This window comes from Micrasema longulum, unplaced genomic scaffold, assembly GCF_059751315.1.
Source record: "Micrasema longulum isolate JH-2025_06_02 unplaced genomic scaffold, ASM5975131v1 h1tg000411l, whole genome shotgun sequence".
Classification (NCBI taxonomy): Eukaryota; Metazoa; Arthropoda; class Insecta; order Trichoptera; family Brachycentridae; genus Micrasema; species Micrasema longulum.
In genome coordinates, this window is record NW_028277611.1 from 24,159 (window position 1) to 600,874 (window position 576,716).

The following is a 576,716-nucleotide window of genomic DNA, read 5'->3' on the forward strand; positions in this document are numbered from 1 at the left end:
TTACACTATCGATCGAAAATGTCGACTTTATATTGAATATCGAATTATATTGTGTGCGTTCATTTTGAGTAGTTTCCTGTATGATTAATTCAATCTAATCTATAATAAATGTTATTTTTTAACAAATAAAATATGCTAAAATGTATGATGGTCACTTAAAAACAAGTTAATTTAACTCTATTTTTTTCAAAATCAACAACGTTTGAGTTCGTCCAAACTTTTGTAGACAGGGACTGGATTAAACCCCCCCTTCAACCCTCCAGGTCCGACGTGCAATTGCCTTTTTTCGCACAGTATCGGTGAGGCATCTGCGAGTAATAACAAAAAGCGTACCGTAGCGAAAAAACGAATTTCATTTATGGAAATATTTGAAGAAAAGGAAGGAACACGGAAATGGACCTACCTTTGATACGATGAGGATGTTTTTCAATTTTAGGCACTGGATGATAAAATTCATTATGAATTATGTGATGATTTATAATAACTTAAAAGAATAGGAACGAAAGGTAATCGGCCAGGAATAATATCGATAAATGCTGTTACTAAACAGGTGTCAAAAAATATGTAAAAATAATATACAAATACCTATTCATCTCAACCTTAACGTGTTCATATAAAACAAGAATATTTCTCAAAGCTTTGTTTTGAATACCATGAACCTCGGTGATTTGATTTTTAGTAACCAATCTTTATATATTTTTAATGGGCGGACGTAAAAGTATAACTGCATTTTTGTTAATTTGGTGATTTAAATACGAAAATGTTCCTTGTACATGCCTGCATCAATGCAATGGTAATAACAATACACTTCTATGGCTACTAAAAACATAAATAAACAACTTTGTGCTTTGGTTTTAACAAAATGAGTGCACATTTGTTTCCATATTTTCAGTGGCACAAAAAGTACAATATGGTCTCAGTAATATAAGTAAGACTCATTTCTATCATTCATTGAGTGGTACAAATAGTATTAGTTAGTTCTAGTAGTATAAGTAGACACATTTCTGTCCCATCTTTAATGGTTCACTTAGTATTTCTGGTATATTTATGTTATTTGTACAAATAACTTGAATGTTGTTCCAGAAATTAAACTATCTGTAAATAAAAATCAATTTTGCAAAATATGAGTTCTGTAGCTAAATAATTTGGTTCATAATAACGTTTTTTTGCTCTCCTGAAAATTTCCATTTTTGTAGTTATGCTCTTTATGTCCACTTATCAAATATATTATGGTGATGTTTTCAAGGAAAATGACTTGAAATTTTAATTTAATAGTAAATTCAATAAGCGTTTAGAAAAATACTTACAAATAGATTATTTCAGTATCTGGAATCAGAAAAATGGAGTACAAACTGTACATTCACTTGTTCACAATATTGTTTAGTTTCCAAGAAAAGGCAACGTTTATCATTTAAAGAAACGCGCGATTGCTACTACGTCGAAATACCTTTTCAATAAATTGTTTTTGATATTCGCGGGTAATCAAAGAGAAAACGTCTAGCTCGCTTTGAGTTGCGCCCAAAGGTTCCTACGTACATTGAATATCAGTATTATACTAAGCATTCGTCAAGCTCTGAAAGCTCGGAAGGAATCTATTTTAAGTTTTAGTCAATAATAAACATGATTTCACTCACTATTGATAGCAACCTGTTAACGTGTTGGAGCTTTCGTGTTAATTTAATTGGGAAATTTCATTTTCATTCTCCAATGAATCATATTGTATTATGGCATCCACGCTGAGAGTCGCAGGAACTTAATTGATTTTTAAACAGTTTTTGGCAAATGGCTTACGGAAAAACTTGTTTTTCGAAATTTGAATATGGTTAAAACAAATAAAGTAATTTCATCATCAATTATTATCAAACCCTCATCCGTCCTCAATGAGGGCACTGAAGTGTTAAATCAAATCGTATCTTAATCAAAGGAAAGTAAACTAATCAGTCTAACGATTCAGTCCAGGGACAATGAAATATTTTAGTGAAAACCTCCTGATAAAATAAAATATATAAAGAAACTAGCGGACCCGACAGACGTTGTCCTGCCCGAACGTTGGCTTGGCTGCTATTATCTTGGAAAAATACTTTTCATCTAGGTACTTGTTTGTGATTTAATTCCATAACTAAAAATTGTTAATATTAAACTAATATTAAATTTAAGTAGGTACTTGCAAAACATAAAATATTTTTTTTTTTCAAAAATGGCATTCTTTTTGCAAACGTCAAACTCCGGTCGTCTCACCAACAAAGGGGTGTGCTTATGTAGGAATACGTTTTTTTTTTAATGTATTGAATTTAAAATTATTTTAGTGTTACCAAATATCCAATAAAAAGTAATAAATGGGTAGAAATTATAAGGAATTTAAGAAAAGAATCTGATTGAGATCCACAAAAAACAAATGCTGTTTGTAAACATTCAAAAACAAACTTTTTTATAAACAAAAAAACAACATCTTTTAATTTTTTAGCAAACGCATTCTCCTCTAATACAACCCTGGTAAATCAATGAATAAAACATTTATGCTCCTAACTTTTTTTTTACATATTCAATTGAAGATTTTAATATCTACGAACACGCATATCGTAAATATCTATATTTCTCTGAAAAGCGCACGTAAATCGGTTAAGACGTTTAGGAGGAGTACGGTGACATCACACGTACAGAGCAATTATATATATAAAGATACCTACCTAGAAATAATTTCTAGGATTCCTTTATGTTTGAATTATGGCGCGCTTTTCAAATGTGATTGTGTGTTGACTTGGCTAAGTCAATAGGTGGCGCCGGCGAGAGAAGATTGGTAATGGCGGCTGTCATTTAAGTGGTGAAAAATGTTAAAAAATAATTTAGTTTGGTTATTAAAGAAAGATCGGTAAATAAACTTTAATGTCGTTTCTTTGTTTTACAGGAAATGTTTATAACTTTATAATAATGTCATTACTGTTTTACTGTTGAATATGAAAATAAAAATAAATATTTGTTTTACAGAGCAACACAAATAGTTTAATTTGCTATCACCAAAAACTAGATAACAAATAAACTTATTGTCTTATAAACATATTTCATTTTTTTGGAAAATGATTATTTGCGTTTTTATGATTTACCCAAATATTTCATTTTGAGGGCCATTTTCAACGAGTTGTAAATAACTCACAAATAGAAAATGGAATAAAGTTGAGGTAAAGTGGGATTCGAACCACGGAACTTTGGTCAGTGAGTCCGAGACACTAGCCACAGGACCACAACCTGATTTTTTATAACCCGATTTTTTCTTTCATATCGACCGTCCCAGGAACCAAACCCAAGACCTCAAGAATGATAGGCGAACGCATCAACTACTGCTAGACGGATTTCATCTTTTCAAGATATTATTTACCTAAGAGCAACCACCGAGTTGAAAACCAAAGTTCTATTTTTACTCACATAACTGTATTCTTCATCCACCTGGACAAAACTAAAAAAATCACTAGATGTATCTATATCTGCCCATATTTGAACATCTATATTCCTTCAATTCTTTTATGCTCATGGAGCAGGTGGTCCACCTAAGTATAGAAATTGAAAAAAAAATATTTTGGCGTTGCCTATTATGTAGATGAAAAAATTCAATTAGATGAATCTCACCGCATTATAGAGTTCAAATATGGGCAGAATGGTGAATGTTACACAGTGTGTAAAGTGGCCACTTAAACCAGCCCATGACAGGCCCTGTTGATGCCTGGTCTTCTATATTACCTTCTCTAAAATTTTCTTCATCTCTGTTATTATATTTTAATATTTACAACTCCCCAGGGAGTTGAATCCAGTCCTTGTCAACAAAAATTTGGACAAACTCAAAATATTTTTGATAAAATTAAGAATTAAAAAAAATGTATTTGGACTGTATAGTACTGCACTCCCCAAATAAAATAATTATTTTTGTGATTTAATATTAGGTTTTTAATGTCCTCGGTTCCTAGATACGTTTCCCAGAGGATTCACAAAATTCTAGGGTCATTTCATTTTTATTATCCGGGGTCTAAAAAGTAAACCGCCTTGTGGAAATTTTACGGCAGTTTGCTTTGTAATATAATGGATTTAAAAATGGCTTCAGAAGGCGATAAACGTAAACAAATTTATCCAGCCGAGTAAGCACGTAGACAGATATTTTATACTACTTACTCATCATTATCATCATTCCTTTTCCGCACCTAATGGTGCATAGGGCACTGCATTGCTACACCAATCGCATCGAATTTTGATCATTTTTGTCGCATGAAGGTAAAATGATCAATCATGCGCTTCAAATACCAGTCCAGGGACTTTGCAATATTCTAGAGTAAAAACACATAATCAAAAAATATTTCATGTCAACCACGTCGGGAATCGAACCCGAGACCTCTTGCATGGTAGACAAACGCGCTGACCTTTACACCACGAGGCTGACTACTTGCTACTTAAAATTTACGAGTGTGTATGTTCGAAATAATAGCGAGCGGCGGGTAATGCCGTACACCTAACTTTGAACGTCATTTTCTTGGAATCTACTAGGTACAAGGCTAACTTTTATGTACTATTTTTTTTTTTTGTATTTATTTTTATTTAAGAAGGTAAACATGAACAGAAAAAATAATATGAAAGGAAAAATAATGAAACCCACTAAACAGCGAAACCGGCTTGTCAGCAGGTTTTTTATTTTTCCTTTACATAGAAAAACGTAAGAGAAATTATATAATTTCAAAAAGTAATATAAACATTATTAAGAACTAAAAGCATACGTATCTTTACACAAAATTTATTGACAAAAAATTAAATAGATGATTGTTAACATAAAACAATAATCAATAAAAGTTACATAAAAGCCATTTAATTATTTTTTCCTTTAAAATTTTTTCAACATTTTCTTTTAAGATCTGCTTAAGAATCTTATTAAAAATTTTAGTGATTGCATAATGAAGTGTTCTTTGACCATACTTGTTAACATACCTCGGTACTGACAAGCTTTTACGTTGTGCTAGCTTTGTATTGTGTGTATGTATATAATTCACCATAATCATTATTACGGATAACTTACATAGCGCCATTTTTGTAATATAATACCTCAAGCGTACTGTACAAAGTGATTATATTTTTTTAATTAATTTTATAAATTTGTTTTAACTTTTTAAATTTGCAATTATTTAAGTAAAACAATTCACTTTGTTATTACATGCTACGGATTTATTCAAATGATTAAAATAACTAGTGGTTTTTTAAGTTTTTTTTCCGAAACATCACTTTACTCTCAGAGTTTCACACTTCTACTGGGAGAGCAGTCTATGCCATAGGGCCTGCGACTGCAAATGCACGTTCGCCGAATTTAGTGCGCTGTTTGAGTAGAGCTGTAATAATTGAACGTAGTAATGCAGAAAGCAGCTAGCCATAGAAATGTGAAACTGAAACAATAGCACCTTTGTGAAAATAATGAATAATCAAATCTTCACAACAGTTAGAATGTTTTTGACTCTAACAAATGATATACAATGAATACATTAGTTTTTTTTTATATCACAAACAAGAATCTTTTTATGTATTTGACCAGTTTTAATGATTTTTAAAGAACCGTATGATTTTTTTAGCGCTATAAGTGTTTTCTACAAATTGAGAAATGCCGTTTTTGTGATCAACACCATTTTCAGAAGGTGATTAATACAGTTTGTTTTTGTATGAAAGCGGTCTGGCTGTTTTTAACAGAACATAGAATTGACCTTACTGCACCCTATAACATCGATATTTCGTTTTTCAAAATTGTGAACTGGCTGCTTTTTGCATAATTACGTTCAATTTCCCTCTCACCGTAAATGTAGGTGATCTATGCATAGGACGTCAGTCAGCTAATTTATCTGGAATGCATAGTTCCTTTACATATTTTGAAGCAGAATTGTGCAGTGACTTATACATAAGTGAACAGAGTTTATATTCCACCCTCTATGAAAAACGTAGCCAGTGTAATTTCTGAAACAGTAAAGTGATATGACTGAACTTAGAGATTCCAAAAATAAGTATCGTTGCGGCATTTAATACAGACTGTAAGCGAATCATTGTATTCATTAATTTAGTTAAGTTTTATACAACCAAAGCTTATTTATATGCGACTACCACGAAGCTCTAAAAAAATAAAGAATTGAAAAAGCAAGAAATACGGAATCATCCGAAACTTGCGTGTAATTACGTTTATGGCTCTATTTTGTACATGCTTTCAAGGCTCAAAAAAGCACAATTACAGATATTTTTACAAATGACAAAAGTCTTTCTCAATCAACCCTTTATTATAGTTTTTTCATGGGTGCATTCATTCGCAAAATTCAGATAAATAATTATCCTCAAAAGTCTCACTACTATAAAAGCATGTGACCACATTTTGCACGACACTTTTGTGCCATAATTTTTTGTTCTTACCAAATTCTTCGCATATTAGTAACACTGTCTTACTTTACTTTATGTCCTTTCTCCGCATTGACAATTCTGAGATAAACTTTGATAAAAAGAGCGACGAGGTCAAGTGGCGTTAGCTTGGTGTAATACAAAAAGTTGTGACGGTGAATATCGTTCAGTGTACGAAATAGACCGAAAATATTTATTAGCCTTCAACGTCCGGTAATTACAAAAAAAAACGTAAGTGGTCGATTACAAATGAAATTTAATACCTTCAGTACTTAATTTCGTAAATATATGTATTTACGGCTTATTTTTTATGTTAACATGTTGTAAAAGTGATTGTGAAATCACTGTACATCTGATGGAACCGCTAGCGCTCTGCTAACGTTGCGAGGGTGCGAGACTACACCGAACTAGTATGACAGATAGTATGACAGATACAAATATAATGTGACATGTTTTTTTCCAACTGAAAACTGCTGTACGGAATTGGCTGATGTACGGTATTACCCTCCGCTCCCCTAATACGCACGTATAGTAGTGACATACCTACTTGAGTACCTATTTACATCGTAAACAATATTTTTTTGCCAAAAATATTTTTAACTTTGTGTTTTTTTTTATTATAAATTTTATCGACAATTTATTTTAAAGTACCGAAGAGGACAACTCGCCAAACCAACCAATACTGTGGCAACAATACTTTGAATTCATACACCAATAGTCTTCATACTCTGAACAATATGTATCAAAACATTGATGATTTGTTTCATAAAAAGTTTGGTTCTTACAAGGCCTACAAAATAAATATTGTTGGATTTTTCGTTAATCGTACATTTGATTGTATAAATTCAGTGACCGCTCTCCTATAATTATTTCACATATCAGATATCAAGATCTGTTATTAAGCTGTTTTAGCTTCCTTCTTGCAGAACCAACCTGCCAATGGTAATTCCAGTAGGCAGTAGGAAGAGCAATGTCTTTACTCAACCGCATCTCTTCAGATATCGACATCTTTCGTGTTACTGAAAGAAATAAAATATCGAAGCTGGTATATTATGACCTTTCTTATCTAACCAAATAAAAAACTCTTCACAAAAACTAAACCATTAATTGTTAATGATCTTTTTCAACTAGCAAATTTCAAAGAATTAAAACTTGAAAAAAAAAAGTAATAAATATGGACATAATACTTGAATATCAGAACGATACCACATACAACATTCCAAAACGATACAAGGAAAATCGAGACTCATAAATCAGGGACTGAAATTATACAATAAACTACCAGACAAAACTAAACTAAAGACTCCGACAAACTTTTCAAAATATGAAACAAATATTATTATAAACCTCAGAGTACGAATAAAAAATTATGTATTATTTTTGTAAAATGAATGTAAAAATCCGTAAGAGTTAATAAATAAATTTTCAAAGAATAAATAAATAAAGTTCAAAGAGGATAGCTTTTTAATTAGATGGTATTTTTATTTAACATTTTTTTTTGCCTTTAAACTGTATCGCTATTTTGTTTTACTATTATTTGGCATATAATTTATTGCTCCTATTTCTTATATTTCTTACTATAGTATTGAGTGAGTTTTCTAGAAAACATATCTCAATTATCATTTAAATTATGTTTTTTATATATCGTATATATTCTTTTTCTGTTGATTTCAATTATACTCTTATTTTGTTTTTTTTTTAATACTCCTATATTTTACTATTATTTTGTTGATTTTAATAATACCATTATTTTGTATATTTGATTATTTGTGATTCTTAATTTGTAAAATTTATTTTTAAAAAAATATTTCTGATTATCTTTTTGTATTGTATTCTTTGGAATTTTATTATTTTTTACTTATACCTTTTTTCTAAATTGTTATTCTATTGCATCACATGTCATTATAATTTAATCTAATTGATTTTACTATGTATTTTTATTGTGGCTTGACACGGGCATAGCCTAAAAACCTTAATAAGTTCATTAATATTTAAACTAGTGTAATTTTGAATAAATAAATAAAAAAATTTACTGAAGGTTGGAAGATAAAATGTAATGTAGAGAAAGCTTTCAAAGTATGATTCCAAGAATAGTTCGGATTAACCCCTACGCAGTGATGAGTTAAAAGTATTGGATTTTATTAATGAGGAAAAGTACTATCTACACTCTAGAATTTATTCATTGCGTCAAATTATCTCTCCATATTTGTAAAAAAAAACACAACAATTTATTTTTTAAATTAAACTTTGAAAATATATTTTTTAAACGATTACTATCACGATAGTATTTACTTCAAAATTGTGTTTATTTTTTCTTGAGCCATGATTATATATTTTTATAATATTATCACAAAAACATTTACCTCTAATTTTTTAGTTTTTAAAGCAGTGAGAATATTCGTCAATCCCTTTAAAATGTTTTAAGAGAAATTTTCAATGAATTGGAGAACACGTTTATAGATTCCCTTAAATTTAATTATATTTACATTGCAAAAATAAGTAATAATAATAATAATAATAACAAATGTCGTTTTTGTTATTAATATGAATGAATTATATAGCGCCAAGATTCATGAATATTGATTTTAATTTGTATTATGGATGACTTATACAGCCTGTAACTGGGAGGGTGGATCATCGGTGGCAGAGCGATGGGTGACCTCAATGCCTTTTACATTAGCTGCAATATTATTTTTTGTAATTATAAAGAAATAATAAATACAGTTTATCTTAACATGTAATATAATTATGGAAACTTTACTGGTCCATTAGAATGAAATTTTGTGAACTCTAAAATTATGTAAATTTTTCTGTATATTTTCTTAAATAAAATATTTATAAATATATTTTTTTTAATATTCCTTCTCAAAAATGTTTACCCTCTCTACAGAGATTGCTACAGCAATACATTTTAATAATAGCCAACCAGTAATTTAGAAATCATAAAACAGTTTGTATTTTCAATAATAGTTTTATTTCACCAGCAAAAAACAATTCAAATCATTAATTTGTATGATACAATATGATAGTTTGTACAAAATAAAGTTCTACGGAATAAAGTAAACATGGTTTTTAGAGATAGTGAACAAAAGTTACTTTAAAAAAAGCATTTACAAATTGACATAACTTATTAATAATATTTAACAAACCCACAAAAAAATATATAAATTTTTACAAATGGTGTACGAGAAGGTATTAAATATTATGTTAAAATGGTATAAAGGTTTTATTTGGAAATTTTCACACTTCCATGTAGTGGTAATCTGGCCTTGCAATACAATCAAGATAAGTGTAATTTGTACGGAAATTCAGTATCCAATGCACCAATAGGTTCAGGCAAAGGTAAGAAGATATTTCTTTGATGGGCGGACATTAGAGTAAAGCTGCAAAAGTGGAACTTTTCAAGAGAGCAAACAAACGTTATTGTGAACTCAATTATTTGAATCGGGTTGTTCTTATTCTTAGAGGTGGGGGTCAGTGCTATTCAAGCTCCTGACGTCACTGCGACCCGTGAAGATATATTGTGACAAGTCCCCGTGAATAGTTCCCGCCCTCCAAGCCCCGGTCTATAAAGAGCCTGGCTACTGTGTGGAAGGCGAGAGTTTTAATTATGCCAAATCTCCCCCTCCGAGCCCAGGTCTATAAAGAGCCTACTGTCTGGAAAGCGAGAGTATACTTTTTTTTGCTAAATCTCCCCCTCCAAGCCCAGATCCGTAAAGTATCAGGCTATAGACATTTTGTAATTTGTAAAAATACCTTTAATTTAACAAATTAATCGGGTTGTGGTCCTGTGGCTAGTGTCTCGGACTCACGACTCGTAGGTCCGTGGTTCGAATCCCGCTCTACCCCAACTTGATTTCCATTTTCGAAAGCGTTCTAAATTTTTGGTTTGGTTTTTAGTTTAACAACAAATGTGTTACGGCGGTTTCGGTTTGATTTGCAATTATCGACCTGAGTACTCATGGCCCGTTGTATTGCTGTAAACTGCAGCTGACTTCATGATTAATAATCATAGAATGTTTTTTTATCTGTGTGGGCGGCTCGATTAGCCGGTGGCGTTTTATTACTGTAAGCTGTAACCACATTTGAGTAATTTCTACAAATAATAGAAATATTCCAGATGTACAACTTGAACCATTAAAGGTGGGACAGAAATGAGTCTACTTATACAACTAGAACTAACTGATACTATTTGTACCACCAATGAATGATAGAAATGAGTCTACTTATATTACTGAGACCATCTTGTGCTACTGAAAATATGACAGATTTTTTTATTTAAAAAAAATACAACAAGATAAATACTTGAGTTCCTAATTTAATGGAATATTTAAATTTTAAAAGCATTTTCCTAAAAGCCGTAAATAATCGAGCTGGAAAAATAGAAATCAAGTTGTGGTAGAGTGAGATTTGAACCTTGGACCTTTGGTACGTGAGTCCACATTACCGGACCACAATGCGGTTCATACAATGCGCATACTTATTTTCTTAGAACCAAAGTTGTTTATTTATGTTTCAAGTAGTCGTATGAGTTTACTGTTAATACCATCAATGCAAGAATACACAAGTAACATTTTCTCACATAAATCGTAAAATAAACAAAAATGCCGTTATACTGTTGATCCACTCATCAAAGATTTATTGCAATATTTTTCCGGGAACTAATTTTACAATAAAAAAAAATTATTTCAATTTAATTATTGTGACACATGGCAAGATGAATTTCTCTTTTCATAAAATAACATTAGGAGTTTCTCCATAACCAAACAAAAATGTGTTATTTGATTATGACAAAGTGATAATGACACAAATCCAACATTGTCATTTTTATTTGATTTAAATGATTTATTTACAATTCTTGATGGAATTCCATTTGTAATGATGTAATAACTTATATTTATATTTAAGTTGTTAATTAAAAATACTTGGTACACTTCCGCTTATTTGTTTGATCAAATAGGGCTTTTATCCTCTAATGGGCGTCTTCAGACTGGTGAATATTATACAGTGTAAGGATAATTTATATAAAACTAAATATTAAATTTAAATGTTCCTACACTTAAGATAATATTTAGTTTTATATAAATTATCCTTACACTGTATAATATTCACCAGTCTGAAGATGCCCATTAGAGGGTGAAAGCACTAATTGGTCAAACAAATATATGAATGTGTGCCAAGTATTTTTAATTAATAATTAATCAATGCCATTTTTGGTTAATTATGCAGAAATTAATGCTTCTTGATGTATTTTCTATGTGCCTTATTAACAGCATAACTTTTTAAACATATTTAGATGGCCTTGAGCAAGTCGGCCTCGAGTCGGCCTCGTGGTGTAGTGGTCAGCACGTTTGCCTACCAAGCAAGAGGTCTCGGGTTCGATTTCCGATACGGTTGACATGAAATATTTATTTTAAAAAGGTGTTTTTACCCTAGTCGCAGTTCCTGGACTGGCACCTGAAGCATAAGACAGATCATCTTACCTTCATGTAACCAAAATGATCAAGATACACTGCAATTGGTGTACCAGTATAGCGCCCTATGCACCATTAGGTGCGGAAATGGGAATGATGATGAGCAAAAATTATTTTCTACTATAAATTTTTGCTCAAATTCATGAAATACATGGCACAATTGATTATTGTGCTATTTTTATTTCTGAAAATATTTAACATTAGATGGCACAAGTGAGTGAAGTTTAAAATGTGCCAATGTTTTGCAAATAAACATGTTCTCTTAAAAAAATGTGCAGTTTAAGTTATACCACTGTTTCCCCGGAGTGTGATGTAATTATTTTTAAACATTTCTTACAATAGTAACGACATATTTATTATTACACTGTGCTTCTTGGTGAATTCTAATACTAATTGCATTACAAAATCAATATTTTAGAAAAATTAAAACTAAAATATAAAAATCACACTACACTTATTAAAAATTTAAATATACATTTATTATAATTTATTGACTCTCAAACTGAGCTAAAATCATTATCATACGCCTAGCAGTAACATTAAGGAAACATCTAGGTAAAGATGATACAATAATTTCAGATGAAAATATTTTACCTTTTTTTTTTTTTTTTTTTGCACCACAACAGGCCAGGAGGCCTAATTACATTGGTGAATTACATCACAGAGCACCCAGGCTTGAGAAAAAACACATTTTAATTTTAGTGTTCTCACCGGGAATCGAACCCGGAACCTTCCGTGCGTGAGTCAAGCGTCTTGACCACTACACCACGGAGGCCGCCGGGCTTTTTAACTTAACATCTAGGCTATTATTGCAATCCACATGAAAAATGTAATATGGTATAATAGCCACAAAAAAAGTACACAAGGTTTGATTTATATGCTCAACCTCTGACCTATTTCAAAGTGGATGAGAAAAATGTTTTGTTCCTTATTTTTCAACGTAGTAACTTAAACGCACATCTTCCAGCGATGCTCTAATATTTCTACAGCTTCCTGGTAGAACATTCGTCTGACCCATGCCGACCACTCATCTACACACCACCACTCATGCTTCAGCACACGAGGCGTTAGTATCAATGGCTGCTATTCATGAAGCTGGATTTGAATCGGGATGCCCCATATTCAACCAATCTAGAAATGTTGGAGCATCGCTGGAGGATGTGGATACAAGTCCATGTCGTATGTCTTATGGCAAAACGATGCATCTCACAAAAGCTCAAACTGAGATAATCGCCTTTAAAATGTTTCATGGCATTTAAATCAGAACTTTTCTATGGTTTCACCAAGTTGCCAATTGGCTAGGAGGCCTAATATAAATATGTTTTTTTTTATTCATATAACATAGTTAGATAAAACATTTTTTTCTATTACAATCTACTTTTATATATTTAGATAATCTTATAACTGTAACTTTTCAAAAGAGACTAGCTCTTGTGCTTGGAGTGACTTACACTGTAATAGTTATTTAGTAATTTAAAGTTATTATAATTCCAAATTTAAAGGAGAAACAAATAAAAAAAATATACAAAATAAAACGGAAAACAGAAAATAATAATATGGCAATGCTGTTTTTACTTGGCTTCAAAAAAAATATTTAAATTTACTTTGAATTTATTAAGTGACATATTAGTTTTAATAGTTTATAGTTCATTGGGGAGATTATTATAATTTATTATTCCTTTGAAAACAAAACTATTTTAACCAACTTATGTGGAATTTTAATATTATTTTGGTATCTGAGGGACTTTCACAAATTAGTTTATTTTTTCTTCTTTGTAAATTTGTATAATATAATTTATTTTGTAAATAGTGTCTACTGTATGAACTTTAAATAATTTATATAGATTTTCCGTATTGAATGTGAAGGGTTTCTTTAAAATTAGTTTGAAAATTGAAAATATATTGGAAATGCACCACCCCATACAACAATACCTATCTGAAATACCATAAGATAGATCTCAGAGAGTAGAATCTTTGGAGCCATATTACGGCAAAACAATGCATCTTAAGATGCATCATTTGCCATCAGACAAGCGAGGTGGACTACATAGAAAAATAGGGTAAAAAAAAACTATTTCTAATCCACTCCAAAATAGGTCAGGGATTGAGCATATAAATCAACTCTCTTATTGTATAGTAAATTATTGACAGTTAAATTTAAACCTCCTTGGTATATAAAAATAGAATTAAAAAACAGATCTTTTAAAAGCATCTAAAATGAACAATTAACACAAATTAAAGGGGGAAAAAGAGAAGAAAATATAAAGAAGATATCGCTATATGTAATATACATATATTTAAAAATAATTAATAGATTCAGACAAAAAAGATATCAAAATATTTTCCATTTCTATAATTTACTCGTATCAATGAGTTGATGCATTAAAATCGTCTTCTTTTCACGCATTTTTATTACATGATTGTTTAGCAGAATGGCTACATTTTCAGCCTATATTTTTTATGGCGTGTTACGAGTATACTTGACTTCTACAATTATCTCTCATTAGATTATCATAAGTAGTGTATGGCGAGTGTGTATTCAAAATTTCATTAAAAACTAACCGATGGTTAAGGAGATATAGCGAGTTTTATAAAAGTAGAAATTATTTCAGTTTTGGCGCATGCATAAACCAGTTACATTGTAGCGAAGCTCGCGTAAAGTGTGTTAATATTTGTTTCGTAATATCAAATAACACATACTTAATTTGTAAACATAAATACTTGTTTTAAATTTTGGATTTACACCAGTCATATATTATAAAAAATATACGTAAATTATACACACATAAAGAGCATTACTTATAAAATTTTGTGACAGTCAGTTTAACAGTAGGTTTTTGTCTTTACTGATAAACCCGTCAAATTGCAATTGCGTCATTTTTAACATGATGAAAATTATAATTTTTATTGAATACAAAAACAACTTTGAGATGATGTTTGTGCATCTGCTTTAGTTTTAAATAGATAAAAACACAATTTTAAAATAAAATGATAAGCACTTGGTAATAAATTGTTTTTTCAGTTGGATTTTAAACTCATTTACTGAGCCCATTGCAAGTTAAGTGAACTTTCTGTCAAAATGGTAAAACTCTTGTATTCAAAGTTTTGTATTAAAAATAGGTAGGTTATCATCATTAAAAAGAAAATTTTCTTCTCTACAAGATACAGTGTTTGCTTTTACGTTACATGCATTCTTTTACAACATTATTTTTGGTACGTTGTAGTACTTAAAGTGGCCACTTAACCCAGCCAATGACAGGTCATAAGCCCTGTAAACGCTCGAATATCCATAATCCTGAATTTGAAAAAAATTCTACCTCATCTCTGTAGGGATATAAATAAAAATGCATTCTTTTATTTGATTACAAGCCTTCAAAATGGGATCTCAAGTAGAATAAAGGTGAGCGTTTTTGACACCTCTTTCTGTTCGTGTTCAATCAAGGGAATAAAACTGCCCGTGATATTTTCACAGTGTATGGTGAAGATGAAATGTTATGTATTTAATTTAGACAGTTGTACAAAAAAAATTGAATAGTTAATTATACCTAAACTACTTTAATAATATAATCAACTTATGATAGCCTCTGACAGCCACACATCAAAGACATTTTATGACCAAAACCGCCGTGATTCTTAAATAATAATCAAGTAGAAAATTAAACCTGTGCTAGACAAGTAATTAATTTCCTATATTAATGCAGAATTCTTGCAATTTTTATCATAAAACTACAAAAATAACTACAAAAACAAAACATTGTTATTGCTTTGAACGATTGACTAATTTGTTGCGTTCTAATGTTCTCTTCATTTAGAAAAAATAAAGTTTTTGGATTATAGTGAAATTAAAAATAAGCAATGAGTTTACTTCATGTTTTTTTTCTTCTCTGATATTTTTATCAGAGATCCCGCACCGGGCTCGACTGAACGTATCACTTCCTCAGGAAGTGCACGACTGGTTTGTAAGGAGCTTTTTCCTGGGGTTGAATGTGAAGGGGTAAGTGTTTAACTTCAGTGAAAGCAGTTGTTATTCACAGTGAACATTGGTTTCAGCTTTGGTACATTTTATATCTGTACCTTAGAGTTAAAAGATAAAACACAGGAGTCTACTTTTAGCCGTTTTGCAATAAGCTATTTTATCCATGAATAAAACACCGAGATCCACTTTCATCATAAAAATATTTTTCAAGTTAAATTAAAAATCTGAAGTCCACTTTGATGCGCCTGAACTACTGAGCTCAATAAAATTAAATATCCCAACTAGAAACCTCAGACAAAACTTACTCTTTCATACCGATAACCATAGATCTAACTATGGTTTTCATTCCCCTATGCCCAGAATTCTTAGGTCTGCCAACAAACATACCAGTCTTGATTTCTTTAATAACAAGTTGTCTTCTTTCATACGATCACTGAATCAAATTCAATTATAATCATCTCTCTCCCGCTTCCACTTCCACCAAGTCTACTGTATACCATTGTGTCTTTCTACTTTCCTTATAATAATTTTCTATGTATAAATATGTCCTTAAAAATGCCCATTGGGCGTATATATAAATATTAATAAATAAATATATATATAAAACATTAGTAGTCACAGATATGCTATTTTAATATGTACTTTTAGTATCAAAATAACAATTATTTCACATTGCAAGTTTTTCACAGATTTAAATTATCTCATTTGGCTGAACAGTTACGATGTTTTGGAAATCGGACAATCACAAAATCTTGTTTCCTGAAAATTTAGTTCGATGTGACTCCGTGGTTTATCCATTAAGATACAGATATAAATTTTCCAATTTTTGCCCGTATTCGGAGACAAAACTCACAGCGAGGAAAGAACATTCTTATCTCATATGCGTAGAATAACTTCAAGGTGAGGACAGCCTGCCCACCGCATTCTGAACACCGCATCCGATGACTGAAGTCTCTTTGGCAGTGCCCACACGCAAGAAAAAATTGCTGGTTGCTGAATGGGGAAAGCTGTCATCTATGTGCTAAAAAAAGGTAATCCAGAAGTACATACTATGTGCTTCATTAGATTAAGAAAAAGAGGGAATCGAAATCTTCACTGACTGCGATCAAACTGATTGGTCAAAATCAATCGGCAGAAATTATTACAAAACTTTTTAAAAACCTTGAAACTGTTTTGGGAAGTCACCAGATCTGTATATCCGACAGGACCTATATAACAGGGTCACGGATAGTAGTGAGAAGCTCCATTCGGTAATCATAGAGAGGGAGAAAGGGACAAGACCACAAGATTGTTGAATTGGATATCCACAGCAGCACGAAGGGGAATCAACAATATTAAAAACAAATAGGAAAAAAAAACGAACAAACCTCCTTGGTGTAGTGGTTAAGACGATTGACTCACACACGGAAAGTTCTGGGTTCGATTACCGATGAGAACAGAAAAATTAAATGTGATTTTTTCAAGCCTGGGTGTACTGTGCTGTAATCGGGCCTCAAGGCCTGTTGAAGTGCAAAAAATTTTTTTTTTTCATTAAATTTACCATGACCTGATAAAAAATGCGTCCAGTCCAGTGATCAGGGATAAAAAAGATATTAAGCGCTGACGGATTGAAGAAAGGTAACCTTCCTTGAAGGAGAAGAATCCCATCACGATTGCTAAGCATCAAAAAGAGCATTTATTGATGCTTGGCAATCATGACGGGTAAATAAAATGAATTTCCGGTTTTCGGGTAGCCATTTTTTCTATGTTTACTGTATTTCGACGCTACAGGGCTCTACTTTTAAATGTCAGCATAACCCATCGACGACAACTCGTGACGTTTAAAACTTAAAGATACATAAAAATATATTGAAAAAAAAATTGGCTCAGTTTGATATAAAATTAATCTAATATATAATAAAATAAATATATATATATATTAAAAAAAACCACTGAACTGCATCACTGAGGAACAAATTTTACAGGTACATAATATTATAATATTAATTATTTGTTAAATATCGATATTATTTATTTAATGGAAAGGGTAAGAATGGGAGAGAAAAGTAAGTATTATACTTAATTATTGATCCTCACTGCGCTATATTATTAATACCCAAAATCATATTTTGTTTTTTTTTTCAGGTACATAATATTATAATATTAATTATTTGTTAAATATCGATATTATTTATTTAATGGAAAGGGTAAGAATGGGAGAGAAAAGTAAGTATTATACTTAATTATTGATCCTCACTGCGCTATATTATTAATACCCAAAATCATATTTTGATTTTTTTTTCTTAAACATAATTATATTAACATTTAATTTAAAATACACAATTGTTTTGGCTTAGTGCAATAAGAGTAATAGAAAATATTGTAAAAAAAAAAAAACCACACATCATCCTCATTAGTGTGATGATATGTGATGAAGAGGAATGGGGTCTGAGACATGGCGTTTGAAATAACTACTTACACCAACTTTATTCCTATTTTTTTACAAAACTAGATTGTATTTTTTAAACCGAGAGTTATTATAATAGACAGTTATCGCTATCAAAATAATAAAAACACATTCATATTATTTTTTACATTACATTATGAAAATAATCATTCTTTTCAGGGGGGGTCTAGATTATTGGGAAGGAGGATTAAAAGCTTTGACAATATTTTTTTATTTTTACACAAGAATTTATACATGGGAACATACACGTATATTATATTATTACACTTGTTACAAAAATACATCACAATTAATAAATAAAGTTCAACCCACTATAATAGCCCACTGTAAATACAGTATTCAAGAAACTTAACAATAGTAAATATTATAGAAAGTGCACCTTTCTTAAGGCTCAAAATAGTTAAGTTAATATCACAAATCTTTAAAACTACCATTACAGCTGGTGAAAAATAATGAGAACAATCACATTTGGTAATAAAATAGACATGAACTGGGGCCTTATGCTGGAAAGGTGTGATTATTTACCACTTCTCACATGGCAGTTGTGAGTCAAGTGGAAATTTACTTTCTTGAAGAAAAGTCAAGAGCTTTCAACAAAAAATTGTAATATAAAAGACGATGAAAAATATTAAGAAAGCATTGGAATTTACTACTGTCAACGATCCAACTAAGTATCATCTTATGAATTTTTAAAGGTTTAAATGTACACTATTCCAACATGAGGACCCTAAGAACATTTTCACTAACATTTTTCAAAAAAATCTTAGTTTTGAGGTCAGCCGCATAACACAATGTTATTTTCTCGTAAAAAATAATACAATTGCAATAATTATTTTGATTTTATCGATCGCAAATGCACATTTTTAAGTATCGCTCATCTCGCAAGTCGACCAATTAAATACTTACCATAGAGAAAAAAAAACTAATCGAGTCTTTTTCTTTTCATCAAAACACCAAGTGGTACATCGTCATCACTATCGTCGGATAATGTAATAACACCAACGGACCTTTTTAATTCATTTGGTTCGTTATTATCTGGTAACACAAACTCACTGGCACAGTTTATTTCTTTAAGCATCTGCGATTCGTCGTTCATTTCAATGTCTTCGAGGTTTGAGATATCCAGAGAGTCTGCCATCATACTGTAGTAGCTTCGTAAGTCAATGTTCGATGGAGGAGGTGACTTGACTTCCGTTTCTGCGATCTGAAGAGGATCCGTCGCTTCGGTAGACTCTTCCACTTCACTCCCTACCGAGAACGTGGCACTTGTACCGGGAATCTCAGGGTCGCCAATATTCACCTCCGACAGGAGGGGCAGATCTATGTCAGCTGGAGAGATTTCGAGAAGTCTATGATCGGATGATAATGGTAAGGAGCCAATGGGACCATAATCGATATCCGAAATATTTATCAGTTGAGAAACAGGATTTTTTGCCGCGGGAACTAATCTAACTACATTGAGATTTTGTTTTTCATTAACATTGGACCGAAGAACTTTTGTTGTACACGTTGAGGGGTTTTGGACAAATTTATTTTTCTTTACAGAACAATCAGAATAATTACTCTCTGAGTCATCAGAATCTGTGAATTGACTTTCAGAGTCACTTTGCCTGTCAGGGTTGTACATAGTGTTTAATATTTTTGGTTTGATTGATGGGGCTGTAGCAACGACTGCATTTTCGTCAGGTAAATAGTCCCCATAATCGATTTTTTTTAAACGACGATGCATTGGAATTTTGTGCAAAATGTTCTTAACAGCATCTTTTGTCTTAGCTGGAACTTTTTTCAACATAATTATTTTCTTACCATTGATTGAATAAGTTTTGTTATCAATCTCTTCACTCGAAAGAAGGGTACCATCTTTTGAGGGTTCAGAATCAAATGTTTTAACAGTACTCACAGGTTGATGCGTTTTCATCGGCTTAACATTTGGCGTTTGTTTAGGGTTGAAATCTGAATTCGATTGATTATTAGAACAATTTTTTTTAGTACGGTTAGATGAATAAAATTTTTGAAAAATTTCTTCACTCGAAAGATTTAAACTTTCCATTGATGATTTAGATCTACGATTGGCATGTTCGAGGATTTTTTCAAACTTCTTGTAGGCGTCCTTTTTGTCAAAAATTAGTATCGGATCTTCTTGAGGAGCTGGATTTTGACGCGGCTTTATCATCCAATTTGGAAGATCACGCCTATATTTTGGGTTAGGTCTATATGAGAATTTTTTATTATCGGCAAATTTCATAGTTTCTGTAGGGAGCTTTTTATTCATGTTTGGTAAATTTAGTGTCGGGGGAACAGCGGCCGTCTGTAACTGGCTATTCATTTTCTGAACATCCTTCTTGTTGGAGAGGATAATTGGTTTCTGATGGCGTCTGAATTCAGCAAGGTCTTGTCCTGATGAAGAGTCGTATGTTACCTTATCGGTGGATATTGTTTCTTGACATTCTTTCATTTGTGGTTCTGTGTTTCCTAATACAAAATAAGAGTCGGTATTTACTGGGACCTTCACACTACCGGCATCGGAACTATTTTCTCTCTGTTTAACACCATGTGGCTGTAACAAAAATAAAACATGAACAAGTAAAAATTAATAACAATAGAAAGGTTAAGTCCCGCAGTAGAATTACAAACTCCCTGATCAACCATATTTTTTGGTGAGATAGAACACCAGACATAATTTTGACCCTTTGAACTCTTTTAGACTCACTGTTTAAACTAGCACAGAATTAAATTCTTGCAAAAGGATAGAAAAGAACTTTACCAGAAAATTTATTTACCAACGGAAAAAAACTGTTTGTAAGTAACTTCATCTACTTTATTACAAAATTGATAATATTAATTTAGGTGTGGTCAAGTCTCTGACGAACCTCGGAGTTATCGTGGATTGTAAACTTACCTGTAATGATCATATTGATACTATGATTAGTAAGTCCCTAAAACTTTTAGGCCTTGTTAGCAGAACATCTAGTGCCTTTAATATTATTTTTTTATTTTTTTTATCTAGCTAATATGTTCACAGTTAAAGCACTCTATTGCTAACCTCTTCGTCCTCTTTTAGAATATGCCTCTGTGATCTGGTTTCCCTTCTATGTAGGCCGGATAAATTATATCGAATCGGTGCAACATCGTCTGCTAAGAAAAGTAGCATAGATGATTAGCCTCGAGAGGGGAGACTACACTTATGGAGAAATGAAAACCTCAAGTCTACTAAAACGTAGAAAATTGACTCCATATTTATGATTAATTTACTAAATGGCTTCATCATTACTGTAACAAGTGGCATTCAATATTCCAATCCGCTGATTGCGAAATAATAATGTGCTGTTACTTGATCAGCACAGCACAAACTATGACTGGCATGCACCAATGTCCCGATTGCGTCGGATTGTAAACTCGAGACAAGATCTAGAGTTTTGTGGTGTAAATCTCTTTAGATTTAAACAATCACTAACATAGACCAGATCTTGTCTTGAGTTAATTATTATTTCATTTTTGTCCTAGCTTTAATTTTCTTAAGTTGTATTTTATTTTAATTGTACCTGTTGTGGAGTGAAGTGGACTTCATAAGTCTGTAAATAAATATCAATTTTTTTTCTCCGTACGGTATTTTTAAAAACACAATCCGGGCGAGGGCGGACCAAGTTTCCCCATCATGTTTTGTAAAACTACACCGTTCCTTTTCACCCTCCTTAGATACACTTTTCTCTCTCTTGGCTAAGAAAAATGACTTTCCATCTTATTTTGTCATCAAAAAGGTTACGCAACGGGCCGGCTATTTTTCAAACATTGAACATAAGTTTTAAAAATTTATTTGTTTGTTTCGTATTTTTAAATAGATTAATCAAATACTTTTTTCTCCGTTTACGGGAGAGGTTAATTTTTTCTCCAATCATCACCATTCCCTTTTCACACCTAATGGTGCATAGGGCACTGCATTGGTACACCAATCGCAATGTACCTTGATCATTTTTGTTACACGAAGGTGAGATGTTTAGTCTTACGCTACCTGGGCTGCGATTATGAACGCCTATCTTCATTGGTATATACTGAGACGGTATAAACTATTATCGATATTTATGTACGAAAGTGTGTATATTTGTATGAAAATTCAAAGTATATTCGTCGGTAGCGTATAATTTAACATGTTTAGAAAAAAAAATGTAAACATACTATATTTTTCATACAGAAAACTCAAATTTACTTTGTAGATAAAATTAAAGCTTAATTTTTACTTTCCATCAGAATACGTACCCAGGGACTCTGAAATATTCTAGTATGAAAACACCCTTCAAAATAAATATTTCATATCAGCCATGTTGGGAATCGAACCCGAGACCTCTTGAATGGTGAGCAAACGCGCTGACCACTACAACACGAGGCCGACGTTTTTCTCCAATAGATGGTAACATTATCATTTTCTTTTATTTATTATTATTTCGGGCGTATTTTTATTTCGGGTGGGTGGCTTCTGCCAAAGGAGAGTTCTAAGAGCCAAAAAAAGTAAAAATTCTACATAATTGTCCAATAAGAATGAAATGAGATACTAGAAATACTTAAAATAAATAGGTTGAGAACAAAAAATAATGTAAACATCTCGTGATCAGTGTTGATGAATGTGTGTTCCCTTCTATTATATATAACATCCAATGAATAAATTACAAAATAAAAAAATAAATATTATGTGTCGTTTTTAAAAAAACTGAGAAAACAAATGACTTTTTGTACTAACATTGGAATTGGTAAGTTGATCATGTTCAATCAACATGTATGGAAAGCTTTGTAGAATCATCCAATCAAGATCAGTCATATGTGTTCTGAATCTGTAAAAAGACGAAAGAATAGTTTTTATAAAGTTGAAATTGGTACTTATTAGGATCGGGAAACTTAAAAACACATTTTTTAAATTCAAGTTTATGAGGTGTGTTCAGAAAATAACGGGAATTTTTTGATTTTGCGGGTTTGGAAACTCCGATTGTCAAGTATTTTTTTTTATTATGTTGGTATACAAGCCCCTGAAGTATGCTAAAATTTTCAGCAGCATTAATTGTTTACTTTGTCTGTGGCAGCTGCTTAGGTTAGACAGGCGCCGTGGCGCAGTTGGTTAGACGGCTATCTGTGAAACTGGCGTCGCGGGTTCGATTCCCGCCAGTTGCAAGAAAAAAATCCAAGAAAGATTTTTTTCTCAATTGGTCTGGGTGTTGTGGTGTATTTTTCATTACCTTCTTCCATATCCCCTCTATCCCACCTGCTGACAAGCCTCAAAATAGAGGCTTAGCGGGTTATTCCTTAAAAAAAAAAGAAAAAAAGACGTGTTTTTATGAGCTCGGCGATTTTTATTTGTTAAAAAAAATGGATCAAAGAATTTGTATCAAATTTAGTGTAATAAATTAAATTTTGAAAATGGTTATGAACGATCGCCGAATCACAGTCAGAAAAGTTGCTGATGATGTTAGCATATCGATTGGCGATTGGCTCATGCCATGAAATTTTTTCAAAAGTTTTGGGTATGAAACGCGTGGCAGCAAAATTTGTTCCAAATTTTTTGAATTTTGAACAGAAACAGCGGCAAATGGAAGTTGCTCAGGTGTCACTAAATGAAGTCAACGGCGATGCAGAATTACTGAAATTTTTTATATTTTTTTTATTAATAAACAAATTAAAATACAATATTACAACTAAATACAATTTTTTACAATAATCAAATACATATATTTACATTAACGTTTCCCATTACGTAAAAGAAATAAACAATTCTTGTGTACATAATGGGGAGTGACGTCTTACAATAGATTATTTTATTTTAATCAATAGTATTTTTAAAATAACATATATAAATTACAAAAAAGATATTAAAAATGTTTTCAATCAGTGTTACATAAAGAAGAATTATAGATGTATTTTTTTACTTCTTTCTTAAATATATTGTATTCCTGACTGTACTTTTTATTATCTTTGTTCATTTCATTAAAGAAAAATATTCCTCTGTAAGTATAATGATGTTGTGCAGTAGTTGTTTTTAATTTAGGAATTACGATATTACCACCTGTTCTAGGTCGCGTACTTACGTTTTGAGACCTAGAAATACTACAATTTATTTTATCTTTATATATTTGAAGCAAACAATTCTTTTTATATAGCAATTTTATATCTAAAACCTAAATTTTTTTAAATAATTGAACACTGGGAAAAGTAGACGTTTTTTTCAAAATAACTTTTATAATTAATTTTTTTATTTTTTCAACTGGTAAAATATTGGTTTTAAAAGCACCACCCCATCCGATTATTCCGTACTGTAATATGGATTGGGCGAATGCAAAGTAAATTGATTTTAATTTTTCGATGGTTAATATATTCCTTAATCTAATAAATACATATATAAGTTTTCTCATTCTATTTACAATATTATTTATTTGCTCCTTCCATTTTATATTTTTATCAATTATAATGCCTAAACATTTAATGCTATTTTTTTCAGTAGAAATGTGTTATAACACGTAACAAAACATAAGTTTATGGATATGACGTTGAAACTAAGGCTCAATCGTCCCAGTGGAGGCATTCTAGATCGCCAAAACGAAAATCATGTATACCAACATAATAAAAAAATTGACAGTCGGACTCTTCAAACCCGCGAAAACCACCAAAAGTAAAACAAAATGGTAAAGGCTATACGTAATTTGAAAGAAAATTATGTGTTTTCTTTTACATTTCATGAATAATTTTATTTGATTACAAGCCTTCAAAACGAAATGCCAAGTAGATGAAAGTGGGCATTTTGACACCCCTTCTGTTCCCATTCAATTGAGGAATAATGCTGCTAAAGCTGCTAGTGATATTCGTGCAGCTTACAGATAAGAAGCAAAATAATTGACAAGGTTAGTGGCGATATGTAAAATTATTAATAAGTAAAATATTTAGCATTAATTAAAAGGTAAAATAATAGCAAATACCTGGTTTTGGGTGTCAAATTGCATAAGGCGTTGACATATATATTTCTCCAGCGATGGTATAGACTATTCCCCGATTGGACAGTGAAATAAGGAAGAAATTTCTTCGCAATGTTTTCCCATACTGGAGACGAAGCTGCTAATACAGAAGCATTCTCATTAGGACCCTGTAACTCCTCATCAGATGCGAGAAACTTGACTAAAAGAAATGATATGTCTTCTTCGCTCAATGTTTCTGTAAAGAAAACACGACGCATGTTTAAATTGTAAAAAAGATTTTTTACTTGTTTATTTTTAATTAGTAACTTATATGTAAATATAAGTTATCACATCATTATTGCTAATTGAGTTTAAAATTGGACAAACAATATGTTAATGAGTAAATGTAAATACCAGATGAATTTAATCCACACGCAAACTCTGACATTTCTAGATCTTCAAGATCATTTTCATAAGTTTCGTATACACATAAATTTTTGCTAATTTCATCGTAGGCTATTGTTTGGAATGGTGCACTATCTTCGCCTATCGTTTCTGCATCACCGCTTTTTGATTCCTCTTGGAGAGAACCAACTTCGGGTTCAGCTAAAGGTTTTTCAATGCTGGAATGAGATTCCTCTAGGTTGTTTTCATCATCGAGGGGAAAACTCTGAAAACAAAACAAAAAACATTAAAAAATACAACATATAAAAAAAATTGTCTCATCTTTTTCTTTTCCTTAACGTGCTTCAACTTTTCTACTACCATTTTTCAAAACATTCTTCTCCATAATAATTATAAACTTATTTAAAACGCAAACAATAATTACATCAAGCAAACGTCAACTGTCGGAATAAAGAGGGTATTCGGGACGTGCTGGAAACGACGGAAGTCACATTTAATATTGTTTTAATTGCTTATGTTTTTCTAATATTTAATAGTATAGGTCCTTGGTATATGTGAAAGCCAAGGGCTGAATCCATAATAAAGGCGATTTGTTCCACTTTCGGGTTCGGCCTTGGCTATACCAAGGAAAATGTAGAATTGGATTTTATTTGGATAATTTTATGTTGAATTTAAGTATTTTGTGTATGTTTATTATGTTGTGTATTCATTGTTCATTCTTGTATGTTGCGCGCCGCGCGGCATACTGTCGACTAAACCCGCGTGCGGGCAGACGCCGCTATTTACGTGGCCGTGGGCAGAGTGAGAGTGGGGGAGGCCGGGCGAGTAATCGCGCGTACCCCCACTCAGTGGCAGTGTGCCGCGAGGGCCTTATAATGGGTACACTTTAAAATGAACGTCAGTTCGCTTAAGACACATAAAAGCTCTTTTCAGGGCTGAGGTTGACTTAGCGGTCAGCGCTTTCTCGGTGCGCCGGGCTCTCAGGTTTCCCGTTTAAGCCGGGCGGGCCGATTGAGTGGAACCGGGGAGACGAAGCCACCCCCCCCCCCCTGTAACGGGTCGGTTACAGAGGGATTTTTAGTTCTAGTAAAATACCACCTTCTAAATGTGTGAACACTAGAGATGGGCATTTTGGTTTTGTTATAAGATTAGCAGTAACAATTAGACGTAGTTATGCAGAAAGCGTCCAACCTTAAAAATGCTAAAAATGAGTAATGGCAGTTTCGATAGCAAAATACGATATCTTCATGTGCTGAAAACGTCCAAGCTCTAAGTGGTATACTTCATTTGCCAATTAAAGAAATTTCTAACCCACATCACGGATATCACTGTTATATTAACTTTAAAAAGGTCCAAGTGGTTTGACTGTTTTCTGCAGCTTTTTTTTTTTTAATTGGCAAAAAAGTTTAGCACTTGGAGCTCTTAAACTCGTTTTTAGCATTTTGAGGGTTGAACGCTTTCTGTATAACTACGTCCAATTACTGTTTCACAAATCAAGCTGTTTTGTGAAGACATTTAAAAAATTACAGTTTAGTGCAGTGTGCGACCCGCCCCCCCACAAATAGATTTTTGCAAGAATAGATATTAATTATATTTGTATGTCGTACGTCTGGAAACAATGATGATTATTTTGAATGGTCTTTAGCTGATAAATATATTTTTATAAAACCGTAGGAAACACACTAATAGTGGATATCTTTATGGCGTTCTATCCTCTCTGCCTACCCTTACGGAGAAACAGCATTATGGTTTGTTTGTTTGTTTGTTTAGGTAGGTGCCAGAGTGAATAAATCTGTAAATTCATATACAAATTGACAAATAAAGAATCAAAACCCAATCTGAAAAGATTCATTGTTCTTATTCTGAGAAATGGGGGTCAGTGCTCTATATAAGCTCCTGACGTCACTGGGACCTGTGTAGATCTATCGTGACGGGTCTTCTTAATTAGTTCTTGCCCGGCAACCGAGGGGAGGGCGGGTGGTCTTATGTTGCTAAAGCTATTGGTCAATCTGTTACAAAAGGAGGATAATTTTGATTGTACATACCTTGGAATAGTTCTTCATGGGTTGCATCAGTAAATTGGGATGCCTTTTGACAACTATTTTCTCAAGATCAGTCGGCACGCAGTAAATGAAATCGCTATCACTATCAATAAGCGATATAAATTTACACATCCGTGTTTCAGTCATATTCAATATGTATCTCCATCGCTTTCTCATAAGTTCAATTGTAAAATTTGTGTTTTTTATTCTGAAATTCCCGGTTCATAAATATTTCACGTTGTTTGAAAATGACATAAATAAAATACATATTTATAAAATTTAGTCTGTTTTTTTGCACCACAACAGGTCAGAAGGCCCAATTACAGTGGTCAATTACAACACAAAAAATCCAGGCTTGACAAAAATCGCATTTGATTTTTGTATTCTTACCAGGAATCAAACCCAGAACCTTCCGTGGGTGAGCCAAGCTTCTTAACCACAACACGGCGGCCTCTGTGGTGTAGTGGTCAAGATGCTTGACTCACACACGATGGTTCCGGGTTCGATTCCCGGTGAGAACACAAAAATTAAATGTGATTTTTCTCAAGCCTGGGTATTCTGTGATGTAATTCAACACTTTAATTGGGCCTCCTGGCCTGTTGTGGTGAAAAAAATAAATAAATAAAATAAAAATAACACCACGGAGGGTGCTGTTTTCTTTCTTTAATTTTATGTAACAGTGTTTTTTTCATAACATTTCATAAAATTCAGTGATTTTATTTTGTTTTTTTATTTGTTGTATTTCTGAAATAGTTTCACACGTTACGTCAGAGGTTCTTTTCTGCTTATTCTCGGTCAGTTCTGCCGATTAGTCCGTTCACAAAAAATATTTTTTGTATCCAATTTCCCGTAGGGCTGAAGTTCCTCGTTGAACTATTGGTAATACTGTCTCTTGGCAAACTATGAGGAGAGATTTGTTGGGAAACGTGGCCAAAATTGAAGCGATGGGTTGCACTACGTAGCTACTAGTCGCGGGGACATTTGTCAGATATCATTAAAAAAAATTACATGTATATTTTTATTATTTCAAACGTAGTAAAATCAAACTCATTAAAAAAAAACTTTTCTTTTATTTTGATTTAAAGTTGTATCCTGCTGAAAATAACACCCCGTTATAAGTAGAACTAATAAACCCATAGGTTTTAACCAATTCTTAGTAAAACAATTTATCTTTGTGAGATTCTATTGAATTATTTCACATACAGTACAATTTTTCTAGGAACTCGAAAGTTCGTGCTGACTCCCAAATTGCATGCACAAATTGTCGATTTTAGTTTTGTAAATCAACTTTTAAGAACAACATATGCAGTATTACACCTATCAGTCATTCAAAGTTAAAATCATTTTTATATTTTTTACATAAAAAAGCTTATATTATACACTATCAACCAAGAAATAAAATTAATTCTTGAAGAACGTTCTTATAAAAACGGCCCTATAGAAAATGCCTGAAAATCTTATTTAATAAGATTCTTATTTATGTTATAATCTTTACTTTTACAACGTTTTATTTACATCTCATTATACGGATATGTTTCGTAAAATTATGATAATATTTTAATTGAGACGAGTTGTGGTCCCATGGGTGGTGTCATGGACTCCGGATCAAGAGGTCCGAGGTTCGAATGCCGTTCTACCACAAATGTTTTCCAATTTCCTAACAGTGTTATTTATGAATATCTGGGTAAATCATAAGAACGCAAATATTTATTTTTAGATTAAAAAATTTATAATAACAAAAAATAAATAAAATTACTTACTGATTGTATTCTGCGGTTAACTTTTCCCACATTTGCCATCTTTCGAAACCCTTATTTTTAATAGTTAATTTCCAAACGAGTGGATAGTTTTGTGTCAATTTTGTTAGCAAATAGTTATCAATATTATAATCCAATTTAAGTTTTGCATAGCTTTCCTGAAATATAAAAACTAGTTATAGTAGGGTCGCAGTGAGTCACATCTTGCTGGAGAGTGCACCGAGAACGCCTAGTTGCATTCCACCGGCAACACTACTGACCAGTCCGACTTGTTAGCGTCCAAGTCGCAAACCCCGGGCAATGGGATCACCTAGTGCATAGGGCACAGCATTAGTACTCCAATCGCTCCATATCACCGGTCATTTCTAATAGACATTAAGGCAAGATGATCGGTCTCACGCTTGCAGCGGCTATGCGATACTGCGGTAAATTGTAGTTGAACATTTACTTATGACAAAACTATAACATACATTTTCCTGCTTTTTACACCGAAATGTTCAGGACCTATTTTTCTTCATACAAATATTCCCCCCAATTAATGTTTTTTACATTTTTCATCGCCCCAGTTTTACGCTTAAAAATTTTCGGAATTCATTTGTCAAAAAAGCCAAAATTATGTCATAATAATGATGCCCCGGCCCGCGCGCCACCGCGTATGCCGCGCGAATAAAGAACAAAAACAGGTAAACTAACAAAGGATAAATTATTGTCTTAACCTAAATTCAAAGCAGGTGCAGTGTAATTAACCTTTTTGTTTAAGTGTCTTCCTTTAGGGTTGTCTTAGTTTTAATTTGAACCAAAAACGTCATATTGACTTTTAAAAATCATGATACGCAGTTGACAAATGTTTAGGAACAATGAAGTTTTAATATTATTAAATTGCGATGTTTAAAACACAACAATAGAAATATTTAAAGTTATAAAAAAGATGGTTTTGAAAGTTGTCATAAATGTAGAAAAAAAATTTCCGCAATCTATATGACAGTTGTTTTAAGTAATGCCATAGAAAAGAAGTGATACCAAATTAATAAAATTTCCCAACATTTAGGGGGAAAAATATTGATGTTATTTTATGCAAATTCAAAATTCTATTTTTTTTTATTTACACACAAAGTAATTTTAATACGCACTTTTTAAATCAAATAAAAAAAACAGATTACATAATGTTGTTTTAAAAAAATATAAAAATAATTTTAGTGAAATTATTAAATTTTTTTTTTTTTTTTTTACAATTTCCACTTATCACCGTTTTTACCATTTTTCTGGAAGTATATTTACACTATAGTGTAGCAAATCATTTTATTTTGATGTAATTCCTATTTTTTCCATACATTTTTCATTTCCTCACTTTAGCGTTTTCCTCAGTTTCACACTTTTTTTCTTACTCCCTTGAAAAACGTAAAAAGGGGGTTTTACTGTAATTTAAATAACTTACCAGTAAACAGTTGATGGTATCATCATCAAAGGAAGAGTCTCTAGAATCACAGAGTTTATCTAGGATTTCCCACACAGTTAATAATTTAGTAGCATCCACAGAGTATTTTTTTTGAAAATATTGATATATTATCTTGGTTTTGTTGGTCCAAAATGTGTTCAGTACTTTTGGGAGAATATCTGTATTTTCTTTCGAGTTCATGATCTTTGAAATGAGGCCCCAATCAAACTGAGGATTTTCAATGGCATTCACATCAAAATGATATTGACAAATGCTCATGAAAACGAATGCATCCCAGACTTCATATTCACTTTGTTTTGATGTTTTATTTTCTGAAGAATTTATCAAATCAATCTGAAACATAAAAAAAAATGTTTTTGGTGTAGAAAAGACCCAGTGTATTTTATTATTATTTTCTCACAGAAAACAAAACACATTTAATAATATTTATACAGACATTACAATATATAATTTATATCGCACATCTGCTAAAGTATTCATAATAAAAAAAAGCAGAAATTCCAGGAGAGCTAAAAAACAAAATAAACACATCTTAAAGCCACATTTAAAGCAATGCTGATGTGTCATTTATATTCAGATTTATCTTAAAAAATGCTGTAAATTTCTTTATGAAAATGTCGATTGAAATGTAGATTTTTTTTTTAATATAACACTATTTAAGAATGGCAGCGTTCAAGTAAGTGTAAGTTTGTCATACAGCCATTAAGCAAATAAATCGTAAAGCTTAAATGATGTTAATTTTATAATACACGAGCTACTAACTTTTTTTCTATAATAATAATAGCTATAAATATGCCTGTGGCAAAGATCTACATTTCGCTGAAAACCGCACATAAATAAGTCCAGTAATTATTCAGCTCATCATGGACACACATACGAACATTGCCTTTTATACATATAGATGAGACTTTTTTGATAATTTATGCTGCATACTTAGCTAAAAATCTTTTTTTTAAAAATGATAATTAAAAGGTAATAAACTGGACATAAAACATAAAATCTTAATAAAAATTAATATATTCTTGAGTGAATTCATAATTGCAAGTCAGATGGCAGAAGGCACCATCTGTATTTTTAAGTTTTTAGTGTGCAACAGTTTTAATAAAATAGACAAAAAAAAGGCACCGATGTTTAAGAAGGTAATCAATTATTGAAAACAGGACAAAACACAAAAATATTTTAGTATGCAGACTGATCAGGGTCGAATTTCAGATCTCCTGAACATTGATGGTCCCTCTGCCATCTGGCTACCGAATAATATATGTTTTATTTTAAGGTTAAATTAAAACATATTTCAATTTGTTGCAACAGACAAGGAAAACATTTTTGAGAAAGAAATATGGAAGTCTAGGCATTTACAGGGCTTATGACCTGTCATTGGCTGGTTTAAGTTGCCACTTTACATACTGTGTGTAACATTCACCATTCTGCCTATGTTTTAGCATCCATATTTCCTTAACTCTTCCACCTGTTGACTTTTGTAAAGTAAAAGAGCTGAAACCTTTATCACGCGGGTGAGGTTCGTCTGGCTGAACCAATTCACCTACTAGGCAACGCCTGAAAACAATTTTCCAATTTTTATACTTCTCCTTTTGGCAGTTAGTTTAGTTTTGTACCAACAATGTTTTGAGTATGTCCAAATGTTTGTAGACCAGACAGTCTGCAAACATTTGGACATGCTCAAAACATTGTTAATACATATTTGTTTATAAAAAATATAAAATAAAAAAATAATAATATTACACTCACCGAGAAATAAGTTTTAGCTGCAGACGGCCTATTCTAAAAACAAAACAAAACAAAAAGATTTTAATAAAACACAAAACTTATTAAAAGGATTCGAGACATTCATTTGAATTTATTAGAGAGTATTACTATTTAGCCAGAACCATGCAGTTTATATGACTATACTTCGCAAAAGGGATGACTCAAAAAGACCATTGACCACAATCTATCCTCACAATTCTTAACATATACAATCTCATAAAATTTATAAAGACACAAATAAGGATTTATTTATTTATTCTAGGTAATTTTCCCAGCACCATTTTTGTGAAAACCCACTACATAAATATATTTTTTAGCAGACTGCCGTTTAATTGGTACAAAAGAATTGTTTTTAAAAGTAAGTCTGCTATTATGATGCATGAAGTAATATGATCAGTCACACTTCAGTCGACAGAAAATGAAATATTACAGTGTTGTAACCCACTTCTTAAACTAATATTTCTTGCAGACTTTGGCAAGGATCGTAGTCAGAAACTCAAGTATGGTAGGCGAACGCGCCAACCACAACACTACGAGGTGAAGAAATTTCCACTCAAGTCTCTTTTTATGGATTTTTACCTGACAGTAAAAAGAGCCAAAAGCCTGAGTGTTTTAGTCATCGAGTCAAAAACTCACGTCCGGGGTTATGGTTCTATTTCACACACAACAATATTTTTCGTCCGCCCGGGCACAAAAATAAAGTAAATAAATAATGAATTTTTTTTTCAAAGGAATAACCCGCTAAGCCTCTATTTTGAGGCTTGTCAGCAGGTGGGATAGAGGGGATATGGAAGGAGGTAACGAAAAATACACTACAACACCCAGACTAATTGAGAAAAAAATCTTTCTTGGATTTTTTTCTTGCAACTGGCGGGAATCGAACCCGCGACGCCAGTTTCACAGTTGGCCGTCTAACCAACTGCGCCACAGCGCCTGCCTAGTAATTAAACTGATTAAATATAGTTCCTGCGGCTTAAAACTTATTTGAGATGATGACATGAATGGGCCAAGACTTAACATTAAAAATATAAAAAAATGGTAAATAAAACACGTACATTTTTTCCTCTTTTTTTTCTTTTGAGTTCCTCCAGTAAAAAATCACACTCTTCCAAGTATGGGAAATCTGATCTATAAATGCGCCCGAGTTTGGCTGCTTCCTTTTTATTCAAATTGATCTGTTTTATTTGGCGTTTGAGAGAAGCAATCCATACGGTAAGCTCCGACTTATTGCATCCAATTGTTTCAGCCAGACTCTGAAACATCGCACACCTGACCCCATCCGCATTTGATTGCATTCCTCGTTTCCATAATAGAGGCAGACCTTTGAAATGCTGGATTGTTTCCAAGCACTTTTCTCGTGTCCAAACAAAAACCATTTTGAATGAATGCGGAATTTAAATTCTGGAATGAATATTTGTCAATTATTTAATTTGATAGTCTTCAGATTGTATTACATGGGTCAGAAAATGCTACAAGATCTTGCGCAAGACAACTGACACTATATTATTCTGCAATCAACACCGGGATCCCAAAATAACATGGATCGTGAACCTCACTTAAAATCAGTACTTCCAGAAAAGAAAGGCAAGTGTAAAGTTTAAAAGTGCAGAAAAAAAAATAAGACCGAGGATAAATAAAGTGACGCAAGCAAAAACGAATGACAGTTGAAGTTGACAGTTAACGAGATAACAGGTGTGGGAGGCACGCGTCTTGATAAAAAATATTTGTTGAAAAATAGGATGTTTCTAATTTCTTTGAATTAGACCTAAGATTTCACCAAATTTTTAAAATTTCATTGGGTGAAATCTTGCACAAGATCTTGTACCATAATTCTGACATAAACACATTAATAAAGATTTCGACTCTACATCCTCTTTTGCACCGGACTGTTGTCCTTGAAACAGTTTTTAGGGGCTGGTATGAATAAACGGATCGTCAACGAGGACTCCCGTTTCTCGCCGGACCGTTTTCACAGTATAAATACGGCCATTGACAAAGGCACTGAAAAAACGAATACACGCCCGTTGCAAAAACGGCAGTTAACAATGGACCTTACTATACGAATTAGATGGAAGAATTGGAGAAATGCAGCAGAATAATGTGCAAACATAGAATGGTGAATGTCACAGAGGGTGTAAAGAGATCACTTGAACCAGCTATGATGACAAGGTAACTAACTCATTTAGTGTAAAGTAAGCACTTTTATATTACTATTTTCATTTACTCAGCACAATTATTGATTTACTAAGATTAATTTCTGCCTTCAGACATTCATCGGAATGAATAGAATAATGCATTCTATTATTTTTATTGAAATGATTTATTTATAGTAAGTATTTACACCTTAGAGATATCTTAGCAAACATACACTCACTTTACACTCAAGTATATACCAAACTATGGCTATGCAATGCAACTAAATATGACAGAGAAGAGATAAATTAATTTTCTGTATTCATTGGCTTTTGAAACGTCTTTTTTTCATACCCGGGCAGTCGGAAATAGCAACATACCTAGCATGATAAATAAAAAAGTTTACTGCCATTGAGATTTTTAGTACAAATAAAGAGGAAAACAATTATGCCTTTTTGTGCAATGAGAGGCTGTTCTAACAGGTCTGAAAAAACTATGTGATCAGCAGTATTTATGACTTTATTATTACAGTATTTATGAATTAGCTTATTTTTAAAAATAAATATTTATTAATATTAATTTTAGAAAATAATTAAGAAAAGATGTACAACTTGGCTTCTGTCGTTTATTTACTACATTTGAGGCCTTATTGTAAAAACTGGTTGTGCATTTATAATACAAAGTATCGTCCATCGCTGGCTACTACTTTCTCCTATCTTTTGGGCAGCGTACGATTCCCGCGTTGAAAAAATTAGTTATCTTTTCAAGCGGTCCACGAATTGATCCAACTTTTTTTTATAAGACCTAGTCAAAAGTGCTGGTCAGCCAGGCCGTGTGGCATTAATCGAAACAAGTGATAGTCAGAGGAAGCAACGTCTGGAGAATATGACGGGTGGGGTAGGACTTCCCATTTCAACGTTTCCAAGTATATCTTGACCACTTTTGTGACATGCGGTAGAGCATTGTCATGCTGCAAAATGACTATTTCATGTCCCTCGTTGTATTGAGGCATTTGTCTTTCAATGTTTGGCTTAAACGTATTAATTGCATTCAATAACAATCGCCACCGATTGTTTTACTTGGTTTTTACAGCTCATAATACGTACGCCGAGCTGATTTCACCAAATAAAGAGCATGACATTAGAGTCATGTAAATTCGGTTTGCATTTGACGTGGATTTTCTGCGTTTGGAGTTATCGTAATGGACCCATTTTTCATCCCCAGTCACAATGTGATGCAGTTATCTCTTCCGTCATTGCCTTTCAAGCGACTGTTTACAAGCAGACAAAGCTTTTGCTGCAAATCGCCAACGTCGGGGGGACCCGACAAGGAACCAGAAGAAGACTTGTTAAGGAATAACTCTATTTATTATACGTCAGTGACTTTCAGCATGATTCACAACTGTATCAGTACCTACCTACTTAGATTTATAAAGTTACCTTATCAATGAACACCTCTGTCAGAAATTTAAAGATGGTAGTAGAACGCAAAGATTATCAAAGTTATGGTTCTCTATTTTCCCCTTCTGGGGAATGCCGAGATGTCAGATAGCTAAGTAGAAATGATGGTATTACATAAATCATTTTTCTCCACCTAAAATAAATGTAGGTATCATTAGCTGACAAATATCTGTGACAAGTAATTTATAAGCAGATGAACATTTTATAAAAGGAAAAACTTTCTGCCTCCCACTGATTTACTTGGTGGTAAACATTGTGCAGAGGCAGACAAAAATTCAAATGGCTGGATGATGTGGAAAGTGACATGACAGCAATTGGCCTGACAAACTGGAAAAAAGCCGCAGGGAAGAATAGACATATTTTGGAGGAAGCCGGGGCCCTCAAGTTGTGGGTTACAACGGGCTATAGCACCACTGATGATGATGATAAACTATTGCGCAAGTTCACTAAATTAATGATCAACAATAAATTTTATATTAGATTTCACAACATTTGTAACAAGCAGTAACGAAAAATAGGGAGTCACGTAAAGGTAAATATCAACCCGTTCTGTTTGACAAATAGAAAAACTTACTGCACATAACCTAAAAAGACCTAACATATTTTACTACAAAATACTCCACATCAAATTAAATATTGTTTTAAGAAAAAACCTTATTTGGTTATTGATGAACTTCAAACAATTTATCCTTCGCACACGTGTACAGTTCACAAGATGCAAAAATATCTATAAAACTGAGAGTTTACCGAGTTGCATACAACTTACTGTAATCGTCTGTAAACGTAAACGTCAAAACACTAGGCCGGATGGTCAGACTAAGAAAATAAATTACACAATTTCAACAAATGTAAACCCACTAAAGAAACAACCAGAAAAACTACGTTTTTTCTAGGCTGAACATTTTAAGTATCACCTCAATTTAAAATATCTACATATTGATTTGCTAACGAAATACAGGTCAAAGACGAATCTTTTGAATGACATTAGGACCAGAGATTGATTACGACCACAGATTATACTATTACGACTTAGGGCATAGAACAGAGCATAGACTACAGTCCGATTGAGTTCGATTGTGTAGTCTATGGATGGGATTCTTACCTTATAAATTCTTACCCAACTCATCATCATCATCGTTCCCTTATCCACGCTCATGCTGCATAGGGTACTGCATCGATACTCCAATCTCAGCGTATCTCGATAATTTGCCCTACAGAAATATGAAACCACGAAGCAAGTATGGACCATTTATTTTGCTAATTAAATTATTATTATTATTCGTTATAGGCAGGCAGCCTTTGCTGATCCGTCTATATATCGTGTACTGATTTTTGTCTGCATTTTTCCTCTCTCAAAAAAGCATCCAAATGGTTTATGAACTGGTTGACCGAAATGGAAAGGACAATGAGGAAGTACAGTGGTTTTTTTAAAAATTTTATTTGTTAATAGACTGTTAAACTAAGTCAATTTTTTTTTTTTTTAATTTTTATATATCGTATTATCGACGCTACGATTTTTCAAAGTTTTGTATTTCTGAAATAACTCCGCGTGTAACGTCAAAGGTTCATTTCCGCTTATTCTCATTCAGTTCTTCCTATTGGTCCAGAAGCGACAAGCAGACCGGAAATCTTCCATAGCTCTTAGATTATAGGTTGATTCACATGAACCAGTGACGTCATTTTAAGTAGTGCGTTTTTATCAAAATATTTATTATTATTTTTTCTGTACATTTTCAAGAAACTTTGCCAAACAATTTAATACTCTTATTTTTACCCCGCGTAAGAAAAAAATTTTTGTATCCAATTTCCCGTAGGGCTGAAGTTCCTCTTTACAATATATTTCAGTCTGAAACTACTATGCTGAAAAGAAAGTTTTTCTTAAGATTGAGGTGGAATCGGGGACGAAAGAGCTTTTAGTTATAACTCCGTAAATTGGCGTTGGTGAAAATTGCCTTTATTTACAAAATTTAAAATTTGCTTTGTTAAATATGTTTTTAGCAATAGTTTTGTTAGTTCTTGATTATTATTTTCAGTTGCAATAAATTATGTTCCTTTTATTTTTTATGTCTACTTACCTAATATATTATGTTTTAAGTTTTATTTTTTACTCCGTATTTTTGCTTGTTTTTATATAGCTACTGACATAAGCTTGTCAAATAAAATAAAAATTACCTGGTACCTAGTTTCAAAAATCTATTGACACGAATTTCGAATGCAGAATTTCAAACAAATGGATAAAATATAATTTTACAGACAGTTGTTGGCGTTTATTGTTGCTTCTTTTGAAAGTAATTATGGACTTTAGTAGAACAAAGAAATATGAATACAATCCGTTTCAAAAATACGGACACGCATGCACAATTCAAGATGATCTTATCGACCCAGTGTTACTAGTTATATCTGAAGATGTAAAGTGTTCGCGAATGAGAAGGGCTTTTGGAAGATTTCGCACTGTTTCAGAAAATAACGTAATGGCGCAAAATCGGTTTCGTTCCCAGTTTGCAATTGAAAAGGAGCAATTCAAACATCTTTCCCACTATCCTTTTATGATACACCCCGCAAGTCAATTTCGTTCTTGGTGGGAAGGTTTCATGATAATTAATTATTTGTTCTGCTTAATTTTAACCCCGGTGTATTTTCTTTGCGGCGATTTCGAATCGAGTGGCATCTTGCCATTTATTATGGAATTTTTTTGTTTAGTTGACATAGCCGTTACCTTTTTCACCGGTTTGCAGAACAGAAGGGACTTTGAGGCCTGCTTGGATTTTTCTATCGTGGCTCGCAAATATTTAAGGGGGACGTTCTTCATTGACTTACTGTCATGGTTGCCCTTAGACTATGTAACTTTGGTTACTTTTGGACCTGATGCAGTATTTTGCGATGTGTTCCTTGTGTTGAAATTAATAAGGATTGTGAAATTATTAAAGTACGTGGACAACTTTGCCGAAAGGATGAATATACAGGTTGGTAGCTCAATTATAAATAATAATTATTGTTTATCATAATTTGCATAATATTTAAATATCTAATAGGCACAACATAAAATCTAAAAAAGTTGACATGGCACTTACAAAAATATTATGTTGCGCTTTTATAAAAAAACATTATTAAATAAAGGTAGGCCATATTTGGGTATGTGGTAAAGACAAGGGCCATTTTAGGCCATGCAGTGACCCTAATGCACACAGAGGTAGGGGATTTTCGAAAGGGGCCGTTTTAGAATTTCGAGGTCCCCATCAGGCCGAGGCAATGGGCTCGTTCCCCACGAGCCCTTATAGAAAAAATGGCCCTGGATAAGACGGGATAATAATCCAACTCAAGATATGTATTGTTTGTTGCGAAATCAGGAGACACATTTTTAAAATATTAATTTATAATTATTATCGCCTCACTACATATTATTTGATTTTGAGAACCCGTTAGGACTCTAGACATAAAGCGTCGTTTCATATAGACATTTCTGCATCAAATTATGCTAAATTCACCTATTCCAAGGTTGCAAAGTCTATACGTATATCATTGTAATTGTAGAGCAACGACGGATGTGCGAAAAGCCGTTCATGTAACCGCTCAAGTTTAAAGGGCGAGTAAGCCAATTTTATAGCCCCGCCACACTATGCTCATTGCGCTTCTCATGCTCATGCTCCTCGCGCTGCCGTCTTCTCGCCCGATGTTGCCCTCTACGCCCACACACTGCTCTAATCGCGACAGTCCGCACTTGTAATTTGTCTTTCTATACAATGGAATATAAAACTGTGACAGCGTGCGCGCTATGCATTTTTAGTTCAGCTAATTATATCAATGTATATTAATATGAAACGATGGAATATTTTTATGTTTAAAAAAAAAAAATCCTTTTTAAAATACTAAAAAATAAAAAAGTACCCTATAATCTTTAACAGAATATTTTCTTTTCTCTTTCTTATATTACACAAAAGTACTATACCTGTTTATTTATTATAGGAGCAAAAATTCATAAACATTTCTTGCATACCCACGAACATGCCATGCCTTTGTGGGATTTTCGTTTGCTATTTTTACTATTAATTTGTATTTCATTAATATGTATATCATTGCTATGTAAAAATGAAAAAAAAAAAACATTAAAAAAATGTCATAAAAAGAAATAAACATCATTCAAAAATGAAGTGCGTCTTGTGTGAGTGCTCGATGCGTACTGCGACAATGCGATTATGTGCCCACCCACTCGCGCTCATATTGCCGGTCCTTTGACTCGCGCTCAAAAAAATTGACCAATAGGGAGCGGTGGGCACGACGAGGAGCATGACGTGCGGCATGACGAGTAATGTTGCCACACTACGTCTCAGCCTCCTTTCCTCGCTACTTCCCATGCCACTCGTCGAATGTGTGGCAGGCCCATTACAAGAGAAGTGCTTTTAACTTTTCGATGACTTTTTTTAACTATCTTATGCAAAAATATAAAGCATGTTTATTTTTACACTTTATTCTAGGCATATTACTTGTCATTGAACATTACAAAATCTTTAAATAGATATGATAATCTGTGACAGGGGATTCTTAAAAAATGAATAATATGACTTTCCTAAAAATAGATTATTCGCCCTTAATACAAAATACCGAAGTAACGTTTTTCTTCATTTATTTATTTACGGCCTAAGCCAATTACGAGTACAACAGTAAGATAAAGAAACATTCGAATATATTCGGCGGCCTCCGTGGTGTAGTGGTCAAGACGCTTGACTCATGCACGGAAGGTTTCGGGTTCGATTCCCGGTGAGAACACAAAATTTTTTATGTGATTTTTTTCAAGCCTGGTTGTTCTGTAATGTAATTCACCACTGTAATTAGGCCTCCTGGCCTGTTGTGGTCAAAAAAAAAAAAAAAAGATATATATATACAAAAAACTGAACAAAAAGAACATAAAACTATGTAGCAAAGACAAAAAGAACAATAAAATAATGGTCGGTAATATATTCATAAACACGATACACAAATAAGACTTCGAGATAAACCATGCCAATCCATCTTCATCCCACACTGTTATAGTTAAGATAGTAATAATAATTATTGTACAATTATGTAGTGTGATAATTTGTTTTCATGTAAAGAATTTTCGCTGTCAAGCCATATAAATTGGCTTGGTGAGCCCTGTAATAATTAAAAAATGTTTTTTTTTTAAAGTAATATTGTAAGTAAATAAATAATAAATAAAAATAAATAAGAGATCTACGAAAAGCCAAAAGACCTATCCCATAGAATTCCAAGTTGTGTCACAAATTGACTAATCTACAAATTCTGGACATTGGGGCATAAAAACAAAAGTTGCTCTTAAAAGACTTCATAAATAGCAGATTTTGACTTTTGGTGACGCGGTTGAGAACAATAAAAGATATTGATCGCAACAGATATGGGACATCACTTATAGCATTAAGTATTTTGAAAATGCACATAAATTCCATATTAACAGATTGGTCTATTTCAAAATATCCGAGCATCAATGCCATTTTTCTTGGTGTTAGAAAACCCGATACGGTCAACATCAGTCCTAAAGAATGGAGACCAAATTATAGAAGCATATTCTAGAAGGGGTCGATGTCATTTTTTTCAATGGTGAACATAAAACAGTAAAATCGAAATATATTCCGATTAGAAAATAATTCGGGTGTTGGCTTCTCAAAAATATAACGACGCCGACGATTCAATAAAAACAGGCACAGCCTTCTCACTAAAATGACTTTTTTTAGTGCAGAACTTAAAACCCTGATTTTTACGTTTGCTTAGCTCGTGACTGCGACCATCCAAGCATGGCTTTGCGACTCACTCGGGAGTCGCAAACCACGGGTTGAAAAACTTTGATCTGGGGAATAAGATCAGTAGCATTGACTTATTCAGAGAAGCTAAATCAAAACGTGAATTTATTTATTTATTTACAAACATAAGTTTACTGTACATTATTTGAGGCAAAAAGTCCTAACTCCATGGGACTAAAAGTCCTGTGTTGAAATAGGACGAGCAATTATATGACACAGACACATGAGTATATCATCACAATTATAGGATTAGAAACATAAAAAATATTTGAAAAAACATATATATGGTACATTAATATGGTAAACAGTAAACTCAAGCATTCGGAAAATCATCAAGGAGTTTCCTACTCAAACCCTCCCACTAAGGAAAATCCAGTCCTTAACTCCTTTCTTGAAAATATTTTTTGTCCTTGAGAGCTTAATACGTTCTTCCAAAATATTGAACACTCTCGGTGCGATAAATGAGAGATGTCTCTGAGCAAAAGTCGTACGGGTTTTGGGTATGACATAATTCATGCTCTGGGAAATCTCCTACAGTTGAGGAATTCGACTAGAATTCAACCCTACATTGATCGCGCCTCAATGTGCGACGGGAGTGGTCGCGCGGGATACAGATGCACACCATAAACTTCGAGATATCCTCCTGACACGTCCAAGCGTTTTCAGAGCACGACACACTCTAATTTGGGGAACCTCAATACTAGTTAGGTTAATTTGATAATGGAGTTTGTTTACAAAAAAAATATTTATAAATTCATATTTAGATACAAAATGTTTTTTCTTATTTCATATTCATTAAACCATGTTCGAATTTCGTCATCTAGTTAAAAACTATTGCAATTTTTGTAAACCCTCTATTCTTGTCATAAAATTTTATTAAATAAACTATGTTTATTTCTAGTTGGTGAAATTACGCCTGACTAAGCTAACGATAGTTGTGGTTGTTTACATCACTTGGGTGACGTTTTTACAATTTATCGTTGCATATTTATTTGAAGGAACTTCTCTATCAAACGCTAAAAACGAAAACTCTTCCTGGATTACCTTTTTTGGTGTCAAAAATGCGACATCTAATTGGGATCGGTTCTTCGTTGCACTTTTTAGATCTAGTAAGTCTATATTTTTTTTAAATAAACGTGCGATCTTATGATTTGCCTACCTAAACATTTTTTTTTGTTTTTTACATGGTCACTTTGCCCAGCTAACAAGGGTACATACCTCGTTCCAAGCTAGACATTACATTTTAATATATTATAATAGTTAACAAATTAATATAGAGCACAGATAAACAAAATATAAACTTATTCGTATACACATTTTGATACCTATAACTACAGACATACACATATATACACACATATATATATATACACATGTACAGACACACACACGTACATACACCCATGCGCATACACATACACACATTCATAAAAAACATAGACAATTTATTTATGCGAAACTTCATGGTTGTCATCTATAAATATATATTTTTTAAATTATTCCTTATTTTTATACTTTATTTTCGACATCCAGTAAGAATCTCCAATCCGTGGCATGCATCAATTTTTCTGACTCCCTACGACCAATGTCATGAAAGAGCGAGGTCAACATCTTCCGTAACTTGACAACACTCCCGTCTTTCCACGATTCTGGCAAAAGGTTATGGACCTTTTGCCTACGAAATAGTGTTGTCTTGATGCCAAAACAGTGTTGACCCCTTCACTTAGTATCAGATCCCTATTAGAGTATTTTGTATTATGGTTGTGGTTGACGCTTGGGTAAATGTCTCTATTTATGTGTGTAACCACTACCGTTCTCAATATATACTGTTGAATAATATTCAGTACTCTGAATTCTTTGAAGAGCAAGTCACTTGGATAACGAAATGTTTTTTAAAAAATTACTTAAAATGAATTTAAATCAGCTGTTACTGACTGGAATCAAGTAGTGAGGCGGAGTTCGATCCAAATCAAACAATTAATTTTGTAATAGAAAATTTCGACTACTTCAAGGAAGAGCGCAGTAAGTACCTACCTAAGTCAATTTAGATTGTTTTTCTTGAACATTTAAAATTCAAATTTTGTATTCTATACTCACAGGCATAGAATTAAGAATAGTCCAGAAACCACATACGCACATCAAACAGAACGCGACTAAACTACTCATAAATGAGCAGGTTTACGTTTTGACCCATTAGTTTCTTTGTAGACGTCGCTCAGTACGCAACTCCTGATTTTAATCCAACTATGCCGTGTTGTGTCCTTTTAAAGTGTAGAAATACTGCTAGGATCTTAAAGAAACAGGATGGAATCACATGTGTGATTGGCAAATTAATGCGTATGTATCAAATGCATTACTTAAAAATTGAATTATTTTTTCATCTGTCAGATTGTCGAAGAAACAAAATGAGCATTTTGTTTGTTTTGCCAGGGTAGTAATTTTTTTTACCCTACTTTGCTCATCTAATGAGAGAACTAATGAAAATTGGATCTCGGATTAAACAACTCTGTGGTGGACATTTGACCGACATTATCTATAAACATCAAATATTATTCAACATGATATAAAAATATCCGTTTTATGTCAAATAAAACTTGTTTTATATTTTAAGTTTAAAGTTCATTAATTCAGTTACTTTAATTAAATGACCTTTTACTTATCTACTATATTTTGTCAATCAATATTTCCGCGTGCACAATACAATTTTAGAGAAATTAACATATAACTTTTTTTTTTACGTTACATTTGTGTTATAATTATATTTTTTCCCATCGTGCAACATTACGCGGCGACATCACGAATGCGCGCGGCGAAAGTGGAGCATAGTGGGGGAATTATTGGACACAGTCCGATGTATTCAAATATGATTCTACGCTATTTCTTGACTATTCTTAATTCTATGGTTTATTGTACGAATCGAATTTCAATCCGTGCTCGTTAACTATGATAAATTATGAGTCAATCGGGTAAATGCAAAGCATTATAGAAAGTTACGTTTACATTCGAACTTTCAAATAAAACGTATAATTAAACACTTTTCTGCTAAAATGCAATGTTCTGTAAAAAAAATAAGTCAATCCATCGATTACTTTCCGAAATTTGCGGCCGCAAATATACAGATCATAATTTTTTTATATTAGAGGATACATATTAATGTCCTAATATTAATTTATATCTAATTATTATTAAACTATGTATTGATAATTATCAACTTTTTATAACTATAAATATATATTTGATAATAAATAATTTAATCGGGTTGTGGTCCCGTGGCTAATATCGTGTAATCACGGATCAGAGGTCTGAGGTTCAATCCCCGCTCTAGCACAACTTGATTCGCATTATACAGAGTGTTCTTTCAACCCTGTCACATCCGAAACCCTGATGATCAATATGGGCAAGAAGACATATTAGCATATTAATGAAAATATTTGGAATGAAGAAAATTTAAAAAATAAAATATTTAAAAAACGAATGGTTGCTGATTTCTGCAGGAGAGAAGCGAGGGGGGAATGGCTGCGCTATTGACAGTGTATTAGATTTCCCCCTTGCCACTCTTCGTTTCTCCCCTGCAGAAGTAAGCAACCAGTTGTTTAATTTGATGTTTTATTTTTGTAAATTTTATTCGTTCTAAAAAATTATTTTAATGTGCCAATATGTCTTCTTGCTCATACTGATAATCGTAGCTTCGGATGTGACAGGGTTTAAAGAACACTTTGTATTAATGAGATATTGACAACTTGTTTAAAATGTCCCACAAAATTGAAATGATTTGCAAATCATAGGATTGCAAATATTTCTTTAACTCTCGTGTGGCTGTGGTATAACACTAGTCTACATAGGAAACGAGACTAAGTATATTTATCTTATTTATTTAAATAATGAAGTTGTATTTTTTGCAATTTTCAAGTGGACATTTTCACATCGGACTTGGAAAGTAAAATTCGTATAAACATGCTTGATTTGAATACAAAATATATTTATCCTTACTATGTGGAAAATAATTATTATACGAATGAAAGTGGTGCCAGTACCACAATAAATATTTTCTACTATATAAGAAAGAGCACGAGAATACAACTTAAAACAACGTGAAAGAGACAAAAACAAAAGAAGAAATTCCTTCAATCATTCGGTTATTGGCAGTAAGCGTGAGAGCACGTTAGTTATATGACCGGATTATTTGTAATAAATTTTATTGTATAAATTATAATATTTTTTTTATAAATTATGCAAAAGAAATTATTAAACAGTATGCATCTTTGTTTTTTTTTTTTAAATGCCCGAACTTCAGAATATTCTGTCTTTCGCTTAAGTTAACACGATGTTACCTCACGCGTATAAAGTAATTTTGTAGCACAGCCTTTAAGAGTTAAAACAAACGGTAGCTCTGGATTTGTAAAAATTAACCAAAATGACGCTTTCCTTTAACTTATCAACTGTCTATGAGAATTTATAGTATAAAATATTATAGAAATGCCAGAAATTATTTTTAATGAACCACTTACCGAGTGAACTTTGTTTTTAGCAATGCTGATAACTCTACAAGGACTTGGTGAAGAGTTTCCTCTAACTTTTACGGATCAGTTGTTCGCTATGTTTGTATGGACAACTTCTTTGGTAAGAATTTAAACTTTCAACTAAACTGGCTGTAAAACTCCGTTCGGCGATTATCTGACGCCATATAAATATTTCTCATAAAAGGGTCGCGTACGTATTGAAATATTGCTGTTGGGCGGATCAACGCATACGTGCATTGTCACACATTAATTTATCAAGCAATTTTAATTGAGCCGAAAATAGGGTCAGGTGGGAAACAACGTAACACGGAGTATACTATAACTGTGATAATATTATCTTTATTTTTCTTTATTGCGACACTTAGAGATTGCGAATTCAATATCCGCCATTTTACAATGGAGCAAATTTTATAACAGCATTCACGATTGTTACAGTAATTGCAAAATATTGTTTTTGCTGGCGTGAAGTAGTGATAAAAAAATTAAATTTCGTTTCTATTCTGAATAAGTTAAATCATCGGTAAGTTAACGCATTTCCAATTCAATCCATTATTTGTAAGCCCTTTATTAAATCAAACAAGCTTGCCGGTTATTCTAATCTTACTTTTTCAAATTGTAATCAAATCATTTTTATACTCCCTTGGGCCCTTGAGATCTGGGGTAGAGAGTAACAAGTAAGTGACTTCAGAAAACCAATTATTATAATTTTTATTTATTTATTATATATACGGCCTAAGTCAATTACAAAATTACATGACGATACATATATTCAAGAATCTGAATAAAAATAACATAAAATTATGTAACAAAGACAAACAAGGGCAATAAAATACAATATATTCATAAACACGATAAATATATAAGACTTGAACTAAACCATGCCAACATATCTTCATCCCAAACTGTTTTAGTGGCGAAGAGATCCACGAAAAGCCGGAAGATCTACCTCAAAGAATTCCAAGTTATGTGATGGATTGACCAATCTCCAATTGGACACTAGGCATAAAAACAAAAGTTACTCTTAAAAGATTTAATAAATAGCAGATGTTTATATTTGGTAACATGTTGGGAACGTGAAAAGAAATTGATTGCAACAGAGATGGAACGTCACTTATAGAATTAAGTATTTTGAAAATGCATGGCAAAGTCCATCTCAGATCTACGTTTCTCCAAAAAAGACAAATTAAGAGATTGCTCTTTTTCGAAATAGGCATAATTACCCACCCCTTTGCGATACTATTATAATTCTCAAGTGTTTGTTTTTTATTATTTTTTTTTGTAAAATTATGCTCAAGTAAAGGATAAACTTTTATTGATAAACTGTAAAAAAGTGTTCATTAAGTAAATGTAGATTTTTCTAAGATTTAATAAAACTTGGTGGCTAAGGCTGCGCGAGGACGGGCACTCTCATTTGGTTGGGATGTTTTGAGCCACCACCCGTGTTCCCCTGACTTAGCGCCTTCAGAATATCATTTTATTACCTCCCTAAAGACACATGGGTGGAGTTAAACTTTCAACCGACGAGCAGGTGCAAAAAGAGGTTCTGAAGTGGGGGAAGAAGCTGTCGGGAGAATTCGTCGAAGAGGGCATAAAGAAGCTTGTGCCACAGCTCACCACATGGATTGAACGAGATAGCAATAATGTTGAAAAATAGTCAACAAGTTTATCAACAATATTTAATTAGAAAATATCATCTAATGTTTTTCAAATTCACTTTTTCTAAAAAAAGATAAAAACCTAATACACTTACGTGGGAAACTCCTTGATGATTTTCCGAATATATGACTACCTTTTCTTTTTTTTACTGCTACCATCATGCCATTTTCTCGTAGAGGTAGGCAGAGAGAATCGACCGCCACACACGTCTATCCTGGCATGCATTTCTAGCTTCTTCCACATTCATACATCTTGTCATACATGTCCTTCGGTTCTGCCTGCTTTTGACTTGACCATACTTATGATTTTGGTTTATCTGATCATGCTACGTCTTCCTTGGTCGTCCTCGTCTCCCGTTACCGTTTATTTTTGCCATGTATACTTGTTTTACCATTCTTTTGTCGTCCATTCGTTTTACATGACCAAACCATCTCAGACACCCTTTCCTTATCTTATCAATTATACTTGACTCAGATTTACATTCTCGCCTGATTTCATCATTCGTAACCCTGTCATACATTGATTTCCCAGACATTCGTCTAAGAGATCGCATTTCAACCGCGTTCACTCGTTTTCATCCTTCCTCTGCCAGTTCCATGTTTCACTTCCATACATAAGTATTGGGACTAAAACTCTGTTGTTTGCCAGTTTGGCTTCGATCTACATATTTTTTTAACTCCAAATGTTTAAGTGTGCTGTTTATCATATTGATGTGCCATGTATTGATTTAAAAAAATATATCTTGTTTCTGATCCTGTATAATATTTGTGGTGATATTTTTATTTTATTTAGAAAACATACAGTCACACAAAATAAGTACTAAAAAAAACAATTTTTTAACATAAAAAGACCAATTAAGTTTTCATAAATGAAAAAGATATAAACATTAAATGTGACAAAAAATAAAAAATAAATAAGAATTTTAAGTGAGAAAAGGATAATTGTTGGCATTTGCGTTTTCCATGGAGGTAATAAATTAAAATAAATAAAAATACCGAATGTACACTCCGAGCCATCCACGCACACACATGAACGCACATATAAAACATACACAAAAATATGCATTACATGCGGCACATATACGTAGCATAAACCACTCAAGATGCACATTCAGCAACTATCCCAAATAATCGACCCCATGAAGAAATTTTCTGTACAAATGCAACGTGCAGTTAAAAATGTCTACATCAATACTGAGTCCGTTATATACTAGTATATCTGTGTTTGCCAATTATTCGTCCCAACTAAACACGGGACTTTTGGTCCCATGGAGTTGGAACTTTTGTCTCAAATAATGTGTAGACTGTTTATAAGTAAATAAATAAAAATAATATCTGAACATGCCTCGTATACGAGCCTACCTGATAGTATAAAGATACTTTCAATGTTCCGTGGAGGTAGAAAACAGGTAGTTCCAGGTTCTATGCACGGAGCAATAGCTAGTAATATGAGTAAGCTGTGGTGATTTTTACAACCAACAAATAGTTGAGGAGACGAAAGTTTATTATGATAATGATTTTACTATTTTTACTGACCTAAGTAAGATTTCCTGACTCTGCAGCGCAAATGAGATATTTGTTGCTGAATGACTTCCCCAGTGGGATGGTTTGTTGCGATATCGTATAGCGGGCCTTGGAGAATGACCGGGGAAAAGCCCAAACGTTAAACATAGATAAACTAACTGTATTACAAAATAAAGCCTTTAGAATCATTTTGAAAAAAAACAGATATACGAGGGTAAAGTCGATGGTAAATGAAATGAAATTATTAACATATAAACAAAGAATATTTTACAATACAATGATATTTGTTCATAAAATTATAAACTCTAATAAAAAAACAGAATTTTGGAAAAAAATTGATCGGAACCAGCATGAACACGATCACAATACTAGAGAAAAGAACAAAATTAGACTTCCATTTAGGAAAAAGGCAAAGTCACAAAATTCAATTTTATTTAAAGCAATTAAAAAGTATTACGAAATGGAAAAAAATATTTATGAATAAAAAAACATATCAAAATTTAAAATAATGGTCAAGACATATGTGATAAACAATTTATAAATTAAATATATTTTCAATGTTATTATTAGAACACACATAACAATATGTATGATATGTGTGCCCTACTTTAAGATTTAAATAAAAAAATAAATAATGAGCCGACTGGTTAAACACTGTTAGGAATCGCGGTTGTTGTAGCATTGCAGCCGGACACCAATGTGTTTTTGGTTTTAGCTCAGATAATTTTACATCACTTTTTAGTTTTACGGAACCCAACATTACATAATTCATAAAAATAAAATTATTAAATGGTTGGGCCGTAATGATAGTCGATCACCAAAAAAATGTACCACTTCTGTACTGGCAGACGAAGCAAAGGCAGACCAAAATCACATTTCACTTCATATTACATACATTATAATTGTTATTTTTATTGAAATTTCTCTAATATTTTTTTATTACTGCTAAAATCGCTTTAATTAAATTTTATCAACTACCTTTGCTTGAAAATCTTCTCCTTATATTGCTTTTTCAAATTTTAAAGATTACTTTCTATACCTGTTATCCTTTTTTTTTCTCTGCTGCATTGACATGTTTTTGTACTTTTAATCTACTTTTAATTACTCATATTGTAAATGTATATAAAATAAATATATTGCTGCTCTTACTATAATGTGTCATTATTTTTGAAGATGTTTTTAAATTGACATAAATGTATTGTCTTATTTTTCATTTGAATATTCATCTTATCGTTTCTCTGAATCCCTTGAAATATGTACGTATTTATATGTTTTATATTGTTGAAAATATTGTTTTTTTTTCATCTGAGCATGTTTTTCATTCATTTTTTAAATTCTTACCTTTAAATTACTTTTACAAAACTGTTTGGTTCATTTTTAATATTATTTCTATTTGTAAATACTAACTACAAACTTTTACATAACTTTTTTACTTTGATTTAAATTTTTCAACAACTTCCTGTTACGTTTTTTTTTCTTCTCTTTTTTGTACTTAATAAAAAAAATAGTTTATTTAAAACCTTAGTTACAATTATAATATAATAAAGAAATTTTACTGGTCCATTAGAGTTAAGTCTAACTGTGTAAAATATAAATCTGTGTAACCATACTCTATGTTTCCTGAATAAATGAAATAAAAAATATGCTGGCTGGATAATGCGGACATTAGTAAATGCTTTGTTGACTTTAGTTTACAATAAAACCGAATATGTGCATTGTGGTATTCCCGGGAACGAAAAAGTGGACGCGTTAGCAAAGGAGGCGGTCCACTCCGGGGATCCTGCCCATAGTAATTTACTACCACTAGGTGATCTCCTTGTTATGACGAAGGAGAAGCAACTTCGCACATGGCAAGAATATTGGGTAGCCTCCTCTCAAGCCAAGGGTAAACATCTTTTCAAACTGAAACCAAATGTATCAGAAAAGCCTTGGTTTTCCAAAGTGATTCTGAACAAGTTTGAAACATCCTCCATATGCAGAATGCGCATTGGGCACTGCTGCAATGGTTCTCCCCTGTTCAGAATCCATGTCCGGGACTCTGCCATTTGCGAATGTCAGCTAGATGAGGAAGATTTAAACCATATTTTTCTTGGATGCCCCATAAATGATTGTTATCCTGATTTCCTATCCGACCTCTCTGATATTAATATCCCATTCCCTATTCATATTCTAACTCTCCTGTCCCCACCCAATAAACGTGTATTTAAAATCTTATGTAAATATCTAGTGTAAAGTTGTAAATATGTATTATTATTATTTGTATATATTATATTTAATACTAACATACTAACTTGTACATATTATATAACTAAAACACGTGTATATATGTAAAAAACAAAAATACTCGACACTGGCCAGAACACCCGAATTGAGAAGTGAAAAGGCCAGGAAAAAAACGAAGAAGAAGAATATGTGCATAAAACAACGTTTGCTTTTAATTGACAGTCGCTGACTACTTACGTAATGGCCATTGCTGTGTCCATGGTGGTTGGTGTAAAATCGTCCAAGTCCCAATATCACCTGACCATACAACAGTTGAAGGCTTTTACGGAGAGAAAAGACCTGCCGAAATACCTTGAAAATAAATTACTGTGGTACTATGAGTTGCGTTATCACAAGTCATTCTTTTCGGTTTGTATGAGATTAACTTATAAAAAAAAATAGTTCATAATTATTAGCACGTGCACTGAATCGCAGATTCTCAATTACATCCTGTAATTATCTAAAGAATATTACTGTGTTCTTTTTTGTTAAAAGTGCTACATTTACTTCTTTAAATATTATATTTAACATTTTGCAACAGGGTATTTAGTCTTACCATTACATGAAGAGAAAAATAATTTTATGTAGTTGAGACTCTTCCGAGTTAAATTAAGTACTAGTAATCGCCTGCAGATGACTCTGCAATTTATTTTTACTTATATTTGACCAGATCTTATTACACAACGTTATTTTTGGTGAGTGTACTTGTACACACACAAATCTGGATTTTCTCCCAAGGGGAATGGGGAATGTTGTAGTACCTACTTAAAGTGGCCACTTAACCCAGCCAATGACAGGTCATAAGCCCTGTAAACGCTCGAATATCCATAATTCTGAATTTGAAAAAATTCTACCTCATCTCTGTAGGGATATAAATAAAAATATATACCTACTCCCCCTTGGGAGAAAATCCAGATTTGTGTGTGTACAAGTACACGTACCAAAAATAATGTTGTGTAATAAGATCTGGTCAAATATAAGTAAAAATAAATTGCAGAGTCATCTGCAGGCGATTACTAGTACTTAATTTAACTCGGAAGAGTCTTAACTACATAAAATAAAGTAATCTGCTAATTAAAATACTTAACTTCAATAGAAAAATAATTGTTTTGTATAATTTGCATACTACAGATATACTTAAAGGGGAAAACTTATTTCCACGACTATTATGTGTTTTGAAACATTTTTAATAAATAATCATACATTAATACATTATATATATCCCACTTGCAACATTGTAATACATTTGATAGTAAAAAAGTGGTATTTGATTAAAATTTTTTACTGTTTTTTAGGAGAGTGATATACTAGAGTCTGTTTCCGGAAGGTTACTTCAAGATGTGATAATGCATTCCTGCCGTAACGCCGTGGAAAATGTTCCTTTCCTAAAACATCTTCCTGACGATATGCTTGTGAGGATAGTCTCTTTACTCCACTCAGAGATATTTCTGCCTAATGAAGTGATCGTCAATGCTGATAGTAGTGGTAAAAAAGTATCTAAGCTAATTCAATTTAAAAGATTATATGAGATGTTTCTTCAGTAAATATAAGATCCTACTATCGGAAGTGATTTGCCAGTTAGCTGGACCAGAATAATAATCAATGTATGTCTGTCCCCTGAGAGTTTCGACTACGCTTAGGTACCCAAATACTTTAAAATACCTCAGATTCTTGATGTCTTGATATCGTTCTTCGGTTGTTCATGTCCGGATTGCGAGACGTTTACCTAACTTGGATGGAAGCACAGTAGTTGATTGAAGGTTCTTGGGAGGGGGCATAGGAATAAAGGAATGAAAGAAGAATTATTTGTGAATTTGTTTTACTAATTAAAAATAAAATTTTATCTATTATATCATCATCTTGGTGATGAAAAGACTCAAATGAAAATTAGCTATTCACTATTACAAAGAGATACTAGGTTATTTAAAAAGTGCATCCGAAGTTCAATATTTCTTAAAGATTTCATTAGTCTAGCCAAATTAATGTCGTTGTCGCAGCCGGATTGTCATTTTAGCTGGAATACGTATTGGCTAGCCACATTACAAAACGGCGCCATTACAAGTCCAAGGTAGCGTCACCATATGCCATAGTAAACATTCGGAATGCGTCCGCGCACTTAATTTTGTTTTTAACACAAAATTTGATACAGATTCTTTGATCCATTTTTTGGAATATGCAAACATCGAAGACGAGCCAAAACGCGTGGACGCGAAGTAGCTGTCAAAAATTAACTGAACATTAAAAATGCCCGAACTTTTTTTTTATTTTATTAGAGCTTTCTATCAAAACTTGATAACATCGGCCAAAAAAAGTTACAATAATAAACATAAGAACAACATAAACAGAAAGGAATAACAATATATATTTGCATGTGTTTGAAATACAAACAATGGACAACAAAAAATATAAGTACAAGAATAACATCAAAATATCAATTGTAATAGTAAACACATAACCAAACCAACAAAAATTTCAACAAAAGGGCCGAACTTAAAGGCATAGATTAGGGACATGAGTGCCAACATAAAGCCACAAAAAAATCGACTATCGAATATACGTAACCCGCGGAAATTCAAAATTTGCGATACTTTTTCGTATTCCTTAATTTATTTCGGCTGACTCAACGATAAGCTATAGCGTTTTGACTGGGTACAAATTGCAACCGATTGACCTTTTTGGTTATTTTTTCTGTTACTTGAGGCGTTGCATGTCACACGTTGTGGTCAAAAAATCTAACCTAACGCCTCCTCCAAAATATATCAACACAATAATTTAAAAAAAGATACTGTAGATCAGGTTTTTTCGCCACCATGATGACACTACGGTACGTTTCCAGGTGACTGCATGTATTTTATCCTGACCGGAACTGTAGCGGTGTACTCGTCCGGCGGCAAGGAGCTCTGCCACCTGCAGGACGGCGCCCACTTCGGGGAGGTGGCCATCCTGGGCGGAGCCAGGGGGCGCGCGGCCTCCGCGGTGGCGCTGCGCCCCTGCGAGCTGCTGCGCCTGGACGGTTCCGAGTTCTGCCGAGCGGCGGCCAGGCACCCCGAGCTCCTGGAGGGCATCATGAGGATCGCCGCCGACAGAGTAGAGCAGACCTTCGAAATTGATAGAATTGATAATGCATAGACGTTTAAAATGACGTTTTATTACCTGAAGTTTACTATTGTTTTCACTGATGATTGTTCCTCGCTTTAGTTGGTTTTAGTCCAACTGATCATTTTTAACGCAATTGATTTAAGTGTACAGAAGTTCTGGGAATGCCTTTATTTATAAAATTAAAATAAAATAAAAATATGTTTTTGAAATTGTTTAGGGGTTTTTTTTTTAAGGAGTTTTGTCTTCAGTTGTGGTCATTATTTATGCCTATTACGTAAAAAAAACTAACTTTAAATATCTATTCCTGCTGATTAAAATTTTTGGTCTGTTGGGCAAAGACGAACTGAAGCGACGTGTTATTAATGTTAACTTTTGAAAAGCATTAGAAAATCAAGGATACATAATTTGCTAAAAAAAAGGTTCGAAAACGCACATATTTAATTTAATTTAATATAATTTAATTTAATATATAAACGACTTACAATATTTAATTCTAACACTAAAAGTACTTATATAAAAATACAAAACAATTGAATATGGCTGAACTATACCAATAAGTAGAAACTCCTCAAGCAAAACAAAAAATAATATTGAATGAACTTGCAGACACGGAATTAAATAAGACCAAAAACAATAAAAGACATTCATATTAATAAATAAATCGAATTGCGATAATCTGTTACAGAAAAATGTATTTTATGAAAAAGTGTTTAGTCAGGATTTAATCATTATTTATACTAACAGTCAGATATAATAGTACATTTGAGCCAAGCTTGTTTAAAACGACAAGATCTGATTGAAATATATCTTATATTGTAAGTTGTGCTGAGACTAGTTTACTTGGGGCAAGTTGACCCAATTATTCAATAAGGATTAAGAATATGGGGACTAATACCCGTATGCAGAGACAAACCTTAAGTTGAGGAAAGTAAACTCTATTGTCTTCACCTTCAGGTTATTCTCTGCATTTGAAATTAGAATGTACTTTCCTCACCTTAAGTTTTGTCTCTGCATACGGGTATAAGTTTTAAATCTTATACGGATAGAGTCTTGAACTTACAGGTGCAAATTTTAAAAATTATCGTACCTGTAAAAATAAAGAATGAGGCAAAAGACAACAATAAAATATTATTTGATTTTGTTAACGTTTTGCCAATTAACAAACAGTGTCAATATAAGATAATGACAGATCACTTCCTCGATTGCAATTTTAATTCCAAAATAAACCACCAGATCATGACCCGACAAGTATTGGCACAGCAGCTGATGGTACCACGACAGAAAAACTACTATGGTGACAGAACAATGGGTAGTGTAGTACCAAAACTGTACAATTTAATACCAGCTGAAAATCGTGAAGAAAAAAACCTAATTTCATTTTAAAAAATAATCAAAAAATTATTAAACAGCAAGTGAAACTTAAGTGTATAAATATATTTTATTCTTCAATTATTATTAAACTATGTACTTACTTATAAATTTACAAAAAAAAAATTAATGTAACCCGCAGACAAGCTTCGGCTTTGCGGGAATAAAAATACAATTATGTATGTTACTTATTTGTTAAAATGAATAAAACTTTAAAAAAAAAAAAAAAAAACAATATGTATGTTATAAAATATTAGTATTAAATAATTTAATTGTAATCCCCAAAATTATAATCTATGCACACGTTAAGCAGACAGCGTTAAAATATTAGTAAATACCCAGACTTATATAATTCTATAATAAGGAGATTCAGTCTATTTTATCTTCACATTCGTTAGAAAGTGCTCTAATAAGGCAAAATAATTTTTAAAAAACATATAAAAAAATACGACAGACAAACAAACAAACAAACGCCTGAAAAGCTCAAATAACGCACTTCTCCAAGCCACTGCAGGGTGGATCTATTCACCGTTGTTCGAGCGATGGCGGGATATGCTAAGACCACCATAAGTGCTGCAAATATAAAATTTTGTTTCATGTTCATGTTTAAGTTCACGTTCACGTTCGTGTTTATGTTTATGTTCCATAATTAAAATAAAAAAAACCCCGAATTTTATTTAAATATTAAGTAAGTTTTCTTACATTCTGTTAATAAGTACGAATGTAAGAATAATGTACAAAGCATGTCGTAAAGTTAAAGTTTATTATTTTCTTTGGAATGTTGTGGCACATTCAGTTCAATGCATGTAGATACATAATTATTGCAGAAACTTGTCATGTCATCTTCATGAAATGTTTCAAAGTACAAAACTTGAAGTAAACTTGAAGTTTTTTGTTGATATTTCTTGATAAAACTCCATTGTTAATAAATTTTATAGAAAATAACAAAAAGTATAAAAGTTTTTACTGACCGTCGAGCGCTTCCGCCTTAGCGGGCAATTTTAATAATTGGAAACTTGATGTACAATAAAGGAAAGTTTCCAAAACTTAGAAGTTTAATTACTACTACTATCGCGCTATTTCCACATAGGGGCAGGCAAAGAGGGTGGACCTCCATGCACGTCTATCCTGGCATATACTTTTAGCTTCTTCCACATTTATACACCTTGTCCTACATGCTCTTCGGTTCTGTCTGCTTATGACATGAGAAGGCTTAAGATTTTGGTTTATCTGATCACATCACGTCTTTTATGGTCATCTTCATCTTACGTTACCATTCATTCTCGCTATATATATAAACTGGCAGTGCACAACGGAGTTTAAGTCCCAACACTTGTGTATGGAAGTGAAACATGGAACTGGCAGAGGAAGGATGAAAGCCGAGTGAACGCGGTTCAAATGCGATCTATTAGATGAATGTGTGGGAAATCAATGTATGACAGAGTTGCGAATGATGAAATCAGGCGAGAGTGTATAATTGATGAGATTAAGAAAAGGTCCTGAGATGGTTTGGTCACGTAGAACGAATGGACGTTGAAAGAATGGTAAAACAAGCAATAAACCAAAATCTTAAGTCTGGTCATGTCAAAAGTAGACAGAACCGAAGGGCATGTATGACAAGATGTATGAATGTGGAAGAAGCTAGAAATATACGCCGGAATAGACGTGTATGGCGGTTCATTCTCTCTGTCTACCCCTACGGTGAAATGGCGTAATGGTAGTAGTAGTAGAAGTATAAAAGTTTTTTTTTGTAAACTTTCGGAATTTGTTGAAACATCTGGTGTTAACTTTTTTTATTATTTTATGGAAGTTGGAGAATTTTCTCACTCCTCACAACGAAACGTTACAAGGCATACAAAAAGTTAGTTTTGAATGTTTACAAACAACATTCGTTTTTATGGATCCCAATTAGATTGTTTTCTTGAATTCCTTACAATTTCAACTCATTTATTTCTTTTTACTGGATTTTTGATAATACTAAAATAATATTAATTGACATTCCATAATTTTCGAAAATTGCATTCCTAAAGTTCACATTCACAGTGCACACCTGTTGGTGACAAGAGCAGAGTTTGACATTAGCAAAAAGAATTCTTTATTTGAAAATAAATTCCTCAAAGATTTTTAATTCAAACATAAACAAGTACTTAGGTACCTTCTAAAATTAAATTATCATATAATCATTATTTTTTAATTTGGAATTCAATAATAAACCAGTGTCTAAGTTCCTACTTATCAACGACAAATTACACCTTTTTTTGCCTTTTATTCGAAGAGTTTTACACATTTTCACACAGAATAAGGCCTTGGGGTTTCAAATTCAATATCAAGCTCACGTCGAATCCGGCTGGTGGTTAAAAAACGACTCAATACGCGTTGGCTATGACTTAAGCTAGGGTTTCCTAGGACAGCGGTGCCCGTATTTTAACGGCCGTAGTGAACGGTGATGCAGTGGACAGCCGTCGTAACGTTGACTAGAGAGTGGTTTCCTAGGGAAACGGTGTTAAATGGTGTTGATAACACCGTTTTCCTAGGAAACCACACTCTAGTCCCCGTTACGACGGCTGTCCACTGCATCACCGTTCACTACGGCCGTTAAAATACGGGCACCGCTGTCCTAGGAAACCCTAACTTTAGCGTTTGGGCATGAGTCAAGTGTCATAATTTTAGAGGGCTCAGGATGCGTCTATATGTACTAATAGGTCAATGGTTTTATTTAAGAAAACCAAACCTGTTTCTTTAGTTACGTAAAAGCATTATGAAGCAAAATTTTTAAGTAAACTAAAAAATGTTTTATCTGGAGAGGAAGCGCGGGTTGACTTGTCTTTATAAAAACGTATTCCTGTATTTTAACCCTAGATTATGGCATTATAAATGTTTACCATTGGCGTGTCTCAATAGTTTTGTTTTATTGGTGAATAGTTTATAATGGGAACTAGAACCATCCGAAAACCCATAAAAATGTCCAGTTTTATCTGCGGTCTTCGGGCGCACGGTATACAAATAATATGATAACGGTTATTAAAAAACACAAAACTTACCGATTCCGAATGATTTAGTACGTAGCATTTTTAATTTATTGCCAAAAGAACTTAAATTTAACACACGAGGTAAAAGAGCAAAATAAGAGAGTGGCTACTCGATCAAAAGTTTGTATATGAATCGTTATTAAACTACCTTATGTGCACATATTTTTTTTATATATTTTTTTATAAATTATCTTTCTTGCATTTGAAAAAAAATTTCCTTAAAACTGATCTTTCCGGCTGATACTTATTCCTGAACTTAGTTGTTTTATATATTTAGGGAATATTATATAACTTAGTATTAATATAAATCCTCTCCCATTAGCCACAAAAAGTGGCTTGTTGGGATTGTAATTTTTTTTCAATTAAAAAAATAACTAAAATGTTAATAGTGCAAAAAGTTTTTAAAATATAAAAAAAAGACAAGAAAACTTTTTTTGCTTTGTAGAAAAATGTTAAATTCCTATCATAATACAGGTTCTGGTAATCGGACCCCTGCGTCTGTTTGTAGGGTCGCAGTGAGTCATATCTTGCTGGAATGTGGGATTCTATTAAATTCTGCGAATGCCCAGTTGCATTCCACTGGCAATACTGCTGACTAGTCCAACTCGTTAGCGTCCACGTCGTGAACCCTTGGCAATAGGAGCACGCTATTAGCGGTAGGATAACAGCAGGTAACTAAAGAATAAAAGGCGAGTTTTCGACGCCTCCAAACCAGAACCAACCAGCTCAGGGAAGGTAACCCTGACAAAAAAATCCACCAGAAAAGGCCACGGAAAACCACTCTGGGGTGCTATTCTTAACCGCTTTCGCGGCACGAAAAAATATTTTTTCTCGTGTATTTTGTATGTAAATACACGAGAAAATACGGCCGCGAGAGCGTTTGGAATACCAACCCTGGTCATCTTTTCCCAGGAGTCACCAAGGCGAGTGCATCCAATAAGCAGTTGCCGGGGGGACCTAATAAGGCACAGCAGGAAAATAAACTTCATACTCCCATAGCAAAAGTATATCAAATAAACCTCAAAAAATACTAAGTTATTTTGCAGATATTATCGTAAGTACGAACATATTATCGACTGACTCACATTCATTAAATATATGTCGTAAATGTATGTATTTGTATTGATATAAATAAAAATTGTGTTTCGTATACACCCATACTTTGAATTTTTTTTATAATATTACAGTTCTGATCCAGAATAATATTTTAAAAATGGATTCAACCCTTTTAAAGCATGTTGGTATATTGTACAAATTTTCTCAAAGGTATTACAGCCTGATAAAGGAATAAAACCCTCTTAAACTTTTATGAAATCGTCGATTTACCGCAAGACTTTATAACCGTATAATCCACCACTATACAAAATAAACTATTTTTTTCTCTCAGCCATCGTAAAAAGTGGAGATTTTTATGGTTTAATTTAACGAAACTGTTATTTTCACAAAATTTGTAAAAAATATATCTCTCGTCTCGCAGAAATCTCATGAAACCTATCATCATTAATGTTTTCTCTTTTAAATCCAAATTTGATCGATAAATAATATAAATATTTACAAAACAGTTATTTTTTTACGTCCCAAAGAATAGATAGTTTATTTTATGTAGTTATGCAAAAAGCAGCCAGCCAGAGAAAAGCAAAACTCAGATTTAAAAAATATTTTATTTTATTTAGAAAGCAAAGTCATACGTAATTAGTATTAAAAACAATGATTTTCTAACATGAAATGATTAATTCAGTTTTCATAAATTATTCAAAAGATATAAATACTAAATGTGACAGTAAATAAATAAATAAATACTTAAGTGAGATAAGAATAGTCGTGTACTTTTGTTTTCGATTGAGGTTATTATTGGTAATAAATTAAAAGCACAGAATGTACACTCAGAGCCATCCATGCTCGCATATATAAAATATACACAAACACATACATTATATGCGGCAGGGGCGAACCGTGTATAGAAGCGATTATGCGCAGCTTACCATTATGTTTGACTGACCATAATAATGTTTTACTGTAACTTTATTTACAGAAAAACAAATAATTAATTATTATATTTACATATTACAACAGCTATGAAGAACATTTAAGAGAAGGTAATATATAAGTCTAGGCATCTACAGGGCTTATGACCTGTCAATGGCTGGTTTAAGTGGCCACTTTACACACTGTGTAACATTCACCATTCTGCCCTATTGGAACATCTATATTCCTTGAATTCTTTCATCAGTTGATGTTTGTGAAGTTAAAGAGCTGAAACTTTTATTTATGCGGGTGAGATTCATCTAATTGAATTATTTCACCTACATACTAGGCAACGCCTGAAAATGTTGTTTTTTCATTTTGTATACTTCTTCATGGACCAGGTAATTTATCAACAATATTTTGAGTTTGTCCAAATTTTTGTAGACAAGGACTGGATTCAACTCCCTGGGGAGCTGTTTATATTAACATATTACAACAGAGATGAAGAACATTTAAGAGAAGGTAATATAGAAGTCTAGGCATCTATAGGGCTTATGACCTGTCAATGGCTGGTTTAAGTGGCCACTTTACACACTGTGTAACATTCACATTAACATTATTGCGTAAAAAAAATACAAAAAATTGTAAAACCATAAATAAATAAACAAACAAAGAGTGAATGATAAAATCAACACAACAGTTGGAATGTTTTTTTTTTCGACAAATAATAGATGATGCATATTTTAGTTTTTTATAATACAAAACATATTTAGTTATGCATTTTATCAGTTTTTATGATTTTAAAAGTCTGACTGACCACACAACTTAAAATGTACTAGTAAAACGCATTCAAAGTATTAATTATAACAGTTAAACGTTTAAAAAAAGGGGCATTGTTATCTATGGAAGAAAACTTTGTATTAATCTAGTTTTGTAGATTAAGAAAGAGGACATTTCTAAATTTGTTTATGACAAAATGAGGGATATCTACTTTTTTGACTTGTCTGTTTTTCCACATCCGCTCCTAAGTGAAGCATGTGAACATCACCAGTTGCCTCCAGGAGACCCTATCGCCAGCCAGCACTCTCGTGTCCTCCCACGTCAATCAGGTGCCCCTTAGATCCGCCGAATAAAGTCGAAAGATCACCATTGGTGGCCTTTTAGGATGGCGAGAGCCCGCAGGTTTAAATAACAGGCAACTTCGGCATAGGTTCTCCGGAGGCATGCGTAGCACGTATCCACGCCAGGTCCACCGCCGCATCCTCAAGCCGCTCGTTATAGGAGGCTGCTGCGTCCGTTCTCAGACTTCATTGTTGGTTGTAAAATCAAACCACCTTATTTTATTTTACTTTTTATTTTATTTTTATTTATTAAGGAAAAATAACAGTTGTAATATAAGAATACAAAATATAAAAAATAGTCCATACATCCAGTTAAAGTTTTTCACAAATATAATGAGAGAACATGTTACACAGTAAAGAGAAAAATAATATATTATATAAGACATGATATATAAATTGTATATCGAGGATTCCAAACAACAGATGCAAACTCAAGATGGCTACAAACGTATGCATTATATAAGATTTTTAGGGATGCGGTTGTTTTGAATGGTTGAGTGGTGCGTATAATAAAGCCCAGATTTCTGTAAGCCTTATTTATAGACGCCTGAATATGGGAATCAAATAAGAGTTTTTCATTCATAATCACACCTAAATCTCTCAGCTTTTTTTTCCGGACAATTACTAATTAGACAATTACCGTTAATTTCATAGTTGAAAATAATTTTATTTATGTTTCTAGTGAACGAAATAACGAAACATTTATCAGTGTGTAAGAATAGCTGGTTATGGTAACAGTAATCCGCTAGTTTATTTAGGTCGTTTTGTAATTCCCAACAATTATTTTCTAACTTTACTTTTAAAAATAATTTAGTATCGTCAGCAAACATGGGGAAATGAGAATGTTTAATAAATTTGCCAATGTCATTTGTGTAAATCAAAAATAATAAAGGTTCTAAGTGGGATCCTTGAGGAACACCATGCTTAATATTCTCCCCAAGCACTTAATCTCAAAACTCAGAAGTTTGGTGTTCCGAGCTTTGGTTTTTTTTCTGCTTACATTAGCGAAATGCCGTTTTTTTCTGACTTACATAAAAGCTAAATATAAAATAAAAAATACTATAAAATTTACGTTTTAACATTCAAATATTATAGCAGCCTCCGTAGTGTGCTAAAACGTTTGACGCGCGCACTGAAGGTTTCGGGTTCAATTCGAGGTGAGAACCCAAAAATTCAACGTGATTTCTCACGCCTGAGTTTTTGTGCTGTAATTCACTTTTCTGGCTTGTTGTGGTGCAAAAAAATATTATACATAATATTAGCGCGATATGTGGAAAATAAAAAATAACTAATCAATAATAGGAACGAACTAAAATTGGCATTTACACAGAAATATTATTTACTCACTCAACAAGAAAAAAATGTAAATTCGGTATTGAAACATTGAACGTGAAGAATATAAAATTAATTATTTTTTGTGGTTCACATGCTACCATATCTTTCAAGCATGGCATGCGCACGCGCCAACCACTATGCCACGAGGCAGGCTTACCTCCACTTGATTTTATTTTTCAGGATTATTTTCTGAGAGTAGCCGTCCGGTCGCAAACACTCGTCTAGGGTTTTTTTTTTGGTTTTGACTCTGAGAATATTCCTTTATTTTAATAATTTAGAATAGATATATTTTTCTATTTCTCATGAAAAACAAAACACATTATTGGATTTATACAATGATTTAAGTGTTTTTCAAATGTTTATTAATTATTGATTTTTATGAGTATAATTTTTGTAGTAAAATAATATTTTTTATTAGTATAATTTTTGTAGTAAAATAATATTTTTTATGCTAAGTACTTGCTTTGGTGTATCAGTGTTATTATTGTACATGTAAGTGAGGGTGAGTATACAGGGTGTGTGAGGGTGTGTGTATATTGAGGGTAAGTATAAGTATGTATGTGACAATGTGTAGTGAATATAAGTGGACTTATTGAATAATGATTATCAAATATTGTATATTTTATAAAATATTTAAAAAAAATCTTAATGAGGAAACATTTCAACCACCTTATCAATCAATGTTAAATTGTCAAGTCAAACGCTTTGGTCTAAATTAAACATTATGTATGTAAAATTTGAATCAGGTTGTGGTTCCGTGGTTAATGTCTCGGACTCACGGATCAAAGGTCCGTGGTTCGAATTCCACTCTACCACAACTTGATTCCCATTTTCTGATAGTCAGTTATTTACAACTCGTTGAAAATGGCCCATAAAATGAAATACTTGGGTAAATCGTAAGAATTTAAATATTTCCTGAATCTTTTTTTTTAAATAAAAAAATAAATAATTACAGTAAATGAAAAAAAAAGTAATGAGAAAAAAAATGCATATATATATATATATAGTCGGCCTCGTGGTGTAATGGTCAGCGCGTTTGCCAACCATGCGAGAGGTCTCGGGTTCGATTCCCGACATTGTTGATATGAAATACTTATATAAAATGGTGTTTTCTCACTAGAAAATTTCTTAGTCCCTGGACTGGTACCTGAAGCATTAGACTGATCATCTTACCTTCATGTTACAAAAAATGGTCAAGATACGCTGCGATTGGTGTACTCATGCAGTGCCCTATGCACTATCAAATGGGGAAACTGAATGATGATATATATTTTTAGATATAAGTGCTTTTTTACACGCATACATGCATGATTACATGTATATATATACATTTGAACGCTGATTATATTACAACATTAATAATGTCTCTGAAAGTTATTTGTTCATTTCATAAATAAGAAATGAATAACATATTTACTATTTTAATATCTATTTATTTATATATTCGCCCAGTGGGCATTTTAAGGGACATATTTATGCATAGAAAATGATTATAAAAGAAAGTAGAAAGACACAAAAGTAAATAGTAGACTTGGTGGGAGTGGAAGCGGGAGAGAGGTGTTTATAATTGAATTTGATTCAGAGATATGTATTATTTTTTAAATAATTGATACTTGTGCCATAAATTAAACGTTTATTTATTTTATTTTATTTTCTGAAAGGCTACGAAAATTCTGTGCAAACTGCGCGCGCTGAATCTTGAAAGAAAATTAGTTAGCATTTCCTCCGGCAGATGTCAATATAGCCCCATTAGAACTTCCAGACTTTTCTTCAGTCCCGAACGACCGTCGATCGAGAGCGGTTGCGTCGCGAATTTTCATTGAAAAACCCTTCAGTTCAGCGCCGAACTAATCAAATATGCATACCAGCTATACATAACCATTGAGCCACGAAATTGGAAGGTTTAAATGCATCAGTTTTTTCTTTAAATACGGACTGAAGACTCAAATTTTAAGTGTTTAGAACATTTTGTTTATATTTTTGTGCTAAGTGAGTTGATGTTATGATTTGATGTGAGCATTGGGTAAATTATTTTCCCAATATTGTGAAATTGTTTACAATTCTAAAGTTTCATGTGCCTGGCTTTGATTAGTGGCCTGGAGTTATCGCTACAAACTTGAGAAGAAACAGGTGATTGGTATGTATAAACACGTTAATACTCAACTTCTCTGAAATAACTAATTAAATTAGAAAAAAAATGTAAACATTAAATCACTTTTACGTTAACGTGTGAAATTTTCGTGCGAGTTGAGTGTGTTATTTTTTAAACTAAACATTTATTAGAAACGTTTGTTGTGTTTAAAACATTTGCACCCAAAGTTTTGTTTTTAATTGGGTATTAATTATAATGAACAAAATGATATATTTAATTTGTTAATGATAAATATGACTAATTGATAATTCGTAAAAGTATAAATTCGTGAAATATACTTTTTTATCTAAAAATGGCCTCAGCTCGATAATAACAATATTTATATTTTGATCTATTGATCTAAGAGTTTATTTTATACGGAACGAAGCTTCTTGTTACTATCCGTGGCCCTTTATAGGTCCTGTCGGAAATATACAGACTGATTTTCCACTAAGAAAAAATAGACTTTTTGTAACTATTTCCGTAAATTCATCACTTCATTCCTGTTTTCAATTTTTTTTGGATCATCTTCATTCTGTACGTAGATGAGAAGGCTTATATAGAGTTTTTTCAAGCAGTATTTCCTCGCTCAGCAACAAGGAATTTGTACTTGGCGTTACCTAATTTGTATGTGGGCACCGTCAAGGAGACTTGTACGTCCTCAGAAACAGTCTGCGGTATGTGGTATGCAAGCTATCGTTCAACTAATCCCCAATATGCAACAATACTATTCTGCAATCCTCCTACCCCACAGTTTGTCAATTTTTCTACATGGCCTTCTGAAAACCTTAAGCTTGTTTTTGATTCTTATTAGTTTTATATTCTTACTTTTTAATTATTTTAGTCAGTTTTTTCATTTTTAATATTGTATTAAATTATATAAACACTGTTTACCTACTTTTAATAAAACCCTTTTACCCGTTGCTTTCGGGATACATTAAATATTGCGTTAAGTAAACAACAGCATTTATCGATACTATTCCTGGCCGATTACCTTTCATTCCCATCCTCCCCTTTACCCATCCTCATGGTACCTACCTAACATCAAGATAGAAGACATTCAAAATTAGAAGATTCGGATTTAGAACAAAAACAAAATATCATTCTTCACTTCACATAAAATTGCATAAAAAGTGCTTGGATTCATCGCGCGTCGTTGAAAACTTTTTTTCATTTTGTAGTGGATTTTATCATCCAGTGCCCGAAATTGAAGAAGATTCACATCACATTAAAGGTAGGTATCCATTCCATGTTCCTATCCTTTCTTCAAATATTTCCCTATCATAAAACTAAATGAAATTTGTTTCTCATTTACAGTCCGCCTTTTCGTTAACATAGATCACGCTTTTAATTTAATGTTTTTATCGATTTTAATTTTAATTCAATCTTTAAACTACTTTCAGTTTTGTTTTTTTCTCTTATAATATTATTGTACTTAAAGTAATTGATTGATAACCTTAGCATGCAATATAATATGGAAACTTCGCTGGTTCATTAGAAATAAGTGTAATTTTGTATAGTCTAAAACAACGTAATTGTACTGCATGTTTCCTGAATAAAATAAAATATATTAGTTTTAAATTCACAAAAAAGAGGCTATAAATAAATAAAAGCTGAAAATGAAACAAGATATTTACATTTGAAGCTTTTGGAGGAGACCGAGAAAACATGAAATTATCAATAACAACAAGATTTTTATTTAAATTAAAATTGTTATAAATATATATAGGTGCTATAGGTCTTTTACATAAACGCCCAAAGGGCTTTTACAAACATGGTACATAGTTAAAATATATAAAGTTAGGATTAAAATATAGCATTTGGTACATTCAAATACGTATTCCTATATATATTTAGTAAGAAAATAAAAATTATATGATATACATATGGCGCGGCGTAGAGAACGCGTTGCTGGCACGTTATTTACATACAAAAAATGCAGCGATGAAAATATCATATGAAATAATACAATAAGGAAAATGAGGGTATTATTTTACATTCTCAGTGCTAGCGCAGGTGACGCTAAGAACAGAAAGCAAAAAACACAATTGTCAGGCCAAAACTGCAAATTTTTAAGACTGAGGCTGGACCAGTGCGGCACTGCTTGAATGTATGCTAAAGCTTCACAAATTTTATCTTAGCTCTGTCTGGAGCATGATGGCTGCTGGTTGCTGGTTGCTAGCCGTCTTCACCTTTAGCTAGTTGTTGATTTAAGATGATTTTTCTGTTACATTATTTGAGCTAAGCTATTGTGATCTATGTTTGGTGATGCAGGGGAAGTCGGTTTGTATGTCGCCAAGTAAATGTTAGTTGTTTTCCTTTCCGGTTTTTTTTCTCCCCCAGAATCCTTGGGACAGACCATTGGGACGGTATAAAATTTTGGACGTCGTGTCAATAGGCAGTGCATGTTACGAGGCACGTCGGAAGACCTTTAAAGAGATAGGACGATGATTTATAGTTGTAAACCAAATAACAAAGAAGGATGTAAGTGTGTGGAAGAGGCCTTTATCCAGTAGTGGAAAGATGTGGGTCAAAAAAGAAAAGATGTTTTGAAATCATTTTCATAAAAAGTTTCACAAAAAGTATGCTGTGATGTGATTGATTTATTAAATGCACTATTTTTTTATACGAATTATCGTAAGTATCGAATAGTCTCGAAGTTTTGAAATTTTGAGACTTGGTTTCCGAGTCTGATCTTTGTCAAAACTCACATTTTTATCGAAACTGGAAGCCCTAATTATGACATACAGAAATTCTATACATACAAATGTGTCCAAAAACAAAAAAGACGCATGATAAAAAATCAAATTATTATTTAATTTACTATTTGATCATTATTAACAACACGCAAACAACGTGTCAGTCTTATCCTTTTTATAACACGTCAACAGTGATGTATAAAATAGATAATCATTAATGTATTAAATAATTAATTACATTTTCATTCAAGTGTCAAATTAAAACACTCTGTACACTCCCAATTTGTGCTTTGACCGTTCAACGGGCATCTAATCATAATGGAATTCCACCAAGAATGGTCAATAAATAACATAAACCATCACTGGTACTTTATTGATTTGCAGCCCGCTGCATGCAGGTAACTGGTAAAGTTAATGAACAATTATTATAGTAATGATTAATGTGAAACAAAAAAAAATTGTTAAGTTTATCTATGTGGAATACGAAAATGTATTTGAAAAGAAATAACAGGGCCTTTATCGTTCTCCTCCTCGATAGAAATGGAAGATTTAAATTGTTCATCACGGATTGATATTTCATTTCAGACAAGGGAAGACCTAATGAAAATAGAATATTTCTTGAAAAATTATTTTATTGTACACGTATGATACACAATTCGTTGGAAATTTCACGACTTTTCACGTCTGGATGTTGGATAAACCGACTTTAAAAAGGCTTTTGATAAGGTAGATCACGATATATTACTTGGCAAATTAAACAAATTTGGTTTCACTCCAAATTATTTATAATATCGTCGACAGTATGTCACCTACAGGAAACACATATCTTATGAATACAACACAAATTCTGGGATTCTCCAAGGATAAAACCAGGGCCTTCTTCTTTTCTTTCTTTTTATAAATGATATTGTTGACTCGATCAAAAACTCAGACTACCTTCTATTTGCTGACGATGTCAAGATTTTCAAACCTATTCAAAAGGCTGAAGACTCATCTTGCCTCAAAAATGATTTGAGTAATTTATGGCATTAGTTTGTAACTAAAAAATTGACTTTTATTTTGCCAAAATTCTGCGTTATCTCATATGCTCGCTCCAAAGAAACATATCTTTTTTCTTACAACACGAATAATGCAGTTTTACCACGCATTTACCAAAAATATTTTTGAACGGAATTTCACGTTTAAGTCCCATATTACGTTATAGATAAACCCAGTAAGATGCTTGGATTTCTACTTCAAAACTAAATATATTTCAATAATACTACTGCGATTCGCACATACACTAGTCTGCAGCATATTTTTATTTTATTATATTTATTTTCTTTTATTTAGGAAACATACATTACAGTTAAAAAGTTTAATATTTTTCACAATTAGACTTAATTCTTATGGACTAGTGAAGTTTCCATATTATAAAGCAATTATATGTAAGGTTAATTATGAAAGTATAAAAAAGAGAAGGAAAAAGAAAAACATAAATGAAAGTTGTTGAAAAATTAAAATTTAAGTGGAAAAAGATATTTTAAAGTTTGTAGTTTGTAGTGAGTATTTACAAATGGAAATAATATTAAAAATTAAGAAAAATTGTAAGAGTAATTGAAAATTAAGAATTGAAGAAAATTAATGAAAAGAACTTGAGTCTTCACACGCGAAGTAATTTCAGAAATCCAAAACTGATAATAGGTAGGTAATACGCTTATTCTCACATTTTATAATTAAAGAAATTAAAAAAAAATAAAATCTCATTCTAGCCATGCTCTCAGTCAGTGGCCAACGTAACGAGCCTCTAAAAAAGTTATTTCCGCCAGAAACTAATGTCTAAACGATGACCTATTTGCCATGAAAATCTGTTTTTTGTAATTAGGTTAGGGCGTTATGGCTTTTAAGCTGTCGATCGGGTATTCAGTTATTTCCGTTTCACATTTATGGAATATTATCATGTAGTTCATCATCACATACCTATACTCACCCCCTCACCCAATAGGGACATTAGTACATCAAATGCAGCATATTAAAAAAGTCATCTTATAATTTGTCCTGTTCGGTGCTTTACAACATTGACTTTTTGGTGAAGTTTTGTTCAAATTTGTCGCCTATGAGGAAGTATCAAATAATGTAAAAGCACACTCGGGGGGCAATCAAAAAATATTTTTTTTCCGAAAACAGAAAAAAATTATATGTATGAAGCCTATGTCAAATCTAAAATATGTTATATGCAACAACCATGGGGAACAGGAAACCAAAATGACATAACAGACTACAACGACAGCAAAATAAAATATTGAAGCTAGTATATGACCTCCCTTATCCAAGACTAACTAAAGAAATTAAAAAAAAATACTAAACAATTAAATGTGAATGAACTTTTTCAAATAAAATCTTTAAAATTTATTCATAAGTTAGCCACTGATATTATTGTAGACATATAATTTAAACTTGAAAAAAAATTCACATACAAGAATATCAGAACAATACCACATACAACATTTCAAAACAAGACAAGAACAATCAATAATAATAAATCAGGGACTAAAATTATACAAAAAACAACCAGACAAAACTAAACCAAAGACTCGGACAAACTTTTCGAAAGGCGTAAAAAATATAATTATCAACAATAGAGTATAAATAAAAAATGATAAACCTATTATTTTTGTAAAATGAATTTAATAATCCGTAAGGGTTAATAAACATTTAAAGAAAAAAAAGGATATTCTAAAAAGTCGGCACATAGAAAAATACTACTGTCGTATAGTGAAATATTGAATTATGCGCGCATGTGTATTTAAAAAATAATTCGTATTATATTTGTAAAGAATGGAAATAAATCCGCTAATGTACAAATGTGCAAGTACAAAAAGTTAAGATAAAAACCAAGGCGTAATAATATAAATACATAAATCATCTTTGAGTCCAGCTATTTCTTGTTAATCGAGCAACTTCCATAAATATAATTGAAATCGATTTTTGTTCCTAAATGGTTTCGCAAAGTTCCTAAATCCCAAGTGGCATTAGTTTAATACTGTCAGAAATATTTCTTTCAGAAATCAGATATTTTGATTGAGGGTTTATTGTGTATCTTATCGAATCGAACTTAAGTGCCTTTCGGTGTTACTTTATAAAGTACTATTCTTAATGCTCAAAATAGTACTTATACTCAAAGGTCAGAGTTTATCAACGTAAATGATAGACTAAAACTATATTTTAAATGAAATCAACACCTCTACAAAAGTGTTTATATTAATGTGGCTTAAAATTGAGTACACATATTTCAGTGTACTATTTGCGAACACGACAAAATCCATCGTTCTTTATTTTGAGCTAATCACAAAAAAAAAGCAAAAATGGCTTCATTTTTTTGTAACCAGTTAACACGTTGAGCACCGGCCGAATACACATAGAATTTACCCTGTGCCCGGCCAATTTTGTGAAGGGTTTCTTAAAAGTATCATAATTATGAAAAAAACTAGGTTAAATCAATTAAAACTTCTAATATTTATTTGAAATAATTAAAAAAGTATTTTTTGTATGATAGTTTTGCCAACATTGGCCTATATGGAGAGCCACATTGCGTATTGCGCATTGCAATTTTTGCGGATATACAGGGCCTCACTCCTTTTTCTGTGCTTTGTATCCCGGAGCCGTGTAAACACGTGATTAAAATGCGTTGTCCCGGTCCCGTATTTTCACGTGATTTACCAGCAGGAAAAAAGTACTAATAAAAGTCACTAAAGGTCAATAAAATGCACTTTTTTAGACAGCCGGTAAACCACGTGAAAACACGGAGCCGAGACACAGCGCATAGTAATATAATCACGTGTTTACACGGCTCCGGGGTACAAAGTGTAAATATATTTAGTGTTTTTAATTAGTGATGAAATATCAGGATAACGTCATGATACAAAAGTGAAACAATTGATTTAATTTTCGAGATTGCCAACTTTGCAATGCTCAAGTAGAAGTTCCTATGTTTGTAACAAACCCAATAATTTGAAATTCAGATTCTCACAAAGAAAGCTGTATTTCTAACTGATAATGTTTTAATAGGGAAATATTACATACTACGAATACAGATAAAAATTTATGAAATGGATTAAGAATAATTAATTGTATTATCGAAATCAATATGGCTATTGTGGAGAAATGTTTTCATCCATTAATGTCAAAAAGAAATTTCATAAAAATACGTTGTTAGAAAAACGCGACATGTTTAGCCTTGGTCGTTGTGACGTCAAGATTTGTGATAATGTTCTAGACAAATTTGAATGAAAAAAAACAAATAAACATGAATCGTGACGCATTAGCCGCATGGCCAATGGAATGACCGTTTTTGCGAGAACTCAAAATTTATAAATATTTTTTATGCTACTAATAATTAGCGAAAAAAAATCTCTTATGTATAAGTAAACTGTATGTAAATATTTTTTTTTTAAATAAATAAATGTATCAAGTGTCAACATATAACAACAGAGATGAAGAACATTTTAGAGAAGGTTCATGGACCAGAAAAAGTATAGAAATTGAAAAAATAAATTTTTTTTTAGGCGTTACCTAGTATGTAGGTAAAATAATTCAATAAGATGAATCTCACCCGCATAAAGAAAGGTTTCAGCTCTTTAACTCTACAAAAATCAACAGATGAAAGCATTGAAGGAATATAGATGTTTAAATATGGGCAGAATGGTGAATGTTACACAGTGTTTAAAGGGGCCACTTCAACCAGCCAATGACAGGTCATGAGCCCAGTAGATGCCTAGACTTCTATATTACCTTCTCTAAAATGTTCTTCATCTCTGTTGTGATATGTTAATGTTAAAAGCTCCCCAGGGAGTTAAATCCAGTCCTTGTCCAATTTGGACAAACTCAAAATATTGTTGGTATTAAGTGTCGTTTAAATAAAATGTCGTTGTTTGAACACCACCATCTTCGTCTAAAGTGCAACTATTTCATATCCATCGTTACACGTTCATATCGTAAAATATAATGGAATGACACAAAATTTGAATAACAGTAAAAAGTTTCCACCGTCATAAATTTCATGAATATGAATATATTATTCTCTATCATCTTTGTTTACAAGAACAGTAAATATTTTTCTGACATTAAATTATGATTTGAGCTGAATTATGGTCTAAACAGATTTCCTATCATGCGTCTCTGTCTGAACACAAATATAAATTGGAGCATGTATCAAATACAATACGAGGTTCACAGGTGTATAGAAGATGGGCTATTTCTTACAAAATTTATAACATGCACACATTAAAATTTTTAAAAAAATATATATATCAAGAGCAAGAGACAGACATTTTTATTAACAGTAATAATATTGATGTGGTTGATTAATACATCAAGAACACAATGTCAAACTTGGTAAAGATAACCAGACAGCGGAGTTGCCAAAAAGAACAGGGCTAAGTTGGGCGGTTTTTGGCAAGCCAAAGTATATTTTTGAAAATAAACAAGTCCCAGTATGCTTAAAAAAACAACTCTATACATCGTGTTTATTGCCGGAGACTACGTTTGGACTAGAGACCATGTCTGTGACGCAGAAAAGTAGCCAGAAACTAAAATGCACGCAACAATCCATTGAAAGCCCCACCCCACCACCCGGATCCGTTTTAAACGTCTTGCTCTTTTCAGATTCGCAGTTTTCATTTTTTTCAGAATTTACATTTACTGCTTTCACCCCTATCGCTGTCAGAGCTATCTAAGTGTAAGCAGTAAAAAAACTTGTCACCCTTAATCTAATTTTCTCGATTCTGATGGCGATAGAGTATGTTAGTTCATTAGTTTGTTAGTAAACCGGAAAAAAACAAGTCCGATCAAGAAAACCTGAACCATTAACACCTCTTCACCAGCCACAATTCTAGCCTATTGAGCGCAAAATATAAATATTGTTCATTAATTCGCTCTGGGCAACGACCCATGGAAAGATAGATGCTCAACGTATGTCTAAGAGACAAAATAAGAAATAATAAATAAAAATGAAGCTTTTTAATTCATGAATTATATCATTAAGAGCTAGAAAACGGTTACAATATGTTTTGTTTTTGAAATCTTCATATAAATATTTGTTGTTTGAATATAATGCGGGTTTTCCATTTATTTTTGTATATATATAATAAACCCGCATAGTAATCGAACCGCAAATCAGGTGGGTAGGAGTTTTAATTTTACACAAACATGCTGGTGCATGCAAAACTGATCCGCAGGAGTAATTTTTTGGTACAAATTACTTAATTGCTTAAAAATGGCCGAAACCACCCAAAAATGTCTAAACATGTAGCGACAGTGATTTGTTACATCAAATGCATATTGTATAAGAGTAAAAGTTAATTTACACCAGGAAAATTTTGTACCGCCAGGGAGTAAAGGCTTGACAGAATTATCTTCAATTATTGTCTATGAAGTGAAATTGAATTTTCCATATAAAAAAAAAACAAAATTCGTGTCAGTTTGAATTTAAAGCATATTCATTGTTCATATGCTCAACAGATGAAAATATTTTGAATTTTCATACAAATATACACAAGTCTATACGGATAAATCGATTTTAGTTTTTGTACAATTGAATATAACTTTCTTAACTTCCCATTGTAATCAGGGATGTAATTAAAAATCTTCTATATCCCCTAGAGAGTGTTTAATTTGGGGATATTTATTTTTTACATGGGACTAATTTTTGCTTCAAATATGGCCGCACTGATGATTGCACGTCAAAAAATTTTAAAACGTGAAATAAAACATGATGATTTTCATTCAGAACCTTATTGTGACTTAAAGCATTCCACAAAACATTTAATAAGGTTGAATTGACCAAACCGCATTAGTTTTATTTCCATGTTTAAAGCAGTTTTATACGCAATTTGACGTTAAATAATCAGTGTGGCCATTATATGAAGCAAAGTGCCGTCGCAATAAAAAAATTAAAATCTTCAAATGAATCACTCTCTGGGGGTAGAGAAGTTTAAAAATATCACCACATGTGCTGTTTTTTTTATCGTGTTTTTCTTTTTTGAGTTTTTACTATATGTGCCTACCTTTATATATTTATTTTCTGAATGGTAATAAGTTTTTTTTATTGTTTTAAAATTAAGAAAAACATAATACGTATAAATAATAAGAATTAAGTTATACATATGCACCAACTGACAAATGAGGAAGTTCAGTACTACTGAAGATTGAATATTAAAAATATATTCCTACGCGCGGTAAAAATTAGAGCATTTAATAGTAGTGCATTGACGTAATACTTTAAATATTGTTATTTATTATATTTGAATTATTATTGAAATAAAAATGTGTACTGAAATCAAAAACAGTTCAAATATGTTTCAAAGCTCTTAAAGCGGAAGTTCTCGTTCTCGAAACGAAGCTTAATATCTAGGCTTTAAAAAAAATACTTTCAATATAATTTTTATATACGCATCCAGTGGTGCATATGAAAATGCACAGGGGTTTTAAATTTTTCATGCGTTTCTGTTATAATAATAAATATAATATATTTTTTTAATATGTTATTTTTTACAATTCTTGTTGTGAATACATGATGCTTTATTATTTAAAAATGTATATATTACACCATGCCTGATGAGATATTTAAATGAACATATTAGAAAGATCTAGAAATGCCTGTTATCTACCTTTGCTGGAGATGAAATTAACGTTAATGCTAACGGGAGACCGAATATGGAAATATCATGTTGCCTGGAGCAATCCATCAATAAATAACCTATCAACGTTCAATCGCTTGGCTGATATTTATTTTTAATACAGGGTGACTGGAACTGAACCCGCTATAGCAAATTCGCATATAGAGGGGGTTATTTGCTAATTATTAGACCCGACTTTCCTTGCCTAAAGTTTTGTAGTTTGGGAGATATGTCAATTTTTATACTTTATTGAGATTTTTCCAAAATTTGACTTTCAAGTTTTCAGAGGTTTATTTTTTTCCATTTTTTAAAAATATTTTTATTATTTGTTGGTAGTCATAAGGATTGGTTTGGAAATGAATATGCAGATAAAAATGATTATGAGTCCAACAGGACGAGACGTTTTCATTAACAACAATAAAATCGAAGTGGTTAATGAATACATATATCTAGGACACAAAGTCAAATTCGGTAAAGATAACCAGAAAGCGTAGTTACCAAGAAGAATAAGGCTAAGTTGGGCCCAAGCAGCCAAAGCGGTTTATTGCAATGACCACGCCCTTAATACGTAACAATTAGGTTTTATTTTTACCTTTGTTTGTGGTCATTTAAATTTAAATAGAACGTCAGCGTCGTCATAAATGTTGACGTCTCATTTTTCAACACCAAACATGTCGCGTTTTCATGTAGACATGTTTAAATATAAACATTTTCCAACAATAACTATATTGATTTTGAAAATACTTTTCCAAGTTTTTCACACAGGTATTCGTAGTGTGTAATATTTTCCTATTCAACGAAGTTAGCAATACGAAGCATACTTAAAAATAAAAGCATACAATTAGCAGATATTCGTCGATACAATGGGAAAATTGTGTCAGTTTGGGGTGATCATGCAGTGCTTCCAAATGCTTCGGTCGAGTGGGTTAATCTGCCCACCCATTTCGAAAGCTCAGTTAGTATCTAATTATGCCATCTGAGTATTTAAATATCTTGTATTTACCCCGTTGCATTTTGTAAAAATGTCCTTAGGACATAAATATTTTTTTATTCAATACCATTTTATAATTTTGAATTCTCTATCCTTACTGCTTTTATGTCATCATTCTCGTCCTTTACCTCATGACTGAGGATGCTGCACACGATCATTCTGTTTTTCGCCTGCCTACAGGTAGTCCTGTTCTGGGCAGAGCGAAGAGCATCATTCACTGAAAACTCCAGTAGATTTAATTAAGTCGCTCCATCGAGTCTCTTGATCTTCTTCCTTCCACTCCACGCATCACAACGAGCTTTTTGAGGTTGTCCGATTTTCTCCCGGCGATGTGTCCAAAATATTGCTGGATTCGCCTATCATATAGTTGACAGTAGATTCAAAATATTTCATTCATTCAGTATGGACACATTTGTAGGCATTGGCGTCAACGAAATAAGGAGCATTCTTCTCCAGCACCACATTTCGAAGACATCAATCTTTTTCTCTCTGACTCTCTCAATATTTATGTTTCTACGCCATATAGCAGGGGCGAACCGTGTATAGAAGCAATTATGCGCAACTTACCTTTATATTTAATTTTCCATAATATTTTTTTACGGTAACTTTATTTACAGAAAAACAAACAAATAACAACTATTTATTTTAAATCATTGCCACCATTTTTATTTTTCTCCTAATACAAATAAAAATATTGATAAAGCCCACCTAGCGCCAGCAATGGGCCAATGAACTAGCCAATTATTCCAGCTTATTTCTTCATACAGATAAGTGTACTATATTTTGAACACGTTAAACCCAGTGGCGGGATTTTTCTACTAGAGTAAACTTGCAGATTACACAAATTCTTTAAAAATTCTCGATTTGGAAAACAGTATTTCAAACATTATTTCTTAAGGACTATTTTTCTTTGAGATGATCCTTTTGATATATGACTCGCAACACATGTGGCGCTCGACGTGGCCGTTTTCGGCAATATTCATTTCTAGAACAAATCTGTCAGTTGACATTTCAATTGCAATAAGAATACCTGATACTGACAGAATTCATTGTGCTATTTTTTATAAACTTTTATATTAGTTATGTGTTAATTAGTGGATAATATAGCTACACAATATAATATATCACAAAATTACGTCGTTTGAGTTGATTTTATATATGAAAGTTGTTGTATCACAAGAACCACCGAAAAAATAGCAATTTATAGTAAATATAACTTACGTCATATTATGTACATACTGTGTAGGTACAAATAAATGATATTTTTCTATGGCTTACCTGTAAATTAACTCACCATTTGCCAATGCCGTATAAGAATATGGAGATTATCAGAATTTTGACCGGATGATATCTAATTTTCAGAAATAATTTTGTAAAATTAAACTATTATTTAAAAAAAATATAAATTTTCCAAATATTAACAATTTTAAAAATTTACGTTGCACCGATTCAATCCGCGTTATATGAATATTGTAATTGGGAGACCATATTACAGAATTAAATTCAAGCAAACTACGAACAAATTATTTATACAATGTAATTGCAATTACAATATTTGAGTTTGTCCAAATGTTCATAGACGAAAGACTGGATTTCACCCCCTCGGGAGTCATTAAAATTAACAAATCACAACAGGGATGGAGAATACCTTAAATAAGGGAATATGGAAGTCAAGGCATTTACAGGGCTTATGACCTATCATTGGCTGGTTTGCCTGGCAAACCTACTTGAAAGACTTCCATTCCGTGTGCCATCTAGACTGACAAGACAAAATTTTCTGTTTTACACTGAAAACGCGTCAACAAACTATTTTAAACAATCTACAATACCTAGAATATGCGAGCAATATAACAATATATTTACCGAGGCTGATATTTTTTGTGACAATGTATATTAGGTAAAAAATTATAGAAATTTTGAGAGAAGCAGATATTTAACTTTATTATTATTACTTTACACATATTTTTTCATTTCGTTTCTTTTACATTTATTGTATTGAACAACATTAAAATTATTGTATTAAGTGTAAACAATTTTTTTTGGTGTGTGCATGAGCTTCTTACACTAATTTACAAAGAAATTGGCAATATATGTGTACATACCATTTGTTTTCCTATTAAAATAAATAAATAAAAACAGACCGATGGTTGATAGAGCTTTGTGGATTTAAGTACCTACAACTCGTCATCTATTTGTACACTGAATTACATTCCAAGAATTTTAATTAACAAACTTGAATGTTCAAGATAATTATTTGACGTGTTATGGCGAGTAAATGTTACTTTGTGTGTTAAAGGGTCGGCATTGCTCAATTAAAATAACAAGTTTAACCTTCGCTGTAAGTCCTTTGAATATTACTTGGTAAGGATTTAATAGTAAGTTAATCGGATCACGACATTTGATATTCAAGCACTGCATGAAAATTGCATTTAGAATGAGGTATTGTGTTATACAACAGTGGAAAAAAATAGCGAATCGTGTTAATGGGTTCTGAAGCGCTCATATTATGCAAAAGCAGTTACAAAATTAGGAATACAAATGTTGCTTTGACTGCACGCCTGGTTTTACTATGGTTTTATAAAACCACATACAAAACCACATGCATACCAATGAATCGATAATAAAGCCCATACAATACTTTTCGCACACTTAAAACTGTTTATTTTTATACATTATTTTAACGAATTCAATATATCTTATATTATTTATTGAATTAGCATTAACTTTATGGAATAACATAATTGAATATATAATTTATTAAGCATTTAGTTTTTAGTTTATGATAACACCTGTAGACGGAAGAAACTGTGTCCTCCGAATCTAGTAGTGCTTCAAAATAAACTCAAGTAATCAATATGTTTCTTTTTTCTGTGATACCGTGTGTGTTGGATTTGTTCCGACGTTTCGGCAACCATTGCAGGAGCCATCTTCAGGGTAAACTAAGTGTTTTGTATAAAAAAGTATGTGTTTAACTACTAGTAATTTCTACCATGTCGCAGTCGGCAGTAGGTACATTTCTATTTGTTTTTGTAGTATGTAGTGCTGTGAAACATGTTGAGTTTAATTTAAGCCCGTCGTATTTGTTTATGTTAATTGGGTGTCTGTGTATTTTAATTGCCTCTTTTATTATTTGTGAACTGTAATTACTGGGTTTATGTGAAATTTTCGGTTCGATGGCGAAAAAATGTCCGGTGTGTTCCGCTATTGGAGATTTGTCAGGGTGCCCAAGTTTCCACGCTCTTTTGTGTTCGTCAATCCTTTTCTTTGCTGTTCGCCCTGTTTGTCCTATGTCTACTTTATTGAATTCATTAATTTATTTATTTATCACATATTTGGTAACTTAGTTTATCAACAGCTTCTGTTTCCAGGGGATTCTTATCTTTTGGGTTTGGTAAATGGTTCTTTAGTTTTCCCACGGTCCCAAACGTTGTTCCAATATTACGTTTCTCCAGCACTTTGACTATCCTGTCAGTAACATTCTGTACATATGGTAGGTATGCCATTTTGAAATTGTCTCATTTGGTTCAAAAGTTATAATGTTTTGAAAATCAAACAATCACAAAATTTCGTTCAATGTAACTATCGTAGTTTATTCTTCAAGGTACATATATTATTCCTATTAAAAATATGTTCTAAATTTGGAACATATTTAATAATAAATGAATCCTTAAAATAATTTAAGCTGGACAGTTTTGTTAAAATAATAAAAGTTTGCATTTCATTTCAATGTTTTAATGGAATGCTTTCAAAGAAGCAAACAATATTATGTCGTGTCGTTTGATAGCAATTATTTTCGCCCTAGGTACTAACAAGCCATTACGGAGGTAAAATTAATGTCCCTCATTGTTCGGTGCAAACAGAGCATATTCTATTCAAGTAATTAAATAGTTTTTGTAGAAACCATTTACGCTATTCATTCTGTTCAGCAAGACTCCAATTGCGTATTTCAGAATTATTGTAATGACGCCATCTTGTGTTTTGCCATTAACAAACTTATAAAAGCTTTAAACCCGACATGTTGGCTATTTCTAATAATGATGGCATCGTTACTGTTAAGGAATGTGTTCAGTGTTGTCTTTGAGGGTACTTGCAGATCCATTACGATTATATTTTACAAATAATGCATTAACAATATTTTGAGTATGTCCAAATTTTTGTAGATAAGGACTGGATTCAATTCCCTGGGGAGCTGTTAAAATTAACATATTACAACAGAGATGAAGAACATTTTAGAGATAAATAAAACATCGCAAACATCAACAGATGAAATAATTGAAGTGATATGTTCAAATATGGGCAAAATGGTGAATGCTACACAGTGTGTAAAGTGGCCACTTAAACCAGCCAATGATATGTCATAAGCCCCGTGGATACATTCTATATTACCTTCTCTAAAATGTTCTTCATCTCTGTTGTAATATGTTAATAATGCATTATGTTGGTTTATTTATACTTTTACAATGTTTGTATTATTTCTTAAACAGAATAATGTTTTTTTATTCTTTTTATTTTAAAATTTCATTGATTATATACACACATTTAACAATATATTTTTAATTTTGAAATTCACATTCTACTGTTAGTGATAATATTTTCAACGTCTTTTGTAAAGGTTGTCTGAGTCTTTTGCTGAGTTTTGTCTGGTATTGTGTCCATGTTCGGTACAATTTTTTTCAAGTTTAAGTTCTTTGTCTACAATTACATCAGTGGGTAATTTATGAATAAGTTTTAAAGATTCTAGCTTAAAGAGTTCAGTTACATTTAATTGATTAGTTTGTTCAAAAAGTTCTTTAGTTGCTGTTAGATAGGGTAGGTCATATACTAACTTTAATATTTTATTTTGCTGTCTTTGTAGACTGTTTATATCATTTTGATTTCCTGTTCCCCATAGTAGTTGCAAATAACATATTTTTGTTTTTACATAGGCTTCGAACATTATAATTTTTGCCGTTTTTGGAACAAAGTTTTTGATTAAAAAAAAAAAAGACTCGATATTGTCGCCACTTTGCTTATTAAATTGTTGATATGAATTGTCCATGTCAATTGTCTGTCTATTGTTAGTCCTAAGTATTTAACATGTTTAATTTCAGTGAGTCGTTCATTATTTATATAAGCTTCTACTTTATGATATTTTTGACTAGATTCAAATGGATAATATTGCTGTTTTTTTCATTGTAAGTAAGTTTGTGTTTGTCCATTTAGTCAACATAGTTAGGTATTTGTTTATGTCATTGTTTGTCAATACATCTGTTTGATTTTTATAGAATAGTCCAATGTCGTTGGTATACATAATAATATGTATTCCCCATAAATTAAATTCCCTCACTGGGGTGTCCTGTGCCGAGGGAAACATTTTACAATAAGTGAAACATGCCTTAAATGAGTTATTAAACATAGTTAACATATATAAAAAATAAAAACGTAATATTCAACGATGATTGTTTTTGCTGATCTTTTTATTATTTTTTTATCGTAAGAGTAAATGATTCGATTTCTCTTTTATTTAAAGGTCAGGCTATCCCCCCAGGACTGCGAATTTTGTAGCTACCTTACCCTGTGACCATGGGCCACTAAAACCGAAGCGCCCATCTCTATTATCTGTGAATGATCAAATAGTAAAACAGGAAAAAAGATTAATTCATAGCATTCATTTGATTATTTAATTCAATTAATAACTAATCTCACGAATAGCAAATTCGATAATTTTCACCTCTAACACTAAACAGTTATTCATTTTGCTTCGGTGAAAGTAAAATTAAAAGTCCCATCAGGTAGAAAATGAGATGAAATTATTACAAGTATTTTGATATAGGCTGATAACTCAGCATGACTTACAAGGCCCGTAAGGCACGAAAGGGTTTAAGAAGAAGAAAAATATATTTATCCTTTATGTACTAATAATGTTAGCATTTTTAGAATAAATTTTCCGATAAAATATTATTGACATTTTGTAAACTTGTGTTTATAGAGGCAGACATGTACATATTGATTCTGACAATACTTAAATAATATATTGTAGGGTACTCAATGCTAATGACCGAATAATTTGATAGTATTAATATTTTATTATACCACGTACGCATATTACCACTGACAGAAAAATGTCATACTGCTATGAATATTAAAAACAATTGTATTTATAAAGGTACCATATACAAATGTGTAACTTAAGTCTACATTTTAAATCAATCGAGACTTTTCATTTTATTTTACTAAAGAAAACAACAGGCGTTATTATCATCATCGTCATACCCCTGTCCGTACTAAATGGTGCATAGGGCACTGTTTTGGTATTCCAAATGCAACGTATATCGATTATCTGTACCAATCCAGGGCCTCAATTCGGGGGTTAAGGGTCATAAGGGCGAAACTACAAAAACACAGTTTTGAGATAAATGATAAAACAGTTTTCAAAAAATAATACTGTCTTTTAAGGGTAACAAATAAAGAAAATAAAAAATACAGTTAATAGAGCATAAAATGTTTTAGAGACAAAAATATGAAACTACGCTTTCGTCTATATGACCCTAACTTGCGCTTACATTAGTAAATTAACAAAATGATGTAAAAGGCGTTTTATTCTTCTGACTTTAAACAAAACGCTTCATTTGTAGTTTCACACAAATTTATATAGGTAACTACTTATCGGATGAGTTTCATCTTTTTGTCACTAACAGGATATTTTGTTTGGATATCAGATTAGTACTTAACACAAAACAGCATTTTTTGTAGTTTCGCCCTTATGACCCTAAGCCCCCGAATTATAAACGGCTATCTTCATCGGTATGTTTATACTGAGACGGTATAAACAAATATCGATATTTATGTACGAAAGTATGTATATTTCGCCGGTAACCGGTAATTCAACATGTTTAGAAAAAAAAATGTAAACGTATTTCATTTTTCAAACAGAAAATTAAATTTTACTTTGTAGATAAAATTGAATATATATTTTAATTTTTCATCAGAATACGTACCCAGGAAGGCTATTCAAAGGCTATGTTCATCGGTACATACCGGGACGGTATGTTTATCTTCGGGAGTATCTCTATATACCTCGGTTTGTTCTACCGATTTGTCATCTTTTCGCCATATGATCAAATCCAACCAATAAATGACGCCGAAACTTTACTACGTGTTCTTTACTTAAACCGATTTAATAGTAATTCTCATTTATATTTGAACACTTTGAGCACCGGCCGAATAAACATAGAATTTACCCCGTGCCCGGCCATTTTCCGTGAAATTTCATGCTTCATGAAAATACTGGGTTAAATCAATTGAAAATTCTCATATTTATTTTAAACAATTTTAAAGGTCATTTTTGTATGACAGTTTTGCCAACATTGGCCTTTATGAAGAGCCACATTGCAATGTTCGCGCATATACAGGGTCTCACTCCTTTTTTGTGCTTTGCATCCCAGAGCCGTGTAAACACGTGATTAACACTCCTTTTTGTGCTTTGCATCCCAGAGCCGTGTAAACACGTGATTAAAATAACCACGCGTTGTGTCCCGGTCCCGTGTTTACGTTGTTTACCAGCAGAGAGGAAGTACTAATAAAAGTCACTAGATGTCAACAAAATGCACTTTTTAGACAGCTGGTAAACCACGTGAAAACACGGGACCGAGACACAACGCGTGTTTATATAATCACATGTTCACACGGTTTTGAGATATTTAAATAGGCTTTTTGACTAAAATTGGCAACTTCAAAGCGATTGTAAACTCCAATAAATCTTAATTCGTTAATGTCAAAGTGCTCTTATCTTAGACTTTTTACATCGTGCTATACAACAGCCAACTTCATCGTGAAGCCCACTATTACGCTTGAAACGACAGTATGTGCTATTTCGCCGAAGTGTACAAAAAATGTTTCGACTCGAGGATGACCTCAAAGATGAGTGGTTGTTTTTCAAAAAATGCGAATACCATCGCCATGGTCGGTTTCAGCTGAAAATTGACCGTGAAAATTTATACTTAAAGATTAGTTTTGTACCATAAAAGCAAAAAGCACAGTTCTAACATGCAATATATGTCATAAATATATTTTTATGATCAGAGATAAAGATATAATTTATGCATTTCCCTGAACAATAAATTATCATTTTTATCCTTGACATAAATAATTCTACAAGTATTTTAAGTACGTGAAAGTTGATAGATAATTCAGCTTTTATCAATCGCAAAAAAGCACGAAGACTTTTCCAGAAACGCTTTTCCAAGGTTGGGGCAAATTTATTATTTGTCTAGTATTTAGTCAGGTAAAATAAGTATGTGAGAAACTTGGCCAAGGGCAGGTGATACTGGGAAAACGTATGACTGAGAACCTGATAAAGAGTTGAAAAAGTCGAAAGTTCAAAATAAATTAAATGAAAAGTATCAGGGAAATTCTTTCATTTGTCGAAATAGAGCCTGAGGTATAGAAGATACCTCTGCGAAATAAATTCAATCCATTTTAAACAAAAGTAAGAGCGTTTGTAATTAATTAACGTCGGTTCTATAAAAAAGTTCTATAAAGAAATAGCAGGTATCGCTGAACCAATTAATACATTTTATAAAACAAAAATTGTCGGATATTTCAGGAGAATTCCTTTTGTCTCGGTAAAACAACTCTCTACGAGTATAGCTTCAAATGTAAAGTTTATTAATATAAATAATTTATATAGCGCCATTTTTGTGAAAATCACCATCTGGTGCTTATTAATAAATATTTGAACGTGCTAAAAATATTGGCAATAAACCGAGATTGGTTCAAAGATCCTTAAAAACTCTCATTTATGTGTAATTTATATTTCAATGATTCATTTTAAAACATATTTTGATTTAATTCAAATGTTTGCGGACAAAAAAATAGATTTCACCTCCTGGGGGGTAATTAATATTCAAGTATTATAACGGAAGTGGAGATCATTTTAGAGAAGAAAATATGGAAATCTAGACATTTAATTGACTTGTGATTTGTCATTGACTGGTTTATATGCAAAATAGTGAATATTACACAGTGTGTAATACGGCCACTTAAACCAGCCAATGATAGGTCATAAGTTTTTTAAATGCCTCGACTTCCGCGTTTCCTTCTTTAAACTGTTCTTCATCTTGGTTATGAAATAATAATTTGTTTTGTATGTCATTTTTAAATTGATTTTTTCTTTCTATAAATCCGCTTCACCAGACGCCTCCGGGAGACTTTATTGTCAGCCAGCACTCTCACTTCCTCCCACGCCAATCCCGCGTCCCCAGTTCCGCCGAATAAAGCCGAAAGATCGTCATCGACGGCCTTCCCGGACGGTGGGGGTGTAAAGAAGAGGCATCTCGAATTAAGGTTCTACTGACGCATGCACAGCACGTGTCCAAGCCGGTAAAATAGCAAAACCTATTATTATCAACCGTTGGCTGGTTAATGAAATCAATTTACATACTGCACCTTTCAATGTACATGGTACGCTTAGATGTTTTTATCTGTTGATTTATTGTGAAGAAGGAGTGGTGAAACATTTATTGATGTTCTTTGCCGTTTTGTGAGGATAAAAAATTTATACAAGCCCAAGTTAATTTGAATAACACGAATATAAATAACTATGAAAATAAACTTTTTTAAAAAAAATACTTATGTTATAAAATATTTAATTCAGTACTTACGCTTTACAAATGTTTGTCTCCTTCTCATCAATCTCTTTTCTTCGTTCCCATCGGTTATTTTATTATTTGTTAGCTCTCTGGGTAGCCTTATTTTAAAACAGTTATTCTTCAGATACAGTTTCATAAAAATAAATTAAACATTTAACAAAAAATTAAAGCGACGAAATTCGGAATATTATTAAATGATATCGTTTAATAACTATTTACTGATTTGACGTTTATTTTCAAGAACACCATATTTATACTTTTTATACAAAAGTCAAACAGGAATTCGAGTCAACTAAACACTTTATTTTTGTTGTCAAAATATAAAAACAATTTTTTTTTTAAGGATTTTTTTTTATGGAAGCAATTGTCATAGAAATTTTCGTTTTTATATTGTAAAAATAACAAAGTGTTCAGTAGACTCATATCAGTGTTTGAATTTAAAGTATCGATTAATAACATTAAACATTCAGTACTTCTAAAAAATATTTAACGCCTTCTGGTGTGCAATTGTGGATTTTATTGTGAAAAAAATCACTTTACTACATATGTGGCAACACTGATGATTAAGTTTAAAATTGTGTTTAAAAAATGAAAAAACGAATACGGTTTGGACATGATTAAAATATTGTGAAAAAGTATTTTTTTTTTACAAAAAGTCTTTATTTAATAAAATACACATTTTATAATAATAGTTAAAAATCCTTAAAGTATTGAAATGTATTTGTCCCAAAAAACTGTTTAATCATTTTGTCATCGGGTGCTAAAACATTTGTTTTCATTTAAATTCAAATAACAGAACAGACATAATATTGTACATCTACAAAATAATGAAGACATGGGCATTTATTTTGTTTTTGATGCTTTGAAAAATTAATATATTTGACTTTAGAAAAATAGGTATAAAAAGTGAATGCTCATAAATGCAACCAAAAAAAATAAAAAAATAAACATAAAACAAAATAAATAAACAAAGATAATTCGTACGAAACAAAAATGAAAACCACCTATCGATTAAAATTAAGATGTAAAATATGTAAATAAACTAAGAAAAAAAGAAAAGAAAAGGGAAATAATAAAATGGATTTTACAAGAGATAAAAATACTGAGTACAATTAAATTTTTGATTTTTTTTTTATCTTTCTGTTTCATTTCAATGATTAATTGAAAAGTGCACACAACACTGTCCAGGCAATAGTTATTAAAACTTTTACAATACAAATTTAATAACATGTTGGATATCATATAGTATAGAGAACCAAATGTTTTAAAAACTTTCGCAAAATTGTTTAATGAAAATTTCAACTCAAGGAGATAAAGTCTGGCAAAACTTTTAGTGAAAATTCAACGAATGACCATCTGGGACTTCTAAACTTTCCAAAATAATTCAGTACTTTGATTTTTTCATGTAAAATATATTAATTAACTTATTATGTGTGTACATTTTCACAAGTTATCAGTTTTACGAGTTTACAGAAGTTTAAATAACTAAAGTTTGACAAATATTAAAATAGAGATTCAAAACATTGCTAGAAAGAAATATGGAAGTTTAGCTACTTACAAAACCTTACTGGTTAGGCCGTTTGAAAATGTGTCACAGGATAAATAAGTTTCTATACCTGTCTCCTTTTCTCTCGCCAACTTAAATCCTGTCCCTTTCGCGCCTGTATAAATTTCTAAAAACTATTTATTTATTTATTCACACTCTTATCAAATGGTGTGAATAAATAAATCTCTATGTTCACTTTGCCCAGCTAACAAGGGTACATACCCCGTCCCAAGCTAGGCAGTTAAATTTTAATATACTATAATAGTTAACAAATTTATATAGAGCACAGACAAACAAAATATAAACTTATTCGGATACACATTTTGATACATATACATACTGATATATATAATCACAAATATACACATGTACATACACACACACGTACATACACCCATGCGCATACACATACATACATTCATAAAACATAGACAATTTATTTATGCGAAACTTCATGGTTGTCATCTATAAATATATTTTTTTTAAATTATTCCTTATTTTTTATATTTTATTTTCGACATCCAGTAAGATTCTCCAATCCATGGCATGCATCAACTTTTCTGACTTCCTACGACCAATGTCATGAAAGAGCGAGGTCAACACCTTCCGTAACTTGATAACACTCCCGTCTTTCCACGATTCTGGCAAAAGGTTATGGACCTTTTTGCCTACGTAATAGTGTTGTCTCGATGCCAGAACAGTGTTGACCCCTTCACTTAGTATTAGATCCCTATTAGAGTATCTTGTATTATGGTTGTGGTTGACGTTTGGGTAAATGTCTCTATTTATGTGTGTAACCACTACCGTTCTCAATATATACTGTTGAATAATATTCAGTACTATGAATTATTTAAAGAGCAAGTCACTTGGATAACGAAATATTTTTTTTAAATGACTCGGATTAAAGATTTCTGTGCAATTGCTACAGGTTCAAGGGCGGTTTTTGCGCAAGCTCCCCAACCAATTAGACCGTAAGTCAACACAGAATTTGCCAGTGCATGGTATAGGTGTTTCAAGTCCGGGACTTTAAGTATATTTCTAAGTGGGATGAAAAAATGTATTAAGCGCTTAATTTTTGCAGTTATAGTTTCAATTTGTTCATCCCATCTCAAATACTGATCTATAATTATTCCAAGATATTTTATACTTTGAACACTACTCAGTTTAGTTTATTAATGTGTCGCCTGGGGTCAGTGTCCGATTTAAACTCGACTTACATACACGTAAGTCGCCTAATCGATTTCGGTATACCGCATCGCGTAAAAATAAAAATACAATTACTAATAAATTAACTAAATTTATGTGACAAAGAAGACCATCAGTGTGGAGTTTTGCTGCGGCTTTCCAAAGGAACAAATAATCTACAAAAGGTCAGTCCTTCTCAATTTCCTTTCATATTCCAAATTTGCTCTGTGACATAAATACATTTATATACCTACTGTCGAGAACCAGCTTACGCATCGCCACTTAACATTGGTAGTACAGATCGATTAACAAGAGCTGGCGCGTTCTTAAACTCACACTGACGCATTAAAATTTTTCAAAATGGTGATTTTTAAAAGTTTATATTGAATTTAAACCTAATGTTTTGAAAATTTGAAAAAAAAACATAGCCCATTTGACTAAATTTAATGTCGGTTAAAAGGTTGTGCTTACTATGTTAATTTACCCTTTTTTATATACAACCTAAAGAACTCATTATTTTTAAGTTTTTAAATAAAATAGATCGGCAAATTTCTTTTAATAATTTTCTTAATATCATTAACAATATTGAATTAAATTTTCTAATTAATAAGGTATTTTCAAGTCGGGAATAAAGTTAAAATATAATATATGTTAAGAGCTGATTTAACGGTTTCCATGATATAAGCTACAAATGTATTCAAAGATAGTTTTTATTTATGATTTTCGAGTTTAAAAATGACTACATACAAAATGTTTCTCGCAGATGGCGTCACGTCATTTTGACGTCACACGTCCTGCCCGCCGCATGCGCTTCTAATAAACATTGCGTACAGGGTATGGGATCAAAACGTCATACATGCCGTTTGTCCTATTGGGCGCGAAATGTTTCGTTTTCGGGTAATTAATAAAATATATTTTAAACCTTTTTTAAAAATTTATCCAACGTCATGCGGAAAAAATATTTTACCCTTACCATCGTAAAATTTTGTTTATTAAAAATAAACAATAAAAAAGGGGAAAATACCCTTTTGTCATAATATCTAGAAGTTACATCAACTTTTTAATTTAAGCGCGTCTACCACATTTAATTATTTTTCTTATCGCTTTACAATATAAATACAAAATGTATTATTTGAAATCATTTTAGATATACCTCATACTTAAATATAAAAAACTTTTGTCAATTTTGGAAACCTTGATTTTAAACATAAACAAACAGATTAACAAATCACAAGAGGGATGGAGAATATCTTAAAGAAGAGAATATGGAAGTCGAGGCATTAATTATTTTATTTCATTAAAATTTAAGAAGTATGGATGTTTAAACATAGGCAAAACGGTGAATGTTACACAGTGTGTAAAGTGGCCATTTAAACCAGCCAACGACAGGTCATAAGCCCTCTTAATTTCTCAACTTCCATATTCCCTTCTTTAAGGTATTCTCCATCCCTGTTGTAATTTATTCATCTTAATAACTCCCGAGGGGGTGAAATCCAGTTTTTTGTCTATAAACATCTGAACAGACTCAAATACTTTAATAAGCAGGCAAGTTTTCAGCTCTAGTTTGTTCCTTGTTTTACCTTATATTTTATATAATAATTCATCAATGCTTCCATCTGATATATAAAAAAAATAAAACAGTTTATATATATTTTTTAAATTTTATTTAGGAAATCAACAGTTCTACATACATATTTTTTGTAAACAAACAGATATAGTGTATTAACTCAGAACTAAAAACAGATTTTCACAAAGTATACAAAGTTAATAAAGAAAATATATTACATATGAAATAAATACATATAGATTTTGTTATCATTTATGTTTTCTCTGGATATTCATTTTTTACTTTTAAGACTAAAAAAGCACACATTATGAGAAAACTGTAATTACTTTTAATATTATTATAAAATACATAATTTACTGCCTTAAAACGAAGAAGCTATCCCTAGCTAGGCAGTTTAGATGAACCAACAGCAAAAATAAAAAATATATATACGTTTACTTTTACTACTTAATTAATTTGTTGTATTAATATTTATTTGTAAATTTCTGTAATAAATATGTAAAAAATAAATAAAATATAAGTTTATACATATAAAAATGTTATTTTCATGTACTCGTAAATATTTTTTAAAAATCGAAGATTTTGTAAAAATATTTTTTTAAAGAACAGTAGGTTATTGTAAATTGGGCGGGATTAGGACAAGGATGCTTGAAGATAGGATAAGGAGGGGAAAGGAGATGTACATATTTATTAATATAATGTCTTCTAAGTTACATAATGCATTTTTACTGTAAATTTTAAATCTGACAGAGTGATGTTTGTATAATCTATATCTTTGAATTTTGTATTGTACACTGAAAAAGTCCTACGAAAAAAAGCATTTTTAACATACGATGTTTTGCGTATTGGTGCTAAGATTCATTTGAATTATTTTCCATTCATGAAACCAAAGTAATAAGTTTTTGCGGTGAACATCTGCGTCATAAATGAATTGGTAAAATATATGTTGCTTTAGTTTCAGCTTGAGTTTCAGACAAATGCCATTAATTGCAAAGTGCAAGTATGTCCCAACAGAGCTACGTGAGCTTTGTGACGTCAACATAGCTTTACTGTTCACTTCTGACGTCATGATCAATAATGAACATGATAACCTTGCAACTAAACTTTTACCTTCAACATGTAATTTAAAGCAGGTACTTAAGAAAAATTAATAAATAATTGAATATTATTTATATTTAAGTCATTAACTTTGTGGTCAAACATTTAACTAAATGTTATTAAATATTTGTTTATAACCGTAAAAATATTTAATAACATTTAGTTAAATGTTTGACTACAAGATGCTTTAAATGTTAATAATATTTTATCAGCGAGTACGGCCTTAAAAGCAAAACATTATAAAAAAACTAACAATTTAGTATAAAATCACATCATTATTTTTGGTATGTGTATATATATTTACATATTTATACACACACAATTCTGGGTTTTATCCCAAGGGGGAGTAGGTATATTTTTATTTATATCACTACAGAGATGGGTAGAATTTTTGTTTCAAGATTATGGATATTCGAGCGTTTACAGGGCTTATGACCTGTCATAGGTTGGGTTCAAGTGGCCACTTTTATGTAGGTACTACAACATTCCCCATTCCGCTTATTAGCGAATATCCATATCGGTGACATTTTTGGTTTTTGGTTTTTGTATATATGTCTTTAATACTTAACCTCAATATCAAATACATAGATGGCGCTCCAAACGCGCTAGTGAAAGCTTTCCTTGTTTCATGACATATATACAAAAACCAAAAATGTCACCGATATGGATATTCGCTAATAAGCGGAATGGGGAATGTTGTAGTACCTACATAAAAGTGGCCACTTGAACCCAACCTATGACAGGTCATAAGCCCTGTAAACGCTCGAAGATCCATAATCTTGAAACAAAAATTCTACCCATCTCTGTAGTGATATAAATAAAAATAAAATCACATCCCTCAATATTTATTTTTATCAACAACTATGGTGAAGGTGTATAGTGGGTTTTGCATGCTGGTTTGCATGTTGGTTTAGTTGGTGTCCTGACGAAGAGACGGGTACGTCTCGAAACCGGTAGACATAGAAAAGTCGGTAAGTGGTTATTTACAAATATTTAATAACATTTAGTAAATAATTTATGTTAAAATAAATGTGAGAAGATTGCGGTTAAAATATTTTTAGTATGTCATAAATTAAACAATAAAACAAAATACCTTGATAAATACGAACACAAATGCAAAAAATATATCATCGTCATCATCATTCCCTTTACGCACCTGATGGTGCATAGGGTACTGTATTGGTACACCAATCGCAGCGTATCTTGATGGTTTTTTGTTACATGAAAGTAAGATGATGAATTCTACGCCTCAGATACTAGTCCGGGGACTATGAAATATTTTTGTGTGAAAACACCCTTTTAAATAAATATTTCATATCAACCATGTCGGGAATCGAACCCGAGACCTCTTGTATGGTAGGCAAACGCGCTGACCATCACACCACGAGGCAGAACTACTAATATAATCATAAGAATATTAAGAAATTATTAAAAAAATACTTATACGCATAATTTAACGTGCATTTGAAAGAATTATAATGAACACCGAGTTTTAAACTTATAGTAAATGATAAATAAAGTGAGGTGGTGATATATGGATGTTCCGGCGTAGGCAGAATGGTGAATGTCACATATTGTGTAAACTTAACGACAGGCCTTAAGCGTTTATAAATGTTTATATTTCTATTAACATATTACAACAGAGATGAAGAACATTTAAGAAAAAGTAATATATAATTCTAGGCATCTACAGGGCTTATGACCTGTCAATGGCTGGTTTAAGTGGCCACTTTACACACTGTGTAACATTCACCATTCTCCCTATATTTGAACATCTATATTCCTTCAATTCTTTCATCTGTTGGTGTTTGTGAAGTTAAAGAGCTGAAACCTTTATTTAACTTCACAAACACCAACAGATGAAAGAATTGAAGGAATATAGATGTTCAAATATAGGCAGAATGGTGAATGTTACACAGGGTGTAAAGTGGCCACTTAAACCAGCCATTGACAGGTCGTAAGCCCTGTAGATGCCTAGACTTCTATATTACCCTTTCTTAAATGTTCTTCATCTCTGTTGTAATATGTTAATATAAACAGCTCCCCAGGGAGTTGAATCCAGTCCTTGTCTACAAAAATTTGGATAAACTCAAAATATTGTTTATATTTCTAAATTTTCTTCTCCAAAATGTTAACCATGTAATGTTGTAATATATAAATGTACAAATATGTTCGTATTGTATTGCCGGATTGCCGTTGAAACCACAAATATAAATTGTGATTTTTATCAAGCCTAGGTATTCTGTGTTGGCCTCTGTAATGAGGAACTTCGGTCCTACGGGAAATTAGATACAAAAATGGAGCATTAAACTATTCGGCAGTTTCTTAAAAATGTGCGAGAAACATTTTATTTAAAACGAATGAGTTTGAACGGCGTCACTAATTCATATTGATCAAGCAATGAAAAGAGAGTTGCGGAAGATTTTCGGTTTACTTACTGTCAACAGACCAATCGACAGAACTGACCGAGAAGAAGCGGAAGACAACTTGAGACGTCACACGAGTAATTTCAGAAATACAAAACTTTAAAAAGTCATAGCGCTGGTAATACAATACAAAACATTTTAAAAATAGCTTATCTTTTGGCTTAGTTTAATGGTCTATTAACAAACTATAATAATTATAAAAAATCACTAAACTCCACCATTAAGGGCCTCCTGGCTTGTTGTGATGCAAAAGAAACACAAAATACAAAATGTGTTTATATTTATCAAATGTTGTCGAACATCGAAGACAATAATGCTGGAAATGAGAAACTAAATCATTAATCCTTCTTCCGATACAGTACAAGTTAATCTTATCACTTTTGTAGATAAAATAATTACTATCCATATAAAATGTCATTTGTGTGTAGTTGGCAACTATAGATAAAACATTACTCGTGTCCTTCATTGTTCATTTAGAATCTAAACATTTATTTTTTTTATTTTTTTTATTTTCTTTTATTCAGGAAACATACAGTACAGTTACAAAGTTTAATATTTTACACAATTGGACTTAATTCTAATGGACCAGTGAAGTTTCCATATTGAAAAGCAATTAAATCTAATGTTAATTATGAAAGTATAAAAAAGAGAAGGAAAAAGAAAACATAAATGAAAGTTGTTTAAATATTTAAATTTAAGTGAAAAAAAAAAAATATTTTAAGGTTTGTAGTTTGTAGTGACTATTTACAAATGGAAATAATATTAAAAATGAAGAAAACTTGTAAGAGTAATTAAGAATTAAGAATGGAAATAAAGAATGAAAAAAATACTCAGATGTAAAAATAAAATAAAATAGTAATAACATTTTTTTTTTTTTAAAAAAGGAAAAACATAAACACATATTTATTTTAAGAGATTCAAAGAAACGATGAGAAGAATCTTTAAGTGAAATATAAGACAGTAAATTTAAATTTAGGTCAATTTAAAAAACATCTTCAAAATTAATGACACATTATAGTAAGAGCAGCAATATATTGATTTTATTAACATATATAATATAAGTAATTAAAAGTAGTTTAAAAGTATAACAAGTATAAAAACATGCCAATGGCAGCAGAGAAAAAAGAAAAAATAAAGAAGGAATAACAAGTATGGCAAGTAATCATTTAAAATTTGAAAAAGCAATCTAAGGAGAAGATTTTAAACCAAGAAAAGTCGATAAAATTTCATTAAAGCGATTTTAGAAGTAATACAAAAGTTTATAAAAAATTTATAAAAACATATATATCACCTCTACATTCATACATCTTCTCACGCACGCGCGCCGATTATTCCGACTTTTGACATGTCCATTTTCAAGTATTTGTTGAATTTGGTCATGACATGTCTTTCTCGGTCTTCCTCTATTCCTGCATCCAACTACATTCGCATTGTAAATATTCTTAGCCGTTCTTTCGGTGTCCATTCGCTCTTCATGTCCAAACCAGCGCAGAGCTCCTTTATTGATTTTGTCGACAATACTTATCTCAGCCTTACATAATGTACAAATCTCTACATTTGTGCATCTATCGTACATAGTTATCTTTTAAATATAATATGTATCTTTGTAAGGTGTATATTAATAAATAAATAAATAGTTTTACCACACATCCACCTGATAGATTGCATTTTGACAGCATTCAGCTTCTTTCATCCCTGTTTTTCTAAGTCTACACTTTGCTCCCATACATCAGGGTCGGGATCAGGACCTATTGTGTACAGCTAATTTTGCCCCTTTCGACAAACATTTATTTGCCAAGGTTGATTTAAGTGTACCGTTCACTCTGTTTCCGGCACTAACCCTTCTTTCTATATATTTCTCAGTCATTCCATCCCTAGTATACATACTTTCCAGATCCACAAATTCTTCTACCTATTTGAGTATACCCCATTCACAGTGATTTCACATTTAGTCTTTCATTTCTTTAAAATACCATCAAATACGATTTGTCGACACTAGATTAAAATAAAACCTGCAGCTACAGGGCGCATAGACAGTTAGAAATCTAGACTCTATTAACAGTTGAACGTAGTTATGCAGAAAACAGCCAGCCATATAAAAATGAATCTGAGATAATAGCACTTTTGTGAAGTGAGTGAATTATCAAATCCAAACAACAGTTGGAATGTTTTTGACTTTAACAAATGATAAACAATGAATACATAAGTTTTTTTTTTATATAACAAACTAGAATCTAATTATATATTTGACCAGTTTTAATGATTTTTAAAAACCATAAGATTTTTCTAGAGATGTGGGTGTTTTCGACAAATTGAAAAATGCTTTTTTTGTGATCGACACCATTTTCAGAAGGTGACTAATACAGTTTTTTGTACGAAAGCGGTCTGACTGTTTTTAGAGGAACGTACAATGGACTTTCCTTCATCCGATAACATCAATATCTCATTTTTTCAAAATTGTGGACTGGCTGCTTTTTAATAACTACGTTCAGTTAAAGATTATTTTAGAAATAATTTTATAATAAATTTAATCTACGTTATATGAAAGCTAATATTGTCAGACATCTTGCAGCTACAAAGCGTATAGACGAATGGAATTCAAGCAAGATAAAAATAATTTCAAAAAGTTTATAAGAAATAAAATTGTTATCTTTTCATTTGGAAAAGAACTGACTCTAATTGTGTTAACACCCATACTTAAGGTAAAAGTTTTATAATGATACTTTCATGGTGGTTTCGGGAAAGGCGTTCTTATTTAATACCGACCCCGATAATTCTTCTAAGAAAAAGGAGGTGTCGAAAGTGCTCACTTTCGTCTGCTTATCAGTACATTTTGAAGGCTTGTAATTGAATAAAATAATATTTGTAAGTTAAAACCAAACACAACATCTTATACAACGTACAATTTTCTGTCAAACCACTATCGCCGTTTTTTTTTGCTTTCGGTGCTCATTTTTTTATTTGAAAAAAACGAACGCAACTTATGTTAACTCCCAATATTTACAGTGGAAATATTTATGGATTCAGAAAACGAGAAAAACCGAGAAAGACTTCGCATGACCAAATCCAACAAATAAATGGACCTGTCAAAAGTCGGCATAATCGCCGTGCATGTAACGATGACGTCGGAACTTAAACAAGCCACCGACAGGTCGTAAGCTCTGTAAATGCTTAGACTTCCATATTTCCTTCTTGAATACGTTTTCCTTATCTGTTGTAATAAATGTTTGAGTAATGATTACTTATTAATTAGAGCAATAAATCAATATAACAACCATGCTTAATAAATAAAGCTCGTATTTAAACACGACATATTCACACTTACCGAAACATATTTTTCGGTCGTAAATTTGATTTGTTTTGATGAGCAGAAATTTTCTCTTTTATGTTCTTTGTCTTTTCGAAGAAAATAGCAAATTGAATTTTCTTTAAGCTCTAAAATTCCAAATAGAAGTTATCATTTTGAGTTATGAATAATTCTTTGAAATTCACCCATCAAAAGATTTCTTTGATCGAACAAATTCATATTCTAAAATAATAAAAACAACGTTGTTTTTAACCACTTACTTATTTTTATGATTATTATTTTATTATTTCATCCGACTGCTACACAAAGTTCTTCATCAAAGTAAAATTAACTAATGAATTTTATCCCATTTTATTTTATCAATGTTTACTAAATACTTCATATGAAGCTAATAAATCAAGACAAAATAAATTCGTCTTTTAAGGATGAGAAGCATAATGTAAGATGAGTACGATATTTAAAACTAGACAGGAGTAGACTACACGTAATCTAGTAGCCTTGGCATATTTGTGTCGAAATTAGGTAATCCAAGAATTTTTCGCCGACTCCATTGATTGGACTTGATCAATTCACCGTGATGGTTGCAGAATCTCAAACGTCTTGAAATTATTTCCGGAAGCCACCAGATCTGTTCATGACCAAATGGCGGCCTCCCACACGGAAAGTTCCGGGTTCGATTCCCGGTGGGAACGCAAAAATTAAAATGTGATTTTCCTCAAGCCTGGGTCTTCTGTGATGTAATTCACCATTGTAATTGGGCCTCCTGGCCTGTTGTGGTGCAAAAAAAATCAACAAATTAATACGTGTGCATGTGAAGATGTTTGTATACGAATGTAGAGGTAGCAAGTTATCTTTGCAAAGACAGAGTAAACAGGCATTCAATCCTATTTAACTCTATGGGGAAACGGCGAGATGGTTTGTTTATTTGTTTGTTTAAATCTAGTTTGGAGTTCAAAATGCAATTTGATAAAAAATATTCCGGATAGTTTTTCTTCGTGGACCATTGCTCTGTAATTTAAGTGCTTGAAGAAGGGGGTGGATGACCCTCAAAAGTTATAATTATATTTGGGGATGTTATAAGTTTACATGGCTGAGCTAGCTCATGGTCATAGGAAGGATATTCAACTTCAACATTATACTTAATTTTAAAAAAAAACAAAAGCAATTGGGGAAAAATCTTTTTGAAACAAGTAGTAAAAATATATATTAGTGGTGAAATATTGAAATTGTGAAAACAATGGTTTAACAACGAAACGGTGAAGGTAAACAGCAATGTTTTTGAGTACCATAATACAGTTAATGCTTCTAATAATATTTTTCAGAGTGTTTGGCTCCATGCATGAGTTTCTGAGTTCGATTCCCGATAAGTTCGACGACGAATAATATTATTTTATAATAGCAATCTTGTGACAATCTTAATTAAAAACAAAAAATATTTAGAGTATGAGTGTGAAGATAAAGCTAGGTTTTATCTTCTGGGGAGTTATCAAGAACAGTATTTTGCCGCCTCACAAATGCTTTCGCTCTCTGTTGCAATAAAATCAAATTTGAAACTAATTCATTATGTAGATAAAAACTTATAAAATATCAATTGTTTGTGAAAACTTTCAGGTCCAAAAATAAATGCACTCTGGCGGGCTAATTGCTTTCAGCAATATTTTCCAGCCAACTATTAAACACACTCGTCAAATAAAAATTAGTCCAAATTTATAGTTTAATTTCAGAATATATAAATACGTTTTTATAATTTCAAATAACAGCCGTTTTTTAGGAGGCAGATTAAGTTTGCATCTATAAACATCTTTTTTTTTTTAGAAAAAAAATAATCTTTGCGTTTTTATGATTTACCCAAATATGATATTTCAATTTTGTGGCCATTTTCAATGAGCTGTAAATAAAAGACTATTAGAAAATGGAAATTAAGTTGTGAGGAGGGATGTGCAAACCTCGCACCTTTGATCCATGAGTTCATGACACTAGCCACAAGACCACAACCCGATTTTTTAAAATGAATAAAGGTTAATAAGAATACTTAAGTCATACACATTATATGATGAGGAATGTAGGATCAGGGTGTGAGTTTGGAATCGGACAGGAAGAGGATCCCCGAATAAAAATAATTAAAAAAATAAGGGAGCTTGGGGTTCTAAGAATATGCAAACAATATTATTGCAAGGGTTGTGAATAATGTTGTAAAGAAGTGAGAGAGATTGAAATTCAAGTCCCGATTTAAGCGAAGCCTTAACCACGCTTCAGACGATCAATGTGTTCGGTGTTGGCGTCAAGATAACAAATATTAGAATAGGATAAAGGGAAAAAAAATTGCACTGTTTGGAAAAAAAATCTGATATATTATCACAATAAAAAAACTTTGTTATTAGTGTTTCACATAATTGATTGTTCTGTCGTAGTGGCCATCGAAATTTGATTGATTGAATTGGCATTCACTTTGTAACACTTTGTGATAGTATATATATATATGTGTGTAACACTGAGAAATTTGTACCATACCGAAGGCGACAGGTTTGTTTTCTATTGGATTATGTATTTTGGTTCAATGCCGGGTGCCATCGTGTATTGGTGTTTAATATAAATCTTCCTTCTTACTGTATAAATTCCTCACACGACTACATCACACTACAATATTAAAACTACATCAGCCCAGATGATGGACGCTGTAACGTTATCTAAAACGTCGGTAAAAATATGAATACATACACGGCACAATAACACAGAAATTTTATAAGAAAAAATAATTTTGTTCATTTCATTTCTACTGCATTGGCTAACCTTAAATATACAGAAGTATTCTGTGTTTGCAACTGTGCGGTGGCTCTAAAACGGCTCTCGCCTTCTTCAAAATATTTCTAATATTGTGTTTTTTTTTATTATTGAAAAAAAAATGTTTGCGTTTTTATGATTCACCCAAATATTTCAATTTCGTGACCATTTTCAACGAGTTGTAAATAAATCACTTTTACAAAATGGGAATTAAGTTGTGGTAGAGTGCAGGCGCGTGCGGAGCATATTATCAGTAGGGATGCCGACAAAAAATAATAATGTCCTAACTTTCAGTTGGCATGATAATAGGTAAATTTCTAACTTAAATCAATTTGACATGAAATCACTTTTGTAAAGAGCGCATCAGGTGTTATTATATATTACGTATATACCATTACGAAAATAATACTATGTAAGTTTTTTATAAGTACCTTAATCTCGAGGTGTTCTTAAATGTCGGCAAAATTTCAATAATACGTTATTTAAGTCATTATGCTACAATATGTTATTAGAGAAGTTTTTTTGTTTACATTACACGAGTTGGATGCTCTTATTTCTATGAGTCTTGTAAAACAATAAGATAACGTTATGAACCTTACTGCGCGTGCGTGAAAATTCGATAATTTGTAATAGGACTGGACTGAAAACATAAGTAGTTTCCAGATTTCAGCGTATCTGACAAATAGTACCAATTCCAAGGTACCTTGATATTCAGAACGTTGATATAGAAAATACGCATACGTAGGTAGGAATGCGATAACTTTAGGAATATTTGTAGATTTTTAAAAAATATTTATAATTTTTAATAATATTTTTTTTTTTTTCTAATATTTAAGGAATGCGTCGCATCCACAGTATGTATTAGCGGAAGGCGCCTGCGCCTGGTAGAGTGGGGTGCGAACCTCGTACCTTTGATCCATGATTAACATATTACAACAGAGATGAAGAACATTTAAGAGAAGGTAATATAGAAGTCCAGGCATCTACAGGGCTTATGACCTGTCAATGGCTGGTTAAAGTGGCCACTTTACACACTGTGTAACATTCACCATTCTGCCCATATTCGAACATCTATATTACTTCAATTCTTTCATCTGTTGATGTTTGTGAAGTTAAAGAGCTGAAACCTTTATTTATGCGGGTGAGATTCATCTAATTGAATTATTTCACCTACAAACTAGGCAACGCGTAAAATTTATATTTTTTTTAAATTTCTATACTTCTTCATGGACCAGGTGGATTTATCAACAATATTTTGATCCATGAGTTCACGACACTAGCCACGGGACCACAACTCGATTTTTTTCGCTTTGTTTAAGAAAGTACCTACGTTTTGATAATTGCTGTAAATCCGCAGGATAAATCTATAGGACTCATATTGACCATATCGAGTCTGTCCAACACCGTTTTCTAAGAAAAGTGGCATGGTTGCTCAGATTACAAAGGGGTAATTATTCTTATTTTGAAATAGAGCAATCTCTCAATCTGTCTTCATTGAGAGACGTAGAACTGAGATGGACCTTATATGCATTTTCAAAATACTTAATGCTTTAAGTGATGTCCCATCTTTGTTGCAATCAATTTCTTTTCATGTTCCCAACCGTGTCACCAGAAGTCAAAATCTGCTATTTATAAAATCTTCTAAGAGCAACTTTGGTTTTTATGCCCCAATGTCCAGAATGTGTAGATTAGTCAATTCATCATACGACTTGGAACTTTTTGAGATAGATCTTCCGGCTTTTCGTAGATCTCTTCGCGACTAAACAGTGTGGGGTGACGTTGGATTGGCATGGTTTAGCTCAAAGTTTTTGGTCTTTCGTTTTTTTTAATATATTGTATACTATTATTGTTTTGCCCTTGTTTGTCTTTGCTAAATAGTTTTATGTTCTTTTTGTTCAGTTTCTTGCATTTATGTTTCTTCGTGTAACTATTGTAATTGGCTTAGGCCGTATGTATATAATAAATAAATAAATAAATAATCATTGAAAACAAATAATTCAGTTAATTTTACGAAGGAACGAGTATTGTACTTAAAAAAGCATAATTATAGACAATTATTGTAAATTCAAATTAAAACAAAAGGAGTAAGCTACATCTATCTTCAGTTTGTTTACCGAAATATTAAAAAACGTTTTACAATTAAATGAAGACAGAAACAATGGCTTTTTAAAGAGCCTAATGAAGTAATTAATTTCATTTCTAGGTACTTTGAGAACAATAAAATGTTTTCGAGTTCGAAATGAGAAATAATACGGGAATGAATCTGGTAGCTATCCAATTTCAATTATAAGAGTTGTAAATTATATAAGGAGACAAAGCATATCAATTAAAAGGTGATTTTTTATTAAATTTCTATAAAAATATTTGCCAAATTTTAAAAACTATCGAAAACATTATGGTACTTAGTTACTACTCTATCAATGACACCATTCGTCTAAATTGGGAAAAATAGATTGATGGTGAGAGATAAATTTGCTTTATAAACTGAGGTGCTCTGACGGTAAAATGAACATTGACAGTAGTAAATGGTAACTCTAAATAACGCGAATCTTTCACTAACAAAGTTTTGTTTTATGGATTAACATTTCATTTTGCAATGTGCGGATCTGAAAAGACGCCGCAAGACCTCACGTCTTTTTAATATTGTATATAATTTTAGCATTTACAGATCTTCACCAAGTCTGTAGTACATAATTTGTAATGTGATCTCTCCACATAATTCCTAGTATTCCCCGGTAGGATCACATCTCAAAGGCTTCTTGTCTCCCTATACATTAGTATAGAGAGACAAGAAGAGACAATATTACCTTACTTATGACATATTTGAACCATACATATAAATATTGTACATGTCTTTAGTTAGAAGGATCTTAGAGTATGGATCTCCAAAATTATAATTGTTACTATTGTTTAATTCTTACAGATAAAGTTGAATCAGCACAAAATTATTACGAACATTAGACTACAGGTCCGTGGAAGACTACCACTGCTATAGAAATCGCAAGACACTTTTTAAAATGGACAGTCGGAAAATGAGAATATATTTGTACATATTTATAATATATAAATTATACAATAGATTTTACCTGGGTATACAAAATCCTTCATTGCTATCGTCACTCATTACTCATTAGCGACGCAAACTTACATTACACAGAGTTTATCACTTTTCCTCAAAGGCAGTACAACAAGGTTCACAAACACAACGCGAATGATACAACATACAATATACGTTTTTGGTGATCAATTTGAATTTACATTTTTTTTTTGTTTTACGAACTCATTTTCATAATATTAATTATATTAAATCCTAAATTATTATGAAAATAAAACTTTGTTATCAGTGTTACACAATTTTATTCTTTTACAAGAACACAACTATAGTTTCGGGAGAGCACTCCTCCCATCGACGGGTGATATAAAACTAATATAATAAACACAGAATATTGTTCACAATGTCATCGAATCTAAACAAAAAATAAACAGATTAATCAGTGAAACATGGAACAGGGGTTTTTTTTTCTTTATCTAAGGTGTTGGCATATGAATGGATGTTTATATTAAGTACAGATATGAAAACATGGACAGAACATTAAGTCGAATTTATTTCTTAAAATTTAGCACATAAGTGGAAGTTGCAATAAGTAAGTCTAAGATTTAATGTGTGGGAAGACATCGCTCGGCTAAGAGAGTGTTAACAGACGCGGGTCTAAGAGGGTTCTTGTAAAAGAATAAAATTGTGTAACACTGATAACAAAGTTTTATTTTCATAATAATTTATAATGAAGTGTTACGAAGTGAATGCCGATTCAATTAAAAATATTAAATCCTTTTTATCTTTTTATTTTTCCATCGTTATGATTTAAGTTTTCTTTCCCATAAATGTTTTTTTTTTTAAATTATTTTTCACTAGATTCTGTAGCTTTTCTATTTTTTTATTTTTGCCAATTTTTTCTAATTCTAACTGAAAATGTTAATTTGCGTATGTTTTTGTTATGTAAACACTGGGAATAACAAAAAAAAATTTTTTTTGTTTTTAGGTACATTTAAAAATTTTAGGTTTGTGGACTATATGCTAAATCGGGCGTAAAAGGTAAAGAAATACAATAATAAAAGAAAAACATTATCTCATTATCGAATAAAGAAAGTTACGGTAACAATTACAACTTTTAATCTTTTTAAAAAATACACTTTGACAAAACAATTGCAACTGACTTTTTGTTTCAAATTTTATGGAATTTTTTTACTTTGGTTGCGATTTAAAAATACATTATAAAGGCTGTAAGGTTACTTAAACCAGCCAATGACAGGTCGTTAGCCTTGTAAATGCCTAGACTTCTATATTCCGTTATCTTAATTGTTCTCCGTCTCTGTTGTATTTGTTAATTTTAATGACTTCCTAGGTGGTGAAAATCAGTCTTTTGTCTTCAAACATTTGAAAAACCTAAAAATATTGTAACAAACAAATACTATGAATTTTTTAGAATTTTTTTTTTAACTTTATTACTATTTTTATTTCATTATTATTTGTAACACATTGTATGCTGTGAACAATTATAATAAAGAGTGGTGGGTCTAGCAATATTATATATCCTGTATGTATTATTGTTTTATTTTAATTGATAAATTTGTTGCAAAAAAATAATATATATACTTAATAACAGGGAATCTATATAAAACCAATTAATGTAAAATGAAAACGGAGTGTTCTCTGTTTATGATAGTCTCCATCTAACATGGCACCTCCTGTTCTAGGATGGAGATTTTTTATCTTTAGAGCATAAGTAGTCCTATACTAATTAAACAATAACATAAAAAAGAAAAACTAAAACTACTTAATTATAAATGCCTAACTAATCAAATGTAAGAAATTAAAAATCGTTATTATACAAATAAAAAGTATAAATGTATATGTGCCAAGAATACATGTAACTTAAACATAAATAATAAAGTATAATATTTAATAAAACAAATATATAGCAATGAAAAACATAAAAATATAAATAATATGTGTACCAATTATATAAAGTACTCCGTTTTTTGATTCACATATATTTTTCACTATTTATATGTTCGGTTATTTTTATTTTAAAATTTCTTTTACATTTTGAGTCTTTTATATTTGGCAATAAATCATAAAATATTTTTGGAGCAATTACATTGTATTGCTTTTTACCAAAGGCGGTTGATACAAATGGGACAATACAGTTAATTTGTGATGCTGAAGGAGTGTTTATATTTTGTTGGGTTTTTTTGACCTCACTTAATTTATCATAAAATTTAAGTAGTAGGCACCTCACAAACAATTGTCTTACATCTAATATCTTTAACTTAGCGAATAGATCTTCCGTTGAATACATCAAGGGTTTTTTTGAGAATGATCTTCATGATCCATTATTGTGCTATTTTTACTGGTCCAAAGATTGATCAAGAGCAACCTCCCCAAGCAAAATTGCAATATGATAGTTTGCTTTGGCAAAAAGCAAAGTAAATTTGTCTCATAAGTTGATCATTCAAAATATTTCTTAGGCTTTTATAAATGTATGCTGATTTCCGTATTTGCTTGGATATTTCTATAATTTGATCTTTCCAGCTAAGTTTAGAATCTATTATGACCCCTAAGTATTTTATTGAATTTACTCGTTTTAAATTTTCACATTTGCACAAAGTATTAGGTATGCACGAATGAATCTTGAGTGAAAAATGATTATAATGAAATATGAATCTCAACATCATGAAACTAAAGTTCTGTGTTGAATTGGGACGAAATAACTAACTTAACATAGCACTAGAAATAAATTTTATTTAAAATCAGATACACAATTTGAATTACGGGGGTCATCGCTTGTTTTGACCCAGCATTCTCAAAAAATGTTTTGATTCACAGAATAATATGATAAACGATATTATATAATTTAAACACTGAGGACCGAAGGGCCAAATTTTCTTGCACGTTACAGTCTGCTGGTATGTGATAATTACCAACAAAATAATTACGTTAGTTATATGAGGAGTAATTTGAATATAATTGTTTAGCCTGTTGTTCAGAGTTAGAGGGGCCGCGCCGCGCCGCGCTGGAGCCACTTCGCTTCGTGCTGTTTTGTATGGGATTTAATTAGCGAAATGCAAAATGCGGATCACGTCTGATGCAATGCTAACCCATAATTGAGTATACAAACTGGTGGCCTTATTCTGTAACTTATTTGTATCGTATGATAGAGAACGAGAGCAAAATACGGGCTTGATTGCGTTAGAGTGAGATGGATATTATGACGAACGAACGAACTTACGAAACGAAATTGTAACGCAGGTTACTCCCATTACGTGAGCGTCGTTATGAGCAGTGAAATAATTGCAGGGGTATGAAGATATTAGTTCATCTAAGGATCGTAGTAATACGTAAATTCTTCCGAGATTGTTAGTTCTTTTTATATCGACAAAAACGGCGTACTCCGTAGTGTAATGGCTTAGACGTTAAATTCCCGATGAGAACACAAAAATTAAATGTGTTTTTTCTCAAGCCTGTGCTGTAATGCAGAAGTTTCGTGCTACGGAAAATGGGATACAAAAAAATGTTTTCTTACGCGCGGTAAAAAACAAAGCATTAAATTATACGGCAAAGCTTTTTAAACATGTATGAAATAAATAATAAAAACTATCTACTTTAAACTACGTCACTAGTTCTTCCAAATCAACCAATAATAGTGTTTTGATATATTATTTCCAGTTTTTGGGAACCCAACTCACCAATTAGCGGAACTCGCCGAAGAGAACTTGTGACTTCACACGCGGAGTAATTTCAAAACGAAAAATCATAGCGCTAATAATACCATACATATAAATACTTTAAAAAAAAATTTGGCTTTATTTGAAAGTCAAATAAAATATTTTAAAAATCACCGGGTTGTGGGCCCGTAGTGTGTAGCTCTCTGATAGTGAAACTTTCTGAGAAGATAGTATTAGCCTTAGCATATTATCGGGTTAACGACCTATCTAGTATTTATATTACTGTTTTTTTTTAAACTATAAATGTTTTTTTTTTTATTTTCGTTTATGCTTAAATTTTAAAAATTATCGGTATGTTTTCTAATTTTTTTTAGTCATGTTTATTTTTTTAATTATTAATGGCATATTTTCTAATTTATATTTACGCTTTATATTTTATTATTATTTGTACGTTTTCAAATTAACATTCATATTTATTTGCTAATTTGTATTTACTCTTAATTTTTTATTATTATCAGTATGTTTTCAAATTTATGTTTATTTTATATTTTTTTAAGCATCACCACTGAAATTTTCTAGCTTGTCAGGACCTAAAGCAAAAAACCTCTGTACATTTTAAAACTGTGAAACAAATTCATAAATAAAGAAATAGAAAATGTAAATATTTAGCTCTCAATTACGTTCTCCATCTCTCTTGTAATATATGTCTATCTTGATACCTCCCTAGGCAGTAGAATCTAGTATTTTTTTTAAAATGTATAGATTCACTAAAAAAAATTGTTATATTAGAGACTTTTACAGATTTTAGCATATTTTACTGAAAACCTGCTGGTATATTTGCGCTAAAATATAGCCGACCTAATCAATGAAACGCACGCTCTTATGTGCCGTCTATGCTCTGTGCAAGCGGAACTTTTGTCTTAAAAAACTTATAGAAAAGTAAAAAAAACATTTTAAAAAACAACCCTTCGAACCGTCACGTCAAGTGAATAGTTTTTTTAATGGCATGGGTGAAATTTTTTCTAAGACAATATGCGATATTATAGCCCATTAGTTAAAGGCCATGCCCGGTAACCTCGGTAGAGTGGAACGTTTATTGTCTATTTTTTAAATAATTCGAAGATTAGAAGGCACATATTTACAACAGACAATTAAGAAAAATACATTTTATGATCTTTAATAAAAACAAAGATGGTCAAAACAAACATTTTGACACAGTGATGTTTATTTATTTATTTATACATCAACGATTCAAAGAACCTCTTACAAAAACAATGTTTTACAGAAATAATCACAGCAGCGCACAATAATTATGTAGTACATAATAGAATAATTTGAACCAAACAATTTATTGAACAAAACATTAATTGCATATTTTCACACCTAACGAACATATTTGGATACGTATTTGTATGTCGTATAATATCTGGTAATTAAGTCATAGTAATGTTGACTTTCTAAACATTTAAAAATAATTTGTTTTTTTATTTCTTTGTTAACAAACAATACAACACATCCAAATAATATAATCAGCAGATCCTCAACACAAAGACAACTTAAACAAATACAAACCAACACCGCTTTCGGATAAAGGCATTATGAGTATTATGCAATTAAAAACAATTTTAAAACAAGAAAATGTTCAAAAAAGCAATCAAAAATGGATAGTGAAGCTGGGTAGAATAAAATGGATTGTCTTATTTGCTCAAACCAATATTGAATCACCCGCTCCACAAATGTATAGTTTATGTTATGTTTATGTTCTTTTATTGTTCGTTTTATGGTATATATAATATAGGCTTACATAAATTAAAGATAATCATTAATACCTCTGAACATTTTGTTATTTCTCTCTGTATATTAAGTCTTCTTTGTATATTCTCACATGTAAAAATAATATAAAAAAGTATACTGTTAAGTGTCCTCGGCACGGGTAACCCCGGTGAAGTCACAGTATATATTTATAATCATTGTTTATAATTTTATTTAAATTATTTATTGACAATTCTTGATGGAATTCTATTGTAATGATGTAATAACTTATATTTACATATAAGTTATTAATTTTAAAATACTCGGTACACTTCAATTTTTTTATTTGACCAATTAGCGCTTTCACCCTCTAATGGGCATCTTCAGACTAGTGAATATTATTAAGTGTAAGGATAATTTATATAAAACCAAATATTATCTTAAGTGTAGGTACATTAAAAAATAATTTGAAAAAAATACAATACGCAATATTTGATGCCCATTTGAGGGTGAAAGCGCTAATTGGTTAAATAAAGAAGTGAAAGTGTATCAAGTATTTTTAAATTAATAACTTATTTGTAAATATAAGTTATTACATCGTTGTTTATAATGTGAAAAAAAAAAAAAAAATTTAAAAAATAATGGTATTTTTTATTATTTTAATTAATTGTTTATAAAGCCGGAAAAATAGAAATTGATAAAAATAATTATAATTAAATATATTTTAAGGTTGGATCATCTCTGCTATATTTTACTGTCCCTGGGCTGGCACCTTAAGCGTTAGACTGATGACCTTACCTACATGGTCAGATGGTTAAAATGCGCAGTATTCGGTGTACTGATGCACAACTGGGTGCGGAAAAAACGATGATTAGCGCTTTTTTGGTGGAAAATTATTGTCCAGTTTGTTTGTGTTTAATAAAAAAAATTATCAACCTTCCGCGGGCCGGAGATTGACCACAAATGCTTTTCATAGTAGTATGAATGTGTAGGTAGACGCACGCACGGAATCTAATTTTTTAATTTTATCTAGGGAATAAAACCTTTCTAATTAAATTACATACTCCAATATCATTTTAATTATTACATGCCATCACGATATGCAAATCCAAAAGTCGGATATTTTTTTAAATCAATGAATTCCTAACCCCGTCCAGTTGCAATGAAGAATACTATCATGATAATTATTTATTAAAAATGACTTTCTTCACTCGATCAATAAGGTTTAATTAATTAACAGAACGACTGGATAAAAAAAATACAAATAAATAAAATAATCTCGGCGTTATTTAATTTACGCTGTTGATGAGAGTTACGTACTGTTTCCTTTGAAACTATATACTTTTGTTATTATACTTTTATATTATACTTTTGTCGTATTATACTTTTGCTATTATACTTTTGTCAACAAATTAATTTATCTAAAAATCATTACAATATTTGAGTTTGTCTACATGTTTGTAGACAAAAGAATGGGTTTCACCCCCTCGGGAGTCATCACTAAAATCAACAAATGGAAGAATTTAAGAAATATGAATATTCAAACATAGGCGAAATGGTGATGTTACACAGTGTGTAAAGTGGCCACTTAAACCAGCCATGACAGGTCATAAGCCCTGTAAATGCCCAGACTTCGATATTCCCTTATTTAAGGTATTCTCCATCCCTGTTGTAATTTGTTTATTTAAAAATATTTAATTTATTTAGTTCGTATTATTTGAAAAAACCAGATAAACCGTCACGTCGTTTTTTCATGGGGGTAGGCAGAAAAGATAGAACGCTATGTCACTATGTCTTTGCTGCATACAGACCTCGCTTACTATACATTCAGACATCTTTTCAGCCGCCCACGACCATTTCCGACTCGTGACATGTCCCTCTTCAAGTATTTGTTGAATTTGGTAATGCCTTATATTACTCGGCCTTCCTCGTTTTCTGCATCTATCAACCTTCGCATCGCCAATCCTTTAAGCCGTTCTTTCACTCTCCATTCTACACTGCGTTGGTTTGGACACTAAACATGTCCAAACCAACGCAAAACCGTTTTTTTCCTTCTAATTTTGTCTATAATACTTGTCTCAACCTTTCATGATGCAAGGATTACGACATTTGTGCAACTATTATACATAGTTTTACCACGCATTTGCCTGAGAGAGCCTTTTGACAGTTTTTAGCCTACTTTTATTCTTGTTTTTTAATTCTATACTTTTGTTTATTTATTTAACACTCTATATACATATACAATTTATATGCATCTAAGGGCGGGCTTATTGCCTTAGGGCAATTTCTTCTTACCTACCCGAACCGATGAGTATGAGAAAATTACAAGTACATGGACATATTGAATCTTATAATTTTATACGAAATAAAAAACAAAGATTAAAAAAAATAATTAACACTACGATGACGAGAAGCGAGGGGATGGGAAGGAAAAAGGAAGGATAAAGAAACAATTTAAATATTTAGATAGTGACATTTCAATCTTGACTTAAATGTAAGTAAAGAAGGAGTGTCTCTTACATTAGTGGGTAGATATGTATCTACTCTCACTGCCTCTACCTTCCATGGAATTATTTCTCTACAATACCGCAGAGTGTGTGCGGACCAACTACTGCTTTACAAAATTATGACAGGAATGGTTGACTGTACAGAGCTGCTTGGTTTAATACTAATACATGTGCCAGCCAGGATTTGTAGACGGTACCACCTGTTTCATGAACGAATAAGTAAAACATCGTATGTTAAAAATGCTTTTTTTCGTAGGACTTTTTCAATGTACAATACACAATTTAAAAATATAGATAACACAAACATCACTCTGTCAGATTTAAAATTCACACTAAAAATGCATTATGTAACTTAGTAGACATTATAATAATAAATATGTTCATCTCTCCTCCCCCCCTTATCCTCTCTTCAAGCATTCTTGTCCTTATCCCGCCCAATTTACTGTAACTTAATGTTCTTAAAATAAATATTAAAAAATTCTTTGATTATTGAGTACATGAACATAACATTTTTATATGCATAAATTGTATGTAATTATTTGATATGTAATATATTTTCTTTACTAACTTTGTATACTATGTGGAAAATCTGTTATTAGTTCTGAGTTTATACACTATATCTGTTTGTTTACTAAAAATATGTATGTAGAACTGTTGATTTCCCAAATAAAATAAAATAAAATAAATTATTCCACACTAACACATATACATAGATATATACATACTCTTAGAGTACTATTTAAGAATTTAATTATAATAGAACCTTCAGTTTATTAACCTTCCTTTATATTTGATGAAAATAAATTCTTAAAGAATTTAAATAACCAGAGATCAATGTTTTAATTTGAGTGAAAGAGTTTAGGATGATGCCGACAAAGAAAAATACCATCGGTAAATGCAAACACTGTAATCCGGAGTTTTTGAACTTTGGTATTAAAGGAAAAGCACGTACGGAAATAACCTCTCGTAATGAAGTAGTCTCAAACAATATGGCGAGGACGCAAGGGAAACCGTATGATTTACGACCATTTATAAGTGTCAAGGTGTGTTAACCTACAATCCTGCTGAGATATGAAATCATATGTTTCTCACGTAACAGCATTATCTATCATAACGGAAATTACATATGAGAACCCTGAGTTGATTTTTCTAAAATATTAAGTAAAAGTAGACTTATTTCTTTTCGCATTGAGACGCAAAAAATTGTAGAGAAAAAAAGTACCTGTAAAAGTGCTCACTAGCATATGGTATTCACCAGTAGCGAGCCGTGATTTATTTTATAGGTAATCTACAAAAAATGTTCATTAATTTATACCTGCATAAAAGTACATGATATGTTAGTAATAAAATTATTATTATCAATATTTTTTTCAGTGGTTTTGTGAAAATCAACTTAAACAACAATTATTATTAACCACGCAATAATAATAAACATAGATTTATTCTACACTATTTTAATACAATACTTGTACAAAATTTTATTAACAAATACCGCAATGTCATTCAGCAGCATTTGTCAACACTAAGCACTGTAAAAAAACACACGTAACTTACTTTCACACTTCTTTCTTTACATTCTTAGAAGTTAAATTGATAAAAAGTATTATTCTTGGAATATACATAAAATCAATCAAACGAAATTTTCTTTTTGTAAGACAGTTTGTACAGCGTTCACTTCCAATGAATTTATTACCATAGTAATTCAACCGTAAAAAGATTATCACAAGACGTATCCACGAAAAGTTACTTTTTATAAAATCAAAATACGCCTCAGTGCCTTGGCAGAGTCGTTTTTGGGACGGATACTTTTGCCCTTAGAGATTCTGAGATTCCTACTTGAGAGGTACGCCCTTAGAAAATCGTCGGGAAAGCTTATTGAGAGACTCGGGGGGAATCATCCAGTTGGAAAGTGGTTAGGGGTGGAAGGGCGTAAGATATTTTGTGAAGTGGAGGTCCACATGTCAATTTCATGATTAAAATAAAAATGGGTTTCCAAAAATAAACATATCAACGTTCAGTTTTATCTTAAATATCGTGGCAAATATAAAAAAAAAACAAATCATTCGAAAGACACTTTTATTTTTTAATAACACCCTAGAGTGAAAGCCCACATACCGAAAAAAGCTTCTTATCGGTTTCGCTAATACGATGAACCAATTACTTTTTTAAAGGTCAATTTCATAAAAAACGATTTTAGAATTCATCAAGTATTGCAATTTAATCAAGATTAATGTAATTTGTGGGAAAATTCAATGTCCAATGCATAAACCGAAAATCTATCACAATACTTTATCGTAAGTTGGTTGGGAAGAACTTGTGACGTAGTTCAGAGTAGTAAATTTTAATACGGTTTTGAGTTTGTCCAAATTTTCGTAGACATGAACCGGATTAAAACCCCTAGGGATTTTAAATATTAGCATATTACAACAGAGATGAATAACTTTTTACAGAAGGGAATAATAAAATAAAGGTTTCATCTCTTTAATTTTCAAACGTCAACAGATGGAAGAATCGAAGTAATACAAATGTTCAAATATAAGCAGAATGGTGAATGTCTCATAGTGTGTAAAGTGACCACTTAAACCAGCCAGTTACAGGTCGTAAGCCCTGTGGATGCCTGGACTTCTATATTTCCTTCTGTGAAAAGTTCTTCATCTCTGTCTTCATCATTTGAATGAATTTGTTCATATATTTTTGAGGAATTTCGCCGTAAGAATTAGTACTCTAATTTATACCGCAAGTAAAAAATATTTTTACAGATAATTTCCCGTAGCACTAAACTTTATCATTGAATAAATAAAATTAGTTGCCTTAAATAATATAAACCATTAAAAAAAACATACTAATTTTATTACGAAATTCGACTTATATTTTGTTAAGCAAGGATAAAAATACGAATATTTCTCCTTTCGAACAACCCTTAGATATTTTCCAACCGCAACGTTAATTTTCGTTGCTTCAACGAGTTTTAGATTAAGCGTACAGAAAAGTTTTATTTCCAATCTAAAATTTTAAATGGAATACAGGTTTGCTAGAAAAAAAATCGCTTGATGTATTAAAAATTCACTCAATATTTTTACTAAAGAAATCTGCATTCATATTCAAATCGAAAACAAACGTTGATTTTAATTAAAAATTCCGTGAGCTAAAGATAACACAAAAATCCATTTTGTCCAATTATGTAAAATAAAATCATTGTATTTTTTCATTTGGAGTTGTAAAATACAGTGTGGTAACGATATGTTGTGTTTTTTTTAATCTGTTAGCATCACTATCTTCTCTGGCACGCATTTTTTATAACACTAGTGGACCCGACATACGTTGTCCTGCGCAATCATTGGCTTGCCTGCTATAAGCTTGTAAAAATACATTTTCATAGATAGGTAAGTACCAGGGTACTTGTTTATGATTAATTCCAAAATTTAAAATTATAAACTTAAAGATATTGAATTATTTTTGCAAATGTCAAACCCGGCTCTTCTCACAAACAAGGGTGCACTCTATTCATGAACGCGATTTTCAAAAATGTATTGAATGTCAGTTAATATTATTTTAGTATTACAAAGAATCCAGTAAAATGAATTAAATGGGAAGAAATTATAAGGAATGTAAGGAAAAAATCTGATTGGGATCCATAAAAAGCTAATGTTTTTTGTAAACATAAAAAAAAATAATTTTTTAACACAAAAAACAACATCGTTCCATTTTTTTGTCGTATATACATTCTCGTCAAATGCAACCCTGGTAGGTCGATGAAAAAAATAAGTGCTTCTAACTTTTTTTAAAGATTCGATTGAAAATTATAATATCTACGAACACCTGCAGCGCAAAGATCTACATTTCGCTAAAAACCGCACGTAAATCGGTTAAGTTGTTTAGGAGGAGTTCACTGACATCATACGCACAGAAGAATTATATATAATCATGAACTTATTACTAATACTGGGTTTTACCTTTTTTCCTTAAAAAATGAATATTTTCGTGCTTTTAATTTTTCCCAAAATTTCAATTTTGGTGGTCGTTTTCAACGACTTGTAAATAACTCACTATTGAAAATGGAAATCATGTTAGGGTAGAATGAGGTTCGAACCTTGCACCTCTGATCCGTGAGTCCGTAACGATAGCCACGGGACCACAACCCGATTTATTTAAATCAGTATTTAAATCAGTTCAAATATCATTTTATGATTTTTTATAATGTCTGGAGTATGTCTAAGTGTTTGTAGACAGGCTGAATTTTCTTCCTGGTGAGTTATTTAGATTTAAATTTGTTGTAACTGAAAGGAAAAAAAAATGCAACAGGGATGGAGAGATAAGGAAATAAAGGTCAAAGCAGAGCCTCATGACCTTTTAAGGCAGGTTTAAGTGACCACTTTACGCTGTGCGTAACATTCACAATTCTGCCAATGTTTAAATATCCACATTTCTTTAACTGTACCAAAGTTGACTACCTTAAATTATACAGAAAAATCCAGAACAGGCAAAAAATATAGAAATATAACTGAAGATTATTGATAATCGGTTAGAATCATTTTACGAAAATGAATTTAAAGTTTTTCAAGTTTCTGTAAACTTAAAAATAACTTATAAAATTTAAATATTTAGTTCTTGAAGTACATTTTACATAAGTCTTAAATTTCTTACCCACATTTAATTTCGAATTACTTGAAATCTCTAATTGTTTCCATGTTGATACCATGATAAAACTCTGCGTGGTTTTTGATATAAAATTTTTCCTCAATAAAAAAAAAAAAAAAATGTCTTCTATTTTGTAAGGATTGAGAACACTCAGACATTTGAACATATGTAAACTGCCCTTTTTTTGTAACGCTACATACCACACACCTACGGCCCGCAAGAGTCGGGAATATAATATAATATTCTGCCAAAAAAACTAAACAGACATTTTTCATTATACTCTCCCAACTTAAGAATTCAGAAAGTAGACACGTACAACTTTCTTTGTATTGTATACTGTATAAGAAATTTTGAAAAATTAAAATAAAATTACACCAAATGTATTTTTTTCTAATAAAATTAATAAAACAACTTTGTTTTTAACCACTAATTTTAATTTTTCACCGACCGGTTTCAAAGCAATCAAGCTTCTTTGTCAAGGTTTACGTAAAGCTTGTTTGCTTTAAAACCGGTCGGTGAAAAATTAAAATTAGTGGTTAAAAACAGAGTTGTTTTATTTATTTTATTATAATGAAGAACCACAAAGTTAGTGCTTCAAATATAAACTTTGTATTTTTTTCTATTTTGTCTACCTTATTTTTTGGATAATAAGACGCACTTTTTTCTCTGAAAATTCAACCAAAAACTCGGGTGGGTCTTATAGTCCGATGCGTATTATTGTCCAAAATTTTTTAATTTTTTTAAAATTGATATATGAATTTTTGGGGTACGTATTATGATCCTATGCGTCAAATCGTGTGCAAAATACTGAAATTTTGTAATTCAAGATGCATGGACAATCGCATCATTGAAAACCTTTAAATTAAATATTTTCCAGTATGTATCTTTATTTTATAATCATATAAAATAAATAAAATAAATATAGAAATATCACTATAAATGACATAAAATAAACCAGAATGCAAAACCTTCACCATAGTTGTTGCACAAAAATATAAAACCAACGCGACACGCATTTTAATAAGCAACCCTTACACGCACTGATTAGAACCCTGATGACAGAAAATTCAGTATGTGGACATCAAATAAAATTTTGTCACAAAGTTAATGCTTGCAATATATATAAATAAATACGATATTTTGCATTTACAGGTTTGTTTTAGTAAAGATAGTATTTTTCTACGAACGGCTCAACATGTTAAGAGAAAAATCGGGATAAAAATATTTCAAATTATTATTCTTCTACTTCTTCTAGTGCCTTGCCGGGTCCCCCGACTTTGGCGATCACAACAGCGAAAGCGTATGTACCTGTCCTGGGCTACTTTTTTATTCCGCAGCCAGGACGACTGCTTATTGATGTACTCACGTTAATGATTCCTGGGAAAAGATGACCAGAGCGGTTTCCCGTTACCTTTTCTAATGTTATTGTAATATTATTATTATAATATAATTATGCAATTTAATATTTAAGTTTTTTATTAGTTTATATTGTACCAAATATTGAAATCCATTTATTGATTAATCACACGTATACTGCAATAACAATTTAATTTAACAATCTGATCAAAACAATAAATATTCGTAGTTCTATCGGTATATACGTCTGTAATCTATGTATATTGTTTTTGTTTTCACAATACAATATAATACATAATTATTTCGCTATACAGCACCGCTTCACCTGTTTGTCCTATTCTCGCCATAAAATTGATTTGTTTTAAATTATATGTTTTATCATTTTATTTCCATTTTTGTTTAAAACATTGCCTAGCTGGCACGTACATACTCCGTTCCACGATAGGCAATCCCATTTTAAATCATGATTACAATTTTAAAAATAATTTATTTTAAATACAGAACTGACCAATAAAATACAAACTTACTTATATACACATATTTATATTATACATATATACACACGTACATATACCAATGCGCACACATATAAATACATACATAAAAAATATACAAATCAATCAATACTGGCAAAAACTTCATGATTGCCATTGGTTATTTTTTATATTTTATTTTCTCTATCCAGTAAGTAATTGCAAACTATTTGAAATATAAAGGCATATTTGTGTTTAAAAAAAAAAAGAAAAAATATGAGTTGAGATTGAAAAATCTATTATACTAGTTTTTGTTATATTTTCTACTGCCAAAAATGCTAATAATACGAAAAAGGACAAAAAAGGGTCTTTATGGAAATTTATTCCGTACGCGTCGAAATTCAGGAAATATTTGAAGTTAATGTAAATATAGACTTAAAGCTCAATTTAAAAATAAAATCTTTTGTGAGCCGAATAAATTTATTGGAAGGTTATACAAATACCACCCTTCTAAATGCATAAACATATATCACCCTTTAAAATTAATAACCGGATTGAATTATAAAATAACTATTTATTATTAATTATATATTGCCATGTATTTTTAAATAACTTGTCTGGATTGTATTTTTTTACATGTATAATTTTTTTTATGTGTGTAAAAAATAATTTTATTATTATTTTGTATACGGTTTTGTATATTTATAAATGTTTTGATTTGTATATAGAAAAGTCCCGACTTAACACGGAATTTTCTAACAAGTCGGAACATTAAAATAATATACTTGTGCCATGATAAAATTGTGTAATGTGTGCATTAAATAAATAAATGAGGTGCGGTGTTTGCTTTCGAAATAATTTGGAAAAGTTTTTCTTTTTCTTTTTTATGTTTGATAATATATTTTAACTTACTGGGGTGCTACTTGTCAGAATTTGAAATTGTCTTATTTGTAATGTCTTTTATAAATGGTAAATGTAGCTGTTGATTAACCGAATAAAGAATAAAAAAAAATTATAAAAACATCAACCAACTTGAATACTAATATATTGAAGAACTAATAACTAATATATTGAAGAACTAATATGATGAAGAACATTTAAGTGAAGTAATAAGAAGTCTTGGCATCTACAGGCTTATGACCTGTCATTGGCTGGTTTAAGTGGCTACTTTAAACACGTGAACATTCACCACTCTGCCCATATTTGAACATCTATAGTCCTTTGATTCTTCAAGCCAATGGCAGGCCATAAGCCCTGTAAATGTCTAGTTTTCTATATTACGTTCTCTTAAATGTTCTTCATCTCTGTTATAATATATTAATATTATCAGCTCCTCAGGGAGTTGAATCCAGTTCTTGTCTACAAACATTTGGACAAACTCAAAATATTGTTCAATTCGAATACAGCAATGAAAAATAAACTAACATATTGCAACGGCGGAAATCATTTTACGTACGTAAATATTAAACCTGAGGCATTTACAAGGCTTATGAACTTTCGTTGGCTGGTTTAAGTGGCCACTTTACACACTGTGTAAAATTCACCATTCTGCCTATGTTTGAACGTCTTTATTTCTTCAATTCTTTGCTGATTTTTTGGGAAGCTAGAAAGTTTAGTTTGCGTTGCCTAGTAGGTGAACTTATTCGGTCAGGTGAATCTCTCCCACATCAAAAAGGTTTTCAAAAAATAACAATTGACCAAAAAAATTGTTTCCATTCAAGATGTTTGCTAATATTCAACGTTTGGTGAACCGATACAATGCCCTGATGATAACGTTGATAAAATAAATAAAGTGTTCAAAAAATATCCTAGAGAAGACAAGATTTTTAGCTTTGATCTTGCGTGTAAATTTTTGCAAGGGTTTTCGTTTCTCAGTTGGGAATATTTTGGAAAACTCTTATTCGGAATTAGGCGTTTTTATTCAGAAATGTAACCCACTTAGCGTTAAGGGTTGCCGCGAGGGAATATTTTATCAAGTTAGTTATGTACAAATAGTAAACACCTTTTTTAAAAAAAGACCTTGACGCACACATATTTCCTCACAAATTGTTGGTGTACTTATAAAATAGAACCAACAGCGTCTCGACTTTGTCTTTTTTTAAGGTCCTTTTCACCCCTCTACCGGAGTGTTCTGGCTAGTGTCATATTGTTATCTTCATATATATAATTCGTATGTATGTGTGATGTTACTGAACTTCTCTTAAGAGGCTTAACCGATTTACGTGCGGTTTTCATTGAAATGTAGATCTTTGCGCTGTGCGTGTTCGTAGATATCAAAATTTTCAATCGAATTTGCGAAAAAAATGTTAGAAGCATAAATCTTATTTCCATCAACTACCAGGGTTGCATCTTTAAATATATATATATAATTCGTCTATACGTGTGATGCCACTAAACTTCTACTAAATGGCTTAACCGATTACTTGCGGTTTTTAGCGAAATGTAGATCTTTGCGCTGTGCGTTTTCGTAGATATCAAAATTTTCAATCGAATTTGTGAAAAAAAAGTTAGCAGCATAAATCATTTTTTCATCAACCTACCAGGGTCTCGTGGAATGCATACACAAAAATAATGGAAGGATGTTGTTTTTTTTTGTGTTGAAAAATTTTTTTTTTAATGTTTACAAAAAAAAAATAGCTTTTTTAAAGATCCCAATCAGATTTTATCCTTTCAATTCTTATAGTTTTCTTCCCATCTATTTATTTTTATTAGATTTTTTAGTAAAAATAATTGAGTTTTAGAATTCAATCATAACTAAATACCTGGGTACCTACTTTTCGATGAAAAGTCTTTTTCCAAAGTAATAGTAGGCAAGCCAACGTTCGAGCAGGACAACGTCTGTCGGGTCCGCTAGTATACAATATAACACATGTGTTATACACCGTTTGTAGTGGAACTTTTAACACTGACTTTCAACAGTTTTAATCCTGGTTATTTAAGTTGAATCATTTTCTTTATTTTTTAGTTGAATTACAACGACGTACCAGTAAGAACTTTCTTGTGATTTAACGCAATATAATTTGATGACGAATTAATCGTGTTTTTCATAATTTGCATTTTCTATTAAAGAAAAAAATCAAATATCAATCGTCTATTTCACCAGTTAGTCCTAAAAAAATTAATTTAAGTTAATTTAAGTTATTGATAATTATAAAATTAACAAATTATAAAATTATACATACATAATATTTTCGATTGATTTTTACTTCATGTATCCATATTTTTTTTACTTCGTTCAGGTGTTTTGTTTCATTATATTTTTTAAAAATATTATTTTATACTTTTTCAAAGGCGTAAGCTGTCGAAATAAAATAAATAAATAACTACTTTACAGACTGTTAAATGCTAAAACCAAAATTTTGTATTCCGTATAAATTATTTTACTATCATTGCAGTTTTTCAAAACTAATTTGATAATCAAACGACTAAAAACGTGTTGTTTTCATAACAACAAAATATTTACGCCTTTGTGTGTTCTATACTCTATTACGCTTCTACTGAAACCTTTAGTGATTTCAATGAATTTTCCGCAATATTCACTAATGAGGTACAGCATGAAATATACAGATAACTCAATGTATAGAAAGTGTACTGAAAATCGAGCATTGTAATACAAAGCGTAAAGTTCACTATTAATTAATATTAAACACGTGATTAATATTAATATCTGTTCTAACAATTTTCTAAAATAATGAATGAATGATCACAAATTCATGTCCTATAATATGTTTTCTAGGAAAATATACAGAGTTCAACATATATGTTAGTCTGCCTTAGCACGGGTCTACTCCTACAAGGCATGACTTTGTGATTTTAATAATCATTATTTTTTTCAAAAATGGCAATATTACGGGAAACTGATATTCATGTATATTTTTTAACATATGATATCTTAATTAAAAAAATGAAAAAGTAGATTTTATGGAAAAAAAACAGGTATCAATTATGTAATTATATTAATCAATGAAAAAATTTCAAAAAACTTTTTTATTTTGTAAAATTACAATTTCAGAAATTTAAACAGACTATATATGGACGAATTTTTTATGTTTTCTTAAAATGAAACAATTACATAATTGGCTCAAAAGTTAAAGTTTTAAATAATGATAACTGATGAAAAACGGTATGTATTAAAGTTAACACATTTGCAATGAAATTCTTTCACCTTCAAAGATCAATCTTATAAATTTTATACACAAAATAATCTACTCACAATTTCATGTATATAATTTTTACTGTTCATAAGACATTTTTTAAAGTTTGTTAACACTTTTCACTTTATACTTGTGTTGTCAACTTATGTATTTCTTGTACATGCAAAGAGACTTTTGCTCTCCCAAGAGTTACATACGCCTCATTTAGGGACGGAATTTAGTAACATAAAGGTAAAGTAAAGTAAAGTAAAGTGGCCTCTTCCATTACCCTCCATGTCACCATGTCCCGTGCAGGCTGCATCCAAGTCACATTGACATTGGCTTGGGTCATCTCTACTCCGTAGTTATAGCCACCCTGTACTTCTTTTTGTTGTTCGAGGTCTCCAAGTCAACAGGTTTTTTGCCCATTTTCCATCCGAGCTTCAGGCTGCGTGGCCTGCCTGTTGCCTTTTTAGTACGACAATTTTTTTATTTATTCTTGTTTTATTTATTTATTTATTTACACTCTTTATCAAAATACTATTCCATGTTCACTTTGCCCAGCTAACAAGGGTACATACCCCGTTCCAAGCTAGGCAATTACATTTTAATATATTATAATAGTTAACGAATAAATTTAGAGCACAGACTAACAAAATATAAACTTATTCGTATACACATTTTGATACATATACATACAGATATACACATATACACACACACATATATATATATATATATATATATATATATACACATACACACATATATATATACACATATATACACATGTACATACACACACACGTACATACATCCATGCGCATACACATACATACATTCACAAAAACAAAGACAATTTATTTATGCGAAACTTCATGGTTGTTATCTAGAAATATTTTTTTAAAAAATATTTATTATTTTTTATATTTTATTTTTGACATCCAGTAAAAATCTCCAATCCGTGGCATGCATTAACTTTTTTGACTTATTAAGTTAGTTTTTAACATCTTAAGAATTAATATAAACTTTCATCAACATTACAATTTTTGATCAAAACTTATTAAGAATATGTTTTTTTAAATTGTAATTGAATTTTTTTTAAGTAAAAGAAATATTTGCGTTCTGATGATTGACCCAAATATTTAATTTTGAAGGCCATTTTCAACAAGTTGTAAATAACTCACTATTAGAAAATGGAATCGAGTTGGGGTCGAGTGGGATTTGAACCACGTTCCGTGAGTCCGAGACACTAGCCACAGGACCACAACCCGATTTATAATTAATTTTAAAATTTTCAATTCTTTCTCTTATTTTTATTTCTTGATGTAACTCATTGTACAATATAAAGCTTCAATCCCTTGTTCAATGAGTTTTGAGATTCTGTTTTTCTCCTCATTTAAAAACTGTTTTTATCCAAACGAAAGACATAACCCCAACAATACAACACATGCGAATAATAAACTCACTAGATTCGCAACACAAAAACAATTTGAACAAATACGTAATTGTATCATTTAAGAACAAGAGGAGTTAGAGTATTATGCAATTAAAATCTAAAGCTTATATCCACTGTCCATTAATACAATAAGAAGCAAGAAAAAGTTCAAAAAAGCTATAAAAAAAGGAAAAGTAGATGTAGGTAGAAGTAAAATAAATTGTCTCATTAGACTAAACCAATATTGAATCACCTGTTCCATTAACGTATGGTTTATGATATGTTTTTGTTCTTTCATTGTGCGTTTTATAATATAAATAATATGGGTATATGGAAAAAAATATAAACATGAATACGTAGGGTTCAAAACTGTCTTAATATTTTCTAATTTCTCTCTATATATTAGGTCTTCTTTGTATATTCTCACACGTGAAAGAATAAAAACATTATATTGTTAAGTGTCCTAAGTGACGACAGATTGTTTTTATTATTTACGATTGTTTATAATGTGAAAAAAAAAAGTAAATAAATTAATGAGCGCTACACACGTACACACGTACAGACATAAATTCTTAAATTAAAATGAATAAACAATGGATTTATTACCCGTTAATTGCCTTTAAATAAAATTCCCATCTAATTGTTTATATTGTAAGTAACCATATTTTTATTCTTTTGATGTAAAAGTATTCACATCCGTTTGAAATATACCCATCGGTAAAATATGTCTAGATGTCGATAATTTGGCACAAGATTGCAAGCTAAAAAAGCAGAACCGAAATAAATTCATTCATGAAGCTTAAACATTAATACGAAATGTATTAGATCGTTAAATAAAATCTCACTCAATAAAAATTTACGAGATGTACAAATTACTCATACAATTAATAATTCATTATCGCCATTTCCCTATCTGAACCCAGCGGTGCATCTCACCTTGATCATTTAATTTCATTAAATTATCCCATTTGGTAGCATTCTCTTATCTATAAATTTGCGTCATTATATTTCTCTTGAAACCACCAGTCACTACATTCTTATAAAATTTCACAATTACACGCCTATTTCTTGGTATTAAAAAATGGAGCTTATTAAAATAAGATTAATTGTCGTGTCAAATAAAATAAGAAAAAGAATCATCGCAAATTCGAAATCGAAAAAAATAAGAAATATCGCGTGTCTCAATGCATTCAAACCGTCAATAACTGGATATCATCAAACAGACTCAAACTCAATGCATTCAAAACTGAGCTTCTATTGATAGCGGCAAAAAAGCGACAGCACCTTTTAGACCGTTCTCCAATTTTAATCAAAGGTGATCTTAGTATAAATGTTAATCTACTGGGTGTTCATTTAGATTCAGATATTTCTCTTCATTCTCAGGTCAATAAAATGGTAGTACTGTTTTCTTCCATCTCCGACAAATCAAATCCGTACGGAGAAATATTCTAATAGATTTAAAGCTCTTGTGCATGCTTATGATTACTGTAATGGAATACATGCAAGGCTTATTAATTGAGTATAAAAATATTTTCACATCCCACATTCTCTAAGATTGCAGAAAAAATTGGAGTTAATATCAAAAAAGAAGAAATTACGTCTATTCACCGTGTTCAACCTTGGCCAACGGCAGGATCCAGTGCTCGCGATAAACCTAATATCATAATACGTTTGATCAGAAGAGAACTTAAGGACACGATTATAACTGCAGCACGCAGACATAAAAAATTGTTATCCGCGGACGTTGGAATATCTGGAGAAGCAAGCCGGATTTTCATTAACGAGCATCTTACACCCGCAAACAAGCTTTTACTGCGTAAAGCGAGGCAGTTGAAAATAGATAAAGAGTACGCATTCCTTTGGGTGAAAAATGGCAACATATTCCTTAGGAAAAATGAAGGATCACCCATATCCAAAATCTCATCAGACGCTGATCTTGAAAAAATAATATGACTTTTGAAGCAGCTGACTAGTGTTATTTCTTGTTTTCCTTATTTTTTGTTTTTACCTTTTCTTTGTACTATTTTCAACTTTTTTAATGTGTATAATTTAGCGAACTACTTGCCTTTAGTGACTGCATTGATATATAGAGACTCATTTTACAGGTGCGTCCAATATAATTTAAATCAATTTTACTGGTGTATTTTAAGTTTATTGTTTAATAGGTTGAAATATTTTAATATTCTCAGGCGCTAATCCCATAAATAGTCTATCTATTTACTACCAAAACGTACGCGGCATTCGCTCCAAAACTCATGATTTTTTAAATAACGTCTTGATTAATGATTATGATATGATTTTTTTATCTGAAACATGGCTCCTTCCAAGTATCAATGATAGCGAAATTTTTGATAGTAGATATAACGTATTTCGAAGAGACCGTGATTATGAGAAAACACAACAGACTCTCGGTGGAGGCGTGCTTATAGCTGTCAAAAAAATGTTTTGTAGTTCTGTAGTAGATTCTTGGGACCTAACGGCGGAAGTTATTTGGATTAAAGTAAACACAATCACACATCACAAAACCTTAAATATGTTCTGTTCCTACTTTCCTCATGGAAATTCACATTTGCGAGTGATATCCGAGTTTTTTGACAAAGTTTCCGATACACTCTTAACGTCTCCTAATGAAATTTTCCTGATTATTGGTGATTTCAATATATCTAATGCTGCCTGGCTTTCGAATCCCAGTTTTACTCACTGCACCCTCGATCCTAAGGATGATCCACTTAGCAAGTCTCTATGTAATTTTATGTCATTTAATAACTTCTACCAGTTCAATTCGCATGCCAATACTCGTGGCCGTATTCTAGATCTAGTTATCTCCAACTTTGACTGCGTAGTCACCGAATGTGTATCCCCATTAACACTGGAAGACGCCCATCATAAGACTCTTGTAATTTTGCTCAATTTACAATTCAAAATTCTTCCCGATAATCAAAGATTTGTTCGTTTATTTCATAAGGCAAACTACGATGATGTTTGTGCCCATTTAGATGATATTAATTGGTTCGATACTTTGTCTAATCTGAACATGGAAGACGCAACCCAGCAATTTTACGTTGTTCTAAATGGAGTTATAAACAATTTTGTTCCCAAGCGTCTCACAAATAATAATTGCCGATATCCTCCATGGTACACTCGACCGCTAATTAAGTTAATTTCAGAAAAAAAAAAATTTCACAAAAAATGGAAAAAGTACTCTCAAGCGTCTGATTATCATACTTTTTCTTTGCTGAGGGAAAGACAAAAACGCACGAATAAGGAATGTTACCTACATTTTATCACAACTGCTGAATATAACATTAACCGAGAACCTAAACTTTTCTGGTCTTTTGTCAAGTCCAAGCGAGCTGGGTGTGATGTGCCTCTTCAAATGTCCTACAAAGATAATTTGGTAATTGGCGGTCAGAATATTTGTAATGCTTTTGCGGAATATTTCCATTCTGAATTTTTGGAAACTAATGCATCTAGTTGTAGTGTTCCTGCCGAAGAAAATAGTGTAATTGATCTTAATGCTATAGAAATAAATGAGTCATTGGTAACAAAATATCTCAAAAAACTTAAAGTCAGCAAGGGTGCTGGCTTTGATGGCATACACCCTTTTTTTATTTCTAAATGTATTAAACAGCTTGCGCGTCCTCTTACTTATCTTTTTCAATTATCAATAAAGGAAGGCACGTTTCCTGAAATATGGAAAAAGGCAAATATTACACCTGTGCATAAAAAAGGAAATAAGAGTCTTGTAGTAAATTATCGACCCATTTCTCTTCTTCCCATTTTTAGTAAAATCCTTGAAAATATAGTAACCGATCAGCTCTTCGATGTTATAAAACCACATATTAATCCCAATCAACATGGATTCTATAAGAAACGGTCAGTTGAATCAAATCTTTGTGAATTTACCGATATTGTTTTGAATGCAATGGATGCAGGTTTTCAGGTAGACGTTTTATATACGGATTATTCAAAGGCTTTCGATAAAATAAGTCATTCGGTCTTACTTCGCAAGCTTTGGAACATTGGTATACGGGGGAATCTGTATCGTTGGATATGTTCCTACATTAGTAACCGCAGTCAATCGGTCTCACTCAAGGGATTTAATTCATCATTTAAACCAATCCCATCAGGTGTCCCTCAAGGTTCGCATCTTGGACCCTTATTTTTTATTATTTATATCAATGATATAAGTTTATGCATTCAAAACTCAAATTTTTTGCTATACGCTGATGACAATAAAGTATTTAAAATTGTGTCTTCAATAAATGATTGCGAAGTTCTTCAAGCTGACTTAGATAGAATCTGTTGCTATTGCAAGGACAATCAGTTATTATTGAATTCTGATAAATGTCTTGTCATGTCATTTACTCGAAAGAAAAAAAGTATACTATTTGACTACAAACTATCTGGGAAAATTGTCAATCGTTCAATGAAAGCGAGAGATTTGGGTGTACTGATGGATGATAAGCTTTTATTTAGAGATCACATAAATACAATAGTAGATAAGGCGTACAGACTTCTAGGGTTTATCTTACGAATCTCCAAGCCATTCTCATCACCAAATACATTAAAACTTCTTTACTATACTTATGTGCGAAGTCAACTCGAATTCGCTTCATTAGTATGGTCCCCTCAATATAATGTATATATTAATCAAATTGAAAACATTCAAAAGAAATTTATAAGGAGCCTGGAATATCGTTTTGGTAACATTGAAAATGATTACAGCGCATCTTTGATCAATTTTAATATAGAATCACTACAAAAAAGGCGCCTTAGATATGATTTAATTTTTCTTTTCAAAATTCTCAATAACATAGTTGATTCGCCGTATCTTTTACAAAATATTGGTTTCCGTTGTCCTCTTCGCTATACTAGATTAAATTCCCTTTTTTATGTACCAACTTGTAAAAACAATTATACCTCGAATTCATTCATTAGACGCACCTGTAGAAATTATAACGGACTCATTATTGATGTAGACATTTTTAACTGCACGTTGCATTTGTACAGAAAATTTCTTCATGGGGTCGATTATTTGGGATAGTTGCTGAATGTACATCTTGAGTGGTTTATGCTATGCATATGTGCCGCATGTAATGTATATGTTTGTGTATGTTTTATATGTGCGTTCATGTGTGTGCGTGGATGGCTCGGAGTGTACATTCGGTATTTTTATTTATTTTAATTTATTACCTCCATGGAAAACGCAAATGTCAACAATTATCTTTTTTTCACTTAAAATTCTTATTTATTTTTTATTTTTTGTCACATTTAATGTTTATATCTTTTTAATTTATGAAAACTTAATTGGTCTTTTTATGTTAAAAAATTGTTGTTTTTAATACTGATTTTGTATGACTGTATGTTTTCTAAATAAAATAAAAAAAAAAAAAAAATAAAAAAAAAAATCCCACAACATCTTCAAGATTCGCCCTAGTTAGAAAACCCAGAGATAATAAAATACAAGTTTTGCTGGACAGTATTCAGACTCTTTCATGAAATGGGTCCGAGATATATATCAGACCTCCGTATTAGAGAAAAAACATGTCAAAAAAAATCTACTCTAAGGCATTTGATTAGGGCAGAGGAAAAATTGACGAAATCCGGCTTCCCCAAAAACTAGATTCGAAGATCGTGCTTTTGCCGTTGCCGGCCTTTCTGCCAGGAACCGATTGCCTTCAAACTGACGAATCATCGACTGTCCCAGTCAGCTCAGATCCCAACTAAAATCTCCAATCCTTAATTGGTCATACCCTCAATTTTAAATCGGAAAATACTCGTATAATATGTAAATTTAGCTTAGTTAGAATGTAAGTTTACGTAAACAATTGTAAATCGCCCTTGAGGTGATTTTTCACAAAAATGGCGCGGTATAAATCAGCCAAATGTAATTATTATTATTATAACATATGTTCCTAATAAGGAACGCTTAATCGAAATATTGTAACTGTTTCCAGAAACAATTGATACTACGTTCGTTAATCTTATTCTTAGACGAAGTTATTTGTTATTTAAAGTAAGGGCGTTACATGTCGTAAATTGCGAAAATAAATGTAAAATAAAGTTGGGACCTAATGGGTTAGAGGCAAAAATTCTGAGAAGAAAATCGGATGGAGATTACTCCGCTTCGTAGTATACTGGTAAGTGCATTTTCTTACAATGTCTGAGGTTCTGGATTCAATTACCGCCAAGGCCGACATTAGATATTTTCTTAAATTAAAATTTTCCTTTTATTTAACTGTCCCCGAAGAGTAAAACTGATCACCTTACCTTCCAAGTAAAACAAGTTGTGCATTTACGAATTACAATGATTACTATTACAGCAAAGAAACAAGAAAAATAGAAAAAAAACAACGGATATGTACGTTGACATAAAAATATTGAGTACGTATATGTTTACAAAAATAAAATTAAATATTAGTTGTTTTAATATACACATTACTGAATTCGCTAAATGTTAACATAAATGAAAACATGTATTTTCAGAAGAATTCCACCAAAACCTGAAAGTGTATGTTTAATATAAAAACCGATCATTTATTTATCTGTTTATTTATATATACGCGCAATGGGCATTTTTAAGGACATATTTACACATGGAAAATTATTATAAAGAAAAATAGAAAGACACAATAGTATATAGTAGACTTTGTGGAAGTGGAAGCGATAGAGGAGTTTATAATTGAATTTGATTCAGTGATCGTTTGAAAGAAGAGAACTTGTTATCAAAGAAATCAAGACTGGTATGTTTGTCGGCAGACCTTAGAATTCTGGGCATAGGGAAATGCAAACCATTATTAGTTCTATATTTATCGGTATGATTATAATAAAATATGTATAGGTGGATACAATTTATTGTCAAAAAGATCACAAAAAATAGCATACACGTTGCAAAATATAATTTTATAATCATAAATTTTGATATATTTATACAATAAACACCCTTTAAAAGTCCAAAAAAAAAATAAAGTAACAAAAAGCATAAGAAAAATGTATAAAATAAAGTACAAACATTATTTAATTATATTTTTTCAAGCAAATATGACGAATCGGTAGAAGGCCTCAATGAACGACAAAAATACCTCCCAAGTAACAAAAATGATCCAGTGCCCTGGGTGCGGATAGTGAAATGATGAGGAGTTATCATCCCTTAAATGTGTGTATTAGTAAAAAGTTAGTCAACAAATTACATTACTCGTTATAAAACATACATGCCCAACCCTTCACCATCACAAAATAAAATTATCAGCGTGGTCGTTAAATTTTACGCGTACCTAATGACATGTTTATAGTAAGGGGCCTTTTTCCTACTAATCTTCTCGCTCAATTAAGCTAATTAAGGACTTTTTATCAACATTTCACGAAAGTACTTAAATGATTAATACTTACCTAGCATGTAACAGTCAGCCACAGCAGACTGCTTCCTGCTAGGAAATTTGGCCTATCAGACCTCATCCGATAGACCATTTGTACGGATCGAAATATTCATCGACATAGGACATCATTCTTAAACAATTTCTTTTCTGTTCTAGACTTTAGAATGAGCTACCTCTTCAAATAAAAAATGCGCCTTCCGCGGCCTCTTTTCAGAAACGCCTGAAACATTAGTAAATAGGAATAAATGCGTGTGGATAGCATCGGGACTCCTATCCATCTGGAGGTTGACAGAAGAGAACGATATTGAGGGTTGAAGTGTATTTACTACATGATGAATATATAAAGTTGTAGACAGAGTAACTGCGTAAACGTTTTATGTTTAATCACTGATCACTGAACTTGATGGTTCATGTTGGAACTCACTGTGGCTGTTCGGACTGATTATATGCTTGAACTGAGCTACGTATTGTAACCGAGGATGTTATCACTCGTATATTGTCCAGTGTTTATTTTACACTCTGCTGAAATTTTGAGATCGTGTACTAATTCTGTGCTTCTCGGTGATTTTACATCCACTCGTATCAGCAGTTTGTTATTAGTCAATGAAATATTTTGATAATTCATTGTTTACATACGGGGAATCTGTAAAATGTGTTTTTTGATGACAGTGGCCATTCATTCCCTAGTGAACTTGGAGTCACACAATTATAATATCCTTAAAATACGCAGGATAAAAGTGTTTTCTACGGCAGCGAGAGGGTTTGGATTATCACCCCAGAAAGTGTTTGTCATTTGGGACGTCTTTGAAAATGACACTTTTTTTCATCTCATATACTTCGGCGAGTTTTCCGATTCTCAAGTCAAGTGGCATAAAAACTCTCAGAGCTTGAGCAGATACCAGAGAAATTGTTATGTATCCCTTACAAGATCGAATGACAATTTGTCGTTGAATGGAATTCAATTTTATACGATTTACCTTTTTCCGGACTGCTTCCGCCCGGACGCTCTAGGCATATGTAATTAGAGGCTCTACAGCTACTTGGTTTATTTGCGGCATAACCTTTGGTGTCACTCCCCATGTAGGTTTGGCGGCCCGGACAAGTTTATTTGTGATAGCCGCTACTTTTTTACAGACATTATCAATCTGTTTGGATCAATTAAGATTTCGATATAACGTTAATCCCAAAACCTTTTAGTGGTCAACATAGGCTTATGGATGACAACAATTCACGAAGATTGTAGGTTGGCGGTCTTTGCGTCTAGTAATAAACATGGCATTGGTTTTTTCCTCGGCAAAACGTAATTTGGTTTTGTTACCCCATTTGGTGATTACTTCGATGGCCTTATTCGTCATCTTTAGTAAATTTAAAAAATGCGTTTAAAAAAAACATAATAATTTTAATTTTTTAATTAAAGACATGTAAAAACCAAAAAAGCAAGTGCAAAATCAAAAGTAAAACTGAGCATTATAAAAAAGAGAAAAATATAAATATGATCTTACATTAGTAGTAAGGAATAAAAATATACATTTAAAAAAAAAAGTAATAAAACGTACCTATATAAAGTAAATAAATATGAATGACGATATTTTTTTGTAATATTTATGTATTTGTATGAATAAAAATAAATAAATATAAATAAAATGTGTTATTATTATATACATCTGAAATAATTGGTTGGGGGAAAAGTTATAAAAAAGAGAAAAATATTAATATAATTTAACATCAATAGTTAGGTATAAAAATGTGCATTTGAAAAAATAATAAAAAAAACGTAGGTAGTTATATAAAGTAAATAAGAAAAAAAATGTGATGTTAAAAGCAAATTGTAAATATAAAAAAATACATAATATATGTTTAAAAATGGTATTGGAAATAAATAATAAAAAAAATATTACAGTGTAGATTTGAATATCTTCTTCGTAAATTAAATAATGCTAACTGATTTGAAAGAATCGTAACAATGAATTTAAAGTAAATAGATCGATAGCAATTATTTTATTAAAACCTTCCGTGGGCCCCAGGAATAAAGGGTATTTGCCATTATTTTTAAAACGCCCTAAAAATACTACGTAAAAACGATAATGGTACACAGGCTTTTATTAGAAATATACGTTCAAATATTTTTTTTTTCATTTCATCCCATTATAATATTGAAGGTTGTAAAAGAGTAGTAATTCAACACAACCAAACGGATAAAAGCTCTATACAAGACTAGGGGAAGACTGAAAAAACCGTGGACGCTACGTTACGACAAAAGAAATTTGTTTCTGAAAATGCTACAAAAATTTTGTGTTTTCTGTGGAATGTTGCGAGATTTATTTATCTTATTTAACTATTTTACAGTAATTGAAAATATTCTGACGGATGTGGTTTTTTCAATCAGGGAAACAAAACTGTTCTTTTTTTATTCTTTACCCATTTTTTATTTTGTATAAAAAGAATCCACGCACCCCGGTATGGTTTTTCATTCATCTTACATATAAATTCTAAAAAGGGCTTAACTTATTAGATTTCCTTTTATCAAGCTTATACCAAGGAATAACTATATCCGGTGTAACTATTTATACCCGGTATCAGAAAAAAGGTTGCTTATAAAATGTTTTCAAAACAAAACGAACTTAACAAAATGTCAAGTTTGTCAGGCGTAATGATTTAGCGTACTATGTAATATTATGCGAGGCGTAACTCTTAATCAATGGCAGAATAAATGGGACATGGCATGTAAGGGGAGATAGAAGTGGTCTTTTTTACCTTCCATCAGACACAAGGTGTGTAATAAGTTCTTAATGTTTGATCATCATACCGCACAAATGGTTTCGGGACATGGGAAGTTTAGAAACAAGATCATAAGCTTGGACTTGCCGCTGTCTCGAACTGTGCTTGCGGGTATAACCATCGATCGGCCGGACACATCCTGTGGCACTGTGTGCTGTTGGATGATGCCAGAGATGAGATGCTGAATGGTCTGACAGAGATCATGTGACAGCGTAGAATATGGATCTGATGACCAACATTACGAATTTTGCACTCTTCCGTCAGTTTGTTTGGATTTAGGTATCGCGTTAAAAGCTCCTCAGATGCACGGACGCCTAGGTCGGTAAAATATGGTGGGACAGGCAACTGTTCCTGTGGGATGTTTATTCAGTTGGAAATGTGCTCCGAGCGGAGCTTACCTGTTCTTTTATTTTGTCCTCCCCTTACGGGGGTGGTATTCGGATCCTCTGCCTCTGACCACCAAGGGAGTCCTTCTTTATTCGAGGCTGTTCTTTCATTGTAAATATTCGTGTTTTTACTTATGTTTGTTGTGTAAGTTATGTTTGTTGTGTTACAATGGTTTTAAGATTTTTTTTATATATTTGGATACGTTTGTTTATTTAAATTGTTTGTGGAAATACATATTTTTGAATAAAAAAAAACAGAGGCATTGAGGGGATCCTGAGGGGTGTGGACGACGTGTTGGCCTCTGTCCATACATTCTCTTCCCCCTCCTTAATCTGCATAGAGTTTGTATTCCTTGGGAATATTTATAATAACTTTCTTCTATGCGCAGCTGACAGAGAGTCTCCCAGGACAGAAAAGCTGCGGGTGTATGGTGGGCTAAAAGATCTCCTCTTTATGTCAAGCGTAACTTACGAAATCCAAGTCGATTAAAAACGATAATAATATTTACTTATAAATGTTATATTTTATTGTTAACTTCTCAAAGAACTGTCAATAAATTATATTTTCAAGGCAAAATAGACTTTTGTTTTTTTTTTTAAATAATTGAAAAAATACGATTAATAGATATTACACCAAGCACAAAATGATATTTTTCATTCCATTAACATTCCGAAATGAAATATTTTTTATTTTTGAAACCAATTTAGTCATATTAATTAACAAAACATACAGAATAACAACAAATAACAAGACCAAATACGGGTTTCTCATAGAAACAAAAATGTAAAAAACAAAACGTACAGTTCGCTAAGAGAAAAAGGAAGTGTGATGGGAAAATAGGGAAGGAAGTGAATGATGACATTGATAAATGTTAAGACGCAAAAGTATATGTTCATTTTTAAAATTTAACTATGAAATATAATAAATATGACATTGATGAATGTTAAGACGCATATAATATTTCATTTTATAAATTTAAAAATGAAGTCTAATAAATATTACATTGCTGATTGTTAAGACGCATATAATATGTTCATTTTATAAATTTAAATATGAAATATGACATTGCTAAATACTAAGACGCATCACGCTCATTTTATAAATTTATAAATGAAATCTAATAAATGTGACATTGATAAATGTTAAGACGCATATAAAAGGTTAATTTTATAAATTTAAATATGAAATATAATAAATCTGACATTGATAAATGTTAAGACTCATATATGTTCATTTTATAAATTTAAATATGAAATACAATAAATTTGACATTAATAAATGTTTTTTTTTTAAAGAAATATTTTCGTTCTTATGATTGACCCAAATATTTAATTTTGAGAGGCATTTTCAACGCGTTGTAAATAACTCACTATTAGAAAATGGAAACCAAGTTGGGGTAGAGTGGGATTCGAACCGCGAACCTTTGATCCGTGAGTCCGAGACACTAACCGCAGGACCACAACCCGACTCCTTAAAAGACAGCATATTTTCTATATTGTTTCGGTTAGAGATAAATGCAATCCGTTTTACGACATAGATCGCGAACTGTTATAATCACAAAATCCAGTGTTATACCACGTTGGACGCAGGTATAAATGTGAAATAAGTTTTATGGTCAGTATCCCAGTAGCTCAATCACAAATAATTATCGACGTGCTAATAAGCGATGTAATAACAATTTCTCACCATGGTTGTTTATCGTATTTGCGATCACAATAGAAAATATTCCAAAACTGCTATTTTTATTTATTTATTTAATATTTATCATGCTATTCATTGCAATTAGCAAGCGGTAATTTAAATTTGATTTCTACTTTTTTGAATTAGATACTGTTTACTATTTTTCAAATGCAGTATATGGTATTATTTTTTATAGTAAACGCCAATTGTTCGCCATTGGACTGTATTTATTTACGAGGAAAACAAAAAACAAACCGACACGAGCGTTGACTTAGAGATTACACACGCGTTGACTTATGACTGCGATAAGCATTGATTACAGTGCCCTTGAGGTGATTTTCATAAAAATTGCGCTATATAAATTATCCAACTATATATATATATAACTATAGCATGTTCATTATTGTTCATTGTGATTGCTCAAATGCTTAGCATGTTTTTAAGCACGTCGATAGTTATTTGTGATTGAGCTACAGCTCTTTACCGGGTAGAATTTTATGCGAGGTTTATAAGTAAGAATTTTTACTTTACCGTCCTTATTCTATCACCATGCCTAGGCGTAATTTTATACCAGGTTTATAAGTAAAGCCCAAAGAACATAGTTAGGTGTCCTCTGTACGGGTCATCCTAGTGAGAATACATTATTTTTATTGTTTAATATTGTATATAATGCATAAAAATGATTAAATGAAATCTTAAAAATAAATAAAATTTTAAAAAAGATGAATTAAATATGAAATTCGTCAATGATTTGATGGGTCTTATTGTAAATCAACGTTTCCGATAGTTTTGACGAAACTCGAACATTAAAATGGGTTCTTTCACGTTCTCGCTTAGAATAATTTATTTATAATTTTAATATAGGGACGAGCTGTTAATGTTATTGAAGTGATTATCGATTGTAAAATCTATTTTTATTCTATCTGACTCAAATGCAAACCGTCCAGTCAGGTCAGTTCTGCGAAAGACACCATCAATAAAATAATATTTAATGATTTTAGTCGCGTTACTAGAACAACAAAGATGAAGCTGTTTAAAATACGGAAGTCTGGGCGTTTCCAGAATGTATAATCTATGAACGGCTGAGTTCGTGATCATTTTCGTACTGTGTGACATTCATCATTCTGCCAATAGGTTTATAAACCTTACTTTTTAAAATCAGTTAATTTTTAATCATATTTTATGTACTTATTAATCTTTGTAGATAAATTTTGGATTTTTCGTTGGCGGGATTGATACCAATATTAGCACTTCACTGGCGTCCTTGCCCCTTTGGATGCATGTTGATTTTGTTTATTCCACTAATCTCGCGTTTTTTGCGAAAGTGACCCCTCCTCCTCAGTACCATCATTTCAGGGTTGCCAATTTGTGGGGAATTCCCCAAACTGCGGGGAATCTTAACTGGATTGGGGATTTTGTGGGGTTTAGTATTATGCGGGGAAAATGCGGGGATTTTAACATTTTAGTATTTATTAATTTATCTTTAGCTAAGACATCGATAGTTTGATGGTAAGTGATTAAAACATAAATATTATTATGAATGAAATCAATATTTTTTAATAACAACACAATATCAACTCCAAATAGTAATTCGGGGATCCCTTTTTTAACGGAAAATGAAAACAATGCCAGTCGAATGACCACATTAGGTACTAGTTCAAACGGCTGCTTGCGTTTTGTTTTATCATTTTTAAACATACTAACGGTTTTGTGCAAAATAATATAAATGGTTGCTTAAGGTTTTTGATAAAAAAGTGCAAGATAATCGTAAGGTAGGTATGAACGAAGTTTGTTTAAATTCTTATTAAGAGCCCACAAATGTCCCTTCGAAATATCGAGGATGATTAGACCTTAAGTCTATTTTATTTGAATAAAAAAATATTGTAATATTATATGTGCATAAATGGAAAAGTTACCGATGGTGGACCCTCGCTACACTCACGATTCTAGCCAGTTTTTGTTTTATGTTATTTTATACATATTTTATCAAAACTGTGTTTTCTTTCTTGAGATAATTATGTACAAACTTGTCAAGTCAAAAAAGTTATCAGATATGTAATTTTGTGTATTGTGGTGTATTTGTCTACCTCATGGTGTTGCGTAACCTCGTGCTTGGGGTCCCTGGTTCAATTTTTAGCGTAGTTGATATGGATTTTTTATTGGAAATATGTTTTTGACTGCAATATTTCATAGTCTTTGAACAAGCACCTAAAACATGTATTGATCTTGCCGTGTATTGAATTTTATCATGTAAAGATATGTATAGGCTGAAGATATGTGTACCGTGTCGTACGCTTCCCCTTGTTTCATATCGATATACCTACCCAAAACTTGAAGGTGGGGGGTCGTAATTACTGTAGAGAATTTATCTTCAACTATACCGTCAAGCTAAAGGTATGACGTCTTTATCTCCCTTTTGTAATCAGGGCCCTCGAGTGGTACCGCAAGCGTAAGACCGATCAACTTACCTTCCTGGAACTAAGATTAAGATTAAGATGCGCTGCGATTGGTGTACCAATACAGTTTCGTATGCACCGTCAGGCATCATCATTTGATGATGATCAAAAGACGATGCCTGAATATTCCCTTCCCAAAAGTGTTTTCCCAGTCTTTTGCATTAAATTTCAATTTTATTTATTTATTTTACACTTTATATACGTGTAAGGGCAAGTATATTGCCTTAAGGCAATTTTTTCCTACCTACCCGAACCGTTCAGTTTGAGAAAATTACAAACACATGGACATATTGAATCTTACAATTTTATACAAAATGAGAGACTTTAGCCCTTCGGGAAATTTGATATAAAAAATGTTTCCTTGCGCGCGGTAAAAATTAAAGCTTCAAATGGTACGGCAAAATTTCTTAAAAATGTAAAAAAAATAAATTATAAATATTTTAATAAAAACGCACTACTTTGAATGACGTCACTGGTTCATATGAAGCATTCAATGATATGAGAGCGTTGAAGGATATCCGGTTTAGTCTCAGTAAACGAACCAAACGGAAGAACTGTCATAGAACAACATCTGACGTCACACGCGGAGTTATTTCAGAAATACAAAACTTCAAAAAGCTGATAATACGATAATAAAAATAGTTTTAAAAAAAATTGGCTTAGTTTAACATTCTATTAACAAATAAAAAATTATAAAAAGACACCGAACTTCCTCATTAAAAACAAAAAATAACAAAATAAAAAATGGATGTCTAAATAATTTATTTAAAAAAAATCTGTATTATAAGAAAGCGGAAAGTAGCATAATGTACATACAATTTATAAGATGTAAAATAAATTCTAAAAATTAAATGTCAAACAGCAGTCTCATACGTTGATGATACAGTATTATGAAGTATTCGGTATTGATACCAGGAAAGGAAGGAGTAATTGAATTTCTAATTTGTTCCGTGTTAACATGCGAAACGGCTCAAGTGATATTTTTGTAAACGGGGATGGAATGGCCTAGTTAACGGCGGAGTGAGGGTCGGTGAGGATGGCTTGTGTAGGAGTGAGGGTTTGGAGAGAGAGAGGGATGAAAATGTTTTAAAGATTTATCTCCGGTAAATCTAGTCCTGAAAAAAATACTACGTGCCAGGATTTTACGCGCGGGTCAACGCCATTTAATTTAATATTATACTGTTTCAAAACATTTGTGGAGGAATAAAACCGTAAATGGAATCATTTCCTTATTTAGGAGGGGGACGAAATGTTTACACACGCAGATAAATTTGATTTATAAAATAAATTTAATAACAACTTTGTATTTTTACGCCTCTCACGAGTAGTATATAAATAAAAACACCATGGGTCTTACTCATAAACTTGGCATAAAGATTTACTGAAGTATAATGGTGTAATTTGGATAGAAATACTATCCTTATTATAATTGTAGAATAAGGATGGTATTCCCATCTGAATTATACCACTATACTTAAGCGTAACTTTACGAGTAAGGCCCTTTAAGTTACTGACATTCATTATAACCCATCGTCAGGTTTAAATATAAACTTGCATTTAATATTGATTCAGAATACCAGAAATCGTTTTATGACGTAAAAATATAACAGGCTTTATTTATTATATTCAAAACATTATTCACAAGGTAAATGCCAAAACTGTCAAAAATATAATTCAATTTATGGTATTTTTATTTTAATTTTCTTCTATAATAATTTCAATTAATTTTAATAAGTCCGTCCATTTTAAACACTTGGAAATAAATTCTCAGTATCAGCACCTGCTATCCTATTAAATACCCATAGTTACAAAATTACACGCGCGGATGTAAAATTGCTGAGAAACACGAAATTAGTACACGACCTCAGAACCTCACCAGTAAGTAGGCAAAAAGGTCCATAACCTTTTGCCAGAATCGTGGAAAGACGGGAGTGTTGTCAAGTTACGGAAGGTGTTGACCTCGCTCTTTCATGACATTGGTCGTAGGGAGTCAGAAAAGTTGATGCATGCCACGGATTGGAGAACCTTACTGGATGTCAAAAATAAAATATAAAGAATAAGGAATAATTTAAAAAAAATATACTTATAGATGACAACCATGAAGTTTCGCATAAATAAATTGTCTATGTTTTTATAAATGTATGTATGTGTATGCGCATGGGTGTATGTACGTGTGTGTGTATGTACATGTGTATATATGTGTTTATATATATATGTGTGTATATATGTGTATGTCTGTATGTATATGAATCAAAATGTGTATCCGAATAAGTTTATATTTTGTTTGTCTGTGCTCTATATTAATTTGTTAATTATTATAATATATTAAAATGTAATTGTTTAGCTTGGAACGGGGTATGTACCCTTGTTAGCTGGGCAAAGTCAACATGGAATTGTATTTTGATAAAGAGTGTGAATAAATAAATAAATAAATAAGTAAAATGAACACTGGGCAATATCTAAGTCATAACATCTTCAGTTACAAAATGTAGTTACAATTTACGAGTTGCACCATGTAGTCCAGTTTAGTGCACATTGACTCAAGTATAACGTTTGCGCAGTTACTCTCTTTGGTATTTTATTATTTCATCGTGTAATAAATACACGTCAACTCTCAACATCGTTTCTTCTGTCAACCTCTAACTGGATTGGAGCTCTCATGCATCCCCGCACATTAAAATCCTACTATATTCCTGGTACCCCCCTCAGGAACTCGCGGATTTTTCGTTAACACACAGAATAAATCAGATCGCTTACAAGTCTGATAATTCTATGAAGAGGTGCTTGGAAACCGCAATTAGTGTAATGATGACCTAGGAACAGTATTTTATTATTTATGAGTCTACGTGAGAGAAATTTAGGTATTATTTGTTGAAAATTATTCGGAATATTAAATAAACTATTAAGTACATATTTAAGAGATGGAGATTAAATCTGCATTTACTAGACGTTTTAATAGACAAGATGTTATGAGAAAAAGTTAAATCTTATTATATTTGTTTAATTTCCTAATTTGGAAGCAATTTGACTGAAAATGAGAATCAAATTGTGGTAGAGTGGGAAGTGAACTCGTTCATTGTTTTGCGTAATGGAAAGCGCAGCTGGATCCAATCCTGGATGAAGATGAAATCTTAATAAAAACCCCGTGTAATTACTTGTTAGAACATAAGGTTTTGTTTGGTCTCACACCGAAAAAATCCTATCATTGGGGAAAAATTTTAAATTAATTAATAACTTAACATATTACGACAGAGACGAAGAAAATTAAAGAGAAGGTAATAGAGAAGTCTAGGCATCTACAGGTCTTATGACCTGTCAATGGCTGGTTTAAGTGGCCACTTCACACACTGTGTAACATTCACCATTCTGCCCATACTTAAACGTCTATATTCCTTCAATTCTGTTGATGTTTGTGAAGTTAAAGAGCTGAGACCTTTATTTATGCGGATGAGATTCATCTAATTGAATTATTTCACCTACATACTAGGCAACGCCTGAAAATGTTATTTTTTCAATTTCCATACTTTTTCATGGACCAGGTGGATTTATCAACAATATTTTGAGTTTATCCAATTTTTTGTAGGCAAGGACTGGATTCAACTCCCCGGGGAGCTGTTTATATTAACATATTACAACAGAATTACATTAAGCAGACAAAACTGAAAAAACAATTTAACTATAATTCAAATTCGGTTCCTCTCATCGAGAAACGCCAGTAAAGAAACTTAATACAGGCATTGATATATCATATAAAGAGATAACAGTCCATACAAATCCGAGCTAAAAAGTCGTCCCCAAAGAAAAGGAATTACCGGTGGAAAGAGCAAGTATTGTCACGTCATACCACGTCGACTTAGACAAACAAAACAAGTAGTACAGTAAAAAGCACGGACTGTTTAAATCGGTTTACTGTAAGTTCTATATCGTATGTCGCTCCCTTCCGCAAACGCGTCACCTTTGTTTATCGTTTCACTATACGCCTGACTAACTGAGCAGGACAGAGACAGAAGACAGCTGAATTTTAATTTTACACAAGTACTGATTAAGATTAAAACATTACTTACCGGTGAAAGGTTATACCATCGCTTTTCCAGATCGATTTGTGCTGTATTTTAGCGTACATATGGACATTTTAGTCATTGCGAGGAGAAAAATAGCCGGCGAACGCTCGCAACAGACTAAAGCAAAGTCCGTTATATCAAACATATACCAATTGGCAGCAGGTTGAGGGAATATATTTCGAACGCTCATGTTTACTCTAATTATAAACCTCAATGAATACACGTAAATTTTATGTTAGTAAAATACTTGAAGTATATTAGCCTAACCACTTTCCTACAAGGTTGAATCTAGCGTAATAAACATACTTGACCGACCGAAGTCTTGGTTTTGGCCAAATATTGGCAGAAACCTGTGGTCGGGATATATCGGTTTACGTTCGGCTGTGCTCGGGTGCATCTTATAGCTCGTGAATCGTAATAGCTATGGGGCGTTGTTGGGTCCGTTCTCTGGCTTCAATGTTTGTTATAAAATCGAACCACCTTATGCCTAATATATTTCTCAAGCACTTAATTTCAAAACTCAGAAGTTTAGTGTTTCGAGTTTTGATAAGGTGCTAGGATTTGTATTCACATAGAAGTACTGGCATTATACAAGAGTGATATTTTGTTAATTTTTATTTTATTTATTTAGAATACAATAAGATGTACAATGTACATATTAAATGATTAAATATAGAGACAAAAAAATACATATAAATAAAAATAGAAGGACCTGCCATCCAATAACGCGTTTTGACTTAATTGTAATAAAATATAAATCAAGGATGGTTTAAACAATAAAAATAATGAAATAACAAGTTATTCAAAGAATATTATTAAGGAGATAGTAGAAAGGAAAACAGGAAAAGTGAGGAGTTATGGAGGATGAATGAAAGAAAGCATTGTGAGTGGTAAATTATATAAGAATTGATGACGAGAAATAAAGAGCAAAAAAAGACAAAACGTCTCTTCTCTGTTATTCTGAATCAAGCTTGTTAGTTTTTCCTGTACCTATTATATTGAGTGTTAAATATATCTATGATTCAGACTTATATTGTTCGTTAAAAAAGCTCTTAATATTTAATAGTTTAATATAAAATTTAGCAGAAAACCAGCTAGTTTAATATTTTAATATAAAACTGTTCACATTTAGATGCCCATAAAATTTTCGCTCAAATAAATCTCATTGTTTCACAGCGCAATTAGCGTTATAATGAGGTATTTGCTGAAGGAAATTCCAGAATCAATATTGCCTTTTAAAAATTTTAGTAAAATTTCCCCTAATGATTTAATAAATGTATTTCTACAGCAGACAATTATTTAAGTAAGGGGCAGTTATTTCACAACCCTCGCAAAGATAATTTGTGTTAATGCCATGTCATCCTGGAATATTTTTTTACTGTTTTATACGTTTAGTCATTACATTAATAATGATATTTATTTTACATTATTTTGGTGATCTACATTGACAGTCTTCCTCAGAACAGGTTTCCCTTATTCGGAGGATTCTTAAATTACTTTTGAATATAAAATATTTTAAATAGTATAAAAAAAAAAAAGTCATAATAATGTATCTGATTTATATTTATTTTACAATAAGTGTTATATTTGTGAGACAATTTACATAGAAATTACGAGAAAGGCTCTTATAAAACTTTACGAAATTTATTTATAATATTTCTTTCATGATTTTTTCATTGTCTATTGACTTTTCAATAAAATCAAACATAATAAAAACACATTTAAGAGAATACATTTAATTCAGAGGATTGTAAACGGTTATAATGTGACATTTTCGCGTAAAATTAAAAACATCATCAATATTTTTAGTAGGTCCAAATGTTTGCAGACAACGACGAATTATACCTTTCAGGGAGTTATACAAATTGGCTTACTGTCCAGCGTTTCACGTTCACCCTGGAAGGTATCGAACCTAAGACCTCAAGCATAGTTGGCAATCTACTACCCACTACAGTACACCTCTCCTCAATTTCTTTCTTTAGGATGTTTACCATCGAGAGGAGCCATCAAGACAAAAACACTCGTCCAGGATTCAAGTTTTATTTTATACACACATTTGTATTCTTTATCCGACTGGATACAAACAACTGGGGTGGTATTCTGAGTCTTCTCTTCCCACAAGGGAGTGGTTAGCTATGGGATTTTTGTGTGTTCACAGTTAGACAGTTATTTATGTTCTTGTTAGTAAATGTGTTAGTTTGATTTTTTGCAAGGGAGTGACAGTAAAACAATGTTCAAATACCTTTTTATTAATATTGTCCTCAATATATGCAGAATAGCGAATGTTACACAGTGTGTCAAGTGGGCACTTAGCGAATTTATTTTTTTATTTTTTTCATAAATGCCTAAGAGGCACTTTTAAAAAACGAACATTCTAACTAACCTACTTAAAAAAAACACAAATAATCAAACAAGTAAATGTACAGGAAAAAATATGTGGAACTATAAAAGATATGATGAAAACGTGGGGTTGAGGCGCTGTTCCTGTTGGCACAGAATCAGAATGCCTATTCTAGAGTGATGGTACAGAAAATAAAAAAACAATCAAAGTAAATCAAGTATAAGGTAATACAAACAAATATATCAGTAACAGAAAATGGAGATTCAAAATTATAAAATATATGATATAAAAATATATATATTTTAAAAAATTCACAAGTAAATAAAATAAACTGGGTGTTAAAACAGTTTTCAAAAGAAAAAAAAGTAGAAGAATACAAATTTAAAAGAAAATTCAGACATGCGCGGCAAATTTTCTGATATTTAACCAAAAATGGCGGATCATAAGCTGAATAAAAGCTTAGATATCTACATTTTATTTTTGAAAATATTTGCCCTTAGGTTGCAATAAATATCAAACCAAAAAAACGTTTATTTTCCTGCTAGTAAAACGGATCGTTATTTTTCCTTATACATTTTCTACAAGTGGAACTAGAACAACAAGTGGAAGCTAACCCAAATAATAAATCTTAGCTCCCTTTTCTAGGGGTGGATGGCGTTTCAGTACTTTCAGCCGTGAAAACAAATGCTCTACTTAATGCTGGAATAATGGTATGCCTGAAAAAAAAGCGATTTCCATATTTTACGTCTCATCGGGCTTAGGGCGACCATTCCAAGAAGAAAAAAACATTTATTTGGTACACAATAACATAATCATTCCGTTTCCGCACCTAATGGTGCATATGGCACTGCATTGGTAAAACAACTGCAGCGTATCTTGTTACATGAAGATTCGGCGATCAGTCTTACGTTTCAGGTCAAATCACTAATCACAATAAAAAACAACTTTTTATATCAATTTTTGTCAACCAAACGTGCTAACGCGGCACAATAGCGAATGTAAATATAACTTTTCTTGTGTTCAAGTGAAATGAAGAATACAGCTAAAACTCTGTATGGTGGTTTTCCACTCGATGGCTACTTTTAGGTAAAAATCCCGAAAAAGTTTATCTAGGGGAAAGGGTAAAACAGCTAAACCCCGTACAATTGTTTTTATCCCAACGGTTACTCTCAGGTATAAATCTTGTTAAAGGAAATTGAGTGGAGGTTATTCCTACCTGTGGAGTACTGGTAAAACACTTGCCGATGTCTGAGGTCTCGGGTTCGATTCCGTGGAAAACTATTATTAAAGTTTACTTTCACCGGTGAATTTTAAATGTTTAAGGCCGGTGGATGCGAGGCTAACCGTCTTGCCTTCAATTTTTTAACAGATAATCATTAATACACTGATAGTAGGTGAAGATAAAAGAATTGTGTTGTTAATGAACATTAAGAATTGATAGATCTTTGAACAGAGATTGAGACCTTTTTTGATGAGGTATCATGAAAGTTTGGGCGTTTACAGGATTTATAATCGGCGACCGAATTTACAATTACTGGTGGCATTTTTTCCGAATTTGTTAATTTTGATCAATTTTAAATTAACAATGTTTGATTATGTCCAAATGCTTGCAGGCTGGATTTCCTCCCTAGGGAATTATTCAAATTTAAATTTATTGCAACAGAGAGGGAAAACATTATTGAGAAGGGAATATGGAAGTCTATGCATTTACAGGGCTTATAACCTATCATTGGCTGGTTAGGTACACACTATGTAACATTCAACATTCTGCCCGTGTTTAAACATCCACATTTCCTCATTTCTTCCATCTGTTGACTCTTGTGAAGTAAAGGAGCTGAAACCTTTATCATGCAGGTGAGATTTATCCATGGGCAGAATGGCGAATGTTACACAGTATTTATAGTGGCCACTGAAACCAGCAATGACAGGTCATAGGCCCCGTAAACGCCTAGACTTCCATATTCCCTACTCAATAATGTGTTTCCTCTCTGCCGCAATAAATTTAAATTTTAAGTTAACTTAAATCAATTATGGAAAAAATATTGTTTAGAAAATAAATAAATAAATAAATGCAAATGATTAAATGATTTTGTAGAAACAATAAAAAACACATTTGATAATTGATTATTACTTTGTCTAATTATGTGTACAGGCGGATTATGAATACAATTATTTGCGTGAAACAGGCTTATTTTTTTAAGTCTGTTTTTAAAAAATACTTTATTAATTGATTTAATATTTGCATATACAGGTTTTATTCCATTGAATTAAAACTCGATTTTATTTAAAACTCAATTCAACATTTTGTAACTACTACTTTTTAGGGTCGTTAAATAATGTTTGAGGCACCAATAAACTTACAAGTTGGAGTAAGTATCACAGGTTGTGGTTATGGGTGTTTTGAGAGTTGTTTATGAAAGTGCATTAATATTCCTTGTGGTTTTACCGAAGGGATGAAATTTTATCGTTTCAGTATTTTATTGCTTCGGAACGAAGACTTTTGTGTACATTTAAATGTTATGTGATGTAATGCGAAAACAAAATATTACTTTCCGATTGATAAAAATCCACAGTTGAGTACTTCGAATCAAAATGTATCTATCACTACAATTGTTACACTTGTAGAATAAGGTAGTTGGGGGTTGATTGGAGCTCCTACTCCAGTTAGAGATTGACAGAGAAGATACGAGGTTGTTGTTTAATGCGTATTTATTACATGGCGAATAAGATATAGCACTTGGTTGTGTGGCGTGAGCGTAGCGGCGATGATGAGTTGAAGAAACTACATTTGAACTACATGCTGGAACTGAGTGACGTCATCGAGCTGGTCTGACTGACTGAAATGAACTGAACTTGTTGGGCTGACTGGCGTTGCGTCCTATGGTCTCTTTATAGACGACGTTCCTTTTTAGTTAATTTATTTATAGTAGGGACGATGTGAACGTACTGCAGAACAATGCTCCAGGTTTAACATGCAATACTATGAGAGTTGCATTATATGAATGTATTGGATTCGATAGAAAATGATGACATTGCATCGTCGGTCAATAGTCTACTTCAGGTGAATTAATTAAACACGTGTGTGTCATCGATTATGGACTATGGACCCCACACACTAATCACTGCGTTTTTAAATAATTTATTAAATGAGGATAGTTGTGGTTTTATGCATACAAAAATTATTGTCAGGGCTGCGATTACAATCTGAAATTAAGGACATTATACCTTCATTACGACGTCGTAGTTAAAAATACATTTTCAAGAGCCATCACGAAAATACACTACCGACGCCTTTTTTTATTTATCTTACCGGTAGGAAACAAAATGTTCGGATAGATAACTATTTGTTAACCAGTGTTGGTTACATTGGATGTACCTCAGAGTGCCCCTTTGGCACCCCTGATTTTCCATTTGTTTATTCATGATGTTGCTAAATCATTGTCTTACTCTCGTTTTTGGCACTTCGTGGACAACAACAAAATTATCAAAATAATTGAAATATTACAAGACTGTTTTCTTCTTCAATCAAACATTATTTTTTTAACCAACGGTGGAAAGATTTAGCTTAGAACTAAATATTTAATAAATGCAAAATAATGTCATTTCATAGAACAAAACAACCGATTTCCTTCCAGTTCTTAATAGAAAACTCCAAAATTGATGTAGTTAAGTCCATCAGAGGTTAATTGTTTTTTTTTTTCTTTAACTGTCACACAACGAGCATATAGATAATATGGTAAATAAATCACTGAAATTACTTGGCTTCATTAACAAAATATCCTCTGATTTTTCTAATATCCATACTGTCGAAACTCTTTATTGCTCAACTGTTCGTCCTCTTCTAGAATATGCCTCCGTGGTCTGGTCTCCGTTCTATGTCAATCGCATAAAATACATTGAATCAGTTCAACATCGCTTGCTTCAAAAAATAACGTGGATGTTTGGACTAAAGAAAGGTAATTATTCTTATTTTGATATAGTCATTGTTCAATATTTATATTCTACAAATGGTATAATCGATGTGCCATCATTACTGGGACAAGTAAAATTCCATATTCTGACTCATAGGATGAAAAACAATAAAGTACAGTTCATCGATTAGCACAGAATAAACTATAGCCTAAATTTTCCAATGACCCGTCTTCGTCGCATTGTTAACTCAAGACAAGATCTGGACTTTTTTGGTTTAAGCTGACAACGATTTAAACGAGCGCTAAATAAATATACCAGTTTGTCAATGTTTCTTTTCTTTTTAAAAAAATTTTTCATCTATTCTTACATTATAATATTAATACCCTATAATTCGTGTAAATAAACCATGTCCATTAGTAAAAAAGTAAATAAATAAATACACATAAATATTTTTCTTTGCATTTTACAATAGGTACCCAAGTTACACATATAAAAAACACTATTACATTAACACAAAAAAAACACACAAAGGCATGGGCTGATTTTAAGTATTATGCTATTCAAATTTATAACCAACTTCCACTGTCCATTAAAACAATTAGTAACGAGAAAATGTTCAAAAAAGCTATAAAAAATAGACAGTCGAGCTAGATAAGTAAAACGGATTGTCTCTGTGTTTTTGTTCTTTTATTATGCGTTTTAAAATGTGAATAATATAGGTATACAAAAATTGAATATGAACATAAATACTTTCAAGTGTTTAAAATTGTCTTAACATTTTGTAATTTTTCTTTGTATCTGAAGTTTTCTGTGTATGTTCTCACATGAAAAAAAAAGTATATTGTTAAGTGTCTCCGGCATGGGTAACTCCAGTTAGATCATATTATTCTTATTATTTATTATTGTTTATAATGTGAAAAAAAAAGATAAATAAAAATAAATTAATTAAAAAGAGATTTGTTTGGCTTTTGATGGGTTTAAAACTCACCAATGTTTTGATGATCAAAGCTGACATTTACAAGCATATTTACTTTTATGTTTCCTAAATCTGGATCCAGACAGTAGTCAATTTAGTTTATTCCAGGTGGAAAACGAACTTGCCATTAAATATGCCCTTGGGAAGAATGTTTAGGCTAATTGCCGTTATTTTTTTTGTTTTACCTACTTCATTAACTTCTAGACTTTGAAATGTAGCCTCAACCCTAAAGAAGCCCCCAATTAAAAACGAAAACAAAAAAGGCTATTCAAATAAGGTATATTTTTGTTTTTTTTAAATATTTTTTATTTCCTCTTTTAATAACTATAAAAAAAATTCATGTAATCTTTTCAGAATATTTTATTTTTTCTTTCTTATATTACACAAAAATATTATAACTGTCCATTATTTATTCTAGGAGCAAAAATTCATTAACATTTTCTTGTATACCCACGAACAGGCCATGCCTTTGTGGGATTTTTTTGTTTGCTATTTTTACTATTAATATGTATTTTGCTTTATTTTTTGAAAACTCTGTTTTATCACTCATGTTTATTTTAAAAAAACAAATAAATTTAAATACAAAATAAATAAAAAAAGTTTTAATGTGTAGAACGAATGGACGGAATAACACAGTTGTTAAACATTAACATTGGATGAAGATGGCAAAAATCACGTTACAAAAAGCCTACATAATTATTGATATTACGGACATGGAATCTTGAACAACGCGCTACGATAAATATCCAAAATAACTTACATATTAGTTTGCCGATATATAAAAATGTAGCATTCCGTTTTCTCTGCCTTCCTTTTCAGGAAAATGGCCTGATGTACGATTTAAGTGGCCTAATTCTATAAGACTTTTATTACATTAAAGGCAAGTTGCACCAAAAAAGTAAAGCCTAAAAAAAATGATTTTTTAATATAAGTAATACGCCTCCACTCGTTTGCGAGTAATTTTAATAAAAAAAATAATTTAATATGAAATAATTATTGCGTTTCCATCTAAATTATATTTTCATAATCACCAATCATTATTCCCTTTCCGCACGAAATAGTGCATAGGGCACTGCATTGGTACTCCAATCGCAGCGAATCTTGATCATTTTTGTTACATTTCGCTTAAGGCGCCAGCCCATGAACTATGAAATATTAGTTTCAAAACGCCTTTTATAGATACATATTTTAAGTCTACTATGTAGGGAATCAAACTCGAGACCCTTGTTCAATACATTAACGATTAAACGCGCTGATCACACCACCGCGAGGATGATATTACATTTTAGTAATTGTGATCTCAGCGGGAATCGAACCTGGAACAGTTAATATTTTTCAGCGGACATTTGACATCGAATTGTTACCCTCCGCAATTTTTTATTCGTTTATTACCACGAATTTAATAATAGTTTTAACGTAATAAAATAGTTTTTGTATCATTTAAGTCGATGAACATTTAAGATGCTCTAAGCGCATACAGTAAACATAATTTTAAAAGACAACTTTTTAAATTTATTTCAACAGAGAGAGAAAACATTTTTGAGAAGGAAATATGGAAGTCTAGGCATTTACAGGGCTTTATGTAGCCAGTTTACACCATGTGTAATATTCACCATTCTGCCTTTGTTTGAACATCCACATTTCCTCAACTCTTCCATCTGCTGACTTTTGTGAAGTAAAAGAACTGAAACCTTTATCATGTGGGTGATATTTATCCGGCTGAACCAAATCACCTACTAGGCATCGCCTGAAAACCATTTTCCAATTTTATATTTCTTGTTTTACCGGTTTATTCATTTATTTATTTATTGTGGAAATCATACAGTCTTTTTAACAAAATCAGGGTACAAGAAAACAATTTTTAAAAGTAAAACCAATTATATATTTCACATTAATTTATTATAAATATTTATGTTTTTTCCAAATTATGTTATGGCTTAATTTTAGGATGCATTCTTGAAAGTGTATTTTTGTAATTAAAATTCTATATAAATATGTGTATGGAACAATAAACATTTTTTAACCAGGATCTCCCCTAGGATGAAGTTGTATGTTATTTGATAAGCAGGCATTTTTTATAATTTTGTTGTTATTGGGAGTTGCTGTATTATTGACACAAGGTTTATGTTTAAAAAAAGTGCATTTTTCTGCTTCTGTTTTATTTCAAATATATGTTGGGATCAGAAAGGATATACTAAAGTGAGCCAATCGGGAACTTCTCAGCATTTGCTCATGTGGAGAAGAAAGCACTCAAAACTCTTCAGGAGAAGCCGGCCTGTTGACTGCTGTCAACAGGCCTTTCGTTCCACTAGAAAAGTGTTCGGCATTTCAGTTTTCAGTGCTGCAGAGCAGCGTTTTTTCAGTTTTCGTTCCCTACTTTAGTTTATTTTACCAATTGCTTGCACTATTTTGACCATGTATGATACTACCTCTCGAATGAGTTCTTTATTACCCATCACCGGTAAGATGTCGCATAGTTCTTCACTCAGGCTGCTTCGTTGCGCCTCTGGCTGTTGTCTCTGAAAGCTGAAAAGAGGGCAATGTATCAATAGGTGCGGGACATCTTGAGGAGTTTCATCGTTGCATAGGCAGCTGTCGATTTTGGAGAGCTTGGAGCGATACAGACACATTACAACACACATAATAAATATTTTTGGGGTGAGAAAATAAAAGTCTAGGCGTTCGTAGGGTTGACGACTTGCGATTGGCGGGTTTAAGATCATTTTACACACTGCGTAGAGTAAAAAAAATACTCTTAGTTTATTTCATTAAACGTTTTTCGCAGGAGGCAAAATTAGCACTTCACAATGAAGTCCTGGTGCCGACCCTTGTGTACGGGAGCGAAGTCTGGAATTGGAAAAACAAGGATGAAAGTTGACTGAGCTCTGTCGAAATGCAATCTCTCAGGCGAATGTGTGGTAAAACTATGTACTGTAGGTGCGCAAATGTCGAGATTCTTACGTTATGTAAGGCTGAGATAAGCATTATCGACAAAATCACGAAAGGGGTCCTGCGTTGGTTTGGACAGGCAGAGCAAATATACAGCAAAATAACGGGTTAAACGATTAACGATGCGAATGTTGATGTATGCAGAAAATGAGACTGAAAAAGACATGGAACGACTTAATCCAAAAAATGAATGAAGATAAACATGAAGCCAAACATCGGAATAATCGGCGTAAGTGCATATGAAGATGTATGAAGGTAGAATGTAAAGTAAGTGAGATGTGTATGCAAAGACATAGTGACATGGCGTTATATTATATCTGCCTACCCCTATGGAGAAACTGTGTGATAGTCTGTTTGTTTGTAATTTACCAAGTTTATATGAACGCTGGAAAGGAAAAAGTTACCAAGAGAGAATCAACTTTTTCCTTTCCAGCGCCGATATTTTTGTTTGTTAATTTTTTTATTAACAAATATGGCAAATTGCCTTTAACAAAACGTATAATATGAACACATTTGGTTCAATTATTTTTTGAAAAAAAATTTTTTTTTTTAAGGTTTAGAAACAAACTTAAACGTAAAAATTATAAAGTCAAAGTTTAAAACAATTTAAAAATAAGTTTAAAAATTAAATAAATGTCTTTGTCTTGGATGAACATATTGGGGTTCTTTGAAACGAAAGCTATTTTCAGAAAGAAAGACCATTGCAGGAGACTGCTGCGAGATATAACATAAATTTATATACTATTAAGCGTGTTGTCCAACTGTTTATTGATTTTTTTTTTTTTCCATTATAAACAATAATTATAAAATAAAAATAATGTTACTCACTTTACCCGTGCCGAGGACACTTAACAGTATCCTTTTTTTGAATTTTTTTACATGTGAGAATATACAAAGAAGACTTAAAATAGAGATAATTAACAAAATGTTCAGACAGATTTAAACACTACGTATTATGTAATAGTTTTTAATTTTGTTATTATTTAATAATGTACATGCTTCCACTTTCCATTATGTCATTTCCCAACTCAACACAGGGCTCATGGCCTCATAGAGTTTGGGATACGTTATAATTTTATTTTTTTTGCTATACATATATTTGTATGAATAAATAAATAAATAAATAAATATATAACAAGAAAGTCGTAAAGTACTGTTTCACACAATAATTATACTAAATGTTTAATAACCATTCACTATATTTGAGGCAGTTCAAAAGCTTTGTTCTATAGGAACAATACCCTACACTAAATATATCCTATACGTGGGAATAACTGTTGCCGAGTTCATGGAGTTTGTTTGATACAGCATTATAAGTATACACTGTCGGTGAATTATTGCTATTTCACATGTTTAAAACTACATGACGTTTAATTACTATTTGAAAATAACTCCTCTTAGAGAAGCGGATTGTACATATATTTAAAATCTTATGGATCTTCGTGAAAATCGATTGCATGGGTTGAAATAATGTCATTGTATTTCCAAAATCTCTTCTACTGCGAGGTAATTTGGTTGCTGTCTGGCTGCAAATCAGGGGTCAGTCAAACCTCACCCAAACTAAATCCTCGCAGTTTCGATGCAAAAGAAACGTGTTTTCGTCCGTTCCTCGAATGTTTGAACTGCGAAAAGTACCGAAATTTTTCAAAATATGTTACAGCATTTATTTACTGCCACTCAATTATCATAAATAAACAAGATCCCAACAATCCTATTTATGAGAAGCGCAAAATGTTTCCTAAAAAGGATTAGTGATTCCTGCTGTTTTCAATTAGGGTTGTTTTATGCAAATGGGAAAAGTCTACGGTCTGAAGACCTCCCACGGAGGGGCAAATTTAAACATTTACATAGATTCGATACTTTAACCTTATTTCCATAATTAATTGGACGAGTCAGCCAGTAAACAGCCAATATAAGGCCGTAACAAACTTATTTGTAAACAGAAAAGTTATGCGAAGTAAGGACTTGTATTTTAATTTGTGAACTAAGTAATTATTTTCCGTTTTCATAAACCAGAGGTGAAAACATCAAGTACGGGAACATTCACGGCAGGAAATAAAAAGACATTGTTTAATGTAATTTTTATAATATTTGTAGGATTTTGCTGGCTAAGGGAGGTTGGAACTCCTACCCCAGTTGGAGATTGACAGAAAACACTAGGATGATGTTTGATGCGTGTGTTTATAACATGGCAAATAAATAATCGATTGAATTATATCGCGCGAGTGTTAAGACGATAAAGAGTTGAACTGGCTGCACTTGAATTACATGCTGAAACTTATTTGCTTCACAACAGGGTTGACTTGCTTGGGCTGACTGCTTGAACTGACTGGGCGTTACCATACTCTGTGGTCTCTTTATAGGCCACATTCTTTTGTTCTTCATGTCTCCGTAGCGTGAATGTACTGGAAGACTAACTAGAATTATACTATTCATAAAACGCAGATTGAATTAGTGCAACGTACATTTTTGAAATAGTCAGTATTCAATTAACTATTATGATCGTCTAAAGAAATCAATCAATCATCAATCAAAATCAATATTTAACTGTATAGATGCCCATGATATCCTTGCTCAGATAAACTTTAATGTACCTGGCAGAAACTAACGTGTATCCTGTCTTTTCTGTGAGAAATTATAAAACTTACATCGGATTATTTTCTCCTCTGCCAAAGATCTTCAGAACAGTGAACGAAAACTCAGTAAACGGTACTGTCAATGTGTTCCTTCAGCAAAAGCCAGGCATTTAAGAAGCAAGCGGTGTTGTCACTCCTGACTCGCGATGGCACACTTACCATGTCCGTTTAGATTATACGTATTGTAAATTTAAATAGATTTAAGGACTGTTGAGATTGAGTCATATACTTATTAATGCCAATCTGTTGGAAATTACATAAGCCAGTTGGTTGGCTTAAAAAATAAATAAAACAGACGACCCGATATTTTGTGTACAATACTATTAGTCTTGCAGAATACAATGTATTGTATTCAATATAAAATTATGACTAGCTTCATCGATTGTTGCTCTATTTCAAAAGAAAGGGTTAAGCACTTGTGTGGGTCATCAATCATGGACTATGACCCACGCATATTAATAATTTATTCTAATAACCTTCTTCCTTACTATAGACCTTTGTGGTCTGTTTTTCAGAGGGTTGTTCCCTCTGTGAGGTAGATTTCCAGCTGTCCTTCCATTTTTGGCAGGTTTTTCTTAAGAACGTGTCTTATAAGTCTGATTATGCAGTAAAATCAATCTAATAACCAATATTAAAAAAAAAAAAAAACAGGATGTTTTTAAGTTTTAATCCCGGAATCGGCTTGCATCGAATGCTTACATCTTCTTCTCTATTCAACACCTTATGAAAAACTTAATCCTTGGTTTTTGATGGCAAAAATTTGTTTACATGTACCACTTAAGAATTCATTTGGTCGTTGCGCCTGTAAAATCCTTAAGTGATTTTAATTTTACAGAGTATTTTTAATTTCTCATTAAAATAACACAACTTTGTTTCATCAAAATAAACTAATATTTGTTTATTACAAAAATAAAAAATTTCCTCTTGTAATCAATAAAATCGTATGTAAAAAAATCCACCTTCAAAAGGTACATTGTTTAAAATATCTACTTATTTTTTTCGAAATGTCGCTTAGCTGGTGTTGCAGGCGCAGCAACGATTTGATGTAACTAATCACTGTCGGTACATATTTGGATATTTTTAAGTAGTTTCGGCCATTTTGAAGTAATTAGATCCACAAAATGTCTCTGGGGATCAGTTTTGCCTAGAGCTGACACCCGTTTGGCTGTGTGAAATTACTACTCCTTCACAAACCTCAATATTATAATTATTATCGCAAGTAAAAATAATATATCAATAAATAAATTTAACGTAAATCTAAAGAAATTTTTTGAACACCTGTAAAAACTACATTTAATTTTAATTAGTATGAATGTATTATTGTTTTATGTTTTTTCTTTATATATCCTATGTTTTTTTTTCTCATGTACTCGTATTTAAAATTATATAATAAACAATAAACAACTACAACAGTGTAAGTCACTCTCCAAGTACAAGAGTTAGTCTCTTTTTTGGAGAGATACAGAGATAACATTTACTGGATGTGTAAAATTAGGTATATGTACAGAATTTTTAAAAACATGTACCTTTTATGAAATTTATTATTTTAAAAAAAGTCAATTATTATTTTTTTTTAAATGTGTTTTTTTTTATAATGCGGATTATAAACTAATTTTTGACAATTATTGTTATCGGAAAAAAAGCAACTACTGTATTTATATTGCAATTTTCCGACGGTACAAATTTGAACAATTATTTTTTTTATATAAACAGTTTTTAAAAAAAATCTTGAAAAATAATTAATCGTTTTCAAGCTATGAATTATATGATTTGAAAATAATTAGTTCGAAAACTATTAAATCTATGTTCAGGGAACAAACAGTTAACATAAGACGTAAGGTTTATAATATAATGTATGATTTGATTTATATAGTTTTGTTCATATCCAGGTGGATGAAAAATTCAGTTCTGCAGTTGATATATATAACCAGAACGAGTGCTTTCGACCAGATGGCTGCTCTAAGGTTAAAACCCTGAATAAGTTTATCAAGTCCGCCTTGTTTATTTATTTATTTATTTTGACACTTTATATACATATACAATGAATATACATATAAGGGCGGGCATATTGCCTTAAAGCAATTTCTTCCTACCTACCCAAACCGTTCAGTTTGAGAAAATTATAAATACATGGACATATTGAATCTTTCAATTTTATACAAAAATTAAAAGAAAAGATTAACAAAAATAAATATAAATATAAATAAAAATAATAACACTCTACTATGAAGAGAGGAGAGGGGATGGGAAGGAAAGAAGAAGGATAAAGGAACAATTTAAATATTTATATAGTGACATTTCAATCTTGACTTAAATGTAAATAATGAAGGGGCTTCTCTAACATTAGTGGATAGATTATTCCACAATCGAGCGGCTACTACTGTGAAAGAGGAGGCAAAAAAATTAGAGCGATGACAGGGTATTAAAAGGGTTCTCTCGTTACTAGAACGAAGAGATAGTCCGTGTTGTGAAAGAGGTTGGATGAGCTCTCTCAGATAAACAGGCGAAGTCTATAGTAACTGTAGCACTCTTCATAATCTGGGTTCGATTCTTGGCAACGTGGACGTAAAAAAATGAATACCTAAGAGTTATGCTGGAATTCAACCCTCGTTTAATTTTATCTAAGAAGTCCGATATCTCAACAGGGGTAAAAGAATGCGGAAATTTAGACTGGAAAACATACGTTATTTGGAAGTATAAGTCCGTTAATACAAATAACTTTGCAATAAAAACAATTCCCAACAGATGTCACTTATGATACATATTATGTCAATGTGTAATCACGTCTTACGAAAATTGTTCAGATTTGAAAAACACAATTTTCTAGCAGAATACAAATATGTATTAAGCATATAAATTCCTACCTAACACTTCCGCACTTTGTTAAGTTTTACCCAAACATAGAGCAAAATAAACTTTTATACATACACCCTTTTCAAATCGCATCCTTTTCGTTTACCCTTTTACACTTTGTAAGGGGTTTAAGGCAACAAGAAACAAACAAGAAGATATTTAAATATATTTCTACTATCACAATAACATAATGGTATATCAAATAATATTGTAGCATTAATATTTAACGCACTAACTTTTCGAATTTTCATACAAAACAATTTCACCACCTATTAAAAAAAAACTTTAAAAAAATAATACCTGTAAGAATTTAAAGTGGTCAAAGAAAAAATAGTGACTGTAGAGATGTAGTTTATTATAATTAAATACGTCGTATCGCTAGAAAGCACTGAATCTGTTTGCCGTCCGAGTGATTTACGGTCTCCGCGATCCACGTGGCTCTGCTCACTCTTACGTTATATGACAAGTACCGTAGCGATATCTATTGAGTAGTGAGTGTCATTACCTCATCCTTATTATATTATTCATATAACGCGGATTGAATCGGTGCAACGTAAACTTTTAAAATCGTTAATATTTAGAATCGGATCAAATACTTATATAATCAACCATAATGATCATCTAGAGTACTTTCATATCTTTGGTTTAGAATTCAGAAGGATTTTGGCTGGTTTGATATTCTTGCACAAATTATTATCTAACTGTATAGATGCCCATGATATCCTTGCTCAGACAAACCTTAATGTACCTCGCCGTAACTTGCGTACCAATCCTGTCTTCGCTGTGGGAAATTATAAAACTAACATCGGATTATTTCCCGGGGATCCTCAGAACAGTGAACGAAATCTAACTAAACAGTTCTGTCGATGTGTTCCTACAGCAAGAGCAGGCATTTAAGAAGCAAGCGGTGTTGTCCTTCCTGACTCGCGATGTCACACTTGCCGTTTCCTCCTAGATTATGCCATATTTATACATTTTGTAAATTTAAGTAGACTTTTAGACTATTTAGATTAAGTATTACTCTCTAATACCAATATATTAGGGCTTATTTAAGCCCGTTGTTTGAGTTTAAAAAAAAACAATACTTAAAACAAAAAATGTTTAATTATAATAATAGATGGAATGTTTTACATATTTTTATCTTTCCTGTGTTTTTTGGAATAAAATAATATATTTTTGACTGTCTTAGTACAGGGTTACTCACCCCAATTAGACAGTCAAAGCAACTTTATTATTAAATTTCGATAATTTTTAGAGCGACATTTTAATGAAAATCACCTCATATGTGCTGTACAATAAATAAATATCCCAGCACGTCTTGCTACAGAGCAAATGGATGGTTAGATTCTAGTTCCTTGTTTCCAATTATGAAATATTAAATTTATGATAAATATAAATTTTATGTTATTTTGTAAACTTGCCAAACACAAGAGCTAGACTCTTTTTTGGCAAGTTCAACCTTAAGTGTTCCATTTTTCTACTGAATGTATTGTTTATTTATGCTAATAAAGGTTTTAAAAAAAAAAAAGCTTTGTTATTGCACGTCTTGCAGCTATAGAGCGCGTAGACAGTTAGAAATCTAGCCCCCATTTACAATTTTAAATTTGAAAAATGAAGTATGGAGTCTTAAGGATATTTGAAAAATTAATTCAGAAAAATTGGAGTTAGATTATAACAAGTCTTGCAGCTACCAAGCGCATGGACGGTTGGAACTCTAGCAACATAAATTATCAATAAATTTCAAAAATACGCAATGAGCAGAAAAATTATAATTATCATACATATTTTTCTAAAATTAATGTTACAATCCGTAGAAGTTAATAAATAAATTTCAACTAAAAAAAATATACAAATCAAGTGTTTATGCTAAAAACTAAACAATAAAAAACTAAACAGATAAAGCCCCGTTTTAACATTATGGATAACAAAACAAATAGAAATATCCGAAGGGTAGCTTTCGTACATTGTAGGTAGTTATTATCACACACGTGGGTAACACGCTGTTTGTTAATTCCTGGAAGATAGATTCACACGTGTAGTTACCGAGGGGAAGAATTGGTTCCAAAGACTTAGATCCATTTTATTCTGTATTAGATATTTCGTTTTATAATCGGCAAGCAAAACTCCCGCTCAATTTGATTATTTTTACATAAATATAAGAAAAACATGTGTATGAGAGTGGTTTAAGGATTGACCTATCATTTTGTATGTAAAGAAAATTCTTAATATATTATGTATTTATACATAAGTTCACTTTTATTAGCACTGTTGTAATTTATCGCGGGAAGAAGAGTTCCATATAGTTAAATCTTGGTACGTTTGCGTAAAAAATAATGCATTCTTAAACGATTTTAATGGATTCATATACTTTTCTTATGATTTTAAATAAACAGGCGTAATTTTATTTGAAAGTTTCCGTTATTCACTGCTTGTCACATATTTTGGTAAGAATAAAGTGTAAAACAATGCTTAAAAATGAATAACCTTCTTTTTCCACTTTTTGTCTACACATTAACCACTTATAAACTTATAAGTTTTGTATAACAGTCAACAACTTATTTTAGAAATTAAAGCTACGACTAGGAAAAGCCGGTACGGCGGCCTCCGTGGTGTAGTGGTCAAGACGCTTGACTCACGCACGGAAGGTTCCGGGTTCGATTCCCGGTGAGAACACAAAATTTAAAAATGTGATTTTTCTCAAGCCTGGTTGTTCTGTAATTCACTACTGTAATTGGGCATCCTGGCCTGTTGTGGTGCAAACAAAAAATGAAATGAAAATGAAATGAAAAAATTAATAAGCGGCAAGTTACAGTAACGAGCGCAAATATTAATGTAACATTTTTTGTAAAATCCAAATGAAGTATTTTCATGAGATTTCTTATCTTAAATTGTTCAATAATAAAAACATAGTTCAACCTACTCTTTATACCCTTTCTGAGAATCTCTAGTCCAGACGTAAAAGAGTATTTACGTTATTGGACATATTTTACATGAAGTATTATTTTTTTTAACAATTAATATTGACAATTGAATTGATGAAAAGGATTATATAAAACAATTGATACCTGTAGAATATTTGTGTGGTTTTAAAAAAAAATCTAGTTTGGAATCATAATTTTTTTTTTTTGTGTACTTAAATATTACATTATAATATCTTATTTTATTTTATTAGGTAATTCAACAAAGATACATACTAGAAAATATACAATTTGAAAGCATTCGTTGATACAATTTTACATGCATATATATCTTCAATTATAGAATTACACAAAATAGATAAATATATTAAGTTGTAATACATATTTGTTAATATTTTTTTATATAGGATACAATGCAATAAAAAATAAGTTGTACGTGAGTACTTATTAAATAAGATTTATTCCTAAGAAATTATTCGCAAAAGCTGAGAGAGTATTATGAAAAATGTCAATTATATTTAATTTTTCTTGTTTGAAAGAAAAAAGGAAGGAAGGTTGATCTGGGGTTACTTCGCGTGTATCCGCTGACTAAAAGTTTTTCAAAAATAGTCAACAAAACAAAAATGAACGTTTTTATATTATTATGTTCTTTTTCTTTTTAATTGATTTTTTTTTTACAAGTGGAATTATACGGAGTGGCGTTTCACGGGTACGCTTTTCATTTTACTTATATGTAGAAAACTATAATTGGGCTAAAATTTTGTTTTTTTATAAATATTGTTTTTTTTGTTCCAATGGAAAATATAAAAATAAATATTCTTACTCCACTGTTGGCTTTATAGTCGAGGTAACGTTTTGAGAACTGTTATTTTCCCTTGCTATGTAAATTTAATATACTCGGTTTACATTTCATGCAAACATGCGGTAGAATACAACATACTCGTACATACGAACGAAACGCTTACTGCTAATAAATTTAAATTCACCTAAGTTTGCCTTCGACTGTATGTATTATTTATGACTTCATGTCCGTAAATCGTAGCTACGGCGTAGCATTCCGGTCGTAAGTTTCACGCTGATTCTGTTACGCCATTGCCGTCAAACGCTAGCGTAGAACAGGAGTCGGCAACCTATGACTCGCGGGTCACCGAGTGACCCATTCGGTAATTTCAAGTGACCCATACCACGGTGATTAAACATGTTTGTCGGCCCCGTGGTGTAATGGTCAGCGTGTTTGCCCGCCATGCAAGAGGTCTCGGGTTCGATTATCGACATGTTTGATATAAAATATTTATAGTCGCTTGACTAGTACCTGACGCGCGAGACTGATTATCTTACCTTCATGTAACAAAAATGATTAAAATTGGTGTACCGATGCAGTGCCCTATGCATCATTTTGTACGGAAAGGTAATAATGATGATGCTGATGATGATTTTTGTCCTCGTGGTGTTATGGTCAGAGCGTTTGCCTGCTATGCAAGAGGTCTCGGGTCGGGAAATGGTTGGTACGAAATATTTATTTATATGGGTGTTTTTACACTAGAATATTTCATAGTCCCTGGACTGGTACCTGAAGCGAAAGACTTATCATTTTACCTTCATGTTGCAAATAAAAATACGATCAAGATACGCTGCGGTTGATGCACCAATGCACTGTCCTATGCACCATTAGATGTGGAAATCATATATATTTTTTTTAATTAACGCCCTACGGTCTTTTAAATTTATTAGTAATACATTAAAGTGCAGCATTGTGAAAGTTATTTCATTATTATAACATGTTTGTAGCACCTCAACAGGCTGAATATAAGTGAAATACTGAGTATCCCTCTTTCAGTACCTGGGTATAAAAGTTGTCATTTAAAATTCGTTGCTTAAGACTTGAACAAAACGAACGAATTTAACGTTTGGTAAATACTTGACTATTCTGCGCTTTTTAACATATCCGATAAAAAACTTATCGTGTGTATTATAAAATAAAATTTTCGAAACCTGAGCAGTTATTATGAAAGGAAGATAATTCATCCAATTGTTACTTCCTATGAAGTATTCATGTTTTAAAAAAATGTGTGGTATTTTCTCCGCGTTTGGATGAACTAACGAATTAACGCAAATTCCTTAACATTAGGAAATATATTTCAATTAACATCAGAAGCAGTTAAACCAATGAAAACGTACCTGACTGGACGAAATAAGTGTCACATATTTAGCATTAGTGAAGTATTTAATAAAGTTTGATTTAGAAACAAATTGTAATATTATATTCTCTATAAAGCTTTTTTATTTATTTTTGAATGAAAATACCACTGACCCTCAACGTCTTTTCAAAGGTCAAGTTTTGTTTGATTTCGACCATCAGCTAAAAAAGGTTGCTGAGACCTTGAGTAAGACATATCCACTTTATACTTGCAATGGAAAAAATAATAGCATCAGCGTCCTAAAATTAATAGGATCAGCGTCACAGCATTAACAAATCGAGGACGCTAAAGCTGTCATTATGAATATTAGTATGTGTTGAGTTCTAACATATGTATTTATATTAACAATACATATGTAAGGATAATAAAATATCTATTTTTTTTATTTTACACAACTTAACGCTTTTTATTGTACACCATAATACGTAAATATAATTGTTTGTCTGACTTTAACCTACAAACATGCACAGGTTAAGTCCACCAAACAATAGCGTCTGTGTTGTATCGTTCAGTGATCATGATGTTTAGTCATGATAGACGTTTGAGTCTGAAAAATAATATTTGTGGCACGCATTGCTTTTTTTATTTGATCAATAGAAAAAAGCTGTAGAAAATCATCGTTTTCTGGTACAAACATATGGTAAACACGTCCCATCGATTTGAACATGTGAGACATGGTTTCGACAATTTAAACGTGGCATTTTCAATGTGAAAGACATGCGCGCTCTGGTAGACCACATAAGTGCAAAAACAATCAATTACAGGAGTTACTGATAATGATCCCAATTCAAACTCAGCAGCAAGCCCGGCAAAACCATAAATGCTATCGCCAACAAATAAATAATTTAAATCACGCATTGATTGAAGACGACCGGAATGAGCCAGAAGACAGGGCAAGTGATTTTATTAAACGACAATGCGCGTCTTGCATACCAAAACCAGTGAAAGATACCCTAAAATCCCTTGGATGGGACGTATTCCCGCACCCGCCGTACTCCCCCGACCTAACACCTTCTGACTATCACCTCTTCGCATCAATGGGGCACGCGCTTGCAGAGCAGTAATTTCGAGGAAGTTGGGAAATGGCTCGACGAATAGTTTGCCGCAAAAGACAAACACTTTTTCAGAAAGATGGGTGAAGTATGCAGAAGCCGATGGCCAATTTATTTTATAAGCAAAAAAATAATTTCCCACGAAATTTACGTGTTTCTTTTACCACAAAAATTGGCAAAAACTTATGCATACACCTGGTTTAACTCAATTTCAGCTATAGTAGCAAATCAGTTAAAATTTGAAAATTCATTTTCAAGCATATCAAATGTTTCAGAAGTAATGTAATCAAATGTTTGCTGTCCGTATTTTTTATTACAATTGTTTTTATAGTCTTAACTTTGAAAACTGGACATTCCACTGCTGTATTTATATATCCTTGAACTGGATCTAAAGAGAAAGACAAAGTATTTATAAATATCTTACTTTCATGTAACTAATAATCAAAATAAGCTACATGTAAATCAAACACTAATACCGTGCGCATGCATCACTGGATGCTATTGATAATAATGATGTTGACGATGAATAGCATTACTATTTCAATAGCATTCCGAAATGAAAAGAAATGAAAAAAACAATAATTATCATCACTGCGGTACTTCATAGCGTAAATCATTAAAATTTACATACAGCGGTGCAGCGTAAAATGCGTTGAACTTAAATTCTCAGTAACAGTTAAATGCATTAATTTGCATTAATGCCAGCCTTTATTATGTAGTGCACACGCACACAATGTGGAACGTTGTGACGCGTTGCACCAAACCCTCCTTTCCATTACTTCAATTTAAATACAAATGTGTTTTGTTTGAAATTCTTATTAACTTTACATTTACTTCTGATGTATAAACCATTTTTAAACTTAATTAAACTGATTAAAGATTGTAAATTTAGAGAAACGTAGCATATAATCAACTTTATTGGTCATTATAAACTCATGAAATAAACTCATACTAAAAAAATACGATTTTCAAAATCGTTGTGAATGAAGCAAGATGGTAACAATAATATTTATTTTGTATCCAAATTTATTGGAATGTTTTTAGGTTCAGGTTCAGTGCCAAAATACGGCGTTTATTGGCAACAAATAAAATTATAGACATGCAATACAAAATAAAACAAAACAATTATTTGACATCAAATTGAATTGCAAGAAAATAATCATAGCAGCTTCACTAGATTTAAAAATACCCGTTTTGAAGCTACATTTATAAATATATTCACTATATATTTATACCATAATATATTTTAATCAGAATTGTAGTACTTCATTGTAATAAAAATATAGAAAAAACAAAAATAAAACACTAAAAACATTTATGAATAACTATAAAAGCACCAACATTTCCTCAATTCTGCTGGCTTTTGTGAAGTAAAAGAACTGAAACCTTTATCATGTGGGTGAGATTCATCCGGCCGAAACATTTCACCTACTGGGCAACGCCTGCGCAGTTTTCAATTTTTAAGCTTCTTATACCGGTAAATTGAATCAACAATGTATTGAGTGTATCCAAATGTTTGTAGACAGGCTGGATTTCTTCCCTATGGAGTTATTTAGATCTAAGCAGGTTGATTTAGATTTAGGCATGTTGATAAGATAACTCTCCTTTCATTATTATTTTCATTATTCCCTTTCCACACCTAATAGTGCATAGAGCACTGCATTGGTACATCAATTTCAGCGTGTCTTAATAATTCTTTTGTTACACGAAGATAAGATGATCAGTCTTTCGCTTCAAGTACCAGTCCAGTGCTTCGATTATGAACGCTATCTTCATCTGTACATATCGAGACGGTATACTTAACTTCTGTACTATCTGTATCTTACATCGGTATGTTCTACCTACTTGTCATATCGACATCATATGATCGAAACAAGCTAATGGAATGACCGCAAACAATTACTCCGCGTTCCTTATGTCATTAACATTTAAAATAGTTCTCATTTTTATTTTAAATAGGCTTCTGTAATAAAAAGTGCTCACTTCAAATCCATTGTAATCTCCAATAAATCCCAATTTAAGAAAAAATGCTCGCTGGATCATGAATTTTGCATGACTTTTGGAAATCACCTAGACGGTACACTTAACGATCGTCTGTATGTATCTACCGATCTGTACCGATCGACTACAAAGTCGGCTCCTATAACGTCTCGATACATACACTCGGAAAGATAGTAAAACAGATGGAAAAAATATAATAACTTAATTATTTTTTTAGAGTGGTAACTTTCTGACGCGTATAATCTGTGTCTGACGTCTAGATCTCTTATTTGTTAATAGGAGAGAACCTAGCGACATTATTTCCACATCTAGGCGTTCGTTATATCAAAGTGACAGTTATGTCGGAATTGAATTCGACTTCAAAAATTGCTCATTTCTCTCTCATATTATTTCATAAAAGGCTTTTAAGAAAAAAAGCGTCAACCTCAAAACCATTAAAATGTTTAATAAATCATAATTAAAGGAAAAATTGCTCGGTGGAACAAAATTTTTGACACTTTTAATGCGTTGATAAACGTATCGAGGGGTTCTAGAGTCGTCAGTATAAAATTAAAATTAAAAACTTGAGGGTGGGGGGGGGGGGGGCATCGATACTATACCTTTGTAGTCGGTCGGCAAACTTTTATCTTCAACTGTGACGTCATACTGAAGCTATGTCATTTTAGAGCGTAGATATGTGTACCGTGACGTACGCTTCCCCTTAATTCATATCGGTGTATCTACTCAAAACTCAAAGGAGGGAATTTATCTTAACTATACCGTCAAGGTGAAGGTATGACGTCTTTATCTTCCCATCGAAATTGAGACCTAGGGACTATAAAATATTCTAGTGTGAAAACACCCCTTTTAATAAATATTTCTTAACATATTACAACAGAGATGAAAAACATTTAAGAGAAGGTAATATAGAAGTCTATGCATCTACAGGGCTTATGACTTGCCAATGGCTGATTTATGTGGCCACTTTACACACTGTTGATAAATATTTCTTATCAATCATGGCGGGAATCAACTCTCCTTTAGGTTCATAAATATTTTTTTCAAAATTGTACAATACAAATTTGCATGAATTCATGTGATACAAATAAAACATTTCATTACACGGAAGAATAATACTAATATGACCAATTGTTTTTATTCAATCATAATCTGATTTATTTATACCTTCGATCGCACGACTAAAGTAATCAATGCAATGGACGCCTTTTATACAACTTAAAAAGCCTTATCTTAAATACGATGTGAGTACTTTTCTGAATTCGAAATTCTCCCGGTGTATTGTCGAAATATAAATAAACGGGAAACCGTATTACGTTGCCTGAAAATTTAAACCATTTCAGAGTTTCACAGGGTAGAAATACAAAATCTAACCCATCTATTGTCGATACAAACACCTTTTTTCTGGAAATCTGTGCCTTAAACCTGAACGTGTCAGGCTGAACAAATAAGTATAAGGACAGCCTACGCGTACTTTGCATTTTGTTATTTATAGTAAAACGGCATACTGCTTTTTTTATTTATTTATTATAAAGATAAAGATGATTTTTTATTAATTATATTGAACATTGAATGGACTAAAAAAATCTTAGTGCAACCTAGAAATCATCATCATCATTATCTTTCTGCACCTAATGGTGCATAGGGCACTGCATTGGTACACCAATCGCAGCGTATTTTTATCATTTTTGTTACATAAAGATAAGGCGATCAGTCTTACGCTTCAGGTACCAGTCTAGGGACTACGATAGTATAAAACACCCCTTTAAATACTACATATTTCATATCAACCATGTTGGGATCCGAACTCGAGACCTTTTGCATGGTAGGCAAATGCGCTGACCACTACACCACGAGGCCTAGAAATGCACAATGATAATATTTGCTAGAAAAACATAATTATAATATTAGCCTCTTTTAAAAAAAGGATTGGAATATGTAAAATGAAAATTATAAAATAGGCGTACTTAAAATATGATGACAACAGAGATGAAGAACATTTTATAAGGCGGTTTTTTTTCTTTTCGTAATGGGAAACATTAAAATATATTTATGTAAAAAGTTAATATAAAAATTAGGATTTTGTTGAAAACTTTTTTTTAGTCTATTCAGATAAAAACTATAAGCAACAATTACAACTCAATAAATAGTTTATACAAATTTAAAACATATATACCTATTTACACAAACGTTTCCCATTACGTAAAATAAAAAAACTATTCTTGCGTACATATTATATACTTGCATATTTTAAATGTATGATCTTTTTGATTCTTTCTTATTTTTTTTACTTATAATATTGTTTTTTATGCTCTGTATTATTTATAATTATACTTACATGTATGTATATTTAACTGTATTTGTAACTTATACGAAAAAGGCACTAAGTGCCGTTTATTTTAATAAAATACAATATTTGTATTTTTTTCCGAATAAACTTAAATAAATACATAAATCCATGCATTTAAAGTATACTAAGCAGTAAGAGACATTTCCTGAATAAGCTCCAATAATACGCTTCTCCGAGCTATTGCAGGGTGAATCCATTCACCCTTGTTCACGCAGTGGCTACAAATTAACCCACCCGTTCATGTGATGTAACCGGCGCGGCGCTGCAAATTACACTTAATTAATTGATATCTCGGCAACTACTATGAATATTGAGACAAAAATTTCTGTAATCTTCAAGTAAATTTTATCACACCAGAAAAAAAAATAGTATTACATAGTTAGGTATGCAAGATAATCTTAAATTAGTTATTTTGTCCACCAGGATCTCCGAAAATAACGAAACATCGAGTATCCTAGGACAAATATATGCAACATTCATTTGAGAGTAATAGGCGTGATCTAATTAGATTACTAAGCAACACACACATGAATTTATTTTATTTTAAAAAATATATATTTATCAAAAGCATACAAAAATTAACATATAAATCAAGTCCTACTGAACTGCATAAAATGCAGTTTGTCAGCAGGTGCTTATAGTTAAGTTCTAATATTTATAATAATCTTATCTCTTAAATTTTTTAACATATGAAAACTCTTACTACTATGGAAAAAAAGAAAAATAAGTACATCGAAAATAAAAATTTATGTGAAAAGAGACAGTGATTGTCAATCAATCATTTTCTTACCTCAGTTTCCTCATCATTATCATCATCATCATTCCCTTTCCGCACCTTATAGTGCAAAGGGCACTGCATTGGGAAAACCAATCGCAGCGTATCTTGATCCTTTTTTTGCATGCAGGTAAGATGATCAGTCTTACGCTTCAGGTGCCAGTCCAGGAACTCTAAAATAATCTAGCGTAAAATCGCCTTTTTAAATAAATATTTCATGTCAACCATGTCGGGAATCGAACCCGAGACCTCTTGCATGGTAGGCAAATGCGCTGACCACTACATCACGTGGCCGACAAAGGATAATCTAAGATAACCTCAGGTTAGCACACAGTGACTCGAGAGAGTTTTTTGTACACCGTATGTTAAAGGTTAATTTTGAAACCGTCATAAGGACATGTTATTGTAATAGATATTATTTTATTTCTTTCTTCATTTTTTTTTCCTTACCAAGTCGTAAATCAAACCCGAGACATCTTGCGTGGTAGGCAAACACACTGACCATTAGACCACGGGGCGGAAATAAATCATGTTTCGTTAACTCCTACGATACCTTGGGACTGAAAAAAGCTTTTAAAACGTGTTCGAAGATAAACGTGTGATTTTGCGATATAGATTACGTTCAAATTATTAATCCAGGAATTAAATGAAAGGACGAGAACCCAAGTGTTTCTTCCTTTGGCACTAGTACCAAGATCGCACTCGGTCTGTTGTATTAGATCTTTATTTGATTGATATTGCTTACTGCTACTTTCCTGACTTGCCGCCAGGAGAGGAAGTGACGTCAGGGACTGTAGAACTCATGTCAAGCGCCACAAGATTTCAAAGTATGGGACAAAAAGACTTTTCAGTTTAATACACACGATTCCGAAACTAAAATGCGTTATTTTTTTATTTTTTTTTTATTTTCTTTTATTCAGGAAACATACAGTACAGTTACAAAGTTTAATATTTTACACAATTGGTCTTAATTCTAATGGACCAGTGAAGTTTCCATATTAAAAAGCAATTAAATGTAAGGTTAATTATGAAAGTATAAAAAAGAGAAGGAAAAAGAAAACATAAATGAAAGTTGTTTAAAAATTAAAATTTAAGTGGAAAAAATATATTTTAAGGTTTGTAGTTTGTAGTGAGTATTTACAAATGGAAATAATATTAAAAATAACGAAAATTTGTAAGAGTAATTAAGAATTAAGAATGGAAATAAAGAATGAAAAACATGCTCAGATGTAAAAATAAAATAAAATAGTAATAACATTTTTTTTAAAAAAGGAAAAACATAAATACATATTTATTTTAAGGGATCCAAAGAAACAATGAGAAGAATCTTTAAGTGAAATATAAGACAGTAAATTTAAATTTAAATTTAGGTCAATTTAAAAAACATCTTCAAAATTAATGACACATTATAGTAAGAATGTAATACAAACAAAGAGTTAGATGAGAAAAAAAGGAGGTAGCGAAATATAAAAACATATTGTAATGCGATATTCAAAGATTAATAAATGATTAATAAATTAAATATTCGTCATGACCTATATTCGGAACTTAAGACATAAATTTTAGGTTGAAAAGGTATTCTTGTAGATTGGGGTCAGCGCTATACAAACTCCTGACGTCACTGCGACCCGTGCAGATCTATCGTGACGGAAATATATCTATTGTGTTGAATATACAAAACATATTTAAATACAAGAAAATCGTATCTATTCAAGAGAAAGTCGCTGTTTTCTTGTGGATGTTGCGAGATGTCAATATTTAAAAGAACTTAAGATATACCTACGTACTAAATGATATTTGAATCTTTGAAATACGGGATTTTTACTTGACCTTAAAATAACCTTTTAGCGGTAGCGGCTTACCATTGAAGAATATTGAATTTCGGAATAAATATTTTGTTTCCGATTCACAGATGCCTTGGCGTAAAAATATCGTAATATAAAGTTAAAAAGATGAAAGTTAAGTAAAAGTTTTTTACTGATGTCGCACACTGAAGCCGAATCACAAATCGTTGGAATAATCCCTTTTTTGAAAAATAATATTAGTTCACATATAATTCCTGGAATCGATAGTTGAATATATCTGGCATACAGCTCAGTAGTCTAAAGTCACGGTGAAAGTCAACTTTTATCCCTGTTCCAGTCGAAACTTGTCCGTCATTGGTGAAACTTGGGCTGTCTGCGATTTTAATACGAAAAGTCTCCTTGTGTTGATTGTAATTACTTTATGGTACTTCCAAATTTTGTTATTATTTTAATATGGCGTTATTACTCACAGGTTAGACTATTGTTTTTTTGAAAATTTTGTTCGTATATTCTAAATTGAAATATTTTAAAGGGGTTTTTACATTACTGGGGAATATATTTGCTTTTTTTTAGTTTATTAATTTTATATGTAAAGTTTTAGTTGATATCAGTTCATATCATGTCTATAGTTTTTAGCTAATTTGATTACGTTTTCACTGTTCTTAAGGAAATACAAAAAACATCTTGCGCATGTTTGCGCTTTTTCACATAAAGCGTCACTTTTGTCAAGGATGTGGAAACATAGTAAAAAGTAAGCATTTATTCATTAATTTCCATCATAATTTTTTGTTTCAGGATCAGGTACAACTAATACTTTTATAAGTAGACGTACCTTATTTGATCAAATGAAACAATCTGGCCATGTTAAATTATCTGATCAAGTATCATGCTTGAAAAAATTTGTCGAAACACGTACTAAATGTCCAAAAGACCAATTACTAAGCCTTCATAAAAAAAATTCACTTTTTGTGTCTGATTTTAAGAAGAGGTGGCAAAAGGCCAACAGAAGAGAAAATAGATTCTCTGTTTGTAATAATGACTGGCTAGATACTTCAATAGGTTTTCATAACTATTATGTTGTCCTAAGTAAAAAAGTGGGTCGCCCTCAAACAAATTTTGAAGAATCTTGTGATAGAGCTAAACGCCAAAAGACTAAATCTTTGAGATCAAAGCACTATCCTAAGAAATTGTCATTCGCAGCACAGGTAAGTTTGCGAGCTGTTGGTCAAGTAGATGCATCCAAAGTTTTGAAGGAAGTTACGACAACTTCGCCCACAAGAGCTGCCACATACAGAAATGCATACAAGAAATTTAACATATCTAAAAAAAGCAGCTTACAGGAAGAGAAGCTCTTTCAATGTTTATTGAAGCAAAACTCACCACACATCAATATTATATAATTCGAGAACATGACAAATTCCTACTTCCATCTTACAAAAAAATACAACAGGCGAAAAAGGAATGTTACCCTCCAAAGGAAAGCATTGTAGTCACAGATACTTTTGCTGAAATTAAACTGCAAAGTTTATTCGACCATACTGCCATTCGTCTTTTAGAAGCTCATAAAGAAATTTTAGAAGGTCAGAAATCTGAAAATATAAAAAATATGACCCTTATATGCAAATGAGGCTTAGACGGATCTGCACAGTCAGAATACAAACAGATGTTTAGTAGCGATCCAAATTCTAAGGATAATAATATTTTTATATCGTCTTTAGTACCTTTAATGAATGAATGTTTGTTACCTCTTAGTTATAAAATACCTCTTAAGAAGGGGTAAGCGCGTGGAGATGATGACAAGAAAATGGTTGCGGTAACAAAAAAAAATATTCAAGATAAATTTAAGACCGAAATGGGTTTGCCTGTCGACAAACCAAAACCCGGTTTTAGAAATAGAAATGATGACAATACATCCAGGCGTTTTTTCAGTAATACGGAAGTTGCTGCTAGTATTACTGAAATAGACAAAGAAATAATTAGGAGATTCAAAATTGTCTTACAAACAATTTCCAGTGGCCATGAAATAAACGTGAATAAGTTTCGGATATACGCCATGGAAACTGCAAAACTCTTTGCTGAAAAATATGCGTGGTACCCGATGCCTCCAACTGTTCACAAAGTTTTAATTCACGGACCAGAAATAATAAAACATGCTTTATTACCTATAGGCCAACTAAGTGAAGAGGCACAAGAAGCAAGGAACAAAGAATTCAAAAGATACAGAGAATGCTTCTCGCGAAAAATGTCTCGTATCAAAACTAATGAAGATGTTTTAAATTTACTTTTAATATCTTCGGACCCTCTTATTACCAGTTTGCGAAAAGTACCTGTAAAGAAAGACGTAAATTTTGAAAAGGATACTTTGGATTTATTGGCTCCACCTAATATTATAACGTCCGACGCTTCCACGCAATCCACGATCGGTGAAAACGAAGCCGAAAATTCATCGAATAGTGAATAAAGTTTAAAAAAATCATGTTTTTCTTATTAGAACTACTTTATAACAATTTATATACATTGTTTTATTTATTTCATATATAAAATACCACTAAAATAATTTATTCCGACAATTCGTAATTCGGCTCCAGTGTGTGTCGGTTCAAAAGGTTTCGTTTCTCAGAAAACAAACGATGCGAATATTGGGATGTTCTCATACTCCTACGTCATTTTAATGTTTTTATTTTCAGGAAAAGACCTTCCGTTATTTTGTTATCAAACGGTTTGAAAATTTTACTTGGTTTATTACCAAATTGCGACTAAATGTTTGTGAGAGTTGTTGACTTTTTTGGTTTGCCTATGTCCCAACTTAATACAGGACAATCAACCATTGGAGTTCGAATATTTTGTGAATATTGTGTTGTATTATTTCTTTTATGTAACAGGGTTGTAGTCCCGTGGCTAGTGTCGCAGACTCATGGACCAGAGGTCCGAGGTTCGAACTCCACCCTACCACAACTCGATTCCACACTTTCGAACACTGAGACATTTACAACTCATTAAAACTTGCCCCTTATTCATTTTCATTCGAAAGTCGAATTTCATTCAGTTTTGTGAATTGGGAAATATTTGAGAAAGGAATAGGTACATGGAGTTTAGTGGTACCTACCTTTAATATAATCTGAATGTTATTCAATTTCTGGCACTGAATCACAAATGAACTTTAAAATATCAATGTTTTTCTCGACGCGCGACGATTCCAACCACTCTTTATCCAAATTTTTGTGGAGTTAAAAATGTTGTTTTGTTTTTGTTCTAAATCCGAATCTTCTAATTTTGAATTTCTTCTATCTTGATATTAGGTAGGTACCATAAGGATAGGTCAAAGGAAGGATGGGAACGAAAGGTAATCGGCCAGAAATAATATCGATAAATGCTGTTATTTACTTAACACCCCTTTAATTGAAAAACGTTTGTAAATTATCATCATCAGCATCATTCGCTCCCTTTTGGAGTTGGAGCATATGGTGTCCACAAAGAGCCTCCATGTATCTCTATCGGCTGCCAACTCGTTTGCGTCCTCCTCAGTCAGGTTCTCGTCCTGAAGTTCGGACATAAACTGCCGACAAACAGTCAGCAGTGGACTTCCAGGACTTTGAGAAACAGATTTATGTTTAATTTTGAGCACACAGATCCACGTTGTTGTAGTAAAGTGATAATATTAGGAAAAAAAACGTAAACCCAACGCAGCACCAATTACGTACACAACACAATATACAAGTATAGGTAATACGATTTCTGAACAGGACAACAGAATGTGACGAGAACACGTACAACACGCGACTCCATTTGTGTTGGCATCTCCATTGTTGTGAAATATGTAGTGTGGATTGTGGCTTATGGAGTGATGTGTGTAAAATTGATCGGGTTATGGTCCTGTGGCTAGTGTCTCGGATTCACGGACCAAAGGTCCCTGATTCGAATCCCACTGTACCCCAACTTGATACCCATTTTCTAATAGTGAGCTATTTAAAACTCGTTAAAAATGGCCCTCAAAATGAAGTATTTGAGTAAATCATAAGAACGCAAATATTTATTTTTTATTAAAAAAAAATGTGTTGTTCGTTTTATATGTATAGAAGATTTTATAATTTTTGTCTTTGCTTTGTATGTTTACTTTCAATAAGAGGCTAAATATAATTAATGGAGGCAAAATATGAAAGGCTTAATGTGATTATTGTCAAATGGGACTCAACTTCCTTTTATAGCGGAGAGTTTAGTCGTAAAATAAGTCAAGATTGTACATCTTCTCAAATTTAGAAAAATGACTGATTGCTCTTCCTAAAAGACAATTATGATGCCTCGTAAAATAGGCAAGTGTGGTTAAAGCTCTCAGGAGGCATTCGCTGTATATGGCCTAGTCAACCGTATCGCCTCCGCTTGACGACAGTTGTCACCGGAGTTTGCTGCGTCCGTTCTCTTATTACTCCATTTCTCCCAAAAGCAAACCACCGCACACCCGTTCTTCTAAGACACCTATTCTCAAAACTCAGATTTTGCTGTTTTTAGCCATAGTGAGGTACCATGATTCGCATCCGTAGAGGAAAAAAGGTGTTATGCAGGCGTTATATAGGCAGCATTTGGTTTTCACTGAGTAAATATTCGATCTCAAGACAGCTTTTATACTATTGAATGTGGCGCTAGCTTCTACCAACTGCTCTCCCAGTTCTTTTTAAAAGCTGCCATTTTGTTAATTGTAAGAACGAAAATACTTTTTTTTCCGCCTTGCTCGCCACTGCGGTTAAGCACTTTGTCTCATGAATCCATTGAGATTTAATATATAGAAATAACACTCCATACAAATCCGAGCTAAAAAGTCGTCCTCAAAGGACATGGATTGAACAGCGGATATAGCAAGTTTCGTCACGTCGACTTTGACAAGCAAAACAAGTAGTATAGTAAAAAGTATGGACTGTTTACATCGGTCTACTGTAAGTTCTATTCAGTATGTCGCTTCCTCCCGCATACGCGTCAACTTTGTTTGTCATTTTGCTTAACGCCCCACTAACTGAGCAGGACGAAGACAGAAAATAACTCACGAATTGTAACATATTAATAAGACGTTTTTTGACATTAACATAGTTTGGTTAAGCAGGATAAAAATACAAATTGCCGTCGAAAGATTATACCATCGCCAACAGACTAAAGTCCGTTCAATCAAACATAGACCAATTGGCCGCAAGTTGAGGGAACATATTTCAAACGCTTATGTTTACTCTTGTTATATACTCGTACCTCAATGCATGCATCACAGTTTTATATAATACGGCTTTTATAGAAATGTATATATCATTTATTTTATTTTTTTATTTTTGCACCACAACAGGCCAGGAGGCCCAATTACAGCGGTGAATTACATCACAGAACACCCAGGCTTGAGAAAAATCACATTTAATTTTTGTGTTCTCACCGGGAATCGAACCCGGAACCTTCCGTCTGTGAGTCAAGCGTCTTGACCACTACACCACGGAGGCCGCCATATCATGTTGTAGAAGGGTCACCTGTGCTTTATTTACGCGCGTAATCCACATATTACACAAGCAAACGTAATCTACATAAATATGTATGTTCGTGCGGGTAAATTTGAGCGGGATTAATGGTAGTTCACTTCACGTACACGTATCTACGGGATGAAGTAATAAAATGCTAGCTTACCTGTGCAAAGTCATCGAACATATACTTATTTATACATTCATGCACTTATTTATTGTTTCAGGATTTGCTTTGTTTATCTTGATAAAAACTAAACTTAATTTAATATAATTTAAAATTCGGCACAAGCAAGATAGGAGTTCTACGTGGGTTTGGACATGCGGAGTCATTGAACGGCGAAAAAACATCTAAAAAAATTTACGATGCAAATGTTTTTTTAAATTTATTTTTTTATTTATTTATTGATATTTACAGTCAAATATACAATAAACAGAGAGAGAGGGAAGGAAAAAAGAGTCGGAACTATACAATGTCTTCTCTCTTTTATGTACTTTTTATTTATTTTTGTGTACATTTTTTTTTTAGAATTTAATTATTTTTAAAATTAATGTGAAATCTGTAATTGGTCTTACTTTAAAACAAAAATATTTTGTATTTTGTACTTATAAAAAACCAAATGATTTCCTTAATAAATAAATACGGTAATAATATAATAGATACTTAATACTAGACTAAAAATAATTTTAAACTAATAATTAACAATGTACGTAATGTGTCAAATTTATCTCCTGCTTGACTTTTAACTTTTAATTTGATTTTCAATTTTATCTTTCAATTTTAACTTTTTAATTTTAATTCTTAATTTTAACTTTTAATTTAAACTTTTAACTTAATTTAAATTTAAACTTTTTATTTTAATTTTTACTTTTAATTTTAAACATTTGATTTCAACTCTTAATTTATACTTACTTACATCTACTACCTGCATCGAATAATTTATTGTTGTTTGTGATTTTTTACAATTAAATTTAAATGTTCATGGAAGCAGAGAGAGAGGGAGAAAAGTAGAGTAGCTATACAATGTCTTCTCCTTTTTATGAACTTTTTATGTAATATTTTTATTTTTACTTTTTTAGAATAAATTTTTTTTTCCCCTCTCCTCATGCATTCATTAGTGTGAAATCTGTAATTGGTCTTACTTTTTTTTTATTGTTCTTTTGTACCTTGTTTTATATAAAGACTGTATGATTTCAATTATAAATAAATAAATAAATACATTATATTATACAAGAATAGAATTTGGAAAACCATAAATGAAATGTTTGTTACCTTTCTAAATTTTTTAATAAAATGAAAAAATAATATTGTATTTACTCATAACTACTCCCACGACGACAATGCCTGCATGCTGTAGCTGATTTCTCTTTTGAATGAATTATTATTCAAGTTGAATATATCACTCGCATTGGCTCCAAAATATAATTATACAAGTTGCAAGTTCTATGTATGCATGAATTTTGTGGCGTTAGTGTTAACACCGGTGCAGTTAAATAATTTAGTGTGACGGGTTCGTTTAAAATGTTGATGGATGCAGGAAACGAAGAAGACCGAAAATGACATGACAGGACCGAACCCGACAAATGCTTAAAAATAACCTAAATTGCAAATAAAATTTATTATTTCATCTAACTGTATTGAACAAACATCGTGTTTGTACTTTCATTTTGTGTTTGGTTTTTCATGTTTTCATTAAAAAAATAATCAGAAAAGGCTTATTTGGGGGTAATTCGTGTGAATCTATAGGCGATATAAAAATTTAAGACCGGGTTAACACAAAACTTTTTGACATATTATAGAGATGGAGAAAATTTTAGAGAAAAGAAAAGAGAAGTCTGGGCATCTACAAGGCTTATGACCTGTCATTGGCTGGTTACACACTGTGTAACATTCGCCATTCTGCCTATATTTGAACATCCATATTCCTGCAATTCTTCCATCTGTTGAAAACTTTTTCTTTTCTTGTGTTTTATTTTGATTCCGTTATTATTTAAATGTTTAATTTTAACAAGTGGAGTAATACAGAGTGGCCCAATAAAAGTATGTTTTTTTGTTTTTTTGGTATTGTATTGAGTATACATCAGACAAAAATAAGCCTTTAATTTTGGTTTATTTGTTGAAATTATTTGTAATTGTAATGGCTGTTATTTTCTCAAAAAAAATTTTTTTTTCTTAATGTGGACGTGTCAAAAGTCCAAATTAACAGCGTGTGTGCATGATAATACGTATGAATTTATAAGAAGCGAGGTATGTATGTAAATACATATTGATATTGATATTGATATGGTATTTTATCTTCTCTGCCTACCTCTACGGGAAAATGGCGATATGGTTTGTTTGTTTCTATAAATTGATTCATAATTTTCACCGCGTACGTAAGGCTCTCAGTGTCTTACACCTATTTTCGAGAAAATGTCCATAATCTGTAATAGCACTTTTTAATTTAAATATTTTCAATTTTAAAAAAATATTTGATAATATTTGGTGCCATTAACACTTTGAATAATTATTTAATCTTAAGGTTTGCATAACAAAAAACGCTATTTTAGTATTAAAGTATTGAATATGCCGTTGGCCGCTTTTGATACTATTTTTCGCGTTTAGCCATCTTTGATACTTGGGGTCTCTTGTGTTTGTTAAACAAAAACAACACGTTTTGGATAACCAAACCAATCCTTTATCGGGTGTATATTATAAGCGTGGATTTTTTAACCGAAACCAATGACACGTAATTAAATACGCAGGTTATAAGCGCGTAATAAACGGCATTTTAATTGGTGGGTAATTGCCGTTATTACGCTTCATTTACTAATGGACTTCCGTCGTAATCAAACGTAACGCAGCGAGGAATGATGCCACCATGTTTGATTAGAAAATGCTTTAATCACATTATAACTTTCAAAAACAATACAGCTATATCGATCGTTTTATTTGTAAATACAATATAATTAATTGTGTAAGTAGATAATTCATTATGTTGTGTAAAAGCACATTTTTCACAATAACGAAATAAACACTGACAGCTGCAAGCTAGTGTCGTATCCATGGTAACGAGTTACACATAAATGATTCTGATCTGTCTTTTCTTTTCAAAATTTTAAACAATTTTATCCATTGTCCTTATCTATTAAAGCGTATTTCAATTAATTGCCCCATCAAATCAACACGACAGGTTATATTTTTTTATAATCCACCAGCGGACCCGAGAGACGTTGTCCTGCCCAAACGTTGGCTTGCCTGCTATTAGTTTTTTCGTAAAAGAGTACACACCTCATTTACTTTGGACTTTTTGAGCTATTTATATATTCGTAATAAGGGTTAGTTTTTCGCATTATCTCCGCATGTGATTGGCTAAAGTCAAATACGAATACAATTTGTTTTTCTAAACATGTTCAATTACAGGTTTCCGATGAAGATAATTTAAAATTTCTTACAGATATACATAAATATTGATTATACTTTATAACGTCTCAATATGTATCGATGAAGATAGCATTTGTAATCGTGGCCCTGGTATAGAAAAAACAAGTCTATTTATTATTCCTAAGAGCCTCAACAAACTTTGTTTTTTAAATAAACTCGTGCGTGGTAAATAGTACAAAGTGAAGACCAAATGCTATACAAAAAAGAAATAAAAGAGTAAATATTAAATTACGTATTCATAAAATCCCCAATTAGTTCGTTTTCAAAATTGTGATGTATAAAACAAATCAGATCATCACTGTTTTAATTTGCGAGCCACCGCCGACGGGTAATTAGTGAATTATATTAATAATTAGTACATTATGCTATAATAATGACTGTGAAACATAAAAATTTATGTGAAGGGATCCTGAAACGTTACTGTAAAAACACAATTTTTTAAAAAAACGTTTTTTTTCTATTGTAATCTGGTAACCTTTATATAAAAAACTCCTCAGTACGTGTGATGTCACCGAACTCCTTAGCCGATTTACGTGCGGTTTTCAGAGAAATATAGATCTTTGCGCTGTGCGTATTCGTAGATATTGAAATCTTAAATCTAATATGTAAAAGAGATGTAAGGAGCATAAATGTTTTGTTCATCGATCAACTAATGTTCAGAAGAATTCATTTACAAAAAAATTTAAAGATGTTGGTTTTTTGTAAACAAAAAAAGTTTGTTTTTGAATGTTTACAAACAGCATTTTTTTTTGTGGATCTCAATCAGATTCTTTCCATAGATTCCTAATAACTTCCACCCAATTTTGGTAATACTAAAATATTTTAAAATTCAATACATTTAAAAAAATCGTATTACTTCTTAAGTACACCCCTCTGTTGGTGAGAAGACTGGAGTTTGACGATTGCAAAAAAAATGCCGTATTTAAAATAAAAAAAATATATTTTTGAATTCAACCATAAACAAGTACCAAGGTACCTACTTGAATTCGGTATTTGAATATTAACAATTTTTAGTTTTGGAATTTAATCACAAACAAGTATCTAGGTATCTAGGAAAAGTCTTTTGCCAACGTTTGGGCAGGACAACGTCTGTCGGGTCCGCTAGTACGAAATAAAATGCTTGAATACGAAAACAAACATGAAATATCTTGGAAGAATCTTATGAAAAGATATTATGAAAATATATTCCGAAAACATCTGTGTAAGACTGTAGGGGGAGGTGAAAAAAATATTGAAATCTGTTTTGTCAGGGCCTTAATTTAGGATAACATCAGACGGTGGCATACATAATATTATATTTTTTTCAGAACCGATTTTCTTTGTTATAATATCATCTTGTGGTTTTTCAGCGTGTTTTTGGTAGGATCCAAATGATAAAAAATGAAACTGCTCTGGTGCTTTTTGCAGACAAAAGTTTTCACTAAATATGTTAATAGTGTATTTCTGTTTTTGAAAAAAAAACTGGAGGCTTCTCGTACGTTTAAATAACTTGGACTACGTGGGTGAGGAAAATTAAAATACAAAGGGGAGCTTGAACAACCGAAGAAGTAAAAAGCGGCATGATTGCTATTCTACGAGTATTAATGGTTTTCTGAGGAAAGTGGCATTGTACATAGCTTGAATTGCAAAGGTGCATTCTTTTGTTGAAATCTCAAGCAATCCCTCGAATTGTCTTCATTAATAATATGTACGTGGATCAGAGATGGAACGTAAATGCATTTTTAAAATACTTAATTACATAAATGAAGCCCAGTCTCTGCTGCAACCACCCTTTTTTAACTTACATCCCCAACTGCCTCAATAAAAAAAAAAAAAAAAATTTTGTAGGTGTTCGATGGTTTTTTTAATCCAATGCCATGAATAATATGTAAGTCAATTATTTGCATGACTTGCAGTTCTGTAAGAGTAGATCTTCCTGGTTTTTGTAGATTTCTTCGTTTTTGATGCAGTGTGGAATGTGGGTGAATTGGCATGGCTTACCTTGAATTTTTTGAAAATTATTATTACTAGATTTTTTTTTTTTTTTTTGTATTTTTATTTTGTTAAAATTCTTTTTAAAATTTAATAATCGGTATACATTTGTTACAAATACATTTTTTTTTAAATATTAACACAAAAAAAACCCACAAAGACATGACCGGTGCGTGGGTATACATTTTATTTATAATCAAAATAAAGGCTACCGAAAGAATACAATAGATATTAATCAACAATATTTTGAGTTTGTCCAACTTTTTGTAGACAATGACTGAATTAAACTCCGCGGGGGGGTGTTTATATTAACATATTATAACAGAGATGAAGAACATTTAAGAGAAGGTAGGCAAGAGAAGTCTAGGCATCTAGCCATTGACAGGTCATAATCCTGCCTAGACTTCTATATTACCTTCTCTAAATTATTATTCATCTCTGTTGTAATATGTTGAGATATTATCAAGTTAAAAAATGAGTGCGGATATTAGAACACAATTCTTTTGTCACTAAAAATGAGAAAATTATAGTAAAATGACATTCTATTCATTAAAAAAAGAAGTTAATTAAATCCGTTTTTTTAATCCATTATTTCGACACAAATTTTAATCAAAATATATTCAAATAATTGATATCTATCATACTGTCCATATGAAATGCATGAAACAAGTTTGGAGCTATAAAAGCTATGAGCTATTTTATTATTCTTGTTTTTTCGCTGTCGAATGTATTTTTTATTTGCATTTTTTAAATGTGATAAATTGTTATAAATGACTTAGCAGACCGTCAATATAAAAATAAATATAAACATATTCTGGTAATAATAATGTAAAATGAAAAATAAACTATATTAAAAAATGTACGAATCAAAGACAGTATTTATGTTACATGTTTTATACCCATACAATGTGAAAACATAACACAGTGGATCATAAACACGACTATTAATTCATTTAAATTCAGTACGTGTTGTAAAAAAATATATTGACTATAAAATATAAATCTTATTTAATTACAGCTTAACTAAAGTAAATATTTTTATAATAAGATCTTAGTGTGTAAAAATAAAATAAATTTAAGTGTTTATGTTTCAGAGATTTCTCAAAAATGCAGGAAATTTATTAGATAATAATAAAGGATTAGTGATAAAATATATCTCTTTATCTGTCGAATTCGTGGTGTAGTGGTCAGCGCGTTTGCCTACAATGAAAGAGGTCTCGAGTTTGATTTTCGATATGGTAAAAATTAAATATTTATTTAAAAGAGTGTTTTTCCATCGGTATATTTTATTTTTCCTGGATTGCTACCTAAAGCGTAAGACTGATGATCTTACCTGAAAGTTACAAAAATGATCAAGGTACGCTGCAATTGTTGTACCAATGCAAAGCCCTATGCACTTTTAGGTACGGAAAGGAATAATGATTATAAATGATGTTAAATTACACCAAAATATATTTTGATTATTTGTATAAAGGGGGAAATACGTGTTATACTGTGGTGAGAACACAAAAGTAATTTTCCTCAAGCCCGGGAGTACTGTGCTGTTATTCACCATTGTAATTATGCTCCCTGATCTGTTATGAAATCAGGAAGGATAAATAATTGAAAATTATTTAATAGTTAATTTACTTTTGAAATATTGTGGTAAATAACTCCTTTTCACCACATCAAGCAAAAGGCGAAATATTCTTAGTTCAAAAAAACACCGAGACACACTGTTCAATCATTCCATTTCTATAATTTATAAAAAAATAGTAATTTTATGTTCAAACCATTACTTTGTGGTCAATCGTTTTAGTTAATATAAGTATTTAACTCAGAGTAATAATGCGTGAACCTATAGAAAAGCCCTATCACTAGGTTTTATAGAACGCAAGCGATGTTGGTTTGTTGATTAGCAACTAATTGGTGGCCATTTGGTTTTGTTTGACAACATAAACATAACGGTTCGATCGATTGCTTTTCCCGATGTGCTTGGCTATGTTTGTAAATAACTTAGATATTTACGTTTTAATTAATAAAAATCGACTATGGTGAATTGCAGTATGTTTGGTTGCAGCAGTAGGATCGTCAAATGTGTTAAACGAGTTGGTTTTTATAGGTAATTGATTTCGATTATTTTCTCATGATTTACATTGATTTTTGGCATTTATTGTCCCGACACGTGTTTTATGTTGCTTAAAAAACTTTCCTTATATTAACATATTTACTTCAGATACTTTTTTTTTAATTTAGGAGATAAATTTGTGAATTAAAGTATGTTTACTGTTGATAATGACAGTTGATTACGGGCAATATGTCGGTGCCGCACTAAGCATCCATATAAATTTGAGTTTTTATCGAGAAGAGATCGATTTAAACTTTACTCGTAAATAGCAATGTTTACCTTGAAATCGCATCTTAAATGACTTGTCCAAATTTCAGGCTGCTACGACTCGCCGTTTCGGAGATGTGACGGACAAACAAACAAACTCAACACAGGACTTTGGTTCCATGGAATTGGGATTTATGTCTCAATAAATATACCATAAGTTTATTATGAATAAAATACATGAATAAATAAAAAAAAAACATACACATGTATTTTTAGTTTTATACAATAAATATAGTCGAATTATAAAAAAATAAATTGGAATAACCCTGCAATATTAAATACATTAAAAAATATATTTACTTGCAAATTAATATCCATTTGGCAATTCTCGACCTGAGTATGGCCCATTGTTTTGCTGTGAACTGTATGTAGCTAACTTAATACCCAATAGTCAAAGAATGGTTATCCTACGTTTGGGCTCCTTTATAGCTTGGCGCATTATTACTCTGAGGTACTTAACCACTTACCGACTTTTTGTGTCTACCGGTTTCGAGACGCACAAGTCTATTCGTCAGGACACTTATTAAACCAACATGCAAATACTTAAATATTAGACACTGACATTTCAATCTAGACTGAAATGTAAATAAAGAAGAGGCATCTCTAACATTGGTGGGTAGATTATTCCACAATCAAGCGGCAATTACTGTGAAAGAGGAGGCAAGAAAATTAGAGCGATGAAAGAGCGTTAAAAGTATTCTCTCGTTACTAGATCGAAGAGATAGTCCGTGTTGTGATAGAGGTTGAAAGAGCTCTCTCAGATAAACAGGCGAAGTGGGATTATTTAAAATATTGTGAAGAAGTGATAAAATGTGAATGTTTCTTCTATGCCTGATACTGAGCCAATACGCCGGTCATCTTACATTCGTGCGTCCCCATCACTGTCAATAATCAACTGAATCTGTTTTACACCAACATCGGCTACAAAACAGCACAGTGTCTCTGTTTCTCTTGTTATGAGTTCTTTCTTCGTGCTCTCTCATACAGATTTATTACAGTATTGGCGTCACTTTCATTCTTCGCGTAGCAATGATAAATATTTTTTGGATTAAAATTCAGCATGGTTGTACGAATTTTACTTTCCAAACCCGGTGTGAAAATGTCCATTTAGAGAGATATATCAAGTCTCGTATCGTATATAGACTAGTGTGACATCACAGCCAGCCACACAAGAGTTAATTAAATTATTTTCGTCAGAATGACTTTTCGTAAATTTTTAATGGGTGCTGTTTATTAGGGAAATTGCAAGCGTGTCAAGTGACAATTAGCTTACCTTCCTGCCGAATAATCCAGGAAAAAATATATTTCGCAAACTTTAAAAGAGCTGATTTGTACCTCAAAAATTAAACAAGGTACCGTGCACATAAATATTTGTTTCTTACAAAGCTTAAAATTAACTGGTTGTCGGCACGGTAGGTATAACAAGTCGTGCGGTTCTTGGTCTGACTTTATCTATAGTAATTTATTAAAATCACTGATATTGTGATTTTTCACGACAAATAATATAATAAGCCGCGAGGTGGCCTAAACTCCACTAAAATGGCTTTGTCAGATTTTTTTTCGGAACTTGTTAGTCGAAACCTTCATGCAAGGGTTTAATTCTACTCACACTCTAAACCGCATTTTTCATTTTGCCTGGATATAGGAATAGAAGCTCCGATTAGAGACAACAAAAAAAAATATTTTCACATTTAACATATTGAGTAAAAAAGAAACTAGAGTGACCACACAGGGACTTAAGTGACCACCTGAGGTTAGGGAATAATCGAATCATAATTACGGTCTGGTTTCATATTTAAAAAAAATTATGTGCCTTGTTGAGTGATTTCATTAGATTTCACCTCTTTTTCTCTAATGAATGTTTTATATATTTGTCTCAGCGTACTCAATATTTAGTCATTTTCGGCGATCCTGATGGACAAAAGATTTGATTTAAAATTATATACTTAAATATGTGATATGATTTTTTTCTTATGTGTTAAGGTTTACTTATTAAAAAAATATAAAAAAACCGTTGTTTTGTACGTGTAGTCGTCTAAATATCAATAAATTAAGTGCCATTTTTAACGCCATTACATCACAGGAACGGGTGGGTTAATATACTCCTAACTACGTGTTTCGTTTGTGTAAAATCACTTAAATAAATTTTATATTCCTAGTGGTTTCAGAACATAACTCAAGGCTTAAAAATAAAAAAAATCATTTTTTTTTATTCTAAACATTTACGTCAGGCTACATATTATATGTTTATAATATTAATAGGCTTAAAATAATTGATTGTGTCTGTCATATACAGGCCTGTTTCACACGTATCGCGCCAATTCACTCGGCACGGTAAAATTAGGGTGGGTGAATACGTATTTTTTCTTTTTTCTTTAGGTTTTAAATATTTAATTTCTACTCGCGGGTAAAATTTTGGTAAAAGTAATCATTAGTTTAGTTGACCTCATGGTGTAAGGTTCCATGTGTTTACATGCCTATTGATAAATGAAATAATTGAAAAATAATAACAAATAAATCCACCCTATATGATTTCATGCTGCCGTGCTTTGTTCAACAATCCACTTATAGGAATACACATGCTTCCTAAATTGTTTTGTAAAGCGCTGTCTCTCTCATCACCGGACTAGTGCGACAAAGACAACCTTCTACAAAGTCGCTTAGCCAAATGTAAACGTCAAATATTTTAACTTTATTAATGATTCATAAACCTGGCTGCTGAATAGCCGGTCTCGTTTTGTGTGGGGTTTTACTTTTATTTTTGTATGCTTTTTGTGTAGAGGGGTTTTTATGGTAATAAAAACATAATTTAGTAATTGAACATGCTATATTACTATAAATATAATGGGTAAAAACAGGCATACATCGGAATTTATCTTCACAATAAAATGTACACTCTTTTGCGGCGCACTTTTTGCTAAAAGCAATATCTTCCAGCCAATCAAAAAACAGACTGGTCAAAAGAAGAGTTGGTCGAAATTTTGTACTAAAAACCATACATATAAATTAAAAGACATACATAAAATAAAATTAACCTAAATAATTCAAACCAACAGCTGTTTTTTAATTGATAGATAAAGCTTGAGCATGTTAACTTTTTTTTATAAGTACATAATGTTATACTTATTAAATTATGAAGAATGTGGAAACAAATAATGAGTTTTTAAAATTGAGAATGTCCAATTGATGCAACACGTCTAAATAATATGGCACCCACCCTAAATTTTTTTATTGAATAATTGAAAACAGCAATAATATAAATATTTTATCGAATATGAATAAAATTCTTCTGTTCTTTGTTACTGGGAAAATGAAAAAGCTCATTTAATAATATTTTAATGAGTTTTAATACATACATTATATGTTTTGTTGTGGCTCTTAATTTATCAAGTCTTGATTATACCATCGGATCCTGGTGAACCAATGACTTAATTAGGACGTTTAAAAAGTAAAGTAATAAAAAATAATGAGTAAATGTAATGGGTACAGGTATTAGGAATATATATGCGTAAGCTATTTATTAAGTTAACATTTTAAAACAGAGATGAAGAACATTTAAAAGAAGGTAATATAAAAGTCTAGGCATCTAAAGGGCTTATGACCTGTCAATGGCTGGTTTAAGTGGCCATTTTACACACTGTGTAACATTCAGCATTTTGCCCATATTAAACCAGCCATTGACAGGTCATAAGCGCTGTAGATGCCTAGACTTCTATATTACCATATTTTAAATGTTCTTCATCTCTATAATATGTTAATATAAGCAGCTTCCCAGGGAGTCGAATCCAGTCCTTGTCAACAGAAAATTGGACAAACTCAAAATATTGTTTATTAAGTAATTCTACATCGGGTTTATTTTTTTAATACATTTATAATATTAACACGATTTCCTATTTATTTAATTTATGACGTTTTGGAGTAACATTTATGTTTGTTAAATTCCAACTAATATTTACAATATGTTTATTTATTAAAACGCCTTGTAGGCTTTAACATGTTTTAAATATATATATACATATAAAAACAGACATATATTTTGCACAAAAGTAACATAAAATAAAGAAGAAAAATAAAAATAAAAAATACGAAAAAAAATCTTCTTTACATATAAGTGTAAAATATATGGGTATACTATCATATATTGCAGTGGAAAAAACAGAAGTACATTTTAAAATTTAAATAAAGGCGTGTGTATTTTTCACAAAAGTAGCAAAAAAAATGAATTATGAAGAGTAAGATATTTTTTTTATTTTTATAATCATCTTTACATATTAGTAAAAAATATATGGGTATACATAATAAAAAATACATATATTGCAGTGGAGAAAACAGAAGTGATTTTTTTCGTATAGTTATATTAAGACAATCTGAAATTAAAATAAGAACAATTAAATGGGTGGCGAAATTTGATTATCCTTTTTATAAAGTATCGCTCATTTTTTTTCTCTATAGATTGCAATTGCAGTTTCAATTTTAAAACTAATACTTTATTATATTTTTTCAAATCTATTATTTTGCGCACTTACAGGAGTTACTACAAGTTAATTTGGGACTGAAATAATTTATTTTTTATTTTTAAAAAATCGCATAGTCAGAACAATAAAGAAACAAAGCTACAGTCATCTTTATAACTTAGTATATCACAACCATAAATAAGACAAAAAACTTTTTTACACAAATAAAATAAATTTATAAAAACGCTTTTAAGAATAAGAATGAGGGAGATAAGGCCGTTAACATCACACTCTACGCAGACGATGCACCTATAGTAGCAGTGCCAATTCCTGATGATGAGAACATAAATCATCAATTCCTGATGATGAGATCATAAATCATTACATCCCAGTTAGTAAAACAATTTTGTTTTTATTTTTTTTAAATTTTGGTTTTAAAATCTTCAGTTATCATTCTTAAGTCCGAAGTAAAAGAATAAACGAGTAAATCAATCAACAATGTTTTGAATATGCTCCTAAGAAGGAAATATAGCCAGTCTAAAAACATTTAGATGAACCCAAAACATTGTTAAAATGTTTTGATATAAACTTAATCGAGATTGAATTTGATTTGCACTTACTATTTGAAGTAACAATGACGTGTATCAAGAGTGTTTCCCTATTGATAATTCAGGGTTCTGCTTCAGTGTACCAACCTACTGGAATACTTAAATTAGTATTTACATGATCTTTAATGGATAGAATCGATTTGAAAACAACAGAATGCGAAAACGAGTCAAGCTTTGGAAAAACGTAGCACAGTTTAAATGAAAACGTGGGGCAAAAGGTGTCTATTTTATATGGTGTACAAGACATGACATATCTCTCTTATTTATTAAAATGACGAAGTTGAATTTTTTGTAATCTTCAAATGATTATTTGTACATTGGATTTAAAAACGATGATTTTTATAAATATTCTTGATTTTAATACAAAAATTATTTATCTTTACCGTGGAAAGAATAATTATTATACGAATGAAAGTGATGCCAATACCACAATAAATCTGATTAAGCGTATAAGAAAAAGCGCGAGAATAGAACTTATAACAAGGAAGACAGAGACGCTGTTCTGTGGCCGTTGTGTTATTTGGTATTTGTAGTATGTTTGTGAAAGAGACAAATAAAGAAGAGATTTGTGCAATCAGTCAGTTGTTGGTTGTAAGCGGGAATGCTAGCTGGTTTTATAACCCGCGTATTTTTGGTTTTTAATTTATTTTGCTAAAACAGACCTAAATCACATTATAATTTTTATGAATTATGAACAATGAATTATTAAACACTATGTCTCGATGATAATTTTTTAAATGTCCGAACATCTAGTCTGTTTTTTGCTTGAGGTAACACGATGTTACATCACTGCGTGTAAACGAATTTTGTAGCACAGCCTTTTAAGAATTAACGCTTATAGGGTAACTCATTGGGATACTAGAGCCATAATAAGCATTTATGTCGTACAGGTCTTTTAAGACGCTCTTTGAAAAAACATATTTTCTCAAGGGTGCTTTGCAAAAGTGATTCAATGCAATATTGAATTTTATTTTATATAAATTTTAGTAAGACTTTAAGTTGAAACGCAGTCTCAATTTTCTTCACTCAAACGTATTCCCGTATGTTCTCCCTGGGTTATGACACAAGAGGATTTTTTTTTACACCTCATATATATTTACCATTGTTGTGGCGTGTCTTTTTTATTTTGCTTTTTCAATCAATTGTTTCTAATGGAAGCTCGCATTATCCAAAAGCGCAATTTTATTTTACACAGAAAATTTTATTTTAATACCCTCTTTTTAAAAAAAAACCAAATTGGTTCAGTTTTCGGTTGTCTTTGAATTCAGTATTTTGTTCGTTTAACGTCAGAAGATTCGAGTCTAAATAACCCTTGATTGTGGAAAGCGCTTTTTCCGCTGTTTGGTAGGTTTCCTCTCAAGTGTTTTTATCAATGTGAATAACAGTATAATCGGCAAAGTTTATTATTTTCATATGTTCTTCTTGAAGATTAAGGTCATTTATATGCAATAAGAAAATAATTTGTCCCAAAACGCTACCTTGAGGTACTCCGAATGTGATTGGTAATTGGTCTTAAGATTCCATTTACTTGTATCATTTGTGTTTGATTTGTCAAATAGTTCCTTATTCACGTCAGTTCGGTGTCTTTTATAAATATAATTGACTTAGTTTACTTTATAATTAATAATGAGAAATGGTATCAAAATTAAACTCTATCTATACAATAACCAACTTTTCTTTAGCCACCATCAAGTTAAATAATACGGTTGATTGGTGCATAGAGCACTGCATAAATACACCAATCCCAGCGTACTTTGATCATTTTTGTAACATTAACGTAAGATGATTAGTCTTACGCTTTAGGTACCAGTCCAGGGACTATGAAATATTCTAGTATAAAAACACCCTTTTTAAATAAATGTTTTATATCGACCATGTCAGAAATCAAACCCGAGATCTCTTTCATGGCCGGCATTACGCTGATTATTACACCACAAGGCCGACAAAATTCTTTTACTTTACGAAAACCAACAAACCGCAGAATTAAACGAATATGAATGTTCAAACAGAAGCAGAATTGTGAATGTTACTCAGTGTGAAAAGTTCTGTAATATAATCACTTAAACGAGCTTATATACGGCTGCAGGAGACGGTTTATGGTCCCGTGTGTGGTGACGCTGACTCCGGATCAGGGAGTCCGAGGCTCGAAACCCAGCACTAACACAACTTGTTCTTTATGGCAGGATTACATTGTTATGTTGTGTTGTGGAGTGGTGTGTTGGGGAGCTATCTAGCGCACATCACTTTTGTATATTTAATATGGTCAGAATTACATTGTTCTAGTGTGGTGTGTCGTGGCATGCCACAATGCGGTCCCGATCTAATGAATTTCAGTCTGCATCAGAAAGATGGAGAGGATTAATGGCGCGTCACTACACACCACAGTTATATGTTTTTAAAAACGCCTCTTTAAAGCATTAAGTCACTGTCTGCAGCCATCAAGCACGTTAAGCAAGCTAAGTAAACACGATGAATGATCAATAAGATCTATAGAAGAGCCCTCAACACACCACACCCTCCACAATACGACACAACGGTGTCATCCTACCTAAACTCTCCATCACGACATACCATATCGCACCTTTAAGACGAAAACGGCCAAACTAAAAAAAATAAAAAAGAGTTAAGCTCATAAAACGACTTCACTTAACATTGGTTTTATTCCCACTCAAAGAATTTAGGTTCCGTGTCAGTACGGAAGCGACGATATTAGTGTTATGTTTATATTGCTGTGTGAAAGACGCATCGCAGATAAACATATAGTGACCGAAAGCCGGTTGAGTCGATTTTATTCCGATACGATGGAAACTTTACTTTTCGTTTTTAAAACATTAAAACGATAAATTTAGCTTTATGATTGTTTTGTTCCGACTTACCGATAATCTAAAACAAACAAACCATCGCGCCGTTTCCCCGTAAGGGTAGGCAGCCACAACACTATATATTTGCATACAGATCTCGCTTCCTCTACATTCATACATCTTCTTATGCACGCGTGCCGATTATTCCGACTTTTGGCATGTCCATCTTCAAGTATTTGTTGGATTTGGTCATGCCATGTCTTTCTCGGTCTTCCTTTATTTCTGCATTTATCAACATTTGCTTTGTCAATATTCTAAGCCGTTCTTTCGCTGTCCATTCGTTGTCCAAACCAGCGCAGAGCTTCTTTCTTGATTTTTCGATAATGCTTGTCTCAGCCTTACATAATGTACGGATTTAATATCTAATCTTTTTTATTATCCTCCTTACACAAATTCCAATTTTATGTTCAAATATGTATCATTAAAAATATTTAAGATCCAAGACTTTTTTAAAAAATATTCACAGATCAATTATTCTCATGTCTCCGAATAAATTTATTTGATTTCATTTAAAGATCAATTATACAAGATTACCTGTTCGTTCGTCGAGAATTTAAGTGTCGTTCAATATTTTTCAAGAACCAATTATCATCAAAATTCACCAATTCCAAGAATTCGTCGATTTGGTAACAAGTGTCAATCACAAAATATTTTTAATTAATTTATTTTGTTTATTCATTAATATTTTTAAACATAAAACATTTAAAAATATGTTCTGTTCTCACTGGGAACTGACCCGTGCCAGATACATTTAACAAAATATTATTCTTTTTTTTACAACAAGAGTACAGAAAACCCTTAATATTAATTGAATGCCTTTTCCGTGTATATAAAATAAAGGACTGTCTTACAATATAATATAATCTGAAACGTTACGTAAATGGTTTTGTGTTGCTGTTATTATGTTTTTATTTTAACTTTTTAGTTATAATAACAAATAATAAAAAAAACGATTTCAAAATATTAAAACTAAAACCGGAAAATGTTTCTTTCTACAAATTTCACGATTACAAAAAATATACGGCAAATAGCTTTAATAATACTACTATGTAATGTTATATGGGCAGAATGGTGAATGTTACACGGTGTTGGTTTGTTTGGTTGGTGAATGTTGCCTATAAATATAGGCAGAAATAATCTAAATAGACATCTGTATTATAGATGTTCAAATATGGGCAGAATGGTGAATGTTAAACAGTGTGTAAAGTGGCAACTTAAAGGTCATAAATCCTGTTGATGCTTAGACTTCCATATTACCTTCTCTAAAATGTTCTTCATCTCAATATCATACTCAAGTTGTTGCAATATGTTGACATGTGTATGTATATCCAGGCATCAGTTAAACCCTGTGTTTCGTGAAAATGCTTTGAAGACGTCTATAACCTGTTTGAAATTCACCGTATTTGAACACAGTTGGGTGATTTTGTGATAACATTGTTGGTGTGGAGATTTCAAAGTAACCTAACTCAGTGTGTGTTCAAATTGATATTAAAATTACAGATATTCTGACGGTAACTGCTCATTGAATATATTATATTTTACGGAGTGCGTGTTTGGGGTCTCACCTGGGTAAAATTTATGATATTCAGGTGAGACTGTTAAGGGAAATCCTACCAAATAGGGTAATCTATGAAGTAAAACACATCCGCGAAGGTGTCCTGCAGATAAAACAACTTTGTGACTTCAAATTGACTACAGACGGAATATAAAAAAACATTTTCCACAATTATAACATTAGAAACTAATGGTTTTCATGTCATTCTCCAAATTACAAATTGGTTCAGAGAACGAATATTAAATTACGTTATTTCAAGTTTTTTCAAAAATATCCCGAAAACCATTATTAACACAGAAGATCTTCAAATTATTAAAAAGAACTGAAAAAATACCTCCCTCGTGGGTACGTGGGTATAGGATTATAGCAAATGTCAATAAATAAATGTATTTTATATGTATGTGTGTAAAACAAACCTGTTTAATAAAAATGTGTCCCTTCAAAAAGTATTTAGACTTGGTGGGTAACAAAAATTATAAGATATAACTAAGTCAACAATATTTTTAGTTTGTCCAAATTTTTGTAGACATGAACTGAATTCAACCCCCCAGGGAGCTGTTAATATAAACATATTACCATAGAATTCTCGGCATCTACTGGGCTTATGACCTGTCATTGACAGGTTCAAGTGACCACTTTACACACTGAGTAATATTCACTATTTTGCCTTTGTTTAAACATCTACGTTTCTTCGTCTCTTCCATTTGTTAACTTTTGTGAACTAAAAGAGCTGAAACCTATACCATGCGGGTGAGATTCATCTGGTTGAGCCTTTTTACCTGCTAGGCAACGCCTATTTTAGCATAAAATATTTTAACATAAAAAAGTAAAAAACTATTTTCTCACGTTGCCTAGTATTTAGGTGATTTAACTCAATCAGATGAACCTCACCCGTATTGATAAAGGTTTCAACTCGTTAATTTTACAAATATCAGTAAGAGCGTTGAAGAAATATAGATGCTCAAATATAAGCAGAATGGTGAATATTACGCAGTTTGTAATGTGGCCAGGTCAGAAGCCCTGTAGACGCCTAGACTTATATATTTGCTTTACAAAAACGTTTTTCATCTCCGTTATAAGGTTACTAATTAAATTGATAGACGCTGTTTTGCAGCACTGACTGTAAAAAGTTTCACGGCTAGTAGTCGTCCATTGTTGTCGCCTCTATCGAGTAAAGAATTGAGGTTATCTTCTATTTCCCTGACTGTCAGCAATATGACATCCGCGCTAGGAAATACGTATTTTGGGTATTTTGATATTGTCTTATGACGATATAAGGTCAGATGACAGTGCGCAACGGTTTTCGGGTGAGTACCAAATTATTATTAATGTTCGTTCGGTAGAACATTATTACACTAACCATTATTTAGCCATTTGAGGTATGATTTTTAATAGAATCAAAAAAATATCACCCGTACACGATTTATCATAGTAAAAGTTACCACTCAAAACAGTGAATTTCTCGCGGTTTAAAGACGAGTGCTTTAAACACATGCAGAAATAGTTTTTAAATAAAAACTGTTATAAATGTAAATTATTTAGCAAAATCTATTTCCTTTTTTAGCTACAGATAAACAGGTGATTTTTTTCTGGTACGAGAAAACGGCTTTGTTCAAGAGTGGCACTTAAATGCAACCTGTTTGCTTCTACCAGATAATCTTTCAGAAGAAAGGGTCTCTTTTCGAATTTGTAGGATTTGGCATTTGTTTATATTTTAAGATTTGTAGTACTTTAAAATCTCCAAATAAATCTGTAATTAATATTTTTTTGACATTATGATATGTAAAAGAAAGTTTTTTTGTTTAGATTTGAGTTGTCAATAAAAAAAAGGAAAAAAAACACGTTCGATTTTGTAATTCGCAAAGCAAAGTTTTAATGAAATTATCAAATATTCTTTAATGAAATAATAATCTAAATTATTATGAAAATAAAACTTTTTTATCAGTGTTACACAATTTTATTCTTTTACAAGAACACAACTTTAGTTTCGGGAGAGCACTCCGCTAAACGAACACCGCCGTTGCCTGACCAATAATAATTTCTCGGAATTCGCGAATCATATAATAGACAGTAACCACTCATTTCATAATCACACCCTCAAACTCCTGCACCAAGTAAATAACAAAGGCAGTAATATAAATAATTTAGAAATTATAGAAATTCACAAAAATTTAAATTCTGAAAACAACCTAATTAATAATCACACATTCAACCACCCCTCGCCTTTATTGACTATGTTCCCTTTGCGACCACCCTCACCGCACTCACCCTCTTAGACCCCGCGTCTGTTAACACTCTCTTAGCCGAGCGATGTCTTCCCACACATTAAATCTTAGACTTACTTATTGCAACTTCCACTTATGTGCTAAATTTTAAGAAATAAATTCGACTTAATGTTCTGTCCATGTTTTCATATCTGTACTTAAGATAACCATCCATTCATATGCCAACACCTTAGATAAGAATAAAACCCCCCTGCTCTAAGTTTCACTGATTAATCTGTTTATTTTTTGTTTAGATTCGATGACATTGTGAACAATATTCTGTGTTTATTATATTAGTTTTATATCACCCGTCGATGGGAGGAGTGCTCTCCCGAAACTAAAGTTGTGTTCTTGTAAAAGAATAAAATTGTGTAACACTGATAACAAAGTTTTATTTTCATAATAATTTATAATGAAGTGTTACGAAGTGAATGCCGATTCAATTAAAAAAAATATAAATAATAATCAATTAAATTGGGTTAGGAATACTTTAAATTTAGCTATCAATTGTGTATGCAGATAATTAGTAGAATTTCATAATGAAGTTTAGTAAGGTACATCAGTTTGATAATGTCCTAACAAGACAAAACGCGTGACATATATATATATTTTAAGTAGAATTAAATCCAATAAAAGTGTTTTATTTTTGACACCTTACCAAACTTTTAATCAAGTCTTAAAACTAGTAAAAATCTTGATAAATTCAAGTTCATTTGACAAGTTTTTTTTTACACCACAACAGGCCAGAAGCCCTTATAACAGTGGTTAACTCAGGCTTGAGAAAATTCCGATTGAATTTTCAAGCGTCTTAACTACGACGCCACGGAGGCCTTTCAGATATATTAATATCGTAATAAAGAAACAATTTGGCTCAGTTAAAATAGTTCGATGCAAAGAATGAGTGACCCAAATGAAGTATTAACCCACCGCCACCGACCCAATTCTGTCCATTAATAGTTTGTCTCTCTAGAGCCGTTTATGTAACAAAACCATTTTCTAATCCTATTTTTTATTCTTAATCTCAGCCGCAGTTTGATTGAAGCGGTAAATCAAAACCATATAAATTCAATAGAATCTGTTCAAAAAAAGTTCCTAAAGTACCTTTTGTATAAGTTCCAAATTTCTAACCCACGTTCAAATTCAAATTACGAGCAACTTCTAACTCTTTTTCATTTTAATTCTCTGATAAAACGCCGCGATGTTTTCGATATAAAATTTCTGTATAAAATATTAAACTACAAAGTAGATAATAAACTTTAAAATAAAATACAAATAAATGCAGGATTGAGAACACTCAGACATCGGGAAATATTTAAACTGCCTTTGTTTTCAAATAATGCTACATACCACACACCTATGGCCCGCATGTGTCGGGAATATAATATATACTGCCGAAACAATAAAATTGTAATTTTTCATGATACTCTCTCAGCCTTTGCGAATAATCTCTTAGGAATAAATCTTATTCAATAAGTACACTCGTACAACTTATTTTTTATTGCATTGTATCCTGTATAAACAAAAATATTAAAAAATATATATTACAACTTAACGTATAAATCTATTTTGTGTAATTCTATAATTGAAGATATATGTATATGCATGTTAAATTATTTCGACGAATGATTTTAAATTGTATGTTTTCTAGTATGAATCTTTGTTGAGTTTCCCAATAAAATAAAATAAAATAAAATAAATATGTGAAGCGAATAAATAGTGCAAACGATTATTTTATTTATTTATTATCATTTTGTATACATAAGATAACACATTTATACAAAGTTCCTGGGTTAACAAAGCCGGTAACTGGGGTGATTTACCCAGTTCTAAGCCAGTCAAAAAATATATGAAAAACAGAAATAAATGCATAGAAAATATGAATAATAAGTAGTAGATATATCTTGTTGAAACAAAGTAAAGTATTTGATAAAAAAAAACATTGTTTAAACACTTTCTGAACAATTTGAAGAATTGTTATTTTTGTTAATAAACCATGATTATTATTATTAACGGAAAGAAAAAAGGGACAAAAAGTGGCGGAGGATAAATGAAGGAAAGGAGGAGTCTACATTGGAAAAACTAAAAGAAACTTTAATATTAAAGTAAAAGAACACTTAAGATGCTTAAATAATAATAATTTTTCTGAATTCGCAAATCATCTGATAGAAAATAATCATAACTTCAATAAAGACACTGGATTAAAAGTACTTCATGTTGAAAATAAAGTATTAAAATTAGACAATTTAGAAATCTTAGAAATTAAAAAAGCGATTCATAATAAGAAAACAATAATTAATAACCAAATAAACAATATTTCTTTTAGTCCTCTCCTGGCTTACTTCGAAAATAATGATATCAGATTACCACCCGTGTAGGAAAAAAAACACTTGATTTATTGGGTCCACGTGTAGTATTTAGTGAACATGATACAAATAAAATAAAATGGAATCAATTCATTAGTTACGTAAACCTTGACAAAGAAGCTTGTTTGCTTTGAAACCGGTCGGTGAAAAATAAAAATTAGTGGTTAAAACAAAGTTGTTTTATTTATTTTATAATAATGAATAACCACAAAGTTAGTGCTACAAATATAAACTTTATATAAAGAAAGGAGGAGTGTTAGATTGCATTTTATTTGATCACGCAAAATAACGAGCGAAAAAGACAAAACTCTATTCACTGTTATTCTAAATCTAGCTTGTGAGTTATCTTCTGTGCCTATTATATGGAGTGTTAATTATACTTAGACTATTAAAGTTCTCGGTAAAATTAATAAGGATTTTTTTTATATTTATTTTTTTTATTTTATTTTTGCACCACAACAGGCCAGGAGGCCCAATTACAGCGGTGAATTACATCACAGAACACCCAGGCTTGAGAAAAATCACATTTTAATTTTTGTGTTCTCACCGGGAATCGAACCCGGAACCTCCCGAGCGCGAGTCAAGCGTCTTGACCACTACACCCCGGAGGCCGCCGATAGTACTATAATAGATGTCTTGACAAAGCTAAGATGTTGACATCATTTTTATATGGGGTAGAATTATAACCAGAGGCAGGAGATAATTTGTGTTTTTTCAAAGAGAACTTTGTCAAACAGAAACAGCGTGACTGGAAATTCGACCTATTTCTTGAAAGGACTAATATTATGGGTAAAATGCAAAAAGGAATAAGTAACGTATTCGTTATTTTTCCAGTATGACTTGGCAATTTTGAAAAACACTCTAAAAAATATCATTCTTTCCATTAATTTTTTTTTTAGATTATGAAATTTGTGAATAAATTTCATTTGTGTTTGCAAAAATATGTGTTTCTACTCATTTATTAGTTAGTAAAACAATTTCTATAGAATCTCATCCACATTCAGATGTGTTTTCAATCATTTTTAAAATTTATTTTTTAATAATAAATCATTTTTTAAAATTATATAAAGATACATAAAAAAATAAAAAAATAACAATTAAGGCTTGCCAAAAAAGAGTCAGGCTCGTGTGTTTGGCGAGTGTACAAATATTGAAAATTGGAAACAAAATAAATATTCAAAAGTGAATAATTTGCAAGAACCTCGCCTGTGAATTTTTAAAATGTATGTATCCGTGCTAGAAATGGGAATGAAGTTGTGTTGGAGCGGGGATCGAATCTCGGACCTCTGATCCTATTTATTTACGGTTTATTTTATTTCTTTGATGATCGGACTTTGGCTGATGACTTACTGGGCAATATCTGGTTGCAGGCTCGCGGGATGCGCGCCCCCCGCCGGCACGCGCCGCCCTGTGCGCCCCGCCAGCGCCGCTAAGCCCGCCATGGGCGCGCCCTAAAGCGGTGGCGCGCGGCGCCCAATATGACCTTCCCCTTACTTGCAGCGCTGCTGGTTTTACAAACGAGATTCACCGGTAAGTTGCTTTACTATTTAAATTCGTTGCAATAGAGAGGGAAAAGATTTTTGAGAAGGGAATATGGGAGTCTAGGCATTTACAGGGCTTGTAATCTGTCATTGGCTGGTTTGAGTGGTCACTTTACACACCACACTGTGGAACATTAACCATTCTGCCTATGATTGAACATCCACATTTCCTCAACCTTCCATCTGTTGACTTTTGTGAAGTAAAAGACCTGTAACCTTTATCATGTGGGTGAGATTCATCCGGCTGAACCAATTCGCCTACAAGGCAACGCCTCAAAACAACTTTTAAATTTTTTTATACCTCTTCTTTTACCAGGTAGTTAATTCAACAATTGACATACTCAAAACATTGTTGCTTTACTATTATTTATTTAAACTCTCTCAATCAGATGATTCTTTATCAAGCGGTAATGTTTTCTTTTGACCGTGCTGAATTTTGAATGTGAAAACTTTGGAGGCACCGCGTACACACACGTTTGCTTCGCAGTGATAGAATCTGATATATCACGATTCAAAGTGAAACGCTCATTTGGCTGAACTCGGAGAAGCTGGGCGAAGCTTGAAAAAAATCTTCAGCGTGTGCACCAGGCGCGTTCCGCTCATAGATACTGTGGATTCGGCGCATCCCTTGAAAATTTGAAAATAATATGTATTTTACAAAAATAACATTATAAATACAAAATAACATCAACAAATATGTATTCCTAGAAATCTCACTGAAAACGTTCGGGTGCACGCGATTCAACTAATATTTTCAGTATACATACCTAGCTACTATCTACGTATTTGTACTTCCTATATCAATGTATGTATTGAATATCTAGGTATCTTGTCCTTGGTAGTATTCGTTGTAAACGCGGGATGCTGCTTGTCGAGTTGCGTCTAGTCCCCATAGCAATCGTCCGATTTTCGCGCACGCGCTTTAGGTTTATTACGTTTTAGATTTTTTCTATGAGACTCAAGAGAGATAAGAGCATCAAATTTGAATAATACAACGAAAAAACGACTTTTATAACAATAAGCATAAAGTTTGAAGTAGCGTATTATTGACAGTTGGCTTAAATTTAAGAACGACTGTCTCAGGTCATGTTTTAGGTGTTAGTGTTTTATTTTATTTTATTTTATTTATTTTATTTTATTTTATTTGGGAAATCAACAGCTCTACATACATATTTTTATTTGTTTATCTTATTTTTACACATACGGGCACCGGTCTGGAAGACCGTCGATGGTGATTTTTCAGCTTTATTATACAGAATTAAGGGACGCGGAATTGAAGTTTGAGGAGGCAAAAGTGCTGGCTAACGGTACGGCCTCCTAAAGGCGTCTGGTGATGTCCACATGAAGAAGAAAATAAGGACACCTACCTTTTTAATTTTAACTATTGTAATGGATAACTTGTATGGCGTATTACATAATTCCTTAAGCGCGCTTTACGAATGTGATTATATGCAATACTGAATTTTATTTGGCTTAATTTTAAGGTATACTTTTTAGAAAAACAAATTTTGTCCTCACCCACTGAGAATTTATTCAAATCAAAATTTTGTTAAACCATAAATAAACATATACAACATTAATGATTATATTTAAAGTTTATAATATGAGTTTATATGTATATCTATGATCATACCTACTAAAAAAAAGAAGAGAATTATTTTTTTCAGCATCCCTTCTGATAAATGTCACCGCACGCGCCTGGTGTGTATGTTTTTTTATATGGCAGTGAATGAATCATTTGTGTCGCTTTGAGGTAAAATGTACATTCTATTTGACACAAATCGCAGCTTTAGGACAAAATAACTTAACTCAAAAAACCTTATGATTTAAGATCGGAAAACGACTTCAAGGAACATTATCCATAGTGAGTAGGAATACGACAAAACCGTTTCATCAGTCTCTTTATTGCTCAGAAAATTTAGATTCCGTGTCAGTACGGAAACGACGCAGTTAAAGTTGTGTTAACATTGCTGTGTTAATGACGCATCGCAGACAAACATATAGTGACCGAAAGCCGGTTGAGTCAATTTTATTCTGTTACAAATGGCAAGTTTACTTTATTTAAAAAAAATTAAAACAACCAATTCAGCTTTGTGGTGGTTTCGTTCTGACTAACCGATAATCTCAGTGACTTATTTAAGTTACAAAATTCAGTCAAGTTCGCAAAACACACTAAAGATCAACTTATTTACACAGCTGACACAAATAAACTACAAAACCGATCATGCTATAAATTGACACAGTCATAAATCTATGATAGTCATACCAATTTTTAAAAATGAAATTTTTGTTTTAAGGGCGGTTTTTTTATAACAAATTTTGGGTCATATTTGAATATTACGGTACTTTTTTTAGTTAAGTTTTAAATGTGTTCATCCACATGTTAAATATTTTTTTTAAATAAAAAAAGGTTTTTTTTTCCATAAAACTACTGTGTTATAATTTGTATGTACAATTTTGTTTATTTTTTGGGTTTACTTTATATTTGTAGTGTTTATTTCTATTTACTCACGTTAAAGTTAGTAAGTTCCCCGTTGAATCTAAAAAACACATTTTCTGAGCAAATATTTACATAAATAAACGTGTTTTGAGAAAAACCTTAAACTACGAGTTTCTTTGTTCCTTATTCGAAAAGCATTTTATTTTATGTAAATCCTTCAAGATTACGACGTAAAAAATACAATATGAAAGTAGACTTTTCCTTTTTAGTAAAATTTTCCTAAAACATCTTTTCAAAAAGTTTCACACTGCTATGTTTTTAAAAATAAAATGTAACTTTCTCTCTTTTTCTGTTCACCTACAAAATGATAATTCAAAGATCTTAATGTGTACAAGTACACATACTCCTATCATTAATGTATTAACACTTTATATGTAGTTATTTATTATTTATTAGTTTATACACACATTTTCTAAAAAAGGGCAAAAAAACACTCTGGCAAATTCTGCTTTTACTAGGAGTACGCTCAATATATGAAGGGTCGGCAAGCCAGAAATATTAGTATGCCGAATGTTGCAATCGGTTCCTATATGGGCAAATGCTTGGTCTAAGAAACCAATTTGTTGCGGCAAATATGGTTGTCCAATATGTTTCTTATGAATAAAAATAATATTGAAGAAATAGAAAAACAGTTATGGCCAAAAAGAGAAGAAAAAAAAGTACAGTTTACGTTTAATTTAAATTTAAGTTAATTGGTCGATGATGGACCGCAGTAAAACAAAGTTATTCATTGGGTAACTCGACCAGGCACTCGCACATTAATCAAATTGACAAGTTCACAACAATCGAACATCGACATTATTATTTTGAACAAAAAAAACATTAATCGCTTTTTTAATTTTTAAGATTTCTAAGTTGTCTTATAACCACAAACATAGTACTTCACATATAAACTTTAAATTAAACTTGTTTTGTCAATCAGTTTCCACAAAAACCGCTTGGTTGTTTAATGTCTAAACCTTTTGATATTTTACGCAAAATCTGAAAACTTAAACTACGTATAGTTTGAGCACCTCGAATCATACATTATACATACTTATTACCTATATATTGTATTGACTGAATAAAATATACTTTTTTCTAGTATTTATAAGTAACAGTAAAACATGTGTATCGATAGTTGAAATATAAATACATTTAATTCATAAATATATTAATCCTAAATCAACTTAAATTTTCACTCAGAACTAGATTTGTCTTTGAATTAAATTTATACAATTTATAGAAGTGATTCCCTCTCGAACGTAATCAAAATGGCTTCGGTTTAATCAGCGTTCAAACCTTTAATCTATCTTAACCTAGTCTTTTGTCTATAAACATTTGGTCAAACTCAAAATGTTGTTATAAAACCAACTGATCCAAGAAGAAGTTTTAAAATTAGAAAATTGATTCCAGGCGTTGCCAAGTACGTGAAATTATTTCATCAGATAATTTTTTTGCAACAATAAATGTATCATCTTAATGGTACTGGAACTTAGCAGTCTTGTTATTTGAAATGTAGAAAAACAATTTTGATTAAACTTTCCGTTATTTCTCTTACAAGTTTTATCGTATCGCCTTTTTAAAATACGACGTTCTATCCTCTCCGCCTACCTCCGCGGGGGAACTGCGCCAATAACACTTTTTACTAGTCAAACCAACTGTTTCACTGTCTCTTTATTTATTCATCAAAAGCAGAGAAAAATTAATATATAAATTATCAAGTCCTACTGAACTGCATAAAATGCAGTTCGTCAGTAGGTGCTTATAGTTAAATTCAAATATTTATACATAATCTAATCTTTTAAATTCTATAAATATATAAAAACCCTTATTACAATAGAAAAAAAGGAAAATTTGTGCTTCAAAAATAAAAATAAAAGAATTGTCCAAATAAAAAAGAAAAACACAAAAAGTTTCAATATAATTCTGACTCTGATTTCAATACGTTCCCCTTTTATATAGAAGAACAATTAGTTTTATTATGAAGCAAATGGCCGGCGGCGGCGCCAAGACGCGCCAGTTAAAATTAATTAATTAAAATTAATTTATTAAAATTAAAGTCGCCTAAACAAACGACATAATTCCAAAACATGAAATTAGTAGGTGTTTCTATACAAAAAGTATTAACGCGCAGCAAATCTAAATATTTAAGTGCTTTTTTATTCCTTAACTCTTAAAGGACTGTGGTAAATAATCCCTTTGCGCGCGGTGTTGTAACATTGTGTTACCACTAGTAAAAGATGGAATATTCTAAAGTTTAAACATTTGAAAAAAAAAACATACAGACATACTTTTAAATAAATCTTTATTCATAATTTATGCAAATAAACATTTAATTTAGCCCTGTTATTGCAAAATAAATTAAAAATCACAAATACGCCGCTCATATTATGCGCGTGCGTCCCCCATAACTGTCATCAACTGGCTGAACACTGAATCTGTTTCAAACAACACCCACCATAGAATAGCGTCTCTGTCTTCCTTGTTATGATTTTTATCTTCGTGATCCCTCTTGTATAAGGTATCTGAATAGATGTGTTGCTAAATTAGCGGACTCATTCTTCGCGTAGCATGGATAAATATTTTTCGTATTAACATTTAGCATAGTTATACAAATTATACTTTGCAAATCGGGTGTGAAAACGTCTATTTTAAGATTACAGAAAATACGAATTCATTATTCAAAAAAATAAGAGAGATATATCAAATCTTGTATCCTATGTCGACTAATGTGACATCACAGCCACACAAGAGTTAAACAACAGTAAAAAATAATAATTAAATAAAAGAACATCTTTACAACTCAAAATAAAAATACAAGTACAAATAATATGTTATTAATTATAATAATAAAAATACTTTATAGTTTTATTCCACCTTTATTGATAATTATTTGATAAATTGTTTACCAGTGACCAGGTTTCGTCGTGACCGAGATCGTCAGACTAGAACAGACCAGTCTTGCGGTTTTATTATTATAATTAAAATGCAGTTCCACCAAAAAATTTCAGTAGAAAAACTCAATATATTAAGAATATGTTAGTATTAATTTTATAATACAAAAAAAACCCACGTGCATACGTGATAAGACATTATCAGAATATTCTAGTAGGCCAAATACAGAAATTAAATATGTATAGAAATCTACACTTAAAAGGTCTAAGCAATAAGGATTTCAGCTCTTTAACTTCACTAAGATCAACGGATGGAAGAATCGAAGGAATATTGATTTTCAAACATTGACAAAATTGTGAATGTTACAGTGTGTAAAATGGCCACTTAAACCGGCCAATGCATAGATTTCTATATTCCTTTCTATGACATGTTCTCCATCTCTGTTGTAATCTAATATATCTCATTACTTTTTATTTTTCGATCCTTGTGCATAATAGTTGTATCTGTGTGTATTATAAGGAAATGTGTTCGCCATTGTTGAATGGACTGAATAAGTCAAATAAATAAATTAAAAAAATACCTTGCTAAGAACATCATTTGCTTTCTCAATCACGGTGTATTGCCTTGCTTTTCTCTGGAGGAATTTTTTACCATTCGTTAAAAAACTACATCTTTCTTAGCAATTTCTTTTTTGCTCAAGATATCAGACTCTAAAATGAGGTACCTCTTTATAAGAAAAATTATCATTCTCTTCTTCTAACGGTATCTTGTCTAAAAGCATCTCTGTCCCGAGCTACTCGGAACAAGTCTCCTTGTTGAATGTACTTGCTATAGTGATTCCCAGAAAATGACATCCAGAGTGGTTATTTTTACCTTTTCTGGTGGATTTTTCTGTTGGGGTTACACAGATGCTGGTTGATTCTGGTTTGAAGGCGCCAAAAAATCGCCTTTCATTCTCTCGTAATCTGCTGTGATCATACTGTTAAGAATTTGATCTACCTATCTCTATAAATACCGAGTGGAGCATCCCGCTACTATCCGTGGTCATGTTATAGGTCCTGTCGAATATACAGATCAAGTGGCTTCTAAAAGAAATTTCTAGGCTATTAAAAAAAGGTTTAATAATTTTGAATTTCCAATCAATTTAATCCGTGACAGTGAGAAATTCCCTTTCCTCTTTTGCTCAATCTAATGAAGTGCATATTGCGTTCTACTGGATAACCTTCTTTCAGCATAAAGATGCTAAGCCTACCAGATTACCGAAAGCTCCCCCATGCAGTTTTCTTGTTTGGCAACATTGAGGTTTATAACTAGAGTAAACATAAGCGTTCGAAATATGTTCCGTCAACCTGCGGCCAATTGGTATATGTTTGATAGAACGGACTTTAGTCTGATGCGAGCAATCGCTGGCTATTTTTCTCCTCGAAATTACTAAAATGCCTATATGCACTCTAAGATACAGCACAAATCGATCTGGAAAAGCAATGGTATAACCTTTCACCGGCAAGTAATGTTAATCAATACTGGTTGAATATAGCTTTTTAGTGTCAAAAAACGTCTTGTTAGTATGTTACAATTCGTGAGTTATCTCCTGTCTCCGTCCTGCTCAGTTATTCGGGTGTAAATGAAACGACAAACAAAAGTGACGCGTATGCGGAAAAGAGTGACATACTGAATAAAACTTACAGTAGACCGATGTAAACAGTCCGTGCTTTTTACTGAACTACTTGTTTCGCTTGTCGAAGTTGACCTGTGTCTCGATTATGAACGCTATCTTCATATGTATATATCGAGACGGTATACTAAACTTCTGAACTATTTGTATCTTACCTTGGTATGTTCTGCCTACTTGTCATATTAACATCATATGATCGAAATAAGCCAATGAATGACCGCAAACAATTAGTCCGCGTTCCTTACGTCATGACATTTTAAAAAGTTCTTATTTATATTTTAAATAGGCTTCTGTGATAAAAAGTACTTATTTCAAAGCCAGTATAAACTCCAATAAATCCCAATTTAAGCAAAAAAAGCTCGCTTAAATATGATTTTTTTATGACTTTTAACCATTGCCAAAACGTTATGCTTATTAACCGTCGGTATTTATCTACTGAGCGATTACAAGGCTGACACTCGGAACATTCTCTCAGAAAGATTGTAAAACAGATGGAAAAAATATAATAACTAAATATTTAAATACATAAGTGGTAACTTTTTAGCTCCTAGATACTTATATGTTAATAAGAAAGAACCTAGCGACATTATTTTTGCATCTAGGCGTTCGTTTTATTAAACTGACAGCTATGTCGGAATTTTATTCGACTTCAATATTTACTTATTTCTATCTCATATTTTTAATAGGTTTTTAAGACAAAAAGTGCCAACCTCAAAACGATTAAAATTTTTAATTAATCGTAATTAAAGGAAAAATTGCTCAGTGGAACAAAACTCTTGACACTTTTAATGCGTAGATAAACGTATCGAGGGGTTCTAGACCCGTCGGTATAAAACACTACAACTCGTTGAAATGGACCTGAAAATTAAATATTTGGGTTAATTATAAGAACGCAAATATTTATTTTCCAAAAAAATAAAATATATTTGAATAAAAAATAAATTTAAACAAACTTGTACAAAAAACATATTTTTTTCAACTTAACCTATTGAATATAACGATTATTAAAAATAATATAGCTCATTAGAAAATGATAAAATAATTTTCGAAGAGATTTTTTTTTTTAATAGTTAAGTTTCAATGAGTAACGAAAATTCAAATGGTAAAAATTATTGAGTTCTACAATTTTATTCCCACCTGCCTCTATTAGATAAAACTTTGAAAGCCTTTATCAAAGCCATAACAAAAGTCTAAATACGGAAACAAAGCTTTTATGGAGTCAAAAGAGGTTTTTCTTTCTTTCATAAATATTTAAACCTTTGATTTACATCAGATTCTTTGTTAACATTGTGAATAAATTTTATTTTTTGTTTAACGCACAGCACGTTTGCGAAATAATCCTGAATGACTTATTTTGGAATTTATCTTTATTATTTTATAAAAGCATTGAAACAAAATTGAATTCTTTTGTAGAATTAAATTAAATTTGAATTGAATTGAATTAAATAAAATTTGAGTAATTCGTTCTTCAAGTTCTCTAAAAGTATTCATTTCAGCTTTAGTGCCGGCATTTATAGCCAAACAAAGAGTTTTATGCTATTTCAATTTCATTTATTCATATACATATGTGTACATAAAAAAAATTATAATAAAATTAGAATAAAATTAGAATAAAATTAGAATAAAATAAAATAAAATAAAATAAAATAAAATAAAATAAAATAAAATAAAATAAAATAAAATAAAATAAAATAAAATAAAATAAAATAAAATAAAATAAAATAAAATAAAATAAAATAAAATAAAATAAAATAAAATAAAATAAAATAAAATAAAATAAAATGAAATGAAATGAAATGAAATGAAATGAAATGAAATGAAATGAAATGAAATGAAATGAAATGAAATGAAATGAAATGAAATGAAATGAAATGAAATGAAATGAAATGAAATGAAATGAAATGAAATGAGATGAAATGAGATGAAATGAGATGAAATGAGATGAAATGAGATGAAATGAGATGAAATGAGATGAAATGAGATGAAATGAGATGAAATGAGATGAAATGAGATGAAATGAGATGAAATGAGATGAAATGAGATGAAATGAGATGAAATGAGATGAAATGATATGAAATGAAATGAAATGAAATGAAATAAAATGAAATAAAATGAAATAAAATAAAATAAAATAAAATAAAATAAAATAAAATAAAATAAAATAAAATAAAATAAAATAAAATAAAATAAAATAAAATAAAATAAAATAAACTCAGGTTGTGGTCCCGTGGCTAGTGTCTCGGACTCACGGACCAAAGGCCCGTCGTTCGAATCCCACTCTACCCCAACTTGATTCCATTTTCTAATAGTGAGTTATTTACAACTCGTTGAAAATGGCCATCAAAATTAAATATTTGGGTAAATCATAAGAACGCAAATATTTCTTTTTTTTTTAAACAAAAAAAAAAAATAAAATAAAATAAAATAAAATAAAATAAAATAAAATAAAATAAAATAAAATAAAATAAAATAAAATAAATTAAAATAAAATAAAATAAAATAAAATAAAATAAAATAAAATAAAATAAAATAAAATAAAATAAAATAAAATAAAATAAAATAAAATAAAATAAAATAAAATAAAATAAAATAAAATAAAATAAAATAAAATAAAATAAAATAAAATAAAATAAAATAAAAAATAAAAATAAAAAAATATGTTAAAAAAGTGAGAGAATCTTGTAACGCGAAATTCCCTCAAAGGCGTGAAATATGATAATGTCTAAAGTTATATTGTTCAACAAAGAGTAGCCCTTCCAACAAGCATAACCATTGGCAGGTCTGTCCTGTATATTGGAATTCGAACAGTCTATCTTGACGCTGTCTAAGGTTCATAAATCCGGATAATAAAAGCTAATGTTTCGCATAATTCCAGGGTTGTAAACAATAATTCAAACTTCTGTCATTTGCTGAACTTCGTGGCCACTTAACACATTGTGTAACATTCAACATTCTGTCACTATTTCAGCATCTACATTTCCTCAAAGCTGTCAATAATAATCTTCCACTTATAAACAGTTATTTGCTGAAAAATGTTCGTCGTCATCATCATTCCCTATCAGCACCTGATGGTGCATAGGGCACTGCAACGGTACACCAACCGCAGCGTATCTTGATCATTTTTGTTACATGAAGGTATGATGATCAGTCTTACGGTTCAGGTACGAGCCCAGTTACTATTAAATATTCTAGCGTAAAAACACACTTAAAAATAAATATTTAATATCAAACATGCCGGGAATCGAGCCCGAGACCTCTTACATGGTAGGCAAACTCGCTGATCTTTACTTCAAGAGGTCGACAAAAATGTTTGATAATTAAAAATATATTTTAATCTAATGATTACTACCTATCTCTTACCTCCTGAGAATTTGTAGACTGGACAAAAGAAAACGGGTTGTGGTCCTGTGGCAAGGGTTGCAAACTCGCGGATCAGAGGTCCAAGGTTCGGAACTCACTCTTCCCCAACTTGACTTTCTTTTTTTAAAAGTGAGTCATTTTATATGATTCTGGTGTATTTTCAAAACCCCCTTCCATATTTTCTCTTTCCCATCTGCTGACAAGCTTCTTAGACATAAGCTTAGCGGGTTAAATAATTATTTATTTTTATATATCTTATTATCAGCGCAATGATTTTTTAAAGTGTTGTATTTCTTAAATAACTTCACGTGTGACGTCAGAGGTTCTTTTCTGGCAGTTTTCCTAATTGATTCGTTTACGATAAGCAAACCGGATATCCTTCACAGCTCTCATATCATTGGTTGGTTCATATGACCCAGTAACGTCGTTCAAAGTATTGTGTGTTTATAAAAGTATTTTTTATTCTTTTTTTAAGTACATTTTTAAGAAACTTTGCGGTAAAATTAAGTGCTTTTATTTTTACCGCACGCAATAAAACATGTTTTGTATCCAATTTTCCGTAGTGCTGAAGTTCCTCATTAAAAAAAAGCTAATTTATATTTTTTTTAATATATCAAAAAAACACTGAACACAATATGTTAACGATGATGTTTTTTACGTATCTACTTGATATTTTGTAAGAATGAAAAAATTTAAGTTGATTTTTAAGTTTTGACAAAGGAACAGTCTTGTTCTGAAACCAGTAGGCTTATTAAATTTATTTGGTTATTTTACAGAAAGTAAATACACAGTTATATTTAACTTGAAAAATCACAGTTGATGCTTCAAATATTAATTTCATCAAATAATCAGTGTCTAAAAACAAAATGTTTCCACTTAATTTTTACTTTGTAAGATTTACAAACCTAAAATGCTTGTCTTTTTTACTTCTATACTTCACTCTTTTACTACAAATCTTTTAGTCTTTTTTTATTTTATGTTACTTTTACTGAGTTTAACCATAACAATTTACTGTGTTTTCATTATGGTATAAAACTTTGCATTTAACTTTAATTTTGCACGAATTGGCTACGGCCCTTAATTATAATAATAAATAAATAAATTATAACATCAGCAATCGTAAATACAATGCTTAGTGCTTCATCAATACACACATTTATGATTAAATACAATATAATCTCGTAATATGAGCAGAAAAAAGGGGATAAACTTTCTTGTAGTAAATCAGTCCGCCCCGTAATAACACCCCTTTAGGGGAATACCCTACTTAATTTCATCCTAATCAATACCACATTTCTTATCTGTGTGATTGACAAAGTGGTGTCCAGTCCGTACTACATCAACCTACTACCGCGAGCTGAAATTCAAACATTCAAGTCCACTGAAATACTGAAATCAATACTCAAAGAATCAATACAACCTTTACATGTGCGAGTACCCATATAATATCATATAAAAGGTTTTATACTCGGATGTTTGACTGTATTTTTTGACCGAATGAGCATAAAGAAATAATCTAAAAAGGTTTGTACTAAAATTTCACTAGTTGGTTGTCCAAATTGTTGGACATCGTGGCTACGTTTATTTCTGAGAATATAAAAATTAATTATGTTACCTTTGGTAAAAAAATATTTATTTAAAAAAAACTTGTACTTGGCCGGATTAATGTTACTTAGCAACTTCTTACGACCAACCAAAATAATAATTATTATTATTCCCATTTCCCATCCAGTTGTGCATAGGGCAACTGCATTTGTAAATCAAATAGAATGTATTTCGATCATCTGTTACATTATGATTTTTTATTTTAAATATTTTTTTTGCAAACTTTTTTTTTCCCGTATAAAATGTTTTAAATACAAAAGTAATTTAAGAGTTCTTCTCACTAGGGGAACATGTTTTTAAAAAGATCGTTCATCTCACAACATCTTCGAGATTTGCACTGGTTAAAAAGCCCAGAGAGAATAATATACAAGCTTTGCTGGACAGTATTTGACTTCCTTTATGAAATGGCTCCAAGATACCTATCGGACCTTAGGTCAGCATTCGATTCATGCAGAGGAAAACTTGTCAAAATCTGGCGCTTCCCAAACACAAGATTAGGAGATCGCGCCTGAAACCAATTGCCTGCAAGCTAACGAATCATCAACGGTCCTAGTCAGCTCAGATCTCAACTAAAATCTCACTCCCTTAGATTGAACCCCCAATTTTAAATCAGAAAATAAAATAGGTCACTTTTGCTTAGTTAGTACTTAAGTTTAAGTAAAAAATCATAAAGCGCCCTTGAGGTGATTTTCAAAAAAATGGCGCTTTATAAATCAGCCAAATATTATTATGATGATTATTATTATTATTATTAGATAATTGTATTGTTCACTTTTAAGTAGGAATTGTGACAAATTTCGTTAAATTTTGATGTTATTTTGGTTTCTGTTTTTTTATTTTTTTTATTTATTTTTTTTACAATAAACGTAATTATAAAACAGAGTATTAAAAAAATAAAGCATAATTACAAATCAATGAAATACATATTAATAGAAAAATAGTAAACAAAAAAATCCCACAAAGGCATGGCCTGTTCGTGGGTATACAAGAAAATGTTAATGAATTTTTGCTCCTATAATAAATAATAGACAGTTATAATATTTTTGTGTAACATAAGAAAGAAAAAATAAAATATTGTATTTTTTTATAGTAATTAAAAAAGGAAATAAAAAATATTTAAAAAAAAAACACAAAAATATTCCTTATTATTTAAGGGCAACAAAATGAATCATAGAAAAAAAGAGTTCATATCTTTAGTTTGAATGTGCATGTTTTTTAAAAGAAGGAAAATTTTAGATGTTTGGAATCAATGATTGACTTATTCATCTCATTTCTTTTTTATTTGTAAAGTGAAATAATAGAATTAATTTTGAAAATAGTGCTAACTGTATGAACATTAAGTTTTTTAATAGATTTTCCATCTTGGATAGTGAAAGTTTTTTTTAAATGACGGATAAATAATCTTTGTTTTATTTTAAAAACATGATGCTCGTTTATACCTAAGTACGTAGAGTTTTTTTTTTTAAATGTGATCAGGTTTACTTGACGATTGCTTACAATTTCGTGTTAATATTCATGAATGAACATCACTGAAACGGGCGGGTTGAACTGATTTAGTTTTGTGATGTTATCTACCTCAACAGGTAAGCCTGTATGAAGCTAAGAACTTCATTATTTTTACTGAACGGTCAGAAAATTAGACAAAAAAAATTATAATATACAACTTTGCATAAAACAATTATCTTCAAAATAAATTCAATTGGAAATAAAAAAGAGAGAGTTATAATTTGTTCCCAGAAAATCCTTTATTAAGAAAAGAGCGAATGTTATTGGGAAATCAAGAACAACTTTCTTGTGTTAGTTTAGTTTATTGATCACAGTAAACATTCAAGGGAAGCAAAATATTTGCTTAACGCTTTTACGGATTTTGTATTATAGACACAGTGAGGATAGATTTTTTTACTGCTAAGTAAGATTCAATGTGTGTGATGAAAATTGACCTGATTCCACAACAAAATAGTAAAATGAATATGATGTTTAACTTTAAGATGGGATATCCATAAAAAAAGTTCGGAGTTATTCCAATTTAGGTATTATGTGTATTTTCTAATTGGATTATGGGGTAAAACCACTCCTGCGTTTAAAAAAATGCTGATTAAAAATTTGTTTCTATAAAGTATAATGAAAGCAATTAAAAAATCGAATTGGAAAACTTTATTTAACACAGTTTTAAATGTACAAAAGCATTTTTTTTAATTAAAAAAAAAAGCCGATTAAAAATTTGTTTCTATAAAATACAATGAAAGCAATTAAAAAATCGAACTGGAAAACTTTATTTAACACAGTTTTAAATGTACAAAAGCATTTTTTAAAATTTTTAATTAAAATTAGCGGTGTTAGAGCCCAAAGCCGCAGAGAATCTTTTGTGCAAAGCATTCCGCGGCCGGACAGATTTCTCCTCTAGTTTTCAACCTAGAAAACTATTTTTTAATATGTACTTATACAAAAAGCTTTAGAACTACCATCTCCTATATTCAAGTATTGTAGTTGAAACCTTTTTTTATAGAATTTTACTATTTTATTTTAAAGAAGATTATTCTGGTTATAATATTCAATTTTTAACAATAAATTATTTAGGTTGTTTTACCTTCATACCGGTCGGTAAGTACCAGGTAAAGTAAGAGGTAAGGTAAAGTATATAAACTTTATATGAGAATTGAGATACCAAAGTTTAGTCTAAATTTGAAATGTCGTAATTTGCCGATCGAAAAGTAATTATATTTTAGTTATTAAACTTTAAAGCATATTTTTATAACAGAAAGACCTTTAAAAAGTATTGCGTTGATCTAATATATGTTTTTTCAATTTTTATTATTCTTCTTCTTCACGTGTCATGTCGGGTCCCCCCGTCGTTGACGATTACTTGGGAGAAAGCTTCTCTATCCTGAGCAGTGCGAAACAGCTTCTCCACAGTTCTAATCCTGGTCCATGCTCGAATGTTTTGAAGTCAGGAAAGCTGTTTTCTTCCGACCCCTCTACGTCTCTCAATCTTCCTCTTCATGACAAGTTGAAGTATGGCATTTTATCACCTCTCAACACATGGCCAAAATATGAAATCTTACGGAGCTTAACAGTGGTGAATAGTTCTCTATTAGTATTGGCTCTACGTAATACTTCATTATTGGTTATATCGGTCCAAGATATATATTTTTTTTATTGCGTTATTTTATATTTTTTTATTTTTAAAAAACATTCGTTTTAAAATGACTAAATCATATGATTTCCTCAATATTTATGCGTTTTACCCAACTACACTCTTATAACCAATACCAAATTTTGATGAAAAATGTATCTGAGAAGACACTCGAAATTTTAAAATTAATCAGTGCGTTATTGGCTGAGTTACATGTCCAGCTAGTTAAAAAATCTTTTTTCGATAAAAAACGCGTTTCGAATTAACGTTTAACAAAATAAATTTTACTTTAATCTGCAATCCCAGCACCATATTTGTGGCTTTCCAAATTCACATTGTCATTTTCTTCTTTCTACTCGTTTGACTTTAAAGATCGTCGAGCGGCATAAAATTCTGGAGCGGCTTAATCCATTAAAATATTTTTTCGTAATTTAAAACCATTTTTGGTGCATTAAATAGAATCTTTATTCAACATGTTATTACAATATATACATTACTAGCGGACCCGGCAGGCGTTGTCCTGTGCGAACATTGGTTTGCCTGATATTAGTTCTACATTATCTCTGGATATAAGCTTGGAAAAATACTTTTCATTGATAAGTAGGTACTGAGGTATTTTTTTGTAATTAAATTCCAAAACTAAAAATTGTTGATATTCAAATATTTTATTTAAGTAGGTACCTAGGTACTTGTTAATGGTTGAAAAATTGTTAAACTATAAGAATTTATTTTTACCTAAATTTCTAGTTGAATGACGGATGTCCGTCTTTGTTATTACACTACTTAAATATTAACATTTATCTTAATGTATCCGAGTACAACTTATTTAGATTTAATTTACTATGAATAAATAATGTAATGAAATATACAAATGTGATTCCACACTTATTTATTTATAAATGTGTATGAAGCACTTTAATTCTGAGTTTTACTTCGACCAGTTTTGAGTTAACTTTATCATAATCAGGACTTGAACTAGACATTAAAAAATAATCGTTTTTCTATCTATTCTGTGTAATTGCATATTAATGTATTTTTGTCGATTTATATCATTGTTTGTGGATTGAAATTATTAACTCTGGATTCAATAAAATCACCAACATATTTGTAAACAATTAAGCGTGTTGTCCAGATTTTTATTAAAATATGTGTTCATGTAATGTTTTTTTTTTAAATATTTGTTATAAATAATCGTTTTGTTATTCACGTAACCTTAAAGCCTTACTTATTTTTGGTATTGTTCAATAATGAGCATGAATTTCCTTTATGTTGTATCTCAACTCAACATTGGGCTCTTGGTCTCAAAGAGGAAAGGATACGTTTTATATATATATTTTTTTAATATGTGCGAGTATGTATTTGTTTGAATAAATAAATAATTGGTGGATTGAAATCACTGTTTGTAAATTAAATACGTTATTTTTGGATAAAAACATTTTTTGAGAAAGGCAAATTATTGCTTATGAAAGAAAATAATTGTTTTGAGTTAAAATCGTTATTTGTGAAGTAAAACGTTTGTTTTTTTCAGGTTCGATCCCAGGGGGGCTCGGTGTTCCAGAGAACATTACTGTGACCTTCCTAAACCCCACATCAGTGAAGGTCTCCTGGGCCACGGCCGTGGATAATGTTGACAAGTATGACGTCACGTACAAGCCAACTGACGCTAGGTGAGTACACCAATCGTGGCCACCTCGTCCACTTCTCCACAAAATGTCTATTCGGAACTACCCAATACTGCCCATTATCCTTGTCACACTCGACGCAATGCTCTTCATTTGCGGCCTGCATCAAAGATTTATTCACGACACAATATGCATTACGTAAAAAGTAAAATACCCCCAACCCCGTGAGACTAAAAGCTCTGAGTTGGGACACAATACAATCAAGTGGAAGCGGGCGGTTTTTTTTTATTATTATTTTTTTAAGTATTTATTTATTTATTCACAGTAGAATTTTCCATTGTCATCTTTAAAATAGTTCATGTAGCTTTTGTACTATATTTTTATTTTTCATGAATTATTATTTAAACTATAACACATTGAATCCTGTAAACAATCACTATAAAAGGTGACGGTTTTAGCAATATTAAGTTTCCTCTATGTCATCTATGTATGTAGGTTTATCCAGTTGTTAGTTATTATTCCTTAATAATAATAAAAATGATTTATAAATAATACAAAAAAAAAACATTCTATCTTACCTCATCTATAAAACATTATATGAAAGGATAAATGAAGGCATTTTTAATCGGTTTATGCATAAAAAACATATATTATGAAGAAAGGACAATTTTCAAAATTAAAAATAAAGTTACAGCATATTTATTATTACATAATATGTGAATAAAATTTTAAAAAATTCTAATTCTGCATATCTTCTAGAAAATAAGTAGAAATGTTTGTATTATATTTTTTTGTTTTTTAATGCAATGTTTTGCCGCAATCTCTTAACAAAATATAAAACATTGATAGCGTTATTTTATTTTTATTACTGACTTATTTTTTATTAAAGGGACATTAAAGTGCTTAGGGCCAAAAAAAAAATATTTTTTTGCATATTTACAAGTCTATCTGTAAATTTATTTTGCGTTATAAATAAAATAATGATAAGATTTTTTAGAGGCTTGTCAGCAGGTGGGAAAGAGGGGATATGGAAGGAGGTTATGAAAAATACACCACTTTCAGCTGCAACTGGCAGAACTATTCCCGCGATAACCCGCGATGCTAGTTTCAAAGTTAGCCGTCTAACCAACTGCGCCACGGTGCTTGTCATTTTTTCTAACTATGTTTCATTCTTCTCTCTTAATTATCTAATGAAATAATATGAATAAAGGAAATAACATAAGTTCATTTCTTTCTCACACTAATTTTGGCATGTGTATCGTGATTTAAAATATTATCTTTTTATAAAAATGTACTATTTAGGGCAACGCAATATTTTTTAAATCTGAAATGCAGCTAATAGGGAATTAATGTGTCTATTATTATGCATCAGTAGTTTTAAAGTCTTCTTTTTTCTTATTGATTCAAAATAAGGTACCATCAGGATAGATTAAAGAAAAGTAATCGGCCAGGAATAGCTTCAAAAATTCTCCTTTTTTTATATTTTTTATTTTTATTTTTATTTTTAAAAAAGAAATATTTGCGTTCTTATGATTTACCCAAATATTTAATTTTGAGGGCCATTTTCAACGAGTTGTAAATAACTCACTATTACAAAATGGAATCAAGTTGGGGTAGAGTGGGATTCGAACCACAGACTTTTGGTCCGTGAGTCCGAGACACTAGCCACAGGACCACAACCCGATCAACAACTTAATCCAAAAGTTGCATAAAATAATATAAATTAATGGTTTAGATTGAAATTTATGCACTGATTAAAGATTAAAACGGTGCATATTATGAAAGTCATATTATTTTTAAAGATATGCGGTGGTAAGGAATTTCGATGAATAAGTATATGAAGATTGTTTTTCTACCACTTTCTTGCAGATGCCTCCCCGATACTGCCAGAAAAAGACAATTCCGCATCGGACTCATTATGCCTAACTATTTTTTTTTTTAAATAGACGTTACATTTTCCCGTTTTCCGCACCTCAAAACTGAATCGATTTTTTCGTATTTCGTAGTATTTAAATAAATTTTTATGTTGTGGTGCGTTTTTCAAAAATAGTTACCATATTTGTATACCGTACGTCCAAAGACAGCTGATAAAACTGGGTGTTTTTTTAAAGGAAATATTTGCGTGTTTATTATTTTCCCAAACATTTCGATTTTGGGCTCATTTTCAAAGAGTTGTCAATAACTTAGTATAAAATTAGGAATAAAAATGGGAATCAAGATGGAAAAGAGTGGGGTTTGAACCTCGGACCTCTAATCAGTGAGTCCCTAACACTAGCCACGGGACCAATCCCCGATATGTGTTTCTGGTTGGTCGTAGTTTCCATTGTAAACAATTTATCAAAGAAACAAAACAATAGGGACACGCCGGTGAAAAATATCTATATTATGAATAAAAATAACAGTGCTAAAATCCAGGGAGAAAATACGAGAATACCTGTATATGGAGAAAAGTAAGATCGCAAAATTAAGCGAATGCCTTGAATTCGAGCTTAATTTGTATCATCTAAGTTAATATACAAAATTTCATTATACATAATACGATGCAGACATTCTGTACCCAGAATTAGTAAAGTAATTTAACTTAGATTGACTTAATATTAACATAATTAGTAGTATCTAGCATAATTCCTGGATTAAACTTAAATGCGATCTCTTATCATAATCCAAGTTTCATTACACAAGGAGTCGTATATTTATTATTATTTCAATCATTAACGTTGTGGTTTTTCTAATATATATTTTTAAATGGGAGTTGCTTTTTTATTTACCTTGCTTATAATATACAAGGTTTATATTTCAAAAGGTAGATTTTTCTGCAAATAAATATCTTAAAATTTATATAAACTATTGGGATCAGGAGGGATATATTAATGTGGGCTAATCAGGAACTTCTCAGCGTTTGCTCACGTGGAGAGGAAACCACTTAAAACTCTTCAAGAGAAGCCGGCCAGTTGGTAGTAGTCAACAGGCCTTCCGGTCGGCATTTTGTTCCCTACTTTGGTTTATTTTACCAATTGCCTGCACTATATTTATCATGTATGATACCACCTCTCGTGTGAGTTCTTTATTACCTATCACCGATGGGATGTCGCATAGATCTTCACCCAGGCTTCTGTATCACGCATCCAGCTGTGGTCTTTGAAAGCTGAAAAGGGGGCAATGCATCAGCAGGTGAGGGACATCTTGAGGAGTTTCATCGTCGCATGGGCAGCTGTCGATCTCTGAGAGCTTTAAGCGATGCAGGTAGCTCATGAACCCACCATGACCCGTAAGCATCTGGGTGAGCTCGTAGCCAGCATTCTGAATTTTTATGTTCGTCAATATTTTTATACAACCAACTACCGACTTTTTCATGTCTACCGGTTTCGTGAAGTGAAAGAACTGAAACCTTTCTTGTTGTGAAAAGATTTATATCAGCCAATGATAGGTCAGAAACTCTGTTAACGCCTAAACTTACTCATATTACTTCTCCGAGGTGTCCTTCATCTCTGTTGTTATTTGTTATTTGAAAGAAAATGGAAAAGTTGGGTTGGGAAAGTGATAATAGACAAATATTTACCAACATTTATACTAATTATGTTTTTTTAATTTATTTATTATTCTTTTTTCTCACCTAACGGTTCGTAAGACACTACATCGGTATACAAACTGCACCATGTCTTTATAGTGAATTTTTTCATAGCAATTCAATAAATCTTCATAATATTATGTACTAGAACATAATATAAAGCAATGTAAAGTAATGCCTCGACACAGGTTATGCCCAGTGAGGTGTTCATATGGAAAAGAAAACATGAAAAGTTTTTAGTGAAACAAATAAATAATTCTTGCTTCATTTCTTAGGAAGAGCAGTTAGTAACTTTTCTAAAATTGAGAAGATGTACGATTTAGACATCTTTAACGACTCAGATCTCTGCTACAAACGGAAGCTGAGTCTTATAGATTTTAATGTTTAGCATTACTAATGTTATTATTGTTATTATTGGAGCACATAGGGGAATTTTCTTATGTGTGCCCTACTTCAAAGTTTAAAGTTACTGTAATATTAGTATCATTTAGCCTCTTTGAAAATAAACAGAAACAATCAATACTAAACTAGGTACTACCAGAATACACACTACATAAACACCACATCTTATACACATCACTCCATACACCTCACTCCACGCACTACATTTCATACTCACAACAATAAAAACACAATCACTAGTAAATTCACACAAAGCACGAATTCTTCTTACATCTTGTTGTACTGTTAGATAGTTGTTTCATATATTGTGTTGTGTACGTAATTGGTGCTGTGTTAGGTTTATTTTTTGTTCGTAATATTGTCTAGATTTATATTAACATAGCACTGTGTGCACAACATTAAATTTAAACAAATAAACAAATAAACAAATAAACAAATAAACAAATAAACAAATAAACAAATAAACAAATAAACAAATAAACAAATAAACAAATAAACAAATAAACAAATAAACAAATAAACAAATAAACAAATAAACAAATAAACAAATAAACAAATAAACAAATAAAGGTAAGATGATTAGTCTTACGCTACAGTTGCCAGCGCTTTAACTATGAAATATTAAAGCGTAAAATACCATATCGGAAATACGGTTCTGTGCTACGGAAAATTAGATATAAAATTGTTTCATATACGCGGTAAAAATTAGACCATTTAAATGTACCCTCAAAATGTATTTAAAAATATAAATAACAATGCCATAATTCCAACCAATTATTAAGTATTGTGATAGATTTGCGATTTCTGGGAAGCCAACTCACCAATCCTCAGAAATTTCTGACGAGAACTTGTGACGTCCCCGTCGGATTAATTTAATAATTACAAAACTTGAAAAAATCATAATATTGATAATACTTTGCGTACAAATATTCATTGAACTCTCTTGAGTTAACATAACGACTCGATCGGCATTGTTGCATGCAAGCTATGGTTTGTGCTGTGCTGATCGAGGAACAGCATATCATCATTTCGCAACCTGGCGATCGGAGCATTGAATTCCATTTTTTATCAAGCCATTAAATTAAAAACATGGAATGGTGTTAAAGTTGTAATGAGATTTTCAACGTTGACCACACATTTCGGTAAGTCTAATCTCTCTTTTAATTCCAATCACCCGTGCTGCTTTTTTTTCTGTTGTAATATGCTCATTATCATCAGTTGCGCTACCCGTTGTGAGCCCTGGCCTCCTCCACAACCTGTCTCCATTCCCTCCTGCACCCTGCGGCTCTTTTCCAGTTCGTCAGGCCAATGGCTCTCATGTCACTTTCCACACTATCCAGTCATCTTAATTTTGGTCTGCCTCTGCGATGTTTGCCTTTCGGGGTGGTATAAAGAATTTTATCAGGGGTAGGATTATCATTCATTTTGTGCACACGGCCCAACAGCTGTAACTTTTTTCTTTTTATGAATTTTGCATTGTTGGATTTACCAAATAATGCCTCTAATTCATGATTAAATTCCATTCTCCTCGATACTCCATTTAGTAAACTGCACAACATCTTTGTTTATATTTTTCTTTTAAATACTAATACCACGGTCTTAACATAGAATGCTAAGTAATTCTTTAATTTACTTTTACCCTTACTGTTAACTATTTCATTTGGATATTTTGATGTTTAATAATTATTTTTCTGCTTTCAACGTATTATTTTATTCCCACAGGCTGGCAACCCTCGAAGGGGGCCAATTAAGTTTTTCTTTAATAGTCGTTCATCATTTCGCCAAACCTCGGGTTGTTCATAAATAATAAATAAGCATTTAACATGCAAAACAAAATACAATTTTTAATATTCAAAAAGGTTCCCTTTAAAAAGGAAAAACAAATAAAATTTAACCTTCGTCAGGCCAACTGTTGAAGTGGGTTTGAATACAAATTTGTTAGACGGTTTTAAAATGTTTCGTTAATGATTTATTGAACCAGCATCATTATTCTGAAGTTTGCGGTTTTCAAATAAATGTAAAGAATTCACTTATTTATTTGTAAAGGTTTTTATCTTTAGACGGAAAAGAAAACAATTGACCACCACACGCATTGTTGTGTGGTTAACTCGTACGATAATTAGAGTCCTAAAAGTTTTTCATTATACAAACGGTGCAAAAATATTCTAGTTATATTTTAGAAAACATTTATGTGAATAAAATTAAACCAGAATCCAATACGAATGTTTTCAACTCGATGGCTACTCTCAGACGAATATTCTGGCAGCGTTGCCAACCCTGCTGATATTTCTTTAGAGAGTAATTATTTATTTTATTTTTAAAATAAATATTTCCGTTTTTATGATTAACTCGAATATTAAAATTTTGGGACCATTTTCTTTGAGTCGAAAATAACCGTGTTAGAATATTTGTAATTGTTGTAAGTAGTATTGGTTAAGCCGGAAAATTGAAATGTAATGTGGGATTTGACTTACATGATGGGTATGAAATGTAGGATTTTAGGATTTGTAAAACGTCGGGTGCGTGCTTAACTCGCTTCGGGGTCACCAATGTAGGATTTTAAAGTATGTGGATTTAGCATAGGAGCTTCTAACTAGTTGGAGGTGACAGAAGAAAACGATGATATGCTTTGACACGTGTTTATTACATGTCGTATAAACAGATTAACAGAATCAAAACATTTTTTTTTTTTTTTTTTTAAATCAGAGCATTCTGGGCACAAACTACCGCGATGTTCCATGCACATGGGACGTTTACAAGAGACGCAGATAAATCTGGTCACACGCCTTTTTTATAGCAACAGAAGTTGCATGGCTTCCTCGTTTGATTTTCAGGGTTGGCTGGTACATCAGGAAAAGTATTGCCAAAACTTGCATCGATTTTTTGTTTGAGGCGTCGCCTCAAAGTTGGTGTTGTTGGTCATGGCAAAAAATCGAATCTATCTTTGGACATGACTGAAATATATTTTGTCCCACTTTCAGATGGATCAAACAGCTCTGCGGTTGTGAGATGGTTATCTTTTTTCCTTGTGGCTAACAGTTGCAATCCTATCATTGCATATATTTCCTCAGCACAAGTATTACAAACGGTTGATGTTTTGCAGTGTATTTAGAAAAATTGAATAATACTTTTTGTAGAAATTTCGGTATTTGTGTTCAAAACAATGATACTCTCCATGGAATCTGAAATAAACAATTTTAATTGTTCCAATGGAGTCATTTCATTTTTCGCCTCATTCTTGGGTCCTTGAACAATGTGAACAATGTTTCTCGACTGTGTTCTGGTAGTGTGAGCTTCGGAAAGTTGTGCTGATCATTTATGACCATTTTTACTTCTCAAATTATTAATTGATCAGAAAATTATTTGAGCTGCCCGTTTGCCTGTGCTCATCTATTCCATAGGTCGCTCATTATTCGATGAAGAATTTATACGACGGCGGCGACAAATACTTGATGTTCGAAAAGGTTCGTTATCAGAATCGCTGGAAGCGTCTGTAGGTCGCTCACTATCTTCCTCTAAAATGGCCTCTGGTGATTTGATGTGATCTTGTAAAATGATTTGGAGGATCCGTTTCTTCCTCGTTTCCCACTCTGGGTAATATTGCACAAATTTGATCTTCATTTAAAGAGGCCATGCCAGAAAACAATAACATAAAATAAGTACTAAACTACACAAGAATAACTATAACTACGAATAAATAACTAGTAAAACGTTTTACTTATCAAAATTATAACAACGACAATATAAAATAATATTTCTTTATAATAATTACTTACATAGTATATAATAAAACAAACAAATGCCCTTTTTAAAAATCTTGCTTCACGTCCGTTCGTTTTATAAAGCAAATAATAAAACCTGTAACTTTATAGAGTCGTTACATCAATCATAAATATACGTATCTCAGACACCTCAGGCTTAATATTTCAACAACTATACATTTACTTACCGAGACTACTAGCCATAAACTGAGCTCTCGTCGTTTTAGGGAGGTCTTGAGACGCATGTATTGCCATCTTTTTCGCGCCGCGCGCTGTGACAGTTTTATTATTTGAGGGTGAATAAGAGACGTGTATTTATGAATCAAGGGTTAATATCTTTGTTTCTCCGCTGTTGTTAGCACATAATTGTTTGCACATTCGGTAAACGACAGTATCTACGTTTTTTATCTGTGAAACTTCGTTTACAGTGTTATGTGAAACACTGGTCAAATGAATTATTCAAAATGACCCATCAAATATGATGATATAAGTGCGAGTCACCGCACGCACCATTATCGACCAACTTATTGAAATAGAATTGTGCTTCCCCGCTCGGCATTTCAAAATAAGGTCACACCAGGTTTCATTTATTCACCAATATCCCTTTCGAATCGGATTTGCCCGATTTTGGGTACGTAAATAATGTAATAATGTACGAAGATAGCGAATATCGATTACTGTTCTAAAATAAGTGAACAAAAACGCTTTATTCCCAAATTGTACATACAAATTTATTTACTTGTCTTTTAAACAAATGTGTTTGCATATTTGTGGGCTTATTACAGAATGAAAATTTCTTCCAAGTAAACAACAATAAAACAAAAAGTATTTTATTGTCAATCATCATACTGATGGATTTTATCCTTTGCAAATCAATACCACCTGGTCGAGGCATGGAAGAGAACTCCCCTAAAGTTGTGTGACTTGGAGTATGCAGACGATGCAGTTCTTTTTAAAAAGTCTTTTGGTGATTTTCCGGAAATTGTTGACACACTGCAGGAAAACTCAATTTGTCTGGGTCTTAATATTAATACAAAAAAGAATCAGATTATGTGCAACAAATCTTGTCCTGACCCTAATTAGCCTCTCTACAATAATAAACAGAGAATTGAGAAAGTGGATAGCTTTAAATACTTGGAAGTTCACATAACTGAGGACGGAAGCATGCGCAAAGAGCTTGCAACCCACCTAGGAATTGCTGGAGCAACTTTTAACATGATGCGTGTTGTCTGGAACTATAGTCTTAACAAAATGCCAATTGTTTGACCCTTCTATAATGCCACTGCACCTGTAGAAATGCGAATCTTGGTACCTTACCAAAGCTCAAAACACCAAACATCTAAGTTTTGAGAGTAAGTGCTTCAGAAGAATATAAAGTATAAGGTGGTTCGATTTTATAACTAACATTAAAGTCCGAGAATGGACGTAGCAGCCTCTTATAACAAGCGTCTTGAGGATGCGGCGGTGGACCTGGCAAGTTGCCTCTTCTTTAAACCTGCGGGTTCACGCCGTCCCGGAAGGCCGTCGGTGACGATCTTTTGACATTATTCAGCGGAATTGAGGGGCGCTGGATTAACGTGGGAAGAAGCAAATATGCTGGCTGGCGGTAGGGTCTCCTGGAGGCAACTGGTGATGTCCATATGCTCCACTTAGAAGCGGATGTGGAAAAGAAGAGAAGAAGATTTTTTTACAATTCTTATGCGAAAATAAAATACATTAAGCAATATGCATACATAAAAATGACTTATAAAGAATGTTAGGAAAAATGTGTCCGTTTTTTCCCAAATTTAAAAATGAACGCCCTATGTAAAATACAAAATTATACGTTATTCAAAATAAAATTTTCTGCCCTACGCGATGTTTTATTTGATTTTTCGTTACATGTATTATTTTGTTTGATTACTAGCCTTCAAAATAGAATGGTGAATAATGAAGGAAAATATGTTGTAGACAGATTTGTTGGTGTTAACTTGTCGCTTCAGTCTGTTTTTATCCAACAGACCATAACACAAATCTGCAGAGATAGAGCTTTAAAGTTTTTTTTACGAAAAAGGTATAATTTATGACCACAACCTAAAACAAAATTCGTTAAAAAATCGCGTAAACAATTTTTAAAAAAACGTTTTTTTCATTTGAATTTTATAAATAATGGCTTTCTCAGTACTCCCGTACACTTAAATCAATTTCGTTAAACTAAGTATGTGGGACAAAGACGAACTCATTTAAAATCACATATTTTAGTATAAAATATAATCTTAAATGAAATATAAAACTAACAAAATATCAAGTAAACTGAGATAAACGTATAACACATACATTTGAGAAAAAGAGATGTAATCTAATTAGATCACTAAGCATGACACACATATAATTTTAATAAGATGGAAACAGATAGTGATTATTAGGCGATCATTTCCTAACTTCAAGTTGCCTTCTGTTAACCTAAGGTAGAGACTCGAGGGAGTTTTTTCCCATAGTATGTAAAAGGTTAAACCAGTTATTATACTTATTATGAAGATCTAAATTTGTTGCAACAGAGAGGAAAAACATTTTTGAAAAGGAAATATGGAAGTCTAGGCATTTACAAGGTCCTATGACCTGTCATTGGCTGGTTTCAGTAGCCACTTTACTTATTTATTTAACTCTTTGTGCATAATTTTATTTGTACATTGGCGGGCTTATTGCCAAATGGCAATTTTAATTTAATTTTTATAATTCAAGTTACAAAACATATTCAATAGAAAAAAAAGATTAAAAAGCGAAAGATACATGAAAATATAAATAAACGTATAAATTACCTTAAAACAAAACTATTACTCAATGGGAAAAAGGAAAAAAGAGTAAAAAGGAATGGAGAGATTGAGAAAGAGATGATTCTTCAGACGTGATTTAAACAGATCGTTGATGGATGGATAGGATACACACTGAATAACATTCACCATTCTGCTTGTGTTTAAACATTCACATTTCCTCAACTCTTCCATTCGTTGACTCAAATTTAGATCTAAAGAATTCCCAAGAGAGGAAATTCAACCTGTCTGCAAATATTTGGACACACTTAAAACATTGTTGTATTTTTATTAAGATTGGATAATTTATATACCTCCGTTTTAATTAAAATTACCTAAAGATAAATTGATTATAAATTGAACCGACAGAATGCGTTTTGTAACTGATACTCGCACAAAACATAATAGTTTTTGTAATAAAAACTAATAGTTTGTACCGTGTTGTAGTCGGCAGGAGGTATTTTGATGTTATTTTTTAATTTTTTATTTAAATCTTAAAATAAGGCACACATATCATACATATTGTTATGTGTGTTCTAATAATAACATTGCAAATATATTTAATTTATAAATTGTTTATCACATATGTCTTGACCATTATTTTAAATTTTGATATGTTTTTTTCTTCATAAATATTTTTTTCCATTTCGTAATACTTTTTAATTGCTTTAAATAAAATTGAATTTTGTGACTTTGCCTTTTTCCTAAATGGAAGTCTAATTTTGTTCTTTTCTTTAGTATTGTGATTGTGTTCATGCTGGTTCTGATCAATTTTTTTCCAAAATTCTGTTTTTTTATTAGAGTTTATAATTTTATGAACATCAATTATATCATTGTATTGTAAAATATTCTTTGTTTATATGTTGATAATTTCATTTCATTTACCATCGACTTTACCCTCGTGTATCTGTTTTTTTTCAAAATAATTCTTAAGGCTTTATTTTGTAATACAGTTAATTTATCTATGTTTTCTTTGTTTGATAAAAATAAAATGTTATTGTGTGTAGTTCCAGGAACCATATTTGATTAAATTGTATTTCATTACCTTTACTCAGGGTATCAGGATGTCAGACGTTTATAAATGTTTTAATAAATGTTGAGAAAAACGTTTAATTCATAATAATGGTTGAATTATTTAATAATGGAATACAGTTCACGTCACAATGATCAAATAAAGTTCAGGCGTGTCTTAGAAAAAAAGTTTCAGAATACAAAATCCTGCAAACAATTCGGCGCTCGCTAAGAATTTGAAGAACATCTCTCTCTGAAACACAAACGTAATTAATTCAACTTTGCCCTTAAAGTTTGCACTTAAAAGTGATAAAATTTAATTAAATTACCTTCATTTTCACCATAATGGTATAAATAAAATAAAAAAACACTTTAAAAGTTTGTAATAAAAGAATCTAAAGTATTTTTTCGGTTTATTTAAGGTCCAAACAAAATGAACTACGGGTACATTAGAAAAAAATATTAATCGTTCTTATCTTATTGGTGTTTTTACGGATTTTTCAAACCAGTTTTTCTACATACACGAAAAACCATTTTAAAGACCGAAAGATTTTTCTATCATTTTTGCTTATACAAAGAGCAGTGTTATTTTTTTCAATAAACCAGTTGCTCTTCTAATTTTTCAATGTCATAAATCGTGATTTAAATCGCATTTAACTTTACTTCTTTCACTGTGAATTCGGCAAAATTTTATGGAAGGCCTTTATTGGATATTATCATCCTTCCTCATGACCATATTGCAAATACAAATGGTAGCAAAAACTGTATTTACTCGTATCAAATTCAGTTACAAAAGTCTGTGTCTATTACAATATTCTTTGTTAATTTAATAACATCAAATAAGGTTAATAGTATCATTATTTTTTTATAATTTTAAATTTCGCCCCCTTCATACAAAACACAAAGCTGTAAATTCACATATTTAAGAAACATATCTAGCGTATTGTAGAAGGGTTATCTGTAAAACAATTGTGTTTATTTCTGCTATACAATATGTACAAATACTTAAATCTAGCAATAACAAAGGATTCCAAGGTTCAGCTAGTCAATATATATATAAATAAATTACCTCGAAAATGGCTAGACTGATTTACGTGTGGTTTTTTGCAAATTCTTCTAATTTACGTGCTTAAGGTTTAAAAATAATAATATTTCCAATTTGTTGCGTGGAAAAAAAGTTAGAAGCATATATTATGTGTTTTTCATCGATTTTCCAAATTTGCATTCGACTAAAATGCATATTTTATTAAAAATTCGGAGGATGTTGTTTATTTAAAATAAAAAAGTTTATATTTTAACGTTTACTAACATCATTCACTTTTAATGGATACTGAATTGGTTCATTTCCGTACAATTTCTTAATTCCTAAATATTAACTTATTTTAAATGGATTATTAGTAATGTTAAATAATTTTAGCTGACATTTGATACATTTCTGAAGAACGTATTCTTGCACAAAATGGGCCACTGTTTTTTTTCTTTATTAGGGACTTCTGCCAAAATATGATAACACCGGAGGCGCCACGGTAAGTAGCGCAGAGTTTGACATCTGTAAAAAGAATTCTTTATTTGAAAATGAATTATTTTATGTTTTAGAATTCAAACATAAACAAGCACCTAGATACCTAATTAAATTCAACATTTAAATATTAATAATTTTTACTTTTGGAATTCAATCATTAACAAGTACCTAGGTACCTACTTATCAAGGAAAAGTCTTTTTTTCTCTTATCCAAACAGTTTTTGCACGCTTTTACGAAACAATCAGACATTTGATTTTAATTAATTTTGGTTTCGAATAAAATGTCAATGTCAAGCTCACGGCAAAATACAGCGGGTGGTTAACGAATGACTAAATTTGGGTTGGGCATCGGTTGAGTGTCATAGTTATAGATGGCACTAGGTTTATCGCGCTCTGACTTTTCTTAATTAACACGTATTCTCGTATTTTCTCCATGGATTATGGCACTAGAGTAGTGATTTTTGCACGGTTTTGATTTGAGTACAATAAAGCCTCTTAACCAATCCCATGAGGAGATAAAACGAAAAACAATCCCTCATTACAAATATATAAATAGCTAAAAAAGAGCAAAAATAAGTACCGTGTTTCTTTTTTTCGAAAAAAACTTTGTCTAAACAGCTAATAGCAGGCAAGCCAACGTTCGGGCAGGACAACGTCTGTCAGGTCCACTAGTTTATTTAAAAAATACGTTTTACTCGTGTACCCTCTTATATGTGATAATATTCCTATGTTAATATTCCTTTCATATTCCCATTCCTCCTTGTTCGTTCCGTGTTAAATCACTTTCCAAATTATTTTTGTGTTGCGTTGATTTTTTTTACAAAGAGTTAAAATTGAATATTGAGTTTTTTGTTGTGTTCGCTAATTGAATTTCAATCTTACATCCGTTTCAACTCGTCTGAAACTATTTTTTGCATGGAATTTTCAAAGGTAGAATAATTCAACATCGCATGTATAAACAATATTTAATTAAATTAAATTTTCATTGACAGTACCTTCAATGTTATGTGTTTTTTTGAATAATCTTGAATTTAATCTTACGTTCAAGTAGAAATTACAGAAACTTCACATTATCAATTAAATATATCATGATATTTTAGGGAAATTTTAATTATTAGGCATTAAAATTGCACGCTGATTTGTAAAATGAAACTTTTTAGCTGCATGGGTATCTAATTGTTTAATTGGTAAATAAAGACGTGTTTATGTTTTTTTGTTCATAAGTCTGTAATAACTTTATTAGTTTTGAGTTATAATATCTATCAGTTTTAAAGTAACAATGAAGGGTGAAATGTACTACAATAAAAATAATGTGTTGGATATTGAAAAATAAATGAAATAATGGAAAAATCTGATGATTGACGAAGAAATTAAATGAGGAATTAATAATTAAGGTATTCATTTATTTATTGTTTGGTATTATCAATTCCTATACGCATCATTAACATAGCACTGTATTAGAACACCAAATGTAGCGTATTTTGGTCATGTGTTACATAAAGGAAAGGTGATTGATTTAGCATTATGATGATAACGCTTATCCGTGGTTCTGGTTATATTTCACACACAGAACTGTATTCTTCTTTTGCTCGAGCATGCAATATATATCTTTAGTTACACGTCTCAAATGTCATTTTGTGAAAATAAGTATATTGACATTAAACATTAAAACTGTGTTCTTTAAAACCGCATAAACTATTTCTTCTTTGAACCTAAAAATACAAAAATAAAAAAAGAATGAGCAGTTATTTTAATTGTCTTCTAGGTATATTATTTCTAGGCATAGATAAGCTCTTACTAAAAATAATGTATTGTTTAACGTTAAAAATTATAGAGAAAATTTTGCGCTTCTGGTTAATTTCTCCGTTCTTAAATTATTTGATGAGATTAATAATACTTTCAAAAGGTTAATAAACCTATTAAAATTATGAAACGGTATTTGGAAACCAAGTTAATCAAAGTGACCAGAGAAATTTCTGAATATCAAACCCCAAGTAATATTCTTTGGCGGAGTGGGGGGTAAGGGTGCCAACAGGCAGTTCCGCACGCACTTCCGCCGGAAGGAACTATTGGATTGGGGGTAATGTTACAAATAAGAGAGAAGTTGAATAACGGAGGAGGTTTAACGGAAATCGTTTCTCCGGACATAATAAATAATGAGGTTATATTGTGACAGAAGCTTTTATCTTAATTGGACTTCATTTCAATTGCAAAATTACCCTCATTAGGAAAAGTTTTATGTAAATTGGGTCAAGCTCGTGACTTTTTTATTTGATTTACATTGCAATTCAATAAGTCAAAAAATTTTAAGTTAAATAGAAATTAAGACAACGATACCGTTACTTAAAATATATTTCATTGAAAAAAGTGAAAAACGAACCATTGAACAAAAAAACTTTTTTATTTTATAATTAATAAACAATTTCATTTATTCTGCAATTACTAGATAAAAAAATAAAATAAACCAAATCAAAGGAAACTATTGTTAAATGTCCCTGGTATGTGTTTTCCTAGTGACAAATACATTTTTTATTCAACCATATGATATATTCTGGTGAAATATTACTTAAATAAATTGCAATGATTTTGTACCTAATGATTTAAAACATAATCACAATGATTTTAGTTAACATAATGGACGATGCAAATTTCAAATGCTGTGAGGGACGTAGTGTCAAATGTTTAGGAAAGTTATAAATAATTATTTTTTTAAATAATGAAAAATTATTTTTTAGATGTACGAACAAAATGTGATTTGTAAAATTTGTCTATAAGTTAATAGTAATTAAGAGTTAGCCTGTAGATTTATCTATTTTTTTTAATTATGTGTAATGTACCGCACCCTTGAAGTGATTACCCACGAAAACGGCGCTGTAAAAATGATATTTTTATTTTATTATTATTATCGCGTTGCGCCGTTTTTCCGTTGAAGTATACAAAGAGGATAGTAAACCACACCACTCTTCTCGTCTTTGTCTTTTTTAGTTCTTCTTCTTCGTCATTTTTAGTTATTTTCAATTCGTTAAAAATGACCTCAAAATGTATTTTTCTAGGTAAATCATACGAACGTAAATAGTTATTTTTAATGAAAAAAAAATATTTTTAACCCCCTCTTGAATTTTTTTTCTTCTTTTCCTTACTGCGTTTCGAATTTCCGCCAATCGGTGAGGTTATTATTTGTAAACTTAATATTAAAAATGAATTATTTTTATTCTGAAAGCGTTCCAAAATTATGTTATGTATTTATATTATTTTATTTGTGATTTTTACAGCTATTACATAAAACAATAAGCAGAAATACATTACCAATACTAGAGCCAATTAAAAAATACACTGTAAATCTAATAAAACATAATATAAAAGAGAAAGAGTTTACGTAATCGTATGTGTGTGACGTTTGTATTCATGTGTGTGTATGTGAATGTGTGTGTGTGGGAATGAATGAGGGAAAGTATGCATGTGCGTGTGTGAATGAACGAGGGAGAGTGTGCATGTGCGTGTGTGAATGAATGAGGAAGAGGTTGCGTGTGTGTGGGTTTGTAAGTATAAAAATATAAATAATTTAAAACTTGTAATTATATTAAAAAGTGTACAGGAAAGAGATTGGTTAGAAGTTTGATTACACCAAGTTTATTATAATGTTTTGTTATTACAATTGTATAACAACTATTTATAGTTACTAATTTAAATTAGATCTGTTAATTGCTTACCCAAAAACAGTATGTTATAAACACGTAGATCCTTGACCCGAATATTATAGTTATTATAAGACATTCTGGTTGGATTTTCGACTAACGCCTACTTATAAATCAGTAGACTGTTAGTTGCAACAAGAATTAAGTTGACGGTGTGTTAGTAAAAGGGAGCTCGCCTTAGTGGCAAGCAACAGAGGAGCGATCACACTTAGTGGATTATTGGCTGACACCTAAAAGAAGGTCACTGCACTGTTAGAACTTTGGAAGGTTGATGATGTTGTGTTAGTTGCAGGGCAGTCGCGGCGGTGGCTGGTAACAGTGGAGCGGTCACAATAAGTGGATTGTTGGTTTACACCTAAGTTAAGGTGACAGCACTGTTAGAACTGGAACTAAGTTGATGATTTTGTGTTAGTTACAGGTGGCAGGTAACAGTTGAGCGGTCACGCTGAGTGGATTATTGGTTGACACCTACAATGAGGTCAATGCACTGTTAGAACTGGAACTAAGTTGATGATGTTGTGTTAGTTACAGGGTGGTCGCGGTGGTGGCAGGTAACAGTGGAGCGGTCACACTGAGTGGATTATTGGCTGACACCCAGTACCAACTCACAGTAGCGGCAGTGTGTGCCGGCAGAAAATACAGAAGCGGGCCTGTCGTCTTCCGCACGCTGGGTAAATATCCTTTTTTTATAAAGTTTATGTTTGAATTACTAACTTAACGGTTTTTCATTAAATGATTTAAATAGGAATAAAAAATTAACAATTGTTTTTTTATCATTTAATATTAAGCGGATAGAAAAAAGCTGTTTTATTTCAATTTTAATTATACCTTTATGTTTATTTATTAATCAGTACTATCGGAGCAATACACATTAAATTAATCTAAAGATAAAAATATTTTTTCGTGCAAATGAACAAGGCGTCGTTAATAATATTTAGAATAAAAAAAATGACAGATAACAAAAAACTCTTGTTGATGAATATGTGTATTTTTTGTATGGATTTGTATTGATATTTGGCACCGAAAGGATGATTCTGTGACTGAATAAATGTAAATTTAATGCAACAAAATAAATGTAAATTCATAACATATTAGCGTTCTTATAGTTTACCCAAATATTAAAACTTCTGGTGGCCATTTTCAACGAGTTGTAAATAACTCACAATCAGAAAATGGAAATCAAGTTGGAGCAAAGTAGGGTTCGAACCTTTAATCCGTGAGTCTGCAATACTAGCCACGGGACTACAATCCGACTCAAATTTATTTTATTCATTATTTACCTATCCGTACCCGGTGATGTATAGGGCACTGTATTTGTTATCCTTGATTTACATGAAGGTGAAATGATTAGTCTTGCGCTTAAGGTGTCAGTCTAGGGACAATAAAATATTACCGTGTAAAAATAACAGCTTAAAGGTGAATGGGAAAAATCCCCCATGAAAACTAAAAAACGTGAAACTGTTTCTGAAATAATAGTTAAGAGTAGCGTGGCTCGTTACAAGTAACAGTTTTATATAAATTTGTGAAATTGTTACAAGATTTTTGTTAATTAAATCTGAAGAATTTATTTATATATATATGTAAAACTACCTAAGTATCAAATAATATACCTTTGTTCTTATCAAGTTGTGACGTAAAGCGTACAAAAAAAACCGCTCTCATGTAAAGTTAAAGAAAATTATATGCGCCGTTGTTCTAGGGTCATAGCGATTTATATTATTCGTGTTGATAATTTTATATTTAAAGTTAAATAACAGCATTTTAAGTTAAGTTAGGGTTAATTTTTTACTCTTTGTTCATTTTTAGTTAAATTTCTAAATAAACAAATCAGCAGCGTGATATCCAACACCTATCGTTTAAATCCACAGGGTTCGGTAAAAATAGGGTGGACTGACATTTATTGTGTTATTTTGTATTTATTTTCATTTTATTCGGCAGCTACTGTCAGGTAAAAATCCTGCAAAAGAAAATCGAGTGGGGGTTAGTCCGCCTCATGTTGTAGTGGTCATTGCATTGAATAAATAAATATTATTTAAAAACAATTATAATGCAATGAATATCAAACCACCACATATTAATGTGGATTTTTTCCATGGTGTCAAATAGGCTAATCATGTGGATATCACGCGGTGGGCTCGTGGTTAGCACGTGTACAACAGTCCAGTTTCCCTGAAAGTACTTCAGTACTTTTATTGTACGAGTTGACCATACAATAAAGATTGCGCTTTTGAGTTTTTTTTGCATGTAAAAATTCAAACATTTTCCCGTTTGCCTTTCGAAATAAGTGAATTTTTAACATTTATTAGGCATCTGTGAAAGAATGCCGGTTCAATAAATTATGACGAAACCTTTTAAAACCCTCTAACAAATCTGTACTCAAACCCACTTCCACAGTTTTTGGGCTAAACGAAATTCAACTTTTATTGTTATGTTTTCTTATCAAAGGAGGAAACCTTTCCTGAATATTGAAAAATCCTGTTTTGTTGTGCTTGTTAAATGCCTTTTAACTATTTATGAGCAACCCGAGGCTAGGTGGATTGATAAACGACTCTAAAAGAAAATGCAAAACTCAATTAGCCCCTTTCGAGGCTTGACAGCCTGTGGGAAAATAAGAATATGTTGAAAGCCCAGAAAAAAAACATCAATAAAGCCAAACCAAATAGTAAATGGTAAGAGTATGGATTATTAATTATAGAATAACTTGGCAATCGGTGTCCAAACATTGATTATTTCGACATATGTATTATGTAACAACAGAAAGTAATAGCATGGATGATTGGCCTTGCGAGGGGAGACTACACTAGTGGAGATATGGAACCAACATTACAAATATTAAGTCTGCGAAAATTAAGAAATAACATTGACTCCATATTCATTTTTAGTTTATTTAATGACCATTAATGTACTGTCGCACAATATTTCGTTTCATACAAGCTAGACGGTAAAAACTCTGAAAGGCCATAAAACCAGCTGAAAGGTGCACTTCATCCTGCCATGGTGGAAAATTGTGTTAAATATCATTATTATTTTTTTTTAAAACTACATGATAGTTCATTGAAATCAATATAATATTCAATTTTAGAGAAATTGAAGTTTACGTAAAAGCATGTGTTTAAAGAGTGGGTAAAATGTTAGATTTTTTTAGTACAAACTTATATTGCTTCGATAAACTGTTCCATTTAAAAAAAATGTATTGTTTAGAAATCGTATATTTAGTTTTTAAAATATAGAAAAATAAATACGATGCGAAGTTTAACATAAAAAAACGATTTTAAGTCAAATTAAAAATTACTTTTTTAGAAAAGATTTTATAAAGGTTTCATATTCCAATTTATTTACCAGGAATACTTCCATGATGTTCCAATAAGCCAGCTGCAAAATTATGTTCTTTTTCTCGATCTACGAGACATAAAATATTGTGTCATATTGTAAACTGGAGGCTAAACATTTTTGCAGCATCACAAAATAAACCAGATCTTGTTTCTAAACTCTCCGTGGTTATTTTTTTCGTAGTAAACCTATTGATATTATGTTAGATAAGCATAAAAAATAGTGACGTACTTAGAAATACCAGTGATTTATTTATTTATTAACGGACATTGTCCATGTATACAATTTATAAGGTTTAAATATTACAATAAAAGAATAGTTTAAAACATTTAAAAAAAAAGAAAGAAGCATTGACAAACATAAGGGACATCGAGACAAGATCTGTGATGAAAGACAGTGATGAAAAATTAAGCTCTTCAATTTAGGCAGGTACGGGGATAAACGAATCTTAAATATCGTGTTTATTTGAATGAACACCCGGGCTGAAAAGGTTCATCATCTTCATCATTCCCTTTCCGCACCTAATGGTGCATAAGGCACTACTTTGATACACCAATCGCAATGTATTTTGATGATTTTTTTGTAACATACAGGTAAGATAATCAGTATTACGCTTCAGCTGCCAGTCCAGGGACTATAAAATATTTTAGTGTGAAAACACCCCTTCAAATAAATATTTCATATCAACCATATCGGGAATCGAACCCACGACCTCTTTCATGGTAGACAAACTCACCCACCATTACACCACGAGGCCTGAAATCGTTAAAAAATAATAATCAAAAATATGAAAAAAAAACTGAACGAACACAAAGTATTGTGAGATGTACAAGTAATGAATATTGTGTTGTTATTTTTCAGAGCCTCCCAGAACGTCACCCCAGCAGGATGCGGGGTCCCTGGGGGGAGCATCCCCATTCTCCCCCGGCTTACCCCCTCAACCGCCCTCCCCGGGGGATGACGGACCACAGCCCTTCCCAACAGTAAGCAATCACTAGTTTTATTACACAATATTACCTTAGTTCCCAAAAATGAAATACTTGCGCTCAAATGAGCTATTTTCTACTAGCCGCAGATAACCATATCTCAACAGAGACAACATTTTTTCATAGATATCTTAACCGAGATGAAGGAATAAGAAAAATCGGTATTTTTTTTCTATTCAATCATAATTTTAACTAATCAACAAAATGTTGAGTTTGTCCAAACTTTTGTGGACAAAAACTGGATTCAACCCCTTAAGGACCTTTTAATACGAACAAATTAGAAGGGAATAGAGAAGTCTAGGCATTTATAGGGCTTATGACATATCATTTTTTTATGCTTTATTAAGTTAGTTCATAATATTTTAGGAACTAGTATTAAATTTTATTAACATTCCAATTTTTTTAACGAAATTCCTCAAAAACATATTTTGTCAAATTAATTTTCAATAATTTGATTTCTTGTATTTCTTGAGGTAACTCATTGTACAGCTTCAATTCCTTGTACAATGTACAATTAGTGTTGAGATTCCGTTTTTCCTCATTGATAATCTTATCTTTTTTTATCCCTTGTTTTATAGGTATGACAGTGTTGGTTATATTTTATTTATCCCCTTAATTATCTTATGAATAAAAATTGCTTCATTATATTTTATTTGTTGCTTTACTGTGAGCAAGTCAATTTTTTTGTGCATTCTTTCCAGATAAGAATACATATTTCTTATGGGTATAATCTTCATCGCTTTATTTCGAAGAATTTGTATATTTTTAATATCGCTTTTATTGCATAAAAAAATAATGGAAGAACAGTAAATTATGTGAGGACATATGACTGTTTTATATATAAAAACGCTAACTTTATTTATATTCATTGGCTGGTTTAAAAATTCACCTTACACACTGTGTAACATTCACCATTCTGTCTATATTTGTACACCTGTATTCTCTCAATCCTTCCATATGCTGATGTTTGTGAAGTTAAAGAGCAGAAACCTTTATTAATGCGTTCGAGATTCATCTGATTAAATTTTTAAATCTACATACTAAGAAATGCCCGAAAATATTTTTCAATTTTTAAACTTAGTTATAAACCAGGTTGATTTATCAACAATATTTTGGGATGGTGCAAATTTTTGTAGACAACAACTGGATTCAATCTCCATAAGAGCTATTGAAGAAGAACATTCGTAGATGCCTTGAAATATTTCCTTCTCTAAAATGTTCTTCATCTCTGTTGTAAAATGTAAATATGTACTAATGTTACATTTATGATCGTTTTCAATTTTGATTATGTGTGCATGCAGATGAAAAATAAAGTTCGGTGTGTTAAATAGAACCAGAACCCAAGACGAGTGTTTTTGACTCAATATCTGCCCTCAGGTCCCAAACCTAACTAAGGAAATCGAGTGGAGATTAGGCCACCTCATTTTGTAGTGGTTAACGCGTTTCTCTACCATTACAAAGGTTGTTTGAACTAAAATACTTAATTGTTCCTGTTGACTGTTCACCTTGCCTTACATACGCTAAATTTGGTTCGTCAATGCAATGCCCTATTTGCTACTGGGTGTGGAGAGAGAAATGACAATAATGATGATTTTATCGTAATTCAAATAGCCACGTAAATTAATTTTGTGCTTGTTCTTGTCTATCAAAGGCACAAAAGCTATGTGTAGCGTTACAATTACTGTTTGTGCTGACTGCTGACCTAAAAACCCACGGCTGTTTTAATCTAGATGAATATTTAATGGGCAGAGCTATTAATGGATCGCCCCATTTTGTCGTTCGATTTTCGGCAATGTTTGACTAAATAATGGTCAGGAATTATTATACCGCATCTCTCGAGTATGGAATACATTGAAAAACTTAACTCTCATGGAATATTGAACTGGGGAGCGATTACAATATAAGGATGTCATACCATCACCTTGATGGTATAATTGTAGATTAATTCTCCCGAGCGATAACGAAAATACACTACCGGCCCCCCAACCTACAATTTTTGGGTAGGTACCAGGCGCGTGCGGTAATTATCATCAGTAGAGATGCTGGCAAAAAATAATCATGTGTTTGCATTTAGCAGTTGTGATAGTACATATGGGTAGATATCTAATTTAAATAATTATTGCATAGAATCACTTTTGTAAAGTGCGATTGAGATTGTTATCTTGTTCTATAAAAATGATCCTATGTAAGTTTTCCATTATAATGATAATAATAAAAATTAATTGTCAATCATATTTCAATTAACGGAGCACAGGAGCAGGCGCGGTGAAGCTGTAAACGTTTGGACAGTACCTAAAACACGAGATATTCTATAATTTTGGTTAAATTTGAATATCACGCTATTTTAAACATTATGGTATACGTTTTAAGAGTCGTTTTTTTCCTTGCTTTACTCAAGTTGGATGCTCTTATCCGAGTCTTGTAGAACAACACGACAACGTTATGAACTTTAATGCGCGTGCACGGAAATTCGAACATTTGTTATAAGGCTGGACTCAAAATGAAGAGTAGTATCCAGATTCCAGCGTATCAAACAAATACTGTGAACTGTCATGACCAAGATGCTTTGATATATGAAATACACATACGTATTTAGGTATATATTACATTCTAAAAATATTGTTCGAAATTGTAAATTACGTGTGCTCTAACATTTGCTGCGATAATTTTAGGAATATTTTTAGATTTTTTCCATAATTATAATTTTTTAAAGTGAAATACATATTCTTATTTTTACATAATTAAGGGATGCGCCGCATCCAGAGTATGTATGGACAGAACGCGCCTGGTAGGTACATCGATACGTACCAAGGGGACGCGTACGCCACGGTACACATCGGTAGTCAGATGGCAGAAGGGACCATCTGTAATTTTCAAAATATTCAGAAGAGCTGAAAAACGTCTCAATTTCAAGACTACAATCCACAAACTATAATATTTTAGTGTTGCTTTTCAATAATAAATTACCATTCTAAATGACGCTGATTTAAAAAGAAAATTCTGCGTGTATTTACTAAATTATTAATTAAGACTTTAGAAAACTAAAACATAGACCAAAATACAGATGGTCCCTTCTGCCATCTGACTACCGACATATATGCGCACTAAAGTGACATACTTTCATTATGACGTCATAGATGAAGATGAATTCTACCGAGATATTACTTTTCATCCCTATCTTCTTCTAAACTCATTACTTGATCCTACATTCCTCATCATATAATGTATAAGTATTTTTAACATTTAATTAATATGTGTAGTGAAATCTTTTTGTGTGAAGGAATAAAATCTTGGATTTTTACTTACTGAAGTTCAGTTGCAAGATTGCGTTTATGGAATAAAGGATTTCTTTTAGACTATTAGACTAAGTCAAACACCTTATATTTTAATTTTTAAATATTTTATTAACAAATCAACGATTTTTTTTAGTTTTGTATTTCTAAAATAACTCCGCGTGTGGCGTCATAGGTTCCGCTTATTCTCGATCAGTTTTGCCCATTGGTATATTCACGGCAAGCAAACCGGAAATCTTCCCTAACTCAATCATCATTAATTGATTCATATGAGCCAGTAACGTCGTTCAAAGTATTGCGTTTTAATATAATGTTTTTTATTATTTTTTACGTACATTTTCATGAAACTTTGCCGTACAATTGAACGCTCTAATTTTTAACGCGCGCAAGAAAACATTTATTATATTCAATTTCCCGTAGGGTTGAAGTTCCTTATTAGGAACGAGAAAATGTTAAAAAAGGTTTTAAAAAAATGGATAGTGGAGCTGGATAGAAGTATAACGGATTGTCTCATTCGCCCAAACCAATATTTTTTTAAATTTAAATTTCATTGATAAACCCTTACGGGTTACATACATTTAACAAAATATTTTCACTTTTAAAATTCACATTCTACTGTTAATAATAATATTTTTAACATCTTTTGTAAAGGTTGTCTGAGTCTTTTATTTAGTTTTGTCTGGTAGTTTATTGTATAATTTCAGTCCATGGTTTATTAGTCTCGATTGTCCTTTTCTCGTTTTAAAAGATTGTGTATGATATTTTTCTGATATTCTCGTATTGTGTTCATGTTTACTACAGTTTTTTTCAAGTTTTAATTTTTCGTCTACAATTACACCAGTAGCTAATTTATGAATAAATTTTAAAGATTCTAGTTTAAAGAGTTAAGTTACATTTAATTGTTTAGTTTGTTCAAAAAGCTCTTTAGTTGCTGTTAGATAGGGAAGGTCATATACTAACTTTAATATTTTATTTTGCTGTCTTTGTAGTCTTTTTATGTAATTTTGATTTCCTGTTCCCCATAGTAGTTGCATATAACTTATTTTAGTTTTTACATAGGCTTCATACATTTTTTTTTTTTCCTTTATTGGAACATAGTTTTTGATTTTAAAAAATAGACTCGATAAAGTCGCCACTTTGCTAATTAAATTGTTGATATGAATTGTCCATGTCAATTGTCTGTCTATCGTTAGTCCTAAGTATTTAACATGTTCAATTTCAGTTAGTCGTTCATTATTTATGTAAGCATTGAATCACCTGCGCCACAAACGTCTAGTTTATGTTATGTTTTTGTTCTTTGATTGTGCGTTTTAGAATATTAATAATAAAGACAAACAGAAATCAAATGTAAATCATCATCATCATTCCCTTTCCACACCTAATGGTACACAGGGAACTGCATTGGTACATCAATCGCAGCGTATCTTGATCATTTTTGTTACATGAAGGTAAGGTAATCAGTCTTACCCTTTAGGTACCAGTCTAGGAACCATGAAATATTCTAGTATAAAAACACCCTTTTAAATAATATTTCATATCAATTACGTCGGCAATCGAACCCAAGACCTCTTGCATGGTAGGCAAATGCACTGACCATTACAACACGAGGCCGACTGTATGAAATAAAAATACTAAGTATTTAAAACTATCATCATTTTGTTACTTCTCATATTAAGTCTTCTTAATATATTCTGGCATGTAAAATACCAAATTTGTGGATAAGAGTATTATTTATTTTTTATTTATTTGATAAATTTATTATTTTTGATGAAAATTCATTGTTATTACAATGAACTTCCATCAAGAATTTTCACTTACAAACTTAAATGTTTTAAATAAGTAAATTGTTAATAGTCTTTGGCATAGGTAACCACAGTGAGGTCACATTTTTTTTACTATCAATTATTGTCCAGAATGTGTAAAAAATAGTAAGTGACTAAATAAAAATAGATATACATTCAACTACATTTTTTTAAACCAAAGATTCATACACATTTGTCTCACAGATCGCGCACAACCCGTGAACGCTGATAACTTTTGTAGCCAAAGAAAAAGAAATTTCAACGTTAAAGTACCTTTAAATATATTTTAATTTCTATTAAAGTAGGTACTTTAAAAGCTATTTTTATTTCTATAAATTTTCATAAATGAACAGCGTTTAAGATTTCAAATGTAATATGTTGAATCTTATAAATTTAAAAATCTAAAACCATCAATATATTGTATAATAACATGTTCATTTGACAGGTGAATGCTTATAAATACTGTAACTTCCAAGCATTTCTATGAATTTAGAGTTTTTTATGATAATACAAATTATGCGATTTTTTCTTTTGACCGGTCTGTTTTTTTAGTGGCTACTAGACATTGTTTTCAGCAAAAGGTACCCCAAATTACGTTTATTTTTGTACTTGATATAAAATAAATAAATATTATCAAAGATCACTAACTTTCCCTTTCTGGTGATGTGTAGCTAGTACACATTGTATCTTATCACTTTAATATGTCTATTGACATAATAAATTCTGATTTAATATTTTTAGTTTTCCTCCGTTTTACATTTGCGTATCGGTTAAAATATATTTTTACTTAATAATTAGAAGTTATTATTATTATCACAAATCGAAGATAAATCACCAATAAAATTGAAAGTTTACTTGTATGTAGCATATCCCGTAAAGTGAAGTAAAAGAGTAACGAATATATAATTATCTCAGACACTCTTTACGTCACAAAAAAAATTGGATGGATATAATTTTTTTGTTAGTAAAAGAAGTTTGTTTTTGAATGTTTACAGACAGCATTCGTTTTTTTTAAGGATCCCAATCAGACTATTTTATTGAACTCCTTATAATTTCTACCTATTTATTTATTTTTACTGGATTTTTGGTTATACTAAAATAATATCAACTGATATTCTATGCATTTTTGAAAATCGTATTCCTGACTCAAGTGCATCCCCGAGCAGAGTTTGACATTTGCTTTAAGAATTCTTTATTTGAAAATAATTTATTATTTTATGTTTTGGAATTCAAACATAAACAAGTACTATGGATACTACAGGTACATTTGGGAGCGAGAGAGACAATTTCATGCGTAACACGCGCAAAAATAAAAGTTGCCTGTGCTCTACCAGACGCCAGTTAGTAGCTCTTTGGATTTCATTGGGGGAGGTTCTTTCGCCCGCGCCGCGAGCATAAGTCAATGTTTTTTTTTTCATATTTTTGGCAAATTGTTTACAAACATTATAATTTTCGACTTGAACTTCAAATAATTGAAGCAATTGCCTTTGAAAATTCTATTTTTCAGATTCAAAATCCCATATTTTTTGCATGCGTAGTCATTACACAGCACCGTAATGCGAGGATGTTTTTGGCGTAATAAGGGAAGGGTTCATTTTCTACTTCTTGTAGTGCCATTCTACGGCGGAGGTTGGTTAGTATCATGGCAATCTTCGTTTTTTCCGCAGCTGCTCTAAATAAGGATTTGGAGCTACAGTGGAACCTTTCTCTTAAGTTTTTAAACCAAGAGATACGCCATCTTCCTACACTGCGTTATCTTCAACTTTTCCTTGTAATACGACACAAACTACTTCGTACTTCTCTCTTACATAAAATGTGAGTTTTCTGTGGCTTCCTTTTTAAAATTGTATTCACAATTTCCCTTTCTTTTTTCGTGCGTCTTATTCGGTACGAATTCTGTCTACGTGATGCATCCATCTATAACACCACATTTTTAATGCTTCAATTCTCTTTGTGCTAGCTTGGATGAGAGTCAAGCTTTTGACCCGGTAGATACTATTGAGGTTGAGGTATTTATAACTCACGCATTTTGATTTAAAAAAATATATTTATAATTATTTAATGAATAACATTGGCATTTACTTCGTGAAAAGTAACTACAAACTACTATAAAATAAAATTTTATTATTTGTGTTAATTACACTCATTATATTTACAGAGCGCTATTAAATTTTCAATAGTTTTATATCACCCGGTAATGGGAGGAGTGCTCCCACGAATAATTTTGTTCTCTAAATAGAACAAAAGTTAGTTTTGTTTTATAATAATTCCTCATTTATAATTATCACTTTACTTTCAACGCATAGCATGTGTCTTAACAACATTTTACTTTACATGTGTTTTTTATCGAATTTGTTTAATTTTTATGGGAAATGTTGCTTTAAATATAATTCAGAAAGACGAGAATAATTTGCTCTTAATTAAACAAACCAGCCACATGCCAGCTGTCAAACTGAAAAAGAACTATTCTGTGTAGGTTTGAAGTTGTCAAGAACAAATGGTGTTAAGGGGATTACGATTTTTACACTGGATTTTATCGACTTTTTGTATTAGTACAATTAGAGTTTCGTAAAATTTCGGAGATCTATGAGTCTTGATAATTTGTAGTTATGCGATTTGGAATGCGAATTATTTTTCATTCGTTGTTTGAGTGCGCGTTATATTATTAGGCGATTCCTGTAAATGTTTCCTAGATGTATAGTAATTTCGTGAAGTTGTATAGTAATTTTATGAAGGTTTCCTGTCCACATGAGCAAACGCTAAAAAGTTCCTGATTTGCCCTCTCTAGAATATCCTTCCTGATTCCAAAAACTTTAAAAGTACAAAATTAAAAGTTGAAAGTAATTTAAGTAAAAACTGAGAAAAATTTTCTTTTTGAAATATAAACCTTGTATATTATAAGTAAGGTAAAATATAATGCAACTCCCATATAAAAAATATACTGACCATGTGTATTGAAGACAAGTTGACAATACTGCAGTGAAGGGTACCTTAAAAACTCTTTTAAGTTTTGTAGTTTGAATGGTTTGATTGTAAAGACATATTGACTGAATTAGTTTTAAAAAATTGGTAGTGAATATGCAAAACTGAAGAAAAACCCTTTTTTTTTAAATGTTTTCCGATAAAACACGGGTGCTTTCATATTCTGTGTAGTGTAGCTACCATCACAAGCAAAAAAAAACATATTTAAGGAAACTAGTGTTAAGTAAATAACAGCATTATCGATACTATTCCTGACCGATTACCTTTTGTTCCCATTTTTCCTTTGACCCATCCTTGTGGTACCTACCTAACATCAAGATAGAAGAAATTCAAAATTAGAAGATTCGGATTTATAACAAAAACCATACAACATTTTTGACCTCACATAAAATCAGATAAAAAGTTGGTTGGAATCGTCGCGCGTCGTTAAAAACATTGTTACATTTTACAATTCATTTTGTCATCCAGTGCCAGAAATTGAAGAACATTCAGATCATATTAAAGGTAGGTATCTATTTCATGTTCCTATCCTTTCTCAAATACTTTTCAAATCACAAAACTGAATGAAGTTAGTTTTTCAGTTACAGTGCGCCTTTTCGTCAACAACTAGTAATGAAAATAAATTCTCGCCACTTTTTAATTTCGGTAGTTAAATAAATCTTAAATTTCGTGTATGAATATACTCCTCGTCTGAATGATAATATAATATAATAATTGTTTCTTAGACCTCAATCTTAAAAGAGGTTTCACATCTTAAAACTTGTGTTTCATGAACTCTTCTGTGGCTATGACGTAACACAAGTCTACATAGAATACAATACTTGATATATCTCTCTTATTTATTCAAAGGATGAAGTTGTATTTTTTGTAATCTTTAAATTGATGTCTTCGCGTCAGATTGGGAAAGTAAAATTTGTTTAAATATTCTGGATTTTAATACCAAAAATATTTATCTTTACCATGCAAAGAAAAATAATAATAATAATTTACTATACAGATGGAATTCGTTCAATCAGTCGGTTATTGGCAGTAGGCGAAAGTGCACGCTAGTTATATGACCGGAGTATTTATGATTTTTAAATTATTTTAACGGTATGTCTCAATGTTTTTTTTCTTTTTTAAATGTGTGAATTTCAGAATATTCTGTCTTCTGCTTGTGGTAACACAATGTAACATCACCGCGTGTAAAGGTATTTTGTGGATCAGCTTTTTATGAGTTGATTTCACGCGTTTAAGTCTTTAGTCTTCTTCTGGTCTGAACAACTAAATATTAAAACAAGATATGCAATGAGCATAAACTTAGGGATACCTCGAAGTTGAATTGCTTTTTTTCAAAGGCATTTTATAGTTCTGGGCCCCAGGGATTTTTAACGAGTTGGATCCCGACATAAAGGCGTCTGCCAGTAACAATGTTAATAAGAAAACGGTAAGCAGGTGGATAGGAAGTGTTAACCTTTTAATATCCTGTAAATTATTTCAGTGGCTAAAAAATGTTTTGGTTTTAATTGTCAAATATCTCTTTGTATTTTTTTATTTATTTATTAATTTTATTTTCATGTTTTGTAATTTACATTTGCATTATTTTCTTATTATTGTTGGTATTTAAATTTACGTTACATTTTTTTTACTTTAAATTCTGTATTTTCTCATTTATATTTATGCCTCTATTTAATATTATCGGTATGTTTTCTAATTTATATTCATATTTAATTTTTTCAATAATAATAATTGAATATTTTTAATCAATATTCATGCTTAATTTTTTATAATTATCGGTATGTTTTCTAATTTATATTTATGCTTCAATTTTTATGATTATAAGTATATTTTATCATTTGTATTTACACTTACAATTTTTATCATTATCGGTACGTTTTCCAATTTACATTTATTTTTGCATTAGTTTGTTTTCTTATTTATATTTATGCTTCAGTTTTTATAATAATCGATACAGTTTCTAATTTACTTTCATGTTTGTTTTTCTAAATTTTAATGGTATATTTTTTAATTTACATTTATAGTTCAATTTATCTTATTATCGGAATGTTTAATAATTCATATTTATTTCTGGTATTATTATGACAATTATTTAATTTTTAAGCTTCATTTAATTTTCAAAAATACTTGTAAAAAAGAAGGCCTAAACACAGGAATTCCCTAGTTAGTCGGGACCTGAAACGTTGAACCTCTGTACATTTTAAAACTGTTAAATAAATAAAGTAGAAATAAGAACGATGTAATAACTTATATTTACATATAAGTTACTTATTAAAAATACTTGGTACACTTCCACTTATTTTTTCGACCAATTAGCGCTTTCGCCCTCTAATGGGCATCTTCAGACTGGCTAATTGGCCCGAAAAATAAGTGGAAGTGTACCAAGTATTTTCAATTAGTTACTTGCATGTAAGTACAGCAAGGAGCAACGTTTAACATGATGCGTGTTGTCTGGAACTCTAGTCTATACTCGGTCAAAACGAGATGCCGATAATTCAACTCTTGTATAATGCTAATATGGGTGCGAATCTTGGCACCTTACCAAAGCTTAAAAACACCAAACTTCTGAGTTTTGATAGTAAGTGCTTGAGAAGAATATTAGGTATAAGTTGGTTCGATTTTATAACTAACATTGAAGTCCGAGAATGGACGCAGCAGCCTCCTATAACGAGCGTCTTGAGGATGCAGCGGTGGACCTGTCTTGGACACGTGCTGCGCATGCCTCAGGAGAACCTAAACCCAAGATGCCTCTTCTTTAAATCTGCGGGCTCACGCTAATCTGGAAGGCCGTCAATGACGATATTTAGACTTTATTCGGCGGAATTAAAGGGCGCTGGATTGACGTGGAAAGAGGCACAAATGCTGGCTGGCGACAGGGTCTCCTGAAGGCAACTGGTGATGTCCACATACTCCACTTAGGAGCGGATGTGGATACGAAAAAGAAGTACAAATTAGTGCATTATAATAATTGTCAATAAATAATTAAAATCAAAAAAATAAGTGGTTAATATATTCTCAGGATAAGATATAATAATTTGAAAATGTCCCACGCAGCCAACATTTCGTTTTTCTAACTTCATAAGTTATAAATAATAATAATGAATATGGATACACATTACACATTACACATGGCAGCCCGCTAATACAATAATGGCATGTGGGGCTTGCGTGTGTAAGGGTAGACACCATGGGAATTAATTCGGACAATCGATACTGCCTAATGGCCGACATGAGTTCATTAACAACTTTCAATATATTGTTACACAGCCCCAAATATAATGAATTCATGGAAACAACGTTTGAATTACTCGTTTGCTTCCATTAGTTGACTTTAAATGCAGTCTAAGTACCTCAAACATTGGAATTTATTCATTAGACCACTTTTATAATACGCTATTTTCCATACTTCGTTTTTAATTCTCCCTTCCCGGGATGTCTAGATAGTACGCATTGCATCTAATAACTTTGATATCTTCATAAATATAATTAAAACTGTATTTAGATTTTAAGGGTTTCTCCGTTATCCATTTACATATCTGTTAATTTTTTTTTTGATAAAATAATTATTTATTTATAAATTTATTGCAAAAAAATAATATACATACTTAATAACAGGGAATCAATATAAAACCAATTAATGTAAAATGAAAACGGAGTGTTCTCTGTTTATGATAGTCTCCATCTAACATGGCACCTCCTGTTCTAGGATGGAGTTTTTCTATCTTTAGAGCATAAGTAGTCCTATACTAATAAAACAATAACATAAAAAAGAAAAACTAAAACTACTTAATTATAAATGCCTAGCTAATCAAATGTAAGTAATGAAAAATCGTTATAATACAAATATAAAGTTTCAATATGTGCCAAGAGTACGTGTTACTTAAACATAAATAATATAGTATAATATATATTAAAACAAATATAAAGCAATGAAATACGAGTACGTAACAAATATAAAGCAATGAAATACATAAAAATATAAATGGTATGTGTACCAAATTTTATAAAGTACTAGGTTTTTTTATTTACATATATTTTTCAAAAAAATCTCTCGCCTCACTATTTATATATATATTTTTTATTTATTTATAATTTTTTTGCGAAAAAAAAATAGACATACTTAATAACAAGAAATCTATATAAAACCAATTGATGTAAAATAAAAACGGAGTGTTTTCTGTTTATGATAGTCTCCATCTAACATGGCACAGCCTGTTCTAAGATATGTACAGTTATTTTTATTTTAAAATTTGTTTAACATTTTGAGTCTTTTATATTTGGCAATAAATCATTAAGTATTTTTGGACCAGTCACATTGTATCGCTTTTTACCATTAATATTTATTGTTATGTTGTGCATTTATTTTAGACAATTGTACAAATAAATTTAAATACCAAGTTATATTGGACCAAGCCCAGGAATATTGGACCAAAAATAGCCTTAAACACGAAATATTTTATAACCAGCTGATTTTTTGCACGTGTGCTCTAGACGTTTTTTTTTATGTTTGTGGTATGTGGTACCTTAAATAGAATAAACATATATATAATAATTGAGCTTGACATACGGGTTTGTTTTACAATTAAAAATATAATAAATTATTGTACCAACAAGGTAGCGAGAAAGTCTTGGGAGTTATAATTGTTACGCAAGTTCATCTGAAGTTTATATTTAACAATGCCTGTCAACTCCTCGTATGTTAAATAATAATTATTTATTCTGGAAGGAAGCCATAAATGTGAGGGAATGTTCATTTACGCATATAACATTGTGTTACTAGTTACAGCGTTGAACAACAAACACTACTTCAGACAGTTTCACGGTTTGCTGAAATATTTCAACCAATAAATTGGAGACAATAGCCCTGAAATCATTCCAAATATATAAAAATAACCGAGAGTTAAAATGAGGAGAAAACACTCTTAAAACTAACTGTACATTAGAACCTCGGTTTATAACACGGTTTCGAAATAACATGGTCCAAAAATAAAATTTAAAAATATTTTAATATTGTTTTTAAAAATGCATTCTATTAATATAATTATACTTTTTATTAGTTTACTTGCTTGGCGTGTAAAATATAGATAGAAATATAAAATTTGAGTTATGATTTAAAGAATGAAAATCAGGTACAATAACTAGTAAATAATGTATTTTTTTTGAAAACCCGAACCGATTTTTATACAGTACCCCCCCACATACCAAACAACTTATTTAAGGACATAAGTCTCCTTGTCGTTGCCCACAAACAAGAAAAAATTACTCGTTGCCAAACTAGAAATGCTCCCCGAAAAACTCTCTGTAATCTAATAGCCTAAGCATTTTTATCCTGAAAGAAGATAATTCAGAAGAACACAGTATGCACTGGACCGAGAAAAAGGGGGAAGTCAATTCTTCACTGACTGAAATTAAATTTATCGGGTATGATCAATTCGCCAAAATAATTATAAAACTTTTTAGAAGACTTAATTTTTTTTTTGGAAGCCACTATATCTGTTTATCCAACAGTACATATAACAAGACCACGGATAGTATCAAGAAGCTCTTTTAAGTAATCATAGAGAGAAGGAAAGGGACGCGACCACAGGATGTGTTCAGATGATAAATTAAGATATCTGCAGCAGCGCGATGGGGAATCAATATTAAAATCAATATAATTTTTTTAATAATTTTTTTATACATATGCAAGGAAATCCATTTAGTATGTTCTTTTTTGCTAGGCTTTTTTTTTTGCACCACAACAGGCCAGAAGGCCTAATTACAGTGGTTATAGTTTGCGTGGTACTCTGTGAAATGTATTATTTGTGTAAAAAAAAGTTTCATCAGACAAGTGTTAATATATTATGTCAAATGCAAATATTTGGTGGCTTCCAAAAAGAATTTTAAGGCTCCAAAAAAGTTTTGCATTAATTTTGATCCAATTGAATTGATTCCGGTCAATAAAGAATTTATTTCTCCTTTTCTTAATCTAATGAAGCATTTATTATGTTTTTTATTATTATTATTTTCTGCGCAAAGACGCCAAGGCTACCAGACTACAAGGAGATCTTTTGGGAAGCTTTTCTTGTTCAGCAATGATCAATTTTTTCGTGTATGTACCACCAAGGAGACTTAAGTTCTCTTAAGCGGTGTGCAAAATATGGTGGGTAATCTGTACAAGGGTTTTAAATTATACAACGAATCACACAAAAAAGAAAACAAAAAGAAAGCCCTCAAATATTAAAAACCGATTATAATACTTCTTATCCTACCCTACTTTGTCAACCCTTCGGCTATTCAAATGTTTTATTTTTGTCAAAAAAATTTCTCTATGTGTATAATATTTTTATTATATTTAAGGTCTTTGGCGTTTGCAATCATGATTTGTTTTTTGTTTATTATCCATTTTATTGTTTTTATCCTTTTTTAATTTGTTTTTGTTTTATAATCCACCAAGTAAAATGTGCAAACTTTTTTTTAAAAATATTTAGTGGGAAAACAAATTCTCACCAGAATGTGGAGTGCAAAATAGCGAGGGCAAAGCTGTAGGGCTTTTACAATATTATTGAGCGGAGTGAACTGCAATTAAATTTTAGAAAAATAAGTTAATATCCTCGATATGCGGTATGCAGTGTCAATTGTCACAACCCTAGCGAATGAGATGGATTAGTAAGGGATGCCACTAACCTGGTTCTCGTTCTTGATGGACTTGTCGGCTCCGACTTGACATTTGCGAGCGGCACTAACACGATGACAGCCCGATCTGGAGCTCAACGCTGATGGTTTGTGGAAACAAAGTTTTATAATGCGGCACACCTTTAACAAAATCAATGCGCTTTGTACGACACGAGGTCTTAATGTGGCGGGTGATCAAAGGGTACTGAGGTAAACTGATGTTGAAGTTGTGACAATACTTGACCAGTGCATACTCACATAATTCGCAATCAACATTATTCATTTTTTTTGTGGAGAAAGGCACTTCATAATCTTATTGGCATTGTATTACTTGTACTTAATATAAGTAATAGTACTTATCGTAATCTTAACAAGTACGTACGAGTAAATAATATTTGAACGTCAATTACTATAAACCATAATGGTTCGTTGCTAATGTTTTTTGCGAAATTTCCTCCCACCTTCTAAAACCTGTATTTATTTTGTACCCGGCATAAAAAAAAGTTCTTTGTTTTAGTGTTCCTCTGGGGGTTATTAGACCCCAGAAAAACCTCTGTATAAATCGGTGTAAATTATCGCAGACATAAAAAAATAAATATGAAATGGTTAGTTTTAGAGGTGCGTTTGCTTAATATCGTAAATAAAATCGTCATCATCATATCCTTACTCACATTTAAGGCGAACAGGGCACTGCATATCAATGATCACGTGATAAGTCTTGTAAAATATTTCATGTCTACAATACCTGGAATTGAATCCCGGAACTTTATCATGGTAGTCGAGCACGCAAACTATTACACTAAGGATGGACTTATCTTTACCGTAGCTATCGAGTAGAAAACACTCTTACAGGATTTTGGTTCTATCACACACAACTGTATTTTTCACCTGCACTGATACGGTCAAAAAAGATGATAATTATAATATTTATTTGCTGGTGCGTGTATATCTCGTACACAGCTTTATGTCTAAGTTCTTCTTCCTTCATGCAAACGGTTTTCGAACTGGTTGATGTTATGCTTGCCTCACCCCGGAGATTACCGGGTTTGATTTCCGATCAGATCACAAATATTAAATCTGATTTTTCTCATGCCTGGGTTTCTGTACGACACCACTAAAATTCGGCATCTTTGAGTATTGTGGTGCTAAAAATATATTAATAAAAAATATACCTTTACCAGATTATCCAGTGATCAGGGGGAGAAAAGGACAGTTAAGGCGATTTCATTTTAAACTATTTAAAGTTATAATTCACACTTAACTCTTGTGTGGCTGTGATGTCATATTGTGTATAATGTCTACATACGATTCAAAACTTGATATTATATCTCTCTTATTTCTTTAAATGATGAAGTTGCATTTATTATAATCTTCAAATGAACATATTCACACTGGATTTGGAATAAAAAATGTATAACCTTGCAGTAAAATAAAAAATATTTATCCTTTTACCCGAACAATAAATGAGTCGCCAATGCAGTAATAAATATATATAAAAGAGAGATCACTCAGATATAGAACTCATAACAAAGAAGACAGAGACGCAATTCAGTGGCCGGAGTTTGTATAAAAGAGATTTAGTCGGTTATTGACAGTGATGGGGGAGGCACGTATGTAAAATTACCGGCGTATTTATGATTTTATATTTATTTTGCTATAAATTATGTTTTTATTTTTATAAATTATGGGGAAGGTTATACGATATTACAAATATTTACCAGTCTTTAAAGAATTCAATTAACTGATTACAATAATACGAATTTGATTGATTGACATGAAATGAAATATAAAAAAAATGTATTTATTTTTTATCTACATAATATCTTTCAACGCCTAACTTCACTAAAATCCGTTCTTTACCAAATTTACTGAACAAATACATTTTGCGTAATTTGTTTATAATATGTAATTTATCACATATATTTTGAATTGGTAAAAAAATGCATTTAAAACATTGTTATTAAATAAATGAAGAACTTAAATCCTTCTACAAAAAATAATTCAGAGAGTAAAGTAATGAGGAATACCAGCCCAACCCGGAATTACATTTTAAAAAGGTTTTCGTGTACAAGTGAATATTGAAAAATTTTGGAGTAGGATGGAATATCTCAAAAACGCACGCAAAAATAAATAAAAAATGTTAAAAATAGTATTCATTTACAAATAGTATTCAGTCACTCCTTATATCTACGTGTAGTATTTCCGGTTTCCGCTTAAGATCCCCCGCACCTTGTAAGGAACGTTTTGATCATAGAAAAAAAGATTATAATTTGTATAATTTGACATTTCAACCAGAGATTATGTCAACTTTCTAGGTTTTTCTAAATCGAAACGTTCGTAAAAACAACCATAACATAGAAAGGAGCAAATTATGATCAACGAAATTAAGTAATCAAAGCAATATTCCATAGATTCTTGTCAGTTTTGTTATTGGCTGGAGAAAAACAACTTACCACTGTCAGTGAAAGTAAGAACGCCAACCGTTTCATAACGTCACTACTGAAAAGTGACACACTGATTTCAGTCATTTGGCGTGGTATTTGATAAATGTAACTTTAAAAAATCATATATTTGTAAATAACGCACAAAAAATATAAATATTTATATTTTTTTGCTACGTTAATAGTGCGTTTATAGAAAAAAATATTAGAAAACAGTGAAATTCCTCATTGAGAAAAAGTAATAAAAAATATCTGCTTCGTTATAAAAAATAGGAAAAACGACACGCAACTGATTTAAAAAAGAATTATTTTGATATAATATTTTCGTATATGCAAAAGTATGGTAATATTGTTATAATTTAAGAATAATATATTTGAAACTATCAGTAGTTTGATAGGGGTATTTTCTTTTAGATACTTTCCATCCGTTTTAGTTCAACACATTTTATCAGAGTAGCTCTATAAAGATAGATACCACCATAAAACCCTAAGAATTGTTCCATAGGGGATATATATATATTTTTCCAAGGACCAAAAAAGTATTTGTTCAATTCCCTATGGAATGCGTACGAGATACAAAACATAAATTATTTATCAGTTTTGGCAGATAAGTCAGTATTGAAATCCAATGGGCCATTGGAGCATTTCTGTATTTTGTTCACTCTGTGATGCTGAAAAATGAAATACTTTTACTTAAATATTATTGAATATCAAGAACGTTTTTCGCATTTGAAAGCAACGTAGCGTACCCAGGTATATTTTATTATTTTAGAAAATATATTTACATGGCATGTTAGTTTACTATTTCTCAAAGAGTTTTTGTACTTTTTGACTAAGCATTTTAATAATAAAATAAAAATAAATATAAAAATCGTCAATTTAAAAACACATTAAGAAAACGCACTTTCAATTGTTTTTTAAGAAATAAATATTTGCGTTATTAAATTATTTGCTAACGTTTTAGGTACCAATCTGAATAAAAAAATATTAAAAATATTTTATATCATAATCAACGACTACAGGCCAGAAGGCCTAACTACAGTGGTGAACAGAACCCCTAGGCCAAAAAAAAAAACTTTTTTTTATGTTCTCAACGGGAATCGAACCCGGAGCCTTCCGCGGGGGGTCAAGCGTCATTACAGCACGTAGGTCTCTGGAGTTTTAACAATCTTTAAGATCTATATTTACCGTCCATACAAATGGAATCGAACTTAAAATTAGCAGGCCCGGACCGAGACATCAAATATGGTAGGCAAGCGCATCAACCACTTAACAACGAGACGGACTTATCTCCACTCGATTGTCTTATTCGGGATTTTTATCTGAAAGCAGTCATCTAGTCGAAAACTCTCGTCCAGTTTTTTTTTTTAAATCTGTTTCCCAAAAAAAAATTTTCAAAACTCGTTTATTTACCGTAGCTGCTCCAAATTTCACTGACTTGAAAGAAAAAAAGAAAAAAAAAATTGAAACGCTGTACTAAAATGAAAAATGAACCAGTGTGTAATAAGTTTATGTTCATTTAGTTGAGTTCATGTTATTATCATGTTCCTTCCAAAGTTTTAAGAAATAACCCTCTTCTTCACATACATACCTCTTGTTTCATCTAATTATAGGCAAAATTCATATTTATGGCGAACTTTTAATAATTTTAATGTAATTAATAAATCATTTAACGTAGATTTATTTGAAAATAATCTTAATAACGTGCGGCGTTTACTTTCGAAATAACTCGTAGTATTTTTTCTTTTCTTTTAAATTTACATTTAATTACTATTCATTTTATGTTCGAGAATCTTTTTTAACTTACTGTGATGCTACTTGTGAAAACCTGTAATTGGCTTATTTGTTATTTGTTTTGTTATATAAATATGAGATTATTATAGCTGTTGGTTATCCAAATAAATAAAATAAAAAATTTAAAAAAAAAACTTTGAATCAGTCAACACAATATTATGAAAACCCCTCTTCTCCACTCCTCCACTCTATTTCTTCATTCCTCACCTTCTTACGTGCTCTTTTTCTCTTGTCTTATTATTTTATATTATTTTTTCTCTTTACTGTGTAACATGTTCTCATTATATTTGTGAGAATTTTTAACTGGACGCACGTACAATTTTTTATGTTTTATATTCTTAAATTTATAACAACTCTTGTTTTTCTTAAATAAATAAAAACAAGGTTAACTTTTACATTCAGAACTGTTTTATTCTTTCGCCTGGAAATAGATATTTTATTTTTTTAAATATGAATAGAAACTTTTTTGAGTAGTATGGGGAACAGGAAATCAAAATGACATAAACAGACTACAAATACAGCAAAATAAAATATTTAAGTTAGTAAATGACCTACCCTATCTAACAGCAAATTATGAACTTTTTAAACAAACTAAGCAATTAAATGTAATTGAACTCTTTAAACTAGAATCCTTAAAATGTATTCATAATTAGCCACTGATGTAATTGTTGATGAAGAATTAAAACTTGAAAAAAACTGTAGCAAACAAGAACACAATACGAGAATATTAGAAAAATATCATTTGCAACCTTTTAAAACGAGAAAAGGACAATCGAGACTAATTAACCATCAACTGAAATTATACAATAAACTATCAGACAAAACTAAACAAAAGACTCAGGCAACCTTTACAAAAGATGTTAAAAATATTATTATTTATAGTAGAATGTGAATTTCAAAAGTAAAAATATTTTTTTAAATGTATGTAACCCGTAAAGGTTTCTCAATAAAAAAAATAAATAAATATTTTTTTAAAAGTAATAATGATTTGGTTTTGTAGTTAACGAGGAACTTCAATATTTTTTTATTTGTTAATAGACTCTCAAAGTAAGCGTAAAAAAAATAAAAAAATTGCATTGTAGTATCATCGCTATGATATTTTAAAGTTTCATAATTACGAAATTACTCACATGTGAGGTAACGAGATGTCGTCGAAGAGTTCTGCTGATTGGTGAGTTGGAAATCTATCACAATGCTTTATCATTGGTTTTTCTGAGTGAACTTGTGATGTAGTTCAATGTTTTATAAATTCTTTCATACGTTTTGGAAAATTTTCGCCATACAATTAAATATCCTAATTTTTACTGCGTGTAAGAAAATATTATATTCTTCAATTTCCCGTGCCACTGAACTTCCGTATTGTCTCGTGTAGTGTTTCCCACAACCTGATAAACGCGCTCCGGTCATTGGTTGAATCAACCTAAAGCTTTGTTCTGTTGGCAGAAGTCCACTTATTTAGTTCTGGAAAAGCTCAACAGTTGTTGTTCTTGGTCAAGGCTCAAACCGCGTAATAATTGTACACTTATGCACGTGACGTCATTCTGATTTATCTGAGTTTATCGTTTATTAATTGCGAATTTAAAGTATGATAAATAATATTTTACTACTGAAAATTCAATAAGAGCTACGCACAGCCCATACCGCACACCGCATCTAAGGACTTAAGTCCTTTTGACAGTGCCTACAGCAAGAAATAATAATTGCTCGTGGCCAAACGAGAAATACTGTTAGAAAAGCCTCCCTGTTTTCCGTTAAGGGCTAACTAGTTTTTTAAATCCTTGCGGATCTATTCATTATTCTCCTTCTCCACCTAATGGTGCATACGGCACTGCACTGGTAGACCAACCAGATCGCATTTTATTTTATTTTTTACATGAAGGTAAGATGATCAGTGTAGGTTTCTAGTGCCAGTCCAGGGACTATGAAGAATTCTAGTAAAAAAATACATTTAAATTCAGTGTGTCGTGCCAACCATCTCGTGGATTGAACCTGAAACCTCTTGTATGGTAGTTAAGCACACTGACCGTGATATCACGAGGCGGATTTTGGGTCTACTAAAATAAACTTGAGTTGCTTTATTATTTACCTTGCTATGATAAACAAGGTTTATATTTCAAATAAGTGGATTTTTCTGCAATTGTTTTACTTTAAATTTAGCTAACCCATATAATATTTTTTTTTAAAACGATGATGAATCTCAGCTAGAGTTGCTCTTTCAGGAGTTAAATATAAATAAATAATATTCGATAGCAGCTCACTGTTTAACTCGCATTGACATAGCACTAAAACACTACTCCATACTTCCGCTTCTCAAAATATACCGGATAAAAGCGACGCCCTCAAACTTACGCATGCGTATAGAGAGGGAATGTTACTTCCACGTGCCACCTAGCGCGCTTTTGAGGGTCATTTTTTTCACGTTCTACAAGCATGCGTGCATTAGTTTTAAGCCCACCTAATTCTTTTTGCTAACATGTACTTGTTGCTGCACGTCTAGACTACAGATTTTCGGAAAATAAATAGTAGGTAGGTATTGGATTGAAAGAACACTCGTATTCTGATAGCGACTGGTATAAAAAACAATTTCGTAATTATTCACGATGTACATTGGTACATACATCAATTTGTTACCGAGCAGGATCAATATTTTTTCGTAGAGGTCACAAAAAAATATACGTAATAACATTAAGTTTCTACATGCTTTGAACTAATCGTGTGCTTTGTTTCTTTCAAAGGCGTTTTTGTATACACGTTTGTTTAATTCCATTCTCATAACATTTAAAACACGATAAATAACGGTTAAAACAACATGCAAGACCTATTGGAACCATTTAATTGCATATAATTCTTACTGCTGATTTAGCCAGCAGCGCGTGCCAAAATTCAATTTTCGTGTTTCCAATACAACCCAATAATTAAATTATTTTTCAGCCGTAAATTTGTATAATAAGTACGTTTTATTTATTGAACGTGCTGTCATTTCAGTAAAAGTTTGTAATCTGCGAAACGTCAACTTTACCTGAGAGCAAAAAACTATTTTTATAAAAAACAAATTATTAGAGACACACCAGTTTTTTATTATGTTTAAATTAAAATTGAATTGCGTAGCAGACATTTTCATCTGTCATTTCCTTGAAGATCTAAAAAAAAGGCAAAAAGTAAAAAAGTAAAAATTCGACCTCAATTAAACTTTCAACAATATCATTTATAAAAACTAGGAATAATGCTGTCTCGGGTGGCTTCCCTGTGGCAGACCACTAGTAGCGGGGACAGGACGAGATGTAGATGTTTTTATTTTGAAGAACAATTCTCTGTTAGACAAATAGCTTAAAAACTATTTATGCAATGGATCGATTATACCTAGAGAGTAAAGTTCTTTAAGTATAATTTTATATGAAATCTTATCGGAAGCTTATATAAAATCTATTATATTTTATATGCTTTCAACTTGGTGTTGTTTTTTTTAAAACTTTTAATAATATGATCCTGATAAAGTAGCAAGTTAATTGTGGTTGTTCTACTATATGCATGGTAAGTTAAATAATTCAGCCGAATGCGCGGCATCAATAAAAGTTTCAGTTTTTTTTACTTGACCAAAGAGAGCAGATAGATTAGTTGAGTAAATGTGAATGTGAATGTTTAAACATAGGCATAGGTTAAATGTTACACAATAAGCATAGAAACCACTTAAACCAGTTAATGATTCATTCTAAGCCCCGCCTAGGCTCCCATATACCCTTCTCAAAAACATTTTCCATCTCTGCTGCAATAAGTTTTATTGATATTGATGAACAACTTGGTTCTTACAATAAGCGTGTTGAAAAAATTACGAAAAGAAAACTTTCCAGCCACGTGTGTATTATTTTAAATAGCTGTAGAACTTCTTTAAGAAAAGAATATGGACGTCTAAACAAGGCTTGTGATCTGCCAATGGATAATATAAGATAATAATAATAATAATAATTATGGATAACTTATACAGCGCCATTTTCAAAATAAAATACCTCAAGGGCGCTTTACATGGTGATTCTATTGTTAAGTTAATTTAATTGAAGCTTTTAAATTTGTAATTTAATTAAAATGATTTATTTTGTTGTCACGTGCTACGGATTTATTCAAATGATTTAGAGAACAAGTGGGTTTTAAGTTTTTTCCGAAACATCACTTCACTTTCACAGCCTCGCACCTCTGCTGGGAGAGCATTCCATGCCATAGGGCCTGCGACCGCAAATGCGCGATCACCAAATTTAGTGCGCTGTTTGCGTAGATGTATAATAACTTTTCCTCTCGCCGTAGACGTAGCTGATCTAAGCGCGAGACGCCTGTCAGCCAGTTCATCTGGAATGCATAGTTCCCTTAGATATTCCGGAGCCGAGTTGTGCAGTGACTTATACATAAGCCAACAGAGTTTGTATTTGACCCTCTGTGGAAAACGTAGCCAGTGTAGTTCTCGAAGTAGTGGAGTGATATGACTGAACTTAGAGATTCCGAAAATTAGTCTCGCTGCGGCATTCAATACAGATTGTAGGCGAGTCATTTTGTTCATTGGTAGACCTGCATAGATACCATTACAATAATCGACTCTAGACACTACAGACGCATTTATTAATTGACGGGCGGCAACAACCGGCAAATTTTTGCGTATGCATTTAATTTGTATCAGCTGGTAGAAGCATGAACTTATCGTTCTACTAATTTGAGCGTCAAGAGATAGGTCAGAATTGAGTAAAACTCCCAGTAGTTTAACGGTGGGTAAAGCGGTACTCCCTACATTAGGTAGAGCCGTATCCTGGATCAAATTCTGTCGTCTGGCTGAAGCCACCCACAGTTGTTCAAGATATCGCCTTATATTCTGTATCGTAGACGTATCAGACCATAAGATGCTGCACTTTGCTGACATTATATTATATCACTTTGACCGGGTATTTGAATGGAAGGAAACTACAATAAAATTACTTATTTGACAAAACTCACATGGCCATCAACCATGTTTTAAGATACTACTACTACTACCATCACGCCATTTCCACGCCACGTCTTCTTTAGTCATCCTCGTCCTACGTTACCATTTATTCTCGCCATATATATGTGTTTCACCTTCCTCTGCTAGTTATATGTTTCGCTTCTAAACGTGGGTGTTGGAAATAAAACCGCATTGTAGTCTAGCTTTGATCGAACATGAATTACATATTATACTGAAATTAAATTATTTTGTAAGCGTGTCATTTACTTTCTGTAAAACAAAATTAATTGTCAGAATCGTATATATTAGAGTTTATTTAGGTCGACGCGCGGTGCTTCCAATAATATTTTGTATTTTGTTACAGATTCGAGGTGTGGAAGTTGGGATTGTGGTCCTGGTTCTCATAGTATGGATAGGTGCTATTGCCCTGTTCTTCAATAGATGGGGGAAAATCAGAATGTTACTACCGTACCAGCCTGATTATAAGCAGGAACAACTTAAGGTAAGAGCATAATTAATTAAATTAAATTAGTAATGAAGTATAAACAATTTTTTATACAAAATTATTAAATATTTTACTATTGTAATTATAATATTTTTCACATGCAACTAGGCACAAAAAGTTTTGTATTGTACTCGTAAACATAAAATTTAAAGATAATACTTAGTTAAAAAGTGAATTTTTAAAATTGCAATTATATTTTTTTTTTAATACAATCCTGTAAGAATTACGTAATTGATTAGTCATTTTCGTAATCTGTTGGGTAGATACTGTACCTATATAGATCTATTAAGTAATCACTTTAATTGAGTGAGTAGGCATTCTCTCATTATGATGTTAAATTTGTGTTCTTTTGGCAACATACTAAAAATGCTAGTTACTAAATTCAGAATTAAAAATTACGCTACCATACTTACTACATATTTTAGGGACTACTAAACCATCACGCGAAGCGTGTGTTATGGCTATGTTTGAGATAAATTTTTCATATGCTAATATTAAATTGTTCTAAAACGATGCAAGCCACAGTAATCCTCAAACTAGCAGTGTTTTATAAAGAAGGCTTTTAATCACTCTCTCTCTAAAAATCTCTGCTGGTACAATTTTCATAAATATACTGTGAATCCTGCATCATTTTATTATTAGTTCTAGTTGAATGTCACCACGACTCAAAATTAAAATCTTTCCGTATCTTTCATTTTTTTCTGGGACGGTTTTTTTTTCATTTTGATAAAGATAGATTATTTTAAAATAGATTATTCTTTTTATTTAGAGTTAGGCGGAGTGGATAAAATAACACCTGCGTCTCTCTTAGAATTCAATCCTAGCTTTTTAATATTTCGTACATCTTTTCATTGTCTTATGTAGGAACCACCATTGTTGAATTACATTTTTTTTTAAGTCTGCATTTTAAATCTTGTTTTCATTGATGTATTTATGAAAATGTATCCGGATCGCAGGTTCCTGGAACGGGTGTGTGTGCTGCAGCTGCTGCCAGCACTTCCTGCGCGGGAAACCACGGCGGCCATGCATGCTCCCAGGTAACTTCTCCCGACATCTCCTTGATCATATTTCCCCCCTGGTATTCACACATTACATTATTCAGAACAACATAAATACGTAAGAAAGACACGTATTTTGAAATTAATTATTTTCAAACACAGAGCTACGTTGATTTTTATAGAAATTGTCATGACATAATTACATTTTTTCATACAAAAAAGAAAATCAAAATAATGTTTTCACCAAAACGCGGTTTATTTATGCGTTACGAAAGTCGACATCATTCACAATAATTTTACAAAGAAAAAATATCTTAAACGAATATGTGAAAACATAACATATCGAAACGAAATGTGATAAACTAAATGAACAGTATCTTTATTAGATTTTTTTTCAACAGAGATGAAGCCATTGAGAACATGGAAGTCTAGGCATTAACAGAGCTTATGATATGTTATGGGCTGAGTTAACTGATCACTGTACACACTGTGTGACATTCAGTATCCCGCCTATAGGTAGTTGATTTCCATATTCGCGTATGCTATTTACCGTTTTTTTATATAGGCGTGGTATGAATTTTACATTCACATTCGTTTCGGTTTACTATAGAGAATGAAAGTACGGAGAAAAATAGATTTTTTATAATTGTTTTGTAAGACAAAAAAAAATATGTCAAATTGGTTTCTAATACAGCCAACGGCGAGAACTTAAACTTTATTTTTTTACTCGTCTTACTTATTCAAACGAGAAGCATTATTTTTAATCTTCTCGCGGGAAGAGAATAAATAAATTTAGGGATTTTTATTTTTTTGCATGCGACTACACTTTACTTCATATATAGCCACACTGATAATTAAACGTCAATAAATTCAAATACGAGAAACCAAATAAAATAATTTCCATTTTTAAAATTATTGCGACATTAAGCATTACCCAAAACTTTTAATTTGGTCGAATTGGCAAAGTCACATTTGTTTTCTTCCGTTTTTTAAACAGTTTTAAAATTTTAAAAAAATTACATGTCAAATGTCAAACTGACTTTACGTCATTTGACGTTTTATCATCAATGTGGCTATTTTGAAGCTAAAAAAAATCTAAAAAGTCAAATTAACCACTCTCTATCTCCGCGAGAAGATTTAGATTAGCACCCTAGATTATTTTTATCAAAAGTATTTTGGGATTATTCCCAACCTTTGTAGGCAAATTCTTTTTTTTTTACGTGTATTCAAAATTCTTGCAACATTTTCGTCGTATTTTTTGTACATAAGTCTTCATGTTTTTTGTTGATAAATACGCCTTAAAAAATGGAATTTGCTTTTTCTAAAATGATTTTTTTACAATTACTCCTGGTATCATTTCAAATGTTGTACATGTTTTTATTATTTTATAAAGTCTTTATTCTGTAAAATACACATGTTATTAAAATATTTATAAACTTTAAAAATAAAAAGTTTGAAACACGCCCCGATAAACTATGAAATAATTGTAAAATAAATAACAACAACTTTGTTTATAACCACTTATTTTTTATTTTTTCCACCGACTGGTTTCAAAGCTAAACAAGCTTCATTTTCAAGGTATAATTAACTAATGATTTTTATTTTTTTTAATATATTTGGATCCCTGTATTTAATAGCCTTACGTATCATGTACAAGGCTAAGGTACTCGGAAAAAATCGTTTTAGTTTGTCTTGGAAATGGGATGTTCGATCACTTATTTTGGTTTATTACCTTTATGAGTCCAATCACCATTGTTGCAAAGTTCAAGAACAATAACGCGTGATAACTACTTTTAATTGCATTATTACTTTTGATATCTGTAAAGGATATTTCATCTTTCCTGCATTCTGCTTCAAGATTATGGCGTTGTAAACTGAAAAATGGGCACTGAAATAACAGATGTTCGATACTCTGTGAAGAAATATCATCGCATGGACAATAGTCATCATTCCTTAATTTAAACCTATATAGATAACTTCTCATAGCTCCGTGTCCGGTAAAAATTTGGGTAGTTTCGAAAGTACTTTGGTGATGATGACGGATGTTTGCAAACTTATGAATTGTATCTTATTTTATTTTATCAATGTTTACTAAATATTACACGTGGAGCTAATAAATAAGTTTTTTGTCTTGTAAGGATGGGAAGTGTAATGTGAGATTGGTACGATCTTTAAAACTAGATAGGAGTGGACTAAAGTAAATATTGTTTAGTAAGTTTTTTTTTGTTTTATTACAATACGTAACCACAAAGTTAGTGCTTCAAATATAAATTTTATAGTATATAATTGTTTGCCATCGGTGGTCACACATTATTTTAAATTAAGATTCTTATAAAAGAGCATATACATGATAATTCTTGTACTTATACAAAATAATGTTAAATTATTTTGTTTTTAATGCTTTGAAAAAATAAAAAAATCTTTATAAGAAGAAAGAAAAAATTCAACATAACCACATAAAATGGTTTAAAATATTTTTTAAAAGTTGACAAAAAGAGTAAAAAAAATATTTAAAATTAAAGAATAATCATCCTTGAATATTTGAACATTTGGAAAAAAAAATAGTGAAAGCTCATAAATGTTATTTTAAAAAATAGAAAAATACACTCCTAATAAGATTATTTATTGAGATAGTCATTCCAAAGTCTGTGCTGAGTTCGTAAAAACGTGTTGATTTTAGTAAAAAATGTATATCGTGAAAATAACGCATTCATGTAAAAATAAGCAAAGCTTTTTTGAATAATAGGTCCTTTAGGATCAGCCCTTGTTGAGCAAAAATAATTGACATGATTTATGGTATTTTATGTTTTGTGTTAAATTAGTTATTATTTGGAACACTGTAATAAATTTGTTTTGTAATTCAGTAATTCAAGCATTAAATAACTAAATAAAAAACGTACCATATTTTTAAGAAATTATTTACTGTGAGGAATAAAGTTTTTGCAATGGCGTCTTTAATATCCAGTTTTTCTTATTTCACCATAAGCACAGATAATTTATTACCAAATAGTAATGGAAAACTTTTTCAAGCTTTATTTGATTTTTTGTACGTGTTCAGGCACGTGTTAGTAGCTGCTCGATTGTGGAATAATCTACCCACTAAGGTCGGCCTCGTGGCGTAATGGTCAGCGCGTTTGCCTACTATTCAAGGGGTCTCGGGTTCGATTCCCGACATAGTCGATTTGAAATATTCATTTAAAATAGTGTTTTACACTAGAATATTTTATAGTCCCTGGACTGGTATTAATTAATGAACACTTAAACACTCCTATTCATATAAATTTGTAACGAGTGAATATTTTTTTTTGTCAAAGGCAAACATAGTCTGAGAGTACATCGGAGCCAGACAATATCACGTCGCCTGAGGTATTTTTGAGACATCTACAAAAAACGTGTTTTTGTGCGTCGTAAAAAATACTTAACTCACGCGTGCTTTCTAGTATACTGTCTCTCCTTAATAGTTTGTAGATTAAACGCGTTCGTTTATTTTCTATAAAATATTAAACCTTTACTATCACATTGGATGAGCAAACTTTTTTTGACCTCGAGGTCATATATTCATCGTTAGTACGTTGAAGACGTGTAAGCTTTTTTCGTAAACGAAACAAATTTATAACAAATGGTTACTGGCAAGCTTCGAGGCGGGTAATGGATTATTAAAAGTAAATTGAAATGGTGGCAGCGGCAGCCATTTTGCGTGGAAGTTCTGACAGCTGATTTCGTGTGATTCTATCTCATGTCATGTCAGGTCAAAATACACGAGTTATATTTAGGTAAATTCGATTGTTTTACATTTATACACGACACAAGTTTGAAGGCTGATTCTTGTTTCACACGCAACAGTTGACTGTCTCAATAGCAAAGGAAAAATAATAGTGATGTATTTGGTACCGAATTTCACACTACGGAATGAGTGTTTTTTTTCTATTTTTCAATAGATATTTACGAAACTAACGAAAAAAAAAAAAAAAACGTATTGTATTATCAGCGCTATGATTTTTTAAAGTTTTGTATCTCTGAAATTACTGTGCGGAAAACGCAACGGTGAAATGTCAGTTTTTTTCGATTTTAGTTAAGCATAATCAATCCACCGTGCAACTGTATTTTTCACGGAGTATCGTGGAAGAATTTGCAAGAGTGGAAAAAAAACAATGTTCAAATACACGTTCATCAAAGTTCTCAGCCACCGCATATCGTTTTAAAGGCATAAGCTGTTAAAATAATAAATAAAATCGTTTGAATGAAATTGGATGAATACTAGCGGGTATTTATACAACCTGCTTGTATTTATTTTTAATTAGCTTTTTTAATGTTTATTTTTATTTTTATTTAAATTTACATAATTTTATAAAATATTCCCAATGAGTTTTTGTAAAGAACTCATTTAGGGACATCAATATTTATCTCCAGACTTTTTTATATTTTAAACTTTAATATTATTTACAAAAGCAGAATAGAAATTATGATACTCTACAAATTAAAAGGGTTTGAAAAAGTTTAAAAGTATTACAAAATAAATAGAATACAAGGTATGGAAATAAATTCAAAATGATATACAATCTATAAAAAAAAGGCATCATCATCATTCCCTTTTCACGCCTAATGGTGCATAGGGCACTGCATTGTGATACCAATTACAGTGTATCTTGATCATTTTTGTTACATAAATGTAAGATGAGCTTCAAGTACCGGTCCAGTTATGAAATATTCTAGTGTAAAAACACTTTTTGAAATAAATATTTCTTTTCAACCATGGCGGGAGTCGAACCCGAGACCTCTTGCATAGTAGGCAAACGTGCTGACCATTACACCACGAGGCCAACTGTTTATTTTTAAATGTCATACTAAAGTTATATTTAATAAACAATGATAGCTTTTTCTGAACAACAAATTATCTCTTAAACTGTCTCAAATAGTAAAATCTTATGATTCCCTTACTTTTTGTTAGACAACGACATTAAGGGTTATTAGCGTGGAGGGGTTATTAAAGCTTGGATGGGTTATTAAAGCTTGAGATGACACAAACACACGTATTTTATTTTGAATACTATCTTACTATAAAGAGATTATGCGCATCGTCATAAAATTTAAACATAAGAGAAGACAATAAACATAAGAGAAGACAATAAACATAAGAGAAGACAATATTATATATTTTGAAAAATCGTATTGTCTTTCATGGACGTTTTGCGTATTGTTGCCACATTTATTCATTGGAGAATATAATGCTATAGATATTTTTTTTAAATGTAGTATTCTGTTGACGTATTGCTGTTAAATTTAAAGATAAGAGAATAATATAAATGTGTGCATGATATTGAAAAATGACTGTGTTTCGTAAACGTAAAGCGCATTAGAGAATACAATATTATATATTTCGAAAATTGTTTTGTGTTCGTTTGACGTATTTATTTGAAAAAATGATAACTAATTTGATCCTACATCCTTTAATACTCTTCTGATGATTTGAAGCTAGGACGAAAAACGTAGAGCATTGAACACATGTTAGCAATTGAATTTTTTAAATTTTTTTTATAGAAATATTTACGTTCTTATGATTTACCCATTTTTTTATTTTGAGAGCCATTTTCAACAAGTTGAAAATACCTCACTATTAGAAAATGAGAATCAAATTGGGGTAGAGTGGGATTAAAACCACGGACGTTTGAGCCGTGAGTCCGAGACACTAGCCACAGGACCACAACCCGATATTTATGATTATTTTGGGTATCTATTTGGTCAGTGCGTTTGCCTACCATTCAAGAGGTATCGGGTTTGATTCCTGACATGGTTGATTTGAAATATTTATTTTAAAGTGTGTTTTGACACTAGAGTCCCTGGACTGGAACCTGAAGCGGAGGAACGATAATCTAACCTTCATGAAATAAAAATGATCAAGATACGCTGCGATTGGTGTAATAATGCAGTGTTATATTCATCATTAGGTGCGAAAATAAAAAAAATTGTTTATTGGGAATTTCAGCCCTACGGGAAATTGAAACAAAAAATGTTTTCTTGCAAATAATTGTACCGCAAAGTTTCTTGAAAATGTACGAAAAGAATAATAAATAATTTTTTAATTTTAAAAAAGGAACTACTTTGAATGGCGTTACTGGTTTATATGAATCAACCAATGATAATTGAGCTGTGAAAGATATCCAGTTTGCTCACCGTAAACGGTCCGATTGGTCCAATTGACAGAACTGACGGAAAATATGCATAAAAGAACCCCTGACGTCACACGCGGAGTTATTTCAGAAGAACAAAACTTTAAAAAATCAAAGCGCTGATCATACGATGAATAAGAATTTTTTTAAGTATTTGGCTTAGTTTAATAGTATTTTAACAAATAAAAAAAAATAATAAAAAAGTTAAAAGTCAATAAAAAAAATTAAATCCACTAATTTTCTTCATTAGTACCATTTAAAACATTTATATAGTGTAAGTTAGGAACCGTCATACTCTAAAACATGTAAGCATATTACATTTATTTTAGTTATTTTACACAAACTATATACGTAGTAATATTATTCAACGTGGAAAATCGTAAATTTAGTGCTGAAAATATTTATTTTTTTGTAACCGAAAGAGACTACTTTAATAGTTCACATTTAAACAAATTATAATAGGTTCGGTTTACGGAGAGAACTCGATATTTAGCACTTTAACTCAACTGTTAAAAAACTTAATCGAGTGTAAATCATTTTATCACGGCTGTTCACGATATATTAATTTTATAGCGTGATAAAATTATTCTGTTGGTGTGATCGTGTGACGTGTGAATAAATCTCGATAAATATTTCCGTTTTAAATTGCAATGTAGAACTTTAAACAAATTGGGATTTCATTTACAAAAAGGACACGCAAGTTTTTAAGCTCCTAAAATGAAAACCATTCTTAACTTTGAATTATAGAAAATTCCAGTAATTTTCGTGATCCATTTTATATTGAATTTATTCCTCCGTCAAAAGTTATACGGGTTATTTATTCATTTAACTTTTGAACATGCTTATTTGTTCATTAGCTTGCTCATTGTCCAATGGCAGTTTCTTTCAACCAATGAAATAGAGGTGTTATAAAATTATGTTCAAAACTCGTTCATTTATCGTAGCTGCTCCAAATTTAATTGACTTTGTCCCCATTTAGATATTTTAATTACAAAATTTTGTGACTTCAAAAAAAAACTTTTTAAAACACTGTAAAACGAAACATTTGTCAGTGTGTAATAAGTTAATGTTCCTTTAAATATGTTTATTTTATTATGATATCAAAATTTTGAATTGGTCAACTATATCATGAAAATCCCTCTTCTCCACTCCTCCACTCTATTTCCAATTCCTTAGCTCTTTTTTTTCCTCGTGTATAAGAATACAATATATTATTTTTCTCTTTACTGTGTAACATGTTTTCTCATTATATTTATAAAAAACTTTAACTAGATGTTTTTACTATTTTTTTCTATTTTCTATTCTTATATGACAACTGTTGTTTTTCCTTAATAAATAAAAACAAAAAATGAAATAAGTTTAGTAGTCAGCGTTTGCCTACCGGGCTACCTGCCTTTTTCGGGTTAATTTTCTCGCAAGAAAGTAAAAAACGTAAACGGACAAGTTTAGTTCTTTCATTAGTCCAACGTTTATTGCTTTGTTCGTCTAAATAGTGAACAATTTTTTTTGCCCTCGGTTTAATTTTCTATATTTGTATTTTATTCCATTGTGCCTGTGTTATAAATATTTGTTTTTGCCTTTTTTTTAATGGAGTAACTCCGTTAATAAATAAATTACTAATATCTACATATATTTGAAAACTACAATATTGTTGTATGTTCTCTAGCTTAATACAATACTTCCGTTTACGATTGGCAGCCATTTGGTTACCAAATGAGAAATATCTCCGCTTCCGGTTTAAAGTTCCCTAATAAAGGCTCGCTTTGTGCGGTGAATATGTGAAGTTTCATGATATTTATACAATAAAGGCGGGTATCGCTTGCACGGATGTGAACACGGAAATGCAAAATGTAGAGGACCTTTAGCGCGCATTCGCAACGTGAAATGCCATTTCCTGGCAATATCAAAACACAAATTAATGGCTGAATTATCATACATCAACACAGTACAAACTATGGTTTGCATGCACCAATGTCCCGATTGTGTCGTATTGTAAACTCGAGATAAGGCCTGGACTTTTTTGGTGTACGCCTTTATAGATTTGAAAAATCACTAAGATAGACCGGATCTTGTCTTGAGGTAGTCTTTTTTATTTTGTCCTCGCTTTAATTTTATTTAGTTGGATTTTATTTTATTAGTGCCTGTATTTATCATATGAAATTGTGTTAACCATCGTAAGAATGGACTGCATAAGTCCGTCAAATAAATAAATAACTTAACACCATGTTGCAACTACAATAAAAGTGACTAATTTGAGATAATCTGAACCTTGAAGAATAAATTACGGGAGTCACATTAAATTAAATGTTCAGGAAACGAGATTTTGTGATTGTGCGATTTCCAAAACATCATGACTTTTAAACCAAATGAGTTTTTCTTTTAATTGGTCTTAAAATAGTACATATGAATATCCTTATGTTAATTCTAAATTTGTGGCAACAGAGACGAAAAACAATTTTGAGAAGGGAATATGGAAATCTAGGCATTTACAGGGTTTATGACCTGTCATTGGCTGGTTTAAGTGGCGACTTTACACACTTTGTAACATTCTTTATTAATTTCTCACGCTCATTAGCCTTTTACGTGCATTATAGTTGTATAAAACAACATATTTTTTTAAAGATTAAGTTTAAGAAATAAAAGAAAGAACAGTATGCAATAGTAGAGAGAAAAAAAAATTAATGGGTTATTTTACAATTTTTGTTTTAATGTTTTTTTTCATAATGTTCCCTGACTGTGCATACAAAACTTTTTGAATATGATTTTTTGTCCACAATAACAATTTAAAAAAAAATTGAAAGTACTTTACACTGTGTAACATTACGATTTTACTCATATTTTAGCATTAAAGTTTTTATTTGAGACTTACTTCGCATTGGTTCATTTTTGTAGGTGCCTAGATTTTCATATCCTCTCTCAAAAATGAAATAATAAAATATCTGTTGATACATCTTTCAGTCCTCGTAAACTAAATCCTTCTGCTCCACTTTCTTTCCTCATACCCAACCTACACACATTGCATCTTTTTTTCTTTTCTTTATTTATATTGAATATTTTTATTTTGACTATGTAACATTTTTTATCATTATCTTGAGAAAAAAATTAACTAGGTGTATGTAAAATACAATTATTAACAAAACGTCTGATTTTATCTTAATAAAAAAAAAAGTCATCTTCTTTAGAAATGAAATTTAGTAGGTGTTTGTCTTCAAATATTTCGACATCCTCACACAGATGTTCTAGAATTATATTAGTACACGTTTCTATGAGTTTGTTTGATAAACCAATAATAATTTAGGGTCCATAATCCAATCAGATTGCGTTATACGTGAACCGTAATAATATCGTGGTACTTATGAGATGAAATCAAACAATCGTAAATCCATAAATACATTTCTTGCAGTTTCCTGGTTTCCTGGTAAATCAATGTGCGAAACAAATTGACGAACCCATTAAACGTTGGTCGTTTTAATTTTTTACAATATTTTTTAGTATTAAAAAGACCCAGAGATTCGAGAAAAACTATATTTCTGTAAATGAAACTATGCAGGTAACGATTTACCACAAAACGGGAAATCTGCACCTTCATTTTTATAATCTCTGATGTGCGTATCTTGATAATGTGAATTTGATGTTTCAGTAAAGGTTAAGTGATCGATACAGTGTAAAATCTCATTCAAAACAAATGTCTCATGTCGGCCTTGCCAGGAATCGAACTCGAGACCTCAAGCACCGTAGTACGATGCGGGCTTATATCCACTCGATTTTCCTTTTCAGGTTTTTTTCCTGAGAGTAGCCATCGAGTCAAAAACACTCGTCAAGGGTTATCTAATTTCATAGTTAGAATTGTATTCTTCGTCTTATGTGAGAATCATAATGATACAATAGAAAATTAAGAGGAAATTACAAAAAAATGGCCATTTTGGTCTTAGTTAACCCTCCTTTCTGGTGATGTATCACTAGTACACATTAAGTATCGGTATATATATTTTTTAAATTTTGGCACTAAGAAAAGTGTTTTATCAGAGATCGGAGATAAATCACCAATACATTCGAAAGTTTACCGATGCGTCGCATGCTATAGCGTATGCAGTAAAAGAATACCGAAAATAAGATTGTCTCACACAGTCTCTATGTCTCACTTTCGATACCACAGGTATACTCGAGAGCGAGAGAGATCACATTTTGTTTTTGGCACAGTAGGGGAAAGATTGTTTGGACTTCCGGTTGTGGTACAGCGGTGTTCGAACTTCGATACTCTGATCCGTTAGTCCGGGACACTAACCATAAACAGCTTTAAATATACTACAATTTAACTTACAATATTACGTTCCTTTCAATGTTACAAATATTTTCTAAGTTCTATTTTAGTAGAATGACTCACCTTTGAACTAAGGGTTTGGCTGATATTAGTTTCATTAATCAAGTTATTATTTTCGGCTATTAACAATATTTTGCGTATGTTCGAATGAATCATTTAAGACAAGTTCTGGATTTACCCCTCGCAGGGTTGATATCGATATTTAAATATTTAATTTTAGGGATAAAACTATTAATAATACAGAAGTCTAGGCAATAACAGAGTTTATGATTTAACTCTCACATTTGTGTGAGCGTTTTTTTTTGCAAATTCACAACATCCATGTGTCCTTTGTATTTTATTTTTTAGATATATGAATGATATGAAATTTCAGGGTTCTGGGCCCCAAAATATTCAATATGTTACCCACACATTGCAAAACCATACCCCGGATTCAATGAAATAAATTTGTAAAAAAATGGTTACTAGGTTTGAGAAAATTTACTCAAAAACATTCTTAAATAAAATATGGTAAAATTTTATTTAAGAAATATCTATTACCTAAGTGTGTATGTAGTAGATAAAAAATTTGATATTTCTGTTAATAAACCATGATTAACATTATAATTATCAATTCAATATTTATGTATCAGTAAAAAAATATTATTTGTTTCTTCATTATTCATTGGTCATGATTCTCTCTTATACAGATTTGTTGCTGAATTAACAGACATCCATTCATCGCGTAACAAGATGAATATTTTTGTGCTATATTTAGTTATAAAGGTGCTAAACTTGCTTTGTTTCTTTGTTGTTCTCAATATGTGTTATTTTCTAAATGTTAATATTATTTATGTCCCAAATTGAGTTGTTGTAACTCCTGGGAATGAAATTCAACGTATTTTTTTATTTATTTTTAAATATATTTGGACCCCTGTATTTAGTAGCCTTACGTGTCATGTACAAGGCTGAGGTACTCGGAAAAAAAAAGTTTTTGTTTGTCTTGGAAATGGGATGTTCGATCACTGATTTTGGTTTATTACCTTTATGAGTCCAATCACCATTGTTGCAAAGTTCAAGAACAATGGCGCGTGATAACTACTTTTTTCTACAGTGTGGATATCTGTTAAGGATATTCCATAATTCAACGTATTAACTAACTAACTAACTAACTAACCATCACGCCATTTCCCCGGAGGGGTAGGCAGAGAGGATAGAACGCCACACCACTCTGTCCTGGCACACTTCATTTGCTTCCTTCACATTCATACATCTTCTCATGCACGCACGTCGATTATTCCGACTTTTCACATGACCACTTTCAAGAATTTGTTGTACTTGATCATGCCATGTCTTTCTCGGCCTTCCTCGACTTCTACAACCAGACATATTCGCATCATAAATCTTTTTAGCCGTTCTTTCATCATTCATTCGCTCCACATGACCGAACCATCGCAAAAGACCTTTCTTAATTTTGTCGATAATGCTTAACTCAGCCTTGCATTCTGCTCTAATTTCGACATTAGGGCACCTATCATACATTGTTTTTCCGCACATTCGCCTGAGGGATCGCATTTCAACAGCATTCAGTCTACTTTCGTCCCTTTTTTTCCAACTCCATGCTTCGCTTCCATACATTAGGGTTGGTACCAGAACTCCATTATGAACTGCTAATTTAGCCTCTTGCGATAGACACTTATTTGCTACGACAGACTTTAAGGCACCATTAACTCTGTTACCGGCACTAACCCTCCTTTCAATATCCTTGTCCATATTTCCATCTCTAGTAAACATACTACCCAGATATACAAATTCTTCGACCTGTTTCAAACTATCTCCATTTACTACAATCTTACATTCAGTCATAGTTACATTTCTTTCAAAGACCATGACGTTCGACTTTTGCACATTCATTAGCAAATCACTCTCCTTGCACACTTCGTAAACCTTTGTAACCAAGGATTGCAGTTCCTCTTCGCTGTCGGCTAGGAGGACTGCGTCATCGGCGTACAGAAGGCAACTGACAGTTAGATTACTCATTTTCGCTCCCACATCCATACTTTTCAATTCTTTTATACATTTATCCATGTATATGTTGAATAACCACGGTGACATTACACATCCCTGTTTGACTCCTTTAGGGATGTCAAACCAGGAAGTTAATGACCCATTTACCCTTACACACGCTACACTATCTTTGTACAAAGAAGCAATAGCGCGGACAAGGTTGTCACTCACTCCATACTCCGATAGAACCATCCATAATTTTTTCCTGTCAACTCGATCAAATGCTTTTTGCAAATCAACAAAAGCGCAAAAAAGCTTCTGGTTTTTCGCCAAAAACTTTTCTGTCATATTGCGTAATGCAAATATTTGATCCATACATCCTCTACCATTCATAAATCCACTCTGTACATCCCATACTTTCTCTTATACTATACTTGTAAAATACTTTGTGTTATATGATTTATAAATAACTACTACTACTACCATCACGCCATTTCCTCGTAGGGGTAGGCAGAGAGACTGGACCGCCACACACGTCTATCCTGGCATATATTCCTAGTTTCTTCCACATTCATACATCTTGTCATACATGCCCTTCGGTTCTGTCTGCTTTTGACATGACCAGACTTAAGATTTTGGTTTATCTGATCATGCCGCGTCTTTCTTGGTCGTCCTCGTCTCACGTTGCCGTTCATTTTCGCTATATATACTTGTTTTACCATTCTTTCGTCGTCCATTTGTTCTACGTGACCAAACCACCTCAGGTACCCATTCTTAATCGTATCAATTATACTTGACTCAGATTTACACTCTGGCCTGATTTCATCATTCGTAACCCTGTTATATATTGATTTCCCACACATTCGTCAAAGAGATTGCATTTCGACCGCGTTCACTCGGCTTTCATCCTTCCTCTGTCAGTTATAAATAAAATAAAAAAAACATCCAGCATAGTCGTACAACTTTTACATTCAAAATCCAGTATGAAAATGTCTATTTGAAGATTACAAAAAAATACGAATTTATCATTTTAAAAAATTAGCTTAGCGGGTTATTCCTTAAAAAATTAAAATTAAATAAAAATTCCTTAAAAAAAAAAGAGAGAAATTTATTAAGTCTTGTATCTTATGTCGACTAGTGTGACATCAAAGCCACACAAGAGTTAAAAAGTAATTAATATAATAATATCAGGAAACAAACCCGGTATTTATTGCAAGGAAAACAAATGAGCCAATCTCTAGAATACGAGACGAATGATATCTGGAATTTTTTCTAAATTTATATTTTATAAACTACCCATTCTAGATTACGCTGATGTTTCCATGACTAATTTAAACTGTGAGCAACTCGATAAACTTGAACGACTTCAGAATACATGCATAAGGTACATTTTTGGTCTTAAGAAATATAACCACATTTCTAATTATCGTAGGCAACTGAAATGGCTCAAAATTAGACAACGGAGACACTATTACTCCCTCTCACTTCTGTTCAATGTACTTCATAGTCCTTACGCTCTAATATACCTGCGTGAAAAATTTCAACCCGTACCAGTTCATGGTTTACCTCTTCGTTCTAACTCTCAAAGCACTCTCTTAATACCCCTCCACAATTCCTCTTTCTTCTCTAACTCATAAAGTGTCCATGCCGCTTGACTGTGGAATCATCTCTCATCCACCATCAAAGATGTTACTACAGTATTTCTGTTTAAATCACGTATGAAGAAACATCTCCTTTCTTTTCCTTAATCTCTTCTCTATTATTTTTTCCTCTTTCTTTTCCGATTGAGTAATAGTATTGATTTAATGTCATTTATATACAAATACATTTATTTATATTTTTATATCTCTTTGGGATTTTTTAACTTTATTTTGTATGGAATATGTTTTAACTTGAATTATAAAAATAAAACTTTTATTTTATTGGTTGGTTGGAAGAAATTGCCATCTGGCAATAAGCCCGCCAATGTACAATTACAATAATATACAAAAAGTTAAATAAATAAAATAGAAAATAATAATAATAATAGTTGAACTGGGGTGCATGATTATTGGCATGTTATGTAATGTAAAGCAAGCAACAGCTTAGAGTAAATAAAGTGGTGTAATATTACATAGGTATACATTTCCTAGGAATGACGTGAGATGGCTTGTTTGTTTGATTGTTTGTTTGTAATTTTTAGCATACATATCTCATTTACCCTGATAACAATTTAGAGGCAATATGTGTTCAAATTCAAGTCATAAAATTTGTCATTATTTATTTCACGAATATTTTTGAATAATCCACAGGCAGATTGGCGCTTCAGATTTTGATAGCCCGACTATGATACTTGCAGGGTTTCGGTAGTAAAGGTTAAGTACCCCATTGACCTTAGCGTGGATTAGCCGTGACCTCGACCTCCAATGACAATATCGCTGGAAACAGAGACAATAAACATGACACTTAATACGTGTGTTAGAAATACCTCATTGCAAAACGAGGCTCGCACAGAGACATGCATATTTCATAGGCCCAAAAAATTTTAATTATTTTTTACTGAAAATATTTCATTGATTCCAAACTTTCAAAATTTTGCTTCTTTTAAAAAACATGCACTATCCTGGATTCAAACTAGAGATATGAACTCTTTTTTTCTATGATTTATTTTGTTGCCCTTTAATAATAAGGAATATTTTTGTGTTTTTTAAAAATATTTTTTATTTCCTTTTTCAATTACTATAAAAAAATACCATTGTATCTTTTACAGAATACTTTATTTTTTCTTTCTCGTGCTATACAAAATTATTATAACTCTCCATTATTTACTTTAGGAGCAAAAATTCTTTAACGTTCTCTTGTATACCCACGAACAGGCCATGCCTTTGTGGGATTTTTGTTTACTATTAATATGTACTTCATTGATATGTAATTATGCTTTATTTTTTTAATACTCTGTTTTATTATCATGTTTATTTTAAAAAAACAAAAAAAATAGAAAAAAATAATAATAATAAAAAAAAACATTAAATTCACTAAATAATTATAATTTCGGTGTAAAACATGCACAGGTCGAATATTAAAACATAATATGTTATTAAAATCTAAGAAACAGGTACGCCTCGAAACCGGTAGATATCGAAAAGGGAAGTGGTTATGTGCAATTCTAATATACGGTAGAACTCTGTGAATCTGAAGTCTGGTTATCCGAATTGCCAAACATCCAGATCGTTATCAGAAAAAATAATGAGAAGTTTTTAATTAAAATTTGATAGCCCAACTAATTTTTCTGGATTTTTCTTTTTTTTTTTTTTTTTAGTAAGTTTTTATGAATATTTTTTTCTATTAGCTGTATTATCTCAAAAGAAATCGAATCTGGCACTCATTAATCTGGATAATTGGAGCTTTACTGTACTAACCACTTAATAAAACAATGTTTGAGTATGTCCAAATGCTTGCAGACTGGATGGATTTGCTATTCGTATTTAATTTTTTTGCAACAGAGAGGGAAAACATTATTGAGAAGGGAATATGGAAGTCTGGGCATTTACAGGGCTTAGCATTTGGACATACTCAAACATTGTTGAATTAACTACCTGGTAAAAGAAGAAGTATAAAAAATGGAAAATTGTTTTCAGGCGTTGCTTAATAGGTGATTTTGGTATTTTGGATAAAGGTTTCAGCTCTTTTACTTCACAAAAGTCAACAGATGGAAGAGTTGAGGAAATGTGGATGTTTAAACACGGGCAAAATGGTGAATGTTACACAGTGTGTAAAGTGGACACTTAAACCAGCCAATCACAGGTCATGAGCCCTGTAAATGCCTATACTTCCATATTTCCTTCTCAATAATGTTTTCCCTCTCTGTTGCAATAAGTTTGAATTTAATAAAACGTTTGACCACAAAGTTAATGCTTAAAATATAAAATTTAAAAAATCGAATAATTATTTTGATAAGAGATGTTAATTAAACCTGTTCGCTTTGTCAACAATAAAATGTTATAACTATTAGGAAGAAAATAATATAAAAAATATTGATACGCATACGGTGAACAGATAAGTACAACAAATAAAAATTATTTGGACTTCCCAAAGTTCCGATTTCGTAAAGTCAGCCATTAGTATAATGTATAAAACAACTGTGTAATATGCATAAATAAACTGTTTTTGTATTATTTCAAAATTTAGAAATGTAAAACACGAAATGCGGATTTTTTTGTTATTGCTGGAAACAAGCAACCGAATAGCAAAAAGCACACATGCGAACTGACTAACGTGTAGATTATTATTAAACTAGCGAGCGATAAGTTGTGACGTTTGCTCTTTGAATGAACGGAAAGCTAAGAAATTTGTGAATTATTATTGAAAGAATGCTATAGAAAAATATTTTTAAAGTTTTGGTACATTCTTAACATTTGAAAAAAATAAAATCAACATAATGATTAACCACAAAGTTATTGAAAAAGAGGCGAATACTCCTTATAATCGATTACATGCAGCTTACCATATTTTTTTGACATCGTAAGTAATGTTTTATAATACTGTAGTATTAAAAAACACGGATATAGAAAAAACACATCACCAAAAAAATATATTACTTTTCTTTGGTTATTAAATTTATATCATATTCCTTTATTCCATACAGCGACTAGTTGCGCCTCTATTGGCCAAAATTATTACTACTGGATTACACGAAATTACTCTGCTCCCTTTAGAATCACTAATTCAAATACGTCTTTAATCTAAAACTTTAGAATTTCGTTCGAAAAATTACAGTTGCGATTACAGTAAAATCTTGCAGCTTTCCATTAATGCAATTTAGTCTTTCAATACTTTTTCATAAGGGCTAGTATTCTTTATATGATATAATGATGTTTTTTTAAATTGTATTTTTTAAATCAAATGTTTGTGCTACAATAGAAAATATTTTTACTGAAACTATTAGCCGCTGGAGCCATTTGTTAGGAGTTATTTATTAAATATAAAATAGACTTGTTTTTTATATGCTATAATACCGCTATGGACATTTTATCAGAATTTTCATAGCTTACCAATTTAAAAACTCACCGCTCGCCACTGCTAAGATACCCCCCCTTAGGCTCGGATGAGTTGAGCACCTGCACACCATTTACATAATAGCAAATTATTGAATCGCTTACAATAATGTAAATGAATACAATATTGTTAATTGAATCGGCATTCACTTCGTAAGACTTCATTATAAATTATTATAAAAATTAAACTTTGTTTTTAGTGTTACACAATTTTGTAACATTTTTGTTATTTTGTAACAATTGTGTAATACTTATAGCAAAGTTTTATTTTCATTATAATTTAAATGAATACATATTACAAACATGCATGCGAGAAAGAGATACTTACTCGTATTCCGTCAATTCATTATTTTTAAAATTTTGATAATTTAGAATAAACTTAATTAGCATAGATTTAAACTTATAATATAAGAAATCAAACACTGATTTGAGTCTACTGAACACTTTATTTTATTTTTACAAATTTAAAAACAAAAATTTCGTGACAATTGTTTTGCTTTGTTTATGCTTTTTCAAACGAATGTGAAGATTAGATGGATTGAATGTCCTTATATAATTCAAGGTAATTAAGTTAAAATATAAAAATAATCTTATGAACTGCATGTACATTAATCATAATTGTGGGAAAAACCAATAGTTAAGGGCAAGGCTAAGTGTTAAATAGGTAATGGGGGATTTGGGAGTTTATATTTGAATTTTATTAAATTTATAACAAAGTAAGTATTTATTGACACGCATGTATGTATTGTAAAATAATTAATGAAGCTTTATAGTTTTATATATTTAGATAATAGTTGTGGAGAATATATGAAGAATATCATATAGTTCGGTGTTCTTTCTAATGATTAATATTATGAAAAAAAAAATAAAAACATAATGTATTTTTATACAACATTTATATTTTGAAGAATTTCTAAAAATATAAATGCAATTGTAAAATGATAAATATATTAATAACGCATCGTGCAAGCGTGTACATAACGGTACATTGTGTAAAATAACAGTCTATTTCAATACGTTTAGTAGTGGTGAAGATTTTAGATTGGTTTGTTCGTTTTTTATTTTAAAATGGGGGTTGTTTAAATATTTATTTATTTCCAATTGTTCGAGTATTTAAAGTATACGCCCTTTTTTTCAACATGTATAATAGGTTTTTTTGAGATATGAATTTGATGATTATTTTGAATTAAGTTTTGGGCAAATTGAGAATATTGTTTTTTATTTTAAAGGATATTATGTGTACGTAAACTGCATTACAGTCGTTACATTCCAGTTGTTAAATTCCATTGTTTTAAAAAATATTTACCTTATCTTTTGAGGTTTTTAAATTAGCTCTTATCTTATAAGTTTAAATATGAAGTTCTACAAAATAAACATGAAATCAATCAAAAGTACGTTTTATTAATTTAATCGGCATTCTATTCGTAACATTTTATTATAAATTATAATAAAAATAAAAATTTATCTTCTATCACCCTACGATAGAAAAAGTGCTCTCCCGAAACTGTAGAAGTGTTCTTGTAAAATAATAACATTTTGTAATACTGAAAGCAATGTTTTATTTTGATAATAATTAACCATATTTTTGATAACCCACTCTTTCGTACTTGTGACGTATTTACAAGTTAATGTTCCACTGCTTAAGTATATATTATAATTATAAATTATGGCATAATTTTTTTATTATTTATTAAGTTCTGGTCACGTGTGTAGGTTTCGAACTCACAAATCAAAGGTTCGAACTCTCCTTTACTAAAACTTGGTTTCCATTTTCGGTTTCTGAGTTATTTACATTTTGTTAGTTTTTAACAGAATTTTTTTACCTTTTCACGTTTACTCATTCCCAAAATATAAATATTTAAGTAAATCATAAAAACACAAAAGTTTTCTTAAAAAAAATATTAAATTACATACAAGTTTGTTGATTGCAGCAAACTGAATCAATATAATTATTTTTTGATCTAATTAAATTATAAACTAAGCTTTAAAATAAGCCACTTGGTCATTATGTAAATCGAATTACTTAACTTAATGTTTTGTCGAAAAATTGGTTTAAATCATAACTTTAAATGTGTCATCCGAGATAAAAGTGTTCGCGTGAATTTATTGTAAAGATATCATTTTTAATTAATTGGAAAAAAGTATTTTAGAGTTCGCAAACTCATAATAAAATAATCTTATTTTGAGACTGCTGAAAAGTTCGCTTTCAGTATTTTTCGTTGAAGCCTTGTCAATAACTTCTTTTATCTTTCATCGGGTCAGCTTTTAATTAGTTGGCTGAAAATATAGCCTTCGTGTTTTGATTTTATTGGGAAACTATAAATAAAGCTGCAAATAAAAATGTCGTAAAGACATTTCTGGCGTATTAGTGACATACTGTGGTTTGATTTTGAATTATTAATTACAATGTACATCACTTGATCGACTTAATTTTTTGCATATAAAATACAGTTTTAGGCATGATATAAGTATATAATTATATTTTTTAATAAAAAATTCAGGTGTAATTGCCAGAGTACTCATTTTTCTTAAATGTTTGCTTCGCACGTCGCGTCATAATACTATGGATCAACATCACCTATATTTCCGTTTCCATAGGGCACTGGATTTATATTCCAAATATAGCTTATTTGATCATCTGTTACATGAAGGTAAGGGGATCAGTCCGACGCTTCAGGTGCTAGTCCACGAGGAATGCAATATTACAGTTTTAATATTTCTCGTCCACCTAACTAATAATATACCTACTATAGCTCGGAGACATCTTTTCTTTATCGCACTGAGAGATTACAATATTTTGGAAAACCGTATTAAAACACTTTGAGCACCGGCCGAATACACATAGAATTTACCCTGTGCCCGGCCCATTTTTGTGAAATTTCATTCTTTGTGAAGGGCTTCTTAAAAGTGTCATAATTATGAAAATACTGGGTTTAATCAATTCAAACATCTCATATTTATTTGAAACAATTAAATAACTCATTTTGGTATGATAGTTTTGCCAACATTGGCCTTTATGGAGAGCCACATTGCGCATTGCAATGTTCACACACATACAGTGTCTCACTCCATTTTTTGTGTTTTGTATCCCGGAGCCGTGTAAACACGTGATTATAATAACCATGCGTTTTGTCCCGGTCCCATGTTTTCACGTAGTTTACCAACAGTGAAAAAGTACTTATAAAAGTCACTAGATGTCAATAAAATGAACTTTTTTAGACAGCTGGTAAACCACGTAAAAACACGGGACCGGGACACAACACCTGGTTATATAATCACGTGTTTACACGGCTCCAGGAAACAAAGTGTTTAGCTCTCAAGGGCAAAAAATATTTTCAAGAAAGGAGTTCAGGAATGGATTTTCTTTAGTGGGAGAGATTGGAGTGGGAAACTACTTGATGATTTTCCGAGTGTTTGAGTTTGCTGTTTACTATTATGATGTGCCATATATTATTATTTTTTTATAATTTAATTTTGTTTCCGATCCTATACAATACTTTTGGTGATACAAGTTACTGTATGTGTTAACGTATTACTCGACCCAACTCATCACTGGACTTTTTTTCACATGGAGTTAAGACTTATGTCCTAATAAATATGTAACAAGTTGTTTATAAGTAATTAAATAAATAAAATCTTATCCAGGACCTTAAGAATGGTAGGCCAACGCGCCTACCATTCAGGCAACAAAGCGGACTTTTCTCTACTTCTGGTTTTGGTTTTGTTTTACTCACAGAGCTGTATGATTCATTCGCATGGACCCAAAAAAAATTACCCTTTTATTAAACGAACAAAAGTATGTAAAAAACAATGCAATCGTTAAATATACTAGCTGAGAAAGCTCCAGGGCATTTGATTGATGAAATAAATAAAAATAGTAACAAAATGCCGAACACCCTCAAAGTGGAACGGAGGGTCTTTTGATGTCTGTCAATAGTCCGGCTTCTCCTAAATTAGTTTTCTGTGATTTCCTATTCTTAAAGCAAATAGAAAGACGTTCCTTAACAAGGCCACATCCGATTATCTCAACAGATCCTCACACTTCAAGTCAGAGTAATTAGAAAGAACATACATTTTGCAGTAAATTTAAACCTTGTACATAACAAGCGAGGCAAAAATAAGCAACTTTAATTTTAAAAAGAAAAATGAATAAAAAGCTCTAGGGCAAAACTGTTGAAAGTAGTTTATTTGTCTATTTTTCAGGTAAACGGTTTCATGCGAGTGGTTTTTAAATTTTTCACGATAGGTGAATAATTTTCACCGCTTTGCTGCATTATTCATTTTTTGTTGTGTGCAAATTTTAAACCTAAATTCGTTACTGGAACGTTCTGACGTAGAGGATGTGTAGCGTTCAATAATGTACCGTTTTTTCATACCAAAAATGTATGCAGATATGCAGCGACCTGCATAACTGCATATAAATTGCTTCTTAACCCTTTGTCTTTCTTTTTTTACGAAAACTTGCTTTAGCGAATGTTTTAATGAATTGCTCACAATTTTCTGCAAGAAAAAAATACAGTTAAAACTAACCTACGGTAAAAATGCAAATGACTACCTCATAAAGGCGTTTATGCACCGGGTTACCATGCAACACATTCGGTTCGGCTTCAAATAAGGTGAACTAGATATGATTATTTAACAGTAGTTTCTTAAACAAAAATTTAGTTCTTCTAAACTTTTTGGAGAGTAAATCTGATAACTTTTTCACACGCTGGAATTGCATAATTATTAAATATATGCTCAAGTAGAACTGAGTCAGCTAATTTTCACAAGGTTCAAAATCTCGCAACTCGGCGTACCATGTTGGATATGAGCTTTCTATACAAAATTGTTAATAACGTAATTGATAGCCCAGAAATTGTTAGAGGCATTTCATATCGAGTCCCTGTCCGTAAAAATTGTCAATCTGTACTCTTTGACATTCCTAACTCAATGACTAATTATTTAAAAAATAGCACTCTACGAAGAATACAGATTACCTACAATGACAGTTTTAGCGACATCGACATACTAATATTATGTATTTTTTTGGGTGATACCGTGTATGTTGGATTTGATCCGACGTTTCGGCTACCATTGCAGGAGCCATCTTCAGGGAAAACTGTGTGTTGATTGATAACAGTGACCGTGAAAACTTTCGCACCTATCGACATACTACATTGTAAATACCATATTTTTATCAGATCAGTTAAAGACATTTTAAATTTATCTCCTGCTTGACTTTTAATTTGATTTTTAATTTTGTCTTTCAATTTTAACTTTGTGATTTTAATTTTAACTTTTAATTTACACCTTTAACTTAATTTTAATTTAAACTTTTCATTTTAATTTTAACTTTTACTTTTAATTTTAATCATTTGATTTCAACTCTTAATTTATACTTACCTACATCTACTACCTGCATCGAATAATTTATTGTTAGTTGTGATTTTTTTACAATTAAATTGAAATGTTCATGGAAGCAGAGAGAGAGGGAGGAAAGTAGAGTAGCTTTACAATGTCTTCTCCTTTTTATGAACTTTTTGTGTAATATTTTTATTTTTACTTTTTTAGAATTAAATTATTTTTCCCCTCTCCTCCTGCATTCACTAGTGTGAAATCTGTAATTGGTCTTACTTTTTAAAATTGTTCTTTTGTACCTTGTTTTATATAAAGACTGTATGATTTCATTAATAAATAAATAAATTATTGAGCCCCTGCGGTCCCTTGTGCTAAACAATATATGGCAAATGAAAGATGTTCGTAGTTTATATTCCGATCGAGTGGTCTATGGACCATTAGATGCGGGAAAGAATAACATGTTATTTTCAGATGTTTACCATCTCCACAATCTTTCTCACTTTGGGATTAACCATCACGGTATCTTGTATTTTTTCAATGTTTTCTGCAATTTTAGGGTTCTTTTCCAAAACTGACTATTTCCAAATTTAAACATTTACAAGAATCAATATTTTTATTATGGACTGTTTAAAGTTCCTAAACAAATTATAAGAAGTCTATTAAGAATATATGACGAGTATTTTGGTTTCTGAAAAAAATGGTTGGTTTACGTAATAGTTGGTTATCGGGTTGTGGTCCCGTGGCTAGTGTCTCGGACTCACAAACCAAAGGTCCGTGGTTCGAATCCCACTCTACCCCAACATGATTCCATTTTCTAATAGTGAGTTATTTACAACGCCCTCAAAATTAAATATTTGGGTAAATCATAAGAACGCAAATATTTTTTTTTTAAATATTTAAAAAATACACCAAAAAATATCTTTTTCTAAATCTATTTTTTGGGTCTCGATTTTTTCTCAAAACTTACTGGTTCCTGAAAATAGCCAGTTTTGTGGAAACCATTGAGAAAATAGCTTGTTTTAAACCAAACCCAAAATAATTGCATTTTGGTAAAAATTAAATTTATCAACATGTTTTGCGTTCCCAAATATTGCACGCTAATTAGAATACTGGCATAACTCAAAAAAGCAAGTTTTTGGGAAATCATGAAAACCGTTTTGTCATCACGACTTCGTCGGCTTATTATATAAATATATTCGAAAAAGTCAACATTGGAAAAGAACCCTACAAAGCAAAAAATATAGTGTTTTTTTTACATTTTTATGGTAATAAATACCATCGAGTGAAAAAATTTTTTTTGCTACTCATTACAAGCATAAAAAATATTTTTATATTTGTAATTTTTAATTCTCAAAAAAACGGTCATTGCATTGGCCACGCCCCTAGAACATCACAATTCATGTTATTTTTTAACATTGTTCCTAACCGTTTAAATTTTTATGGAACATCGTCGCGAATCTTGATGTCACAGTTATGTATCAATGTCAAGCATGTCTCGTTTTTCTTGGGACATTTTTTAAATAATTTCTTTTTTAATGTTATACATGAAAATATTTTTCAAAATATTCATATTGATTTTGAAAAAACAATAAACTATTTTTTTTTTTTTTTTTATTTAACTTTTTGTACACAATGCTATTTGTGCATTGGCGGGCTTATTGCCAAATGGCAATTTCTTCCAACCAACCAATTGAATAAAAGTTTTATTTTTATAGTTCAAGTTACAGAACATATTAAAAAGAAAAAAAAATATATTAAAAAGCTAAAGAAATATAAAAATAGAATTAAACGTATTTGTTTATAAATAACCTTAATCAAAACTCAACTCAATGGGAAAAACGAAAAAAGAGGAAAAAAGAAAGGAGGAGAGATTAAGGAAGAGAAAGGAGATGTTTCTTTATACGTGATTCAAACAGAGATAATGTAGTAACGTCTTTGATGGTGGATGGGAGATGATTCCACAGTCGAGCCGCATGGACACTATATGAGTTATAGAAGAAAGATGAATTGTGGGTGTGTATTAAGAGAGTGCTTTGAGAATTAGAACGAAGAGGTAAACCATGAACTGATAAGCGTTGAAAATTTTCACGCAGGTATATAGGAGCGTTAGGACCTTGAAGTACATTGAACAGAAGTGAGAGGGAGTGATAGTCTCTCCGCTGTCTAATTTTGAGCCATTTTAGTTGCCTACGATAATCAGAAATGTGGTCATATTTCCGAAGACCAAAAATGTACCTTATGCATGTATTCTGAAGTCGTTCAAGTTTATTGAGTTGTTCACAGCTTAAATCAGTCATGGAAACATCAGCGTAATCTAGAATGGGTAGTAGTAATGCTTGTACAAGTTATTCTTAATCCATTTCATATATTTTTATCGGTATTCGTAGTATGTGATATTTCCCTATTGTGACCTCATTTGGGCGTTTACTTCGGTACTCATCCCAAATGCTAGTATAACCACGTCTGAATTCACCTGTCCGCCGTTTTATGATTGCGTGCGACGGAGAAAGGTCTTTATAAACATAATCCAATGTATGTTTGATTACTTCATTTGTTTTTCGGTTCGAAACGTTTTTTTTCTTTACAACCTGAAACTGAATTTCTTGCAAATGCTCTTAAGCTGTCAAAACATACTGAAATTGGTTGAAATTTTGACAACTGCGTAGTTATAGATTGTCTTAAGAGCAATGTTTTTTTTACACTGTTTTTTTGGCCATCTATTGAAAGGCGTATTAATTTTATTACCCCACCCTAGTATATTTCCAGTCTACGAACCAACAAAGAAGCTCAGTGCTACGGAAAATTAGAAATAAAAAATGATTTCATACACGCGGTAAAATTAAAGCATTTAATTCTATGGAAAAGATTTTAAAAATGGAAGAAAATATTTATAAAAATGAACCATTTTGAACAAAATCGCAAATTCTTCCGAATCGAAAAATAATAGAATGTTCGATAGATTTCCGGTTTCCGGAAGCCGACTCATCAATCAGTAGCACTCTCCGACGAGAACTAAAAACGTCACGGACGGAGTGATTTCAAAATTACGAAACATCAAAACATCATGGTGCTCGTAATACGATTTATTTTTATTTTCAATGTTGACATCAGTAGATAGTCTATTAATCCGCCTGCTCCTGTGATGTAACCGGTTTTACAAATTATTGTACCTAAATAAATTATATCTCAGCAACAACTGTGAATACTAATACAATATTTTTTTGCAATGTTCAAGTCAACCTTAGAACAAAAGAAAAGAAAATAACGTATTTAGGTTTATTGGATAATTTTAAAATAAATGTTTTGTCCATCAGTATCTCCGAAAATAAGATAATATCGTGTACTTTTAGTCAAATATATAAAACATTCATTTGAGAGAAAGAGGTGTAATCTAATTAGGTTCTTAGCAAGACACACATATAATTTTAATAAGATAAAAAAGTGACAGTAATTATCAGGCGTTCATTTCCTAACCTCAGGTTACCACAAAGTGACTTTGATTTTTTTCAACAAATATATACCTATATTTTTTTTATAACCACTGATGTTCCTCAATGGTAGAAGACACAATCTAATCTTTATTAATACGCGACCGCCTTACTAATAGAAAATATGACCCCCAGGGGTTGATAATCATTGATCCAAAGTATTGCGTTGAATTTCTTAGATTCTGATTCTGGATATTAAATTTGAATTTCCACATCAGTGCGGGTTTCCCTAGTAAAGCGAGTAAGTACAAAAATTAAATTTCGTTATATGATTAAAAACAATGTTTAATAATACAAATGCTTCTTTTAAATTTCAATTGTTATAACGTAAACGAAACACTGAATTGAGAAATCAATAAATATTTAATTGAAACGATTCCGAGGCTTCGATACGAATTTAAACACCGCAATTACATTAAATGTTATTTCGTTGTATAGCCTGAAAGGCTCTTTATAACTGAATTATTCAGGTTGCTTTTCATGATAATCTGGTACAACAATATTTAAACGACTGAAAGCAAATATAAGCACTTGTAATGAGCCGAAATTTCTGGCCTGAAAGCCTTTGATGGAGATTTCAGGCTTTAGGCAAAAGGATTACGAATATGAGATGAAGAGAAGCGTATAAAAACATTACCAAAGGCTAGTGTTAATAATAATTATGTATAATGTTACTAAGGAATAGGTACTACCAGCCAATTAGCTTTAAGTATTATAAACTTATAGAGCTTATGTTATGTTTATGTTCTTTTATCGTGCGTTTTATAATATAAATTAAATAGGTAAATAAAAATATCACAAGAACATAAATATGTAGTGTTTTAAACTGTCTTAACATTTATTGATTTATTTTGTGTAACTAAACGCTGTCGTTACATATAAGCACGTTTATGAGTAGTTTTGGCCATTCCGAAGTAGTTAATTTTAAAAAATGACTTCTGGGGATCAGTTTTGGACATAACAAAGCTGTCGCCCGTTTGCTTGTGTAAAATTATTCCTTCTTTAGGTATTTCAATATTATAATAATGATTACAAGCAGGCAAGTTCTTTTTTAAAAGTATTTTTGTTGTTTGAATCGGGTTGTGGTCCCGTGGCTATCCCGAATCAGGTTGTCGTGGACTCACGGATCAGAGGTCCGAGCTTCGAACCTCACTCTACCCCAACTTGATTTCCATTTTCTAAAAGTGAGTTATTTACAACTCGTTGAAAATGGTCACCAAAATTGAAATATATTGGCAAATTATAAGAACGCTTATATTTTAATAGCTTATAATTAAAAACCAGCATTAAAATAAAATTATGATGCTGGTTTTTAATTTGATTTTGTAAATATAAAGTACTTAAAAAAAACAATTTTTTGTAATACAATTCCCCGGAGGTACGAATTTGTACCCTTAATTTTTCTACATTTGGATTTTTTTTTTAAAACATGAAAAATATCATATTTTTGTAAAGGTATAAAAAACATTTTTCAAAAAGAAAACGTTCAAAAACTCTACTTCATCTATGCCGAGGGATCAAAGGAATAATCTTATGATACAAAGATAACATCCTTGTATCGTCGCCGTAATAAGACTTTTGCCTACGGGTCTTCGAACCTATTATTTTATTTTAAACCAATTTAATTTTCTGGTTACATTCACTGCTTTATTTTTATTCAGTTTAACCAGTTTGATTAAAAAACTTAATGTCGGAGAATTGGCTAGAATGTTTTCTCTCGTGAAATTCCCGACATGCAGGGTTAAGCAAGATTCAGTCTTTTGTGATCTTTGCAAGTGCAAAGTGCACTTAAAGTGTAGCCGAGATCCAACCGGATTAGCTTTGTGGATAAACTACACCCAGACACCAATAAAAAAGGCATGTTTTTCTATTGTTTTGTTTTTCTTGTTTTGTTTTCCTTGTTTTAACTATACCAAGCCATTTTTATAAATTAAAATAATAAAAAAAGCACTTTGATTATTCCAACTTGTTATTTATTTAATAACCAATTGGTTTATCAATGTATGAATGTTGACCGTTTTTTCAAAACTTGACATTCGCAAGAAACGTAATTTTTCAGGAGAGTGTTTTTTTTTGTGATTCGCGTCATTTGTCTACTTGATAAATAAAGCCTTCTCATATATAACACTTATATGTTACTAAAAATATACAGAGCTTAGTACATTAGACCTACTCTCGAATGCGGAATTCAGATATGGAATCCCTATTTTGTTAGGATATCAACTTGTTGGAAAGAGTCGAAAGACGAGCTTCAAATTTGTCGCCGAGCCTAAAATGGAGACTGGAAACTCTCGGTTTCACAACGCCACAGGAACGGCGAGAATAGAGTGACTTGATAGAGACGTACAAGATACTCAACTGTTATTTTAAAACAGTTTCATTTGACACCCTGACAGTTTGACAATTTAATCTTCTTTTGAGACTATTACAGTTGCTTTCGAAAAATTACAGCTAACATAACAGTTAAAAAAAATTTACTAACTTTACTGAGAACCTCTTCACTTGTAATGAAATAAGAACTTTTTAGGATACTGGAATTCTTAGGTCTGTATTTTTTAATCCTCAGTTAATTATGGCTAGTTGAAAATCACCCTCAAAATCGAAATACTTAGATAAATCATAAGAACGCAAATATTTATTTTTTAAATGTGTACGTGTGATTTTACATTTACATGATATTTATCAAAACTGGCATGTGTTGTTTTTTGATGAAGCTTGATAGCAATATTATTTGTGTGTGATAGACAACTGAATTATTTGTTTATTTATATTGAATAATAAGTATGACCTTAATTTGTAAACCAGACAGCTCAGACGAAAATAGCGCCTTCGAAAATGTACCGCAATCTGGCATTATCTCTCCAGTCTCGTTTAGCTTGTTCGGTTTATTTTCCTTTCTTAAAATAAACACTTATATATATGTGAACATTGATGATTCGACAGCAAGCGTCGGTAATATTTTACGGACAAAATGAATCACTAATTTATAATACGGGAGTGTTCCAAAATCAAACACGTTTTAAAATAATAATTTTAAAATCAGGAAAATTTTGCTTGACGTAAAAGCGTACGACATTGTCGGTACGAATACTCGAACACTATTCCGACTATTTTTCAACTTTGTCCCTATTACGATCAATGCGCTTGTGGGATTTTTCCGGTGGAGAGTTGAAGCTCCTACCCCAGTTGGAGATTGAGGTTGGCGTTCCAAGATGTATTTTAATAAATATGTAATAATAAAAGCATGTAATCATGGCAAATAAATATACGGAAGTTTGTGGTTAAGCACAAGAACACGGCAATAAGGAGTTGAAATGATTGCATTTTGACTACATGCTGGAACTGAGTTACTGCGTTGGGCTGACTTTTTGGGCTGACTTGCTTAGACTGACTGAAGATACAATACCTTGTACACTTTTTATAGCCCACGTTATTTTGTGGTTCATGTATCCATGAAAAAAACTATGTGAATGTACTGCAGGACGTTGTTCTTATGTAGACGGACGTTTTACGAGCAAAACTATGTTGTATTGTATTGAATATAAAAGTATTACTTGTTTTATCAGTCATTGCTGTATATTTCAGGTGAAATCATTGCATGTGTGTGTCATCAATCAATGGACTATGACCCCTTCACGCTAAGTGAGCTATGGCATTAGGTCATTGATTCCCTTGTCGTAAAAAATAGGCACTGATGTGCTTAAAAACATTCTCGACTCTTTCTCTACGTCCTCGTCAGCCTCGTTTTCTAGCAAAATGTTCTTTTAAGTGAAGAAAAATATGGAAATCACTCGGCTTCACGACAGAACTTTAAGTAAAGCGACAAAAGGCATACCATTTGAATGAGTCTAAAATCGCGGACTTCCTCCTGGTTATGAAAAACTAGACGCTCCTCAAAGACGAGACGGCGGGATTTAACAGCAAAGAATCAATTTCGAACGGAAAACCGGATCACATTAAAGCAGCTACCAACCGGCTCAACGCTTGTTCCGAATGTAAAAGCCCGCGCTCCACGCTACTGCTGCCATCTTTTAAGAAATAATGCCTGCGTCGCCGTTACTTAAAATGAATTGTGGCTAGAAAATATAAGTATGTATATAACCACTAACCGACTTTTTTATGTCTACGATTATGGGATGAAGAACATTTTAGAGAAGGGAATATGGAAATCTAGGTATCTACAGGGTTTATGACCTCTCATTAGCTGGTTCAACTACTATCTACTTGTTTTACTTAAATCAACAGATGAAAGAAGTGAAGAAATGTGGATGTTCAAATATAGGCAATATTGCACAGTGTGTTAAATGGCCACATAAACCAGTCAATGACAGATCATCAGTCTAGTAAATGCAAAGACTTCCATATTTCCCTCTTTAAAATGTTCTCCATCTCTGTTGTAATTTGTTAAAATTATGAAAATGCATATAATAATACGTCGTTTTTTGCTTGATTTCATATGACGTTACGTTAAATTGTCAAACGGTTTTCAAAAATAGAAATTCGACAAACAATCGAGATGACCACTCGACTATTGTCGAGAGGGTGACAAAATGTCACGTCGTTCCAGCATAAGGCCCCAGGTACGTCTGTACGTGAATCTAATCCGGGTAACATCCCTACATTGTGATCTTACCGTGTTCCCTTTGTTTGGAATAGACAATGTAGGAACATTGTACTTTAATACAATGCAGTTAGAATGGAACTACGGGACGTGAAATCTACGCGCAACTAATGTAATAATCCACTACAAATCTAACTCTGATAGAAACATTAGTTTTTTTACTTATTGTCAATTTTTCAATAATATTTTCAGTAATTCTAAATTTTTGTAAAAAATGCTGGATTTTACTGCCTTAGATGTTGTTATGAATATGCGCCGTCTGACATTTTTTAATACAAATGTATTCTCGTATTTTCTCCCTGAATTATGGCACTAAAGCGATGATTTTTTAAACATAATAGATATCCACCATTGGCATGTTTGCAATAGTTTTTTGTTGATAAATTGTATTTTATAAGAGCGAAAACCATCTAAAAACTCTAAAAAGCGTAAAGATAATCAAAATCTAAAATAAAAGATCGCAAAACATGGCGATACAGATTTTTTTCTGATACTTTTTCTAAAAATAAAAAAAATAAAACAAAATCGAATCAGTTTTTGGGTGCGGAAAACGTGACGGCGAGACCTCGATTTTGCCGATTTTAGTTAACCATCCGACCAAATACCTATTTGTCAAACCACTTCTCCTCCGCATGTGCTCTTAAGATTGAAATTTACCGCAACGGAGAAATACTTTTAGAAAGTCATATAAAAATCCAGGTGTTTACGGGGCTTATGACCTGTCATTAGCTGGTTTAAGTGTCACACAAATACGCTGTAACATTCGTTATTCTGCCTATCTTTAAATAACGACATTTACTTAGGTTTTGACTTTTTGAAGTAAAAGAGAGAACAAAAAAATTTTGATAATTTTTTATTTTCCCACCTCGCTCGTGGTGAAATGGTCTGCGCATTTGCTCACTGTGTTATTATTGGTTTTTATTTTGATTCACAACTTAGTCGACATGATATATTTATTAAAAAAGGTGTTTTAACATTTCGTTTGGCGAAATTAATCACTATGCATTCAATTTTGATACGCATTCATTTTAGATACTTATACTATCAATAAAAATAGGTGTCTTCCAACTGGTTATTTTTTTATGGCGATCGTGAAAAGGGTTTTTACAGTTTCTGCTTGCTCGCACTGCTTTTAAAAATTAATTTCGCCCAACCTACAATCACTGTAAATTTTACCACACCTCGGTAATTTAATTAGAAAATTGACGGAAAGAAAAAATTTTAATGGGACACAAATTTCAGAACAACTTTCATGGAAATTCTTATTTTGGTTCAAATGTAATGTAACCTTTTGAACTTGAAGCAAATTTATGCTGAAATTTTACCAGTCTAAAAATATACAAGGCTTATGAGCCTGCTATTTTTTTTCAAAAGCATAGATATACCTTAAAATAAGGAAATAATAAGGCTGCCATTTAAAAAAATCAGAATCCCAAAATTGTTTTACGTACAAAGGTTTAAAAATGTATTATGAGATGCCTGAATGTATGAAGAATGAAGAGAGTTTGAATGAATTTGATTAGAAATGTTTTGTTTATTGTAAAATGAAATAAATTTATATGTAATTAAAGTAAGTAATGAAAATTGGAATATAAGATTACTTAAGAAATAAGCGTATTATCTATCCTCGATCCAACGTAAGAACGACCTGCGTCCGCGCATGTCCCGCCTCCTCCCCCACTACTAACTTAACACATTTAATCATATGAACTAAATTAATTCACAACTTTTTTTATATTTTAATTTTAATTACTTACTCATAATCAAAAAAAATATAGCAATTACTATATTTAATTTAAGGAAAGGAAAGAAGTATGCCCAGGACGAATCTTGTTTTGTTCTTATGTTTAATCAAGAATAGATGTTTATCAAAATGTATGTATATTTAAAATATAATATTTTTATTGTTTATTAACTATATGCATACTTCCATTTTCCATTATGTTGTATCCCAACTCAACACAGGGCTCTTGGCCTCATAAAGTAGGAATACGATATATTTTTTTATAAATACTATGTTTATTTGTGTGAAAAAATAAATAAGTGTAATAAATGATTCCCAACTTGATTCCCATTTTCTAATAGTGACTCATTTACAACTCGTTGAAAATGGCCGTCAAAATTAAATATTTTGGTTAACCACGAGTAATTTATTTTTATTAAAAAAATAAATCATTTCAAAATAATTTTTACAGGCCCAAAAAAACACAATTACGTTGTGACGCAATTATTATTTTTTGTGTCCTGACTTACTAGAAAAATCTTTTTTATAGATTTAACGTTTTTGTGTAGTTTACGTGTCCAGACGGATAAAAAATACAGTTATGTATGTAAAATAGAACCTGATCCTTGGACGAGTCTTTTCGACGCGATGGCTGCTTTCAGGTTAAAATCCTGAATAAGAAAATTATTCCGCCTCATTGTGAAGTGATTGGTGCATTTGCCTAGCGTTCTAAGGTTCTTGAGTTCGATTCCTGGTAGGACGGACGTGTTATATTGATTTAAAAGGTTGTATAAACCGCAATATTTCATTGTTTCTGGACTGGCACCAGAAGCGTAAGACTGAACACCTTACCTTTACCTACCGTATGCACCGTCGGGTGCGGATAGAGGTTTGCACGTGACATGATGATGACACGTTTTTTAAAGTAAAGTTCTTTGACAGAGAACTTCCGCATAACAACCTCGTTTTGAGTTAAATAAAGAATAAAGCATAACTAAAATAATACATAAAAAAAACAGTACATTATTTATGTTCAAAGCATTAATTTTGTGGTCAAACATTAAAATTCATGGTAGTATATATAAATTGGTTAACCACTAGCCGACTTTTATCTCTACCTGTTTTGAGAAGTATCCGTCTCTTATTCAGGACATTCACTTCACCAACATGAGAATTATAAAATACACTTTCACCTTTACCTAAATTTTGCAGGTTGGTGTAGTAAGTGTCCTGACAAAAAGACGGGTGCGTTTCAAAACCGGTATACATAAAAAGTCAGCGATTATTTACTTATATTCAATAATATTAATCATAAACAATATTCGGGGGAAAAGTCGCATTTGCAATTCAAAACCTTTTGAAATGTTGATATTTCAAATTGTTTTGCAGAACGACAATGTTAGCCAAGAGGTCGCTTAAATTATACAATCTGTTGATAAATAATGCAGCAGAGATTAACTTTTAACATACTGTATGAACATACTTCCGCGAATCACTATGTGGTTACCTGAGATTACCTTAGATCAACCTTAGGTAACGTGAAGTTAGAAAATGGTCGCATGATAATCGCTGTCTCTTTGCGTCATATTAATGTTTGTCTTGCTTTGTGATCTCATCAGATTTCATCTTTTTCTCTCAAATTGATTTTTATTTATTTGTCTTAGGATACTTAACGTTTTGTCATTTTCGGAGATCGTTATGGACAAAATATTTCATTTTAAATTATCTAATGTACATGAATATGTGATACAATTGTTTTCTTGTGTGTTAAGGTTTGCTTGAAGATTGCGAAAAATAATCATAGTAGTTTCTGAGATATTCATTTATTAATTGCAATTTGCGATCACAGAGACGGTCGGGTTAGAAACGGCCTTAGGAAGGAAATGTGGAAGATATTTATTTGATTTGTGAAAAAAAAAAAACTTTGTTATGAGACTGCATGAATTTTGAAGCACTATATTTACAGTTTTAAACAAATTTTTATGATTTTTTATTATGTTGTTAATTTATTTGTTTTACGTGAAATATTCGTGTCGACGAATACATTTAACAATTTTAACTAGTTCGATTTTTTTTTTCACACAATAAATTTATTAAAAATAGTATGACACCTACATAAAAAAGTACATACACCTTTATTATTAATTTATTTTAAATTTATCTACATTTAAACTTAAATACACATCTTAGCTAAATTAAGGTAGGTTAAATTGTAGGGTGACCATAGTTTTAAGGTTAATTGCATTTCCATAGATTTTTTTTTACTGCCTACTTGTATTAAGAGTATTTTGATATGTCTCGGTCATTTTTTGGCCGACTATCAAATGATTTATGTCCAAGATATAAATGGGAACATTGACCGTATCGTTCCTATTCTTGTTATACAGGAAAATGTATGCTAAATATAGTTAATTTCCGAGAGATACCAAAATATCTCGAATGGATATCACGTCGGCTGTTCACAAATATGCTGCCTAGGCCCGTATTACAATGGGAAGCTAAGCTAACATGTATCTTCAATTTTAATCTATAATATACTAGCGGACCCGACAGACGTTGTCCTGCTTGAACGTTGGCTTGGCTGCTATTACCTTGGAAAAAGTCTTTTCATCCATAATTAGGTACCTAGGTTCCTGTAATGATTGAATTCCAAAACATAAAATAATTCATTTTCAAATAAAGAATTCTTTTTGCAATTGTCAAACTCAGCTCTCTTTACCAACATGGGTGCATTTTATCCATAAATACGATTTCCAAAAATGTATTGAATGTTAGTTAATATTATTTGAGTATTACCAAAAATCCAGTAAAAATAAATAAATGGAAATACATCATAAGGAATGTAAGGAAGGAATCTGTTTAATTCAAAAACAAACTTTTTTAAACACAAAAAAACAACATTTTTTAAATTGTTTTCGTATGTGCATTCTCATCAAATGCAACCCTGGCAGGTAGTTAAAAAAAAGATTTATATTTTAAACGATTGATTTAATAATATTAAATTTTAATATCTACGAACACGCGCAGCGCAAAGATTTACATTTCCCGAAAAACCGCACGTAAATTGGTTAAGCCATTTAGTGGGAGTTCAGTTACATCACACGTACAGAAGAATTATATATATAAAGATAGTTGAATTAAGCTTTCAATATAATTTTCTTTTAAAACTTTTTTTAGTTAATCTTTGTTTTTAATTTTGTATAAAATCATAAGGTTCAATATGTCCATGTACTTGTAATTTTCTCAAACTGAACGGTTTGGGATAGTAGGAAGAAATTGCCTTAAGACAATATGCCTGTTCTTATGTGCATATATATTGTATATGTATATAAAGTGTTAAATAAACTTAAAAAATAAAAAGAAAGTTTGTATGCATGTAAAAAAATAATCATCTTAAATTACAGGCTACCGACAAAGATACGTTAAATTTCCAGAAAAATAAATACTTTTTATTTAAAAAATATCGATTTTTCTTTATACGATGAAGATAGGGTTTGTAATTGCAGCCTTGGAATGGCACCTGAAGCATAAGACGATCAATCTCAACCATGCCTTCTTTAAACAGATGATGGAGAAGTACTGCATTTAATTAATCAATGCAGTGTCCTATGCGCCATCTGTTTACGGTTAAGGGATGATAAAATACCTGTCTTGTCTTTTCCCCGGAGAAATGGCGTTCGCAGGTGTTTAACAACGAAGCTGTGAAATATTTCTACCTATGTCGTGTGGTTTTCAACAAACATAAATCATATTTCTCAACAAACCTCAAACCCTCAATTTGTTTGATTAAATATTTCGACGAAAGTATCTCGAAACATTAATTAGTTCAACTTTTGTTTTGTGACGTAATAAATAATTCCAAACCTCTTTTCAACATTAAAACAAAGTCCAAGTAAAATTGTTTTAAGTGGCTTCGGTTAGCCAAAAGCATCAATCTAAAATTGTTGTACAATAATTTATGTTTAGGTATTATAGCTTTAAAACCCTTTCGAATTTCGCGAAAAAATTCCAATTCCGACAATTTTAATAAGTGGATACTAATCATCATTCTACCCCTATCTGCACCGTGTGCGTGTGTTGGATTCTGCGCCCATATTTAAAAAGGCAGTTTTTTACAAAAATCACAAAACGAGTTAAATATGAGGTAATGTCCCACGAGAAATTTCGAACCATTTAATATATAGCAATGAACAGTTAAACAATATTTTAGTGCGAAAAACGATAAAAAGCTTTCTAATATTTTGAGTCTTAACACAATATCAAGATATTCATAAGCAAAAACTCAGTGTAGATTTTTATTTATTTATTTATAAACGGACTTATTCAGTCCATTAAGCAAGACTAAATACATTTCATCATAATAAAATATAAAAGTACGCTTGATATAAAATACAACTTTAGAAAATTGAATCTAGGACAAAGAAATTGAATAATAATTTATATCTCAAGACAAGATCTGGTCTATATTTGTGATCGTTTAAATCTAGAAAGACTGACACACAAAAAGTCCAGTAGCTCAATTACAAATATCTATCGACGTGCTTAAAAACATGCTAGGCATTTCAGCGATCACAATGAACAATAATGAACATATTTGGATAAAAATAATGAACATGCTTAAGTTATCGCAGTCATAAGTCAACGCGTGTGTGATCTCTAAGTCAACGCTCGTGTTGGTTTGTTTTTTTTGTTTTCATCGTAAAAAAAAAACAGTTCTTTGGCAAAAAGTTGGCGTTTACTTGAAAAAATAATACAATATATTGCATTTGCAAAATAGTAAGGAGTATCTTATTAAAAAAAAGTGAAATTTAAATTACAATTCACATCATGTTAAAGGTAGATTCCATGTTCCTATTCTTTCTTCAAATATTTCCCTATCACAAAACTGAATGAAATTCTAGATGTCACACGGAATGGAAGTCTTTCAAGTAGGTTGGAAGAATCAATTTTATTATTTATTAATTTGAATAAAGATAACTGGTCTAACATTATTCTTCGATTTTTGTATAAACACCTTCCAAGAATGCACCTTTCTGAAACCTCTAGATATACGGCAGCCTCGATAGGGTGATGACCAAGATGCTGGACTTGAGCATGAAAGACTCTAGGTTTGATTTCCTGTGAGAATACAAAAATGAAAATGAAATTTTCTCAAGCCTTGGTGTTTCTGGCCTGTTGTGGTAGAAATATATACATATTTTTTTTAATAAGCTATCTGCAGTGCCGATTATAAAATACCTAGGCACGTTCTATGCCATGTGATAGTGATGCTTTGTTTAACAAAATAAGTTGTATTTTCCGGAGATCCCTGGTTAAAACCGGAGGATATAACAAAATTTACATTTCCAGGCATACATAACACGGGAAAATATAACAATATAATTTTGAAAAGTTGTAAAATATAAAAATATGCATTAATTGGAGTAAAAGGAAGCTATCATATTAACTTTATTTCAGTAACTTTAAATAATAAGGTTGTGTAAAGACATTGTTCTTCCTACTGGCATTACTATTCACAGGCTGGTTCTGCAAGCAGGAAGATAAAACAGCTTAAGCCTCTCCAATGACTTAGGAATATATAGACATTACACCTAAGTTAATCGTAATACTGTTTAACAATATTTTGAGTTTGTCCAAATTTTTGTAGACAAGGACTGGATTCAACTCCCTGGGGAGCTGTTTATATTAACGAATTACAACAGAGATGAAGAATATTTAAGAAAAGGTAATATAGAAGTCTAGGCATTTACAGGGCTTATGACCTATCAATGGCTGGTTTAAGTGGCCACTTTGTACACTGTGTAACATTCACCATTCTGCCTATATTTGAACATCTATATTCCTTCAATTCTTTCATCTGTTGATGTTTGTGAAGTTAAATTTGGACAAACTCAAAATATTGTTGATAAATTACCTGGTCCATGAAGAAGTATAGAAATTGAAAAAAATATATTTTCAGGCGTTGCCTAGTATGTAGGTAAAATAATTCAATTAGATGAATCTCCGCCGCATAAATAAAGGTTTAAGCTCTTTAACTTCACAAACATCAACAGATGAAAGAATTGAAGGAATATAGATGTTCAAATATAGGCAGAATGGTGAATGTTACACAGTGTGTAAAGTGGCCACTTAAACCAGCCATTGACAGGTCATAAGCCCTGTAGATGCCTAGACTTCTATATTACCTTTTCTTAAATGTTCTTCATCTCTGTTGTAATATGTTTGTATTACTGTTTATCTACACAGGTTGCAGTTAAGTCAGAGGATTATGTAGAAATGATTCTGCCATGAATAAGAATTATTGAACGTAGTTTTGCAGAAAGTAGCCGGCCATAGAAAAATAAATCTTAAATAAATTAATATAAATATAAATTAATATAAATTTTGTAAAAAGAGTGAATAATCAAATTTACACATTAGTTGGAATATTTTTTACTTTGAGAAATGACAAATAATGCATGCATTAATTTTTGTATAATACAAAAAAGATTTTAATAATGTATTTGACCAGTTTTAATGATTTTAACACAACCTAGGATATGTATTTTGCAGAAAACAGCCATCCTTAGTACAACTGTGATGTATGTTATGTAATTATTAATTTTTTTATATTTTTTTTAATTTTTTTTTTTTTTTATAGAGTCTTTATTCAATAAAATATACATATTATTACAATATTAATACATTTTAAAGAAAACAAAGTATTAAGATATATTTTGTCCCGATAAACTATTCAATAATAGTTTGTCATCGGGTGCTCAGACATTAGTTTTAATAAATAATCAAATAAGAAGAGTACAGACATAATACTGTATACGTATAAAATAATAAACATAAAAATAGTTTAAAGATATTTTTTTTTTAAGTAAGAAAATAGAGTAAAATAATACAATTAAAATTAAAGAATAGTAATTTACTTAAATATATTTTAAATATAAGAAAAAAAATAATAGACACATATATAAATAGTGTGTGCTCATAAATGTAATCAAAAGAAGATAAAAAAATAAATTAAACAAAGTAAAGTAGATCGAGAATTTCAATTCATTTCTTCAGAAAAAAAAAATTAGTAAGAAAATTAAAATTACATATTAAAATTAAGATCTAAAAAATGTAAATGAAATAAGAAAGTAATAAAAGAAAAGAAAAGGTTAACCCAAGAAAATAACAAAAATGTATTCAATAAGGGAAAAAAAATAAAAAATATATATATATATATATATATATGTAAAAAAATAACAATAAATAAGAAATATAAAAAAATTTAAAAAATGTATTACATAAATATAAATAATAAATCAATATAGGAACGTTTTATCGACGAACCACTTAAGTAATAGAAACTTAATTTTATTTTTACCATGACATGTTTTCATGTCAAGTGGCAACTAACTAAATACTTTTGGAACAATATAATCCAACGTACGTTGTCCATATTTATTTTTAAATTTTGGTACTACTAGGCCATCAACAGATGTCAATCTTGTTAGATAGCTGTGTTCTTATTTATTTTTATATATGAATTGAACATTTTGTTTTAAGGTACTGAATTGTTATGAATCACTCAAGTCATTTGATATAATGAATTTAAAAATAATTTCACAATGTGTTAAATGAATTTTGGTATTTTTTTAAGGCTGGCTGACCACACAACAATATACATTTTGCAGAAAACAGCCTGATCATATTTTAAATGATACCTCATACAAATTTTGAATGCATGAGGTGACATTCCGTATTAAAACATTTTAACTTATTTAAAAGAACCAAATTTTTGGAGGCATTAATCTTCCCATCTACCGTAAAAAAATTCTAGTGCTGCTGGTGTTTTCTGCGAATTGAGAAATGCCGTTTTTGTGATCAGCACTATTTTCAGAAGGTGACCAACGCAGTTTTAAGGCGGTCTGGTTGTTTTTAGTAGAACATATAAATGACTTTACTGCTTCCGATAACACCAATATCTTAGTTTTTCAATATTGTAGGGTAATCATGCTTGGCCAAGGAATTACTCGAGTTGACAGATTAATAACAATTTTTTTTTAAAGAGAAATCACAATCTGGCTAAATCATATTAGGAAAGGAAAGATTTTAAGTGTAAAATGTTTTCAAAGGTTGATTTTCCCACGCTTCGTCTTTTCAGATGGCACAGAAATTCCATTCATGTTTTCAGTCAAAAATTTAAGTATTATCATACATAAGCATTTAAAGTGGACAAAGTTAGTCGTAAACTTCATAGCAGCCCTCACTCACTTAAAATGTTGCAGAAACTTTTACCAATTAATGTTAAGAAAAAATTAGTCCGGAACTTGCTTCTTCCACTCCTTTATTATGCAGATGTATGTTATCCAGATGCTAATTCTGAATTTCTTGAAAAGTTGGAACGATTGCAGAATATTTGAATCCATTTTATCTTTAATATTCGCAAATTCGACCACATAACCGAATATCGCACGCAACTACACTGACTCAGTATCATGCATAGAAGAAACGTTCACATTCTATCACTTCTTTACAATATTTTGAATAATTCCACTTCGCCTGTTTATCAGAGAAAGATTTTTCAACAACTATTACAGCATGGGTTAACTCTTCGTCCTAGCAACGAGAGAACCCTTTCAATACCCATCCACCACTCTATTTTTTTTCCTCCTCTTTCACTGCTCTGTTATAGAATAATCTACCCACTGATGTCAGAGATGCCCCTTTTTTATTTACATTCAAATCCCGTATGAAATGTCACTTCGGGAATATTTAAGTGTTTCAATTTTTCTACCTCTTTCCTTTCTTTTTTACCCCTGTTCAAAGTATATTGTAGATATTTAGTCAATTTTTACTTCACAAAAAGGATACATGTTTATCAATATTTTGTTCGATAATGAAATTATTAGTAAACCAATAATATGTTCATATACCACTGATTTTCTCAAATTAAACGGTTTGAGTTATAATTAGGCAAAAGGCCCGCTTTTATGCATATGTCTGTTAATTGTTTATGTATGTAAAGTGTTAAATCAAATAAATAATCAAATATTTATGGTATTTTAGCCGGAGTATTCCCAGTACCCCCTTCAGGAACTCGCTGATTTTTTTCACGCTTAAGCTCAGAAAGGTTAAGTTATAATGTGAGTCATTATTATTTTTTTATATCCGATCGTTTTATCATCATAAATCACAAATGGTCTCTAATGTACTTCGGTTAGAGTATGAACCAATGCAGTGCCCTATGCATAATTAGATATGGACATGATAGTGGTGATGATGGTTTTTTAATATCTTGAAAAAATCCGAAAATAGTAATGTTAGATGTCAGCATGTTTTTACAATTCATGTTTTGTCTAGAAACAATAAGGCCTTCAGTTTTCCGCGGTTCGTTTTTATAAAGCTCGGTATTATGTTGATACAAGATCCGGATTCAATGTTTCAGGAGTATACAAATTGTGAAACCTGGCTGAAAGTTTCGTTGAAAGCGCTTTCAGATGCAACACGAGTGTGTTTAATGGTCAGCTTTCAGAATTGTCAACATTCACATTTGTTGCGGGTATTTTCTGATGAAAGCTTCTGAAAAACTGTAATCAAAGCACTGTATAAATTATTATTGTTTTTGTGTTTTAATTGCAAAAACAAATTTAACAATATTTTAAGTGCCGCTATTAAGTTTGCGAATATAATGACCTGCTTTAAGCTGGTTTAAGTATCAATTTTTACACTGTCACATTCACCTATCTACCTAATTTTTGAACATTTCATATCTCATAATTTTTTGAAAGGTTTAAAAATTCAAAATAATGTTGTAATGCAAAAACGTTGAAAAAATTGAAATTATGTATACAAGCCAAAAAAAGTAATAAAAAGAAAAAAACACAAATAACATTTAAATAGTATTAAAAATTACATATACAAGCAAAAACGGTGAAATATTAAAAGGTATATGTTCAAGATGCGCATTCTCTATAAACTAACATTATTTATTCAAAGTACTTCTAGAAAAAATAATTCTTCAATTCGCACGTCCTGTTTCTATATTTTGAAATAGGTACTTTAAATTTTTGTGGCAATTTATTAAATTCCTACGTTTAATACGTTATTGACAAATGTGTTGCATATTTTTATATTGCGTTCTCTTGTTCTTTTCATTTGGAACAAAAAAAGCACAGCTCATGTTTATACCTAAGACTTAAGTCCAAAAATTAACAAACATTTATTAATAAAACCTCAGAGTAATAATGCGCCAAGCTATAGAGAAGCCCAAACGTAGAAAAACCGTTATATGACTATTCGGTATTAAGTTAGCTTCAGTTCGCAACAAAACAATGGACCCTACTCAAGTCGAGAATTGCAAATGGATATAAATTTGCACTGAAAATACTTTTAAATAAATATCTGTATATTTATTATTGCAGGGTAATTCCAGTTTATTTTTCTATAATTCGCCTATATTTAACAAATTACAAAAGAGATTGAGAAAACCTTAAATAAGGGAATATGAAAGTCTAGGTATTTACAGGGCTTATAATCTGTCATTGGCTGGTTTAAGTGGCCACTTTACACACTGTGTAACATTAACCATTTCGCCTAAGTTTAAACATCCATATTTCTTGAATTCTTCCATTTGTTGATTTTAGTGAAGTTAAAGAGCTGACACCTTTATTGTTGTGAAGAGATTCATCTGACTGAATTATTTCACATACTAGACAATATTTATCACCTTTGGTTATTTTATAAAACTGAAAATACATGTGAGTGTTTATTTTTTTATTCATTTATTCATTTTATTCACAATATACCTATGTTACATTTATTGGGACATAAATCCCAGCTCCATGAAACCAAAGTCCGGTGTTGAGTTTGTTTGTTTGTCCGTCACATCTCCGAAACGTCGAGTCGTAGTTCCCAAAAAATTGGGCATGTCATTTAAGATGCGATTCCGAAATTAACGTTTCTATTTTTAGGGTAAAGTGTTAATCGACCTCAACTCGATAAAAACTCAAACTTTATATGGTTTTTTAATGCGGCCCTGACATATTTGACCTTAATCAACCGTCATTACCAACAGTAAACATACTTTGATTCGCAAATTTATCCCCTAAATTGAGAAAAAATAGTATCTGAAGTAAATATGTTGATATAAAGAAAATTTTTAAGCAACATAATAATGGCATATATTGTTCCAATACACGTGTCGGAACAATATATGCCAAAACTCAATGTAAATCATGGGAAAATATTTGGAATGAATTACCTGTGAAAACTGACTCCTTTAACACCTTTGACCCTCCCACTGCTGCAACCAAACATACTGCAATTCACCATCGTGGATTTTTATTTATTATAACGTAAATATCCAAGTTATTTACAAGCAAAGCCACGCACACCGACAAAAGCATCCTACAGCACCGTTATGTGTTTGTTGTCAAACAAAACAAAATGGTTGATAACTAACAAACCAACATCGCTTGCGTTCTATGAAATAAAGTGATAGGGCTTCTCTCTAGGTTACGCATAATTACTCTGAAAATATTCGGAATGAATTACCTGTGAAAAGTGACTCCTTTAACACCTTTGACCCTCCCACTGCTGCAACCAAACATACTGCAATTCACCATCGTGGATTTTTATTTATTATAACGTAAATATCCAAGTTATTTACAAACAAAGCCACGCACACCGACAAAAGCATCCTACAGAACCGTTATGTGTTTGTTGTCAAACAAAATAAAATCGCTGATTACCAACAAACCAACATCGCTTGCGTTCTATGACATATAAGGATAGGGTTTCTCTCTAGGTTACGCATTATTACTCTGAGAATAAAACTGAAATGTTATACAAGTGTGCAAAGCCTTGTAAAAATTTTACATAACCGGATTTATCTTTGTCGTAACTTTGAGAAAATACTTCACTAATTTGTGAGTTGTAGCGATTTTCTATTTTTCTTAGAATTCCACATTTCCAAATGCTTACAAAACTGTTAAAAACTAATTCGTATTCCAGTATTCAGTCTACAGTAGAACGTTTTACACTGTTCTTTACTATCGAATTATTAATCAAATCCAATTTCACCAAAAGGCCAAGACATTATGATACAAATTTAATTAAATATTAAATCGAAGACATATTTCTAGGAAAACTTGCGCTGTCATATTCCAAGACCTGAAATTGCATTTAGTTTCAACCATTCAATTTGAAAACCAATTACATTTAATCCGGGATGAGTCGCAATACAGTAAGATTTTCGTAAAATACATTTTAAATTATCACAATTTCGAAATACGTTATTACAAAACTGCATTTGTTTAAAATATAACAATAAAATAGAACTACATTTATCCGCACTTAAGTCATTCGGATTGCTAAATATCTGGATTGTTTTCAGGAAATTAAAAATAAAGCACGTATAAAAATTACAAATAAAAATGGCACGGGTGTCTAAGCAATAATTTATTAATTTTATTTATTTGACTTTTAGTGCATCATGTAATTTGTACATTGGCGGACTTGTTGTCAAATGACAATTTCTTCAAGCTAATCAATATTTTATGCAGTAAAAGTTTTATTTAATTAATTTAAGTTACCTAAACATATTCAATAGAAAATATAAATGAAAACGCTCAAGATATACAATTAACTTTATTTATATAATAATTACGTTAAATCAGTACTAGTATTACTCGATGGGAAAAAGGAAAAGGAAAGAAAAAAAGAGGAGAGATTAAGGAAAAGTAAGGAGATATTTTTTCAGACGTGATGATAGTGGATGGGAGATGATTCCACAGTCAAGCCGCATGGACACTGTGATTATTAATTGACTATGCTGGACATGTTAAAGTAAGTTTGTAATATGATTTCAATTCGCTGTATTATTTCGAAGGCAATAAAAAAGGGTTAATCGGTATATATTTAATTCTTCTGTTTGTGTGATGTCACTAAACTCCCAAACGGCTGAACCGATTTACGTGCGGTTTTCAGCGAAATGTAGGTTTTTGCGCTATTTTCAATCTGATCTGTAAAAAAAAGTTAGGAGCATAAATGTATTTTTCATCGACCTACCGGGGTTGCATTCGACGAGAATGCATTTACAAAAAAATGGTAGGATGTTGTTTTTTGCGTTTAAATTTTTTTGTTTTTTAATGTTTACAATCAATATTCGCTTTATATGGATCATAATAAAATTATTTCATTAATTCTCACGGACTCACGAGCCAGAGGTCCGAGGTTCAAACCCCACTCTACCACAACTTGATTTCCATTTTCTAATTGTGAGTTATTCACAACTCGTTGAAAATGGCCACCAAAATTTAAATATTTGGGTAAATTATAAAAACGCTAGTAATTTTTTTTTTTTTTTAAATAAATAAAAAAATGAAAAAAATTCTTTATAATTTCTTTCCATTTATTTATTTTGACGAGATTTTTGGTAATACTAAAATTATATGAACTGATATTCAAAACATTTTTGAAAATCGCAATATGCAATGCGAAGAGCAGAGTTTGACGTTTGCAAAAACAATTCTGTGTTAAAAAAATGATTCATTTATGTTTTGGAACTCAACCCTAAAAAAGTTTCTAAGTACCTTCTTAAATTCAATATTTGAATATTAATTATTTTTAGTTTTGGAATTCAATCATAAACAATAAACTGGGTACCTAATCATCAATGAAAAGTCTTTTTCCAAGTTAATAGCAGGCAAGCTCACGTTTAGGCAGGACAACGTCAGTCGGATCCGCTATTAGTTAATATAATCATGCAGATCTCTGCATATTCCGAAAACATCTGGCACTCGTTAATCCGGACAATTGCATTGTTGAACCGTACAAGTTATATGGAAAATATTTGTGCGTATTTCTAATTTGGTATTATATTTACAATACAATTAATATTTTGATGTTATTCTTGTACTTATATTTTTGTTGTCTATTGTTTGTATCTATATTGTTATTCCTTTCTGTTTATGTTATTCCTATGTTTATTGTAAAATAATGTAACTTATTTTTGGCCGATGTTATCAAGTTTCGGTAGAAGGCCTTTATAAAGGAAAAAAAAAGCTTGAGAATGTCTAAATCACTGTAGATAGCCAATGTTTGTTATTCGTCGAAATTATTTTCCATGAATCTCAACATCCAAAAATCGATAGTTTTGAGTGAATTACAAAAAGCTATCGCTATATTTCCACGATTTTAATTGTTTTGCCATCTGTTTTTAGGGTACATTTTCCATTCATGTCTGTAAAAAAACGTTTCGTCGGTAAATGAATTTACGAACGAGCAGAAAGTGTAGCATTGTTTATGTTTCATTTCTGTTCCCGTCATGCGCTTTCAACCATTGAATTGTCCCGGGTTTAGTATTTACTATATAGTGGTAAAACCAACAATGAAACTCTCAAAAATAAACTTTGAAAACCAAACACATAAACATTTCATTTATTTATTTGACACTTTATATTCATATACAATATATAAACATATCAGGGCGGGCATATTGCCTTTAGGCGATTTCTTCCTACCTACCCAAACCGTTCAGTTTGAGAAAATTATAAATACATGGACATATTCAATCTTACAATTTTATACAAAAATTAAAAACAAAAGTACAAAATATATATTTTAAAAAATTAACACTATACTATAAAGAGAGGAAAGGGGATGGAACGGAAAGAAGAAGGATAAAGGGATAATTTAAATATTTAGATAGTGACATTTCATTCTTGACTTAAATGTTAATAAAGAAAGGGCGTCCCTAACATTAGTGGATAGATTTTTCCAAAATCGAGCGGCTACTACTGTGAAAGAGGAGGCAAGAAAGTTAAAGCGATGACAGAGTATTAAAAGGGTTCTCTCGTTACTAGAACGAAGAGATAGTCCGTGTTGTAAAAGAGGTTGGATGAGCTCTCTCAGATGTTTATATGTTTATCGCCTGTTTAGGCGAAGTGGGATTATTTAAAATATTGTGAAGAAGTGATAGAATGTGAACGTTTTTTTGATGCCTGATACTGATCCAGTGTAGTTGCGTGCGATACTCGGTTATGTGGCCAAATTTGCAAAGATCAAAGATATAACGAATACAAATATTCTGCAATCGTTCTAACTTATCAAGTAATTCAGAGTTTGCATCTGGATAACACACACCCGCATAGTCAGGGAGTGGAAGAAGTAAGCTCTGGACTAATGTTTGCCTAACTTTAATTGGCAAGAAATTCTGAAATCTTTTAAGTGAGTGCAAACTGCTAAAAAGTAAATTATATATTCGAAAAATAAATAGATTTGAAGTTAGTCCGGCGCATTCGCTTATAATTCTTTAAGTTTAACCTTTAACATACTATGTGAAAAAACTTCTATAAGTTCCTGTGTGGTAACCTGAGGTTACCCATACTAAATTCGTTTTTTCTTGCCTTTAAAGTAAAAAATTGTAAAATAACCTTCACATACTCTTAGATTATAACCTTAATCAACATAATTATTCATTTTGTATTGGAAAACACCAAAAATAAAGCATTTAAATGCAAATTATAACGCAATCGTCATAAAACAATATTTCAAGAGACAATTCGCACAGATCGATATCTGCAAACTGGGTATCGTAATGATCATTCCTTATCTCTCGGACTCTCCGCGGAGTTGGGATGATAACTGCTTTAACACTATACAGCCGTTAAAAAATGAAGTCCAATTTATTATTCTACAAACGATCAAAAGTTTAATGACATCATCTTATTTAATAATGAATTTTTTATGGAAAGGGTCGTGTCTCAAGTGTAATGACATTATTGTCTATGTTTACAAAACACAACACTACAGAATATCAAAACTACTTGGGTGACGATTGATTACCTCTCCCAATGATATCCCACAAAAAAATCCTGCTTGAAATTCATTGAGGATAATAATAAACGATGACAAACTAGTATTGAATAGTTTATCGGAACAAAATATATCTTAATACTTTGTTTTCTTTATAATGTATTAATATTGTAATAATATGTATATTTTATTGAATAAAGACTCTATAAACTAAAAAATAAAATAATAAAAACACTCAATTCATTAACCTTCTTATAAACGTTAATTATGTTAAAACTAACAACCTTCTCGCTCACCGTAATATTCACGTTTGTGTTAATATAAACAAATTTTTAACTAATGTTTTTTGAAATAAGCATTTATAATTTCGAGGTTTAAAAATCGAATGGTGAGATTTTCTTCAAACGAATTAGAATATTCAACTTAATCTTATTATTCAATGAAATACACAATATATATTTTTAGTACCTACACGATTTCGATCTTACTATTTTATTCCTCGGAAAATAAAACCAAAAAAGGTACATGAATAAACCACATTATATTTTTGTAAATACCAGTATTCAACAAATACACTTTTTTATAATATATTACAACAGAGATGAAGAACATTTTAGAGAAGGTAATATAGAAGTCTAGGCATCTATAGAGCTTAATGAAGTGATATCTTCAATTCTTTCATCTGCTGATGTTTAGGAAGTTAAAGAGCTGAAACCTCACCTTCTCTAAAATATTCTTCATCTCTGTTGTAATATATTGATATTAACAGCTCCCCAAGGAGTTGAATCCAGTCCTTGTCTACAAAAATTTGTAAAAAATAAAAATATTGTTGATAAATCCACCCGGTCCATGAAATAGAATAGAAATTGAAAAAATAAAAAAATTTCGGCGTTGCCTAGTATGTGGGTGAAATAATTCAATTACACGAATCTCACTCGCATAACTTAAGGTTTCAGTTCTTTAACTTCGCAAACATTAACAGATAAAAGAAGTGAAGGAATATAGATGTTTAAATATGAGTAGAATGGTAAATGTTACACAGTGTGTAAAATGGCCACTTAAACCAGTCAATGACAGGTCATAAGCCCTGTAGATACCTAGACTTCTGTATTACCTTATCCTAAACGTTTTTCATCTCTATTGTAATATGTCAATATTAACAGCTCCCCAGGGAGTTGAATCCAGTCCTTGTCTACAAAAATTTGGACAAACTCAAAATATTAAATTTTATGTCCTTACATTTTTTCCTTCTTTGCACGACTGTTTGAATGCACTTCATCAAATGTTGAATATTTATATTTAATGTCGACTAACATTAATTCGAAAATTGCATTTATTTTCAGTTCTTTACACATAAAATCACCACCAGTTACCGAAATCAAAAAAAATAACCATACAAAAAACATATAATTTACAATTTGGAGACACAGCACACATTTTTTTAGTAAAGAGCGGCGACTTTCGATTCATTGGTATAAAGTTCCAAGGTCAACTGATTTAGTATTAGATATGCGAAACGCATGGAATGATCGACTGATAATTACTGTCTCTTTTCATCTTATTGAAATTATATGTGTGTCTTGCTTAGTAATCTCATAAGATTATATATCTTTCTCTTAAATGAATGTTTTATATATTTGTCTCAAGAGTACTCGACGTTTTGTCATTTTCTGAGATCATGGTTGACAAAATATTTAATTTAAAATTATCTAATAAACCTAAAAATATGATATATTTTTTTTCTGGTGCGTAAAGAATCACTTGAAGATTACGAAAAATTTATAAATAAATAAATATTTTTTTTAAATACGCTTATATGTCTTTTTGCCCATACTGATCATCGTGGTTTCAGATGTGACAGGGTCTTAAGAACACCCTGTATATTCCCGTCTCAAAAATGACTCTCCTCTCTGTAGCCAATACATTTTAGTACATGGTATATATTTTTTTTTCTTAGTATGCCAATAGAGATTATAACAATTATAATTATCATTATAATCTGTCAAGTTCGGGAAGGATTTTTATATTTTTATATATTTAAGGAGTGCGGAAAATTTCTATCAGGCGTCACTTATCATAAAACTTACAAGTTTTTGTTTCTAATCAACACAACTTTAATTGGGCTCTTTGTATTCCGCCGACACAAGAAGCGAGGTATATTTTGTATAAAACTTTGGCGTCGTACATCCAGTACTAACGAACAGTTTATAATGCACGTGAAACTACCTAATTGATGCTGTAAAGCTACTGACAGCATACCAAAAGTGACATATACAGGATGCGGCGTGGTAAAAGGACAATAAAAAGATATATCTTTCCTTTTTTTTCTAATTTCTCTAGGACCATATTCTGTTATTACTAATATTGAATAATGGACGTATAACTGTCACGCCACTCTTTCTAAATTCGCTCTCTCCACGTGGTTTTTCCAGAAACGTTTTTCTGATATTTCTTATAGCAAAATCTCCGACTTCCGCAGATTCATATTGTTTCGGAGTTTTTTTACTCTGTTTCGGATTGTCGTCTCCGCGATGGGTCGAAGGGTTTTCATTTCAGTTGTTCATATGAGATTTTCTTTCTAGTAGTTTTGGCCCTTGTTTCAATTTTTTTGTCAAGTTTTACGCAGTTTTTATAGATTCGTACTTTGATCTCCTTCAGCATATATTTGTTTCTTCACCGAGTATTTTTTAAGCATCCAGCCACTACGCCAGCTTTGTTGACATGTTATTTCACTTCTTTATAGATGTCATTGCTGCAAAATATCTCGACACCTAAGTACTTGCTCTATTGTTTGTTATCTATTGTGAATTTGCGTCACCATTATTAAAAAATCTTACTACATGCTTAAAACCGTGGTTTACATTTTCGTTGATGCAAAACTTTACCAAAAACTGTTTTAGAAGGAGGAGGGCAACATCGTTCTAATCATAAGTAATAAAGCGCAATTTCATGTCAATGGAACAGTTGATAAGAAGAACTGTAGTAGATATTGAGTGCCGGAAAATCCCCTTACTCTAAAAAAATGGCCTTTTCATAGTCCAAAAGTTAGTGCCTGGTGTGCGGTTACTCTCGAAGAGGGCGGTGAGACTATAACAGTATTCTCAGATTTGACATCGCAATGATTAACTCCTTTTTGCTACCTGAGATTCAAAAAAGACGGATTTATGATTTATATTTTATTAACAAAATAGTGGCATAGCTCGTATGTCTTGAAATTCAATAGTTGCTCTGAAAGTCATATTCCCCAGCTACCTTATTTCACGTCTTGGTGATGTTCTATTGCCTATGAGGTCACCTGATTTGTATTTGACTTTTTTTTATAAGAGTACTTAAAATCAGATTTTTATGACATAAAATCTCTTACATTGCACGCATTGCAGATTGTAAGATAGATATTAATCAGAAAATCGGTAAAATCAACAGACAAATGGAGAGAGTGGGGAGAAACTTTTCTTCTACGGCTTTAATTTTGATGGACACATTACGAATGACAATTTTTTTCCGCAGATTTTGATTGAAGCAATTTACAAAGTTGTTATTTCTATTTTCAAATATTTTTTAAATGTAAAATAGACGGGGTACGGATTTTTTTAATGACCGCTTCTTACACCGCACCCTGTTTACAACCTCATTTAAGTAGCAACGACCTTTATTTCGCATTCTAAACTCAAAGCTCTAGTCGCGTATATAACATCAAAGTTGCATGCACGATTTTCTAATAAAGTACAAAATTGATTATGTTTATGTTATTTATTTATTACCCAAAGAATTCATAAATTTAAAGGAAAATTATTGAAAACGTCAAAGTAAAACTGACATAACGTAAACCGCATACTCAAATTTCGTAAAATATTTGACCAATAAATTTTATATAATCTCTACTCATAATAAATTATGAATACCTATGAATAAGTGTGCATTATGCAAAGTTTGCTTTAAAAACTCAGCTTGGATAAGAATTCGAAAACTGAAGAAGAGAAGAGATTAATGTAATAATAATTAGGAATGAGGAAGTTCAGTGTTTTTTTTTGAATTTTTTATTTGTTAATAGACTGTTAAACTAAGTCAAAAATTTTTTTTTAAATTTTTTATATATCGTATTATCGGCGCTACGATTTTTCAAAGTTTTGTATTTCTGAAATAACTCCGCGTGTAACGTCAGAGGTTCATTTCCGCTTATTCTCATTCAGTTCTTCCTATTGGTCCAGAAGCGACAAGCAGACCGGAAATCTTCCATAGCTCTCAGATCATAGGTTGATTCACATGAACCAGTGACGTCATTTAAAGTAGTGCGTTTTTATCACAGTATTTTTTATTATTTTTTCTGTACATTTTCAAGAAACTTTGTAGTACAATTTAATGCTCTAATTTTTACCCCGCGTAAGAAAACATTTTTTGTATCCAATTTCCCGTAAGGCTGAAGTTCCTCATTGAGTTCACTTATAGGTATTTAAAAATGTAGATGATGGCTTCGGAAATAACCAAACAAATCATTGAAAATATTTTAGCATAGAGTACGCAATATAAAATTATTTAAATTGAACCAATTCAACAAAAGTAAAAGTTTTTAGATTATTTTTAAAAATACAACTTTTATATTAGAAAGCACTTTTGTGAAATTGTGTTTTTTTTTTATTCCTGGGTAATACCGAGATATTCTGTACATACACAATGTACATATGCACACATAAAAATATGCAATATTGAAACACTGCTGCATCTTTTCATGTTTTATTTTCGTTTGTAGAAAGATTAGTATTTTTTTGCGGACACTCGTATCTTAAAATAAAACTCAGTCATACATTTGATTTAATATTTAAGACGGTTTATATATTAATTGAAAAATGAGACTGATCATGTTTACACATTCTTCACAACAATCCTTGCTTGATGAGAAAGTATCTTTACAATCGTGTTCATCTTGTGCCAATCCATGAAACAAATTTTAAGTAAAAATATTGGATTTTTTATTTTTTTTACTAAAAAACGCCGCTTTTTGTATAGGCTGCATAGCTCATCTGTAAAAATATAGTATAATGATCTCATACATTAATAAATAAACCTTATGTTTTTTGCCTCTAGGTACATTACAAAATATCTTTGACCGAAATAATTAAAATTTGTTTGTTTCGTGACCCGAAGGACGGTTGCGGACTCCTCGACAGGTGCTTCCAATACCCGCGCCGCGAGGCTCGCGACTGCGGCTGCCAGTTTGCCCTCCTGCACCGAGCCGATGCTGACAGTTGCAGCTAGCCCTTAAGTCGCGGTCCGCGCTTGGAAACCTGCGCGGACTGCGAGCTGTACGGACCTCTAACCGACAGCTATGATCTCAGTGAACCCATCCTTCAAGACGAAGTATCAGAACCCATAATCAACCAAAACCCCACAATACAACAATCCAATCAATGGACCAACACTAGATTTAAAATAGAAACCAGTTCTCGCCCCGATGCGATCGAAGTTGAGAAAAAGCCCACGCCGTATAAAATAATCAAACTCGAAAAAAAAAATCGCTCCAATAGCGTAGATAACGAAGAAGAACAACGCAATATCAATTTAGCAAATCACAGATCGAAACTAGAGTATAGACAACGCTTGCAAAGAGCGATGACTGAAAGACGATTAGTAAGAGCTATGACTGAGAACAGAGAAGATTCTTGCAGATTAAGTAGTGAACGAAACAAAAACAGGTTGACCAGAGGGTACACGATTCAGCCAAAAAGTGAATTCAATCGGCTGGGAAAGAAAACTTTAGAGCTAGAGCCTAAGTTAAGTGCTAATCGTCCAGATAGAGGATTGACTCTCGATGTTGGTCCGAGATTCGGACCGTCGCGTTTAGACAGGCGAATGACGTTAGGAAACGAGCTCAAATTAGGATTGACAAGGGGTACCACGTTGACTGAGCCGAGGTTGGGCCTGTCTCGTCTTGATAGAAGGATGACGCTGAATGAGCCAGATTATGGCGTATCCCAACTAGAGCGGGATTTGCAGTTGCCTCGCCTCGGGCAGGAGTTCAACCGGCTACGCCTGATGCGGGAGATGAGGAAGAACAAACAAGAGTACCAACACGTGCCGTGTGGAGAGTGCGACGTGCATTGCGAGCGCTGCCAACCCCGCTGCTGCGGAGACTGTCAGCATCCTGAGGGCAGGCACCAAGTAAGTGGCGCGGCACCAATCACAGAGCACCGATCGAGAGTCTCACCACAATTTTGCCTTTCCGCCACTGTGTCCACTGTCCGCTTCGGAACGCCGTCACGCCTGTTTGATTTTCATTATTTCTGTCACTTGTATATCATTCTTGTTATCAAATTTAAAAACTCACTCTCACTCTTCAGTCGTGGAGATGCCTATTTCACTTCACGACTTAAGCACTTTTAATAGTTTAAATTTATTTCAAAACTATAAAACACTCTTCAAAGTTTCTGTAGCAATTCAAATTAAAGCGCGTAGAACTTTGTAAAGAGTAAAGCTGAAAGAACTGAAATAAGATCACTTGTATTATTGAATTCTTTGCTAAACTTTGAAGTGTGCAGTTGACGTTTTCAATTTTGCTAATAATTATCTTGTCTTCTTTTACAGATTTGATTCGTGACCTTTAAAATTCACGATAGCTTTGGCTGACCGCGCACTCTTGCGATCTAGATTTAGCACTTTTAAAATTCATTTTAGTAAAAAATTTACTGATTTGTATTCGATTACTCTGGTAAAAAATCAAAATTTATTTTAATGAAGTGTTTACCAAAAATCTTAAGATGTATTTATATTTGTACATTCATTGAAAAGCAAGCATCATCATCTAACTCCGTTACTTTCGTTTTGTTTGCAATCATTATCATAATGCATCTAGCTTATTTTTAACAATAAATACATTTTATGACAGATAACTTTTTAAAATAAAAAAAAATATTATTCAATCGTTTGATGAAAAGTTCGATTGTTTCAAGTACAAATTGAACAATAATTATATTTAATCTAAAAATATAGTAACAAGTTTAATTTTTTCACAAGATAATAAGGAATTTGTTTATTTTACAAATGACGCAGAAGGCTAAATTAGCTGTTCACAATAGGCTGAATGCTGTTGAAATACGATCTCTTAGACGGGTGAGTGGTAAAACCGTGTGTGATAGCTGCAGAAATGTTGAGATCCGTGCAGTTTGCAAAGCTGCGTTGGTTTGGACATGTGGAGCGAATGGACACCAAAAAAACAACCAAAATAATTGCAGTCGGAACATTATTATATATTTTATTTTTTTTAACATTATGTACATTCATATTTGTTCATAAGCGAGCTTATTGCCAAATGGCAAATACTGCCAAGCAACCGATAAAATAAAAGATGTTGTAACGTGAGTGAAAATAAAAACTGCATTTGGATGCAGAAAACGAGGAATATCGAGGAAGAAATGGCATGACTGAATCCAATGAAAAAATTGATATCACCGTAATCTTATCGGTAACCTTTACGATCCCGGTTGTGTTTAGGGCACTGCAGTGGAATTCAAATTGCAGCGTACATGTATTTTTTTTTTCAACATGGAAGGTACCAATCCAGAAAAAATATAATGTTTCAGTGTAGAACTAGCCTGTCAGGAATCAGGAAAAAGGAATAATTATTTTGCCTCAAACTGCATATGATTCTACAACAAGGTACCTGTTAACATTCAGACTTTGCCAACAAAGAATTTTTAATATTTTGCTCGGACAGTTTGGCATTAGATTCGTGTTTATTGATTATAGTTTGTTGATTTTAATTGTGTTGTTGATTTGAACTTATTCGTTTGTTAAGTTTCAGTTACTAATTGTTGATTTGTACTATAAAACTGTAATTTACTGACATTCATAAGTGGTTCAATAAATCGTATTCAAATAATATACTCAACTTAACTAATCGTGCCTGGGGACTAAAGTATAGTAGGCGAATGCGCCAACCGCTACATTACAAGGCACACCTACGTCCAATCGGTTTTTTTCAGGATTTTTACCTTAAAGTAGTCACAGAGTTAAAAAAAACTCATCCAGGGTTTTGGTTTTATTTCACATACATAACTGTATTTTTAATTCACCAGAACACAGATAAATAAATAATTAAGCTATTGAATATAATTCCCAAAATATTATTGACAGTTGAGAAGCAAATTGAACTCTTTTAAGAGACAGACCATACCTACAGGTAATACAATGTTTTCCCAACTAAAACCATAAGAAACTAATTTGCCTTGTCGAGTTACCGTTCTAAATAATATTGATGGTTTGCTCTAATTTGCGAATGTAGTCTGTACCCAAACGATATCCTGTAGATCTTCTGGAAAATATTATTTTATGGTTTTTTGAGGTTCAACAAACGTCTCTTTATGATTTTTTCCACATCTGATGTTACTTGCAACTCATTTTCTTTAAAAAATCCATTAAAAAGAGGAAAGCATTTTTCAACTGCCAGTTTTCTACGACGATTCTCGAAACCCCTGTTACCCTTCCACGGAACCCCAGGGTTCCGCAAAACACATTTTAGGAACAGCTGATCTAAAGTTTTATATCTACTAAGTAACTAAAGTATACGCTGTTTCTTCTCCGTGCTGAAGTTTTAAAATACAGGTATCTGGAAAATCTTTAATAAAATTTTAAATCTCTAGCAATCTCAAACGCAGGCTTGTAAAAGATACACATAAAATTAAATACGAGAGTCTGAAAACAAAGTTCAATAATTTTGCTCTCTTTTGCTCTCTTACCTACATGAAAACCCCTGAAAAGGAAACGCTGTCCACCCTTTTTTTCATACAAACGTTTTTTCGTATTTTCTCCTTGAATGATGGCACAGGAGCAATAATTATTAACACATATTTATTTATTATATATACAGCCTAAGCCAATTACAACAGTTATACGAAGAAACATAAATACAAGAAACTGAACAAAAAGAACATAAAACTAAGTAGCAAAGACAAACAAGGGCAAAACAATAATTGTATACAATAAATTCATAAAAACAAAAGACATAAGACTTTTAACTTAACCATGCCAATCCAATTTCATCCCACACTGTTTAGTCGCGAAGAGATCTACGAAAAGCCGGAAGATCTACCCCAAAGACTTCGTGTCATGAATTGACTAATCTACACATTCTGGACTTTTAGGCATAAAAACAATGGTTGCTCTTAGAAGATTTTATAAATAGTAGATTTTGACTTCTGGTGATACGTTTGGGAATATGAAAAAAAAAATGATTGCAACAGAAATGGGACATTACTTATAGCATTAAGTATTTTGAAAATTCATATAAGGTCCATCTCAGTTCTACGTGTCTTCAATGAAGACAGATTAAGAGATTGCTCTATTTCAAAATAGGAATAATTACCCCTTTGTAATCCGAGCAACCATGGCACTTTTCTCAGAAAACGGTATTGGACAGACTCGATAAGGTCAATATGAGTCCTGTAGAATAAAGACCAAATAGGAGATGCATATTCTAGATGGGGTTGAACTAGTGAGCAATATAGAGTTTTGATTGACATATTTATAATTACCGTTTTTTTTTAGTTTTGTTTTTTTTTTATGAATTGTTTCTTATGGGAACTAAAACCATCCGAAACCCCTAAAAAGCATCCAGTTTTATTTTTTATTTTTATTTTAATTTTATTTTATTTAGAAAACATACAGTCATACAAAATAAGTACTAAAAACAACATTTTTTTAACATAAAAAGACCAATTAAGTTTTCATAAATTAAAAAGATATAAACATTGAATGTGACAAAAAATAAAAAATAAATAAGAATTTTAAGTGAAAAAAGGATAATTGTTGACATTTGCGTTTTCCATGGAGGTAATAAATTAAAGTAAATAAAAATACCGAATGTACACTCCGAGCCATCGACGCACACACATGAACGCACATATAAAACATACACAAACATATACATTACATGCGGCACATATACATAGCATAAACCACTCAAGATGTACATTCAGCAACTATCCCAAATAATCGACCCCATGAAGAAATTTTCTGTACAAATGCAACGTGCAGTTAAAAATGTCTACATCAATACTGAGTCCGTTATAATTTCTACAGGTACGTCTAATGAATGAATTCGAGGTATAATTGTTTTTACAAGTTGGTACATAAAAAAGGGAATTTAATCTAGTATAGCGAAGAGGACAACGGAAACCAATATTTTGTAAAAGATACGGCGAATCAACTATGTTATTGAGAATTTTGAAAAGAAAAATTAAATCATTTCTAAGGCATTATCTGCTGTCTTCGGACGTACAGTACACAGATAAGATAAATATTTTTTTTTAAAATACAAAAGTTACAGATAAAGAACATTTTATTTTGGTAATCTCTCTTTGAAAAAATGTTAACTTTTAGGATATCCTACCTACACACCTTTCAATTTATGTGCTTCTTATACCGGTTGCTTTTATTGACTCTTGTGTGGATATGGTGTGACACCAGTCTACGTAAGATACAAGACTTGATACATCTCTCTTACTGTTTTTAAATAATGAAGTTGTATTTTTGTAATCTTCAAATGGACAGTTTCACACTAGATTTCGAAAGTGAAATTGGTACAAATATGCAGGGTCTTAATATAAAAAATATTAATCCTTCCTATGAGAATAAGAATTAAATAAATAAAAGTGATGACAATACGACAATAAATCTATTTAACAGTATATGAAAGCGCACGAGCATAGAACTTATAACAAGGATGACAGAGATCCTATTCTGTGGGCGATGTTTGTGTAAAAGAGACAACAGTATTCAGATTGCACGATAGATACATGTACCATGCATAAAACAAGGAAAACATCAGTCTTAAGTGTTTTTCTCATTCTTTCAAATCAGTCAGTTATTGGCGGTGCGCGGGAGCGCTCGCAAGTTAAATGACCGGCGTAATTATGATTTTAAATTTATATTTCAATAACAAGTCTAAATTATCTATATTAATATTTTTATATATTTAGAAAAAAGAAATTTTAAACAGTATGTATCCATGTTTTTTTTTCAATGTCTGAACTCCAGAATATTCCATTTTTTGCTTAACGTAACACGATGTTATATCACCGTTCCCAAACTATTTTTTTAGCACAGCCTTTTAAGGATTAAAATCTTCTTCTTCTTTTTATCAGCCCGTTTCTCCCACTGCTGTTAATAGGCCCCTTCCAATTTTTTCCAGGTTTTCCGCTCTGCTTCCACCCATGGCCCACGAGTTTGACGTCAGTCCATCTCCTTTGTGGCCTCCTTACTTTCCTTTTACTTTCGTGGGGTCTCCAGTTTAGTATTCTGGGGGTCCACCTATCGTCTTGTTGTCTCGCCACATGACCCCCCTTTTTAGAGCTTTTTAGCCTAAATAAAAATGTTTAATCATAGACAGAACGATAAATGTTAAAGGCAGCCAATAAAAATGGATAAATATGTAAAGCAAGAAATAAAATGTAGCGTCGCCATAACATTTGATCAAATTAAAAATAAAAGAAAATATTGTTGTATAATAAAGCATAAATAATTATAATTCGGACATACCTACTCAATATACTCGTATTAAAGAGTAAACTTTATATATTTTTATATTTTTAGAATCTTTTAAGGCATTTGTTTTCTATTAAAAGCATTGTCAAATTTTGATTGATGCTTACAAAATGTGTTCCAGTAAATAGATTGAATGTCTCCTGCTCTTCATAAAACAGGTTGGAATAATTTAAAGACTTAAAAGCAGAGTTTATTTATGACCTATCCAGTAACTCTTTCAGACCTGAGTTAATTCCTGTATTTACAAAAGAAGCATTTTTTATTCTGTATGGGCTAAAATAATTATTTGAAAATACTTCTTCTTTTTTCCCATCTACTCCTTAGTGAAGCATGTGAGCATCACCAGACGTTTCCAAGAGTCGCTTTATTACTAGCTCATGTTTAAACATCCACAATTCGTAAACTCTTCCATCTGCTGACTTTTGTAAAGTAAAATAGCTGAAACCTTTATTTATGTGAGTAAAATTCATTTGACTGCATCATTTACTAGGCAACGCTTAAAAATACTTTTTAATGTTTTTACTTCTATTTACACCAGTTAGTTGAATCAAAAATATTTTGAGTGTGATCAAATGTTTGTAGACAAGGTTGGCTTTCAAAAGTAAGGCACTGAAAGATTGGAGGGAAATGTAAATATTCAAACGTGGGCAGAAGGGTTAATGTTACACGGTTTTGTAAAGTGGCCACCTTAATCAGCCAATGACAGAGCAAAAACCCTGTAAATGCCTATACAGGTAAACGTCATTTTACGCCGGGGTTTCGTTCCGAGAGACACCGGCGTAAAATAAACACAAATGTAATGGATGATTAGGTAAGGTTCCGTGTCGAAATTCCAAGAACAATCTTACATGTTTATTTAATACAGATCCTTTCTATATTCAAAATAAATCATAAATGTATTTAATAAAAACAGTTTAAATTTGTTTACAAAGTAAATGATAATCTCTTGATATGAATAATGTTTTTTTTATAATAAATACTAACTCACCAGTTCGTCGGTACTAAATTAAATTCTCACACCTTTTTGAAAAAAACATCAAATTTTATTTGCTTCCTTTTTTGCAGAATCATAGGATAAACTCCAAATATTTGAATATTCTTTTAATTTAAATAATATTCAAATAAAAAATATAATCATACCTTTTTATTTTTCTTAAAAACAAAACAAAAACTAACTCTGAAACAATTTCACACACGCAATAGGCTGATCGCGTACATGGTAATATAATAAAACAACGTGTCAAAGTGTGTCTGCTATTAAAATCGCGTTGCCTACTGTTGTCTGGTGTCGGCCGAACCGGGGAATCCCACGTCGGCACCAACCGGCGTAATTGTAAATCGGCGTAAATCAAACCGTCACAAAACGACGTTTATCTGTACTTCTATATTCCGTTCTCAAAAACGTTTCTTATCTCTATTGCAATAAATTTCAATCAAGCTAGGTACTACTAGGGAATAAAATCCAGCATTGTCTATTAACGTTTGGACATACTCAAACCAGCCAGAAGCCTTCATTCTAAAAATAAAATGTTTATCTGTGATGCCAATTACTTACATGAACAGAAAAAATAGAGACGTTTTTAGGGGATACCAGTTATAAAAAATAAAATCTACGCTTTTTTATTTCAAATGTGGTGTATATTTAAATAAACTCTCGGGCTGAAACGGTTTAAAGCGAACATTAAGATTTATGAAGACGTATCGCTTGCAAAAAAACACAAGCTGTTCCATCGAAATAAAGTTAAATATTAGTTTTTTTAAAAGCGTTACTTTTTACGTTTTTTTTGTACGACACTCTTATGTTCATCATCAATATCATTCCTTTTTCACACCTTATAGTGCATAGGGCACTGCATATTTACAGAAATTGCAGTTTATCTGGTTTTAAAAAAATACATGAAGGTAAGATGATCAGTCTTACGCTTCGGGTGCCTGTCCAGGGACTATGAAATATTCACAGTTTCGAATAAATATTTCATGCCAACCATATCGGAAATCGAACCCGAGACTCTTTGCATGGTAAGCAAACACGCTGACCATTACACCACGAGGGGACCATACTTAGCTACTTGCTATTAATTGAGAATATTATTTAGGCGAAATCCGAAATCCCAAAAAGCGAGACGTGAATAATGAAACTTATTCAGAATACAATTATTTATAATAAATATTACACTATCGATTTGAAATACAATTTTATTAGTAAAAATTTGACTTTAATATTGGGTTTGTTGCTAACATGGCAACCTTTACTTAAGTTTTGCAAATTGCCAATCTCCAAAATTAAATAAAGTATTTTACTATGGTTTCTTGACATAATTATCCTTAATATTAATATAAAAGTTCTTCCCAATTATGAATTCAATAAGTTTCGCAAGTTTTAATTGACTTAAGAAAAGATTCGAATAATTTACAGAGAGCTTTGACATTTTTTTACCATCACTCAAAGAATAAAATATAATGATTGTATGACGGTAAAAACAGAACTAAACTTTTGCATACTTTTTACCAGACGATTGAATATCAGAATATATGATAACTTTATATTAAGTCTTATTTTTGTAAGAATTCATTCATTATTTTGCATTTTTCCCTCGCCGTAGGAAGAAAAATGTCAGCTTAATATTAGGTGCTTACTTATGAAATTGCCATTTTATTCAGAAAAATGTAATTTTTTGTATGTACCTATGTATATTTTTTTATCGAATTTTTAAAAATATATTCTATAATATACATACTGTTTTGTCATTTTAATGGAAGTTGATGTATGCCTTTGCTGTAAAAGCCCTGTAGGTGGGAGTCGAAGATCCTATGAAGGAATTTTTCACCGATACCGAGGAGTAAAATTTTTACTCATGTAACTTTTTTTTACACCACTACAGGCCGGAGGTCCAATTACAGCCGTAGATTACAGCGCAGAACACCTATGCTTGAGAAAAATTAAATTATTTGTTTATGTTCTCACCGGGAATCGGACCTGGAACCTTCCGCGTGTGATTCGAGCGTTTTAACCCTTATACTAAATTGAATAAATTTTGAAACGAATTAAATAAATTTATTATCAGAATAGACACAAAAAAGTAGCCAGAAATTAAAATGCCCGCATCGAGTCTCTTAACAAAACACTTTCAATAACTCAATTGATCGATTGCTTATAAAACAACTTTTTAGTACCAAGCCACAAATAATCTGAAAGTTTAAACGTTATACTGGTATTCCTTAATGATTTACTCAAATATTTCCATTTTGGGGGCCATTTTTAACGAGACGAAAATGGGAACTAAGTTGTGGTGGAGCGGGGTATGAACCTCGGACCTCTGATCCGTGAGTCCGCGACACTACTCACGGGACCGCAACCCGGTTTAATTTATTATTTCAATTAACTGATTTTTTTTATATGTGAAAAAACTAATTTTCCTCGTCTTACAACAACAAATGACTCATCACCGTGTCTCATCACAATAAAAATGGCTCAAGATCGCGAAATCTACTTTAAACAAAAGAGCCCAGAGGCTTCGTTCGTAGGCTATATTTTCCTGAAATTCTAATGAGAACTCGTCTGATGCTCGAGAGGTGCTCCAAAGGGAAATTGCAACGTCGACAAGGAAAGTTGACACCGTCACGAAACCGACGCCGACGCCGGCGCCGACAACAGCACTCCTAGCGGACGTTATAATCACTACAAAACTCGAGTATGTAACGATTTCCCAACGTAAAAGAAAGTATAATTGTGCAGTTTGCATCTCGGTGCATTTTTAACTGTAAATATTGTATTAAATTGATATATATTGAAACAGAGAGGAAAAACGTTTTTGAGAAGGAAATAAAAGTCAAAGACTTGTCACCCGCCACCTGGGTAATTAAAGTGATCAATATATTTTTTTATCCCTTTTTCTTTATTTACTTCCTCTTTATCTCTCCTTTCAAACTCATTATCTGATCCCACATTCCTCATCATTTAATACGTATAACATAATGTCCTTTTAAAAAAAAAAAAACAATGTTTATATGTGCAAGCCTTTTCTCACAAATATTGTTTTCAACAGATATTATTTTTAATTTATGAGGTTTTTTAACATTTTATTTTAACATTTGTATGTTTCTTTTGATATGTATTTATGTTTTTTTAGTAGAAAATTTTGTCCAATCTTTTCTTTTGACCAGTCTGTTTTTTGGTTGGCGGGAAAATATTGCTTTTAGCAGTCCACCAAAGTACTTATTTTTTGTACTTTAAATAAATTTACACGCTGCCTAATATTCACTATTCCGCCTTTGTTGAATTTCGATTTTTATTTTATTTTTATTTACTAATTTAGTATATATTATAAACATAAAATTTAATTCATACAAAGTTGCTTTTACCATCTAACTAGGGTTATTTACCCCGTCTTAAAAGAGTCAAATAATATATATCAAACACAATAATCAAAGTACAGAAACAATAAAAAAAGTATCGGACAAAGTAAAAAACATCGTAAAAAATATAGTACAAAACACAGTAAAAAAATATTTTAAAACTCAGCAAAATACGTCGTAGTAAAAACAAAATCATGGTAAGGAGCAAAGTAAAAGACAAAGTTAATAACATATTTAAAACAGTAAAACACAAAGAAAAAACAAAATATATCGTAAAATACATTTTAAGTCGTGTTAAAAAAATATATACAGTATTGTGCAAATTAACGTAAAAAATTACTTATAATCATAAAATACGTTTTTTTTATATTTTGAGTTACAGGTGACGTACAATTATAACATATTTTTTATGTAATAGAATGTATGTCCTCCTTTTACTTTTATAACAGCCTAAACATGTTTTGGCATGCAATAAATTAATCTTCGGCAATTTCCATATATTTTGTCATCTCAAAACTACATCTGGTGCAGTCCAATTTTTTTCTCCTAGTTTAACAAATCGCCCACCAACTTTCTATAGGGTTAAAATCAAGTGAATTTCCAGGCCAGTCTAAAAGAGTTATATTTTCATCATTGAAATATTTAAGCATAAACTTCGATACATGACAAGGAGCTGAGTCCTGTTGAAGTACAGCCCCACCATTAGGACAACATTTACTCAGTTCTGTATTCAAGTGTTGCTCCAATAGTGCTTTATACTTTAGGCTAAATATTATAAATATCATTCCTTCTATTGGTATCAAAGATCTGGTCCCCATATATGAAAAGCGGCCCTAAAACATATTCTTAGCGGGATATTTTACCGTTTGGTCAATGTGAGCTGCAGTAAATTTTTCATCCCCACTTTTTCAAAGAAAATTTGTGCGATATCCCTGCACGAGAAATTGGGTCTCATCTGAAAACAGCACCTTCCTCCAGTCTTTTACAGTCCATTTGGTATATTTTTTAGCCCAAATGAGCCTTTGCTTCATCATATGTGTCGAATTGCTTTTCTTCCAGATTCAATCAGTCTTCTTCATACTGTTGAGTCGTGTATCACCCCAGTGGCTGCCAAATCTCGTTGAAGTTCGTTACTTGTTTTTTATTTTTGTAGGGCTTAATTTAACAATTTCTGATTAAAGGTATTTCATCTTGGACACTAGTTTTCCGATTTCTTTCACATTTCCCAATTCACCTTGCTTCAACTGACTTTGTTTCTCTTTTCTGCTAAGTAATCTTGCTGACTGCTCCCTGATTCACAAAAAAATCATTTTCAATATTTTTCTGACTCGATAATGAATGTTTACTTACAGTTATAATATTTTCCCTTTCTCTCGGCGTAATATTCATAATTTAAACCAACTTAACAACACTGTTTAATATGCAAGCAATTTATAAAATTAGTCTTTTGTTGATAAAATGTAAAAAAACAACAGATTAACACTAATATAAGGTCCCAAAGGATTAATGAAATGTAAGTCATATCTTTTTGTGCTAAACAACTGTCAAATTGACATATGAGTGTTGCTATACGTAAAAAATTACTCTTATTCCACAAATTCGCACAATAATGTATAAATGTGCATAGCAAAAAACATATTTAAATAAAAACAAAATCAAAATATCTAGTAAAAAAAAAACCTAGTATAAAACAAAGTAAAAGATGTGATAAAGAAAATGTTTTTACTTTTTGCAACTAATAGTGCATAGGGAACATCATTGGTACACCAACCGCAGGGTAGCTTGGTCATTTTTGCTACACGAAGGTAAGATGGATCCATCTTATGGTTAAGGTGCCAGTATTCGAACGGATTTTTTTGCACCACAACAGGCCAAGAGGCTCAACAGTGGTGAGTTAACAACACAGTACACCCTCAGACTTAAGAAAAATCACATTTGTAAAGAAAAATCACATTATTGTAATTTCATCGGGAATCACGTGAGACAAGCGTTCAACCCATTACTGAATATTTTTCGTTCACCCTGAACATAATCTAACCGGGACCTCAAGCAGACGTGCCAACCACTACACCACGCGCTGGACTTTTCTCCGATCAATTTCCTTATTCAGGGTGTTTACTTGAAAGCAGCTATCGAGTCGAAAACACTCGTTCCGGGTTCTGGTTCTATTTCACACACATGACTGTATTCTTTATTCGCCTGCACACAAAATAAATGAGGTGGGTCTTATTTGAGTTTGGTACGTTATATGAACTATTTTCGCGTACCTTAAATGTAATTAAAATGATCCGGATATGCGGCAGTGAGGAACGTCGGTGGTTAATAAAAAATAATAAAAAAATATTTGTTAACTCTTAAAAGACTGTGTTAAATAATATCTTTGCGCGCGGTGATGTAACATCGTGTTACCACTAGCAAAAGACGGAATATACTAAAGTTCAGATATTTGAAAAAAAAAACTTAGAGACACAATGTTTAATAATTCCTTTTCCATAATTTATACAAATAAACATATAATTTAACAAATATGCCGCTCATATTACGAACGTGCGTCTCCCATCACAGCCATCAACCGACTGAAGACTGAATCTGTTGTACACAACACCCGCCACAAAACAGCGTTTCTGCTTTCCTTGTTATGAGTTCTATCTTCGTGCTCTCTCTAATACAGATGTGTTGCCGGACATTCATTCTTCGCGTGGCATAGATTAATATGTTTTGTATTGACATAGAGCATATTTATACAAATTTTACTTTCCAAATCCGGTGTGAAAATGTATATTTGAAGATTACAAAAATGCGAGTTTATTATTTAAAAAACCAACAGAGATATATCAAGTCTGGTGTCCTATGTCGACTAGTGTGACATCACAGCCACACAAGAGTAAATAGACTCTCAAACTGATTTTTTTTATCGCGCTATGATTTTTTTAAGTTTTCATTTTAAAGTTACTCCACCCGTGACGTCACAAGTTCTCGTGTGAGTTCTATTGATTAGTGAGTTGGGTTCTTGAAAACCCGAATCAATCATATTTATCTATACATCTTGATTCAGAAGAACTTGTGACGTAGTTCGAAGCAGTTAATTTCTAAACCTCTAAACCAGATAATGACAGATCATTAGCCCTGTAAATGACAAGACTTTCATATTCCCATCTCGAAAAAGTTTTCCCTCTCTGTTGTAACAATATTCATAAATTTTCATTAAAGTCATCAATGTTATCATGCATTTTCGAGAAACTTCGGCGTACAATTAAATGTTCTAATTTTTGCCGCGTATAAGAAAACATTTAATATATCAAATTTCCCGTAGTACTGAACTTTCTTATTGGATTGACAATGCACAACTGGGCACCACTCAGTGCGGATAGAAATATAATGATAATTATGATATTTCAACAGAATTAAAGAACCTTTTTGAAAAAGAAATAGGAAATCCAAGTACTGTGAGCCGTCATTTTATTTATTCATTTATTTGATTAATCGGGGTTTTTACAACTTATTACATTAAAAATAAGTAAAAAATATATTAACACTACTAGAGCCAATTAAAAAAAACCACTACTAATCTAATAATACATAATACATAAGAAAAGGGTATACAAAATTGTATGTGTACGGCGTTTGTATTTATGTGTGTGTATATGAATGTGCGTGAATAAATGTGTAAGAGTGTGTGTGTGTGGGTGCGAAAGTAAAAAAAATATATTTAAAACGTGTATTTTTATTGGTAAAGGTATAGAAGAGAACTTTTTAAGAGTTTTAACTATAAAAAAATATTTTTTTAAAGTTTATGAAACCTTAAAAACATTTTTCCTAAGTAAGTTATGACGTTTTGATTGTTTTTTTTAATAGTAGAGTAAGTTGTAAAACCTTTTTCTAAATAAAACATTCTAATTTAAAATTTGATTCGGATATATTAAATTAATTACGTGCAACGAGTTCCATTTAATACGGTAGGTAACAACAAAATGCATACGTCTACAAGTTGCAAACCTTCCTTAACCGTTTTTAATATTATTTATCTATAGTAATAATGAATCCACACAAAATACATGAGCAAAATTTTGACAAAAGTCACAAAATGTAATGTTTTACAAGAAATTTTGAACCATTTGATATATATTATAGCAATGAGCAAATAAAATTTCAGTACAAAACATGCAATATTTTTTTTAGTTTTTAACTTTTTCAAGCAATAACTAAATATCCGGACTGAGGTGTGAAGACAATATTTTTGCGGTCTGGCCACACATGATGAGTAAGCGGAATATTTTTCTAGATCATGTAAATTCATAAAATTACCTTATAAAGTTTACAATGGAACTACAAAACAACTTCCGTTCTTGGATATCGAAGTAAAAAAGAAATTAAACGGCAGTCATACGGTCTACAGAAAATAAGCCCATGCGAACTAATACCTACGCGCTGATTCATATTACATCCAGCACAAAAACAAGGACTGATTAATACTCTACTAACGAGAGTGACATAAATATGCGAAGTTTTCACCAAGGAAAGTTAAGAAACGTTCTGATGCGTCAGAGCTTAATGGATATAAAAAGCAACAAGCTGACCAAAGTTTAAAATCACAAGTTTCGAAGAAGATGAATGAATAACATGTCATAAAAGGGACTGATACCTACCATATGTACAAAATATTACTTACAGGATAACCAAAGTGCCCAAGAAACAAAATATTTTAATGACATTTGGGGCTGTGGGAAAAATAAAGGACCAATTTTAAACCCACGATAACCCCCTATAAACTGAAAAAGTTTATAAACTGAGCTGCCAAGGATGTGATAAAGTGTATATTTGACAAACATGGCGCACAGCAAAGAAAATAATTAAAGAACATAAAATTGCGTGTAAACTAGTGCACACTCAATTCGAATATGACGGCGGTAAAGTTTTCTATTATTATGATCTAATTTATTTTCCCATTCTTTAATATTTCACAAGAATTAAACTAGACAGTTTTTCTTCCGCATTAAAACTAATGGGTAGCTAAAGGACCATCTCAACACGAGACCAATAATTGTGCTTGTCGGCGAGTGCTGATGAGTGTTGTGGGGAGAGCTTAAATAAATCAGAGTAAGGGAAGAAAAAAAGGAAATCCCATTATGACTTCACCGATAGCTACATGCTACATTTTCTCCAACCCTTCTGGGTATGCTTGATTTAATAATTTATTTTAGCAATCATACAAGGTTTAATATAAAATATCAAAAATAAAGACCAGAATACGGTATTGCTTTTTTTCCATTCAAATAGTTTTACAAAACAAAATATTTATAAATTATTTATGTTTAAAACATTAACTCTGTGATCAAACATTCAAACTAATGGTAGTTAATATTAGTGAATAACCATTTATCGACTTTTTATGTCTACCAGTTTCCGGCACCCACTACACCAACATGCAAATACTAAAATACACTTTTACCTCTACCATCACTGTAGTACACATGATGAAAAAATACATAAATTATATGAAGATTTATAGGGGGTTACAATCACCACCACGTCCAAACATGCACCGAAAATCGGATTGGTAGTATTGAGTGGTATTTTATTAAAATTAACCAATCCTTCAACTTTCAACCTCGTAGCCACCCCCCTTTCCGAACCCCCACCCCCATCCATTCTCCAGTATACCACTAAATATTATCAACCTAATTTTTGTGCATGTTCGGACACGGTGGTGTTTGCGTCCTCCTAAACTCTGTTTGTAATTTATATATTTTTCGTAGATACTATAAATACTAACTACAGTTAGAACAAATGTGAAAGTTTATTTCAGTATTTGCTTGATAATGTAGGGAGTGTCCTGACAAAGAGACGAGCAAGTGTTGATTTCGGTAGACATACAAAGTCAGTAACGGGTTTTATATCAATATTTACTAGCAACAGTTGAAATATTAATATTTTCTGTCTTATCAATTATCAACGTATTTCGAATTTAGGGCCATTTGCCAGAAGTTGTTATTAACCATCCCAGACAATGGGGTATGAGTATTGATATTTCAACTTTGAACCTCTGATCTGGAGTCAGTGACACTCTCATGGGTCTAAAACTCGTTATTAACATATGTTTATTTTAAATAAATCGCCAAATGGTGGCCTCCGTGATGTTATTTTTTTTTTTTTGAAAAATAAATTTTTGCTTTTTTTTATTTACCCATCATTTTCAATTTTAGGGTCATTTTCAACGAGTTGTAAATAACTCACTATTAGAAAATGGGAACTAAGTTGTGGTAGAGCGGGGTGCGAACCTTGGACTTCTGATCCGTGAGTCCGCGACACTAGCCACAGGACCACAACCGGGTACTGGTGTTATGGCTTCAACGTTTAATTCAGGCACCAAAGGTTCCGGGTTCGATTCATTCTTAAGCCTGAGTGTTCTATGCGGTAATCCACTACTTTAATTGGGCCTTCCGGCCTTTTGGCCGGCCGGCCGGCGTTGGAAAAAATTAAATAAAACCTTATCCGCACCCGATAAAGCATAGGACATTGCATTGGTTAAGTAAATGCAGGGTATTTTGATCAACGGTCACAGAAAGGTAAGGTGTTCAGTTTTATCAACTTATTACAACAGAGATGAAAAAAAAAATTAAAGAAGGCAATATGGAAGTCTAGGCATCTACAGGACGTATGACCTGTGATTGGCTGGTTTAAGTGGCCACTTTACACACTGTGTAACATTCACCATTGTGCCCATATTTAAACATCTATATTACTTCAACTCTTTCATCTGTTGATGTTTGTGAAGTTAAAGAGCTGAAACCTTTATTTATGCGAGTGAGATTCATTTAATTATATTATTTCACCTACATACTAGGCAACGCCTGAAATTTTTATGTTTTCAATGTCTATGCTTCTTCATGGACCAGGTGGATTTTACACAGTGTGTAAAGTGGCCACTTAAACCAGCCAATGATAGGTCATAAGCTTTGTAGATGCCTAGACTTCTATATTGCCTTCTTTAAAATGTTCTTTATCTCTGTTTTAATATGTTAATGTTAACACTCCCTAGGGTGTTGAATCCAGTCCTTGTCTACAAAAGTTTGGACAAACTCAAAATATTGTTGATAAATCTACCTGGTCCATGAAGAAGTATAGAAATTTAAAAAATATAAATTTCAGGCGTTGCCTAGTATGTAGGTGAAATAATTCAATTATAATTCAAAATATTGTTGTTTAGTTTTACTCTTCAGTATCTCATTTCGGGGACTTAATCGGATTCCTGAGCCCGAGTTATCTTCAATAGTCGTAGAAAAATCTAATTTTCTCTTAGAAAATGTGTACAAAAATTTCTAGTGTCTTCGTAGGTAACCTGTAATAAAACGAGTTTTTTTTTAAATACGAGAATATTTTTTTCATACAGAAAAGTCGATATTACTTCGTGGACGATTGAAGATAACTCTTAACTTTCCATTGTAATCGGTCGCTTATATCAACTTATAAACTGTCAAAGTTTACAGGTAAAGTAATTAGATTGTGCTTATAGGAGGGGGTGGAGCCAAAATTGGATGAGGCTAGGAATGTCAATAGTAAAGGTGAGGTATTTTGAAATAAATATTCAGTTTGAATGAAGTGACTATGAAACTTGGTCCATACCATTAGTTTGATTTTATGTTAGTGGAAGGAATGGTTTGTATCAATGATATTTCTCATCATCATCATTATTCCCTTTCCGCACCTAATGGTGCACAGGGCACTGCATTAGTACACCAATCGCAGCGTTTCTTGATCATTTTTGTTACATGAAGGTAAGGTGATCAGTCTTACGCTTCAGTTACCAGTTCATGGACTATGAAATATTCTGTGTGAAAATACCCTTGTTAAATATTTAATATCAACCATGTCCGGAATCGAACCAGAGACCTCTTGCATGGCAGGCTAACGCGCTGACCATTACACCACTTAATCAAATTAATCAACTTATACCTTAATATTTTATACCTATATTTTGTTATTTTATATGTACACCAATGAGCATGTTTTCAAGAGAAGGAGAGATATAAAAAAATGTTGAAAGGAGAGTAAATGCAGGCAGCAAAACGAATGGCGCACTAAGAACAATAATAGTGTATTTTCAAGTATTTTTTATTATTAAATTAACAAAAAATTACGACGGCAACGGTGCTTTTAATTTTTTTGTGTGACGTAAGATTAATTTTCTACGAAGAATTAAAATATGCATATTTTGAATCACCCAAAAATGAGACGTAATGCGCCCGTGAGACAAACGGAACGTATGACGTTTTGGTCCCAAATTCGTACGCAATGTTTATTAAAAACCCAGTCGGCGGTCGTAACGCGTGACGTCAAAATGACGTTATGCCAACTGTGAGCCGTTTTGTATTAGCTGATTTTTAACCGGAAAATTATAAATAAAAATTCGTTTTTAATACATTGATATATATATCATAAGAATCGTAAAAATCCGCTCTATGCGTACATCCCTTTCCGTTACGAATGATGAAATCAGGCGACAGTGTAAATCTGAGTCAAGTATAATTGATAAGATTAAGAAAGGGTCACTGAGATGGTTTAGTCGTGTAGACTGAATGGATGACGAAAGAATGGTTATAAATATATATGGCGAGAATGAACGTAAAGTGGGGACAAGGGCGACTAAGGAACACGTGGCATGATCAGATAAACCAAAATCTTAAGTCTGGTCATGTCAAAAGCAGACAGAACCGAAGGGCATGTACAACAAGATGTATGAATGTAGAAGAAGCTAGGAATGTATGCCAGGATAGACGTGTGTAGCAGTTCATCCTCTACCTGCTCCGTCGGAGAAATGGTGTAATGGTAGTAGCAATGATTGATAGGCTTGACTATTTAAAACTACTTGTGTTTGTTTTATATTTTTATTATTATTTTTAAACTTACTCGTATTCATTTTGTTTTATATTGACGTTTTCCATTTAAAAACATAAAACGCATTTTAATGGACCTCTGTAAGAAACAGAAGCAAAAAATATTTGAAAACATAACAGTTTAACAGTTCATAAAATACAGTTTCCTGAACAGCCTTTAGCCTCAAACGACTCATAAACAAAATAATATAACCTCTTTTATTTTTAAAGCCTTATAAGACAGTGCCTACCTCTGGAAGAAGGGTAAGAAATTCGCTTTTACGTGACTTATATTAATAGTCAGTTTCGGAGTTCGTGAAGCCTTTATTGAGCTTTCAGCTAAGCTTGTATTATATACGGGAATAGTCCTTTAATATTATATTAGTAACTCATACACCATAACGTGTTACGCGTCATAACTACACGCACGTAAAAAATATATTAAAATGTCTGTGTTACAAAATGTAATGTATATTTAATATACTTCCCGTGTTTTGCACCTTTAAAAGAATAGTGAAACTATACACAATAAGTCAATTTCGTGTGGTATCAGTTATATTATATTTTTAGATCGTTTTTCTATTACAAATTCTTATTGACATTGGAAGTTATAAACGTTTTTATTAATGCCATACTTTTTATATTAAATTAGCTTTTCATTCGTCAAATATATTATTCAAAGGTCCTGTTAAAAAAAAATATATACGAAATGTTTTTTACTGTCAAAAATATTTTCATTGTAGGGTATATATTTAACACTATCTTTATGTATATAGTTCCTCTGTACGTGTGATGTCGCCGAACTCCTCCTAAACGGCTTAACCGATTTACGTGCGGTTTTCAGAGAAACATAGATCTTTGCGCTGTACGTGTTCGTAGATATTAAAATCTTAAATCTAATATGCAAAAGAGATGTGAGGAGCATACATATTTTACTCATCGATCTGCCAGGGTTGCATTCGAAGAGAATGCAATTCCATGAAAATGGAAAGATGTTAGTTTTTTGTGTATAAAAAAAATGTTTTTGAATCAGATTCTATCTTTAAATTCCTTTAAATTTTTACCCATTTATTTCTTTATACAAGATTTTTGGTAATACTAAAATAATATTAAATACAATACATATTTAAAAATCATATTCCTAGTACACCCCTCTGTTGGTGAGAAGGCCGGAGTTTGACGTTTGCAAAAAGAATGCCATATTTGAAATAAAATATTTAAATAAAATATTTATCTTATGTTTTGGAATTCAACCATAAACGAGTACCAAGGTACCTATTTGAATTCTATATTTGAATATTAATAATTTTTAGTTTTGGAATTTAATCACAAACAAGTTTCTAGGTACCTATTTATCAATGAAAAGTCTTTTGCCAACATTCGAGCAGGACAACGTCTGTCGGTCCGCTGGTTTGTATATAAATTTGGTTTGACCGGTTTTAAAGTTACTACGTCATCGTATAAGTAATAAAGTCCGGTCGATGTATAACTAAAAATTCACGTGGTTTACTTAAATTTACTAACATGTATGTGTTGTTAAAAACAATTTAGGTTCCAACAAATTAATCGTTTCATTTGCAAATAGAAAAAAAAGAGATTTCGTTTGATGTAATCCTTGTTTTGGAAATGCGATACAAGAATGAAAGTTGGGTATCTCAAGGGAGTACTAAGCATATTTTAGGTCTACAATCTATGAATGACTATGTTAAATGATTACTTTAAAAACCGTATGACATTTATAATTTTACCTTTAAATCATTCATCATCGGTAAATGTTTGATTTTACGAAAATTTGCGGAACGGTGAATATAACGCAGTGCGTAATGTTCAAAATCACGTGAACTAGTCGAAGACAAGTCATATGTTCTGTAAACGCCTTGAATTTCAAATCATCTTTCTGGTAACTGTTTTGTGTTTTTTGAACAGCAATAAGTTAAAAAGCCCAATACTAAGGAAATGTTTTTTATAAAAAAAAGTATTAACAAATTTATATAGTTATAAGTATTATTAATATTTAAAGCATTAACTTTGTGGTCAAACATTTTAATACATGTCATTAAATATTTGTATTTAACCACTTACCAACTTTTCTATGTCCACCGGTTTCGAGACGTACCCGTCTCTTCGTCAGGACACCAATTAAACCAACATGCAAACCAACATGCAAATTAACTTGCAAATCCCACTATACACCTTCACCATAGTTGTTGCACAAAAATATAAAACCAACACGACATGCATTTTAGTAAGCACATGCACCGATTAGGACAAATATGCACCGATTAAATTATGAAAATATTCGGTTGTTTGAGAGTTTATTAAATAATTCAGGTGTTTACCAATTAAAATGCAATACTTGTCCTTCAGTTTACGTTGGAATAACATCAAGAAATTCTGATTTGTTACATGAAGGTAAGATGATCAGTCTTAGGCTTCAGGTACCATTACACGGACTATGAAATGTTCTAGTATGAAAACACCCTTTTACAAAAAAATATTTCATATCAACCATGTCGGTTTCGAACCCAAAACCTCTTGCATGGTAGGCTAACGCGCTGACCGTTACACCACGAAGCCGACGAATTTTGCATCATACTCAACCAAAAATACGAGGCTGGTTATCAGGAAACCTTTTATAAAAAATTTATAAAAAGATAAGGAATTTGCATCTTCAAACATAGAGATCCATGGTGGTTAAATATGTCTCATGAAATCTATTTATTGTTTGCAAACTTTGATTAGATTTTACTAGAGATGTAATTTATTTTTTATTACGTCATCCGTTCCAAATTTTCAATTCGAAATGTGTTTTGGTGCGTATATAGCGCGATTAATAATAAATTAAAATGATATCGTCCAAAATCCGTTAAAATTTCCACGCCCAAGACGAAATTGTTTTTATTAACATATAAACACATTTTTATGGGCTGTACGAATGAAAATAAATGACTTTTTAATTCAATAAAACTCGGCAAAGAAAAACAGACGCACTTTCAGCGAAAATGAAAACTTTCCAGCGTTTCCATTATTTACTTGTTCTTGTGTAGGTGCGTAGTTATTTTTTTTTAATGAAACTGGGTTACAATGTTTTATTATATTTTTTTTTCATAGTTTATTCAGATAAAAAAAATTAAGTGTACAATATTACTACTTAATGAACTCCTAGAGTTTTTTTTCTGAAATATGTTTTTTTATCCCTTTTTCTTTTCTTGGTTCCTCTTTCTCTCTCCTTCCAAACTCATTATCTGATACCACGTTTCTCGTATTTAAATACGTATAACATAAAGCGCTTTTTGAAAAAAATATATGAATGTTAATGTGTGCAAACCTTCTCTCCCAATTAAAAAACAGCTGTCATTTTCATTTCATTAGATTATTTTAAATTTTATTTTATCATACGAGTATGTATCTTTTGAAATATATTTATGGTTTTTTTAGTACGAATTTTTGACCAATTTCTTTTTTTGACCAGTCTGTTTTTAGGTTGGCTGGAGGATATTGTTTTAAGCAATAAGCCCGCCAAAGTACTTATTCTTTGTACTTAAAGTTTTAAATAGATAAATATTTAAAATTTTTTTATACAAATTTGATACATATATTTACATTACGGTTTCCTATTACGTAAAAGAATATAAAAATCTTATGTACATAATGAAGAGTGATTTCTTACAATATTTTTTTTACTTTATATTTAACGAGCTGAACCCAGCAATGCTTTGGTATTGCTAGATTTGAGTTCTTGCTAAAAAGAAGAAATGAACACAATCGAAAGTTTAATACCAATTATTGAATTTAGTCAAAATTAGATATGTGCGTATACATTATTATTTTGTGGTTCGGTTTAGATAAATTGTGAGGACAGAGAGTTTTGATAAATAGGTGTTCGAACATTGATTTCCAGTCACTGTCTTGCAGATGCCTCCCCGATACTGTGCGAAAAAACAACTGCATGTCAGACTTTTTGTTAGAATAGTCAAAATCGACGTTTTGCCGTACCTTTTTCCGCACCTCGAAAATGAACTGATTTTGTTATTTTTTTAGACAGAGTATCAGAATAAAGTTTTCTGTATCGGTATGTTTTGGGTTTTTCAAAAAAAGTTTTATAAATATACCGTGCGCCCGAAGACTCATTTATTCATTTATTTATTATACGGCATTTTTGCCATTTACATATATGTGGTGTAAAGAGTGCTTAAAAATAAAATATTAAAAAAAAATCGAGGATGAAATATTAATATACTCGTACTGTACACATTATTCATTACTTGAAATACATATATATTTTAAAGAAATTATACAATAACAAAATACATTTATCAATCAAGTTATAACTATTCTAACCCAATCTTCTGAAGATGATTTGCTCTTTTTGATAAAAATATGTTGGTCACTTTATTTTTTAAGTTAGGCAGAGATAAACTAAATATATCAAAATGTGATGCATATTCATTCCCGGTATTCTGTAATCTAACAATAGGTGAGTTACGGCTTTGGATGGTTTAGTTTCCATAATAAACGTTTTTTTAAAGCGAAACAACATAGGCCAATATGGGCCAATGGTAAATATCTGTAATGTATAAAAAGAGCTCTGCGCTGGTTTAGACATGTAGAGCGAATAGACAACGAAAGAACGGCTAAAAATATATACAATGCGAATGTTTGTGGACGCAGAAATAATGGAAGACCGAGAGAGACATGGCATGATCAAATTCAACAAATTCTTGAAGATGGACATATGGTCAAAGTTGGAATAATCGGCGCGCGTGCATGAGAAGATCTATGAATGTAGAGGAAGCGAGATCTGAATGCAAAGATATAGTGATGTGGCGTTCTATCCTCTCTACCTACCACTACGGGGAAGCGGCGTGATAGTTTGTTGTTGTTGTTATTGTAAAAAAAAACAATTTCTCTAGTGCCATAATTCAGAGAGAAAATACGTGAATACGTTTGTATGAAGAAAAGTCGGACCGCGTTTCCTCTTAAGATTAAACATAATTAAGTAGACTTAAAAAACTTTACAAAAAAAGCTTTAGTAAAAACCGTTCGGATAAACGTAAAAAAGATGCGACTTTTTATTCTTAAGTAGGTATCTAGGTTCGTGTTTATGATTAAATTCCAAATGTAAAAATAATAGATATTCTAATATTAAATTTAAGTAGGTACCTAAGTACTTGTTAATGTTTGAATTCCAAAACATAAAATAATTCATTATTTTCAAATAAAGAATTATTTTAGCAAATGTCAAACTCTGCTTAGGGATGCATTTTAGTCAGGAATGCGATTTTCAAAAATCTATCGAATGTTAGTTGATATTATTTTAGTATAACATAAAATGTAGTAAATAGAAATTAACAGGAAGAAATTCAATAAAATAATCTGACCGGGATCCATAAATAAACCAATTTTGTTCGCCGAAAACCAGCTTTTATTCGCCAAAAAAATCTCTGTTCAATTTTTGTATCCGCATTCTCGGCGAACGCACCCTGGTGATGGATAAAAAAAACATTTACGCTCGTAACTTTTTTGTACGTAATAAATTGTAGATTTTATGAGCTATAATCCTTCTCGAGACAAAGATGTGCATTTATCTGAAAACCGCACGTAAATCGGTCGGGTAGTTAGTTATTCAGTCTATCGAGGACAACTTATGACAAAGTCATGAAAATAAAATAAGGAGAGCAGTGTTCGGCTAACTAAAAATACGTATTTTTACTAACACAGACGGTCGACCAAAGAATGAAAAGGCGGATCGACAATGACAGCAAGGAGTGAAGTTGGACAGTAAAATGACGTCTTCAGAGCGACATCGACTCGCTGCCCTGACTCACAGCACAGCACACGAGCCCTTTGCTGGAAAGATGTGACATTTTGTCACACATTTGGCGATAATCGATTGGACATATCGATTGCTTTGTCATAACGCTATTCTCGGAAACCCTCCGAGAATTTAATTACAAAAACGAATGAGAATGTGACAACACTAACAAATCTGTATTTATCTATGGCTCTTCTGATACAAGTAAACTTTTATTGTTTCTTGTCGAACTTCTTCCGTTGAATATTTTGTTTACGGAATGTTGTTAAAAAAATAAAAGAAAATGTTTTACTGAGACACTGCAACATTTACAATTATAATTTGCCTTTGACATAACATGTTACCACATCCACATGTTATTAGAAATATTTCATATTCATTTAATGGATTTCAAAAATATATTGTATGATATATTTCTCAAATATGTACGTATTTTGACATTGACAAGCGATAAAATAATTGTAAAGTCATGTTTTTAGTAAAACTTCATTTGATAATGGATTGAAAATAAGTACAGTTATATTTGTTGCACATTTGTTAATACGTCATAATCATAACATTAATTAAGTTTTAAGTTAAAATACAACAAAAGTAACTAGAAACTCTTCTTTCTAACATGGATACCGAGCGTTTAACAAAAAGGAAGTTCGACAGCTGAAGTTACGATTTCACATTCGATTGTCAATGTCGAATGCTTTGTGGCACTCGAGATAAATTCGATTGGCTTTCAATCGACTGCATTCATATGGGTGATCAAGAATGCTGTCACTCGCCGCATTACGGGAGTCGCATACAATTCTAAAGACGAACGAGTCCAGCATAAGGCCCCTGGTCCGCGTTTAGGGTCGAATCTCTCGGAATTTATGAAATATGGATTATATAGAGAATATTTCTTTTATGTATTTTTTTTATCAAGGTACGCTGCGATTGGTGTACCAGTGCAGTGTCCTATGCACCATTAGGTGCGGAAAGGGAATGATGATGGCCATGATGATTTATTTGTATATATTTTATCATCATACCATATCCACTTCCCTAACTGGAGTGTGCAATGTCTACAAATAGCCTTCAGGCCTCTTTGTCAGCTGAATGTTAAACAGCGTGTAAAATGGCCACTGAAACCAGCCAATGACAGGTTATAATATTTTAAAGGTATCAATTTTAATTATTTTTTTGTAAAGAAAATAAAAATATTTTTTTTTTAAAAGTCGTTTTTAAATTTATTTCAACAGAGACGGAAAACATTTGTGAGAACGGAATATGGTAGTCTAGGCATTTACAGGGCTTATGGTCTGTCATTGGCTGGTTTATGTGGCTACTTTACACACTGTGTAACATTTACCATTCTGCACATGTTTGAACATCCACATTTCCTCAACTCTTCAATCTGTTGACTTTTGTGAAGTAAAAGAGCTGAGACCTTTATCTCGTGGGTGAGATTCATCCGGCTGAACCAAATCACCTACTAGTAGGTGATTTGGTTCAGCCGGATGAATTCACCCACGAGATAAAGGTTCCAGATTTTTATACTTCTCTTACCAGTAGCTAATTCAACAGATTGAGTATGTCCAAACTGTCAGGAAATGTGGATGTTCAAACATGTGCAGAATGGTATTTAATAAATGTTACACAGTGTGTACAAGTAGCCACATAAACCAGCAATGACAGATATAAGCCCTGTAAATGCCTAGACTTCTGTATTCCCTTCTATAAAGTGTTATTCATCTCTGTTGTAATATATTAAAAATAAAATACACCATAAAAGTTTATAAAATATGTGACGGTTTGTATTTACAATGCGCGGTTGAATGTTTGTCGACCAAATCCCAAATGATTTACTTCTACACACAACAAAAAATAAACATAACTCGGTCACACGAATAAAAATAACGAGCCCGAACGCGGTCCCGTGGGTAGTGTCGCAGACTGCGGATCAAGAGGTTCGAGGCTTGAACCCTATCATTATTCTACTTTCCCCACACGGTAGTGGAAAAATGAAATATTGCAGTTTTAATAATTTTCGCAATCACATTTAATTTTCGTATTTTTACCGGGAGTTGAACCCGGAACCTTCCTTGACGTCAGGAGGCCCAATTATGGCGACGAATTATAGCACATGATATTCAGGATTATTTTTTTTTGTCCAACCTAGAACCCCCGTGCATTGGGCAAACAGCTAAGTCATTACACGGGGCTGTCAATATTTAAAAAAAAGTACTGCTACAATTAGTGAATTGTAATTAACAACTGCACACATAATTTGAAGTCACACATTATTCTTTTCGCGGTGCCTTGTCAGGTCCCCCCGACGTTGGCGATCACTACAGCGAAAGCATCTTGGTCCTGCGCTACTCTTATATTCCGCAGCCAGGACAACTGTAAGCAGTTGGATGTAATCACCATAGTGATTCCTGGGAAAGACGACCAGAGTGGTTTCCCGTTGCCTTCTCTGATGAGTTTTTCTGTAGGGGTTACCTTCCCTTAGCTAGTTGGTTCTGGTTTGGAGGCGCCAGAAACTCGCCTTTCATCCTTTTGTTATCAGCTGTGATCACAACGTTATGAGTGTGATCGCATTGCCCAGGGTTCGCGACGTGGACGCTAACGAGTTGGACTAATCAGTAGTGTTGCCGGTGGAATGCACCTGGGCGTTCGCAGCATTTTATAGAATCACACTCTCCAGCAAACTGTGTCTCACTGCGACCCTACTGGCAGTTCGAACCCCATAATTGATGAGAATTTTTTTTCGTAAATGCTAAGTTTCATTTTATTTCAAATACGTTTTACAGTATAAAATTCAGGCCCACCGTGGCGTGTATGGTTAGATAGCCAACTGTGAAACTGGTATCGCGGATTCGATTCCCGCCAGTTGCAAAAAATTCCAAGAAAGATTTTCTTCTCAAATGTAAATTTATAGAACTTTTAAAAAAAACGTACAGATTTATAAAACAAGAGGTTGGTATAATTTTTTTGATAGTTTGTATATTATATACAAAATCAATTGAATGACTGTTTTCAAAGTTAGTTTTCTCTGCTATGGTTAGAAACATAATATTTTATATAAATACGTCGTTAAACAATTATCGTATGTAACTTCAAACTTATAATTGTATTTATTTCGTTTACGAATTAAATATGTTTCATTCATCATCTTCTTGTTGTATGAGTAAAAAATAGATATTCAAATTAACTGGTTTTAGTTATCACATCGCAACATTCACCATTTAGCATATGGAAAAAAACTTTTACGCGATTCCACATTTTTTTAAATTTATGTACTTTTTACTTCTCGATTTAGTTTGTTGGAAGATATAATTTTCAAATGTCAAAAATTCATGTTATTAAGTTTGTTTATATGAATTATATTCAAAAGGCGAGATGGATGTTCTTTATATATAATGCATATGTTTCGCAATTCAGTCGAGCGACGTCGAAGTCAACGCCGGCGAGCATCCCCGACGCGACGTCGGCGTCGCGACGGAATGGATGTAAGAATTCTAAATAAGAGTTTAGAAGAATGTAAACTTCGTTCCCTTAAGGTTTCTGACTTGAATATTTAAAGGTTTATTTGAGTATTTCAGGGGTTAAGAGTGCAAAATGTAGGATTATTGGTTTTTACATACAAATTCCTACTACATGAAAGTCGAAGATTTAATTAAAAAAAAACTGCATAGCAAATAAAGCATATAGCGAGAATACAAACTCTGTGTTAAGTTAGGGCTAGATTTTCTTAGCTTTGTGTGCTTACGTTTTTTACTGTAGGGTGTAATAGGAATACAAACTTTGCTACCTTATAAATAAATCACTAAACAACTCTGCTCCGGAACATGTAAAAGAACTATGCATTCCAGATGAACAAGCTAAAGGAGGTTTTGCGCTCGGATCAGCTACATTTCCAGCAATTGAAAAAGTCAATAAATCCGATAAACACCCATTTGTGGCTGTACGTCTTAGACGTGGGATACCTTCCCAGCAGAAGTGTGAAACAGTACGATCGAAGTGAATTTTGGGACAAAAATTTAAGCCCAACAGTTCTTCTCTAAATCATTTGAATAAATCCATAGTATGCCATGACAAAATAAATTGTTTTACTAAAAATGTTTACATGAATAATGAATATAAGTTCTAATGAAAATCATTATAAATAAAATCACTTTGTAAAGCGCCCTTAAGGGTATTATAAATTACAAAAATTTCACTTTATAAGTTATCCATAATAAAAATAATAATAGTAAAATATTTCATTATCATGATTAAACCAGAAAAAAATAGTAAAAACGATCCTGATCCCCAAGAATCATTTTTCAAAACTAATTACTTAAAAGTTGCCGAAACTACTAGAAAATGACAAAATATGTACTGTCAGTAATTAGTTACATCAAATGCATTCTCACACAAGATATACATGAGTTATTGCACACTAGTACAAATTTATACATTCAAGGAGCAAAGAGTCAAATAATCATTACGTTTTCGTCAAAATGGACAAATCAAATACTAACATAAAACCACCCATTTTTATAAATTGCATAATTATTCAACTTTACACTTTTTACAACATAAACTTTTTGTGCAACTGGCCTCAAGTCACAGCACAAACTAAAGCTTTCTGACACATCTAATACGACAAAACTTTTTTTAAATTTCGAATTGCCGTTAAATATAAAAATCAAAATATTTTTTTTTAAACAGTAGAGTGATTAATTTGTTATTTGGCCATTTTTTGTTTTTGTGGTGTAATTGTTTTTTTTTTCCTGTTTGTTTTTTTTGTTTTTGTTTATTTTGTGTAATAAATCACTTTTTAAATATATAAACCTTCTTATGTTGTTTTTTTTTCAATTCATAAGCACGTTGAGGGTGTTTTAAATAAATAAGTTTAAAATACATCAATTTCAGATTTAAAATTCTTACGGCGATAAAATAAAAATAACTTGCGTTATTCAAATGCGGTAAAAATAAGACTATCCGTATTTTACTAACCTATAAATTGTTTATACTGTTTGCTTCAACTTTAGCCTACAACTGTTATTATTTTGAAAACATTTAATTATGTACCTACCTACTTTTACAAAACGTTTTATCTTTATTTATTTATATCTATAAAACTTAATGTGATTGAAAACCTAATTGTAAAAAATCTGTTTATTAGTTAAATATTTTTTAGATCTACGTATTTACTTTTGTAATGAAACACTTGAATTGTATTTTTTACCAGTCATGTAAATGCCCTCTAAGAATAACAGGTATAGCAAGTAATCTTTAAAATTTGAGAAAGCAATATAAGGAAAAGATTTTAAACCAAGAGTAGTTGATAAAATAAAATAAAAGTAATATATAAGTCTAGGCATCTACAGGGTTTATGACCTATCAATGGGTGGTTTAAGTGGCTACTTTACACACTGTGTAACATTCACCATTCTGCCCATATTTGAACATCCATATTCCTTCGATTCTTTGATCTGTTGATGTTTATGCCTAGTAGATACCCTGTAGATGCCTAGACTTCTATGTTACCTTCTCTTAAATGTTCTTCTTCTCTGTTGTAATATGTTAATATAAACAGCTTCCCAGAGAGTTGAATCCAGTCCTTGTCTACAAAAATTTGGACAAACTCAAAATATTGTTGTTAATTTAATAAGTTAAGTTTCTATTCACCATTAAGTGCAGAAAGGCAATGATGATAATGATTATGATACTAGCTTGCGTAATAAAACATAAATTACTTTAGTACAATATTATATAAAATGTGCACTGTAGCAATACGTTATATGTGAATTGTATAACAAACTTGTATTGCCTGTACTGCCTTGGAATTATTTAGTCGTTGGATTCATTGGAATAAAAAAAACGTTTACGCAATAACTTGTTAAATCTACTTATTTAACACACAACCATAGGTTATAAACAATATAAATTAAATATAATTATTTTAGGGTAGATGAATAAATTTAAATGTTAGTTTGAGTGGTCTCTGAGGGCAATTTGATTCGAGGGTAAATAATTTTACCCAGGCTTTGGTAGGGTGGTTCAATTGAATAATTTATTAATTATTCCAGTTTTATGCTTCGATGCATTCATTCTAAATATTCCGACTAATCCGACATTGAATTATGTACTATAGGAATACATTGTTAATTGAATTATATACTGTATTTTGGTGAAGCATTTATATATTTATTTACATACATTAGTTTATTGTACAATATTTGAGACATAAGTCCCAATTCCATGGGACTAAATTCCTGTGTTGAGATGGGAGGAGCAATAAGTTGAGACAGACACATGAGTATATTACCACAAATAAAGGATCAGAAACACAAAAATTAAATTTATAAAAACATATAAACCCTACATCAATATGGTAAACAGTAAACTCAAACATTCGTAAAATTATCAAGGAGTTTCCCACTCAAATCCCTTCCACTGAGGAAAATCCAGCCCTTAACTCCTCTCTTGAAAATAGTTTTTGTTTTTAGAGCTTAATACGCTCTTCCAAAATATTGAACACTCTCGGTGCGATTAATGATAGATGTCTCTGAGCAAAAGTCGTGCGGGGTTTGTGTATGACATAATTCGTGCTCTGGAAAAACCTCGTATGGACATTTTGCTAAGACTTCTCCTTATTTTTCGACCAAATATTAAGTATTAAACAATTATAAAAGGATTAATGTGAAGAGAGTGAATAAAAGTTATAATATTTTTGCTAAGTGATCAAATTAATCAGCTATGTTTTGAATTGAGTGGTGAAATCGAGTTCATTTATACGTATGGACGTATTCAAAATCTTGTTGATTAAATCAGCGGTAAATGAAGTATAAAAAGTAAAAAATATTTACAAGCTTTGCCTAGAAGGAGAAATGATTAGATTAAATAATTTCACTCATATAAATAAAGGTTTCAGCTTTTTTTCTTTACAAAAACATTGTAAAAACAGTGTATAAAGTGATTTTAGTAAAATAAGGCAATGACGGGTCATGAGCTCTGTATATGCTTGGATTTTCATAGTCTCATCTCAAAATCTATTTCGCAATTTATATCGATCAAATTGAGATAAGATGTCGCAACGGCGTTGTGAGTTTTTAATTTACTTTTTTTACATTTTCATGTTTCCTGCTAAATCTTTGAATATACTGAACCGAATCTTGAATAGACCTTTTGTAGCCAGATAATAAATATATCGATAGGAATTAATATTGTAGAACGTAGGGAAAACCATTTTTTAAATACAAAACTGCGGCTCAATCACAATGTCTACAACTGTCGGTAATTGCCGACTTAATAAAAAGTTCTTGTCGATTATGTCCCAGTGGAGAATTTTTAATCAACGTGATAAACCTATTATGTGATTTAGCACCTGGTCTGCCTTATCTGACGTATGTATCTCGCTACCTCAACCCACCATAGAATTATTTCTCTACAACACCACTGAATGTGTGCGGACCACTGCTGTAAAAAATATTGCAGGATTAGTGTTGGCTGTACAAAGTTACCAGGTTTAACGTATAATAAAAAAATGTGTTCCAGCCAGGATGTGCGGACTGTAATAATAATAATAATAAATATGGACCATTTTTATATCGCCGTTTTCGTGAGTTATCACTTCAAGGACGCTGTACATTATACTTAAATAAAATATATTTAAAAAAGGTTTATCTACAGGCTTACTCTTAATTACTATTTACTAATAGACAAATTTTACAAATCACATAATACACATAATATGGTACTTCTAAAAATTACATGTAAAAAGTAGCACTTTTCAAGTTGGGAAACAATTTTACAAATAAACAAGTTTTTAATTTTTTTCTGAAAAGGGATTCTGTTGCACAATTTCGAACTTCTGAAGGTAGAGCATTCTACGTCAAAGATACCGCATATTTCATCAATAAGTAAAACACCATATGCCAAATCGATTTAGTTTTCCCAGTTTGGTTTTGTGCCCAAGGTAAATGTACTTGTCAACATCACCAGTAGTTTTATTTCCAGTAAGTACATATTGGACTCAATATCTTGATTTTGCCTCTAAATATTTCAAGACCATTTTTTTAAAGGCATCGTATAGTCATTTTACCATTGTTTCAATTTATTTTGCATCTACGTTTATAATTACGATAAATGGAGGTTGTTGGGGCCAAAACTAAATTGAGCAATATTTCGTTTATTAAATAATTCTTTACAGAACGCATTTAAATTACTAACTTCGTTCCGAAGATTTGTCAGGTTGAAATAATACTTTACAAAGAGCGCTTTATTGGTCAATTTTGTATACCGACTAGCAATTTCGGATGTTATTGTTTTGCTTTGCAACATGTTTATTTCAAAAGTGTCGTATATCGTGAATTATTGTTTTATGCCCTTTTAAATGTCGTCTACTGAAGTTGAGATATTTATTTTTCTGTGTATACTTTGTACCCTTGTATTTTTTATGTAATATTTCAAAGAACCGGACATTTGTCCTGTGTTAAGATCCTAGTTAGTTTATTGTTTCTTGTCCTAGGATGTCACATATAATTTAATTTATTGAGGAAGAGAAATCTCGTAATTGTTTGAAAAGGTCTTAGATATATTTTGTTTGGCACTAAATATCAGTATTTTTTGTAGAATGTAATCGAAATAGGTTTTGGGAAGCTTGTGAGAGAGGAACAAGCTTTAGTCTTCTTCTTGAAGTCTGCAAGTGCGCTTGTAGAATTGCTGACGGAAAGTCCGACCGTAGCAGGCGAGGAGTGTACGCATCCTCGAGTGTTACGTGTATTAGGTAAATGTGTACCTATGTAATCATTTAAAGAAACTGCGGTTATCTTTTAGAACAGTTACAATAATGATTATTTCTGTGACATTCAATAGTGAGCCTCTAGAGACGATGACGGAAGGTCCTAAGTGACAGGCGAGGCTTGTACGCATCCTCGAGTGTTACGATTTACGAGTGTGAGGGTGTGATTGCCCTGTGGTTTTATTTGAGCTGATTTGTGTATTTAATGAATATGTACCGGATCAACTTTTTCAGACTATTTTCTATTGTGATTTATGTGACATTGCGGAATTAGATAATAAATAATATTTTGAAGAAACTGTGTGTCTTTTTCCACGTTCGCATGTCACCCGAGATTGGCGAGACCGTCGAAGCGAGAACCCTGCACCAGCTGGCGTGAACAGAGGTGATTTAAATACTTAACGCCTATTTTCACGCTTTTATTTCTCCAATGTAGCGTCTTGAAAACGTCTATTTTTCTTATTCGCTTTGCCTCTACATCCCGGTTCATCCAGGGTCGGGTCTCCTTGTACGCAAGCGCCGAGATATTCTGTCCTGAGTTGCCACAATGGGAACATTCTGTGCTGCCAACTCCTCAATAGTAGACCACCATGTTGCTGAGGGTCTGCCTCTACCTCCAGTTTTAGTTGAGATGTCTTCATCTCTACGCATGACGTGACCGTACCATCTAATCCTTTTTTCTTTCTAATTTTTAGCTAAAGGTGTCGCTTTGAACGACCTTGTGATTAACTCACTGTGGATCCTGTCTATGCGTGTTACACCACCAGCTCAGCGCAAAACTTTAATTTCAGTTGTATGCAGCTGTTGTTCGTACCTTTTGGGTATTGTCCAGCATTCTGCACCGTACAACATTGGAGATCGTCTTTTTTTTTAAAAGAAAAATATAAATACCTGAGTTCTTATTATTTATTCAAATATTTAAAAAATTCAGACAATTTCCTAAACTTCATAAATAACTGGTGCTGAAAAAATAATAATTGAGTTGAGGTAGTGTGGGATTTGAACCTCGGTCCTTTGGTTCTTTGGGTTATGAGTCCACAATGCTTCCACAGGACCACAACCCGGTTCTTCTAAGGTTAATGTATACTACTACTTTATAATTTTTAGAAACCTTTTCTGTTCTAGTTCTGAGTCCATGCAATATTTTTTATTGCTAAAATAGTGTAAATATGTAGAAGTACTGTTGGTTCAAAAAAACATGTTATGTAGATTTAAAAATATAGCAAAACGATTTTTAAAATAAAAACGTTCCAAAAACATTTTTCAATGCATAAAAAATACGTATAGTTTTATTCCACTTTTCATACAATTGATAATTTTTATTTCATACAATTGTTATTGTTAAATTCATACAATTGTTTTTACCTTATACTTAAATGATTTTTATTTAAACTCTTTTATTTCCATAATTATCTGAAATTATGATTTGCAACCCTTGCTTGCACTTGCATATAACATAGAAATTCGTTTAGTCTCCCACCAGTCTGACGATGTCGGTCACGACGAAACCCGGTCACTGGTTAAAATTTATAAATAAAAGTAGAATAAAACTATTGACGTATTTTTATAATTATAATTAAAATGCAGTTCCACCAAGAAATGTCAGTAGAAAAACTCAATCTATTACAAAATTATTACAAAATTATTGATAAAATAATAGACAAGAACGTCATAATGGGATTACGAACCTAATTTAATTTTAAACATTACTGTAAAATATCTTATAAATAATCTAACTGTCTCCATTAATTATATTTTTAGGATTAATGGATGGTATTTACAATTTTTGTACTCGGTATATTCACTTTCAAATTAAGGATATTTAATTCGGAAAAAAAAAAACTTAATAGTAAATCTCATAATATTTGGTTGGCTCTGAAAGCCTGAAGTTATTAAGGGAAAATTAATCTAATAATCTTGTTGATGTTCACAAGGTTATTAACGTTAACATTACATATTTAAGTAAAAGCTAACAACTTACAGCTAAGCCGTATCGTTGTAGGCATGTTACTGGGAGATTAAGGTTAAATGCCATTCGCTATTTTTCTATGGAAAAACGTGTTTTCTCATTTCACTATTGGTAAACAAATTGTTTTGACATAAACAAAATGAGATTTATAAATAGTTAACCTAACCTCACATAAAAACATTTTGAGTTAGTCCAAATGTTTGTAGACAGGTGAGAAACCAAGAAATGGAAGAATTGAAGAAATACGGATGTTCGAACATGGACAAAACGGTTAATATTATACAGTGCGTAAAGTAGCAAAATAAACCAGTCACATGGAATATGGATGTTCAAACAAAGGCAAATTGGTTAATGTTACAAAGTGTGTTAAGTGACCACTTAAACCAGCCAATGACAGGTCCATAAACTCTGTAAATGTCTAGATTTCCATATTCCCTTCTTTAAGGTATTCTCCATCTCTGTTGTAACTTGTTAATCTTAATGACTCCCAAGGAGGTGAAATCCAGTATTTTGACTACAAACATTTAAACAAACTCAAATGTTGTAATATAAGAGATAATTTACTTACCATCTAAGAGGTCTTGGATTCGATTTCCAACAGGGTCAATAGGTTTTTTTTAAAGATGTTTTAATACCAAATTATCAAATAGTCCATGAATTTTGAATATTTTTTTATTTAGTCTTAAAATAGTACAAAAATGACTTAATATTAACTTATAGCTAATTATCATTAAAATATAATAAGTGTGTAAGGCTGAGACCTGCATTATCGACAGAATCAAGAAAGGGGTGCTGCGTTGGTTTGGACATGTAGAGCGAATGGACAGCGAAAGAATGGCTTAAAGGATCTACGATGCAAATGTTGATGGATGCAGAAAACGAGGAAGACCGAGAAAGACATGGCACGATCAAGTCCATCAAATGCTTTAAGATGGACATGTCGTAAGTAGGAATAGTCGGCGTGCGTGCATGAGAAGATGTATGAATGTAGAGGAAGCGAGGTCTGTATGCCAAGATAGAGTGGTAAGGCGTTCTATCCTCTCTGCCTACCCCTACGAAAAACGGTGTGGTGGTTTGTTTGTTTGTGTTTTTGTTTATACTAATTATTAAAATTTCTAAATAATATACGTACACTTGAAAACTATACTGATAAATATTGCAGAGAACAAAACCTTTTCAATTTCAATTTTTGGGAAAAACTAAAAGATTTGTTGATTAGAGTTCATGCAAAATCACCTACAACACAATCACTGAACTACGCCAATCTCCGCAGCAGCACATTATCCTATCAAACCACGAAAAAAATTTAACAAATTCACCATACTGCAAAACGAAGCTGCAAGAATGATCCCGAGAAAAAATACAGAAGGGTAGTCTACTACTACTACTACTACTACTACCATCACGCCATTTCCCCGTAGGGGTAGGCATAGAGAATGGACCGCCACACACTTCTATCCTGGCATACATTCTTAGCTTCTTCCACATGCATAAATTTTGTCATAAATGCCCTTCGGTTCTGTCTGCTTTTGACATAGCCAGACTTAAGATTTTGGTTTATCTGATCATTCCACGTCTTCCTCGGTCGTCCTCGTCTCACGTTACCGTTCATTTTCGCCATATGTACTTGTTTTACCGTTCTTTTGTCGTCCATTCGCTCTACGTGACCAAACCATCTCAGAGACCCTTTTTTTCAATCTTATCAATTAAACGTGACTCAGATTTACACTCTCGCCTGATTTCATCATTCGTAACCCTGTCATACATTGATTTCCCACACATTGGTCTAAGATATTGCATTTCAACCGCGTTCACTCGGCATTCATGCTTCCTCCATCATGCTTCCTCCATTCCTCCAAACATAAGTGTTGGGACTAAAACTCCGTTGTGCACTGCCAGTTTAGCTTCGATTGACATATTTTTATTAACAATTACTGTGCTTAGTGCTCCGTTTATTTTGTTGCCCGCATTCACTCTCCTTTCAACATCTTTTTCCACTCTTCCATTTCTTGAAAACTTGCTTCTCAGATACACAAATTCTTCTACTTGTTCAAGACATTTGTTTTTTACATTAGTCGATGCTAAATTACTGAGCTAAAGTACGTACTCACCATAAACGAAAAAAATCCTTTAATACTCGTACAATGATTTTCGTTAAAAAAAAACATTTACTTACAATTTTGGAAAACCCGCAATGAAAAAAAACTCGATTAGTATCTGAAGCGTAAGACTGACCATCTTACATTTATGTTACAAAAATTATCAAGGTATTTATTTATTTGATACTTTATATAAATATACAATATATATACATATAAGGGCGGGCATCTTGCCTTAAGGCAATTTCTTCCTACCTACCCAAACCGTTCAGTTTGAGAAAATTATTAATACATGGACATATTGAATCTTACGATTTGATACAAAAATTAAAAGCAAAGATTAACGAAAATAAATATATATAAAAAAAAACTAACATTTTACTATGTACAAGGTACGTTGGGGTTAGTATTTAATTGCTGTGCCCGATGCACCATTAGGTCCGAAAAGGGAATAATGAATAAATGATGTTTTAAATTTATTTCAACAGAGAGGGAAAACATTTTTGAGAAGGGAATATGGAAGTCTAGGCATTTACAGGGCTTATGTGCAAATGCCTAGGCTTCCATATTCCCTTCTCAAAAATGTTTTCCCTCTCAGTTGAAATAAATTTAAATATGTATAACTCCCAAGGGAGGAAATCCAGCTAGTCTGCAAGCATTTGGACACACTCAAACATTGTTAATTTATGGTGTTCCACGTAATTATGATTTTCTTTGTCGTTGGCTCATTATTTTCAATCTCGTTAATTATTGAAATTTTCTGTTCCTTTTAATAAACAGGAGACAGACTTGGTACACAAGTTGTAATTACATTATACAATAAAAAATCTGCGAGTTGCGCGCTACGGTTAATTGAGTTTGCAATAAAGTCTGTAACGTATAAAAGTGACATATTGTATGGTCCGCCATTTTGTCACTAAGTCGTTGAGGCGTGAACACAACTCAACTTCTCGGTACATGAACTGGGAATATAACCAACTTGTGAGTAGCAAATACAAACACAGCTTCCACACAATTATTATTGTTCAGAACAAATTTAAGTAACTTTGTATGTACGTAATATGTGATTGTTTGCTTGTACCGTTTTTTTTATGTCATATATGTTTAAATACAGGTGTCGATATCCTGTATTATTTGGTTAAACATTGAATAAGTCAAATTAATCGGTAATATAAATACAGCATATCTCGATTATCAGTTATAAGGAAGTAAAGTGTTTAGTCTCACGCTTCAAATTGTATTTCTGTTGTTATTTTTAATAAACTAAGTGAAAAATGAAAATAGTTTTAAATCAAACTTATTTTCATCCCAAGTTTGAACCTACATCAATTCAATTAGCGGTTGCGCTAAATATCTATATTCAGCTATGTAAGGGCAATAAAATGATATACATTGAACATATAATTTCTCTGGCAATTTCGAAAGGCTGAAATGTAGCCACGTAGAATTGCCATTAAAAGTCAAATAAATTGAAATAAAGTACTACCATTAAAATACTCTTCAGATATAAATCAAGAGGAAATTACACTTTTCAGTACATGCAATATATTGTGCTCCCTCCAACAAATACTTTCGCCCCTATTTTCTGCAATTTTGCTTTTATCAAATACGTGATAAGTTAATATGTGATACCACGGAGTTTAATTACGTTAGTTAAATAGATGAATTCTATTTTCTTCAAAACATAAGACATCTTCAAGGTAAAATAATAAAATCGTATTCATTAAAGATCCCGACACAAAACTATAAGGAAAATAAATAATGTCTAGAAAAAAGGAATCACCATTGATATTTATAATAATATAATTTCTTAATGATGTAATAACTTATGTTTACAAATAAATTACTAATTAAAAATTCTTGGTTCACTTACCTTATTTTTTGACCAATTAGCGCTTTCGCCCTCTAATGGGCATCTTCAGACTCGTTAACATTATACAGTGTAAGGATAATTTATATAAAACGAAATATTATCTTATCTTATCAAAATATTAAAGATAAGTTGAAAATGATACGAGAATAGAGGGAGAGCAATTAAATATAGACTGAAAAAATTTAGCTTCACATAGATTAAATAACGATAAATCAAACTATGCATCACATTTAAATGAGTTGAAACATAATTTTGACGAATCAAAAGACCTTTAAATTTTACACGTAAGACATAAAGGTCCAAAGTTAGATAGATTAGAAATTTTAAAAATAAATAGGATTAAAAATATTATCGATAGAATTTTAATAAATAAGCAGATGGAATTCAAAAACTCACCCCTATTTATACCCCTAGTTGGACCCTGTATATTGTAATAAAACAACAAATATTTTCATAGAATAGTACACCGCCAACACATGTTTCATTCATTTGTCCCACTCTGTTTCATTGAAATATTACGTATCCTACATGTATCTCTTTCAACTTATTTTTAAATGTACCGACACTTAAGATAATATCGAGTTATATTATTATTCAATATAAATTATCGTCAACTGTATAATGTTTACCAGTCTGAAGATGCCTATTAAAAAGTAAAAGCGCTAATTGGTCGAAAAATAAGTGGAATTGTACCATGTATTTTTAATTAGTAACTTGTTTCTAAATATAAGTCATTACTTCGTTACAATGGAAGTCTATCAAGAATTTTAAATAAATAATTAAGCAAACCAGTAAAGCTAGGGTTTTCTAGGACAGCGGTGCCCGCATCTTAACGGCCGTAGTGAACGGTGATGCGGTGGACAGTGGACAGCCGTCGTAACGTCGACTTGAGAGTGGTTTCCTAGGGAAACGGTGTTAAATGGTGTTGATAACACCGTTTTCCTAGGAAACCACACTCTAGTCACCGTTACGACGGCTATCTACCGCATCACCGTTCACTACGGCCGTTAAAATACGGGCACCGCTGTCCTAGGAAACCCTAGCTTAACACTAAAATGAAAGAGTTTGTAGATTGCTCTACATATTGAACATGAATAATACAATGATTTTTTATAACACTTGGAAGCAAGTAACATTATATGTGGTCCGTTAGTGTTTTACGACATAAAATATTAAACCTAACAACAATTTCACCCATTCATCTAACTCATTATGTTCACAATTTTCTGAACAGTGATAAAATAAATAAATTATTAATCTCATAGAATTAAGAATAGTCCAGAAGGAGCGTAGAATCATATTTGAATACATCGGACTGAGTACAAAATACCCCTCACTTTGCCCCACTTTCGCCGCGCGCATGCTTGAAGTCGCCGCGTAATGTTGTCAGATAGCGAAAAATATAACCATAACACAAACGTTAGATATATTTTTTAAGAAAAGCGATTTGTTAATTACTCTAAAATCTTATTGTACTCGCGGAAACATTTATTGACACAACTGAGTAGATAATTAAAGGGTCATTTAATAAGAGTACTTGAATTAATTAACTTTGAACGCAAAAAATAAAACAAATTTTATTTTACATAAAACGGATATTTTTATGTCATGTTAAATATTTTTTTTGTTTTAAAGATAATGTCGGTCAAATGTCCACCACGGCATTATTTAATCCGAAAGGTCCAATTTTCGTTAGTTCTCTCATTAGATGAGCAAAGTGCTAGTCCATGATTGGAAAGTTAAACTAAATTCTCAGATTGATACCGAAGTGGCAGGTTTAGAAGAATTTTGTATAAAAGAGGAAGAAATTTATGCCTTGTTAAAAAAGGGTCATTTTAATTGTTTACGATAAAAATACATCAACGATTTTTTTTCAAACGAAGAATACAGTAAAACTTTTTACTAATTTCCTCATTCCTATAAATAATACCTTTTTAATAAAAACGTATCAATACAGCATACCCGATAGTTTGAATTTCCCCTTTGTTGAGTAAGCTTTTTGTAATATTGCCTTTTAGAAACAGAACTAATCATTAGAGTTTTACATTTAAATAAATGACCTTTTGTATCATAAAAACATTTCTCCTTTAAATGCATTGAGCAAATTATGCTTTGCTTTGTTGGTTTCTGAAACTCATCTCGGCGTACTCTTTGCATTATTTTTATCCACTCTGTTTTCCTTCTTTCATCAGCAGGGAAGCTAAAACTCCACTAAATCAATTAAAACCAATGTTCTTATTAATAAAAAGTAGCGTAAAAAAATGACTTCACTAGCAACACTAACAAAATGGATATTTTGTTTTCTTTGACAATCTGACTGGTGGAAAAATAATAAAACTTTTGAGTAATGCATTTGCTACTTACACATGAAATGTGATCCCATCCTGTTTCTTGTTGATCCCAGCAGCATTTTTACACTTTAAAACGGTACAACATGGCATGGTTGAATTCAAATCGGGAGTTGCGTACTGAGCGACGTCTACAAAGAAACTAATGGGTCAAAACGTAAAAGTACTCGTAAGAGTAGTTTAGTCGCCTTCTGTTTGATGCGCGTATGCGGCTTTTGGGCTATTCTTAATTTTATGGTTAATCTTAAACACTTCCTAGTCTTCGACTTAGATACTATCTTATATCATCATGTTTACAATAATAGCCTTTACCAATATTTTTTGCAAGTTTTTATAAAGTAATATAATAAAGAAGAGTCATGGCAATGGAAAAGTAAAATGATACTTAGACTTAATCCAATTAAAATATGTACAAAATTGTACCATATTAACGTAATTATTGATGTAGGTAGGTAGGATGATGATGAAGAATCAATTTTGAACACAAGAATAATAAAAGGATATGCCTTAATGTTTTATGATAGAAAATAACACATATGTATAATGTCATCATTCCCTTTCCGTACCTAATGGTGCATAGGGCACTGCATTGGTACACCAATCGCATCGTATCTTGATCTATACATATTTATGGTAGGTCAACTATGAATAATCTAAGCAATTTATAAAAACCTGCTGACGAGTTGTATGTATACAATTCAATAGGACTTTAATTTTGAGACTATTGTGTAACACATTAAAAAAAAAAACATCATTTAAAAATACTTTGGGTTAGTGTTTCAATTTTATTAAAAAAAAAACATTTTAATAGATTATACAAATATTGGTGGTCTGATGACATAGGAGTTGTAGGAAGTGGTTGGATGCGATTGGCTCAGGATAGGGAAATGTGGAGACTAAAGGGGGAGGCCTATGTTCACCATTGGACAAGAAACAGCTGATGATGATCCAAATATTTTGATTTATGAGCCAGCTATTTGGGTTTTCTGGCCGGTGTAAAAATAAAAACATAGGCAGAAACTATTCACTAAAATGTTACTCAGTGTAAAGTGATTAAATTAGATGGCGATAGATCAGTAGCCATAATAAATGCTCAGATTTCCGTATTCCCTTCTAAATGTTCTCCACCTCAGGTCCTCAGGTGTAATAAAATATCCTTTTTGATAAACAATGTGAACTGATATTTTAATTTGTTCGCGATAATATTTAAAACAACGTTAAACAATTATTTGTTAGCATATCATACTGATAGTTTCCTGACATTCTAACTTACCACGACGCGACGCCCAGCGTCGCGAAAACCGATGAATATGTGATATATGTAAGTACAAAGACGGAAGATCGTGTATTTTTATCTAAACTAGGACAAAATAAATTGTAATCTTTTGGGAAATCAACGGACCTTTCAAGTTTTACGATCATCAGTATTGTTTATATTCGTGATAAATTTCGCAAGTAAGAAGTTGGAAAAGGACAATAAAGTTTAACGTGTTTTTGCTCCACGTGAAAGCTCTTATGACAAAAGCGAGTTGTTCTATCACTTATTAATATACGTAATATATTATGTTATAAAATATTTTCAGGCCATATTACTTTAGGGAAAATATTAGGTAAAGGAATCATCATCATCATTCCCTTTCCGCACCTAATGGTGCATAGGGCATTACATTGGTACACCAATTGCAGCGTATCTTGATCATTTTTGTTACATGAAGATAAAATGATGTCTTTCGCTTCAGGTGCCAGTCTAGGGACTATAAAATATACTGGTGTGATAACACCCTTTTAAATAAATATTTCATATAAACCATGTCGGGAATCGAACCCGAGACCTCTGGCATGGTAGGCAAACGCGCTGACCATTACACCACGAGGCTGACTAAACATGATAGAAAATAAATACACATCATAATATGAAACGAGTATTATACAAAGAATATTTTGTAATAAGTACAGAATATTTTAAACAATATTTTCAGTTTGTCCAAATTTTTGTAGACAAGGACTGAATTTAACTCCCTGGGGATCTGGTAATATTAACATATTACAACAGAGATGAATAACATTTTAGAGAGGGTTACATAAACGTCTAGGCATTTACAGGGCTTATGAACTGTCATTAACTGGTTTAAGTGGCCATTTTACACACTGTGTAACATTCACCATTCTGCCCATATTTGAACTTCTAAACTCCTTCGATTCTTTCATATGTTGATGTTTGTGCAGTTAAAGAGCTGAAACCTTTATTTGTGAGATTCATCTAATTGAATTTTTCCACCTACATACTAGGCAACGCCTGAAAATCTTATGCATCTCTGTTGTAATATGTCAATATTAACAGCTCCCCAAGGAATTGAATCCAGTCCTTGTTTACGAAAATTTGGATAAACTTAAAATATTGTTGATAAATCCACCTGGTCCATGAAAAAGTATAGAATTGGAAAACATATGATTTTCAGGCGTTGCCTAGTATGTAGGTGAAATAATTCAATTAGATGAATCTCAACCGCAAAAGTAATGGTTTCAGCTCTTTAACTTCACAAACATTAACAGATGAAAGAATTGAAGGAATAAAGATGATCAAATATGGGCAGAATGGTGAATGTTTCACAGTGTGTAAAGTGACCACTTAAACCAGCCAATTACAGATCATAAACCCCGTAGATGCCTAGACTTCTATATTATCTTCTATAAAATATTATTCATCTATGCTATAATATGTCGAAAAACATTGATCTAAGATCATATAAGATATATATCAAAATCTTGTCTTGAGGTAGTAATTATTTTATTTTTTGTCCAAGCTTTAATTCTCTTTACTTGTATTTTATTTCAATTTCCCTGTATATGTATAAAAAAGTATCCGACTTTTTTTCATAAAAATAACATTTATTGAGATACAATTAAATTACACTAATCCTCGTCAAATTAGTCCCCTTGAGCTGCTACACACTGCTCCTAACGGTTATGTTACTGCCGGAAGCAACGCTGGAAAAACTCTTTTGTTTTTTTTTTTATTTGAAAATTTATTTATAAACCCTTACGGATTATTACATTAATTTTACATAAAATAATATATACATTGTATGGCGCGCAGGTGATCCGTCGCAATTTTTATGATTTCTTCCAAGGTCTGAAATCTGGTTACTTTCAAAAGCATTCTGAGCTTGGGAAAAAGCCAGAAATTACAGAGCATTGATCACAGTCTCCAGCATGTCCTGTGCGATCTCTACACGAAGTTGCTTCTGGCCAATAGTCAACTTTGGCACAAATTTTGCAGAGACCCTTTTGAGGGCCAAATCTTCAGTTAAAATGGAATAAATGGATCCAACACTAATGCGTACTTTATCTGCAAGTTTTCTGATCGTTATTTGACGATCCTGCATGACCAGGGTCCTTACTAGATCAATAACAACATCAGTTTTGGATGTTGATGGCCTACTGGATCGTGCTTCACCCTCCACTTATAAGCGGCCATCTTTGAAGCGGTTATACCACTCTTTTATCTGTGTGGTGCCCATTGCTCCGTCTCCAAACACTTAATTAATTTTGCGGATAGTTTTCACTTGAGAATCCCCAAGTTTTAAGCAAAATTTGATGCAGTAACTATTAAGTAAATAACAGCATTTATCGATACTATTCCTGGCCGATTACCTTTCGTTTTAAAAAATCTTCGAGACCTTGTCGTTTGCCTCGCAAGCGACAATACTTCACCCGACCCTCTTCTCCAATAATCCTTGAAGATGAATAAGACGATTTTCTAACGCTTTACAATACGAAATTATCCTCGTTGCCAGTTGCTATACCCGATGGTGGTATGTGAAGATCAGTAATAAGACTTATTGTAGTTGACTGTGGTTTATTCTAAATGCTTATAATACTGTGGTAAGAGAGCGACTGTTTGCTAGGAGAGACAAATCTAGAATGACTTGCCAAGCTGTGTGGGTATGCAGACGACTGTAGATATATTGTTTTCACCAACAATATACCTACATTCCTTACAGTATCCTCCTATGGTGGTATGTGAAGTTCAATAATAAGACTTATTGTAGTTGACTGTGGTTTATTCTGAATGCTAATTATATTGTGGTAAGAGAGCGACTGTTTGCTAGGAGAGACAAATCTAGAATGACTTGCCAAGCTGTGTGGGTATACAGACAACTGTAGATATATTGTTGTCACCAACAATATACCTACATTCCTTACAGTATCCTCCTATGGTGGTATGTGAAGTTCAATAATAAGACTTATTGTAGTTGACTGTGGTTTATTCTGAATGCTTATTATATTGTGGTAAGAGAGCGACTGTTTGCTGGGAGAGACAAATCTAGAATGACTTGCCAAGCTGTGTGGGTATGCAGACGACTGTATATATATTGTTGTCACCAACAATATACCTCCATTCCTTACACCATCAAAACATCGTTATATTTTATAGTTAATTTTGTCATTCAGTGCCAGAAATTGAAGAACATTCAGATCATATTAAAGGTAGGTATCTATTCCATGTTCCTATCCTTTCTCAAATATTTCCCAATCACAAAACTGAATGAAATTCGATTTTTATTTACAGTCGCCTTTTCGTTAACAGCATCGTTTTTTAACTTTTTCTGTCATTTTGTTAAATCTAAAATCCAACGACAATAGCGTACACGTGCTCAATATTCAATGACGTAGCAGTGACTGAGTGGCGCTGTGGTCGTGAAAAAAATGAGCATGCCCACCCTAGTACTTACAAATGCCCATATACTTACAAATGGTCATCTAAGCTCTGCCGTTATTATTCGTTTTGCCACTGAAAAATATGGTCGTGTATTATAAAGAAATATTTTTACCATTGTTAAATTAACTTTATACGTTCTTAAATAAATAACGTTAAGGCAGAGAGGAAACAAAATTGGACTCGCTGGGAATGGAATAAGGACAGATATACAGTTGAATTTAATTTAGTGATTGTATGAAAGAAGACAACATAATCAAGACTTGGATATTTGTTTTCAGACCTCAGAATTCTAGGCAAGGCGGAGTGAAAACCATAATTAGTTTTATGGTTTACAGTTTGAAAAGTTAATTTTAAGGTTTCTTCTTGGAATATTTAACTTAATACAGCCCAGTAGTTCAGGCGCAACTAACAGTTTGGATTTATTTAGATTATTTTCGTTTTTTTTGTGAATACGTCGTATCGAAATAAATAACAACTTTTTTATTTCAATTATAAATTGTTAGACAGAGTAGATTCAATTAAGTATTTAGGCATTTATATAAATGGGAATTTAAGATGGAATAATCAAATCGAACATGTTATAAATAAATTGAAAATACAAATTTACTTTTTAAAACTATAAGAAATATAATCAGCCTAAAAGAACATTCAAAAACATATTACGCAATAAGTCAATAAGTTTTGGAATATGGACTAATTGGATGGGGATGTGCAAATAACACATTGATCAAAAAAATAATCTTCGCGAAAAAGCTTTAATAAAAATTATCTTAAGGGTCCCAATCAGAACTAGCTCCCTCGGTATATTCGTCAATCTTAATGTTACATCTGTAAAACCTGTTTAAGCTCTGTTACTGTACGCACACAAAAAATATTTTCTACCTTATATAACTCATTACGCAAATACAAAAGTTACCAGATTCTCCACCCTGATGCTGCAAAAACAATTAAAAATTAAAACAACTTTTGGTCAAAGAGGATTGGTCTACTACTCGGTTAAAGTGTACAATCTACTTCCATCGTCCATAAAGACAATTAGTTAGTACTCACAATATAAAATTGCTATTAAGAAATTGATAGTGGAAGTGAGTTGCGCACGGATCGATGAGTGGATCAAGCCAAATGGTAAAAATTGGTTTCTTGTTAATGAAATATTGTCTACAAGTCCATATGAATTTATTATGTTTTTTATGATTGTTTTAGTTTATTTTGTTTACGTTGATAATTAGGTTAATTAGATTAATTGGGTTTTTGTTTTCTTGTTTTGTAAACTATGTTAAATAACTAATTAAAGGCACATTTCATTATACTGATTGAAAAATGTTTCCCTTGGCACGGAACAAAAAAATTATACTAAATTTTTAAAAAATAAATAAATATATTTTGATTTTGATTAGTACCGTTTTTTACCCTTTGTTTTCCAGAAATCATAATTGACAAAAATCACACCCACGAAGGATGGGACACTAAAAATAAAATACATAAACTCATTAAAATATCATATCAACTCATTAGTTAACCCGAAAACATTTTTTTTTTGATAATGATCCTTAAGATAGAAATAACTTTATTGAATTTACTTTCATATAATTTTGAATTCTCTATCCTTACCTCTGTTTTGTATAAATACATTGAACTCCTTAATAATGATACCCGTCTCGAATACGTCGAAAAGCGATGAAACCGGTCACTGGATATTCCAAATTTCTGGATTAAAGTATCACTCGTCTTTTATTTATATAATACTCGTAAATTACAATGAACTTCCATCAAGAATTTTTCCTTACCAACTTTTTTTTTTTAATTTCATTTAATTCATTCGTTAAATGTTGTAAGTATTTTATTTTTTTCAAAAACTATGTCCCCGGACCCGAAGGATAATTAAGTGATTCACTGAAAGCGAAATTCCAGGCAGTTAATTCCTATCAAATAGTGTCATTGTTTATATTTTAGTGGATTCTATAATGGCGAATGAACGAGTATTACCTGATCGTTAAACCGCAGTTATATTTATTAATTTTATGTTGATCCTTTCATATTAGTGCCAATATAATATAATTTCATGATTTTCAACGATATAGTAATATAGTTTTAATAAGTGAACAGGTAAATGAACTGGAATCAATGGTATACGAAGCCTCTAGAAAGATCGGTCTGGAAATTAATACAGACAAAACCAAGATTTTGAGTCCAATACCTTGCAACATATGTACTGGAAGTAAAACTATCGGAGCTGTTGAAGAGTATTGTTGACGAGGATACCTTGAGCACAAAATCGAATTGGAAAAATTTAATCAAACTGCGGAACTGCCTAGACGAATCGGGTTAAGTTGGGCTGCGTTTGGAAAGCTGAAACACGTTTTCAGAAATAAGGAAATCCCAAATAATCTGAAGACCAAAGTCTACAATTCTCGTGTTCTGCCGGTGGCAACATACGGTCTTGAAACCATGTCACTTACTGCTAGAAGTGTTCACAAAATTAAATGCACTCAGCGGTCTATGGAAAGACAAATGTTGGGCGTCTCCGTAAGAGACCGAATAAGAAATGAAAAGATAAGACGCCGTACAAAGGTGACCGATATCGCAGAAAGAATGGGAAGACTAAAATGGTAGTGGGCGGGTCATGTGGCGAGACAAGAAGTCGATAGGTGGACCCCCAGAATACTAAACTGGAGACCCTACGAAAGTAAAAGGAAAGTAGGGAGACCACAGAGGAGATGGACTGACGAAGTCGTCCAACTCGTGGGCCATGGATGGAAACAGAGTGCCCAGGACAAAAAAACATGGGAAAATTTGGAAGAGGCCTATATCCAGCGGTGGAGAGAAACGGGCTAGTAAGAAAGAAAAAAAGAAAGATTTTCAACCCCTGCTAGCACTTGTATATAACACAGAAATTTGTTTAGTGTCCTACCAGTCTAACAATGTCGGTTACGACGAAACCCGGTCACTTGTATAAACTATAAATAAAAGTGGAATAAAACGATATTCGTATTTTTATTATTATAATTAAAATGCAGTTCCCGTGAAATGTCAGTAGAAAAACTCAGACAACAAAAGGTAATATTATTTTATCATTTGATGGATATCACAATTTCCACCGAGCCTGGTTAAAATTAATATTGACTAGCAAATTTTTAAGTGCTAATTGACAGGTGAAATTCTGAAATTCGACGAGCGTGATTCAATATTATTTTACGGTCCACGATGATAAAAATCTCCCCCGTTAAAGCGCAAAGTTGTGGATTATTTTATCCAAAATTATATTTGAAGGGTACTGGAAATAAAGGATGAATGTCAAAAAATGGAGTTTTGAGATATGACGTTTTGAAGTTTTCTAACCTTATTAAATGGCCTCGTGGCGTAGTGGTCAGCGCGTTTGCCTACCATGCAAGAAAAATGCCTAAAAAATATTTATTTACCTCTTTTTTTCTCTTTTTTTATAAAATTTAAATCAAATGTTAGTGTTTGCTGTTTATCATGTTGATGCGCCATATATATATATAGATAATTTCATTTGCATTTATTTATTTATTTATTTGGTTCATTAACGCCCAAAAGGCATATACAAAAAATAAAAATAAAATATATGCTAACATACTAAATAATAAGAATAAACAGAAAAAATATTTGAAATTAGTTAGAAACCATATGATAAAAAGTTTTACAAAGTAAAAAAAAAAAAATAATAACAAAGGTATGCAAGAAAAAACAGTAAGCATATAAACAAAAAATGCAAAGATATACGCTTATGAAATAAAATCTGTAAAGTAAACACAGCAAATAAAGTGTTGCGGTAAGCAAGAAAGACAACTTAAAGTTTTTATTTATTTGATTTAATAGCATAATTATTCATTTTTACAATTTAAAAAAATTTCACTTGTTATATTTTTACTAAAACTAAAATCCCACCAAGGCACTTTTTGTAGCTTGTTGGTGAAGATTATATTTATACTGACTTAATAATATTATTTACATTTATAAAAACAATGAATAACATATAAAAATTAACAGCCGGAAAGATCAGAATAAACATGTTTATACAAATAATAATATATAAATTAATTAAATTAATAAACAAGCAAGCATATATTATCGCGAAAAAATAAGAAATAAAAATATGTATATATGAAATGCGTATTTGCCAATACTACAATGCAATTTGATATAATGTTGGAATTTACTTAGTTTAAAATGAACAAGGTTTAAAGTTACTTGAAAAGAGTGATTATTTATTTGTTTACTCTTTAAAAAACCGGTTTCTCAAAAGCCAGATATTTCAAATGACCTATACTATATAGTACACTAATACCCGTATGCAGAGACAAACCATAAGGTGAGGAAAGTACATTCTATTGTCTTCACCTTCGGTTTATTCTCTGCATTTGAAATTAGAATGTACTTTCCTTTCCTTAAGTTTTGTCTCTGCATACGGGTATAAGAATTGCGCACAACCTGCAAATCAATTTAGTTTGTATAAGTTTCTTAAATGTCCATTTTCCTTAAACCGAAAAACCCTTAATTTTAAAAATATACAAAAAATTTAAAATGTAGTTTTGTTTTATTTGTAGATTTACAATTGAAAAATTAAAATAAATTTATTAATGATTACATTCACCGAGAAACCAATGGGCAATGCAGGGTTAAAAGAAACACTTTTTTAAGTTGTTATGTTTATAATACCTGAATATCGGGTGGGATTTTTAGACCATGGCCTGTTTAAGGAGCTTCTCGGCATTTGCTTTGATAGCAAGGAAATCACAGAAAACTCGCCATGAAAGGGCAAATTGTTGTTCTTCGAAAGACCTTTTGATCCACTTGAAGAGTGTTCGGCGTTTGGAGCTTAACTAAGATGGACAAATTTTACTGCTTTAACTATAAAGGTATATTATACGACATTTACGCCATTAGGTATCCCCAGAACTGTACGTCATAACGAAGATGAATCAAGGAGCCACATAAAAAAAATGAGTACCTACTACATATGCATGTCTAAATGTGTGCGGACCTTGGCAAAATAATAAATGTTACGCCGCGTTCGCGTGTAAATAAATAACTTAAACCAGCAAATGACGGAACATAAGCTCTGTGAATGCCTAGACTTACAGTTTTGTGCGAATTAATTGAATAAAATTCCTTGTGATCATAAAATACGTTGTTTATCAATATTTTGAGTTACAGGTGACGAACAATCATAAAATATTTTTTATTTAAAAGGATGTATGTCCTTTTTTTGCTTTTATAACAGCCTGAACACGTTTTGGCATGGAATAAATTAAATTTTAGGCAATTTATCTTTATTCTGTCATCTCTAAAACCACATCTGAATAACAGCTTCTATCATCTTTATTTTGGTGGTGCAGTCCAATTTTTGTATCTTAGATTTACAAATCGCCCACAAATTTTCTATAGGCTTAAGGTTAGACGAATTTCCAGGCCAGTCTAAAAGATTTATCGTTTTATTATTGAAATACTTAAGCATAAACTTCGATATGTGATAGGTAGCTGAGTCCTGTCGAAATATAGCCCCACCATTAGGATAACATTTACTCAGTTCTGTACTCAAGTGCTGCTCCAATAGAGCTTTATACTTTAGGTTATTCATCTTTCCTTCAATTGGTATCAAAGATCCGGTTCCTGTATACGAAAAACAGCCCCAAAACATCTTCTTCACAGGATATTTCATCGTTTGGTCAATATGATCCACTGTAAATTTTTCATCCCTACTTTTTTTAACCAATTTCGTGCGATATCCCTGCACAAGAGAGTGGGTCTCATCTGAAAACAACACCTTCCTCCAGTCTCTTACAGTCCACTTGGTATATTTTCTATCCCAAACGAGCCCTTGCTTCATAATACGTGCCGTCAGGGGTTGTTTCTTCTGTGGTCGGATGACTTTTCTTCCAGATTCAACGAGTCTTCTTCGTACTGTTGAGTCATGTATCATCACCCCAGTGGCTGCCAAATCTCGTTGAAGTTCGTAACATGTTTTTTTAGGGTTTTAACTTCTAATTAAAGATAATTTATCTCAGAAACTAGTATTTCGATTTCTCCCACATTTTAAAATTCTCGTGGCTTCAACTGACCCTGTTTCTCTTTTCTGCTCAATAATTATGCTGACTGCTCCCTGACTTACAAAACATTCATTTGCAGTTTCCTCTTGAGTCATTGATGTATGTTCACTAAGGGTTATAATCTTTTCCCTTTTCCTTGGCGTGATATTCATGATTTAAACCAACTCAAAAATACTGTTTTATATGCAAGAAATTTACGAAATTAGTCCTTTATTGAAAAAATGTTAAAAAAAACAGCAGATAGTACACCAACATACACCAATATGAGCTCCTAAAGTATTAATGAACTGGAAGTCATAATTTTTGGCGGTATAATAACTGTCATATTGACATATGAGTGTTGCTATACGTAAAAAATGACAAAAATTACTTTTATTCCATTAATTCGCACAATATTGGGTATATTCCTTTTTTTAAATGTTTTAATATTTTTGAAATCCATTTGTTTTGGAATGCTCTAGAGAACATTTATCTTTTCGAAGTCACCATAACTTTCCAATAACTGGGTCATAATTTTCCTTGAACAATATCTTCATTCCACTGATTTCCAGATGAGAGCTACGTCATTCGTTCTCTTGTTTCCGTAATTGAGTTAAGCTCTCTAAGGGTAAATATAATACTGGGGTATTTATGGCTCATAGTCTACAGCAGCGTTTTTCAACCTTTTCGAATACGTGACTGTTATACGAGTTTTTAAAATCTAGTTACCCACTGCACCTTAATTTTATTACACAAATCCATTCTCATATTAACACACATAGACATGTCCTGACCCCCCAAAAATGATGAAACTTAACTCATGCCCAAACACTTAGTCATGAACAACGTGTATCTCCGACTGGCAGCCAAGCGCAATGTTTAGAACCAAAATGCTTGCTTGTGGAATGAAAGCGTATAAAAACCATTTTAATAAACCTTGTTAGTGGGATTTTGTAAAATTTCATTGGTAAATATTTGTTCATGAGTGATTAACAAAGCTTGAAACAATTAATATTGAAATATTCAATAAATATTATTTTTTGTAAACGTCAAACTACGCCTGGCGGCGCAATTGCAAAGCTCTTTTTACTTTCAGAGCTGCACTAATAGGAGTTTTTTTTTTATGTAAGTTAAAATTATTTTTGCATTCCCCAAAATCCAGCTTAGTAAATAATTGTGTCTAAAATGCTTTTATTTACTTGACATTCCGTTTTGTAATCAAATAAAATAATAATATGTAACGTAAAAACTTTTTACCTATGTTATGCAATTTGTACTAATTGGTTACAGTCATCAACTCTTAAAAGACTGTGGTAAATAATCCCTTTGCGCGCGGTGATGTAACATCGTGTTTCCACAAGCAAAAGACGGAATATTCTAAAGTTCAGATATTTGAAGAAAAAAAAAACATGGAGACACACAGTTTATAAAAATAAACATATAATTTATCCCCGTGTAGCAAAAAAAATTTAAACCATAAATTCGCTGCTCATAATTTACGCGTGCGTCCCCTATCACTGACAACAATTGACTGAATTTATTTCACACATTACCGGCTACGAAAGCTATATAACAGCGTCTCTGTCTTCCTAGTTATGTGTTCTAACTCACGCTCTCTCTAATACAGATGTATTGCTGTATTTACGGATATCATTCTACGGGTAGCAATGTTAAATATTTTTTGTTTTAAAATCCAGCATGGTTTTACAAATTTTACTTCCCAAATCCGATGTGAAAATATCTATTTGGAGATTACAAAAAACACAACTATATAATTTAAGAAAATAAGAAATATATATCAAGTCTTGTATCGCATGTCGACAAGTGTGACATCACAGCCACACAAGAGTTAACAAATAAATAAAAAAAGCGAATCTTGTAGATCAGAAAAAAATGTTTTAAATAACGTTTTACCTTGAACATTTGTTTTACTTTTGGCGCTCATGATAAAATTGGAAAAAAAAACGGACATTACTTATGTTAACACCTACTACAATAAAGTACATTGTGAATACTCGCGACCGCGATCCGCCAAACGAGGCTTGGTGACACCCTGGGGCTCGCGGCCCACAGGTTTAAAATCACTGGTCTGAAGGACCTGTCCTTAGATAATAAGATTACCAGTTAACAGGCTGTATTGTTTGGAGTACCTTGGTTGGATTCTGTATAAGTACCCCTCTACCCCTACTAGAATGGACTGTTTCTACGCGCTGAATTACAATCGGAATATTTATTATTCACTATTTATTCAATAAAAAATAGTTTCTGCGTAGTGCCACCGCAGTTCCATTGGTGCGATGAACAGTTTGATAAAAAAAAACAAATTGTGTATATTTGAAAAAATCTTTTTTTATTCTGTAATTTTAATACTGTCGTCCCTTTCAAAATAATCACAATAGGATATATTTTAGAAATTGGAATAAATTTATATTTGAGGGTACTACTTGCAAACCCGGCGAAATCCAAAATCTAAAAAAAGTGAGATATTAATTGAAACTTATTCAGAATACAATTATTTACAATAATTATAACATTGTCAGTCAAAAATACGGTTTTATTTGTAAAAACTTGACTTTTAAATTGTCGGGTTTGTTGCAAACATGGCAACCTCTACTTGAGTATTGTAAAGTTGGAATGTATAATTTAAATTTATTATTTCATAACTGTTTGACATAATCATGCTTATGTCATCACTGCTTACGTGTAAAATATAAAATGAAATTTAAAAAAAAGTTGAAGTTAGGTATTGTATCAGTTTATTGCGATTTGCTCAAAATAATGAAATTTGGATTTTGCCGGGTTTGCAAATAGTAACTCATTTATGCTTCAATTTGTATGATTATATGTTTGTTTTATTATTAATATATACGTCACATTTTATTATTAAAGGTGAATTTTTCAATTTATACGTATGCTTCAATTTTTATAATTATCGTTTTTTTTTCTAAATAATTAATGGTATATTTTTTTATTAATATATTTATTCTTCAATTCTTTTTATTATCAGTATGTTTTCCGATTTCTATTTAATTTTGGTTTTTTGATATTATTGTTTGTATTTGAATTTTTCTAAGCATCATTTAAGGGAAAAAACACATGAAAAAAAAGGTCTTGCTTTAACACCGGAATTTCCTAGTTTGTCAGGACTTAAATACCCTTACCTTTATGACTTAAAATTAAAAAGAAATAACCTTTGTACATTTCAAAACTGTTAAATAAATATTTTAATACACTCGTGTCAGCGTTTTTCCATTTAAAATCCTTCTCATCATTGGGAAGAAGAAAAAAACCGCAGGCCGCCGAAACCGGTAAATACGGTGGCTGGAAGCATCAATGCGGTATGAATTTTGTCAAATTTAGTGGGAAAGCCACGAGGCGTAAGCGGGCGTCCGTCATTTTTGCTTTGGAATAATCTTAAAAATTTGCCGATAGCACTAAAACGCGCCATGTTAGCTTATTCAAAAATTGACATATCAATCATAAACCCATGTATCAATCTAGGAAAAAATTAAATTGACTATTTTGTATTTTTTTGGGTCAATGCACATACACGTCTTAAATGGGGAAATATCTTTTTTTTTAAATTCTAAATTAATAAGGGTATGAAATAAGTAAGAGTATGTATATGAAATACTGTCTAGTCAAAAAAAATATTTCATTCCATTAGCAACACCCCTAATACGTCACGATTCATGTTAAGTTCGAACTTTTTTGTGTCCGTTTAAATTTAAATACAACCTCGTCACAACAATAAACATGTCACGTTTTTGTTGAAAAGTATTTTTTTTATATAGTTTTTAAAAAGTTATGTATGAAAACATTTCTCCACAATATACATACTGATTTTTTAAATACAATCAATTATTCTAAATCTATTTTATATTGTTATATATTTATTTGATATTTCCCTATTCACGTCAAAGTGGAAACGCAGTTTATTTGCAAAGATTTCTCTCTTTAAATTTTATGGCAACTTAAACCGATGGCAAAATCGATACTTTGGAATCTAGAAGAACCATCACTGACATTGCTCTACAAAATAGGCAATAAAAACCTAGATTGCCCTCTAGCCCTTGTGGAATTGAAAATTCTTATACGTCAACGTACAACTTGGCTGCAACAATTTTTTCATGTTGGTACATCAATTAAACAAAATATATATAACAGTGCATCTTTTCCCAGAATCATAAATTTGCGTTTTTTTTTTTCTGAAATAGATGTGTATTTTTTCACTGTAAACGACGCTAAAGAAAATTCTCTAAGTCCTCATTGCTACAAACTTCCCTATTATCAGCTCTCGATCAGTTGTTAACAACACTAACACGCAAATGAATATAAAACTTATATTTTAAAATGTACACTTTTTTAACCATTAAAATAAAATATTAAAAAATATCAACGATACAATTGTCCCTGTTACAAAAGTTGAAATGAAAGGATACTCGGATATGTATATAGAAAAACATGTTTCTTGGAGGCATTCAGTATCTAAGTTAGTAATTTAAAATACTACCCTTACGCCAACGTAAGAGGTCGAAACAGTTCGGTAGTCAGATGGCAGAAGGGACCACTGTATTTTCGTCTATGTTTTAGTTTTCTGAAGTTTTAATTAATATTTCAGTAAATAGACGCAGCAAAAAAATAAATCAGCGTCATTTAGAATGGTAATTTATTATTAAAAAGCAACACTAAAATATTTTAGTTTGTGGATTAAAGTCTTGAAATTGAGACGTATTTCAGCTCTCCTGAACATTTTTGAAAATTACAGATGGTCCCTTCTGCCATCTGACTAGCGAGTTAAGATAACTGGTTATTAATACATCCCCATAGATCGCCGATGACAATAATTTTTGAATTCAGAAATTAATTTTACATATTGTCTTATATTTCCAGGGTTTTTTAGCGACAATATCAGATCATTTAATTCTTCACTTTTCTAATTCCCAGGTGGTATTTATTCTATTTTATTTATTTTTTAATATAGCGGTTAAATGCATTTCATGGTTTGATTGTTAATTAATTGGCAATACCCGTGCTGAGAAAAACGTTTCATCAGATTGGTTGAGATTGATTTATTTATTTTCTATACAATTAATAGTCTTTAAATATATTTTTTTACATATTGACATTTTATTCATTGTGTATGCCGACAATCGGTAGAATTTTTTATTAAAATTTGGTAAGGTATCCAAAATAAAATAGTTTTACTGGATTTGATTTTTCTCTCATTGTTTTTTTAAATATATGTGACGCGTTTCGTTTTGTTAGGACATTATCAAACTGACTAAAATGTTTACAAAGTATCCTTACATACTAACAATAATTTCTGTTCAATTATATAGGTGTATAATAATGCAATTTAAAGGTGTATAATAGTGCAATTTATAGGGGTATTTAACAAGTACTGAGGATTTGTATATAGACCAAGAAAGGCAAAGTAAGTATTACGAGTATTATTGTAAATATTTAAGTAAGTTTGATAAGGTTTTAACAAGACGAAACGCGTCACATATATTAAAAAAATCTTAAAGTAGAATCAAATCCATAGAAAGTGCTTTATTTGAAATACTTGTTATAAATATAAATGAAAAATGCTCACTTTGTCTACTTGACATTCTATTATAAAAGGGCTCGTAATCAAATAAAATAGTTCATGTAACGTAAAAATACTACATCTTGTATAAAATAAAATTTCCTTTCAAATGATGTATTATTTTTTTACACATATATATATTTTAGGTGCTTATTTTCAATATTGAAAAAAAACGGACACAACTTATGTTAACACCCAATATTTATCGTATAATATCGTCACCTACAATATTTTTTTAATTTGCAACGTTAGACGAGGACGACCAAGGAAGACGTGGAATGATCAGATAAACCAAAATCTTAAGTCTGGTCATGTCAAAAGCAGACAGAACCGAAGGGCATGTATGACAAGATGTATGAATGTGGAAGAGGCTAGGAGTGTATGCCAGGATAGACGTGTGTGGCGGTCCATTCTCTTTGCCTACCCCTACGGGAAAATGGCGTGATGGTAGTAATAATTTAAGGTGATTCTAAACGAAAATACGAAACAAATTATTCATAGATGGCGCTTTTATAATTTTCTATTGAAAAATGAAATTTTTACGTTTATTATTAATGTAAATTTTACAAAACTTGGTTTGCGGAAACTTTACACTATATTAATCTTAACAAATACTATAACGATATAATGCAGGTCCTTTTCACAAAATGATGTACAAAACAAAAAATAAGATAAGTTATTTTTGTTATATAAATAAAAGACGAGTGATACTTTAATCCACAAATTTGGAATATCCAGTGACCGGTTTCATCGCTTTCGCGACATCTTCGAGACTGGTATCTTTATTAAGGAGTTTAATGTATTTATACAAAACAGAGGTAAGGATAGATGATTAAAAATTAAATAAAGTTATTTTTAACTTAAGGATCTTTATCAAAATTATATTTTTTCGGGTTAACTAATGAGTTGATAAAATGTTATTTTAATGAGTTTAAGTATTTTATTTTTCCACTTTTTTGTGGAAAGGACTTACATTATAATTGCTTTTGCTACCACGACGTTACATCACCGCGAATAAAAGAATTTTGTAGCACAGCCATTTAAGAGTTAATATTCATAACGAAATTAAAGGATTATGTATTTTAATTCAAATACACCTGTATTTTTTTTGTCAAACAATATATTCGAACGAAAAAATTCTAATATTAAAACAAATATAGAAACGTTTTGAGTAAATACGAAAAAATCTCACACAATCTGATGCTAAAGTATCACGTAGATTTTTGTTCTAAATCGGAAATCACTATTCTGGGTGATTGATGCATAATGTACTGAAATTTCAGCGGATATGAAAACATTGTAATCATTTCTTATTTTTCCAATACCGCTTCGGAAAATATACTGAACAAATGCACATTAAAAACAAAGGTATTTGAAATATGGAATTGAGGAATTCTGAAAGCTTATAGAAAATACATAATCATCATTTTTCTACCCGCACTCAGTGATTCATATGGCATTGAATTTATTATATAATCAATCAAGATTATAAACCAATTAAAACCGCAGTAGAGCGTCACTGAGCAGAACTGCGCGCGACCTGAAATATTGATTGAATGAAACAAAACGCGCTACACTGCGCGGCACTCCATAACGTCGAGACCGCATTTTGTCGCGCAGCGCCTCTGAAATGCAATAACACTCTAGTGCGGATTGGCCTAAAGTGTTTTTGACTCGAGCCATCATGAATGAATCGAACATCTGGGTGTTCGGAATTCTGGTTCTTTTTCACACAGATAACTGTATCCAACCGGACGCGTGTGATTATAGTAGGAATTTTAGTTATTTACGTTTTCGGTTTGTATGTATAAGGATACATAATGTTTTTCAGAAATTAAATAACTTTGTATTACAAACCACTTTATTTGTTTATACAACTTGCTAGTTTCAGCAACAAAACTTTGCCGTCTTCAGGGTTATTAAAAAACTAAACCCACATAAATTACATGCCTTGGGAATAAGAGATCCATTACTCTTATTTATAAAATTGTATCTAACTGGTAGGACACAAAATGTTCGGATAAATAACTATTTATCAACCAGTATTGATGTTACATCGGGTGTACCTCAGGGTGCTCATTTGGCACCCCTTCTTTTCAATTTGTTTATTAATGATGTTGCTAAATCATTCTCTTACTCTCGTTTTTGGCTATTCGCGGACGACAACAAAATTCTCAAAATAATTCAAACTTTACAAGACTGCTTTCTTCTTCAATCAGACATTAACTCTTTTAACCGATGGTGTAAAGTCAATAAATTAGAACTCAACATTAAAAAATGCAAAATAATGTCAACGAGTATATAAATAATACAGTAAATAAATAACTGAAATTACTTGGCTTCATTAACAGAATATCCTCTGATTTTACTAATGTCCGTACACTCAAAACTCTTTATTGCTCAACTGTTCGCCCTCTTCTAGAATATGCCTCCTTGGTCTGGTCTCCATTCTATGTCAATCGCATAAATCACATTGAATCAGTCCAACATCGCTTGCTTCGAAAAATAGCGTGGATGCTCGGAATAGAGAGAGATAATTATTCTTATGCTGAAATAGAGTCAATGTTAAATATTTCTAGTCTACAAAAACGTAGAACTAATATTGACTCCATATATATGTTCGGCATACTAAATGGTATAATCGATGTTCCATCATTACTTGGACAAGTAAAATTCAATATTCCGACTCGTAGATTGAGAAACAATGAAGTACTGTTCATCGATCAGCATAGAACAAACTATGGCCTAAATTCTCCAATGACCCGTCTTTGTCGTATTGTTAACTAAAGACAAGATCTGGACTTTTTTGGTTTAAGTTTACAACGATTTAAACGAGCACTAAATAAATAGTCCAGATCTTGTTTCAATGTCTCTTATGTTTGTCAATGCTTCTTTTTTTTTTTTTAATGTCTAAACTATTATTTTATTGTAATATTTAAACCTTATAAATGGTATACATGGACAATGTCCGTTTATAATTAAAATAAATAAATAAATAATATTTCAAAGAAACAGTGAACAAATTAGTGGGTGTCGATAAGGATAGGGGAGAGGGTGAGTGTGTTTAAGGTGTGGTAGGGGTTGAGGAAGGGGATGGTAGCCGAAGTCTCTTCATTGTTTAATAACCCTGAAAAGAGCAACGTGTTGTTGCCGAAACTAGTCGGTTGTGTAAACAAAAAAAGTGGTACATCAAACAAATTTGTTTTATATCTCAAAAATATTATGTTTAACGACGACCAACAGAGTTAATTCTTCAAACATTCAAAATATTATTTAAATACCCTAAGCCGGCACGAATTTTGTTCAGAGACATCTCTCTTTTATCGCACCAAGACTTATTTATTACAAGACTTCAATATTTTGGAAGAGCGTATTAAGCTCTCAAGGACAAAAACTATTTTTAAGATAGGAGCCAAGGACTGGATTTTTCTTAGTGGGAGGGATTTAAATGGGAAACTACTTGATGATTTTCCGAATGTTTAAGTTTACTGTTTGCCATATTGATGTGCCTTATATTTTGTTTTATTTATATTATTTTATGTTTCTGATCCCATATAATATTTGTGATGATATACTCATGTGTCTGTGTATACTAATTGCTTGTCCCAACTTAACATAGGACTTTTAGTCCCACGGAGTCTTAAATAATGTTTAATAAATAACCTATATGTAAATAAATAAAATACCTTTAAGGTAATTGTGATATCTTTATGAGTTGCTATAACCGCTCTTCTTGCTGAAGTTCGACGTTCGGGCATTCGACATTTGAGCATTCGATAGACTAAAACCCCCTCAAATTGATTTTCACTACGTGTATTTACTCTGTCTAGTTCAAAAGAAAATCCGAAAAATAAGATGTTACCTCACAAGATAAAGATTCAGATTTATTCACGAAAAATGCGTATAAAAAAAGAAAGGTGAAAAGACCTTGCATAAGGGCGTTGTCTGCTATGTCGAGCACCCTTCTCGGCACAAAGCAACCCCTAATTAACGACATAAATCTGCCTTATGAACTTGGAAGGGTTTGTTTTCCAGCTCAGCATTTTTTCGTCAAAAATAATATATTCTTGAGCTGACACTAATTAAATTAAAATTGAAAATTAATATATAAGAGACGCGCCACCCTCAACTAGACTAATACAATAAAGTATTTATTTAATAAATTATTATTGATAGGCATTGAAAGATAGATAAAAAGTATTTTAGAAAGAATATAAAAATATAAAAATCTAGAAATTCACATGCTGTGTGCCATTTACCATTCTTACAGGATTGTAACATTCATATTTTTTCAACGTTTCCATTTCTGTTATTTTTTGTGATGGAAAATATCAGTCCGGAATGATAAAGAACACACAGTTCTGTGCGTGAGAAAGAACCTGAACCCTGGACGAGTGTTTTCGTCTCGATGTTTACTCTCAGGTCAAAATTTTGAAAAAGGTATTTGAGTGGAGATGAGTTCGCCTCATAATGTAGTAGGTGGTTCGATTCCTGGCACGATGGATGCGAAATATTAATTTTAAAGGTAATTAAATTATTAGGGTATGAGTTGTTATTTCTGACCGTTAAACAGGGCTTAACTTTTGACCCATTCGAGATGCTTTATGGTAAACTAAACAAAAGATTTACCAGGCTATTTTCGTAGAATAATTATTGAGTTATACAAAATGGTCGGTAACTTTGTGGAAGTCAATTATCAATTAATTAAAAATTCAATTGATTACTGGCAAAATTTAAATAAAAAATACTTTGAATTTGTCCAAATCTTTGCAGACAAGAGCTGGATTCAACCCCCCAAGAAACTGTTAATATTAACATACTACAATAGAGATAAAGAACACTTTAGAGAAAGAAATGTAGAAGTCTAGGCATCCACAGGGCTTATGACCTGTCTATGACTAGTTTATGTGGCTACTTTACACACTGTGGAACATTCACCATTCTGCCCATACTTGAACATTTACTTAAATCCAAAAATTTGGAATAACCAGTGAAAACACTTCGCCAAAGATGTTGTGAAAACGATAGAACTTGTCTCTGGTTATTTAAAATTTTGGATATACCTAAGTGTGACTCATCTTTTATTCTAAAAAATTAAATACCGTTTTTAAAAATATTCACATTAAATTAACACTACTATAGAAGATTCATATGTTTTGTGTGAGATCATATTTCTGAATATAAGAGTGCGTGGTTAACTTTAAGGATAAAGTTTTCAGTCCATAGGTTTTATACCCCCTTCGTAGACGTGTTCAACCAAGGATGAAAATTTAGTTAAGGATTTAACTACAGACTTTATACCAAGTTTTCAAGGAGTCGTTCAACTGAAAATTACTGCGCATTAGACATCACTATAAAAAAAAATACCCTTAATATGAGGACAGGTGAGATGAAATTAACCATTTTATTGTTTTATGTGGGTAGTTTGAAATATTACTCAGTTTTTTATGTCGAAAGCTAACAACTGTTTTTCAAATGGCTTCTTAGCTACATAAGGGAGGTGAAGAAATATTATATTTAAGAATAGGCACATTACAACCATGACGGAGAACATTTTATGGATGGAATGTGCAAGTCTAGGCATTTATAGGGCCTGTGATCTGTCCATTAGCTGTTTTAATTGGCAACTTAGCATATTGTGTGGCATATCCAGTTTTGCCCATGCTTGAATATCCATGTTTCTTCCGTTCTTAGATCGGTTGGTTTTAGCGAGGTAAAAGAGCTTAAACATTTTTTTAAAGACATTCATCTGATTGAATTATTTCACTGCTAGGCAATGACTCAAAACAATTTTCCACTTTTTTTACTTCTTTTAGGACAAATTAGTTTAATTAGCAATATTTTGAATTTGTCGAAATGTTTGTAGACAAAATACTTGATTTCACCCCCAAGGCAGTAATTCAGAATAACGCAGAGATGGATTACATTTTAGGGGATTTTCAAGGCTTTTGACTAGTCATTGCCTGGTTTAAGTGGACTCTTTTCATACTATAACATTCACCATTTAGCCCATGTTTAAGCATCCACATTTCTTCAATCCATCTGCTGATTCTTTCAAAATGTTCATTGGCACTGGTGCATAAGGCACTGCATTGGTATACCAATCACAGTGTATCTTGATCATTTTTGTTACATGAGGGTACGATAATCAGTCTTACGCTTCAGGTGTCAGTCCAGGGCCTATGAAATATTCTAGTATGAAATAATTACTTTAAATAAATATTTTATCTCAACCATGTCGGGAATCGAACCCGAGACCTCTTGCATGGTAGGCAAACTTGCTGACTACTACACCACAAGGCCAATATTAACGTTTCAAAACGTTACTATGATTTTATTGATTTTTAACTAATTTACTAATAAATGTATTTTACAATGTGTTCAATTTAGCACAATTTCCTAAAATATAGAATCACGTATTATTTAATAAAAGGAAGATAAGTTATACCTACTTTCTGGATTTTAATACAAAACTATTTATTCTTGTTATGCGAAGAATAATTATATGAATAAAACTGATGCTAATACCACAATTAATAAGTTTTACGGTTTCGGAAAGAGCATGAGAATAAAACTTATAACTCGGAAGACAGAGACGCTGTTCTGTGGCCAGTATTTGTGTGAAAGAGATAAAAATAAAAGGAGTGCAAGGAGCGCGGATGTTCAAACATGGGCAGAATGGTGGATGTTACACGGTGTGTTAAGTGGCCACTTAAACCAGCTAATGACAGGTCATAAGCCCTGCAAATGCCTAGATTTCAATATTTCCCTCTCAAAAATCTTTTCCCTCTCTGTTGAAATAAATTTAAACATTATAAAATTCAATTATTTTTGGAGAATCATATTCCTACATCTGGTCGGCAAAAAAATAGAGTTTAACATTTATAGAAACAAATCTAAATAAGAATATTTATTGTTTTAATTTATGGAATTCTATCATTAACAAGTACCTAGGTAACTACTTGCACATGAAAACTTACAGTATCTTTTTTACGTTTATCCTAATGGTTTTTACATGCTTTTAGAATACAATCAGACATATTTGTTTCGAATTAAATGTCAAGTTCATCTCAAAACGCGGCAAGCGGTTAAATAACAACTAAATACGCGTTGGGCATGACTGATCGTTTGGGCACGAGTTAAGTGTCATAATTTTAGAGGGCTCAAGGCGTATTATGTGTGTTAATAGGCCAATGGTTTTATTTTTAAAAATGAAACGTTTTTAAAAATGAAAACTTCTATGGTTACGTAAAAGCATTATGAAGCAAAATTTTAAAATATCCTCAATATTGTTTAATCACAGTTTTTTTTTTAGAAAAGAAATATTAGCGTTCTTGTAATCTACCTAAATATTTCAACTTTGGTGGCCATTTTCAACGAGTTGTAGATAACTCACTATTAGAAAATGGAAATCAAGTTGGGGTAGAGTGGGGTTCGAACCTCGGACCTCTGATCCGTGAGTCCGCAACACTAGCCACGGGACCACAACCCGATTCGTTTTATCTTTGGTGGAAACGCATTCTGACTTTTCTTCATACACACGTATTTCCGTATTTTCTACCTGGGTTATGGCACTATAGTATTGATTTTATACTCACCATAGATATTTGTCATTGGTGTCTCCAGATTGTTTTTTTTTTAATAAATTGTTTATTATTGGAACTAGAACCATCCAAAAACCTATAAAAGTGCCTAGTTAAATCTGCTGTCTTCGGGCACACGGTACACAAATATGTTAAATATTTTTGAAAAACGCCACAAACAATAAAGATAAACAAAATCTGATTCTTTGTCTAAAAAAAATTGCGAAATTGGTTAAGATTTGAAGTGCGGAAAACGAGACAGCGGAACGTCGAATTTGTCTTTTTTGACTAAGCGCCTTTTAAGGTACGCCATGCAATTGTATTTTTCACTCAGTATCGGGGATGCATTTGCAAAACAGTGAAAATAATGTTCAAATACCGATTTATCAAAATTCACTGTCCCGCATATTCTATTAATTTGTGTAATCCGAAACACAAAAAGAATAATGCATATATGTACATAACTAATTTTAGCTAAATACAATAATTGATATGAAAACATTCGATTGTGTTCATTTAACATATATACGAGTGTACTCAAAACTAGCAATAGCAAAGCATTGTCGGATTCAGTTCGTCCTCAATAAAGTGCACCCCTGATAGAAGAGCAAAGTTTGACATTTGCAAAAACTATTCTGTATTTTAAAAATATTTATTTTATATTTTGAAATCTAATCATAAACAAGTACCTAGGTACCTATTGATCGATAAAAAGTATTTTTTCTATTTCAGTTTTGCATGCTTTCACGACACAATCTGGCGTTTTTCTTTTCATTTCTTTTGGTTCCGAATGTCAAGCTCACGTCGAAACCCAACTGGGGATTAAGAACTGACTAAATTCGCGTTTGGCATTAGTTGAGTGTCATAATTTTAGAGGGTTCAGGGTTAAACGCCGTCTGATTTTTCTTTATAAACACGTATTCCCGTATTTTTCCTTGGGTTATGGCACTAGAGCAATGATTTTTGTATGATTTTGATTTGAGCACGATGAGAACTGTAAGCCAATCAAATGAAGAGATAAAACTAAAACAAACTAATATTACGAATATGTAAATAGCTTAAAAAGGGTGAAAATAAATAACCTGAGTCCTTATTTCTCTATAAATGTAATTAAATATATAATATATCAATAAATTGGGATATCAAAAAACCGTGTGCTGAACCAGCTAATAGCAGGCAAGCCAACGTGTGGGCAAGCAACGTCTGTAGGGTCTACTAGTGCGTTATAGATATATTGAAATAAAGATAAAATACTACATAAACGTGGGTAGTTAAATAAATGTTTTTAAAAAAATATAACAGTTTTAGGCAAAACATTGAATTCTGTAGCAGGTATTATTCAAGAGAAGGCAACGGCAAACCACTATGGTCATCTTTTCCCAGGAATCACTACGGCGAGTACATCAATAAGCAGTCGTCCTGGCTGCAAAATGTACAATTAGCGCAGAACAGATACATATGCTTTCGCTGCAGTGATCGCCAACGTCGGGGGGACCCGGCAAGGCACTAGAAGAAGAAGAAGATAAATAAAATACAAAAAGTCAAAGTGATTTTTACAACATACGAATATTTTGATTTTTTATCCGCAAATAAACACACGTAGATGTTTGGATTTTGCGAAATTGATCAACATTGTTATCAGCGGGCGATTAAATATCGCAAATGTATTTCTTTTTAAGAACCCAATTCTAAATAAATCGTTTTTTAATTAATCAAAAAACGAATTACTTCAATGAAATACAATTTTATACATCTTAAATAAATATATACAAATATGGAATATTTTTATTTTTCCCGTTACGTATAAAAAAAGGAGAGGAGGAGAGGAATTCTCGTGCACCTACTGTAATGAAAAGTGACGTCCTACAGTGATTTCCCTCATATTTTTGCTAAATAAATATTCTTTAAATTACAAAATATACAGTGTTTTAATGAGTGCCGTACAAAAAAGAATTATGAATATAGTTTTAAACTGCTTTCTTAAATATTATGTATTCCTGACGTTACTTTTTATTTTCTTTCTTTATCGCCATCCCCCTGTCCACACCTGATGGTGTATAGGACACTGCATTGGTACACTAAATTCAGCGTATATCGATCATCTGTTACATGAAGGAAAGGTGATTAACCTTACGCTTTAGCTGCTAGTCCAGGGACGTAAAATATTGTAATGTAGAACTAACTTTTTGTAATGATTTTGTCCAGTTGTTGTTTTTAATTTTCAAATGTTTTTTCTTTCCAGCACTTCCATTGGTCCACGCACCACATGACGAGCATAGACTGCGAGGAGCACAGCCCATTGGCCCACCACCACCGCCGATCTCGCCCTCGGGTGAACTCGGCCATCTTCGTGTCCAATGATTCCTCGGGCTTCGCCGGCTTCGACGCCGGAGACTTTCTGCGCCGCTACGGCTCCCAGTCCAAGCTGTGCCGGAAAGCGAGGTCAGGTCGGGTTTCAAATATTGAAATCTGTGTTCTAGAATATGTTCTTTTAATTGTTTTTGTGTGTTGCTTTGTATAATGAATATTTGGTGTGTCTAAATCAGCCATTTTGCAGGAAACAAAACCTTTTTTTTTATGCACGTAACTTAGTGTACGAGGAACAGTCAAAAACTGCTTTCGATTTTAGTCAAATGTTTAATTTGGTGCCATTCATCAAACCTTCTTATACAATTTACTGCTGTAATAACTTTCTGCGCCAACAGGTGACAGCACTGCAGTCGCTTGCAAAACGGCTTACATCGATGTTCGTAGTATACAGCGGTCTATGATTGAATTATTGTGAAGTGAAACACCCATTCGCAACCAAACAACCCTAAAAAAGCTCAAAGCACGTCTTCAGTAAGTTCACCCAACAAAAGCCATTATAAATATTCTTCTTTTGCATGACAATGCAAGACCATATACCAGTCGTCGCACCACTGGAGAGATTGTGAAAATTAGACGGGTAGTCTTGCCTCATCCTTCATACAGTCCTGACCTGGCGCCATCCGATTTCCATCTGTCCGGCCCGCTAAAAGAAACTCATCGTGGGCTTCACTTTGAAGATGAGGAGGCCGTGAAAACGTCCGTGCATCAATGTTTTAGGAAGCAGGACCATGCTTTTGACCACAATGTAATACATGCACTTGTTAAAAAATGGATCAAAACTGTGGAAATTGACGGATATATTGAAAAGCCACAAATTAATCGTCAATAGTGTGGTTTCAATCAATGTAGTTACATTAAAATTAAAAAGAGAAAAAAAATTGGAGGCACTGGCTTTAGACTGATCCTCGTATATCAATAAATATTAATAATATCCATTTTCTTTCTGGATTTTGCTCATTTGACTGCTAAAATATGAAAAGAGCAATATGGCATCATAATTTCTGCAGTGTTCTTCTCGATATTTTACTCAATTTTTTTCAAAGAATACTAAAGTTTGTGGTATATCTCACTCAATGTATTTTTGGGGATGGGGTATGTAAATATATTTGTACGATTTATGCCGATTAAAAAGCAGGGGATCTCCTACCCAGCTGGAAGTGACAGAAGAGAACGGTGTTATGTTTTGACGGGAGCTTATTACATACTGAATAAATAGAGTACCGGAGAGAGTAACTGCGTAGAAGTTTTTTGTTGAGCTACTGAACACTGAACTGGACTACATGTTTGTACTGTCTGAGGCTGTCCAAACTACATAAAACTATTGTAACTGTATATAACTGTAACTTAAGTTGGCCTTTTGATCCACATGTTGCGGCAGGTTGACTGTATTATTGGACCGTGTAACAAAAGGTTTTACTGATTATATATTATCTACTTTACTTCCTCGTGAAAACTTGATTTCGTGAACTACTTCCTTGGCAGTAAACGATTTTATCGATATGGCTGATATCCACGCATGTCAGCAATAATTTGTTATCAGTAATTTAGGTGTTTTGGAAACCAATAGTTCACACACAGGAAATGTGTGGTTTTGTTTCTGCATTTTTCTTAATACGATAGTAGGTCAGCTGACAGTGGGCATTGATTTTAAGGTGAACTTGAAGTCCCCACATACGGAATAGAACCAGAACCTTGGTTAATTGTGTTTGTATCAATTGATACTTCAAGGAAAAAAACCTAAAAATATTTGAGTGTTTTTAATTATTCTGCCTTGTGGTCTTGTGGTAAGGACATGTCAAAGGTTCGGAGTTCGATTCCCGCTAGTTTGATATGTAATATTCATTCAAACAGGTCCGTTTTTACCTTTCTTTTTAATTTTCTTGCAGTTATTAAACTTAGTTAGCTAAAAAAGAAAGGCTTGTTTCAGGTGTTTGCTAAGAAAACGATACAATACTATAACAATAGACGTTTAAATCTACAAAAGAAATAAAATGTCTAAAAGTTCAGTATAAAACGTTTGTTGAGTCTTTTTTAATTTATTGTGTTTTGAATTCACGTACATAAATAATTATTACGGCTATAAAAAAACTATTTTTGAATCATCTCCGATTCCGACAATTTTCTTCATTATTATGTTGGTATACATGCCCCTGAAGTATGCTAAAATTTTCAGCTGTATTTATTGTTTACTTTGTCTGTGGCAGTCGCTAAGGTTAGACGTGTTCGACCTGCTCGGCGATTTTCGTCTTGACGATCCAGAATGCCTCCACTGGGACGATTGAGCCTTAGTTTTGGCGTCATATCTACAAACCCATGTTTCGTCACCTGTTATAACACGTCTCAGCAATTCTGCATCGTCGTTGACTTCATTTAGTGACACCTGAGCAACTTCCGTTTGCCGCCGTTTTTGTTCGAAATTTAAAAAAATTGGATGATAGAACAACTCTGCTACTTTTGTCATAAGAACTTTCACGTGAAGCAAAAACACGTTAAACTTTATTGTACTTTTCCAACTTCTTACTTGTAAAATTTATCACGAATATAAACAATACTGATGATCGTAAAACTTAAAAGGTCCGTTGAATTCCCAAAAGATTACAATTTATTTTGTCCTAGTTTAGATAAAAATATACGATCTTTCGTCTTTGTACTTACATATACTCGTATCACATATTCATAGTTTTTCGCGACGTTGAGCGTCGCGTCGTGGTAAGTTAAAATGTCGGGAAACTATCGGCATGATATGCTAACAAATAATTGTTTAATATTCTTTTAAATATTATCGCGAACAAATTAAAATATCAGTTCACATTGTTTATCAAAAAGGATATTATATTACACCTGAGGACCTGAGATGGAGAACATTTAGAAGGTAATAGGGAAATCTGAGCATTTATTATGGCTAATGATCTATCGCTATCTAATTTAATTACTTTACACTGCGTAACATTTTAGTGAATAGTTTCTACTTACGTTTTTATTTTTTCACCGGCTGGAAAGCCCAAATAGCTGGCTCATAAATCGAAATATTTGGATAATTCATACAAATGTTTTTTTTTAAATGTAATTGAAACACTAAAAATATTTACACAATAGTCTTAAAATTAAAGTCCTACTGAATTCGTCAGCAGGTTCTTATAAATTGCTTCGATTATTCATTCTGAACCTACATTTATGATAATTTTACTTGAAAAACATGACATATTGTACCATATTTTTTTACATTATCTAAAATTAAAAAACTCTAATTAATGCCAAAAACATTTTTCCATTAGCCATAATTTGAGCATGCGTCTCACTTCTGTAGTTAACTCAGTATTTTTAATATTGTCTGGTAACATAATAAATATTTTATGTATACTGTATTGCAGTGTCCTTTTGCCATATTTATTACAATATCTCGAAACAGCTAGCCCTTCCATACTAGTAAACCTGGTGTTATAATCGTGTACCAACCTGTGTTTATATTCAGAGTGCGATGCATGCTGACAAATTATGTAAGTTGTTCCAAAGTACAGCCCTAACTGCTAATTTATTTACAGATTTATAAATCAATGATAATGAAATATTGTGTATCTGGTGGCATACATTTTTATGTAGCAATAATTTGATCATAGAATTTTGCAAATTTTGTATAAAATAATATAAGTTTCACTTTATAACACTCAGGAAGTTATAGCGTATTGTATAATTGATTCAGAGAGATAAATAATTAATTCGTAGTGTAATTAAAATTAGATTAAGTTTTGCTTTAAAACAACTGAATATTTTAACTGTCATTTATAACTAGAATCCGTCTCCATCAATAATCTGGTTAGTTTTATTTTCTAGGCGAGTAAAATATGAATATTTCATTACAACTATGATTTTTTTCGTTTGATTTGATATTTTATCGATTATGTTCGTACTTTATCCATTATTATGAGCTCTGTTTTATTTGTTTTATGTTCATTAAAAAAATATTACCCATCAGATAATGAAATATCGATAAATAACTTATGTATCATAGAATTTGAATGGGGTTGTGGTACCGTGGCTAGTGTTGCGGACTCACGGGTCAGAGGTCCGAGGTTCGAAAACCACTCTACCCCAACCTGATTTCCATTTTCTAATTGTGAGTTATTAACAACTCGCTGAAAATGGTAACCAAAATTAAAATATTTGGTAAATTAAAGTTACGCCGATAATTATTTTTCCTTAAAAAAAAAAATGTCGAATGTTCATTGAAAATGGAATGTTTTAAGGGATTATAAATAATAATTGTGCGCGTAAAAAATATGTTGGTTTACAGTAAATATCAAAATCATTTTATTTATTGTTAAGGATAAGTCGAGAAATTTATATTTTTTAAGTTTCTGTATCTAAAGTAAATTTTATTTCTTTATGCAATGGGGGGAAATCGAGAAATATCTTTAGTTCTCTGAGTATAAAAAATGATTAAAAAAATAAAAAATAATAATAATTAGAAATTATTAATATTATTTATTGAAATGAAATATTTTGAATCAACATTATATAACAACGATTTAAAGTAAGTAATACTAATAACGTTAAAAAGTATTTTATTTTCTAGTAATGTACTTAGTTTACCAGCTGGCGTATTGACCAAAACTATTTCTAACTTTTTAATGATCAGAAGTACGTAACATCCAAGCTTGGCTTGAAATTTGTTTTTTCCAAGTGGTCTATAAATTTTTTTTTCAATAATCTTCAATGTTAATTAAGAAACGAACAAAAATGATTAAAGTTTGGGAAAAGCCGTCGCAAAATTTACATGAGTAAAATGAAGTTATATGCATCCCGAAAGTTCTAGGTGGTTTCAGATTTGGATTTCTGATTTAATATTTTTTTATTTTATAGAATTATGAAAAAAACAGAGTATATTTCAATCTCGATAATTCCTCGAGGATGGAATCTTGTACTTACCAATAAACATTGTGACGTACCTAAGTAACTTATTAAACGTAACCAAAACCATGTGAGGGTTATCCCTATACACTTCCTAGAATAAACCTTTCCGAAACTTCTGATAAAGATTATGCAGAGAAGATGATAAAACATTTATGCACGTTTTATGAGAATGTGATGCTTATATTAGCTAGAGAAGCTGCATCATTGTTTGTTAAACCTGAGGATGCTAAAGCGCTCGCCCCCTACCTAATAGCACGGTACTTTAAGAACCTGTGCCTCGATTATGAACGCTATTTTCATATGTATATATCGGAGACGGTATACTGTATCTTATCTCGGTATGTTCTACCTACTTGTTATACCGAAATCATATGATCAAAACAAGCCAATGTAATGACCGCAAACAATTAGTCCGCGTTCCTTACGTCATTAACATTTTAAATAGTTCTCATTTATATTTAAAATAGGCTTCTGTAATAAAAAGTGTTCACTTCAAAGCGATTATAAACTCCAATAAATCCCAATTCAAGCAAAAAATGCTCGCTTGAACATGAATTTTGAATGACTTTTAGAAATCACCTAGACGGTACGCTTAACGATCGTCTGTTTATATCTACCGATCGATTCGATCGTCTCGATACATACACTCGGAAAGATAGTAAAACAGATGGAAAAAATATAATAACTAAATTTATTTTTTACACTGGTAACTCCCTTACGCCTAGATACTCCTATATGTTAATAGAACAGAACCTAGCGACATGATTTTCGCATCTAGGCGTTCGTTTTATTTAAGTGACAGTTATGTCGGAATTTAATTCGACTTCAAAATTAACCTATTTTTCTCTCATATTTTTAAAAGGCTTTTAAAAAAAAAAGTGCCAACCTCAAAACGATTAAAAATTTCAATAAATCACAATTAAAGGAAAAATTGCTGGGTGGAACAAAAATTTTTACACTTTTGATGCGTAGATAAACGTATCGAGGGGTTATAGACCCATCGGTATAAACCGATGTACTTACATCAAAACTTGATGTGGGGTTATAGGAAGTGTACCTCTATAGTCGGTCGGGAGACTTTTATCTTCAACTATGACGTCATACTGATGCTATGTCATTTTAGAGCGTAGATATGTGTACCGTGACGTACGCTTTCCCTTGTTTCATATCGATGTACCTACCCAAAACTTGATGGTGGGGGGTCGGTAGTATATCTTTAAAATCGCAAAAGGAAATTTATCTTCAACTATACCGTCAAGGTATGACGTCTTTATCTTCCCGTCATAATCAAATCCCAGGGCTGCGATTATAAATGCTATCTTCATTGGTACACACCGAGACTTAACTTCTATACTATCTCTATCTACCTCGGTTTGTGATAACAACTTTTCATTTTAACGTCATATGATCGAATCAAACCAATAAATGACGCCAAAAATTTATTCCGCGTACCTTTCTAAATTAACATTTAAAACAGTTTTTATGTTTAATTTAAACAGGCTTCTGTGATAAAAAGTGATCACTTCAAAGCGATTATAAACTCAGGATCAGGAGTCAAGATTATAATGTAATCCATGAATGTATTATTTCACCTAATAAAAAAAGCAAACAAATGGATATTAACTGGGAATGAAACGCATCAGGAAACTGTCACGCGGTTCAAAATATGGGTATGTTTTGAGAATTTTTCTGGACGATGCGATGAGGTCATGGCTTTTAAACGGGAGCCTCAATTACTAAATCTGATGACAAATCCAACCAGGGCTGGTATTCCGAACGCATTTACAGCGCGCTTTAACGCATATTTAGTATGTAAAACGCCCCATACCGCACTATAATTGCGTTCGGAATACCAGCCTAGATAACCCATGACTTAGATGACCCATGACCATGATACAAATGGAACACTCCAGATCATTTACAAGATGACATTTTTCAAGACACCGATTTCAACGCGTCGTCATTTTTTCATTTTTATTCATGCGAGATTTTGGTCATATCAGTAATATACTGTATTTTCAACCAAATATGGTTGAATTAGTATTTTTAAATGAATTCTGGAATGAAGTAGAAATTTAATTTCCAAAACAAATGTATCAATCTTGTGCTATTAAATTCATATATTGAAAGGACCGATGTTTGTATTTCTTTTCTCTTTAATTAATTTATATGATTCTTGTAATAAACTTCGAGCCCCTTAAAACCGGTCATGTCTAGCGTTGTAGCCTAGCCGGTGGCAAATGATTTCGTGAATGGCGGATCACAAATCATAGTACAAATCATTGCACAGTCCGACGTGCAATTGTCTTTTAAAATGTATTTATATGATTCGTGTAATAAACTTCGAGCCCCTTAAAACCTGTCATGTTCTAGCATTGTAGCCTAGCCGGTGGCAAATAATTTCGTGAATGGCGGATCACAAATCATAGTACAAATCATTGCACAGTCCGACGTGCAATTGTCTTTTAAAATGTATTTATATGATTCGTGTAATAAACTTCGAGCCCCTTAAAACCTGTCATGTTCTAGCGTTGTAGCCTAGCCGGTGGCAAATGATTTCGTGAATGGCGGATCACAAATCATAGTACAAATCATTGCACAGTCCGACGTGCAATTGTATTTTTTGCGCAGTCTCGGCGAGGCGTTTGCGAAAGAGTGACAGAAAAACAATGTTCTAATACTTACTTACCTAAATTGTCTGACACCGCTTATCATTTTAAGCGTTAGGTGATCTATATTCCACTTAAGACTGTCTAGTATTCAGAGCCACTAATATTGCGGCAAAAATACCGTTTATAAACATTACAAAATACATGCTAAACGCGCGTACCACTACACCACGAGAAACGGATACTTTTGTTTATTCTACAACTAACCGGTAATGAATTTATTACAAATTCCGAGAGTAAAAGCAATTAACGAAGCTTCTGAAATCTTCCTTTCAATTTTCCTATTATTTTTGCCAAATTTCATAATAATCATTCATTATTATCGCTTAGTTATTAAGTTATTGATACCATTTTATTTAATTAGAAATCGATATTATACTCGTGCTTCTAAAAGTTTTAATTACGAAAAAGAATATTAATAAATTTATAACTATTAATTGATATTAGCGTCCGACCTGAAAACATTATCAATAAAAATACCTATCTCTTTTACTTTTTGTAATATAAAATTTACCGATTTTAAAACATAGATAATAATATAGGTGCAAAGGTTTTTACGGTCGCTGTTATCAATTTGTTTCTTTTTTGGGGGATACCGTGTCGTGACGCGAGAGAGAGGCGCAAAAGTTAATTCCTCGATAGCTTAGAGAGCGTATGAACAGATCCAAGATGGTCCAACAAGGTCAGCCAACACACACGTTTTTAAGAACGTTTACTGCCACTTAATATACAATGGAAATCGACTTACCTGTGTTGAAGTGTTCCCCCTTGCTTCACCAGATATTATTGCGGGAATGATGTGAATGTTAGGTTATTTCTTATTCTGCTTTGTGGCACAACTTTGTGCATCAGTCTTTTTGGGATATTGGATGCGGTGATGATAATAATGCTGACACTTTAGCGGTAACTTTATATGGCAAGATAGCGGTAGGAATATTATTTGTTTTTGTTAGTTTATAGTGCGGATCACAGAAGACATCATTTGTTTGAAGAAAAAATACAGCTGTCAGTTTTATTTAAAAATGGAATCTGTGAATTGTTGCAATGCGGTAGGTACTGCCAGGCTGCTCAGGTTCCTACTTCTCAAGAAAAAGCCGACAACCAAAACATATACCGTCTACTTTTCTCACTGTTCAATTATTTTAAAAAATTAAGGTTTTGGATATAAAATTGCTATATAAAAAGAATTTTTTGCTTCAAATACACAAAGATAAAATAAATAGTAGTATTTCTAGGTCTCAAAACGTAAGTACGCGACCTAGAACAGGTGGTAATATCTTAATTACTTAATTAAAAACAACCACTGCACAACATCATTATACTTACAGAGGAATATTTTTCTTTAATGAAATGAACAAAGATAATAAAAAGTACAGTCAGGAATACAATATATTTAAAAAAGAAGTAAAAAATTACATTTACAATTCTTCTTTATGTAACACTGATTGAAAACATTGTTTATATCTTTTTTGTAATTTATTTATGTTTTTCTAAAAATATTATTGATTAAAATAAAATAATCTATTGTAAGACGTCACTCCCCATTATTTACACAAGAATCGTTTATTTCTTTTACGTAATGGGAAATGTTCATGTAAATATATGTATTTGATTAATGTAAAAAATTGTATTTAGTTGTAATATTGTATTTTTATTTCATTTAAATGGCAGTAAACATTCACGCGTAACCACCGTGTGTTGGATTTGTTCCGACATTTCGACGTTCTGAGTGACCCTCAGTTTACCCTGAAGATGGCTCCTGCAATGGTAGCCGAAACGTCGGAACAAATCCGACACACATGGTGTCACCCAAAAAAGAAACAAATCAATAGATAATATAATATATAATATGCATATTATTTGGATACCAAATATTGCTGTAACTAGGAGCATAAAATTAAGAATGTAAAATAATGCCTCGTTGCGGGTTGTGCTCCGTGAGTGTTGCGTAAAATAAAAATGAAACATATAATATTGTGAACGCTAAGCGGTGTCGAAAATGGTAACTTAACCAGCCAATTTTACAGCTCTGGAATGATCGCTATTCAGCAGAACCCACAGGAAAGATAACAAAAATGTTTTTTCCATCTATTTACCATGCTTTTGAACTCAGGTAACTGCAGCGTGAAGGATACGAAACTTACACAAATCCTGACAGGACATGGCGGATTTGTGATCAGATACAGATTCAAGATATCTGAGATCAACACTTGCCCATGCGATGATGTTACTCTCCTAGATGTCTCCCATCTATTGATGCATTACCCCTTTTTTAATCTGCAGAGAATGCAACTGGAGGCGCGATGCAGAAGTCTAAATGAAAATTTACACGATGTTCATGTAGTAATTAGTCATAAGGACTTGTCAAAAGAGGTAACATTATACATGATAGATATAGTAAAGGCAATAAAAGGTATCAATGATAGCAGGACACTAAATGCCGAACACTCTTCAAGTGGATCGGAAGATCTGTTGACGAATTACAACAGTCCGCCTTCTCTTGACGAGTTTTCTGTGGTTTCCTCGTCACTAGAGCGAATGCAAAGAGGCTCCTAAAACAGGCCACAGCTGAAACCTCCCATCCGATCCTTACATGATACATCAACTAAATAACTAAACAAAGTTTTTCATTGAAGTAAAGTTGATAGAATATTTTTTTTTTTTAAGTTAACAAATAAATAACTATCCCTTTGAAGTAAATATAAACCTTGTTCATAACAAGCCAGGTGAAAGAATAATACAACTCACATATTAAAATTTTTTAAAAAAAAGCCAATTCCGAAAAACCCATTTTTTTCAAACTGTTTGGTTAGAAAAAAAAATCTTGCGACCATAAGGAATTGGGTTTTTCTGTAGGGCTTTTCCGTCTTTTAACTGTTTGGTTTCAATTTCGTGGCGCCGAAGATTCGGCGATGCCCTCTCTAGTGTCTGCTACGAACTACACTCCTACGCACAGGTCACATTGCCTGAGATTGACGGCGCGGACGCTAGAGTCGTACTTGAAGGTACTGGTTGTTTAACTTAAGCTGTCGTGTTCGAAAAACTCACACAAACACATTTAAAATCTACAGGATGTTGAATTAAAAAAAGGTTTTATTACATTTTAACAAATGTGCTATCTTTATTGTTTATTAATAAGTGTGTATACATATTTTCTCCAATAAAATTTTTACTGTGCATTTTAGTTACACTGTCTTAATTATTAGTAGAATGATCACTAAATATTGAATAAAAAACATGTTTGCTTAAAAACCAACAAATATATGACATTTCCCTTAAGTGATTGTTTGTTTTTTTTCGCTCTAATCCAAAAGAGGTTTTCAAAAACATTTGATATTTAACATTTTATTTCATCAAGATTTTTAAAATCAGTATTCTGTATACTAAAAATGTTTTTGTGTAAGTTTTGCGAAAGCGCCAGCACTAGATAATCGACCTATACATGCTTTGATTAAATGAAAATTTATATTTATTAACCAGCGTTTCTTATCCATAGCTAAATACAGATACAAATTATTAATACAGATACATATTATATTTTTAATACAGATACATATTATTTTATTTTTAATACAGATACATATTATTATATTTTTACTATTAAGAATCGCAGCGAAATTCAGACGAACGCAGAAGTATCCTGTGTATATATGTATTTTATTACCATATCGTTAGCAACTAAAAAAGCAATAGTTATCTATGTCAAGCTCATAAGAGCGTCTGAGAGACAGAGATTATTTTCATAATGCGTATTCCGTGCGATGTCGTACCATGAGCTTATTCACAGATACTACGCAATGTGTTTGTGTAAGTATTGCGAACGCGCCAGCTTTAAAAAATCCACAGTAGTGTTGCTGGTGTTATGCAAAGTGGCGTTTCTCAGCCCTAGCAACATTTCGAAGCCCCTTGACCGTTACATATAAATTATAAATTTAACAACATAAATTTCAGTGAACCTTTCAAACTAATATTTCACGTCCTTTTATCCCAAAAATCGAACCCTGGACCCCGAGAATTTTCCCTGAGAGAAGTCAGGTCGGAAACTCTCGCCCAGGGTTCTATTTTTTTTAAAACAATTGTATCGTTGATCCACCTTGACACAAAATGAGGCTTTTCAAAAGATACCTAAATATTTACACGCTCGCGACTTTGTAAACATAAGAATATAAATTATTATAAAAAAGGATTTTCTGTTCATAAAATACACAATGACCCGGTGAACATATATTATTAAGGAAGTTAAGGCTATGCTTTACGTATTCCATTGTTTGGGAAGGTTCCGCGTAAACTTTTTATGTTAAACGTAAGTATGAATCTTCGGTAATTCTGGCACTAAAAGGCTCGAAATGTATACGGTCACGCGATATACATATTTGTATAATGCAACGTAAAAAACACAAAACAAGTTTGTATTTAAATACTATTATCTAGGTAGAAGCATATTTCTTTTGTGAATATAAACGAGAATTTAATACACCGCTGTACAAATGTAAATAAATATGTATTATTGTAAAATATAACTCGTATGAACATTATCGACTACGTCAGGTACCAGTCCAGGAACATGAAATACTGCAGTGTAGAAGCACCATTAAATGCAACTTTTCATATCGACCTTTTAAGGAATCGAACCCGGGACCCTAAGCATGGTATGCAAACGCACCAACCACGTATCTCCACTCGATTTCCTTGTTTGAACGTTTTATCTAAGAGCAGCCATAAAGTCGAAAGCTCTCGACCAGGATTCTGGTTCTATTTCACACACAGAACCGTATTCTTAATCCGCCTGGACACGCATTGTTAATAAAAACCTGACTGTATAATGTAAAACGAATATCATTCAATTTTGTAAAAAGTTTGAGTATTTGAATAAAGGAAAGGAGCACGAAAATGGACCTACCTTTAATGCAATGAGGGTGTTTTTTCAATATTGGTGCACTGAATGATGGAAGGTCACTATTTAACGATTTATTATAACGTTCATAACAACGCGCGACTATTCCAAGAATTCTTTTCAATGTGTTTTTAAGTAAAAATTGCGTTTTTTTTTTCTAAATTCAATTGTTCTATTTTTATGAATCTTTTATCTTGATGATTAGGTAGGTGCTATAAGGATCGGTGAAGGGACGGGTGGAAACAAAGGTAATTAATGCAATTTTATTCTAAAAACGCGTATTCAGAAAAACTTGAGATAATTTAAACCATATGTTTCAAGTCTGATGCTGAAAATATTATTCACTCAACAGATCGGCAAAATTGTTCTTGTGTGAATGATTTCATAGCATTATTTTTCTACCCCTTTCAGTTTTCTGTATGAAGGGTACAGGATATAAACGATGAATGTCAAAAAAATGAGTTTTACGATTTTAAGTTTTCAAACCTCTTGGACCTTTAAATAAACTTACGTATCAATAAAATATATAAGTTTATTTAAAGGTGAGATAGACTGCTTAATGTTATAGCCTTTACTGTTTTATATAATCTAAAATAGTTTTCATTCATATACATATTTTTTTTAATGTTTATTGAATTTTTTTCTCTTATAATTACATAGGTTAACAGTACATGTGAATAATAATAGAACAATATATTTTTTTAAGTCCCACATAGGCCTAGCCTGTGCTGGTTTAATCAGTTCAACGTGGCAGCACGAATTTATGAATAGAATTATATATTCATGCTGATTCATACATGCACACACACATGTCCATACACAACATATTTGTTTAAATACACCCATACTTGGATACACAAATATACGCATTCACAGATATAAAAAATACACAATACAAATACTTTAGTACAAAAAACAAATGGTGACATATTTTGCTAGCAATTTAGCTAAAAAAATCAAAAACATATCTTTACATGATCCATTGTTTAGCAATTTTTTTTAAGGTGTGATCGGGTTAACCTTAATAATCTCTTAATTTTTAATATTTAACTATCTGTGACCCGCTATTCCCTGTCTGCTTTTTTTTCTTGTTCAATTATTTTAGAAAGTAGAGCCTTTATGCCAAATTTTATTAAACATAAATATGAACTGATGTTAACTGACATCATGTTAAATGCCGTCAGATGCCATTTATCTAGTTATTTATTCTTTTACAATGTATGTATTTTTTTTTTTAACTTTTTGAATAATTTTATATAACTTAAAGCATAATAAAGGCGGCCTCCGTGGTGTAGTGGTCAAGACGCTTGACTCACAGACGGAAGGTTTCGGGTTCGATTCCCGGTGAGAACACAAATATTAAAAAATATGATTTTTCTCAAGCCTGGGTGTTCTGTGATGTAATTCACCGCTGTAATTGGGCCTCCTGGCCTGTTGTGGTGCAAAAAAAAAAAAAAAAACGTTATTCATAACTGCATATTTAACACTAAACTTTCAAATAAAAACACTGAAAACAATTTTCTGGCCTGATCCACGTGATCCTGAATCCGTGCGCAACTTACCTTCTTATCCCTTTTTTATTAATAATTTTAAGATTGTACATACTAATTATTTATTTATTTATTTACATATATGTGGTATAAAGAGTGCTTAAAAATAAAAATATTTTTAAAAAATCGAGTAAGAAATATTAATATACTCGTACTGTACACATTATTAATTACTTGAAATACATATATACATTTTAAAGAAATTATACAATAACAAAATACATTCATTAATCAAATTATAACTATTCCAACCCAATCTTCTGAAGATGATTTGCTCTTTTTGATAAAAATATGTTGGTCACTTTATTTTTTAAGTTAGGCAGAGATAAACTAAATATATCAAAATGTGATGCATATTCATTCCCGGTATTCTGTAATCTAACAATAGGTGAGTTATATTGAGCTACCGTTCGAGAATTTTGTCAATAAAATATTGTAGATGTTCTGCTTAATCTAGGTGGTACATAGAATGAAATCAATTTCAGTAGATCAGGGGTATCAAACATTGGTTTTATTATTTTACATAAAGTCGTAAGATCGTAATTATCCTTGTGGACAGTGGAAATACATAGGTAGGTAGCAGTAAACTTTAATGTAGAAGTAAACGGAAAATTGTTTTTACTTTTAATTGGTTTTGCAGCACCAGTTTATCATTATGAGTTTCAAACACAAAAATTGACATCCATCATTTATATCCTGCACCCTTCGTTTAGTATCCCTCAGTCAGATTCAGGTATTTTTTTCTTAAGCCTGTCGAGTTATAAAAAATATCTGAAATCATTTTCTTGGAGTCTTTCAAAGGTAGAAATGTGTAAAGAAATATTTCTTAAGAATGTTTTGTACGTAAGTCTTGAATTTAACTTTTACCTGTGTCCTAAATCCTATGGAATATAAATTCTTGACAAAAATCGTCACACGACTCACTTTTTGTTCTATTTACCGACAGTCATAAAAATTAAAAGCAGGATAATTATCCCGTCACTTACGTAATTGAAAGTTAGAACGTAAATTTCAACACAATAGATATATTTGATTGTAGTAAATCAACATTCAAAATGAGAGTTCTAACGCATTTAAAGACCTCGTTCTAAAAACATCAAAAGTCCAATTTTTTTCCAAAATTATATTAGATTTTGGATTTTTTCATTCCTTGTCTATGCGTCCGTACAATTGTTCTTTCCAAACATTTCTTGGCAATGTATCCTAAAGGATACATATGTTTTTTTGTTCTCATGAGCTAAAACACTAGTAAAACAGCATTCAGTTAGCTCTTGAGCTGTGGTAAAAAAAAAAATCCTTTACTCGCGGTGATGTAACATCATGTTACCTCAAGCAAAAGAGGTATATTATTCTTAAGTTCAGACATTTGAAATAAAAACATAGAGACATACCGTTAAATAATTCCTTTTTCACAATTTGTGAAAATTAAATTTTCTTAGGCCTGTTATAGCAAAATCAATTAAAAATAAAATATAAATACGCCGGTAACTAACGTGCACTCCCGCTTACTGCCAATAACTGACTGATAGAACGAATTTCTTACTTTGTTTGTGTCTCTTTCACACAAACACCGGCCACAGAACAGCGTCTCTGTCTTCCTTGTTTTAAGTTCTATACTCGTGCTTTTTCTTGTACAATAAAACATATTTGGATCACTTTCATTCGAATAATTTTATTATTCTTCGCATAGTAAGAATAAATATTTTTTGTATTCAAATCCAGCAAATTTATACAAATCATTTTTTCTCAATCCAATGAGAAAATATTCATTTGAAGATTGCAAAAAATACAACTTGATTTTTTTTTAAATCAATTAGGTAAATCAAGTCTTTTATCCCATGTAGACTCGTGTTACACCCCAGCCATACAAGAGTTAAAACTGCTTAACCATATTTTCATTCCAAACTGTTCATTCACAATTATTTATAAAAAACTTTGATTAACACAAAAAAAATATTTTTGTTTGAGATTCCGAAGCCCTTTCAACCATTAAATGTGATAAAAATATTTTTTTGCTATGCCATTATAAGGGTTTTTTTTATTAAAAAAAATAAATATTTCCATTCTTATAATATACCCAAATATTTCAATTTTGGAGGCCATTTTCAATGAATTGTAAAAAACTCACTATCAGGTTTTGTTTCCTCATTTCATTATAGTTTTGAAATGTATTTTTGAGAATTACTTTATTTTATGTTTACATAAACAAAAATGCTTTTTTTAAAAAATCTAATTTGAATTTCTGTCGTTGTATCTAAGGAATGAAGAAAGCTCAATAAGTGTATGTGAATAAATTATGTATGAATCAACGAATATTTCAATATTTAATTTAATTTAGTGTGTCATCGAAGCGATTGTACATTTAAATATTAAGATTTCTCAAAGGAACGGATGTAACTCGGGAAATTAAACTCCGAGACTTTAATGGAAAATTAAATCTGTCTTTCCAATGTAAATACTGCTTGACGAAATATTTATGATTGAATGGATTAATTATTCAGAATTCATTCAAAGACAGACTGTATTATTTTATTTATAATAGAACACCTAAAGGACGACCAATGCAAAAGAAGATAAATATATGAAACTAAAATAAATAAATATAAATTAACCCCAATGAAATAAAAAGTATTAAAAATCAATAAATAAATTTTAAGTAAATCTAAAGAAGTTTTTTGAACACGTGTAAAAACTACATTTAATTTTTATTAATATGAATGTATTATTGTTTTATGTTTTTTCTTTATATATCCTATGTTTTTTTTTTCTCATGTACTCGTTTTTAAAATTCTTATAAATAAACAACTACAACAGTGTAAGTCACTCTCCAAGCACAAGAGTTAGTCTCTTTTGTGTAAAAATTGATATGTACAGAATTTTAAAAAAACATTTACCTTTTATGAAATTTATTAATATATTTATTTTTTTTAATTTAAAAATAAATTAAACACCTCTATTATTTACATATAGAATACGCTTCTCCTATTTGGTATCCATACTACAGGACTCATATTGACCATATCGAGTCTGTCCTGTTGGACGGTGTTCCGTTTTCTAAGAAAAGTGGCATGGTTGCTCGGATTACAAAGGGGTAATTATTTTTATTTTGAAATAGAGCAATCTCTTAATCTGTCTTCATTGGAGAGACGTAGAACTGAGATGGACCTTATATGCATTTTCAAAATACTTAATGCTTTAAGTGATGTCCCATCTTTGCTACAATCAATTTCTTTTCATGTTCCCAACCGTGTCACCAGAAGTCAAAATCTGCTATTTATAAAATCTTCTAAGAGCAACTTTGGTTTCTATGCCCCAATGTCCAGAATGTGTAGATTAGTCAATTCATCACACGACTTGGAATTTTTTGGGATAGATCTTCCGGCTTTTCGTAGATCTCTTCGCGACCAAACAGTGTGGGATGAAGTTGGATTGGCATGGTTTAGCTCAAAGTTTTTGGTCTTTCGTTTTTTTTAATATATTGGATATAATTATTGTTTTGCCCTTGTTTGTCTTTGCCAAATAGTTTTATGTTCTTTTCGTTCAGTTTCTTGCATTAATGTTTCTTTATGTAACTGTTGTAATTGGCTTAGGCCGTATATATATAATAAATAAATAAATAAATATCTTAAAACTATTTATACACATCAAAAATCCTTAATTATATTAAAATAAAATAATAAATAATATGTTGATAGAACATTAAATTTATTCCTTAAATGGATTTGATTTATTTACGATTTTTGATAGAATAGTATTATTATAAAATTATTTAATTAAATTAAATTATGCTCTATGAAATTTTTCATACTGTTGAGGACATACCCGCAACGCGTAATTCACTGCAACGTCAGCTCGGACAAGGTATTAAACGTCATGCATCGGAAGAACATTCACATTTCATCTTGGCATTTCGTGTCGCCCGGCCACCAGCTCCCCGCCAGTGTTCGCTATTGGAAATTCGTTCTGTACACAATAATAGGATGTAACTAGTGTGATACTGTTTAATAAATAACTTCTATTGTAATCCATCTTTCTCATTTAACCTCAAATCAACTCACGCGCACCCGTCCTATAATATACTAAAGGAATTTGAGAGGAGTTCTAAGGACGGCTATAAGTGAATTTTGACAGTCAAATCAATTTGTTTTTTATTTCTTCTGTCATAGTTTTCTTCACCCAGATTTTGATTTATCTTATGAAATATTGTTTGTTATCAGTTATCTTAAGTTATTAAAGACGATTATCTGTTATCGATTACCCGAATAGCTTACTTGGTAGAGCATATGACTTTAATCTCGCCTTGGCATAGTTAATTAGATGGCCAACTATAAAAAAGCCGTGGGTACGATTCCCGTCAAATACAAGAAAAGAAACCGAAAAAAAGATTTTAATTTTACAAAACTATATGTTGCAATAATAGGGGTAATATCAAACGACAAAAAACTTCAATCTAATCTTGTTATTTTACCACAAATGACTTATTTTAAAAATAAGTAATATATTTTTCAAACATTCTGTTTTGTATTTACGTAAAATAACAAAAAAATTCTTTTTTGTGATGATATTTTCCTAAATCCATTATTTGTGTGTAAAAATGGATAAGGTTTTAATAATTTTTGAATAACAGGATGAACTTAATTAGTTTTTCGCGTTGATTTGAGACCGAATTGTAATAATGTATTTGAAAAAATCTAATTAAAGTTTTTATGATATTTATTTTGTTTTCCATTATGTTACAGATCAGCAGATAACATCCCACTGACAACGATGGAAGAAGGCTCTATGGAAAGGCTTTCCAAAGGGGAGGAAACCACCCCCGCTGAAGTCACCCACCACTTTGGCTTACCGATACTCTCAGTATCGGGGCCGTCACCCCCGGACGATGACTTTGAACAGATTGACGAATACCTGTAAATCAAAACATTGTGTGAAGTGAATTAAGCTCAAACATCACTGTCTATAATATCATAAATCCTTTCAATTTAATGAGTATTCCTAGGGCTTCCAATTACCGCTTAATTTTAATACCGGTTTGATTTTTTTAAACTAAGAAACCGATAAAAGTACTTAATCTAGTAGAAAAAAATACCACCACGCATTTTTCTTTTTCCGTTACTTGATTATTTTCCGTTTCATTTACTTCTCAAATAACTATCTTTAAAATACTTTATAGATACAGTCCACTAGCCAACTATTGTACTCAAGTAATTATTTTTACACCATAACAGGTCATACGGCCACAATTACTGCACAAAACACCCAGGTTTGTAAAATATACTTTTTTTAGTATGTTAGTCTCACCTGTTTATCAATTTTCCCTGATTTAAGTATTTTTTGTATTATTTATTCGGCCAAAGCCAATTACAACAGTTATATGAAGAAACAAATGCATAAGAAACTGAAACAAAAGAACATTATACTATGCATCAAAGACAAAAAAGGGCAATAAAATAACCATAAACATGTATAATCTATTTAAAAGCACGATCAACACAAGATTTCGACTTAACCCATGGTAATCTATCTTCAAGCACACTGTTTTAGTTGCAAAGAGATCTACGAAAAGCTGGAAGATCTATCTCAAAATTAATTGTTTGACACATTAACTATTCTGCACATTTTGGACATTGATATAAAATAATATATAATGTATAGGCGAATCAAAGTTAGTATGTGAACAAATTAAATTCAGTATTTTATATTTTACTTTTATGTTACTTTATGTTTGTTGTTATTAAAACAAAATAAGCAACATTCAAAAATAATTTTAAAAACTTGCAAATTAAAATAATGTTAGTTTTGAATTCAACCGGTTTGGAAGCCCTAACAATTCCTATATCATAAGTGACTGTCACTCTAGCATTAACAACTGTAATTTTATCAGTAATAACTATGTCTATATTCGTAATCACTATGACTTTATTAGTAATTACTATGACTTTATTATTAATTACTATGTCTTTACCATTTACAACTATGACTTTATTAGTTACAAGAATTGTTACTCAGCTTTTGTCGAGTTAAAATCAATTTTGTTGATTATGAGAAATATTGTACTATGGTGTTAATTTTGTACATACCTTGCTATGTAATTTTATCTTAAAACAAAGGTCAATTTTTAAATTTCACCCTGTTGCGATTTATTGATAAAAGGTTTCATTCTTTACCTAAAAAACTCGAAAAAAATTGGCTTGTCAAAAAAAAAATTGACATAAAAAGCTGTGTGTTGTGAGTAAATTTCACGTCGCGCCTCGCGCATTTCGTCGTTAGTGAGTTTGTTATTTATTTTTTTACCAAAGGCCGAATTTTTTGTTTGAAAACAGCACGGAAGATCTACAGATTATAATTTAAATATTTCTTGTAAATTTAGAATTTCTAGCAGGTTTTGTTCATGAGCTTAAATTTTTAAGCCGAAAAAATAATGTGTTAAAAACAGAACGATTGTTCTAAAAATGGCATTTAATGTGCTTTCCAAATTTTATGTCGCAATGATCTACCGTCAATTAGCTTTTTTTCAGAAGAAGGGCGACAAAAAACTGACTTGAAAATAACACGATTGATCCAAAAGTCACATTTTCCTTTTTTTTTTTAATTTCACATCACTACGACTTACCGTTTAGAAGATGATCAAATTTACTAGATAGCGCCGGGTGAATTTAAGGTAAAAATAATTCAGTTAACTAAGAAATAGTATTTCAAATGTTGAATTTAAATTCCATATCGCTTCAACTTACCTAACGTTGAAAATATCAGTTTTATACTGAAGAAGATCGAGTAAAATTTGACTTGAAAAGAGCACGGCTGATCTAGAAATGTTATTTTAAGGAATAGTTTAGACACGGTGGAAAGTGTTGGATTTGTAACCGCTGCGTTTCTTATTTACTTGTAACCGCGCGGTTTTCAACGTGTCTGAATATAGTGTATTTCAAGTATTCGCGGTTCAAACCGCGCAGTCGAGGCCACACGGTTTCCGCCGCGTCTGAACCGGGCCTAATATTTCATGTCGCCACGACTTACCGTTAAAAAGTTCGAAACTATACCAAAGCCGAGAGAAAATTGGCTCAAAAATAGCACCGTACATAGAATGACGTGTTCAAATTTCACTTCGCTGCGACTTTCCGTTTCGTAGGACTTCCTGTGACGGACAAACAAAAACTCACTGTTATTTTCAGTTTTATAATATAAAATATCTAGATTAATATTATTATTCTATTTTTAACATTTCACAATCATGAAAACTTTATTTCTCGAATATTTATTAGGCTAAAATGACTTTTAATCTACCTTTACTGTAAGTATTATAACAATTTGTAGCGATATAAATTTAAACTCATATATCATTTTTCTCTAGTAAATATATAACTCAATAGTTTAATGATTGATATATCATAGCATTATGAGTAGATAAGTATGTGCCACAGCTGGATTTTGAATCTAAAGAGATGAAATCATAGAATAATTTATATCATAATTAAATTCTTTATTTATACGCTTCAAAAAGCACTCTAGAATATTTTCTTTAATTATTACAAATACTTGAGTCATAGGTTGCAATATTTATTACACTTCTCGATGAAAGTTAAAACAGCTAACTTTTTAATAAAATCAAACTCAATTCAGATGATTCGTTTTTCTGTAAAAATAACTCCATCGAAACCGAGTTTATCTGCATATAAAATATTTATTTTTATAATGATTTTGATTGACTGTTACATTGTTCTTACATAATAATTATGATTTATGTTTGATATTGTCTGTTCAAAAAATTAATTTAAGCTGTTTAAACAAATGGCTTAGTGCTCTTCATTATCATTTTTAAAAAACGAAACCAGTTATTTTTTCTTAATTAAAAAATCGTTAGTTTAATTATAATATTTTTTTTATTTCCATAATAAATTATAATGTTAATGTAAAAACAGTAAGACTTCAAGTATTCGATTAATTTGTTAAGTAAATATTACATCAACACATAAAATACACATTTACTTATATAAGAACACATCGTTATGTATGTCCATAAATATAAAAGGTCTTGATCGAATAGCCACTCCCTTATTTTACTCTTTCTAAATCTTATATTAAATCTAAATTGTGTTGGAATTAAATTATACTGAATGTAAAGGGTAACTCTGTATAATTAAAATAAATTTACCTAAAATATCAAATTAATTATATCATATCACCTCTACTGTTCATTACAGTTATACTACAGAAGTATTCATTTTTGGCACTAATTTAAGAAAATAAATATTTTAATAATAATTTAAAGTATGTTAAGTTTTTGATAAGAATATCTGCCGTAGATTTTTTACTCTCTTAATAAATTCTATTCGAATTTAAGATTCAAACCAAACTCAAACCTTTAACTTTTTACATTGACATTAACCTTTTTTAAATTTTGGACCAATCAACATGACAGGTATAAACCTTTGTGGATTGGTATATATTCGTAATTCGTTGGATTTGTGAAAAACTACAGGCACAGTATAGAAAAATAATTAGTCGAACTGTCATGGCAGGTAATGTCAGCTGTTGCATGCTTAAAAAATCCAAAAAAGGCCTCATCCATCGAACCATTTGTATGATAGTTTTTGCACTAACTACTCTAACTACCCACTTAAAGTATGTTTAAATTTAATTCGATAGATTTTACCGTGTTAAATTTAAACATTTTACCGTGTTTCTCAAATACAAGTTTTAAAATAAATAAAAAAACAATTATAATTGTATTTTTAAATCAAACAGAAGCCCTGATTTTTTTACATGTACACGCAGAATCGGATTTTTGCTCCGCTGGTAGTGAAATTTACATTCTTGATTTTTACCTTGCGGATTAAAAAAAATAAAAAATATTTAGACTATTAAACTAAGCCAAAAAAATATTTTTAAATTTTTGTATATAGTATTATCAGCGCCTTAATTTTTTAAAGTTTTGTATTTCTGAAATAACTCCGCATGTGACGTCAAAGGTTCTCTTCCGCTTATTCTTGGCCTGTTCTGTCGATTGATCCGTTCACGGTAAGTAAACCGGATATCTTTTACAGCCCTCTTATCATTGGTCGATTCATATGGACTAGTGACGTCGTTCAAATTAGTAAGTTTTCATAGAATTTTTTTTTATTATTTTTTCAAACATTTTCAAGAAACTTTACCGTACAATTGAATGCTCTAATTTTTACCGCGCGCAAGAAAACATTATTTGTATCCAATTTCCAGTAGGGCCAAAGTTCCTCATTGGCACCCAATGATGCATAGAGCACTGTAACGGTAGTTAACTTTCTAGGTCTTTCTTTATTTTTCTGCATTCATTCATCAACATTCGCATTGTCTGCCGTTCTATCGCTATCCACTCGATTTTCATGTCCAAACCAACAAACCACCCCTTTCCTTTGTTTGTAGATAATGTTTTTCTCAACATGCATACGTGCACCTGTTGGTGATAGTTTTACTACACATCAGCCTGAGAGATCGCATTTCGACAACATTCAGCCTATTTCAATCCCAATTTTTCCAATTTCATACTTCGCTTCCGTGCATTAGAGTTTTTTTTTTTTTTTTTATTAAATTGAAAAACATATTATACATAATTTTATATAATATTCCCAAGGAGTTTTAAAAAAAAACTCATTTAGGGACATGCTGATAACAATATTTATTTAAAGACGTTTTTATATTTTAAACCATAACATTATTTACAAAAGCAGAATAAAAATTATGATACACAACAAATTAAAAGGGTATGAAAAAATATTTAAAAATAACAGGAGTAGTTAGTAGTAGGACTCCATTGTGAACCGCCAACTTCCCCGACTGCGATAAACATTTTGTCGCTATCGTAGAACAACGACGGATGAAAAAAATGCGACATTGACTTATTTGAAATATTTGTAGAATTTTGGTTGTTAAATGTTATTAAATATTTGTATATAATCACTTACCGATTTTTCTATGTCTACCGATTTTGAGACGTATCAGTCCCTTCGTCGGGACACCAATTAAACCAACATGCAAAACCTTGGTGAAGGTGTACAGTGGGTTTTGCATGTTAGTTCAATTAGTATCCTGACGAAAAGACGGGCACGTCTTGAAACTGGTAGACGTAGAAAAGTCGATAAATGGTTTTATCCAAATGTTTAATAAAATTTAGTTAAATATTTGACCACAAAGTTAATGCTTTAAACATTAATAATAATTGGGTTGTTGTTGGTTTGAGCTCCTACCCCAGTTAGAGATTGACAAGATACACGAAGTTGATGTTTAATGCGTGTTTATTACATGGCGAATAAATATACAAAACTTTGTTGTAGAACACGAGAGTGACGGCGGTGGTGAGTTGAAATGACTGCACTTGAACTACTTGCTGGAACTGATTTTCTGCATGACTGGGTTGACTTGCTTGGGCTGACTTGTTGGACTGAATGTTTGGGCTAACGGGAGTTACCACGCCTTGAGGTCTCCTTATAGGCTACGTTTTTTTGTTATTTATGTCTCCATGGCATGAATGTACTAGAGAACGTTGCTCTTATGTAGACAAACGTTTTATATACAATTCTTTTAGTCTTGCAGAATATAATAAACATATTGTATTCAATATAAAACGATGACTTACTTCATCGGCCGTTGCTCTATTTTCGAAGAAATGATTGTGAAATGACACAGTGTCAAAAAAAAAGAAACCGCTGTCATGGACTATAAATTTGAAGAAAATCACATGCGTCGTTGTTCTACGATCATGGCGATTTATTTTCCTAAGTCGATTTTAGTTCACCTTTCACTCAATTCCCGGCACTCAACCTTATTTCAATATCTTTCACCGTATTTCTATCCTCAGTAAACATACTTCTCAGATACCCAAATTCTTTTACACGTTTCACTATATCCCTGTTCACAACGGTCTCGCGTTTTTAGGAATACTTTTATCATTTTCAAAATTGTCACTTTCGGTGTGTCAACATCCATTATCAAATCGGTTTCTTTGCTAATAAAAGTTGTTAGCACAAAATATTTGCATTTTAAATAAAACAAAATAATTACTATTTCCGTCAAACAATTGAAAAACGTTAATGACATTAATATTTAGGGTTTCGATTTTGAAGCACAAAGACGCACAAAACCTTCAAAATAATAATTTATGATGGGGCTAACATTTTATATCCAATTCCTGCTTATAGATTCTGCCGTAAAAAATGTTGTTTTTAATTCGAGAGCTTAAAGTGTCATCGAGTGAAAGCTTTGCCAAATAATTATTTTATAAAATAAATATCATGTATTTTTGTCGTCATAAGTATAATACTGATTACAAATATTTTTATTATATCCGTCCCAGATTGGTTTTTAATATTTGAAAAATCTGTTATAGGAGATTATTTTTTTCAAATGCTTTCTTATCCCCCATATTTTATTTGGATAAAGACTATAATATCCACAATGAATGAGTAAATTGAGTTTTGGTAATTCCTATGAATTACATCCACATATTCAATAATATTATGCAAAATTTGACTTATAAGTAACAAAATTATAGGGTATTTGGTTTAGAGTGGAACAAAAAAAAATGTTGATAGAAGGGGCGATTTGGAACGAATTCGCTATAGTGGTCAAGTATGACCAATTTATTATTACGTTTGTTTAAATGTTTTATCTGTCATTTTCCCAGATATTTTCCCAGATAGATTTCCCAGATATAAAAAAATCTAGGACTTGTATTAGCTCTAAATAAATTTTGTTTCCATTGGGGGTGTTGTACCGTTCTACAAGGGCAAAAATTTAAAGAAAATATTATGAAAAAACAATGTACGAAAAAAGGATATACAAATCGGACTGTGGTCCCGTGGCTAGTATATCAGACTCATGGCTCAAAGGTTTATGGTTCGAATCCCACTCTTCCCAACTTGATTCCTATTTTTTAATAGTGAGTAATTTACAACTCCTTAAAAATGGCCTTTAAAATTAAATATTTGGGTAAATTAAAAAAACGCAAATATTTCATTTAAAAAAACTAAATATCATAATAATAAATTGTTTACATTAAGGAACAGGTCACTACTGCAAATTTGTTCCAAATAGACCCCTCTATTTAGGAGAAAGTGGGACAAGATGAGGCCTTTCAGGTTAGACGTTAAAAAAATAATTTATTTCCATACATTCTTTATATAATGTTCATTGACATAAACTTTGATCGTTTATTTTACAAACATATTACTCAAAATTAAAAAGGAACAATAATAATTAATTAAATCAATCAACTGAGAAAAGTCATAATTATCGGGATTTGGGTAGTTTGTATCCTTCTATCTTAAATGTCATAAATGGCTTTTTTTATGCATTCTTCTTACTGGCTCCCCTTTTCAGTCATTCTAACGAAGTTCCGGACTATATTCTGCGACATAACAAAACCGGTTACCAAAAATGCTAATCTTGCCCCTTTTGCTGTGTTTGTTTAAAACATTTATTGATTATAAAATACGTCTATATTAACAGTTTATGATCTTAAATTGAAATCTAATAGTTAGAGCGTATATAGCGACCATTACGCCATCAGCCAGCCTCAATCACGATATTCTCTCTTCAATGTCGCAAGCAGCAAAATTAGATAAAACAATATGAAATTTGCAAAAAACACGTTTAGTATCGCTGCGTCTAGGAAAATGCACTCATTGTCACTGTGATTACGTCACTGACATGAGGTCAATACATTAAATGGCGTGATGTGCTTGAAGCTACTCGGCAGATTTCGGATTTTATTGAGGGGTGATATCTCGCCTCCCTACCCCGTCATGATCCACTTTGTCCTACCATTTTTTATTCCATTCTCTTTCAAACACCCCGTACATGCTCATAAATACAGCATAATAGTGTTTAATATTATATTATAACATGTACACACGTAATTTATAGTAATTGGTACCTGCTTGGGTTTACGTGAAAAACAATATTACCTTTTCTGAAAAAAAATGCTCCGAAATGAAATGTAACATTCATGAAATGATGATTACTAATAATAAATTATATTTTATACGTATGTTAGCTTGCTAAACAATTACTTTGTAAGTTTTAGAAAATCCTATCTGCTAGTTTTTAACGACCTAATAAAGTGTTAGTTAATAGTTCCATTAATTAATATAACAGTCAATTTATCTTTAAATGTCTATTATTTCCAAAGCACCAAATAATCTAGAAATAACTTGAAAGATAAATTATTGTATTATCTAATTATATAATTACAATTCATTAGCATTTAAATATTCGTAAATAAATTTATTTTTGGGCAACGTTTCTCGTCAATTACTAACACCACTTTATATACTAAATTTAAACCTTAAAATAATTATTAAACAATGTGGTATTTACACAGTTTGAAAGAAAACATCACAATACAAATATTATTTATTAATATGCGTATTACATATAACATAATCAAATATATTTACAAGTAACATCTGAAAATGAACCAATTTATTATTAATATTTATTAGAAACATAAATGTAGTCTTTTTGTAGGTTAATTATTTTTACTTCCAAAACTGTATTCCTCGCTTCATGTAAACTTTTTGTACTGTTACAAAAAAACATTAAAGTCTTTTCAATGAGTTGAAAGTCTTTTCAATGAGTTGAAAGTCTTTTCAATAAGTTGAAAAACTTTTCAAGGAGTTGAAAGTCTTTGCAATGAAATGAATTTCACTAATGAAGTGCTACTGACAAAATAACTTGGGCATTCCATGTAAATGTAAAAATTAAAGAGTTTTGTAAATGCATGTTGTCTAGTGAAATCAAATTATTTTTATGTACATATCCCTTTTCAAACTTTATTTTACGTTATGCTCGAATACAAGCTTGCTATATATTTTAATGTGTTCGGGACCAGAAAAAACCTTTCCTATGTATTTATATATAAATATAGTATTTCTACCTTTACTATGCCTTTAGAGTCCCTCCAAACTTTTACATTTGGTAGAGCGGGTGTGAAATTGTATGTAATAATCGTAATGAAAATGTTTTGAACTATATCACTTATTCGTAAACATTTTGACCAGTAGTGACGTAGTTACCATTGAAGAAATAACTGACTTTATAATAGCAACACTGACGAATGTTACCAAGTTGGCGATTTAATTATTTTTGACATGGAATTTGAACGTAGGTACTGAGTACTTCCAGTTGTAATGCAAATTGAAATTATTTAATTGGCCTCTAAAGCTTGAGATAATATTCGGCTCAGTACTTGAAACAACTTTGACCAATAAAAAGTCGAGATCAGATTTTTATTCCAGTTTGATGTGACAAATATAATGTTAGTAGAATGTTAACTGAAAAAATAGAAGCAATTTTTTATTACATTTTGTTTGTATTTTATGATCTTGCTGCTCATTTTTGACAATTATTTAAATCAATACAACAGATTATTATCTACGCAAAACACAAATAGCAACGGTATAGATATTAGACTTTGCGGCCATTTTGAAGTCAGGTACAAGAAATATCTACTAACTTATATACAATACTTACAATATCTAACAGCTATACATCTAGTTTATATTATTTAGGGTAAAAATGGGAGAGTTGACCCGCTTTTTTAATTTGTCTATTTTTGTGGGAAGATAAGATGTCCTATCTTCCTACAGAAACTATCCCACTTTTACTTTATTAGAGAAGCAAAAAAGAAATTTAAAAAACATGATTTATGTTGTTTTTTCCAATTTTATGTAGATACCTACCTATTTTAGTATAAATGGTTTACTATGTAGACATTTTAACATGTTTAATAAACATTATCGATTTCAAAAATAAGCTATTATAAATAAAATTTCGCTGCTTATTGGTGTCAATAAATAACGCTAAGTCACTATCCAAAAATATTTTTTCAAAATGTTAAAATAGATCACATTAAAAAAAAGTAAGGTCGTATTGCAAAACAATATTTTTTCTTCTTGCAAATAATGTAAGGTTAGATAAGTTCATTTTATTATATTCTTAATAGTACGTAATTCTATTATTTAAACGTATAATGATGTGTCAATAATCATGGATTTATAAATTGTGGTGTCAAATTGATATTACTAACTAATGAAGATTGAACTACCTATGTCGATTCCACTGTATAAATATATGTGTAAATAATTCTTGGAAATAATAAAAATGTATTATTGTAATAATGATTTATTTAATAAACTACATTGTAACGTATCCTATCATCAATATAATCAAATCTATGCTGAAAACGTGTTTTATTCTGTAACATTACAATCCTTACGCAAACAACTTGAATACTCAAATGTATTTATAAATTCACGCCCTTACATACATACATACATACATACATACGAACCTAGGTAGGTATAGGCAACTCAGCTTAAGTTGAGGCCAACACAGTACTCACACAGATGTATGTATTTGTATATAAAGTGTTACCGTCCTATCTAAATTATATTTTATTATATCATTATTATTTAATAATATTTATTGAACACAAATATTTCGTGTCAAACTTGTGGTATAATGGCTATCGCATTTATTAAAATAAAATATTTTTTCAGAGTAATTTTTCAACGCAATTTTTAGTGTTAATACGAAAATGTATTATGCCTAAATATAATAAACTATTTTATTTTTATTTTTTAGCCCGCACGGTTCGTAGCAATGCGGGTTTTCCCATTGCCACGTCATTGTAAATACATATATTACAAATTTACAATAAAGTCTTTTTTTCACAATTCTACAGTCTTCATAAAAACAAATTAGTAAAATAAAGACTAATAATTACAACTATAATTAGCTGCAACCAACGTCGTAGCTAGAGTCATGAGCAACCCTGGCAAGATTTGAATTTTGCGCCCCCCAAGACTTATAGAAAAAGAGGAAAGAAGGCTCTGGGTCTGCGAAGTGCCCCCCTAAGAGCTGCGCCTCCGGTAGCCGAACGCTTGGCCAGCCCCTAACTACGACGCTGCCGACAACTTCGATGACGGACTTTTTTTTTTGGAAAAAACACTTTGTTTTGTTTTCCTAGTGCAAGGAATGATCTAAGAATATTAATTTTTAGTCATTACAGCACGATAAAAATTTATATGGATGTTTGATTTTTCAAAAGTAATTTGGATTTTTAAGCAGGCCCTTGCGCAGCTCGGGGGTCGGGGGCCACTGATATACCTAATAGGTCTACAGTCAATCAAAGGTTAGTAAAATTTCGTGGTTGCGAGCCTGGAAAAGCCACAATTGTTGATGAAAGACACAGACGATAAACATTGCAAACTCGCCGACGATTTAATTTAAAATGACCGGCGAAAAGCGTATCGTAAACCATATTGAAAAATCCAAGTAGCATATCGGCATCATTATTAAATATTAAGGATACGGTAAAATCTTACAACATGACAACGCTCGTCCACACTCCTCGCACGAGACTGAAGAGGCTCTGCGGAATTGTGAATTGTGTGCAAGTGGACGTTAATCGAAGTATTTTGTTTCCATGTTATTTAGTAAATAAATATAATTAAAAAAATCGATCAAAAAGTCATATTACCGCCTCGTGTGAATTTTTACCACGGTGTGAATTGGGCCGTGATTTTATGCATAATTTTAGAGTGTCACTAACGCAGTGTCTGGTATTGGGCAACTCTCTCTTTAACAATATAAAACTACAATATAATTCAAAGATCTCTCTTTCTCTCTATTCATGTGGTAAATAACTGAATAAATGTTGAATAGTAAATCGCATATCGTAAAAAAACAACAATTTCCAAATTATATGACTATAACACATATATGTACATATTTAAAAGCAACATATTCAGCACTATTTATTATCCTCTTATTAAATTTAATTGAAACATTCATCATTTTTGCATTTTAGCTTTTACTTTTAGAATGCATCAGTATATTTCGTAATTATATTATGTAATTAGCAAATAATGCTGCGAAATAAATTATCACAGTATGCGAATTTGGAGGATGAATGTTGCTAAATTAAAAATAAAAATCAATTTGTGCTAGTTTCATCTAGTTTTGTTTGTATAAACTCGTACAAACAAAACTAGTTGAAACTAGCACAAATTGATTTTAGAAAAGTAGAAAAATATTTATATTTTCTATTTAGTCATGTCATTCCACAAAGTAAATGCCGAAACGATAGATAATATAATAGGTGTGATATTTTTATGCAGTTAGCAGAATAGAGCTGGGCTTATGTACTGAAGTGAATTTTTTTTTACGAAATGTCTCTTGAAAATAAGGTTGTGATTTGTATTAAAAACAAAGTGGGTTATTGATGTCACAAGGTAAGGATGTGATTTGTAATCGATTAACAATAATGATTTAATACGTAGCGGTTATAAAGGAAGTCAAATATTATGCGATGTCTTGATTATTTACCTAACTTCATAATTTACCCATAGTTTATTACTATATATGTTTGGGGGCATATATTACCTATCATACCTAAACAAGATCATTCACCCGTCTCCCGGTGGACTGAGTCACTTTCTCAGCTCCCACTGGAGTTATTCTCATTCAGCGCGTCCACGTCGCGGGGGTGGGCACCTTTCACTTCAGTAGACCGAAGTGCTTAGGTGGCTAAGTTTGGGTAAGGCCAGTATTGCAGGGAATAACGCGATCCCTTTCCCAGGGCTACGGGTGAATACCTCAACGGCTGTGATGGCAGAGATGAAGTACATCAGTACGGCGGAACAAACAGAAGGGGCACAAATCTTCTCTCAGGCCACCCGGACATACTTCGGGCTATAGGCTGTTGGAAAACAGCGGCGTCAGGCAGGACGTCGTGTTGAGGATGGCAGTGGAGGAACAATAGTCAACTGTGGCATCCGAAGCCCCAGTTAGCAAGAAAGGTTTCGTTAGAGAATTACGTCTTAAGTCGGGGTCATTATTAATGCTTATTTCGTAATAAAAAACTTTAAAGTTCTATTTCTGCAAATTTAAAGTTTTGGCCTGTTGGACAAAATCGAACTAAAGCGACGGTGTGGTAACCTGCCCAGATAGCAGTGAAACTTGGTACAAACTTGATTTAAGATTGATGGAAGGTTGAAAAGCAAAATTTGACGCGACAAGTTTTTATCAAAAGTTGCTGGAATATTGTTATGACAAATTTGAAGAGACAAGTTTTGACAAAACTTGCTGGAATCTTGTTATGTCAAGAATGGTATTTCAGAATCCGAAAGTCATATAGTGATGATCAACACATTGCCATATACATAAAAATATGGAGAGAATTCCTTTTTTTATTTTTTTATATTTGTTTTTTATAACAGTTTTGTTATATTTAATCCCAGGAATTTTCTACAAGACCGTTTTTTTTTTGGCACCACAACAGGCCGTAAGGCCCAATTACAGTGGTGAATTACAGCACGGTACGCCCAGTCTTAATAAAATCACATTTGATTTTTGTGTTCTCACCAGGAATCGAAGCCAGAACCTTCCATGTGTGAGCCAAATGTCTTAACCACTACACCACGGAGGCCACCGAATTGAATTAGTGCATGACAAATATCAGATTGGCATATTTCACATTGATATATTTCACCGTTTTTGTCCGTGGGTTTCATGTCATTCCTAATTACGCGTTTATCATTGGACGTTTTTCCGGCGATTTCAAAACTTTTAATATTGTCGAAGTGTTAATACTCAGTTTAAAGGATAAACTATTGATATGCCACTGAGGAAAAAACATTGAAAATGAGTTTTTGTTGCACTGTCACTCGACAAAACCATCTTGTCAAGAGCTCTTTAAAAATAAGTATGATATTAATATATCATCCACTGCATAGTGCTTAGAATAGTTTAAACTAATTAATTATTAAATATCACAAACATTATACTATTATTGAATTGAATTGATTGAATTATGTTTTATTTACAGAACGAAAAGGTTGTTGATAATATATCTATATAATAAACCAATACTTTAACCCCAGAGGCTCTTATACTTCACAAAAGTTAACAGATAGAAGAATTGAGGAAATGAAGATGTTTAAACATAGGCTTAATGTTACACAGTTTATAAAGTGGCCACTTCAACCAGCCAATGACAGTACACAAGCCCAGTAAATACCTAGACTTCCATATTTCCTTCCCAAAATGTTTTCCCTTTGTTGCAACAAATTTTGATTTGAATATCGGATACTTTTTACCATTAGAAATCCCGCTAGTTGAAAAGCTAGTAAGTCATAAAACAGTTTTATTTATTTGTTTCAGAGTTGAGAGACAAAAGAATGCACCGGACTCTGATCTCCAGTCAATTGACATGAATTATTTGTCATCACATCATCTGACATCACATCATCTGACTTTCTTGGCAAAAATAGCCCGTAATTTTTATTATTTATTCAAAATAAATATACTGAGTAATAATAACAAGATATTTTATTTAATATTAATATATTTAAGAAGCTTCGTGTTTTTTGTTTTTTTTAGTTTGTGTTTTTTTTAGTTTCGTTTTTTTCCTTTTTTGTTTTTTCTTGTTTTTTTTCTCTATTTTTTTTTGTATTTTTTGTTTTTTTTTGCTAAATAAATCCAAACTTGCATGATGTTTGTTTTTTTGTAAAAAACAAACATCATGCAAGTTTGTTGGATGGTAACCAGGAAGTTTGCTTTAAATTTGCCTCAAGTTTACAGAGTTGCAATCTCAAACTTGGGTCAAGTTTGAACTCTTGATACTTCAAACATGATACAAGCTTGAGGCAAGTTTAAATTGCTATTTGGGTGATGTTACCTTAGGACCTTAGGTAACCTAAGGTTAGGGAATTATCGCCTGACAATCACTGGATCTTTTCATCTTAAAAAGTATATGTACCTATTTTGCTTAGTGATCTAATTAAATTACATTTCTTTCTCTCAAATTAATGTGTATTTGTTTCAGAGTACTCAATATTTTGTCGTTTTCGGAGATCCTGATGGACAAAATATTTCATTTGAAATAAATACCTACTATATTTTTTGGTATATTTTTTTCACGCTTTGTTAAGGTTTACATAAAGATTACAAAAAATTACGTGGTAATATTTTTAATAGTTGCCGAGATATTAATGAATGAAGTGCAGTTTGCAATGCCAGTTAGATTACAGGTACGGGTGGGTTAATAAAACTGGTCATAAAGGTTCTACTTTCCAATATTTACTGCAGATTAAACTTAATTATTATAAATTTATTTTAATGTCCAAGAGGTTTGCAAACATAAAAACTTTATATCTCAAAACTTCATTGTTTTGACATTCATCCTTTATGTTATGTACTCCACAGATATGTACTTATCAATTAGAGATGATTCATTCGAATGAAATTAATCGAATGCCTTTGATTTGAAAATATTCTACTTTCAAACGCGAAATGAAATTTTTTAATTACGCGGGAAAGACAACCCTGGATAAGAACGTGTGCAAATAAAGTTTTATGTTTTCCGACCTTAGTATGGAGTCATATTCGCCATTTCAAATGACTTTCTGATAAAATCGTGAAAATATTAAATCTATTAAATTTTACTAGTTTAGTTAGGTACATTATTTACATAGGATTCAGTAAATCACAAACGTCAATAAAGTATAACTTATATGATACAATTAAATAAATGGTAAATTCAACTAAACAAACGAATAAATTCAAATTAACACACTAAAATCAATAAACACGAATCTAATGCCAAGCTGTCTTGTCCTGTAGATATTTTAAAACTCTATGATAGCCTTTTTCAAACAGCCGGTGTTTTAATATTTTTAAAATTCTTTGTTTGCAAAATCTGAATTTCAAGAAGTGCCGTGTTGTAAAATCGTAATCCAGTTTGAGGGAAAATTATTTTAAAAAAATTGCAGTCTAGTAGTAGGCAATGAATATCATTCACGAATACTCCAGAGATAATGTAGAACTACTACTAGTGAATGCTCTCGGTTTTCAAATATTGCGGGTTGCTAAAAATGTTGCCAGTCTTATGCTATCAAATTCCTGTACAATGCCAACCAAATTTTCTTGCTGTGACGCATTATCGGATTAGTTCAAAAAGCTACCGCCAGATGGCCTCGGAGATCCGCTGTTTTCATTCAAGATGTCAATCTAGAGTTTATTTACTTATTTTAAAATTATTTTTGAAGCCTTGTTTTTTCATATTTATTTATAAATGAAATTCGTAAAAGGTGCCGATTATGGATTACCACTACGCCGAATTATGCGCACCATCTTCAGATGTCTTAAATAGTAAGTTTTTATTTTACATATGTTAAATCTGTCCGCTAATGATATACGTAAACATGGGTATTTTATGTCCTATAAAATGCTTAATTCGCAATTTCAGGTCATATTGAATTGGTTTCAGGTCATTACTCCTCCGAATTTATCGATGCTTTTGGGATAAATGGGGTCAAATCGGAATACCATGAGCTCGCAACTGTCATGTCAGATGGGGGTGATATGTTTGGTGTCTCTACGGTTATATTTGACAAGGCGGAAGAATTATTATGGATGGGAAACCAGGGGGTGAGTATCCTAGAGGCGATTCAGTCCACTAAAGCCGAAATTCCACGTCCACACACCCATAACTGATATATACTCTCAACTTACTTCGAAAAGATCATTGTTTAACAGGCAGTAAAAGACAAATTTCTTTGTTCAGTATTTATTTTTCACAACTCATTATTGTTTTAATCAATTTTATAAATCTGTTCTAATTTAATTGATTACAAGACGAAAATATTAGCTCAAAGCCAACTAGACTGTAAAATTGCATCCATTCCCCAGTGCAATAAGGTGACCTTAATATTTTACTGATTTATTTGAATTTTTAAGGTAACGAGGGAAATTTAATTTAATCAAAAATTCTTATAAGTTAAGAAGTTTCAAGCTTTTACCATATTACATTATTATTTAAATTTATATTATAACCCGTTTAAAAAAAAACATTGAAGCTAATAAGTGTCTGAATGTATCCAACAATAATTTTGCCTATTCGACTGTGTATGTAATGCAGAAATAATTGAATAGAATCTCTGACTGGTTAAATGTAAATTAACTTAAATGAATTTTTTTAAGCAGTGAATTCATGCGTATTAGAGGTTCTGAGGAGGATATATCAATTCTTAAAATAAATTGTGAACTGGTTGAACAAGTTGTTAAAACAAAGTATTTAGGTATAACTATTGAAAATAAACTAAACTTTGGGCCTCATATTGGAAACATAACAAACAAACAAAATGCAAAAAAAGTTGGAATCTGGTGTCGCAGAACAGAGCAATGAGATTGATATTAAAGTGCTGTCCATATGCGTTTTATAGTTACTTATAAACATATATATGATTTGAGAATAGTGTATACTGGTTGTTTAACTAAAGCTGGCGCGTTCGCAAAACTCACACAAACGCATTTAAAATCTACAGGTGTTGATTAAAAAAAAGGTTAAATTAAATTTTAACTAAATGTGCTATCTTTATTGTTAATAAATAAGTGATTGTACATATTTTCTCCAGTATAATTTGTACTGTGCATTTTAATTTAATTACTTTTAATTATTATTATAATGAATACAAAATATTGAATTAAAAAAAAGTTTGTTTAAATATAAATAAATATATTACAGTTTCTTAAGTGGTTGTTTTTTTGCTCTGATCTAGAAGAGATTTCTAAAAACATTTAATACAATATCAAGATTTTGAAAATCAATATTCCGGACATTAAAAATGTTTTTGTGTAAGTTTTGCGAAAGCACCAGCACTAGAGAATCGACCTATACATGGTTTGATTAAATGAAAATAAACATTTATAAACCAGTGTTTTTAATCCATAGCTTAATATGTATACATCAAATACATATTATTATATTTTTACTATTAAGAATCGCAGCGAAATTCAGATGAACGCAGAAGCATCCTGTATATATTTTATTACCATATCATTAGCAACTAACAAAGCAATAGTTGTCTATGTCGCGCTTATAAGCGCATCTGAGCGCAAGAGAGACCGATATTATTTTCATAATGCGTATGCCGTGCGATGTCATACCATGAGCTTATTCACAGATACTACACAATGCGTTTTGCGAACGCGCCAGCTTCAGTCTGTCAAAATTCACCAGTACCTCTCACTGAAAAATCTCATGCCGAGGAATACTTTTTTCAAGTATTTTTCTCTTTTTTTACAAGAACAGTTTTTATAATGTCAAATTATTGTTAACAATTACATTGACTGGGTGGCCATAATCCTTATATATTAAAATTTCTTTAATTTGCCTGTTAAAAATTTGGTATGTGTGCAGTATTGCAAATTTGGGAAATATTAATGACGGCCGCCATTTAGAATACGTATGAGGACTCGTTTTTGAACTGCTCTGAGAATATCCAGCGATGTTTTTGGAGCAGATTCCTCGCTTATTATCCCATATTCTATTGCCGATATCCATAATGCTAAGTATATTCTCTTTAGATATGGTACCCCCAAAATATTTATTGTATTTTGAAATAGGTTGGTTTAGAATTATTTTTTTTATTTACTTCTATGTTTGGTTTTCAACATAAAAGTAAATCAATATTTATTCCGAAGTATTTAAAACAATGAGTATTAAAATAAATTCCTTCACACTGGATTTCTCAGTGAGGAATGCGTTATAATTAAATCATACCTTCATAGATGAAATAGGGTGGTTTCTTTTGTATTTGAACATGTAATTAGATATTATAAATCTAATGGTCAACAATAAATTAATGTATTGCATTCATTTTTAGAAAAAACACACAAAGAAATGTCTATTTTATCGTGGAGTTAAATTCTTATGTTAGGTAATTTTTGACGATTAGATTTAGTGTCCACTTACTATAGCACCCACCCTACTTAATAAATAATAAGTAATTTAAAAGCTGTCTGTAATGTAGATTAACGACTTAGGCATTAGCCTGACAATATGTACATACCTAGTAGCATATTCCCGCTGAAAGAAGACCTATTTTAATATTGCCTGGTTATTTCCAAGGGTCACGTGACATCATACTATGGACCACACTTGCAGAAGTATACTTCGTTCCAAGTTCACGCCTCGGAGGAAGTGCGATCGCTGCTCACAGTCGACAGCGGAATTCTGGCCCTAACCAAGACCAGCCTTCGCCATCAAATAAGAAGAGGGATTCCCAAGTTTACACACAGGTTCGTCTAGCATCTTCTTGTTAAGTTCACCCAAGTGACTTGTATTGTTTTTAAGAATTTTACATCATATTGCTTGTGAAATTTAGGTCTGTGCGGATGGTGGAGTATTTTGTGACAGTAATTGAAAGTGTTTTTCTGAATTTGTTTTTAGGAAAAAATATTTTCAAATGTAATATTACAATTTATGGTTTTGTCAAATATGAATACATCTTTTTTTTTTAATGAGACTGCACTTTAGTTTAGTGTCATTAAGGTGTTATTAGTGAAAAATTAAAAGTGTTGTTTGAACGAGGTTACCTAGTTCTCTGAGAAAAACGATAAATTATTTAATGGGATATAAAACTGGCGGGATACACATAATTTAAGATGTTTTTCATTTAGAAAGAATTAGGATAGTATTTGACCCTGAGTTCTTCCTTAGTTACTAGTAAGGCGCTTTATCTACTGTGCTAAGCATAATTGTACGAGACGCGTTTCCGCCTTGTATAAAGAATAGTGAGACTGTAATAATCTCGGCAAGGCGCTGGTATTCTACTGCGAGCTGCGATAGGTATCAGTAGCCCGTAGGTATGAATATTTATTCAAAATACTGTCGGCTGACAGAGGCAGCTAATTTTTCTGGCAAATGTCTGTTCAATTAACGTCTCCCAAAAAATACGATCAAGGAATAAAAGCATCTCCACTGAATGCAGAATTTATATTATTTGTTGACTTTTGGTGTATTTCTTCATTTTAAAACATATTTATTTTTAAATTTGCACTAATTTTTTTTTTACGGTCTTAATAATATAAATAAACAATGTGTTGCCGTGTTGCCTGAAAAGCGTCTAGTCCGCTTCTTATCTATTTTACTTTTGGATTATGTGCAGTATGCAAGGCTGAGACTAGCATTATAGATAGAATTGATGAAAGGGGTGCTGCGTGGTTTGGTTGGTTGGTTGGTTGATGCGTTGAGCAAATGGACACCAAAAATGCGACAAAAAAAATACAATACGAAAGCTGATGGATGCAGAAAACGAGAAAAACAAATAAAGACATGGCAAATTAATTCCAGCAATGATGGATACATCAAAAGTCGGAATAATCAGCAAGAGAAGATGTATGAGTGTAGAGAAAGCAAAGCCTAAGACAGTGTCTTGGCATTCTATCCTCTGCCTACCCCTACGGAAAAAAATATGTGATGATTGATTTTGAGTGTTTACACTTCATTCAATGCAAATCAAATATCGCAACATTTTTCATCTTACTTAATCTTTTACAAGTTTGCTTACTTCATAAAAAACTACTGTAAAAAAAAAGTACATAAATATGTACATATATGTTTTACAGCTGTGTATATTGTTTTTCTTTAATTTGATTGAACACTCAATGACTTTCAATCAATAGACATATGTTTTTGAAGTCTTTTTTTTTATTACCTACTTTTATCATGTAAATATTTCTTGTTCAAATATTGGTTTGATATGTGCTGTACTGACCTACATTCTGAGACGATTGATCTGAGCTGAGCTCTTGAAAGCAAACATAAAAAATATTTAGTAATTTAAACATAAAAATATTTAATAATTTATCAAAGATCACTCACATGTACATAATATTACAAATTAATCGAACAGAACAATAAAACTTTTGAAAGCCTGCATATATATTATAACAAATTTCAAGTATAGCCGGGGTCTACGTTAAAGGACACGGAAGGAATACGGTAATCTGTTTTGATTCTGCTCGGCTGTGTTTTTACAAAAATTGGCGCGTCAATATTCACAAATAAATGGTTAGGTTAGGTTACCATCTACGCCTATGCTTAACCATAAAGCTTCAAAATTAAGTTAGCAAGACTAATATTTATTGTTTCTTACTAATAAAATTGAGTCAATGAGAAAGACGAAAGTGTGAAATTTTGAACCAGATTTATAATTCTCTTATCAATTGGAAAGACAACACTTATCAACCATAATATATACATTAAAACCTTCGTTTGATACTCTGGAATATATGAACTGAATGGCTAAATGTGAATGGTAATTGTTTTTTCAGATCGGATTGATCTTATCGCCGGTGTGCCTCAAGGGGGGGTACTTTCTCCACTTTTATTTTCCCTTTTTAGCAATCCAATCACAAAAAACCTTCCCTGTTCGTACCATTTATATGCCGATGATTTGCAATTATATATTCATTTCAAACCCGTTGATATTGCTGAAAAACATAGAGTAATGTCACTTGCACTCAAGCATATCTCTTCATAGACAAAAAAACATGGACTTCTCATAAATTCAAGAAAAACCCAAATTGTACTTGTTGGTAGTAAAAAAATGTATTCAATAGTGAATTTTTCCACACTTCCTCTTTTTAAAATAGATAGTACAGAAATTCCAAGAATCATCTTATTCATGTTCATGTATCAGTGTAATAAATGCGGTATGCGAGGATTTAATAAACAAGAAATTTGTTTTTTTAGCTTACTTTTGCTTTATGTATTATTCTTATTCTTAGGTGGGGGTCTGCTTTATGTATACCATGAACTCCGAATACAAATAAATTTAATTTTCAGATCTGAAAATATGCAAGATATGCAATGCATAATCGCCTTGGACTCGCATAGAGTTGTGATGGGTGGACACCAGAATAAGTTGATTGATTTCGACTTGAATCGTCAGCAAGAAACCAAACAGGTACAATTAAATTTAGGCAGCGATAGCCGACTGTTACATGCTAAAAAATTCGGGCCTCTTGTAATCGGCCTTCCAAGCCTCAATTATGATCTCAGATGCCCTATATTATCATCCATAATACAAATTAAAATCAATATTCATGAATCTTGGCGCTTTATAAGTTATCCATAATAATAATAAAAAAACGTATTATGTTATTTACGATGCTACTTAATTATTTTCGCAATGTAAAAAATAATTGAAATCAAAGGAATTTCAGCAATAATACATATTCCTTCCATATTCATATATCTGGTGTTTCTGTTTCACGTGAATAATATTCGGGGCCAATTGCTATCCCTGTAAGCTGCTGGAAGAAAATAAGAACGAAGATTGTCAAACAAAAGTTCAAATCGAAGTATTTAAAACTTGAATTTGTAAACAAATAAAATATTTTAGCACTCTCTGGGGGCCGCCGACGCTCGTTGTGCCATCCTCCGTCGCCACTCCTATCTGCTGGTGGGCGGGGACCCCAGTGGCCGCATCACCCTTCGTGACCCCGGCTCCCTCCGCCAGCAGCATGTGCTGGACACCCACTCGGCCAGCCTCAGCGACTTCGATGTCCAGGGAAACCTCATTGTCACTTGTGGATTCAGCTCCGAGTTTGTACAATTTTCTAATTTACTTGTACTGTTTTGTAATTTTTACTATTTTGTAACTGACGATGTGATACACTAAACTTATACCAGTGCTTTTTATAATCCTGGAATACGCTTTTTGGTATGGGGTTTATCTCTTCTATGGTTGCGAAACATCGTTCTTTCATAGTCTTCTTTATGTTTGGGAACAGGAAAAGGTCGTACAGGGCCAAGTCTTGTAAATGAGCAGGAGTTTTCAGGATTGTCAGGAGCATCAATGTGGTCTGTTTTTTTTTTTTTTCAAAATGCCACAAGCGGGCTTGTTATTATTTTCGCTTCAGAATATTTTTAAAAATTTGCCCATCTTACCAAACCGCGTCTTACTCGTCTGTCTGACAAAAATCAACTACACGTCTAAAATGGTCGAAAATTGCCAGATAAACATGTGTAGGACAAAAATAGGCTCTTAATGTACGAAAAAAATAATAAAAAATATTTTTACTAAAACTTACTACTTCGAACGACATTACTGGTTCATATGAATCACCCAATGATAAGAGAGCTGTGAAAGATATCCGGTTTGCTTACCGTAAACAGATCAATCGGCAGAACTGACAAACCTCTGACGTCACACCCGGAATTATTTCAGAAAGACAAAACCTTAAAATGTCAAAGCGCTGATAATACGATATATAAAAATTAAAAAAAAAAATTTCAATTAATTTTAATAGTCTATTAACAAATAAAAAAATTAAAAATATCCACTGAACTTTTTTTGAAACCTCATAACTAAATATATTTTACGTTTGTTAATTTAGTGGAGCCCCATGCCCATTCTAGGGACCTGCTTTATAAATCTAACTTTCTACGCATTTTATTTGTACTTTGACAGGCTTATTGCCAGATGGAATATTCTTCCAACCAATTCAATACATATTATGTAAATAAACGTTAATAACTGTACACATTTGTCGATAGTTTTCCTTATGAAAATTTTAATATTGGAAATTTTGTGTGCATGATTGGTACCTACTATATAAATTATGAACTCTTAAAAGACTAGATATTTTGAAATATAGGTATTTAAAATCGAAAAATGAACATGTGCATGTATTGTTAAAAACATTTTTACTTTTTACTACACAAAATGTAAGAGTCGGTAATTTGGTGCTACGGAGTTAATTTCCTATTGAAACACGATTTTTACCAAAAAGACTAAGAAATTTGTCGAATAAAAATTTTAATTCTCTAATAACCTCTTATTGGTCTATCAAACTAACTGTATTAATGTGTAAATCCGTTATTCATTAAAATATATATTTTGTACATTTTAAACTTCTATTAAGAAATATCACTAACTAATTTTCAATGTTTAAGACAAAGATGAGTTGAAAAAACTATAACTTTTTGGCCATGTGAGGCCCGAAAAGTTGATCAACTGAGGCCCAGGGAGCCGATTAACTAAGGCATGAGCCCAGTATGTTATAGTTCATTACCTGCTAGTTTTGAATTAAAAGTGGTCATAACCGAAAAAAGTATTTTACTCGATATAATTTAGTTGATATTGCACATTATGGGATGTAATATGTATAAAGCGTAATCTTCCAGGCAAGGCGGGCTGTCGTGCGACTGCGTGCTGCTAGCGTACGATGTGCGTGCGCTGCGAGCGCTGCCGCCGATAGTCGTGTGCGTGGAGCCGCTGTTGTTGCGCTTCCTGCCCTCTGTATCCTCCCGCCTTGCCGTGGCCACGGCGCATGGCCACGTCCAGCTGGTGGACACCATACCCACCAAGGAGCCGCGCCTCACCATGTTCCAGGTAAGGGAACTATGCACGTAGGTCTTTATCTTCTCTATATTGCGATACGCCGTCTTTTCATGGTCTTCTTTATCTTCGGAAATAGGAAATAGTCGTAGGGGGCCAAGTCAAAATATTCTGCGTATTTTTTTATCCAACCTCATGTATGTATATTTTTTTCTAAATTTCAGGTAAACACTCAAAATGCTCCTTGCTTAACATTCGATATATCTGCAACAAGTCAGGCATTTGGATTTGGTGATCAATCTGGACATCTCCACTTGTTCTCTCCAGAGCATAATACGGAACCAATCTATAATGGCTTTTCAAGGTAATTAAACTACATGCATCGTATCCATGTATTATTAAAATACTTTTCCATGCATTATATACAATGGGTCTCCGAATCCAGCACTTACCAAATGTAAAGAACTAGTAAATTTGACAAATCAACCTAACGCTGCAGTTGTTGATCCGTTATGAGCCTATAAAGGTAGAAAGAAGCATAATTTTTCTAATTTACCTTTTACTGTTTCTAGACAAACAGAATTCCCCGACGCCCTTGAAGAGCTCCCCTTCGTCAGCTACACGGACACCACATTTTCCCCGTCGTCCATCCCCCTGCCGCCCCTGGCCACCGGAGACATGCTGCTCAGTGACTGGCCCGACCAGTTCACTGTCCCGGCCTACCGGATGCCCAAACTCCTAGATGCAGAAGTTCTCCGAACCATGAAGATGCAAGGCCCCATCGGATACGCCCCCAACCCACACACCTTTTTACGAAATCAGGTAACGTAAAAAAAATATTATTAATATTTAAAGCATTATCTTTGTGGTCAAACATTTTACTAATTTTTATTGAATATTTGTATATAACCACTTACCGACTTTTCTATGTCTACCGGTCTCTTCGTCAGGACACCAATTAAACCAACGTGCAAAACCCACGATACACCTTCACCATAGTTGTTGCACAGACATATAAAACCAACACGACATGCATTTTAATAAGCACATGCACTGATTAGGACAAACATGCACTGATTAAATTATGAAAATAAAACCTATTAAGCTTATCCCCTCCCTCCATCCCCTCTAATTTTTTCATTAATTCTCAAACAAGAGAATATTTTCACCAATGTTGCTAATTTGCATCTCGGTCAGTTAAGGATAGGTGAAGGTGGTAAAACAGTACTCCTGTGGGCTCCTGCCGTCTGAATTTATTTGGCAGAACTAAGTAATGCGGCATTGATGTGGGAGGGGGCGATTTCAGATCGCATTACAGAATTCACTATCAGGGTTGATAACCCAGAAAAACTTAATGTGCATCTAACGGCCTTTAAAGTCTTAGAAGGTTTATCTCACTCTAGCCACGGTTTCACCACATTGAGTATTTTTCATACAAATTTACATTTAAAGATCGTGCAAAACAAAATGTGCACGGTGACAATTAGCGCATGCTAAGATAAAAAGGTGTTCTACTAGAGACGATAACGCTAGATCTTTTGGCGCCAGTATTGAGTAAAATATTTGTGTAATACTGCAATGAATCTCTGTTACTTTATTTTACCTATTTTTACTATCAATAATTTATTTATATTTTTACTTGGCAGTGTACTACACTTATACATGTACTTATGAACCGCCTTTGTTTTGAACACAAAAACAAATTGAAATAAAATTTGCCCAAATGACACTCGAGTGAAACACTCCCAGTAAGTGGATATAAGATTAGCCCGAAGGAGACTCGGGCTCATCATATAGAAAAAACTTTGTTCTAATTTGTAATGCATTATTTTATATTTTAGAAGTAGAAATAAGAATGACTGCTTTTTTTGTGAAAAAAACATTTGTAATACACATGGAATTTAATTTTCAGGTCCCATATATATTTGAGCAACCAGTGAGTCCTAGCCATAGTAAAACTTTAGAAAATAACATCAACTCCTTTACAATGGAGAACGAAAGTAGTCCATTTATAGCCATTCCAAAACGATACCGAAGGGTAAGCAAATCTTCTCATTTTGTTAAACCTTTTTTTTTTAATACAGTATTAATAATAAAATTTCAACGTTTCATGTTTCATGTATTGGTAATAACCTATATAAATCATCAAGTTAGCTTTAGTTTTCAGCAAAACAATGGGCCATAGGTACTCAGGTCAAGAATCACAAGCAAAGCGACCAAATTGCCTGTTCACATTTGTTGTTAAACCAAAAACCTATTCAAAAATTTGCAACGCTTTGGTTCTATGCAATAGAGTGAAATGGCATCTCTGTAGCCGTAGCGCGTTATTACTCTTTTGGAATAACCTACTTTTGAGAAAAGGGGGACCAAAGCTTATTTCCTTGAAGTTTAATTTTGATTGATTTATCATTATTATTGATTTAAGTTATTTATATTATATATTGCTGACTTGAATAAGTTCTCGCTGTTTTTTCATCAAAATGAATGCTTTATTCTTAAAAATTAGTAAAGAGCATATCATTGACAGTATTGTCCATTGCTAGCAACTGCTTTCTCCCATATTTCTGGCAGTATAGATATAGCAATCGAGCTATTTTTGGTATCTTCGTAAGAATGGGAGTACTGCTCAGCCAGGCCATGAGTCTTCGATAGGAACAAGTGGTAATCTTAAGGAGCATGGTCAGGTAAATACGGCGGGTGGTGTAGGATTTCCCATTTAAACATTTCCAAGTATGTTTTGACTAGCCTTGCAACATGTGGCCGACCATTGTCATGTTGCAAAATTACTTTGTTGTATCTGTCCTCGTATTGCGGCTGTTTTTCCTTTAATACTCGGCTTAAATGCATCAATTGTAAGCGAACGCGATCTCCCATGATGGTCCCGTTGGGTTCGAGGAGCTCATAATACACTACACCCAACTAATCTCACCAAATACAAAGCATGAATTCGGAACCATGGTTTTTTAGTTTGGTCGTCGATGATGCATGGGTAGGCTTACCCTACGCTTCGGATTATCATAGTATCCACTTTTCATCACCAGTCACAATACGGTGCAAAAAACCTATCCTTTTCCGTCGTTGGAGCAGCTGTTCACACGTGAAAAAATGCTGTTCGACGTCTTTCGGCTATAATTAGTACGGCACCAATTTCCTTGCTTTTAAATCATTTCTAATGCTTTTAAAGATCATTTTGTATCTGACATGGGTATTCATCGAGTAGTTGTCCCAATTTTTCATCTTCAAACTTTTATGATGCTCCAGAGCGTTCTTTATCTTCAATGCCAAAATCATTATTTTTAAAGCATCACATCCAATGTTATTTCCGACATAACACAATCGCCGTAAGTCTCAACAAGAATTCTATGTGCTTCAGCTGTAGAAAGCTGTTTTTTGAAAAAAGTATTGCGAAAAAAAATCTCTGGAAATACTCTTTTGGGACAAAATTCGACAGCTTAATGCTATGAAAAAATATGTTGTTTACACTTCGCCTGAATAACATATACAAAATCTCATCCCAAGCCTAATTGTGAGCTTCACAATGAAGTTGGCTGCAGTATTCCCCGATATAAAACGGCTAACACCACCTTCGGGAAACAGGGAGAACTTCTTCAAGTCTCTGATATTTTTAAATGTTTGTGAAAACTTTGTTTAAATACTGAAATTTAAAAAAAAAGAAAAACGTGCTTCTTATCCATTTAAACGTGTAGACAATATAATATTCTTACTAAAAATAGTTGAATTTTACAATATTCTACACTTAGACTTTGTTTTAAAATATTGTTAAACCTGTAAATGCGTCAACTTCTAATTGTCTTTCTCAAAATATAACGAGTATGTATCAATCATATCAAGATGATGTATCATACAGAAGACGCTGTATAAAACTTGCATGATCATAATTTTAATTTGTTTGTTTTGTTTTTAGGTGGAAGTTAGATACTCAAAACTAGGAACGAATGATTTTGATTTTGACCAGTATAATAAAACGGGTTTTCCTGGATTAGAAGCCACTCTACCTAATTCGTATTGTAATGCTATGCTCCAGGTAATTTTTATTTTTCACTTTGGAAAAATGTTTTTGTAATTTCACATTAAGTCAAGTATTTTTTTTATGACTTAATTTAAGTCGTCTAAATATGGGCATTGATTCCGTGTTCAGGCCAATGACGAATACAGTTCTGCGTGTGAAGCAGACCCAGAATTCTGGATGAGTGTTTTTGACTCAGCGGCTGCTCTCAGGTGCAGTAGTTGGCGCGTTCGCTTACTGTGCATGAGGTCACGGGTTCGATACCTGGGAAGGTTGACGCGAAGATGGTTTTCCACTGAAGTATTTCATCATCCCTGGACTGGCACCTGAAATGTGAGACTGATCACCTCACCTTCCCGGAACATATGATCCTGCAGTGTCCTTTACAGCGCCGAGTGCGGATAAGGGTTAGAAAATGATCAAACATGGGCATGTGGAAAAGTTATAACTTTTATATTTACTGACACACAAATCTTACACACCTAATCTTACTTGATATTACACTTTCTAGGTTTTATACTACACTGGTGCTGTAAAACGAGCATTACTGAAGCACACATGTGCCAAAGAGTTTTGTTTGAGCTGTGAATTAGGTAGGTGTAAAACATCGTCATTGCACTGGCAATATTTGTTAAGTGAACTTTCTTTTTGAACCCATTCCCTGCGTTTAAAATTTACTTATATTATTTATTCGTTTAAAAACTTATTTTGTTAGTGACCATGAATTCATTATCTCTCTACTTGATAAATACTAAAGCTATGAACCTTTTTGACAACAAATTACTCGCACATGCTGCAAGCACCGCATAGTAGTGCTGTCATAGGCGCCCACAGATGTATGTAAGCACCTTTTTGAACGAGTTTAAACTATTTTCAATTTCTCATTTAAATTACACTATTTTGTTACAACAAAATATAAATTACGTTATTTTCCTTTTTGTTATCAATAAAAAAAATGTAACAAATAAATCCATCATCAAAATGTACATTGTTTCCTAAATCTCTTGAACAATTTAAAAAATGTTAATTAGCATATATTCAATAATTGTATTCCATTGTCGGTTTTTAGATTTAAAATGCTTACGGCAATAAAATCAAAACGACTTTAAAACACCATTCCATTCAAATGCTATGAAATCATTTTGACTTCTTACATTTTACTTACCTATGTTTAAATAATACCTACTGTATGCTTCAATTTTTTTCCTAAAACTGTTAGAATTTTTCAAAAACATTTAATTGTGTATCTACCTACGTTTATGATATATTTTATCTTTATTTATATATATATATATATCTAGAGAGCATAATGTAATTTGATACTTAATTATTCTTTTTTTTTAAAATTATTTCTGCTTATTAGATATGTTTATGCTCAAACCAACAGTGGTATGTGAAAACCAGCACAGATAGAACTTTCAGGTGAGGGGGTCACCTTTCCTTCTCAAGTCAAACAACTGATGAACTTTTTACTCAAGCACTTTATTATAACAAAGAACAGTTTGTTACAAATAAAGTGGTGAATCACTGTTGAATCTCCAGATGGTGTCTCGAATTTCTTCTTTGGGCGATCTCCGTTCGTCTCTTTCTTGCGGCTTCTTGTTCGGACCTGTCTGTCTCTCTCAGAAACCTAAGCTTAAATAATTTCCCTCGATCCCTGGAGCCATTCCCTTTTTTACTACATCTGGGCGCGCCTATTTTCTAGGACACTCCCTTTTTTATGGTTTATTTTTATTCCATACACAAATTCTTAATTTAAGATATAATTACACAATACCTAGACTAATTATTGCTTATATTATCATTGACTTATATATCCTACAATTTTGTATAATGATTTATATAATAAAAAGTTCAAATAAATCCTACAAGTCAATGCTACTATTCTAGTTTATCTAGCTAAAACATATGAATGTTACATTAAAATAAAATTACAATACATTATTCCTATTCAGGAAAGACAATGTCATCTTATCATTTACCGGGCCAAAGTATATCCGTATTATTTACGCAATTATTTCAAATTTACTAACTGTAAGAACACACAAATACTCAGCTCCAACGCAACGATTACATCCTTTTGTAAAGCGCTGTCTGTAATTGGTGCATTCTTAGCTAATGAGAAGTCATCTTATGTTTACGTAAATAGTAAAAACTAGCGTCGCCTTTGTCCACGGTATCGATTGTTTACATAAATGGCATGTGCCAAAAAGAGCCAACTATATCTCCGGTTGCATCCCGCCTCTAGTTCATTTCAGCTCCGACCTTGTCGCCGAGAATGCGTGTTCAGGATCCCGGTCAGATTTCACAAAATTTATGAGACTCCCTTGGTCCATAAAACAACTGCATTTGTTAGCGAAACAATGTAACCTACTGCAATATGTCAAATGAATTTATTTACTAGGTTTCTCAATAAAATCTACCCTACTTTATTTGCATTACGTAAAATTAATTCTGGAACTAACAAGATACATATTTATTAGACCTACATATTATCAACTTGTTATACCTTGAAATGCTTGAATTTTAATTTTGTACCTGTCATGTAAAAGCCCTCTGGGCATATCTAATATAATAAATAAATAATAAATGAATCAATAAACATTACCGGCGCAACGATGATAAGTAACTTTCAAAAATATCCTTCTTTTAAAAATCTAATTAATAAGTTCTCAATATTGCATCCAATTATTTTCTTCTAAATAAAAAAACTCACCCTGACGATGGATGCTACAATACTGTACAAAACTTTTTATATTTTTTATTTTTTTTATTAATATATTTCATAAGAGGTACATGTTTTTTAAAAATTCTATACAGATCTAATTTTATACATCTAGTAAATGTTATCACTGTAACACTACAAAAAAAGAGACTAACTTTTGTGCTTGGAGAGTGACTTACACTGTTGTATAATGGATTTGGTCTTGATTGATTGTATTATTTGTTTTGATTTAGTTTATTTCTTGTAGGTTTTCTATTTAGTATGCTGGATATATCATCAGGATCGCCGTGTCAAGCTTCCAACTTCTTGCGAGCTTTCCGAACCGTTCCAGAAGCTTCAGCCCTCGACCTTATACTGTCCGACTCTGAAGCCAGGATGAAGACTGATCTTGCCTCTCTCATACAGGTTAATATATAATCTTCCATGTTACAAATTTATTTACAAGTGGCGCACGGGCCGCGGCAACATTATTACGACATAATTTTGGCTTTTTTGACACATCAAATGAGTTCCGAAATGTTTTAATCGGGTTAACCTGGTTTAACCAGGGTTATGAAAAATGTAAAAAACGTTAATTGGGGGAATATTTGTATGAGAATGTATGAAGAAAAATGGGTCCTGAACATTTTGGTGTAAAAAGAGGGAAAACGTAAAATCGAAAAACGTAAAAATTAGGTTTTACTGTATTATTTATGATTTTAATGAACCAAAAATACCGCTGGTGTATAAGAAAAACTATCATTATTTACACTAAAAATAGCAATAATTTGAAATTAATGGCTCTTAGGCCCTATGACGAATATCCCAGTAAAACATTTTTGTATGAAAAACAGGTCATACGGTATTGCAGTATCACCGAAAATACACTACATTTTTCGGAAATGTATAAATCTATTATTTCCAACCATTATTTAAAAAATGAGAACAAGACAGTAGCTAAAATAAAAGATATCTTATTTAAAAAAATTGTTTGAATAAAAATTAATCGCTTATTTTAATTAAATTTCAGAGTTGGAATCGATTCATGCTACATCAGATGCACTATGAAATATTAGAAACGAGAAGACGGGAAGTGGAAGTAAACAAACAGCAGGACGACTTCTTCCAGACCATAGAGGGGCGGATGACCACCCTTTCCATCCACAATTCCTCCTTCTCCGACAGTCGGCTGGAGTCCATCAGAGAACAGTTCCTTCTGGAGGATTCCGAGTTCCCCCCCATCGAGAACTCCAACGACGACGTGACCAACCTCTCCTGGAGTAAGCGAAGAGAGGCGGAGGAGAGAGATAGAATTAGTCTGATGATGACGCAGGATGAGGGTAAATATATGTGGCTATCTCCCTCGGCACTGGCCACCAAAGATGACCATTGCTATCCGCGTTACGAGGACGCGACGGTCCCGACGCACTCGTTCAACGGTCTCGGCCAATACGGCATCCGAGGTTTGTCCGACAAACCGCTTTGTATTGCATCGTTGGCTATTCCATATATGCTCTATATATGTATGTAACGTAGTTTCAAGTACATTATATTCACCCTAGTTTATCCGCCTCTTGCACATTTATCGCCTTAGGTACTATCCGACAAATACTTTTTAATTTTGCTGGATATTCTTACAAAATTCTTATATTTAATGCTTAATTTTTAAACTATCGGGAATCTTCTACAGATTGTATGTTATTATTGTAGCATGCATATTAATTCCAGTATTTAATATAATATTGTGTTAACATATTACAACAGAGATGAAGAACATTTAAGAAAAGGTAATATAGAAGTCTAGGCATCTACAGGGCTTATGACCTGTCAATGGCTGGTTTAAGTGGCCACTTTACACACTGTGTAACATTCACCATTCGGCCTTTATTTGAACATCTATATTCCTTCAATTCTTTCATCTGTTGATGTTTGTGAAGTTAAAGAGCCGAAACCTTTATTTATGCGGGTGAGATTCATCTAATTGAATTATTTCACCTACATACTAGGCAACGCCTGAAAATGTTATTTTTTTAATTTCTATACTTCTTCATGGACCAGGTAATTTATCAACAATATTTTGAGTTTGTCCAAATTTAACTTCACAAACATCAACAGATGAAAGAATTGAAGGAATATAGATGTTCAAATATAGGCAGAATGGTGAATGTTACACAGTGTGTAAAGCGGCCACTGAAACCAGCCATTGACAGGTCATAAGCCCTGTAGATTCCTAGACTTCTATATTACCTTTTCTTAAATGTTCTTCATCTCTGTTGTAATATGTTAATATAAACAGCTCCCCAGGGAGTTGAATCCAGTCCTTGTCTACAAAAATTTGGACAAACTCAAAATATTGTTGGTAATATTGTGTGTTTAATTTTTATATCTCTTTAGGTTTTATGTTTTTTTCACTCAGTTACGATTCAAAACGCTTTTGATCACAATTACAAACTTTATTTGATAACTGCAATATTATTTGCTAGTGACATATCTGTTCTGTGTTAACCCAGTTTAGCACCTGTGATTTTAATTGTTATGGCACTTGTCTTTTTTATTTTTGTATTAACCGCATAGACTTAGCTGTTAGTCAATCCTTTCAAAATACCTTTACGGTTTTGCTCGATAAAATACCTGCATGGCTTCTGTTTATAAACCATCTTACCATTTCTAGGAGTAGGCGAAATCGCTCATGTTTACGGCCATCACTTCCTACATAAACATCTGTGTAGGCATGTATGCTCTTTATCATGAACCAAAAGTCTTCGATGCCCGATCGCTTCAATTTAAGCTGATTATTTTCCTCCTCTGCCAGTTCTGTTTTTTTTATTGTTTGGTTTATTTTATTCATCCTTTTTCTATACTGTCCCTAAAAAATTTAATGTAGGGCCTATTACTGCAATATGTAATAGCAAATTTATTGATCCGAGAAATATGATTTATCCGATTTTTGTCAAATGACAACTGACAAATCCAAATGTGTTATTTGGACAGTAAAAATAACTTGAATTATCACATCACGAGGTTAAACAACAGTATTCTGATATTGTAAAAAATCTGAGACCGATTCAATAAATAGTGATGTGTTCCAATTAGGTTAATATGGTACTTTACCATCTGCCATACTCTGGAGAATAAAGTGGTGTAATGCTTGGTTCCTAATAAATCCTGTGGATCGATCTCTTTCTTAAAAGAACATTGTTCATCTCAATAAATACAAGAACTGTAATAAATATTTCTCTCTGCTTAAATACTTGTTATGCATTATATTAAATGTTGTTTTATTTATTTATTCTAAATCTGCTTTTGTTGTTTGTGTTTAGAGTTGATTACAAAATGTAATATTACTTAACTAGCAAATTTAATTGACCTTTATCTTTTGTTATCAGATGACGAAGGAGGAGAAGATCCCAATATATTTGACGTACAGCAGAATAAAGAAGAGAGCGCGACAGATGGAGTACCATACGATGAACATTCCAAGAAGTTTAACGGAGACGAAACTGAAATATCTCGATTGTTTGGGACCAAACAATTACAAATCCACAAGTGTTTGAAATGCAATAGAGAGGTACATGTTTACTACTTTGAAACTTTTATTTGAAGTTTAACAATAGCACAAAATGAAATTGCACATGCATTAAATCTTTATTTGCGGTTTTTATGCTTATTTTAAAACAATGTTTTAATATGCGTACCAAAGTTTTTAATTGTGTTTTTCATGATGAAAATAGAAAAATTACTTAACGTCTACAATTAAAAACATACCAATTAATGAAGCTTAATTTATAAGATGGAGGCTTTAATTCAAAAGTTACTTTTCATTATTGTTAACCATTTATCATACTTATTTTAAAAATTGTATTGTTACATATTATCGTGTTCTGGCAAAAGTCGCTAACCTAAAAATGACAGTTTTGAGTTAAATATGCCATTCGATGCTTAAAATTATGTCCTTTAAGAGGTAACTTAGTTAGAATTTTTTTGCATAAATACGAATTATTTGTTTTTTACTATGAGACTTTATATTATTAAATATTAAAACATTTAAAAGAAACGTTTAATAGAATATTTCTTGAATTGTAATATTGTTAAAAAAAGACATTTTTAACAATATTATAATAATTATTTCCAATATTTCCTTCCTATCACCAACTCTTATAGCTTGAATTGTCCAGATAGTAAACAAATTTTAGCCACTTTGCCTCTTTAAAAACCTTCCAGATATTTTTTTTAATGTATCAGAAGAAAAAAGGTATCAATGGAGTTTATTAAATAGTCATGAATGTAATTTATTAACATGAAACCTTCAAAACACAAAAAATAGATTTTTCCTTGGTCTCCGCAAATTGCGATTGATCAAAATTATGTTTTTTGGGTTGTTGACTTGCCTGAACAGCGATGATATTATGCATAACTAGGGGATAAATAGGTAAAACCATAAATTGTCTATAAACAGTTGGACAAACTCAAAATATTGTAACTTGATGTATTTAAAATATAATAAATTATATTATGCATCTGTTTTAGGAGTACAAAGAATCCATTGTGTTACTGTGTAACCTCCAGTATCACCTGAGTTCTAATGAGCCGGTACCTTTTACGGATGTTTTAAAAGGATCACTATGTCCTAGAAAAACTACCCCCGCATGGTAAGTTTTGAAAGTCATTGCTGGGTGTATATATTTTAGAAATTTAATTTTCTCAAAAAAAAAAAACTTAATTTCGGAGGTTGATATTTTTTAAAAGATGCCAAATTAAATTACATATTATTTTACAAAATACTAAAATGCATTTTTTCAAAATAAAATATTTTGCATTGTATCAAATTTTATGGCAATAGCATTCACTCTCGAGTTCAATTCAAATTATAATTGATTTTCTTAAAATATGTAATTTAAATGTAGGAAACCAGTCATCTAAAAAAGTAAATGTATGATTAAAAAATATCAAAAGGTTCTTTTATAATAATTAAACTGTTGGACATTTAAAAAAAAAAGAATGATAGATTTATAGAATGACCCAAAAAAAGTTTAATTTAAATGCATACAACTGTTTCAGTAAGCAAGTAAATATTGAAAACGGTTATAATTGGAATTTGCACTGGTTGCATGGCAATAAAAAACGTCTATTCGGAACCCGTAATTTGAGAGTTAGCAAAGTTTAGACCAGTTTTAAAGAAACATATTTTTTTGTAAAACATTGGAAAACTATATTTTTTAAATTTTAAATTTCAATTCAATTCAACTCATTTCTTTCATTCCTTTCACTGTAAGTTTGACAAATTGTATGCAAGGCTTGTGTCAGATATTTTCATTCTTTCGCATGACCATATTACAATTACACACACAAATGATAACAAAAACTGCGCTCATTCACTTATTTTAATGTTATTAACTACTTCAAGTTCATAGTCATAGTGAAAGGATTGTTAGAACTACATTTGAAAATTGCAACACCGGGGGTTAGAAAGGCACCCCTACTTCCCTTTGATTGGGAGGGATAGCACAGCGCAAGAGACATGAGGCATTTTTAGTATAAGCGGAAGAGCCACGCTCTTAAAAACATTTTTCTGGAATGTGAAGAAAGTGCTGTTACTGCGTATCCAACTACAAACTATGTATCGTTGAGTGATTGTGAATAATATTCCGAAATGTATTTTGATAAACAGGTGTGAAGGATGCAGTAAGTTTAGTCCAACCCTTCAGTGCTGCTCAGTACGACAACTCCCGCACTTATTAGCTATCAACTGTAGTGTCAACTCGCAAGCGGAAAAAGATTTCTGGCAGAAACAAATGGAGTTTGTAAGTTGTAATTTTTTTCATAAATATGCACATATTTTTCTTTAATTATATTTTCAATAATGTGTACGTACACCAATCCGCTTGTATTTATTCCACGTAAAGACAGTTGATTCCAATATTATATAATAAATATTTTTCTTACCCTCATACATGTTCAGTATAATAATGAAATCCATGGCTATTCTTCGAGAGAAGGTGAATGTTTCAGACTACTAAAATCAAGAATCAAGGGAACGAGCAATCTGTATCATATAGATTAAATGAGATGCCGAAAGTAATAAACCCTTAAATGTATCGTACTGGAAATTTCCATCATACCAAATATTTAGGTATAATTATTGACAATCCTAAATAGTGGATTATTTTTTAAGTCTAGTAATAATTTAGAGAATTCATCTATGGATTTAAGATTAAAGAAAAATAAAATCCACCCTTTTGTCTATGATTTATGTGAGTTGAAATTTTGACTGCGCGTGTTTGTCATTTCTGGAGTTTTGCAAAGTTTTATATTCGAATTTCGGTTAATTATAATTTTTCTATGTGAATTTTTGTATGGTAAAAGATATCAAATTCAATAAAGTAATTGTGAATTATAGTATGATGTAAATTTACATTAACATGCTTTTTTTTCAGTATTATATATTTATGACATTAGGATTTTTTTATAATTTTTTCCCAAAAGTTCACCTTAAAATACACCATAAAACACTTTTTTTAAATTCAATACAAAAAATCATGCATTTACCAGGCGTATGCATAAGAAAACGCGTAATTTTCAAGGGAAATTTATTTTCTGTTTATTAAAAATATTGGCCATCAGCTTCTACACACTTCACCCATCTTTCACGTAAATTATGAATACCATGCCAGAAAAACTGTTAGTCTTTTGCGGCAAACCATTTGTCGACTCATTTTCCAACTACCTCAAAATTGCTGAACGGATGCCGCTTAAAATAACGGTTTTCACCAGAAAACATTTTTTTTTTAATTGTCGGTATTTATACAAATGATAACTTTGAAACTTAACCTCAGAAGATTTAGAGGATTATAGCAATTGATAAAGCACAAAAAATGGCATGTACCTAACTGCATTTATAACTTGTTTTCTCAAATTTTGTAATTAAGAGGGTTTCACCATCATACTGACGATGTGTCTTTGTACATACAACTGCTCTCATATATATACATTATTTATCATTTTAATGGAATTCTCACATAAAACGGCTCTTCTGGACATTTCAATAAACTAATGATCACATCTCAACCCCCTATACAAACCTGATGATGCATAGGGCACTGCTGCAGTACACCAAACACAGCGTGTTTCGATCATCTGTTACACGAATGTGAGCAATTTTACACTTCAGGGGCCAGTCCAGGAGCAGTAAAATATTACTACTTAAATATACCTCGGACCTCGAGCGTGGTAGCCGAATGCACCAACCACAAGACTATGAGAGGGACTTTTTTCCACTCCTTTTTTTCTTAGGATTTTTACTTGAGTAGGCATTGATTCTAAAACACTACAGGATTCTGGTTCTACTGCACACACAGAACCTTATTTTTTATCCCTCTGGACAGACAAATATTTAACTATTCACAGACAGTGTATACTTGTAATGCCGTATAAATAGACTCCAGGAACTCGGCAATAGTTATTTCCACGTATCGGATACATTTATTGTAGGGTATTGTTCTTGTAGAACAAACCTATTGAATTTTTTCAAAGATGGTGAATGGTAACTAAACATCTAGTATAAATATTATATTAAACAGTGCTTTATGATTTTCTTGTTATATTGATCCTTTAAAATGTTTTATTATTTAATTTTATTTATTTATTTGTCAATTGTTTTAAACTTCTTTTGAATGTGTAATATAATTTTTAGATTAAATCTCGGGTAAAAAGTATTGAATGCGTTAATTAAACCAAATATGTTTATATTATAATTTTTGTAAAAGGTCTTTTTGCCGTATCGGTTAATAAAATATAATAAACACGAGTCTCTTGTTAACCTTCGTGTAAGTGGAACATAATAAACATGCGTAAAGGATTATCTCTTGTTAATAAAGTGGTACTGCAACCTTGATAATGGTAAACTCATATGAGATTTACCCAATTCCGCTTGGTATTATTTATAACAATATTAGATATCGCCTTTCTAGATGTCATTAAGTAGTAGCGGTCATCCAGTTTACCATGACGGAACCACTACCACAATCCCCACTGCATACAGTAGCCGGCCGTGTCGGTACGGCCATAACTGTTCTAGGCCCGGTTGTAAATTCAAACACCCAGATGAGTGAGTATGAATAATATTACCTAATCTAGTTTTTTTTTTTACTTTGAATTTATTTGGCTGTATTTATCTACTGATGGTTTAAGTAGCTACTTTACATTCACCATTCTGCCTGTGTTAAAATATTGATATTTCTTCAATTCTTCCGTCCGTTGATTTTCACTTCCCCTTTTTCCTCAATCCAATGAAGTACATATGATGAACTTCTGGATCACCTCTTTCTGCACAAATATGCCGAAGCTTCCGGATTACATAGAGCTCCTTCGGGCAGCTTTCCTCATCTGGCAAAGAGCAATTTTTCCTTGTATCTGGGCACTGCCAAAAATACTCGGGATGCGGTATGTTGCGCGCGTGCTGTATTTTTCTATATATATAAAGTTTATATTTGAAGCACTAACTTTGTGGTTATTCATTATAATAAAGTAAATAAAACAACTTTGTTTTTAACCACTAATTTTTATTTTTCGCCGACCGGTTTCAAAGCAAACAAGCTTCTTTGTCAAGGTTTACGTAACTAATGAATTGATCAAATCATCAAATTCCTACCATCAAACATTAAACCGGCTTTCTACACAACTAATAATATAGGAACATTGTTAAAAAATCACAAAGACAAAGTCCATAAATACAATAAATCTGGAATATACCAATTCAATTGTAATGATTGCGATTCAATCTACATTGGAAAAACTAAAAGAAACTTTAATATTAGAGTAAAAGAACACTTAAGATGCTTAAATAATAATAATTTTTCTGAATTCGCAAATCGTCTGATAGAAAATAATCATAACTTCAATAAAGACACTGGATTAAAAGTACTTCATGTTGAAAATAAAATATTAAAATTAGACTACTTAGAAATCTTGAAAATTAAAAAAGCGATTCATAATAAGAAAACAATAATTAATAACCAAATAAACAATATTTCTTTTAGTCCTCTCCTGGCTTACTTCGAAAATAATGATATCAGATTACCACCCATGTAGGAAAAAAAAACACTTGATTTATTGGTCCACGTGTAGTATTTAGTGAACATGATAGAAATAAAATAAAAAGGAATCAATTCATTAGTTACATATACCTTGACAAAGAAGCTTGTTTGTTTTGAAACCGGTCGGTGAAAAATAAAAATTAGTGGTTAAAAACAAAGTTGTTTTATTTTTTTAATTTTATTTATTGTATTTTTCTACTTTATTATATTGATAAATATTGTCAGGTTTCTGACGCAAGTTGGTAACTAATATTTTATTAGTTTTGAGATATTGCACTTTTAAAACTAAAAGCTCATAAAATAAAACTGCAAGTGGAATATTATAAAATATAAATTTTTAAATAAATTTTTATAATATATTTGAAGCACTATAGCACTTTAAAATTCCCATCTTTACAAGAGAAAATGACAAAAAAACTTATTGATTTTTATTTATTCGATAATATTTAATAATCATCATCATCATCAGTCCCCTTTCGCACCTAATGGAGCATAGGGCACTGCATCGGTACACTAATTGCAGCGTATCTTGATCATTTTTGTTACATGAAGGTAAGATGATCGGTCTTACGCTTCAGGTACCAGTCCAGGGACTATGAAATATTCTGGTGTTAAAACACCTTTTCAAATAAATAGTTTACATCAACCATGTCAGGAATCAAACCCGAGACCTCTTGCATGACAAATCACTGTTATTTTATTTAGTAATCACTGTTATAATAAAATAGGAAATAGGATAAGATTCGATAGTTAAGTATACCTTGATAAAGAAGCTTCGAAACCGGTCGGTAAAATATTATTTTTTTTGTATTTTTTAAAAACTAAGTATTTTTATTTAGTTTTTGAAGAAATATTATTTGATGCCATTTATGAAGACATATCATTTTTGGATATTTTGAATTTTACAGTAAAAGCCCTGTTTTACGCTTTTCAAGGGAGCAACAAAAAAGTGTTAAATTGAGGAAAACGTCAAAGAGAGGAAAACGAAAAACTGCAGAGAAATTGTCATAATTGGGGAAGGGATTATTCATATTTACCTATGATTTCATTAAAAACATTTTGTATTTTTTCAGTCAATACCCCTTCGTTTTTTTTATTGAATTTTAAAAAACATGTTTAAATAACTTTATGTAGATACTTAACCTTAAAAACACATAAACAAACATTTGAAATTGCACAAAATTATTGCAACGATTTTTTCCTTAAATATTGGGACATTTTATTTATCGCTTTTTTAAGTATGTCACCACAGAATATCAACGGTCATTTACACCGTGGCAAAACTGTTTCACACTTTTATGATAACTGTTCTAATATACTGATAAATGTTCTGATAACAATCTTCTTTCCAAATTATGTTTATAACTTCAAATAATATTTCTATTACCAAATTTTTAAACTTTCTGCATCATAATTCATTGATGTAAAGACTTAATTCTTTGTGTCAACCGCATGTCACAATTTAGTAAAATGTAAAAAATAGACACTTAAACAAAATGGACGATTACACTGCACCTACTTTGAATTTAGTTTGAGACAATAATTTACTCATTTTTTTGTTTCTGGCGTTCAATGCATCATTATTAGTGATTTCCAGTAATCCGGCGTTTTCAATAATCGATTACTAAGAGACAACTGTACTGTCCATCGCTAGCGACTATCGAAGAAAGGACTCATCTTTTGGAGTATCTACAAATCTATACATTTTTTGACATTTTCATAAGAGTAGAAGTGCTGCTCAACCAGGCCGTGAGTCCATTGATCGGAACAGGTGGTAATCGGAAGGAACAATGTCCGGTGAATGCAACGGGTGGGGTAGCAATATTCATTTGAGCATTTCTAAGTATGTTTTGACTGGCCTTGCAACATGTGGCTGAGCTTTGTCATGTTGCAAAATTATTTTATTGTGTCTCTTCTCGTATTGCGGCCGTTTTTCTTTCGGCTTTGCCATCTTGCTTCAGGCCAAATTCTATTTTTTTGGCGCAAAATTTGGCATGTAAACACTACGAAAAAATATTTTGTTTACACTTTGACCTAATGGTGGATCTTTACTGATTACAGCGAAAACTTATTCAGGTCCCTAATACATCGGAATTCCATTAAAAATTGTCAATAAATAACATTAATCGAATCGTCCGTAAAAGTTGATCGCCAAAAAATTGTTGCCTAACAATATCTTTTATTTCTGCATATAAAATGAATATTATGAATTTAGCCCTCCAAACCGATGGCAGTTTGCATCTCAAGCATCAGCTCCACACCGATCCGGGGGAACGGCTCCCGGCTCCCTACCCTGGCTCCCACACCACATGCGCGCTCGTCTGGACCCCACCACCGGGAGACTAGGCATTTGCAGGACCGACAAAACTAAAGAACCCCCTAAGGTGAGACTTGTACAATTATTTGGCGGTATTGAGAAACTGACTTTATTCAAAATCGAATAAAAGATTCTGCTGAATACTAGTAAGAAATTCATAGTTTTAACATTTGAAGCTCTATAACATCAAGATTCATGACAATATTGTATTTAAAATTAAAAGATCACAAAGTTCAAAATTTAACCGAATCGTGACATGTTAGGGATGTGGCCAATGAAACTGACCGTTTTTGTGTGAATTAAAAAAAAAAATTGTGCTAGAAATAAGTACAAACTTTTTTTTTCTACTTGACAGAATTTCATAGACTCTTACTAATTAAAATTGTAATAAAAAATGTGATTTTTCCCTATTCAAATAAAAACAAAGTTATTGAAAAGTAATTGGTACATGTGTAATTTTAACATTCCAGTTGGACTTGACAAACAATATCCGCATAAATGGTTCAGGCGGTGATATATTCACAGACTCTAATTACTTCTCTCCTGACGCTGCTTCTAAGGAGTATTCCCTCAGTGCAGTGGTATGCCATATTGACGACACCCACAAGAACATAGTGGCTTTGGTCAAAATGCAAGGAGATGAAGTACACAATAAGGCCCCTCAGAACGGCCAGCCGCAGTGGTATGTCTTCAACGATTTCAGGTATGTAACTTACATATTATATCCAATGTTTTTTTGTAAATGCATTACGTGTATAGAAACTGATGTCAAAGAGGCAGTTCATTTTATTATTTTTTCAAATCTTTATAGATATATAATTCCTCTGTACATGTGATGTCACTGAACTTCTCCTAAACGGCTTACCGATTTACGTGCGGTTTTTAGCGAAATGTAGATCTTCGCGCTGCGCGTTTTCGTAGATATTAAATTTTTAAATCGAATCTGTAAAAAAAATTTAGAAGCATAAATCTTTTTTCATCGACTTACCAGGGTTACATTAGACGAGAATGCATATTACATAAAGAAATGGAAGAATGTTGTTTTTTGTGTTGTATTTTGAAAGTTTACAAACAACATTCGCTTTTTATGGATCGCAATCAGATTCTTTCTTCACAATCTCCCCATTTATTTCTTTTTACTGGATTTTTTGGAAAATATAAATAAATATTAACTGACATGAAATACAATTTTGAGAATCGTATTCTTGAATAAAATACACCCCTGTTGGTGAAAAGAGCCGAGTTTGACATTTGCAAAAAGAATTCTATTTATTTTATGTTTTGGAATTCAACCAAGTACCTAGGTACCTACTTATCAATGAAAAGTCTTTTTTCAAGGTAATAGTAAGCAAGCCAACATTCGGACTCCATATTCCCTTCTCAAAAATGTTTTCCCTCTCTGTTGCAAATTTTTTTAAAATTAAAACATTGTAATTACTTTTCGACCTCTTCTGACTAAACTTTAGGTATCGGTACTCATAAAAAGACAAATTATTTAAGTAAAATTTATTCTAACTATTTAAAGATAATTAATTGAACTGAAAAGTTATTAATGAAAAAACTTTAGTTTTGGTTTTTAAAAATAAATAAAAGCATTTTTTTAAATCAAACAAATTTTGTGGTACTTTTCTTAAATTATAGATTAAATTATTATGCCTTCAATAATCATTTTAAAAAGTAAAATGTTTTTATTTTATACCAACTAAATATAACGCAGAGGTTTTGCGAAGCTGGAAAATAGTTTAAATACACATACAGCATGGTCCAGGTAGACATGGTATCGATAATAATGCAATTTTATAAATTATTAATGCCAAATTCACTACCTTTTTAGTGTCACAGCGATACCTCAAAGTGAGGTGAGCTGGTTCAACTTGGAATGGAAGATCCCCTGTGTCCTGTTCTATGAAAGTGAGTCATCCAGGACGAGCCGATTACCACCGCTGACTGCCGACAATGGCGCCCTTCTCCCGACCACCAATAACATATTTGGGGGAATCACCACTTCGGACAGCACGAGCGCCTTCACACCTCTCGCCGCCCACGAGATGCCTAAGAAAGGTAAACAATATTACAAACTCCAACTGGCCCTCGATTGCAAAAAGACAATATGAAGCTTTATTTGGATACCAACAAAAATTTATTATCATATTACAGCAAAACCCCTGTTTTACACTTTTCAAGAGAGCAGCGAAAAAAAGTGTTGAACTGAGGAAATTAAAAACTGCAGAAAAATTGTATAAACGATCTTAATTGGGGATTATTCATATTGATCTATGATTTAATTAAAAATATTTTTTATTTTTTTAATCAACACCGCCAATGTGTTTTTTTAAATTTAATTTTTTAAAAAAAACATGCTTTAATAATTTTATGTATATTTTTTCCCTAAATATTTATCTGGTCAGGAGGTTCAATTACAGTGGTGAATTACATCATAGAACACCCGGGCTTGTGAAAAATCACATTTAATTTTTTTGCTCTCACCGGGAATCAAACCCGGAACCTTCCATGTGTGAGTCAAGCGTCTTGACCACTACACCACGGAGGCCGCCGTTTTTCTTACACAATGCCCAATTGAATATTAGATGTGTTTTACTTTATTTTTATACACCTTAAATTACATACCAAATAGTTTAGAACTACCTACATATTATCCATATTATACCAGCAGGAGTGCGAAATTGTGAGTTGTGTGATATTTTTGGAAAAAAACTTAATATATAGGTATGTTATGTCAAATTGGTGGTTCTATTTAAAATATTATTTAGATTTAATTCATTATTGCATAAAATATAATAATAATTATACTTTTATTATCACCGAATCATCCATTACGAAAATCGCTCCAAATAAATTATAGTGTAAAAGTTTTAGGGTTTCCAACATGATAATACAGAATATTTATTACTCATTCCCAGGTGAATTGGTCGGAATGGATGCTGAATTTGTGACCCTTAACCAAGGAGAGGCTGAACTGAGGAGTGACGGCCGACTATCTACTGTACGACCGAGTCATCTTTCTGTTGCCAGGATTACCTGCGTTCGAGGGTAAACTTACTGTCTTCTTTGTTGTTGTTTTCTAACAATCACACTTATGTGGGTACATCGTCCTTAGGTTGATGACACACATGCCAAATTATTTCACTAGAAATCTGGGTGTCGACCGAAGAAAGCAATTTAGCATTTTCTGTTTTAACACAGTGCATTATATTGTGCAAGACTAACTTATTACACATAGGGCTTTTACTTTCAACTTAACTTCATCTCTGCCGTAGAGACAAGAACAACGGAACATAATGTATGAAAGGGCCACAGGGCATAGTCATTCAGTGCCCCAATTTCAGTTCAATTTTGTAATGCAAAAAAGCTGAAATATTTATTTAAAGTGGGTGAGATTGTACTAAAAATATTTATCCCACCAGGAAACAACTGAAAATCCGTACCTTTTTTTAGACTAGTTATTTTAATCAGCAATATTTTGAATATGGCCAGTCGTTTGTAGACTTAACTAAGAATGACAAATATCAACAATAATTCCAGATTAGAAAGACTTCCGGAGTTCCTTCTCGAGAAATTTTCTGCCTTTTGAAAATAATTGTTCGTCTTTATAAAATCCTTAGCGCCATGGTTGGCAAACGCGTTAATCAAAAGAAATAAATTTCTGCACAAAAACCCTCTTTTTAGAAGTCTGTTAAAACTAAATACAAGTACTGAATAAAACTGTATAAGTATCATACTTGATAACAATCTTATTTATTGATTACATTTCTATTATTAAAATAAATGCAAAGGCCTAGCATTTCCTTGGAAAGTTTCAATGAGTCAGGTTTGTATGTTGTTAAAATATTGTTCTCAGTATTAGTAGCCTAATGTTGAAATATTAAAATTGAAATAAAAAGTATTTTAAACACGACATTCGTCAAAGTGTCACACTCAAATTGCCAAAGAACCTCATGTGTCTCACGAGCCGCACCTTGATCACTGCCCTAGCGGATCAAATCCAGTATTTTTGTACAAACAATTTGATGTATTGGAATGCAAATAACAGGTTGGGGAAAAAGTAATTTCGTATTTTTCGCTTTATTTCAATGCTTTATAAAAATTGTTATAATCATCTGATTTAAGTCAAATATGCGCCGTTCTGTTCGATAACTTGTTGCCAACGAGAACCCAACTTGAAATCCAAGAGGACAGAATTGAGCGTTTGGCCATAGGGGAGCAGCTCATAGTAGAGTATTCCCTGCAATCCCACCAAACACACAGCAACACCTTTCTGGCCGTCAGTCCTGGCTTGGCCACGGTCTGCGCCGCTTTGTTAGCTTTGGACCACGATCGCTGTCACTTGACAGTGTTGTAAGTGACCCATTTTTCATCACCAGTCAACATCCGCTTCAGAAATGGTCGATTTTGTTGCGATTCGCAGATAGAAATTCAGTCCATGAGTTTTTTTTGCGTCAGCTCGATAATCCAACCTTCTGCAAATGCTCCTAGGTGATGCTACAACTGCTAGCATGACGGTCTATCTTGATATTTCCCATGATTTTATCGACATTTTTGACGACAGGCCTGCAAGAGCGTGGTGCATCATTCACCTCCTCTACACCAGAATGAAATCGCTCGAACCACTGTTGTGTAACACAAACTCAAAGCGCAATAATGTCAAAGAAGCGTTTGTAGTATACACTCACTCCTTTACAACGCCGTATCGTATGATCCGATGTGACCAATAATGAACGAGATATACTTAGTTGAAAACAAAGGGCGCAAAATATGAAATGACTTTTTACCGAACCTGATATAATAATTTAGATGTGTATTGAAAAAATATTTCTCTGATTGTTAGTGAAGCAACCGATGGCCTGCTGATATTCAGATTTTTACTGTTTTTTTTTTAATGGATGAATTATTGTTTTGATTACAGACAAGGTCCTTTAGAGGGAATTCCTTTCATAGATGACTATATTTCTACTCAAGAGCAGGTCTAAAAAAATTTTCAGTATTTTTATTTTGATTTTCAGTATTTTATTTTCATTTTCAGTATTTTATTTACATTTTTATTTCAATATATTTATTTACATACCTCATCCAATTAAATAATTATCTTATAAGAAATAAAAAATATAGGAATGGAAATACAAATAATTAAAAATTCATCAACCTATGAGTTTCAGTTTACCAAATATTTTTTCAATTTCATATTCAAAATATTTTTTATTTAATGAACATATTTCGTCTGCCTCGTAGTCAGCGCGTTTGCCTACCATGCTTAGAGGTCTCGGGTTCGATCCCCGCCATGGTTTTCATGAGATATTTATTTTAGATGATGTTTTTTCATTGTAATATTTTATTGTGATCTCATTAATGATCAGGGGTCACCAAAGTATTGCATCTTTTCCTGCAACTCTCAGGTTAAGGTTCATAACTAATAATTTTAATTTATTTTTAGAAATCCTTCTCTCAACTACCGGTCTCAGTAAAATGCATTCACATGAAAACACCTGATTGTGTGAGGAGACATGTTTAATATATTTTTACTTTATACAGGTTGTGGATTATTTAACAAAGTTTTCCGGCATAAAACCAGGAGATTTGGATGCCAACTTTAGCTCAAAACATCTCACAACACTGAAGAGTACATACCAGAAGTTACGGTACCTTGTGGACAAAGGGGTTATATTTGTTGGACATGGGTTAAAAAATGATTTTAGGTATGCAATTTCTAATAATATACTTACTACTTAATGGCCATATTACATGGACCAGAAAACTAACCAAAATATTACCCTGTGTAATTCACAAATTTGTTGGAATCTTGTATGCGGATGTAAAATTTTAGAATGTGTTCTGATTTCGATCCAATTTTTTACTCACAGATGAGGCATATACTAATTTTTAGATTTTTTAATGTTCTAGGCTTATTTCAATACACAATAAACTTTACAAGTGGGTGAAATCAAATGAGTTCTAGACCATATCAGTTAAAACCTAACCCCTGTAAAAAATTCTGTTTGAATTATATGTACACATATTTATTTGTTTACTTAGTGACAATGTGCAATAGCGATTGTATAAAAAAAACCTTTCTCTGATTAATCGAGTAACGCCTATAACGAGCAAATTCAAGTGGTCCCATCTTCCCCGTAATAACCAAGTTCGACTGTACTTTGAAAAAACGGATAAAAGGCCACCATAACACTAATTGAGATAAAATTTCATAAAAATCAACTCAATGTCTGATTCAAGAATTCGTTGGTTCTTCAATTAATTCAGAATTTGTGTGTGCGTATTCCAATATTGTGCGTAATCACACCACCTACCGGAAGATTGATAGGCGCCGATTAACAGGTCGCTGGTTCGCAGGTTCATATGTTTTGCCAATTCCGTTATAATGTGCACTGAACTCCAATGCAAAATGGCAAAAGGCACTCACCTTATACTGGGGTCTTCCACCTTATTGTTGGCTTATTCTCGCAATCTGGGATGATTGAACAGGGCACTTGCACTTGATAGTCACCTGCGACAACACAATTGATTTGTGTAACTATGTAAATAACTAATAAGTATGCTGTGCAAGAATCCACAAATTATAAATTCTGCTTCTAGTGCCTTGCCGGGTCCCCCCGATGTTGGCGATCTCTACAGCGAAAGCATATGTATCAGTCCTGCGCTAATTTTACATTTCGCAGCCAGGACGACTGCCTATTGATGTACTTGCCGTAGTGATTCCTGGGAAAAGATGACCAAAATGATTTCCCGTTGCCTTCTCTGGTGGATTTTCTGTCGGGGTTACCTTCCCTTAGCTGGTTGGTTCTGGTTTGGAGGCGCCAGAAACTCGCCTTTCATCCTCTCGTTATCTGCTGTGAACACACCGTTATAAGTGTGATCCCATTGCCCGGGATTCGCGACGTGGACGCTAACGAATAGGACTAGTCAGTAGTGTTGCCGGTGAAATGCAACTAGGCATTCGCAGCATTTTATAGAATCACATCCTCCAGCAAGATGTGACTCACTGCGACTCTACTGACAGTTCGAACCCCTTAGATTATTAATTAGATTAACTAATTATAAATTGCGATAACTTAAATAGCTTATAAGCGATCGCGCAGCGATATAGAATCACGTGCACTTCCGGAGACGGTCAGTACCTCACTGGCGTAGAAACGCGTGTAGTTACCCATGGTAAAGTTGCTACATTTTGATCGCAGTTCAGGAGGTAAATTTCATAGTAAAATGTGACGCAACCAGCTTAATTATATTAATTGTGTTTTGCTTATTACGTGTTCACACAGACTAATTTCAAAACGGAAAATTGTCCAAACCGTGATAGATAAGAGTTTAATTTTTAACTACGTAAAACCCCATTTTTACATTTTTCAACGGAGCAACAAAAAAGTGTAAAACCGAGTAAAACACCTAACTTAAGGAAGTGGAAAATGTTTGGAAAAGATAGAATTATATGAGTGTACTTGACTTTAATGTAAATATACTGCCAGAAAAATTGTAAAAACTGTCATAATTGGGGATAGTGAATACTTTTACCTACTAATATTTCGTATTTTTTCAATCAATATTATAATGTGTTAAATTATTGAATTTAAAAAAATGTTACGTATTTATGTTCTTAAATTTAAAAACCCGAAAATGATAATTAGAATTTGTATTAAATAATTTTTCCCCTAAATGTTGGAAAATTTTATTTATATGGTATCCCTTTTTTTTACTATGGCATCACAGAATTTTAACTGTCACATTGCGTTATTTACATCGTGGCAAAACTGTTTCTTCAAACTTTTATGATAACTGTTTAAACCATCTTCTTTTCACATTATGTTTATAACTTCAAATAATATTTATATTGCCACATTCTTTTACTTTCTTTGTCGTAATTTATTGATGTAAAGACTTTATTCTTCCTAAATATGCGTCAACTGCCTGTCACAATCTAGTAAAATGTCAATATGGCGTTTTTGGGTTATAATAAAAAGAGTACAATGACAAACTAACCCCAAAAGACATCGGAACATCACTAAGATTGTATTTGCATGAAAAATGTATCAAGATGCAAAATATAGCCTTTAAGAAAATTAGACACTTTAACAAAAAGGTCAATTACACTGCACCTACCTTGAATTTAGTTTGAGGCAGTAATTTACCTTTTTTTTATTTAATTCTCCTATTTGGGCAAAAAAGTGGCACATTAGTCGGCATTTTTGACACATCTAATGAGTTTTGAAATTTTTTCAACGATAAAAATGTTAATTCGGGGTATTTTTGAATGAGAATGTATTATTTTAAAATATGACTAACATTTTCCGCAAGAAGTGGGGAAAATGCAAAAAAATTAGAAACATAATAATGAGGTTTTACTGTACATAATGTATTTTTCAGTTTTTTGATCCATGTAACGGCAACTCTGCCGTCATAAGAAAGAACGACGTTTCTACATAAAACAAAAAACAGAGAAAATAAATATTTTGTAACTCTGAGATTGAAAAATTGCTGTGTGAAAAATACTACAAAAATTATGGATATATTATGCGACAGTATGTTTTATGGTTTGCCCTAACGGAATATATATATTTATTTGAAATCTTTTTTTTAGTAAAAAAAATACAAGAAAATATGTTACACTTTAATGAACAGACGTTTCTGGCTAGAAACGCCCTTTTTATTTAGTAATTAAGTAAACGTCTTTCTTTTTTAGTGTTAATATGCCAATTGATTCTACTCAACTAAATAAAATAGACGTTACTGGCCATTTGCTGTTTTTCAAACTAGTAGCGCCGACCTAATAATCAATTAACTTCGAAATTACCAGCAGATCTTAAATTTAATTGAAAACGAGTAAGTACATTCATTTCAGATGTTTTAAAAAACGGAATAGAAGAAAAAATAAGTATTTTAATCAGTCTTTAATAATTATTTAAGTCAGAACAGCCTTTTATATTTAGTAATCTTCAAGGCTTTTTGCAGTTTAGTCTCATTTATCAGTGAAAATAATAGGGTTGTGGTTATTTTAGGAAGATAGGTGTATCTTTAGTAGATTCATATTTTTTTCCTGATTCCGAATATGTATTTAACTCATTTTCGAAAAAAATGTTATATGCGTCCTTCTTTCTTATGACGGCAGAACTAGTGGCCTATTTATTTAAATGTGTAGAAATTTTTTTCTTAGCTTCTTTTTTGAAATTAATTTCCAATTGAAATTTATTGAATGTTATCTTTCCAGGGTAATAAATTTGGTTGTCCCAATGAAGCAAGTGATTGACACCGTGCAATTATTCCACCTTCCACATCACAGAATGGTTTCACTCAAATTTCTAGCCTGGCATTTATTAGGTAATATTATTAATTACACTGTAGACTTTTAACTGTAAATAATATTTTGTTTTTATTCATACGCTCCCTAATGTTCTTTTTATTGCTCATTAAATCATCCAGTATGCATTTTACAATCAGATGTGAACCTTCAAAAAAGTTAAAAACTCAGTACTTTGCCGTTTTGGGCCCTGGTGAGATGCCACAATTTGCATCCGTTGAGGGGAATAGGTTTTGATTCAGGCATTATGTAGTCCAATCATCTCGTAAGAGATCTCCGTCCCTCTGTACTCGTTTACTTTTTATTAAATTTGTAAAATTCGCAGATATTAAGATCCAATCCGACACCCACGATTCGATCGAAGATGCCAGAACTGCCCTCCAACTTTACAGGAGATATTTGGAACTAAACAGAGATGGGTTAGTCAACGCCACTCTTGCCACATTATATAAAACCGGCAAACAGCTGCAATGGAAAGTTCCCGAAGACTGACTGACAGCGATACCATCCGCTCACTGTGAGGAGGTTCAACCGCTTTCCTATCTCTCTATCTTAATTTATTAACTCTAGTATATATTAATTTATATATAAAAACAATCAGTTTGACGTTTCCCCGATAGAACAATCACACGTATTAAAAAACGTTTTATATACTCATGAAATAATCTATGGGACATAGCATCGGTACACCAATCTGCAGTGTATCTCAATCAATATTTTTTTATCAGTGTGTAAAACTAAGATATTATAAAGATTCAACAAAAAATACGTAATACAATAAATAATTCATTATTCGCTTTCCACACCATAGGGTGTTGGAAAACCAACTGCTGTGTAACTTCAATATTTTTGTTACACGGGTAAGATGATCGCTTGAGGTCCCAGTCCATGGACTAGTATAGTTATCTGTTTAAATAAATATTTCATGTCAACCATGCCGGGAATCGAACCTGACACCGTTTGCGTAGTAGGCAAACGCGTTGACTCCTAGACCACGAGGCGAACAATACTTTCTTAGTCTTTATCAGCAAATGCTTTCTTTGTATTACCCTTTACAAAATATGCGTAAGATATTTTGTATTGCAATTTTATATTGCTTCTTATAAAGTATGTGTGTATTTTTAATTTCACACGTACTTAGCTTTAAAAAATCACATTTAAAACATACAGTTGTCATTTTAGGTCAAATTTGAACCTAAAAATCTAAATCTCTTCCCAGTTGGTGCTGTGAGAATAAGATTACTCGAGTTAAACTTATTTTAGTTTTTTAACGTAAACATCTTCACAAAAACAGAATACTTTACTATCTAGAATTGTAAACATTTAGTTTTTCTCCAGATTATGCACCCAACAATGCATACATAGTTAACAATATGTGCAATATATTTTTATTTATTTTTAATAAATTTTATAAAATTCAATATTCTTCTGTATACATATGCAGTATTTTATATGTATATATTGTTTTTTTATTGTAATTTTTACAAACATTGTTTTATATTTTTATTCAATATAAATTGTCAAATGTTGATAAAATTATCAATTGAAATCTTTAACTCCGAGTAAGCGTGTCGAATTTAACCTGCTGTAATGAATTATTTATCGCTTGTATTTTCTGAAAATTGTGTACTTTCATATTTATATTATCACAGAAGAACATTTGCTTAACTTTTGTAATAAAAATTTTAAGAATTGTATTTTTTATACAATAAAAGTTTTTTGAAATTTGCCTGTTTGCGCCAATACATTATATAAATGTATTTAACCTGAAATCATGCTTGTTTTTGCCTTAAAGTCCTCTTGGATACTGGCTTGTACATTTCTTGGGGAAATGGTGCCTTAAACCTACATAATATGTACACATTCATAATTTAAAAAATATGACAAGGGATGAAGTACTACAGAAATGATCCTGTGTAGTACAATAGTCCTAGCTCATTGAACAATTGCAAAACAAATGTATTATTGAGCAATATGCAAGTGTTTACTTGGCCAACACTTGTCAGCCTATTAGTTATCACTATTGATAAATAATTAGGGGTTATGTGTGTTTGCATTTTTTTTTTTGTAAATTTGTGAAGAAAAAATATGAGAAACAACAATACACCCTAAGACATACTGGGTTCGATTCCCACAATAATTAATTACGATTTTTCTCAAGCCTGGATTGTTCCGTTTTTATTATTCATTTATTTATTCTATTTATTTATTTAACTTCTTGTACATACAATTTATTCCAACAAACCAATAAAATAAATGGTGTTATTTATGGAGTTTAAGTTACAAAACGCATTCGATGCATCACTGTAATTGAAAAGTTAATGGTTATAACAGAGCCTCTTGCATCACAGCCACTCAGGATTTTTTAAAATATTAATAAACTTTAGACATTACATTTTAATCGTTGTGATCTCGCTGGGAATTGAACCCTGGACCCCCAAGTAAGCGCCTTCGTCATTGCACCACAAGGGTAGCTATACATATGAAGGCCATGCGGCTAAAGCGGGCTCATTGCAATTTTTCAATTTTAAGATATTAATGCCATTTTTTCCTCCTGAATCAGTTCAATAAATTCGACTATTAAAAACTAACAGAATGTGGCTCCCTGTCTTATAAACAAACGGCTGGCAAAATCGAAATGCGACTATTGCTGCAACGAGCTTGTCTTTGTCAGTTCAAAAATAAGTTTTTTTTATAAATATAAAGTAGACATTTTTGTTATTGTTTTCTCTTATGGTATGCAAAAATATATATTACATTAATTTAAAACTTATTTTATTAAATACATTATTTTTGCTCTCCTGTAAAATAAGTTATCTGTTAATGAGCCCGTTCTTGCCGTGTATGCGTATATGTAAATGAGCCAATAAAAAAAAAAGATTTTTTATAGAACCTTACCCTTTAATAATCTGAAAAATAAAAAAAACTGCTCTCCGTTCATTGAATTTAATTTTATATTTGTAATTTGCTTATACATATTGTAATCATATTGACAGTAGGTAGGAAAAAGTTCCTAAGCGACATGTAATAAATTTTACAGAAGAGCCAATGAAAGTTTTTTTTTGTTGTAGAAAAATTCAGATTAATTTTTATTTGATTTATGTAGGAATCACGCCAGATTTTTTATTAATAAAAAAAAAAACTAAAAACTTTTATTGGCTCTTTTTTAAACCTGCTACATGTCGTTTAGGAACTTTTTCCTTTCCGCCATCGGTATATTTAAAAAATAATAATAATAGTGACACTTACTTTGCTTCTCCTAACATCGTTGGACTGGTTATTAATAAAAAAATTGTTTAATAAAATTACAATGAACTTCCACTGCGAAATTTCAATAACTGGTTTTTAATGATCATTCACATTCCAATAAAAAAAAATTACAGTTGACTAATTTTTGTTGCAAAAAATTACATTTAATCAAAAACAAAAATTAAACAGTTTGTAACTCATAAAACTACTAGAAAATATGCATAGTTTTTCTATGGAATTATTATGCAATAATCTATGCACATATTATATTGTTTAAATTTTAGTACCGATATACTCATTTATACTCTACGTAATCTGATCAAATACAATGTGATCATCTTCCTTAACTCTATATTGTTCATTCCACTAGAATAAATATAAACAACTTCTTGTTATTATTAATGAAATCATGCAATCAATTTTAATACCTTCAATAGCAATAAAAACTGTGTGTTATTAAGCTATGTATTGTCTCAATTGACAGATAACATGCGTAATGCTATAATATATTTCAGATTTTATAAATCTTTAAACGTGTTCGCATAATATAGTGCGACTGCGTCAGATTTCAATATTTTTGCATGTTATTGAGAGTTATTTATGGAGAGCGTATTCTAAATTTAATTGGTTTGTAATTTGAAATGCCTGTCTGTTTTCTATGACATAATTGAATAAGTATTAGCTCATTATTATGTACATTTCCTTACACGAGTCATGTACATAGTGTTTCTAGTGTGATATTTTATGGCATCATTTGTAATGCACATAAATTGATTCTTTTCCATTTAGTTGCCTAATCGGTATAAAATTTCCCGTAAGCTATGACAAAATGAATTCATTCGGATCTATTTTCCAATATAGATGTACATTTTATTTCAACTAGTTTATAAAAAATGCTTGTTTAATCCGTTAAAATCTTACTCAGAATGTATTGAATTATCATATCTGAGATGCCCAGAGACATACTCATCGTTTGATAATCATCAAGCTGCGTCATATGTAGGATAATGTTACAAGATATGCTTGATTTTTAACGATAGACATATGTCGCAGGTTGCTATGATAAACGTCTGATTTTTAATGATCATCAATTGTTGCCGACACGTAGCCACCAGATATGCTATTGTGCGCGATTGTGACAAATATTGAGTTTGTTTGTGGGCACCAATTTATATTTTTTGATATTTAAAAAAGCTCAACTATTAAAATGTGCAATTTCAGTTCACCATTGTAAATATGCCAAAGTAGATAAGCTTATATTCAACATAATTTTCTTACCTGCACCTGACGGTGCATAGGGTACTGCATTGGTACACCAATCGCAGCGTGTCTCGATCATCGTTCGTAACATGATCAATCTTACGTTTCGGGTGCCAGTTCAGAGACTACGAAATATTGCAGTGTAAAAACATAATATAATAGCTTAAAGAACAATGTTTAATGGACATTTTTTAATGGTTAATTACAAAATGATATTTTACTAATTTGTGCTGTAATAGAAAAAAATCTAATTAATTTTCCGTTTTTAAACTACACCTTGTTTGAATATTTCGTAACCAATTTTTTATTTTGTGTTTTCCATAATCATAACTACTTACTTTGATGTATGTATGATGGTTATATTGACAAACAAATCTTTCTCATTAATAAGGTTTGGTTATAATATAATCTGTTCATATAATACGTAATGCTAAAATCATCACAACTGATTGACAACAATAATAAATTATTAACTAATTGCTGCTTTAAATATTGTTTACATAGTTTATTTATTTACTGTCAAAATATAGTGAAAATTACGGAGTTTAGTTGCTTATATTTGTTTTTGGTACTTTAACATTTATCATTAAATTAATGTAGAATTTGATATAATTAATAGATCAGCTAATAATACATGTATACTTTAAAGTCACTCATTGTAAATTGATGGAATAAATTATTATCTTATGGAGATGTGGGAATAATTGCAACATTTCGAGGTAGTTGTGGATGCAACTGGATAGTTGTGCAGTGTCCAATACAACCGTCAAATGAAATATTTTAGATTGATCTCTCAAAAAATATTGAATAAGGATCCTGGCTAGTTATACAGATGTGAGTTAGCGATTAAGAAAGTTGATTGTTCTAAAGTAAGTAGTCTTTTTGTAATGTAATTTCTGTTGGTCTCCGTTAGATGAGATTAATATTTTATTATATACATATAATATTATTGTAAATGAAAAATGTCACGGGAAAAAATGCGTTATATGTATAGAAATGTTGTAAAATAATTTTATTGTAACAAAAATGAGATACTTAATGATTTTATCATAATAATTTTTCAATCAGTATTTTTTTACATACATTTTTCAGTTTCTATATGTATATATTTATGAATATATTTTTTTTACACAGTGGACCATTTGACGTCGAAATATTTTTACAATAAAAACTCAAAAATCTTTACTTACTATTTGTCATTTATTTAATCCCTTTCTCTCTATCCTCGCATACCTTTTCCCTGTAGAAATTCCCACTTGGCTCAAACTCTCTAACATGCCTCAGTGTCAAGGTCTAAAACTCTTTCAGACCTGAATTAATTCCTGTGAATGAAAAAAATAAATTATTCTGTACTTACTTAAGGAATTATTTGAATAACTTCGGTATTTTTAATGCTTTTTTTTTAGTCTTTCATTTTTTGAAATAATTAAACTTTATTTTTTTATAAAACACAGATCAACTGAAAAAAATATTTTAAATTGTGTTGTTATCTTACGTTTATTCGAATTTGATTAAATTCATTTAACTTTACTTCAATATCAATAATGTTTTGAGTTTGCCCAAATTTTTTTATACAAGGACTGGATTCAACCCTCTAAGGAGCTATTAATATTAACATATTATCTTCATCTCTGTTGTAATATTTTAATTACCAAAATATGTTTATAAAACTCGCCTTGCATATCATTTACAAGAACGAAAGGAATTTGCTTTAATTCAAACCAAAAGGCAGCTGACAAAGTTAAGAACTTTTCTGTATAATGCTGATTACCGGCATATTAAAAAAAACAGAGACATACTTAGGGGTTCCAGTATTTAAAAAATTAACTCGCTGCTTTTGAATTTCAGTAAGTAAAAAAGGTTTGGAGAGTAAAAAAAACTGAAAATTTGTGTATTCATGATTGAATACCTAAGATGAAAGGGTTAAACAGGATGATTATCAATGATAGAATCAAATGAAAGGAATGTTTTTTTTTTTCGATATGCATTTATTTCACTCAAAGTATTTGAAAACAGATTTCAGAACATTGGTGTTGTTGGTTATGCATTTCTTGCATCGATTCTTAAAACTAACACATTAAATGCACAACATCAATTTATGGTGGAATATTATAAAAAGTGGTAATGTTTATATAATAAATGTAAAATCTTTATACTAGTGGTATGATTAACTCGTCAATTACATTATTTCTGTCACAAGAAATAAACTGTGAAGCACCAAAATAAATACGTAATTATAAATTTACCTTCAAAATATTACATTATTTGGAAACACATCTTAGTAAACGTGTTACAACGCTTTTATTGAAACCCTTATATGACTTTTCTGATTATTTTCCGTTATACTGGCACAATAAATTTGCTTCAATTTTCCCATACAAAGACTAAATCATTTAGTATATTTTATGTGGGCCCAGTCATGACAATGCAGATAGGCCAACATTTATTAAAACAAAATACTAATTGACTTTGTTACCTAACATAACAGGTTTTAAAATGGACAGAAAATATACTAAGTAATGTCAAGGGTAAAAAATGTTAACACACTTGATATTCAAGAGCTTGATTAACTTTTAAAAAATTACATTATAATAAACATATGAATTTGGTTGGTCCAAAGATTACCCTTCTTAATTTATTAATTATGTATACCGAAAAACTTGTAAAATTTACTAAATGTATATATTTTTTAATATTAAATTATTTACTTGATCCGGAAAAATATGCTTAAAAAATGTGACATTTCTTGTTTTCCTTTTCGTTCTATAAATCCATTAATAAGTTCAGAAGACAGTCTATCCGTTTTTTAACTAATTATAAGAAAAAGCTGAAATTTGTTTCAGAAAATATTACCAAAATATTTTTTATTGGGGTTATTTACAGATAAAATTATGAGATCAGTAAGTCTAGTACAAAATTAAAGCCAGTCTTGTTAAATTATGTTTTAAGATAATGTGTGTTGTAAATGCCATACAGTAAAATGTTTTTTACACATTTAACACAATTTTAAGTGGGGTTTGGTTAGCATTTCACCCTATACACCATATATCGTTATAAAAGTTAAACAATTACAACAACGAAACTATCTAATAAAGAAGAAATATTTAATAAAATATATTGAGTGTCCGTCCTCTTTTTCGTCCATCAGGTTGATATAAAAAATAAAAAAAATTGATGGAATTTTACTTACTTTCTGCAACTTTTTTTATTCAGGGTCATTTTAAGTAATTAATGTATTTATTGTTTATTAAAATTATAATAAAATAATGATAATGATGTCTCTTGTCTGAATAAAAAATCATAATATCTCAATTAGGTACCTACTTACTCAAAACAAAAGGTATGTGCATGAAAAAGTATAATATTATAATTGATATTAACTGGATTCGGATGGAATACATAAAATGAGAAAATATGTTTTTGTGCTGTTTTGCTTACATGATGCCATAATTTCAAAAAAGTATCCTGCACATTGCAATTTTACAATCCTGGAAATAAATGTTGTATTTTTTTCATTTTTGGAAAAAAAACATTATCTTATAAGTAAGTATGTAAAATCGATGTCTCAATAATTCATTGTTTACTATTTTATTATTTTTATTACGAACACAAAAAGGAAGAATATATACTGCAACATGTTATTTACATAAAAGGTGGGAAATTAGGTCAAATCAATGCAAAATGGAAAAAAAATATGAAAATGTTTTCACATTTTCATATTATTGTGTGCGATATAAAAATGCACTAAAATTGAAGTAGGGTACACACATGTAGGTGAATTGCATATAATTTTGCCGTACAGGGGTGGTCACATGTTCTCCACCGTACTTTGTATGTTTGTGGGTTAAATCATGATCAGGTTTATTATTTTTTATTGTGTTCTATAATAAAAAAAAACACTTCTAATAAACAATTCTGTAATTTTAACATCAACACGTCTCAACATTGTAGCTACCATAACACAGTTTTGGCGAGCCTTAGTTGTGTACTTCTTATTTAATCGTAACTGTCTATTTGAACTAATACATTAGTAATTATTGTTTACGTTCATTTTCTACTTTATAATATTTTAAAATTAAAATAAATACCTACATCTAGAAAGGTAGCGTGAAAGTAAAATAAAATGCAGTTTTACCGAGAAATATCAATTAAAAAAAGTAAATCCAGCGAAAGAAAATCAGAATTTACTTATTTTTAATGAAAATTAGGGTTTAAATTCTCAATAAATGAAGTTTGTGTCATTTTTGAAACATTGTACTTTTTCAGAAATGTTTTATGTACAATGGTAAACTCTTATCCAAATACATTGTAGCACATAATGATAAACCATCAGGCAAGTCTAATTACATAATGTACGGCTGTCGTAGTCAAATTTAATTTTAGTTTAGTTTAGTTTAGTTAAACAAAAAAGTTTGGTAAAAGTCAAATTAAAAAATATTTTAAAACCAATGCAAATAAATACAATGTTTTATTGTATATTCTTTGAGGTGAATTCTCACAAAAAATGGTGTGGAATAGGTACATTATATTATCAATACCCTATATTGAATTATCGTGAATTACTTGAACTTAGTTGGTTCAATAACCAGACAATTCTCAAAGTACAACTCCGCAACCCGCTTATAAAGATGCCATTTCTCTCTATAGCATAAAATAAAAGCATTGCAACTGGTGGTTCATCACTGCACTTGTGATGCTTAAGTTCGTACGAACGACGTTTAATCGGGCCATAGCGCCCGTTGTTTTGCTGTAAACTGTAGATAACTTCGTGATTGATAATCCTAGGATGGTTTTGTCCATATGGGCAACTCTATAAGCGGGTCGCGAATTATTACTCTGAGGCTATTGTAATATGAGATGGATAGTTTTGGTAAAATTTGTAGAGTATCTAAATGAATAAAAATAGAAAATAATTTAATAAGCACTTAACAAAAGCAATGCAAATAACAGTAGTTATCGGTGCACAAATACATTTAAAAATCTTATAAAATAAAATCCATAAAAATAACTAATATTGAATGGAAATTAAACATTCAATAAATTTATCAACTCAAAACAAACATTTTACCAACAACTTCTAAACACACCGGCTTTTCCCAATTATGTCCTAAGATTAGGTTTACAATAGGAAATATTTTTTTACATTACTTTACACTTCTCTTTTACCTATCTTTATGTTTACTTAGAAGTCTTAAACATTCCGTCAAGTCTCATACAGTTCCTAATAAGGACACTAACATCACTCTAAAAAAAAACTAAATTAGATAGCAGATGGAATGGATTTGAGTATCAAAATCTGAAAACTTGAAATAATGTTTATTTATTTTTAAAATTCAAACCATTTAAAAAAAATATTTATAAATATATATTACTATTCCATCTCTTTTTCTCAATAAACATTTTTTTTTCTTATTTTGGCACATTAATTTTAAATTATATTAAGACAACATAAAAAAAAAACTAAGTGTATTCTTCCTTTAAAAGTTATAAAGAATATCAACTTTTTTTTTCTGTCAAGTCTGTTGTATTTTTTTGTGTAATTAATAAATCATTCCCTACGCAGTCAAAGAATCTTATAACAGTGGAAAGAAATCTTGGGAAAAATATACAAAAATGCAAAATTCTACCCAAAAACTCAATCAAGTTAGTTTAATAATCTGTAGAAGTTTTAAATTGAAAATAGGGCAAAAGAAACATGTACCTTAATAGTTGAAATTTTAAAATAAAGAATATAAACACTTTGACTTACAAAAAATAATAGCGAGATTTTAGCATAGTTTTAATTGACATAAAATCATGTATTTCTTAAATATACTTAGTACGTTATCTACGGGGATAGGGTAGGGTAGTCATAACACAGTATTTAACACGATTTGAAATATTTTTTTTTCTTTTTACAATATTTTTTTTTATTAACACCCAAGGGGCCAATAATAAATAAGTATTTGCATTCTTCTGATTTACCCAAATATTTCAATTTTGGGACCGTTTTAATTTTATCTTAAGTAACTGTGTAAATATAAAAGAAATGGGAAACAAGTTGTGTAGAGCAGGATTTCCTAAGTAGGACCTCCTGATCGGGAGACCATCACTTCTTCGATTTAGCTCTTTGGCGCCTTTGAAAAATCCATCCCCAAAATGGAATGTTTATGTAAGTTGATAGGAAATGTCAGGCTTGTTACATTATGTGTGTAAATAGATCTTACTGCTAACATCGAAAGCAACATCAATCTTATTTAAATAAATGAAGATGCATACATTAAAGAGAAAACCTAATTTATTTTGAATGGTCGAATTATGACTTTTAATCCATGTTATACTGTTATTTATTCTGCTTAGAAGCAGACAAAAGTGTGGTTAAGTATCCATTTTCCAAGTCCAGCCAGTTGTAGAGGTCATTTTGATGTCTGATTTAATGCCTACGAATGAGTCGGCTCCTGTGGCGGGAACTGTCACCAGAGGAGTCATCATCACTCTCCACAGATCCTCGGCGAATGTTCGCGCCCTCGAGAAGTACAAATGCCGGGACGGATGAACGACGAGTTAGAGGTGGTCGAGCTCCTGGAAATATAAAATATTTTTTTATTCATTAAAATTCATACTTAATTCATCATTAGATCTTTTTTATTTCAACGAAGCCTTCTTTATGATATTTAGTTTAGTATTGCTGATGGACACAGTAATAGTTTATATATTTTTATATGGTTTCTTCTGAACGGAATTATATTTTTTTTATAGACATGACCTTGTTATGACTAATCACAAAATAAGCTGCTTATAATTTCGCATTGCCGGCAAAAAAAATCAGTTGCGTATTTCCCATTTCCTAAAGGCAAAAATAAATAACGTGTGTCCTTATTTAAGAAAAAATATTTGCTTTACTAGCTTATAGCTTGCAATTAAATGTTAGGGAATATTAATAATTTCCAATTTTGGAATTCAATCATAAACAACCTAAATATCTACTTATCAATGAAAAGTCTTTTTCCGTTTATCCGAACAGTTTTTGTACGCTTTCACTACACAATCAGGCATTTTTCTTTTCATTTCTTTTGATTTCGAATAAAATGTTAAGCTCACGTCAAAACACGGCTGGCGGTTAAATAATGTCTAAATTCGCGTTGGGCATGAGTCGAGTGTCATAATTTTAAGAGGTTTGGGGGTAAAACGCGGTCTGACTTTTCTTCATTAACACGCATTCGCGTATTTTCTCCATAGATTATGGCACTAGAGTAGTGATTTTTGCATGATTTTTATTTTAGCAAGACGAATACTCTTAGCCAATCACATTAAGCGATAAAACGAAAAACTAAACGTTGTTACGACTGTACAAATAGTTCAAAAAAGTCCAAAATAAATAACGTGTGTCCTTATTGCCCAAAAAACGTTTGTTCAACCAGCTAATAGCAGGCAAGTCAAAGTTTGGGCAGGATAACGTCTGTCGGGTCCGCTAGCTTATTATAATTTTCTCATTGCATTTTGCAAGAGGTATACATAAATTACAAATACAAAAAAAACTATTACAGAAATACAAAAAAAATACAAACGCAAGGCGTGTGTGTGGGTATACATTTTATTTTAAATTTAAATAAAGGCTACTGGAAGAATGCGATAGATATCAACAGCAAAAAGTTTTAATTGTAGAACACAATTTTTTAGTCAATTGAAATGAGAAAATTATAATATAAGTACATGCTATCCATAAAAAAAAGAAACCATTTATATCCATAATATCAACAAAAATATAAATAGAAACAAATTTTAATAATTCATCTCCATCAAATTGTCCTTATGAAATGCATAGAACAGTTTTGGAGCTATGAAAAATGAACGTCTTTGTCCAAGTCTATTTACAATAAGGACTTTCAAGTAAACTATTTTATCTTTGACTAGATCTATTAAAACTTTTAGGAAATAAATTTTGCCCCATAAAAACATATTTTTGACATTGCCGGCAATAGATTTCTTGTAACTTCAAAAGTTCAGTTTCCTGATTTTTTTTTTACATTTCACAATCATATATTATTCCTAGTGCCATTTATTATATTATTTTACTAATGCATATAATATTAAGGCTATACTGACATATAATAATAAGCCGGCCTCGTGGTGTAATGGTCAGCGCATTTTTCTACCATGCAAGAGGTCTCAGGTTCGATTCCCGACATGGTTGATATGAAATATCATTGAAAAGGGTGTTTTTGCACTAGAATATTTCATAGTTCCTGAAGGGAATTTCATAGTCTGAAGTGTAAGACTGATCACCTTGCCTTTATATATAAAAAAATGATCAAGATACGCTGCGATACCAATGCAGTGCCCTATGCACCGTTTGGTGTGAATGATGATGATGATGATACTGACATAATGAATTAAGTCAACAGTCTTTATATATTTCAAATATTTTAAAATATAGGTGTAAGATGTTGATTTCAAATATTATCCTGTGCCTTGAATCTCTTTCAAAGCTTTAAAAAAAAAATATGAGAAACAATGCGTTGAAAGACTAAAAAAGCTTTAAATGCGATTATCTCGGAACTTGTCATAATGACATTTTATTCTTGACAGAAATCATCCTTTTTAGAATGGATTAGTTAAAATCATAATAAATAATAGAAAAAGTTGGTAGATTTATTACATTTGTGTTCATAAATTATTACTTGTTGAATTACCTAAGTAGGTTTAATCCTGCGGGGTTTTATTATTTATATTTAATATATACCCAACTTCGCTTTATGATAACAAAGATCCAATGGCAACACCTAAATGACTATCTAATATTGAGTAGATAAGTCAAATGACAGATATGGAGGTATCGTATTCATTATTAAATAAAACGATTTCGCGTCCGCTGCTCTGGTGCATGGGACATTTAATTAGTATTGGAAAAGTCATTTCATAACTGCCCAAAAAATCATTAGATTAGATTATGATAAAGTTTTTTATTCCTGCTCGATTGCGCTGGTAATGATGAATCCATATTACTTTGATACTTTAATTTTATGATTTTTTTACTTAAGTTGATTGATTTTTAAAAATTATTTCTACCACTAGCCTTAAATTAGTTTGCAAGCAGATAATATTCAAATTGAAGTAAAATGCACAGCGCCCTTGATGTGATCCCTCACGAAAACGGCATAAAACATAACGAAATATATAATTTTTTTTTTCTTATCAATGCAGGCCCTGCCGTCCGTCTACAATAAATGGTGACACGTATTCAAAAGGTCCGTTTTTCATGTGACATTTCCGGCATTAGCATTCAATTTGCTGACTCGCAGTTTATTATTATCTCCACAATTTGACGCCAGTTAGTTCAGGGTTATTAATATAAAACTGCGAAGTCAAAAAGTTCAAAAGTTGTGTCTAAAAGTTCAAAAGATTTGTTGACCTTTTCACTTTAAATTTTCAATTGAGTTATTTAATGTGTACTTAACTTGCAGATGTTTTTATTGGGTGGATATTTGATATATCATATTGGGTATACCAACCTATCTAAATATGTTTTGCAGCCTGGTAGCATTATTTTTAATTATAACTAACAGATTCTTCTTTATTAAATTTCGATTTCTCCGAACAACAAAAAATACATTTTGGGGCCCAAAGCGGCGATACTTCTAGGTATACGAGATCCTAATCAATCGAAGCCCGAAGGGCAGATTATCTAAGACTCATAGGGTCAATGAAACAAACATCCCAGCATGTACTCATATCGGTCGAAAACTGTTTTCAGCTAGTTTGATATTTAATACGAATATTACTACAAGAGTTTTCTGCAAGTAACTTCAATGCCGTTTTTTCGAGACATTATCTCATTTTCAAGTAAGATATTGGTCCCCTTTGTGGTGCATTGGTCAGCGCGTTTGTCAATATGGTTGACATGAAATATGTATTTACGAATGGCGTTTTAACTATTGTGTGGCTATGATGTCACACTAGTCGACATACGATATAAGACTTGATATATCTCTCTTATTGTTTAAAATGATAAAGTTGTATTTTTGTAATCTTCAAATTGACAATTTCACACCCGATTTGGAAAGTAAAATTTGTAAAACTTTGCGGGATTTGAATACAAAACATATTTAACCTTGCTACCAGAAGAATCGTGTTCTTGCGGAATCATGTATCTGCATACAGCAACACATCTGTATTAGAGGGAACACGAAGATAGAACACATAACAAGGAAGACAGAGACGCTGTTCTGTAGCCGCTGTAGCCGATGTTGTGTGAAATAAATTCAGTCGGTTGTTAACAGTGCTGGGGGATGCACGCGTGAATTATGAGAGGTGAATTTATGTTTTTTTTGCTATAATAGGGCTAATTTATAAATTATGGAAAAGGAATTATTAAACATTATGTATGTTTTTATGTCTGAACTTTAGAATATTCCGTCTTTTACTAGCGATAACACGATGTTACATCACCGCCCGCAAAGGGATTATTTACCAAAGTTTTTTAAGAGTTACACCACAATATTTCCTTCGCGTAGCAAAAAATGAGCTGAGATACGCTGCGATTGGTGAAGCAACGCAGTCGGAGTGCCTTATTCACTATTGGGCGCGCATGACGGATTTATGATAAAGATGATGAAGATACCTTAAGACACAATGTTAGTTTGCTATGTGATAATGTTCTAAGTAGCAGGCTCAGAAAAGACTTAAGCTAGGGTTTCCTAGGACTGCGGTGCCCGTATCTTAACGGCCGTAGTAAACGGTGATGCGGTAGACAGCCGTTGTAACAGCGACTAGAGAGTGGTTTCCTAGGAAAACTGTTTTGATAACATTTATTAACACCGTTTTCCTAGGAAACCACTCTCTAGTCACCGTTACGACGGCTGTCCACCGCATCACCGTTCACTACGGCCGTTAAGATACGGGCACCGCTGTCCTGGGAAACCCTAGCTTTAGAAAGAGAAGGAAATTTATTGGTTCGCAAACATTATAAGTTTGTTTACGATTTAAATAAAACACACAAAAGTATAAATATTTTATGTAGGAAAATGGTTCTACAAAAGAAGACCATTATTATTCCGAAAATGAGAAGTTTTTTAACACTTTGATTCCAGAGCCGCGTAAACACGTGATTATATAACCATACATTGTGTCCCGGTCCCGTGTTTTCACGTGGTTTACCAGCTGTCTAAAAAAGTGCATTTTATTGACATCTAGTGACTTTTATTAGTACTTTTTTGCTGCTGGTAAACCACGTAAAAACACGGGACCGGTGCACAACGCGTGGTAATTATAATCACGTGTTTACACGGCTCCGGGATACAAAGCACAAAAAAAGGAGTGAGGCCCTGTATATGTGCGAACATTGCAATGCGCAATGTGGCTCTCCATAAAGGCCAATGTTGGCAAAACTATCATACCAAAATGACTTGTTTAATTGTTTCAAATAAATATGAGAAGTTTGAATTGATTTAACCCAGTATTTTCAAAATTATGACACTTTTAGGAAACCCTTCACAAAGCATGAAATTTCACAAAAATGGGCCGGGCACAGGGTATATTCTATGTGTATTCGGCCGGTGCTCAAAGTGTTTATCTCTTGCCATGCGAACCGAATATTTAATGCAGACTACACTTTGTATACATCTTCAATAAACTGTATTAGCGATGTCCATGGAACCCTGAAGAAAATTCCTCTTCTAGCATTCCATGAATGGAATAAGGAATAATGAAACACTGTTGCTCGGTCATCACAGGACTACAATGAGGAATTTTAGCCCTACGGGAAATTGGATACAAAAACGTTTTCAAACGCGCGGTAAAAATTAAAGCATTAAATTGTACAGCAAAGTTTTTTGAAAATGTGTGAAAAAAGTATTTCAATTAAAACGATGCTCATAATACGATAATTTAAAAAAAAAATATTGGCTTAGACTAATAGTCTATTAAGAAAAAAATAAAGCACCGTTAAACTTTTTCATCAATATTTGAGTATGTCCAAATGCTTGCAGACTGGCTGGATTTCCTCCCTAGGGAGTTATTCATGTTTCTCAAAAATGTTTTCCCTCTCTGTTGAAGTAAATTTAAATACGAATAACTCCCTAGGGAGGAAATCCAGCCAGTTTGCAAGCATTTGGACATACTCAAACATCGTTGAATTACTACCTGGTAAAAGAAGAAGTATAAAAAATGGAAAATTGTTTTCAGGCGTTGCCTAGTAGGTGATTCGCTTCAGCCGGATGAATCTCACACACATGATACAGGTTTCAGCTCTATTACTTCAAAAAGTCAACAGATGGAAGAGTTGAGGAAATGTGGATGTTCAAACATGAGCAGAATGGTGAATGTTACGCAGTGTGTAAAGTGGCCACTTTAACCAACCCATGACGTGTCCATATTCCCTTCTCAATAATGTTTTCCCTCTCTGTTTAATTAAATTTAAACTTTTTCATTATTATGACATTCAGTCGCCTTTGCCGAAGATGCGATATAAAATGTATGAATTATTAATTTACTTATTATTACATAGTGTATTCTGACACTCATCCACACCCAATGATGGATAAGGCACTGCGCTGGATTGTTTCATGTATTATATTCAAAGCTTATATGTATAATGGAAAACGTATTATAGTAACCACGACTTTACAGATTGAATAACTGCTACATTGTCATATTAAGTGGTATTTCCTTTGAGTCGGTCAACTATTCCCAGATTAATATCCTTATTATCTAATCGCGGTGAACTGTGCACTACCCATACAGGCACACAGAAGTAGATAGAAAGAAATATTATATATTTTTAGAGCTGCGTACTGAAAAAAAAACAACTAAACTCTGTTCATTATTACAAGAATTTCCAAATAAACATACCAGCCGTGTGATACCCGACTAAGATTAGCCTATTTCACACATATCAACTTAAGCTAGGGTTTCCTAGGACAGCGGTGGCCGTATTTTAACGGCCGTAGTGAACGGTGATGCGGTGGACAGCCGTCGTAACGATGACTAGAGTGTGGTTTCCTAGGAAAACCGTGTTATCAACACCATTTAACACCGTTTCCCTAGGAAACCACTCTCTAGACGACGTTACGACGGCTTCCCACCGCATCACCGTTCACTACGGCCGTTAAGATACGGGCACCGCTGTCCTAGGAAACCCTAGCTTTAATCTAAACGGCTGGACATTAATTTATTAGATTCGTTAGTACCTATTTAAATTTGATAATATTTATATTTTTCGTTTTTTTTATAAAACTTCACAGTTAATGACTTTAGTAAAAATATCAATAAAAACGCCCCTGTTAAAACATTATAAAAAAAATTAAATATTACCGTTCTCATAATTAACCTAAATATTTCAATTTTGATGACCATTTCCAACGAGTTGTAAATAACTCACTATTAAAAAATGGAAATCAAGTTGGGGTAGATAGGGGGTTCGAACCTCGGGCCACTGATCCGTGAGTCCGCAACATTAGCCACGGGATTACAACCCGATTCAAATAATATAGTAAAACTAACAAAAGAGATTTTAATGATAATTTTATCAAAATCATTATTTAAATTTAGCGAGTACTCTCAGGTAAAAATCCTGCAAAAGAAAATCGACTGGAGATTATGCGGTCTCATGGTGTATTAGTTATTGCGTGTGCCAGGCATTAAATAAATAAATAATATTAAAACAGTAAATATCGAGCCACCGTACTGTATTTTATCATACCGTGTAGATTTTTGCCGTGGTGTGAAATGGGCCAATCATGCAATATCACGCAGCGGGCTCGTGGTTTGCACGTGCACAGCGGTCCAGTCTCCGTGGATGTACTGAATGAATTCTAGGAACAATTGTTAGTAAATGAAAAAAAAAAATAGCGATGATTTGCTCATAAAAATAAGCTTAGGTGTTAGATAAACTAATTATATATCTGAATATATTCTGCTATGTTTTATGAACTTTTCATTAAAAAAAATGTCCGAAAAGTAGTTGTTGACTGGAGATTGCTATTATTTTCAATAAATTTATACTTATTTTATTAGTGCTGTTTAATTACCTACAAATTTATATGGTAAAGCTGCTTAAATAATAAAATGTATATTATACTTACTATTCTGATATTTTTATTTATTAAAGCCTTTTTCTAATAATATAATTGACGTTCGGAAATCACTAATTAAATCGACACGAAAAACTGTATCTACATATTTTCAATCTTGAGAAAAAAACATCACCTTTTATATAGTTTTCCATTTTGTGACCTTTTGTCAATAAAACAGGCCTCGGACTGAAGTTTTTCATAAAATGGCGCATTTCGCTAAAGCGGTACCTAACCTATATATTTTTGAGGCGCTGCTCTATGGAATGATGACTAATTAGTTGTAAGTACTTAACTACAGTGCCTAAAATAATCTCCGAATAGTATCATTAAAATAATGTGAAAACTGACGCCGCTACTCGTAATTTGTAATTATCAGCGTGTACGACGAGGCGTGACAGTTGAGGAAAAACATGTTATTTTATCATAATCTCTGCGAAAAACGTGAACTATATGTCACAAATGTACATAGAGACACTAATGTGTATAAGTATATAATTGATGATATCTAGTACGTAGGTAGAACCTATAGATATTTTGAGGGTATTACTACCCTCTGTCAACCGTCTACTCCCGCCCCGTGGAAATTGGCGTGTACCTCCATAAAAATTAACTTACTATACAAATTAAAAGAAAATATTTCAGCACCGAGTACTTGAAATTCGATGGAAAAATCTGAAATCACTGTTTAAATTTAAATCCATTCCTACATTAGATCTCTGCCCAGTGTCTCAATGAATATATTGATAAACATTTGTCAGCCTAGCTGATTTACTGTTTAGTAAAATGTAAAATTACAATTTATTCATGTGAAATAAATAGTTTAAATACTATTTCTAAATCTCATGGCTATTTTAAAAACCAATAATACTTATTAAGGTAGGTATATATGGCATGTTTTTTGTGGGGATTTTTTCGTTCTATTTTTCTGTACCTACGACGACGTGCGTATTGCGTATCTACACACATATTTTTACACGCTCGATGTATTTATTACGAAAGTGATGCTAAATAAGTTTTTCATAATAACAATAATAATTAACAGTTTATCGTCTATAAATTAGCAGAGCACAAGAGCCGACGCGTCTAGCGGTGAAGCTTTAAACATTAGGCTGTCCTAAAACACGAGATTCTTAAATTTTGGCCAAGTTTCAGTAACACGCTATTCAAATCTTTATGCCAACAAGAGTCGTTTTTTCTTTGCGTTACGCAAGTTTAATGCTCTTATCTCTATGAGTCTCCAGTCTCATAGAACACTAAGACAACGTTATGAACCGTAATGCGCGTGCGCGGAAATTCAAACATTTGTAATAGGACTGGACTCAAAATAAAGACTAGTATCTAGAAAGGCTAAGATACCTTGATATTCAGTTCGTTCATATATAAAATATGCATACGTAGGAAGAAACATATGCTGAAAATATTGTTTGAATTTTCACGTCCACTCAAACATTTATTGCGACCATTTTAGGTTTTTTTTTTTTTTTTTTCATATATTTAATTTTTGATAGTAAAATACATATTATTTTCAAATATTCAGGAGATGCGCCTGGCCCACGTACCTACATTCAAACATGAGTCTGATAGAGTACGGGTGTGATTATTAATTTGTTTGAACCTTTATTTATGTATTCCGGCTAAAATGACATTTCGGCTGTGACATATATATATATTTAGGTGCATATTTCAAAACGAATCGCGCCGCGGCGCAGTTAGTTAGATTACTAACTGTAAAACTGGCGTTCGGGTTCGATTCCCCTCATTTGCAAGAAAATATTCCAAGAAATATTTTTTTTCTCAATCGGTCTGGGTGTTGTGGTGTATTTTATATCACCTACTTCCATATATCCTCTATCCTACCTGCTGAAAATCCTTTAAATAGAGGCTTGGCGGGTTTTAAAAAATAGGTATATTGTACATATACATTTTTACAATAATCGTTTTAGTGATAACTGAAACTTTGACAGTCTTTAGAAGCGGTGATTCAATTAAGTGACAGTCACTTAAGTGTTAACATAAAAACTGCATTTAATTGATTCACTGTCGAACTTTGGCCTATGCCCTGTGGGTGCTATGAATTTGTCCTAATTCTCAATGCCAGCATAACTACGTATGCATACCGTCATAAAATGAGGAACTTCAGCCCTACGGGAAATTAGATACAAAAAATGGTTTTCTTAAGCGCGATAAAAATCAAAGCATTAAATTAAACTGCAAAGTTTCTTCAAAATGTATGAAAAAAAAAATATTTAAAAAAAAACGAACTACCTTGAACGACGTCACTAATTCATATGAATCGAGAATTGTGGAAGATTCCAGGTTTACTTACCGTCAATGGACCAATCGGCAGAATCAAATAAGCGGAAGAGAACTTGAGACGTCACACGCGGAGTAATTTCAGAAATACAAAACTTTAAAAGATCATTGCGCTGATAATACGATACAAAAAATAATTTTTAAAAAATTGTCTTGGTAAATAGTCCATTAACAGATATTTTTTTTAAATTTAAAACCACTCAGCTTCCTCACCAACATATGTGGGAGGTTTCTTATGTGTGTTGAATAACACTGTAATATTTACCATTCTGCACATAGGCACTCAAAGTATTGATAACAGATTAAAAAAAACTGTAAAGTAATATTTTGGTTATACATTTGTTATAATGGAGAGATCGTCGCATTGCACAAGAAGGGTGATTCATTAAATTGTGATAACTATCGTGGCATCATGCTACTTAGTAAACCTGTAGCTCAATCACAAATGACTATCGACGTATTAATAAGCGACGTGATACCAGTTTCTCACCACGGTTGTTTATCGTATTCACAATGGAAAATGAACACCTAATATTAAATGTCAAAGTATTTACGTTTCGCGACGTATAATCCTGCTGCACAATCACATCTTTGAACTTCACCGGTGTAAATATGGAAAATATTCCAAAACTGTTATTTTTATTTATTTATTTATTATAATCGGCGCGCGTGCATGAGAAGATCTATGAATGTAGAGGAAGCGGGATCTGAATGCAAAGATAGAGTGATGTGGCGTTCTATCCTCTCTCCCTACCCTTACGGGGAAGCGGCGTGATAGTTTGTTGTTGTAGTTGTTATTGTAAAAAAAACATTTCTCTAGTGCCATAATTCAGAGGGAAAATACGTAAATACGTTTGTATGAAGAAAAGTCGGACCGCGTTTCTTCTTAAGGCGATCCATCCAGCGCGGAGCAAAAAAAGGCAGTTTTCAAACTAAAATTTAGAGTCTAATAATAAGTTTAATTTTTTTTTAAACCACAAAAAAGATTAAACATTTGTCTAGTAAATTGATGAAGTAAAAATGTTTTTTTCAAATTTTATTTGACTAAAAAATTGCAAGGAAAAGTGCACTTTTCGTTTTTTTCAACATTTTCAACACAAATTATTAATATTTGGATAATATATTGTAATATGTTTTATTGTAATTATTGAAAGATCTATTATTTATCTAAGCCGATGATGAGTTAGTTTTTTGAAAACAAGCATATAATTTTCGTAAAATACAATTCTTTCAGACTCCATTTTGAGTTTAATTGTTGAAACTAAATGGCTTTTTCTTATGTATATTACTTTTAAAATTGATTTTTTTACATTTCTCTATACAACACAAATTTTTCTAGTTATATATATTTTTTATTTTTCAAAAAATGCTAAAATATAAATGTAATTAATATTATAAAATTATGTATTTTTATTGAGAATCAATCATCATAATTAAGCATACTTTAAAAAAAAATCTTTTTTTTAAATTAGAAACCGTTCGGATAAACGTAAAAAAGATGTAGCTTTTCATTGGTAAGTAGGTACTTGTTTATGATTGAATTCCAAATCTAAAAGTAATAATATTGAATTTAAGTAGGTACCCAAGTACGTGTTTATGTTTGAAATCCTAAACATAAAATAATTCATTATTTTCAAATAAAGAATTCTTTTATCAAGTGTCAAACTCTGCTCAGGGATGCACTTGAGTCAGGTATGCGATTTTCAAAAATGTATAGAATATCAGTTGATATTATTTTAGCATGACCAAAAATCCAGTAAAAGAAAAAAAAAGGGTAGAAATTATAAGGAATTCAATGAAATAATCTGACAGCGATCCATAAAAAACGAATGCCGTTTTTAAACAAACAAAAACAAACTTTTTTTACACACAAAAAAATAACCTCCGTCCATTTTTTTGTATCCGCATTCTTGGCGAATGCAACCCTGGTGATGGATAAAAAAAACAGTTAAGCTCCTAACTTTTTTGGTACTTGATAAATTAAAGATTTTATGAGCTATAAACCTTCTCGTGGCAAAGCTGTATATTTATCTGAAAACCGCACGCAAATCGGTCCGGTAGTTATTCAGTCTATCGAGGACAACCATTCAAACATTGCTTTTATATATGCAGATGGAAATTTTAAATTAATAACTTAATATTAACCGTGAAATATCTGCCATCTTTGTTTTAAGCGGAAACGTTTCAAAACAAGACACAAGCTATGTACCTAACGAGTTTTATCATTAATTTTCATTTCATTGTTTCCTTTCCGCACCTAACGGTGCATAGGGAACTGCATTGGTAGCTTCCCCACCATATACTGCACACCGCATTTGAAGACATATGTCTCCTTGGCGATGCCCACAGGCCTGGAAAAATTGCTCGTTGCCGAACGAGAAAAGCTGCCCGAAGGAGTTCTCTGTAATCTGGAAGCCTTAGTATTTTTGTGCAAAAGAAGGTGATCCCGAAGCACAAAATATGCACTTCATTGGATTTAGAAAAAATGGAAGTGAATTCTTCTCTCACTGGGATTAAACTGATTGGACAAGATTAATTCGCCGAAATTATTACAATTATTTTTTAAAGCATTGAAATAATTTTTCGAAGCCACTAGATCTGTATATCTGACAGAACCTATAACAGGGCCACGGATAGTAGCAGGTAACTCCATTCGGTAATCATAGAGAGGAGGAAAGGGACAAGACAACAGGATGTGTTCAGAAGACTCATTAGGATATCCGCAGCAGCACGAAAGGGAATCAACAATATAAAAAATTAAAAACAAAAAATTGTCATTAAATTTTCCATGACCTGATAAAAAGTGCGTAGTCCAGTGATCAGGGATAACCCAAAAAGATTTTAAGCGCAGTCGGATTGAAAGAAAAAAAGGAAAAAAAGAACGGCAATGGTACACCAACCACTGCGTATCTTGATGATTTTTATGTTTTATTGTTACGTGAAGGTAAGATGATCAGTCTTATGCTTCAGGTACCAGTCCAGGAACTATGGAATATTCTAGTGTAAAAACACCCTTTAAAATGAATATTTCGTACGAACCATTTCGGGAATCGAACCCGAGACCTTATGCATGGTAGGCAAACATGCTGACCAAACACCACGAGGCTATAATTTAGGAGATTTGAAGATACTACGCGTGTACGCGTTTATTTCGGAAAAAAATATGATATACAATTAAAATTTTCGAGATATATTTTGTATTTTGTACGTTAAGTGCTAACTTGTGCTGGAAAAATGTAAATCGAGTTGTGGTAGAGTGGGATTTGAACCTCGGACCTTAGGCCCGTGAGTCCACAATACTACTACGGGACCACAACCCGTCTTTCACTTCCTTCCTCTTTCCCTTTTTTTCCTTTTTCCCATTGAGTAATAGTTTTGATTTGAGATAATTTATAAACAATTACGTTTATTTCTATTTTTATATATCTTTAGCTTTTAAATATTTATTTTCTATTACTATTATTATTTATGTTCTGTAACTTGAAGTATAAAAATTAAACTATTGTTTTATTAGTTGGTTGGAAGAAATTGCCATTTAGCAATAAGCCTGCAAATGTACCAATAACAAAAATCTAATATATAACCCGCAAATGTACAAAAAGTGAAATAAATAAAAATCTGTAAAAAAAATCTGGTTCAGTCGATTAGCAAATAATATGAAAAACCACTGAACTGCCTCATGTGTTAATCGGCTTATACGAGGGTTTAAATTAGATTAGATTACAGTTAGATTTAGCTACATACTTTTATGAAGATTCCTATAATATAATTATGTAGACTTAAACATATCTTGTTAACACGTGTTTCAGAGCCGTGAGAGCTGTGTGTGTGTAATTTGTAATTCGACACGAGAGTAAACAGACATACCTATTAGTAGGTACTTAGGTACCTAACTAATCTATATAATATGCCATCTATCTTGACAAATTTTGAATCTAAACAATGGTTTTATTAGTTTTTAAGGTGTAGTAAAATAAAAACAAGCCTCGCCTTTTTCTGTAAAATAACAAATATGCGCGTGTGCATTTTTATATCCAGGTCCGGATAAGGGTGTAATATCAACAGACAGTACCGCCCCCTTAGCCACCCAACTGGGAGCGGTGGGTGGCTAAGGGGGTGGTACTGTCTGCATTGCCTTACAGTGCCACAGCGGCAACAGGTGCAACCAAAATGCAAAAGGGTGTGGCAAGGGCTGCAACAAAGCCCTAGAATAACATATGCGCAACATTGCTATCGAAAAGTGTTTGACTCATTTGAAAAATGGGCTGTTATTGAAGCACTCCAAAACGCCTGAGTTGATTCTAGATACATTAGATTAATCAAATTAATTTATGACAATGCTACTATCGATGTGAGGATTGATGAGGACACAAACACTGATAAAATCAAAATAGAGAAAGGTGTCAGACAAGGGGACACAAAATCGCCAAAGCTCTTAACGCTAGCCTTAGAGGATGTATTTAAAATCCTAGATTGGGAATATAAGGGTGTAAAGATCAATGGCGTGTACTTGAGTCACCTCAGATTCGCAGATGATATAGTGGTCATAAGTAAAAACATGGATGAACTAGGAGAAATTATTATGAAACTACATGAGGCTTCAAAAAGGATTGATTTGGAAATTAATATTCACAAAACAAAGATTATGAGTCCAACAGGACGAGACATTTTCATTAACAATAATAAAACCGAAGTGGTTAAAGAATATATATCTAGGACATAAAGTCAAACTTGGTAATGATAACCAGACAGCGAAGTTACGGGCAAGACAAAATGATGGCAGGTGGACATCCAGAATAATAAAATAATAAAGTTAAGGCCATGGGCAAACAAAAGAAGTGTTTGAAGGCCACAGAAAAGATGGGTCGACGACATTACCTCTATTGTTGGTAAAACGTGATGATGAAAGCGGGTGATGGGAAGGAATGGAGACGTTTGGAAGAGGCCTTTATCCAGCAGTGGAGAGAATAAGGCTGAAGAAGAAGAAGAACATTGCTACAATTAAACGAATTTTTCCTTCTGTTTCAAGATAGCTTTTACAAATTTGATGGATTCTCGGCCACTTACAAGTATATTGCACTAATTATTTGTTATTCAAAGTCAAAAGACGAGAAGATTTAAACAGTTAAAAAAGCAAAGTTGCCATGTCTTATGGTAGATTTACTGAGTTCAACATATTTATGTTAATAATACATAATGTACCTATTTACCTACCAAACCTAGTGTCTAACAATGTTTTATAGTGGCATTTAACTTCTACAAAACATAGAAGTAATATTTAGATCCGGATATGATATTGTTTGGTAATGTATCAAAAATAAAACAGGTTTATTGGATTTTAATGCTACTTTATTTTTTTTAATATACAAGAGGGTATATTGTGACGCGTTTCGTCTTGTTAAGACATTTTCAAACTAATTTAAATATTTACAAAGTTTCATTATATACTAAAAATAATTGCTGTTTAATGGTTGAGGATTTATATACAAGCCAAGATAAGTAAACTTATTAAAACTCAATTTGGGAACACTGGCTATTTTTTTTTTTAAAGCCTTCCTATTTAAAAATATTTGTAAAGGTATGACTTTATCTTGGCTTATATAGAAATCCTCAATCATTAAACAGCAATTATTTTTACTTTATTATTTTGAAACATTCAGACACAAGCAGTTTTGAGATGTTCTGTGTGTATATTTTGTATCAACAGGTGTTCGTACCTGTTGATCGTGGTGTAAAATTTGTAAGTGAAACACATAATATGTTGCTAGAATGAACCTTTCTGAAACTTCTAGGAGTAGGTACAGAAGTTTCATCTAGATGTAGATCTTGTAGATGTCTAGATGTAGGTTCTGCAGTGCAGATGAAGAAACTCCAACACACATTCTTTGTGATTGTGATGATTTATATTTAAAAAAAGAAGCCGCATGCTCGGGGAACCGCTGCTCAAACTTGAAAATGTTGAGCACTCGTCTCCTAAAATTATGACAGATACTTTATGGATCTGGGCCCGGAGGAGGAGATTTAGCAAAATGATAAATCTCGCCCTTCACACAGTAGCTAGGTTCAAAGACCTGGACTTGGAGGACAAGAACTAATTCAGGAGGACCCATCACAATAAATCTTCAAAGGTCGCAGTGACGTCAGGAGCTTATTTCAAAGAATATGAATAAGCGAAACACATTTACGCACTGTTTAACGAGTTAAATACTGAAAAACAAAAAAACCGTTTTAAGTAAATATAAAATATAAATTAATGAGTCCTCACCCAACAATTTTAGGGATACTCTGGAACCTGTTGCGGATGTGCTGGGGCTATCATTTCCGGTCACTTGAGTTTTTTCCGCGTTACAAAGGGACTCCCTCCTCAGTCTCGTGTAGGCCGATCCCAAGGACTCGTACTTAATCTTCCCCAGCATGGGTCTCGGCTCATCCTTCCGTGGTAATGCCGAGTCTTTGGCTGAATTCTTCCTGGAATGTTTCATGTTGGCATACTCCGTGAGCGAACACTTCCCGGACGAGCGAGCCTCCTCTTCTTCCCGCTTTATCCCCGTCCCGCAAATGTCGTACAGTGCCACCAGCGTGAGGTACAGAAGAAATATCATCAGCGAATCGATTACTAAAGAAGTCAGCATTTTCACTTCCAGCTTCTTAGTTTTGTTAAACGAACATTCGCAGCCCGGCACCTTGGTGAAACTGTCGTCGTAATTGGTTAAGAATACGTGCATGATATCGCAAACAGTCCCGTACTCCAGGAATCTCTCGTAAATCGACAGAGGCTTCTCAGGTTTTGTTTGAAGATCTAGAGGGTCGTTCGAATTGCAGTAGTAAGCGTGATAACACGCCATGGCTACCGAAATCATCAAGAACCACAAAAATATACTGTAAAATAAATATTGGCATACTTCGCGTTTATCGAGAGTAAAAAATTCAATAGCTCGCTGTTTAGTGGTGCGCATTTTAATAAGATATTCCTGGCCCGGCAGATGGAGAGATAGTGATTAGTGATAGAGCGGCGGCGAGTTCTTATCGCGACGTTATCGAAACAATAAACTGAATCAGTCTCACATTTTCCAAACACCGGTCACGTTGTCACACGAGCCACTGGACTTTAAATAACAAAGAACTGTTTCATTGTCTCGTTGAAACGTAAAACTATTTTGTCTTGACTTGTGAGATTAAATTGAAAAAACCTGATGCATGTGACGGTTCGCGAAACACGGCAGACGCCCGGCGGAAAACGAGGCAGAGTGAAGAGTGTCAGTGAAATAAATTGAATACCCACCGTCCGTGTCTGGATCTGGGACGAGGTAGGAATTAAGAATAATACTCTCACTGCGCACAAATTCGCGCAGCATTGCACAACCCGGATGACATTAGCCTGACATTTGAGCTAACATCCCTTGTTTGTACACAAATTGTACGTTGATACACAATGCACCCCCATTAGTCACCCACACCCCTATTCCCATCGGCCCCGATAGTATTGATATTGATATGAGCTACGAGCTCATTGCGCCGTATCACGCGAGAGGTACCGTTCAACAGTTGTATTGATTTTACTAAACAGGCACTTATACCTATACATATTACACTATTTTACAAACTGCATGTTGCATAAGTTCAACATCGGTACAACTACCGTCCATACCTACGTCGGACGTGTCCTGTGGTAATAAGGAATAGCGGGCAATACACCTTTTAGTTATCATATTTTTTTGCCATCCACACATAGTCTAAAAAAGTTGAAGAACATCATTTATTTATTTTTTTAGAAAAGTTTTTACACCATCAATCTTTAGATGGACTAGCTCTTCCTAAATTCAATAATAAATACGGGAAAAGAACACTAGAGTACAATATACCAAAAATTTATAATATTCTCCCATTAAAAATCAAAAAAACTTATCTGGCTCAAGAAAAAGACGTCTGCTGAGAATCTGGCTTTCAGAACGTGGTTTTTTACATTAAGATTTTTTTGTGTTTTTCTTTTTTATTTGGACATTTTTTTATTTTCGATGCACATATTTTTCTTTTTTTCCAGATATAAGATATAAGAGTTTTTATACGTTTATAGAATTTAAGAGATAAAATTATGCATATATATATGAATTTAACTATAAGCACCTGCTGACGAACTGCATTTTATGCAGTTCAGTAGGACTTGATAATTTATATGTTAAATTTTGTATGCTTTTGATAAATAAATATGATTGATAAAAACAAAATGTAGGTACTCTGATGGTTTAAGAGTACAAAAATATTTGTTTTTTTATTTATATATTTTTATTTATTATATATATACGGCCTAAGCCAATTACAACAGTTACATGAAGAAACATAAATGCAAGAAACTGAACAAAAAGAACATAAAACTATTAAGCAAAGACAAACAAGAGCAAAGCAATAATAGTATCCAATATATTTAAAAAAACGAAAGACCAAAAACTTTGAGCCAAACCATGCCAATCCAACTTCATCCCACACTGTTTAGTCGCGAAGAGATCTACGAAAAGCCGGAAGATCTATCCCAAAAAATTCCAAGTCGTGCGATGAATTGACTAATCTACACATTCTGGACATTAGGGCATAAAAACCAAAGTTGCTCTTAGAAGATTTTATAAATAGCAGATTTTGACTTCTGGTGACACGGTTGAGAACATGAAAAGAAATTGATTGCGACAGAGATGGGACATCACTTAAAGCATTAAGTATTTTGAAAATGCATATAAGGTCCATCTCAGTTCTACGTCTCTCCAATGAAGACAGATTAAGAGATTGCTCTATTTCAAAATAAGAATAATTACCCCTTTGTAATCCGAGCAACCATGCCATTTTTCTTAAAAAACGGTGTTGGACAGACTCGATGGTTCGATGACTCGAAAATGGTTCGAATTTTACATAACTAATGTTTATATTTTTTTTAATTGGACGTATATATGCAGAAAAGATCCAACTGTCAAATTACAGTTTTGAGACATTTGAGGAAATATTATGATCACCCTAATATACAGATAACCACTTGATTTGAAAAAATATTGTTTATGATGGAAATAGTATTTCTCTTGCCAATGGTGTTTCATTTGTTCAAAATTAACATTTTATTTATAAGTTATTTGCCTATTTATGGAGCTGGATCATTTTTGCTTAAACAGATTTTAAGATTTTTAAATGTTTAATTTACTGGGTTTGTATAGAGAGAAAAAACGGAAAATTTACTCAAAAACCCTCTAAAATAATAAAAAATATATATCAATCTTGTATAACTATAATAAATTAACTAGCAGGTAGTAGGTAGTCATGTTATTGTTTATTTTGCATAAAAATGTCTGCCTTAAAACAGGTTGTACCCAGTTAGGCAGACTAGACAAAATCCAGGAAAATCTATTACCTAAGTATGTTTGTAGAAATAGTATTTTTTTTTGTAAATAAACCATGATTATCATTATTTTTATTAATATATTGGATTTATTATGAATAATTAGTTACACGTCATTATTTCCATGAAATATGATTTTTTTTTATTTATTTGTCTGCGTATGCGGACATAGAAATGTATTTGTAATTTATTATCTTATCTCATCATCATTCAATTTACACACCTAATTGGGCATACGGCACTGCATTGGTACACCTATCGTAGCGTATCCAGGGATAATTTAGACGATATCGCTAGTTATATTTTTTTTAAATCTTCATAGTAAATTAACACGCATGTTAATGTTTTTTCGACCGCGCGCTTGATCATGCACCGAAAAAAACACGAGTATACAAAACAAGTTACAAAAAAATTCACTCCAGCTAAACGGAACCTTCTCCAGCACACACTGACAGAAAATATAGCTCTACACGATCCTGCCGGCAAAACCCGATACTAGATACTCCGCAATATTAGTCTGGTTTTTTTTCGGCACCATATTGATTGTTGGTGTGAATTGTAAATGTGTCAATATGCCTATATATTTAATAGTGTAAAGAATGTTATTTATATAGAGTTTTGTATAACTAAGCCAATAAATGAATCCACGATAACATCAGTCGTTTTTCCCACACTGCTACTGCCTGTTTAGTATTATAAATATAAATTACCGTTTCATCACTCGAATCAATCAAGTTTCCAAAATTGATTACAATGATCTAATACCCGCCATCATAAATTACATTTCATAGAGCTTTACTAACAATAATATTCATTCCCAATCAATCAAAGCTTCGAGCACATTGGAATTTTTCATAGTTCTAAAAATAACGGAAATAATTCCGAATAATTTATTGATGTTAAAAAACACATATCAATTTTTATGCACAAATTTGGACAAGCTCCAAAACACAATATCAAAAAATTCTCGCAAGTATTATGATTTTTTAAGAGAAAAGAATGACATTCTTTTTACAGTAAAAAAATGTTGTTCCTTCAGCTACAAGTAATAATAAATTGTGGTCACGTAATTAGTGTAACGGACTTACAGATCAGAGATCCGAGGCTCAAACCCCGCTCTTCTACAATTTAATTCCCACTTTATTATACTGAGTGATTTACAACTCCTTGAAAATAAGCTACGAAGTCATAATGTTTGGGTAAATCGTAATAATGCTAATATATATATATTCAAAGTAAATTCAAATATTTTTTTTGAACCCGAGTAAAAACTGCATTCCGATTTTTATTAATATTTACTGAATTACTATTTTCATTTTTCTATTTGAATCGTATAATTATTATTTTATTATTTTCATGTATTTTCTCGCACATTTTGTATAACCATATATGAAATCTTTTTTTTTCAATTAAGAAATAACAGAAAAAAGAGGAAACGCGTTAGTTCTAAAACCAATATTAACGAACAATCTAGTAACTCTTTAACTTCTAACCGCTACTCCAAACTCCAGACTCCAGACTAGGAAACACATAGACGTTTAATGTTTATGCACGTTGGCTAGTGTAAATCGGTTCTTTTTAATGAGAGAAATATACATCTTGTTTAATAATAAATCGAACAATGAAGAAGTTCAGTGGTTTTTAAAATATACTTTTTTCTTATTAATATACCCTCAAACAAAGCCCAAACATTTTTAAAAGTATTTTAATATTATCTGCGCTATGATTTTTTTTAATGTTGCAATTTTGAAATTACTCCACGTGTGATGTCACAAGTTCTCTTCGGTGAGTTCTCCTGGTTGGCGAATTGGCTTCTAGGAAACCGGAAATATATCAAAACAAACATTGGTTGATTATTCGGAAGAACTAGTGACGTCGTTCGTCGAAGTAGTTCGTTTTTATTAAAATCAGTTTTATTATTTTGTCTTACATTTTCTAGAAACTTCGCCGTACAATTTAATGCTTTCGTTTTTACTACGTGTAAGAAAACATTTTTCTATCCAATTTCCAAAAAAATATCTCCTGTAGATTTTGTATAAGGGTGTCAAAATATTTAAAACATTTTATGGGTATCTTCATCTGATTCTAATAAGGGTTATCTTAATTGTAAATTAACAAATTACAACAGGGATGGAGAATACCTTAAATAAGGGAATACGGAAGTCAAGGCATTCACAGGGCTTATGACCTGTCATTGGCTGGTTTCGAAAGAATTGAAGGAATATAGATGTTCAAATATAGGCAGAATGGTGAATGTTACACAATGTGTAAAGTAACCACTTAAACCAGCCAATGACAGGTCATAAGCCCTGTAAATGCCTTGACTTCCATATTCCCTTATTTAAGGTATTCTCCATCCCTGTTGTAATTTGTTAATCTTAATGACCCCCGAGGGGGTGAAATCCAGTCATTTGTCTATGAACATTCGGACAAACTCAAATATTTTAATTAATTGTAAATGTTCCCTTACGACATTTTCCAGTGGCCTTATTCTGTAGCGAATTCGTTTCGTAAATTAATTCGTATCGTGTTCCCCGTGACCATGACTGTCCCGTTACAATAACATCGAAACTGTTATTGCTCTTCTAAGTTATGATTACCGATTGACAACCCTTCCGATTGTTTAATATTACAATCTGATTTACTGTCTTTTATCACCTGGTGCTCATCCAATAATTTACATCTCAACTTAAGTAAGTGCATGGTTATGAGATTTTTTCGTCTGGAAAATCCAATCATATACGACTACTCACTGAACGATGAAATATTATCATATGAGTTCAGTATACGAAATATAGGTACTATACTTGTCACTAAACTTTATTTTACATTTTACATTGAACATGTTATTAATAAATCCTTAAAACTCCTTGGATTTATTAACAGAAGCGCTACTGACTTCAAAAATATCAATACCCTTAAAACTTTCTTCTGTTCCTTAGTTCGTCCGCACCTAGAGTATTCCTCTGTTATCTGATCTCCATATTATGATGTTCATGATATTTAAGAAAGATAGGCTGGAGGTTGGGCTTATCCAGAGACCAATATACGTATAATGAGTTAGAAACTAGCTTAAATATATCTTCTTTTCAAGACCGTCGAAATAAATCCGACCTTCTAGTCATATTTGAAATTTTCAACTCACTCTTTGATGCGCCTGAGCTACTGAGTTCAATAAAATTAAATATCCCAACTGGAAACGTCAGACAAAACTTACTATTTCATACCGATAACCATAGAACTAACTTCGGTTTTCATCCCCCTATGCCCAGCATTCTTAGGTCTGCCAACAAACATACCAGTCTTGATTTCTTTGATAACAAGTTATCTTCTTTCATACGATTACTGAATCAAATTCAATTATAAACCCTCTCTCCCGCTTCTACTCCCACCAAGCCTTTCGACTATATTTTATAATAATTATCTATGTATAAAAATCAATAAAATAAAATTACCCCGTGATTGCTCTTTCACTATGGTTACCCCGTGAAAATGGCTGCCCCGTGTTTGTGATTGATCCGTGCCCATGTTTCCGAAACTGTAATTGCTATTAACCGTCGTAACTATCACGTCACCGCGACTGTCCCGAAGCCGCGATCGTCCGGTAAACGTGATTGCGCCCAACTTTACCACGAATGTTCTGAAGCCGCGATTGCCCCTTGACCAATATTCCCCTCGTGCCTTAGTGAAATGGTCCCGGAGACAGCAGGTCTGCCATGCCGCACGTCCCTAGGCCCTCCACTCCGGGCGGGGGGCGCGCAACCGCCCAGCCCGAGGGATGCGTTCACGCGGCACTCCGCCGCGCACCCCCCGCCACTGTATTCCGCGAAGAAGCTGAGGGAGATGTCCTTGTGCTGGATGGCTTAGCGACTAAATTATTTATTATTTATTACAATTAACATCGACGACACAAAGGTCGTATACATAAAAAAAAAAAAAAAACATCATTCCCTTCCCGCACCTAATGGTGTATAGGGTACTGCATTGCTATACCAACTGCAGCGTATTTTTATATTTTTGTAGAATGAAGATGAGATAAGCAGTCTTACGCTTCAGGTTTCAGTCCAGTGAATTTGAAATATTCTAGTGTAAAAACTTATTTTTAAAATAAATATTCCTTGTCGACCATATCGGGAATCGATCCCGCGACCTCTTGCGTGGTAGGCAAACGCGCTGGCCGTTAAAACTCAAGGTAGACAGCTGATTTTAGAAAAATAAATATCCCAACACGTTTTGCAGCTACATAGCGCATTGACGGTTGGGATTTCAGTTCCTCGTTTACAATTATAATTTAATTTAATAACCGATAATAAAAGGAGCTTGATTACATCATGTCTTGCAAATACAAAGCGCATAGATGGTATGAAGCTTATCCCCCATTTACATGATTCAAAAACGAAATTTAGATTTTCTCATTATTTTCAAGTTAACAAATAAGAACTGGATTACAACACATCCTGCAGCTACAGAGCGCATAGACGGTTGTTGATTATGTCCATGTTTATTACAATCAATTCAATTCAATTCAATTCAAATTTTAGTTCTTTGTCTACAAAAATATTAGTGTTAATTATCAGTACTTATGAATACATTTTAAATATTCTAGTTGAAAAAGTTCATTAGAATTTCATTGTGTCGTTTTTTTAAAGAGTTCTTTAGTTGGTGTTATATAAAAGAGGTATGCTAGCTTCAATATTTTATTTTGCTGTCGTTGTAGTTTGTTTAGACCATTTTGATTTCCTGTTCTCCATAGTTGTTGCATACAACATATTTAGATTTGACATAGGCTTCATTCATAAGAGTGTTATGTAATCAACGTGTACTGATAAAACCCTAATGCATTATTGGCAATATACATAAAGTTTGAATGTTTGACTCAACCAAATCTTTTCAACATATTTTGAATATGATTCAACATAAACATGAAACCATTTAAGTTCCTTTAAATTTTTTCAAAGGATGAGATTTCGAAAAAAAATATCTGGTAAATGGAAATAATGAAATAATGGTTTTCACCGTTGCGTTGGTTGGTAGATATATACATGTTTACTTTTCAATTTTCTGCTATGCTCAATGCTGGTATATTTTTTTATTGAAATATTTTTTAGGTTGCTAAAATTCAAAACGTTTACTCTTAAGCCAACTTGTTACAGAACAATAAAAATGTCATATTTCATTAATATTATTTCTTAACTTTTATTTTAATAATATGTATGTCGTATCTAGTATGTGTATTACTAGGATAGACCAATGCCATTCCGCGTTTGAAATAGTTTGTTTTCCAGGTAAATATCTGAGAGGCCCTTGGTGCAAAGTGAAACTATGTGGATTATAAAATTGCGAACGAATACGTTACTAGTTTGGAAAGTGTTTGGAATCATTTTGCAACAACAACCACTACTGGTCAACTCCAAAGTTGTTGAAATCTCTGTTTTAACATAAAATGTTTTACAGTGGTGCCTCACACAACGAACTTAATTCGTTCCAGGAGCAAGTTCGTTATGCGAAAAGTTCGTTATGTGAAACGCGTTTTCCCATAACAATACATGTTAAAAAAAATAATTCGTTCTGTAGCATAAAATATGGTAAGATGACATAAAAAAAAGATATATTTTTTGTTATTATTTTTATTTAGATACATCTAAAAACATAATGAAAAAAACACACATTTTTTAATTTTAAGAAATCTTGCACATCTTCATCCATTTTCCGCTTTTTGGCCGATGGTGCAGTGAAAAACCTGTCCAAAGTCGTTTGTTTCTCTCTTTTCTTCAACATCTGCCGGAAATAACGGACAAGAGTATCGGAGTACAGGTCGTTGATCCTGTTTGCTTCAGCGGAATCCGGATAGTGGGCATTGGTAAACTCCTGAACTGCTTTCCATTTGACCAGGATGTTCTTGATGTCAGCAGTTGGAATTGGTTGATTGTTTGATTGTTGCTCCTCGTTATCAGATGACGCTTCCCTTTGAGCATTGTCCTGTTGTTGGGCCAGAAGTGTTTGAAGCTCTTCAGTTGTCAGCTCTTCTTTGTGTTCCTCAATAAGCTCCTCTACATCCTCTTCCTCTACCTCTAATTCCAACCTTTGGGCCACTGTGATGATGTCCTTCACCACTTCTGTGTCATCAACTACTGCTTCTTCCTGAATCCTCTATTCTAATCTAACGACTGCCTGCGCGGGAGGATGCAATTAATCGGCAGTGATCGTAGAAGATCGGGCGACTTCGTTGTAATGATGAACGATTGCTGCGACACGTGCGTAAGTTAAGCGTACTGCTCAGTGACTAACGACTGCCTGCGCGGAAGGATGCAATAAATCGGCAGTGATCGTGTGAAGTGGGCGACTTCGTTGTGTGAAGCGAAGTTCGTTGTGTGAAGCGAAGTTCGTTGTATGAATCGTGAAATGAACGAAAAGGAAGTTCGTTGTGTGCAGCGTTCGCTGTGCGAGGCGTTCGTTATGCGAGGCACCACTGTACATTATATATTATACTATTGTTAACAAGATAAGAAAAGCGCGACCGATGTTCGATGGGTAGCTATTGTAGGTAGTGGCGCGTCACTTACCCTCTGCCTGGTAACAGCTGGGGCCGCGGCTGTGAGGCAGGTTGCTAATTCCTGGAAGACGAAGATGCGCATGCGTAGGTAGCAAGAGATTATGGCTACTGTTCTATCGGCTTCGTGTCCATTTTGGCTCTAACGGGATTTTAATCGGATGGTCTTCATGGCGGCAATGCAGAAACGAACTAAAGTCATGTATTCTTCTACCATATAGATATGCTACTATAATTACTTAATTGTTTTATTTTGTTTTTTTTTACTATCAATTAATTACAGAATTGAATTATAAAATAACTATCAATTATTAATAACATATTTCCATGTACTATTAAATAACTTTTCTGTACTCCATTTCTTGACTTGTATAAATTTGAATTATTTGTATTTTTTTTATTATTATTTTGTATATTGTATTGATTATTTGGTATATTGTTTAATATGTTTATATATGCTTTTGATTTATATATAGAAGAGTCCCAACTTTACACGAAATTTTCTAACAAGTCGGGACATAAAAAAATTATAATTTAGCTTTGATAAAATTGTGTGTTTTGTGCATTAAATAAAATAAAATAAAATAAAAAATATTTAATATTTCAATAGCCGTATCTACACTAACAAGTAGGACTGGGAAGCGTGTATCGGTCGGGGTGGGGCTTGGCTGCTCCTTCGCCGCCGTGGTGTGTTATTAAGGATGCTGTCCTAGTATGTATGATTGGGTTTTCATATTACGTGGGGTTAATAAGGTTGGTTGGCAGGTTGGTTGATAGGTTGCTTGATATATTGCTTGATAGATTGGTTGCTTAGTCTTGACTAGGATAATACCAGGTTTTGAATAGATTGATGGTAGATGTTTGTTTTGAATAGGGTAGGGTGGTTGTGCTAGGAATAGAGCGAATTCATGAAAAAAAAAATTTTGGGCTTAATACGTTTGAATTATTTGGCCAGTGGAGGGGTGGTGGCGGTTCTGGTTCTCCTGATCAGACTTGTTTCTTCCGGTTTACCAACAAGCTATATAATGAACTAATATACCCTATTGTCGTCAAAATTGTGAAAATTAGATTGAGGGTGACAGACAAATTGACTGAATACTGTATACTATAGTTAGTTTGCCCTGACGGAATAGTTGCATTGAAAGCAGTAAATGTAAATTTAAAAAAAAACGCGAATCATTTGTAAACAAAGAAATCTCATGGTGTACCGGTGAGGCAAACACACTCACCGGTATACCATGAGGTTGACTAATCTCCACTTGAACTCTTTTTGCAGGATTTTTATCTGAGAGCAGCCAGTTAGCCAATAAATAAAAAATACAAAAATGATCCACCCTAATTTTACCGTATCGCGTCACGGCTGGATTAGAACGACTGCGACTGGTGTAAAATATGACAGATATTTTAACAGCGATAAAGAAAAAATTAGGAAAATAATATTTAGATATACCTAGTATTTAAACTTAAAAATAAAATAAACCATCAAGATTATTTTGAATATTTTATCATATAGTAGAATCATAATAATTACAGAAACCGCGTACGCTCATCAAACTGAAACCAACTAAACTCCTCATAAATGAGTAGTTATACGTTTCGGCCATTAGTTACTCCGTAGACGTCGCGCCGTGTTGTGTCGTTTTTAAGTGTCAAAATACTGCTGCGATTAAGTGAGAATATCATGGGATCGAATATTATGTGTAAGTATCGATTGCACAAATAAAATTATTGAGGAATTCGATTGTTTAACCGTCAGTCAAATTGTAATATAAAACAAGATGGACATATTTTTTTGGTAGTCGAATTTTTCACCCGGATTTCTATTAATGAGCCTTGCTTTAATATTGAACGGTATTAATTACTTAATATATTTTTATTTTTTTTACGTTTGCCTAATAGAAGTACTTTTTTTTATAGTCCAGTCAGTAAAATATTTTTTGTGGTAAAACATAACGTTACTCAACACAAATTAACTTATATTTGTCTTATGATAATATATTGTTCGCGGTCTAGCAACATTACGCGGCCACTTCACGCATGTACCCAGGCGGGATGTCAAGGGGGATTCACGGGGGGGGAGATATTATAATTCTATGGTTTTTATATAAAAAAATATCCGTTTGAAAAATACTTATAATTTACAAATTCAATTAAGAAACTTAAGCCAATAAACACTAACCACAGAATTGATGAATTTAAGTTTGGTATAAAGTCCACTTTTACGTATTTTTAGCTTCCATTTTCATCATCATCATCATTCCCTTTCCCCACCTAATGGTGCATAGGACACTGCATTGGTACAACAATCGCAGCGTATCTTGATATTTTTTTGTTACATGAAGGTAAGATGATTAGTCTTACGCTTCAGCTTCCATTTTACTTGTGCAAAACCAACTTAACTCTTAAAAGTCTGTGGTAAATAATCCTTTTGCGCGCGGTGATATAACTTCGTGTTACCTACCACTAGCAAAAGATGGACTATCCTTAAACTCACATTAAAAATAAAAAAAACATGGAGACATACAGTTTAATAATTCGTTTTTCATAGTTTATTAAAATAAACATATTATTTAGCCATATAAATAAAAATGATAAATCACCGCTCATAATTCACGCGTGAGTTCCCCATCACTGTCAACAACTGACTGAATTTGTTTCACACAACACCGGCTACGGCGCGGCGGCTACAGAACAGCGTCTCTGTCTTGCTTGTGATGTGTTCTATCTTCGTGCTCTAGTATACATATAATACAGATGTATTCCTGTATTTACGGACATCATTCTTCGGGTAGAAAGTTAATATTTTTTGTATTAAAAACCAGCATAGTTGTACAAATTTTACTTTCAAAATCCGGTGTGAAAATGTCAATATGAAGATTACAAGAAACACGACTTCATCATAAAAAAAAAATAAGAGAGATTTATCAAATCTTGTATCGTATGTCGACTAGTGTGACATCACAGCCACACAAAAGTTAAAATGCATTGAAGATATATTTTTTTTTATGCAAGTGTACCTAACTATGAATTAACTATAATTATTATACATATGATATAGGCACATATCTTCCCGTAATTGAGAACGATTTTATAATATCAATGGAAAAAATGACAATTTATAAACGGTCAAAATATTGATGTCAAAAAGTTTAAAATTTAAAAAAAGCCACATCGTGATCAAGTAGCAAATTATTTTGATTATTATTATTATCAGAGAAAAAAACAAAGGAACTCGTGTAAACTTCAAAAAATATTCAAAACATTCTAAATATTTGCAATCAAGTACCTACTAAGTAGGTACCTACTATAATTTCTCTAAATTGTAACCCAATATTATATTTAACTTTTCTTTAAATTTTGATCTTGAATAGAAAAAGCTATTAATAGAGCTAAATTCATTGCCAAGTTTATGTAATGTCTACATAGGCAAGTGGATATATAATAAATAACAAATGTTTTCGATCTGTTAATATAAAATAGCACTACCTGTGTTCGTCGGTTACGAGTTTTAGGAACATTTTAAAACTTTTGTAATTTGTTAAATCCAGGACGTCTAACCAACCATGAAATGTTTTATATGAAATTATTCAATCACAGATTGTCCTTCTAGTAGATAATGTTTAAAATTAAGTTTGCTTATCAATGAATTATAATTTATTTATTCATTTGGAATCAATCGTGTAAAGTTAATAAATCCTAAGAATTTATTCAAATATTTAACTGTACATTTTATCATAAATACAATTTTATGTTCACTTATTCTGGCTAGCAAGGGTACCTACCTCGTTTCCAAGCTCGGAAATTACATTTATTGATAATGGAAAGCACAGACTAATAAAATATAAACTTACTCTTATACACATTTTGATACATATATATTACTTCGAATGTTGTAATTGTAAAATAATTATTGGTGATGCAAGTATTACAATTTAGACAGCACTGAACATTGTATTATTTGTATTTTTATTATTATGAAATTTATAGGTACTGAAAGATACTGTTTTTTTTAACGCGTCCTCATAATTACGTGTTGTCATTGTTTTTTTAACTCATCACTGTCAATTGTTTATAATTTTCTTTATATTACGACACACTACTTATATTTATATGTAAGCGATCGTGAAAACTCGCCTAACAATTAATATCGCTCCAATCATAAAAGCTTTGAGTAAAAATAACCCCATGGAAAGTGGGACTTTAGCAAGTTATTGGTGATATGCCAGCAGTTTCAACACGTTTTTCAACTACGAATACACGATAGTTCGAGAGAATTCAGTTCTCAGAGGTTTTCACACGGGTTGTCGTTGAACATGAGTAGGAACATTAAAATAAATACGATGAGATAGTGCCGGAGTGATGGATTATTGCGGAGATAAAAACTGTTCGTGGCATTCTCGAGTGCCCGTTGACATGATGGCCGTACTGCATTGGAACTACAGAGGGTTTAAGGAATTTCCAGAAGAGATTATGAAAAACCGAAGTGATGTTATAACTGACGTGTATTTGAAAGAAAACTCTATTACGGAGTTTCCACGAGATATTTGGCAGTTTAAGATTTTGAAAAATTTGTATCTTAGCGGGAATGACATAAAAGTTTTGCCGAAAGAAATTGGAATGTTGGTGTCTCTGAAATCGTTAGATTTGCGCGGGAACTTGTTGATGTTTGTGCCGGAAGAAATTTCGCAACTGGAAAACTTGAAGTGTTTAATATTAGACGATAATGTCATTATTTATCTTCCTTTGAGTATAAACAAGCTGAGGAAATTGAGATACTTTTCTGTGTGTGGTAATTATTTTGTGATTGTTTTATAGACGTTTTGAGAAGTATAATAAAAGTACAAAGTACCTTTCTGTCATTTGACAGATCAAAAATTCAATGTTTGTAAACAATGAAAACACCTTTAACGAGATGTAATTATTCTGCTTGTAGTTTAATTAGGTACCTAATCAAAGTTTATTTGAGTTGATAAATATCAAACGCCAGTATGTCCACAACAATTCACCATTATGTCCGTGTGGACCTACTAGCTTCTGAATTGAAACAGGGTTTTTTTGACGGTGTTTTCGTTGTGATAATGAGGACATGTTTTAATTTAAATAGTAGTGAAATGATCATATTTTTTACTACACTTTGGAGAACCAATATCGAAAAACAATTTGGGTGGACATACTGGTGTTTGATATTTTTATTAACTCATTTTCATGTCATTTATCTACATATCTATCAACAAGTAAAATTTTCGCTTTGTCACATAAAGTTCATGAGGAAATTCAGTGGTTTTTTATATATTTTTTATTTGTTAATAGACTATCAAACTAAGTTAAAAATATTTTTTAATGTATAGTATTATTAGCGCTATGATTTTTAAAGTTTTGTAATTTTGAAATTACTCCGCCTGTGACGTCACAAGTTCTAGTCGGAGAGTTCTGCCGATTGGTGAGTTGACTGCAACCCGGAAACTGCAAATTTATCACAACACCCTGGTTGATTCTTAAGAACATGTGATGTAGTTCAAAGGAGGTCGTTTTTGTCAAAATCGTTTTTATTCATTTTTGCATACGTTTTTAAGAAACTTCATTTCGGCGTTGTGGTGAAAAAAAAATCACATTTTCTATAATAATGGGCGGAGGATTGAGAAATTTGAGACTTTTAAATACTCGGGAGTTCACAACTGAGGATGACGACATTCTTAAAGTGCTCTCAACCTTCACAGGGCCCCGATTACAATGGGAAGTTATCTTCGACTGTCTGTAAAGAAAAACCGATATTTGTGTACGAAAATGAGTATATTTGCATAAACATTTGAAGTATCTTCGTCGGTTACCTATAATTAAACATTTTTAAAAGAAATAATTGTACGAATAATTTGCTTTTCATACAGAAAACTTTATCTTACTTTGTAGATAACTTTGAAGATAAATGTTAACTTCCCATTGTAATCGGGGCCCAGGAATTGCTGGAGCAACTAACACAATGCGTGTTGTTTGGAACTCTTGTGTAATATCAATACTCATATGGTGCGAATTCTGCCACCTTGCCTGACTTCTGAGTTTTGAGAATAAATATTAGTAATAAAGTGGCTTGATTTTATTACCAACTCCGAGAATGGACGCAGCAGCCTCCTGTAACGAGGCGACGGACATGGCTAGGATGTGTGCTGCGGATGCCTCAGGAGAGCTTTAACCTAAGTTGCCTCTTCTTCATACCTACATGCTCCCACTGTCCTCGAAGGCCGTCGACGATTTAGCTTTATTTGACAAACTTTGAGACGCGGAATTGACGAGAGAGAAGGCGAGAGTGCGCTGGCTAGGGATAGGGTCTCCTGGAGCGTTTGGCGATATCCACATGCTCCACTTAAGAGCGGATGTAGAAAAGAAGAAGAAATATGTATCCTGATCACATGCCCTACTAAATGAACCGAATCGAATTCTTCACATTGATTTGTGGCATCGTTCCAAGTAGATAGGCATCCTAACCTTGATCTCAGCATTGGCACTAAGCATATGTTTGTGGGAATGAAACTGATCATGAAATTCAATACTGTACTTATTTTTATCTCACTTTAAGGAAATGATAATTACCAGTACAAGTCTTGTGCAAATATTTACATTTGCAGTCGAACTTGGTTATTATAAGAAAGACGGGACCGACTGAATTTGCTCGTTATAAGCATTACTCGTTATACCAGAGAAAGGTTTTTTAAATCCAATCGCCATTGAAAATTATAATAAATGCTTACAAACAAACCAGTTTCTAAATTTAAAATTCTGTATTCAATTCGTATTAGTTCACAATGTGATAAGGAAAGAGAAAACTTTTTACACACACAAACATATTTAGCGCCACATTCTATTTTACAAATGAATGCCACTTTTTTGCAAATTGAAACACTTCTGTTAGTAGTCATGTTTACAATTAAAGGGTTAGGTTTTAACTTATCTGACATCAACCACTTGTAATGTTCATTATCCATTGACCATAGAACATTAAAAAAAAACATTGCAAATACCCCCGAAACAAGGATGTCATTCATAAACTACAAAGAAGTTGTAAATTGTAACGAGGTGCCGAGCCTGTGCTTACTAAGTTCACAAAGCTTGGATTTTTTACATGCAATTTCAACCATATGTGTGATACTTTGTCAATGCTGTCTGCGAAAACACCAATTAGGTACTTAGACACTCACATAGTATCATAAATGTAAACCAATCCCAATGCCCAGTGGCATCAGTAATAAGTAAGTCCCCCATTTGGATTTTATTACTTAGGTTCTTATTTCGACAATGATGTTTTTAAACAATTGAAGAGTTTTTCCTCAACCATTGATAATATTTTTGTTCGGTATGTCCGAGATATGGTATGGCCTCGTGGTGTAATGGTCAGCGCGTTAACCTGCCATGCAAGAGGTCTCAAGTTTGATTCCCGACATGGTTTTTATGAAATATTTTTTTAAAAGGGTGTTTTCACACTAGAATATTTCATAGTCCCTGGACTGGTATCTGAAGCGTAAGACTGATCATCTCACCTTCATGTAACAAAAAATGATCAAGATACGCTGCGATTGGTGTACCAATGCAGTGCCCTATGCACCATTAGGTGCGGAAAGGGAACGATAATGATGATGATGATGTCCGAGAAGAAGCTCGTTATAAAAGTGAATAAATATATGGAGAAAACCACAAACTAAAATGGCAACTAATGTTTCTTCATTATATCCGAGATCTCACTATTTCCGTAATCGTTATAACCAAGTTCGACTGTATTTCAAAATCAAAAACTTCCTTTCTCTGTGATAAGAAAATATGAAAGGCATTTACAGAACTTTTGACCTGTCATTGACTAGTTTAAGTGGCTACTTTACAAGACGTTAAAGGACATGTAGAACAAAGTGGTACATAAAAAAAGTATTTTGTCACAAGAGTATTATTGTAATAACATACACTGGCAGATCAGTCTTCTACTCGACTTTTTCAAATGCTTTTTATTATCTTTAAAAAAAACATGTTTTTCTAGATTTTGAAGATGTAAATCAACACAAAATATGTATCCTTTAAAGGGTTAAGTAGATGTCCAAACACAGGAAGAATGGTGAATGTTACACAGTGTGTAAAGTGGCCACTTCAACCAGCCTCCATCCCTCATCCATATTTCCTTATCAAAAATGTTTTCGCTCTCTGTTGCAATAAATTAAAACCTTAATATCTCCCCGGGGAGTGAAATCAGCCTTGTCTACAAACATTTGGACATACTCAAAATGTTAAAACGTTTCAATTTTATACATCATCATTTCATTCCACACCTCATGGAGATTAATTGCGTAAGTTATATTAATCGATTGGCCCGTTTACCTACCACGCTTGTGGCCTCGGATTCCATTCCTGAGCCCCGATTAAAATGGGAAGTTAACAGAGTCATCTACGACTGCCTATAAAGAAAAACCAATTTTTGTGTATGAACATGAGAAAGTTTGCATGAAAATTTTAAGTATCTTCGTCTGTAACCTATAATTTAACATGTTTAGAAGAAAAAAATTGTGTGCATATTCTGCTTTTCATAAAGAAAACGGAATTTTACTTTAAAGATAAAATTGAAGATAAATATTAACTTCTTATTATAATCAAGGCCCTGGTAAGGTCGACACGAAGGTCATGGTAAGATTACACCGAGGCCTATAGCTAATTAAAATGTTTTTTTGCTGCCAGATAATCAGCTATCTTGGGTTCTACCGAGGCCTGTATCTTTCTAAAATGTTGTTTTATTTACAGATAATCAGCTTACTTGGGTTCCACAGAGGCCCGTATCCAATTATTATGCTGCAGAGTTTAGATTCTGGAGGAATAAACCACTTCAGCACATTCCTTTTTCTCTCTGGCTTCACATGCTGAGGGACCAACCAATAAGAGCTCCCAATATTGGGTATGTAATAAAAAATCTAATATTCTGACAGCGGTATTTTTTTATTATAGAATCCATGACGAGTGATACTTAAATCCACAAATTTAGAGTAACCGGTGACCTGTTTCATCACTTCCGCGACATCTTTGAGACTGGTCCCGAAGATGTCGTATCACTCGTCTTTTATTTCTATAGTAAAGTACAATGCATTAACCCCACGAATTCTCACTAACAAGCTTAATTTTAATACCGTTGAAATAAAAGGTAATGAGATCGTAGATGAACTGGGAAAAGCATCATCGATAGAAGGCTCTCGTCCTCTCGACTATTGTGTGTGTTCCTGACATGCCCTCTTGAATTCAGAACAAGACAAAAAATTGATGGAATGCTTAGTATTTTATAAAAGTACTATCGGCACAAAAAGTGAATGGCAATAAAAAACTAAAGAATGATAGCAAACCTTAACATATTATGGTTAGCAAGGTGACGAACGCAGCGGTCGATAACCGAAGGGTGGGTATTTTAGGTGTAAAGGGTTCATTGTCCTCTTCCTAGTCATCATCATCATTCCCTTTCCACACCTAATGGTGCATAGGGCACTGCATTGGTACACCAATCGCAGCGTATCTTGATCATATTTGTTACACGAAGGTAAGATGATCAGTCTTACCCTTCAGGTGCCAGTCCAGGGACTATTAAATATGCTAGTGGGAAAACACCATTTTAAATTAATATTTTATATTAACCATGTCGGGAATCGAACCCGAGACCTCTCGCATGGTAGGCAAACGTGCTGACCATTACACCACAAGGCAGACATTTTTGCAGTACATAACTGTAAAAGCATTTGACTCACAGTTGCTTGCTACCTGTAGCTCAATCACAAATAACTATCGACGTGCTTAAAAACATGCTAAGCATTTGAGCGATCACAATGAACAATAATGAGCATGCTTTAGTTATCGCAGTCATAAGTCAACGCGTGTGTAATTTCTAAGTCAACGCTTGTGTCAGTTTGTTTTTTGTTTTCCTCGTAAATAAAAACAGTTCACTGTTAAAAAATCGTCGTTTACTATAAAAAATAATACAATAAATTGGATTAGCAAAATAGTAAGCAGTATCTAATACAAAGAAGTGAAAATTAAATTACAAACAATTACTATGGTGGGTGCTTTTCTTAACATTTGGCTTGCCATCCGCCGTCGCCAGCTAAATTCAATAAATAGCATGATAAATAATAAATAACTAAATAAAAATAGCAGTTTTTGAATATTTTCAGAAATTCAGAAATTCAAATATGTGATAGCGCAGCAGGATTATACGTCACAAAATGTAAATATTTTAATATTTAATATTAGGTGTTCATGGATGTTCCATTGTGATCACGAATACGATAAACAACCATGGTGTGAAATTGTTATCACGTCGCTTATTAGCACGTCGATTTTATTTATGAATGAGCTACTGGGAGATAGTAGATACACATTTGTGTAGGGTACCAAAGTACCAAAAGACCTATTGGATTCTTGTCAATTTGTTTTTTTTTTTCATTGATTTAGATTTTACGTAACTTGTGTGTTTTTGTATTAACGCAATTATTATTTATATAATTATTTTATAAACATGGTTCAATTTCCTTTTACAGGTGTTTTGGGTATCCGCATACATACCAGCAAGAAATTCCAAATAGAGTTCTTGTTTTGAACAACTTCGTGATACCCGATACGGAAATAGTCTTACCCCAACAGTACTCCAACATCCAGAAATACCCCGTTCTGACCCCTCCATCTCTGTACGAGCTAGGACTTCGCAAGTGCCACACTTTAGTGCACAATGTCGCGGCCGATATTCTGAACAACAATCTCGGGCCCATAGAGCCACATAGGCTGGAGAAGATGGCCGCCGAGGTGCTGAGTCTAAGGGACATGGATGATAACAATAACAGAATAAAGAATGTGTTTGGAGAAATATTGCCCGCGTTTATTCGAGACGAATTAGCTAATGGCCCGACGTCAGTCTGTGAATATTACTCTTGTAAATCGCCATTGTTTCACAGCATTATACTGGATATCACAAGCCGGTAAGATATAAGGAAATTAAAATTTATTGCAACAGAGAGGTAAAGCATTTTTGAGAAGGGAATATTGAAGTCTGGGCATCCACAGATGAATGAACTGTCACTGGCTGGTTTATATGGCTACTAACACACCGAGTAACATTCACCATTCTGCAAGAAAATTAATTGAATTACTTATTGACAGTGTCCTCCTCGTGGTCTAATGGTCAGACCATTTGTCCACCATGCAAGAGGTTTCGGTTTTAATTCCCGACTTGGTTGACATGAAATATTTATTTACGAAGGTGTTTGAAAACACTAGAATATTTCATAGTCCTTGGACTAGCGAAGCGTATGTCGGATCATCTTATGTTCACGTAATGAATATTATCAAGATTTGCTGCGGTTGCAATGCAGCTCCCCATGTACCATTAGGTATGGAAAGGATATAATGATGAATGATGATGACTTATAGACAAAGCCCTTATCATGTCACTCCTTCGTTTTTTAAGTTCATTTGTATCTCATATATCTGTGGGGCATCCCGAAATCAATACTCATTATCATCTGACAGTTTAGAGATCAAATCATACGTTTCCTCTATGTAAAAAATAGTTTATCAAAGTATCCAAATTAGTGATGAGAAATTGCTGATGTGAACGGATATGAAATTGCTAACAGCCAGGGAAATATTATACAACCTCATGTCCTCACTAGGGAGCAAAGTGAACAGAAGACATTTACTAATAATATGAAAGTAGAAGCACCCTTAATTACACGGTTCAGTTCAACAGTTACTCAAACCGTTTACGCAAGTTACTTTCTCAGTTATTCTGTTTATTCAACATGTAATAAATAAACATCGAAGCAGATCGTCGTTTTTTTTTTCTGTCAATCTCCAACTGGGGTAGGAGCTCTCATGCATCATCCACATGCATAAATCCTTTATATCCATCTCACTTTTACGCGATCAAAATGATATTTCTTTCTCATTCCCGCTTCATATGATACAAATGAACTTATGAAAAGAAGGAGTGACATGATAAGGTCTCTGTTCAGCATAGTAAAGAACACACACAAAAGTCAAGATGCTAATTATTTTACAGACCATTTTTCTGTATTAGTCCATATCTCAGAGTATATTAATATTAATTAATATATTACGCTACAGCTATATATTAAAAAAATATCTCCAAAAATAATCCTCACTGGGGAAAACCTTTTGACATTTTGCTTGAAGGCATTTTACAATTTTAGTTTTGTGTGATATATATACATATATTTTACACAATGGATTGTTTCAGACTTTTTACATAGATATAATAAAATTGTAATGAGTTTGAATACAAATATATTGTTACAAATCTCAACTAAGTAAAGGTAGCTCGGATTGTAGGAATTATAGGCTGACCATAGTTTCCGGGTTAGGTGCATGTCTATTCATTAATATATTTTTTATTTTCTGCTTGAATTTTGAGTATTTTGATATGTCCCAAACATTTTTTGGTGGACTGTTAAAGGATTTAGGTCCAAGATATTAGTGGGAACATTGACCTTATAATTTTCTCATTCTCAGTACCGGCTGCAATTCTTCAATAGCTTCCCGGGTTCCTATGTTGTTAGCTTTGGTCTTGTGTTTGTACCAATAGCATAGTAAAACCCTAATAAAAATTTGAATAACATCCATACCAGCTGCTGTTTCGAACACATATACCAAACTAGTGACATTAGGCCACTTTAACATTGTTTTAATGATTTTTACTGAACTATTTTTAATGAGAAGTAAATTCTTCAAAATAGAGCCACAGGAATAGTTCTTAATAAAGATAGAAATAATAAAATAGAAAAAATACGAGAAGAACTCAATTGTTTACCAATAAAAGGAGACTTGTATATAGTTTTTTATATATTTTTTATATACTAAGAAAATTGTAATATAAGATAACTTAAGAAATAAATAAAACAAAGTAGAGATGTCATTTTCCTTTGTTGCTTAGAACAAAAACATTGTAAAATTTTGTTTCAGTTTTTGGTTTAACCTCATGTAATGGATGGTTTCGTTCCTACGACCCATTGTTTTGGTGTAAATTATTGCTAACTTCATGATCAATAGTCTTAGAATGATTTTTGTCCTTATGGGTGGCTCTATAGCAATAGCACGTTATTACTCCAAGGATAGTACCTACCAGAACCCCGGATGACCATTTTGGACTCGATGGCTTCATCATCATTTCAAATGCCTTCCTTTTCTTCATGAATGAAGAAATGACATATTGCTCCCAAGACTTCATATCTGTTTGACAAATTTGAGCCACGGGAGATTGAGGAACAGAGTTTTTGTACAAAATTGTACGAATAAGTTTGTTCTTTTTGCCACTGTTTCTTCAAATTGACAGTTTTTTCATTTATTTTTCACAGATTTTTCATTTATTTAGCGCATACTATCATAGTTATGACAATGCGTAACACAGAAATCTGAACTAAGAAAGTATGTTTATCCCTTTCTCTCACAAATGTTGACATGTATATTGTAATACCCCATCTCTTTATTTCCAGTTGTTCAGGACAAAGCAGCATTTGCCAGAAATGATATCCAGCTATTCGGGGTATAATTTGGTAATGTATCCAAAATAAACACGTTTATTGGATTTTAATTCTACTTTATTCTTAAAAATATACAAGAGCGAGTTTGAAAATGTTCCAACAATACGAAACACGTCACAACATACGCTCTTGTATATTTAAAAAAATAAAGTAGAATTAAAATCCAATAAACTTGTTTTATTTTGGATACATTACCAAATTTGATATGGAATTCTACCAATTTTCTGCATACACAATAAATATATAATGTATCTATTTGATTATATATCATTGGTATAAATATGAAAAGACAAAATACTAATGAACATGATTATGTTAATAATTATACAAATTTTACACATAGAAAATAAACGGATCCATGCTATGGTTTTGGTAGTGTGGTGTAGAAATCTGTGACAGTGGTTCAGTTCTTAGCTGAATTTAAATAAATACAAAAAGTTATAGAAAAAATTACATAGATGTCGAACCTTAATTATTATTGTGTAATGTATGAATGTAGAGTGTAGAGGAAACGAGGTCTGTATGCAAAGACAGAGTGATATGATGTTCTATCCTCTCTGCCTATTCCACGGGGAAGTGATCTAATGATTTTTTTTTTAAATACTTTTTTTAATTCTTGACAAAGGAAATAGTCATGTTTTGAAATTGTTTGGCATATTAAAAAAATATCAGTATTTATTATTTTTCTCTTACTAAATATTACTTCGCATAATAAATCACAAGGTTAGTGTGTCAAATATTTATTTTATTTTAGATTTCAAAAGAATATTTTTTTGCACCATAACAGGCCAGAAGGCCCAATTACATTAGTGAATTACAGCACAGAACACCCAGGCTTGAGAAAAATCACATTTGAATTTTTGTGTTCTCACCGAGAATTGAACCTGGAACCTTTCGTGTGTGAGTCAAACATCTTAGCCATTACACCGCTGAGGCCCCAAAAAAATATTTTTCTATTTTCTATCTTTCATCATAATAGTGTTGATGTGATCATTCTTTAATTTTCAATAAGTTCTTTGATTTAATTAGTTCTATTATTATCACTCATAATATTGTGATACCATAAAATGTTTATTTTTCCTTCTATAGTTGTTTTACAATGTTTTATTGTAATATATATTTTCAGTTCTGCCTCTACCCCGGAAGGACCCGTTGACATGTTGGTGACAGCGACCTTTTGTTCTGGAAAATGTTGCGAAAATTGGAGAAAAGCCAACAGAATATCACCTTTGAAGTGGGAGTTAATATGAAACATATCCTTTATAGATTTACTGTCAATTAATGACTGGGAAATTTTTCCATAATGGGATATCAGGTTAAAGAAAATTCATATTCTCGTTTACAAAATACGGCTACACGATTTAGGGCTAGTTCAGACACGGCAGCCGCGTTTCTTATTTACATGTAACCATGCGGTTTCTGTCATGCCTAAACAGTGTGTGTCTCCGCGGTTCAAATCGTGCGCTCGGAATCGCGTGATTTCCGCTGTGTTTGAACTAGGGCTTAATACTGTAAATAATCTAAACAGTTAGTGTAAAAAAAGTAAATACCAGTAAAAAGCTGTAAAATTATTAGTATTAATATCATTATTTGTGAATTATTACCTAGATTAGCTATCTGATGTTACTGATCTTTTGAAAAGCAGAACGTCGAAATGAATTCTTATTCGTGCGGGCAACCCCGGCTCGTGGGGCATTTTGATCTGGCCCGTGGGAATGAGATGTTTAGATCATGCCAAAATTCTTTCATAAACTCAAAACGTCAAACACGTGTGTTATTTATTGAAGTATATTTTTTGAATTTTCGGTATTTGTCCTTTATACAGGGTTGGTTTTATATTTTTGTATTACAACTGTGGTGAAGGTGTATAGTGGGTTTTGCATGCAGGTTTAATTGGTGTCCCGACAAAAAGACGGGTACGTCTCGAAACCAGTAGACATATATAAGTCGGTAAGTGGTTACATACAAATATTTAATAACATTTAGTAAAATGTTTGACCACAAAGTTATGCTTTAAATATCAATAATAACAACCCAGAAAAACTCATTTTGCATCTGAAGGGCTGTGAAAATCTAAGAATTTTAATCTCTTATTTCTCCTAGTCATGCTATACATAGGAAATTATCGTTTCTAGCATATCAACTCCATAAATTATTGTATCTTACTGACAAAAGTTTTCAGTTTACTGTTGTGTCCTTTACAGATCTCTTCATTTTTACTCAATTGATATTCAATTAGGATGAAATTATCATTTCTTGTAAAAAAATGTGATTCATACATTAAAAGACTGCACTGCCGAAGGTGATAATGTAAATTTGGCTACTAAATATTAAAAAACACATGACCTGTTGTAATGTTTTATCATCTATAATCAGTTTGCATCTCTTAAGGTGCTTAGATATTGTTAAGTTTTTGTGGATATGTTCTAATCGTCAGGAATTATAATTAAGTACCGAGATAGATGCTCATGTTAAATTTCTGAGATTTTAGATGAAACTTGTGTAACACTCGTTGTAAATCATCTTCCGATTGTCACTATGGTTGCATTGTCTGCGTAACATGTGACGTTAACGACCATATCTCCCTTAGTCCTAGATTTGCCACTTCCTCCATTCTTGATTTTTATTAATTTATTTTGTTTGTGTAAGAAACTGTTCAAGTTTTTTGATTTACTTGTTGTGATATATTTAGTTATAACGATGTTAAACTTGTTTTGTTTGTTGTCCTGAATATGCACTTTTTAAAAAAAAGTTACTATTATTTTAGTCTAGTTGAGTTGTAGTAACTCTTGGGAATATAATTCATTTTCATTATATTTATGATTAATACAAAAATACATAAAACAATAAATTAGGGTTTTTTAAAAAATGTAATTTTATTTTTCTTTTCCATCGTGATAATTTTGTGTTTCACAGACACAGAATAACCGACTCAATTTTAACAAAACTGTAGAATTAACACGACACTGTTCATTTACAAGTAATGCATAAGGTTAGTTGAGATTAATCAGTCTCAAAAAAAAAAGGCAAGCATTCAAGAAGCAAGCGGTGTTCTCACTCCTGACTCGCGATCACACACTTGCCATGTCCGCCTAGATTATGCCATAATTATACCTCTTGTAAATTTCAATAGGTTTTAATGTTGTTTAGATTAAGTGTTATTATATATATATATATACATATATATATATATATACTCATAAATGCCAATCTGTTAGGGCTTCCATAAGCTTGTTGATTGGCTTAAAAAAAAAACCTATTTATTTATTCAATAAACGTCCAGAGGGCTTATAATATACAGTTAAAAGTACATATAAAATATCATAGAAAATAACAAAAAGAAACTCACAACTATTACACTTAACATGTTATTTTATTTAATTTTTTTTATAGGAAAAAGAAATATTTGCGTTCTTATAATTTACGTAAATATTTAATTTTGAGGGTCATTTTCAACGAGTTGTAAATAACTCACTATTAGAAAATGGGAACCAAGTTGGGGTAGAGCGGGATTCGAACCACGGATCTTTGATCCGTGAGTCCGAGACACTAGCCACGGGACCACAACCCGATTCTATTCATTCTAAAAAAAAGAATAAAAGATAAAGGAAATAAAGTGAAGATGATTGGAGAAACACATTGAATAGGGGAGAATTGAGAGGATGGCCATTCGATGGATAGGATAGCTAATTTGATACCAGCAGGAGTGGTATGGAGCAAGTCCAACAGCTCAGCATAATTATTAGCTGTTCTGTGGATGCGTTCCAGGTGGTCCTTTTGGGTACACGAAAGTTTATCAGGGACCGTAATTTTGGGCAATCTATTATGGTGCATATCACTTTGTGCAATAGAGTGAGGTCAGCTTATTAATCTAATAAATTGTATTATACAATCAACCCTCCTATAACGCAAGATTAATTCATACCACGTTAAATGGAAACGGCGCTGTAAGAAATCCTGAACTAATACTTTGATTATTCGTACCGCGTTATATAGAAACCACTATCACGTTTTATGGAAACCGTCCTAAATTAGAATTAATAAAAATGAGATTATTTGTGTCGCATTGTGTGAAAACCACGTTAAGTGAATTTCAGAAATAATGAAATTGTACTAAATCAGACCGATTTATTTTGAATTACAATACATATATTTATATATATGTATAAATATATTTAAATTTCACTCTCAAAGTCTAAGTTTTGAAGGATATGCTCAATAAATAAAATTGTATGCAAACATAATACATGGCAATTAATATTTGTAATTTTACATATTCGAGTGAAGATTTATTAAAAATGATTTTTATTCTTAGTGGTGGGGGTCAGTGGTATGCAAGCTCCTGATGTCACTATGACCTATGAAGATCTATTGTGACGGGTCCTCATGAATAGTTCTCGCCCTCCAGACAGATGGAAGAATTTAAGAAATATGGATGTTCAAACATAGGCAAAATGGTGAATGTTACACAGTGTGTAAAGTGGCCACTCAAACCAGCCAATGACAGGTCATAAGCCCTGTAAATGCCTAGACTTTCATATTTGCTTCCATGTTGTAATTTGTTAATGTTAAAAGACTTTTAAACTTAGACAAACAAATATATTTTATGTATCGTATTATCAGCACTATGATTTTTTATGTTTAGTATTTCTGAAATTACCGCGTGTGATGTCTCCAGTTCTCTTCCGCTTCTTCTCGGTCAGTTCTGCTGATTGGTCCGTTGACGGAAAGTATTTATTTATTTATTTATTTATTAATGAAATCATACAGTCTTTATATAAAACAAGGTACAAAAGAACAATTAAAAAAAGTAAGACCAATTACAGATTTCACACTAATGAATGCAGGAGGAGAGGGGAAAAATAATTTAATTCTAAAAAAGTAAAAATAAAAATATTACATAAAAAGTTCATAAAAAGGAGAAGACATTGTAAAGCTACTCTACTTTCCTCCCTCTCTCTCTGCTTCCATGAACATTTCAATTTAATTTTTTTTTAAATCACAACTAACAATAAATTATTCGATGCAGGTAGTAGATGTAGGTTAGTATAAATTAAGAGTTGAAATCAAATTATTAAAATTAAAAGTAAAAGTTAAAATTAAAATGAAAAGTTTAAATTAAAATTAAGTTAAAAGTTTAAATTAAAAGTTAAAATTAAGAAACAAAATTAAAAAGTTAAAATTGAAAGACAAAATTAAGAATCAAATTAAAAGTTAAAAGTCAAGCAGGAGATAAATTTAAAATGTCTTCAACTGATCTGATAAAAATATGGTATTTACAATGTAGTATGTCGATGTCACTAAAACTGTCATTATAGGTAATCTGTATTCTTCGTAGAGTGCTATTTTTTAAATAATTAGTCATTGAGTTAGGAATGTCGAAGAGTACAGATTGACGAGTTCTACGGACCGGAAATCTTTCACAGCTCTTTTATCATTTGTTTAATCCACAGATAATATGGTACTATCTATTCAGGGTTTATTCATATGAACTAATGACGTCATTCAAAGTGGTTTGTTTTTTCTTTTTTACATTTCTAAGAAAGTTTGCCGCACAATTTAATGCTTTAATTTTTAGAATTCAAATCTAGAAAAAGCTGTAATTAGTAATATTTTCTTTAACAATACCTCACCCCTGCTTTCAATATCATAATTTTTAAACCCCTATCCACACACAATGGTGCATAGGGCACTGCATTGTTAAATAAAATGCAATGTATCTCGATAATCTGTCATAGGAAGGTAAGGTGATCAGACTTGAAACTTCTTTAAATATTTCACGCCCATAAAAAAATATTTTAGTCTGTCTTGAGATATCTCAATTTAAATTGTAAGAGATAATACACCATTTGTTGAAATGAAAAATGTTTTGTACAATAAACTTGTGATTTAAATTTTTTGTCATATATTTTATATTGAGTATGTAATCTAAATAAATTGATATTTCAAACAAACATAAAGTCATTTTACAATAATTGTTTTATTTATCATCGTACCATTCACATATCACCATAATATTACAATATTTAGTTAAAGCAATATTTTTCACATTGTTTTATTTATACTTACAAATACGTTCTGTTAAAACTTTGGTCAACAGGTTTTTGAAGGTAACTAATATTTTTTTAATACTTACAAAAACATTTTTTTATGTTACATAATATTATACATAATATTATACAGGGTGTTCTTTAAACCCTGTCACATCCGAAACCACGATGGTCAGTATGAGGAAGAAGAAATACTGGCACATTAAAATAAATTTTTAATTCGAATAAAATTTACGAAAATAAAATGTTTCAAAAAACAAATGGTTGTTTACTTCTGCAAGGGAGAAGCGAGGAGAGAGGAGTCTGATACACCGTCAACCACATGGCCACTCCCCCCTCGCTTCTTCCCTGCAGAAGTAAGCAACCATTTGTTTTTTGAAAAAAAAATTTTATTTTTAATTCTGCGTTCTAAATATTTTTTTAAATATGTAAGTATGTCTTCTTGCCTATACTGATCATCGTGGTTTCGGATGTGACAGGGTTTAAAGAACACCCTGTATAGGCATGTTTGAGTAAATTCATTACTTAAATGATAAAAATAATTTGAATTTAAAAAAAGTTTATTTAAAAATAAATATTTTACTGAAATTATACATGCAGGGTGTTCATTAAACCCTGTCACATCTGAACCACGATAATCAGTGTGAGCAAGAAGACATGTCATATTGGCACATTAAAATAATTTTTCTGAACGAATAACATTAAAAAAAAAAAACAAAAAAAGCAAATGGTTGCTTACTTCTGAAGGGGAGAAACAAGGAGGGGAAGGGGGGAGTCTGATACGCCGACATTCACGCGGTCGCTCTCCCCTCGCTTCAACCCTGTAGAAGAAAGCAACCATTTTTTTAAAATATTTTATTTTTTAAGCGTAAGGCTGAACACCTTACCTTTTATGAAACAAAAATGATCTATGCACCACTGAGTGCGTATAGGGAAATGACGATGTATAAATTCACACAAAGCGTCGTCCATCTTTCAAAAAGGCGTATCTCGAATTTGGTAATTTTTGAGATGACTTTTTAAGAATTTGCTTGAAAAATTTTCGCCTTTAAAAATAATTAAAAAATAATCTTATTGTATTTTGCTGGGCTTTAAAAAAAATAACACGGTATGATGTTCATTTATTCCATAAATATAAATTATTTTTCATTAAAATATTCATGATTCAATTTCGACAAAAAATGAGATACGCCTTTTTGAAAAATGTACAACGAAAAGTATTTATTCTTTATCACATTTAAAATAAAATCTACCGCATTTTGCGGACGATAAGACGCATCGGACCAAAAGATGCACCCCAAAATTTATCTATCAATTTTTAGAAAAAAAAAATGTGTTTTAGACGATCGGACGATCGGACTCTCGAACTCCAATTTTTGGTTGAATTTTCAGACTAAAAGAGTTTGTCTATGGTTTGAAAAATACGATACTTCGTCACATTCTACAAACCATAAATAAAGATCACAAGATAAATAACATACACAAAGAAATGAAAATAAGCAAATGAATTTACTAATCCAATGAAGTAGTAATTAAATGAATTAAATAATCAAATTAATCATTTATATCCGGTATTCCATAGATAATAAAGATATGCGTTTCAGTTATTGTGGCCTGCTCTACAAATTACAACAAATAAAAAATAAAGCGTTATCTTTACTGATCGCAAAAATGCGCCGGTCAGAAGCAAGATGGAGGTAAGATAGGGGGCGCATGTTAGTAGCGCTCCGGATGTAGGTTCTGTCGCTCGATCACCGCTTATCGGCTGAAAGAAGACTTCCTTCCGTCGGTAGCCATGTTGGAAAATTGCGCGCACTTTGTTGCTCGCCCAGCAAGACATATTCGAGAATTAGCAATGCAAACAAACTACTGAATTTAGAGCGCTGTAAATTTCGTTCAGTAGATTTGCAACACAAATGGTCGAAAGTATATTCGTGGCGATAAACTTTACGGGAAGCAAATATTTTACCGAGTAAAAACTAACTAAATTCGTAATAAATATATTTTTTCTGCGCAATATTTTGCTGGCATGGAATTTAACTAGTCTATGTAACATTTTTGAAGAAATCGAGTAATGATCATAATTGACATTAAAAAAAAAAACCTATCATTGGTCTATCGGGTGGCTTATGTATGACCTCCAGCTCTCGCTTGTGTGAGGATATCCAACGCAAGTCTGATCACGTGATCGCCGTTCCATATATTAACGTGTCAGTACCATCGGAGTCTAGTTTCTTTTAGTTTTTCCGGAATAGGTACGACCTCAAAACTATCGCGAACATATTTATTATTTATCTTGTCAATCCTGGTATCTGAGCATCTTCAATTCTCCAGTATGAATTTTCTGTTCACGCTTTTTCTTCATGGTCCAGCATTCCGATCTGTGAAGCATAGGAGAACGAATGGCCGTCTTGAATATTTTGCCTTTGGTTTTAATCGGCATTTTTGGTCGCATATAATATTTGACAGGGCTTTCCATTTTATCCAACCCGTATTAAATCGGTATATTACATCTACGGACGCATTTGGCGTTATTGAAAATTCTAAAGTGGTATATTTAACAAGTTTTTTGATTTAAAAAAAAATTGTTCGGCGCGTATTGTTACAATATCAAATATTTTTTTATGCAGTCTTAGGTTAACCACTAAGCTAACATAGTAATGTAAAATATCCGCTTTAACTACTTAAATGAATAAATGCACACTGAAATTAAACGTGTTTAATTTGTTTTCTCGAGTTTTTAATTTTGTAACATAGACCAGTTTAGTTCCAGGCCAGCTATGTGTCATTTTTAAAAGTTAATAAACAGGACACTAATAATGTTTACACGTGTAGATCTATTGTGACGAGTCCTCATTAGTCAATTCTCGCCTTCCGAGCCTAGGTATGGGTAGGTCATATAGCCAAAAAGTCTCTAAATGGACTAAAAACAACCCTGGAATGGAGAATATACAAATGGTAATTTATAAACTTGAACGACTTCAGAATACATGCATAAGGTACATTTTTGGTCTTAGGAAATATGACCACATTTCTGATTATCGTAGGCAACTGAAATGGCTCAAAATTAGACAGCGGAGAGACTATCACTCCCTCTCACTTCTGTTCAATGTACTTCATAGTCCTAACGCTCCTATATACCTGTGTGAAAAATTTCAACGCTTATCAGTTCATGGTTTACCTCTTCGTTCTCATTCTCAAGGCACTCTCTTAATACCCATACACAATTCCTCTTTCTTCTCTAACTCATATAGTGTCCATGCGGCTCGACTGTGGAATCATCTCCCATCCACCATCAAAGATGTTACTACATTATCTCTGTTTAAATCACGTCTGAAGAAACATCTCCTTTCTCTTCCTTAATCTCTCCTCCTTTCCTTTTACCTCTTTCCGCTTTTTTTCCTTTTTCCCATTGAGTAATAGTTTTGATTTAAGGTAATTTATAAACAAATACGTTTATTTCTATTTTTATATATTTTTCACTTTTTAATCTTTTTTTTTTTTTTTTCTATTGAATATGTTCTGTAACTTGAATTATAAAAATAAAACTTTTATTTTATTGGTTGGTTGGAAGAAATTGCCATTTGGCAATAAGCCCGCCAATGTACAAATAACATTATGTACAAAAAGTTAAATAAATAAATAAATAATTTAAGCTTACTTAAGAAGTAGTAAAATAAAAGATAAAAAAACGATTTTCGGCATGTTTATAATAATATTTACGTTGAACAAAAAAATAACTGAACTGATCTGTTTATTTACCATCTTCTTAAGAATTTAGAACATAAATCATCTTGGGTGTAGCCATTTTATTGTTGGGATCAACTTAAAGTTTCTTGTAATAATCTCTTTCCCGAGCAAGTCCGTAAGTCTGAACGATAAATTATTAATTTTCTCCCGCGCCGCGTGATGTATGGAGCGGACGCGCTATGGACTATGGACTACTAGTATGTGAAAAGTCAGGGGTGGAAAATAAAGCCCTATTAACTACAGTAGAGCTTATTACTAAGCAATAATAATTCCCGGTGTGAAAACAGAAAATAATGCTATTTATCGAAATTCAAACCGTTTTTATTTCACTCGCTCTTTATTCATTCGTAAAAACATAAATTATCATTCTTTTGTCCGCACTCAATGGTGCATAGGGCACTGGACTTTTCTGAAACTTCTAGATGTTGATTCTGAAGTGTGGATGATGAAACACCCATACACTTTTAATTGAAAAAAATATTGCGTTGTATCGCAAAATAAGCCGTATCTTGGGGGATCTCTAGTAAAATCTAAAAATGTGAGAGCGCTCACTGATGGCCCGATACTTATTCAATTGAACGTCTAGAGTCGTTTCCTTCCGGAATATTACAATAGGATTATATTTGCAGCCATTACGGTTAGGTAAGATTGATCGCAGAAACATGATTCAAAAACTTGCTAAGAGAAAAAAAGTTGCACTACATTTTGAAAAAAAAAATGCATCCTGCTAGCAGGTTTAAAAATCCTTATATAATGAAAAAATATGTGTCCTAACGGCAGGTCGCAAAGTCGTGCTGGTAGGACTCTTTTTTTTTATTTATGCACGAAATTGTGCATGTTTGTATGAAAATTCAAAGTATTTTTGTCAGTGACCTGTAATTAAACATGTTTTGAAGAAACAATTGTATGCATATTCTGCTTTTCATACAAAAAACTCAGTTTTATTTTGTAGATAAAATTTATGATAAATGTTAACTTTTTATTGTAATCGGGGCCCTGGATTCGTACTCTAACGGGATGTTAATATTTATCTTCAAGTTTATTTATAAAGTAAAATTAAGTTTTCTGTATGAAAAACAGAATATGTTGAAAAAAAAAATTCTAAACATGTTCAATTACAGGTTACCGACAAAAATACTTTGATTATTTTAAAAACACACTATTTCATACATAAATTAATATCGATGTTACTTTATACCGCCTCAATATTTATTTTTATTTTCTTTTATTCAGGAAACATACAGTAGGGTTACATAGTTTTATATTTTATACAGTTAGACTTAACTCTAATGGACCAGTGAAGTTTCCATAGTATGTAAGGTTATCAATGAAAGTACAAAAAAAAAGGAAAAAAAAAACATAAATGGAAGTTGTTTAAAAATTTTAATTAAATTAAAAAAAGGTGTTTAAAGGTTTCCAGTTAGTAGCAAATGGAGATAGTATTAAAAATGAAAAAAAAAGTTAAAGTAATTAACAGGTAATAATTAAAATAAAAAATGAAAAACATGCTCAGATGTAAAAAAAAAGCATTTTCAAAAAGGAAAAACATAAATACACACATACACATTTTATGGGATTCAAAGAAACGATGAAAAGAATCTTTAAATAAAATATAAGACAATAAATAAAAGTAAATTTAAAAAACATATATATGCACCGATGAAGACAGCGTTTATAATCGTGGCCCTGGACATGGAGGAGGAGATTTAAAAATAGATATGAGGACCCTAACCCTCCACTCGTAGCCTGGCTCTTCAAATACCTGGGCTTCATCATTATCATCATCATCATCAGCCGTCTCATGTCCAGTGGTGAACATAGGACTCCCTCTTAAGTTCCCACATCTCCCAATCCTGAATCAACCGCATTCAACCACTTTCTGCAACCCGTCTTATTTCGTCAGACCGCATTGGCTGAGGACTGTCGAAACTTCTTCTGCCTGTTGTGTTGCCATTCAAGGAGTTTTTTAGTCCACCTAGAGTCTGTGGATCTGGCGGTATAACCAGCCAAGATCTAGGTTTGGAGGGCGATATTCGACTTATTGGGATTCGTCATAATAAATACACAGGTCGCTGTGACGTTTGAAGCTTATATAGCACTGACCCCATTTTTTAGAATAAGAATAAGTCAGGTTGTGGCCCCACGGCTAGTGTCGCGGACTCACAGATCAAAGGTCCGAGGTTCGAACTTCAATCTACGCTCGATTCCTTTTCTGTAATGAGTTATTTACACCACCACCATTCACTTTCCATACCTAATGGTGCATAGGGCACTGCATTGGTACACCAATGGCAGTGTATCTTGATCATTTTTGTTACACGAAGGTAAGATGCCAGGTGCCAGGACTTCAGGTGCCAGTCCAGGGACTATCAAATATTACAGTGTAAAAACACCTTTAAAATAAATGTTTCGTGTCAACCATGTCGGGAATCAAACCCGAGACCTCTTGCGCGGTAGGCAAACGCCCTGACCACTACCACTACAAGACCCACATGGTTATTTTCAAAACTCGTTGAAAATATTTTGTTAAATTATAAGAACGCAATTTTTTTCTTCTTTAAAGTAAAATTAGTATATAAATTAAAAACAAAAACACTATATTAGTATAAATGTTAAAAATGAGGAACTTTAGCCCTACGGGAAATTGGAAACAAAAAATGATTTCTTGCGGGCGTTAAAAATTATATTTTAATATTTTAATAAAAACGCACTACTTTGAGCAATGTCACTGGTTCAAGTGAACCAACTAATTAAATAAGAGCTGTGAACGATATCCGGTTAGCTTACTGTAAACGAACCAATCGGGAGAACTGATAGAGAAGAACCGCTGATGTCAGACGCGGAGTTATTTCAGAAATTCGTTTAAGACGTTTAAGTCGGTTGTGGTCCTGTGGCTAGTGTTTCGGACTCACGGATCAAAGGTCCGTGGTTCGAACTCCTACTCGAATTCCATGTTCTAATATTGAGTTTACAACTTGTTGAAAATGGCCCCCAAAATTAAATATTTGGGTACATCATAAGAACGCACATATTTCTTTAAAAAAAATAAAAAAATACAAAACTTAAAAAATCATAAAAAAAATAATAATTGCTCAGGTAAAACTCTGAACTTTTTTATTCCTGTAGTCGATTCATCAAAAATTGCTATTATTTACGGCTCGCGAGTTTCCGTTTTCAAGCTGCTGACTGGGTGTCTAGTAGCCGGAAGTGGAGGAAAGCTAATAATCCTAGGTTTTATTGTCTAGGAATTCCTAGTCCACATGATTTATGATCTTACTGTATGGGATAACTATTGCACAGAGGGGAATCTACACACTATCACACCATACGACCATACACACGATCTACTGCACAGATACCAATTTCAATAACAAACAGCAAGGAACAGTTGATAAATATAAATATAAATAACAGCTTCATGCTCGCTTCGCGAAATAAAACACGGTTGAAATTTTTACTATGGCAATAGAAACGTGAGTTTTATATGGGTCACATTTCATTTTTATATTGTTATGCATGCTGGCATTCAGTTAGTCGTGAATTTCCCGATCTCTGCTCTGAAACTTATTTACGATTGAATTAAAAATAATAATCATTGTTCTTTGATATTTATTTATTTGGTCTACAAACAATGAAAAATAATATTGGCGTTAGGGCGCTGTCTACTATACAGTAATCGGGTGGTATTGTGAACGCAAAAGCGCACGTAGAAAATGCATTTCTAACGCGTATTTACGTACACTCTTACAGAGCGATCTCTTCTCACGCAATTCGGTTTTTTTTCAAATTTTTTTACATGTAGACATTTACAAGTTATTCAAAAAGTCGGTAAATGGTTATGTGCAAATATTTGCTGACCATATTTTAAAGTACGTTAAAGTTAACAATACGTCGATTCGACATGTGTTTGTTTGAGTGCTCATGTTTTGGACCGTATATGTATATTTATTTTTCTTCTTTAATTCAGGAAACATATGCACTGTACATGTACATACTTTTATTGTACACAAAATTAGCTTTACTCTAATGGACCAGTGAAGTTTTCATATCATATTACGCGTTAAGGTCATCAATTAACAATTTTATTTTTTTAGAGTAGAATAATAATTTGAAGGAAAAAAACTGAAAATAGTTTAAAAATTAAATTTTATTTTAAATCAAAGTAAAAAAGTTATGTTAAAGGTATCTAGTCAGTATATAAATGAGTGGAAATAATATTAAAATAAAAAAAACTTACCGAAAGTAATTAAGAAGTCTAAATTTGAATAAATAAGAATAAAATTTAATCATTATAATCATTTCTCTACAATACCGCAGAGTGTGTGCGGACCAACTACTGCTTTACAAAATTATGACAGGAATGGTTGACTGTACAGAGCTGCTTGGTTTAATAACAATACATGTGCCAGCCAGGATTTGTAGACGGTACCACCTGTTTCATGTACCAATAAGTAAAACATCGTATGTTAAAAATGCTTTTTTTCGTAGGACTTTTTCAATGTACAATACAAAATTTAAAAATATAGATTACACAAACATCACCCTGTCAGATTTAAAATTTATACTAAAAATGTATTATGTAACTTAGTAGACATTATAATAATAAATATGTACATCTCCCCTCCCCTCCTTATCCTCTCTTCAAGCATTTTTGTCCTTATCCCGCCCAATTTACAGTAACTTAATGTTCTTAAAATAAATATTTTAAAAATCCTTGATTATTGAGTACGTGAAAATAAAATTTTTATATGTATAAATTGTATGTATTTATTTGATATGTAATATTTTCTTTACTAACTTTGTATACTATGTGGAAATCTGTTATTAGTTCTGAGTTTATACACTATATCTGTTTGTTTACTAAAAATATGTATGTAGAACTGTTGATTTCCCAAATAAAATAAAATAAAATAAAAAACATGCTGAAATGAAAAAAATATATATGTTTGCGTAAGTGATAATGTATCACTAAAAATGTCATTGTGTTATGGATAAATGAAAAACATGAAGATTAATTCGTATTTTTTTTAGAAAAAATCTTGATATAACACAAGTATATGTTTCTTACATAACAACAGTAAAAAAAATATTGAGATCTCTTTCTCAGACAATATTTTATAGTACATTAAAAATAACCACACGTCACTTCGACGTACGGTAGATGCATTCGCGAAATTAGGTATTTCTTGCCAGCTCTGCGGATCGATTAAGTTGGCAGGAATGGCGAGCGTTATCTAATTCCCTACCATCAAACATTAAACCGGCTTTCTACACAACTAATAATACAGGAACATTGTTAAAAAATCACAAAGACAAAGTCCATAAATATAATACATCTGGGATATACCAATTAAATTGTAATGATTGCGATTCAATTTACATTGGAAAAACTAAAAGAAACTTTAATATCAGAGTAAAAGAACACTTAAGATGCTTAAATAATAATAATTTTTCTGAATTCGCAAATCACCCGATAGAAAATAATCATAACTTCAATAAAGACACTGGATTAAAAGTACTTAATGTTGAAAATAAAATATTAAAATTAGACAACTTAGAAATTAAAAAAGCGATTCATAATGAGAAAAAAATAATATTACCAAATAAACAATATTTCTTTTAGTCCTCTCCTGTCTAGCTTCGAAAATATTGATATCGAATTACCACTCTTGTAAGGAAAAAAAAACACTTGATTCATTGGGTCTACGTGTAGTATTTAGTAAACATGATAAACATGAAATATTAATTAATTTATAAGTTACGTAAACCTCGACGAATAAGCTTTTTTGCTTTGAAACCGGTCGGTGGAAGGAAAAAAATAATGAAAAATTAGTGGTTGAAAACATAGTTGTTTTATTAATTTATTTTTTGTTTTTTTATTACTAAAAACATTATGACAATATTATTTTGCCTACATGTGTCACATTAAAGTTGTGAAGTAACTATTTAAATTAGGCGTATTTTATTAAACCTATCCGTATACCTTACTAAAATATTCCTTTATGGAAAATTCCACTATGAGACTATGTATTTAATTTCTACTGAAACCCACCCTATTTCAAAATATTTCACCCTGTTACAAAATTAATTTATACATGAAAAGACGTGATTTGAAAATTCTTCATTATAAAACAATATTATAATTATATTCGATAACTTTCTTTGCTATTTAACAAACAGTTGCTGAAGCCAACAAAGTTAATGAGGAATTCATCTTTAATTAAAAATATTTTCTTTTCGTTTAGAAAAAATATTTTCGAGTTTTAAGGAACATTCCTTTTGATGTTGTCATAACGCACTTCATAGCAACACTGGTACGGCTTAATTAAAATAAATATTTTGTAAATTAATAAGAATGTTGTACATTTCTAAAATAACTCCCGTCTTCTAGATCATTATACTAATTTTAATAAGATTTTTCAACAATATTAATCAAAATACTTTGATGTTTATGATGTATTGGGGACTTGAATAAATTCTCGCTGTATTTTCGTGAAAATTAATGTTTTATTAAAAAAAAAATTGTAAAGAACATGTCATCGAAAGTATCGTCCATCAGAAGCGACTTATCCTTATTCTTAGATGTGGGGGTTAGTGCTTTGCAAGCTCCTGACGTCACTGCGACCTGTGAAGATCTATTGTGACGGGTCCCTATGAATAGTTCTCGCCCTCCAAGCCCAGGTTTATAAAAAGCCTGGCTAGTGTGTGGAAGGCGAGAGTTTACATTTTGCTAAACCTCCTTCTCCAAGGCCAGATCCGTAAAGTATCGGGCTATTAGGCAGGGAGCGAGCTCTGTAACATCCTCATGTTTAACCAGTAGTCCTCCGAGTATGAGGCTTCTTTTATGATGCGAAACATCACGCTCATTTAGAATATGTATGTATAGGTGTTTCCTCATCGGCGTTGCAGAACCTACATTTAGAAGATTTGGAAAGGTTCATTCTAGCAAGGTGTATGTTCAATCTCCAGTGCCCTGGGCGGGCTCTAGTGATAACCCTCACTTGATAAGGCTGAGCTTTATTAGGTTGAAGGCAAACCTTTGCGAGTAGATTACTTTCTCCGATCTTTCTGGCATCTCGAAAGAACGACTTATCTTTTGAGGTAACCCACAAGTTGAGCTATTTTTTGACATCTTTATAAGAATGAAAGGGTCTACTCGGCCAAGCCATGATTCATCGATCGGAAGTGGTAATTGGAAGGAACAATGTCTGGTGAATACGGCGAGTGGGTAGAACTTCCCATTTAAGCGTTTCCAAGCATGTTTTGACCGGCATTGCAACATGTAGCCGAGCATTGTCATACTGCGAAATGACTTTTTTTTCAATGTTCGGCTCAAACGCATGAATGATAGCGATTTCCCGTGATAATTTCGTAGGGTTTGGGTTTTAAAGGACCAACAAAATAATAAAAACGATTTTTTCCGCGCAATTTTCGGCAGAATTTTTTTTTTAGGAAACGTTCACTTCAAGCAAATCGCTATTGTCACAAGGTCCTGTTCGTACGTGTTTACACGAGGATAACGTGGTCTCTGGCGGCTGAGACAAAATTTAAGAAAAGACCCAGACAAACTTTTCAAAAAAATAAAAATATTATTATCAACAACATAGTATGAAAAAAAAGAGGTATTATTTTTGTAAAATGAATGTAATCATCCGTAAGGGTTAATAAATGTATTTCGAACAAACATTTTTTTTAAAAAAGAACCCGCTGACGAGTTGTGTGCTTACAATTCAGCAAGACTTCAACTTTAATTTTAAGGTTATTGTGGAAATATTTAAAAAATATTATTTGATAAACAAAAAACAGAAACATTAAAAAATGCTTCACGCACATTTTAATATTTCATACGACAACTTTTTGTCTCGCAAGGAACATTTATAATTTGAAAAGGCTGTACAGATCTATTTAAAATAAAATATGTTGAATGACGGTCATGCACTGGGTAATAAATCGCTAGTCAAAATAGAGAAAAATTACTGTTTGCTATAAAGGCCTTGAAGCGCAATAATTTTTATTCATAACTGATTCAATTTAACTGAAGTACAATATAAAAGTTGGATAAAATATATAGATTTAGCATTTTTCCGGGGGATGATTGATAGCCTCCCCGTTCCGAATGATTAATGCAAGGAAAACTCACAAAGTAGATTCTGTTTTATTTTTCAATAAAAATGTCGATGGGCTTCAGTACTTAACGATGTAATTAATCATAAGGGATTATTACTGTATTCAATTTTTACAAGACGAAACTTTTGCTAAGTACTAAAACCATAATAATGTAAGACTTTTTTAACAAAAATAAGTTACAGTATTTTCAAACTGACGCGAACATAGATTATTATTCTTGTGACAACAGTATTTTTTAAAAATGTTTTATTATTAATAAAATAAATAATACATAAACCAGAAATTGTACTACCGGGAGTTATAAAAAATACTTATTTATGACGGTACATAAAAAGAAAAAAAATGTGACAATACACAATATCAGTTAATACAATCTAAAATAATAAGAAAAAAAATGTTTTTCAATGTATTTAAATGTTATTAAAAATAATTTACAAAATAATAATTTCATTTAACAAAATATTTTATCTTTTTTAAAATTCATATTCTATTGCAACATTTTATAAGGTTGTCTGAATCTTTTGTTAAATTTTGTCTGGTAGTTTTTTGTATAATTTCAGTTACATAAAAACAACAGACACACAGTTATACACTATTCATATAAATTATATTAATAACTATCGCTCTCAAAAAGATTCAAGTGATAGTTTTTAATTTCAAAACTTCTATATTTGCTATTCGACTTTTCGTTTTTTAGTTCATCGGGTGATTTATTAAATTGGGAATGGCCAACATTCCCCAGAGACTTTTTGCCAAACTTCGTTGAGCGAAATTAAGATACATGAAGGATTTTTAGTTTCGTGTATTATGGTTGTAAATATCATGATTAAATGTGTATTTCAAATTTGTGTGAGCATAAAAGTTTATGATATTGAAAATATTGTTGGTGATGTCATGCGGTGCCATTACCTTGAAAGTAAGTGTTTTGTTTGAAATTATTATTGTTTTATTTAAATTTAAGTAGTTAAAAGTAAGAAATATACTGATTTTAACAATTTTTGAGTCTGTCTAAATTTTTGTAGACAAGGACTAGATTTAACTCCCTGGGAAGCTGGGTTAACATATTACAGCAGAGATAAAAAAAATTAAGAGAAGGTAATATACAAGTCTACATGGCTTATAGAATCTATATAAAACTAGTGAATACGAAATTTAATACGAAGCGTCCTGCGGATAGGATGGTCTCCATCTAATATGGTAAATTGTTTTGCTTATTTTAACAAAGCCCAAAATTTATACTAAATGGGATGTATACATATTTTTTCGATTTTTTTCTTCTTTAAAAAGGTTTCTCTGTCTCGCTCTGCCCAGAACAATTTTCACATCATCACACATCTCATTCCGGACCAGTCTCTTATTTTGCGCAGCCAAGACATTTGCTTTCTGCCAGATCCAGGTTGTCCGTCAATCTTGCCCATTAATATAAGTATCTGATCCCAGTAATATAAATATCCTCACGCAGGATGTGACCCTGATAGGAGATCTTAACAATTGTCTGTTCTAATTAGCTCTCCTCAGAACCTCTACATTTTAGACCAAATCTATCCACGGTAAACGAAGCGATCTTTTGAGAAGCCACAGCCAATAATTTCATTGTGTGTGATTTCAAAGTCCAGGTTTCTGAGTAATACAACCAAACAGACCAAACATAACATTTTTCCATTCTCTGCCTAAGATTTAAATTCAAATTATCATTCCAGAATATTGTTTCCATTTTACTGAATATGTAATAGGCCATTTCGATCCTGCATTTCACTTTTAAACAGTATTATGTCTGTACTCTTTTTATTTGATTAAAACTAATGTTAATGACAAACTTTTATTGAATAGTTTATCGGGAAAAAATATATTTTAATATTTTGTTTTCTTTATGTTGTATTAATATTGTGATAATGTGTATATTTTATTGAATAAAGACTCTATGAAAAAAAAAAGATTACACTGACCAGGTATTTAATTGGTCCACTATCTGAATGTTACACAGTGTGTAAAGTGGCCACTTAAACCAGCCATTGACAGGTCATAAGCCCTGTAGATGCCTAGACTTCTATATTACCTTCTCTTAAATGTTCTTCAACTCTTTTGTAGTATGTTAATATAAACAGCTCCCCAGGGAGTTGAATCCAGTCCTTGTCTACAAAAATTTGGACAAACTCAAAATATTGTTGATAAATTACCTGGTCCATGAAGAAGTATAGGAATTGAAAATATAACATTTTCAGGCGTTGCCTAGTATGTAGGTGAAAAATTAAATTAGATGAATCTCACCCGCATAAATAAAGGTTTCAGCTCTTTAACTTCACAAACATCAACAGATGAAAGAGTTGAAGGAATATAGATGTTATATGGGCAGAACGGTGAATGTCACAGTGTGTAAAGTGGCCACCTTAACCAGCCAATGACAGGTCATAAGCCCTGTAGATGCCTAGACTTCTATATTACCTTCTCTTAAATGTTCTTCTTCTCTGTTGTAGTATGTTAATTCGTTGATATGTTTTACCACAGATATGATATACAATATTTTGAGTTTGAAGAAATATGTTTAGACAAATGACTGGATTTAGCCCGCAAATTTAATGTTTTTTAATGCAAAATTTATTGCAACAAAGAGGGAAACCATTTTTGAGAAGGGAATACGGAAATCTAGGAATTTACAGGGCTTATGACGTGTCATTGGCTGTTTTTAAAAATTACTGTATAATTTTTTTTTATCCTCAACATGTTCTGAGGACTGTGCAGTGTTAATTTTTTTTTAAATATGTATTTCAGATGTCTTTAAATTTTTTATTTTATTTCTTCTATCCCATTCTTTTTTTGCCAGATTTTGATGATTTTTCTTTTGAAATATGGCCTTTTATCAATTTTATGTGGAACCATATTAAACAATTTGGTAGAAAAATAATCCTTAAACCTTTGTCCAAATGTTGTGTTAAGGGAGGGAAATTGACGAAGGCATTATTTCTTGCCCTTGTTATATATTCATGTCCCTGAGCAGGGGATGACGATGTCCATTTCCAAATCTGTCTAGCAGAATAATTTGAGCGTATATAAGACATATCTCAGGCACATCAAAGGCTTTAAAAATTTAAAGGTTTAGTTGGGCAATTTACACATTGTGTAACATACATCATTCTGCCTGTGTGACATCCAAATTTGTTAAACTTTGTGAAGTAAAAGAGCTGAAACCTTTATTGGTGTGGGTGAGATTCGTCAACCATTATTTTTTTACCTACTAAGCAACGCCTAAAACACCTTTTTACTAGTTAGTAAAAAAAAAATCAACAATATTTTGAATATGTTATCTTACTCAAAACATTGTCGATAAAGTTAATGCTTTAGAAATCATTTTTCAAATTCTTCTCCTCCCTTTCCAGAAAAATTCACGCTTAATTCCTTACAGAATTTAAAATTCCTGTACCGTGTTTTATTGGATCCAAATTTTTGGCATCCCTTAGACGGCTTTACATAACATCGGCCACAGTCCGAACCAGTGCAGTGGAAATGGCGGGGCTGTCACAGGGCGAGTAGCAGCCTTACCTTTCTGGCCACATGGCCAGCCCGGAAGCAGTCTGTACCGAATACGACACCGGAAGAGGAAGGTGATAGGATACTTCCGCTTGGCGTAAGACGATGGTTTCTTCGAGGCCTTTTATCCGAGAGAATAAAAGCGGTTAAGCGGTTAAGCGTTTGTAAAAATGTTTTTACGTTGTAGTAAAAGCGATAGAGAATTTATTGATCGGGTTTATTCCTTTAATATAAGGCAGCCTCTTGGTTTGATATATTGTACACTTGACTCACGCACGGAAGGTTCCGGGTCGATTCCCGGTGAGAACACATAATTTAATGGGATTTTTCTGAAGCCTGGGTGTTTTGTGCTGTAATTCACCACTACAATTGTTTCTCTTGGCCTTTTTTCGGTGCAAAATAAGGGTAATAAAAGTAAATAAAATAAGGTAATCTTAATAAAAGTGGAATTTGAAATGAAGTTTTTCTTAAAAAAACAGATGTCAAATAAAAATATATGTTTTATAATAAAAATTGAGAGATTATGTTTGAAGGAAATATGGAAGCCGAATTAGTTTTACTGGATTTAGGAATTAGTAGTATACAAGTAACCGTCGTTTTACGCCGGTCCAATTAACGGCGATTTACAATTACGCCGGTTGGTGCCTGCGTGAGATTCCCCGGTTCAGCCGACACCGGACGACAGTAGGCGCCGCGATTCTAATAGCAGACATACTTTTACACGTTGTTTTATTATATTACCGTGTATGCGAGCAGCCTATTGTGTGTGTGAAATTATTTCATAGTTAGTTTTCGTTTTATTTTTAAGAAAAAAAAAAGGAATGAATATAATTTTTATTTTATTACTGTTATTATTAAAATAAAAAGAATATTCAAATATTTGTAGTTTATGCTGTGGTTCTGCAAGTAAGGAAGCAATAATAAAAGCAAATGAAATTGGATGTTTTTTTCAAAAAAAGGTGAGAATTTAATTTAGTACCGACGAACTGGTGAGTTTGTATTTATTATAATTTTTTTAAAATTTATTTCAAGAAATTATTATTTATTTTGTTAACGAATTTAAACTGTATTTATTAAATACATTTATAATTCATTTTGAATATATGATTAAATAATAAATTAAATAAACATGTTAGATTTTGCCCCATAAAACTTAACCTAATAATTAAAGATGAGCAAATTTAAGATGAAAAAGAATAAAATAAAGACAAATATTAAATTTAATTTTAACTACACCATACATAAAATAAATACAAGAGCGTCAAATAATTTAACTTGCAAACAACCTTGGACCAACAGAAAAAAAACAGTTTTTCGTATTCAGCAATAAATTTGTACAATTCACTTTCTAATGATCTAAAAAATATACAAAACATATACGTACTTAAAAAACACCTAAATAAAACAGTTCTCACAGCCCGTGTGACGAGTGATATGTGATGTTATTTTATCGACTTTTTATTTAATCTATTGTGTTATTTTATATAATATCCCCTCATACCAGCACTTTTGCTGATTGGGAATATTTCGTACAAATAAAATATGTAATATAATGTAATATGTAAAACCTTGTATTAAATGTATTAAAAACCTTGTATTTTGTCAAAAATAAATAAATAAATAGATTGCTCTTAGAATTTTGACACGGAACCTAACCTTATATCTTTTATTATATTTGTGTTCATTTTACGCCGATTTTTTTTTACGCCGGTGTCTCTCGGAACGGAACCCCGGAGTAAAACGACGTTTACCTGTATTTATTATTTACTTTCAAATCTGAAAGTAGGGGGCATATAAACATGTTATTAAGTGAGCTTTAGTAATAATGTTGTATCTCATTTAAAAATAATTTTATATGTATTATGTCTTAACTTTAAGTTTGTTTAACTATCAAAATGGATTAAAATGTCTTATTTAGGTAAATGATATTTATGAAAAAAATTATTTGAAAAAAACATTATTTACTGCCATGGAACGGGGAAGCTATCCCTAGTACGGCAGTTTATCTAAGTCATCAGACTCACCAGCAAAAACAAAAAAAATGTGTTTATACTTTTATTACTCAATTAACCATAGAATTAAGGATGGTCCAGAAACCGAATACGCACATCAAACAGAAGGCGACTCAAATAAGTAGGTTTACGTTTTGACCCATTAGTTTCTTTGTAGACGTCGCTCAGTACGCAACTCCTGATTTGAATTCAACTATGCCGTGTCCTTTTAAAGTGAAGAAATACTGCTAGGAAAGAAACAGGATGCAATCACATGTCATGCGTAATTAGCAAATGAATGTGTATATAACAAATTTATTACTTAAAAATTGAATTATTTTTCCATCTGTCAGATTGTCGAAGAAACAAAATGGAAATTTTGTTAGTGTTTATTTATTTGACACTTTATATACACATACAATATATTTACATATAAGGGCGGGTATATTGCCTTAAGGCAATTTCTTCCTACCTACCTGAACCGTTCAGTTTGAGAAAATTATAAATACATGGACATATTGAATCTTTTAAAAATTAAAAGCAAAGATTAACGAAAATAAATATACTTTAAAAAAATTTAACACTACACTATGAAGAGAGGAGAGGGGATGGGAAGGAAAGAAGAAGGATAAAGGAACAATTTAAATATTTAGATAGTGACATTTCAATCTTGACTTAAATGTAAATAAAGAAAATTTGAGAGAAATTAACAAATTGCTTTTTTTTTAGCTTACATTTGTGTTATGTTTTTTTTTCCATCAAGCAACATTACGCTACGACCTTAAGAATGCGCGGCGAAAGTAGGGCATAGTGGGGGAATTATTGGACATAGTCCGATGGATTCAAATATGATTTTACGCTCCTTCTGGACTATTCTTAATTCAATGCAATTAACCTATCGTATAAATAATTAACATATAGGTCGTTGTAATAAATATGTAACAATTTTTTATTTTTTTTAAATGACGTATGTCCTAATATTGGCTGATCTAAGTGATTTTAGTCATTATCATCAATCCCCACCTCTGATGGTCTATAGGGTACTGCATCGATAAAGTACATGGGGTGTATCTTCATGTAGATAAGGGGTTGACTGACGATAAAGATTCAGTTAGGCATCACCTCTACAAAGTAAAGGGCTCTACTTTGAAGATAGATTATTGGTTTATATTTTACGACACACAGTCGATCGTATAGCCATAATAATCAATCACGGAAGTTTTACCCAATGACACTTCTTAATCTATCATCAAATTATTAAGGAGTTGAGATGTCGTTTCGTGATGATGTTGCAAAACTGAAATAAACTAGGTACTTAGAATAAATATAAGGTTTGTATATTATTTGCAAAAAAATATTAAAAATAATGAAAACATTTTTTTAAATCTAAAAACAAAAAAAATAAGAATCAAAGAACGCATATGAGTATTTTACAACAAAATTAACTACATTTATGTGATTTTGTTGTTGAAATTTAAAAAAAATATTTGTGTCTAAGCGGATGAAGAATACAGTTCTGTGATGTTTGAGTACGTCCAAATACTTGCAGACTGGCTGGATTTTCTCCCTAGGGAGTTATTTATTTCTAAATTTATTTCAACAGAGAGGGAAAACGTTTTTGAGAAGGGAATATGGAAGTCTAGGCACTTATAGGGCCAATGACCAGTCATTGGCTGGTTTAAGTGGCCACTTTACAAACTGTGTAACATTCACAAATCTGCCCATGTTTGAACATCCACATTTCCTCAACTCTTCCATCTGTTGACTTTTGTGAAGTAAAAGAGCTGAAACGAAGCTGATACGAGCTGAAGGATGAATCTCACCCACGTGATAAAGGTTTCAGCTCTTTTACTTCACAAAAGTCTAAGTCTAAAAATTCTTATACACATTTGATGGGATAATTTCAAGTCGAAATGTTTCCTTCAACAGATTGATTGTAAATAAAAATTATCTGGAAAATATTATTTTGTAACACCTTCAGCATCAAACAGAAGGCAACTAAACTACTCTTAATTGAGTAGTTATACGTTTTGACCCATAAGTTTCTTTGTAGATGTTGCTCAGTACGCAACTCCCATTTTGAATTTAACTATGCCGTATTGTGTCGTTATAAAGTGTAGAAATACTGCTGGGATAAAAAAAAACATAATGGGATCATATTTCACGTGTAAGTAGTAAATGCACGTGCAAGCAGCAAATGCATGTGCAAAAAGCAAATGTGTTTCTTAAAAGTTAATTATTTTTCCATCTGTAAGATTGTCAAAGAAAAAAAATGTGTTGTCAGGGTAGTCAATTCTTTTACGCTTCTTTTCTCATCATATATTATTTAACATGACATAAAAATATCCGCTTCATGTAAAATAAACATTTTTTAAGTTCAAAGTTAATTGATTCAATAACTCTTTTAAAATGACCCTTTCCTTATCTACTCTGTCTTGTCAATCAATATTTTCGCGAGTACAATAAAATTTTGGAGAACTTAAAAAGATATATACATTTTAAATTTGTGTTATGATTATATTTTTCGTGATCTGGCAACATTACGCGGGTCACCGCGTCATTCACACATGCACGCAGCAAAAGTGGGCTAAGTGGAGGGTTTTTTGGACATAGTCACAATGTATTCAAATATGATTCTACGCTCCTTCTGGACTATGCTTAATTTTATTTTTTGTTTTTTAAAAATATTTTTTTATAGTCTTTATTCAATAAAATTTACACATTATTACAATATTAATACGTTTTAAAGAAAACAAAGTAACAAAGTAAATATATTTTGTCATCAGATATAAGTTTTAATTAATATTTAAATAAAAGAGTACATACATAATACTGTATACGTATAAAATAATAAACATATATTAATTTGTTTTTGATGCTTTGAAAAATATTATTAAGAAGAAAAAACTCAACAAAACCAGATAAGAATGGTTAGTAGAAATATTTTTAAGTAAGAAAATAGAGTAAAATAATAAAAATAAAATGAAAGAGCCAAATGGCTAGTAAATAAGTAAATACTTTAAGTTATTTTAAATATAGGAAAAAAATATGAACACACATATAAATAGTGTGTGCTCATAAATGTAATCAAAACAAGATGAAAAATAATACAAAGTAAATCGAAAATTTCAATTCATACCTACAGAGAAAAAAAGAAAATTATAAGTACCTTTTAAAATTAAGATCTAAAAAATGTAAATAAAATATGAAAAAAATAAAAGAAAAGGTTTACCTAAGAAAAATACCTAAAAAAGTTCTTAACATAAACGTTTTAATGTCAAAGATACAAAATGGTTGATTAAAACCAGAACAAAATCAGACAACGGATAGTAAATTTATTACAATTTCAGTCAAAAAAAATACAAATTTTCCACGGAAAGCACACCGGACATTCGAAGGTAAAAAAATATTATTCACATTACAAAAGCAACAAAAATGATATTTATATTTGGTGTCTAATACAGCATTGTTAGTGTCAACAAACGGGTTGAAACTGCTTAAATATTTAAAGAATTCCTTAAATCTTTAAGTGTCGTCGGCGAAACACATCTCGCAATTTTTTATGTCCCAATGTGGTGCTTATATTGCTGCCATAAATTTGAGGAAAAACATATGCGGATACACAGTGTTGTACGTCATAAACTAACTTATTTATGTATTTTTGTGCTTGTATATGAACATAATACATAGTAGTCTAAAGTAGATAAGGTTTATTTACTAACAAAATAATCATATGGAGTTTTTATCTACCCTTAAAAGTTATGGAGAGTAAAATGGAGATATTATTTTCAAACATGTAATTAAAAAAAATTAAAATACGTCTTTCGTTATTTTATTTTATTTTATTGTATTTATTATACATATACGGCCTAAGCCAAACACAACAGTTTATTTATTTTATTTATTTATTCACACTCTTTATCAAAATACAATTCCATGTTCACTTTGCCCAGCTAACAAGGGTACATATCCCGTTCCAAGCTAGGCAATTACATTTTAATATATTATAATAGTTAACAAATTAATATAGAGCACAGACAAACAAAATATAAACTTATTCGGATACACATTTTGATTCATATACATTCAAACATATACATATATACACACATATATATATATACACATATATACACATGTACATACACACACACGTGCATACACCCATGCGCATACACATACATACATTAATAAAAACATAGACAATTTATTTATGCGAAACTTCATGGTTGTCATCTATAAATATATTTAAAAAAAATTATTCCTTATTTTTTATATTTTATTTTTGACATCCAGTAAGGTTCTCCAATCCGTGGCATGCATCAACTTTTCTGACTCCCTACGACCAATGTCATGAAAGAGCGAGGTCAACACCTTCCGTAACTTGACAACACTCCCGTCTTTCCACGATTCTGGCAAAAGGTTATGGACCTTTTTGTCTACGTAATAGTGTTGTCTCGATGCCAGAACAGTGTTGACCCCTTCACTTAGTATCATATCCCTATTAGAGTATCTTGTATTATGGTTGACGATTGGGTAAATGTCTCTATTTATATGTGTAACCACTACCGTTCTCAATATATACTGTAGAATAATATTCAGTACTCTGAATTCTTTGAGGAGCAAGTCACTTGGATAACGAAATGTTTTTTTTTAAATGACTCGGATTAAAGATTTCTGTGCAATTGCTACAGGTTCAAGGGCGGTTTTTGTGCAAGCTCCCCAATCAATTAGACCGTAAGTCAACACAGAATTTGCGTTACATACAAGAAACAGAACAAAAAGAACATAAAACTATGTAGCAAAGACAAACAAGGGTAATACACTTATACAATATATTCGTAAAAACAAAAGACATAAGACTTCGAGCTAAACCATGCTAATCCAACTTCATCCCAAACCGCTTTAGTCGCGAAGAGATCTACGAAAAGCCGGAAGATCAATCCCAAAGAATTCCAAGTCGTGTGATGAATTGACTAATCTACACATTCTGGACATTGGGGCATAAAAACCAAAGTTGCTCTTAGAAGATTTAATAAATGGCAGATTTGTACTTCTGGTGACACGGTTGGGAACATGAAAAGAAATTGATTTCAACAGAGATGGGACATCACTTATGGCATTTAGTATTTTGAAAATGCATATAAGGTCCATCTCAATACAGAATAAAGCAATAATACATTTTACTGAAGGCAATATAGAAGTCTAGGCATCTACAGGGATTATGACCAGTCATTGGTTGGTTTAAGTAGCCACTTTACACACTGTGTAACATTCACCATTCTGCCCATATTTGAACATCTTTATTACTTTAATTCTTTCATTCGGTTGATGTTTGTGAAGTGAAAGACCTGAAACCTTTATTTATGCGAGTAAGATTCATCTAATTGAATTATTTCGCCTACATACTAGGCAACGCCTGAATTTATTTTTTTAATGTTCTACATCTCTGTTGTAATATGTTAATGTTAACAGCTCCCCAGGGAGTTAAATGCAGTCCTTGTCTACAAACATTTGGACAAACTCAAAATATTGTTGATAAAATATTTGAGTTCTTACTATCATCATCATCAATCTCTTTCCGAACCTAATGGTGCATAGGGCACTGCATTGGTACATCAATCGCAGCGTATGTTGATCATTTTTGCTACATGAAGTTAAAGGGATCAGTCCTACGCTTCAGGTACCAGTCTAGGGACTATGAAATATTCTAGTGTAAATACACTAGAAATATTCTAGTGTTTTTACTATTAACCAAAATATTACAGTTTTCGGACAATTTCCTAAAAGTTATAAATAAATTGTGGATAAAAATTGGAGAAAAGGGCTTTGTTTAATGATAAATTATTGTAAAGTTAAATAAAAATATTATTTTCTTCTTTTGGTTTATCAAAATATTTCAATTTTACGGCTATTCGTAACGAGTTGTAAATAATTCACTATTAGAAAATGGAAAGCAGGTTGGAGTTGAGTGGGGTTCTAACCTCAGATCTCTAATCTGCGAGTCCACAGCGCTAGCCACAAGACCACAACGCGATTCATATTTTAAATTTTTTATTCTTCCGTTTGCTATTCCCTATCTGCACCTTATTTATTTTTTTATGAAATGTTTACCAAAAGCTTACTGTACCAAAAAAAACGAATCCCATTCAGTTTTGCAAAATGTTGGAATATTTCAGTAAAGGAAAAGAGCTCGTAAATGGACCTACCTTTGATACAATGAGAATATTCGTCAACTTTGGGCACTGGATGATGAAATTCACTACTAATTATGTAACAATTTATCTTTACTTTCATAACGATGAGCGACAAATTCAAGAATCCTGGCTTTTTTATAATCATTATTTTTCATTATTATTTCAATTATTATTATTATTATTAACTATGGTGCTAAGGGCATTGCATCGGTACACCAACCGCAACTTATCTGCATAATTTTTGTCACATGAAGGTATGAGTATAAGTCTAGTAGGCAAACGCACTGACCATTTAACCGTCAGACGGACAATATATTGGGTGCTAACATAAGTTGTATGCGTTTTTTGTACAATGAAGAGAACAAGAGTAAACAACAACCACAAAAAAAATTGCCAATAATTTATTCATCTTTATTATAAAACATTTTCACTGTACACTACAGCTTTGGCAGCTTAATTCCCTCGATTGAACGCGAATAGAAAGAGGTGTCAAAAATATCCACTTTCGTCTACTTGACATTCCGTAAAACGTAACGTAACGTTTAAACAAATACAACATCTTTTAGAGGGTAAAATTGTCTTTCGAGTGATGTATAATTTTAATTTTGGTGCTCATTTTTTAATTTGGAAAAAAAAGAACACAACTTATGTTAAAACATAAAACCTAACCGCTTACCTACTTTTCCTTAAAAAAAATCGCATGTTAGTATAATTAGTGCCCTGATGAAGAGACGGAAATGTCTTGAAACCGGTAGACATAGAAATATAGGTATGTAGTTATATACAACTGTTTAATAACATTTTATAAATAATTTTTCATTTATCCAAAGTTTATGTAGGTAGACAGTATTAATAGCTTTGATCGTAAAGTACAATCGCTTTGAGGATAGCGATCATTTGCAGGAATATTGAATTACCTTTCAGGAAATTGAAACTACAGCGTGCTTTGCAATTTTAAAGTAGGTACCTAAAAAACATTAAAATATTTTTTTATATAGACAGAATTTCGACATAGATTATAAATATTGCAATGAAATTTATTCTCGCGCTATTAAAAGGGTACAAAATAAATTCTTACGTTTTATAAACTATAAATTAAAAATACTTGTAGAAGCCATAAATTATGATTTTCTTAGATGTGAAATGAGATTACTTGAATTGTCAGACGGAAGTGATATAGCTGATTTGTTATTCTTATTTAAAATAATGAAATCAATAACTGACAGCCCCGCTTTACTTGAACTAATTCAAATTCGAATACCTGGTAGGTGCACTAGAGTTAAAGAATTATTTTATTCGAAAAAAAAATGCAAAAAAAGAGTTTGGTTGCTTTGAATTCACTAATTATTGATAAGGGTTGTTCTCAAACAAAGAAATTTGATCAAATACAACAAGAGGGTACCTAATCGAACCTTCTAAAAATTAATCACACCATAACATTTGACGTTAATTGAATTCTCATACAATCGCCCTGTAATCACTTGTTTACATCTCCCGTTCTCTAGAATCCGAGCATCAGAATCCCCCTGTTAGTACAGCCTCATCGCACTAATCTCGTGTAATTAAGGCTCTACACAATATCCTCGTTTCCTTATTAAAATCATAAAGATACCTTTCAAAGCCCATGGACAGGTGAAATTATCAACTTTGGGTGGAATTGCGGAAACGAAGGCTGTACTGGATCCGGTGTTTAATGGAAAAAGTTCCTAAAATAAAGTCTGAAAGTTCATTTGGATAAATAATTGTCATTTGCATTAGATGTTTCCTACCATTGAAGAAATGTTTTGGAAATATTTTGAGATCTGTTTTTACACGTGAAAAATAAGCGAGAATAAATTCGAAAATATTTTTTTGACATGAATTAAAAAAAAAAAAAGTAGGTATGTAGGTTCATTATTTTTTGTACTGGTATATACCGAGACGGTAAAAACTAATATCAATATTTATATACAGAAATGTGTATATTTGTATGAAAAAGTATATTCGTCCGTGACCGGTAATTGAACAGTTTGGAAAAAAAATTGGAAACTACTCGTTTTATCTATTTTTCAAACAAAAATCTTAATTTTACTTTGTTGATAAAATTATAGATATGTTATTTTTTTTATAAATTTATTAAAAAAAAAAAATAAACATACTTAATAACAGGGAATCTATATAAACCAATTAATGTAAAATGAAAACGGAGTGTTCTCTGTTTATGATAGTCTCCATCTAACATGGCTAAGATGAAGATTTTCTATCTTTAGAGTATAAGTAGTCCTATACTAATAAAATAATGACATAAAAAAGAAAAACTTAAGCTACTTAATTATAAATCCCTAGCTAATCAAATAATAATAGCTAATCAGATAAATTGTAACTTCCCATCAGAATACGTACCCTGGTCTAGCACAATCACTTTACCTTCCATCTGCCGAAAATGATCGATATACGCTACAATCCGAGTATTAATGCAGTGCCCTATGCATCACTGGGTGGGGAAAGAAGAATGACGATTATGTAGTTGATAGTTTCCACCTCAGAGATAGCATTTTAACAGCATTCCACCTAATTTCATTCCCGTTTTTTAAAAATTTTATATTGGTGTTAAGCTCGTAAAACAAAAAAAATGCATAATATGGAAGTTGATTTTCCGCAAAATATTTCAAGGATTTTGGTTTTGATAATGTTATTCCGTATATGGCCAAAGTTTGGTTACACTTGTGTGGAATCCTACCCCACCCAAACTATTGGAGACGAAACTTACAAAGTTGCTCCACCAAAACCGCCCTCGTGTCAGCTGGATGCAAACTTTACCCTAATTACGGAACTACAAAGCAAGGCCAGGTAGGGTGGGATGAGGAGGGACTTATTATATTACTACTGCTAGGGGTGCCATAGGATGCATTCTATTAGATAGCAAAGTGCAATTAGTCGTCAATTATCTCTTAAGTAACAGCTTTAAGTTGAAATAGCCAGTCAAGAAAGCGCGAGCGTAATGGCTTTGATAATCAAATCAATATGCATAGCTATTAATGCAGTAATATATTTAGTACATCTAAATCATTATTTCCTGAATTTTTCTTTATATTCAGAATTTAAAGAAAAATTCAAATTAGATATTTTTTAAACGAGATGAAACTTTTGGGAATATGGAAGTCTAGGCATTTTACAGAGCTCCGTCATCAGGGTTAAGTGATTACTTAACGTACCAGAAGGTATTTTTTCCCATTTGTTGAGGTCTTCTGCCAAGACATAATAGTATCAATTGGATTTTTTTTTGGGTGATACCGTGTGTATTGGATTTGTTTCGACGTTTCGGCTACCATTGCAAAAGCCATCTTCAGGGTAAACGGAAAGTTTTGTAGAAAAAAAGTATATGTTTAAGTCCCAGTAATTTGTACCGTGTTGCATTCGGCAGTAGGCACATTTCTATTCGTTTTTGTAGTATGTAGTGCTGGGAGCCATGTTGAGTTTAATTTAAGCCCGTCGTTTTTGTTTATGTTATTTAGATGTCTGTGTATTACTGGGTTTATGTACAATTTTCGGTTCGAAGGCGAAAAAATGACCGGTGTCAATAAATTGTTCCACTATTGCAGATTTGTCAAGGTTCCCAAGTTTACACGCTCTTTTGTTTTCGTCAATCCTTTTCTTTGCTGTGGGCTTTGTTTGTCATATGTACACTTAATCAAATACTTGGCAACTAAGTTTATAACAGCTTCCGTTTCCAAGGAATTCTTATCTTTTGGGTAAAACAAAAAGTTCTTTATTTTTCCTACAGCCCCAAACGTTGTTCCAATATTATGTTTTTTCAGCACTTTGGCTATCCTGTCAGTAACATTCTGTACATAATAGTATCAGCTTAAAACGAGTTACATCCATTCATTAGCTTCCATTTTCACAAATGATTTTTTTGTTTCTGTATACACATTTTTTTAAACATTAAATTCTCATGCGTGCTGGTTGACTATAGAGAATGAACGTAAATAGAAAACTAGCGACATCTGTTTCAATCTTTACATTCGATTGGTTTCCAAGATAGAAAAAGACGAGAATTTTGACAATTGATAACAAATATAAAACTGTTAGGAATTTGCCGCTTAAACCAAATGAAAAAAATATGAAAAAAAAAAATCCTTGTCTGCGTCCCCACGCATGAAGAATACAGTTCTATTTTTGAAATAGATTCAGAATCTTACAAGAGTGTTTTCGAATCGATGGCTACTTTCAGGTATAAATATTGAAAAACGGGAATCGAGTTGAAATAAGTCTGCTCCGTCATGTAGTGGTAGGTATGTTTGCCTACTATGCTTAAGGTCTCAAGTTCGATTCCTGGAAAGGTAGACAGAAAATATTTTATTTAAAATTTGTATTTATTTATATCTGAATGAACTGAATAAGTCCGTAAATAAATAAATAAATAAAAGCTATTCTACCCCGCAATATTTTACTATCCTTAGATAAGTACCTGAGGCGTAAGACTGATCACCTTACCTTCAAGTAACAGATAGTCAAAATGCACTGCAATAAGGGATATGATGATTATGATAGTAAATCAATAACTTTAATAATTTTATAAATCCGAAAATGTGTTCGTCTGTATATTGGTGTTTCGTTCACGTCACAACGGGGCGATTGGCCGACGTATTTTTTTCGCAAGGGAATAGTCGAGAACTAAAATGTGTCCTTGGCTACTTTTTATCGTGAAAAACATTAAACTACCATTGAAAAATTGATATTAAAACAGCATCGCCATACACCAACGGATCCAAGGTATTTTTTGCATGGCAATAGTTGGAGGACCGGCAATAGATGCAAGATACTTTTTGTCACGAAAAAATATATCATTCCATTTGATTTTTTTTTCACTAATTAATTAACTAATTTAACCCTTAAACCAAGCAAGCATATGGGTAATATCTAGTATTTAATCATTATCAGGTGCAGGTTTTTAAAAGCGTTCAGAATTTTAAATCCTACCACAAGAACAAAAAGTTACGAGAAAATGATTGGGTTGTGAAAATATGTTTTCCCACATAAAGTTTTATAATCTTACTATTGAGATTGAAAAGGGTTGTCTAAAGTAAGTTCTTATTCCCTCCCAATATCGCATCTCATCCTTTTTGCAGATCGACTTCGGGACTTATATAACGATGAGACAGTAAGGGATTTATCGACATTCGTATATAAAAAAACTCGATCTTACCATGCAAAAATATAAAAAATCATTGATTACTTTTTTTGCACAAGAAACACATATTTAAGCAAAGAAAAGTCTTGTGCTTGGTGTAGTATGATAATTTAAATTAAACTTTACACTGTACTTTTTAATAAAATAAGTATAAAATACATATTATATGTACAAAGTGATGATGAGATTAATAAATAGAAGAAGTAAAATATAAAAGTTCACATAAAAAACTGTAATAAATGTTTTTTAATGTTTAATGAAATATTATGTGATGTTATGTATTTATTTAAGATAGTTGTAGAAATAAAATTTGAACACCTAGTTATCCCTTACCTAATAAACAATATATATACAAAAATAATTTTAAAAACAAAACATTGTTATAAAATCCAAAAGCTTTCCGATGACAATCTACCTATATGGATGTTTGTTTTTAAAAAAATCATCGCCATCCCACGAAACGATGCGATAGACCCAGCATCGGTAATCTCTTGAGATTATGCCAAATATCAGTTCATGGTTTACCTCTTCGTTCTTATTCTCAAGGCACTCTCTTAATACCCATCCACAATTCCTCTTTCTTCTCTAACTCATATAGTGTCCATGCGGCTCGATTGTGAAATCATCTCCCATCCACCATCGAAGATGTTACTACATTATCTCTGTTTAAATCACGTCTGAAGAAACATCTCCTTTCTCTCTTTTTCCTTTTTCCCATTATTGAGTAATAATTTTGATTTAAGGTAATTTACAAACAAATACTTTTATTTCTATTTTTATATATCTTTAGCTTTTTAATAGCTTTTTTTTTCTATTGAATATGTTCTGTAACTTGAATTAAAACAATAAAACTTTTATTTTATTGGTCGGTTGGAAGAAATTGCCATTTGGCAATAAGCCCGCCAATGTACAAATAACATTATGTAAAAAAAGTTAAATAAATAAATAAACAATAAATAAGGGTGTTTTATGGACAAATATTTTTCTTTTAAGCTTGACTTTAGTAAAGACCTTAATAATCTTTATTTCATGAGGCAAATTGTTAAAAAAGTTAATTGGTTAATACAACAAGCCATTTTCAAAATTTTTGCTGTTAAATTTTTTGCGTTTATTATTTTTTTGGTATTTAAGTGAAAAGGTTTAAAAAAAATGAAAGATTTTTATTTTTCTATTTTTTTTATTTTCTTATAATTCAATCGCATGAATATCGTGCTAGATAAATATGGAATAGGGTGTTAAGATACGTTGTGTGAGTTTTTATCCGAATTTAAAAATAAGCGCCAAAGGTGAAACGAAATCGTAATTTTTGTAATTTAAAAAAAAATCATTTATTAACATAATAACAATTACTTTATCTACTACATACACACTTATGTAATAGATTTCTCTGGATCATGTCTAGTCTGCCTAACTAGGTACAACCTGTTTTAAGGCAGACATTTTTATACAAAAATAAACAATAACTTTACTACCTACTAGTTAATTTACTATAGAGTTATACAATATTCATTTATACCATTTATTATTAAAGAATGAATTTTGAGTAAATTTTCCGATTTTTGTCGACCCAAACCTAGTAACCAATTTTTTAAATTGAATTCGGGTCATGGTTTTACAATGTTTGGGTAACATATGATATATTTAGGGGCCCAGAAACCTGAAAGTTCTTTGCCCGAATTCAGAGTTTGTGATAGACCCCATGACCCATCCTCTAGTTTGACTTTTGGTAGTATGGGGGTGTTCCTTTTGAGATTTGGTAGAATAATTTGCTGTCACAAACATTAATATTTAAAAACATATAATTGCGTTTTATCTAAGATCACAAATTTCTCAAATAACTCGATGCTGGGGTACCTGAAGGGTTTTTTTAAATATATTTTAAAAAGTATATTTTTAATCACCAGTTGCCTCCAGGAGACCCTATCGCCAGCCAGTCCTTTTGCCTCCTTTCACGTCAATCCAGCGCCCCTTAGTTTCGCCGAATAAAGTCGAACGATCGTCATCGACGGCCTTCCAGGACGGTGAGAGCCCGCAAGTTTAAGAAGAGGAAACTTGGGTTTGGGTTCTCCTGAGGCATGCGCAGCACGTGTCCAAGCCAGGTCCACCGCCGTATCCTCAAGAACCAACTTATACTTAATATTCTCCTCAAGCTTTTACTCTCAAAATTCAGAAGTTTTGTGTTCTGGGCTTTGGTAAGGTGCCAAAATTCACACCCATATAAGAGAACTGGCATTAAACAAAAGTTCAACAATCGAAATTTCATTTTGACCGAGTATAGACTAGAGTTCCAGACAACACGCATCATGTTCTAGAAGGGTGGAGAGCTATTTGTGCATGCTGCCATCTTCAGTTATGTGAACTCCCAAGTATTTTAAGCTGTCAAATTTTTCGATCCTCTATCCATTATTATACAGAGGTTGATCAGGGTCAGGACAGAATTTGTTGCACAAGACGCGAGTCTTTTTGGTATTAATATTAAGACCCAGACGAGACGAGCAGAGAGAGTGATAAATATTACAATATAAGAACAGTTAAAAGCACTTAAGTGTTAAAAGCACTTATTTTAAGAAGCATTGACAAACATAAGGGACATCTAGACAAGATCTGGACTATATACTGTAATTACTATATCGACAAACTTCGGTAAATCTTTTGTCTTCCCACTGTATTCGGGGCAGGGACCTCGTTTGCGTTTGCCTTTTTTCCATGCTATAAGCCATCATTCACCCTGCTTAAAATTTATTTCTTAATTTATATAAACATTTTTTGTCTCGTTACCTAAAAATCGGAGGAGATAAATCTATTATTGAAAAACAATGACTAAAGTGCCAGAGACAGGATTGATAAGGTACAAAGTAAAAATAAAAAGTCAAATACTTTTATTTTTAGTAAGTTCTGACTTAAAATAAATAACTTCTAATCATCACTTGAACCTTAGCCTTAAGGACGCAAAATCGGCAAACAAAGTGGTACCCAAGTGTTGGATGCTCGATACCTTCGACCTCGGGACTGTAAACAAGGCCTGCCCTCTCGCGATACGCGTGTTCGAAGAAAACAGGGAACGTTTGATTTTAGGTAAACTGATTGACGTTATGGTTTTGAGTGTCAATCCTGGAATTAATGAAAAGAGTAAGGACTTACGGTTTCCTCCCTTTGGCACTGGTCCAGAAAGACACCGTTATCGTTTGCACTGGTCACTTTGCACGTTTTCTTGTATGTTGGTGATTCGAAATCATTGTCACGCTCGCGGTACGGTTTTCGTTGTGTTGTGTTTTATTGTTGTGTTGTCACGCGTTGCTTTCTTGACTCGCCGTCAGGGAGGAGTAGGTACATTGGGATTCAACAAGGACCACCGGAATCAAAGGAAGGAATGGCTTGACACTTGAATAAAAGAAAATGAATCCGAAACACCAAATAATACTACAGCTTAATACTAAAGCTTATAATATTTTTTAAAAATACTATATTTATGTGTTAGTTCTGTCATTTACTTGAACATCCATATTTTTTATTGATTTTGCCATGCGCGATTTTCTCTTAAATTTATACGGAGTGAACCGAGAAAATAATTATTTTGATCAGACAGACGCAGAGTCATTTGAGGTATTGTTGATATAAATCTACTAAAAACGTGTTTTTGTGTATCGTAAAAAATATCTTGCTCATGCGTGCTCACTTACCTTTTGCCTCTCCTTAATGACTTGAACACGGGTTTTTCACTGAGCAAAACAACAAATCAATTTTGAGGTAAAAAAAATAAACGCTTATCGTGATTTCGATTACAAATAAATACTCTACTTGATTAGAAGTTGATTCTCTGATTAATACAACTGTATTGTCATTAAAAAAAAATACATCTATGTAAGCTAAATATTGTAATATTTGGTAAAATAACAATAACGCAACGGTAAAAAAAGTCAAATTAGTAGTGAGCAGTCAACATCTGAAATAATAATTATTAACAATATTTTGTGTCTATCCAAATTTTTGCTTTCAAGAACTGAATTCATACCCCGTGGAAGTTTTAACATTATTACAAGATAAGATTAAGAAAGGGTCTCTGAGATGGTTTGGTCACGTCGAACGAATGGACAACGAAAAGTTGGTAAAACAAGTATATATGGCGAAAATGAACGGTATCGTGAGATGAGGACGACCAAGTAATACGTAGTACGATCAGATAAAACAAAATCTTAAGTCTTGTCTTGTCAAAAGCAGACAGAACCGAAGGGCATGTATGACAAGATATATGAATGTGGAAGAAGCTAGGAATTTATGCCAGAATATACGTGTGTGGTGGTCCATTCTCTCTGCCTACCCCTACGGGAAAATGGCGTGATGGCAGTAATAGTATTACAACAGGGATTATAGCTTAGACTTCCATAAAATGTTCTTCATCTCTGTTATAACATATTAAGAAACAATCATTGTTTGTCTATTTTAGATTTAATTAAAAAATAAACATAAATTTGGATTAATATGTTCTAGGAAAATGAAGTTTCGGGAGCGTTCACGAAACCTTTCCTTTAACTGAACCAGTAAAAACCCTTCTTATATAAATATATAAAGTTTAACCTTTCCTCCTCACATACTACCCTTTTCCATCCCTTCCTCGCTTATATGGTTAAAATATACCTTTATCGGACTTACGTATGATGTTACAATATAGGCTGTATTAGTGTTATGGCGCACCCCTTAGGGAATGTTTAGGCTGTCATCTGAACCGCTTTTATCAACTTTGTAATGTACGGTACGTATACTTACTACATGTATCATAAGATTTTATCAGGATTAATGGTTTAGATATTTAGAACAGAAATGAAACTGTAGAGTTTAGAAATATTTGCACATTGACAGTGCATATGATCTGTCATCGGCTATGTGAAATGATTACATCAATAGATGTCGCTAATTTTTAACCGCATTTATAGTTTTAATGTAAAACCAACATGCGTGTAAAATGTGATGTCAAATGAAAGTATTTAAACAAACAAACAAACCATCACGCCGTTTCCCCGTAAGGGTAGGCAGAGAGGATAGAACGCCATAACACTCTATATTGGCATACAAACCTCGCTTTCTCTACATTCATACATCTTCTCATGCACGCACGCCGATTATTCCTACTTTTGACATGTCCATCGTATTTAAACTAGTACAAAAATCAAAAAAGGTTTTACCTACGTAAATGTGGAAGTCAGAACTAACCATGGTAAATGTTACACATTATGTAAAGTGATAATTTAATTTATTCGATGAAAGATCAGGAAGTTTTGTTAATGTCTGACTTCTTTAAAAACATCAACTTCATCTCTGTTAAAATATGTAAATATTGAAATTCATTGAGTCACGAGTCATCATCACCAAAGTACTTTCAAAACAACCCAAATTTTTACCGGACACGGAGCTATGAGAAGTTATCTATATAGGTTTAAATTAAGGAATGATGACTATTGTCCATGCGATGATATTTCTTCACAGAGTATAGAACATCTGTTATTTCAGTGCCCATTTTTCAGTTAACAAAGCCATAATCTTGAAGCAGGATGCAGGAAAGATGGAATATCCTTAACAGATATCCACACTGTAGTTAAAAGTAGTTATCACGCTCCATTGTTTTTGAACTTTGCAAAAATGGTGATTGGACTCATAAAGGTAATAAACCAAAATCAGTGATCGAACATCCCATTTCCAAGACAAACAAAAATGATTTTCTCCGAGTACCTTAGCCTTGTACATGACACGTAAGGCTACTAAATACAGGGGTCAAAATATATATGTAAAAAAAAAAGAGTCGTGCGTCAGGAAAATATCTAAAACTTGTCTAACGATTTGGACATACTCAAAATATTCTTCGAGGTTACAAGCCAACTTTTATACCATGTAAATCGTTCTATTAAAAAAAAGACAAATTATTGATATTATATGTACCTAAACATTTTTTGAATACATATTTTTTTGTATTGATTAGTTCTTGTTTTAAATATATTTTAATTTACATTTTAAAATCAATGTGTGCACATTTTTAAAGGTCCATCTGACATAAATAAAATTGATTTTATTGTAATTTTGAATTTTTCAACCTTAATCGTTTCGTGTAAACACATTGAATTTTTAATAAAGATACCAGTCTTGAAGATGTCGCAAAAGCGATGAAACCGGTAACTGGTTATTCCAATTTTGTATTTTTAAGTACTATTCTTCTTTTATTTCTAAAAAAAAATAAAGCGAATGTTAAAGTTGGCACATGCATGTCCGGGCGGATGAAAAATACTGTTCTGTGTTTGAAATAGAACCAGAATCCTGAAATCGAGTGGAAAAAAGTCCGCCTCGTAGGGGAGCGGATGGCATGTTCGTCTACCATTCTTGAAGTCCTTGGTTTGATTCCTGAGAGGGTCAACATTAAATAATTGTTAATAAGATGGTTTTACACTGAAGTATTTCGTAGTTTTCTAAATTGGCACCAAAAGCGAAAAACTGATTACCTTACTTCCCGTAACATGATCTAAATACACCGCATTTCTATGCAGTGCCCTATTCACCATCAGGTGCGGATTGAGTTTGATAATGATGATGATGGCATGAGATGTTTGCTAAAGCCTTCATAGATCCATTTCCTTTCCAGTTATAATCCAGAATGTTCTCACCTAAGGGTCGCCTGGGAAACTTTGTGCTCGGCACTCATCCGAAAGCTGATTTGAACTTATAACTTCCAGCCACTTGCCAGAGTCGTCAAGAACCAACCTTCCTTCCGTCTTGCTCTCGCTTCCGTTATTTCTATCTTCTTCCTACCCCTACTTCCTGTTTCCTTCTCCGCATCCGGTCTGACCGTCCCGAGCTCGGCTCACAATTAATGTGGCAAAAAGTGTGCGAAAGTTTTTGTAAAAATGCAAGCAGAATACTGAAAGCTCTGAAACTTGGACTTTCCCAGCATATCTTAAAGCTCCTGAGTGTTCTTTGTTATGAACACTATAAGTGCATAGGAGCGAAATAATAGGACCCTTTAATATTAATTTCTTTTTAGGTATTTTAAATTTTTTTTATTATTAATTAAACATATAAAACATAAGCAAGATTTTATGCTCCTATGAATTATAAAAAAAACTCATAAGAAAAAAAAAACGGTACATAAGAAGGAAAATTTTTGTGACAATACATAATAATATCAGTTATTACAATCCAAAATATTGCAAAAAGATAATATTTGAAACGTAAAACACAGTGTTATAGACTATCTATATAAATTTTATTAATAACCATCACTATCAAAAAGATTTTAGTAATATTTTTTACTTGCAACACTTCTGGATTTGATATTCGACTTTTCGTGTTTTAGTTCATCTAGCAGTTTAATAAATTGGCAATGGCCAATATTTTCCAGAGACTTTTTGTCGAACTTTGTTGAGAGAAATTTAGATACAGATTTTTGAGTTTTCTGTATTGTGGTTGTGAATGTAATAAATAAGTAAGGATTTGTCGTTCAAAATAGTTAATTTTTATTAATTTTTTCATGGTTTTTCGAGAGACTTCATCGAGCAATATTAAATGCTGTAATTTTTACCGGGCGAGAATTTTTATTTTTTTATCAAATTTTCTTTAGCACTAAAGTTCTTTATCAAAAATAAAAATAGTTAAAAATTTCCTATATAAACAGAGGATAACTAAAACACATAACCACTAAAGAAGTGCTAACAGACTAAATAGTTGTGGAAGCTTTGAGATTATTTTCAATTGTTAGACTACTTATTTCCTAACCCTTATTACGGAAGTTATCCAATAAGTTCCCGAGAAATGAGGAACTTCCTGCTTTGTACATCCGGTAAATGGCTCCGTTTTCCAGAATTCGTGTCCCATTCACCTCATTACTCGTGTTCCAACTCGGAATAGTTAAAATTTAATTATTTCATTAGTGCAAGAGTTGAGTGGCTCAAGACGACGAATCTCCCCCCTCTAGATATAATTTATTATTTTAATTAAGTACACAAAAACAATTATTTATACTATTTGATTGAGGAGAATATTTCATGGTTTAAAAAATATTGGCAAGCTGTTCACTTGAGATGTATGTATCTGGTACTACCCTAAATATTAAAACGAAATCGAATTTCGATAAATTGTGAAATTAATACGAGTGACGTGTTGGTGTGGTCGAATGATCGCTTTAGCTGCAGTGGAGTTGCTAAGACGCTCGCCCATGCATAAGAGATTCCGGGTTCCACCTGGTGAGAAAAAAATGCGTTTTTTCTTATGCCTGGGTATTTTGTGTTTTAATTGTTCTTTTCTTCACGTGTCTGCTCCCTAGTTGGAGCATATGGTTTACATAAATAGCCTCCAAGATTTTCTGTTGGCTGTCCTTGCTCAGGTCAGGTTCGCGTCCGTTGAAGAAACAGCACCGAACGCCCAGGACGGTGAATACCCAATGCCTTGTAAAGTACGCAATCCTGATTAAGGCTCTCTGAAAGAATCTAAAATAAATAGCCCATCCAACCGTATCGCTTACGCTTGATGACCGTTGTAACCGAAGGTTGCTGTCTTCTAGTATCCTATTTTTATTGGGTCTTTAATTTATTTTTATTAGGTTGTGATGCAAGAATGTAGCTTTTTACCCAGAATTTTTTTTTGTTTGTAGTTCAGAAAATCAGTTGTTGATACAAAATCACTGCATTATAAATAAATAAATAGTGATACGCTTTATATTGCTAGTAAATTATAATAACGATCCCATGATCTAATGACTGACTTTTTTAATGTTCTCGGTGAAACAACTGTGATTTTTCAAAAGTCTGTATATTTTGTGTTATGCTTATTTAGAAGAATAAATAATAGCAAATTACTATTAAGCCTAGTAATTCCCTTAGCCCGTTATGGTGCTACGTAAATAATATATTGACATATATATTTTACCCCGGGATAATCAAACAATGGTATATATTGTAAGGCTATAATAACCCAAGTTACTTGCATCTACCCATAGTTTTCGCGATTATTTTATTCAAATGAACTTTTTATATCAACAGACAATTAACACTACAGATTTTTACCCAAAACAATTTATATCCATTCAAACTTTAAGATATTAGAAAGAACTGCTAAAGAAATTTACGATACGAATGTTGATGGATGAAGAAATCGATGAAGACCGATAAAGACATCGCATGACCTGACCTTCTCCATTAAATGCTTGAAGTTGGGCAATATAAACATGACAAATGTCGGAATAATCGTCGAGAGCACATGATAAGATGTATCCTTCCTTTTTGCATAAAGGCAGCTTTTTGAAAAAATCGTATTTTAAGATTTAACGCTTTTTAGCATTTATCAACTTTCTAAAAATTATTAAAAACTTTAAGTAATTATTACTATAAATACAGCGTGTCAATTGTTTCTAAGTATTTAACCATTGTATGTCATATCTGTAGGAGTCACCCGGAAATCAATTCCTACTGTCAGCACCTACTAGGGTATTAGGGAAAATGCAGAAATTGAATCATACATTTCCTGTATGTAAAAAATTCATTATCAAAACATCCAATTGACTACTAACAAACTGCTGATATAAACAAATGTAAAATCGCTGAGAAACACGAAATTAGTACCCGACCTCAATATCTCACCAGAAAGTAAAATGAACTCAAAGACAATATATAAGCGATAGCATCCTAAATTACAATATGCAGTTCATACAGTGAGTTCCATCATGTAGTCCAGTGCAGTGTTTATTGACATTGAGTATAGCGCTTACGCAGTCGCTCTCTCCGGTACACTATTTATTCAACATGTAATAAATACACTTCAACCCTCTTTATCGTTCTCTTCTATCAACCTCCAACTGGGTAGGAGCTCCTTGCATCCATATGCATTCATATCATACATATTCATAGCGATATGGTGGTATATGCCCTCTGCCTACACTTGCGAGGCACAAAATAACGCTGGTTGTAAAAATTCTAACATATTACTTACGCCATAATGAATACACAAAAGAACAAGCAGAACAGAAATTCTGACTAGAAACATTTTTTCCATTGAGAATAAAAATACGTCATAGAAATATACTATTTTTCCTATTGTCGCTGATACAATAGTATGCAACGCTCTTCCCCCTTCTTTGTACTTGCAACTATATTATAATACATTTTACGTATGAGCCTTTGTATTTGTGTATAAAGTATGTATATATTATATATCAGGATCTAGCCTAAGGACACGAACAATTCCACGGAAAAAAGTTTGTCTGTTTCCGGTTCCAATGCATTTTTGATAACATTTTATCATGGAACTTCATGGTAACATGTTCATTTTTTAATTAAAGCCGTATCTTTTGTTTGAAGTACACTGGATGAAATTAATAGCTAACGCCGTGTTAGAAGGGACAGATGAAAATGTATTCGTATTGTGCCGTGTTTGTCTGTAAAAGTAATACGCTGTACGGTGTTTTATGTTTTTTTCCTGAAGATGAAAAATGTATAAAACGCTGTTTTAAAAAAATCTTTTTATTTTGTTGTATTTTTTAATACACAATGGTTGGTTAAAATAGGCAGAAAAACAATGTTTTTTTTCAAAAGAATTTTTATTTCCAGTTTTACATATTTAAAAAAATCGGATGTATTTGAAATGTTTAACCCTTTATTGGACACTTAGAGCCAAGTGGCAACAAATATACCACCAGAATTAAGGTATTTATATTTTTATATTTCGTATTAATAAAAAGTCTTACGCCATAAGAGTTGCGTAAATAGTGATGCGACAGAAGTGTCATAACGAAAACTGAAACGGAAACAGATTTAAGAAGTAAGTTTTAACGAAAACAGAAACGGAAACGGATGCGGAAGTGTAAATACTATGAAAAAAAGTATTTTTTTTTTACTAATTTTTAATGAAATTAAAAATTAAAATTTAGTAGTGGTTAGTTATATTTCATGAAAAGCAGTTTAGCCACTTTTAAACCTAATAATCTGTTATGGTGTTCTTCATACACGAGTTTATAAGAGCAGCTCCGCTAAATAATTGCTGACTGGCGACGCCGCTGCGAGGAGCTGATAAATATTGGCGCACTAATGGCAAAATATTATTCAATTTGTGTGGATTTATTATTTTTCACCCCATAAGGGCATCCTCATATAAAGGCAATCGTTTTTCTTTTTTGTACTCTTGAAGTCAATAAATTAGAACTAAATATTAAAAAATGCAAAATAATGTCATTTCATAGAACAAAACAACCAATTTCCTTCGAATACCATTTAGAAAACTCCAAAATTGAAGTAGTCAAGTCCATCAGAGATTAAGGAGTTGTTTTGGACTATAAACTGACATACAACGAGCATATAAATAATAAAGTAAATAAATCACTGAAATTACTTGGCTTCATTAACAGAATATCCTCTGATTTTACTCATGTCCGTACAATCAAAACTCTTTATTGCTCAACTGTTCGCCCTCTTCTAGAATATGCCTCCGTGGTCTGGTCTCCATTCTATGTCAATCGCACAAATCACATTGAATCAGTCCAACATCGCTTACTTCGAAAAATAGCGTGGATGCTCAGACTAGAGAGAGATAATTATTCTTATGCTGAAATAGAGTCAATGTTAAATATTTCTAGTCTACAAAAACGTAGAACTAATATTGACTCCATATATATGTTCGGCATACTAAATGGTATAATCGATGTTCCATCATTACTGGGATAAGTAAAATTCAATATTCCGACTCGTAGATTGAGAAACAATGAAGTACTGTTCATCGATCAGCATAGAACAAACTATGGCCTAAATTCTCCAATGACCCGTCTTTGTCGTATTGTTAACTCAAGACAAGATCTGGACTTTTTTGGTTTAAGTTTACAACGATTTAAACGAGCACTTAATAAATAGTCCAGATCTTGTCTCGATGTCCCTTATGTTTGTCAATGCTTCTTTCTTTTTTTTATGTTTTAAACTATTCTTTTACTGTAATATTTAAACCTTATAAATTGTAAACATGGACAATGTCCGTTAATAAATAAATAAATAAATAAGTTGTGACTATGTCTCCAAAAATAGATTGTCATTCTCGTTATTTGTAATCGAGTCTTGCAAGTCTTTATTCGTATTTTACATGGATTCTAACATAAGTAATGATAAATTCATCATTTATGATGACGTTGGTTAGACTTCATTCTCAATACGAGTTCGGCACATAGTAGATCGTCTATTTTAACAAAATAGTTCCAAACAGGTCTTGTTTTTGGTTTCATAATAACACTTAATAATTCTAAGAACTTCGATACAATAAACCGAAAAATATTGATTAACATCTTGAAAAACATTGGTATAAGTGGCAACCTGATTGATGTCCTGGAAAATTATCTGACAAACAGAAAGGTTTTCGTTAAAATCAATAAAACATTTAGCAATCTTAAATACACGAAGGCTGGGTTGCCCCCGGGATCCATTCTAGGTCCATTATTGTATTACTTACGTCTCACAAATGTCAATTTTTTTTAAGTATGCCAAACATTATGTTTATGCTGATGACACGGCACTTATAATTTCTCACAGGCATTCATCTATTGCGGATAGTCAATCACAAGAAGACTACAATTCTTTGCATTAATGGTCGCATGGTAAAGTTCTTACAATAAATGAAAAACATACTAAAATTATGTATTGATTGATTTGGTGTTTATTTTGTAGAACTCCATATTTAAACTTATAATTAGAAATCAAACACTGATTTGAGTCTACTGAACACTTTATTTTATTTTTACAAATATAAACATATAAACATAAAAAATTCGTGACAATTGTTTCGCCTTATTAGGGCATTTTTAAACGAATGTCGTCTAGAAAAAATTTGTCTAGTTAATGAATATGTGTATTTGGGCATTACTATTGAGAATTTTTTTAAATGGAATAAACATATTACCAAATTATGTAAAAGATTAAGGACAGTTATATGCAGCATGCTTAGAACGAATTTTGTAACAATAAATCCACTAAGACTTATTTATCAATTATTAGTGGAATCAATTATTAAGGTATTACCAGTTGGAGCGTTTCTTGTAAAACCAACATTAAAAAAATTCAAATTTTACAAAACTCGGCTCTTAAATTTATTGACAGATCAGCTAGAGTTGATAAAATAAGAGTTAATCGAACTTTTCAAAAAGCAAGGGTGCCTGTTTGTAAATGCTCTCTGGCTCAAATTTGTAACTAGATTTCGATTTGATAGCAACTACCAGAAAAGGTATATATATACACATAATACGAGGCTAGCACAACGTGAAGGCTTGTCAGTACCGGGGTTTGTAAATAAGTATGGCCAAAGAACACTTCATTATACAATTCCTAAAATTTTCAAAAAGATTCCTAAGCAGATCTTAAAAGAAAATGTTGATAAAACTTTTAAGAAAAAAATAATTAAATGGCTTATATGTAACAAGGCTTTATATTGATTATTTTTTTATGTTAACAGTCATCTATTAAAATTTTTGTAAATCAATTTTGTGTAAAAAATACGTATGCTTTTAGTTCTTAATAATGTTTATATAACCTTTTTAAATTTTCTCTAACGTTTTTCGTTTTATATTTTCTGTTCATGTTTACCTTCTTAAATAAAAATAAATACAAAAAAAAACTTACGTTACACACACGATACAAACTAAAACAAACAAGAACAGAAAATGTTACGAGCTAACACTCACGTCACGGCGGCGTATAATGAAGTAAAAAAAGTATATAAACCGCGTTGCCACAAGTGCCGAAAGCACGCGCCGGCGCGCTTGTGATTGGCTGGAACGCCTGGACCACCCCTCCCGCGTATAAAGTTCCGTTCAAATTACCGCTATAAAAGTTGCGCCAACAGAAAAGAATGTTGAAAACCGTGCTGAACTTCCGCAGTTGCGGAAGCAGAAGCAGAGGTCTGTTGCATCACTAATTGTAATAACATTCACTGAGTAATTTAATTCCAATTTCAATTTATTTATTTTTTAAACGTTTATGTACATTACAAAAATTATCAACGCATACGTAACACGAAATAATTAATACTTAAATTTAAATATACAAAGACGGTAAAATAAAAATATCCAGCAATTATAGAAAATGGATTCTATCTTCTCTGAACTTTTTTCCACTGATATAAAAGATGTCGATATCCGAAGAGATACGGTTGAGTAAAGACAATGCTCTTCCTACTGGCATTAACATCGGCAGGTTGGTTCTGCAAGCAGGAAGATAAAACAGCTTAAGTTGCCTATGTCTAAGGTAGTCATTAGGAACATAAAGAATAATACTCACTATTGCACATAAGTATGTTAGTTGTTGGTTGAAAAAATACAGTAATCAGTCATCCTTTTCGGCTTTTTAAATTACAATAGGTTTATAATCTTTAAAAAAACATATTTAATAAGGTAAATCAAGACATAAATCAGTAGAAAATATGTACACTATATTTTGAGACGGTCTAAATGTTTGTAGACTGGATTTCACACCCTAGTGAGTTATTAGTATTAACTCTTGTGTGGCTGTGATGTCACACTTGCCGACATAGGATGCAAAACTTGGTATATCTCTCTTATTTTTTAAAATGATGAAATCGCATTTTTTGTGATGTTCAAATGAACATTCTCAAACCGGATTTAGAAAGTAAAATTTATTTAATTACGCTGGATGTTAATACAAAAGTATTTATCCTTGCTACGCGAAGAAAAAATGTCCGCTAATTCAGCAACACGTCTGTATAAGAGAGCACAAAGATAGAACTCATAATAAAAAAGACAGACACGCAGTTCTGAGGCGGGTGTTACGTAAAACAGATTCAGTCGGTTTATGATAGTGACGGGGGATGCACGCGCGTAATATGAGCGGCGTATTCAGATTATTTTTAATTCATTTTGTTTTAACAGGGCTAAATAATATGTTTATTTGCATAAATTATAGAAAATTTATTATTAAACAGTACGTCTTCGTGTTTTTTTTTCAAATGTCTGAATTTAAGAATGTTCTATCTTTTACTAGCAATAACACGATGTTCACCCAGCGCAAAGGTATTATTTACCACAGGTTTTTTAAGATTTAACATATTACAACACAGATAGAGAGCATTTCAAAGAAGGAAATATGGAACTCTGCTATTTTACATGCTGTGTAACATTGTTTGATAATCTTAATACTCCACAGGGGATAAAATCCAGTCATTTGTCCATATATATTAAGACAAACCCAAAATATTTTTTATTAAACCAATTGGTTAAAAAAAAATGTTTCCAGGCGTTGCCTAGTAGATGAAATAATTCTATCAAAAAAATCTCTCGTACATCAATAAAGGTGTCAGCTCCTTAACTTCACTAAAATCAACAGATAGAGAAAATGAACAAATATGGATCTTCAAACATAAGAAAAATAGTAAATGTTAGACAGTGTATAAAGTGGCCATTTAAACCAATTAGTGACAGGGGTCATAAGCCCTGTAAACAAATGCCCAGACTTTCACATTCCCTACTCAATTAGTTTAAAGCACTTTATAATAAAACACTGCAAACTAAAATTATTTGCCGATGATACATTAATCTATATAGCGGGAGAAAATTATACAGAGACTTTACAAAAATTAAACGAGGACTTAAACAGAATATCTGAGTGGCTCAAAATTAATAAACTTCAGCTTAATGTTGGAAAAACAAAATACATGGAGTTAGGAAGGAAAAAGCCAAACCCAAGGATGAATGTACTTATTGATAATGAAACCATAGAAAAGGTTAATGAAATGAAATATTCGGGGATAATACTTGATTCAAAATTGACATTAAATGCAAATTTTGAACACGTTAATAAAAAAATATCAAAAAAAATATTTTTCCTTGGTAGATTGAGAAATAAATTAAATAAAGATACTGCAGAACTAATTTACAAAACAATCATTCTTCCACATATAGATTACTGCTCAACAATATTATTTTTAGCAAACGAAAGAAATTTAAATAAACTAGAAATTTTACAAAATAAAGCGATGAGAATAGTTCTTAAGAAAAATAAATATAGCAATGTAAAAAAAATGAGAGATGAACTAAAATGGTTATCTGTAAGAAGGAGACTTAAATTTAATATGTTGATATTTATACATAAATTTTTTCACGATAAATTACCAAAATATTTTAAGGATAAAGTTGTCTTAAACAAAAATTGTCATGAATATGCTACTAGACAAAAGGATAAAATAAGACTACCATTATTGAAAAGAGCTGAGTCGCAAAATTGTTTGATGTATAAGGGTTTAAAAATGTATGATGAGATGCCTGAATTTATGAAGAATGAAAAGTGTCTGAAAAAATTTAAAAATAAATGTATAAGTTACTGTAAGGAAATGTAAATATATATAGATGATATAAATGTACATAATAGTTTATATTAGTTTTAATATAAGCTAACTTAAGAAATAAATTAAAAAAAAATAAAAAAAGCATTAACTTTGTGGTCAAACATCAAAATAAATTTTGGTTAATATGTCAACAGAAACACTTAGCAATTTTACTGTGTCTACAGGTTTTGAGACGTATTTGTCTCTTCATCAGGACACAAATTATACTGAAATTCAAATCCCACTCCATATCTTCACCGCAGTAGTAGCACAGCAATATGAAACCAACGCAGATAGGACCCATGTTATTGAAAGACAACACCAACGTGCACTATTAATATTATTTTTGTGTAATCTTCAAAAGGAATAGTTGGAAAAAGAGGAGAAGAGGAAGGGGAGAAAATGACGGTATTATATATCTAGATATAGAGTGATCATAACAAAGGAACATCATTTAATGGGCTATATTGAAAGGTTAATTGATTATTGATTAAAGGGAAATTATTGTTCAAAGGCTTCCTAACGTGAAATATTTCCATATTATTTACTATTCATTATTGTTTTATTATGGAAAAAAGGGACGAGTGGTACTTAAATCTACAAAAGACCAGTCTCGAATATGTTTGAGGTATGTCCAAATGTTTGTAGACAGGCTGGATTTCCTCCCTAGGAAGTTATTTAGATCTAAATTTGTTGCAATGGAAAGGGAAAACATTTTGAGAGGGAAATAAGGAATCAGCCTAATTTATTTCATGTTTTTATAATTTCATACATAAAGACAGGCACCAGGACAGCATAGTGAACCTTTCTTTGTGTTTTTTTCCGTAGTAAACATGTTATGTTTTGTAAAATTTTCAAAGAGTCGTAAATAACTTACTATTAGAAAATGGGAATCAAGTTGTGGTAGAGTGATGTTTGAACCATGGACCTCTGATCCGCTATTCTGAGACATTTGCCATAAACCACAATCCGGTTCAACTCACTAATTAAAAAAAACTTTTTCGATAGTTAAAACTAAACAAACAGCAATGACTTAAAAATAAGTAAATACATAATAAAAATACTTAAGCCGGTCGGGGAAAAAAATAGTAATAAAAAAATAGTGCCTAAAAACAAAGTTGTTTTTATTTATTTTATTCAATTGAATAACCACAAAGTTAGTGCCTCAAATATAAGTTTTATTTATCGTTCGCAAGGGCTGTATTTATACAGTGAGAGTGCATAAATTCAAACATTGGTTACGTGCAAACATCATAGAGTAAATATTTGTAAGTATACTTAATGTCAACCTTAAGAGGAAACGCGGTCTGACTGTTCTTCCTACAATCGTATTCCCGTATTTTTTCCCCAGATAATGACACTATTGACGTGTCACTATTGCTTGTTTTTTTTTTGTTGATAAATTATTTACTATAGGAACTAGAACTATCCAAAAACCCATAAAAAGGTTCAGTTTTATCCACTGTCTTTGGGTGCGCGGAACACAAATACGATAACTATTTTTGAAAAACGCAATACGTAGTAATACAGAAAATTTCATTTATCAAAATTATTATTAGTATCAACTCGGTCTAAAAAAAAAATAAAATTCATTCAGTTTTGAGGTGTGGAAAACGGGACAACGAAACGTCGATTTTGTTTACAATAATGTTAAAATATCTATTTATTAAAATTATCTGTCATGCATACTAAACCAAAATACAAAAATGAATACGTACATGGCTAAATGCAATAATTGATAACATACTCGTACTTTCGATTGTGTTCATTGAATCTATATTTACAAGTATGTTCTCAAATTTAGCAATTGCAAAGCATTGCTGGGTTCAGCTCTTAATAATTGAAGATAAATATAATACCTAACCCAAAATTCCGTTTCATCTGTTTTTAAAGCGAAAAAACTTATTCAATACCCAGGTAAAATTTTTTCCCCAAATATTGATTTTTTATTACACAATCGTAGAGTAAAAGCAGTATTTCAAAACCACATTAAAACGTGTGTAGTTTTATTATTTATGATGTAGGACCTGTCTTATAAAAACTTCAATCGTATTCCTCGCCTTCCAGACTTCCGGCTGGAAGCGGAAGTAGGGAAAACTTTTCAAAACTTGAACGAGTGGCCTCAGTGAATGGCGGAGATCGTGAATATTCAATTGAAACTTTGTGTTTCGTTTTCTAAAAGATTCGGGTGCTTTTAAATGTCGCGGGGGAAAGAAGCCTCGTAAGGGATAGGTGTATAATGTAAAACAATGTAACTGTTGTAAATTATATATAGCATAGCTCTGACACGAACTGCCGTCAAACAGTCGGCAGTGGACGTCCAGGACGTCAAGAACCTGATGCCTTGCTAAGTAGACTAGTGTGGTTAACGCTCAGGAGGCATCCGCAGCACATAGCCAAGCCAACTGTTTTGTCTTCGCTTGGTAACCGTTGTCATCAAGGTTTGATGGGTCCGTTTTCTGATTCCTTCATTCTCTACAAAGTCAAACCACCGCACACCCAAATTTCTTCTGAGACACCTATTCTCAAAACTCAGAATTTTGCTGTTTAGGGCCCCAATGAGGTGTCACAATTCACATCCGTAGAGTAAAACAGATGTTATGCAGGCGTTATATAGGCGGCATTTGGTTGTACTGAAAAAATGTCCGATCTCCAGACAGCCTTCATACTGTTAAATGTGGCTAACCACTACACAACGTGGCAGACTTACCTGCACTTGATTCCATTTTTCAGAATTTCTACCTGAGTCCGACTTTAGAATTTTATTTCTTATTTTCCAGTACAGTTACTTACGACTAAATGAAAATAGTTCAAGATTTAAACATATGGATACATTATTAGAACGCAAACATTTCTTTAACTCTTGTGTGGCTGTGATATCACACTAGTATACATACGATACAAGACTAGATATATGTCTTTAATTTTTGAAATTTATTCATTGTAAAGAAACAAACAGTCGACAGTGATACGAGTATAATAACGTCAAAAAAAATACAGTTTAAAGACTGACTAGCAAAGTCTCTAAATAAAAATCATACATATTATTAAATTGTGTTACAACAAAAGGATGTGTTTATGTGTATTTGTATGAGAGTAAGTGTAGATGTGTGTTTATGTGTATAAGTGTGGGAGTAAGTGTTCAGGAGTGTGCATCATTAAATAGTAAGTGGGATCGTATCGCAGTTAATGATGAAGTTATATTTTTTGCAGTCTTTAAATAGACTTTTTCACATTGGATTTGGAAAGTAAAATTTGTATTAAAATGCTTTATTTTATTACAAAAAATACTTGTTCTTGCTGTGCGAAGAATGAATGTGACACCAATACATCATTACATCTGTCATCATCAAGAGAGAAGACGAAGATAGAACTCATAACAAGGAAGGCAGAGACGCTGTTCTGTGACCGGCGTTTGTATAAAAAAGATTCAGCTGGTTATTGGCAGAGAAAGGGGGTACTCGTTTTAAAGATGACCGTCGTATTTATGATTTTTAATATATTTTTCTTAAACATTGCAAATTTATATTTAAATTTTTATAAATTATGCAAAAAAACTACCAAAGAGTACGTTAAAAAATACATATTATTATTTCTCAATTAAAGAAAAACTATGAATACAAACTCTAATCAGGATATTTTTTTCGGGACCGTAAATCAGCGATTATTAAATGATTTTTTAATATTTAAAAACGACAATTCTAGATTTTAAACTGCAAAATACGTTGTGATTTCGTCACATTAAAATGAGATTTTTTTTCTAATTTTTACGAAAGTTGTTCTAGGTTCTGTAAGCTTTTTGAGTGTTACGTCTGTCGTGTTTGAGCAGATTTATGCGAGGGATTTTTCTTCCTAGCCCACCCAACCATGAGCCCCCCAGAAGAGAGATGTCACAGTTTTAAGTCGCCATCTTTGTAGCATTTAAGACTAGACTCGACTTATTTCAACCATTTTATGTTAGGTTTACCCAAAGTCAAAAAGCTTATTTTCGATTTCAATTAAAATCTATTAATAAGTTTACGTTAGTTTACAGTCACTGTTAGACATATACTCACACAATGATTGAGAACATTTTAAAATGAGAATATAGAAAGCAAGACTTATAATCTCTTGTTGGTTGTTCTATTTTTATTTTATGATTTTAGATAATTCATAAAGGCAACCAAATACAACACAATCAACATATGAAAACAACAGTTAGGGAGATAAAATTTTTACACATTAACTGTCATTTTAGTTGCATTCCAATTAGAGCCTCAATTTGTTCTTAGGTACATTAAAACCATTAAAATAGGGTGTGTGTGTGTGAGAAAAAGGGTAGGACGGTGAGAGGGTGTGTTTGTGTTGTAAGTGAGTGAAAAAAATAGTGATGTGAAAGGATTGAGGTTGAAAATTTCGTCAGAATATTATTTTTAAAAGATGTTGCAGAGTCTAGTAAGATGTTGAAAGTATGAGAGTTTAATTGAGGAGAGTTGGTCTGGGCAGTCAATTCGGCCATTGAGTATTTTGTTTATAAATAAAAGGTCCGCAAGTGCTCGCCGTCTTGTCGTCCGCAAGTCGGATACCGTTGCCGTATTTGAAGTCGAGGTATTTTATAATGTGTTCTGTGTTATCTACATATGTTTTATATTTCGGATTCCATATTGTAGATGCATATTTCAGTGGACTTCTGAAAAGTGCGCAATGAAGCGTGTAAAGAATTTCGGGATTTTTTGACACTTTTCCGATTTTAAAAATAAAACAGCAATTTTATATTATTTTTAAATAATTATTATCAAAACTAATCGAAAGGTTTTCAAATAAATCCCAAAAGATTGGTATATTAAACAGTTGATTAATTTACAATATACGAAGTATGTTGAAAAGAAAATTAAATTATATATAAGCTGCATATTGATGACAAAATAGAAAAAAGAGAATTCTTTTCTCAAAGCGACAAGGGACTGCCTTGTCGGTAAAGTTCATTTTACAAAAGGCGAGCTAATGATTTTTTTTGTGTAACTGTTTTGCTGTAGAAATACATCAACCAAGCTCGCTTTAAATACTTTGTAAAGCATGTGCATTTTTGGCATAAGAGAAAAAGAGCCAGAGTTGGTACTGTAGTTTCCCACGGCAAATAAAGTGTTACAGCTAGTGGTGCGATTTGAAACATTGATTTTAATTTGTGAAAAAAAAACTTAAGCATCCATCTGACCGAATAAAATTGTTTGTTATATCATTTCCGAAACTTAATTTCTCCTAAAGTCCAGGGCTAAAAATGTGAAAATATTCCAGTCTGTCGAAGTAATTATCAAAAGTATTAATAAAATGGTTTCGGTATGCAATCGTTCTAAGAAATTTGCATTGAACGAATTCAATCCGCTTTTTATGGGTATCGTGGTAGATGAAAGACTATATTATGGAATTTAATTCTGAAAATCTCGTGACCTAGGATTTATAAATATTAATTTCAATAACTGGGCTTTTAAATGGTTTCTATATTCATAAAATGAATTCGCAAGTTCTGGAAGATTTTTTTGATATATTTTCAAAATGATGATCGTATTTAAGTCTGAAATCTATTGTGATGCAAAGATTTTTTATAGTAGAAAAATTAAATTATTTTTTATGTATTTATTTGTTATTTTCTTTTATTCAGGAAACATACAGTATAATAACATAGTTTTATAGTATGCAAAGTTAGACTTAACTCCAATGGACCAGTGAAGTTTCCATATTATATTATCATTTTATCTAGGGTCATCAATAAACTATTCATATTTTTTAAAGGACTAAAAAAGGGAAAAAAAGAAACAATATTAGTTTAAAATTAAAATCAAAGTGAAAAAGTTATTTAATGGTTTTTAGTGAGTATTTACATAAATAGAAATAATATAAAAAAAGAGGAAAAAACTTAGTTAAAGTTATAAAAAAGTAAGAACTAAAATGAATAAGAATAAAAAAATATGCACAAACGCAAAAAAAAAAGACATTTTCAAAAAGGAAAAACATGAAAATAGAAACACATTTTAAGAGATCCAAAAAAGAAACGATGAGATCAGGTAATTTAAAAAACATCTTCAAAAATAAACATATATTATAGTAAAAAAAGCAATATATTATTTATATGATAATATTTTTATTTTTTTTAAAGCAATTCTAAAAGTAATTAAAAATAGTTAAAAAGTATAAAAACATATCGAGCGCAGCAGAGAAAAAAGGAAGAATAACTAGTATATCAAGTAATCTCTAAAATTTGAAAAAGCAATATGAAAAAAACAAACAAACAAACCATCACGCCATTTCCCCGTAGGAGTAGGCATAGAGGATAGAACGCGCTATCACTCTATCTTTGCATACAGATCTCGCTTCCTCTACATTCATACATATTCTCATGCACGCACGCTGATTATTCCTACTTTTGACATGTCCATCTTCAAGTATTTGATGAATTTGACCGTGCCATGTCTTTTTCGGCCTTCTAAGCACTATTAAGAGAATTTTCAAAACTAAAGGTAGTAAATAAAATTTTATTTAAGTGATATTAGCAGTAATAAAATTTCAGTGTAGAAATTTAATTAGAACTAACCAAGTTTAACATTGTTACGTGATGGGTTGAAAGAGTAAAAGGTTGAGTACATACTTTTTATATTGTAATGGATCAATGGGAGTTTTATTCAAAAGTTTTCAATACACTGTTTTTAAATAATTGTATGATAGATATCTATATGGTTGTAAAAGTTGTTAAAAGTTGAGGAAAATCTATGTCAAAACGAATTCTGACAATAGTTCGTATTGACGTTAGGTATTCGAAAAGTTGGGTGATTACGTAGAGCGCGTGATGGACAGTTAATTAGAATTTTATTTAGGAGCTGGGACGAATCAGCTATACTGTTTATAATTTTATAAAGGAAAGTGAGGTCAACTAATGGTATCCCTTTTTCAAGATTCATATATTATTTATGTATCATATATCATATATTATATTATATTATGTATCATATATGATATCATATATTATTTATGTATTATTGTTTTTAGTTACCTACATATTTTTGTTAATTTTGTATCTGATGTAAGTATTTATTAAGTAATTATGTTTAAATGATCGCTTTACATATGATATTTCTTCAATCTGTTGATTTTTGTCTACCTAAATTAAAGTTGTTGAATTTATATTAATCACCACAATGAAACAATAAAAATGTGCAATTGTTTAAATTATATAAATAACATAATTAATAAATATTTTTTTTTACTAAATCTATGTTTAGAGATCAAAGAGTTAATGTATAAAAACAAAAATGATCAAAATACGCTGCAAATTAGTGTACCAACGCACAGCCTTATGCATCATTATGTGTGATGGTAATGTTGATATAATTAGGAAGAAACTCGTCCACTTTAAATGATGTAAAAAACTACGAAATCTGAATGTTCAAACATAGACGAAACGGGGAGTATACTATTTATCAACTGATAAATAATCGACGCTAATAATCAACGCTGGCTGATGCAGCAAACTTCCGTCGTCATCACCAAAGTACTTTCAAAACTACCCAAATTTTTACCGGACACGGAGCTATGAGAAGTAACGTATATAGTTTTAAATTAAAGAATTATGACTATTGTCCATGCGATGATATTTCTTCACAGAGTATCGAACATCTGTTATTTCAGTGCCCATTTTTCAGTTGACAACGCCATAATCTTGAAGCAGAATGCAGGGAAGATGGAATATCTTTAACAGATATCAACACTGTCTTTAAAAGTAGTTATCACACGCCATTGTTCTTGGACTTTGCAACAATGGTGATTGGACTCATAAAGTTAATAAACCAAAATCAGTGATCAAACATCCCATTTCCAAGATAAATAAAAACGGTTTTTCTCCGAGTACCTCAGCCTTATACATGATACGTAAGGCTACTAAATACAGGGGTCCAAATATATTAATAATCGATTATGGTCCAAAAAGTTGAAATTGAAATTAAAAATGGTCAATAGACCTGAAACAGCTAGATACACATGTCATGCCATAAATGTATATGGATAGGTAGAATTACGAATGTTTTTCAGTTCGTAAAATTGATCATATGCCTTTTTAATACCCAAACCTACAGATTTTCGTCGAGCAGAGTTTTTATTTTGATGTGAAAAAATTCTCATTCTATTATTTTTGCTTTGTTGTGAAATTAAGTGAGGAACCTTTTTTGTATGGATATTCTAATGCGTATAAGTTTCATACATTATGTTTTGGATATAAAAAACGTTTGAAATAATTACCATTCGAAGTAACGTTTTTGAGAAGGGAACATGGAAGTCTAGGCATTTACAGGGCTAATGACCTGTCGTTGGGTGGTTTAAGTGGCCACTATATACGCTGTGTAACATTCATAAATATGAACAAATCCCTAGAGAAAAAATCCAGCCAGTCTGCAAGCATTTGGATATACTCAAACATTGGTTCAATTTTTATTGTTTATCTTTGTAAATAGTCTATTTTAAAACTATTCATTTTAATTTTAATTAAAACGGTAAAATATCTTCCTCGCACGGGTTTTCCCGGTTAGGAATACATTTTTAATTCAATTCTGTAAAGTGTTAAAAAAAATAATAATAGAAGATGAAAAAATGAAACACTTCAAATTATACAAGAAAAACATTTTTAGTTTCCGTTTTTTTTACGTAATGGTCACGATTATATATTTTCATTCAACTTTAAAAAGTTTGAAAGACAACCAAACTTTTCGCGATGCTCTTAAGTAGAAAACATGAAGAATTATTTACTATAACCACTTTTATCATAATAAATATGTAAAAGTTCCCGATGGGTCGCGTGTGATACCGTGCTGGAAATATTATTATGCCAAGATACCAGGAGATATTCAGAAAGGAGATATTCCGGGAACAAAGTTATAATCTATACCCAGAGGCTGGAATCCCTGTATTTCCTAAATGTTGAGACTCAACTCTCTATTCCAAAAGAGACATACATACAATATATCACATAAATTTATTTAATTGAGTAGTGAAAAATGTATTTATTTATACTTTTACGTTGTTTGTATTATTTTTTTATACATAATAATGTTCCCTCACTGGGGTGTCCCGCGCCGAGGGAAATATTTTACAAAATGTGAAAAATGCCTAGAATTAGCTATTTAACAAAGTTAACATAACAATAACAATAAAAAAAAAACGTAATTAATCCAAATAATCATTAACATAATAAACAATAATAAACTCAACATTATTTTTGGTACGTGTATTTTGTACATACACAAATCTGGATTTCTCCCAAGGGGGAGTAGGTATATATTTTTTATTAATAATGATTTTAATAATATTTTTTTATAATTTACCCAGCCAATGACAGGTCATAAGCCCTGTAAACGCTCGAATATCCATAATCCTGAATTTGAAAAAAATCTACCTCATCTCTGTAGGGATATTAATAAAAAATAAAAAACTCAATAAATTCATAAAAAACATAACAAATTTGTATGGACCAATAGAATAAATTTCATAAACAGTATACACATTTTACTTATTTGGCTTGATCCACTCATCGATCCGTGCGCAACCCACCTTCACTATCCATTTCTTAATAGCAATTTTATATTCTGAAAATTTACTAATTGTCCTTATGGATAATAGAAGTACATTGTACACTGAGTAGTAGGCCAATCCTCTTTGACCAAAGGTTCTATTTATTTTTTTATTTTTTTGCAGCATCAGGGTGGAGTATCTAGTAACTATTAACAAATTACAACAGGGATGGAGAATACCTTAAATAAGGGAATATGGAAGTCAAGGCATTTACAGGGCTTATGACCTTCACCATTTTGCCTATGTTTGAACATCCATATTTCTTCAACTCTTCCATCTGTTGATTTTAGTGAAGTTAAAGAGCTGAAACCTTTATTGTTGTGAAGAGATTCATCTGACTAAATTATTTCACATACTAGGCAACGCCTGAAAACACAGTGTGTAAAGTGGCCACTTAAACCAGCCAATGACATGTCGTAAGCCCTGTAAATGCCTTGACTTCCATATTCCCTTATTTAAGGTATTCTCCATCCCTGTTGGAATTTGTTAATCTTAATAACCCCCGAGGGGGTGAAATCCAGTCTTTTGTCTATGAACATTTGGACAAACTCAAATATTGTATCTAGTAACTCTTGTATTTGTAAAGGAAGGTAGAAAATAATGTTTACGTGCGTGTAGTAACAAATATTTTACATAAAGTTGATAAAAGTATTCATTTGAAACAATCATTTTTTTTTCTGGCTTACGTTTAATGGGATTTAAATAAATAATTCTTATAATGTGCATAATGATAAAATATTTTTAATCAATAAAACCTACAATGTTTTGAGAATGCCTAAATTATTGTAGACATGCTCGATTTATTCCCTAAAGAGTTGTTATGATATAAATTTATTGCAACCAAGAGGTAAAACATTTTTGAAAAAGGTAATTAAAAAAAATGTCTTTGTGTTTTGTTGTATGAATATATAGTTGAATATTCCTCTTAACATGCTTTGTTTACATTTAATTAATAATCTTTTTTTATACCTATCCATACTGGTTTGTTTAATAACACATTTCCTCAATGCTTCCATTTGTTGACTTTTGTAAAGTAAAAGAGCTTAAAACCTTTATTGATACGGGTAAACTTCGTCTAGCTGAATTATTCAACATACTTGCAAGGCAACGCCTGAAAATAATTTTCAATTATATACTATTCACACCAGTTAGTTTTAACATAGGCAGAATGATGCATGCCATACGGTGTGTAAAACGTAAATAAGCCTAAGCCTCGTAAATGATTAGACTTCCATTTTCCCTCTCTGTTGCAATAAATTTGAATCTTAATAATTCTCAAGGGAGTGGAATCCAACCGTGTCTACAAACAATTGTTTTTTTTTTTTATTTCACATTAAAATAATTTGCATCAAATCACCTAAGCATGTCATTAGTCAAGTTGAAATACTGTTGTAATTTTAGAAATTATATTTTATAGTAAGGCCTAATTTATTCCGAAAATCACAAAAATAAATGTGGGTTTTGTAAAATAAAACATTACGTCGGGATCGTAGAACAACGACGCATGTGATTTTCTTCAAATTTCGTTATTTCTAAAGGAAATATCATTCAACAATGTTGCTCTCGTGTGCTGTAGAGTGGTGTGTTGGAAGCCATCTTACGCATACGCGAGGCTCCTCGACACAACACACGAGAGCAATGTAATTCTACGCATGCAATATCTATTTAGCGGGACGCGCCGGGTGGCTCCTCGACACACCACACCACAAAACACGAAAACAATGTAATCATGCCTTTAACCTTTCAAATATAGACAATTTATATCACTATAGCTGTTTTTGAGATGTGTTTGTGTGTATCTAAACCAGCGTAGAACGAAGCATTCCCTCGGGACGTCGGATGTGGAAGTTTGTAACGTGTGACGATATTGCTTCGTAAGTCAAAACTTATCAAGGACACATTTTGGGGAGAATTTCAGATAATGAACATAATTACTCCCGCGGGAGCTCGTTCCAAATACAAAAACGGAGCCCTGTGTTGCTTTCATCAAAATATGATTATTTACTATCATACTTCAAACATCCTTGATATTAAATTAGGGAGGCTTGATTAATAGCGCCATCTTTGTAGTTTGTTTCAAACGTAAAATGATAAACGCGTCAACAATACTTTGAGTCATCATCGTTCCCTTTCTGCACCTAATGGAGCATAGGACACTGCATTGGTCTACCAATCGCAGTACATCTTAATTGTTTTTATTTTTTATTGATAGGTGAAGGCGAGATGATCAGTCTAACGCTTCAGGCGCCAGTCCAAGGACTATAAAGTATTCTAGTGTAAAAACGCCTTTATAAATAAATATTTCATGTCAACCATGTCGGGAATCGAACCCGTGACCTCTTGTATAGTAAGCGAATGCGCTGACAATAAAGATTGAGAGTCATTTTATCGTAGCTGCTCCAAATTTAATTTACTTTGTCCCCATTTAGATATTTTTAATACAAAATTTTGTGACTTCAGAAAAAAACTTTTTGAAACACTGTAAAATGAAATATTTGTGAGTGTGTAATAAGTTTCTGTTCCTTAAATTATGTTTTTTTTACTATAATATCAAAATTTTGAATTGGTCAACTATATTATGAAAATCCCTCTCCTCTACTCTATTTCATTCCTTAACCTTCTTACGAGCTCTTTTTTTTCTCATGTCTTATATAATATATAATTTTTCTCTTTACTATGTTCTCTCATCATATTTATGAAAAACTTTAACTGGATGTATGTACTATTTCTTACATTTTGTATTTTTATACAACAACTGTTGTTTTTCCTTAATAAATAAAAATAATTAAATAACATTATATTTAAACAATCTAATTTAATTAAATCCTAATTGTATATTTTAATGATGAGTCAAACGCCTAGGACTCCATATTCTTTTCTTAAAGAAGTTCCCTGTCTCTGTTAAAATATGTCAGTCTTATTAATGAATTAATTTTTTTATTCGATATTTTGTATACTGTACTTAATGGGTTAATTGCTACATATTAATTTCTTACAACCAAGTTTAAAAAAATGTTAAAACATTTACGGTTAGATATAAAAAAGAATCATTATGGTTATAATAAATAAATAAAATAATTGCACGTTGGTATAAGCTTCTAATATCATTTCAACTATTTACACGTTAGTTTTATATTTATGTGCAACTATGGTGAAGGTGTTAAGTGAAATTTGCATTTTAGTATGATTAGTGTCCTGACGAAGAGACGGATAAGCCTCGAAACTGGTAGAAATAGAAAATTCGTTCAATGATTATGTTCAAAAATATTTAAGAACATTTATAAAAATATTTTTTATTAACTCTCCGGAAGAAGAATTCAGTTCTTGTCTACAAACGTTTGAACATACTTACAATATTGATTTATTTGTGAAAAAAACACAAGTTTTTAAATATACAGAAAGAGTAATTGGAAACTAAAATTGTAAAAACATTCAACATAAAAAAATCAGACTCCCATTTAGAAAAAAGGCGAAGTCACTAAACTCAATTCTATTGGAATATAAGGCAATTAAAAATATAATGAAATGGGAAAAAATATTTATGAAAAAAATTAAAAATAACCACTGAAAGTTAAGAAATATGTGTTAAGCAACATACAAATTAAATATATATACATTGTAATTATTAGAACACGCGTAAGAATGTGTTTATGTGTACCCTATTTCAAGGTTCAAAATAAAAAAATTACAAAGAGTATTTATCGAGCACATAGGTAATAAAATAAAATCAAACATTTAATTATGAATGGTTGAAAAAACTTTTTACAAAAATTTAAGTACAAATGATGATCACAGTTGTGAATAAATTTTAATGTTATTTTTTAATATAATTATTAAACCAAACAATTTAATGAAACTAAAATAGAAAACAACTTTGTATCCTTGCTGCATTTCCGAGTAAAAAAATAATTAAATTGATACATAACTGTATTCTTCCTCCGCCGAAATCCGGAAGTATTGATTAATCCAATCAAAATTTAAGCAAATAAATCGTTACAAAGTACAGTTGAGAAATAAGATTGAAATCTAAAAGTTATTACTTCGGAGATATCTGACGCCCGGAATAAAGTTTTCCCTCAGTTACTCCACTTCAAGATGGAGGCAAGAAGGAAAGAGACAGAAGGAAACAAAAAGAGTACAGAAGACGTGACTTCAACTGGTTGAAATGAATTACGAAATCTTTCCAAACTAAATTGAAAACCAAAAGTTTGTTTTGAAATCAATTTTGAAAGGTGGAACCGCTAGAAATGATCAACGCAAGGAATAGATAAGGGAATTCAGTTACATTTTAATAATTAAGAAGAAAATTTATTTAATTAAATTCAGTAAATAGTTTACTTATTTTATTTTTCCCCTATTCAACATCTATGCGACATGTTTTCCGCATAGGGCCACTTTGATAAAAAAAAAAAATTACCATGTAAGATCGATCCACCTAGTAAAGATCTATTGCTCAATAAAAACATTTGAACAAGAATAAATAAATAAAAACAATTTTGTTTTTCACCACTTATTTTTTTTTTTTTCTACCGACCGGTTTTAAAGCTATACAAGCTTACTTAATGTTTGTATAACACCACTTACTGACTTTTCTTTGTCTACCAGTTTCGAGACGTACCCGTCTTTTCGAAGTCCATCTCTATGACAAAATTCAATTCACCTTAGAAATCCAAAAATACAATGAATTAAATTTTCTAGACTTGACCTTAACGAACATCAATAATCAAATTTAACATTTTTCAAAAACTAACTTACATGAATATCGTCATTGATAACTCATCTAACCACCCTACTTTCCGAAAACATTCCGCATTCCATTCAATGTTGTATCGCTGTATAAATATTCATTTTTCTAAACTTTGAAAATGAATTAAATAAAATAAAACAACAATAGATATGCCATTGATCTAATAAACACACTTTTAAATAGAAAACTTAAGAAAAATTAAATCAAATATTTTTTATATCCAGTCAACAGTAAAGGAGAATAATTATTTACATAAAAACTATATCCACAATTGTATCCAAATTTTGACCAAATAATATCAAATCTAACTTTCATACAAATAAAATATTGTTAAAGTATTCCTTAATAATAAAGATAAAAATAGTTTATTAGATACTAACTAATAAATACGAGTAGGTGTTTACCAATTTAAATGCAATTCTTGTCCTTTGGTTCACTTTAGAAAAACTAATTTTGATAATTGTGTTAAAGAACATATGAGGTGTCTTCACACTAATAATTTCTCCGAATTCACAAATCATTTAACAAATTTTAATCGTGACTTTAATAAAAATACTGGAGTTAAAATCTTACATACAAATATTAAAGGGTACAAAGTAAATAATATGGAAATATTTCACATTAGGAAACCTTTCAAAATAATGTTCCTTTGATCAATAATCAAACAACCTTTCAATATAGCCCGTTTTATGATGTTCCATTGTAATGATAACCGTAAACCTATTAAACTCACGCCCCTCCCTGCATCTCCTCCCCTTTTTTTCAACTATTTCGCAAATAACATAAAATATTTTTTAATCTAATCAGTGCATGTTTGTTCTAATCAGTGCATGTGCTTATTAAAATGCATGTCGTGTTGGTTTAATATTTTTGTGCAACAACGATGGTAAAGGTGTATAGTGGGTTTTGCATGTTAGTTTAATTAGTGTTCTGACAAAGAGATGGGTACGTCTCGAAACCGGTAGACATAGAAAAGTCGGTAAGTGGTTACATACAAATATTTAATTACATTAAGTAAAATGTTGGACAACAAATTTAATGCTTTAAATATAATTAATACTATCCAAGCTTCTTTATCAATGTTTACTTAATTAATAAATTCCATCCTATTTAACTTTATCAATGCTGCGTATGGAGCTAATAAATCAAATCTTTTTGTCTTGTAAGGGAGGGAAGCGTAATGTGAGATGGGTACAATTTTTAAAATTAGACAGGAGTGGACTGAATAAAATATTATTTAATTCGTTATTAATGGTTACAAGTGCTGTCGAAACGCGATCCCTCAGGTGAATGGGTGGTAAAACCATGTACTTGTAATTTTCTCAAATTGAACGGTTTCGGTAGGTAGGAAGAAATTGCCTTAAAGCAATATGCTCGCCTTTATGTGTATAAATTGTAAATGTTTATACATATACAATTTATATAAAGTATACTTTATAAAAAGTGTTAAATAAATAAATAAAACATTGTATGATAGGTGCACAAATGTCGAAATCCGTGAACTATGTAACGCTGAGACTTGTATTACCGACAGAATCAAGAAACGGGTGCTGTGTTGGTTTGGACATGTAGAGCGAATGGACAGCAAAAAAACGGCTTTTTAGCCTTTTGGATCTACGATGCGAATGTTGATGGATGCAGAAATTGAAGAAGAACGAGAAAGACATGGCACAATCAAGTCCATCAAACACTTGAAGATGGACATGCCAAGAGTAGGAATAATCGGCGTGCGTGCATGAGAAAATGTATGAATGTAGAGGAAGCGAGCAAAGAAAGAGTGATATGGCGTTCTATCCTCTCTACCCCCCTCTACGGGGAAAGGCGTGATGGCTTGTTGTTGGGTATTTATTATTTTTTTCTCATTATGAATAGCTTTTTTAATTTGTAATTATTCCTTTAGCACACCCATAAGAATTGATTCAGGTTTGAAAGGGTTTAAATAACTAAATGAGAACTTTACTGAACCTAATTTGCCAGCACCCAAAATATCTATGTGCCAAAATAGAAGTATCTTTGCGCACATCATAAAAAATACGCTATGCCAATAAATTATTATAAGAGCCTAGAAACGAAATATATTAAAAGCTGTTATGTTTTTTGAAAAACGCGGAACGTTTTAAGCATCACAAATATGTGCGCTATATACTTGTCCCCATATTTCCTACAAATTCTGCTCCCGTTTCGCTGAAAAGACGCACGTAATTTACTGAAGAAATGGAACTTAAACTACGTATAGTAAATTATAAAGAATTTTTGCAAGGCGCTCGTGCTTTACGTTCGTCCCCTCCACGATACACTGCATGCTTCAAATTACTTTCGTCAACTAGAATAATCATTAGAGCTACAAGAAATGCTGTTTTTTCTTGAAATAAAACAAATTCGCATTGAAAACAAATTGCAAAAAAATTATTAGGAGTCACACGGTTTTTCTGGGCCAGGACGCGAAACTTCAGAGGGACATTCCTCATAGTAAGCTTTAAAAAAAATCTTTACAAATATTCCAAAAAGTCAATTTAAAAAAAATTAAAATAATAAAATCAAAATGTAATAAATCCTCAATTTCTCAGACAGGCAGTCCCTTCACAAACCCTTCTCCTACCCAGCCACTTTCCTTGTTCGCGTCTGGTGCGTATCGCTTCGTTGGTCAAATACGTTTTTATGGCATTTTTTTTTGTCGGGGAGGGGAAGGGGTCTACGGAAGGGATGCTAGTCCGAGAAATAAAATATTTACTCCATTTTGAAATCATGAAAAAAAAAGATTATTTTTTAAAAAAGGACTTTTTGGAAAAAAAATGTGAAAGAGAATATGGTGCCTACAAAATTTAAATTAAAAGTCATTTAAAAGAAATTGATGTCTGAAATTTAAAATTCATTTGTATTAGTTTATAAATTAATATTAAGACAATACACTTTTGAGAAAAGGAACTATACGGACAAAAAATATCAATGATTCAAAACAAATTAAAACTAAATTAGGCATACAAAAACAAACAAGAAAAAATGGTTACCTGAATTTGTTGCAACAGAGAGATAGCATTTTTGAGAAAAAAATATGGAAGTATTACCATTTACAGGATTTATGACCTGGTTTAGGTGGCCTCTTTACAGTAGTGTAACATTCACCATTCTGCCTATGTTTAAACATCCACATTCCCTCAACTCTTCCATATGTTGACTTTCGTGAAGTAAATCCTAGGGCGGAAATCCAGCCTGTCTACAAACATTTGGACATACTTAAAGCGTTGTTGATTAAACTTACTGGTATAAGTGTTGTAAGAGTTGCCTAGTAGGTGAATTGGTTCAGCCGGATGAGTCTCCCCCACGTGATAAAAGTTTCAGCTCTTTTACTTCTCAGATGGAAGAGTTGATGAAATGTGGATATATACATAGGCAGAATGTTGTACACAGTGTGTAATGTAGCTACTTAAGTAAGTCAATGACAGGTAATAAGCCCTGTTAATACCATATTCCTTTTTCCAAAATGTTTTTAATCTGTTGCAAACAAACTTATATTTAAACAACTCCCTAAAGAGGTAATCCATCATTTCTACAAATATTTGGACATACTCAAGGAATTTTTGATTAAAAAAAAAATAAATAAAAAAAAATGTAAGAATGCATCATATTTTGTCCGTGTAAAATTAGATAATTTGCACCAGAGACATAGGCATGGTTGAATATTGGAAAATTAATGCTTGAAAAGTAACGATTTTTTTTCCAATCATAAATCATAAAAATATAAGAAAAACTGATATGAAAACAAGCAATATTTATTTTCAGAAAAAAAAATTATGCGTCTTTTACAATGCAATGAAAATGGCATCTTACAAAACAATCCTTATAGATATATATTATTAAATGGATTTAAATTTATTTTTATAAATTTTTCATTTATATAAAGTTACTCTTTTTGAAAATCTTCTCAAGAACTGCATTTTTCATCGTTCTATTAATTTATACCTACTGAAGCTAAATAAAGTGAATTATGAAAGGTTGCTTGAGCCTTTCATTGTGAAAACCAGCGGGAAAGCCATAAGAGTATTTAAGAAAATCATTTAATTTTAATTAAATTCCTTAGCGGAGAGTGAATATATAAAGGGGATAGAAAATTTAATTTCCCCACAGTTAATTCTGATAAGACGCTGGGAAAGTGGTTGCTAGA

General features: G+C 31.8%; 6 protein-coding genes across 18 annotated transcripts; 4 read left to right on the forward strand and 2 right to left on the reverse strand.

Moving 5' to 3' along the window:
* Window positions 1–18,482: 18,482 nt before the first annotated feature.
* On the reverse strand, window positions 18,483–37,267 carry LOC148281765 (uncharacterized). Of its 3 annotated transcripts, none has more exons than XM_088226129.1 (11): window positions 37,011–37,267; window positions 36,224–36,377; window positions 33,707–34,052; window positions 32,634–32,666; window positions 30,864–31,217; window positions 29,432–29,586; window positions 27,675–27,879; window positions 25,639–25,894; window positions 25,249–25,480; window positions 23,028–23,118; window positions 18,483–20,852 (listed from the first exon to the last, which is right to left on the reverse strand). In XM_088226129.1, the coding sequence occupies exons 3-11, from the start codon at window positions 34,025–34,027 to the stop codon at window positions 19,218–19,220; spliced, it is 3,282 nt and encodes a 1,093-aa protein (XP_088082255.1). In that variant the 5' UTR covers window positions 34,028–34,052; window positions 36,224–36,377; window positions 37,011–37,267; the 3' UTR covers window positions 18,483–19,217. The 3 variants fall into 3 exon arrangements, with proteins under 3 accessions (XP_088082255.1, XP_088082256.1, XP_088082257.1); XM_088226130.1 differs by having other exon boundaries at window positions 36,898–37,253; XM_088226131.1 differs by lacking the exon at window positions 36,224–36,377 and having other exon boundaries at window positions 37,011–37,211.
* Window positions 37,268–38,493: 1,226 nt separating this feature from the next.
* On the forward strand, window positions 38,494–55,250 carry LOC148281766 (potassium/sodium hyperpolarization-activated cyclic nucleotide-gated channel 2-like). Of its 3 annotated transcripts, XM_088226153.1 has the most exons (6): window positions 38,494–39,207; window positions 42,938–43,145; window positions 46,565–46,656; window positions 52,181–52,366; window positions 53,293–53,482; window positions 54,834–55,250. In XM_088226153.1, exons 1-6 carry the CDS (start codon window positions 38,539–38,541, stop codon window positions 55,124–55,126), a joined length of 1,638 nt encoding a protein of 545 aa, XP_088082279.1. In that variant the 5' UTR covers window positions 38,494–38,538; the 3' UTR covers window positions 55,127–55,250. The 3 variants fall into 3 exon arrangements, with proteins under 3 accessions (XP_088082279.1, XP_088082280.1, XP_088082281.1); XM_088226154.1 differs by lacking the exons at window positions 42,938–43,145; window positions 46,565–46,656; XM_088226155.1 differs by lacking the exons at window positions 38,494–39,207; window positions 42,938–43,145; window positions 46,565–46,656; window positions 52,181–52,366 and having other exon boundaries at window positions 53,300–53,409.
* A 10,436-nt stretch (window positions 55,251–65,686) lies between these two features.
* Window positions 65,687–406,260, forward strand: LOC148281767 (fibronectin type III domain-containing protein 4). Of its 3 annotated transcripts, none has more exons than XM_088226139.1 (9): window positions 65,687–66,051; window positions 200,187–200,346; window positions 217,036–217,174; window positions 234,403–234,548; window positions 238,069–238,190; window positions 262,484–262,621; window positions 263,581–263,661; window positions 385,923–386,122; window positions 404,814–406,260. In XM_088226139.1, exons 2-9 carry the CDS (start codon window positions 200,295–200,297, stop codon window positions 404,986–404,988), a joined length of 1,053 nt encoding a protein of 350 aa, XP_088082265.1. In that variant the 5' UTR covers window positions 65,687–66,051; window positions 200,187–200,294; the 3' UTR covers window positions 404,989–406,260. The 3 variants fall into 3 exon arrangements, with proteins under 3 accessions (XP_088082265.1, XP_088082266.1, XP_088082267.1); XM_088226140.1 differs by having other exon boundaries at window positions 234,409–234,548; XM_088226141.1 differs by lacking the exons at window positions 385,923–386,122; window positions 404,814–406,260 and adding an exon at window positions 317,239–317,606.
* A 14,828-nt stretch (window positions 406,261–421,088) lies between these two features.
* On the forward strand, window positions 421,089–457,347 carry PAN2 (PAN2-PAN3 deadenylation complex catalytic subunit PAN2). Of its 6 annotated transcripts, none has more exons than XM_088226132.1 (25): window positions 421,089–421,263; window positions 421,361–421,542; window positions 424,025–424,194; window positions 426,746–426,866; window positions 427,305–427,507; window positions 429,092–429,299; window positions 429,470–429,609; window positions 429,818–430,067; window positions 431,158–431,283; window positions 433,171–433,290; window positions 433,784–433,865; window positions 436,245–436,402; window positions 437,007–437,439; window positions 439,363–439,544; window positions 440,504–440,625; window positions 441,645–441,777; window positions 443,944–444,080; window positions 447,284–447,452; window positions 447,856–448,088; window positions 449,220–449,446; window positions 450,307–450,436; window positions 452,310–452,367; window positions 452,933–453,096; window positions 456,618–456,727; window positions 457,033–457,347. In XM_088226132.1, exons 1-25 carry the CDS (start codon window positions 421,212–421,214, stop codon window positions 457,197–457,199), a joined length of 4,077 nt encoding a protein of 1,358 aa, XP_088082258.1. In that variant the 5' UTR covers window positions 421,089–421,211; the 3' UTR covers window positions 457,200–457,347. The 6 variants fall into 6 exon arrangements, with proteins under 6 accessions (XP_088082258.1, XP_088082260.1, XP_088082262.1 ...); XM_088226134.1 differs by having other exon boundaries at window positions 437,007–437,316; XM_088226136.1 differs by having other exon boundaries at window positions 437,007–437,256.
* Window positions 457,348–463,183: 5,836 nt separating this feature from the next.
* LOC148281769 (uncharacterized) lies at window positions 463,184–485,129 on the reverse strand. The gene is made up of 2 exons (XM_088226144.1): window positions 483,846–485,129; window positions 463,184–467,777 (listed from the first exon to the last, which is right to left on the reverse strand). The coding sequence occupies exons 1-2, from the start codon at window positions 484,534–484,536 to the stop codon at window positions 467,629–467,631; spliced, it is 840 nt and encodes a 279-aa protein (XP_088082270.1). The 5' UTR covers window positions 484,537–485,129; the 3' UTR covers window positions 463,184–467,628.
* LOC148281770 (uncharacterized) lies at window positions 484,789–509,835 on the forward strand. Of its 2 annotated transcripts, none has more exons than XM_088226143.1 (4): window positions 484,789–484,887; window positions 502,276–502,426; window positions 504,051–504,485; window positions 508,192–509,835. In XM_088226143.1, the coding sequence occupies exons 2-4, from the start codon at window positions 502,389–502,391 to the stop codon at window positions 508,313–508,315; spliced, it is 597 nt and encodes a 198-aa protein (XP_088082269.1). In that variant the 5' UTR covers window positions 484,789–484,887; window positions 502,276–502,388; the 3' UTR covers window positions 508,316–509,835. The 2 variants fall into 2 exon arrangements, with proteins under 2 accessions (XP_088082269.1, XP_088082268.1); XM_088226142.1 differs by lacking the exon at window positions 484,789–484,887 and adding an exon at window positions 497,822–498,295.
* Window positions 509,836–576,716: the final 66,881 nt, after the last annotated feature.

What these genes read in the sequence shown, in the direction of transcription:
- LOC148281765 (XM_088226129.1), bottom strand. Translation starts at nt 34,027, where the DNA reads ATGGTTTTTGTTTGGACACGAGAAAAGTGCTTGGAAACAATCCAGCAT. An exon ending in GTGTGGATTAAATTCATCTG is followed by an intron (nt 25,481 to 25,638) that starts GTATTTACATTT and finishes TTTTCTTTACAG; the next exon opens with AAACATTGAGCGAAGAAGAC. An exon ending in AATTTGACACCCAAAACCAG is followed by an intron (nt 23,119 to 25,248) that starts GTATTTGCTATT and finishes GTCTTTTTACAG; the next exon opens with ATTCAGAACACATATGACTG.
- LOC148281766 (XM_088226153.1), top strand. Translation starts at nt 38,539, where the DNA reads ATGGACTTTAGTAGAACAAAGAAATATGAATACAATCCGTTTCAAAAA. An exon ending in CCGAAAGGATGAATATACAG is followed by an intron (nt 39,208 to 42,937) that starts GTTGGTAGCTCA and finishes GTTTATTTCTAG; the next exon opens with TTGGTGAAATTACGCCTGAC. An exon ending in CGTTGCACTTTTTAGATCTA is followed by an intron (nt 43,146 to 46,564) that starts GTAAGTCTATAT and finishes CTTTGTTTTTAG; the next exon opens with CAATGCTGATAACTCTACAA.
- LOC148281767 (XM_088226139.1), top strand. Translation starts at nt 200,295, where the DNA reads ATGACCTTCCCCTTACTTGCAGCGCTGCTGGTTTTACAAACGAGATTC. An exon ending in GACCACAGCCCTTCCCAACA is followed by an intron (nt 238,191 to 262,483) that starts GTAAGCAATCAC and finishes ATTTTGTTACAG; the next exon opens with ATTCGAGGTGTGGAAGTTGG. An exon ending in ATAAGCAGGAACAACTTAAG is followed by an intron (nt 262,622 to 263,580) that starts GTAAGAGCATAA and finishes TCCGGATCGCAG; the next exon opens with GTTCCTGGAACGGGTGTGTG.
- PAN2 (XM_088226132.1), top strand. Translation starts at nt 421,212, where the DNA reads ATGGATTACCACTACGCCGAATTATGCGCACCATCTTCAGATGTCTTA. An exon ending in ACTTGTGGATTCAGCTCCGA is followed by an intron (nt 427,508 to 429,091) that starts GTTTGTACAATT and finishes GTAATCTTCCAG; the next exon opens with GCAAGGCGGGCTGTCGTGCG. An exon ending in TTGTTTGAGCTGTGAATTAG is followed by an intron (nt 433,866 to 436,244) that starts GTAGGTGTAAAA and finishes TATTTCTTGTAG; the next exon opens with GTTTTCTATTTAGTATGCTG.
- LOC148281769 (XM_088226144.1), bottom strand. Translation starts at nt 484,536, where the DNA reads ATGCGCACCACTAAACAGCGAGCTATTGAATTTTTTACTCTCGATAAA. An exon ending in AGTATCCCTAAAATTGTTGG is followed by an intron (nt 467,778 to 483,845) that starts GTGAGGACTCAT and finishes TTATATTTCCAG; the next exon opens with GAGCTCGACCACCTCTAACT.
- LOC148281770 (XM_088226142.1), top strand. Translation starts at nt 497,866, where the DNA reads ATGGATTATTGCGGAGATAAAAACTGTTCGTGGCATTCTCGAGTGCCC. An exon ending in GAGATACTTTTCTGTGTGTG is followed by an intron (nt 498,296 to 502,275) that starts GTAATTATTTTG and finishes TTTTATTTACAG; the next exon opens with ATAATCAGCTTACTTGGGTT. An exon ending in ATAAGAGCTCCCAATATTGG is followed by an intron (nt 502,427 to 504,050) that starts GTATGTAATAAA and finishes TTCCTTTTACAG; the next exon opens with GTGTTTTGGGTATCCGCATA.